Here is a 576,716-nt window from a genome sequence, read left to right as displayed (position 1 = left end):
GTGGGAGGAAGAGAGGGAGAGAGTGACAAAAAGAGGAGATAAACAATTAGCTTTAATAACACAGTTGAAAGTATAAAAATATAAGAACAATGTAAAACTTTGTCAGTCTTCCTTCTTTTGTCAGTGAAGATTCTTTAATTAATAGAATAAAATCATCCAGTTAAGAAACCATTTCAGGTTCCATAGTAGCAATACAAGAAAAGATAAAATAACTTTTCTGTATGCTTGATAATCATTAGAAAAGTTAATGCATTGTGTATCATAAAAGTTAGTTTTTCTTCTCCATGATTTCTTCCTATGTTTAATTATTACATCAGAGCTTGGGTTCTATGGTCCAATAACAATAAACTGAACAGAGGAGAAATGACATATCTATAATACTGTATTATAAAGCTGATTAAGAAGAAAAAAGATGATGAGTATCTTTTTTATTAATATCAGTTTTCTCCATAAACCAGGAATATTTAATTTTCTTAAAATATGGGTAAATTTCACCGTTACTATCTTTGCATGCAAATTTATATTTACACCTTTTATACAAAGGTCAATATTACTACTCCTACTCAAATTCTCAAATGTAACTCTTATAAAAACTTGCAATGTATCATCAACCACAGTTATACAGAAAATATAAGTTCACTATCCCATCTCCTCTTCTTTCTTAGGAACAGAAAATAAATTTTATCTAAGGTAGCAACTTGCCCAACTAAAAGACTAAATTCCCAACATCTCTTTTCAAGGCATGGCCAAGGAGATTTAGTGGGAAGTTTTTGGGTAGTACCAAAACTCATCTTGGCTCTTCAAGATAAAAACACATGATATTGTTTTTTTCTGATCTTTTGTCTCACTCCTATTCCCCATTAGCTGGGGTTCCCATCCGTCATTTCAGTTTATAAGGCAATGTTAAGGATGAAGTAACCCCAGGGTGAAAACTGGGAAGATAATGATATGTTGTTTAAGCCACTGTTATTACCAGTGTGTCATTTAACAATTAATATATGAAACAAATATTTTTTTTAAAAAAGGAATTTAAGTATACTGAAGGCAAGGCTCATTCCTAAAGTTTAGAAAATACTGCATCCCTGTCCTGAAGAAATTTAGAAACTAAATTACAGGCACCATGGGAGGAGAACAGAAAACATGTATGATGGGTCAAATACAGGGACACTCAATATAAGAATGCTTTTTACTGAGACACAAAGGGTAATATATACTTCCGTACCTTTCCATTAGCATTCTTCTTAAAGTTTTATTATGAAAAATTCCAAATATACAGAGTTATAGAGAAAATACATGCAACCATCATCTAGGCATAACAATAATACATTTACAGTAATATAAAGTAAATTCCTTATTTTTTCTTCTGCAGTGCTTAAGGTAAGTTACAAATTATGGCTTTTTCTTCATAGTACTTCTGTTTATCTCTGTAAGAGTAAAAATATTTTCCTACATAACCACAATAGCATTACTACATCTAGTGATTTAAATAATGATTTCATATCATTGTTTATTACTCTCTCCATATATAAACTTCCTCAATTGCTACCAAGATTTCTTATTTTTAATGAGAAACATTTTAAATGTTGATGGAGTATGAGATGAGTTGCATGAGAAGAAGAAGTTGGGGTACGAGAGAACACATGAAGAAGAACTGCAACAAAGGATGGAAGGGAACAGAGTGAAGAGAATATTTGGGGAATGGGAAGGGAAGAGATATAAAGGAGTATTTTTTTTTTTTTGTATACATCAATGAAATGATGGCCTCTCTGATATGGAACAAAACTAAATTCTATAGGGCTTTATTTCTTCCCGTCACAGATTACTGTAATATCCCAGGCACTTGTAAATGATTATTTAACTGAAGTAGTTTAAAAAGTAAGATTGGATTTAAGCAAATTTTGAAAATTAAATTGGACTTTAAAAATCATGAGCTAACACAAATGGGTATAAATATTTTTAACATAATTAATTTATAAACATTTACAGGACAAATGACACTCTAATATAATATACAATAAAGCTCACTTGTTTTTACCCCTTTCCTAAAATGTATTTGAAGAAACAATTCTCTCTTGATTGCACTTTTTTCATAAATTGGAAATTAGGGTATCCAAACTACCAAAAATTAACTTTGTATTTTTCTCACTATGTACTATTATCACTACATAATCTAATGACATGTTTTACCAGGAATTATGTAATCCTTAGAGATCAGAATACAATTAACTTGTTCAGAATAAGCAGTCACTGTATTGTAAAGACTTGTGAGTCCAGCACTTGCTGAAGCTCACACTGATTTCCCTAATCTGAGTCATGGAGAATATCTATTCTCCCTCAGGAGCAATTTCATACGTATTTATTTAATGCCCATTATGTGCCAGACCTTCTGAGTACAGTTTGAGGATCTGAAAGGAAGACAATGCTATCAAAAAACTCATTGTTCAGTATGGTCTACTTCAAAGGCACAAGGCAAGCTCAAATCCAAAAGAGGGAAGAGAAGGGAACTAAAATATTGTATGTGCATGCAGCAGGCGAGAGCAATGGCCAATGTCTAATGTCCAGGAAGATACTCAGGCACCAAGACTAGAGGACAGGATGATGGAACTTAACAAAAGGTTTTTTTCACATATCAGAACTATCAGAATAGCTGCAGGACTTGATGCCAACTGGATTGGAAGAATCATGCCATTAGTATCAAAATACTTTTTTCATTGACTCCGATTCCACAAATTGTAAAATGATAGCATGGGCAGAAGTTTAGAATTCATCCAGAATAATTGCCTTCCCATCTAGGCAGTCCCTCCACAGTATCACTGACAAATGGTTGCTTTATCTCTGCCTGAACACTTCCAATTGCAGAGATTTCACCAGTATTTTCTAAATGTTTATAACGTGTGTTAAAAAGAAGTTGCTTTTTATATTTTAATCTTGTAAGCAGCAGCTTTTTCAATGAATTCTTTTGTTGTTTCTAGGAGTTTTCCCACCAACTTTCTCATGTTATTATCGCATGCAATAATAAGTTATTTTTTCCTTCTAATGTTTATACTAATTATGTCTTTTTGTTACATACTTGCATTGTCACGTACTCCCAGAAAGTGCTTAAAAATAGTGGTAATATTGGACATTATTGACATTAATGGAAATGACCTAGCATTTCACACTTAAGCATAATTGTGGCTTTGGTTATATGTATGTTTTCATATATATTTCAAACAGTTTATATCAGAAATAAATATTAACTTTATAAACTGCCTTTTAGCAACTATAGAGATTTTTTAATGCTATGTCACATTTGATCAATTTTACCAATGAATTAAAATAGTAGATTTCTAATAATAAGCTTTATATTTAATTGTTGGAAACTATCTCACATGGTGGTTTTTTTCTTTCAGTGTGTTGCATATTTCTATTTGCTATTTTTTAAAGCATTTTTGCATTATGTTTCAAAAGTGAGGTTAACGTACAGTATTTTTCATTTGCATGTTATTGTGGAATCTGATGGAGTATTATACTTCATAAAAATACTTTGTAATTTATCCCCTTCTCAACTCTAAAGCAGTTTAAGTAGCAACGGAATTTTGTATTTCTGAAATATTGGAGAGAATTGACATGGAAGGCCAGAGCTTGGTACACTTCGTGTTCTAATTTTCTTCCATGTATTTGGTCATTAGTTTTCCAGCATTTTCGGAGTCCATTTAGGCAATTTATATTTTGTATAGAATATTTCATTTACTCTGTTTTTTTACAAAGTTTAGTAATATATTACCTCATTATATTTTTCACATATAATTTGATGTCACTTCTCATTTTTTCTTGATAGGCTTATCTGCTTTTTTATTTTCAAAGAACGAATAATTTTTAAAATGGGTTTGTTGCTTTTTTCCATTTATTACAATGTGTTTTTACCTTTACTATGCCTTTTCTTCAGATTCCTTTTGGCTTGTTTGGTTAATCATTTTTCTAGCTCTTTTAGATGAGTAGTTAATTCAATTTACTGAATTATTTTGTGTTGAATCATGTAAATATTTAAGCTATGAATATCCTTCTGATTGCTGTTTTTGCTAACTTCCAAAAGTTTAGCTATGAAGTGTTTAATCATTATTATTTATAAAGTATATGGCAATTTAGAATTGATTTTATTATTTGACATAAAAAATCATCAGGGGCAGTTTATGTTTTTTAATGTTCATATTTCTGAGTTTCTTGTTTTCCATGTTTCTAGTAATTTTTAGTTTCAGTTACTGAAGTTTCTATTCTATTAAAGTTTTTTAAAGTTCCATTCACCCTGTTGAAAAAAAATGGACTCTTCATTTCAGGATGTGAATTTAATATATATCTATTGGATTTATTCATTAATTATGTTACCTGTATCTTCTATAGCCTTTTTTGTCTCCTTAACTCTTATGTTTCTGTCTCTCCTTAAAAAGTTTCTATTAATTATCGATGCAACATTATATGATAAATGATTTCATCAAAGTTAGAGCCTTATATTGTACTCCCACTTGAGGAATTTAAGCACAAATTACACTTTCTTTAAGGCCCCTTCATCTTCTTCTTGTGTGTGTAGTGGTGTTTTTTTGTTTGTTCTTTTGTTTGTTTTATTTATATCAGTGCTAACTAGCTCCAATTCCTTCAACTTTTCCTTATATGAAGGTTTCCAATCCCATTTTCCTGAGTGTTTCCTGAATATTTGGCAATATCCTTCTAAAACGTGATATTGAAATGAAGTATAATGCCATATGTTATCTGATCAACGTGGATTATCATGGAAATGTTACCTCTCTCGGTTTAGCCACTGTGCTTATACTAATTTCTGCCTAAGCAGTCAAATCCCCTAGGCAGCTCATATTGAACATGAATTCAGCATGAATTCATTAACATCCATTACATTATATTGTTGATTCCCTTGATATTCATGTGCATATTTCTTTTCATATACCAGGTACTCTAAAAATATTTGTTGAATGGAAGAATAATATAAACGAATACACAATGTATAGATTATAAAATTTATGTAATTAAGGTCCTCTATAAAGGGCAATATTTATTAATTTTGTGTTTGTAGATAAAAGTTTCATTCCTAATTTACTTCAATTAAGTCAATAAATGTCATTCTTGAGAGTTACAGGTTTGTAATTGCAGTTACTTACAGCAATTATGCAACACTTGCTTTGATAAAGGACAAGCAATTTTGAACTGTGTGTGTGGCAAATGATACCTGACGTAATGTAAGCAATTTATAACTGGGTAACTCTTCAACAGTCCAAGAGCTATAATAAATACTTCAAGTGATGTTTTACAAGTACGGAAATAATTGTCTAATTAGTAATGCACCACTACAGAATGACAAGAGCTTTATTAAAAAGAAGTATATGCTCCACAAGTTAGAGGATAAATTCTGGAGTTTACAGGAAAAGAAAAGTCACATTATTAACGCATAACTCCTACTGAATAATCCATCAAAATTGCTTTGAAAAATATTCTTTAAAGTACCCAATATGAGGTACTAAAAACATTGTTTCTAAATGTTGATCAAAATACATAGATTTTGTTTTTAATCTTCCTGTAAAGATCATAAAAATAATCTCCTTTTACTATATTTTCAAAGCACATATTGTTAAGTAAAAAGTGATTATTGCCATATATTTTTGTTAAATTATGAACATATATTATCAATCTTAGGTGTTAGCAATGACAGGAGGAACCCAAGGATGGAAAGTGCTGCAACAATTTATTTCATATCTGCTACTATGATTTATCATCATAAGTCTTTATCATTTTCTGAAATTTTAATACTGCTACTTTGTCTCTCTCCTATCACAGTGAAGCAGATCAGGAATTACATTTTCATCACTATTGTATCTCTGCTATGTGGAAGAACTCTTGACACTTAGAAGGTACTAAAAAATATTGTGGCATGCATCCATGAACGCATAATACCATCAGCTGACTGCTTTTATTTCTGGTAACATAGCTGAATACAGGTTCAGAGAGACCTAAGATCATTTTGGCTAGGATGGTTGGCAAATCTTTCTCTAAAAAGGTAATTTTTGAGTTGATAAGCATGATGAGAAGGAGCTAGCCATATGAAGATATGGATCAACAGAATTCCAAGGAGAGATAAAATTGGACATAAAATCACTTAGTTTGTAATTAGCTCAGTGTGTATTATTTTTGCAGTACAGTGGCAAACAGAAATACAAAACTGATTGCACTATATGGTTCCCAACCCAAAGGAACTTAAAACTTTTTCAGGAGATGTAGAATAGAGTTGTTTTTTTTTTTTTAGTTCATGGATATGTGTAATTTATTGTGAATTCTCCTTTTTGTAAGTATCTTTATGATCTCAATAATAAATTACTGTTCTCCGCTAGTTTCCAAAAATTTTTTATTAATAGGTAGCAAACTAAATCAAATGATTTTTCCTGACTATTTTGAGATAATTATATGATTTTATTATTTTTATTATTATTATTCTGTTAACACATTGAACTATATAGATAGATTTTTGAATACCAAGCCATTCTGAAATTCCTGATGCCCCACTTGGTTCCTGACATAATAGTATCTTTATATCACTGCATTTTGTTGGTTTATAATTGTTTAGGATTTTTGCTTCTGAATTCAAGAATGAAATTGGCTTGTACTTTATTATCATAACTTTTTCAATATTCAGTATCAAGGTGAGTTTGACTCATAAAAAGAATTGAGAAATATTTCTTTTCTTCTTATTTACTGTTATAGTTTATATAACTATAAGAGAGATGTAATTTCATTCATAAATATGTGGCAGAATTAGAGATGCAATATGATAATACAGTTATAAAAGATGATTAGTTATGATTGCCTTTGGGGACTTCTTCATAAATTCTTTCCCTAGGTCAATGTCTATAAGAAATGGGACATGATCAAATTAAAAAGTTTCTTCACAGCCAAGAAAACTATCACGAGACAGATAACCTACAGAATGGGAGAAAATATTCACATAGTACATATCCAAGAAAGGGCTGATAACTAGAATCTCTATGGAACTCAGGAAAATCAGCAAGAAAAAAATTAAACAACCCTATGAAAAAGTGGGCAAAGTACATAAACAAACACTTTTCAAAAAAAGATAGACTAATGGCCAACAAATATGTGAAAAAATGCTCAACATCTCCAATCATCAGGAAAATGTAAACAAAAACCACAACGAGATATCACTTATCTCCAGTGAGAATGATCTTTATCAAAAAGTCCCAAAACAAGAAATGTTGGGGTGGATGTGGAGAGATAGGAACACTCATACACTGCTGGTGGGACTGCAAACTAGTACAACCTCTGGGGAAAGTAATATGGAGATACCTCAAAGAGCTACAAATAAAACTACCCTTTGATCCAGCATTACTGGGCATCTACCCAAAGGAAAAAAAGGATATACTATAAAAAAGACATCTGCATTCAAATATTTATAACAGCACAAGTCACAATTGCAAAGACGTGGAAACAATCCAAGTGCCATTCAGTACATAAGTAGATTAATAAAATATGGTATATGTATATCACAGAGTTCTATTCAGCCACAAAAAAACAATGGTGATATAGCACCTCTTATATTATCCTGGATAGAGCTGGAGCCTGTTTTACTAAGTGAAGTATTACACGGGTGGAAAAATAAGCACCACATGTACTCACCATCAAATTGGTATTAACTGATCAACACTTAAGTGCACAAATAGTAGTAACATTCATTGGGTGTCAGGCAGGTGGCGGGGGGGAGGAGGTAGGTTCACACCTAATGGGTACTATGCACATCATCTGGGGGATGGACCTGCTTAAAACTCTGACTCAGGTGTGGCAAAGGCAATATATCTAACTTAAATATTTGTATCCCCATAATATGCTGAAATAAAAAATAAATAAATAAGTAAATAAAAGATGAACTAGTGTTAAATATGTAACAAAAATTCTAATGCTTTATTTTTTCTTGTATGGGTTTAATAAGTTTAATTTTCTAGACCTTGTACATTTAATTTAGATTTTTAAAATTATTTACCCAGCTTGTTCATAACCCCTATGATTTTTCTAATATTAGACATATCATTAGTAATATATTTTCCTAATTATGATATTTATTACTTATTAGTTGCTCTTTCTTGAGTAGCCTTCTAGGTGTTTCAGGCATTTGTTAATTGCATTGGTCTTTGCAAAGAACTAACCTCTAAATTAGTTGATCACTTCCACTGCTAGCTTTATTTTCTACTCTAACTCTCCACCTGTTTCTATATTGCTTTCTATCTTTTGCTGTCTTTGGGTATAATTTGCTGTTATTTTTCAAACATCCTTCAGTATGGTCTTGGATCATTGAATTTCAGTCTTCCTTCTTTTTAACGTATGAATTGATGGCCCTGCATTTCCTTTTAGTGAGATATAGCTGCATGCCTCAACTTCTGATCTATTGCATTTATTCATATCCATTTTGATGTTTGCTTTAAATCTAAAATTTATAAATATGTGCCTTATAAATTCAAATTATTTGTGAGATTTCTAACTTTTCTTTTGTTGCTGATTTCCATCTTAATTTTACACGGTCTGAAACATATTCTTTGTGATTTCATTCATTTGAAATTTTTGATACTTGCTTTATGCATCAGCATATGTTCAATTTCAGTAAATTATCTTTGAGTAATTTAAAGAGATCTTTATTCTTGATTCGGTGAGTGCAATGTTGTTTATATGATAATTAGATCATGTTTGTTGACTTAATTTTTGTTAAACTCTTCCATATATTCCTAATTTTCAGTCTACTTGTGCTACTGAAAGAATTATTTGAAAAACCCCAAACGTGATTGTGAATTTATCTACTTATCCTTGTTACTCTTTTCAATTTGTTATATATAGTTAAAGTTATTTTAATGGGTTTTTACATTTAAGAATTGCTGTAATTCCTGGTATACCAAAATTTTTATTATTTTAAAATGTTACTTATTATCTAGCCAAATGTTTTACCTCATCTGATATTTAAACATTTCTATTAACTTTCTTTTATTTTGCATTTGCATAGCATATATTTTTCCATTATTCTAATTTTTATTTTTCTAAGTGTCTCTCTTTTAAGCAGCATACAGTTGTTTTTAATCTAGTGTCATGGTCTTTTCCATTTAATTATGGCATTCAGTATAATAGCTAATACATTGGAATTTTAAGGTGCCATTTTACTATCAGCATTTCATTTGGTTCACTTAATCTATGCCATTGTTTTTCATTACTTGACATTTTTGAATTAATTATTCTTTTCATCCCATATTTTTACCTCAATTGACTTTTTTCTATACAGTCTTGCAATACTCATAATAGTGATTGTTTGAGAGATTACAACACAGATTCTTGACTTATTCAAGTCTAATAATACCATGTGTTGGACAATGCAGGCATAATACTAATAATAAAACATTGATTTCATATTTTCCTCAGGCTACAGCTAAGATTTCCTTTTTATCTTTGTTTTATAGCAAATTAACTGATTTACCTAGGTTTTTTAAATGAGCCAATGTTCTTTTGTAATTTCTGGCAGACTTTGGTGACTATTAAATTTGGGTAGATTTTTAAATTTTCCTACATGAGGTACAATTTATTTAAATAAAGTACACCCATTTGAGTTGTGCAATTGCAATAGTTATCACTTTCAGTACATTACTGGTTAAGAATTGTGGAGAAAGGCATCCTTGCCTTTTGCCTTTTCCTTAATCTCAGAAGGCATTCAGATTTTTTAAAATCTTAGCTTATGATGTTACCCAAAGGTTTTGCTATGTCTTTCATTAGGTTACTGAAATTCTATCCTTCCTCATTTGCTGATCTTTTAAATCATGAATAGTGTTGAATTTTTTAACGGACAAAAGTATCTTTCAAATGCTTTTTCTGCCTCATTGAAATGCCCATAGCTTCTTTTACTTTTATCTTTTAATATGGCTCTTTTAATGTTGAACAACTTGGAATTTTTTTTCTAGACATTGTGGATATCATTGCTGCACCACCAGCTCCTTCGTCATTGGAAACCTGAAGCACAGATAGAAGCAGCAGGCACAGTCGTGGCACCATTGCAGCAGTCTAGGCGTGCCTTGAGAAGGTAGCTCTATCACCATCTGGCTGCCACTTGCTCTTCATGACCTTGAACAGAGTACTCATATTGTTCTGTTATATAGCTTGAAAAGGTATTTTTGTTTTGGCTGACAATTAACTTAGTGAAGCTCAAACTGTAAATTCTGCCATGTCTGAAATGTGCAGCAGTTAGGATCTCAGTGTAGAATGCTTTTTGTCTGCCCTGAGTATGAGCAGTTCATAAGTCAGGTATACACAATGGCAGATATCATATAGTAACTTGGCATGCACTAGCTCTGGCTCTCTCCTTTCTGAAGGCTCCCTTTGGCGAGCCCTGTAGCGCCATGCGTGAGGCTCCCTCCTTTGATTCCTTTAGTCTATGAGATGGTAGGTTTTCTTTCAGGGTGTAGCCATGAAAAAATGTGAAACTCACACCATGATGACTGCTTTTAACAAAATCTGCCTGCTTTAGTTCACTTGTATAGTTGTTTTAGTATTTTAGAGTAAATAGTTACATATTTGGATGATTTATTTGTTAAAAGTCTGATCTTTCACACCAAAAGGGGAATTAAGTTTGGATCGGTTTTGAAGAACTCCATAGGACTTGTTGAAATTTTGATGTCTTTCTTTAATCTTGGAAAATGCTATACTGTTATCTCTGCAAACATTTATTTTCTTCATTTTCTTAATTTCCCCTTTCTATCACTCGAAATATACTTTATATTTGGCCTTTTAGATGTATCCTACATATACAATGACCATATGTCTTGTATTCACCAATCAGTCCAAGTTATATCTATGGAGATTTATTAATGTCTGTTGACTAATTTGGTGACCAAGTTTTCCTCTCAAAATAAAATAATTTAGAAATAACTTATAGTCATATGCCACATAATGAATGACATATCGGTAAACAACAGATCACATATATGACATTGGTTCCATAAAATTATAATACTATATAATATAGTATCATAATATTTAGTACAATAACATTCTGTACAGCTTTATAGCCTATGAGGCATAGACTATATCATATAGCCTAGATGTGTCGTAGGTTATACCATCTAGTTTTGTGTAAGTACACTCTATGATATTCACACAATGATGAAATCTCATAATGACGCATTTCTCAGAATATATTCCTGTCATTAAGTGACATATGACTATATATTGTCATCTTACCCACATTTTTATTTTAACATTTTCTGTTTCCTATCTTTCAGGGTCTTCAAACATCAGTCTTAATGCTTTCTTTAGACCTATCTCCCTGTTCACCAACTTTCTCTCTTTAAAATATTGTTAAACATATAGATTGAGTTATTGAAATCAGTTATTGTATTTTTATCTCTATTCTTCAATAATTTCTTTTTATTTCTTAAAATATTTTCCAGTTCTATCTTAATGTCAGTAATCATTTCTACTATTTTTCCTGGATGTTTCCAACCAGGTTGTGCTATAGGTCTCTTTCTTTGTCTATTGTTTCTCTTGATTTTTGGTGACGTAGCATTGCCTTCTGGAATGCCTGGATGCCTTATTACCTTTAATAGAACATTGGTCATTGTACCTAAATTAGAAGGATAATTTAAGACACTAACATATGTTTTTCTTTGTAAAAGAGGACTTATTTCAACATATGCAAATCAATAAATATGATTCACCATATAAACAGAATTAAAAACAAAAACCATATGAACATTTTAATAAATCCAGAAAAAGCATTTGATAAAATTCAGCTTCCCTTTATGATAAAAAAAAAAAACCCTCAACAAACTAGGCATAGAAGAAACATACCCCAACATAATAAAAGTCATATATGACAAACCCAGAGCCAATATCATACTGGGGAAATATTGACAACATTCCCTCTAAGAACTGGAATAAGACAAAGATGCCCATTTTCATCACTTGTATTAAACATAACACTGGAAGTTCTAGCCAGACCGATCAAGAAAGAGAAAGATACAAAGGATATTTAAATTGGAAAAAAGGAAGTCAAATCATCTGTTTGTTCATGATAGGATCTTATACATAGAAAACCCTAAAGACTCCTCCAAAAGATTCTTAGATTTAATAAATGAATTCAATAAAGTCTCAGGTTATAAAATCAATGTACAAAAATTAGTATCACTCCTATACACCAATAATGACCAAGCTGAGCACCAAATCAAGAACTCAATCTCATTTAAAATAGCTACAAAAAAAACAAATACCTCAGAATATATTGAACCAAGAAGATAAAAGATTTATGCAAGGAGAACTACAAAACACTGATGAAGGAAATCATAGATGACGCAAACAAATGGAAAAATATCACATGCACATGGATTGGAAGAATCGATATTATTAAAATGACCACACTGCCCAAAGCAATCTATAGATTCAATGCAATTCCTATGAAAATACCAATGTCATTTTTCACAGAATTAGAAAAAACAATCCAAAAATTTATATGGAACCAAAATAGAGCCTGCATAGCCAAAGCAATCCTAAGCAAAAAGAACAAATTTCAAGATATCACATTAACTGATTTCAAATTATATTATAAGGACATAGTAACCAAAATAGAATGGTATTAGTATAAAAATGGACACATAGATTAGTGGAACAGAATAGAGAATCCAAAAATAAAACAATATACCTACAACCAAATGATCTTTGGCAGAGCAGAAAAAACACACAAGCACTGGGGAAAGGACACCCTATTCAACAAATGGTACTGATAACATAGGAAAGTCATATGCAGAAGAGTGACACTGAAACTCTGTCTCTCACCATGTATAAAAATTAACTCAAGATGGATTAAAGGCCTTAATGTAAGACTAGAAACTGTAAAAATTCTAGAAGAAAACCTAAGAAAACCTCTTTTGGACATTGGTGAAGGCAAAGAATTTATGACTATAAGATCCCAAAAGCAAATACAACAAAAACAAAAATAAACAAATGTGACTTAATTAAACTAAAAAGCTTCTGCACAAAAAAAGAAATAATCAGCAAACAGACAATCTACAGAATGGGAGAAAATATTTGCAAACTATACATCCAACAGAGGACTAATATCCAAAATCTATGCAGAACTCAAACAATTCAACAAGAAAAAAAAAATACTATTGAAAAGTGGGGAAATGACATGAGAAGGTATTTACAAAAGAAGATATACAAATAGCCAGCAAGCATGTGAAAAAAATGCTTAAAATCACTAGAGAAATGCAAATTAAAACCATAATTAGATATAATCTTATTCTAGTCAGAATGGTCATTATTAAAAAGTCAAAAATCAATAGATTTTGGCAAGGATGTGGAGAAAAAGGAATGCTTATACATTTCTGGTGGGAATGTAAATTAGTACAAACCTCTGTGGAAAAGAGTATGGAGATTTCTCAAAGAAATAAAAATAGATCTATCATTCAATCCTGAAATCCCACTATTTTGTATCTACCCAAAGGAAAAGAAATCAATATATCAAAAAGATACCTGCACTTGCAGCACTACTCACAATAGCAAAAATATGGAATTGAACTATATGTCCATCAATGGATGATTAAATAAAGAAAATGTGATATATATAAATATATATATATATAGTACATGCACACACATATATATATATTTGATTCACATACACACCCTGGAATACTATTTGGCCATAAAAAAGAATGAAATCATGTCTTTTGCAGCAACTTGAATGGAACTGGAGGCCATTATTCTAAGTGAAGTAACTCAGGAAAGGAAAATCAAATACTTCATGTTCTCACTTATAAGTGGGAGCTAAACAATGAGTCTGCTTAGGCATACAGAGTTGAATAATAGATATTGGAGTCTCCAAAATGTAGGAGGGTGGAAAGGAAGGGAGGGATATAAAATTACCTGTTAGGTACAATGTACACTATTCAAGTGATGGGTTCACCAAAAGTCTAGACTTCACCACTACACAATATATCCTAGTAACAAAACTGTACTTGTACCCCCTAAATCAATAAACACAAAATATATTTAAAAAGAGGAATTATATCTAGTGCTAAGGACACCAGCAATCTCAGAATACCTTAATCCAATCAATTTGAGATTTATTTCAAACTTGAGTTTACCCCTGTGAGAGTCCACATATTTCCAGTCTACCTTTACTACAAAAGTTTTAGCCTTTTGAAAATCTCCAAAGACTAGGCAGTTCACCAAAGCCACCCTTCTTGGAAATTTCTTGAATCCAAATTTTGAGTCCATGAAGTTCTTTGAATTTTCCAAGTAAATTGAAAGAAATTTTCTGAATATCTCAGGACTTAAAAATGAACTCAAAACTATATAAGAGGATATACCTTGATTCTTTCAAGAAATGTTCTAAATTCTCTACAACGTGGTACACTTTTCAGTTCTTCAATGCCTCCCAGTAAAGTATTTTAAATATACAGACATTAGGTAAAAAGTTTAAGATTACAGACATTGGATCCTGACAGCTGGCTTCATGTCATTTTTAAAGTAAAATTACCTAATCTGTATAGTTAATCAAAGAGACTATAATGGTTCATTATGTTCAATTGTAGGAAAATGAGACATCTAAAATTTGTTCCTGTTTTATCTTTCACATATGCTAGTTAATATGTAATTGCTCCTTAAAATTAAATAAAAAAGAAAAAGCATCAATTCTTTCAAAAATCTAACAAAATAATACTTTTAGAAATTAATTATTGAATTACATATGCCATAAATTACCATTTAAAACTTAAATCATCAGAGAATGAAGTGGAAGAATAAGAGATGAGGAACCAATATTTTACACTGAGAATGGATATGCCAGGTATTTGATATAATGTTATATCATTTAATTTTTATAGCCACCATGTAAAGTAGACATGATGATACCATTTTATATATATGAATAACCTGAGTCTTATAGCAGTAAAATAACATAACAGAAATCATTGCTAGCGGCAAACTCAAGATTTTATTATAACTAAGGTCTGAATGATTCAAAGAAGTGAAGGTTTCTGTTCCAAAGAACTCTGCTTCACTGAATGATCTGTTTCAACATTGATGTAAATAATCCATGTCACACATATTTTCAAATTATTTGCATTCAGTAGAATATGAATATACTGATTACTTCAAATTCATACTGATCATTTAATAGGCAATTTAGAATTTTAGAGAACCTTGGGTTCATTTCTAAACAGAAATAATTAAGGTCCATACATACATGTAGGAAAATTCTGACAAATCTTTCTAATTGTGTGGATTCTATTTAACAGGTTCTGCTTTACCTAGAAATGAATAGCACTATAAACTTCATTTTGAACATTACAGAAGCTCCATGGCTATTGATACAAAACTTTGAAGCAATGACCCATAGTCCAAAGAAAAATATTGAAACAATGTCATTGATTAACTAACAAGTTTTTAAAGTTTCCTGTTTTTCCCACTAGGGTCTAATTGTTGTACCAAAAACCAGTCAATGTGGGATGTTCTCGTGAATTTGGGAGTTAAATGTACTCATATTGCTATTATATGGTAAATCAAAACTTTCCGCAAATCAGCAGATTCTGCACATTTGTTCTACATTGGTTCAGATTATATTTTCTTGTTCTGTTACTACATATACAAGAAAGAAATAGAAAATTATTTTTAAATATTTTTCTTCAGTTTAACCTGATGACAAAATTGTTGCTATATCTATTGGTCAAACGCATGGTCTTTAGTGAGATTAAAAAGCCAATCCTATGTTTTCAACAAAGGAGTAAGCAAACCCTCTGATCAAGCCCTCTATTGATTGAACAAAGAATTCCATGGCCTTGGTTGGCTCATAGCAGGTATATTATTACCCATTAGGCAATGCTGGCTCTATCTCCGATGTTTACTGGGGATAATTTCTAGTTGTTCCTTTGAGAGTATCTGTACAGTTCATATGTTTGTATATTTACTCAATTAAAATTGAGGTTTTATAACATATAAGACTCTATGACATGAGGGCTTAGGAAAAATAAACCCAACAATCAAGGCAAATTCCAAGTAAAACTTTAAAAAGCAAACTCATCTTGCTTTTTTTTTTTTTTTTTTTTATTTCCAGATAACCCCACAGCTTATCTAGAAGCACACTCATATCTCTTTAGTACGCTCAACACACTTTTACCCAGATGTGCCCAGGCCACTCACCACTCCTTACAAAGCTCAAGGAAGAGTATCTGTAGAGTTATGTAGACTGTACTTAAGGAGGCCTATGTGCTATTTGTGCTTCCGGCCAGTACCACAGACGTGCTACTACAGTAGACTGCAGACTGCTACATGAAAACACCATGTAGTAAGTTGCATTGTAAATATAGTCAGGTCTGCAATAAAACCTCATATATGTTCTTAGGAATACCATGCTAAACAAAATCAAGCCATGAAAAATCAGCCATGGAAAATTTCGTTTTGGCACAACACTCAAAACCTCAAAAGTGACACATTTAAAAAGAAAATATAGAACTCCCCCTCAAAAAAGTAGCAAAAGTTTACACGTTATATAATTAAGAAATGCATAAATACTACAATTAATTTGGAATTTTATTTGAAAAGAAATTTTGCTTATCACAAAGTGGTAGAAAAAGAGTTATCTGAAATCAAACGGAAAGTTACGACTCTACATGTGGCTGAGTGTGGTTCATAACACATGCTGTGTATAAGGTGTGTGCTGCACGTGTGTAGTTTGTGTATCCTACCAGGCTCAGTTCATCTGAAGAGAGTTTCCTGCATGCACTTAGAGTTTCTCATGGATGAAATTGTCCATAAATAAGTGCAAAATTAATGTTACACTTACATTGCTCCCTAAAATATTAATCATGTTGCATAAATTTGCACTTTCAAACAAGCATTATGGAAGAACTGACCATATTAAAATTGTATGACTGAGCCATACTCTGATTAGGACTGAGAAGTAGAGAAATATCCTGACAAATCTGTACATAGACCTCTGATCAGCATAGGTAAAGAGACAAGTATGTGTAAATTTGTTTTCATCTACACCCTATTGGTAATTACTAATCTGAAGAATCTCTGTCAGAAATAGCTCTTCAGGGATGATTGGTTTCATTTGAAATACTGTATTCACATTCAGAGAGGGTTACTCCTTCCATTACCTTTATCTCTGACCAAGCCAACAGAGCCTTTGTCAATTGACATACCAGGTACCAGAGATTATCTTCCCTGGTATAACGAGTAGAATCAAGCATGTGAAATAGTAAGAAATATTATATAGGTATTTCCTTACTTGTATGAAGAAGGTATGTATATAAAGTTTAGGGGACTGATAGATCCTCTGTCTAGACACATTACAGGTAGATTTTTTGACCTCATTCACACATGAAATTTAGCTAGAATATTGTTGCATGTACCTAGATGAAGCTTTAAAGAAAGATATTATCAAAATTTCCTAAAAGATTAGAAAACTGAGGCTTCATAAAAGTGTGTATGTGTGTGTGTGTGTGTGTGTGTTCTAGTTATGTGTTGTATGTGGCAGAATGAATTTGAGATTTGCTTTCATTACTACTTGGTAGCATGAACTAAAAGTAAAATCCTAAACCCTCTATTAATTGAATGGACTCCTCTCCACCAAGGGTCCCCAGAATCACCTTAAAACTGAGTTCACAGCCATAATGGGATGGGAAAGATAAAGCACAATTGCATGCATATTATTTCCCTTCATAAATATCCATGATTCCTCCTATAGCTTGTTGAATTTGCATATTTGACCACCCCACTCATATAATATCCTGTTCTCTTCTGTCTCTTCTTTGGAGCATGTGTGACTGGCTTCTGGCCAGGGCTCTGCTTCCCAACGTGCTGGAATGTCCTTCCAATAGGATGCTACCCTTCATGAGAAAGAAAATTCTCTTTTTTCCAAAGTATAAACCTTGTTATTTATTTATTTATTTTTTTAGTTAACAGTAGTAAGTTTTGTGGGGGAAGAATCTAAGCTTCCACTCACCTATAATTATAGGATATTTATAGGATAATTATTGACCAAAAATCATCCAATAATTGTGAATGACCAAACTGACTTGGTTAACAGTAATTCTATGATCAACTTGTTTTCTAGCTGCATTTCTTTTATTCTCCATCCATCATAAATACTTATTCAAATCTTAACATTTTCCCCAAGTTTCTTAATAGACTGGAAAATAATGTAGAGAATCCATGTATATACATATATATCTACATGAAAAGACATCTTTATTCATAGTTTTATTTGCAAAGCACAGGCATAGCCTTTATAAGCCATTTTGATCTGCAATCTCATTTTAACACTTTAACAATGTTTTTGGGATGGGAAACATCTCCATTTTATACATGAGGAAATTCTGGAAACACTGGAAGGTCAAAGAATTTGCTTCATGTCACTTAACTAACCTGAGGCAGAATCGTAACCATTCATGGCTAACAGTCCCCTGTCCCATCCACTTAGTACCCAGCGACAAACAGCACTCACCTTTCTGAAACACCTTTAGAATTTGGGTTTATTCTATAAAAACTTTACTTTTAGTAGTAAATTAGGATTTGGAGAGTTCTCATTTTTATTTGTTTTAATGTTATGTTTTTATTTTTGTTTGGTGGAGATCAAGTTCCGTTGCTATTACTCTAACAACTAAGAAAAATTAAAAATTGTCCTCAAGTGGCCAATTCAGGTCAGAACTACAGGGCATAGATGAGCCCATCATGTAACTACAAGATTTTTTTCTAACCCCCTGGAGACTGTCTTACCGGAATCCCTCTTTCCATGTTTTCCCCATACCTCTTAGTCATTCAGCTGGGGTGTAGTGAAATGGACAACTGAATTTCCAGCCCTGATCGTATCTCTCTCACAAAGATACACATTTATTCCTAGGAAATAATCTACCCCCTGGGAATCTCTCACTGATTTTAAAGTGATTTTCTCATGCTGGGTTTTCTGTAAACCTAATACAAAGCCCTGAGTTTATGAGTTAGTGTAAGAATACAAATGACACCTATGAACCACATACCCTTCTCTGAAGTGTGTAGAAATTAATTGTAGTTAGTAGGTCCAAAGTTATAGCTGTCCGGGGCAGATAAAATATAAGAGTGAGTAGAATGACATGTTTGCAACAGTGCCTTAAGTCTGAGTTGAAGACACTCTTGGGGATAAAATTCTCAATCATTCATGCACATACACAATAAATTATCCTAGAAGTAAATTACAGCAAAGTGTTGTACAATGGTGAAATTATTGATTTAGTTTGCCTTTTATCCTGAACTAGATGTGGAAGATCAATTGTTAATATTGTCTTGATCATTTCTAACAGTGCCCAGAGGCATATGAGCAATGACATGGTGTATGGACGGAAACATAAATAAAGAAAAACAAATCCAAGAAGATCGTTCTCTACTTAAATTTGTTTTTCCTTTAGAATTTACCCTTTGTCCCAAAAGAATTGTTATGCATTTTCATCTGCACAGCAAGGATATTGTATTTAAAAACTCTCTTTCAAGAAATATTAAATAATATTTTAAAACTAAATGTTTTTAACGAAAAACTATAGCACTCTGAAGAGTTCATCTGCTTGTGGCAACAATGATTTCAATATAAACAGGAAGAAAGCCAACTAAATATGTTTCCCAAACAGTACATATCGTATAAAGAAATAAAAATTTAAGGTTTTCAGAATCACCCTGCCCAAGTTGTTATATCTGTTTCTCTCATTTCTTGCTTTTAGCCATTTGTGAAAACCTTATCCTCTGTACAATAAAGATTCATTTATTTTGGTTTCATCCATTGCAACATTTATGAATCCATTTTGAATTGCAAAGAAACTAGTAGTGTGGGAGGAAAAATATATAAATCAAGGAAAGCTTAGAAACTGAGAAAAAAAATGTAAAGACAGAGCCCGCCCCTTCCCAAGGTAAGGTGAGCCCATGCACTATTTCACGCAGTTGAAGTGCCCCTTCCCTATTGTGAGATCTTTTCTAAAACAACTGACCACTCTGTGTAGGTGTAAGGGTGGTGGCTCATATGTATCTGCATGCTTTGCCCTATGGTAATGCCCACACTAAGCAGTGTATTCATTTATTCACTCAAGAACACATATTTATTGAGTACATACTATACCAGATACTGCTCCTGATGCTAAGATCAGCAATCAGTAAAGTAGGTTAGCCCTCTGCCTTCATGGAAATTATATTCTAGTAGGTACGTTAGAATATTGCAACTATATCGTAGTTTTTTTATAAAAAATATATACAATCTCAAATGATAATGGGTGCTAGGAGGGAAAAATAAAGTGGAATAAGTACAGAGGGTTGGGAACTACTATTTTAGAAAGGATGTTTGGGAGATGTTCTCTTAGGATGTGATTTTAGCAGAAAGCTATAATAAATGAAATGAAGTGAGTCAAAATGATAGTTAGGTAAGAAGATATTTAAAGATGTCCTCATTACACCAAAAATAACTTATAGGAAAGTAATCTACTATCCAAAAGCTAGCATTTGCTTAGCTTACTAGGGATTTTGCTATTCTGATATTAATATCTTTCTTTTTGAAGCCAAGATACATCATTTTAGTGAAATAAATTAAGCAGAGCAAAGGTCAACCCCCACTCTGTATCGTGGTAATCAGATCTCTGTCCTCCAAATAATTAAAATATGAAGAAAATCATTGTAGTCACTTGTATCCTCCAGGCACTTGTTAGAAGCTAAATGAATTCACATTCAATGAATTAACGGTATCTGGAAAGTCACTAGTTTGGTACAATCAAGAATATGGATTTTATAAGATGGCAAGCGACTCTATACTTATTGAACCTAATTAATTCCATTTATAATGATAATAAAACAAATCTCTCACTGAAGGAATCATTTTTTTACTTAATTGGTAATAAAATAATAACTTCATATATTTAAAGGTTATTAAACCGTATTATTCCCCTAATGAATATATTCATAACAGAGAAAAGAACAGTGGATATGTTCACATTGTAACATAAATCTATTAATATTAACCTTTAAGTGTTTAAACTTTTATTCCTTGTCATCTTATTATTATTAAATCTTTTAAATTTTGAACAAATATAATCCATAATCATCTTAATATTACATCAAAATCAGAATGAAAATGTGTGGTAGCACAATGATTTCCATGGTAACATCCAACCTTGTCATAAACTCTTCAAGAGATAACAGCATGATAAGGTAGTTGGACCCAAATGTAAAATTCTCTAGTAATTAGAAATAACAAAGAAATTAAAGGAAATTGTTGGAAAAGCAAAGTGCTTTTTGAAGAGGCGAAGCTATCTAACATTATTTTATTTTGGTTCAAGTTCTCTATTGAAAATAAATTTCTATTAGAGCATGGCACAGCAAACCTTAGGCAGGGTTTCATTAGGACACAATATCTTAACCTTCAAGCAGAATAGAGACTCTGAAGAGCAGTAGATACTTAGACTAATGTGAGCAGGATAAAAACAAGGTCCCTTAGAAGCAGAATGCTTGCTCACATGACATAAATAATAAATTATTCTTTAAAGAGATGAGAGAATTCAACTTTTCGAAAAAATTATTCTTGGAATTAGAATGCTAAGGAACATTTATTTTATTCTCTTCTATAGCCTATTTTTATACTTTCATATTTTTCAATTAAAAAGAAACATTAATTGAAAATTATTCATCTTTTCCCAAATCTTTTGGCTTATAATACATAGATCCCAATGTTAGTGATTTGCTCTTCTCTAATCATTGCTATTGAATTTAAGTTTTCAGAGATTTGTCTTAAATTCAGATATTCCCTTAGGTAAAATTTGTTCTTGTTTTTGTTGTTTTTAGGCAATATGTATATGAATATATTGATATCCATGTGAATAGATCTGTTGATTATAACTTTTGAGGGGACTGTGAGAGGTAGGGCATAAGCTTTGGGTGTTTTATAAACAATTATTTTAATGATTATTAAATGATCCAATTTTCAACTTATTATGTATACGTTATGATCACACATAAATCAGCAGAAGATTGCTAACTTTATCCTTACTTACCAATGGAGGCAGGTACAATGGTAGCAAACTTCTAGTATAGAATGCACCATTTAAGTTAAATGATCAATGGGATGAAATCATCCATGTATCCCCTTAGTAAATGTTATCTAGGAGACATATTTTACAAATACAATTTACTCATAACCACAGAATAGTTTCATCTCAAATTTGTGCAAAAGATGTATTTGAGGACCAATAGCAGACTTCAAAATAGCTAACAAATTGCAGTTTTTAGCCTATCCTTGCTGCAGTCCTTCACATTTTACAACCTTGCTACTGATTGTGTGCATGAAGAACGAGGAGCATAGAGGTATCACCTGGGACCTTGCTATAATTGTTCAGGCTCCACTTAAGACTTTTGGATTCGGAATCTGCATTTTCACAAGTTCCCTAATGATTTATGGGCATATTAAATTACAAAAAGCTATAGATCTTCTCTGAAATATTCAATCACAAATAAGTAACCTATAGTCTTTACATAGTCTATTCCCATGTGCACTTACTGCTGTGTTTTTTGTTAATTGTGGTAAGAACATTTAACATGAGATCTACACTCTTGACAAATTTTTAAGTGTACAATAATATAGTAACATTAACAATGGGCACACCATCGTATAGCAGACTTCTAGAACTTATTCATCTTGCATAACTGAAACTTTGTTGAATAGTAACTCCTCATTTGCCCTTTCCCACTTATTTCTGTCTTAATGAATTAAACAATACAAAACAATGCCTCAAAGGCATGAGTTGTTGGATTCCTTACCTGTTTGTAATACAGGACATTGAGTTTGCAAAAGCAGTTCTATAAAAATCACTAGCTCTGTCATTCTGATGCCTCTGATGATTGTATCAACAGATAGTATTATACAAGTAAAACATCTAGACTTTCTTAGCAGAAAACAACCATAAATTTAGATTTTTGTGCATTTTTAAGTAACTATTTTAAATATAAACTTTCACTATAATAAAAGCAAAATGGTTATTATCATAATATATTTGCATACATTTTGAAATACTGATAATTACAAATTTATTTAGCACTTGCCATGTATCAGACATAGCTGTTAGCATTTTTACATATATTAGTCATTTAACTCTTATAGGTACCTGATGAATAAGGTGCTTTATTGTCTCTGTTTAACATATTAGAGGGCTAAGGCTAAGAAAAATTAAGTAGCTTTCTCAAAGTGACACAGCTAGGAAAAGATGGGCAAGGATTCAAAGTAGATAGCCTACTTGCAAGCTGGCATAATATAAAATATAATATAAAGAATTTTTATATCCTAGAAAAATGATAATATGTGAAATTTCAACTTTATCTCATTCTGTAATTTATCCTTTTAGTCCAGGAAGGTTCTAAAGTGCAGAAGAATTCTGAACCAGATATAGACAGGAAGTTTTCAACAGAACCAACATGTTTGGAAGGACAGAGGCAAACAGAAGATAAAGAGCAGTGGAAACGCGTCAAGTGGGTAGAGCTGAGTCAAAGGATGGGAGAAGGAAACCCTTGATGAAAGGTGTGGGGTTTGTGAAGTCATGTGGTTCAAGAGCTAAAATAACAAATGCTAGACATTCAGTAAGTGCTGTTTGCCTTTTATGTGAGCCCCAGAGCTCACTAGGGAGAGGGTAGCTCCAGCAGGGGGCTGAATCAGGCCAAATGGTTTGGGATTTACTTTGAAATTAATTAACAAAATCATTCTAAGTACTTTATTTGGAACAAAAGACTTTTGGCTCTCAATTTTGGCTCAATTTTAGCTCACCCTTGAGACTAAAGGATAGTCTCAATTTGAAAAACTCGTACAGAGGGTTTAAATCTCAGCTTTAACTATAAAAATACCACTTACCATATAGAAATATACAATTGCTTCCTTAACATTCCTGTTTTCACCAAGAGCCCTTGGCTACGAACTAGGGCCTCTAAACACTTCTTCCCTGACCCTAACCATTTGTAAAGAGGAAATGATAGCCTGGTTCCAGAATCCCTGTTCTCTAATGCTTCACTATCTCATTAGAAGAGATTATGAATTCGGAAGCTTACATTTATTTGCAACAACAATCATCAGAACATTATTCCTGTCTTGTATGATAGATAACGGAATCAAGACTCAGAGTAGTTTAATACTTTGCCTCAATCACAAAATAGAAGGAAGCGAAATCAGGAAATAAACTGAGATCTCACCCCAAAGCTCTTTTTCTTTATTACATACTATGCTACCTCCACTACAGCAGCATGAATTCTTCTCTTTCTTTTTCTACTATTAGAAGTCACTATCTTTATGCCACTCACTTTCCCTACCATCAAGTCATCAGTTGCATAAAATTCGTATACTGCAGAATATTAACACTTTTCCCTAAAACAAGCAAATCCATTCTTTAAGAAATTGAAGAATCATTCCTTTTTAATTCTCTAGAAACAAAACTTTAAAAATTGGATTTTTACTTTCAGTCCAGATGCAGTAACAGGGATCAGACTTATTCTCCAACCTGGAATAGCCAAAAGCAAACAAATATAATACATAAAACAATGGTTTTTAAGACATTAGCCAACAAAAGACAATGATCCATGAAACAGGAAATGTATTTCCTTCCTATTTCTTCTTTAATAAAGTACTGCAAACTTTGTAGCTTAAAACAAAGCAAATTTATTCTTTTCTAGTTCTGGAGGTAAACTATTTGAGGAGTGCTATAATATGACCTGACAGTGTGATAAGTGAAAGATATGTACTAGAAACCCCAAAGCATTCAGTTAAATAATACAATAAAGAGGATAATTACTGAAAATTTTTAAAGTTTCATTTACATTAGAATTAAAAACCTTGAAATACTTAGGCATAAATCTGACAAAAGATGAGCAAAACTAGTAAACTGAATGTTATAAAACATTGTAGATATAAACTAAAGACCCAGATAAATGAAGAAATGCAATACAGAACAGTTAATATTAAAACAAAATTTTAAAAAAAGACATGAATTTCCCACATGTAATTGCAATCAAAATCATTACAGGACTTTTTGCAGAAATTGACAAGCTCAATCCAATATTCACAAGGAAACGTAAAGTCCCTAGAAGAGCCAAAAATCTTTTAAAAAGAAGAAAATTTGGAGGAATAACACTACCTTATTTCAATACTTGCTATAAAACTATAATCTATAAAACTGAGATTTGGGCATAAAGATAGCCTAATAAAAACAAAATAGAGTTTAGAAATAGACACAAATGTATACAAACAGTTGATTTTTGACAAAGTTGCAAAAGGTAATTCAGTGGAAAAATGATAGTCTTTTCTATAAATGATGCTGGAACAATTAAATATTCATATACACACAAAAAAGAAAAAAAAAACTTTGATTAATATCTAGTAACATAAATAAATATTAACCCAGAATGGATCATAGTCATAAATGTAAAATCTAAACCATACAACTTCTAGAAAACATCAGAGAAAAATTTTATGAACTAAGTTTTAGCAGAATTTCTTAGATATGACATACGAAAAAATTGAGGACATAAGGTAAACAGTTTCCAACTATCCTGTGATCCTATAAACATAATAGAGATACTTCAAGGGTGGGCCAAAACGCTCAGTACAAGCCTTGACTGAAATTTTGATGGTGTGGTTCAGACTAATAGGAAAAAACAGCCTCTTAAGCAAAAACTTTACAATATTTTCCAATGTGATTTTTCACCCATTGAGTCAAATTCATATCTCCTACTTAGACTATTTGACTTAGAGCTTTAAACACAATATTTAATACATAGTAGGTATGTGGTAAATATGGCTCTGATTGTGTTGAGGATGACAACGTCTACAGCTATAAATTAGACTCTTTAGGGAAACCTGTGGTCTGTGCAGAAGACAAAGGAAAACAGTTAAAAGAGAATATGAGCAATATAAGCCTTCAAGTACCTGGGCACAATTCTCCATAACTCAATCATTTTACCAAATGGAAAAAATATTTCAAATAGGAAATAAAAGCAATTAATGTGCAGAAGAACTGCAATGGCCTCAATGGACATGTAACATTGGAAATAAAAACAAAAACACCTTTAATCTTTTGCTGCACTAAGGATTGGTGTTTATCACTGTAGCATAGCCTACCCCGTCATGACTGGTGGGCATGGGAAGCATGGTGACAAGTGTACTTGGAATGAAGTCTTAGCCTTAGTACATACTGGTTAAAAGAAATGGCAGATATGTTTTCTTCTTCAGTCTGGGAACTGGTTACTCAAGTGTATTCAGTTTATGAAAATGCATTGATTTGAATACTTATGGGTACTTTCCCATATACACCTGTTTAGATAGATACATACATACAAGAACACAAACATACATACATATTATATATTTGTAAATGTGTTATGTATCTATATAATCATTTATCTAAAAGTCTCTTTTAAAATAATAGGGTAGAGAAGTTTAAAGTAATTATTTTTAGAAGTTGGATAAAGTCACTAAGGAAACCATCATAATGGGTACAGGAGTCATTCTAGATGATCTGAAAGCTATATACAGAACTATTTAGAAATAGAAAAGATGAACAATGGAAAGCCAGTGAGAAAGGGATTATGGCAATATAGTTTTGTGTTATTCAAAATAAAGATAAGATTTTAGGGGATGGAAAAAAAGGATTTCATAAATTCTAGCAGGGGATGCTGATAATAGAAGTAATTTGAATGTAACATGACAGAGAGAAATTAATGAATTTAGGTCCAATGCACAGTAGACCTCAGGCAGCATGTAGCTAGTGCTAAAGCACAGAGCAAAGGAAGAGTCAGACACAGAAATAGGTTTCTAGAAAAATCTAGTGCTCTGTCTTCATTGTAGATAGTTTGGCATGGGCACAGTACATCAAAAATAAAATATCCTGAAGATAGTAACAAACCTGGGCTAGGAAAAGAACCAAGCAGCATAGATTTAAGGTTGGTTTTATTTTTCACATTGAAATAACATACCTGATGCCAAATCATTATCTTTTTAGGTATAATTTTCTGAATGATCTTTATCATTTGTTTTCTAAAGTTTTGTACATTTTAGTTTTTGCCAAAACTTCCATTTCACATGATGAATTAATAATATCTTCTGCTCTTAGTGGATTCTGAATAAAATGTGAAAATACCTTAACTTAGCACATGTTCCCAAGTTTGGTATTCTTCAAACTCAAATTCTTCTTCATCAAAAGGTGACAAAATATAGTTACAGGAAAATTAGACACACAAGTTTTACAAGTTCATAGTTAACCTGTACATTTTTAAATGATATTCATAATAAAAAAATTATTACAGGTTGATCTACATTTGCTATTCTGTTTCAGGCATGTTGTCAAATTCTGGAACTTCTAGTGACCTGGGATGAGAAAGGAAGTCCCTAGAATCTGAATTTTGAACCACCCTCTAGGACAGGAAATAGACCTCCATTTTAGGTCTTGAAAAGAGGGTGAGTTGAATGGAGCAAAGCACAAAGCTAAATCATGCTCTTATAGTTTCCCAGAAAAACTAGGCAGCATAGATTTGGAATGCTGATATCAAGGTCAGGTAGTAGAATGTCCAAGAGGCAAGTGCACAGCAATCCAGCTGAAAGATGAAGATCCAGGGTGCAAACTATTGACAGGTCCATTGGTCAACAGGTACCAGCCACCAGAAAGGAGGATGGAAAGAAGAAAAGAAACTACCAATTTGAGACAGAAGGATGAATTATAAGAGCCAATATTAGCCTGAAGATACAGGAGCAGTAAACAAGAGAGAAGCCAAATTATATGAACTACAGGAACCAGAAGAGCACCAGGGATGACTTGAGGCTGAACCACAGAATATAAAGTTGGAGTTGTTAAGCAGTTCCTGTCTTAGACAAGGGTTTATCCCAGAAACTGGAGGCAAGGTGAAGGAGTCCTACAGATGGAAATCACGTGACCTCAATTATAGCAAAATAAGAGTTACTGAAGCTGGGAATCAGGGTAGGCCTGACAGATGATTGATTATTTATGAAATGTTTCTGTTCCCATTAAGAAGTATAGGCATATCAAAATAGAGTTGTTGATTCTGGAGAGATTATAATGCTTGTGTTTACTCTCCAGTTTCCAAGGCTATTTAAAAGCATTCCGATGGCGTGCTAGGAAAGAGAGTCTCAAACTTTAATGTACCTATGATTCACCTAAGGATCTTAAAAAAAGGCAAGTGCTGACTAAGAATGGAACCTGAGTGTCTGCATTTCTAAAATGCTCCCATAAAATGTCCTTGGTGCCAGTCTTTGGCCTACACCTGGAGAGCAAGATACTAAGAGATCTTAAGGACATTCAAACAAAACAGAACAAAACAAAACAAGTCTGAAAATTGAAGCATAAATGCTTTCTTCTAAAACAAGCAATATTCGATCCAAGACATTTTAACCCTCTCTTTGGCTACTCTGTTGAGGTTTCAAGAAGAGAGGCAACTATCTCCATGTTCTTTATACATAAAGATTATTTGGAACTGAAAAAATCATTGGTAATACTTCTATAGAGAGTTTCTTTAATCAGAGGTGTTCTGCAGTGAGTCAGCAAAAATGAGATCTCGTATGTACTATAAAAACACTTATGAGTAAGAAATGTAATATAGCACCAGGGGAAAAGAAATATAGGCTTTGACTGCACCAACTCTGGTTCAATTCTCTACTCTACCTCCCATTATGGGTGTGACTTTGGGCAAGTTATCTCCCCTCAGACATGCGTGATCCTCAGACACAAAGGCGGGTGAATTAGGTAAGGTTAAGTACCTGCAATTATCACTGCAGCAAGTGGTACCAGGTTATTTATACCTACTGGTAATTGCTGAGCTCATCTTTATATGCAGGAAAGAAGTGCCTTTACTTTAAAGGAAAACCACACTTCTGAATAAGGCCTTTAATTCTATGTGGGCACTTTCACCCACCAGAACTGAATTTCTCCATTATTTCTAAGATAAGATCAAATCATAAAATTTGGAGTGACCTCCAAAACCACACAGAATCTATGCACTGACACTGGAATCCAATGGATTCTTTTCATTCAAGTATTTTAGTGTTTATCTCCACAATGATCAATTAACTACCTATGAAAACAAATTCTGTTCACACCATCCAATTAAATTCTTAACCCTGTCCAGTTGTCTTATCAATGATGTATAATAAAGCACCTATGTTTTTGGCATTTGTCATATGACTGGTACTGTAATGACTTTTTTTTAAAGATTTTTTTTTTTTTAAAGCAAATTTATGTGAAGAACATAGATGTCAAGCAACTTTGGAAAAATGAACTTGCTGATAGAGCAAGTCAATCAAGTATAGTAGGTGGAAGAAACTTATGCCATTTAGAAGCAATTAATAAGGATCAGGGTTACTGAAAAAAAAAAATAAACTAAATGTTGGCATTGTCCAGAAAAAAATTTAACAGGCAATTGTATCATTGTTGTTAAATTGAACTACTGAAACTTTTATATTGAAATATTTTCACCTACTTTAATATTTTATGCCTCACAATTACATGACAAATTGCATATAAATGTTATTGGAAAAAAAAAAAAACTACCAAAACTACCTGAATCTGACTCTGGTTTACCATTTGCTCTGGCAACCTCAGATTTCCATGAAGGAAAATATCTGATATTCAACAATTGAATGAAGAAATATCTGCATGAACAATAAACTGTGATGCAGCATTGTATAGATTAGGCAACATACATGGCAGGGCAGCTAGATATCTTTCAATATGATTGTTACAGTTTTGGCATGAATTGCACATAATGGTTATCTTCAAAAAGACCAACCAGCTCAAAGTAAGCCCCGGAGAGGAAGTTTATAATCAGAATATGTCTGATTTCATGGAATGCCAGGAGTAATTAAACCTTTGAAGAAAGTCACATTTACATGAGAATGGTTTGTAGACAGTAACTTTCAAAATTCTTTACCACTACCAAGTACAGAGGACACAGAGGATTCTTCTCTATACAGAAACTCCCTGTATTCAGGGTACATGATTAGAGGAGGGCCTAGGACCACAGAGAATTGCTAACAGTGGACACAGAAAAAGTCTAAGCACTTCCCAAATATAGCAATCATTTAATCATCATGACTATTATTCCCATTTTCCAGAAAAAAAGTTGGGGCTTACAGAGGCTAAGTAATTGCCAAAGTATATACAGATAATAAATGGGAGAGAGGGAATTTGAATCCATTCAACAACAAATATTTCTTGAGCACATACAACATGTCAGACACCACTTAAAAAGCCTGCATTTTTAAGCATCTCATAGCATGACCTCCTAATACTGATCACTGGAATACAAAGAAGGGGAAATAATAAAGACATTTTCTTTGCAATTCTATTTTTTTTAAAAAAGCCACAACTTTATAGTTAAAAAGTAAAAAGAAGCACTAACTGCATATTTAAAAATAAGAGCATTGTTTTTTTTATCCTGGTACTTGAAAAAAATATCTGGCTTTGTTTTAGTCATTATTTATTATAATCCACATTTGTATCATCTGAACTATGAACAAAACATACATGTAGAATAAGAAAAGCTACTAAAATTTTCAAGGCATTAGTATTTCAACAGAACCAGAGGCTCAAAATGTTTCAACCATCTTGAGAAAATTCCTTCGGATAATTATTCTGGAATTTAATCATTCTAGGTATAATTTAGTGGGAAAAGAAGGATGTAAATCTGTTTGATTAATAAATTTAATTTGCTATCAAATGTATAAAACTAATATACATCTTGCTCAAAACAATGCTAAATATTCAAAGATATTTCAGAAACATCTAGAAAGATGTATAATAGCTTATTCATTTTATAATTAGTTCTGAAGCTGCTACGAAAGTCTTTAGTCATTAAATATCTGAATTCTATTTAACATAATTGATATACGTGCATATGTAATACTTCTGATTGTAATCGATTCTATAAATAATGCATGCCATTTACAGCACACATCATTTTGATTTGTTTTCAATACTTATTTAAAAATATATATGGTTTTTACTTCTGTATCTGATTTCTGAAAGCCATAGATTGAATATTCACAGAATTTGTGTGCTATTTAATCACTACTTGATTCCTATTTAAGTATCAGTCTTCAAAGCGTTCAAACTAGAGGTATCATTAATCATCAAAAATCCCTTAAAAACAAGAAAGTTTAGTTAAAGTTAGTTTTAACATTACTTCACTCTTAAGAAACAGATACAAATGTTTTGCTGAAATGCAGCAATTTGTCTCATTTTGCATTTTTATTTTATTTTTGAGTTGTTCTTTGTTTCTGTCTTTTTATTCATCCAATTTCCTTGCCATTAGCTTTATATCACTCATATACTACATTTTTGGCAATGCTTTTTAAATGGACTTGAAAATCCCTCAGTGACTAAAGGGTAAATTGAAACCCTGACTGAGGACGTTTTAAAGTCAATATCCTTAGAATTAACTGTCTAATGCTCTGGGATCTATTTCCATATCCTTTGTTCAATTTATGCAAGATTTTCAAAGAAAGCAAATTGTTCATTAGTAAATGTCTGAATATTCTTGCCCTGCTATGTCTACCCCCTTTCCCATATGTGTTGTTTTGTAACCCAGGAATTATTTAGAAAATGATACAAATGTGCTCACAAAAATATAAAAATTAGTTCATTCATTGTTTCAACAAATATACATTGGCTATCCCCTGTGCCCTGGCACTTTGCTACATGTGATAAACAAGATGTAGCTGCTATTCTCAAGGAGTGTAACATATACCCAAGAGGTCCCAACCTGGTAAGGGGTACAATGGTATGAAGTATTCATTATTCTGGGCACAGAGAAGGGGTCTTGTCTTAGTCCATTTGGTCTCTTATAACAAAATACCATAAACTGAGTGGCTTATAAACATTAGATTTTTTTTTTTTTTCTTATAGTTCTGGATGCTGAAAATTCCAAGGTCAAGTCCCTGGCAGATTCAATGTCTGCTAAAGGCTCACTCTCTGTTTCATAGTAGGGGCCTTGTGCTATATCCTTACATGGTGGAAGGAAAGAGGGGTCTTTCTTGGGCCTCTTTGATAAGGGCATTAGTCCCATTCATGGGAGCTCTACTTCTATAACCTAACCACCTCCCGAAGGCCCCATCTCCTAATACCATCACCTTGGGAGTGAAGATTTCAACATATGAATTTTTAGGAAACGTAGACATTCAGACAACAGCAGGTCTCCATGCTAGTCTTAGTTAGTGTATTAATCAGGGTGCTCCAGAGAGAGAGAGCCAGTAGGATATACAAAAGGGAATTTATTAAGAGGAATTGGATCATACCATCACAGAGGCAAAGTCCCACAATAGGCTGACTGCAAACTAGAGAGCCAAAGAAGCCAGTAGCATGGCTCAAAGCAAGTAGTGTGGGTCAGTCCAAGTCTGAAGCCTCAGAACCAAGGAAGCTGACAGTGCAGCCCCTAGTCAGGCCCGAGAGCCTCTGGGGAGGCTGCTTGTACAAGTCCCAGAGTCCAAAAGACAAAGAACCTGAAATTTGATGTCCAAGAGCAGGAGAAGAAAAAGTGTTCTGCTCTGGAAGGGAAAGAGGAAACAGAGAAAGAGAAAATCCCCCTTCTTCTGCTTGTTTATTCTAGCCAGGCCCCCAGCAAAATAGATTGTGCCCACCTGCACTGAGGGCAGGTCTTCCTCTCTCAGATCACTGGTTCACACATCAATCTCTTCTAGGAACACCCTCACACACACACAGAGAGAAAAAATGTTCACCAGTCATCTAGGTGTCCCTCAATCCAGTCAAGTTGACACCTAACATTACCCCTCACAAGTCTACCCCTTATCAATTTGGCACCCATATGCATCTCCTTAAACCATACTTAATCTCCAAGTAAAGACAACAACAAGGTCATAATTCCACTTAACGTGATACAACTATCCTGAGTACAAGTGAAAACACTCTAATCCTATCTCCAGAAGAAGTAAAGCTCTCAAGTGATGTTTATTTTTCTTCACATATCCCATAATTTCAGTAATATGATGTAAAGTTAACAATATTTACCTACAGAATGTGAGAAAATATTTGCAAGCTATACAGCTGATAAAGGGCTAATAACCAGAATCTGCAAAGAACTCAAGCAAATCAGCAAGGAAAAAAAATAAACAACCCTATTAGAAAGTGGTCAAAAGACATGAACAGAAATTTTTCAGAAGAAGATAGACAAATTGCCAATAAGCATATGAAAAGAATCCTCAACGTCACTAATTATCAGAGAAATGCAAATTAAAACCACAATGAGGTATCACCTTACCCCAGTTAGAATAGCTTTTACTAAAAAGTCCAAAAGCAATAGATGCTGGCATGGATGCAGACAGAAAGAAACATGTATACACTATTGCTGGGACTGCAAATTAGTACAACCTCTATGGAAAACAGTATGGAGATTCCTCAAAGAACTAAAAGTAGACCTACCATTTGACACAGCAATGCCCCTACTGGGGATTTAGCCAAAAGAAAAGAAATCATTTTATAAAAAAGACATCTGCATGGGAATGTTTATTGCAGCACAATTCATAATTGCAAAGATATGGAACCAAACCAAGTGCCCATCAATGCATGAGTGGATTAACTAAATCAGTATCTGTATACTATGGAATAATACATACCTGTGAAAAAGGATGATTTAGTGTCCTTTGCAATAATTTGGATGGAACTGGAGATCATTATCCTAAGTGAACTATCTAAAGAATGGAAAAATAAACACCTTCTATTAAATTAGAACTAATCAATGAGCACACATGTTCACAGAGGGAAGTAAAACTCAGTGGAAATCAAACATGGGCAGGAGAGAGAAGGAGATGGGTGAAAACCTACCTAACGGGTACAATGAACACTATCCATGTGATAGGCACACTTAAACCCTGACTCAAGCATAACAAAATTGATACACGTAACCAAAAACATGTGTACCCCGTATTTTGAAATTAAAAAAATAAAATTAGCAGAAAACAATACTTAAATATTAATATAAAGTCAATAAATCATATGTTACATTATAAAGGAATAAGAGAAAAAATAAAATGTTTGCTTAATATATGTATATATATGCACAAACACATTCTTAGCAAAATAAGGAGGAAATACTCATGACAATTACTCTCCTTATTTCTGTTACATGGTTGTAGCTGGTATTTACAACTACCTTATACTACCCGTTCAGTACTTCCCTTTGCCTTCACAAGCACCTCAGCTGGTTGTGATTCTTTACCTGGTAGAGTGACCCAACCTTTATTTCTGAAGACTCTGGGCCATTTGTAGTCCTGATTGGATTGGTTTATCATAATTTCCCGTTGACCTTAACTATAAGGTATAGTAATACTAAGACATACCCTAATGGAGCTCCTGTATCTTAGATATAGTCTGCCTTATCTCCACTGTGGAATAGTAGTCCAGTTTCCCTTTGTATCAATCATCCCGGTCACCACTGTAACTCACTTCTTGGCCCGTTGATTCAAAAGCATGAGGATCCCAAAGTGGTCAGTCTTAACTTCAAGTTCAGTGGAATAATTGTTGTATCTCCTGGTAGAAGCATTGCTCCTCCTGAAACTAAGACCCCAAGGCCAACAGAACACAGCTTCATGGGAACAGAAGGCAAATGTTTGTTAGTGAGTCACTAAGGGTAATGGTGAGTGATACCACTTCCATTTCCACTCCTTAATTCCTGAGCCCCTGAATCCTGACTACGGGAGAAAAAATATTACATACTGGATAATGATTCAGAGCATATACAGCCTTCTGGAGAAACTTACCCCAGCCCTGCAAAGTATCATCACCTAGCTGGCACTGTAACTGTGACTTCAAAAGGCCATTTCACCACTCTGTTAGGCCAGTTGCTGCAGTATGATGGGCAACATGGTAAGATCAGTGCATTCCATGAGCATCAGGACACTGCTGCACTTTTTTTAGCTGTGAAGTGAGTTTCTTGGTCAGAAACAATGTAGCATGGAGTACCTTTACGGTGGGTAAGGCATTCCGTAAGTCCATGGATATCAGTTTTGACAGAAGCATTGCTGCAGGGAAGGCAAGCGCATATCCAGAGTATCTAGTCCAGTAAGGACAAAATGCTGCCCCTTCCATGACGCAAGCAATCCAATGTAATCAACTTGCCACCAGGTATCTGACTCATCACCCCAGACAATGGTGTCATATTGGGGGCTAAGTGCTGGTCTCTGCTGCTGGCAGATTGGTCAGCAGTGGCTATAGCTAGGTCAACCTTGGTGAGTGGAAGTCCATGTGCTTAGCCTATGCATAAGCTTCATCCATGCCACCATGGCCACTACATACATAAATGTTATAGTTTGGATGTGCTCTGTTCCCATCAAAGTTCACCTTGAAATTTAATCCCCAATGTGGCAGTGCTGGGAAGTAGGGCTTAGTGGGAGGTGTTTGGGTCATGGAAGTAGAACCTTCCTGAATAGATTGATGCCCTCCCATCTTACTCTTGAAGGATTGAATTATTTCTCACAAGAGTGGATTGTTACAAAGAGTCTGGCTTCCTCGGTTTCTTTCTCTTGCTTCCTCTCTCGCCATGTGATCTCTTTGCATGAGCCCACCCCACCGTCTGCTTTTCAGATGAGTGGAAGCAGCATAAGGGAGGCTCTTACCAGATGCAGTTGCTCAATCTTGAACTTTCTAGTCACAGAATCATAAGCCAAATACATCTCTTTTCTTTAGAAATTGCCCAGCCTCAGGTGTTGTTACTACAACACGAAATGGAAATATAGTTAGTGAAATCCCCCTAAAGAAAGTAATATCTAAAACTAGTCCTAAAGGAGGACTGGAATTTACTTGGAAGGATAAAGAAAGAGAGTTCTAGACAAAGGACAAACATAAGCCAAGAACTCCGAGGTGGAAAAGAGCCTACTCATCCTACGAAATGCTGAGTCATTCCATAGCAGCCAGATAATCTTGGATCATGCTGAGGTATCAAGTGTCAATTTAGGGAGTGGAGGTTCTTATGGACCTTGGAGAGGTAATGATCATGAAGGGTCTTCCTTATGACCTGAGTTAATGTACATAAAGATCTTAGGATGGTATCTGCTTCAAAGAAAGCATTTAATAAATGCTAGTTATAATTGTTCAAAGTAGTCTTGCTTTGTTATAATTGTTAGTATAATTTTGATCACCAACCATTAAAAGAGACTGAATAGGAAAAGCAATAACATATATAAACTCACAACTTAGAAATATGTGAGTTGACAGACATTATAAAATAGTTTATCACATATTTATGGAGATGAATATGAAAATGAAATGTGGCCTTACTGTAATAATTAGGAAGAGATGATAATATGGCCTTTTTGAAACCAGCTTCCCGTTACCTTAGTGCCACTTTAGCACCATTCTGGTTGATGAGTTTATTTTCACAGTGCATTTACAAAAAACAAAAAAGCACAAACAACTACAGTTACTTCATAAGTGAAACTGAGTTCAAAGGGGGTGATTTAATTTGATATTGCAACCACCAGGTGTTTAATTCAGTCACACCTCATTATAAAGCATTTCCCCATCACAGGAATCCAGCTTTACTGCAGGTTCAATCATGTTTCCTGATAGGTATTTTTGTTCAGTGCCTCTTTCTCGCTTCTCTTATATCAGAAGTAGGTAGCATTATGGGGCAAAAACTCATTTTTGTTTAAATGTTAATGTGTTTTGTTTGTCTGCTAAGTATCACTTACGTGATGGATGGTTCTAGCTCAGTAATATGCACATGTGTGCTTTTCGAGAAACTAGATTTTGTGGTGGGTAAAAGAAGACAAAATGTGTACACAGGCCTTTAAAAATAAATGGAAACTTAAAATCTGCCTCACTTTGATGGGAATAACAACAAAGCATTCCTACGCCACTAACAAAATCAGAGAGAGAGAGAGTATCTCTGGACTGGCTAAAATTAATATAACATCCCTGTCACCTTTCAGAACACATCTTGCCTGTTGAAACAAGTGTATCTGTATGTTGGCAGCAAGTTGAAACTCCCTGTTGTACATAACTCAGTGTACAAGGCCACCTGTATCCAGAGGAAAATATAAAATTCCTAAGGGAGAAAACAATAAGTAATGTTCTTAACGTACATTGCCTTAATATATACAACAACCCCTATGTTATATACTATTGCTATCCTCATTTTACAAATGAGGTGAATGAGATTTTCTCAAGGTTACACAGTCAGTGAAAGAATGGTGGCAAAGGAGTAATTATCTAGACTCTAGGTCTTCATATCCTACCAATCCTCATTCTTTAGTATAGAAAAGTGACTTTTATTCAACTTAATATAAATTATTACTAGCATGCCAACAGCTTCAAATCAGGTCATCTATGGAAACTTCTCTAACCTTGCTTCTAAGCTGGGTAATGCAGCTATTGTCAACATCTTTAGGCAATCTAGTGATTGCAATTTTCAGCTAACAGGTCAATATCAATTCCTCTATTATTGGAGGAGGAGTGAGAATTTTGGCAATGGTACTTTTACTAGGCAATCACTTGAAGTTCCCACCTTCAAATGTGGGGAGCAAAGCACCCCTAATCTCAACTCTCAGGAGTTGGAGAAGGGAGGGGATAGCCACCTCTTGGGAACACCACACTTTTACAAGTGACCTTTCACTGTCCACTTCCTATATCAATAGGAAAAAAAAAGTGGTGGCACGTGACTTTTCTGTTGTTGGGTACCTCTCAGAAAGCCTAACAGTAAAGTGACACCAACAGATGTTGGTTTTTTTTTTTTTTTTTTGAAAGAGTGTGTGGGATACAAAACAGCTTTTGTCCCCAGATGCGGGCCTTAGTCATCAAACCATGCACTTGGCAATTAATACTATTGTGCTATACAAATTTGTGACTAACACAGACAAATAATTCTTAAATTTTAGGAAGCATCAAAGTCCCCTGGAGAGGCTTCTTAAACCACAGATATCTAGGTCCCACCCTCAGAGTTCAGAGTAGATTTGAGGTACGGCCTGAGAATTTGCCTTTCTATGCATTCCCAGGGGAAGCAAATGCTGCTGGCTCTGGAACCACTCTGTGAGAACCAACGACATATTCTAAACCCAGTGCTTGGTACGTTGTTCTATAAAATGATGACTCTTCCATCTTGTTGTTTGTTTGTTAATATCCACAAATGTTAAGATTTCATCAATTATATTTTATATTCAGTAAAAATAGTTAATGTTCCCCAGACTTCTTTTCCACTTCCTTACACAGTAACTGCTTAAAATACATGTAGGTTTACTGACATTTGCAGTACAGGATTTAACAGTAATAACTACAAGTTCTGGTGCGTGTTTAATGCTCACTTGCTGTTAAGGTCATGTATTCTTTGTATTATAGCATTTTCCAACTTTGAAAGGAAGATGTAGCCATCAAAATGTTAATAAATATATTGGCATGGTCTATATGAGATCAAATTTGCTTAATCATTTCTAGACTAACAGGCACCAGTTCTTTGTTTTAAAAAATGATATGCCAATCAAATAGATTATTAGACATCTATTTTCATTTATAAGATTAAAGTGCATTCTCAATTATGTGAGATTTCTTTTCTGATATCTATACTCAATATTCTTTTTCTTTTTAAATCTCGTTTTAGCTTTCTTGAATTGAGTAGTGATTAAGTATTTTTCTTTTTACATATTGCAAGTAAATCTTTAACGTAAAGGAAAGGCTATCAGAACTTTAGCTACAGCAGTAGTGCCAACAAGGCTCTGTTATCAAGTGTGTTAATTATTTATTCACACCTGGTTCACCACTGATTAACAAAACCTATTAAGGCCTTCACTTCAAGACCTTGCTGTTGACATGTATTTGCAGCTGTTGTTGATTTTTTTCCAAATTAGCACATTATGTGTTTGGAAAACAGACAAAAAACAGCTGCAGTGTCTGAATGCATTTATTATATACTCTTCTCAAATGCTATTTGGGTTTACTAGTAAATGATGAAGTCAGAATGATATGCACTGTTAACTCTACACTTCTAGTACTTATGGGTTTAGCAGAAACAGAACGCTAAGGGATTCACATTAAAATTTCAGCCTGAACTTTGGAAATAGATTCCACAAATTTCAGAAGCTTACTGCTCAATAATACGCATAAATATGAGGGTTATGCTATAGCAGTGTCTCTTTCAGTTTAGCATGTTCTGGTAAAGAGGTGAAAGCAATTAAAAATCAGGATGGCTTTAGATGGACTTAAATGTTTATTAAAATAGAATTACCTTGACTTTCCTATTATGCCATGCTGAATGGTTTATTGGTTTTATGGTCCCTCTTAAAGCCATCTAGCTCCAGGTTATAGTAATAAAATATTATTTTTAAAGGCTGTGTTAATAACTGAAAAATATTTTTTTATATTTAAGATCTGTATTCTTGCTGCTTTATTGCACCAACAAATATTACTGGAGTAAAATATCTGCCACTGAGTAGAGTTTAGAAATCAGTCTATCTCCAAAGTGTTAGTACCCACCCAGACACAGGAAAACTTTTGAAAAGTTAGAGGATTCTCCTTCATCTCCAAATATTGTGCAGGCTAATTCCTCTCATACAAAAAGTAAATAGGACAATGAGAAAAGGTTTCAGGGTCTTAAATTAAATTTCCAATTGCATATGCTTTCTCTTCTTTACCTTACACTACAAAATCATGGAAAACTTATTACTCTTGCTAATCTTTTCTCTATTATCAGACCCATTTTCCAGAAGAAAAGCTATTTCATGGAGGACAGACTGTGGAATAGGTGGAAATTCTTCTGTCATCATGGAAAGCCCTGCCAATACAACTTTCTTCCAGCCCTTAGTTCCATAAAATGATACAAAAATTTTTACATTTTAAGACTGAAAATATGCACATTCATCTTTATCAGAGACAGGTGTTGTCTAATTAGCATTCTCTATTTACTTCATGGTTCTTGTCACAGATATGCTTACAAGATCAGACATACACATCTGTCCATGTTATTAATTATACTGAAAAATACCAAATAGTTTTGAAACGCCAGAAATGTATTGTAGGGCCACAGCCCTTTGTTCATACTGTCTCCCTATCCTGAAACAGACTTACATGGTGATTCACCTACATGACGTTTGGCTGTGTTAACCAAGTTGTTGAATGCAAGCAAGATAAACAGATGCTATCATAAGCAGAAGAGGAATTTACTAGTAGCCAACAGAGTTACTAGAAAACTAGACCTCGAAAGCCAAGAAAAATCAAAGCAATTTTGGAGGGTCAAGCAGCAAAGAGCACATCACCACACACGCAACCACAAATTCATCTTTGTCTAATTTGGTCCATATGAAAAATTCTAGGTAAGGAACACTTGATTGACAAAGTCATTCATCAGTGCGTTCCATGCCAGTTGGCATGTTGATCTGTGCTTTGGGAAGTAAGACATTTCTTTTTGCCAGAAAATACACAATTGAGAATTCCCCACAAATTAAGAATGGTTGTATATTTCTAGGCAAAAGAATGACAAATTCACTCAACATTTTTCAAGGGCCAGCTCAAGCTTCAACTCCTAAATAAAACCTTTCCTAATCATTTCAACTTCATCATTTTCCTCTGTCAAATAATGTCTGGATTATTTATAGTCTGTATTACTCAGTTTATCACTTACATATATATAGTGTTTATTTATATTTTGTTCACATTATATTTGTATTTTCAGAAAGGTTGCCATTTTCTTGAGGATAGAGCTCACATTTTAAATTTTTATATTTTATCATAACATACAACATACTTTAAGCAGAGATAGTAGGATGATTGACTGCTAGATTGAAATTGGGCCCAAATGAACGTTATCACACATGGCATCTATGAGACAATATGCAAATAAAATTGATTTATTTGTTAGAACAAAATATTTATTAACATTTAAGTAAAATTTCATATGACACTCCAGAATGATTGTTTGTGTAAATGATATACATTGTGGACACTGAGTATATAGTAAATTAATACATATTTTGTTCCTATAGTCTTTAATAAATTCCCTGAGATCATGTTAGGCAGCTTCTGAAATGGTTCCCAATGAGCCCTGCCTCCTGATATTTACCCTAATGTGTAATCCTCTTGGGCTTGCTTCTAATGAACAAAATATGTCAAAAGAAATGGTATGTCAATTTTGAAATTGAACTATGAAAGTCTGTGACTTCTGCTTTGTTCTCTCTCTCTGTTTCTCTCATTTTCTCTCACTGGCTCAGTTTTTAACTTGCTTGCTCTGATAAAGCAAATTGCCATGCTTTGATCAACCCTATGGAGAGACCCAAGTGGCATGGCAAGGAACCAAGTGCAGCCGACCACCAACAGCCAGCAAAGAATTGAAACCCTTAGTCTACCACTTCTAGAGGTACTGCGTCCTACCATCTACCATGGATCCTTCCCTAGTTGAGCCTTGAGATGACTACTGCCTCTTGACTTTGCTTGTGAGAGATTCTGAATAATATTAATAGAACTCAGCTAAGCCTTGCCTAGACTACTGCTCCAAGGATCCAAAGCAACTGTGAGATAATAAATGCTGTCATTTAAAACCATAAGTTTCTGGTCATTTGTTATACAGCAATAGGTAACTAGTACAGAACATAATTAGAAATAACAATATTCGATCCATTTATAATATTTTATAGCTTTATGGAGGTATTATTGGAAATACTAAGCCACATATATAAAGTATAAAATTTGGCAAATTTTGTCGGTATATAAAATTAAAGTCATCACCACACTCAAGGTAATTGAACATAACAGTTACCTTCAAAAATTTCCTTATTCCCTGTATTAGTCAGTCTTCTCCAGAGAAACAAAACTAATAAGATATATACATAGATATATACAAAGAAAATTATTATTAGGGTTTGGCTCACATGATTGTGGAAGCTGAGAAGCCCCATGATCTTCTGTCTGCAAGCTGGAGGCCCAGGAAAGCTGATGGCACAGTTCCAGTCCAAACATGAAGGCTGAGAACTAGGGCAACTAATGGTGTAAGTCCTGTCCCAGTTCAAAGGCCCATGAACCAGGAGCTCCAATGTCCCAGAGCAAGAAAAAAGCAAATTCATCCTTCCTTTGCCTTTTGTTTTATTCATGCCCTGAAAGGATTGGATGATGCCTTCCCATGTTGGTGACTGCTGGTCTTCTTTACTCAATCCTCTAATTAAAATGCTAATCTCTTCCAGAAAAACCCTTACAGGCACCCCCAGAAATAATGTTTCACAGGTATTTGGGCATCTTAAGAGATGCCCAAAATCAAGTTGACACAAAATTAACTGTCATGGCTGCTTTATAATCTCTTCCTCCTATCCTGCCATTTCCCTGCCAGTCTATATGCAAAGCCTCTGTTCACTTTTTGTCAATATAAATCAGTTTGCATTGTCTAGAATATTACATAAATGAAATCATACAGTATGTATTCTTTTTTATTGAGCTTCTTTCACTCACTATAATTATTTGGAGATTCAAATTATTGTGTGTGTTAATACATTACTTTTTATTGCTGAGTAGGATTATACTGTACAGATATACCATAATTTCTTATCCATTCAACAGTTGATGGACACGGATTGTTCCAGTATTCAGATTCTGCAAATAAACCTGCTAAAACATATGTGCATAAATGCTGATTCATATGGTAGGTATATGTTTAACTTTTTAAATAAACTAACAAACAATTTCCAAAGTGGTTTTGCTATTTTATATTACAAACATAAGCATATGAGAGTTCCCATTGCTCCATAATCTCACCAACACTTTATGTTAAGTGTAATATTTATAAACATATAAAACCTGATGTAAAATATTTACCTATACTTAATACAGAGAATTGGTGTAGATGTAACAACTGACAATGTAGATCATCTAGTTCATAATAAACATGGTTCATGTTTCTAGGATAGTTTTTTGAGTGGAAGTTTTACTCAAAAAAAGTAAAATAAGAGAAGAAATATATGTAGTTTGAGGGACTCATGCTAAAAATATACTAATCAAATTTTAAACATTGGGCAATATTTTTCTCTATCTTCCACACCATTGGTGAGATTTATAAGAAGATAACAATATTATCAATATTGGTAAGGAAAGCTTCATTCTTATGGCTTCTTCCATTTATCATGGACTCTTGTATTTTACAAGAACAGGTAACCCAATTTGACAGCCTCCACCCCATCAAGAAAAATATAATTACCCCTGAGTCATGGTATCTTTGGGGGACTGTTGGGACTTGTAGGTAAGCAGAATGAGAGAAAGAGCTAAAGAATCTTTTTTATTCCATAAACTAGATTGTAAACTGGGACATTCAGAAAATATTGATCAAAACTATTGAGAAGATAGCTAATATGTGTTCTGTATGCAACTCTTGTTTTTTGCTTTACATTATTATAGATCTTATAATAAGACTATATGTGTTTATTTTTTCTGTGACTTGTTTTATTGTGGTAGACTTGAGTTAAAGATACTTTCTAAATACAAGTGTGTTGGACTTAATAGAATAGATATATTTTTCTAAAATGTGTACACATAGACTGTCAGCCTGAGTTCCTTAAAAAAAAAATACAGGATAAAATAAGTGAATAAAAAATTAGTGGAACAGGAAAGAATGAGAAGAATTTTGCTAGCTTCTTGATGAGCCTTGCCAGTAAGTCAATACCATGTTTGTCCACTCAGTCAAGTGGTGTATCTGCAGTTATGCTAAAATTCAGCAATATAAAGTAGTGGTCTGTTAATACATACAATAATTTGAATCTCCAAATAATTATACTGAGCTAAAGAAGCCAGATAAAAAAGAGTACATAATGTATGCTTCCGTTTATATAAAATTCTAGAAATGGCTACCACGCCCTCAAAGCAGTCTGTGGGAACGACAGAAAAGAGGGATAGGTCTACCCAGTTCTCTCCCCGGGTCTGTTTGCAGTAGTCAAATTTCTCCTGACAGTAGGTTAACCCCACTGCATTTCTGGTTGCTTCACTGGCTATGGTAGGTGGCCTCTCTGAAGGCCAGAGTATACATCCCTAGGTGTGACATTTCATTCAAGTCTTGGGGAAGGACACAGAAACTCCTGCACTGAGCTGGCTAGCATAGGTGGTGGAGCCCTACAAGCTGGAGTGGAGTTGCTTGCCTAGCAATGCCGATGTCTGGAAGTTCTTGAGACAATGCCAAGGGAATCTGAGAAAGTACATAAAACGTGTCATGGAATTTTTGTAAATCAAGATGATTTTAAAGGCAATAAAGCAATGAAATTTTTGTGTGCATCAGCATAACCTGTGGATTTTGGTTAAATCCCAGATACCTGGACCAGGTGATAACCATTTAAGGAATCCTCAAGGTGGTTTTGATATATAAACCATCTGTTTATTTACTTGTTTAAAAAGAATATATTTTATCTCTATTTCTTAAAAAGGGACAACATCTCATTAGATATCTAATTTTTTTTTAAATACTTATGTGACTTTTTGAGCTCCTCCGAGAAAAGGATAAGTCAAATGAGTACTAAAATGAAATGAACAGTGTAAAATCAAGTATATTTATGATTAACACACACATGCAGACACACATAAAAGTATACTATGTTTAACAGGTATGTGAAGTTATTATTCTCCATATACAAAAAACATTGGTTTAGACCAAAATCACTTTAATAGTAACCTCCTCTAGGCAACTGAAACTTAATTCAACTTCAAGAATACTTAATTAAATTTCTTCCAACTTTTCAAGCATATTCATTGTATCTTTAAAAAGTATACGTGTGCATCATATTTTTCTAAAGATTTTTGGCAGCTGACCCATTATTTTCTACACCCTCTTAAAGATAAAAAAGTCAGAGTGATTATTTTAGTTCCAACCTATTTCTCTACACACCAACTAAAGATTAGAAGAACTGTGTTTTGATTTCTGTTGTTAGTTTTAATTTTATTTTGTAAAATGAAAACTGAATACTTCTGCTTTGAAGAAAAGCACATTTCCATTCTATTTTCAAATAAACAACCATGTCGATGAATTTGATTGTATATTATGTATATAAAGGCTGTCATTTTGACTTCAAGCCTTTATTTCAAATATCAATCCTCTTGTGGAAAAAAAAATAGTTTCCATCTAAAAATCATAAATCTACCCACAGCAAAACAATAAAGAAAAAAGGCACTTTGATTTTTTTAAGCAAGAATGTCAACTCTACATATAGGAAAATTTAATTGGTTGCAAATATTGAGTCAGATTCTCCAACATTCAGCAGGATCTGATTGCAGATAATTTTAACTCTATGTTAACTCTTTCAAATATAATTCCCTTCTTGTATAAACCACTTGCAAAATATTAAATGTCATACTCTTAGTTGTTGGAAAGTGTTAAGCTTTGATCAACAAATGAGCTGCTATTTTAATTTCTTTAGTAACACACAGCAATTTTTATTTTTTGAGCTCTTTTGCAATTTTTTTATATTTTTGTGGGTTTGCAGCATTTAATTCCATATCATGAACCTTGTATATTTAAAAAATAGCAACTGATGAAAATGATGATGATAATGATAATAATGATGATGTGTTCATGATTTTGGTAGCTCTCATATGAACATTTTTTTTGAGAAATTCTTAGTTTATAATGTGCTGCTTATTCTTTTAGTAAGAGGCTTTTGCTATTGCCAAGATTGACGTGGGCTTTGGATCATCTACATAGCTAATTCTGCATTTGTGTTCAGGAACTCCAGTTTCTAAATCTCTACGAGAGGTTTGCATCCTTATTTCCTATTTCAATTTCTTATCTTTAAGATTTCATTGAAAGATAAAAAATATTTGACTAGTTTGGATCTATAAATACATAGGATTTTCTAAGGAATTGTTAATTCTTCCTGTATACTCCATTTGGCAAAAGCCAATATGCTCTTTCTTAAAAGTAAAAAAATCACCCTTTATATACATAAAATGCTATCATATGGCAGTTAAAACATTTTATAAGATTTTTGCAACTCTAGAATGTTCTAACAGGGAAAGCTCAGTTCCAAAGACAGAAGCACGGAATGTCTGAGAAAAATACTGCCTCTGTCACACACACATGTGGTGCTCTTATGTGACATTGAACAAGTTACTTAATGATCCTATGTTTCAGTTGCTTCGTGTGTAAAGCAGAGATAATAATACCTCCCTCATAGTGTTATTTTGAGGAATAAATTAATTAATATGTGGAAAGCACTTACAAAATATCTGGCAAATTCCTGATGCCATGTATGTGTAGGCTTCTATCTTTCCTAATATACTAAAATTATATATATAACTGCAAGTCATACAAAGAAACGCATACTGTTTTATGAATTGTCACTTCATCTGATAGAGTTTCTCAGATAGACTTATATTACAATATTTGTAGAAACATATGCCACACAATTATGCAACATAGAAAAAGAAGAATGTTACACTGTGTATAGTATGTTATTTATTCTCCAACTCTGCCTTTAAAATTTTCTAAGTTTAAATTAAAACTGAAAAGCTTGGCAAAATATTCTTTTTTAAAATTTATGCAATGACACTCATTTATGTGTTTCTGAACCTTAGATGAATTAATAAATCATTCTTGAACTGAAACATTAATTATACAATACAATCACATGCTCAACAAATATTTATTAAGCACTGAGTATGTGCCAAGCATCGTGCTGTGCTACAGGGGTACATGGAACTTATCCTAATGACTTTTGAAATGTACTCATCTAAATATAAATGTATGGAAACAAATTATGATTCAGGTTAGGAGTGATACTCTATGTGGACATTTATTACTAAACGGAATGCTTTCTAAGTAGAGGAAGAACTGGAAAGAAATCCATGAAAGGCTCTGCAGAAGAATATATTAAATATATACTAAAAGATATTTAATAGTAAACAAATGTCTCAAATGTTTTATTCCAGATATCCAATCAACAAAATCAATGTATTTTTTCTTCCATCTGTCTCTTATTCTGTTCTTTCCTCTTCTTTTCTATATTCCCTCTTCTACTTTCCAATTACAAATTTATACTGCTAATGCTTAGGATTAGTTTAAAAATCCCTTAGCTGGCTTTGCCAATTTCAGCCTCAGTCATGTTCAATTAACTATCAATGCCAATATAAACTTCGTCAATGCTGCATACATCATGGTTCTTCTCAAAACCAAAACCTTTGTATATAATAAATAAAGTCTGAACTGTTGGAGGCCAAGTGTGGGAGCATGGTGGCTCATCCCTATGTCCCAGGTACTCAGGAGGCAGGAGGATCACATGAGCCCAGGAATTTGAGGTTGCAGTGAGCTATGATGATGGCACTGCACTGTGGCCTGTACTCTGTCAGAAAAAAAAAAAAAATTTGAACTGTTTTGCATCATTTTAAAAATCCATCACAGTATAATCTCATTTTACTTTCTAAATACTCTTCTCCATCTGCCAATGTGGACACTCCATTAAGGTTGGGCTCAATTCCTCATGACTGTGATGGCCATTGTGACAAATCTAGCAGGACTCTCTTCAGTGTTGTTTATCTCTCTATGAATACTTCTCTATCAACCAATCCTTCTGTCTCTATACTACCTACCACTCATTAGAAATCGAACTCAAGTGCCACTTCCTGCTTAAAACTCCCTATTCAAAACTCTCTTTTTGGCTTTCCTAATCTCCAGATATTTTTAAATTAATGCACAAAATTTAGCATGTTTCTATGTGTATTTTACATCTGGTTCCTTGCTGTTGTAAACAGGATTCACAATTTGCAAATGATACACACACAAGGTGGTAGAGCTTTTGTCACCCCGGGTCCCTGAATGGCAATTTGAAATATAGTTTCCTATTTTATTGTGTTAGGCATGTAGCATGAAGGGGATGCACATTTTATTGGGCAATTCTCAAGCATGTTGGTCTCAGGACTCCTTTACTTTCTTAAAGACTTCTGTGGACCCCAGACATCTCTTTCCTATGTAGGTTTTATCTATCAAGATTTACTGTGTTTCAAATTAGAATAGAAATTAATTAAACTTTGTATATATTATTTTAATTAAAATATATTTTATGTAAAATAAATACATATTCCAAAAACACAAAATTAGTGAGAAGACTCATCTTAGTCAGTTTGAGCTGCTATAATATAAAACCTTAGACTGAATAACTTACAAACAATAAAAATTTACTTCTCACAGTTCTGGAGTCTGGGAAGTCCAAGACCAGGTGCTAGCAGATTCAGCATCTGGTGAGGGCTTGCTCTATGGTTCATAGATGGCACTTTCACGCTGTTCTCATGTGGTGGAAGGGAAAAACAAGCTCCATCAAACTTCTTTTATAAGGACATCAATCCCATTCATGAATGTTCCACACTCATGACATAATGACCTCCCAAAGGCCTACCTCTTAATATCGTCACCTTAGGGGTTAGGAGTTGAACACAAGAATTTAGGGGGGTGGGCAGGACAAACAGTTAGACCATAGCAAGTGGCATTTATTTACATTTCCAAAACCTCTTTATATCTGCCTTCATAAAATAAAGCTGGATTTTCTTATCTGGTTCTGCATTCAATCAGTTGAGATATGTTGTTTTAGTAGAAGTATATGAAGGAATCTTGCCTTATGCAAACATGTAGTTGATAAAGGAGGAGTGTTTTAATAGCCTTTCCAGGTTATTGTGTATCTTCCTTTATATTAGATGAAAATACTCAATGAGTCATAGTTTTTTAAAGCTTAATTGCAACGTGGAACCTAAAACTATATAAATGAACTTTTCATTTTATTACATTAATACATATTACCTATCTTGCACTTTGAATGGATCTTTTATTGTCATGATTTTTTAACGTCACCCAGCGGTCATGTGAAAAAAAGTGGTCAACTGAATCATTCAGATCTTTTAGCTTTTGATATATTTTATAATTCACTATCAAAAAAATGTGTCAATATTACCAGCAGTCTCATCTGCAAAATCTTCAGGTATTGAGGAGCTGTCAAACTCTCTATGGCAGATTTGTGACATCCTAGATTCTTTCATTTGAAATCCTGAAATGTATCATTGGTCATAAAAAGTCTTGGTTGTTTTCCATGAAGTGACAGGCTCACTTCATTCTTTTTTTGTTGTTGTTGTTTTTTAGAAAATATCTGTAAAATACCCAATTTTGAATAACATAGTTTGTCAGTCATTATTCAAGTAAAAACAGTGTTCCATGAAAAATGTGCTAATTCAGCTTGGAACTAAAGCCAGTGCACAGGTGCTTTTCCTGGGGACAATTATCATACTTTGTATGCAGTGGAAGTGCTCCATGCATTCTCCTACTGTGTCACACAGAATATTAAAAAGATATGTAATCAAGGGTCAGAATTTAATTGATAATTCTACTGCCTCATCCAGTACTTTTTAAGAAACACTGGCCTTTTCTTCTTCTCTTGCCAGCACGATACAGTGATAAATAAAATGCCTAGTATTAGGTCATTAAATATGACATGACCGATTTCAAATCAAAAGTGTAGTTTATTATATCTCAAACAAGAAGCAGTGCAATTAATCAAAATATGTGTAAACTATTGTCACAGTTTTCCATCTTAACGGTAGCTTGTTTATGCCAGCAGCTAAGAAGCCTGGAGAGCGAGTGGTGATGAAATGACGAAAGGCGTTTTCCACAGCTTTTTGGGAATTGAATATTTTTCCTTGCAAGAAGTGGTCCAAAGCCTGGAAGAAGTGGCAGTCAGTTGGTGCAAGGTCTGGTGAATACAGTGGATGACAGAGAGTTTCCAAGTCTATAGTTTGAGCAGCATTAGTTGTGTTTTTTTTTTTTTTTTTTTTTGTGTGTGTGTGTGTGTGTGTGTGTGTGCAACATGTGGTCGAGAGTTGTCTTGCAAGAGTATTGGCCTGTCTCTATTGACCAATCTTGGCTGCTTAATCACAATCATTCTCTTCATTTCATCCAATTGATTGCGGTAGACATCGCCATAATTCATTGACTAGGTTGTATGAAGCTGTAGTAGATAATATCAGTGCTGGACCACCAGACTCTATTAGCTATTTTCGATGAATATTCAGTTTTGGACTGTGTTTCAGTACTTCATCTTTATCCAACCATTGTGCTAAATGCTTGCAATTATCAAAAGATTCCATTTTCATCACACATAACAATATGGTGTAGAAATGGTTCACCTTTAAGTCATGACAGTAAAGAAAAGCAAGCTTGAAGATAATTTCTCTTCTGATGCTCATTTAATTCATGTGTAACCCATCTATCCAGCTACTTTACCTTGCTGATTTGTTTCAAATGGCCCAACATTGTTGAAATAGTAACGTCATACCTTGCTGCTAATTCACACATAGGTTGAGATGGATTGACTTCCACTACAGCTTTCAGCTCATCGTTATCCACCATATTCTCAGGTCACCCATGTGGCTTATTTTCAAGATTATAACCACCAGAACGGTACTTCTCAAACCACTGACACACTGTGTGTTCATTAGCCACATCCTTCCCAAACACCTCTTTGATATTTAGAGCTGTCTGTCCTGCGTTGGTTGCATGACAGAAATCATATTAAAAAACAACATGAATTTTTGACTTATCCATGGTTTCATAAAAATTGCTCTCTAAAAAATAAAAATTTAAAAGATAATCACAAGCCAAAACATGCATTCAGATGACTGAGGATGTACCTTCACAATGAAAATAAAACAAGAAGTGTCAAAGTGAAATGTCAGCAATATCAATTGTCAAACCGTCCTTAAGGAAATCAGACATTTCATACTTAATAACCTAATCCTAACTCTGTTTGATGCCACTGCCTTTACTCACAATGTTACATCATTGGTGCAAATGTCTATAAAGTTCAAGGGACAAATGCCATTTTAGCATTATTTTGAAACTGGTTTCCCCTCACCAACACCCTGAAAGCATTTCAGGGATTCCTAGGTTGCCCATGGACAATACTTTGAATACCACTGTTTGTGTGTGTGTGTGTGTGTGTGTGTGTGTGTTAAACTGTAAGTCATAGGTTGCATGCTACTTTAGCATAATTATATATCCTGATTAAGGTAAATAAGTAGGAGTTTTACAGACCACAAGATAGAAAGCATTTTTAGTTAAAAGGCAGCACTTGCAAAGGTAAAATTGAAAGAAAATTCACAGCATATTTGGGCACCAAAAATTGTATCTGTGCGACTGGAGTTTAGGGTACATGAGAAAGTAATTCTGGTTAAGAAGAACACTCTTTAAAAGTAGGATAGAAATAGATTCCAAAGGACCTTGAATTCTATGACAAGTAGTTTATTTTATAGGCAAAGAGGAAATAAATATACAAAGTGGAGTGACACAACACAGATTTCTATTTTAGTAGATATAAGTCATTATAATGAAGTGGGTGAAGACAATTCAGAAAGTGGCAATGGAAATTGAAAGAGTGGGAAGATGTGAGAGAAACCTTAAAAGCATAATAAAATAAGCAAATTAGTTGAACCATTGAATACTAAATATAAATGAGGAAATAATGCTGGAGTGGATGATTAGAATGCTTCTAGTTTGAGAAAATCAACACAGTAAGTAAAACCTTATACAACATTTCTACTTTTCAGAATACAGAGAATGCAGAAGAAATGAGTGCCATTTTAAGAAATTTTCCTGACGACTCCATGGAAAAACTCATGCTTCAATCTCATTGGCAAGACCAGTATCTTTAAAGGAGGCTGAAAATTTAACTGGGCCTATTGCTACACCCAGTAATTCAATTCAGCAAATATTTATTGAACACTTTCTATGTGCCAGGTACTGTACTAGGGATTTGTACATGCAAGAATAAAGAAAGCAGACAAAAATTCCTGCACATGTGATGCTTATATTTTACTGGTTGAGGATAAACAATAAGCATAATAAATGTATAGTATATTAGAATATTAACTGTTTAGAAAAACTAAGCAGATAAGAGGGATTAGGAGCATGGTCTGACAGGCAGAGGTTGTAGTTGGGTGTGATTTTTAATAAGGGTGGTCATGGTGGCTCTCATTGAGAAGATAACATTTAAGTAGAGGGTTTCCAAAGGGGAAGAGATTAGCCTTATAAATATCTGGAGGAACAGTCTTACAAGGAGAGGGAACACCCAGGGCAAAAGCCCTGCATTGGAATCATGCAAGGCATGCAGGAGAAAGCAAGGGGGCCAAAGGCATAAGGAATATCCAGAGGGAAGAAGAGAAGAGTAGGAGATGGAGTCAGAGAAGTAAGAGGGGCCTAGATCAGTTAGGGATTTTGGGGACGCCTGAGTAAGAACTTTACCTTTTACTATGAATACACAGAAGGCATTGCAGGGTTTGGGACAGAGGAAGGACAGATATCTTAAAAGTATCAGTCTACCTAATACCAGTGCTCTGTTAGTAAGAAGAACAGGGAGAAGTACATATAAGGTAAGCAACAATCTTTGCACACACAGTGCCTACTGGTGAGGACATTGTAGACACTTACTTAATTCTTATTGATGGGCATAGGTACTGCCATTTGTTCATGCAAAGATTTTAATCCTGCCTTTCTTTTTTTTCCTTTCCTTTTTTATTTTTGCAGTTATAAAGCAAGCTCTAATCAAAATGTTCAACCGAAATAAATGTAAAGTATTATTTTATGACTTATCACATGGCAAATGCGGGTTAATGTTCTTGTTCCATAATTCAAGTTCAGATATGCTTCAATACTTCAAAAATGCTTCAAGTACTATTCACAAACTTTCTGAGCTTTCTCAAAGTTAAGCTATTTACAGTATATTTAGGTATGCTTCACACAACTAAATAATAATTTGCTTATAATACAAGCTGTAATGGGAAAAAGACATAAATATTTTAAAGAATCCTGTTCAAAGACCCACATTTGCTTTTATATATGATATGCAAAATATAGAAAAGGAATTCATTGCAGTGAAGTTAAATTTCTGCAACAAAATGCACTTGAAAGAGAGCTTTCTATTAGATTCCATCTGCCTTGCACATACATGATGCTTTATAAATTTTGCATGGCCTTGTTGGCTTACCCACCCCCGCATTGCGGTTAGTGGTGAAAGAAATTGCAACTGTTCTGAAGGATTACTTTTGTGGGTCCAGTTGCATCTGTCCAGACTTCTAAATCCATCCAATCCTTTCCTATCACTTATCATTCTCAGTAGCACCAGCATTCCTGTGTAACTCTCAACTGCATTTCTTCCTCTCCTTAATGCACAAGCATTAATTCTATTGTTTCTCTGAAATTTTTAAATGTCTCTCTGTTTTTGCTGTACTGACCTATACAGCTGTAGAAGATGCTCTGAATCTCTTTCCAGCTGTAGCTCATCCCACACACGGTTACATGATGGCCTTTAAGGAGAAGTTGGCTGGCCATAAGGACGTGAGGAGGAAGACCTGTCTTTGGCAGACGCTGTTAACACATTGACTACTCCCCAAAATGGCAAAATCAATGACAGCAATTACAATTTAACTCTCATAGAAACAACTAAGGGATTTTACCAGATTGAGAATTAAGCACTCTCCTTTGACTCCTCCAATTGTTGATGGAGACTTAGAGACTCCTCCATTATGTTACTGTTTGTTCTTCCTCTATCTGCCAAATTTTTGATAATCTCTAACCCTTCTGCCTTTGTTTCCCCCCCCCCCCCGGTTGTCCACTCATGCTTTCACGAGCTTTTCTCTTTTACCCAGAATTTCATTCTCTCAACAGCTGTTTGATAAAGTGCCCGACCAGGCTGGCTAGGAACAATTCACCTTAGCGGGAGTGACTTTTGCCGTCAACATTGCCATTTGCATCTGCAACATCTACAGCCCTATTACACCAGGCCCTGTCTCTTCAGAACCTCCCAGAAAGGAACATGCTTCCTTTATTCTAGTTATGAAATGGAGGCAGATCCTTGGGTATAGCACAAAAAGAGAGTTGTATTTTATGCATATACTTTATTATTTTTGATTATTAAACTTAATTCTATAAAGAAAAAAACTTAGCTTTTTAAACTAATATTTATTGAAAAAAATTTACTTACACTACATATTGTCTCATAAATTAATATTTATTGAGGGTTTATTGGATGCCAGACCTAGATCTAAGGGCTTTACATACATTAATTCAATGAATCGTCATAATAACCTTACAAATCAGACAGCGTAGCAGCCCTATTTTATATCAAGTCACAGGAAGGGCAAAGGGCACAAGATGGAATTCCAGCCACTGGAAGAGCTGAGAACATAGAGGTGACTCAGTAGCTAATCTGAGTTACCCCACAGAGGGACATAGACATAAGGAAACAGGACCCAAACCACCAAGGGACTGGGAAAATAACACTCAAAATCCAGGCTGAGATGGAACATTACTCAATTCTCCTCCAGAAATCACTAACCAAGGGTAATTTATATTTTTCAGGCTTTGGTATAACATCAGTCTCAGAGTCTGGGATAAGATTAAAGTTACAGATAATTGGGGAATAGTAGAGAGTAATTTTAAGTGAGCATTCATTCCTTCCACAAAGTCTTATTAAGTATCTTCTACATGTCTTGCTCTGAGGATTAGTAGTGCTCAAGGCAGAAAATCCTGTCATCCAAACAATCAGGAGAGATGCTTTCTGACTTTAAATACACTACTCATTGTGTGATCTTAGGAAGGGCAGGAACTTCTAGTGAGGGCAGTCAAGCTAGCTGCATTAGGCCCCATTCATTACTAACGTTTTGCAATTCTAAAGTTAAGTACACATCTGTGTACCCTATCTATGATTTTTGGAATGTCTGGGATGAATTTACACTTTGGAAGATCCTATATCCACAGGTAATTTTATTTATTCCTCTGCTAAAACAAGTTCATCTTTCTCTGCTTCTTCTCTAATGGAGGTTTCATGTTGTTTTTCTCTAAAATGATTGTTATTATATTCAAAATAAATGCATGTAAACCACAACAAATCATAAATGCAGAAAGGAGATTAAATCAGCCAGCCCAGCAACTGAAAATCTGAAACACTAGATTTAATCATATGAAGACAAAATGCTTTACGAGAAGACAAAGCTACAATTATGTGCTCTAAACAATATCTGGATTATAATATTCACATATTAAATAGATTCTTAATTGAAATATTCCTACGATACTGCTACAGATCCTTACACTTAACGAATGGAGTTCAAATTCAAAACTGCTTAAGAACAAGCTGCCAGCTAACAACAGTCAATGAGCACTTACTGTGCTGCCGGCACTGTTCTAGGGGCTTTACAGTCAGGGATTTATTTCATCCTCATAGCAACCCTATAACATGGGTAAGTTTTACCAACAAAAAACAAGCAATACAATGCAAGCAAGCAAATAAACTATGACACAGAGAAACCAAGTACATGCCTCAATTCTTGCAGCTGGCAAACGCAGGCACTTTCAGGAGTGCCTTTGCACACCCTTGCTGTGCCCACGCCCTCTGAGCTGGCTGCTGTGTCCCAGAGTAGATCAAAAACTAGATGGTCGTGCTTTAAGAATACATAGTAGGAACTTTTGGAATGCTGAATCCAAACAGAAATTAGTTTTGCCATATGGCTATTAGCATTAATTAACATTTGTAAGGCATCTTATATATGTAAAGCTTTATACCTCAGGGTAATGTTGAAGAATGTATTATTAGTTCACCTGTTTGGAGAAAACAAACAAATAAAAAGGTCCCAGAGACCAGGCCATTTACCCATTCAGATATTAGGGTTGATCTTTCCTAAGTGTCTAATGCTCTTAATACCCTGGGGTCACAAGTTCTAAACTCACCGGAGTCCTTCCTGATATTTATAATAGGAAATTCATTAGTAGATTTGCGTGTGAAACAAGTGGTGAAAAGGAGAAAATATTTGGCAAATATTAAATAAGCAAAGAGATTGGAAAAAGGAAAAACAAATGAGAATAAAATGATGCAAAAAATTGTAGCAAGCTTTCTTGTCATGCCAATACGTCATAAAAGCTTCTTTTAATTGATACATCTTAATTTCCAAGTCATTTGTTTGGGTCTTTTATAAACAATTCTATAACACAAAATTCCTAACAATCTTCAGTGGTTAATAACATTGCCAACACTTTACAAATACTCTGAATCAAGTATATTCATTATAATATTTCTCCTACCCCTAAGTTTCTTCCCAGACCACATTTTTTCCATTATGGTTCTATCTAATTACAGCTCTGAAGAAATTAGAGTAACTTGAATCTTGAGTTGAATTCAACAACATTTAGCAGAGGATCTGAGTGTAAAGGTGGTGGCAGAGAGTTTTATATTATTTTTTAACTATTTTACAGTCCTTGGGAAGCCCAGTAAGCAGTAATGTTCTGTATGAGGGATAAGGTAAAACACCTCGGGCAAATCTCATTCCCCACCCACAGTATTCTTTATACTAGGGAAGGTCAAATAAATATGATCAAACTTACCTTTGAAGAGGAAATGAAATGACTGAACATTCCCAGGTGTATTTTAGCGTCATCTGGAAGAGCTTCTGTCGCTTGACACATCCCCCAGAACTCCATCCCATGCCTTTCAAAGCATTGTCCAGTAGACAGTATTGCAGGACAGTTCTCTGGACGGCCTTGGACTGACCCAGTTCGCCCCACTTTCTCACTTATGTTTCTCAAGAATAACTGTGGATTGTGCTGGGAATGCAACATCCTGAGATAAAAAGTAACCGGCAAGAACAGCCCAGACTGTTCCTGCCCCTCCTAGAACACGATTTCCTACAATGCTTTAGCCCAGAATGTCATTTTCCCTCTGGACTATAAAGCCCTGGGTAGATTGCTTTCTGAAGTCCCTTAGCTGCAGGGCAAGTGGGGCACACACGGCTGAGATTTCATCTGACCTGGGCAGTTTTTCTGAGCCTTAGGGTACTGGCTCACCACAAATCCTAGGCTTCTACTCTCCCTTGGGGCCTATGTGTGGGCAATAAAGTTTCTTCTCTTAACTTGCTGTGTGAGCGTTCTGTCTCCCCAAATTCATGCAAGTAGTAGAAACTGCAGTCTAATGCAGTGGGCTGAAGAGGTAACCCGTGCATAGTGAACCTGCTTCACAAATACCACAAGGGAGTCTCAAAATAAATGGGCCAGGATAATCAACTTGATTCATTGATTCCTTAAGGATGTCTTTGTCCTTAGTATGAAATGATCACATGGTTGCAAACAGAAGACTGGACAAAATTTTCCAGTCTCTATTGATCATGCAAACATATGCATAGATTCTCTTAAAAGTGTGATCCATATTGAAAACTGGAGTTGTAGGAAGTAAAATGCTATTTCATTTTTCTTCAGGATGGCCTTATATTACCTCAATCCTTTTGAGAGATCTCAGGTAAATGTATACCTATTAGTAAAGCTTTTCATTTCCTAAGTTCCCAAATAAAATAAAAAACAATTCTTATTTGAAAAGCTCATTTTTCTTTTAAACCATTCCATTTTCTTGATCTTTTTAATACATGCAGCACCTTCTCTAATTGTAAACTAATACAATTTTAATTTTAAAAGTCAGAAATGCATATTCACAACAAATGTGATCTTACAAAATTGCAACAAACCTAATACTCTTGATCATCTCTTTTTCCAGCTGTTGCTTAAATAATTGTCAACCTATATAAATTTCTGAAGCACCTGGCATAGAAAGCTACCTACTAAAGTGTATTTTACACTGCATATTTAATAAGGTTTTGTATCATTTTTCAGAAGGATTATAAAGCAGAAAGATTCTCATCTAACTCTTGAAAGTTAGATATTTTAAGTATAATAAAAATCCATTCAGCACATTCATATATAACATCTGCACAAACAAGTTCAGGTCTATCTGTTTACCAAAAAGAAAGCAAATCTATGCATGATTCATTGTATTGGTCTTCTTTAATGGCCAATTCTGATCCCTGCCAAGATCTCATTGATTGTTCTATTAATATGTCTGAGGAAAAAAATGAAGAATAAATCAAGCAATCCAGGACCAACTTAGTCATGCTACAGAGACATGGCCTAAAATCCAGAAAGCAAAATGCTTTGCAAAGCTTTACTAGGTACCTGTTGACTTCCTGCTAAATCACTGCTGTTTCTGTGAATTAGGCTGGTCTCTGTGTGTGATGTGTGTTGGGAGGGTTAGGGAAGGAGAAGAGTGTTTCTAGGGAGGGGGCCAGAAAGGATGAGGAGCCATGGCGGATATGTGTTAGCTGTTTCTGAGCTTATATTCATAGGCATTATACCATAGGTGACCTGGAGTTTCCTATTATGAGATGCCTTGTCTTTCAAATTAAGGTATTGCCCCTCCAGAAACTCTTTGTAAAATCAAAGTACATCAGAGAGAGAAGATGTGTTAACAAATTTATTTGTCAATGACCAGCAAACTGACAAACAGAAAAGGTCTTACAAACAGGGTGAGTTCTTCTCCTTCAAACAGCTCGTACTCATACTGTCTGTCAACTTCCTCACCTCCCATTCACTCCTTGGCCTTCCGAAATTTGCCTTTGGTCCCTGCCACCATCTTTTTACAGTCCCTGCTTATTTCTGAATTGCCAAATTAAAAGAGCACGTTTTATTGCCTACCTTATTAAAATGTTCTGCTGCTTTTTATGTTTGGTGATCATTCCGTTGTTCTTAAAATTTTCTTAGCTCTTAACTTGTCCCCATACTCCTATGATGGATCTTTTACCTTTCCTTTCCCCAACCCTAATAGCCTCCTTGTGCTCCATCTATTCCAGGGATCTGTTCTTAGGACTCTTCTCTTCTTACTCCACAAACACTTCCTAGAAGATCGTATCTACCTTAAGGTTTTCAGTACCCAACATGTTAATCATTCCTAAATCTATACTTCCAGCACAGAATTTGTTATGGGTTTAAAAGTTATATGTCCAACTGCCAACTAAACTAAGTTAATTTACTTAAAGTGTCAATTCTCAATTGTTCTTATTTCTCACCCTCAAATCCCATTCATCATCAAATCCAGGTGATTTAAGTGCCTAAAAAAGTGGTCTGTCCTTGTTCCTCCCCCTGCCACACATCCTTCACTCTTCTTTTCCTCAGCCACCACCCTTCCCACCACCCCTGATTCTTGCTTTCTCTCCTTGGAAGGCTTCTAGAGTCTCTTGATTTGTTTCTAGACTTGAGCTCCTCAAATCTGCCCTCCTGAAACTTACTGTCTAGTAGCAGAGGCAGACAAAAAGCAAAATAAGCCAATGTGCTAGAAGATAACTAGTGCTACAGAGAACAAAAAGGCAGGTTAAGGGATGGGGACGTGTTGTAGAGTGGAGAAACAACCCTTTGGCTGGCTCGTACCTACCTTTTTTAAAATTACCCTCAAAATATTAAACTTTCACAGCAAGCTCGGTTTGTTTTTCCTAGAATACACTATGCTGTTTCTCACTCCTATATCTTTGTTTATGCTGGCATCTGTGCCAGAAATATCCATTTCCTTTCCAATTAATAACGCATTCTCATTTAAGCATCATTAGACCTTACCCTAGTTTGGCTCAATAAATATATCCATCGACCTTGTTCCATTTGCAACCTCTGCATACTTCCACCATGTAGTTAGAGTTCTTAACTATTATTTTTGGTTTATCTTTCTGTGTTATGAGACAAACAATAAGGCAGTGATCAGATCTTGCCCGTATTTGTATCCCCAATATCCTCAAGTGGGAATTGCATTACTTGCTCCATGACTAGATTTCTTTGATTCCATGGTTTTTCAATTTCCATTCCCCTTCATATTGACACATTCTTTCATTAGATACACCATTTTATTCTCTATATTTATAGTCTAGAATAGGTGATTTAAGAAATCTTCGGCCGGGCGCGGTGGCTCACGCCTGTAATCCTAGCACTCTGGGAGGCCGAGGTGGGCGGATCGTTTGAGCTCAGGAGTTCGAGACCAGCCTGAGCAAGAGCGAGACCCCATCTCTACTAAAAATAGAAAGAAATTATATGGACAGCTAAAAATATATAGAAAAAATTAGCCGGGCATGGTGGTGCATGCCTGTAGTCCCAGCTACTCGGGAGGCTGAGACAGGAGGATCCCTTGAGTTCAGGAGATTGAGGTTGCTGTGAGCTAGGCTGACGCCACGGCACTCACTCTAGCCTGGGCAACAGAGCGAGACTCTGTCTCAAAAAAAAAAAAAAAAAAAAAAAAAAAGAAATCTTCTCTTTTTTCTTCTTCTGCTTTTCATTTCTATGTATTGTGATTAAATTTTCAGAGTAATGCTCCAAATTACTCTTTCCACTGTTTTCAAATTCAAGGGTTGAAATGAGAATAAGAGGAAATCCTACCACATAGTTCCCAATTCAAAATAGTCCAAACAAATACATGCAAAATTAAAAAATAAAGAAAACAATAGGGAGAAATTACTTTTCTATAAAACAGGAACTAGAAAAAGGAGGAGAGTTGGGGAAAATACACTGTATCTTTTTGGTCATACTGATTCACTATAGAAAGAAAGAGTGCTGAAGAAAATTAATCAATTGATAATATGATAGACCATTGAGAAAAATAAAAACAGAAAATCAAAGAATCTGAGGTATGAAAGTAGGAAGCCAAGGAGACTATTGCTTGAATTTTTTTTTCCCCAGACCATTGGAAGAGTGTCTCCTCATCTGATTTTGAAAACTTTGTTCTTTTTAAATTATTTTTAATTTAGGTCATCTGAATTACTGCATCTTTTTCAACTTCATACGTGTACAGATACACAACTTCCTTAGAAAGTATTTATTTATGTGTATATACTTATATTTTTATATTTATAAATGCTAAATATATAGTTTTAATGTTTATGAACAATATGCCTTCAGCTGTAACAATAATTTGATAAAGGTAAACTTTTATTTTTAAAAAACATTTTAAGTTAGATATATTGACAGTTTAACAAACATAAGGCAAATACTGCCAGTAAGCAGTCGTGTAAATTAATAGGCACTTGAGTTTGTTGCTAGCCATTATAATTAGTAATGGAAAACAAGTAGCCAAAAGGTAAATGTGAACTAATTTACAGTATCTCACTAAAAATGCTTTGTCAAAGAAAAATAGTATCTTTCAAATGAAAAGTAATTGGAGCAATGAATTAGTCTAGGTTTTAATTAAAAATTGGAAATCCAGTATAACTGTTACCTAATTTTACCAGCTGGAAAACAGTGCACAGTAAAATTTAGTTAAACTGATTTAATATTTATATTACTAATGAAGAATATCTGGAGCATTATGTTTGATATACATTTGTAAATTAAGTACAAATTAGGCATCTAAGAAGGAACATATTTGAAAAGAAATATATTTATCATATATTGTATAATTTTTGTTCAGATTGCAGTAGTGTGTTTTTAAACATGAGAAAGCAAACTAAAATAGCCTTTTAAGAATACATTAAAGGAGAAGTTTAATAATTTACATTACTCTGATATAAAATACATAATCACAAATTCCAAATGTGAGCATTAAAAAAGTTTAGCCATAGTGTATTTCTAACATATGAAAGTAGGTATATTCAAATAACTAAAATACCTAGTAATTTTCAATATGTTTACCTCATGCTGTAAAGCAAGGAGATTTGTTTTCCTAATTTTCTTATTTTCACACTGGCCTTTGGATGTTTTCACTTTATATCCTTCTATATTTTCCAATTCATTATCATTTCTTCACCTTCATATTTCCTTTTTATGCCTCATATTACTTTTATTAATGAAACTGTATGCTTTTAAAGCCTATTTTGTTTTTTTAATCAATACTTTGCCAAATTTTATTACCATACATGACATCCTTCACTGCTTACCAATGAAATTCCAATTTGCTGAGAATGCCATTTGTATCATTTGTGACTTAGTCTCAAACTTTCTGAATTTAGCTCTCACTATTAAATAACAAAACTCTGTGGTATAAATAAACTGACTACATGTTATTGCACAGATGTACACTTTTTATTATAAATTCTGAGTTCTGCTCATGCTATTCCATCACCTCTGTTTTGAATGGTCATTTTACTATTTAACTTAATCCCTAATTTCCTTCTTGTCAGGTCTCTGTTTATCAAAATCCTATCCATACTTCAAGCCCTATGTCAAGTTTTAACTAATCCATGAATCTTTCCCTTTTCACTTCAAAAGTAATTTTTTCTTCCACTCAATACCTAATATGAGAATATACATGAATTACATTTTATAGACCTTTTTCTTTCAATGTATTTATATTGAGTACCAACTATGACCAAGACACTGTTAGACAATATAGGAATGCTACACTGAAAAAGGAAACAATCAACTGAGTGAAGAAACAAAACACAGAATGGGAGAAAATATTTACAAACTACCCATCTGACAAGGGATTAATAATGAGAATATAAAAGGAGCTCCAACAACTCAATAGGAAAAAAACAAGTAATCTTATTTCAAAAATGGGCAAAGGACCTAAATAGACATTTCTCAAAAGAAGACATGCAAATGGCCAATAAGTATATGAAAAAATGCTCAAGATCATTAGGCATCAGAGAAATGCAAATCAAAACTACAATAAGATATCATTTCGCCCCAGTTAAAATGACTTTTATCAGAAAGGCAATAACAAATGCTGGTGAGGATGTGGAGAAAGGGGGACCCTTGTACACTGCTGGTGGGAATGTAAATTAGTGCAACACTATGGAAAACAATATGGATATTCCTCAAAAAACTGAAAATAGAACTACCAGATGATCCAGCAATCCTCCTGCTGGGTATATATCCAGAGGGGAATTTAGCATATTGAAAAGATATCTGTACTCCCATGTGTATTGCAGTACTATTCACAATAGTCAAGATTTGGAATCAACCTAAATGTCCATGAACATATGAATGGACAAAGAAATTGTGATACATATACACGATGGAATATTATTATATATGACCACAAAAAAAAGTCATGAAATCCTGCCATTTGCAACAACATGTATGGAACTAGAGAATAATATGTTAAATGAAATAAGCAAAACACGGAAAGACAAATCTTGCATGTTCTCACTCATATATGGGAGCTAAATATTGAAACAATTGAACTCATGAAGACAGACAGTAGAGTCTGGGAAGGATAGCAGCGAGAGAGGGATAAAGTGGGGATGCATAATGGGTGAAATAATATAGTTAGATAATTAGATAGAATTAACAATATTTGATAGCAGAACAAAGTGAGTATAATCAACAGTAAGTTAATGTATACTTTAAAATAACTAAAAGAGTAGAATTTGAATGTTTCTAACACAAATAAATAATAAATACCTGAAGTTATGGATACCCCAATTACACAGATTTGATTAATTCACATAGTATGCCTATATCAAAACATCAGGTGTACCCTATAAAGATATACAACTATTATGTACCCATAATAATTAAAAGTTTTAAAAAGGGGAAAATATATCATCCCTACTCTCAAGAATATTATATTTTAGTAGAGATACACAATGAATACATAAAAATAACTATAATATTAAATAGAGCAAGTACATTAAAATTTTTGAGAGAATATTAAAAGCTTCTGTTGAGAAAAGTTTCATTTGTGATGGCAACTGAGGTAGACCTCAAATAAAATGAGTAATTTTAGCAGTCAAAATAAAGTAGAGATGAATATTTGCAGTTAAATAAATATGAATCAATCTATGAAGATAAAAGTGCTCAGGATATGTTCCTGGAACTGTTATGGGCTGAATTATACCATTCCCCCAAATTCATATGCTGAAGTTCTAACTTCCAGTACCTTCAAATATAACCTTTAAAGAGGTGATTTAGTAAAAATGAGGCCACTGGGGTGGCCCTAATCCAACATGACTGATGTCCTTATAAGGAAAGAAAATTTGGACATATAAAGAGACAGTTGTCATTCCTCATCCCACTCCTTCAAATCTCTTCTTCATTTTTCTTCCACAATACCACAATCCCTTGGGTTCTCTCTCATTATCTGACAGCTTCTTTTCTAATTCCTCCCCCTAAATATCCCAGTCTTCACTCCTTAGCATTAATCCTCTGCCTATATACACTTGTTCGTTCCCAAGGCTTTACATGCCATTTATATGCTGTGACTCTGAAGTTTATAACTGTGGTTATCAACAGCTCTATTAAATTTGTATATTTAACTTTCTACATAACATATCCATACAAATATCTAGTAGGGATCATAATCTTAATATGTCCAAACACAGTTCTCGATTCTTTCCCATACCACCCCACCTCATCTTGGTCAATAATCTTTCCTATTTTAGTAATTGCTACGACTAAAGTGTAGCTGTCCAGCTGTAATCTTTCTTCCTTTCTCTCAATATTCCCATCTAATCAACCTCAGTCCTCTCAGCTTTTTTGTCATAACATATAATAAATCTGATTACTTCTCATTACTTCACTAGCCACGGGCAGAGAGCTCCTTTGTCTCTAGTGTAGACTTCCATACGCCATAGTTTCCCAAATCCCTTCTTGTTTCCTGTATGGCTTCCTATGGTCTATTTTCCATAAGTAACAAGAGTGATCTTTGTTAAACATTAATAATTAACACTATACATATGTTAAGTCTTTTCATTGTCCCAACTACCTGATAAGAGGGTTACATTTACTTTCCCATTTCACGGATAAAAATGAGTAACTTGCTCTTGATCATAGCTGATAAGTAACAACGCTAGGATTGAAACTGAGGCAGCCTGCTTTCTTATCTCACACTGTTATATACTCACACCTATGCTTAAATTTTTCAGTGGCTTTTCATCATTCGTAGAATAAAATCTACACTCTACCATGACTTTGGCCTCCACTATCTTATATGATTTTGCCCCTGCCTACATCTCCTAATCCTCAAGAACCAACAAGTTGGTTTCTAGCTAAAATTGTTTGCACTTCGTGGCATTGTGTTTTCCTTCTAGTCTTCTACCAGATCTTTGTATGATTCACTCCCTCAATTATTGAGCCTCGATTGTCACTGACAAATTTATCTAAAACCACCTTCTCTTCCACATTTCTCTGCTCCCACCCCTTCACTGTCTATCCCTTTGTCACTTCCAGAAATTATTAAAACATATTTGTTTGGTGTTTAACTGCCTAAAATCAGTATGTTAGTGCAGTATTATTTTCTTTACAATTTTAATATTTATGTCTTGAAATAACTTTACAGTTACTTAAAGTGTATTTTCTGTCTACTAATGCAATCCTAGAAGAGGTCAATGTACAAGAAAAGAGTATATTTAACCATCCTAATATTCACACAAAGTGCCCTCACAATGCCATTTCTATCATAGATATTGAAAAGTTGTATATAATAAATGAACACATGAAAGAATGGTTTTCTTCATATCATACATTTTAAAATGTCATTAATTAAATGGAATATCATTAATTAAAGGATGATTTTTATTTGGGGCAAACTTCCTCTGGCCTGACAAATTTAAATTATTCACCTATACTTGATAACAATAACTTATCTCAGGAAAAATAGAGTTAATATAAATTAAGAAGTAATTGTCTTCCCTAATTTCTGGGGTCTTTAATTCTCTTTGGCTCCAGTCCAAATCTAACCAAGAAACTCTTAACCAAAATGCCATTAAACCAGTACATTTATTCTTGTTACTTGGCACCATTGCTCCAAAATCAAGGTGAAAATTTTAGCTGAATGTGAGCAGGGCCAATTTATGCAAGTCTCTAGAATACAGTTTAATGTTTAGTCCAGTAATACATTTTAAAATATTTCATTTCTTAAAGGATTTTTGGATTCTTTCATTTCTTAAAATACTAGATGAGAGTTTAGCGTTTGAAAAGATAGAAAGTAACATGGGGAAGTTTGAAAAGCAGCAGGTATAGGAGACATGCAAAAATAATGAGGCAAGAATATTTGCTGATCTGAACTTCAGTGGCATACTGTTCTCCAGGGAAGGCATTTTTACAGACACTTCAATCATTTATGCTACTAGCCTTTGCTTTACTGGTGGGTGTTGACTTGTTTTTTTCCTAAGTGGGTCAAGAGCACATATGTTTTAAACACAGGAAGTATGTTAAGGTACTTAATAATAAGGCCTTGCTTTAAGGATTATAACCTTCACGAGGGTGCAGCTTAAGACTTCAGTTATTCCCAGCATGACCTCCTGGGCTTGCTGCATTCTCTACAATGTATTCAAATGCTACCAACTGTTATTGCAGAAACACAACATGTTAAGCACATGACCTGTCAGGTAAGGGAAAAAGAAATGTGCTTTTCCTCTTGAATATTAGTCTTCGTTCATTCCTCATTCTTTATTCTTTCCCCAGTGGTAAATCTGTGGTGCACAGTGACACATATTAACTCTTTCTGCCACTGGAGTCCCATTTAATGGCTTCTGGTCTTTATGCCTTCAATGGTTGTCTGATGGCCCACTCACACTCCAGATTCCTGAACGGACTTATGGTCTTCTGTTCTGTGTGCTTGTAAAATGTCCATTTATAACATTCCAGCAAATCCAGAATAGGAAATAAAATAAAATAAAATAAAAAAATAAAACCCTCCATCCAAGCCTGAGATTCTGTGAGTTTATGATATAGATTTGAAGAAATAACCAACATAAACATTTATTAGAAGTCATGACCGATGGGAGAAAAAAGAGACAAAACAAAGTGGAGAAGGCAAAGCTTGGGTCATGGGTCTGTTGATAGACTGATCTTTTTGTCTATCCCTATTATCTGTGCTCTAGAATTTCCCTTGTGAAGAAGCTTAGTGGATCATTTCTTCATAGAACCCAGGAACAAATAAGTTGTCTACTGACATGTTTGGCATAAAAATTATTCCCCTGCAGGTTATCAAACTCAGAAAAATACTTTCAGAGTGTAGATTTGACCATCCTTATATATTTCAGTACTTTTTTCATCCTAGAACACTACAATATGCTTCTATTCTTTCATTAAGCACCTACGCTAAAGCGGCACTTACTGATGAAATAAATTTAAACCTTTTAAGTAATCCCTATGTACCAGTTTGTGCACCTTTTTTTTTTATTAAAATAAACTATAGATTTTTTTTCAAAACTAAAAACATTCTTGTCATTCATGCTTGGCAGATGTTGAGAGTTGGAGAATACCCATAAGTGTTTAAAAAATATATTCAATCTATGATAAATTTATTTGTTCATAAATGTCAGCTAGGCTTTTAAGCCTGCAGGAAGCAATGCCCGTAAAACTTTAAATTTTTATAAACTTTTAACTTTAAATGTAGTCTGGAGGAATACAAATTAAGGTGGCACCATGTAAAAATGTACGATTTTTCTCCCTCAGAGCTACTTCTCTGCAAACATGCTGTACAGTAACTCATTTCATACGACCAGGCTATGTTTTACTACTTAGTTGTGTGACAAGAGGTTTAATCAGCCTGAAAAATGTTGACATCTCAAGATTTGTGTTAGAAAAGAGCATAATGCCTGATCTTTGGAACTTGGGACTAAAAGCTCACACTTTTCATTTAGTAGAAAATCGGATAACTATACACCAGTAGGAATAGATGGTGCAGAAAATTTTAAATTAAATATGAAAGATGCAAATTGTCAGGCATTAGAGTGTGCTATTACCCTTGATTTAATGAAGCCCAATGTCTAGAGAAAGACTTCTAACTTGTCAGATTGTTCTCTATAAAATGAATCAGTTTGCTCTTTTTAAAGGTTTATTTTTAATATAAGCTCTACTTCCTCCAGGAAGCTATTGGAAACAAAACTCATAGACATGTAAAATACTTAGTAGTTGAACATATAAACTGATAGCAATACTTGGAAGAGCATATATAATAAACATTTTGAATTAAATTATTTCTTAAGACATTTAAAGTTCAGCTTTCTAATCAAATTTGACATTTAAAATAATTAAATTCTGCTGTTCTGAGACTGATATAACTGGCTCATGACCTCATTCATTCATTTCTTCATTTAATAAGTAATAATTGAATGGCTACCACATGCCAAGCTCTCTTGGATTTTTAAGGGCATTTGTTTCAGTATCTCATTGAAAGTATTATAGGTGTAATCACTCTGGAGCTAAAATGGGTTTCCAAGACAGTATTCTAAAATTTTTTATTTCCAGAAGGAAAGACATGAACAAATCATGATATTTGGCATCACACAGAATGAATTCAAATCTGAACACGGCCATTCACTAGCTGCATGAACTCAGTTGTTGGAATGCTCAGTTCTCTCATCTGTACGATGGAGAATAACATATCTATCTCATAGTGTTATAATGATTAAATGTGAGAATATATGTAATGTGCTTAGCAGTGTCAGATACATAGAAAAATATCCAATAAATATTAGCTCGTACTAATATTATTTACAATAGTGCTTGATAGCAGCATTAGCAGTATTTGTATTTAGCCTAACACACTTTAATATATAATATAATATATTGTAATATATTATAGTAATATTTAGTTTATCCAGGAAAACATACCTAGGCTTATTCTTAATTAACTCTTAAGTGTTAAAAATGTTAAAGATGCCAGTTTATTTTTCCTCAAATGACTACATGAAACTGTGTACATGTAAATAGAAACGTGGTACTTGGAAAAAAGAATTCCTTAAGGTGATAGCATTATAAACTAAACCCATTGTGTCCAATGGCAATGTGAAGTAAGAAAACTGGTTATTAGCTGCTACCAAGTGAATCGAATAGACTGTGTCTCAGTAAGTTTGCAAGTTCAGTTGCGATGATAAAAATAAAAACAAAGAGTAAAAGAACGATAAAGTTTTAATTCATTTGGTCCAAAAAAAAAAAATAAAATCCCATGTACTGATTTGAAATAAAATAGTAGTAAAGAAAAATTAAGAAACACGATTGAAGATATGGTATTCCTAATACAGAATACCATGACCTTGAATGGAAAGAAAGGATAGACCCAGACAAATAAAAAGGATATGGATGCCTTTCCGTCAGGCCAGAGACACAATTTGGACAAAAGGCTAGAGGCAGGTGGAGGAAAGAGCAGTGAAGAAATCTGCCTTACTGGATAATAGACACAGGAAATATGGTGGGGTATGAACTAGTGGACTTAAAAGACAAAACAAAGCTTCTAAATATAAGCTAAAAGTCTAGAAATATGATGGAAGCTTTGTGTTGATGTAAGATTAATTCTTACAGTCCTGAACAGTTTAGGTTAGAGTGAGAAGATTTTGGTGACAATGAATATGTGATGAACACCTGCTACCTACCACTAGGCAAGACTTTTTGCATTCACTGACTCATTATTCTTCATGAAATCCCTGGAGGGATATATAATTAGCACATGGTTAGGGTAATAAAACTAAGGCTTATAGAATTTAAGCAATTCAACCAAGTCCAAAAAACTAGTGAGGAGAAGATATCAGAAATTAATTTTAGAGATTAATGAATTATTCTCATTTTAAGAAATAGCAATATTTAACATTTATTAATCAGAATCCATTATTTCATTTAATTTCTTAAAATACCAATTATTTTCACAAAATAAACAATTCTTACTGAAGAAATACACTTGAACAACAATTTCTTCATGATTCAAAGCTTGTACTATCTCTTTACCATCAATGTTGCTGACAGTTATGTTATTCAGGACTTAGTGAATTTGGCAAGGGGGAAAGAAGTAAGCACCCCCCATGAACAAAACTTCAAAAAAAAATATGTCATCCATAGAACATAAAAAGAAAATATGTTCTTTTCTTCCAAATACAAGATAAATGGATAAATAGCAGGGGGTAGAGTGGATGGAGGAGGGACCAGAGGAGGGGCAAAACTAGATGACAGATTCAGCTTCATTATATTTCCAAATGCCCTCTGCCTCCCACCCAGCCCTTGTTTTCCTTCTGCCATTTCCTCAGCTGTGTCAATTACCATACAGGCTTCACATCAGAGTTGAAGGGGTCTCCTACACAAAAGAAAAATGTTTGCATGTCAAGATATAAAAGTCCACATAGATTTATCATTTATATTAAAATTAGTATTCATCAGTGTATGTTACTCCTGAATCCCTGCCTCTAAAAATGAGGTTCTGAAAAGATGTTTCAGCATTCTGAACCCCGTAAACAACACTGATCTGTGTACGTCAATTTTAGATTGTTTACTGCCCTAGTGTATAGTTCTTGGATTTTGTAGTATTCTCCATTATTTTAATTTCTTTTACAGCAAAGTTTGTGTTTCAACCACCTGTTTGTTCCCAGTGCCGTTCTTAGTGCCAAAACTTGGTAGTTACTCTAAATACACGTGAAAAATGAATGTTTGAAGAATTAACGACTCTGTCTTGAACCATACAATGAAAGTGGGAATAAAAAAAAATCCAAAACATTATTAATCTTTGATTTTCTATTCCAGATTGATTTTCTTATTTTTTAATGGTAATTGATATTAAAATATATACTTTGTATAAGACTGCTTTTTAATTTCTATAAAAATCTATACTTATCTTTACGTGTAATACTGTGTTTCTGACAAAGTAGGAGAAACAAGGTTAAAAGTAGTAATAGGAAAGCAGAAGAGAAAGTAATTTTAAGAGAGAAGAGAAGCCCATAGAAAAGGAAAAGAAAATGACTATTACCATAGAGAATAATCCAAACCAACTGAGTAACAAGTGACTCAACAAAATGAGGTTAATAAAGTGACAACAGGCATTAGGTTAAATGTATTTTCTTTCATTCAGGGTAAATCCATAGAATCCCCAAGATTAACTTAACTACAGAGTAATATCGTCTTCTATATTTGATATGTTTCTGGAAAGACTGTTTTTTAAAAGGAAAAACTAGCTATATCTGTAAATGCCAATTAAGACACAAGACACCAATGTTTTACAAATACGTAGGCTGTTCATGATTGCCCCCAAACACTAATCTATCTACACTATTTAAATAGAGGACTGTGTTCCTATCTGCAAATAAACAGACCTGTGTGAGTTTCCTTGGACAGCTATCTGACAGTTCTAGAGACTAGAAGTCTGAAATCAAAGTGTGAGCAGGGCCATGCTCCTTCTGAAACTTGTAGGAGATAATCTTTCCTCACTTCTTCCTGGCTTCTGCTAGTTTTCCAGCAATCTTGGGCAATTTTTGGCTTGCAGTTGCCTGAGTCTAATCTCTGCCTTTGTAGAATATGGCATTCTCCACGTATGTCTCTGTCTTTACATGCCCATATTCTTGTGCCTGTGTTACATAGACTCAACTGTTACATAGACTTTAATGTCTGGAAGAGCATGAAAGTGAGTCTGTTACTAGAAGAAAACCTTACTTTACAAATACAAATATGTAGAGAATAGTGGATGTTATAGGCAGTTCTTTTGTTTTTTCCATTTAAAATCTATACAGGTTGTATGTTTAATGTGCATCTCTGTCAGTTTTCCCTAATTTTCCTCCTCTTCCACGGTGATCTTAGTTTCTTTAGCCCTCTTGCCTCTCTCCATGGTCTGGATTACTGGTCAATAGGCTCCAATCATCACTCTTTCCAGCCATCTAGGAATATGGGTAGGCAGGCTGTAGGAGAGGTTAGGTTGCCTTAAAGATCCTAGGGAAATAAGTCTTCAGATCTGTCAGTTAAACATCTACAACCAAGATTTCTCTTGCAAGTATCAAAAACTTTTATTTGATGTTATGATAATAGAATTTCTTCTCTCTTTTCTTTTCTTACCTGAGGCTGTCTTCTAGGAAAGAGAATGCAGAAAAAAGTAGTTGGAGGAGGAATCAAATCTTTTCTTACTGTATAAAATGGGGAAAATAGAACAGAATCATGTAGCACGTTTTCTTTAGGAAATGAATACTGTAGTATTCTTGTCTTTTTTTAAATTGATACAAATAGTTATGCTTATTTGTGGGGTACATATGTGATATTTGCACATGTATAGACTGCATAATGATCAGGTCGGGATATTTGGAGTGTCCCTCACCTTGAGTATTTATCATTTCTATGTATTGGGAACATTTGAAGTCCTCTCTTCTATCTGTTTTAAAATATACAATACATTGCTGTCAACTACAGCCACCCCACGCTGCTATCAAACATTAGAATTTATTTTTTTAATCTTTCACCTAGCCATATTCTTATAAGTACATTAATCATATTGGATTATGAATTCAATCCAGTATGGCCTCATTTTAACAATTTGCCACAAGGAGAGAGCAACGTGGACTCCTGTGGGAAAAGAATTTCAGGTACAATGAATTGCCGGTGCAAAAAGTAGGAAGGTTACTGACAAGTCCAAAGGAGGTCAAGGAGGGCAAGGAGGTCCGTGTGAAGGCAGAAGAGTGTACGAGCTGGCAAATAATAAATGTCAGGGTAGAAAGAAGGAACCAAATCTTGTAGGGCCCTGCAGGCTACGGCTCTGTAATGACTTTGGCTTTTGGAGTAAGGGAAGAGTTTTAAGCAAAGTGACATAATCTTTTATTTTAAAAGAACCACTGTGGCGGCTATAACTAGATAGAAAGGAGGCATGGACATTAGTAGGGAGACAAGTTAAAAGAATATTGCTATCCGGGTGAGAAGGTAATGCCTTGGACCAGGGTAATAGAGACAGAGGTATGGCGAAATGATCAGATGTGTTACGATCAGATGTATTTTGAAGCCATGAAGTCTTCTGATGGGTTTTGATATAGGATGTGAGAGAAATAAAAGAGTTAAAGTTAGATCTAAGTTCTACCCTCTAACTTTCAACTGGAAAGAAGAATTTGCCATTTGCTGAGATGGAGACAACTGCGGGTACAGCAGATTTATGGAGAAGATTAGGAGTTCCCTTTAACGTACTGAGATGGTGATTAGAAGGAGAAAAGAAGGGGGAATTTAAAAATAGGAGTTTATGAGCCTACAGTTTTATTTAAACCATAAAACTGAATGAAATCACCAAGTTAGTGAGTTTAATTAGAAAAGACGACAGGGTCAACTACAATTTTAAGAGATCTGGGAGAAGAAAAAGAGCCAGGAAAGACTTAGTTTTCAAGAGAAAAGCTAATAATGTGTGGTATGCTGAAAGCTAAGTAATTAACATGTATGAGGAGGCAGGTGAGATCAACTATATCAAATGATGCTGCTAGATTATTTGAGAAGAGACTGAGATTTACCCACTGACTTCAGCAATTTAGAAGTTATTATGACCTTGAAAAGAACAGTTACATGTAGTGATGGGGGGCAAAAGCCTGACATGAGTAGTTTTTAGAAAGAACAGGAGGACAAAAATAGGGGACATAGAATGTAGAAAATGTATCCAGAAGAGAATGAAATGGACTTTGGGTGAGTTTCATAGTGAATTTCAATTTCATATAAAATGGTTTATTTCTTTAAAAAAAAAATGAGACTAACTAGCAATATCCTAACATTTGTTAGTTTCAGCAAAATGGTACATAGGGGTTTTTATAGAGCACTTTGTACTTTATTTAAAAGAAAAGATGTAAAACAAAACCAATGAGTCCTTTGGAAGAGATTTTCAAGAAATTCAAACTTTAGAAAATTAATGGCATCTCAGAAAATTATGTAAAGAGAGGAAAAGATTCTAATTAAGCAAAGACTGATATATTATGACTATCTCTTTCATTGTCAAAAAAAAATCTGTGGAGCTTAAGTATAGATATGGAAAAAATCCAAGTCCTGGGGCAGGTTGAGGGATGGGTTATGATTTTTAAAGGTAGGAGGTAGAAAGAAACCAATAAAGACAGGTGACATGCATATCCTTTATGAAGTCTGGAATTGAAATAAGTCAAATTATCTATGGGTGTCAAAAAGATGAGCTATAATGTTAGAAACTAAAGGGCGAGTCAAACAGACTAACAGAATCAAAGCTGAAGGTAATTCCAGAATGTGTGGATGAGGGGAAAGGGAGTAACAGTAGAGAAGACGTGGTAGACGCCAGTATTGGACAGATGAGCTGTCCTAGACAACTTACATGACCCTCAGTGAGATCAGCCTCTACCCCTACGTCATAAAGAAAACAGAATCACCTCTGGAAAACATTATAACCCTATATATTTCTCTGAATTTGGTCAGACTGCGACTGGCTAATTTCAAACAAGTATATTTATCTACAAAGAACAAGTTACAAATATGGATTTTCAATAAGCTCTTTTATGGCACTTACTTTGTTCTTTGTTCTCTCATATGTATCCACCCCCTTAATCTGTACTCAGAAAGTAGAAATTTGGCAGACCATTCAGTGAATATTGATGTTCTTATAGTCAATGGATAAACTTTTTAAACAAATAACTTCTAGCATATGTATGAAATGTTGGTGAATTAAATCATTTAAATTGCTTTTCCAAAGACTCTGTTTAAACCTTTCTTAAAGAGAACATATACTTATAAATTTTTATCCATATAGCTAAATTGTGTCTATGTGGGCATTATCTGTATTTAGTTTGCATATTTAATGTAGTTCAAAATTATACTTAAAATATTAACTATTTGTCTAAAAAAAGTGAAAGAAAATAATAAAAATTTCTTTGGAGTTCTTCAAAAAGTTAAATGTAAGCAGTGAAAAACAGAAAGTAATAAAACTACTATATTGATACCTATTTTAGTCATGCAATAAAATTGCTTAATATAATTCATTTTTCACTCAAATGCATCAACTCAGAATTAAGTTCACTATATTAAATCGAAAGTTGATTAGAAAATGTGGTTGAAGTTAAATATAACAGGTTTTACTGAGATCAAAGAAGCTTTCTTTTAATAATCCCAAAGGTTACATTATATTTTAATATTTTGCCTCCTGAATATTTTGGAGTATTACTATGCAAAGATCAGCCTTTTAAGAGTTTTAAACTACCACCAAGTATGATCTCATTTTATCTGATATTTCTGAAGAACTCTTAAAAGTAAATAAGATGAGAAAACATTTAATTTGACATTTCTTGAATTTAAATATTCATAAGGTGATTGATATTTAAACATCTACTGAAGAGCTTGATACAATCAATGTATCAAATTCAGCTGTATTACTTTGGGATGATGAGGTTATATTATAAAAATAACATTAGCTTGTTTGTATAGGAAAATGAATTTTAAGTTTATATCTATTTTAATCTATAAAACATTATTTGAGGAGATAAATCGTTTTCTCTTTAAATAAAAATACTCTTGTCCTCTGAATTGCTATATTTGCTACAAACTATTATATGGTATTTTAATTGAAATATCATTTGCTGTTCAAGTTAAAGAAACATTTTGGACTTGGGAGAAATTTTATTATACTTTTGTCTTTTTAGAACGAAAAGATGGTGTATTTTATTATACAAAACAAAAAATAAATTCCCTTGGCCTTGCACATGAACTTCATATAATTTGCCTTAAAAAGTATATTTAGAAACTGAGAATGTACACTTGACTTAAGACCACAAAAATTTATGAAAGGACAGAAGTTAAGATATAAAATAAAATTCAAAATGTGGGATTTTTATGACCTGTTGCAAAATTATTCAGTATCCAAGGTCCTGTTCAACTTTGAAAAATAGTGGAGGAGCTGTTTTCAACTCAAAAGTCAGATATTTTAAATAATATTTTGCAGAGATTAAGAAATCTCAACCTTTTCCCTTTAAATAAAAATGAAATATTTTATAGGAATATATTTGTTTCATTAGAAAATAGATTTCAAAACTCAGTTTTGTTTGGCATGAGATACATAGGGAGTTTTGATTCAATAGAGATAGAATAAATTTTCAAATATAAAAGGTGCTGAGATAACTGTGGCAACTATTGAAATGTGAAAGTATCACCCTTTGTACAATGTGTGAAATGCTAAAAAGTAAAATCATTAAATCACTGAAAGAATAGACTGTATTTTGCTTAAAGGAAAAGGAAGTCAAACCTAAACATAAAAGCAAAGGAAGAAGCTATAGTGTAAATGATGAGTGGATTTTTAGTACAGGGAAAACATAAAATATTCTCGGTCGAACACTACTAGAAACAAATTAAAATGAGAAAACATGATCCATGCAAAAATATTTGCAACTTTCTGGGCAGAGAGTTAATGTGCTTACTATAAAGTAAGTTGTTATCAATTAATAAGAAAAAGCAAATAACTTGAGAGGAAAATATTCTAAAACAAAATAGCTGAATAAGTAAAAAAAGGTATAAATGCTATATTAGTAGTTGTGAAAATATACAGCCTTACCAATTGTAAATGGAGGGCAAAATAAAATCACAATTGTTATGTCATTACTTTCTAATCAAATTGATAGCCTTTTAAACATAATCATAACATCAGTGTCAGTAGTGATGAGTTTGTAATACTTCTCAGAGGCCTCGAAAAATAATATTTATATTTTGATACAGAGATGCTGCCACTTCACTTAGTCTAACAAAAATTGAAAACATAGTTCAAGACAAAATAAAATAAACATAAAATGTATGCACAAGGATGGCTACTGGAGAATTATATAATATACTCAAAACTGAAAATAAATTCAATGTATGAAAAGGTTTCTAATTAACTAAATCTTGACATATACATGATGTAGAATATTCTGTAAGCACTAGAAATCATGTTTTATAAGAATACTTAATGACACTGGGAAATTTTACCGATAAATTTTTAAATTTAAAAAGTTATACTATAATATAGAATAATTATCAGACCAAAAATTATAAGAAATATACAAAATATGTATGATATAAGTGAATATGTGTGTATGTATACATTCATATCTGTGGCTATATAACGTTTGGAAAATATATCTAGAAGGTGACACCCCATTAGTATCCATTGGTACCTCATTTATCTATGATTATCTCTGGAATATGAAATTACAGGTGCTTTTTCTTGTTTTGGGTTGTTCTATAATTTTTGTCCCAAAGAGCATATATTACCTTTTTAATCCTAAATTTTTTTTTGTATTTTTAAATTTTATTTTTAATTTACAAATAATAATTGTATATATTTATGGAGCACATTGTTATGTTTTAATATATGAGGCTTGGGGGTGGGTAAGGGTAGAAGTTAATCAAGGGCTACAAAATTTAAGGGAATATACTTTAGTGACAATTGCACAGAACAGTGCAATAATAATCATGCATTGTATATTTCAAAATTGCTAAAAGGGAAGACTTTAAATGTTTTCATCACAAAAATGGTATGTATTCATAATATAACTGGTAGTGTGTAATGAATAGGAAAAAAAAAATGGGGTTAAAAGTCTATTGAGACATGTAAGTAGAGCTTTACACCTGATAAAGGAAATGTTACAAGATGTGAACATTCCTTATTCACAAGCCAATTGAAAACCTCAGAATTAGATCATTTTACTATTTCTTGGCTGAGCCTAAAAATCCTTCCCACAAAGAAATCTAAATGTCCATACGATCAGAGCTGGCAGTTGACCTGAAACTTATTTTCCACTACTTGTTTGTGCTTTCACTATTAAAATAACCTAAATGTTGCAGTAAAAAAGTTACTCCAAACCTCCATGCCTTTACACAAAAATGTTTATTTCTCACTTGCGGTGAACATCCTGTGTGACAGCGAAGGGTAAGTTCACATTGTCAGTCAGGAGCCCCTGCTGAAAGAGGCACCAGTGTTCTTGCAGCATCTGAACAAGTGGTTTTCTTGGGGCTTGCAGCAGGAGAAAAGAGATCAATAGGGCTGAAGATTTTAAGTGTTTCCGCTGATAAGTGATAATTTCCTTTCTTATAGCCCATTGGCCAGAAATAATCACAGCCCCACATGACTGCAAAAGCTGCGAAAGGTAGGACAAGACGTGGATGTTCGGAGAAAAAACTTGCATATTCAGTGAGCACATATATGCATGCTATTGGTTGTCAAAATTAATAGGCATTTTTAGCAGTACATATCTTCAATACTTTTATATTTCCTGAGTGAATGTACAACAGTTCTAAGAGTTATCTTCTTTTTTTGTTTCAATCTTAAAATTTTATGATTTGAAAAAGAAGAGGGGTGCTTTTTCTAATACACAAACAATCTAGAATAAAATATACTTACAGGAAGGAATCAACAATAGACTTGTAGTGTGACTGGTACTTTTGCTTACATTCTTGGTTAACTCTAGCACAAAAATGGTGGAAAGGGTACATTGCTCACTTAACTGAAGGGTAAAATGAGGGACATAGAGTTGAAGTAATTTGGCCAAGGGCATATAAAGTAATGTTAGAAATGGAATTTAAATCTAAAATGCACGGTTTCAAAGATAATAATCCTTTCAGCATACAATACTATATCTCTTTACAGTTAAACAAAACTCCAATTTCCCCTCAAATGGAAATTTCAATCTGAAACAACCAAAGTTGGTTCAGAATTGTAATTACAGTCACACAATCCTATAGGTAGGACATTCCATTGTTGGACTGGGTTTCTTACTAGATTATTTTGTTCTTATGTTGTGATATGTCTTCTGGTAACTCCTATCATATCTAGTGAAACTAGTTCTATTTCGCATTCCTACCATTTGTGTGATCTGAGGTAATTCAGGTTCATATGCCTGAGCCTCAGTGAACATAGTCATCATATGAATAAAGTAAGGCTTACTACTCAAATGTTGCAGAAGTATGCTTCATATATTAAAGCACTGTTGTTGTACTTAATGTTTCTTATTCACACTTGGATCCACTTGGATAAGTTTCATATATAAATGTTTATAGACAAAGAAAAAAATTATAAAAAGAATTTATTATAAGGGTATTTAATTTGGTTAATTCTAGTCAATGGTTTCTTATATCTTTATACTTTTGTTATTGTGTTTTCATATTTTCTAACATTTTTTTCAATGATCATGCATTGCGCTTATAATAAGAAGTTAAACTATTTGAAATAAACTATTTCAAATTAAATATAAATACAAATAGTAGCCCTACTTAGCAAACCAGCATTCCTTACTTTATCAAAAGTCCCATCTAAAGAAAAGAAATGCAAAAACACGAAGTGACAGCTGCTCCAGATGGGAAAGAATCAGCACAAGAACTCAGGAAATACAACAAATCAGAGTGAAAGGACACCTCCCAAAGGAGCATCACCTTGATACCAAAACCAGGAAAGAACACAAACATACACACACACACACACACACACACACACACAAGACCAATATCCTTTATGAAAATAGATGAAAAAATCCTCAACATAATACTAGGAAACCAAATTCAACAGTACATCAAAAAGGTATTCCACCATGATCAAATGGGTTTCATTGCAGGAATGCAATGATGGTTCAATGTGCACAAATCAATAAATGTGATTTGCCACATAAACGGAAATAAAAAAAGACAATAGGATCAGCTCAATAGATACAGAAAAAGCATTCAGTAAAATTCAGCACCCATTCATGATAAAAACTCTACAAACTAGGCATAGAAGGAATGTACCTGATAATAATAAAAGTTATATATGACAAACCCACAGACAACATCATACAGAATGGGGAAAATTTGAAAGCACTATTCCTAAGAACTGGAATAAGACAAGGGTTCCTTTAGTCACCACTTCTATTCAACAAAGTACTAGTCAGAGCAATTGGTCAAGAGAAGTAAATAAAGGGCATCCAAATTGGGAAGGAGGAGGTCAAATTATTGCTGTTTGCCAAAAATATTATCTTATATCTATTTATAGAAAACTCTAAAGACTCTACCAAAAGACTCCTAGAATTGAAATAGATTCAGCAGAGTCTAAGTTTACAAAGTCAATGTACACAAATCAGTAACATTTCTATATACTAGTAACAGTAGAGCTGAGAGTCAAATCAAAGACTCAGTTGGATTCACAATAGCCACAAAGAGAACAAAATACCTAGGAATATGTATACTTAAACAAGGAGGTGAAAGATCTCTACAAGCAGAACTACAAAACACTGATGAAAGAAATCATAAATGACACAAACAAATGGTAAAACATTTATACTCATAGAATGGAAGAATCAACATTGCTAAAATGTCCATATTGCCCAAAGTGATTCACAAATTCAGTGCAATTCCCATCAAAATACCAATGTCACTTTTCATAGATACACAAAAAATAATTCTAAACTTTATAAGGAAGCAAAAAAAAAAAGGAAAAAAAAAGCCCAAATAACCAAAGCAATGTTAAGCAAAAAGAACAAATTTAGAGGCATAACATTACCTTACATCAAATGATACTTCAAGGCTATAGTAACTAAAAAGCCTGGTACTTATATAAATATAGAGACATAAGCCAATGGAATAGAATAGAGAACCCAGAAATAAAACCACATAGCTATGACTAATTGATTTTTTACAAAGCAGACAAAAACATACACTGGGAAAAGGATTCAATAAATGGTTCTGGGAAAATTGGAAAGCCTCATTAGAAGAATGCAACAGGATCCCAATCTCTCACCATGTACAAAAATTAACTCAAGATAGATTAAAGATCTAAATGTAAGACCTGAAGTCATAAAATTTCTGGAAGAAACCATAGAAAGAAACCCTTCTAGATATTGGCGTAGGCAAAGAATTTATGACTAAGAATCCAAAGGCAAATACAGCAACCACAAAAATAAACAAATAGGACTTAATTAAATCAAAAAGTTTCTGCACAGCAAAGGAAATAATCAACAGATTAAATAGACAACCTATAGAATGGGAGAAAATATTCTCAAACTGTACATCCAACAAAGGGATAATATCCAGAATCTATAGAGAACACAAACAAATCAGCAAGAAAAAAACCCAAAGAACCAAATTAAAAAGTGCACAGAAGATATGAACAGAGTTTTTTTAAAAGATGTACAAATGGCTAACAGATATATGAATAATGCCCAGCATCACTAATTATCAGGGAAATGCAAATTAAAACCATAATGAGCTATTACCTTACCCCTAACAGAATGGCCATTATTAAAAATCAAAAAGCAATACATGTTGGCATGGATGCAGAGAAAAAGGAAAACTTATACACTGCTTATGGGACTGTAAATTAGTACAACCTCTGTGGAAAACAGTATGGGGATTCCTCGAAGAACTAAAAGTAAACATACTATTTGTTCCAGCAATCCCACTACTGGTTATCTACCCAACAGAAAAGAAGACATTATATCAAAAAGACACCTGTACCTGAATTGTTTATGGCAGCACAACTCACAGTTGCAAAGATATGAAATCACCGAGTGTCCATGAATTAATTAGTGGATAAAGAAAATTATACATTTTATATATATGTATATATACACACACACACACACACATACATACACACAACTCAGCCATAAAAAGGAATGAAATAATGTTATTTTCAGCAACTTGGATGGAACTGGAAAACATTATCCTAAGTTAAGTATCTCAGGAATGGAAAACCAGACACCTATACATTCTCACAAATGAGTGGGAGCCAAACAATAAATACACATGGTCATAACGTGGTGTGAAAGACACTGGAAACCAAGAAGGGAGGAGGGTGGAGTGGGGTGAGGGATAAAAACTTATCTATTGGGTACAGTGTGCACTCTTCTGGTGAAGGGCACACAAAAAGCCCTGACTCCAGCATTATACAATTCATCCACATTACAAGAACATTTGTATTCCCTAATATTTTGTAATAAAAATTATTTTTAAAATTAATTTCCTAAAAACCTTTTCTTTGATAACATATGTTTTAATTTTACTCCAAAGTTATATAGTCCTCTTAAATATTAATATCTTCTAATACCTCTATAACGTTTCTATGTTTAGGATTTTATTTGGTCTAACATTTACTTTTGTGTATTATAAAAGGTTATTTTAATTTTGTTCTTTCAAAACGTTCCCTACTATTGAATAACCCCCTCTTTCCCCTCTGTTTTGGTATGCTACTTTAAAAATAAAAGTAAATCCTGATTATGTCCACAAATTTGTATCTGGACTCTAATTTGTTTAATTGGTATGGCCTAATATTTTATTTTAAATCTTTCTGTATCTATTTTAATAATGTTACTATTAGATACTCTTTTAGTTCTAATATCATTGCTTCAGTTGCTTTCTTGCTTTCTTTTTATAACATATGTCTGGTAATTCTCTTTATTTTTTATTTTTTTATTTTTTTTTAATTTTTTTTTTGAGACAGAGTCTTACTCTGTTGCCCAGGCTAGAGTGAGTGCCATGGCGTCAGCCTAGCTCACAGCAACCTCAAACTCCTGAGCTCAAGCGATCCTCCTGTCTCAGCCTCCCGAGTAGCTGGGACTACAGGCATGCACCACCATGCCCGGCTAATTTTTTCGATATATATTTTTAGCTGTCCATATAATTTCTTTCTATTTTTAGTAGAGACGGGGTCTCACTCTTGCTCAGGCTGGTCTCGAACTCCTGAGGTCAAACGATCCACCCTCCTCGGCCTCCCAGAGTGCTAGGATTATAGGCGTGAGCCACCGCGCCCGGCCTGTCTGGTAATTCTCTTTTCATCAGTTATTTCCAACATTCTTGCTTCATTTTGCTTTAGATGTGTTTTTTATAAACAGTTAAATTTTGGTTTTGTTTATCCAGTCTGAAAGTCTGTCATTCAAAAGATGAACCTGACCCATGGGTCTGAAAACTTTTTCTATAAAAACCTTTCTTAGCTCTTGGCTCATTCAAAACCGGGTATGGCTCACTGACACCTGGGTTAAAGTTTAACTCATTCAAATTAAATAATTACAATTAACACAGCAGTTTCTACATGCCAAACACTGCTCTAAGAACCTTATATATAATGATTCATTTAATAATCAAAAGAACCCTATAATGTTTTATAATGAGGTACTATTATCCCTACTCTACTAATAAAGATATTGAGGGACAGAGACTTGCCCAAGGTCACCCAAGTGGCAAATGATAAAGCTAGACTTTGATCCCAGGTAGTCTGGCTCCAGAGTCCACAGCTTTGATCATTACAATGTATTACTACCCACTGATGAAAGACAGAAGCATGTGTTTCACTATAACCTTACTGTCTTTTTTTTTTTTTTTTTTTTTTTTTTGAGACAGAGTCTTACTCTGTTGCCCAGGCTAGAGTGAGTGCCGTGGCGTCAGCCTAGCTCACAGCAACCTCAAACTCCTGAGCTCAAGCGATCCTCCTGTCTCAGCCTCCCGAGTAGCTGGGACTACAGGCATGCGCCACCATGCCCGGCTAATTTTTTCAATATATATTTTTAGCTGTCCATATAATTTCTTTCTATTTTTAGTAGAGGTGGGGTCTCGCTCTTGCTCAGGCTGGTCTCGAACTCCTGAGCTCAAACGATCCGCCCACCTCGGCCTCCCAGAGTGCTAGGATTACAGGCGTGAGCCACCACGCCCGGCCAACCTTACTGTCTTATTTCATGTTTTATTTCACAAGTGGTTAGTTTGATATTGCTGTTATAACAAATTGCCTCAAACTTACTGACTTGAAACATTGCTAATGTATCATCTCCCACTTGTGTAGCTCAGAAATCTGGTGGGCTCAGCTGAGTCATGTTGAGTCATCTGTAGGTCTTACAAAGCTGACATCAAGATGTTAACAGGGCTGCAGTCCTATCTGGAGGCTCTAGGGGTGAATAGGCTTCCAACCTCCTTCAGGTTGTTGCAGTTCCATGCAACCGTAGGACTGAGATCCCCTTTTCCTTGCAGGCTGTCAGACAGTGGTTGTTTTCAGTTTCGAGAGGCTTCCAACATTCCTTGGTTCATGCTCCCTCCATCTTTAAAGCCAACAATGAAGGCTTGAGGCCTTCTCATGCGTTCGATCCCTCTGACTCCCATTCTTGGCTCACTTTTCTTTTTCCCTCTTCCCCACCATCTCTCTCTCCTGTCTGCTCCCTCTGATTTTAAAGGCTCAGGTGATTACACTGGATGCATCTGGATATTGCATACTAATCTCCTTATTTTAAAGTGAGCTGATTCATAATCTTATTTCCATCTGCAAAGTCCCTTCACAGCAATACCTAGATTCATTCATATTTACCCAGAGAACAGGAAACTTAGAAGTCCACCTAGACTTCCCTCTTCCAGACTTTCTTTTTCACTCTTTTTTTATTTTCTTACTCTATATTTCCAATCTGGAAGTACTGCCTCTTAAAATATTTATTCTGTCTTTGGTATAAGTTAATTTTCCTAGCAAGAGAGCTAGAGAAAACTTATTTCATCTCCATTTGTGCTGCTTATCTTAACAAGTCCTTTCCCATCACATCTTCAGCTGTATTTTGCAAGAATATATTTTCATTTCCCATAGGTTTTTAACACTTGGGGGAAATTTTTTTCAGTTTATTTTGCTTAGCTAGTCAGACCATTATACTATATTTCTTTTTAATTGAACAAACTACATAGTAACATTTTAAATAGGCAACGATATTTGCCTATTTTCACACCACCTTCACCTAAGTATTTTTACATATTACTTTGTAATTCTCCATGTTTACATTATGCATACCTGCAATCACAGTGTGTATAACACTTTCTTTTTTCTAAATTCAAAGTTATATTATAACTGATTATTTTACTACCCTATGGCATTTCCATTGTCTATGGAAGGCATCTGAGAAAGTAATACACAATCCTCTAAGCATGGTTTAAAGTACCTTCCTGGACCTGCGTGCTGTCAACTTATCCTCCTCAAACATCACTTCTACTCATTTGACCCTCATGTATTATGTATTGCATTGCAGCATAATGAGAAATTCTCATCTTTGTGCACATGTTGCCCTCTGACTTCATTTTCTTCATCTGACTGACTCCTATTTACCTTTCAGGACTAAGCTAATGTGTCACTTCCCTTCAGGAAATTGTCCTAGTCCGAGTTAAATACCTTTAAAGTCACTTAGAGTTTAAAGTCCTCGTGAGCAAAGCCTGTGCCTACTAGTTGTTTTATTAATACTTGAGATGGGTTAGGTTTGGCTGCAATTAACAAACACTCACAAAGATCAGTGCTTTAAAATAGCACAAATTTATTTCATCTTCACACTACATGTGCATCGAGGGGCAGCTGCTGGAGGCTCTGTTCTGTGCTCTTTTCATTGACAAAGCTGCCATTATCTCTAATTGTGTCAGCTGCCATGGCAGAGGAAAAGAGGAACCATGGTAGAGTATGCAATGGCTCATGCAGCATCTCCCTGAAGTGACACATGTCGTGTCTGCTCATGGTTAATTGCCAAAGAAAGCACATGCCCATAGCTATCCTCAAGAGGTAAGGAAGTCCAAGCCCTCCCATATGCCAGAGGGGAGAGTTATAAATATTTGGTGAACAGTGCTGACACTCAACAACCACAATCAGTCACTCTAAATGTGTTACGGCCCGCATGTTTGTGTCCCCTCAAAGTTTATATGTTGAAACCATAACCCCCCCGTAGGATAGTATTTGGAGGTGTGGTCTTTGGTAAGTAATTAAGTTATGATGGTGGATGGGTTTGGTGCCTTTATAAGAAGACACCTGAGTGAGTTGCTTCTTCTCTCCTCTCTCTCCTCGTTTTCATGTGAGCCTGTGATGCGAAGGTGAGTACCCGCACACTAGGAATGAAACCTCATCAGACACTGGGTCTGCTGGTACTGTGATATTGGACTTCCCAACCTCCAGAACTGTGAAAAATATACCATCAGTCTATGGTAATTTCTTATAGCAGCTCAAACTAAGGACTGCTCTAACCAAGTACCACAGATTAGGTAGCTTAAACAACAGAAATTTATTGTCTCCCAGTTGTGGAAGAGAAAAACCCCAAATCAAGGTGTCATTGGGGTTGGTTCCTTCTGAGGGCTGTGAAAAAAAATCTGTTCCAGGCTTCTCTCCTTGGCTATAGTCCACCTGGCTGTTTTATCCTTATTTCTCTTCACATTATCCTCTCTTTACATGTGGTTATGTCCAAATTTTCATTTTCATAACATGGTGGCATCAGATATTAATTGAAGAGTGAAAAAATACATGGGGAAATGTCATCTACAATAGTAAAATTTATTTTAAAGCAAATCTGAGGTACTATTTTATAAAGATGGAAACATGATGACAATAAAATTTTGGCCAAAATTACTGGGTTATTCAATTCCAGGGACCTTATGAATTACCAAATCCCTGTATCCAGAAGGTATTTTGATAATATATATTAAGATCTTAATTTTTAAATAAATTTATATCTAGTTATTCCATTGTAAGGATAGTAGCCTTAAAAAAAATCAAGTAGAAAAACAAGATCTAAGAAAAAAGTGTTAATTCTGGTTTTTCTGTTACAGTGAACAATTATAAATATTGTTTTACTTGCTTAGAAGTATAATATATCACATACCCATTAAAATAATAATTATAAAAATTGTATAGAGACATGGAGAAAAGGCATTATTTAATCACTAATTTAAAAAAGCTATTACCATATGCCAATGACATTATTTTACATACTGTTATTGATTGAATTGTGTTTCCCCAAAGTTCATGTATGAGGTCCTAACCCCCAGTACCTCAGAATGTGACCTAGTTGGGAGATGGAATCTTTAAAGAGGTAATAAACTTAAAAGAAGTTAAAATAGATTTGGGTAGGTCCTAATCCAATTTGACCAATATCTTGCATTAACTGCACTTAATCTCATTCAGCAAAATTCTTATTTCCAATATTGTGTTTTTAATCTCTAGAAATTTCATTTTTATATATTCCATTTCCCTTATCGCTAAATTCATATTTTCTTTTAAATACTTGAATATAGTTATTATAACTAATATAATGTTTTTGTGTCCTAGTCCCATTGTCTCTGTCACATCTGTATTTGTTTCTATTGCATGACCTTTCATTTAGCCATGGACATCATTTTCTTGCTTTTTGGCATATCTAGTAGTTTTTCATTGCTTTCTGGACTTTTATATATTATACTGTTGAGTGTCTGGATTTTGGTGTTTTCTTTATAGAATGTTGGTTTGGCTTTTTTTTTTTTATAGGTATTTGAGCATCTATCAATCAATTTGATACCTTCAAGATCTTTTCATAATATTTATTGTGGAATATGTAAAGTAGTGTTCACTTCAAGGATAAGTGATCCCCATTACTAAGGTATAATCCATTTGGGGTCTCCACTGAATACTCCAGGTGATTACTGAGGATTCTATAATTTGTCAGAGTTTGAATATCTCCTTGCCCTTTATGAGCTATGGGAATTGTTCAGCCTACTATTTCTTGGTCTTTCTTTCCCACCTTTGTGGAGATTCACTTACATGAATACATGGCCTAGTTCTTAGTAAAGACTAGATAGGCCAATATGCATATATCTGGATCTTTTTACTGTGTAGCTCCCTGCTTTACAAAACTTTGCCTTGCAACTTAGAGTAGTCTTAGCCTCCCTGTTCTCTGATCTCCACCATCTCCATGGGGATACATGTCATTATACACTCTTCCAATCCCACAGAATGTACAAGAGTGAACCCTAATATAAACTATAGACTTTGGATGACCTTGATGTGTAGATTCATCAATTGCAACAAATGTGCTACTCTGATGTGGTATGTTGGTAATGGGGGAGGCTGTGCGTTTGTGGGGTAGGGGTTATATGGGAAATCTCTATACTTTCTGCTCAATTTTGCTGTGGACCCAAAAGTTCTCTTAAAAGTAAAGTCTATTTAAAAATGGTTAAGATGATAAATTTTATGTTATGTGTATTTTACCACTATTAAACTTTTTAATTAAAGAAATCTCAACTATGAAAAAGTCCAAACTCAAGGAATATATTCAGTATATATTCACAGATATATATAACATAAAATTGTCTTATTTTGATCACAATTTGGGTAATTAATTAATGATGGCAATGATTCAAAAGTAAAATTGGCTAAAGGGCTGTCTTCTTAAATTGCAGTATTCATTATGAAATAAAGTGTTTATAAATGCAGTTAATTCTATACTTGTTCCTTTGGTCCTTGAACAAATTTAATGGAACCAATACATATTTCCATGGTTTTAATTATGCACAGTATTTTTGATGTTGCCAATTTTCCTAAAGAATAGCAAATGTTGCCTTTTTCTCAATAGCTTTGATTGTGTGCATTACATGCTAAACATTTTCGTTTTCCTATAGAAGCTATTAAGCATGCTGACACACACAATGTCCCAGCATGGCTAGGCATCCCCTGAAATGTCTTTACTAAGGAGGACATAATTTTTAAATTTTCACTCTTTAAAATGCAATAGATAACTTATCTTAAATATTAAAACTAAAATATTAAGTCTAATGGAAATTTGTAAAATGGTGGAAATCTATCTAGTGCTGACTTTCAAAAATGCCTGTGTCTTTTTCAATTCTACATTCTTTCTTCTATTTTACTGTGTATTTAAATGTGTGTGTGTGTGTGTGTGTGTGTGTGTTGGTGTAGATCTGTGTGTATCTGTGCATAACTGTGTATCATGAAGATATTCTGTTGTATTATAACTCCAGGTATTCAGGGCATCATTTATACAAGATGCCTTGTTCCATAGAAGATGTGGTGTTATTGACATTTGTTGAATTAAATCAGCAGTTGTACTGGTACTCAGTATATTGGTTTATATTTCTCCACAAAACAAAATAGAACAAAACAAGCAAAAAGACTTTCTATTCATCTTTTATTTTTCTCTCTTGCATACTCATTCAAGCTAATAAATATGAACACAAAGCTATACCATTATGAATTTTTAAATACTTTTTTAATGGTGTCTTCTGAATGATTATTTATTCTTTTTGCTTTCTGAATAATAGGAGCAGTATATCAGCTACATAAAACACATGAAGTAGGCATATTTCAAATTAACTATAATGGTGACACTTTTTTCTCACATAATATAGTAAGCGTCTTTGAGGAACTCTAGACAAAATTTCATTTCAATTTCTTTCTCTAAAAGAAACTCCTCAAAGCCTTTCTAGAGCCCTATCCACAAACATTGTGGTCAGTTGGATAAAAAAAATTTACAATGGCTTTGTTCCATAGGAAGCAGGTGCCAGGAGGAAGAAAGGGGAAGAGTTTTAGCCAAGGTCTCAGAATGCATGCCAGTAAGGGGGAGCAAGGCAGAATTGTAATTAAGTGGAATGCAAACATTGGCAGAGTGATTCAACCATATAGTCAAAATTTAAAAAAGGAGGATTGTATGTGGATGGGTTAAGAATAGATGCTATATAGTCAAAAAATTGTAAAGTCATGATAGTTAAATATAGGTAGATTGGATAGATGGATGTATGGATAGATAGATAGATAGATTCAGAATTAACCCAGAGATAAAGGCATAAATAGGGTTGAGAGTTGAGGGCTCTGGAAAGGGAGTGTGCTATTTTAATTGGTTTCCACTTCCCATTGCTAAGGGTGGCTGAGGTATGGAAAGACGTGTCACTAAATGAATATTAACAGTTCACATACTACTAACAATTCATAGAACATGTGTATATGCAACTGCTATATAATGTCGTTTATAATCCTTACAATAATACAACTTTTATCATTTTATAAACAGTGAAATACAAGCTTACAGAGTTTTTAAAACATGCACAAGGTCATATAGCTAATAGGTAAATGACAGTGTCAGGATTTGAACTTGGATCACTCTAACTCCAGCCTCTGAAATCTCAACCACTACATTTACACTGTCAAGTATGATAGTTACTGGTCACATATAGCTATTTAAATTTAAATTATTTAAATTCAATAAATTGAAAAATTTAGTTCCTCAATGTCGCTAATGACATTTATTTATTTCAGCATATTACAGGGGTACAAATGTTTAGTCTACATGTATTGCCTTTGACCAGCCCAAGTCAGAGCTTGAAATATGTCTATCCCCAAAACGGTGTGCACTGCACCCATTAGGTGGGCATATGCCCATCCCTTCCCCCGCTTTCCACCTGCCTGACACATGATGAATGTTACTACTAACTGCACATAGGTGTTGATCAGTTAATACCAATTTGATGATGAGTACATGTCGTGTTTGTTTTTCCATTCTTGTGATAGTTCACTTAGTAGAATGGGCTCCAGCTTTATCTAGGATAATACAAGAGGTGCCACATCACCACTGTTTTTTGTGGTTGAGTAGAACTCCATGGTATACATATAGCACACTTTATTAATCCACTCATGTATTGATGGGCACTTGGGTTGTTTCCACATATTTGCAATTGTGAATTGTGCTGCTATAAACATTCAAATGCAGATGTCTTCTTTATAGAATGTCTTTTTTTCCTTTGGGTAGATGCCCAGTAATGGGATTGCTGGATCAAATGGTAGTTCTACTTTTAGCTCTTTATGATATTCCCCATATTACTTTCCATAGAGGTTGTACTAGTTTCCAGTCCCACCAGCAGTGTATGAGAGTGTTCCTATCTCTCCACATCCACACCAACATTTATTGTTTTGGGACTTTTTGATAAAAGCCACTCACTGGAGTTAAGTGGTATCTCATTGTGGTTTTGATTTGCATTTCCCTGATGATTAGAGATGTTGAGCATTTTTTCATATGTGTGTAGGCCATTATTCTGTCTTCTTTTGAAACGTTTCTGTTCATGTCGTTTGCCTACTTTGTGATAGAGCTGTTGGATTTTTTTCTTGCTGATTTTCCTGAGTTCTAAATAGATCCTAGTTAAGAGCCTTTCTCAGATGTGTCATGTGAATATTTTCTACCATTCTGTATGTTGTCTATTTGCTTTCGTGATAATTTCTTTGGCTGTGCAGAAGCTTTTTAATTTGATCAGGTCCCATTTACTTATTTTTGTTGTTGCTGTGGTTGCCTTTGGGGTCTTCTTCATAAATTCTTTCCCTAGGCTGATGTCTATAAGAGTTTTTTCAACATTTTCTGCTAGAATTCTTATAGTTTCATATCTTAGGTTTAAGTCTGTTATCCATTATGAATTAATTTTTGTGAGTGTTGAAAGGTGCAGATCCTGTTTCAGTTTTCTACATGTAGCTATCCAATTTTTCCAGCACAATGTGTAGAGTAGGGATTCTTTTCCCCAGTGTATGTTTTTGTCTGCTTTGTCAAAGATTAGATGGCTATATGAGGATGGTTTTATATCTGGGTTCTCAGTTCTGTTCCATTGGTCTATGTCTCTGATCTTGTGCCAGTACCATGCTGTTTTGGTTACTATAGCCTTATAGTATAGCTAGAAGTCTGGTAAATTGATACCTAAAAATGATAAAAGCCATAAATGACAAAGCCACAGCCAACATCATACTGAATGGGAAAAAATTGAAAGCATTCGCACTTAGAACTGGAACCAGACAAGGTTGCCCTCTATCACCACTTCTATTCAACATAATGCTGGAAGTCCTAGCCAGAACAATCAGACAAGAGAAGGAAATCAAGGGTATTCAAATGGGGGAAGAAGATGTCAAACTATCACTCTTTTCAGATGATATGACCTTACATCTAGAACACCCCAAAGATTCTGCCATGAGAGTACTGGAATTGATAAACAAATTCAGCAAAGTCTCAGGTTACAAAATCAATGTATAGAAATCAGTAGCATTCCTATACACCAACAACAGTCAAACTGAGAACCAAATCAAAGACTCAATATCCTTCACAATACCAACAAATACAATAAAATACCTAGGAATATGTTTAATTAAGAAGGTGAAAGACCTCTGCAGGGAGAACTATGAAACAATGAAAAGGAAATAGCAAAGGACATAAACAGGTGGAAAACCATATCACACTCATGGATTGCCTGAATCAACATTGTTAACATGTCTGTGCTACCCAAAGTGATCTATAGATTCAACACAATCCCTCTTAAAAAACCAGCATCATTTTTCACAGATATAGAAAAAATAATTTTATACTTTGTATAGAACCAGAGAAGACCCCATATAGCAAAAAACAATCTTAAGCAAGAAGAACTAATTACATTTTAAATGCTCACTAGTTAGGGGTCTAATGACTACCATATTGGACAGTGCAGGTGAAGATTGCCATTGTTTCAGAAAGTTTGATGGGACAGCTGCAAGAAACTTAACTGCATTATCCAAAATTATTATTCTCTTATGTGATGCACTACAGCTTATATCAAAAATAAATAGCTTACTACCCTTTCTCAAGAGGTCACAGTTCAGGTTGATATATCCTCATTCCCTTATACATCAACACTATTGACATTTGGGAGATGAATAATTTTTTATGGGGGCCTGTCTTGTGCATTACAGGCTATTTAGCAATTGCAATGGACTGAATGTTTTATGTCCCCCAAAATTAGTATGTTTAAATCTTACCTACCAACATGATGATATTTTGAGGTGGGACCTCTGGGAGACAATTAGGTCCTGAGGGCAGAGCCCTCATGAATGGGATTAGTTCCTTTAAAAAGGAGTCCTCAGAGAGATCCCTCACCCTTCCTCCAAGTGAGGTTACAGTCAGAAGAAGGCCATCTATAAGGAAATGAGCCCTCATCAGCCTCTAAATCTGCAGGCTCTTAGATCTTGAACTTCCCAGTCTCCAGAAATATAAGAAATAAATTTATGTTTTATAAGCTACCAAGTCTGTGGTGCAGGGCAGTTCTTCAAATGGCCTTGGATGAACTCAGCCCTCCTCCTTTCTTTGCTTGTAGTCCTCAAGAATAACTGTAGAATGTACTAAGAATGCAGTCAAGACTCCATATGCCTGGGGAGGCTTTCCTGAGCCCTGGGAGATAAGCTCACAATGGATCCAAGACTTCTTCTATCCCTTGCTGCTTATCTGTAAGTAAGAAACCTGCCTTGCATAACTGGTGTGTGAGTGTGTTCTATCTCACTAGACTCAGATAAACAGGCAACCCATGTGTGGTGGACCTAAACATTAGCCCAGATGCAGTGGGCATAAGTATATGGACTCCTGTTTCTGGTGGTTGGCTATTCTCCATGTAGTGGGAGTCCTCTCTTGGGATTGGTATTAATAATTAGCAGACCTGTTTCATATATGGTAGTTATAGCATCCCAAACAGACTAAGACAGCAGCATTTCTGGCCTCTGTTCACTAGATGCCAGTAGCATACCCTCCCTGTTGTAACAGTAAAAAATATCTCCAGACCTTGCAAAACGTCCTCTGGAGAACAAAATCCTTCCTACTCGAGACCATTACATGAGGTCACTCACATGAAGATGCAGAGAAAGAACCAGTAAATGCTTAGAAGAAAGACCTTTAAAAAAATACCTTTTCATAAAAACCTTTGCACTTCCTTAGCCTGAGGCAGTGGGTGGCCAGAGCCAGTGAGACTACCAGAAAGATTCACCTTCATAGGCAGTTGGAATGCTCAGGGTTCTGCTTCTCTCAGTAAACCTGGAGGGCTGTCGTTTGAGAGACCTTGGGGACATCTGAACTAATACACTGACCCACTTACTTCAAAAAAATGAATTAATGAATGGAAGAACAAAATATATACCATGTGCCAGGACCTGACACTCTGTGATCTTTTCACAATAAGTCATATTATTCTCATAGCATCAATCTTAGTTCAGCTTCACTCAAAACAGAATTTGAGTGCAAGTAGTTTATTTGGAACATTTTTCCAGGAATTACCAATAGGGAGGTGGGTTAGTGAGACAGGAAAGGGAACACAGGAAACAAAGTGTGTTATCAATTCAGTTACCAAGATGGGTAACTGTGGTTTAATTCCACTGAGGAATTCTGAGAGTTTTTGAGTATCATGTGTCTCAGAGGCATCCTACACAAGGAGCAAGGTAGCTATTTATACAGCAACCTACCCGGCCATGGCTTGGGAGCTCCCAGGAGTGGTTAGTAGCTTATTAATTCCTCAGCACTTCCAACTTGCCCTAGACAGGCAGAACAGTCTCAGACCAAAGAAAGCTCTCTAAGAGCTTGCTGGCACCATTATAATTATGGAGTTCTGGGAGACAGTGGCAGAGCACAGGGAATCTGCCAGAGCAACCAGTAGATATCCATTGGTACGTCCATTTCCAAATCTCAATCTGTGTATCTACCCTGTGCATAGATAATTAGTAAACAGGTTAAGAATCTGTGATGTTAGACAGACATGGGTGCAAATCTTGACTCCAAAGCACTCTCCCTAGTCCCTGGTATTTATAGAGCATTCTCTAAGAAATCACTGTTAAGGAGGCAAATTCCTAAATAGGGAAGAACCAGCACAGGTAATTATTTCCTGATTTTTCCGCCTCATTCTCCAAATACTCTGGCCAAATTAAGTTCTCCCTTGATTAAAAGTACTTTGTATAGATTACCTTCCTTTAAAAATTCCAGTGTCTATGATAGGAAGTGTTAATACACTAATTTTACAGATGGGGAAATGAAGGCTCAAAATGAGTTGTCAAAGATCCATACATACTAATAAAAGGTGAGCAAACCTATGTAATCTTACCCCAGGAACAATGTGCTCTTAATTATGCTATTCTGCCTTTAGATAGAAAATACAGTGAATTATGCTGTTTCTTATGAGTAAATAACATCTGAGGAAAACTTATAGCATTAAATATCATGAGTAAGATGGACAAGACCCACAGGGAACTTTCAGGTTCAACATAGAGAAGAAGGACCTAGGTCTTTGGAGAGAGCTATACACAGAGTCAAGATGGTACAGGTGGCTCTCAAAATCAAGAAAATTGAAATGACAACATTTAAAACAGAGACTTAAAAAGCAAAACAAATGGAGATCTAAAGGAAAAATTGTTTTATAAATTTTAAAGTATGTGACAAGAGGCAACCCTAAGGTCTTTCTCTCCCGAAAGCTCCAGAACTCTCACAGATTTAAGACACACAGAGATTCAGGATGTCAGAGTGGAGGACAGACCATCAGTTGAGAATCGTGGAGCAAAGAAGAAAGGTGGGGAGTCAGACCAGGGGAAACCACCACATTAGGACTGGAAGAACGCAAAGGAAAAAATAAGAATGTTCATGATTCACCAGCCTACTTCTGCTCTTATGGAAAAGCACAAACTTTTCTGTCTGGAGAACACAACTGCAGGGTAGGCTTTCTGCATATCTCCTGTCCTCTGATGTAGCTTAGGTGCACATCAAGCTCCAGGAACAGCTACAGAACCCATGGTTGCTCAAATTAATGCTTAATAACAACCCTCTATGGAATATTTAAATAAAATTTAAATAATATTTAAATGGCTTTTAAAAATGTAAACTGTCGGCTAAGAAACAAGGCAGGTCTTTAATTTCTCAAAAACTAATCAGGCTTCAAATGTCTATTTGAGCTACAATATTTTGACAAAATGTCAAAAGGAGTCAAATTATACATAAGCATCCCCTGCCCCCTCACCCCCAGCCCCGCGGGTGTCCACTTAGCTGCCCTTGCTTTTCATGCTGGCATTTTGCCAGGGTTTTTGATCCTAGTTTTGTGACACTCAGGAGTCTCCAAGTACCTTAAGGACTATCAGATTCCCATAATGAGATTAATTTTAGTTCACTTCAATTTGAAAAGCAAATATATGTCAAACTGTACTTTTAGGAAGAGAAAATGACACCATGAAATTAAAGGTCTCTGCCTCCTGGCAGGCTGACAGAGCTGACCTTGAGCAGAAGTAGACAATGTTTTCTCTGGGGCATCTTTTCTCACCTCTCTCTAGTCAGCATCTGCTTCTCAGGAGTCCACCACTATCCGCCATCTTCCCTCAACTGCAACGAATAGCACAGTCTGCATTTATGGCCACCGACTACACACTGGACCCTGTCCTAGGATAGTGGTGCATCTCTAGTCCATATGGCAGCCCTGCAAGTCAGCAAATAGACCCGCATTTCACATATCAGAAAGATCTTTCAGAGAAGTTAACCATCTTGCCTAAAGACACTTGAGTAACAAATCAATTGGCTAGGACTCAAAGATTTCTCTGGCTCCAAATCCCTTCTTACATGCTAGTGAGGAGAGAAAAATTCCTTCTGTTGTTATTCTTCTTCTCTTTTTAACCTTCGCCCCACAAGACGTTTAATTAAACATTAGAATCTACCTCCAAAGCACTGCAAGGCAGGATAGTCTTTCCAGAAACACCAAACAGAAGCAATGAGAAACTAAATGTTTGAAATCAAGAAGGCAAGAACAAGGAGGATGGATTGGGCAGGGTTGTGGGGGCGGTCCCTAATGGCAACAGACACACAGGACTGATGTGGACCCTGAAACTGACTAATCAATAAGCTAAAGAGCTATTAACCTAATGTTCTTAACAAAGAAATCTCATGGCAGCGTAGCAGAAGCAAAGTGGAAAAATTCTATCTAACCCAGTGAGAGGCAGGTGTAATTAGAAAAAAGTTACATTAAGCAGATTTACAAGAGAAAGCCAGGGAAAAGAAAGGAGACATAATACCACCATTCAGTGAGATTCACAAGGACTTACAATGCATCGGGCTTTGTGAATATCCATTATTTCATGTAATCATCAGAAATATTAATATTATCGAATCATCCAAGGTTCCTCTGCTAGGATTTAAACCTAGATAGATTCTGATTCCAGGATATGTCAGAACTACCACAATAGTTAGAAATAAGACAAGGTCCACTAAATGAGATCAGTTTTATTAGTGATCAGTTCTTTTATTACTAGTAACTTCAAGGATGCAGATAATGAACGTTCAATTTCCTCCTACCACATAATGTGTTCATCATATTAGATGTTTGTATTAAAAAATCTTGTCATCAAAAAAAGTTTAAACTGTTTCTCCATCTTTTCCTTTAAAAGGCAAAGGTTTATATAACGTGTCTGTGAAAGATTTCCACTTTTATTACTGTTTACTTAATACCGACGCTTTTCAAAAATAAACTCCAGTCTGGAAGATGAAGTCAGGGGCACCGTTTTATCTGCTGCTGTAGAGGACAGTCCTCTACTGTGGCTGAACAATACCTCTTACCCCCGCTCACTCTTAGTCCACTTTCTCCTCACACTAAGAATCCTTGCCTCCACAAGGTGGAATTCAGAGAACTCATGTTTTCTGCCTCCTCTGCAGCTGGGTACAGGCACGTGACCTAGTTTCTGTCAATTAGAAGTTCCCATGGGGACGTGGATTTGGAAGTGGGCAGCATGAGCACATGGGCCAAGGCAGTGGCAGGGTGGAAGTGCCAGTGTCCTAAGGGGACAGTCTCCATATCCCAAGTACCTAGCAGCAGCGGGAGGAGGTCTTGGCCTAAAGAAGTCCTCAACCCCACGCCAAACCCCTTCCTCTCTCCTGTCCACTTCCGCCAAGCCTCTCTTTTGCTGTGGATTGGCATCAGTCATGGCGGAGGAACTTCATAGTCTGGCTCTAGCCCTCCAGGAGATTGTAATCTGATATACTTGTCTGCTGGAACCTAATATTATTGTCTGCGTGATCCAGCCAGCATAGATTCTACTGTTGACAGCAAAGGACTCTGACTGCCACCCAAGTGCGTCCTCGTGAAAGAGGTGCTGTTGAACTAGCCTTTGAAGCACTGGCATACTGAAGAAGGATGCTGGTGTAGCGAAAATATTACTTGTGGAGATATAATGAGGGTACATTTTATCTTAAGATTTTAAACTCATAGAAAGAGTTTCAAAAGACTTAAATACTCATCCTAGTTTTTATATCCTTGCATTATGGACCAAAAAACCCTACAACTCAAAGAGGTCAAAAATGACTGGGCCAGAGGCAACACCACTGATTAGATGCAGAGCACAGACTAAAATCTAGTTCCCCTGACTTGTGTCCCCTGTGTTTTTCTTTTTGTTCCCAGTAGGGTGTCTGCTTTGCCCAGACACAAGGCAGGACAAGAATCGCCTCTCAGCCAGCTCAACTTTGGAATATTCCATTTTGGGGTCTAGTCGCCTAGTGGCACAGAAATCAAAAGATGGATTCAAATGTCCGTGGATTCTGATTCCTTCTCCTTTGGTCACGGCCCAATTAGGGCCTCACAAAGTTGTAGCATTAGGAAGTTCACTCCCTCTCCTCTTACAACTGCCTTAATATTCCCTATTAAAAAGAAAGAAAAGAGGTGCTGAGAAAAGCATTTAGCTTAGATACAAGTTACATTTATAGAGAGCCGCAGATTGTTTTCATATATCAGTAGGTCACTAAGACCCAGGGATCTGAGGGCGCTGACTTTCACCTTGATTGATAGGGAGAATTCTATTTGGTTTCAGAGGGACCACATTGCATTGTGCTTAACAAATGACTCAGGGCCTCTGTCAATAATGATTTATGTTCCCTGAGCAAGTTATCAGTTACTCTTTTCCAAGCCTTCGTTTCTTATCTATTGGGGCTAAAATACCATTTATGTCATAAAGATATCTATAAGAAACAATTTATATAATGTGCTGCATGTATAGTAAGCACATTATAATGCTAGATATGCTGCACAAATGAGTATTTATAACAGTCATTTACCTTCTTAAGCAGTTCTAATTTCACATTGTTTTTAGAAAATTGCTGATTCTATGGTCTGCTGCCACAGTATCCGGCTAAGTTCAGGCCAGACGTGGTAGGCAGACCTCATCTTAGAATATACCTGGAATAGTGCAAGTTCTCTACAGCTGCCCTATTTTTCTGAGCAGGGGTTGCACTGCCAGCTCTGTTTAAGAGACGGGGTGGGGGTTGGATAGGAGAAAGAAAGCAAAAGCAATTTCAAATATAACTCATAAAAAACAAATTCAAAGCTCTTAAATCTATTATACGGAAGATGCCACAGTTAAATATAAATCTTTAATGGGAGGGCAGTAGCAAATACTACTTTACACAGCTGTTTGGCACTACACTGCGTTAGGGCAAGGCCAGAATTGCCTAATTTTAGGTAAGACTTTTCCCGGACACCTGACATAGCTTGAATATAATGCTAAATATGCTCCAGTCTTTTCTTCCAGTAGGCATACTTCAATGCGGAGGCCTGCCCTGCTGACTCTAGCTTCTTACCCCTCAGGGCTTTCCTTTTACCTGCCTCACTCAAACAAACTATCTTCTTGGCTGCAGAAAAGAGTAGGTCAGGAGATTCACCAGAAGCAAGATGATCTTTCCTTCATCAGGTTATAACCCCACAATATTACAGTGGAACTGCCCTGAATCTTTCACAGGTTTGTACTGGCATATTCTAAGCAGATGGACAATTTTTATAAGATTCAAGGAAAATAGATGGTAAAGCTTCTCTTATTAAGATACTGTCTATGTTTAACAATCTGCATCATTAGGAAATGGCTAGATTAAATCCTGTAAGAAATTTATTATCAATGCTAATGAACCAGACTGGATGTCAAAAAGTTAGTTTGAATATATTTTAGTATGGGAACATTCTCAATATATTCATGTTGAAATCTGAGTGTAAATTACAATTTTCCTTCCCTACCCTAACCTCTACTTGTTTCTCATTCATTCTTAGGTTTTTCTGGAATTACTGCTTACATTAATGAAGCAATAATTTGGTTTGGAAAAGTCTTCCTTGTTGGATGGACATGGACTTGAATTTACAGTCAACTTTTCTGCTCCGTCTTGTTTCTCTTTGTTATACAAAGTCTAGATCTAAGCAGTTCATTATGGTAGCCATGAGCCACAGGCAGCTATTTGTGTTTGCATGTAAATGAATTAAAATTAAGTAAAAATTCAGTACCTCAGTTGCACTAACCACCTTTCAAGTGCTCAAAAGCTACATGTGGCCAGGGGCTACCTATTGGACAGTGCGGGAATATTTCTGTCTAGAGAAGAAGTTCGTTTAGTAGCACCGTTCTAGAAGATATGTCATCAGTGGTAAAAGCAAAGCAATAGAAATAACATGAATTAAAAGCGTTCATTATTTGCTAGGCAGTGAAGGAATTTATCACAGCAATTCTGTGGATTGGATGCTATCATTGTTCTTATTTTAGAATTTGAGGAAGCACATCTGGTAGAATATAATTATAAACAATTTAAATCGTGTCTCCCATTGTCTTTTAAATACACTCATGGGACTAGTCTTTTTTTCTGCTCCTACATGAAAACTTAGTCCATGACTTTTCTGGTCACTCTAATAAAATTCTACAATGACTTTAAGTCACAAAACACAGTGTCAGTTCAATGACGAAAATCTCTGGCCTCATGTAATTATCAAAGCCCTGAAGCTGATTTAAAGTTGAGGCATGTCCCCTCCTGCAGTTCTGCCCGTGGCTGGCAGGAAGCTAGGTTGACTTTTTCCCTTTATCTCTGCCTATGCTTCTTTTCATCCTCCATCAGTTTGAATGCAACAGCTGGTTTTAAGATAACACTTTGATGGGCATTTCTGTAGGTTCTCCAGTGATTTCCCCATTGCTGAGGACATCCCTGCATTTCCTTTGTCAAGGTCCAATATGTGTCTATTCAGCTGGGAGCAAGGGGTGGTGATGTGACTACTTTCACTTTTAGTCCAAGGAATCTGTCTAGGATTCTGTTTCCTCTGCTGAGGTCTGTTTGACCCTCTAGATAGCTCACTAGGGAAGGTCAATGATTATTCTATATTGGATCTTCATGCTTAACCTCTCATCCATTAGAAATACTCATACATCCTTTGTCCTGAACAAACTCTAGGAATTTAGATTGCTAGATAAAGCAGCAAGCTCATCTGTTTCCACCATTGGAGTGATAGGCAGGCAATCATTTATCCTTCAAATTAACCAGACATGTTGCAGACACTAGCCCACTGCATCCCACAAAGTCCAGGAGATAAATGTTAATAAGACCTCAGAAAGGTTACTTTAAAGCCGCTGTCTTATAATTGAGGATGTTGAAACTTGCAGTTTAATTCTCTACAAAGAAAATTTCCCCAATCTCTAAGTCTGGAACTTTTTGTACACTTAATATCTATAAGAAACTACCTGTCATGTAAGAGGGTTTTTTAGTATCTCTCTTTTTCAAGTATATATTTCAATTGTTTTTAATATATACAGAGTAGTGCAACCATCATTATACTCAATTTTAAAGTATTACATTGCCCTAAAAGAAATCCTATGTGAGCAGCCTTTCCCTGTTCATCCCAAATAGCCCTAGACCTAGATAACCTCCAATCTTTGCCTACCTCTGTCTATTTGCTTATTCTGAAAGTTTCCTGTAAATGAAATCACACAGTATGTAGTCTTTTGTAACTGGATTTTTTCAATTAGTGTAATGTTTTCAAGGTTCATCCATTTTGTAGCATTATATTACATTACATAATAGTATAATATATAGATTACTTCATTCCTTTATATTACCAAATAATATTACATTGTGTAGATATACCACATTTACTTATCCATTCATCAGTAATGGACATTGGGTTGTTTTCACTTATATCTATAATAAGTAATGCTGCTATGAACATTCATGTATAAGTTTTTGTGTGGGCTTCACTTCTCCTAGGAATACATATGGGAATGGAATTGCCAGGACCTGTGGTAACTCTATGTTTAATATTTTGAGGAACTGCCAAAGTGTTTTTGAAAAAGGCTATTTCATTTTACTTTCCAACAAGCCATGTTTGAAGGTTTCAATTTCTCTGTCAACATTTGTTACTGTCTGTCTTCGATTAAAAAAAAAAAAGAGGCTATAATAAAATAGTTACCACAGTAGGTGTGAAGTTATATCCCATTGTGGTTTTGATTTGCATTTCCTTGTTAGCTAATGATATTGAACATATTTTCATTTTTTTATTGAACAATTGTACATCTTCTTTGAAGAAATATCTAGGCCAATTTTTTGTCTATTTTAAATTTGGTTATTTATCTTCTTATCATTTGCTTGTAAGGCTTTTTATATTAATATATTCTGGATACAAATTTATTCTCAGATAGATAATTTGCAAATATTTTATCCCATTATGTGCTCTGTCTTTTCATTTTTTTGATAGAATGTTTGCAGCACTAAAGTTTTTAATTTTGATAAAGTCCAATTTACCTATTTTTTTCCTTCTGTTGTTTGTGCTTAGTGTCATATGTAAGGTTTTTCTTAACCCAAGTTCACAAAGAACCTGTGGTCATTTAGAATGAAACTTTTATGAGTTTTGTACTGTTCGCTCACATGTAGGTCTATGATCCATACTTTTTTGTGTATGATTTAAGTCCAACTTCATTCTTTTATATATGGATATCTAGTTCCACTGTCATTTGATGAAAAGACTATTCTTTGCCATACTGAATTGTTGTGGCACCCTTGTAGAAAATAATTTGATCATAAATGTAACAATTTGTTACTGGGCCCTTGATCGTGTTCCATTAATTCATATGTCTGTATATAGGCCAGTACCATGCTGTCTTGATTGTTGTAAGTCTGCAGTAAGTTTACAAATCTGGAAGTATGAGTCTTTGTTTTTCTTTTTACCAGATTGCTTTGGTTATTTATTTCCACATGAATTTTAGGAATGGCTAGACATTTCTGCAAGAAGCAAAGCTAGAATATTGATAGGGATTCACTGAATGTGTATGTACACCAATTTGGGAAATATTGCTATCTTATTCATGTTAATTCTTCTGATCCAGGAGCATGAAATGTATTTTCATTTATTTAGGTCCTTCTTTTATTTCTTTCAACAATGTTTCCAAGTTTTCAGAGTACACATTTTATACTTTTTGTTAAATTTATTCTCAAATATTTTAATTTTTTGATGGTGCTATTGCATAGATAATTGTTTTCTTAATTTCATATTCTGGTTGATCATTTCAAGTATATACAAATACAAATGATTTTTGTGTATTGATCTTTCATTCTTCAAACTTTCAGAACTGTTGTATTATTTCTAATAGTTTCTTTGTGCATTCTTACGGATTTTCTATATTCAAGATCATGTCATTGTTAAATAGAAATAGTTTTCCGTCTTTTTTTTTTTCCTACCTGGATGCTGTTTTTATTTGCCTAATTGCCCTAGCTCAAAAACATTTAGCACAATGCTGAATAGAAGTGATGAGAGCAGAGAGCAGAGAGCCTAGCCTTGTTCCTGATCTTAGGAAAAAAGCATATAGACTTCATCAGCAAGTATGATGCTAGCTGAGGGTTTTTTACTGATGCTCTTTATCTGATTGAGAACGTGCCCTTTTATTCCAAGTTTGTTCAGTGTTTTAATGATAAAAGAATGTTGGATTTTGTCAAATGCTTTTTCTGTTCTATGGAAATGATCATGTTTCTTCTCCTTTATTCTGTTAATGCAATGTATTATATTAACTGATTTTTATATATTAAATAACCTTGCATTTCTAGGATAAATTTCACTTCATTATAGGATATAATTTATTTTATTTGTTGCTGAATTCAGTTTGCTAGTATTGTGATCAGGATTTTGGCATATATAGTCATAAACATATTGGTCAGTGGTTTGCTTTTTTGTTATGTATTTCTCTAGTTTTTTTTTTTAATCATGATAATATTGATCTCATAGAAGTAATGTGGAAGTATTCCCTCCTCTTCTATTTTTGTGGAAGTGTCTACTCTGAAAAAATACTTTTGCAACTGTGGACACCTTAGTATATCTGTAAACTTTCATTTCTCTTCTGGTCTTGTGCCAAATAGTACTCACTTTTTCTGTGGCATTTTAACTGCCCTTGAAAAAAGACATTGACGGTGTCAGAGACATCAAATTCTAATCTAGCTGCCTACAAGAAATTAAACAAATGAGCATTTGGTTTTAAAATTGGTCACTAGGTTGCCACCAGAGCGGACACCATGGAAGCTAATTTGGTCAACGGTCATAAATCTCAATACCATTAGATATGTTCATCATTTTCTCAAAGAGAAATCAACACACACTGAAATATGCCAGAACTCCCTGCCTTATAACTTACAGTTTATGGTTAGATCTTTTACTTGCCACATTAACCTGTACCTTGATTCTTCTGTTGGTATAATAATGTTAATATTACAGATTAATAATTATAATCACAATTTTGAATACTTGTTTACATTTTTATCTCTACTTATTTGTAATATCAATTGTGTTTCCTACTTTGATAAAGAAATGAAACTAATAACATGTATTGAGCACTATGCATGGGCCAGTACAATTCTAAACCCTTTATATGGATTTTTTTCTTTTTTGTTCTTCCCAAAGGTAGTTTCTATTTCTAGTATTTTCATGTCATATATGGGAAATCTGAGTCACAGAGAGGTTGAGCAAATTGCCCGAAGGCACAGAGTTATTAACAGAAAACTCTAAATTGAAAGCTTCAATAATCAGTTAATAACTAGCTCTACTATACAGACTAGATGCTTGAACTATACAGACTTGAAAATCATGTATTTTAGACATCTATTTCTGCATCACATTTAAAATTTATTCCCTCTGAGTCAGGAATGTTAGATTGGCTTAGCTGGTGCCTCTGGCTCAGAATCTATCACAACCATGCCATCAAGGTGTCTGCTTGGTCTGTGGTCTCTATTAAAGAAAGGTTCAATGAGGGGGAAATTTTCTCCTAAGCTCCCTCATATGGCTGTTGGCAGATCTCAGAAGATTCAGGCTCATTCATATTACTCTTGTCAGGCTTAAAGTCCTTCCTGGATGTTGGGCAGAGATAACAGTTCCTTGTCATTTGGACCACTCCATACCACTCACAACATGGCAGCTGGGTGTCCTTAGGGAGAAGAAAGTAGAGAACAAGAAAGAGTCCAAGATGGAAGCCACAGTCTCCTTTTAACCTAATGTCGGAAGTGACATCTATCACTTTTACTACAATCTGCTTATTAGAATTAAGTCACTATGTCCATCCAACAAAAGAGGAAGAAATTACACAAGAGGCAAGAATCATGGGGGCTTGCAGGTCAGAGGGGGGTGTGCATTGCAGAGGCTAACTTAACTAACAATCATGGGACCTATGTTTTGATTTAGACTCTGGTACAAAACAGTTTTATGCTTTGAAAAAGTCACAGCCACAAATTTTCTCATTAAGTGCATGATGAAAATAACCTGTCTGACCAAAGTCTTGGGGCTATTGAAGGGATAAAAGAAAAATCATAGATATGAAAAGTTAAGAGCTTGATATAAATATGACTTAACTATATTATTATTTTTCAAAGACAAGGGATTATAACTAACTCATTTTGATTAGATCATATCTCTTCTCCATTTCCTTGCTCATTGTACTGTACATCAAAGCTAAATTATTCATTTTCATCTTATACCCATGGATATGCAAATAATCACCAAAAGAGTGAAATGGTCAAAGAAAAAAAACCTAGAATTTATGGAGCATAAATCATATGTTGATCTCTCTGCTGGGCACTTTATATACATGAGCTCGTTAAATCATCACAATTACTTTCTTAGTGGGTAGCCTCTCTAGTCTTTCTGCACCATACTGACTCTTCAGGAAGGAGTACAACTAATGATGAGATTGTAATTCTATTTTTCCTTTCACTTGTCCTCTAATGCAAGCCTATGATAATGTTTTTAATTTTGTCCCATTCAGAAAATTTTAGAGAGGTACAAATGACCTCATATTAATCTTGTCCATTTTTGTACACCCAAGGCAATACTATAGTCAAAAATCTCATAAATATGCCTCTATCATTGTATTTAAAATTTCCAGACAAAGAAACCTCTTTAACATGTCACAATACATTGGTTCAGTGCCTGTAGTTTAGTGTCTCAGGCTTCCCGGTATGATGCTTTGTATATATGTATGTCTTGGCTTTTCAAGTTAGATCAAAATGCTTTCAAAATAGAAGTAACTCCTTTCATAACTTTTCATAAAGTATAAAACAATGAATTTTTCTCTCTCTCTTTCATATACAAATGCACACAACATATATAGTATTAATATATATATTTATATGCATGCATACAATTATATCAATGACTGATTGGCCTCAATATACTTTAGTCTATTTAGGAGCTATGAGTTAATTCCAATGATTCTGATATATTTTGGCATTTTTATGGGCCACCTCTTAAATAATTGCCTTCAAAGTCACTTTTACCAACCACAAAAGACTGAAGATAAAATATTTCAACTTATTGTTTGAATAAATATAATACTGTCCCACTCTATCACATATTTCATTCCCACACAGAGGCTCTGAAAGCCAACTGGCCATTTCTAGTGATCAATAACACCTTCAAGAGATGAAGGAAATTGTCACAAAAATGCCACAAGTACTCTGAAGATGAAGTCCAAGAATGTCCAGAGCAATAGCAGGGCCATAGGAATAATTATAGAACCTCACAAGATGACAAATTTGAAGGTGGTTGTACTTACTCCATGGTGGACTCCTGATTTGCTACCTTTCAGAAATAAGTCTTTAATAATTTTACACCATAATTAGCCCGACCTTAGAGGAATGTGATTCTTCATGAGAAGATAAAGCATGAATACTTTCATATTAAAAAAATTAAATATGTGATTTATATGTGAATATATCCCATGCTAGTTAAGATAGAATAAATGGAATTATTTAGGTCACATCATACCATCATATATTGCTGTATTTCCCTTGGTTCCTTGCTAATTTCTAGGTACAAAGTAGGTAAATAGCATGAGTTTAAATTGAATTTTATACATAAAGTTGATTATGGATAAGCTACTCTGGCATTTTCAAATGACATACCCTAAATATTACTATAAGAATAAATTGATATCAATGTAAAAATCACTCCCAGTTTAGTTACATATTTTAATGTTTCTTTAGAACAATTGCTGAATTTAGAAGAGCGTGACTCAGTGCAATGCAAACAGATTACGAGGTAGATAGACAATTACAATTCTAGTCCCAGCATTTCATCTAATGGGCTTGGTACAGTTGATTTGCTTTCATGTGATTTAGTTTCTCTGTTTGAAACTAAGAAACCACTCTGCCAGTCTATGTCTCTTCCAAGAAACCTAAAATCATAGAATGCGAGTTCTGTAAGGGACCTTAGAGAAATCAAGTTAAAATTCCACATTTTACAGGGCATATATATTAAATAATTTAATAAGGGCATTTGTATTAAATAATTTAATAAGGTCTAATAATCAGGTACTACTAAATAAAATCTCATGTATGTGTTTCTTTTCAGTCTTTTCACTCTTAATGCCCATGATCAATTATTGAATTGAACATTCACTGCATACCTGAGAGATACAGAATGCAAATGCTGTAGCATGACATAAAATAGATTTTACTAAGGGTTATCAGGAAATTTCCTTGTAGTCTATGTCTTGACTAAATACTGCTTCAATCTATGACACATATATTATATATTAATGTGTTTTAATGGTTACTTTTTTGCATCAAATTGACTGGGCCACAGGATGCTCGGATATGGGTCAAACATTATTCTAGGTCTGTCTATGAGGGTGTTTTGCAATGAGATTAACATTTAAGTCAGCAAACTGAGTAAAGCAGATAATCCTCCCTAGTGTGGGTGGCCCTCATTCAATTAATTGAAGACCTGAAAAGAACAAAAAAGAAACTTTTTGTAAGAGGGAGCTCCTCCGCCTAATTGCTTGAGCTGGGACATTGGTTTTGCCTGGCCTTCAGACTTGGACTGAAACATCAGCTCTTCTTGAGTCTCAAGCCTGCTAGCTTTTGGACTGAATTTATACCCTCAGCTCTCCTGGGTTTTCAGCCTAATGATTGCAAATCTTGGGACTTCTCAGCCTTCATAATCATGTGAGCCGATTACTTATAATAAATCTCCCCCCCCCACACACACACACATACACGGGCTGTCCAGAAAGTATCCAGCCATGTAACCATTTTTGTTATATTAACAATGGCTGGATACTTTCCGAACAGCCTTCCTATATACACACATACATACATATAAGCTTATGTATATATTAATTTATGTATAATAACTATAAATTATGTTGGTTCAGTTCCTTTGGAGAACCCTAGTACACATGCTAAGAAAGAAGAGATGGGGAATTATGTACTGGCTCTTAAATACCTCCACCAAGAAGAGACCCACATCATTTTTGCTCATGTGTCTTTGGCCTGGGTAATTCACATGGCCACCTTGACACCTAGATTTTATGGAAGTACATTTCTTATGCTTGACTGTAGTCAGGAATGCACTTTGGTGAATAATTAATAATGACCAGCACAGAAGTTCAGTCTACTCATGAATAAGACACCCCTGGTTTCCAGTAGAGTACAACTCTTGTCACATTACTTGTTTATCCCTTAGGGACATAATAAAGGTCAAAGCCATAATAGAAGATAAAAGATCAAAAAGAGGCCAAAAAGTACAAAGGTATATACAAATCTGAGGGCTTATGAGTATTAACCCATTGGATTATTTATTAAATAATTTAATATATGCAAAGAGCTTAGAATTGCATCTGGTATATCATAAGTGCTCAATAAAAATATTTGCTATTTCAATTTTCAATTTCTATTATTATTACTTGATGTGTAATTACTATTATTGTTATTAAAAATAGTGCTCTACAGACAAAAATTAGAATCAATAACCCATTTAAAGAGAGCCTCTTTCTGAAAATATCAAGATAAATCAGATAAAACATAATGAAGCATAAATGAAATATCAATGAATGGGATTTTTCCATAAATACTGATTGGGTGTCACCTTTGGAAATAAAGCTCCTTGAATTGAATATTTCCTTCAAAACATTTTGAATTAAATCCAATGTCCTTAAAAGTTAGGAACAAATGACACATTTCCTTTTATTGGATGTAAAGGAGATAGGCTCATTTAAATACAGTTCTATGCTATGTTTTAGTCCAGAGAACTCTAAGCACAGACTGTCACTTAAAATGAGCTGCACTGAAGACAGAATTTTACAAGGAAAAAAAACCATGTAAGATTAATTAAATAAAATAATATAAACATGAAAGATGTTTGATGTGTTGACCTATGAGTAAAGCTTCATGCACCAATTAGATCAGTTTCCCATTATAATGTGAGTTGGTGCTTATAATAGATCAGAGCAAGGGTTTTCAAATATGGAAGAACTGAGTTTGGTCTCCAGTCTCAGGCATTTAGTAGCTGCGATACCTGTTTGCAGCTTAACCTCCTTAAATCTCAGTGTCCTTATCTGCACTGTGTAGAAAATAATTTCCATAATCTAATAACTTCACAAGGTTATTATATTAAATGATAATGAATAGTGTTGAGAATAATGTCTGGCACATAAATGAGCTACAATGTGGTAACAATTATTGTTATTAAATCTAGTACTGACATTTAGCATTCATTAAGTTGGCAAACAGATACTCATGTTCTAGCTGAGTAACAAACCACTCTGGAACGTAGTGCCTGTGATAATGAACATATATTTCACCCATATTTTGTGGGTCAGGAATTTGGGCAGGGATCAGGTGGGTGATTCATTGGCTCCATATGGTGTCAACTGAGATCACTCAGTGAAATTCACTTGACAGCTGGACTGGTCTAGAGGCTCCACAATGGCTTGACTCCTGGCTCTGGTGCCTTGGAGGGAATGAATGACTGCAAGGCAGGGCTCAGCTGAGACTGTCACCCACGGTGCCTACATGACATGAGATCTCTCCAGCATGGAGGCCACAAGGTAATCGAACTTCTTATATGGCAGTTCAGGGCTTCCAGAGAGAGTGCTCTAAGAGACAAGAAATGTCACAGTGTTATTTCCATTGTGTTCTATTGGTAAAACCAATCACAGAGTCTTCCCTGATTCAAGGGGAGGGGACAGAGAATCAACCTTTCAGTGGGAGAAATAACCACCTTTAATAAATCACAGGCATAATATAGGTTCTTTGTGTTATAATGAAAGTAGTGTGTCACTGTGTATATGGTTTATGTAGCATGACATGGGGTACACTTGAGTTAGAGCTTTATGGATATGGAAATTTACATATGGAGCTAACCAATATATGTTCTATCTGTATGCATCCATGTTGCAGCAATTCTTTTCTCACATGTAGCTTGAAATACTATATTTTTCAGTATTATTACAATACTCATGAAGTCAATATACTAAAAAGATGTCAAAATACTTTTCCTGTTAAAAACCAGATCATAAATATTTTAGGCTTTAGGGGCCACATACCATCTCTGGTCCATATTCTTTTTTGTTTGTTTTTAATGGAAAAACATTCATTGCTCAGAGGCCATAAAAAAACAAGCCAAGGGCCAGATGTGGTATTCAGGCTGTAATTTTCCGACCCCTGCACAAATGAAGAGCGATATCAGTGTAAGTGGCTCCAATTCTGAACTGAAAATGAAGGTAAAAAGAGATGAAGATCCTGCAAAATCTAGGATATTCCACCCCAAATCATAAGATGGACATTTAGATTGATTTCATATCTTGGCTATTGTGAATAGAGCTGCAAAAAAACATGAGGGTACAGGTATCTCTTTGACATACTGATGTAATTTCCTTTGAATAAATAACCAGTTAGTGGGATTACTGAGATCCAATGGTACTTCTATTTTTAGTTTTTTGAGAAACTTCCATACTGTTTTCCATAGTGGCTGTACTAATTTATATTCCCACCAAGAGTGTACGATTTCCCTTTTCTCCACATCATTGCCAGCATTTGGTATTTTTTGTCTTTTTGAGACTAGCCGTTCTAACTGGATTGAGGTAGTACCTCATTGTAGTTTTCATTTGCATTTCCCTGATGATTAGTGACATTGAGCATTTTTTTCACATACTTCTTGGCCATTTTTTGTCTTCTTTTGAGAAATGTCTATTTGATTCTTTGCCCATTTTTATTCAGATTATTATTGTTGTTATTATGCTTTGAGTTGTGTTCCTTGTATATTCTGGATTAGTCCTTTGTTGGATGAGTAGTTTACAGATATTCTCTCCATTCCATAGGTTGTCTCTTCACTCTGTTGTTTTCTTTTCTGTGCAGAAGCTTTTCAGTTTGAGATAGTCCTATTTGTCTGTTTTTGTTGCCCGTGCTTTGGAAGTCTTACCCATAATATTTTTATCCATATCAGTGTCCTGAAGTGTTTCTCCTATGTTTTCTTCTAGTAGTCTTACAGTTTGAGGGATTACATTTAAGTCTGTAGTCCATTTTGAGTTTATTTTTGTATATAGTAAGGGATAAGGATATAGTTTCATTTTTCTACACATGGATTAGCAATTTCCTCAGCACCATTTATGAAAGAGGGTATCCTTTATGCAATGTACATTCTTGGCATTTTTGTCAAAAATTAGTTGGCTGTAAATATGTGGATTTATTTCTGAGTTCTCTATTCTGTTCCATTGACCCATGTGTATATTTTTATACAAATACCATGCTATTTGTGTCATGATAGCTTTGCAGTATATTTTGAAGTCAAGTAATGTAGTATCTCTAGCTTTTTCTTTTTCTTCAGCATTACTTTGGCTATTTGGGGTCTTTTGTGTTTCCATATACATTTTATGATTGTTTCTATTTCTGTCAAGATTGTTACTGGTTTTGTAATAGAGTCTGCATTGAATCTGTAGATTGCTTTGGATAGTATGATCATTTTAACTATGTTAATTTTTTTTAATTCATGAGCATGGGTTGTCTTTCCTTTTTTGTGTGTTCTCTTCTCATCAGTATTTTGTATTTTGTATTTTTCAGTATAGAGATCTTTCACCTCATTGGTTAAATTTATTCCTAGATATATTTTTGTGACTATTATAAATGTAGAGCAGGAAGGAAAACAGGAGTGACTCCATGACAGACTGGACCTCCTAGGATAGGCCTAAGTTTTTGTTTCCCCGACGCGGGCCCTGACCCTCCCCGGAATGCTGCTGGTAACAACTGAAAGTCTCGCGGCTTGGAAATCAGCCAATCAGGAGCCAAGGCCCAGGCTTGGAAACCAGCCAATCAGGAGCCAACACTATCAGCCACTTTTGAAGGAGCAAATGAACTAAAGGGGGGGTGGGGGGATGGTGTGCCCTGTACATGTAACCTACTGATGAGTATAAAAGCTTAGTTCCCACCCTAGGGTGGGGTCCTGGTTCGTGGAGAGGCCACTGCGTTGGTGCTCTGGGACTTGGACCCTAGCTCGAGCAAGACAATAAACTCCTTTGCCTGTTGCAGCCTTGGTGACTCTGCCTATCTGTTCCTGGGGCTGAGGGAAACCGGTTTTAACATAAACAGAATTGCTTTCTGGATTTCTTTTTCAGCTAGCTCATTATTGGTATATAGAAATGCTGCTGCTTTCTATATGTTTATTTTGTATCCTGCAAATTCACTGAATTTATTTATCAGTTCTAAGAGCTTTTAGGTGGAGTATTTAGGTTTTTCTATGTATAAGATTATGTCATCTGAAAAAGTGGAAAATTTTACTTTCTCTTTTCCAGTTTGAATGCTCTTTGTGTTTTTCTCTTGTCTAATTGCTCTGACTAGGACTTCTAGTAGTACGTTGTATAATAATGTTGAAAGTGGGCATCCAGTTTTTATAGAAAAGGCTTTCAGCTTTTCTCCATTCAGAATCCTGTTAGCTGTTGGTTTGCCACGTTTTATTGTTTTTATTGTGTGGAGGTATGTTTCTTCTATACCTAATTTGTTGAGAGTTTTTAACATGAAAAAATGTTGAATTTTATCAAATGCTTTTTCTGCATCTGTTGATTATATGGTTTTTGTTCTTCATTCTATTGATGTGATGTGTCACATTTATTGATTTGCATATATTAAACAATCCTTTGCATTCCTGGGATAAATCCCAGGAAATCATGGCTTATTATCTTTTGGATGTGTTGTTGAATTCAGTTTACAAGTATTTTGATGAAGATTTTTGCATCTATGTAGGATTTGGTTCTGTGTGGGTGCCATAGTATTGTGTTTGTATGATTTGTTTGGCTATAATCAATAGCAGTATCTGCATGTTCCTCAGTGGTTTAGGCTGTGGTTGTTTTTGGAGGCTGTTGTGAAATTTTACTGGGGACTAGGGTACTGGAAAGGATAGTCCTCAAAGCCTAGAGTGGCATGTGCAGGTGCCAGCAATGATGACAGTGGCTGGGTGGGCCTGTCTTCATGCTTCTGAGTGGCATATGTGGGGTTCCTATCAATGACAGTGGTCCTGAGCATGTGGCTCTCAGACTCTGAGGAGTGTAGATTTTGACTCTTTATGTCCTGCGGGGAGCCTTCCTAATGTACTGGACTACACCCTTTTCCCTAGGGTGTAGGTGACTGGATGGGTTTGGGTGCTGGTGTCATGGCCACACTGCTGGGTCCAGTTGGTTTCATGATGTTGCAGCCCTCTGAGTGGATGTGGAGGAATGTCAGAGAGGCACCAGGAACATGGAAATGCAGGGATCACTGGGCCCCGGGGCAAGATGTAGTCTGGTGTTGGCTCTACTCTCAAAAGGGTGCCACGCTGCAGCAGCTCGGGTCCTGGGGTATGGGTGGTACCCAGCATGAATTCCCTGTCTGGGACAATGTAGTCAGATGGATACCAGGCAGCTCCCTGTATTAGGCTCAGGGCCTGTGAGGGCCAAGGCACTGTCCTGTAGCTAGGATTGCAGGTATCTGTAGTGGGAATGTGGGCTCTTGGGGAGTCCACTTACCTCACATACCTTTTCCCTGCAATTAGGAGTCTCTCCTGGCTTCAGGCTGATCCCAGCTGGCTGTTTTACTTCTTTTTTTATGCTGCCATCTTGAGTTTTTCTGCTTCAGAGAGTCTCCGTCATTTCCCTGTTTAATTCCAGTGTTCTCCCTTAGAAGCTCTAGTCTGACGTGCAGTTATCTACTCACTGTTTTTGTCCTTCCTTGTGGAGAGGCACATGCTGGATGCCCCTAGTCAGCCATTTTGGTGACCTATGCCTAAAGATGAAAATTCCGCTTGCAGTACTGCTACATATTTGTACCTACAAACACAGGGATTCAGATCAATTCTGTATTTGCACAATTGAGTTTAAAACTCACACACACACTCTCTGAAAAGAATAGTATGTTTTTAAGTGTATCTACTGCCTTATTGAGTAATTCCTGGCAAGCAAGAATTTCTGTTTCAACTAGATATTGTCAAGTAGAAAAACCTTTCCTCTACCCATTTAGGTTATATTATTGGGGGGCGGCATGCAAATTAAACTGATGAAAGATAGACTAACGGAAAGAGAAAAACAGATTTAATTAGGTACATATGCACAGGAGTTGATAAATGTGACTCAAGGAGGTGTTTAGCATTTGGGGCTTATACACCATGTTAATAGGGGTTGGAGGAGGGCAGAGGGCACTTCTGGGAAAACAAATGACTTTTAGGAAGATCAATAGACACTTAGGAGAATAAAAGGGAGATATCATAGTTTTATCTGTTTCAGTGTCTGTTTCTCTTGCCCAGTTGGGGCCTTGTGCTGACTTCTCAACTCCAGTAAAAGAGTTGCTCTTCTTTGGTTGTGAAACCCACTGGGAAGGAATTTATAACAGTGGAATAATTTGGGCAAGCTTTGCTTTTCGAAAATAAAGCAAGTTCAGAAAAAGCCTCTTGTTTCTGTATCTGTTTATTCTCAAATGTCCTCAAGTCAAAATAGTCCTTTATGCCACTGAGGCATATTTTGGACCCCTTCAACATCAATGAGAAAGCACATTCTTCAGTCAGGATTTTATCCATGTCTAATAATTGAGAGAACTTTCTATGGACTGATTTCTGGCTCCCCACATTTAAACTTTTATTCCACTCTGCCACACACATGCATCTGGGAACTTCTCACAACAGAACCTTTGACACTGTACTTTTCTGCCACCACTTTGGGGGAGCTGTCAGCAGATGTTGGGAAAATTCTTGGAAGCCATTCTACATGATGATGGCTAGCAATAACTGAACTGTGAAAGAAAAGGAGAGTGAACCCACAGAAATACATCTTAACACACCCAAATGAAATGTATCCTCATCTCATCTTTCCCTTAGCTAGATCTTCAAAATGCCTATGGTCTCTCTAACACCATTTAAAGAAGAAATGTGACAAAGAAGAAATTGGAATGGAAGAGAGAAGTGTTCTTAATCTATTGTGGTTAAAATTCTTACTCTTGCAAATATCAAAGGCATATTACTGTGCCAATGCCTCTCTTTGCACCACCACCTCCAGGAATTGGATGAGGCTGGTGCAAATGAGAGACCCTGAAAGCTTAAGTTTCATTAGCATCACAGTAAGTCTGCCCTGGAGAGTAACTCAGGAACTGGGGAACAATGGCCAGCATGCCTACAAAGAATAACTTTTGGTAGCTGAAGGCAATATTGGTTTATAGACCTTTGGAAAATACGGTTTTATAGGGGAAAATAAAACAGAGAAAGGGGCACTGCCTTAGATTCAATAATACTTTTTTCAGTTCACCATATTTTACTCTCATGCTGTCTCTTATATTTTAAATATATCGGTTTTATAAGAAAGATAGGAGCAGTGCTTTCTATTGGTTAGATGAAGAGGGAAGGTTTATATCAGACATCACTGAAAAGACAGGTGTAGAGATTATTTCTTCCCTCAAAACAGGCAGACACGATCAAGCTGTAGCAAACATTTGGAAAGAAAGACAAAGAAACACTCAGTAAGAGAAGGCTCTAGTAAATTCAGTACTAAATTTAGGTATACACTCATGATAATATATACTGTTACTATCCACTGCTATTAGTTGAAAAATGTATCAAAACACATTATTTTATACATAAGTTAGCCAAATTCAAAGCTTATATTTACATCCTAAGAGTGTTTTTTTATCCAGTCAGTTGCAGACAGTCTTGAGAATCAGTTACACAGCTAAAATAGAAAATAAAAAGAACCTTAAGGAACAACAAAAAAAAAGAACAACAGTAAATACAAAGAATTTTTATATTTCCATCCCACTATGAGTTGACAATACTTTATCAAAAGCTCTGTTCAAAATCTTAAACTTTACAACAGTTTCTAGGAAAAAATTAACTAGATTAAAATATGTCTGCTAATGTTAAAGATCACCTGGTACAAATGTGTGTAGTTTTATGAAGAATTCGTTTTGCCAATGGAACTATATTTTCATCTGTGACTGAATAGCGCACCTGCTGATTTGTAGGGATGTTGCTGAAACCCATATTGTCTACTTTGATGAGCTCTTGAATTCAGCCTCACTTGGATAATTGATTAAATGAGTGTTGAAACAGTCATATTAAATTGTATTACTATTATCCAAAGTCAATGTAAGTCTAAAGTTTATTGAGATCTCCACATATTGGACCTAAGTCAGATTAATAACCACTTTGATTTATACAGAGTTGAACACTGATTTCATATCAGCCACCCATGTTCCTCTGGGGAAGTGATATTCTTCCTCCACTCAAGGCTGCCCAGAACTAGTCAGTGGCCTCATCTGACCACAAGGGGGCCAAGAAGTACAATCCTACTTTAGACCTAGAAACCAAAAGCAATTATTTGGGGAAAGGTCTCAATGATTACCATATAAGGATCAGCATCTGTCATTGGAAATTTCACTGCAACTGAAGTAGTCAGTAAAACGTATTATATTTCTCACTCTGGAAATATTCTACATTATGTGTTCCTAATTACTATCAATCAACTTTACTTGAATAAACTGTTGAACCACCTGGTACTGATAATTAACATAGGAAGTGACATAGTTACCATAGGTTAACATAGAGGCCACAACTTCTAAAGCTAATTCATAATTTTCAACCATGTTTGGTATAAACAAGGTCACTTATTTCAGTTTTATATTTGTACAAGCCATTATAATCAGATTTTCCCCCCAAATTCTTAACAAATCTAGCTTAGCGGTCCGTCATCATTCACAGCGACATTTGATATATTCTGCCACAACAGTAAAAATATGCCAAATATCTCAAGTTCATGCTGCAAAGGGTATTGGTGTGTCCAATTTTACCATTAATAGTGAAAAGAAATAGCTTCAGGTGGCCCTAAATAATACAATATACTGCTTTTGACCTACCAAAGGTCTTTTTCTCAAAAAATAACCGAGATTGTACAAAACACTGTGCTCCCCCCAAGTTTAGATTTTTAAGGATGTATAAAAATTAAAGTTGAAAAAATTTCACATGCTAATTATTTTGTAAATAAAAGACAATGTCAGGTATAATAACTGACTGGATCTTTTTATATGTGCTATAAATTGTAAACCTTTGTTATATTGCATATGTTTTGGCATTTAAAATTTTAGAGATTAAAAAAAAATCAACTGTCAATCTGTGCTAAGCTTAAAGTGAAAATCACTTCTATCAAGTGTTATTTTAAAACCTAAATACTCTATTAAAATCTGAAAATCAGACAGCCTATAAGTTAATATTTAGATAAACACTTACAATTTATTTTCAAAGGTTTCTTTTTCTTATAAACTGGGTTTTTATACTGGCCTTGTGGCAATGTTTTATAGTTATGCAATAGCTAGTACAAATCAATTTAGCTTAGTTTCCGTGTTCTTTTATTGATACATTGTAATATATGGCTTTGCATAATATGAATTCATGATTTAAACAGCACAACTGATTCTATTTCTTGGCTAGAGACCAATTAAATAACCACTGATGCAAGCAGTTATTACCTGCTTAAAAGGAAATCTGTGGTTTCCTTATTTAAACTGCTGAGTTTTTATGTCCATCAAACAGGCTGTTATTGCAATGAATAATTTAGCCATTTCAGTCTACTACACATTTTAATACGAGCCATGGATTTAAGGCTGAAAACTATGCCTAAAGTTTCTCTCAGTCCCAAGGATTAGAATCATACTTGCAATAGCTATGTATATTTACATTTAATATTTCAAATAATATGGTTAAAGGACAATAGTTTTAATAATTACTTAGAAAACGAAGACTAATGTGTCAAATTTGGCCAAAATAGTTAGAGAAATGGTTAATCGTGAAAGCCTAGAAAACATGTCTTCACATATATGAGAAGACGCTTTTTAAAAACATGAAAGGTCAATGGATTTGGAGATGTCAGAGTGTCATTTCCTCTGTTTGTCCCTTGGTGGAGTTCTTGAGTCACTTTTTCCCTTTCTGTCAAACTGCTTTATATTTCTTTCCAGAACTGGCTATCATGTTTACTGTATTTAACCTTTTTCTCATATTATTGTGAATACAGCGTTTATTATGAATAAATCCCCCCCCAAGATCACATCCCTAGCACCTACTTTGTATTCTTAAGTATAAACTTTTGTTGTGGTTACCTTCTCTGTCTTTTCCTGAGGCTTAAACTACATCACGGCTCCTGAATGCTATTTTTCAGCTCAGTCACTGAAATTTCTTAACTGCAAAGCAGTTTTAGGCAAGCGATGTTAGTAGGTAAATTAAAAAGAAGAAAGAAAAACTAAAGAAAAACTACAGAATATTGTAACTTCGGGGTAGGATATGTGGCATAGAAAAGGAATCCTCGGTCAAGGATTAAACACGTATGTTAGAATAGGATGGTATTTATATTCTAATCAATTTCATATTTTATATCTCGGTTTCAAAGGGACAGTTCTTTATATTGTCCTTTAAAAAAAAGTCAATAAAGGAAAAACAGAAATCCCCGACATTTCAACATTCCTTCAAACATTTTGCTTTCTACATACGATGACGTCCTGTCACTCTGATCAATGCAAGCTCTAGGACACTGATCTCATTTTCTCTCTTCAGTTCTGGCTGCTAAAGCAGCAGCAGGCTCTTTAATTTATTGCAGCCGGTTACACTTTCGATCCCATTTCCTTCTGAACCCTTTCCTCTCAGGTTGAGAAGATAAATGCAGCCTTGGGTCTGAGGAGCCGGGCGGGGTTTGTGGGTGGGAGCGAAGCCGGATATCATATTCCCTCGGTGAGGTCTGGTACCGGGGGGGATTAAGTCCCCCGGTTCCATTTAATGAAATTGCTGAGCACTTGTGACACTGGCTCTAAGACTGCGGAAATGGGGCGGGGGTGGAGGAAACTGCTTCTCTCCTCCATTCTTCCTCCCCGCCGGCGGGTGGGGGCGTGGGGGGAGGTGCTGGACAGTGTCAGCCCCTAGATAGGGGGCGGAAGAGGGTTGGGGGTTCCAGCGCGGCAAGGGCACCCCGAGGCCACCCCTCACCTCCCCCTTACCCCCACCCCGCCTATTCTGTTCTCTTCCCCAGAACCGCGCCACCCGGCAAAGCCGCCACCCCTTGGCTGCTCTGGCGGAAAGGTCGGAGCCTGGGACCGCTGGGAAGGGAGCGAAGCCAGGAGGCGGTAGGGCCCCCGCAGTCTGGCCACGCTGTTCTCCATGCAGAACACGTCGGACCCATTTCCCACGCTGGCTTGGCTCGGCGGCGGAGTTGGTAGGGACGAGAGTGAGGAGGGAGGGCTGGAGACTCCCCCCCGCTCCCAAACAGGGAGCCACTCCACTGTGAAGGACGCACTGCACCCCCAGTCATCTGGGAAGAAATGTGCAGCGCTCGGGAGAAAAGCCGCCCACCTCGTCGCCCCCAGAAAGTGCGCGCCGAGCGAGTGCGCGCCAGAGTGGCGGGCAAATGCTGGGAGACGCGGAGGGGCTTATTCAAGTTTACGGTCTGGGGAGGAAAGAGTGAGTGCACAACATCTCTGCCCACGCGACTGCCTGAAGTTTGCAAAATCTTAGTAAGGCGGTGAGGGCAGTGAGTGCACTGCACCATATTGCCGCGCATCGGAATGCACGGCGCAAGAGCGGGGTGCAGCTTCCCTCCTTAGCTTCGGGCCCAGGAAAAAGGAAGACCAGGGTCAGGGGGAGGTTGGAGTTCTGATAAACCAGAATTCTTGCCAAATGTAAGGGGGACTTGGCGTTACTGCCACTTAGCCAGCCGGGAAGGCGCTGCGGCGCCCGCCCCCGCCCCCGGCTCGAGACTGCGGCGGTGCTCACTGAGCCTGCGCGCAGGGCTTTTCTCGCTGATGCTGCAGATACAGAGCTAAGAGGCTCGGGTGACTAACGCGGGAGGGTTAGCGGGAAGGCCGGGTTCCCTGCTCTGGCCTCGGAGGAGGAGCCGCCACCTACGGAGTGATGCCGCGTTAACAGACTGGAAAATACTCACCAGCTCCCTGGCACTTGCTACACATGCTTCCATCCTCCGCGCTCCTACGACCTCGCATACTGAGAGCTTGGAAATCTCTGCCGCCTCCCCCCCCCCGCCCCCATTCCTGCTCGCTGCGCCCGCCCAAACAACCGCGCGCTACATCTGCTCCTTGACTTTATTGGTGTGTCTTGTTTGTATCATTATGCCTCCTTACTCGGATCTCAGCGTGGATAAAGGAGAGTACCCACGCTGGACGGATTTCTTTTCCTTTTCGCTTTAAATTCTGTAAGGAGAGGCCCTTAAATGTCTATAGATTGGTCAGACGAGCTGACGACCAAGCAGTTCCCAGCAGCAGCTCTTATGAGATGGTAAAAACTCTCCCCTAAATATTTCCTGTCCGCCTCAACCCTCTCAATAATGGCTGAGCCCCTTCGTTTAACAGAAATAAATGAGGAGTGCATGGCTATAGTTCAGAAAACACAACCGGACCTCGTATCTGATAAGGTGGGATTGTGGTGGTCCTGATTGAAAACTGGGGAAGCCCCGCGTGGGGGAGTATCAGGGACGATCAAGTGGCACAAAGTCAAAAGAAGCTAGGGACACTTCGGTACACAAAGTTGCCATTAAAGTTTATTTCCCTTTTATCCAGATAGGTGACGCTACACTTTGCCAGTTACTAAAGGCTGTAGGTTTCTATTCAGAAAATAATATCGAGGTTTCCAACATGTGTTTATTCCCCAGGCGCGCGCACACACGGTCTACCCCAGAGCAAGCACGAAGACAGGAATGTCAAGCATTTAAACAAAGACAGGCATCCTCCTCCCCCCATCCAATCTCTCCAAAGTCTGCACTCCCAAAAAAGGATCCCTCTAACATTCTCTCTGGAGTTTGACGTTCTCTCTTCATTACTGCAGCCCCTCATGGTTTTTCAGAACACCGGCGTGGCTTCCTGGGCTCGCATGCGTTTCCCAAGCCACCAGTAACCACCATGCCCTAACCAAAATGCTAAATCTCGAACCGGAGATACTTTCAGGGGGAGAACATCATCTGAGAGGGGGGACAAGAAGGAGAAACGTATTCTCACATCCGTTCCAGAGCTCTCACACACGCACTGGGCATTATTCAGAAGAGGAAGAAATTTACCAGCCCCAGGGAAGGAAAGCAAGTCCCCCCGAGAAGACCGCGGCTGCACTTGCTGGGGGGACTAGGTTTTGGCCTAAAGGGGACTGGCTGGGATTGGGCACACTCGGAGCGTCCCCGGGAGCTGAAGCTGGGCTTTCTGGAGCGCGGCGGCTGGCTGACGCTCCCTCCCGCCACCTTTCCCCGGGCCCTCCTCCCTCGCTCTCTACGAGTGTGTAGTGTCGGCGGCTCGGCTGTTACCGCCGCCGCCGCCGCGTCAGGGACAAGCCTGAGCCAGGAGCGAGCGATCTCCCAGAAGCAGCCACCACTTTGGGCAACTTGCGGGTTTCCGGCTCGCGGGTAGCTAACGGGAGCTATCCACTTGCGGTTCAGTGTTTCCGAGCCGCGGCAGCCCGAGGGGCGGCAGGAGCGCCCGCACCAGACTCTCCCAGACACGAAAGGGGACGAGACAACTGCGGAATTCACCCGCCGTGCCAGGGCACTTCCGAGGCCACAACCGACTGGCACTTTTTTCCCCCTTGGCAAACTGGATTTTTTTTTTTTTTTTTAAGCTACTTGGCAGCTGTCTCTGACTCCACCTCCCCCTCCACCTCCGCCCCAAAGCCTTTGGCTTTTCTTCGGAAATCCGGACAAAATTGGGCATCTTTGTTAATTGCCGTTGGGGGAGCCCGGCCGTGCGCTTTCTCCGGGCCAACGTCGCCTGTGCATCGAGCCTGGTTTGCTCACCTTTGAACTGCAAAAGGATCAAGTTCAGCTCGAGTTCCCTGCATTGGGACTGGGAGGAAGGAGAGAGAGTGCGTGCAGGAGAGCGAGTGGGAGAGGGGGAAAGGGGAAAGGAAAGGAGGGAGGAGAGAGAGGAGGGAGGAGAGAGGGAGGGAGGGGAGGGATCGAGAGAGAGCGGGGAGAGAGAGAGAGGCTGCAATCTCCTCCCTGAATCGCGCACAGCGCTGCAGATCCCACTGCTCCGACATGCGGGCCGAATGCAGGTGAGAAAAGGCACGGACTCTGCGGCTGCGAACCCAAACTTGGGCACCGCGCGGTGCGCCCGGCTCAGCCCTCGCCCCCGCGGGCGAACGGCTGCTGCGGTTTCAGGCGGAGGCTTCGTGACTAATGACCTTGCGCAGAGTTGTTAAGAAAAAAGAGAAAGCCGAGCTCTCCGGGTGAGAAGGGACTGACTCTGGGCGTCTCTGAAGATGGCTTGGGCTGCTCTTTGGCGCGCCGGGGGGACCCGGACGCGGACGGCTCTGTGACGCGAGTAGTCTCCACTGCACCGTGCCCGAAGCGACCTGCCAGGGATTTTTCATTCTCGGTCTGTTGACTGGCTTCCCCGCTGCCTGAGCGGAGTCGGAGTTGAGACTGGCTTGTTGCTGGCCCCAGCGCCTCGTGCAGGGAGCGACTCACGTTTGCTCGGGCAGAGGTAGCGGGAGCAGAGGCTGGGTCTGGAGTGAGTGGCTGGAACGTGAATTGGACTCAACTCGAGTAGCAGCAAAGACGAGCGGGGCTGACAGAGGGGGAGGCTGCAGGCTCGTTGTTCCCCACAGCTTCCCAGCCCCACCGCCCGACTGCCAGAGCGGTTCTGGCCCCTTCGGACAGAGTGGGGACCGGATCCCGGGATCCTCCGCTCGCTGCGGGGATGACTCTGGGTGGGGGTGGGGGGGCTGCCGAGCCCGCGGCGCGCAGTGTCCCGTGAACTGTGAGTACTGCGACTGAACGGCGGCCGGCAAGCGGGCGATTAGCACCCATTGCATGAATTATGAAACAATAACTTTCGGAAGAAGCAGGAGGAAAAAAAAAAAGAAGCATCTATCGCTGGTCCCCCACCACCACCTCCGGCCGAGTCCACAAGCTGCTCTTGCCCCCTCCCTCCCCTCCCTCTCCTTCCTTTCCTGGAGAGGGGATAGGACTGGGGGGAGGGCAGGCGGCTAGCCCCGGAGGAGGGGGCGCCGAGGGGGCTGTGGTTAGAAGGAGCAGTAGCAGCAGCAGCAGGAGAAGATGCTGAGGATGCGGACCACGGGATGGGCGCGCGGCTGGTGCTTGGGCTGCTGCCTCCTCCTGCCGCTCTCGCTCAGCCTGGCGGCCGCCAAGCAACTCCTCCGATACCGGCTGGCCGAGGAGGGCCCCGCCGACGTCCGCATCGGCAACGTCGCGTCGGACCTGGGCATCGTGACTGGCTCGGGTGAGGTGACTTTCAGCCTGGAGTCGGGCTCCGAGTACCTGAAGATCGACAACCTCACCGGCGAGCTGAGCACGAGCGAGCGGCGCATCGACCGCGAGAAGCTGCCCCAGTGTCAGATGATCTTCGACGAGAACGAGTGCTTCCTGGACTTCGAGGTGTCGGTGATCGGGCCCTCGCAGAGCTGGGTGGACCTGTTTGAGGGTCGGGTCATCGTGCTCGACATCAACGACAACACGCCCACCTTCCCGTCGCCCGTGCTCACGCTCACGGTGGAGGAGAACCGGCCGGTGGGCACGCTGTACCTGCTGCCTACTGCCACCGACCGTGACTTCGGCCGCAACGGCATCGAGCGCTACGAGCTGCTCCAGGAGCCCGGGGGCGGCGGCAGCGGCGGCGAGGGCCGGCGCGCCGGGCCGGCCGACAGCGCCCCCTACCCCGGGGGCGGCGGGAACGGCGCGAGCGGCGGCGGCTCCGGAGGCTCCAAGCGGCGGCTGGATGCACCAGAGGGCGGCGGCGGGACCAACCCCGGCGGCCGCAGCAGCGTGTTCGAGCTGCAGGTGGCCGACACTCCAGACGGGGAGAAGCAACCGCAGCTGATAGTGAAGGGGGCGTTGGACCGCGAGCAGCGCGACTCCTACGAGCTGACCCTGCGGGTGCGCGACGGCGGCGACCCTCCTCGTTCCTCGCAGGCCATCCTGCGGGTGCTCATCACCGACGTGAACGACAACAGCCCCCGCTTTGAGAAGAGCGTGTACGAGGCCGACCTGGCAGAGAACAGCGCCCCGGGGACCCCCATCCTGCAACTGCGCGCCGCCGACTTGGACGTGGGGGTCAACGGGCAGATAGAGTACGTGTTCGGGGCGGCCACCGAGTCAGTGAGGCGGCTGCTGCGCCTCGACGAGACGTCCGGCTGGCTCAGTGTCCTGCACCGCATCGACCGCGAGGAGGTAAACCAGCTGCGCTTCACGGTCATGGCTCGCGATCGCGGGCAGCCCCCCAAGACCGACAAGGCCACCGTGGTCCTCAACATCAAGGATGAGAACGACAACGTGCCGTCCATTGAAATCCGCAAGATCGGACGCATCCCTCTCAAGGACGGGGTGGCCAACGTGGCCGAGGACGTTCTGGTCGACACCCCCATCGCTCTGGTGCAGGTGTCGGACCGAGACCAAGGAGAGAACGGGGTGGTCACCTGCACCGTGGTGGGCGATGTGCCCTTCCAGCTCAAGCCGGCCAGCGACACAGAGGGCGACCAGAACAAGAAGAAGTACTTCCTGCACACCTCGGCCCCTCTGGACTATGAGACCACTCGGGAGTTCAACGTGGTCATAGTGGCGGTGGACTCGGGCAGTCCCAGCCTCTCCAGCAACAACTCCCTGGTTGTCAAGGTGGGAGACACCAATGACAACCCGCCGGTGTTCGGCCAGTCGGTGGTGGAGGTTTACTTCCCCGAGAACAACATCCCGGGCGAGAGGGTAGCCACTGTGCTGGCGACAGACGCCGACAGCGGAAAGAACGCGGAGATTGCCTACTCCCTGGACTCATCTGTGATGGGGATCTTTGCCATCGATCCCGATTCTGGGGACATCCTGGTCAATACGGTGTTGGACCGTGAGCAGACTGACAGGTATGAGTTTAAAGTTAACGCCAAAGACAAAGGCATCCCTGTGCTGCAGGGCAGCACCACGGTGATTGTGCAGGTGGCTGATAAGAATGACAACGACCCTAAGTTTATGCAGGACGTCTTTACCTTTTATGTGAAAGAAAACTTACAGCCCAACAGCCCTGTCGGGATGGTCACCGTGATGGATGCTGACAAAGGGCGGAATGCAGAGATGAGCCTGTACATAGAGGAGAACAGTAATATTTTTTCTATTGAAAATGACACGGGGACCATTTACTCCACAATGTCTTTTGACCGGGAACATCAGACCACATACACTTTCAGAGTCAAGGCTGTGGACGGGGGAGATCCTCCCAGATCCGCCACAGCCACAGTCTCTCTCTTTGTGATGGATGAAAATGACAATGCTCCCACAGTTACCCTTCCCAGAAACATTTCCTATACTTTACTGCCGCCTTCAAGTAATGTCAGGACAGTTGTAGCTACAGTGTTGGCAACAGACAGTGACGATGGCATCAATGCAGACCTGAACTACAGCATTGTGGGAGGGAATCCCTTCAAACTGTTTGAGATTGATTCCACCAGTGGTGTGGTTTCCTTAGTGGGAAAACTCACCCAAAAGCATTATGGCTTGCACAGGTTGGTGGTGCAAGTGAATGACAGTGGGCAGCCTTCCCAGTCCACCACGGCTCTGGTGCATGTGTTTGTCAATGAAAGTGTTTCTAATGCAACTGTGATTGACTCCCAGATAGCCAGAAGTTTGCACACCCCACTCACCCAGGATATAGCTGGTGACCCAAGCTATGAAATTAGCAAACAGAGACTCAGTATTGTCATTGGGGTAGTTGCTGGCATTATGACAGTAATTCTAATCATCTTAATTGTAGTGATGGCAAGGTACTGCAGGTCCAAAAATAAAAATGGCTATGAAGCTGGCAAAAAAGATCACGAAGACTTTTTTACACCCCAACAGCATGACAAATCTAAAAAGCCTAAAAAGGACAAGAAAAACAAAAAATCTAAGCAGCCTCTCTACAGCAGCATTGTCACTGTAGAAGCTTCTAAACCAAATGGACAGAGGTATGATAGTGTCAATGAGAAGCTGTCAGACAGCCCAAGCATGGGGCGATACCGATCAGTTAATGGTGGGCCTGGGAGTCCTGACCTGGCGAGGCATTACAAATCCAGTTCCCCATTGCCTACTGTCCAGCTTCATCCCCAGTCACCAACTGCAGGAAAAAAACACCAGGCCGTACAAGATCTACCACCAGCCAACACATTTGTGGGAGCAGGAGACAACATTTCAATTGGCTCAGATCACTGCTCTGAGTACAGCTGTCAAACCAATAACAAGTACAGCAAACAGGTAAGATGTATCACAAATATATTTTAATATCTCAGAGAAAGCTAATGACTCTGAGACAGATCATCTTCTGTAAAGTTTCGTCTTTTCTTTTTTAAAGTTATTGTTTGAAATTTTAATAGCAAAGAATTAATGTTAATTCATACACCATTAATTTAACAGAGGCCATCTACAAGAGGTGTAGCACTGTATTTTGTAAGTCAGACCTAATGTTCACTAAACTACTAAAAGAAATATTCAAAGTGGGCAGGGTTTTGCACTTCTCTTTGCACTTGACAGCACTATTTCATGCTATATTTTCTGTTTCCAGAATAAATATGTATATATTATTTGAATAGTTACTTTTAACCTGAAATTATTTTCTTTTGGGGCAACTAAGTGTATAATTGCATCCAGAAGGGAAATTTCTAAACTTACTACTGGTGTCTATTTAAATTAGAAACCATTAAAGTTTTAGCTATGTTATACATAATGCAGGATTTTACAGATAAGTGGATGCTGATTCATGCAAATGTAGTACCAAGTCTGAGATACTGAAATACTAACTACTTAGACAAAAATGCTGGTTTAAAAATATTTACTGATATGCAAATGTCATGCAAAACTACCTTTTCAATACTTTATAACAGTAGATAAACCCTTAGGCTTCTTTGATGATATGCAATCAGCATTTACATTCTTCCCATTTGGTATTAAAACTTTACAAACAAAAATAAATTGCATGATCCATGTATCATTTAAGCCAAACACCACAAATGTTCGTGATTGATGTACTGTGTGCAATACTGTTTGTTGTGCATTGTGATATACTGAGAATATAAAGGTTATGTGAAACATTTGACATAGTAGTTTCTTTGTGAAATGTGGAAACAGTAAATATATATATATTTTTTTTCCTTAGGGGAGCTTTGGAAATTACAAAATTTATTTTTGAAAGTTTTGCTTGAGTGATATATAATCCTCAGAAAGTTTATTTTTTATACTCACCGAAGTTTGACACACAGCAAATAAAACCTTTTGGGAAGGGCTGTGGCCAGTAGTGCAGCCACCTCTGCTAATAAAACATCACGTATTTCTTATTGTCAAAACTCATCTCAAGAAACACATTTGTGACTGTCAAATAATATCATTTCTATTCACTATACTTTGCATGTGAAATATGGGATCTTAGAAGAATTGAGGTAAAGGAAAAACTTATTTTATAGTGTCATTAAGGATGTTATAGAAAAGATATGTTAATTCCTTATTGCTTTCATAATTATTAAAATTAGTTTCCTAAAGAAATATTTTCTATATATAGTATTTTAGTGTAGCTATTTGGATAAGGAGAAATAGACTTAATATGCTTTTATATCCAATAACAAAAGCAATACAAGAAAACACAAGTTTGTTTGAACTAATTACATTAAATGGCTTTTGAAAATGTCTTTTGATGTATGTGAGCTTGAATTCCTTATTTATTTTAAGCTAACATTTAATATAGTGGAGAGTTTTATATCTGTTATGTTATTGCTTTTCCTGGAGTTAGAAGGAGATTTCTGTTTTGTTTTTGGTGCTTCTATCAGTTTTGTAAATAAGGAAGATTTCAGTTAAAATAATAGCACTTTTTAAACATTACTTATAAACACCCACAAATAAATTGACATCTGTAAAAATTTTCCTGGAAAATGGTAACATGTAATGCAAAAGAGTGTGATATTTTTGCAGAATATTTACTTCTCAGTTCTTATCCTAATAGTACTTTTGTCTTGTGGCTGAACAGTATTTGCATTTTCAATTGTGTAATCTTATGCTTTTGAGTGGACATATCAAGTGGCAGATTTATAGATATTTTATGCAAACACTTCATATGTTCTCTGCTGTCACTTAAGCTTCTTTGGCTCATCGGATGGGGTTAGCTCTATATTCCTGAATATTTACAACAGCTAATATCAAGACTGTTGGCATCCCGATTAAAAGGCAAAGTGATATGCTTATAAATAAACTAATGTATGGTGTTAGTCTCTTAACTGAGCAAAGAAGTCCGCATACCAAAAGAGAAAACCCTCAAAGCAATTGGAATGAATAAAACAGTTTGCCAAAGTGACTTAGAAAACTTGTGTGTCATTAGGTATTCAAAAGATATATAAAGTTTTAACCTCAAATAAATAACTGACCTAAAATGAAATAAAGGCAAATGAAATGCATTCTCCTTAATGTAATTAGTAATGGTAATTGATATGCTTCATCTCCTCAATATTGCTGTCAGGGGACAAGGGATCCATTTACAAAGTTACGTTCTGTTTTGACATCTGACATAAACAGGATCCTTTTTGTTCTGATTTTTCTTGGTACCATAAGTAGATAATTTTCTCTTTTCATTTTTTAAAAATATTACCTCTAATTTTTTCAGAACTGCCAAAATATATTTTCTTTGATTAAACCTGATGTTAAAAAAAAAAGAGAGTAACAAAGGGTTTCGTTATAATTTCTTTCCCTCCTTTGACAAATGAATTTGTTTCAGGAAAAACTTGAAGGTTGTATTTTTTCAATTCTTTATGGTAGGGATCAATTAACAATCTGAGATTTCATTTGACATAAAGCCTTCATTTTATTTATATTTTTCCTGAATTGTTTCATTATACTTCTTTAATTGTGATCAAATGGAAATAATAGTATTCTTACCTTCCTAAGAATTATTCATTTTAAAGTGTTGCTGATAGGTCTTGTTAATGTTTACAAAATTATGATAAGTTAAATAGCTTTGTAGGAATAAAAGTTTGTAATTAATACTCACCCTTCCTCCCTTCTTTTTGGTTTGTTTTCACAGGCTCTAGAGACATTCAAATCAAGTTTCTATCATTACTCTTTGTCAGATTTTAGATGTGTGTTGCAAAATTGCTGGAATTATTTCTAAAATTCACACTTAGAGAAAGCGATGATGTAGCCCAGCTCTTCATAGTTTAGACCTTTGCAGTTCAAACAAACACCTTTGCTCTCAACTAAATAATATGTTTAGTTGTGCAAAATGTGGATCACTGAGAGCATTGCTGAGATTAAGTATCCACCTTTCTTTCTTCCTTTGCCTGGTAAACCTAGTCTTGGTGGTCGTTAAAGTTTTGTGACCTAGTAGTATAACTGTGCTTTTGACTTGTAACGTAAAGGCAAATGTATTCTATTTTTCTATTTATATTTTTAAGTCTCCGGTGTTTTACTATGTGCTAAGTATTTTAAAATCTTCTTTAAAAATGATATAATCCCCCGAAAGATTAACAGAGAGTATAAAAGTCCGGTTACCATTTTGCTCGTTATTCTCAAGTCCTGTCAAGCTTATCCTGGACATGCTCTTATTTAGATAATGCACTTGCAAGTAAAAATTTTATTGTATTTAGTAAATGGAAAGTAAGGTAATTTATCTTTGGCAAGAATTTAGCTTGAATAAACATTCATTTTAAAATCCATTTGTAGCTGATCCTGAAATACTCAAGAAAAAATTTATATTAACTTCAATGACAGTTTCAGAATTAGTCTGAATAATGTTGTCTTTTATTGATGAAATTACATTCAATATATTCATTGTATACTTAGTGAAAAAATATGGCAGGACTTATTTTTTTAAACTACTTTGATTTTGGAAGGAAATGAATGACTTGCCATCGTCTATTAGCGTCCTAAGCATTAAGTAAACTAAGTATCAATTTATTTGTGTGTGTGTATGTACGTATACATAAACACCATGTATGTTTTAGTGGCAATGCATCTGCATAGTGATGCCAGCCATAACTTCCAGTTCTCATTCTATAAGCATAATCTCTATAGTATGGTTCTCCTTTTTATAACCAACCATGCTTTCACGAGGCACGCTGAATCTGCATATGGTGAGATTTCTGTTACATTTGGCCTGATATGATAAGCAAGAGATTAATAACTGATCGAAGTTAGTCTATGTCTTTAGTCAGCATGTATCTACTAAAGCAACATTACGTGGATCTCTGAATAGCTATGAAATAAGAAAAAGGTCATTCACTGATTTGATATATAAATGTATATGGAAGTCCACATATGACTATTTAAACCTTGTCCAAAACTAATCCTAAATCAATTGATGACTTAGATATGAGACCACAAAGTCAATTTAAAGAAATTAAGTTAATCATATTGTGAGATAAACATTGCAAAATCATTCTTTCTTGTTTTCTTTCTCTCCTTGAGTAATTACATATCTCATATGTGGAAAAGTATGAACATGATTTATATCACAAATTCTATTTACACACACAGAAGTACACACATATTCCTGTATACCAATTATGGTGCCATTAGTCTTTTATTTCATCATGATATTCATAGATTGATATGTGGAAAATACCTGAACTTAATAATGCCCAAATTTGATACAAATATACTATAATAAACTGCTTAATGACCATACCTAAAATCACTGAAGTCATCACAATTTAGAATTAAAAGGTATCAACAAGAAGTCCCCTCATTTTATAGGAGACTGAGGCCCAACCTGAAAAAATAATTTAATTGGGATCACAGAATTCTTAGGGATATGATATGCACTAAAGTCCAAATCATGGAATGCAGAGTCCAGTTTTTTTTTTTTTTTTAATTTTATCATACTACCTTTAGGGAAGAAACTAAGTTTCTGTAACTTTCGTCGTATGTATTTCAATTGCAACCGAGATATGTTGAGTTTTCTTTATGTATTTATAACTATATATTTGGCTATGAAGATTGACATTTTAACAATAGAATATAATTTTGCTTTAGGCTCCTATTCGTATGTGCAGTATTATATGGGAAATTATAATTCAAAATTTAGAGATTTTTAAAAATAAGTTAATAATTCTCTCTTCCATGTAAAATTGCAATTGATGGCATACATTAAAGCAACTTAGCATGGTTGAAAACATATATTCAACAAGTTAGTTGACAGGCTTTTTAATTTTAGCAGAATAATGCTAACAGACATAAATTCCTACCTTGTACTAGGATATTCTCAATAAAAATGTATTCTAAGAGAAAAGAATAAAATATTCTATATGTTCTATATGAAACTTTCTATGCATTCTAATTGGGATAGTCTTTTACTTTTCCTATCAATATTGATAATTCCTTTTGGCTTTTGAGCTTGTTTGCATTTTGCCATCTTTGCATATGCATTTACTTTGGTGGCATCCTTAACACACAGTCATGAACTAATTTTTCCTCTTAATTTGCTTTCTAGCAAATTTTTAGAAGAATATGACATTTTATTATTTTTCAGTTGAATTGCTTCATTGTTAGGCAGTTAATTAATCAAGTTTATTAGAGTCTAAGTGTACATAGTGATAAAGTATAAATTATTGAATTTATTAATTTCAAAAATAAAATTTGAGCTAAATATAGTGTGACAAAGCCATTCTTTCACCAAAGCCATCACCATCTTTGGTATTAGCCATTTAACATCATTTCTTTCCTGGCAGGGAGTGGCGGTGGAAGTTATGTAGGAAATTTAGCATAATAATTGTTTATAGTATTTATGTTTAAAGTCCATGTGACAAATTTCTAGACTATGACAAGGTTTTTCATTCATTTATTTACTATGACTGTATAGAAATAGTAAGATCTGTTCACATATACCTAGAGTAAGCTTTGCTTTCCTTTCTTATTTTTTAAAAAAGCCCTTACAATCTTTTCTAAAGCAGGGAGTCTGTTGCGGTACATTACTCAGTGCTTTATTTAGCATTAGTGCTGTGGGAGAAATCACATTCCAAGAAGAATTGAGCTGAAACCACTAAAACTAATCTTAATTATCACTTCTGGTGAATTAATGTTTTAAAGGCGGAATAAAGGTTTATTTTCAGGAATTTAGTGATGTTTGTATTGAACGCTAATGCTGTGTACAAACAAAAAAACTATTAAAGCTTCCAAGTAGGATTCCTCTGACAAGTTAACTTTTCCCCTAAGCATATTATTATTTACAAATCCATAATTTGCAAATAAAATTTTTCTCTGCTCCCAAACCTCTACTATAACATTCCAATTGGGCATAAGGCACTGGGGAAAATTTCTTTACTGCATTTTTTTTTTTTATCTGCATAAATCTTTATTTTCCTTTTTTCAGATGCGTCTACATCCATACATTACTGTGTTTGGCTGAATTCCACTCTAATGTGATGCTCCATTATACACCACACTGTGATGACCTTGCTACTCCGAAACCTGCTGGAGCCTGCCCTTGGCCGTGGGGTGTCAGCCAATCACTGCTTGTTCCACTTGTTGTGCATTTTATTTTTGAGTTTTTTCTTTCTCATTTAAGGAAAAATAGTATGAAAATAAATAAATTTATAAAAGAAACAGTATTAGTATAGAAATGTGCTACTAATGGATGTCTAGGTCACCAGGAGTTTCATTCTCAAAGAAGTGGTTAGAACCTCTTAGACTTAATAGTAAAGTCTTTTTAAAAAATCCAAGAGCATCTTTCAATAATAATTTTGAGACTTTGGATTGTGCAAACAAAGGGAAATTAATTCTATCACACCTTCGTCTATAATACATTAAATGCTGACTATGAATAAAAACCTAAGTTGATCAATATTTTTTATGTGTCATGTAATCACAGCTTCTTCCAGGGCAGTCAGATAGTTCTGCTAGAGTAAAGGGTAGTGTCTTTGCTCATTCTGTGTGTGTGCCTTTAAATGCCATTGTGCCTGTTTGTGTTCATTTCCATACATATATATGCAAGGACTTTAAGCAATATTTCTGAACACATTGTCTATGAAACAGATTTGAAAGATTAATTTTATATTTACCACAAGTACTGCAATGGATTGATTTTTCTTTAATTTTGAAATGCAGACCAAAGTATCTCAAGTTTTCAAGTTTTTTGGTCAAATGCCTTAAGAAAATTTAGAACTTTTAGTTAGATTTACCAAAGTCATTGTAGTCATATTCAGAAGGAATATGTGGCTTCCTGTTTTTGCAGGCTACATATATTGGAAGGCTTTTTCATTTGATGTCAGATAGCATAAAGGCAAGCAGTTTCTAACAAGTCAGTTTGTTACGTATTGTTGAGAGAGTGAGTGACTAAATTTTAGTTGTAGAAGTGATACTATTGGCAAGTCAGGGAATCGTTTGGATGGCCCTTCTACCTCTTATGTTTGTATATTTATGTCTCCATTTGTTATGTTGTATGTGTTTATGTGCCAAAAAATGTGTTTCATATGTAAAGTTTGGTAATTTGATAATACATTTACCACATTATCTCCCCTACTAAAATTTCCACATGTTTTGAAACCAAGAATGCCAAATTTTTTTGGTGAATTATTGTCAATATAGTAACCTTTTAAGAAATATAGGCCGGGCGCAGTGGCTCACGCCTGTAATCCTAGCACTCTGGGAGGCCGAGGTGGGCGGATCGTTTGAGCTCAGGAGTTCGAGACCAGCCTGAGCAAGAGCGAGACGCCATCTCTACTAAAAATAGAAAGAAATTATATGGACAGCTAAAAATATATATAGAAAAAATTAGCCGGGCATGGTGGCGCATGCCTGTAGTCCCAGCTACTCGGGAGGCTGAGACAGGAGGATCGCTTGAGCTCAGGAGTTTGAGGTTGCTGTGAGCTAGGCTGATGCCACGGCACTCACTCTAGCCTGGGCAACAGAGTGAGACTCTGTCTCAAAAAAAAAAAAAAAAAAAAGAAATATAAATAAATCCTGGATGGAGATTAAAGTATGAAGTGATAGGAAATGTATTGTAATCCATGTAAATCCTTCATGTCTCCTTGAGGATTTTTTTTCTATTAGCTGTTTAATCTTGCAAAAGGGAAATTTTCAGAAATATTCTTGAGACCACAGTGAAATTTCTAAATAAAATTTAATTATCCTCAACCTCTCGTTTTGTTTGGGGCACAAGGGCCAAAGTAAGAAGCTGGTGAAAAGAACCTTTGCCACTTTCTGCTTCTTGGAAATGTTTGTTTCCTCATCCCAGGTAGTAAACTTTTGTTAGATATACTTAAAATATGAATCTTGCAACAAATCACATCAACTCAAAAACAAATTGTAGAAAAAAATTCCATAATTTTGAGTTAGTGTAATGTGTAATTGAATAGAAGTGATATTTATGAATACCTTTACAAAGAAGAACATTCTAAGGCAGCATTTTCCAAACTTGAGTTGCAGCACACTCTTGGGGCATGAATCAATTTATTAGATCTCTTCCACAATTAGAAAGATATGAAATAAAATAGAAAAGTTCAGGGTACATTACCCATAGTAAGAGAAAATACTGTCTTGTGCAATTTTTGTTTCAGTTGTGTTTGTGTGCATGTGAATGTCTCTGTTCTTGGTTGCTGTGTAAAAAATGTTTTATTGTGGGAGCAGGCAAGAAGGTTTGAGAACCACACAGGGGTGGGGAACCTGCAGCCTTCTGATTTGGGGACTGTTCCTTTTTAAGCACCAAAGGAGGCAAGAAAAGCTTCATCGTTCTCTGCTGCAGCCCTTTTAATAAAAGGATTTGTTCTGCAAAATTTGGATTCAGTTAAAAGGCCACACTTTAGGACCTAGAAGTCCACATTTTGCCTTAAGGCTGCAGGTTCCCCACCCCTGCTTGGGGTGGGAAGTTAGGGCTATTTACTATTACCATTAGAAAAACATAATAAGTCAAAGAAAAAGAATTACTAATATTCCCAAGGATTTTAGTGTACCATTAAGCTGAATCAGAATGATCAACAGCCTACTTACTATAGCAGCATTTATCAACAGCAAAAAGCTTTTGAGAAGTCTGTTATCATTCCCCTACTATGCTTGTTATTTAAAAAAAAAAAAAAATCTTTGAACATATGTCCTTGGTTCACTGACCAGGCACAGACTCCCCCACCCCCACCCCCTGCTTTCAGTTGTTATCAACCTCAAGTCTCTTGATGATTCTCCCCTTGTGATTAAGGAACGTACCATTTAGGGAGGTGCCTGTGGACAGATGGAAAAAGACTCAGGAAAAAAACCACACATTGCTCTATGTATTTAAGTGTTTGAATATTTTATTTTAAAGTACAAGATGGTAACTAGTTCTCCATCACAAAACTAAGGAGGAATATGAGAATGCTAGAGAATTGTTTATTTAGAACCATTCATCTTTTAGATAACTTTTTTCTTTTAATGCATATAATATCAGTACTAGTCCTGGTTATGCAAAGAATAATATAGAGTCCTTGCCCTCACAGAATTAATATAGTATAAAGATCATAGAGCAGAAAAATGATAGCTTATTTTATTTAGAGGCTTTATTTTTTTCAGTTCTGATGTTTTGCTATATTGCCCAGGCTAGACTTGAACTCCTGGCCTCAGCCTCCCAAGTAGCTGAGGAAGCAGGAATATGTGGGGCAGAAAAGTGGCAGTTTATATTTGCTTCATGACTCTTAAATTTGGAAGCATCAAATGCATGTTTGCTCATTTGCTTCTCAGAACAAACTGTGAGGAAGAACATCATGATTATTTCTGAGGTAGGGATACTGAAGTAATGAACAAGTTTCTTTCACGACTCTGACGGAATTAACTTAAGAACTTTATAAAGTCTATGAAAAAAATATCCAGTCAGAATCAAGAGTACTGAAGCATTGGAGGGAAGTTGTAAAATTTGTGTTTTTTAAATACAGTATATTTTCAGACTTCTCTGGGCAAAATCTTCCCAAAAGAATTCCTTAGAACAGGCTCAATTTTTCAAACTTTTGGCAGTCACAACTGCACTTCATACAGCCAAATATATACGCTTACAGGTATAATCAGGACATCTAATTAACTGACTGATATATAAACCACAGCATTATATGTGCTTAAAAAACAAAACTCTCAAGAATTTGGCAAATCACTTTAATCCTAACTTTATTTTTTTAGGTTACCTTCAGAACACCTACCAAAGTCCTTAGAAAGCAATTCCGGAGTTTGAAATATCTCTCTGGGAATAATTTTCTCTCTGTAACTTTGCAAAACACTTGTCTTTGATGTGTGTGATTTTTTTTTAATCCATTCGTTTTATAAAGAATGTATGGATTTGCTCTGTCTTTAGTACACAGTGGAAGGCTTGGTGGTGGAGGTAAAACAATGACTAGAACAAGTTACCGTCATAGATCGGACGATGCAAAAATGACACACATAAGGCAGTGGATAAGTGAAGCTCAGAGGGACTGCCCCAGTATTCCCAGTGCCTGGTAGAGGGCCCCTGGCATATAGGAGACACTTACAAATATTTGTTGAACAAATTAACAAAGAGCCTGGGCTTTGGTGCTTGGTGACCTGTAGATCCATTCACATTGGCTCTCTGGAATATGGTGTGACCATTTTGATCTCTGGCTTTGAGAACCTCCTAATTATTTTCTTTCCCTGCTGGGTGGGTGTGTCTGTGATGAAAGGTGACCTGCAGTGTCTACTGGAGTCCCTGCCTTCCCCTGTGATATATGACCCTTGTTTCAGGAGCCAGTAAGGAATTCTTGGATTTCCCCATTTTCCTTCTTTTCCTTGATGGTATAAACACCAAACTGGTAAAATAGATAAACTAAAGCAAATGCTTAAGACAGGTAAGAGAAGCACTGGTCATACAGGGGATTTCTGATATTTTGAGGGCTGTGAAGAACCATGCAAACTCACAGGTGTATAGTGTTTTCCTGGAGATCCTTATCTGGAGGAAAAAGAGATCCATGTGCATGAATCTCTGTATTCGCCAATTTGTATATTTCTGCAGGGATTATTCTTTCACTGTGCCAACCCATGCTCACTAATAAAGTTTCCCTTTTTATTCAGCCCCGTGGGAAGCAGTCCTGTTTAAAGGAGAGACCCTGCATATCTTGGTTAACTAAGCAAAGAGGTCTGGAAGAGGGAATAGGCTCTTTCTTGAAAGCTATGGTCAATGAGGTGGGAGCAGACAAATGCCTCGCCACTCAAAGTCACTCCTAAGGAGAATGTTCTAAGGACTCCTCTTTTAAAATGTAAATGACTGTAAATGACCTCTGAAGGAGTTTGGTTTTGCCTTTAGCTCACCAGGGTGTAAATTGCTTTAAGTAGATAACTAGGTCAGCACTTCACAAAGATCAATAGTCCTTAAGAAATGGGAATGTTGGTTAGGGCCTTGAGGAAGGATGGGCAGCCTTCAGTAGCTGAGAAGCCTGAGAACTCTGTTAAGGCACGAAGTGGAATTCCAGTGGGGCGCTGGGAAGGTAGAATGGGATTATATCAGAAAAGATGTCCACCTTCTCCCTAATGTCATTATTAGAATATTATTATTAATAATAAAAATAAGTTGCCACTTATTGATATATAATTGTCATATAATGGTTTCTTATCCTAACTTTAACTTGAGGAAGCTTAAAGAGGATAGTAGGGGCATATTTTTCACTGTTGGGAGAAACTTCAAAAAATAGAAATGTTACAAATCTGTGAAAGGTTTAGGACAGACCGAATGTAAGAGGCTCCCCTACCCCATTCTGGTTAGGTGGACTAGATATTTTAAGATTTTGAAAGATAATAGATTTCATGTAGTTAGCTGTGATTATTTAGTAGAACAATAAAGATTAAAAGGAATTTAAACTATGTTTAATAAAAGTTATTGTCAGCCGGGAGCTGTGTCTCACACCTGTAATCCCGGCCACTCAGGAGGCTGAGGTGGGAGGATCACTTGAGCTCAGGAGTTCCAGGTTGCAGTGAGCTATGATCGTGCCACTGCACTCCAGCCTGGGTGACAGAATGAGATTTTGTCTCTAAAAAAAATATATTGTGGTTATTTTATAATGTGGTGCTAGCCTATGTTAACCAAGTGTCATAGATGTGTGATGTTTATAGTGCATAAATATCATTTTAAATGCAGATTGACTTGCCTCATTATCAGAAATTCAGTTCTAGTAGGGCTGTACTACAGCCTAGAAACCTGCATTTTTAACACTTTCCCTTTTCTCAATTCTGATTGCAAGTTGTAGGCCAGGCTACAAGAATTCTAGTTAGAGGCCCTGAGATTCCTAACTTCTGCTTACTGGTTCACTCCTGGAAGGTCTCTGAAAATTTAGAAAACTGGAGCAGGATGAGGCAATCTGGAAATCTGCCTTCTAGCCCCAGCTTGGTCACTGATTGGCCAGTGTACCCTTGTCTGAGCCCTTTCAAGTCCTGAGGCCTCTGGAAACTCCTCTCCTGTCATTCGAGATGATAACCCCGATCTGATTACACGACAGAGCCTACGGGAGTCACATAAAACATTTGGGACTTTTTGAAGCACTATAGCAACTGAAGGTAATATTTCTATTTCTAATTATCCATGAACGTCTCTCAACCCTTTTAAAGGTTTATTTATACTTTTGGGATATTTTCACTATCTTTTATTTAAAAGATTTTAAGAATTTTGTCCTAACCACCCGTTTGAACCTATAGTAGTCTCTCTCATCCTGGTTATCGTCTTCAGATCTCCACTGTCCTGGATCAAGGTGCAGGGACTGTGTGTGGCCCTCCACACACGCCAGCAGACACTGGGTATTGTCAGAAAGACTTTCAGTGCCTCTGACATCTCTGTGGCAAAGAAAGAGAGGTAATAGCTTGTTACAGTAAAACGCGTAGTTTAGTTAAGGCACACAAGGGTTTGATAACAGTGTTATCACTTTTTGAAATTAAAAAAAAATCACTTTTTAATTAAAAAAATGTATTGAGGTGAAATTTATAAAATGTAAAATTAACCATTTTAATGTGAACAAATACTAGATTTTTAAATGTAAAATTTCAAAGATACAGGAAAGAATAGAAATAATACCATAAATACTGTTACACCCATCACCAGATTCAGTATCATGTTAGCACTTTGCCTTATTTATTTGAGAACTATTTATCATGTCTATGAATGTCTTCACACTTTTGCTGTATATGTATATATCTGGAAACAATATGTAGAATTATTTGACATGTTTTTATATTTTATATGTATAAATGGTTTCATATCAAAGTATGTTTTTAAAACATGCTTTTAAAAAATTCCATCACTTTGTAACATTTTTTCTGTCTATCTGCAATCTTTCCCGGGAACCTCTTTCAATCCTCATGCCCAGCATCTAACAGTAACAGCTGTCATTTATTGAGCTATTCCTCTGTGCCAATCACTGTGCCAGGAGGTCTACTTCATTATATCAGTCACTCCTCCAACAACTTTAGGAGACAGGTGCAATTAGTGTCTCCATATGATCCACAGAACTGGGGACAAACAAACCCGAACTCCCTCCAAATTTCACCCCCTCTACAACAAAGTTTCTTGAGCTAGCTGCAGCCAAACTCCTCTCCACAATACTTGTCTCTCCAAAATACTTGCCTCTCCATATCTGAGAATTTTCATTATCATAGTAGAGATTAATTTACATGTTTACCTATTTAAGCTTTTGTATGCATTTTGTTCTAGTTCATAATACCTGCTGTATATTCTAAGCAGGTTCAGTGGCAAGTATTACTGTATTGCTGAACTCAGGCTGCCGTAACAAAGTAGCATAGACTGGGTGGCTTATACAACACAGGTCAATTTTCTCTCAGTTTTGGAGGCTGGAAGTCCCAGATCAAGGTACTGGCAAATTTGGTTTCTTGTGAGGCTCTCTTCCTGGCTCGTAGGTAGCCGCCTTCTCTCTGCGTCCTCACATGACCTTTCCTCTGTGTGTGAGCGAGACGGAGCTCTGGTGTCCTTTTCTCTTATAAGAACACCAGTCCTATCAGATCAGGGCCCTAACCTTACGACTTCATTTAACCTTAGTTTCCTTCGTAAAGGCCCTGTCTCAGATACAATCACACTGGGAATTAAAGCTTCAACATATGAAGTTGGGGTGTCACAATTCATTCAGTCCATAACAGAGTATGTTCTTGGTCTGAGCAAGAACACATTGGACTGGTCCATCATTTCTTCACGAGCTTGTCATTCATTACACAGTCTGTACATTGGTGGGAAGGTAGACTTTTTATTTTAAAGGAAACTTTTCCTCTCCTCATGAGCTCCAAAATGCAACGTTCTAGCTGAGTTCTCATGATTAATGAAAAACTGGTAAAATTGCTATAGCCTCTGTGAAAATTATGTGAATTTATAATATCTATGTGTGTGCGTAAAATTTAAAATACATTGTTTAGCTTACTAAGCATTCATGCACATTATTGAATGTTTTCTGCAATATTCAGCTTTGACAGAGATTTCGGATATTAAATAACATCTTAGTTATTTTAATTTTGCTAACCAATAAGTGCATGGAAGTATGTTAATTAATGTAAAATAAATATTTACATAAAAAGTTCAAAAATTGCTCCACAAATGTAAGAGTTCTTTTTTAAATGACAATATTAATATTTAGTCTTAAATTTCTAGTACATCCTCAGCACTAAAATCCAAATGAAAAGTGATAGGAGTTAAGTGGGGAGGGAGTTGGCTGAAACAGAAATGTAGACTTAATAATTCCTCTTATGAAGAGACAGTCTCAGTGGATTTTCACACATGGTGGCATAATTGGTCTGACAGAGATCCAGTGGGTCTGGTTTCTCAGGGCATATGGAACCTGCCAGGCATGTAAACTAGGCTGGGCCCACATTCTGAGTGACTCTTCACTAACTGTTATTATTAATGTATGTGTATGCAATAAACTATTCATCATGAGACCAATCCATGGACAAATAGAGGACCAGGATTTTCCCCCCATTTAAATTTTCCCAGTAAAATTAAAAATTCATATGATAAAATAAATAATGACTAACCTGGAACTCTTTTTGTGTCCAATGTGATGTATGAAGTGATGGCTTTGTGACACTAATGCAGGATAAACTCATCCAAGTCTCCGTTTTGTTCTTTGGTCAGCATTTCTAGGCAACAAAACACAACAGAGTAGACTTTTCTTAAAAAGTACCTTTCTAAGCATCCAGAGCTAACTTTATATTTGACCGTCTTCCTTTAAGAATGGAAACTTTTAACAGTTTCCTTGTTCAAGGAAATGGCAGTAATTATAGCATTAATAAAGTTTTTTTCTTTTTAAAAGAATTGCATCTAAATCTGCCTTTCAGTGTATGTTTAACTGTTGAACACAAGGATCAATTTTAGTTACAGAGATAGCATTTCTATAGGATATTAGGAACAATAGAAGATAATGTCTATTTTTTTCCAAAACAATGAATACATTTACTGTTAGGTCAGGAACATTAATATTTACTTTGTTACTAAACTTTCTGGCTTTCTCTTTAATGCTTTGCCTTTAATAACATATGTATGAGTATGTATGTGTCTATATGCATAGTGTACATATACATAGGCATATATACATATATATACATAATACACACAGAATCAATCAGAGGTAACATTCCAGAGAGCAAATACTTAATGAGTGACTACTAATAATAGATGCTAATTATGTTTAAGGTACTGTTCTATTTACTGTTGAAACAGCAATAACAGTAACAGACAAAAATTTCTTCCCCCATGGATGGATTTTCAGTTTTAGTGGGATAATATATAAACAATAATAGCTAAAATTATATTGTACACTATACTTTAGGCACTGATCAACATATTTGACATACATTAACTCATTAAATAGGTATAACAACCAATCAGGTAGCACCTATAATTATCTTCATTTTGTAGGTATGGAAAGTGATGCACAGTGGAGTTAAGAAGTAACTTGCTCGTGGCCGCACAATTTGTACAGCGGTGGAGCTGAGGTGCAAGTGCAGACAGTCCTACGGCAGCGGCCACACTCTCAACCACTGTGCACATGTGCAGTGCAGGGGACGTGTCTGTTTTGTGGCCAACTAGTTATGAGAATGAAATTGGTTTCACTTGCTTCTCCTAAAGGCTTCAGTGATATTTCTATGTTCCTAGTTTAATACCTTGTACTAGGTTCTTGAAATTAGGTCACTCAGTCCAATTTTTTAAAAAATTGAAGTGCCACTTAAAACCTTAATCAGAGTACAAATCAAAAGATGCAAAAGTAGATATTAGACTAGTCTCACCGTGTGCTTCTCAGAAACATTTCATAAAATATATTTTTTGTTATTTTACTTTAATATTCTTCATTTCATTCCCTATCCATATAGTTTGTTGTGTACATCATTAGTGCAAGTACAAAAAACAAATTTATTATTTTTATGAATTGCCATTTGATTCAGGATAGGAAGATGCTGTTTTGTGGAGTAAAATTTCACCTAAAAATTTTTCAAGAAGTACATTTTGTTTACCGTTTACAAAAAAGAAAAGAGATGTTTTTCTTTTGAGTTTTTTAAATATTCACAATGTTTGAAAGAAAATAAAGTGAAAGTGAATTATTTATAAAATATTTTCATAATTTATCCTGGTTTTCCTTAAATTAGGTGTTCATTATCAAATACTCGGTTAAAATATGACCTATATTATTTAAGTCTTTCTTTTAAAATATATCATCGTGCTATTTGTATTAAAAATTTATATAAATGTCTTTATTAAGCACATTTTCAATCAGCTCAGATGCAGATAAGTAGTACCAAAGCCCATCTAAAGTTGATTCTTTATGAAAATAATGGTGTCCTAATATTTTGCTATGACAGTATCTTCTTAACACTGTCGATGACACTTTTCATTGTAAGATATTTTTTCAACTGAATGTTCCAAAATATGTATCTTTGTCATATAATTCTGGGTTCTGTTATATAACTTATCTGTAAACATGTAATCTGAATTGATCTGAGTATTTTTGGAATGATACAACATTTTTAAGCTTCAAAGCCAGTGAATTGATTTTGAAAAACGTTGCAAAATCTTTCTGAGGCTATGGTTTCCTCGGTGCACTTTAGAATTTATAGAATTCTATGTCACCAACAATAGTTAAAGTATTGCCACTGTTGCAGTTATTTTCTACTAATGGAAATAAAGTATGATAAGATGATAAGGAATCCAGCCAGTCTCATCCAGGCCTCACTTGAATTTTTGCAGCGCCCAACAGATCACCTCCTTATTATTCTCTTACAAGTTTAACTCCCATTTGGAAACAACCAACTTAAAGGAAAATAGCATTGGAAGTGAAACAGTGTTTGTTTTGACTTACTAACTCTGGATATCATAAATATATTCTGCAATTACTAGATCAGTAGAATAGAAACAAATTAGGGGCTGGAACAATGTGGCTTGAGTTGGAAAGCTTTTGCAAATTTTGTGTTTGAAAGTGCACAGTTACTTATAAATCAATAAACTTCAATGAAGATTTTAGTACACTTTCAGGGAGGGTAAAAGAGAAGAAAAGATTGAGGAAATAGTGTGTTTTGCATGATCACATTGTAGGAACTTGGTGAAATCTATCATTCACTCTCTCTATATTATTATCAATTTTTGCAAGATGTTTCTTAGATACACCAGGAATACACTGGTGAGTATTTTTGTATTCATTTGGACAAGTGGCAATTGTTTTCGGTCCCCAGTAATAACTAGTGTGAACACTTACCTTACACAGTAAATAATAAAAGTGCGTGCTTATGGGTTTTTGAGAATTTGTGGCTATTAATTTTGGATGTTTTGATTGTTTCCTTGTAAAATTACAAGAGTTGTTTCTAGAGCACAAAGCAAGGAATCTTAACAGCAAACAAGCATGTAACTGCTCTGTTTAGCCCGAGAAGGGGTTTAATGAAGCACTTAGGCCTATGATTTCAAATATTATCTATAATATTGTTTGCTAATCATGAGATGAAGACACACCCCGGAGGGATTTAAAGTGCCTGATGTCGCTACTATTTCACATTGCAGTTAATAGGCTAGCCATACGCACATTATGAAGGAAGAACAGACATGGCTTAAAAAAACAAACTGATCCATATAATATAGTATCTTCATAATCGACATGTATATATGTCTGTATGCGTTACTCTACGTTAGAAACGCTAAGTTCTACATTTTAGGATACAGAGATACCATGCAAAGAAAAAGAGAGTGATTTGTGTGAAGCCTAAACAGAGGAAATCCAGAAACATTTCTAGTTCTTGATTATCATTTCACGCATTTTTGTGAGATTTGAGTTCAGGGTTGACCGATGTCAGATGCTTTCTTGACCTCCAGTATTAGTAAGGACTAAAACCATATTGCCAGTTGAGCTGTGAATTTTGTTTTGATTTTTGCTTAGTATCAGAAAGAAAAAAATATTCGTTGTATACTGCTTCATATCATAAGAAACTGAGATGCAGAAAGATCCTCACCTCTGAAAGCATAACTTACCATAGAATGTGCCTTCGTGTTAGTGGGTATCATCCTGGCTGGGAGGCAGATGCAGATTTTACAAGATTCAGTTTGGGTCTTGGTATCTGATGTTGAGCAAATCAATCAACTTTTCTTTATCTTTTTTTCTATCTAATTTATTTAATATTATATAGGAAAAGTAAGAAACTCTAAAAATCAAACAGTGACACTTTGGATATTGATTAATATAATTTCTACAACATATTATAGTAAATAAACTAAGTTTAGTGAGGATGGAGAAAAATTAAACAAAAATAAAGTAATTATGAAAAGCTGAAGCTAAGTATTTTCCTAGAAGAATTAGCTTTGTAATAAAGAATATCTTATTACCAAAAATAGCAGAGTTATGTTGTCACATTTTATTCCTAGCACTCATCTGTGAAGGAGAATTGAAGACATTATTTTATCACTCTGAGAAAAACCTGAAATGTCTTATTGAAGAAAGGAGAAAAATATGCTTCAGAACTAGAGAGGAAAGTCTCAATTTACAAAAGGAAAAAAAAAATCAAGGATTTTGCTCAGGGGTTCAAAAAATGTTTGGCTTATTTCTTTTTTATCACTTAAGCTGGTTTCTTGCTGGGCCTTTTTACTGAATAATTGAAAAAAATTGGGTGGGGGAGGGACTTTTTCATCAAAGGCAAAAGATAGTAAGAAATAAATGTACTAAGGGAATATAGATAGGAAGTTGTATCTTTCTGTACTTTCATGATTGCCTACATTTCCTCCTAAACTTATAGTTGAAAAGCTCTGAAAAAAATATCAAACCCTGAGGAAAATGCTAGAGAATACAACATAACATTCTGTGCTTCCTTAACCCCCAACTCTCTCTCTCTCTCTCTCCCCCCCTTTCACACATACACACAAGCTCACCTCCACAAGCTCCAACTACTTTAAGCTCTAAACCAGTCATACATTTATCTTTCCCAAACTAAAAAGAAATGAATAAATAGATAAATAAATCAGTTAGCAAACACTGAAATTTTGGAGGTATACTGACATTTTTGAAAGGAGCTTTTTCGAAGAAGTATCATCAATTATCTCGCTGGATTTCAGGCAGTGGACGAAGATTGCTTGGAATAATGACTTTAGCAAAGTGGAAATTATGTGCTTGGCAGTCTTTCTAAAAGACATGGGATTGTAGGCAATCTGTATCTCCCTGGATTCTTTAGCATCCTCTACGCAGAGTCGGTTTATGATCGTCTGAGGTTTGCTCTTTTCTTTCTCCAGTGGCATCCTCTAACGCTTTTGCACTTGCTCTGTCTTCATTTCTCCCGCCAAGCAGGCTGAGTTTTCTCACTGTCTCCGAGGGAGTCAGAAGTCACTAAGTACCAAGCAGCCAAGTGATAAGAATGTTTTTTCAACTTCAGTATCCCAGCTGCGCTGAGAAAACCATGAGGAACTAACCAATTTGTAATTTTTTTAATCACTGAGTTTCTGATATGCTTTGATCACATAACTAAAGGTCAGTAAAATCAGAGGTAGAACTCAAATTTGCCCAAGCTATGTCCTCATCTACCTATATGATTCTAAATAAGGGGGAACTTAAGTAACACTCTAATAATGATACCGCAATTTACATGCCCCAAAGAGTGTTGTTCATTCATTTACCTTGCAGTTGTTGATGTGCCATTGTACTAGGAATGTTAAGCAGGAGCTGACAGTCTTGTAAGGGAGACAGACTTACTCAGGAATAATTACGATGTAGTATGATAAGGGTTATAACGGGAACCATGTGTACTTTGCGGAAGGACTTACTGATTCCTAGGAAGGTTGACACATGACAGTGGCCTCACAAGAAAGTTAAGACGTGGCTTTGATATTTTTTCCCTTTACCCATCCTGCATCAATCTCACAATCTTGGCCAGAGGACATCAACTATTCTCATTGGAGCTGAGTTGGATGCATTTTTCTCCCCATCCCTCTTTTCATTTCAAGCGATTTTTGCATTTTATGGATTTCTAATGGGTTTTTTGTTTGATCGTTAATATTAGAACCAGTTAAAGAGCAATTCCATTAGCTTCACTGCGTTTTAGTCGTCCTATGATTTTGGCCAAAACTGAACTTATTCACTATAACTGTTCACTCTGAATTCTTCACACTTGGCTCTAATGCCTTTTAGTTATTTTTAGATGTCAAATCACCTTCAAACGGGAACCATTCGTATCATCGAAGAGATTGAGAGTAAAGAGACAGGCTGTGAAGCAATTTCCAAAGAAAAAGAGTTTATAGAAAGGAGATATATAGAAGCTTTAATCATGGAAACATTACTGGAATGTTTACACCTTCCCAAGGCAAGTTCTTTAAAGAGTGTAATGGTTCATCTGAGTCCTGAATCATATTTTCCTAAAAATAGTCACGTAATCTTGTATATTTATACCGTTTAATGCATTAGTTGTAGAAGGTATTCTAGCCCTGGTATATCTGGAGAACAATCATGATGATTTTTTTTTCACAATTTCTAATTATTTTTAGGTGCTTTTCATTTTTTTCTAGTGCTCTCCCTTTCGCCCAAGCACCTATCATGTGTTCTATTAACCCTGGTACTTGTTATCAACTGCCTTTCAGATAATCCTGCTTAAGTGACTGGTTGATGACAGCTTTTAAGATACTGCCTCTCCAAGTTATATTTCTATTCACGGAAGATTCTAGAACAAAAAGCCCTGACGTGAGGCTTTCTAATGAACAGCCTCCTAGGAGGCATCATGCAGTACACAGAAGAGAAGATATTTGGAGCAAAAATAATACTGGTTGACTTCTCTCCTGGTCCCTTGATTTAGTTGCTTAGAGCTGTAACTGATGATAGAGCTCTAGTTTTGTGTCCAGGTAGAAATTAGGTACTCTTTATGTAGTGCTGATACCATTCAGGGATGAATTACTGAGTTTATCTGGTGTGTGTGTGGGGGGGGGGGCAGTATATAAACACACACACAGACACACACATATATGTATAATTTTTCTTCTAAAGAGACAATATTATTTTCTAAAATCATAGAATAATTCAAAGTCTGGAAGCCTTTCACCACCAGGAAATAACAGAGGCTGATAACCTTAGCCTAAATGATAACAAAAATATTTCAAAACTATAATTACTATAATTCTATTATTCATGAAAAGTATTAAAAAGAAGCAACAGGCAAAAGGATCACATTTTTAAAATGTTCCTATGTAGCCTCAGGGAAAAGACAGTAAACAAAGACCCTAAAAGGAGGTTACTTATTGAAAGAACAACCAGATTGATTTTCTGGAAATTAGCTTTGGTTGTAAGGCCCTGCGGCGTGAAGTAGATGTTCTGGGATGGGCATCACACTGCAGTTCGCCTTGGTTACAATCCTTCTTTTGAGATTTTGGCATCCCATTTTCCCAGTGTCTTACGCTGCCAACTTTTCCAGTCTCCCGAGGCTTTATTTTCAGTAACTATTCCTGAAATTTGCTTACTACAAAGCCTTGCAGAGTCTCTAATTCTCTCAGGGCAATGATTCGAGCTAACGCATTGGTTGGGATATTGAATTGAGAGTATGCTTACACTGGTAAATACTAGTGGTTTAATAAGTTAACATTGCCAGTGACAATTTGTAGAAATTGGAAATTGACTAGATGCCAAAAAAAAATTCTTTTAACAATGGTTGTTTCAACTAAGTTTGGCTGATGGAAAAGAAGCTTTTTTTTTCCCTTTTCATTCATTCATTTTTTTTCTTCTATTTCTCTCTTTTTCTTTCTTTCTTCTTTAATTGCGTAGAGTCTAGTAAACCATAAATAGATGTTCGCTGCACTGGGCTATCCTCAGATGAGGATTTAGTAATGTAGGTCATTTTTATCACTAGGTCATTTATGCCGCTGGTATAATGGTGAATTCTTTAATGAATCAGGTGTAGGGCAGTATAATGAATCATTTGAACAAGATGTATGATGTATCTTAACACTTTAAGTATTTCAGTGCATTTTTGAATTATTCTCTGTCATGGCAATTTATATTATGATTTTTAAAAGGCATTGGCTAAAACAATCTTTGTAACGTTAAAATGTTTCCATATGCTTTACACAGTTAGCATTGAACTGCATCTACGAAAATGGAAGCATTGTGGTACTATACAACCAGGAGCCCTTAATTCATATCCTATTGGTGTCGACTAATACATTTAACCATAATTTTCCAGATGCCTTCCAGGCCTTACTTTAATCTGGTATTCGTTTCCTATTGCCACTGTAACAAATTATAACAAACATAGTGTCTCAAAGCAACAAGCAGTTTTTTTTTTTTTTTCAATAGCTCTGATGGTCTGAAGTCAGAAATGTGTCTCCCTGGGTTAAAATCAACGTGTTGTCAGGGCGATGTTTCTTTCTGCAAGGTCAAGAGGAGAATCTGTTTTATTTTCTTTTCCAGCTTCTAGAGGCTGCCTACATTCTCTGACACTTGACCACCTTCCAGCTTCAAAGCCAGCAGGGGCTGGCAGAGTCTTTTCCACATCTCATCATTCTGACTTTTTCCACCTCTCTCTTACACATTTAAGGAAACTGATTACATTGGACCCACTTGGATAATCCAGGAAAATCCTCTTATTTAAGGTTAGTTGATTAGAAACTTTAATTCCATTTGCAATTTTAATTCCTCTTTGCCATGTAAGGTAACATTTTCACAAGTTCACTGGATAAGGACATGGACAACTTTGGGGAGTCAGTTCTGCCTGTTATAGGTCCAATGGACAAATTCCCCAAATTTGATAACCACACATTATAAACTGCAAAATATTATGTGGGCAGTTTATAGTTAGACTTTGTTTTTTCTGTGCAATCTCAACGTTTTATCTCATCACCAAATAGATACTTTAATATCACTGTATAAGAGTCAGATACAGTAATATAGTATAGAGTAATATATCTTAATTTTTCCTAATAAAATAGTTTCTTAGTGTTTTTTAAAAAATTAGGAATAGAAAAAGTTGAAGTGATCAGTTTTTTTTCTGTAACATGTAAGATTTATTCTCATATACAGAGCAGTCAAATATTTTGAAATGTGGGCAGTAAAATCACTGCCAATTTGGTGATTTCATTGTTTAATAGGAGCACAAGACTGGAGAAACATTTACAAACTGCTTATTTATTCAACTTACGAAGCACTTATTCCATACAAATACTATGATTGCTATAGGATATGATCTGATTCACCTGCTACAACCAGAGACAGAGAAGAGGTGAGACCAGGCTTGAGGTAGAGTAGGTCTGATCCTACTTCTTTGGGCTTCAATATCTGTCTCAGTCCATTTCCGTACCCTCAGTGTGGAACAGAGAGGCTATTACTCATCAGAGGACAGGGTCTCTCCACCATGGCATTATTGGCATTTTGTGCGGGATAATTCCATGTTGTGAGGAGCTGATTAGAGTGCTGGGGGATCAAAGAGCTCAGAAATATTTTGAGAATAAGAACCCTTCTGTTTCTCAGCTATAAACATTCCTCAAATCCTCACACATGCTGGAAAATATTGCCTTTATCATTATCTTTTAGAAAGTTGGAAAATAGTCAGACTTGGGGAATAGATTTAAAGAAAGTTTGTAGGCTTAAAATGGGACTCAAATTTTATATTATGTGGACGTTTCTGAATTTGACATTGTTTCAATGTGAGTACATATATGTTTTGCTTGGTCTCTATAAAATTTATCAATCTTTGTATCCCCCACAGAGCTAGGCACTGTGAGTTGTAAGTATTTAATAATGTTTTTATTGTTATTAATAATCAATTGACATTATAGATCTCACCTTCGGCTAGACAATTAGATTTTGAGGGAACATTGGTCCAGTAAATACCTTTATACAGGGCTATACAGTTTTTTTCCTCATGATGTTTACTTGTACATCTTTCACTAGCCATAGCATATATTCTAAGAACAAAATTAAGGAAAATATTTTGTCCTATAATTTCCTTCCTACCCAATACCATTTTAAAAATGTAATTTCGTCTTGTTTTCAAGTAGTAAACCTGTTGCCATAGGGTTTTTGAGGGCAGAATAATGTTTGTTCTCTAATTCATATTAGAGATAAAATTAAAATAGCATGATTATCTTTGAGGAAGAAGAATATGTCTAGGTAGTACCTACTCTTCCACACGTGCCTTCTTTACTCTGTTTTTCTTTTTTATTGCCTTCCTTGGCATGATAGAGCAGGGTCATTGATGATTTCTACAGCACACTTCAAAGGAGTCAACGCCCTCAGTGAGGAGGTAGTGGCAATGACTTGGTGTCATTTCTTGTCAGTCCTGACCTTATGCTTGCAGGAGGATTTCATCATAATTAAGTAGGTTAGTTTTAATATTTCCACTTCTCAAAGTAATAGAGTTTCCAAGCTGTCTTTTGGTCTGGATGTGAGGAATGTTAACAATGCAAGTACATAGTAGAAGATGGAGACTCTTCTTTTGCTACTGGCATTTTTTGAAAATCTTTCTGCCCTTGTTTTGTTTCACTACCGAAGGTCAGAATCTCAGCCATTAATGGTGGCTGAAGAAGGTGGTGACAAAACTTTAGCCCAGATGCTTACACAACTAGTCTTGTCTTCTTCTGACCTTTAGGGGCAAGGGAAAAAAAAAAAAAAAACCTGGAAAATCGGTCAAATTTTATGAACAAAGGTTGTACCCACACATATACTGTAGGTATATAAATAAGTGGTAATTTACTCTCTAAGGAATAAATAAATGACCTATTACTGAAATCCAGTTGAAAAAAATAGTAAGCTTCAAAATGGGAGCATTTGAACTTGGTGTCCTGGATTTTGGGAAGTTCTAAAAGAAATGAGAAGCGTTTAAATTCCAGGAATCTTTGATTAAAATATATTAATGAAAGTGGAGGAGTTCTCAGCTGGCTGATATGGGAGATAAAATACCATAAATGTTAGCATCATGCCTGGGTAACTCTTTAAGTCATTATAAACAATAATGGGCGCTGTAAAAGACAAGGTCAGAGCATTTCTCTTAACTCCTCCATGCAGAAGAATCTTTTCATTTCTGGTACATATCTCATTTCCCTTCAAGTAACTCTAACCGTAAAAAAGAGAGATAACCTTTACAACTCTCTTTCATTGATAAGGAAGTAGAGTGAAAGTGCCTCAGTTGATACATAGTTGCTGTAATCTGGGAACAGCAGGTATTTTCCTGAGTGGTTATATGATTAAATTAGCAAGAAACATATAAAAAGTTTATTTTCACATAAATTGCAAATTTTGCCAAGTTGATATATGAAGGAAGGTGCATTGTAGGTAAAACTGAGACATTCTTAGGCAGACACTTAGTATTAGCAGAAACTGGAGCAAAACAACATACAAGTTCGTATCTCTCAGGCCATGTGTCCTGTGGATTTTTGGCACAGGGCTCAGTGTAAGTTAGTTAGATCTAAGCTTGCATTGCAAAGACCTTTTTTCAGGCTCTGTTAGAGGACACATTCTATCATTCAGTAAGTATTTACTAAACACCTAGACTCTTTTTGGCTCTGTTCCTATTCTCAAGAGGCTCATATTCTAATTTGGGATGAAGACAAAAATGTATTACGTATGTGATGAATTTTTTAAAATTATGATGGTGCCCTTTTGAAGAATTCCTTCCTCAAAGAGTAGTTCCAGTACTTTTGAAATCAGAATGAAATCAATTGCAAGTATAAATATGGAATGGTATTGGAAGAGAAAAATTCTTACATATGTAACTTAAAGCCTGAATTATATTTGAACATTATGGAATTTACTGATAAAAATCTTGATTTCATCCAAAACTGTTATTGATAATAGAAACTACCCAATATAATAGTTCTGTAAGCTTCTGAAAGATATTTTTAGAGGGTACATTGAAACTCTAAGTTAACAAAGACAGCCCAACCTGACACCGATTTGACAATCTTGTGTATAAATTTACATTTTTTCAAAGCAGGTAGCCTCTTTTTATCTATTCAAAACCCGTCAAGATTTGCTGCAAACACTGGGTGTTTTTTCCTGGAAGGAGGAAGCAGGGGTAGAAGAGCTTAATGTTAGCCTTTGCCATGACTCATTGGAACACGTCCTGCAGTAAGTTTAGCTCCACATCAGGCACGCTGCAGACCATTCCGAAGTCATTTGTCAAATGAAAAGGAAGGAGGTTGTCATAGTAAAAACCGCCCCATGATGTGAGCAGAAATGTATCACTTTATCATTTTCCCTTCCTTTTGCAGGAAACAAGATACATTGATTTATTTGAGATTGTTTAGGGTCTAAGGTGTTTTATATTTGCAAAAGTTATGAATTAAAGGTTCTAAGTCGTAAGGTGTTAATGTGAATTAAAAATTCACACCCATTGCAGGAAATATTAGTTGGGAACAATAAATCTTGTCAGGCTCAAGGTACTTTTATTGCTATGAAAAAATGAAGGTCACAAGATAATACTATTCAGGGAAGTATGTAAGACGTTTAAAGAGATTTATCATTTTTCATATGACACGCAGACGCCTTTTTAAAGGATTCCAGTATTTTATCTTCAATTCAGTTTGGTATTTAAATATTTTAAGTCAACCCTTTAGAAACCCCTGTGTAAGTTTTTGACATTATCTAATTGCATGATTTAACAAGTAGATGGATGGTGAAGATTCTGATGAGTGTACCTAATTGTTTGGCAGTGTTCAGATGGCTTCAACAGTTTCATTGATAATGTGTTTTAAAGAAATCCACAGTGATGAAGGATCTATTATATTCCAGACGCTGGGCCAGGCATGTGTCGATTGATTATGTCATTTAATTCTTATAGTGTTGATTGATATTATATTTATTATGGTTTTCTCAGATGAAGAAACTGAGATTCAGGTTTTAATGACTTGTAAAAGATCATACGGTCACTAAGAGGAAGAGCCAGGCTGGAATTCAGAGCCGAGCGGCTCCTGAGCTGCTTCTGTCTGTTCTAGGTTAGTCACGGGCCTTATCTGGAATCCCAGGGTATTTGTGCTCTTCTGTAATATTAGTGGAGGGAAAACTCTCAAATGCTTGATCTTAGAAATATAAACAACCCAACCCAAGTGTTTAAAAATTACAGATGCTTTTCTGTTTATGGGTAAGTAAGGCTCTCTCTCTCTCTCCATATATTCATATATATAATTTATTTTTTTTAAATTTCATGACAATCCACTGCTATCCCCATCTGTTGGTGGTGGCCGGAGGTGATGACACACTTTTATTTCTCCCTATAATTTTTTATATTTAGAGAAATTTATAGGTGAAAGTCTGTATAAACAGGTTTCTTATTGGGCCCTGAAAGTTGGTGAGCTCCTTGTACTCCTTCCTCACTACTTCTGACAGAAAAAAAAGAGAGGCCTCTAGATCTGAACCCTCAAAACATCTTTGCCCTCCTATATTTTCTACAGTACTTATATAGTGACAAAATAGTGCCAGACACTGCTCTAAGAGCTTTACCAGGAGGGGATTGGCAAGTATAATTCTGATAACAAATCTGTGGGGAAGGAATCATTACCATCCCCCATTGCCTTACTCCATTTTCTGTTGCTCAGGAATACCTAAGGCTGGGTAATTTATTTTAAAAAAGAGATTTATTTGGCTTAGGTTTCTGCAGGCGGTACAAGAAGCATGGTGCTAGCATCTGCTTGGCTTCTGGTGAACATGGCAGGAAGGGCCAAGGGGAAGGGGGCACTTGCAAGGAAGGACCAAGCCTGAGCTGCTTCCTGGGTTTATAACAACTCCCTCTCTTGGGAGCTAATCCATTCCTCTGAGTTGCAATCCAGTCTCACGAGAGTGAGAACTTACTTTCTACCTTGAGAATGGCATCAAGCCATTTATGAAGGATCTGCCCCCATTGCTCAAATGCCTCCTACTAGGTCCCACCTTCCAAAACCACCACACTGGGGATCAGATTTCAGCATCACATTTGGTGGTGTCAAACCATATCTAAGCCATAGCACCCCCCTGAGCAGATGTGGAAACTGAGGCACAGGGGGGCTAAGTCACTTACTCAATGTCATGTAGCTGGTAAGTGGTAGTGATGGAATTTGAACCTGCAGTGGCTGGTGCTAGAGACCTTGGTCTTAATCATTGCATTATGCAGACACCCCAGATTATAATACAATTTCTCCTTACGTTTTAAGTTTCTGTGTCACATTAAAAAAAAATGTTTGTGCTAATTAAAAAAAATGCTATGGCTAAATTTGTTTTTCTTGTATGTTGTGCCGTCTCCTCTATTTCTCCTAAAACATTGTTTCATTAATCATTATCTACCTGTCTTCTATTTAGTCTCTCTCCCCGTAAGTTCTTTTCCTTCTGCCATAAGTATGCTCAGATCTCTGACGTCTTAAAAAGTACCAACTTCTCTCCAGCTCTCCCATCATAAAATGGAGTCTTTAATTCTACGTCTTTTTTTCCGCAATTTTCTTTTGGCTGTGAGTGAGCTCACTGTTCTCTGGCTTATGCCTTCACCCCTTCTCCAGCTGTTCTTGCTAAGTCACCTCTGACTGAGGGGCTGGACCTTTCGGCCTTGCTGGGCCGCCCTTTGTAGGAAGCTGTGCTCCCAAGGCTGACGGCAACAGCTGTCGCTGTGCCCTGGGCGCACTCCTACCTCGCTGAACATTTCCCCGTCTTTTTCACTCCTTCAGTGTCACATTTCCACACCTTCCACTGAGTTGCATTCCTTATTTCAGTAGTCACTACCTACCAGAAAAGCTTCTGTTTTCAGATGACAATTGGTTTCTGTATTTTTAAGTCTCTCAAGTCTCAGTGTGATATATGCAAAACTGAACTCACTGTCCCCTGTTGCTGCACACCCGCTGTGCTCCTCTTTCTGGCTTAATCCTCAGACTATCTACCTTTCCCGATGCCTTACGAGGTATTCCAAAAAAAAATAGATTTTGCTTTCTGGATCACCCATGTTGCTCCTGTGTGTAAAAACCTTTGGATATAGTGAACACCCATAAGCCGGGCCCTTTAGCGAGTGATTTTCCATCTATAATGCCTGGCTTTTCCCCCAAGCACTCTCTGCCTAGCCATTCTCAGCTATTTGCCCTTTGCCCGATAGGACTTTCCCTTTATCTGCACCGTGCGTGCCTCTGTGCATTCCTTTTGTCTGTATGAAATCTCCTTTGATCCTTTTCCATTTCTCAGAAACACACTCATATTTCATGACTCAGCTCAAATGTCACTTCCTATGCAATGCTTTCCCTGCCTCCCACGCCAAATGAGTTGTTCTCCTGCCTTTAGTCTCTATTTGACATACACTAATCACTTTGCATTGCAATTAAATTTTCATATGCCTATTCCCGCAACAATGTGACCTTTTCAAGAAAAAAGGGTATGTCTAATACATCACTGAATACCTGATGTCATATATATAGTAGGCTCTCAATAAAAGCTTGCAGAATGGCTTGAGTGATCAGATTAGTGAATGTAAACAAGAAACATCCATATAATACATATTAACACACTCTGTGCCAAGCAGTGCTCCAGGCGCTGGGATATGGCAAAGAAGGGCATTGATAAAAATCAGTGCTGTCGTGGGGAGCTTACACTTTAGTGAGGAATGCACATAATTAATAAGATATTAATAAGCAAAGCATACACTTAGATTGTGGCACATGATGTGAAAAAATGCAGAGCCAAGAGACAGGGAGAACCAGGGAGCAGGAGGGCTGCAAGATTGCCATCAATGAAGGCCTTTATGAGAAGGTGATACTTGAAAAAGACCTGAAGTGTAGGACAGAGGAAACCATGTGGATATTGGGGATCTTTCCGGGCAGAGAGAACAGCCAGAGTAAGGGTAGAAACATGCATGGGATACTCAAGGCCTAGTCCTGGAGCCCAGCCTGGCAGGAGGGAAGAGGTGTTGGGGTGGGAGGGGCAGTATTAGAGGAGAAATACTAGCAGATAAGTTCAGAGAGGACCAGAGGTTAGATTGTGTAGGGATTTTACCCTGAGTGATATGGGAAGCCATTGGAAGACTGGCAGACAAGCGTAATACTTTGTAGAATTTAGAACATTTATCTCACAGTACCAGTCTGAGCAGTTACTGCTGGTAAATTTCTGATGTAGGCTTCGAAGATAGCGTTAAAGGCTCTTGATGGTGTGGTTCATTTTTCTACACATTCATGTTTGGGGCCAGCCAATATTCGCAAAGATAAAAACCACATCACCATCTGCAGTGGCATGACAGTTGTGTTGAGCACTAAAGGGCAGATGGGACAAATGACCCTGCCCGCATCAGTGAACAGGAAGGGAGAACAAGGTGGCAGAGAGTACATGGTGTGGTGCCGAGATCACTACACAACTGTGGATTGGTCACTGCTCTTTTATAGGCTGTTTAATTTGAAAAGAAGAGAGTATTTTATATGAAGAATTATCGATGTAGTTATTCTGTTAATAATTAATTAAATAGATGTATTTCTTAGAAACTCCAGCACATTCAGATAGATACTGTTTTTTGTCTGTGTTGATTTTTTTTTTTTTTTATTTCTTTGAGGAAGCTTTTTAAAGTGGTCATGTCAAGAATGTCAGCATTCTTTATAGATAGGTACGGAAATCATTCTGTTTATCCTCTATCCCAATTCTTTGTTGCAATTTCATAGTTACTTTGAGCCATACACTTTTGTGGTAAAACAGATAATATTGAGTTTCTTAGAATTGAGTGGATCAGCTTTTAGGAAATTCTTGGAGTAAAGGATCTTTGAAAGACAAAAGAAATCCAATCAAACAGCCAAGTTCCTGTGAATATGTGCTCTCAAGAGAAACATAAAGCTCCTATTTTCTAGGAAGTGTGAAAAGATGGAACTTGAATATTAAGTTGTTAGATGTCAGAGACTTATCTTCAATGTGAAGAGAAAAACAATTGTAAAAATTTTTCTTTATCTTAGCTACTATTTTATTATATTATAAATAAATACATTAAAATGTGCAAAATATAGTGTGTATATAGACATACACACATATATAATAGGTCTCAAAGGTTTTTGTCCACTAGTATGATCTATTTTCAATGAAATTTTCATCAAATGAATTAATAATGAGTAAATACTACATTATTTGAGAACATATCATCATTTTATTTGTAATACATAAATCTTCATTCTAAGAATAGAGGCATTTTACATATACTTTTAGGTTACAACTCATGTGGCTCAAAAGCCTAGGGTTATATTTCTCTTGGTTTGATATCCACTCCCCAATCCTCTCATAATGAAACCAAAGACAATCATTTCATTGATCATTCTCTTCAAAACTTTGGCATCACTTCTCTACATTGGAAATAGGTGGGCACAGTACTAATATATGCAGTTACTGAATACATATGAAAGTTACTGAAAAGAAAAAAAAAAACAAATTAAAAAAACTCAAGAAATGTAGTTAAACTTGAAGTTCCATTGTTGCTCTGCTTCTCACGGTCAGTACTCCCCAGCATCTTTACTTATTTGTAGACCTTCTGCCACCAAAATGTCTCCCACAGTATGTGTTAGAGCTTTTGCTGAAGGGATGGGACATTAAGGAGGAAGAAGCAAAAAGAAATGAGAGAACAGGGGTCTTCCACTGCTCAAAACACTTATCAAGGTTAGCTTCCCACCCGCTATTCCTAGCCCTCCACGAGGTCATTCCTCCAGGACAGCATCCACAGAGGTGTGACTCTGCTCTTTTCCCAGAATTTGTTTCCTGTCTCAAGCCTTCTGTCCAATTTCCATGGATCTAAGAGGTTGCTGGCCACCTTTAGACTGCATGAGAGAGAATCTGCTGGTTTCTCTGTTGATCAGTGATTGTGTCTTGCTTTTGGTTGATGATTCTGGTAGTGTTTGGAAATTAGACTGAGTTGTTCTATATCTAAAGACTATTAAGTGTTTTTTTTCCAATTTATAGGAAATATAATTAATGCATGTGATTTTTCTCAATTTTAGATTTTTCTTCTATACATTTTGTGTTTTTTTTATACTGCTGTTGCTGTTATCATTTCTTTATTGGTTCTGTCAGATGACACAATAAAACACACAAATTACTTGAACCCAGAAAAATTTTATTATAATATTAATGGAAAAATAGAACCTTTTTTCCCCAGCAGGAACATGCTTATTGTATAATTTTATATAGAACAAGTTTAATGTATGAATATTTCTATACGTAAAACTATTCTTTATTCTCAATTAAATAAATACTTCATTATGCCACAATATTCCCCCAAGGGCCCATGACATGGATGAACCCTCCCAACCAGACACATCTAAAAGCCTCTGCTCTGTGAGAAATCCTTGCATTTTGACTCTCCCTTCCTTTGACAGCACAGCTGCGTGGCTTACACAGAGGCGTCTCCAGGAGTGGATCATATGGGGTCTTACAGAGTAGAGTGCCTTCTTCTCATTCTCCTTGGATTCTCTTTGGAGTTCTGTTTGCACCCTACATTAAGAAAGACCCACATGCTTCAACTCTACTTGAAGAACAAGATGTCTGCAAATTTCCCTTAACCTTGACATTGACCATTTGGTTGGATGCTTGCTTAAAGGAACTGCTATTTAATAGACAACTCTTACTTGGACCATACTATTTAATACATTCTCATTAGACACTAAGTGGGAATAACCAAATCTCTCAGGACTTTTAGATGGAAGGTCCAGATGAGGCTGTGTTCTTGGCAATACCTAATATATGGAGCCTTAGGGAAATAGCTTTCAAATTTTTACCTGCAAAAGATTCACTAGGGGAGCTTTTAGGATGTGCAGTTCTGCTCTGCTCATCTCAGGAATGGGCCAGGAGCCTGCACTTTTAAAAAAGCACCCTTCGTCATTCTCATGGAAAATTCTTTAGAGCAGCACTGTCTAATATAAATATAGTGCAAACCACACATATAATTTTTAATTTTCTAATGGCCATGTTAATAAATTTTTAAAACATGATAAAATTAATTTTAATTATGGGTTTCTTTTAACCCCATATATCTAAAATAATATCATTCAATATTTAGTCAACATAAAAATTATTAATGAAATTTTTATATCCTTTAAAAATTTTAATCTTCAAAATCTGATGTATATTTTATATTTACAGCATGACATCTCAATTCAAAATAGCTTCACCAAAAGTACTCAATAACCATATGGAACTAGTGACTAGTGACTACCATATTGGATAGCACAGGTTGAGAGAATTGCTTTGAAATCTAGTGAATAAACTTGCAATGTGAGAAGGACCAAATTCAATCACTTGACTGACTAAGAACATGTTTTATTTTCTGTTGTGTGCTTAGCACTAAGCTAAGTTCTTAAAATGCATCATATTATAAAATTTATGCAATGGGAATACAACTAAGATATACTATTTTATCTATTTGGTAGAGGGAAAAAAACAAAAACACTCTGGCTTTAGAGGTTGATTTGCACAACGTCACAGAACAAGTAAAAGACAGAGCCAGTTGATAGGATCTCAGAGCACACCTGCTACCTACCCCTCAGTACCCTCTTCAACACTGTGCTTATTTCTTTCACAATTAAATTCATGATTCCTTCTAATATCGGAGTCTCATACATGTTCAAGGGATTGTTTGACATAAATATAACATAAAATAGAATTCAGAGGTAACTGGATTGCATTTATATATTAATCCTTTATCCTACTTGACCTCCTAGAAGTGAAATAACCTTGGGAATGGGATACATGGGAGAACTGGCTATAAAAACTGTGTGTTATTAAAATGGTGAAACATTGCATCAGTAGCTTTTTCTTAGCAATTTTGTATTTTTTAAGATTAGTGTTTTTTTTTTTTTCTTCTGAGGCAATAGGAAACATTATAACCAACAATTAAAAGAAGGACATTTACTGATGATTATTCATTATCTTAAATGTATGAATGATTGAATAAATAACTAAACTGCCCAATGTGCAATAAAACTGTGAGAGCTGCAGCTTTGCAAGGGCAAGGCTGTTAACATACCGTCGTTTGTTCAGAGAAGGTTATTTGTTGAAAGTTATTTACTCTTCTTTTCCCTTGCTTCCTGAACTATGATATGAATATCTTCATTTATTTTAGTTCTAATGTGGTTGATTAAAAAAAAAAGGACTCCCTGTGCTTTTAATATTGCTGAATATTTGAAGATCAATTGCAGCCATTAAATTAAAATAGTTTACCCCTCAAGGATTTTCAAAGACCAAAGAAAATATTATTTTAAATGTAATGCATTAGTCTTCTATTATTACTGTCTTGGACTGGATTGCATTAGATCTTCAGATTAAGGCAGCGAGTGCTTTGGAAATTTAAAGCCAGTTGTAAAATATGGAATTTAAGCAAACACAAAATCAAACAAACATATGATTTTTCTCAGTTATTATAAGCAGAATCAACTTACTGGATCCTTATTTATGTATCATTAGAATGAACGTACAATCAGAACGTTCCAAACTTGATTACTCACCCTAATGAGAAAGGCATAGATAAATGGCAAACAGCAATTTAAATATATTATATTTGGCCTAAAATGGTTGTATTATTTTTAAATCTTTATTTTCTACTCCTGAGTATATAGTGATTAATCAATGCATAAGATTTCTTAGAAACATACTGGTATAGTCAACTAGAGTTACACTTTTTTGTAGCTGATTCACTGCAGACATCTCTATCCAAACAATTCAAGGTAAATATTTTCAATCTCAGTGGCACTCCTAAGTTGATTGTAGAAAATCACCTACCCATATATACGATAAACATTGAGGTATAGAAACTGCTCTTAGTGTTGAGGGTACATTCATTACCAAGTCAGTAATTCAGTGTTTCACCAGGTACAGCTGGTACCTCATGGGTATAGCTGTCTAGTCAGAAGTAAGAAATATAATCCCAGAGTGCTCTGTTAGCCTGGGATTTCAGGGTCAGTTTTGTTTTTGATCTCAGCATTTCTCAAATCCCTTTTCATTAATGATGAAATAGGGTCTCAATATCCTAAGCTGCCATTTGGAAAAAGAACAAGGAAGATTACACTGTTCATGTTCGAAATCGTTTGGTATCTACTTACATTTCTTCTTGCTTTACTATAAATTCTTACTCGCATTTTGATATATTTACACATTTTAAACATTAATTCACTGCATAACCTTTACTTTTTGGAATGAAGATGAGAAGCAAAAAAGAGCACTGAGTAACTAACAAGAGGTGCTTCCAAATGTATGTAGAAAATCTCACATAATTCACTTATGTCTAAATCGTCACTTGGAGCCTGCTTCTTCTTATGTAAGCTATAATTGTACCAAATATACTTATTTTTTCCACTCCTAACTTGGCTAAAATAGCCAATTAAGATCGGAAAGGTGAGGCATTAGTAAGACATATATATTCTGGTATCAGTGGTAAATAATCAAATGTAAGGAAAATATATGTATCTAAGAGAGAATCCTTAGCTGAGTCCATAAAGTAATATTATATATACTTCATTGACATCAGATGACACTGACTTAGCATAGTTAGTATTTATAATGATCATGAGTCTTCATGTACTCTTTGTTTAAGAATTCAGAGCAGGGTGGAATATATTTTAGAATATTTCCACCCCAAATGGTTAAATGTGTCCTTAATGGGGATGTTACCATATAGCATTAATTTTCATGAGCATCAATGAGCCATCCTTGTATTTAATTTTAAGTAATGATTCAAGAATATAATATTATAAAGTGTTTGTAGTTTATGATTTACCCTAACATGTTTATCTATGCAACAGTGCCTACTCAATTCTTGAGTGCTGATTATTCAAAGACATAAAAGTAAATGTTACTGTTAAATCATTATGTGACCTTGAAAGAAATGAAGTGTGTAAATGAAATGTCTTAACTTTGAAATACCAGCCTTAGGTTTGGCTAGATCTTTATTGTTATATGAGATGAAGATCTAAGCCTTAATGCACACAACTGGCCTGATTGAATGTTGGTGTTTTATCTGTATTCTTGCATGTATGATCTGCTTGGGAAATGTCCTTTGCCATTGAGAAGAGGTCACATAAGGGAAAGGAGAGCAGTACTTTAGGCACTTAGCATGGATTTGGGTACCTGTATCCAAGTAAGAAGAAAAGTAAAGTAGCACTTATGAATTAGAGTGTCTCATTTCCTACACATCGTTCCTGAAAATTACCCAGAAAGTCACCATATTGTATAACCAACTTGAAAAAGCCCTCAAATCCCATTTTGCCACTTCATATCCAAGGGCAGAAAAGACCTCTTATCAATGGCATTCGATGGCTTTATGCATAACGTTCATAGCCTTTTGGCCTGGAATAGAGGCTATAAATTGTCCTCACAGAGATTTTTAACATGCTGTAATGCATGTTTTTATTTTTTGGAGCTTTTTGTTGGTTGTTTCTGTAGGCCTTTGTACTTTTAGGTACCACGAGAAACTCCCATACAAAGTTCTGCTCTTAATGATTTTGCACTTTCATGGACTTCTAATTGTACTTCTAGTGGAGACAGTGGAGTAGACAGAGACTCCATGGGCCAAGGGAATAAGTTTTTTTTTTTTTTTTTAATTTATTTTCATGATTGTATTTTCTAGACTTTTCAGCTGTTCACATTTGAGGATCTAATTGTAAAATCTAGGATGTCAAGAGAAAAATGTAAGTTTAAGTATACATACGTACCCACACATTAGTTTGCAAATTCTACACCCTTTGCTGTGTCCTCTGATGAGAATATGAGGTGTGCAGGTGGGTAAGGAATTAAGGTGTTTTAATAGCTGAAAGAGTTGAAGCAGGTACCAAAGGATTTGAAGCAATAATGACTTTAGATATTCAGGTTGATTAATTGGTGCTTCCTCTCCCACCTGTCATCAGTGGTTTACTAGAAGGCAATCTTTTCCATTTAGGTAATGCATCGCTCAGAGGGGTGGGTCTGTTATCCAACCTGCATAGTTGTAATTGGGAGGGAGTGAGGAGGAGCCATATTCCCTTGAGACAGAGAAAGGAACCAGATGACGCCTGTTAAGAGACACTAGTGGGCTGAGAGAAGACGTCACAAGAAAGTGACTGGGGACTCTGTCCTAGAGGGATCTTTCCCTTTACATGTAGGGAAAAAAGGAAACTGATTTTGTGAACTCCCCACCCTTTAATTGTAAAATGTCACTGTGTTATAAATGAGATCTAGTATTACAACTCTACTGTTACAACGTATTACAATGTTGTACAATAAATGACAGCTATAAGAAATTTAAAAGAATGTATACAGTTTTAAAATATGCAACCAAAATTCAAGTCCTGGTTACTATTATTTTTCTTCTGTAAGAATTCACTTGAGAAATTATTTGATTTAACAAGGCTTGTGATGTGCTAAATGACAATGATACATGATTTGGAATTTTAATTTTAAGATAATTGCATTAGTGGGTAGAAGGGAAACACAGATTTTTAAATCCACTCAACTGAGATACTGGTGTATTTATAGAGATCATATGATCATGTGTTATTTGTGGAAGTACTGTATTATATAAAATCTCAAACATGAAGGATATATACATAGTGTATATATGTATGTTAGTAAAACAATGGCCCACTTAATATAAAAAAGAGCAAAAAGAAAATCTATTCTGTATTTTAGAAATAGTTTTGATAGAAAATTACCAAACAGGATTTTCTGAAATGTTATATCTGGTTCATTTGTATTATCGTTATTGCCATTTTCATCACATGCTCTTCAAATTGCAATACTTTTGAATTAATCAATGCATTTTTTTTCATTTGCAAGCAGATACAAAAAATTTACTATCTTTGAAAAAGGTTTTAAAAGATTTCACAAATTTAAAAAATTGTGAAAAAAATATGTATGAAAATGTTTACTCATGTCAAATATTCAAACTATTTTAAAAATATTTGTTGGGTGGGTTTTACCCATAATATATTGTCATTGGTATAAACCTACATTTGACACTTTTTCTGTAATGCCACATCAAGTTCTAAAATTAGTAGTGGGCTGTAAATAACTTAGCCATTATGAATTCTCATAGTATGAACGTGTGGTCACTGAAGTCTTATTAGTATGTTTTCCCTGAACAGCTAAACTCAGCATGGTTGCACATTTAATGATACAATAGCAAGGTATGGATTTCTAAAAAGGAAAGATAAAACGTGTTTCCTGAATGTGTGTCTTTGTTCAATATGTTGTCAGGTAAGAATTAGCAGTCTGCAGTCATCCACTTTAAACCATGATCTAATCGGAACTCAAGAGCTAAATAAAAACACGGGTGATTAGCCCTTAGTTAGTGGGAACCCCTAGGGAAAACTTCAGTGCTAGAGGAAGTGATGCTAATGATTCATCAAGTGGTAAACTTGCCTCTGAGAAATTAGTGAAGGGACAACTAAACAGAGTAGTGTCTGTTGTATATTCCGATCAATTTGAGTTTCGCTAGCAGAAATTCAAGGTACATTTTTAAGAGAGGAAAGAGTTGGTAACGAGACCTGGGAAGGTTTGTTCATAAAAACTTGGACTCTGATGAAAATCTTCCTTTCATTTGGGCTACAAATCTTTAGCAGCTCTGCCAACAATCAGGAAAACCTCAAGTCTCCCAGAGGTACTAAATGAAAAAGCATTTTAGAATTTAAGTAAAACAGCAAAAGCAGATCTCACTAGAAAGGCAGAATGTAGTATCTACCTAGGATTTAGAACACTGAACTGGAAATCTGAGAGAATTAAACTTTTCAGCAAAATCTTCTTTGTGTTGCCCATCTATGAAATGAACACCAAATGGAAGGAAAATTCAAGCCCTGTTGCATTAAGACCCTTAAAGGAGCTGGCAAGATTCCCAGTGTGTGTAACTTACCTCCTATCCTTATCACTAAAGTTTTATTAGTTGAAATGATATCTATGTCTGCTTTATTAGAGAAGTTTGTTTAATAATCTTTTAATAGTCATTGCACCTGAATAATGTGATACTCAGAATCAGAAAAACTAGATGAAAAAACTAAACAGATTAATAAAAAATCCTTTTTACTCTGTTTTTAGGTTAAATCTTCTTACTCTGTATAAATGTGTGGCTGCCATTACAATAAATCTAATGCTATGCATCAATTAATGAGCCTTTAAAAATCTAGCCATTGTATCTTACTTGATTTCTTAGTTTATTGTTTAATTAATTCAATAGTTGAATATGTATTTACTAAATTTATTGCCTATTCCATGGTATGCTTACATCTCCAACTTTCATTTGCTTATTACAGAAAATGACAAAACTTTTAAAAGTGGGTAAAATTATGTCACTAATAGTCAGGTGAATAGCCTCAGCTGTGAAACTTTTAGTTCCTTTTCAGCTTTTCTAGGAAGCTCCGTTTGCAAACAAGATATGAACAGGAAGACCTCAGTCATCCTGAATCAGAGATTAACTCCCTGCAATTTAGTCCTACTAAGGCAGGAAAATGGGCTCAATAAATATTGTAACCAAGTGAAAGTTTCAGAGCAAGAGGTTTTCAAATAAATGTTCTTTCAAAACACTATTTTGCTTTTTACATTGCCAATGAACTTATTTAGCCAGATGCCAGGGGATATATATACATTTTCTTTCTTACCCATGACTAGATTTTTAATTTTTATTATTATGGTATTTCCCATATATCTTTAAAACTAGCTAGAAACCTCCCTTAAAGGGACCTGTGTTTAGCTACACAAGAGGAATAGACCAACAGGTGATGCTATTTGTTCTGAAAGCAATTTGAAATAAAGCGTCATTTTAAATTACATCTCTTAAATGGAATACCAGGGATGAAATCAAGTTTAAGAGGTGTTGGTTTCTAGTGGCTTTTAAAAATGTAATATTTTACAGCTGAATTAATCTAATATAGGTTAGTAATGGCTGTGTTTCCATCTCCATACATTATTTAAAATAATTAAATCTGGTGAGGAGCATGGAACAGGATCAAATAAAGGTGTTCATAGCAATTGTGGGCAGGCATTTTTTTCTGAAAAGTGTCCTTCACATAGAAGTACAGTTTGCATCTACTTTAGTATAGATGAGTTGAATCGTGAGTTTTTCTGTTTTTTGAGGAACCACTTGCAGAGTTGCAGGCTTGTAGGCACCAGGACTTCCTGCACACCGTTAGTGTAGAGCCACATCTGCCTCCAGGCCCCTGCTGACTTGGCTGCACCGCAGCCCCCTTAGGCCCTGCTGCCAGATCAGGTGTGGAGATACTGCAGAGCTGTCACTCCGCATGGTTTCCTGCAAGTCAGCTATCTCTTCCCATCTGTGTGGGTATTCTTTCATGGCTTTTTTCACTGCCTGCCTGGCATGCATATATTCCTCTGATAAGCCTCAATTTGGCTTTAAGACTTGCCTTCCCAGGTCTCCAGCTCAAAATGAAATTTCTCTATGCATGTATCTTTCCTTTAATTGTGCTCATTTTTATTACTTAGTTCTTAACTTTGAGATGTTTCTGTTTTGAGATACACTGTATCATGCATCTTAGCATCCATTTGTATGATATCCATACCATTGGAGTATATCAATCCATTAAGATCGACCATGTTGCCAGTTTTGTTTGTTTTAAAGTTTAAATAACAGAAAATAAAATTACTTGAGTATGTAATGATTTTTTTTCCCTTTATGCTTATGTCACGTAATTCTTTTAAGCTAAGAGGTCACTGTTCATCAGCTTTTACTTTTCAGCAGGAATTTGTTTAGATAGCTTTATTGTTAGTATTCTGGTGAGCCATCCTGCAAAGTTAAGGACAGATTACATAGGTAATATTTTTAGTCCATCAATGGATTTCTATAGCTAAAGCATGATTATTTATGCTTTGCACCATTAATTGGCGTTTTCAGCTATATTCTTGATTATGCAACTAAAATTTAGCCTGAAGTGTCCAATCCCACAGGCATTGTACTTGTAAAACACCCATTGAATTTATTAAGAGTGGTGTACTCATAATGGCTGCAGGAGTAGGCTCGGTGGGTATCCTGTGTTAGAAAATGAAAGGGCAGATGATTCAAGTACACCATGCTCTGATTAGAGGGCCATGAACAGCTTCCTCCACTTGTAGATTAACATCATTTCATGCTCTGTTTTCAAACAAGTAATATCTGTTCTAAAAGTAGATTCCACAGATACTGCTAATGCACCAAGTTCTAGTTGTCTTCGCTTGAAATAGTCCATCAGGTTTTCTGTTCCTGCAAGGAATAAATCATTATTGCTTTTGTGTATTTTGGCAGATTTCCTTAGCTATGGGAATGTGGTTTGAAATGGTTTATGACTTCCTGCTTCTAAACAATAAGAAATAGCCTGAGTGTCTTGGCTCTATTACCCAGTGTGTTTGTTATGGAAACTGTTTGGGGTGAAAGTAAATGGAAAGAGAAATATGAAACTCAGGTGGGAATTGAATCTTCAATGATAGCTTATACATTTCTGCATTTATAGATGCATTCACTCCAGTAATAGTAGTGGGATGCCTACATCATACTAACTACTCTTCTAGTTTAGAAGTTATAATTAAAGTTATAATCTGTGCTTCAGATGATTATGAGCTGGAAAGCTGTCAAAATTCCTAAGTACATAGGAGTAAAATGCAACTTCCTCATTGAAAAATTAAACAAAAGGACCATTAAATAGTGATCACCAGGTTCCACTGGTTACAGCTGAAGTGATACAAAAAAAAAAAAAGACTTTCATTTGTCTTTTTAGAAAACAATTGGTATACACTACAAAATTTACTGTTAAAGAAACTATGCAAGATATGTTTACTTTATATAACTATTTCTTTTCCACTGCAAAACACCACAAGTGGGCAGGCAGCTTAGATCTCAGCTGTGAACATTTAAAGTGTAAAAACTTGATTGGGCCATCTCAGTTCTGGGAAGATTATATTTTTCCATTGGAAGCTAGCATTTCATTGACAAAAGATATTACCTGAGTGTTCTAAACAGGAAATGTGTCATTTTACCTATTTATTGTCACCAGATGGAAATATTTCTTTATATTTCTTATACTTAATCTGTTTTTCTTATTTTGAACAAATTCACAATTTTGCCCTACCTACATGAAACTGACTATATTTGAAGAGTCCTAAATCTGAAGAATGAGTGTCGTTAAACTAGGATTATAGAGAAACCCAGGAGTTTGTCTTCATTGTCAACAAAACAAAACAAGAGCATACACATAAGCCCTTGCATTCTGGGACTCTGTCCAAAAGCATTTAGCAATTTGGCTGTGCCCACCTTCAGAAAACCATAATTTGATTCTAGGATCTGTGTACCATGATGACTGCAAAGGATCCTAGCATTCACTAAACAGTCAGGGATGGTTTAGAAGTTGGTCAGTTCTATTTCTCTGGCACCTAAAATCTGTTTTCTTCCTTAAGCTCTTTGCTGCATACAGAAGAGAAAAGTGAAGAATTGTATACATAAATGTGATTTGCACTTGATTTTGTTTTGCAAGAAGACACTCAGATTAAACACTTCTAGAAAATAGTTTGTAGCTTCAAGATTTTAACTAATCTCACTTTTAATGATTGCAGACATTGGGAATCATAAATAAATAGGAAACTATTTCCTGTTGTTAATTATATATGCCTTTGTTTCATAAAGTGCTTTATGAACTTTTATCATAAAATCATAGAGCTAACATAAAGTGACAGGAACAGAAGGGAATATGGCCTCTTCTTAAAAACTTTCATAGATTCAGACTTTGCATGACCAATTTGATAAAGTGTTTCAGCGCCAAAACCAAAATAAATATATTTAATTAGTATCCTTTGGTTTTGATTAAGAGAAGTTAGCTCAAGACATATGCTGAAGTGGGGAATACATGCGACCCAGTCCTTAGAAATGAATTGGAAATTCAAGGTTATCATCCTGTGTTCACTCTTTCTCTCTCTCTCCATCTCTCATCTCTGCGTATCCACTTCTTTCTTCTTACACTGAAGATGATCATTTTTTATTTTTTTCTGCTCTAGAGGGAAATAATTCTGCAGTTCCTGAATTTGTGTGTTATGTGCCCCTCTCCCACAAGACTGGTGATCTTTCTGGGTAGCGATTTCAAATGTCAGGGAGAGAAACAGACTCTAGTTGGGCTAAGAGCTCGCTCTTCATTCCATCAGCCACAGTGAGGAGGGAAGAGTCATGAGGCAGAAATATGCCTTCTGAGGGACTGTGTCCCGGGCTAGGCAGGGATTTGCTCTCAAGAAGATACGGACAGATACTATCACTGTCCTGTAATAATGGTAGCGATAAATAAGCACTTAGCTGTGTGCCCGACATTATGCTAAGTATTTCACTCGTGTCATTCCATATAAAGAGCTATTAGGAAAGTGCTGTAAATTTCAAAAAGTGTTTTCACATGCATTATTTTCATTATTTTGTTAACCCTAACACTTCTTTTGTCAAATAGATGCTATTCTTTTCATTTTATGTTGTAGAAATCCTCACTAAAAAAAAAGTTAAGTACGTTACTAAGTGAAAGAGCCAGAATTGAAACTTATGTCTTCTGATTCCCGGTTCGGGGCTTTTCAAACTTAGAACCTACCTCCTTTCTGCAGGATGTAAGTGATACAAAATAATGTGAAACATGGTAGTTGCTTAGACCACTGCCCTCTACCGCCCTGTATGTAGTGTCTAATAGTTACATCAAGGAACTCCCACAATCAGAAGTTGGGTTTTTTTCTAATCATCCTTTCTATTTTTTTCGTTAGCAAATGTGTCACTAAGAAATGCACTCAGCCTCAAACAACAGAGTCATCATAGTGACGCGAGGGCTTTATTTTTCCCTTGTAACAAGATTCTAGAAGTCTTAAATCAACAAGTTGCACTGAAGAATCATGATGCTGCTCCCCTCCTGCCCACCATCCTTAATGTGTATTATATTAACATTTGGCTTCCCTTCTCGTATTTCCAAGAGGGTTGCTGTCTTTCCAGCCACTGTGTCCCTGTTTCAGGTGGGGAGAAGGAAGAGGGACAAAAGAGAAGGGGGAAACTCTTGATCTCATTTCGTTTCTATTCTGGGAGAGATTCCCTTTGCAAGGATTTTTTTGTATATCTTACTGGCCAGAATTATGTCAAAAGCTTCACTTAGGAGTAAGCTAGATGGGAGTGTGAATATTTTTCCTTTTAGTTTTGATGACATAGGAAGACAAGAGTGTGGGACATCCCGTACTATCTGCCTTGCTGTGACTGAAGTAGGAACTTAGGTCCTGTACCACACGAGTCCAAGTCCTCTCGCACTGGTTTGCTTCTCTTACGCTTTCTCAGCATTTTCTTTGCTCAGAGGAATGATTCCAGCTCTTTTAACTCTCTTAATAGGATGACTTTCCAGCTCTTCTCTGACTTCTGGAGCCCTTTTCATTGATTTCTTCTGAATCCCTGTCTCTACACATACCCAAGAGGGTATACACCTACATATTCCCAAGAGGATACCTGAGACCCATCTCGTTCTCTCTGCATCCTTCCTTTGAATTTTATAGATGAAACCGGAGAGACCCGGAGAGGCAAAGTTACATAGCAAGTTAGTGATCCAAAAGTATGCTCCATGCCTCCTAATGCTCAGGCCTGGAATTTTGAAAGTATTACTTAAATAATAAATCTTTGTGTTTATAAATGTCAACATTTAAGAGCATAATAAAATTACTGATATTTAAAGTGTCTTTTACAGAAAAAAATCTTATTGAAATCTATCATTTAAATGCCTCGGAATGCTAGAAATTGACTAGTATGATAGGAAACATTCTCTGTTTATTCAAATCAACAGGCGTTTTATTGAGTGCCTGCTGTTTCTAGGCACTACAGAAGCCAGGGATGCAGTAGTGAACAAGAAAGAAGAAGGCTTTGCCCTCATAGAGTTTATGTACCTGATATATTTATTGTATCCATTGGTTTGTACATAGTAATCAAATATTTATTAAGGGTTTACTCTGCATCAGAGACTGTTATACATCCTTAATGTGCAGTTTGTGACAAGAATGATAAGATTCCTGCTCTCAATATCCTGTGTTCTAGGGATACATAGTGAAGAATCAGACACCATCCTTCTTCTACTTTTTATTAACTAATGTAATGAAGGAAACACACACACTTATTTGATCGCATTTCTTCATCTGTAAATTGGAGTAATTCATACACCTGTTTTAACTTACAATATACACCTTTGCCTATGTGTGCAATTCAGTTGGATTTAAAAATGGATCTAGAGTTAAGTGTAAATTTATTGGACTGAATTCTAACAACTTTGACACCATCTGCCTTTATTCCTTTGTTTTACTGAATTTAACTTGAATGAAATCTTTTATTTGTCTAAGTCTATTTCTGTCTAGTAAGGAAGTTGAAATTGATCATGCCTTGACTTTGTGGGCCATCAGAGAACCATGACATTCCAGGATATTGATTTTGTGTTGTTAAAGGGTGACAGATCTAGTGTTAAAGTGCCGAGAGAGAATTGGGTTTCGGATTGTACACCATAAGCAGTCTTGGCTTTTGCTGAGACATGACTAGCTTTTTAAAGTAATGGAAGAAATTGTAGGTCTTAGGTAATTTTTACTGCTTAATCTTGGAAAGATTACTTTCAGCCAGAATTTTATAATCATGCATACAACAGGAAAATTTCTACATGTGCCATAAATATATATACTGCATATCTAAATATATAGAGTGTATATGTATGCACATGTAAGTGTGTATCCAGAAAATATACTCTATGCTGAGAATATTGAGTAATATTTCAAGTCAATATGACTGAAACTTTCCAAAGCATATTTATTTTTACATTGGGAAATTGCTTGGTAATAACAAGTTTTATTGTCGTTCACACCATTCGTTCTTGTAATCATTATTTTGAATTTTGTGTCTGTTAAGCTTTCTCTTATTCAGGTACTATAGGGTATGACTTACGATGCCCACAATACAGAGAGGCCCAAGGTCTACAAGTGTAATGCTTGGAGATTTTTGTTGCCCTCTGGGGCATAGAATGTTGACAAGTACAGTGTAATAACTGCTATAGACAGGAAGTAAGGAAGAGTAACCATGGTCATCTTTCATTGTCCTATTTTCCTGTGGATTTTTTCTTTTAAATTTAATGACCTTTAGCAAATGCATTGAAAATAACATTTGATTATATGATTATTGTGCAGAAAACTACACTGAGCTAAGTCCAAGAGTATCTTTGGAAACTAATCAGAGGTGCACCAGATTCATTGACTTAAACCAATCCATCATAGTCATCTTCTGATTTATTTCCACATGTTCTTCCAAGTTCCTATTCTTGAATAAGATTCTGACCTGTAAAGAAGAGTAGAATGTATTCTATAGTGTATGATTGTTCTGTTTTCTAACAACATAAGTATTTTGCTTAAGCAGATTTGCTAGGAAGTGACAGCTTTGAAAAATTGGACACAGGAGCTGCTGGAAGCATTCAGTTCCAAGCCATCTAAATAGTGCAGAAGGGGAAAATGAAATATCACTGGGTTTTAAAGATGACAGTTTTGTCAAAGATTTCCTTTCATTCTTTGGCTTGAAACAAATGGAGGAAATCAAGTATATCTGTTCAAAATATGCGTGTGCACTCACTGAGGAAGCACTCATTCCTAGGAATGTTTCTTCAGAGATAACCATGAGAGAATCATTGTTGAAAAAAATGTATCATGAGTTGGGAACACTATTATTTTCTTGGCTTAATTTTTCATTTGGCACATTTTGAGATTCTGGGATTTCACAAGAACATAGTGGTGCCTTTGAGAAGAAAGGAAAACCTACAGGCTTAACACCATCAGAATATATTATTATCTATACGTATCAGTTGTTCTTCAGAAATATATATTATTTTGATTTGTGGTGTGTGTGTGTGAGAGAGAGAGAGAGAGAAAGAGAGAGCCAGATACTTTTTTTTTTTTTTTTTTACGAACTTAAGGTTAGTTAGATGCTAAAGCCTTTTATAGCTGTATTAAAAATCTGAATAATGTTCTCTACCTGAAACACGTAGAGGTATATTCAAAAAGATATAGTAAATTTGACAAAACCTGCTTTTAAGGACAATTTTATCACCAATTGGAGAGGAAGTAGAGTGTGGTCTAGTTAAGAGCACACACACTAGGGTGAGACTTCCTGTGCTTAAAAGTCAAATACTGCCATTTTGGTTTTTGACCTGTGATTTGGAGCAAGTTAATTTCTCAGTTCCTGAGTCCCTTCTTTGTTAAATGTGGTTAGCGATAGTATCTACTTCCTAGTGACCTGGTGAGTTAGCCTGAGACCTTGTAAACACCTACAGAATGTTAGTTACTATTGCTAATTGAAAACTCTTAATATTTTATGAGGCCAAGAAGAGCAGCAGAAATTTTTAAAATAAATTAATTCAGAGGATGAATTAAAAGCTCAAAAATTTCTGGAATTCTGTAATATATAATCTTCCTTTTAGAACAGTAGTAAATGAGTGGTGATCACATCATTTTATTTTTAACAAAAGAAACATTACTGATTGATTATCTCTTATGTCCTCTCTATATTCTGTAAGGTACTTTAATTAAACTATAAGGGAATCACTGGTAATTTCTGTTTTTCAGATTCTACAAATAATCAGTTAACTGATTTCAGGTTCATGGGTTATTCTCAGTTTTTGTTATGCTACTATTAGAAGTGTCACCTAAATGCTTGTATATTTTAATTATAATTTGTTCCCACTCACCTTCAGCAACAGTGGTCATGTCAGTACTGTTACTTTCTGAAACAACTTTCATTTAATATGTTACTTATTTCTTAATTCTCTGTTCACTTGTGTGCTTACTTTGCCTCTTATTAAAGAGGTACCTGGTAGCATGAAAATTTGGTTTATAACCTAAATCTTTCCCATGAAAAAAGATTGACTCATTATGGTATACATTTAAAAAAAAAATCTTGTATGATCTATTTATACATTTTACTTCATTAGCTTTTAGCTTTTAGCTTTTCATATTAATAGGATTGTCATTTTTATGTATGGTGGGATTCTTGGTATAGTTTGGCTCTGAGCCATAATATTATCTATCCTTTTAACTCTTTGGAAACATTGACTTATTTCATTGCATTAGTGGAGGCTTCATTTTATTTCATGTTCAAGATGACAAAGGTCACCTAATTAGACACCACATTTGCTTTTCTTCCTTGTAGTCTTCTGGTATCTCATACAAAGTATTATAAAAAAATGTTCTGCTTCCATTAACAAAAACTAAGCAGAGAACAAAAAGCCAATTATTTGCAGCACATAAAATCCTTATGATAATTTGGTAGACTTTAATTAAACTAATACATCACACTGCACTTATAAGACAAAAGAGCAAAAGAGAAGCAAATAATCTTTTTTTTTTTTTTTCTGTTAAGAAACACCATATTGCTTTGTGATTAAGGGCTTTAAGACTTGTGACCTATTTTAAAGTGTAAGATTTGCAGTCCTTTTCATACAATAGGCATATTAAAAAAATTCTATGTAATATTGATTGGAACTACTCCCTACAAAATTTAAAATAAAGCTATAACAAAACTTAGCTCAAAGTAATTTTTATTAATTTTTTATGATTTTTCAAACTCTTCAAAAATAATAAGAGATTCTGCAGATTTATCCCACACAGAAACATTTTATTACACAGAATATTGTTTTGGTATTTAACGTATTTTTCTGTGTTTGTTTTTTTTTTTTTTTTGCATTGTCATTTGTTCTTTTTGATGAAACAACTGACATTATTAACGTAAAGTCCACTATAAATTAAAAGGATACCTCTGTAACTTGTGTCTCTTCCCTGCATTTTACAACTGGGGTGTACCAGAATTAGAGATACTTGGTGTTTATTGAAAAAATATCATCCTCAAATCTTCAATATCTTTGAAATGTAATTCTAATAATTTAAGCGGAAATAAAACATTAAGTTGGAAGTGAAGACATCAAGTTTAATTCTAGTCTCAGTGTTATTTTGAGCATGTCCTGTTACCTCTGGGTCTCAGTATTATCACTGGTGAAGTGAATAATTCGGTAGTGGATGATTCCACATGGCTTCCTTATCTCTCAAATTATAATTCTACAATAGTTACTAATGCAGTATCTTTCTGTGTGCTAAAATCAATATTGAAATATGTTCATATCAATTCTGAAATCAATGTCAGTGTTTACGAAAGTTTTTATGAAAACATTTCTAGAAGTTTCTAATGATCTGAAAGCATAGATTTTAGGAGCTGGTAAACCACAAATCATAGTAAAAGAGAATTATATCCAACTTAGAAATTCATCCATTATCATCCAATGGGACCATATAATCACTGTGCCAATTCTTACATTTTTAATATATCTTTCACAAGCAGTAATCTGTTTGGATTTTCTAATTTTGTCCTATCTCACATTTACATTTTTAAGTCTCCATTAATTCCTTGGACATTTACTTTATATATTTATTAGCGGGTCAAGCTCTCAGTGGGTTTATCCATCACCTGGAAACACTTTGTGCCCTTTACTCCCATCTGTGGGTGTTCAGGGCTCTCCTAGTAGTTCTCAATTTTTCAGGCACATGATTGCAATTTCAGTAGCATTTAAGAACAGCCAGTCTGGCTACTCACTTCATCTTTGCATTAACATCTAGTCTCTCTCTCTGAGGCAGCTTATTGTGTTGGCTCATGAATGCTAGCCAGTACTGCTTTTGTTTCCAAAGATGGTCAGTATTATAGTCTGAAGAGGATAATGATGTTAGTTTAAGTTTGCATCCTTTTACATTTTTATTATGAGTTTTAAGAAGGGAAATGCATTAAGGCTCAACTTTGGCCAAATGTAATTGGAACTGTAACGCTGGGATCCATTCTAAAATTTTACTTATATGGTATACAGTGGTCTATTTGGATTGATCTCCAACCTTCCGTGATTTAGAAAGGATGTTTCTTTAACAAAGTTATTGAAAAGAAGAAGAAATTATAGATGAAGATATGTGTGACTTATTATTGAAGAATAGGCTGTTCTAGAGCGGCAATCTTCAAATATTTAATTCCATTCATTTTCTCTCAACAAATCATTGTTTTAGTTGCATATTCTGTCTTTGGACAGCTATTGACTTAATTTGTGTTGGTATTAGTAATTGAAGATGCTTAGGACAGTTTTGTTGTGTCCATTTTTACTTATTACATTCATTCCTATTATATGCAGGTTTGTGCTAAGTAGATAGAGAAAATGGGAAAACAGCTCATGCCAGAGTTGAGTGAAATTAAGGAAATCCTTGGTTTAGGCAGAGAAGTCAAATTCTTTCACTGTCTTCTCACTTCACCTTGTATCTTCTTCACAAATTTGTCTCTTCCTGGAATGCAATTTCCCCTCCTTCCCATAAATTTCAAGGTTTTTCATCTTTTAAGACCAGCCTTAAGTTTAAGTAGCCAATGAGCTCTCTTCCTACAGCCCTCCCCACAGTGTCTTCTTGCTCCTTGGATCGCTCCTACCTACTGGCTCTTATCTATTTTTCTCCAAAGGTATAATCCATTGCTATGTATATGTTTGTATATCACTTCAGAGATAAATAAAAGTTTCCAGTTACAGAACCAGGATTGCATCTTATGTTGCCAGGCCTCTTACATGATTGGGCTCACGTATAACCTTTGGCATTCTTTCAACGCTGAGATTCTATGATGCTAATGGGCAGTCAGTCAATAAATATCCATTGCTTGGCTATTCAACCCAAGGCATTTTTTTGTTAGTCCCCAAATCATTCATACTCTGAAGTCAAGGCAAAGGACCTCGATGAGGAATTGGTAGAATATTATTTGTCCCTTTTCCTTACTTAGCTAATTTGGTTGTTGACTCACAGTCTGAAAGACCTCTTTTCTTTAAGAGTGGCCTTTGTGTGTATACTCTTACACTTGTAGATAGATGTGGACTTCCCTTTTTTGATTGGATAGAATTAATCTTTTAGTTCATTCTTTTTCTTTTTGGCAATTTACACAACTTTCAGATACATTAAATTTACTTCTGATGTAAACATTAATTTAAATAATTATGATAGAATCTTCATGTATTCATGAATTTAAATGATCATGATAGAGTATGATAAATACATAAGCTTCTAGACTGAACTTCCTAACACCTCCGTTTGTAATAGCTTAGGAAACTGGCATAAGTTTATTTTTCTTTAAACCATGACAAAATGGAGACATTTACAATTATAATTTAGTTTATTTTAAAAATATTTAAACTCATATTAAAAAAATAATTGGGACAAAACATAATGTAATGGAAAAATATTTAATTAGGAACCAAAAGTCTTGGGGCACTGATTCTACCACTTCTTTGTGTGATTTTATAAAAAAAGATTAAACTCTCTGAGCTTCAATTCCCTCAAGTGTAAAATGAGCAAAATTATGATTCCTACTTCACAAGGACTTTATGAAGTTAAAATAGATAGTTAAGTGCAATCTTGTAATAAATAGTGTAAGGGAGGAATGATTTATTTTCCTCACCCATTGCTACGTTCATAGCTGAAGCACCTATAACAAAATTAATAACATAAAAGCATACAAATTTATTTAATGTAAGTTTTATATAATGTAAGAGCCTTCATAAGGACATGAAGACCCAAAGAAATAGGTAAGTAAGCATGTATATTTTTACGCTTGGGTTTAATGAAGAGGTGAATAGTCGCAGATAAGTATGTTTGGACAAAGGGCGTATGAATTAATGTTTACAAACTGAAGGCCTGTTCCTTCAGATTCTTCTATGTGTCCCTGTGTCTTTAGAGATTAAGATATTCCTTTCCTTTAGGAACATGAAGGATACTTCTCAAATGAGGGTCTTGTGATCTGCTTCAGGGGACAAGGGCAAGGGGAGGGTGAGAGTGGCCTTCCTGCTTCTGCTGTTTTCTCCAATGTAAAGGTGCCATATTTTGGGGACTTGTGTCCTGAGCCCATCATTATTTGTGCAAGTGTTACAGTAATTAATGATTATTATAAATTGTAGTTTTAAATACATTATTTATATAAATCAGAAGAAAGTAAAAGACCAAAATACCATCCAGAATTATCCTTCTCATAGTCCTTCATTCACCCAAATCCCATGTTTACCATAAGTCCTGTTTTCCATTTCAAATAGTCTTCTTATATTTTAAAAATAACAGATAAACTTTTCAATGTTGATAGATAAGTAGCCCTGCTCTAGTTTAGCTCCTATGTTATGCATTTATGCTCTAAAATATTAATATCACCTCCTGTTTCTACACTGTGGAAACATCAATTTGGTTTTCCATGTCATGGAATATACTCTGCTTTTTATATCATGCCTTTTTTTTTTTTGAGACAGAGTCTCACTCTGTTGCCCAGGCTAGAGTGAGTGCCGTGGCATCAGCCTAGCTCACAGCAACCTCAAACTCCTGAGCTCAAGCGATCCTCCTGTCTCAGCCTCCCAAGTAGCTGGGACTACAGGCATGCGCCACCATGCCCGGCTAATTTTTTCTATATATATTTTTAGCTGTCCATATAATTTCTTTCTATTTTTAGTAGAGATGGGGTCTCGCTCTTGCTCAGGCTGGTCTCGAACTCCTGAGCTCAAACGATCCGCCCACCTCGGCCTCTCAGAGTGCTAGGATTACAGGCGTGAGCCACCGCGCCCGGCCTATATCATGCCTTTTATATTTTCCTAGATTTAAACATCAGTCAAGGAAAAAATAATGAATATTCATTGAATCAATTTTATATATTGCCAATTATATGCCAACACATTCAAAAGATACTTGTACTTAATCTACCTCAATTATATAGTGCACAACTTAGTGTTGAAGCATACCTAATAAAAATAACTGGAAAAATAGACACCTATTTTTCAAAAATATTTGTATTTCTTTGTTTATGGTTATAAAGTATTTCAGAATCATAGATAAAGAGCAGGTCTATTCCTATGTGTGACTGTTCAGTATATTCTGGTGCCTATATCGGAGTCTTGTTCCTGTTCTCTGCATAATTCAATTTCCTTCCCCTAGCAATTTCTACCTATTATTGGCCCAGGAGGTCTAGAAAAGGTGAAGAATATAGCTTTTATAAGTTAACTTTTTACTGATAATTTTTGTTAGTTAAGTTCTCAGCTTAATTCATTCTCTGGGTTAGGAAATGGAAAATGAGTGAGATACAAAGATAGCCTGGCAGGAAGCGCTCTAGGAATGATTTGGCTTTATCTCCTCTGTGTGTATGTGTGTGTGTGTGTGTGTGTGTGTGTGTTTGTGTGTGCACACGTGTGACTTGTTGCCTGGGTGATAGAACAAATCCCGGAGAAAGGTTGAAAGGCGAAGACAAAGGCTGTGTCTATACAACTTCAGCTGAATTGGACCTGACTGAGAGATTGGTTCAGTCTGATTTACTGGAGCCTATCTCCTCAGTGGCTGTGATCTGGAAATTGCTTCCAGGGCCATTTTAATTAGCTGATTCAAATCAAAACAAACACATCCTGGTAACATCCATTTCTATTCTGACACTCACCAAAGACGGTTTCCAGAATGGTAATTCCTAAGTAGTTCTTTGTGAACTCAATAAGTGATTTGAGATATGCACTTTTGTTTCTAAACATTAATCTTTAATGGTCAGGAAAGAATCCATTTTTCTTGGCTTTAGTGACAGGTGAATATTAGTACACAGTTGCATTTGTTCAGTGTATCACAGCTTAAACCACAAAAACAGAAGCCTGCTCTTATATGGTTAACTTAAAAAATGAGAGAGTTAGTTCTGTTCTTAAATAACATTTTAATAAGAGGACTTCATTATGCTGCATGGCAGTTTGGTGAATATATTATTTAAATCCAATATATTCCTGGGAATGCTTTTAAGTTAAAACTCTAAGTCAGTTCTTAAAAATAAAAATAAAACATTTTGACACCTCTTTCCTGTTTTTTTTTAAAAAAAATATTGTTTCACTTTTTATTTATTTATTAAAAACCTTGCAGAAAAGTTTACATAGTAGCTTTCCTTTAAGGAAAGAAGAGAATGACTGTTATATGAGAGGAGTTAAAAAGAGAAACTTAAGGAGATGATGAGAAGGAAGCAATAAACAGAATGGACATGATGTTTTCTATCATGAAACATATTGTAGCTTTATGTATGATGTGAAAATTAAATGAATACCTTCACAAAAATAGCTATATATTCGATAAATGCTATGGAAGCCTATCATACATAGTAAGAGTACCTACTAGGAAGAGTAATGTAGTCTTGGAATACATCGTAGCTATGTGGTTTTGGTTGGTTTGTAAATAGAACATAACATTAGAAACTTTCAAAAATTTAGCTATACCTGTGTATAACGAGTTTTGAAATTAAATGTGTAGTGTTATGGCTTGTAAGTTCATGTTAAACTTATAATTCACATCATGAAAATTCACTTATAGATGCCTTGGTAAATGTGTTCAGCTTACGTAATTGGCCAGAACATCCCAAGTTAGGTTAACGTCTAGAGCTGCTAAAGAAAGAAAAAATATTCTTTTTATTTTTAGGAAAAGATTAAATTTAATTTAAAAAATTAAGGCATACTTTAAAGCTGCTTAAATGTATACAGCTAATATTGATAATAGTCCACTGTTAGAACATTTTTATGAATTTTCTGCCCTTAAATATAAACAATTGCTTTTAAATTTAGATGTTACTTCTTTCATTATACATTTACTTTCCAAAATAAGTTGATCAAACATTTAGTGAAAGATGACATTTACTTCTTTTCTAACTGATTCTCATGTGCTGATGCATTGTTCCCCTGGACATTAACATTGAAATATTTCTCTTTTGTGACCCTAATTCTTAAAGATGAGTACTGTGGGTAGTGAACTATGCCATGTTTACTCTATGAACGTGATTTATAATCTTTCTGGCAATATTCAAACTTACTAAAGATTTTACTAACGTCAGTTGCATCATCTAATTGGAAAGCCATGCTCTGTGTACTTTCTGGCACTGAAAGCAGAAATTAGCCTGTTGGCCAGGCTCAAGTTCAGAGAAATATTTAACACTGTTTAAAACTGACATTAGCACAAAAATATTTGGAAGGAATATTTATTACCACTTTTATTTGTGAAAACTAGATGTAAAGTTGGAAAACATTGCCCTTTTACAGTCATGACTTTGGAGGGGAGAATAATTCATCCTTGATCAGAGATTAGCAGGCCGTTTGTGGATAGCATGTAAACTGCCCAGATTTCTTTAAAGGGTGAGCTATTTAATGATGGCATTTAGAGACTACAGCTACTTTGAAGGCTGTGAAGGTTCATATCAAGCTCACATCCCTGAGATCTTAGGGATGTTCAAGTTGTAAAAGCAATGACAGCGTAATTACCATTTCATCCTCAGTTGTATTTGTAGTATAAACCAAGCCAACTCCCCCCTCAACTCCTCTCCTTGTGACAATTCATAGTCTTGAAAAGCTTAATCTCCAAAACACAATTATTCAATGTTTCTTATACCATGCAAACATCTCTTCTCAGAGATAGCATCCTTGAGATTAGCTAGCTCTATTGATTTAGATGCCCTGGGGTTGTTAATTGTAGCAGGGACTGTTGTGTCTCTGTGACTTCTGAAGGAGGTTATGGTCACTGCAAATACATCTTAAAGAAGGCAAGAATACTATCAGCCAAGATGGGCAGTCCAAGCTTTGGAACTAGTCTGGCAAAACCCTACTCACATCCCTGTAAAGCAGACATATATTTTTGTATTTCTTATAGGTGGATACAGTGCAGACCACGAACCCCTCTGGCCACATTGAGGAATCGTGTAAAATGAATGTATGTGCTCGTAAGTGAAATACGTGCCATGTTCCAACTCAGTATGTTGGATCCTAATAGACCTGGATTTGTCTTGTGTAAAAAGAAATCGATTCCCAAGGGGCAGGATCACTAGCTGATTAAAATGAAGCTCTGATTTTGAAGAACACAAAAATGGCTTTAAAATAAGATCTCTGCAAAAAGGAATCAAACTATACTTTGCAAACAAGTGAAAAAAATCAAGCTCTCAATATGGAATAAAGGAGGGATGTGAGAGAGGTTTTGCAATCTTATCAATTACTGTGGAGAAACGGAATCAGATATCACCATACTCAGGAGTATGAAAAGAAGAACAGGAAATCCTTTTTCTTCGGTTTACACTTGAATGGACTCAAGCCAAGAGTGGAGATATGTATCCTGTTACTGTTTATAGTTAATAATGTGCAGATTAGTATATATGTGATTTCATTTGCCTTGCCTAAATTAATTGTATGCATTATGTAGAAATCACCTGAGCCTGTGCTAGATCAACAAAGAAAACGGAAATGTATACCTCAGGACAGAAATCTGAGAAAATTAGACAATTCAATGCTGTTTAATAAGGCGCTAAGAGGAAATACTGATGCCAATCAGGGAAAGTGAGAAACTGGTGGACATAAGAGGAAATAAAATGCCATTCTTATACTTGTTGAAACATAATTTGTGATGGTATAAAAGCTGAAGACAGATCACAATATGTCTCACAGACATTTTATACAATTTCTGATTGAATTTAGGGTTAACCATGTAAGTGTTCAAGGAGTGTATGACCATTATGCCAATAGAAAGCTGGCCTTTTAAATTTGTGGTCCTATGCATTTATGTATGCAGAGGAGGGTCGTTTTTATTTTACTAAAGATGAATTGCATGCAGGAAGTACCTCTTTGCATTATAGTTACTTGCTCAATGGAAGATACTGTATAAATATAAAGTCTAATTTTTGTATGGGTGTGAGTGTATGCGTGTGCATTTTGTGTGTGTTTATAAGTGGAAGGAAGTAAAATTTAATGGTCAGCTTTTGCACTTTGGCTTGTTACCTAGAATGTAAAGAGGTAGAGGAAACTGTTTTAAGCTATTTCATCTGTTATCATTATTAAAATTTATTATTCACAAAAAAGCAATTCTAAAATAGAATGACTACTGCAAAGATTCTCCAATTAAATATAACATTTAATGCAATTGAGCCATTTAAGTTAAGATGTATTGATGTCTGGAAATGATGAGAGTAGGCTCATGTGAAATCAGTCTATAGATAGTTGGAAAGTCGTATCATACTCTTTCAGGCTGCTTTACTCAGTGACGGGATGTGAATCATGGATGCTCTTGTAGAAGAGACTGGAGAAATATTTATGTCTAACTATAACTTTTTAGTTCTACCAATAAGTTACATGTGCTTTTCACATTTTTTTCAATCTAAATTATATAACAAGTAATCCTATATAGGTAAAGTAGTGAATATTTATATAAAACAGATTGACATATTTTTTGTAGTCACCATGTTCCATAATGATTTTGAAACTGTTCTCTGTTATTTGTACTCATTTCTCTTTATCTTGCTGATTAACTTTATAGTTGAAATTTTTACCTCTTCTTTCTATGTGACAATCAGCTGCGGTTGGTACCCTATCTATAATATTACAGGGATTTTTGTCTTTATTTATGATATTATAATAAATTATAAGTCTACAAACTGTATAATTCTACTGTATTAAATATTTTTCTGTGACCAAAATAATAAAAAAAAAAAACACCTACTTTATAAAATGCCTACATGTCCTATTTTAACAGTCTCCTAAAACATAAATGGGACATAAAATAGGTTTATATTTCTGGTTTTTAGAATACACTCTCTACATCTTTATAATTGGAAAGTAAAGAGTTTAGACACAAGGTAAAGAGAAAAGATTTGACAGAGATAATTGCGTGAATATGTAGAGTAAAAAAACAATCTGAGCAAATTAGAAGTCTTGATGTTCAATTTGCCTTGCCATAAGCAGCCAGACCCTAGCGGTACATTTTTTGAGTTCTCAAGTTTCATTATGGATTTTGGATTCCACTATCGGTTTTAAGATCATTTTAATTCTTAACTTCAAAGGCTTTGATAACTTAGAAATATTGTGAACTGGTATTTAATACTCATCACATTAATATTCAATACTGCTCATCTGTTATTAAGAGAGTCAGATGCTGTTTTCCACTTAAATTGATCCAAAGCACAACACATGTCTTAAGACCAAGGAAAAATATAAACTTACAGTTGTTGCTACTTCAGCATTAGTTTAACCTAATGAAAATGTGTACCGAAGTATAAATAATCATGTTCTGGGATCAATAGGTTCCCCCAAGTTAATTAAAGCAAGCAGTACCCACGTACAAAATCATGCAATTTGTAACGGAGGAAACCTTTTTATTCTTCATTGAGTTGAATGCATTCCCTGACAGAATATTAAAGTGTGAGAACCAGTTTTTCTTGCTCTTTACCCCCCAAGGGTTGACCAGCACACTAAGGTGTCTGTGACTTCAAAGGCATTTCTGGATTTGGATCAGCCTGATTGAGTTCAGAGGAGAAGGAAACAGTAACCCCCGATGTTTATTGCTCTAGGCTCTTTTATCTAACAGCAATTCTCTGCTTAGAAGGAGAGTAAGCAGAAGAATCTTGTGACTGTTACAATTTCACGATTAATGCTTAGTCGCAAAGTGCCTCACACTGAAAATAGTACTTTTATTTTAGTTTCCTGCTACTACTCCAACTGGGAAAGGTCAGGGAAACAATAGGAAGCAAAATGAAAGCATATATGTGGGGTGGGTTTTTTTGTTGTTGTTTTTCTTGATTGCAGCATACTGACTTGCAAACTAGTGTCACTTACAGAATCGAAAAGGTGGCATGGCTAATCTTCAGGTATTCTTATTTAGAGCATTGGTCACACTGGACATTTTTTTTTCTTTTAGATGGAACTGATTTAATTAATAAAATTCAATTTTGTCACATTTATTCCTTATTTTACAAGATTAGCAACTTAAATGGGAGACTTGCACACTTCCACCTACTAAACCTCTCATGTCCAACTAGCTCTCTAAATAAACCCTCCACACTTTTCCTCTTATCTCTATTTGAAACAAAAAAAAAAAAGAAAGAAAGAAAGAATAAACTTTGCCCAAGGAAAGTGGCTACCTAAAGCAATCAAGCAACTATGAATGAGAATCACCATTGAAAATTTATGTTTAGAATCCATCATCAGATTGGATTCACATGAATAAAAATTTCACTGAAATACAACAGAAAGTTTTAAAAATATTATCGAGGATTACAATATTTGCTTTTGGTTTTAGTTCTTGTTATTCTTTTGAATACTATTATTCACTTCCCTCTTTTGGTAAATTAGTTGAACTGATCTTGATATTTCTTTGATAACTTTTTTAACTTAAGTAACCTAGGGTCAACTGTGTACAGGTGATGTATTGGTTGTTCTCTTTAATATTCTTATTGAGGCAGATAATCTTATTGTCTTGATAACCCATCTTTCAGATGAAGAAAATGAGGAGCAGAGTTTCAGTAACTTTGTAAAGCTACAGAACTAGCAGGAGGTAGAGCCCTGACACTCGGGTCCCAGAGGTCACTCAACAGATGAAACACAGAGCTTTAATGCCGAACAGTATTATAAATGGGGAAACAAACAAGATTCTGAAACTATTTGGGTGTACACAGATGAATTTTGTTGTTCCTTAGATCACAGATCTAGTAGCTTGAATGAAGCAGACTCAGCCTGCGTGACATAAATGTGAAAGGTATTCAGAAGTTCTAGTACACAGAAGTATTGGACAAAGGTAGAATCTGATATAGAAGGTCTGCTTTAAATACTGTAGACAGGAAAGAAGAGAAATTCTTTTCCAGTTTGCTTGCTTTGCAGGCTCAACATATGTTACTCTTTGCATCAAAAGTATTTTGCAAATGAAGATCTTGCTGCTGGAATCTAGGAGGACTAAGGAAAATGGCCACTGCATTTTTTTCGACAGGGAGAGTTCACGACCTAATGGGAATACAGCCATGCAGGCTAATTGTCGCAATGTTGTGTGCACAATGGCAAAATAGCATAGTGGTTAAGAGTGCAGTGTCTGGAATTCAGACTGCTTGGATTTGAGATGTGACTCATACATGTTCAAGTTGAACGACCTCTGGACAAATTACATCTTACTGCCTCCACCTCTTTATGTGTAATATGAAGTTAATAACAGTATCTACCTCATAAGTTAGCTGTGACTGTTAAGTGAGATCAATCCGGGCAATGTGTGGATGACATGAGAAGACTTCAATAAATGCTGGAATTATTAGTTTTCTTCTTGTCTTTATAATTGACATATGAATAGAGTGTAGTGGTTGCTGACTTAGATGTTCACAGGCCAAAATAAGCCCAGTATCACTGTGAGAAAGTGAAACACCTACAGAAAAGGTAACACCAAGCCTTCTGTATTCTCTATATACTATGGTGTGAAACTCAGCAAAATTGGACAGATAGAGGTTCTCTAAGGAAATTCTTCAGTTTCTGGTCTGCTGTGATTCAAATCTTGGAGCTCTGTAAGCTCTGATTTTTTCAGACATAGACAAGGGAAAGGAAACCGTGAAAGCTGAAATTAAATCTTTGGCACAAACCAATGATGAAAGCTTCCAAAAGGTCAAAGAATAAGTTTTGAAGATCACTTTATTCACAGTCATAAAGGTATATAATTTCCTCTGATTTTTAGTAGCTTAAAAATTGTGGAATCTAAGAATTATAAATTATTTGTCATATTATCATAAAAAGATAATATTGATTCTGATAACCAATTCACTAATAGGCAGTTGTTATTCTTTGCAAATACTTAATAAGTGTCTGTTATGTATAAGGGTTTTTTTAAAGTCTTTCATTAAGTAGAAAATATGAAACATTTATTAAGTGGTAAGGTTTGGATGTATGAAATGCAAACAATAAATACTTGCTGAGTTGAACTGGGTAGTGTTTTATATCTGAAAAGTCAGTGGCTTTTATTGGAAATGTAGTAATTTGTTAACTAAGAGCACTAGAGAGAATAAAACAACCAGTGAAAAGGTTCAGTTTTGCCCATTTGAAACTAATTTTTGAAAGAAATATATTGATTAATAATTGTGACTGGAAAATGTAGCCCTCAGAAATGACTTTGTGGTCTTGGAAGCACACAAGCATCCCTGGTGAAATCATGAGAATGTGGTATTTGAACTTCATAGCACAGTTTAGCAACTGCACATCTGAAAGTAAGTAAAGCCAACTTCAGATTTTTATTATATTAGACCACAAGTTTCAATAATTTTTACTTTTTTTTTTTATGAAAGAGCTGGCTACTCTGTATTTTTATGGATGTTAATTCCACCATAATAAACTATCTTATGCTGCTTTTTGTAAATTTCTAATAAGGAGTTAAAATTAATGTGATTAAAAATGAATATCTTCCTAGCCTATATGCTTAGATATGAGGGGAAAAATTAACATTTCCAATTTTAAGAGATTGGGGCTCTGAGATCAGGTACAGCTCAGCCTGTTTTCTAATTGCTACTTACTGCCTGATTGTGTCAGTGAAAATTCCATCTCAGTAGGCGCTGAGGTAGATGCAGATCTCTAATCTGTTTTTGCTGTGTGTCTAGCTGTTAAAGGCGGGTCAACAAGGGTTTTTTCTCCCCTGTGTGTCAGGCTCATGAAAGAGGCAGACTTTTGGTATGTGCATTCCAGGAAGCTCAGAAACTGCCTCCTGATAGTACGTTTCAAGTGGGTACAGTGTATTCTAACTTTCTGCTGGTTGACTTTTTAAAAACCCTGCATATTTATTAAATAAAAATGTGTGTCATTTTTGAACCCTAAATTGAAAGCTGATTATTAAAATCATACAAATAATTGAAAAATATTATCTGTTAAGAAAGACATTGATAGTTTTAAGGAAACAATCAAAATTGTCAGGTGGGCCTTTTACGTATCCTTTGATGAACAGTCACATAAATGTTTTGCTATTTAGATTGTGAAAATGTTTATGAGGCCACATTTCCAATTAGTCCTACCTTAAGAGAAATTGTATTCAAATGAATACCAAGGAGTCTGAAAACACAAAATCTTTTTATAGCCCATTTTTAATACTGGGAAGAAATGCATTATATATCTTGAATTAGGGCTGTAGCCATGTGCTCTTGTCATCTGAGATTAACATTTGGATTAAAGAGCGTGATTAGAGGATTCTAAATTAGTGGTTACCAGGTTGAAATGAGACAAAAGTTAAAACAAAGTAATGCAGCAATCTATTTCATGCAATTTATTTCTTATACCAGTTAATTAGCCCTTTCATTAGCATGATGTTTCATGTTGTGACCTAAGCCATTGTACTCCCAATGGATTTAATGAAGACAATGAAAAAAAGAGAGAAAGCTTTAGAATTGTTGATGACTATGTCACATGCCAGCAGAATTAAATATAATTCTTCATTATAAAATACGAGAATACACATATGCTTTGTTCCTGAATCCAGAACAGATTTTTTAAAAAAGGCATTTTGATGGCATGAAATACTTTCTGAATTCAAAGCATATTAAATAAGTATGTGTGCAATAGAGTTAAATGAACTACATTTGAAATTCCAAATGGCCACAAATCAATGCCTAAAGGATTCACTTAGATACAAAAGAAGTACCTCTCACTATTTGGGGAGCAAACATAAAAGATATATGTAAGGGTAATCATATTTTCGAATATATAATGTGATTCATGGGACTCTATTAAGGGCCATTGAAATTACTTACAAAGAACAGCATTCTGGATAGTCACAATGGAACTCTGGCTTAGGACAGGCCAGAGGAAAAGAAATATGCATCTTAGAATTAATTTATCATGTGTAGGAAATAAAAGGGTTCTCTCATTCCTCCTCCCCTCTCCAGTGAGAACACTTTCAAATTGTGTGTGTTTGTCTTCATTACATGGGATGGAAGTTTCTGCTGAGCCAAAGACAGTCATCTGCCAGAAGATTGGTTCTGCCTTTTCACAGCAACATAAAGGATGGTCACAGTAGTTATGAAAATTGGGCTATAAAACATGGCGGCAAACTTTCTGAAGGTGTTTTACTCTTCATTTTACATTGCTCATGATTCAAAACATGCAAAGAAATGAAATACTTTAAGGATCTGACTAATATCCTGAGATTGAGTCAAGCTTGCTTTCTTAATCACTAAAAGCTGATGGCTTCCTGTTTTATGGCCGAGTGTTTAGACTATTAGTTCTTTTGGGTTTGTATAGTACAGTAAGTCCACAGAGGACTCTCTTTTTTTCCCCTCAAAAATTGTTCCATAGCCTCTTTTGGCAGTTAATACATAGATACCATGTGGAATTTGACTTTGGAATTATTATGTAATTCACAGATAATTCATTGTACCCAGAACTATGTATCTAAAGATGTCTAAATTCATTCTTATACGAAACCTTGTAAGGAGGAAAACATTTAAGTTTTTTTGTTTCCTTGTCTCTTTTCTTTGTTTAACACATCAATTCAAATGGGAACCCTTGTGTTTAGTAGGGATTTTTGGCAAATGGCATAAAAAGTTATAAAAAGTATGGAATTTTGTTTATTTGTTTTGTTTTGTGATCATTGTTCACTACAGTTTTGAACTCCTGGGCTTAAGCAGTCCTCCTGCTTCCACCTCCCAAGTAGCTAGGACTACAGGTGCGCTCCACCACAGTCAACTAATTTTTAAATTTTTTGTAGAGACTGGGTGTCACTATGTTGCTCAGGCTGGCCCTCAAACTCCTGGGCTCAAGCAACCCTTACACCTCAGCCTCCTGAATAGCGGGGTTACAGGTGTGCACCACTGAGTCCAGCTCTCTCAGGTGTTTAAATGAAGATAATAGCACATCTCATGGTATTATTTGTAAATGTGGATAAGTGAAAATGTTATATATAATATATTACATAAGACTGCACTGTCTAGCATAAAGTGAGAAGCTACAAGTAATAGCTATTATTAAAGAAGAGCTTAGAAATATGACACAGGTCACATTTTTGCTCACTCACTAGTTGACCTAAGATTTCAGAAGTGGTCTGAATGCAATACATAACAGTGCCTGGTATATAGTAAGTGCCTCTAAGTGCTGTCTGCTACTAAAAACAAGCAAATATGTTTTCCAGAGATCTTACACTAGTCATGAGCTACACTAGGATTCAAATTGCAGGTGTGTCTGACGTTAAACCCTAATTTTCCTAAATATTTTAGGAATCTAAACTTGATATTAGAACTATATGTTGATACAGATTTTACTACCTTTCTGTTTAGCATGGCTTTGAAAAAGTATGTTTTGGAATTGTTTAGAACATACAAACATGCTCATAAAACATGCTAATACTTGCAAATGAAAACATAATAAAAATGATTAATGGTCAATGCACACTTTGGGCTGTTTCCATAAGTGTCTCTTTAAATTTAGAAATTATTCATTAAAACAAATGCAGAAAAAAACATGTGACAGGTTTATTTATTTATTTTCTAGTAGACTTCAGCAGAGTGATTAGATAAGTTCATAGTCTCACCTTTACTGTAATTTTCTTTGAACATTTGGAATTATATTAATAACAGATGCCAGGCTGTTGTGTCTGGGAGAAGCTCATTTAACACAGTGACACTCTCTCTTCGGCTGTTGCTGCATCACTTTTGTTACCATTCAGTTTTGTTTAACTGTGAGTTTCAGGAATGTTTTATTTCAGTTTCCTCCAAATATTTGACTGTGATTTTTCCTATTGACTGTTTTTTCAGAGATATGTTCCAGTTGGATTCTTTAGATTGCCTACTTTCCATGTAGGTGGTTGTGAGGCCACCTGGTCTTCCTCAGTAGGCACCGATACTTACTATTTAGTCTGAAGCCCAGATGACCGCTATAAGCAGTCATTCCACTTACTGTGCTATCTAGTAATATTGTATCATGAAAATATATGTTTTTTCAAAAAAGAAAGAGCTCTCTCCTTATATACTGGTGTGGTAACTGACCAAGTCTATGAAATAACATAGATCATGGTTAGGTCTGCAGAGCATAATTGAACTGATACTAAAGTTTGTGGACAAATTACATATAGTGAATTCAGGTATTACATAGAAGGCTAAAACAGTCCATACATTGCTGTCTTAAAATCTTGCAAGGACAGAACAACTTGCTTCTTGTTAGACTGTGCTCAGAGACATCCAGTGCCAGCTTATATCTAGTAAATAAATTTCATATTTCTTAATTAAGAATTACATCTATCTAGTTCTAGTCTCCCTTTGCCATCTTTACCTTCTATTCTTCTTTTTCTTGAACTGTATGCTCCAGCTAAGTCTGGAAACTCTCAAGGACCTTTACCTGCTTCTCACTTTCCTGCCAGCTTGCCTTAATCCATACTGTCATCTCCTGCAATTCTCTGTCTTTCTAATTTTGGATGAGTAAATCCTACCTTCCATGATTCTTCTTTTATTAAGCTTTTCCTGGTTACCAAGTTATTAGCACTTCATTTTAAGCCCCTTTATTGGTATGATTTTATGGTACCTAGAGCTTCCTACATTTAATGATGAAATATTGTGTGCATGTAAGTGTATACGTGTTATATTTCTTTACCACACCATAATGTCCTCACTGGGAAGATGCTGGGTAATATAGTTGAGGTGATACACACAGTGCCAAGAGTCAAGGGTTTGGTGGAGGACAAGCGGGTATCCAGGCAGCGTATTATAAAAGAAGACTAGAAAATAGATCAAAATGTGTAAGGCACTATACTCAAGTTGAAGGAGAGTCAACTTGATCTTGGGAGAAATGGGAGTCAGATAGCAGAGGTCTTTAAAGACAGGGGAGTGGATGCCCTGACTTTTTAGGGGAATAACATTCATGGCAGCACCGAGAAGGCACCATAGAGAGAAGAAAAAAAATAACTCTAAAGATATTTGTGTTGTGTGCTTACCTGACACATATTTCTGTCAGAATTAGAATCCTCGTGGCATTTGTGGCCACACTTTATGCAGGATAAGATATAGTAGACACAACTACATTTGATCAGTTGTAGGCACTGGTAAGATAATTAGCACTTGAGACTTCTTTAATAAAGGAATAAGTATAACTAATGACAAAAGAAACATATTAATGCATGGTTTCAAAAATCCATAGTCACATAACCATTCTTTGAACTTAGCTCAAGTAAAATTAAACTATTTACATGTTTAAGTGTAAATGTAAACTTAAACTATTTACATGGCAAATCTCTGTGATGTCTGGGTAGATACAAAGCATGATTTGAATGCAAAATTTAAAAAATTCCTTTCTTGAATAATGGCAGTCAAAAAAAAAAAAAAAAAAGACTTTCCTTGATGCTAAGCTTATTTCAATGAAGTAATGCCAACGGGGCTACCTTTGGGTTGAAGGCTAAAGAATTGTAACTCGTCACATGTGTGGCATCCTATTTCTACCTCTATCCTTGTCTGCACTAACTGTTCAATCTATAAACTGATTTTTATTTCAGGCTGTATCTAGATGTGTTTCTTTGTTTTTTATTTTGAGCAAATTATTAAGTTTTTTTCAATAATTTCTGTTTGCTTGTAGTGCTTCATGGTTTTTTAAAAAAAGAATTTATTCCATAAATTGTAGGAATATGAATTTTACAAATCTGTAGTTTGTAGGACACACTGTTTCCTTTTGGAAAAAAATAAAACAATTCACAGGATTTCATTTGCATTAAGACAGTTCTGGCAGTTCTGTGACAGTGAAATTTTAAGGATCATCAATATCAGAAGCACAGTCTGTAGAGTTGCTTTTTTTTTTTTTTTCATTTTTCACCTTTAATTCCAAATTAAAAGATATTCTACTAGACTAGGTGCTTTCTGCCTGAATGTTTTCTGTCTGATTTTGACTCTCAACCAAGGAAATCCAGCTTCAATCTGTTAGAGCTGAAAGGGCCTGTGGCATGCTAGGGGCAACCCGGAGTTTCAAGAATTTAGAACCCCTGGCCTGTGAGCCATGATTAATGTTTGGTACTTGCACTGTTAAATTTTCCAAGAAAGATGCCCTATAAAGTTATTCTGTATCGCTGAAGCCATTCTTAATATTCCGTATTATGCAGAGGTTGCACATAACCATATCTATGCAAAACATTTAACCCATGATTCTATACATAAATATTCACATTCATAATATACAGATTTCAACATGTCTCTTTATGCTTTATCATAAAATTTAAGCAAAATCTCATATAAATCATATTCAGTATACATGGTAATAATACACTTTTAAAATAAATGATTATATATTTATTTGAATTTTTGATTGTTTTGGTAGGTTTCAGTAGAAATACCATCATGCTTTCTCTTTGCTGTTTTCAATGATGGGACAATTCAGATTTTGTATTTTCTAATTGAAAGAGTTTAAAGTTTTCTTTTTAAAATTCACTAAGAAATCAAAATTTTTTTATTAATATTATTATGAAAGGATGTAATCTGTGATATATTATACTGTTGTAATATTTTCCATGGCATATAATTTAGAATTTTCTCAATGCTTGATTTGCCAATTATGAATATAACCTATTAATAAAAGTATATATGTATACTTTTATATATGTAAGTATATGTATAAAAAGTACATATATAAAGCATATATATATAAATAAAGTATATTAGGGATACTAATGTCAGTGTTGAGTCATGAGCTGACTTGGCTGAAGCATTATCCAGTGTAGTAAAAAAGTATAAAAGTGTTAGATTATTTTGGATACACACACGTATATATGGAAATATATATATGTATATTTATAATATTTTTTGAAGTGTGGATTTTTCTCTGTAGTTATGTTTTATATATACTTGTTTTTTAAAAATTTATTTTTCCATTTTGAAGATCACCAGAGGGCTATAATTACTCACCAATAATTATTGAGTACCTGCTTTAGCCCAGGCACTATGCTTGATACTAGGAATACAAATATGGGAAAGATACTATTTGTGCTTTCAAGGAACTCACAACCATGAGAGTTAAATGTGTTGTAAGTGCTATAGGAAGACAGAAATAGACAGGGATAATGAGGACATTTGGGAAAGATTTAATGATAGAAAAACCTTTTGAGTTTTACCTTGGAATAAATGAAGTTTCCTCATACAAGGAGGCAAGAAAGAGGCATTTCAACTGATCAGAAATCACGAGCAAAGTCGTGAAGGCACCAAAGTTCATAGTTCATTAGGAAAAAGGCACATAACCCAGTGTGGTTAGAGTGTGGGGAGCATGGGATGAGAGACTCAACGTGAACTGGAAAGAAGAAATAAACTCAGCTAGAGATGAGCTTTAAATCTTATGTCTAGCAGTTTGAGTTTATCCTGAAAGTGTTTGGAAGTCACTGTAAGTTTTCAAGCCAGCCAGCAAGGGATAACAAAATAAACGTTTTAGAAATTTGGCTGTATTGACAGAATGGAGGGCAGTATATAGTGAAAGCACCGGAGAAAGGGATGCTTGTCAGGGGACTCGGGTAGTCTCATGACGTCTGATCATGTGATTCTGATGCCATGCTCTTGGACACTGTCCTCAGAGACAGATCAAGAGGCATATGAACAGAATGATGTGAAATATTTGATAGACTAGATATTGGGGAAAAGAAGAAAGAGAAATTAGGAATGGGCAAGACGTTTGCTTCAGATTTTAGTTTTGAATATTTAAATAAGAAAGTGGAATTTGAAATGTAGAAGATAAAATGGGAGGAAACAGTTAAACAATTCATCTATATTTAGTGAAAGGTGACTCTGTGCAAGGAAATGAGATCCCCAGGTGAAAAAAAGAAAAAAACATATATATATAGAGAGAGAGAGAGAGAGTAGAAACAGAAAGCAGAAAACTAATCTTGATGAACCATTGAAGAATAACATTAAAAAAAAGGCAAAGAAGTAAATTTAGAAAAGACATCTGCACTCGAATGTTTATAGCAGCACAATTCACAATTGCAAAGATGTGGAAACACCCCATGTGTCCATCAATACATGAGTAGATTAATAAAATGTGGTATGTGTACACCATGGAGTACTACTCAGCTATAGGAAACAATGGTGATATGGCACCTCTTGTATTTTTCTGGATAGAGCTGGAACCCATTCTACTAAGTGAAGTATCCCAAGAATGGAAAAATAAGCACCGCATGTACCCACCATCAAATTGGTTTCACTGATCATCAACTAAGAGCACATTTAGGAATAACATTAATCGTGTGTTGGGCAGATGTGTGGGGTGGGGAGGGGATGGGTGTATACATACATAATGAGTGTGATGCACACCGTCTAGGGGATGGACACACTTGAAGCTCTGATTCGGGGGGGGTTAGGGGGAGAAGGGAAATATACGTAACCTAAACTTTTGTACCTCCATAATATGCTGAAATAAAAAAAAAATCTAAAAAAAAAAAGAGTTATAGAAATGTGATATGGGGGGAGAAAAAGAACAAGGCAAACCTTGTGATAGGAAAGAAGGAAAGCGTTTCAGTAAGCATGGGGTATTATACTAATAATAACAATATCAAAAGCAAAAATAATAGCAAAAATCAATAACCCTATTGCACAAATTTTCTCATTTAATCCTAATAACATACTTTATTTTAAAGCAATACAAAGCAAGTTTATAACTTAATATTTTAAACCAAAGAGAGGTTTGTTAAACATGACGTGGAACTCATAAAGTGCCAGTAGAGGATGAAGGAACATGCTCAGGAAAGCGAAAGGTCTATTCCAGTTCCAGAGGGTAGAAATAAATTCAGAAGTTAATAGAAACTGGTAAACTATCTCTTTCAAACCTACTTCTGGAATGACTTAAATCCCATTATGTTAATTTATTTAAACACTATGCTCATTATTCAGAGTGCAGAGAGGGAGTGCTGAAATGTCCTGCTGGGGAAACTTGCCAACCTTTTGGTTAGGGAAAGATGACACTGTTTGCATAACAGTCTACCAGACTAAATTCAGTGGGTGCAAAGTAATGTGTTCAAAGGAAACTGGGGTGCTCCTCATCAAAAGAAGGTGAGATACAGTATAGCAGTGCAAAAGTGACCGTGTCTCCAACTTAAAGGAGAGGGAGCCAGATCTTAGGGAAGTTAAGTAACTTGCCTAAATTCAAGCAAGTTAGTAAGTGAATGAATTCCTATTAAAGCCAAACCCAGCATTCAGATCAAGATAATTGAAGAGTGATAAAAGACCACTTTATGTAGCATTTCTACTAGTTTCATCATCATGGTGGCCAGGCAAGAAGATTACATCGAATTTTATGGAGCCAGTTCTAAGTATACCCATTGAATGCAGTTCCATTTGGAAAATGCAAAGTCTTTACCCAAGACTTTCTGCAGTAAAGAAAAGGAAACAGTAGTTTGTTGGTGAAAGACATGAGGAAAGATCTTTTTTTATGGAATAGAGAAATTCAGGTAGGTTTGTGGATTGAAAAAAAAGGTCAGAGTTTGAACAGGAAAGAGAAAGCATATGGATGAAACAAGATCTTGGGCAGAGGCAGAAAGGAGTGAGTGGAATGAAAAAGTCAGATGGATGAAAAAATAAGGATTCTTCTTCTGAGATGCAAAATGAGGTACAGATGCATACATATGCAGATAAATTTGGAGATGTAGAGGAGGAAAATGGAGGGGGTTCACACCCGATAACCTCAATGTTCTCAGCAGTAGGAGGGCAAGTCATGTGTTAAGGTTGAGGGGGTGAGGATAAGGATGGGGATGTGAGCAGGGTGTGGTAGGAACAGCTGCTGTGTGGAATGGGAAGACCAGCCAAGTGGGAATGAGTAATAGGGCTGCTGAGCAGCTCTCAGGGTTCAGCTGACATTGGAAATCATAAATTTGTAGCAGAGTCAATCAGCGTGGTTATTCAATTTTCTCAGGAACTCTTGGCAGGCCAGGAGGAGGAGGAGAGCAAACAGATGGTAGGACTGATTTGGTAATGGGATTGGCAAGGCAGCTGCAAGAGAAGTTCGAAGAATGGAAGAAATCAATTGCAGCCATGAAAGTGTGTTGAAAATGGTTATCAGGGGGATCAAAATTAGGGAGAGATGAAAGTCAAGCCAGGAAGGATTAGAGACTGCCAATTCATGGAAGGGTGAAGCCACGGAGGTCATCAGCCTGAGAAGCTTAAGAAGAAATTTTGTGGGCATGAGCGAGTGGGAAAAGTGATGAGAGAGGAGAATTTCACAATTCTAGATATTACAGTAGAACACTTTTTGATTAGAAACAGCCCATTTTGTCTCTATGGGTGTGGACTACCAAAGCTGAGTGGAAGTGACTATTATTAAAATATAAGGCAAAAAAATTCAAGGCTAAATAGAGGCGTATGACATCTAAGTCTTCTAGAATGGTGACAAGTTATAGAAAACAACAAAAAGCAACAATAAAAACCGGCTGCCAAATTATTCAAGTGAATTGATGAAATATTTGTGGATGACTGGATTTAGAAGAGAACTAGAAAGGTTGACTGCTTGGGCTTTGTAATTATCAGAGTTATTGAACTAAGGAGGTAAAACAACATCCCAGAATTGGAAGAGGAAGTTCATAAGAATGTCCCTCCTCCACTTTACCCTGAGATAGAATGATGATGACTATTTTTAGCAATAGTCTAGCATATAGTGCAATCTATGTGAATAAAACTTAAACTCATTAAAAACAATCCCTCTGTTTAAAATATTAATATGTATGTAGCCTAAGATATGTTCTAGTGGATACATTTCCTCTTCTCTGCTAGGTAGAAGTAGAGACCTCTCTACTAGGTCATGCCAATTTACATTTAAGCATGTGGTAATACAATGTATTTTAAACAGTGCTATGGTTTGAATGTTTGTGTCATCTCCAAAATTCATGTGGAAACTTAATCCCCAATGCAACAGTATTAAGAGGTAGGATCTTGAGATGATTAGGCCATGAGTGTTCTGCACTTATGAATGGATTAGTGCCTTATAAAAGGGCTTGAGAAAACTAGCTAGAACCCTTTTGCCCTTCCACCTTCTGCCATGGGTGGACACAGCAACGAGGTACCATCTTTGAAGCAGAGAACAGCCCTCACCAGATACTGAATCTGCTGATGCTTTGCTCTTGGACTTCCCAGCCCCTGGAACTGTGAGAAATAAATTTCTCCTATTTATATTGATAAATTACTCAGTCTAAGGTGTTTTGTTATAGCAGCAGGAAAAGTTTAAGACAAACATAAAACACCTAACAAAATAAAAAACAGATCTGTGACTTAGCTACCAGGTCCAGTGATAACTCCTTGTTTCTAATCCCCTTCATCAAAACTTGTCAAAGTGTTGTCCACATGGTCATTTTCCACTATTCACATCTTAAGACCTCCTTAATGCACGTCTTTGGGGCTTCTTTTTGTTCTTTCCACTCCATTTACATGGCTCTTATGAAGTCACCAGGTCTCATTTTGCTGAATTCAGTGGTTAATTCTGTCTCTTTTTCTAAATCTTGTCATTTGAGCAGTTGTTCACTCCCTTTCCCTGGAGTACTTCATAACATCATATTTACTTGGTGTTCCTCCTCCATTGCTAACTACATCTTATCAGTCTGCTGTAATGGTTCTAATAGACATCTAAGTGTATAGTGAACTCAAGATTTTGTTTTTATGTATTGCTGTCCCAGACTTCTCCTCTGGGCTCCATACTCATTACAAGTTCTTGGCTTTTCTAAAGGTAAAGGCAGTATAACACAGGGGTCATGTGACAGGTTCTGGTGCCAGGTTCTCTTTGGCTGTCACCTATTAGCTGGCTGACTTAGACAAGTTACATAATCTCTGTACTTTAGTTTTCTCATCTCTAAAATGAGGATAATACTAAGAACTACTTTATGAGGTTTTGGGGAGGATTAAATAAGCAAAAAAATATAAATATGTAAAAAAATAAAATTATTTAAAAATGTTCTTGGTACAGAATAAATCCTCAGTAACAAACATAATAGAGTAAGAGTAAAACCATTCATTTTCGCCTCACATGCTTCAATTTGCTCTCTTCAGAAACCTTTCTCATATGAGTGAAGAGTACTGAATTCTACCCAGTTTGTTCAGAGTAAAAACCCAGAGATCATCTTTTATTCTTTTTCCCCTATATGGTATCCCAATCTGTCAGTAATTTCTGTTCTCTTTACCTCAAAATTCTATACCAAATCTGACCACTGTTCACCACGTCCTCCTCTAAAGCAGGTCAACAGTACCTGTGCTGTGTCTCTGATTCTACTATGCCCCCTACAATACATTCTCCATGAAGGGATGTCTCTAAAGTGTAAATGCAAACACAGGTTGAGTATCCCTTACCTGAAATGCTTGTGACCGCAAGTGCTTTGGATTTTGGAATACTGCATTATACTTACGAGTTGAGCATCCCAAATTTGAAATCCAAAATGCTCCAATGAGCATTTTCTTTGAATGTCATGTTGGTGCTCAAAAAATTTCAAATTTTAGAGCATTTTGGATTTTCAGATTTGGGATGCTCAACCAGTATGTCCTTTTGCTTTCTAAAATCCCACAATGGCTAGAATAAAATCCAGTTTCCCAGAGTAGTCTACCAGCATGTCCTGATTGGGTACTAGCCTGCCTCTGGGACCTCAATTCCATTCACTTTCAAAACTATTCACTAAATCAAAGCCACTCTGACCCCTCTTTCTGTCACTCAGACATTCCATAAGATTTCTATGTCAAAGACTTTGAACTTGTTATTCTTCTGCCTGGAACAGTTTCTTCCCTCAGGTCTTCATGTCTGCCTCCTCTTCACCATTTAAATCTCATTTCAAATTCCAGGTCTTCACAGAGGCTTCCCTGACCACTTTCCATCAAGTTACCATTTTTTATATTTTCTGTAGTACTCGTTAGGTCTGCAGTCTCTGCCCCAACCCTAGTTTGCTCACATTGATCACACTTAAATATGAAACAATGAGACCTATAGTAGACTTGCACTAGTTTTACCTGACTATTTACATTTTTGTCATCAGATTTCTTAAATTTTATTTCTGCATATACTTGGTCAAATACTTGATTTTTTAGATGCTACATTGGTATCTGCTGATGCATTAGGCACTTTGGAATGGTCAGCATCTCCAACTATTGACTTCACATTTGTAAAAATTGACATGACTAAAATAGTACTTGTCTTGGATCCAGATTTCTAATGAAGAACTACATTTTTTTTTTTTTTGGAAGATTGAGCTATTATCCCTTTGATATATTTAAGAGCGCTGAAACAACTGCTAAATAACCTGAAGTTTATGTTTAAGCCTAGAAATATTTCACATATATCACAAATTATTTTATTAATAAAGTTAATATATCAGAAGATTCAATTTGTTTTTCCAAAAGTGTAAACAATGCAGTACAAACAAAACCAACACATTGTCCTCCTTTCCTTTTGAACAAAGCAATGCAAACATATTTCTCATTATTTCTGAAGTAATGATACATATTTACCTGAGAATCTATTTTTAATGGTAATAGATATCACTTAAGATCGAGACATTGGCCATGTAGACATGTTCCTGGATTACTGTTTTACGGTAGCGGTAATATGAGAACATGAGGACATTAGGTATGAATGAACTGCAATCATGAGCTTCCCACTAAAAAATAGATGGTTCTTATTTATTGAATGTAAATATAATGGTATGTTTGCAGCCCCAACTAACTCTTTATAATCACTTAAAATTTTAATTAAACTTAGGCTTTATGCATGTAGCCTGAAATTACAAATATTATATTTCTGGATTCTGATTACATTTTTAAAGATATCACAGAACAAAGATCTAACCTAGCACATATTATCACAATCAACTTCTAGTTGTAAACAAAGAAAATTTGGTGATACTGAGGCACTTTCAAAATTCCAGTTGCTGGAGAGAGCTAGGAGAGAGGCTTTGTGAGCTTAAATATTTGGTAACTTCTAAAGAGAAATGCTTCATTTGAGCTTAAATTTATGGAGATTCTCTGAAGCAAGAGAGGTCTCAGCTCAGGTTCCTGTTTTGGTGAAGGAGCAAAAGCACATGCAGTCACAGTGGCTCTCCGAAGAGTCCGCAGTGACATGGTGTCTTAGCCGGCGTGGGAAGGAGGGGCGTGCAGGCACATGTCTGTGTCGGTGTGCAAACGGAAGTGAGGTCCAGGCAGGCACCTCGGCTGTCAGATGGGTAGAAGAGATGCTGGCACTGACCAAATGAACGAACATACTGAAACACGGGTTAAATGCACTGTTGATTGATTTTGGAGAGCACAATTGACAAATTTCATGTATCACTGAAAAGCCACGATAAATTACATTTCCTAGCCTAAAATATTAAGTAGTTTTCCTCACAGATTTCATATGTTCGAATAACTTTTTTTCTTTTTTATCAATAAGTAAAATAAAAAAACAAAACAAACAAACAAACAAAAAAACTTTTTCAGGGCACCCTGCTCAAATCTCCCTCTTGTTCTCTCTTATTTTGTCTTATTTTTCCTTCAGAATAACTTAGGCACTATTCCTAAAAGAACACCATTTGGCTAATATCCATCTGGCATCCTTTCTCTCTTATTTTTACTGCAAAGTGTAGAGTCTAGTTTTTAATGCTATTTCTGAATAAATTCAGCTTTCAGTTCAACACCCATCCTCCCCCCTTCCTTTTTTTTTATATAAGCAATTACCTCTTTTTGTGGGAAAAATAAATATAACTTCAGGCTCTAACTGGGTAGAACCAGATAAAAACAAATTGTAGAAATATGGGCTGTCTAATTTCTAGTAATCTTTTGTATGCTGTACAGTACAAATGTGTCATGTGAAATGTTCCGTCTGTGTGGAAGAATTGAGTATTTTACACACAGATAATTAGAAGATTATCAAGACATATGTTGCTTTTACAAACGTTTTTGTATTTATTGTTTTGCAGATGATACCAAAAATTATCGTGGTGCTGAATTATGAAAAACCTCTCAACTTAGAGGTCTTCATCAGTGACTAATTGCTACTATTTGTAACCCACTTTAAAAGCAAATAAAGCACCCATCTGGTAATTCTATTAACAGTGTATATGCTAAAATGGCGATTGGTCCTCAAAAAAGAAAATATGCAATTATGAAATATTCATATTTGTGTCACTGTTGAAAAGCTTACAGACTGTATCTGGCAAAATAGAGTTTCTCATTCCTTTTCCCATTCTCTATTAAACCTATAACCTTTTAAAAATCAAATTGGATTAATGACGTAGCTATGTAGCTATGTATACTCAACAAATGGAAAATTACAGCAATTATTTGAATAAATCAAGGCAAAAAAAGAAACATTCATAATTAATCATTCGAGTAGCATTATCAAATCCCTCTCCCCTCCCCCAAATCTCTGTCTTGCTCACTGCAGAATTTATAGGCTTTGAATAACCAGGTGTCTCCATTGAAAAGGAGAAGGAAGTGCTATTCCTGACCTTGTTATTTTGAAATCTGACCTTAAGCAACCCTGTATCTCTGCCTGTCCCTTTCTATAGTGGTCAAATGCGAGAAATTTCTTTGCCAGACTGTAACAAGTGCTGTTAAGAAGAATTAAAGAAACAAAGAATTTGAGAATATTTAGTAAAAGTAAGCCCCTCTCAGGACACAGAGGTAGCTATGATCCTGCAGGCTTCTAAAATAGAACATTTATCGCTCATCTGAAGACGAAAATTTTTTATCTCTGAAGGAAAAAAATATATAGACTTGCCCTAGCCCTGCTTCCTTCTGAACCTTGGCCCCTTGGAGGTCTCTCTGCTGCTGTGTGGGAGTTCTATGCGAACCTGCCAGGGACACGCCCATCTGCCCGCTTCCTCTCTGCCTTTATGTTCTGGTGAACCTCTTGGCGGAGGCAGAATGGGTCGGTCCAGTGTATATTATTAATATATATAACACATACTGTGCCCCGGGCCCCCAGTGCTGTAGCATCTTTTCTGATTTGTGATCACTCTTATTTGCTTTTGGACATGCAAATTCTCTTTTTCCTCTCCCTAAGGTTTTTTTATGTTCTTCAGCATGCAGGTCAACGTGGTGTGGTAGGATTGCAAGTGGTTTTAACATTTTCCTTTTTTATATTTTTTTATATTTCACTTTTGTAGTTTTCTTTCAGGCCTTTTATGATTAAAAATGCCATTAGAATATTTTATATAACAAAAATATGAAGTATCTAATTTGAAACCTGAATCAGGATTAGGAGCCTCTTTCTTGGGTTCCCATATGTTCACCTCTAGCAATTATTAAGTATATTATAATAGACTATCTGTCTCACTAGACTGAGATCTTCTGTAATATATAATTGTTTATGTCTGCTATAATACAATACCCTAATAAGCATTTCTTACATGTCATTTGAATGAATGCATGGATGAAGAAGTAGGTAATACACCTGTTTATTTCATTTTAGTTTAGTAAGTAGATATGGGGCAATATGAAATAACTAATAATTAATTGGATCTGCATTTAAGATAATATGCTACATACAGGTTCTTAGTTTATTTTGTGCTTTTACATTCATTGAAAAGAAATGATGAAAATAAATTTATCATAATAAAATAAAATTATAATAAATAATTAAATGATGAAAGCTCTTGTAAATTATAATCTTTTTAAAAACAACTTCTCATTTTCTCATTTCTTTTTTGTACCATATATTTTCATTTTGAGATTTATACCTAAACATTAACAGTTACAGTAAAGGCACTGCCCCAATATAAGTACTTAACTCCTAAAATCTGATGGTGACCCTGTGCGATGGATTATCATTGCAGATCATTTCTATTTGTTCAAACTGAGATTCAGAAAATTGGGTATCTTGAATGACAATCAGAAGCTTCAAACATTCCTGCCATGTGGAAGGATGCTGTGCTCTCTACTGGAAGAATATTTCCTGTGGGGTGGCAGTTAGTGGCATCTGATACAAGTTGGCAAAGATAAATTTGACCTCATTCATTTGATTCAACAGGTATGTATTATATGTCAATTAGTTTATGAGCCTTTGGATATATAAAAGTGAATAAGGCCTCGGCCCTTTCATGGAGGAATTCACAATAAGTTTAGGGAGGCAAAACATAATGAAGTATCTATAAAGAAAAGGTAAAATTTTAATTAGGGGCATACAACAAATATTTATTAGGGGATGCTCTTTGCTTGACACTGTGCTTTATGCTAATAAAGTGCTACGGGGACAAAGTCCTGTTGAATCTATTTAACCCTGACATTGCAGGTGGGCCCTGGGGTAGGGCTGTCTTTCCAAAGTACAGTAGATACAATACTTTGGCCACATGATACTTGCAGGGACCTGTGCCATTTTAATTTCTTGTAAAATGAGAAGGAAAACAAGAACCTTTTATGTCAAAGAAAATGTTTTAGTATGTAATATCTTTACGGCAACACAGTTGTAACACATAATTTGTAGTGTTTTTCATGATGAAAGTGTCCCACAAAGGCCAAAGAACGTAAGGCCCAGGGGAGTCATAATGTGGCCCTGGTTAGGAGAAGGCAGAAGCCAGAAGAGGGCAGAGAAGATTCAGAGCACCTGAGTGGGGCCTTGAACTAATAGTAACATTTCATTAGGTGGAGGACAGGAAGGTTTTGTTGGGAGACTCATTAGCCAAAGCCAGCACTCAGATTTGTGAAAGTGTACAGAGTGAGATAAGTCACAGATGCATAAGACAGGGTCTCCAGATTCAAGGATTTGTTAGTTAAGGAGATGGAAGCAAATTCTGCAAAGGAGCTATGTCATGGTAGGTATACGCCCGTTCCAAGTATGGGTACTAGGGCACCTGCTCTTGAGTCCTTAAGATTTCTGAGAATAGAACCTGTACAACTAGACAGTTGAAATAAATTGTTTAAATAAGTTTACCATTGTAAAACTCTCAATTTTCTGATCTGTACAATGTATTTGAGAGTAGGACAGGAGGCAGTTGGAGACTATCTTCAAGCCCTAAACTCTTTAGTTATCAATAATTATGTATTTATAACTGTTTATTATTCTCCATATACATTTTTAAAGTAATACCCAAGAACATAGTATTTAAAAATAATATTTAAAATACCATAACCATTTTGACCTTCAGAAATTAACTTAGCCTTAGATGAATACTCTAGTCCAAATATGAATTCCTAAATATATTGCATGAAAATGTTTACTCATAAACCAATAAGCTCAAAACCCAATCTCGACAGTAATAACACAATGCATATTGATGAACTCTGCTACACTATTTTCAACATTTTAGATCATAAAGCAAACTTTTATTCTAGTATCTACTATTGTGTTAATTCCATTCCAGCTTTAACCCATTTCTAAAAGAATATGTTCTCTTCATACTGATCTCAGTATTTTCTTCTTTTCTTTCCCTCTTTTTTAATGAGGGGAAAACATTATTCATCTAATTTATTTTGAGATAATAACATTAAGGCTACTTACCTTTTTTTGTTATTTTAAAAGCTATAGTGAATAGTAGGTGAGCTGATGAATTTAATTTTTTAACTAAGTAAACATGCTCATATTAAATTGTCTGTCGTAAATATAATCAGGTCTTTAATTAGAAAATGAAGGAAATGTAATTCTTAGTATTATGAAGATATATTGGGCTTCTGGTGGTTGACAGATCTAGGGAGATGCAATAACTCCATCACAATGCCATAGTGTCCGGCTTTATTTCAACTAGAACTTTTGCAAATCTGTCTTACTGAGCCTACGGGAGAGCCATTGAAAATAAAAGGGTGTGCCCTTTTTATAGTGCATCATGACTGTAACCTTCAAAACTAAAAGACACCAGTTTCTCATATGAGAAAGTTATTGAACTGCTGGATGTTGCAGTCTATGTTTTCTAAACATGGAGAGAGATGTAGTTTTTAAAACATTTGTTCCATTTGTTTCATATATATTTGCAACTCAGAGTTTTACAGCAGAGGCAGACAGGGCATTAGTAAAAAGAGAACTATTCTTTTGGGGATCTTAATGACTGGGTGATTTTGCAAGAATTTTATCAATCTCTGGATCCCCCAAATAAATATTATTTATTCATTCAATAATATATTGTTTTGGCAAAATATGTCAATGACTATAGTATAGGCATACATGCCAATGACTATAAGGCACAATCCATACCCTCAAGAAGTTTATATTCTGATGAGAAAATGGAAGCACAATGGAAACACGATATGAAGTGACTAATACTACTAAATCTTACAGTGCAAAGGAGAGACACTGAACTCAGGCTTTGAAAGCCACTGAAGGTTGCCTCAAGTAAGTAAACTTCACCTTGCTCACAGAGTTGTTTTTGTTGTTGTTAAGAATTGGGTCTTTGTTCACATGTAGGTGTAAAAAAAGAAAAAAAAAATGGGCAAGTTATTTAAAGTAATATGACTAGTTTTATCTATGTCTGAAGTTATGAAATTTTGATGCCATCTATGTATTATTTTCATATTTGGATAAGCAAATGCACTTTAATGACATTATTTCTTGTTACCTATATTTACATATATTTACCTATATTTATAGATAGGTAACATTTACTTATTTTACATATACGTAATGTTTACATATATATGTAAATATGTTTACATATAGGTAGGTAATGTAGGGGTGTGTGTGTGTTTGTGTGTGTGTTTGTGTGTGTGTGTGTGTGTGTACATATATATATATATACACAGTAGATAATATGCCATATAGAATATATATAAAAGAAGAAAGAAAGTACTATTAAACACATTTTGAAAATATGTTTCATCATGTTTCTGAAATTTTTTTTGTAGCTTTAATTTCATACCAGGCCCCCAGTAAAAGTATCATTCATCCTATGAGTTTCTATTACTGGCTCATTTAGTTGTGATCTCCTTTATTTTACTCTTCAGTGAATTGTTTTAAAACCATATTATATGCAGCATTGCATCTATTTTATTTACTTCTTCTCTGAACACCATTGTTGGTAGTTTTTTTTTGTTTTTTTTTTTACTTTTCCCTGGTCTAAAAAAATGTATCTTTTTTACGTACTGGAATTTTCTTTCTCTATGAGGAGGCTCCTTTCTATCAGCAATCTCTGCTGATTTTTGTTCACCATTCATTGTGCTCCTGCTTAATAGCTGCTACAGAGACATATGGAAAAAAAATCAAACTGTTTTTTTTCCTTTGTGAAAGATGTCTAAGGATTAAAATATTGGTATAAACTTTTTATGACTTATTAATTAAATCTATTCTTTAGATTTTAGAAAAAGTTACTAGCTCCTCACATTTAATTCCTAATGTAAGGGCCGAAGAGTGAATTAGAGTCAATTTTTTCTCATAATTTTTATTAAAGCAAATGTGTTAATTAAGGCTCATGAATTGAGCATCTGCCTTCCTATATTATGTTTGACGTGATGGGAATGTAAAAAAACTTTTTAAGGCTCTATCCTAGTACTAGATGGGCTTGGAGAGTATAGCTTTGAGACGGAGTCACAAGCACAACATAGTTAGCACTATATTAAAACAAAAAGAGACTAAAGCTCAATTGTAAGTTATATAATGAAGACTATAAATATATATATCTTTTTTTACCAATTATATATATCTGTGTGTGCATGTGTGTATAAATTATAATGAAAAATTGATATATTCAGTATCTCACTAAAGCTAGAACTTTGAGAAAAGGTATTTGAAGCAATACAAATGAACTCATGTAATAAATTAATGAATGGATCTCTAAATTACACAGAATCACTCCTCCAGTGAGACTCCTGATTATTAATTTGCATTATTTTGTAGATGAATTGTTTGGTTCATTTTTTGAGGATATCATTTTGGCCTTTTTTATGGTAAACTCAGATAAGTTATCCAGTTAAATTTGGTGAGATGGGCTTCAGATATGTTTTAAAATATACGTATTTAAGGAAATTCAAATGATGTCTTGTATTCTCTTGAGTTTTTGTATAATGCTACTGGTGATATATTTTGCTTTGAAAAATATTTTCAGTTCTAAAAATCCCCAAAGTACTTCTCTCCTGCAGGGACTGACTTTGTAGGGAAACATTTAAAAAAGCATTTAAATTTAAAAGGTGCAATTTGAAACACATTTTCTTGTGTCAACTTTTGACATTGACCTTTTAAAACATGTAAGCAGGGACTTTCCTCTTTAATTGTGTTGCTTCTTTTAAATTAAATCTATTGCAGCTCTTTATAAAATAAGGAAATATTTTGGAATGAGATTTATTTTACTTCTCTTAGATTTTGGGAGTGGAAAATGAATAGGTTTGCAATGAGAATTTAAAATTATTTTTGACACATTTTTCTATCTCTTCACTTAGGGAGTGGAAGACAGAATGCTTTTTCTCCAAACAGCAATTGTATATGATACAAAAATGCATGCCTCTCTTTCAAGATAAGTTTCCTGTAGTGAATTTGAGTCAGGATTTCACTATAAAGAGTTAGAAAGGAAATATGGATCTGATTGGTGGGCATTTATCAGAAAAAACTGTAGGAGGAGACATTTTTGGAGTTTCTCTCAAGTATTGTTATTAAAGGCCTTTTGGTTCCATTCCAGTATAGAAGAAAGAACCTCATGATGAGTTAGCATAGCACTCTATTCCTGTATCACTGCAGAAATTCAGTGAGCAAAGCTATAGAGTACAGACTGAGCATATTAAGGTAAGTTACCGACAGTACCGAGCATTCTTAGGTATTTGATTATTTGTCTTTGCGATCCCTATTTTGAGGAATTTAAAGAAAAAAATTCTAAGCAATACCGCAGCATCTGTGATATATGAGAAAAAAAATGGGACCTGGAATTAGACACCCCGATCTACATAAGTGCCAGGTATTTACTTGCTGTGGGACCTTGGATAGGTCACCTCGTTTTATAGCTGCAGTTTTTTTCTTCTCCATATATCTTATAGAATGTTGTGAGGGCTCAGTGAAATATGGTTTCTGAGGCTTTTACTAATAGTGCTTAAGTATTTTTGATTTTTTCCATATGTTTCTCTATTATACTGAGTTGTTATATTACTTGAATATTTAAAAATTTTATTGTTAGGTCTTAGTTTAATTATTAGTGGGCCCTGAGATAAAAGAGGCTGAATTATGCATTAAACATTTGGATTTCAGTTTTCTCTTTTGTCTGTATGTATCTGTTCTATAAATGTCACTAAATAAGTAGGCATAGAAAAATATAAGTAGGGAATAGAGAAAGTAGATAGGATATTAGAGACTTACGTAATTTGTTGAAGAGCAGCCATTTTTTTTTAAATCCTCTTCCTTCTTATATGACTATTCATAACTCTGGGAAAATTAACCCGCCAGCAATTTGCATTTTTCAGGATGTGGATTTTTGTTAGAGAGCTTCTGCGATTTTTCTGTTCTGCGTTATTGGGTAAGAGCATGTGTGCTACTGTGTTGCTCTGTTGTGTTTCTGGATCTCTTCTGTCTGGCAAAGAGCATCTAAAGACTCCTAATTGGTCTCCCTGCTTCCAACTCTGGCCCCCACAGCAATCTATTTTTAAAACTGTAGCCAGAGTACTTCTTTAAAAACATAATTCAGATCACTTCTCTGCTCAGACTCAGAAACTTCCAGAGACTTTTTGTCTCAATTCAAGTTAAAGCCAAAAGCTTCAGGGTCCTGCATGATGCGTCTTCCTCGCATCTCTCAGGTGGTCTTCGACCACGTTCCTCTCACTCAGCGTCGGCCACGGTGGCCTCCTCCTTGTTCTTGCCAACAAGGCCAGGTCCACTCCCTGCGAGGAATTTGCACCTGCTCGGCCTTCTGAGCCATTTCTTCCCAATTTCCACAAAGCTTAACCTGTTTCCTCCTTATGGTCATCTTAACAATGAGCTCTTTCCGACCATCCTATGTGAAATAGCACCTTCCTCCTATACTCCAGACCCCACTCTTCCTCCTTTCCCCTCAACTCCACCTGGGCTATGTACGTATGGTGTATGTGTTTGTGTGATATTTACCTATTTATTTGGCCTATGTCTTTCTCACCCGTTAGAATCTAAGTGCTATGAGTTTACGCATTTCTGTTGAGTTGAATAGGGAAATTATTTGCTGTCTCTCAGCTTCTATATTTTCAGTTATCATATGAATCCAACAAGAAGGTTTAGGGTCAACAAAATGAGCCTTTCCCCTCCATAACATGGAATTAGCTGTTTTTAATGTCCAAACACCAGATGATTTCTTTCTGCAAGAGAGAGCAGCCTTTTCCCTTTGAAGAGAGCCCAACAATTCCAATTATCATAATTAATACTGTCTATATGTATGTGTAACCATATAAACATAGTAACCCTCGGATTTGCCCCATGGAACTGGAGAAAACAGAACTTCTTTACTCTTAAAACCTTAAGGGAGCATCTGTCAATAGTCTTGCTTCAGACACACCCCCTCTAAGTATGAGGTTTGGATTAGAATCTAGAACATCAATTTCCTGAGGCCGTTTTCTTTGCAGTATATGCAGCTTAATCATCCTAAGAAACCAACCCTGAAGGGATAATATGACCAATAAATAAGCAGGACAAAACCTGGAATCCAATGGTTTATTGGCAGGGAAGATGGCAAAATAGAGCCCAAGAGAGCTATTGTCACCCTCTTTTATTTTCCCTACACTTATATTCTGAAACTTAATCTTATTGTTTTTTGTTGCAATTGTTCTTATTCTTAATGATTTTTTTGTTTCCATATTCTGACTGGCAAAAGAAGGGCACCTCTCAGAGTACATCATTCCTCCTGTCAGAGGATGAGACAGCAGTGGCTGAGCTGTGGCCCTCAGAGCACAGAACATTGATGTGAGTGTTTTCTTAAGGTGATGTGTTCCTGTTCTCTATGAGGGTACAGGAGCTATGTCTCATGGTGGATAAGGTCTTCTAGAAATTTCCCATTGTATGTAGGAAGACCTCCAATGTAAACAATGTCTTCTAAGGAGGAAGATCACTATCAAGAGGATAAAAAGTTGTGATGGGACCTGTGTCTGGCTGTTGGTGCTGCTGTCTTGAAAGGAGAGATTTATTTAGCAGGTTGGGCAGAGCAGTGCTGCTTTTTCTGGATCATTTAGATAGGTTCTGATTTAAATGTATTACATGGAGACTATAACTATATATATACTTTTTCAATCTCTTGGGATCTGATAATGTTTGGGTGGATTGTGTGATTAATTAAGTGCAGATGGCTTTGTGCTTGTACAGGAATTTTACATTGTTAGGGGGAAATTGAATAGATAAAGTAAAAATAGACTTCATTGCCATTTTGCTAAGGACAAATTAAATGATTCATCTTCAGATTGTCTATCCCTGCTATTAATTTGGTGGAGGTGTGATGTTATGATAGTTTCTTGAATAACTAAGTTAAAGTTGGTTATAAAATTATTTGTTTAGTGAATTTTGCTCAAATCATTTTCAGTGTGTAGAACTTTTCTCTAGTAAGGTATGGTAAACAAATTTCTATAATTGGGCTTGACCAAAGAGCTCACCCTTATTTGAAAAGTGAATCCCATAGAAAATTATGTCAAAGCCCTTTGGGAGAGGATGAGGATGAATATGGGTAATGGGACCGCTTTTGTTTTCAAGAAAGGTAGTCTTATCATAAACAAGTTCAGAATAAATCCTGCTTTAAAGAATGTCATGCAGGTAGGAAATAATGCCCTCTTTTTAAAGGGTGCTCTGAATATGTTAACAGAGTCTTGAATTCTCATAAAATCATTGACCAGAACAATTAAGATTGTGGAAGTGCTAATAGGTCAAGATTTAACATGCAAAATAATACTCTTGAACATTTTTCAATTTGCAATTTTAAGTAGCTTAGGAGCATTCCTTTGCTATTAAAAAAAAACACAGAATGCAGAAAAAGAGAGAGAAAATAATATGAACACTTTTAAAACAGGCCCAAAGTTGTAAAAGAAATAATAAAATAAAACAGATTTGTGTTTGTGTGTGTGAGAGAGAGATTGAGAGAGAGAGAAAGAGAGAGAGAAAATGTCTCTACGTATAAAAAGCCCCAGAAGGCTTGTAAGTCCCTAGTTTATCTTTGTTTTCACACTTTTGACTCAGGCATTTCTAAAAAATGAATGCAGTTCTTTTTGCCACCCTCTAGGAATATGTAAAAAGTGACACATTAATCTGAATGATTCTTTATATTTGTTTGAGTTTGACCACTGCAAAAAGATTTGGCGAGAAGTACTATATTTGACTAGTTCTTGCCTATGAAGAACCATATGGGTAAAAGAAGTGAAAGATGATAAATCATATTTAAATGGATTTAAAAATAGTAATATACTATTCTGATGAGAAACTGAGCAGGTTACTGTGACAAACAGAAAACTTATATTAAGTGAACAATTCTAGCTTTTTCTTTAAGGAATAAAGAAGTTTTGGGAATATGCAGGTTACAGCCAACACATAAGATATAAGATAAAAATGACTATCAAACTATAAAAATAGTTTGTCTAGGAGAAAATGGGGCAGGGGACACATTTTCATAGAAATGTTAACATTTTAAGGTGTTAAATATGACCTGCTCATTATTTAGCACATTTGCAAAGACACAATAGACTACAAGACTTTACCAGAGATGACACATGAGAAAAATGCAATATTTATAAAAATGCATTACAGGGAAGAAAAAGGGGGGTCGTCATTGCATTTTGCAGGGTATTTTAAGCGCAGGTTCTCACCACCACTGTTTTTATAACTTAATTTTTTTTATATGCCTCATTTGAAAAAATGAGACTATGGCTTAAATTTTGATATTGGAGCATTGTTATCACAATTTATAACATTTCTTGAGTACTTATGTCAATCACTTGTGCTAAGGACTTCCAATTGTCACAGTGAGTCTGTGAGGTAGGTACTGTTATTTGACCCATTTTACAGATGAGGGATCTGAGGCTTGGGAAGGTTAAGTGGCTCTCTGTGTTTTTGTGGCTGGGAAATGACTGCATGGGGTTCAAGCACAGCTGTCTGAAGTCTTTACTACCCTGTCTATATCTCTTCTGCAAATTCTGGGACATTGCCTAAAAAGTGATCTCTTCATATTGTCAGCCAAGAGCTGGTTCAAAATAAGTTTCATCTATTTTCTTGTATTTTGGCAGTTCTAGGAGAACCGATACCATGCAGAGGAAAGAGGTCGGCCCAGTTTAGGCATTGAAGAAAAAGGAGATGTGCAGCTCCACAGTTGACTCGTGATATTTAGTGTGCCTCTAGCGTGGGACAGTGTCCAGAAAAGTGCAAATAAGGCTAAACTGCCTCTGAAATAAACTGAGTGACTGTGGCCTTCTCAAGTTCTGCCTAATTCAGATGCTGGGCATAGCCCTGTTCACTGAAAATCTCCCACCCCTCAGGCTGGCATGACATAGGTACAAGGGAGCATTCCTCTTGCTGCAAATGTACTTATCTCCCTAAGCTTAAACAAAGAGATAGCCTCACTTCTTCCCAGAGCTCCTTCATCATCTCCAGTGATAAATGGCCCGTGTTCGCGGAGCCCCAGGATTTCCCGTGCGCCGGGTGCTGCGTGCATGACAGCTGAATTGCCAGAATTCGAAACTTTTTATTTAAACCCAAACCCATCCTTCTGCATACGATTTTATTGTGTCTAGGAATACTCAGTTGAAATGGCTTCTGCATACTGATGTAACAAGAATAGAAACAGTGGGAAGGATAAAATGTGTATCCCAGAGGCACTATTCAAAACCTTCTGAGCTATGTTCCTCGATGCTCAGTTTTTATTAACGGTTAAATTAAGAGTGAGATAAATTGAGTTAAGCATAGAAGCATAGTAACTGGTGATCACAAAGGATCGGTATCTCAGATATTGGGTGAAAGCACAGACGGAGTAGGTTCTTAAAGGGCAGTCCTGTAACCCAAGCATTTCCTCTCCCTTCCAGGCATGATTAATTAAACTCCTTGATAGTGAGGTCATGGGAGTGCCCTCCCACCCTAAGCAAACTCATTTCCAAAGCGTGCCTGCTTTCACATTTTATTTGCAGGCATCTTCTGTTACTTAATTTCATTTTTACTCCAAATAATGAGTAAATTTGAAGCCTTGCCTAACAGAGGCTTGGATGCTATAAATGTTTTACAGGGCAGGCCAGAGAATGCTTGGTTTGGAATGCCACACGCCACATCCAGAAACCTTTGCTCATTGTTGTGTTGCATTAAACAGCCACAGCCTGGCACAGACTAACAGTGGGCTGTGTAAAAGGTCAGGTGTTATGTTTTCATCTTTTGTTCGTGTTATTATTTTTCTGGCTGTTAAATGGTACTGTAAGCATTAAATAGCTACTTTGCATTCCTACGGAGATATTGTGTGCATTTTTATGAATCTGTCATGGTTTGCTTATTTTGTGCTTTCACTTCTTTATATTAAAAATTTATATTTTGTACTTAGACATTTAAAGTATTGGGCTTTTAATCATTGGTGCTTCTTGTGGTCATCACACAAGCAGGACTGCTCTTTCTTACAGAATGCAGCTGTGGGGAGTGCTGGTGAGCAGAGGATAATTTATACAAGCTCTTAAGACCTGGGTATTATTCTTGGACTACCTGGCTGTTTTCTAGAGAACTGTTTGACTTTCAGTCCACTCGTGGTAACAGAAACCTTTAGAAATAGTGTGTAGAATTAATTCGCTTTTGAAAGCAACAGGATTCTTCTCTTAATTTGCAGGGTTTTGCATTTTATATGTAAATAAGAAGGAAAAAAGTATGCATTAAATAATGAAGATAAAAGCCTTAGATTCAGGATATAGTAACAGAAGACAATGAAGGCATCACCAGCAATGAACTTTGGACAGATATTCATAGAGTGAACAGTTTGGTTACTGTGTATGATATTTATAATAAATAAAACATGAGTATTTTCTTGGGAAAGCTTTTGGCACAATTTTATTTCACAGATTTGATAATATGGTTGACTTAATCACTTTCAATTGCTAAAAATATGGAGGCATGATTTCTTTTTTCTGATCTCTTTTTGTTGTTGTTGTTATCTCCTCATCCCTTTCCCTCTGATGCTCCCGTCCTTTGGTATTTCTCATAGCTTGACATGCAGTGGTAATGGTTCTATTAGCAGTGGCAAATCTGCTGAGCTTGCTTTTCAAGGGAGCATGTCGTCACCGGCACTTTTTTTGCAGTTCCTTATTAGTACGTGGCCTTTACTGACTCTGCAGGAGCCATCACCTAGAATTAAACATCTTCTGCTAGACCTGTCCTTACTCTGTGCAAAATGATTACAGTCCATTATGCCACCTCCTTGCTGACAGCCAGATACTGCTGAGATTACAATAAAGTCCCCGCAAATTTAAATATGACACTACCTGGGTGTATGGGGGGCTTTGATACCAAGAACCATTTGAAGAAATGCCTCTCAGAGAACAGAATACGATAGACACTCCTTATGGAAACACCTGGTTCTTATTAGATTGATAATATCAGGAGCTAGAATCTTGCAGGTTAGATTAGCTGAAAATCCGACACACTTAAACTATCCCAGAGCAGGACAGGCTAGCTCAGCACAGGTCCGAGACTGCTGCCTCTGCAGAACAAAAAGCACCCAACCCAAAATGAGAATTTCCAATGTTTCTAATTTTAGAGTTATCATTTACATTTCACTCTAAAAGTGCTTTTTTTTTTTTTTTTCTTGTTTTGCTCAGCAAAAGCAGTTTCTTTTATTCTTCAGCAGATTTGGAATAAAGAACCCAGAATCTGGAGAGGCCAGTAAGTTAGGAGGACTCTAGAGAAATATGAGGCATAGCAAGGACAAAGTCCCTCTTGATGGCTGTCTGATAGTCTCTAGCTAAAGTGGGGTTTCTTTTTCTTCTTCATTCATATACATTCTTCTCTCGCCATCTTATGGGAAGTTTTTTTCTTTTAGCTCTTCTTCACAAAGCCCACATTATCTTTTCTCTAGACATTGCCCACCACGGATAGCCTGTGTGTTCACTCTCCATTCCAAAATTTTAAAAATAAAAGCTCTGAAATCTGACTTAATGTTCTCCTGGGAAACTTCAGATTTGTGGTTGCAGTATTTCGCTGAGAGAATTTGCAGGCAACTCAAAGGCATTTTTTTCCTTAAAAATGAATGAACAAAAGTATTAAATTTCTTCTATGTATGCATAGTTTAGCTTAACTTTGCAGTTAAAAGATGAAGCTCCCCAAATGAATCACAACAAGTTAATGGAGATACATCCCAAGAATTACTGAAGGACGAAAGAGTGAGATACCGCCTTGGCTTGGGGCAGTGGTCAATGCCAGAGGGGAGAGAGTCTTTGAGTATGACCAACAGTATAATTTTTTCCAGGAGGAAAAAATACAGGCCCAGTATTAGAAACCCAAATGTGATTTGAGATCGTGAGTGTTCTGTTGTGACTGAGGAGCCAGGAGCATAGGGCAGACTGTTGAGGATGGCAGGTAGCTTGGGGCCATCTGAATACTGGGAAAAGGTGTTTCAAATTTATTATGTCTGAAATGAAAGTCATCAACAATTTATAAAGAATAATTATTCGAGATTCGTGTTGTAGGAAGGGAAGTCTGGCAGCAGATGGATTGGGAACACTAAATCCAGTGGCAAAGAGACGGGAATAGGGCTTAGGAGACAGATGCCAGGTACCCTAAAATTCGAGGGGCAGTGATGAAGGACAGACAAGGAGAGATTTACAAGACACACATAAAGCTGAATGGGTAGGACTTGGTGGGTGCTTTGTGTTTGTGAGGGCAAACCCATAAAGATTATCCTGAGGTTCCTCTTTTAGACAATGGAGTAGAAGGTGTTGCTGATACCTGAGATGAAGAGTACCACATGAGACACCAGGTCATGTCACCATTGTATTCCTTCTTCCTCCACTGTGCCAGGATCGTGAAATCATGGCTGAGTTTCCAGGCAAGGTGTATTATTTATGTGATTCGCTTTTCAGTGTCGACTTTGAAAATCTGTGGTATGAACCAAAAGATTATCAATGACATTGTGTTTTGGTGTAATGTAGTACCATTTCTAATTGACACTTCACAGAAATGGTTTTCTATAGCTAACCTTTCAGTATGTTTCTCCTTTTCTGCTGTTATTTCTCATCCCTTAGTGTATTGCCCATGAACCTTTAGGAATCCTAAGATAGATCAATGCCACATTAAAATTTAAGGAACTGCTTCATCAAAACCACATGCTTCATTTCCTGAGGATTGTTAGCAAGCCAGAGGAAAGAAAACATGTCAGAAATCTGTATTGCTGTTATTGGTGCCTGGCGCTTAACTGCTGCCTGACCGTGGTGGTCCTGAGTAGCCACCCTTCCATGGAAGCACAGAGAACGCCAGCTGCCCTGACAAGGAAAGGGTGGAAACTTCACCGGGCACTTTTGAGAAAGCGCAATAGTGGTTTAAGTGCTTAAGTTCTTGGATCATTTCTAACATATCAAAAGATATTAATGTGCTTTTGGATGGCTATTTTTTTTCCTTGTTTTAAAATTCTATAATGGCAGGTCAGACTAGGCCAAGCATTGACGGGCTTTTTAAATTAATGTTTAATAAGATGGGGTGGCTGCCAGTACCTTAAAAGAATAGCGAACATAACTTGGATAAATGTAGCGTTTACTTCAAATTTGGCTTCTGGCTTGTATCTGTGTAGAAAAGCTGCTCCTTTCTTCCCTTTTCTGTCCTTTCTTCTTTCCTCTCTTTCTCTATCTCTCCTCCCTTCTTTATTTCCTTTTGTCCCTTCAAACATTATTGCTGGATCATTCGTGCCCCAAAGAAGCCTTCATTCTTAGCTGACCATTCTTTAAAACCCAATGGCAAATCTTAAGTTCTACACCATTTGACAACCTCATGGAAGCCATGACAACACTATCATTTATTTATTTTAAGAACCTATATTGAGTTTAGAATCATAAATATTCATCACAAATTTTGTGAAAGAGAAACAGGACTGATAGAAAGTCAGTGTTTTGTACCATATTGTGGTTAGGATTCTCTAGGAGAAGGATTATATACATAAATAAAATAAATGCACTGCACATTAAGACAAACTTGGAACAGTGCCTTATAGGAATAAACATATGCTTTTAAAAAGTGCATCACAGTAGCAGAGATTGTCAATAATCCACCCTCAGTCCAACTGAGCGTCTAGCATACCTAGTATATTAGAAACCATTCCGGAGCTTATTCCTGGCATGCTACACTTTAGGCAATATTGACCTGTAGCATCACCCTCGGAAATAAGAAGCATAAACATTCTTCTTTTGAAACTTCATCCAGAAGTGGGTGTGCTCCATCCACGAACGTCTAGAGATTTTCGAATGTTGCAGACCAAGCCGTTTACAAGAAGCTGTCATCCGAGAAGTCTTAGAGATGTTGTTATCTGTCTACTGATTACTCTCAGGGATTTTTTTTTTTTTTTTTTTAATTTTTAACTTGACTTCCACGTGCTACTCTAGGGTTTTTCTTATGTTTACTGACTTTTACAGTCAATGTGTATATAAACAATGAAAATATGTTCTTGCATTAGTATTAGGAAAATTAAAAATATATAAAGAAAATCCACATCTTCAACCTGAATAATGTTATAGTGAACTTCATTTATATGTTTATTGGTTTTTAATTTATACCTCACTTCCTTGTAGAAAGTCTGCAAAGCAATTTACAGGCTTACTATATGGTGCTTACTTTGTGCCAACTTTTGTTTTATTTCATTTCCTCCTACATATTTATTAAATAGATACTGGGATTCTCATTTGAAAGCTAAGGCAACTGAGGATCATAAAGGTTAAGGAACTTTTTCCAGAACTCACAGCTATTACCTCTCACAGTAGCAGAGCCCAGCCACAAACCCAAATCTCTGTAAAGACTGTAGTATTCATTTTTCAATAAGTGCAAAAGTATACACACATGACTATCGAGCATTTTTTAGGAAGAGTTTCAGAAGGGTTAAGTACAGAAAGAGTGGCTGATGAATAGGTACCTGGGTATCATCTACACAGAAATAAAAACTAAAAGGATAATTAAACTAAATGGATATTTGTGTCTTTAAGCATAAAATATTCAATGCATATCTGTTAAATTTTTAAAGTTAAAACGTTATCACTTACATTACACCTACAAGGCCATCAGTCTATACAGACAGTCATATATGCAGTGCATATCTGCTGCATACAGATCAGTTAAGAGAGTACCCTGTAGGAGATGACTATGGACAGAATGTGGTTTTCATTCTCAAAGAAGCCTACAATCTGGTATGTGTATAGATGGCAATTCTGGAAAACTTTTTGGCAAATGTGTCTAGGATCAAGTTGTTGAAGGCTCAGTCCATGCACATCTTGGCAAACTGGCTGATCCTAATTGTTAAGAATGGTTAAGAATGTAAGTTTTGTAGTCACAGTGTGTTTAAGAATTCCAGCAGCATCATTTTTCAGCTGTGGTCCCTGGGGAGTTACTTAAGGCCCTTCTGCGTCTGTTGCCTGGTCTGTAAAATTAGGATAAGAAATACAACTTGTTTCATTTGTTTGTTTGACAAACACTTGCGTATCACTTAGTATGTGCTGCTCAATGTCCTAAGCCCTTTACAAATAAGTCATTGCAGAACTGGGTTGGTATATTATTGATGGTTTTGAGAAGATGAAAGAAGTTGGTGCCTATAAAGTGTTTAAAGCAAGGGCTGGCACATAGTAAGTATTCAATAAATGTTAGGTCAAAAAAATTATCCTTAGCCAAGAAGGAAGAAAAGATATTGCAAGCAGAGGAAATGTCGTATGCATAAGCAATAGAAACAAGAGTAAATATATAATATATGCTCTCTGAAGTCACAATCATGAATTTGATTCTGGTAAACACTAAAGAAAAACTCTCAATTGAAATGTGGCACAATGAGCTTCTCAATTTCCAATGTCAACATATGAGATGTGCCCAGCTATTCACATTTTAGTGGTTTAAAAGCAGTGCCAATGATCTTACTAATATTTTTCTCCTCAGTTAAGTGGGCAATCTACCTTGTAAGAATGCATGTGTTCATTGTGGAGTCTTATAGTGATAGGAAAAAAATGTAATGAAAAAATATGTTTTCTAAACATGTATGTTTTTATGAATTGACTTTTATTGGGGGGGAAAAAAGGTTGATTTCTATGGTTCCAAGACCATGATTCTCAGGTTACAGTGATTCTTTTAAGAGTTTCTCAGTTTTTTCTACCCACAACATACACATTACTATCATGCATATGTAAAACTATGGCTGCTCAAGATATTTTCTAGTTTTTCATTCACAAGGTTCTATGTACAGTGTGCCTTTACTTTGACCCTGAAGATTTTTTTGATAAACCATGGATATTAATAGTGACATTTAATCAGTATATTTCTTATTCATTTGTAATTGTCATTTGACTGTGTTTTATAAAAGCTTCTAATGGTCTCTAAGCCTTGTGAGCTCTTTTTGAATGTGGCTGCCGGGACATGCTTTCCTTAGAGTAAACTAGCCTGGACAAGAAGGTTTATGCCTGAGTTTAGTCCAGATCTAACCCATAGGCATGTACAGATGCACATCTATCTGCACTTTGTTTTGTTACTTCACGGTTTTGAAATGCAGCTGCCATTCTTTTGTGTTTAGTTTTGGAAAGGAAGGGTATTTGAGGAACTAATAATGGAGTCTGTGTGTGCTGAAAGAGCAAGCACCTTACCCAGCGCCCATATTACAGGCAGGAAGAGTGAAATGGTTCTAGACGTATAATTCAACACTTCCTTCCACAAGCATTAATTAAATATCTAATATGAATTAAATACATATAAATATATGAATATGGAAAGTTGTCCTTTTATTGTCCTAGTTATCAAAGAAGTAGAATTCAGTTTTATGTAATAAATTTATAAAGCAAATAATATGGATCAGCAGAGAAGTTGAGGGCGGTGTTAGAAATTTCCCAAAGTGTAAACAAACTGGAGGGTAAAATCTCTATTAATAAATCAGACTTTGCTCCTCAGAAGCAAAGTGGTTGGTGGATAAGGTATCAATATATCAGTATTTAGAAGCAATAGCCTGAGCCCACAGATGCAACCCTATTTCACGAAGCAATTGTCATAGGTAACTGATTGATGTCCAATAAATACCTCTGCAAATGCCAACTGTTAAAAAATTGCTCAGCACCCAATAGCAATAAAGGGTAATTCCTCTACTACCAGGTGTCCAGCTTGAAATCTTAACACATGTCATTATTTTAAATAGACAAAACTATGACAATGCCGCTAATCCTAGCTTTCAATAAATGAGGGGGGTGGGGAAAGAACCAAATAATTTTCCTGATCCACAGTTTTTAGAAATATGGCTACTGAAATGTAGGAACCTCTGTCATCTTATTGCACACAGTTTGCTCTAAAATAGAAGAGGGATAGAAAAGTATTGATGATATACTGTCATGTGGACCACTTTATGGCCTGCATTCTTTATGATGTGACAGTTGCCCCATTGACACCATGTTATTTATTGAATAGCAGAGCAAACAGGCCAGTAAATCTTTGTTGCACATCTAGCCAATCATCATCTGCTCTGGTTTTGTGGGGCACTAATTTTTTAAACTTACTTATTCTGCCCCTTTTCATTTTATGCTTTATCAGTCTTTGTTTTATAGTAATCTTTTCTTTTTAATAGACTCTCAGCTTGAGACATTTTAAAATGCACCACGTGTCAAATCCAATTCAACTAAGATACCTAAATGCATGTTATTTAAATTAAATATGAATGCTTTGAAAAGTGTATACTTATAATTGCTTAAAACTATGTTTCCACATTATGTACGTTGTAGATTTGAATCTCGTCAATGTATGCAAGAGCCAAAGTTAGTTTTAAAAAAAAAAAAAAACATAAAATAAATTATTCACATCACATAAGTCTATACATCTGATAGTGTAATTAGCAATCAAAAGTACTACATATGGTGATGTAATAGGGACATTATAATTTTTGTACATCCTGCTGTTGATGAATTTAGGCACTGCATTTTGCACACTTTCTATTTTATTATTTTGGACTAAAAAAAGATAAAAATAAAAGAACATGTTTTGTTATTTTAGTTCCTTTTTTAATCAACCTTCACGCTTCTTTTGCTTTCCTTCCGTGTCTGGCTCTCATTTGCCCAGTTTAGATAGGACTTGTTTTTCTTCATTTATCTTTACTTTTTTTCCTGTTCTGTAGTGCTAACACTAGTAATAATAATAGAAATCTTGGACCTTGATCTGGGGGGATTTGGGAGGTCATTGAGGTTACCGTCTCTGTTTTTAGCTAACCTTCTAACGGTTCCAGAATGAGAATCATGTATGCTCTTTCCAATATCCCACACATTTTTTGCATTTCTCAAATTATGCTAGATCTCATTATTCTAAAAGTTTCATGGATCGTAATGTTAATCACTTTAGCTAGAATATTTTTTCTTCAATTCTTATTTCCTCATAATGCCTCTAATGTTTCAGTAGTTTCTTCTAATTCAACTCATTTCACTCCCTCTCTCCCTCCACTAAATGTCAGACCCTTCTCTATCAGATATAGTAAAAGTCTCGTCCCGTTTAGCAGAGTGAGAGCATCTCATCAAAATAATTTTCCGAAAGTATGTATGTGCAGACAGGCCTCTGTTTAACTGTCCCCACAAGCAGTCCTTGGTGAGGGCTGAGGTTTTGTTCCCCCGTCTTTGCGCTCAGCACATTCATCTTGTCATCTGTTATGTTTCCATATTCCTTCTAACTGGACAGATTTTATCCCTCAGAAGCTTCATCTGTTTATACGGGGACAATTAAAAAGACAAATAAGGAGAGTCATAACTAGAATTTATTCAGATGAAATATATTTCTGCTTTATGCCACCATCTTGGAGATCTACTCTCGAAACGAGGTCAGGGATACAGACTTGATTAACCCCAAGAATTGGGTTCAGATCTCAGTCCTGGCCGTGAGTAGCTAAGAGACAAAATTCTCACCAGTTAAATGGGTATAACAGCTATGCATAGGGTGATGCAAGTTTAAACTGTATTAGATTGCATTTGTAAAGTCCCAGGCACAAATTCCCAGATAGGGTCTTGGACATGGGTATGCCAACAGATTTAACAAACATATTTTCTTCCATCACTTAAATATGTTATGAAACTATTCTTGGCTGATGTATTACTACAAAATAAAAACAAACAAAAAAGACAGCAGGGCTTCTTCTACTTGTCGTGAACACCTTCTCCCATCAGGCTGACTCCAAACCAGGCAGAGATACATTAGAGTCAAACTTAGCTACAGTTTATGCAGCTAATAGTAGGGTGATGTAAGGCCTACTTTTCACAGTAGCTACAGAAACAAAGTCTCATCTGTAAAATAGACATAAAGCACCTATTTATAGGGTTATCACTGATGAGTGTACAGGCATCAAGAAAACTTCTTTGCCATGCTCTGCTAGGCAAGTGCTCTCTCCCATAATAAGTTCTGTCTCCAAAATTAAAGTGGTATGGAGGGCTCCTGTTTCAGATGTTTTATAATTTTGATGATTTTACATTTTTAATGCATGACCCTTCATTGATATCTAGCCACAAATGGATCAGTACTTAAACAATTCCCCAAAATGGCACTTTTAAAAAGCACAGTAACTCACACATGACTAAGTTGCATTTGTTAAATTTCTTTTGAAAAAAATCACAAATTTGTTCACACCTAGATGTGAGCTCAGCATCACAAGTTCAGGCCGACTTGTGAGCTTTTTCTTGTTATGGATGAATGAAACCCAGTTTTGGCTAGAAAGGATACAACCTATAATAACACAAAAATAGATCCCGTGACTCCACTGTTGAAGAATTTTATCTCACTTATCCATCCACAAGCAACAGGAATGGTAGACACTGGTAGACAATGGTAGTCTAATTTTTAGGCTCCTGAAGAATCTCTCTCTCCTTTCTTGTTCCCTTTCTTCCTCCCTCCCACCTTCTCTCCCTTTCTTCCTTCCATCCTTCTTCTTTCTCTTCTCTTCTTTCTTTCTCTCTCTCTTTCTTTCTTTCTTGCTATCGATATATTCTGTGTTCTCTGAAATTAAATACCTTGTAAACATTGACAGATATTTGGTTAATGTGATATTATATTAACTGAGAGCAGTGAAGCCTGTTGCTCTTTCGTTGATCAATGTTCAAACAGTGATCAGAAAGCTCTAATCACTAGTGGTTACAAGCGTGAATACTTGCATCAGAACTTACAATCCATTTCTACCATCACAACTAATGTAGTGCCTATCTCATAGCATTGTTGTGAGGAGTAGATGAAATACAAGTGCGTATTAACCCACACATGAGTGTACACTCATGCATGTGCAGGTGCTTAAAGACATTTCTGGCCATTCATTCATTAATTTAAAATAAGAAACTTTGACGGGCCTGCCATCAGTGTATGCCATGTGCCATACATTGTCTAGGTACTAGATACACAGATATGAGTAAGGACACAGTTCCTCTCCTCCAGGCAGTCTATGTCTAGTGAGTAAGATGAGTAAATATATTAACCATTAACTAGTGTGACCAACACAATAATGGAGTAGTAGATCTAGTGCAGTAGAACTGATGTGGAGGATCAGAATACTCAGTATAGGTCAAGGAATATAGGCTACTTGCACTTTCTATTACAGTTTCTCTGTAGCAGAAAAATAGAAGCTTGTTTAGCATCCAGTGTTAAAGCATAGACTGCTGGCCTTTAGCAAGCAGAGCCTGCATTGATGAGGGCATTTATTGGACATTACGGACAAGAACGTGTGATACTGAAAAGCATATTTGGAGCATCTGCGGGGGTGTTTGCGCATGTGTGTATGCACACACGTATGTATATAGATGTTATGTTACTAATACCTTCTTAACAAGTTACCACAAATTGAGTATCTTAAACCATCTCAAATTTATTATCTTACAATTCTGGAGGTCAGAAGTTGGAAAGGAGTTCTCGGTGGGCTAAAATCCAGGTGTGAACAGGGTTACATTTTTTTTTTTTTTTTTCTGTAGGCTCTAAGGGGGGATCTATTTTCTTGCCTCTTTCAGCTTCCAGAGACGGACTGTGTTCTTTGGTTCCTTGGCTCCTGTCCTCTGGCATCTTCAGAGTCGGCAGTGGCTGGTCAAGATGTTTCACATTGTATCACTCTGACACTGACTTTCTGCCTCCCTCTTCCTCTTTTAAGAGCCTATGTGATTACAAGGGTCTGCGTGGATAATTCAGGATAATCTCCTATTTTAAAATCAACTGGTTAACATTCTTAACTCCAGCTGCAGCCTTAATCCCACCCCCCTTCACCGAGTAACATAGCGTATTCATAGGTACAAGGATAAGGACCTGGGCCTCTTGAGGAGGGGAGGTTTATTCTGGGCAAAGTTGTATATTTTTTCCAGCTAAGGATTGCATATTAGGGAGAAAATATAGAAAATAACTAATAAACTGAAAGTACTGTTCATCTGAACATAAGAAAGAAGATTGGATCTCTTAAAAAAATGACCCCATTATATACACTGTGTGCCATGTTGAGACAGAAATTATGCAGATAAATGAATGGAAAGTGTCCTATAAATGTTGTATAAAAGGAATGGAAAGAACATTCTGCACACTGTGAGTGAAGGAAAGACAGAAGAATTGTCTCTGTGAAATAAATAAGAGGTGATGCATTTTGGTGATGGGCTCCCAAATCCAGGGTAGATGAGAAGAACATCATTATGAACTTTAGAGTTCATTAGAAATTTAGATATATCCAGCATCTTACAAAAATTGCCACTTTCTATTATATTTCGTGTGTTCAGTGAATTTGTAAACTCTTTTATAATGATAAGCTAACACATGCAACACTTACCATGTGTCAGGCAATCTTCTAACTGCTTTACATATTTTGGTCATTGATCATTTGCTCATTCCTAGGGATGATGTCTTGGGCATTGACCTGTGAAGTCACACAGGGCCCTGCACTGAGAGGGACCCCCATTGGGTTTATAGCTTTGCTGTCACCATTTTGAAATTCTTAATAATTTTTGAACAATTGTTCTGCTTTTTCATTTTGCACTGGGGCCCATAAATTGTGTCGTTGGTCCTGCTCATCACAACAAAGCAGTGCATCATATACAAGTATTATCAATATTTTGTAGAAGAGGAAACTGAGGCAGAGAAGGGTTAACGTGTCAAAGTTACACTGCTGGTGCATAGGAGAGCCAGGATTTTAAGCTGAAGAGCTTTGAACCACTCCACCCCCCTGCTTCTTTGAGATAAGGTCTTCTTAAATGTGTCTGCTTCCCAGCTATGACACACCGTCTGGACATGGTTAGCTTTCGTTAAGTGCTTGTTGAACTGAATTATGTTTGATGGTCCTTGGTAAAAAATGTTCATTTCATTTTTCAACTAATAGAGATGAAAATAAAACAAAAAAATCCTGAATCTCTTCCAAGACATTTGTTCACCAGAAAAACATCAGCTTTTTTCCCTTTGCATAAACATATGTCTCAGGATATTCACTTCTTTGAGGTATATTATTTATTAGCTATTATGTAGCAAAATTTTTTGGAGAGATCTGATAAAACTACACCAAGCACTATTTCTCCACTGTCCTAATTTATTCTGAAGAAACTTAAAGTTTATAAATATTGGTTGTATATATATCCATCAATAAAATTGCTATAAGAAGTACAATAACATGTATATTCAATAAAGTGAGATAAGAAACCATATATGATGATAAATCAGAGGTTGGTAGAAGCAGTTGAGAGAGTTTGTTGTTTGTTACACTTCAAATAAATTGAATATGCATTTTCCAGGATCTTCTATGTGCCACATGCCAGGCAATGTGGGAGAGAATTAGCAATAATTTCATTAGTAATAATAATAAAAAGCTCTCCTTAGGGAGCACAGACGCAGTAGGCCGAGAAATACAGTCATGCAGAGGTCTCATCAGGGAGAGGTCTCTGGCAAGAACTGGAAAGGGTGGCATAGTCAGAGCCCAAGGCCAAGGCTCCGGCATTTTAATGTTGGTTCTACCAATTGATAGCATGTGTAACTTTGAGCAGCTCACAGCCATTGTATGTATCTGTTTCACCATCTGTAAAGTGGGGCTAATAATATCTCTTCTACCTACTTCACGAGATGATGTAAGCACTAAATGGATCCATGAATATGAATGCACGTTGAACATTTTTTAAGAAGGGAGGAGGAGGGAGGTATTAAATTAAGGTGTTTTTCTTGCACTAAGTATAGTTCCAAATAAGACATAGGCAATAAAATCCTAACATATGAAAAAGGAAGCCTTATTTAGCATTAAGCACAGCTTCATTATTTTAATCTCTATTTTACTACCTTGCATCATATAATCCATATCTGGTGATTCAGATAGTTATTGGGCCAAAACAAAGCGTTTGAAGACGTTATCAGTGCTAATTTATTTTAATCCTCGATTCACTATGTGATGGAATCCATATTTAGTTGACTTGGATAGAGAGGCCAAAACATGAAGATGTTAGCAGTACCAATTTATCTGACTCATTTCATCACTGTATTAAGCATTTATTATTTATAAGGTATTGCAAGTAATGCAGAGATGAATGCGATAAATAAGATGCAGTCTCTGCCTTTACAGGGAGCACATATTTACTAGTGATAATAGGGATAAAATGTGTGCATACAAGACCAAATATATTAAGTGCTAGAAGACAGTAGCTGCAAGGATTCGCAGGAGGAAGTGAGCATATGAAACGGAAAACTATATAACTAGCAATCTGAATTTTATCTTTGGCAAGAAAACACAGTTTAAAATCAAGCAGTGAAGAAGAAATAGAAAGTGTAGAGAAAGGTATTATCATTTTATGGAAATCCCCTAGATTGCTTTAAAAGGAATAACCAATGCTGCCCAAGAGATTGTATATGTTGGTGAATTTTTTCATAGCAGCATTTACGGTGGTTTATGAAAATTTAAATTTCTCTCCTGAAAGTTTTAGTATGAAGAGTAAAATAGTTTTGAAAACATGATCAGTAGCTCCAGGAGTAAAATAATGTTATTATAAAAACCTGGAACCTGGAGGTTATGATAATGAAAACAAAAGAAAAAGTCTGGCTCTGGCTGGTTCAGATCATTTCCAGATGGTATTACAGTATCTACAAATTTCAAACATGATAGATAAAAATCCCCCGATGAATACACTCATTTACATTATTGTGACCTTGAATGCATGTCGAAGTAACTCACCCTTTAATTTCAATAGTTGAGCAGAGTGCCTTAGAGTTCATTATCGCTGACTCACTTTAAGCCATACTGGCCAGCACAGGACGTTCGCAGGCAGGCACAGGAGGCCATTCCGGTCTCCTCCTTGAGACACACGGAAAACATTTAACAGTGTTAACAGAAGCCCGCTTTTGGTTGTCAATATTTTTGAAAAGAAAGTACTAAATAACGTATACACGAAGTCTAGAATGGTTTATTATGTAAGAACTACATCTTTTTTTTTTTTTTTAATCAACAATTGTATGGTAAGTAGTGTAACAAATATCTCAGGAGCAAATATGCCCCAAAGCACTGGATTAGACCTGTGAAGAAATTATTAAAATTACTCAGGGCCAAGGGCTTTGTTCCTGCTGGCCACCTGCAGTGTGTGGTAATGCCCTTTTAACGTTCTATCCAGGGCCCTGCGTGGACTGTCTGACTTGACATTGGACACTACTAAGAGGAGACAGGCATGCAGAGAGAGAATGATTAATGTAAGCCCTTCTGCAACTAGCCAGAGGCTTAAGGAATTCTTTTCTGCAGCATTCCAGAGATAATTGCCTACCATTTTATCTAGGAACATGTAGTATCATTTAAAAAAAAAAATATATGGCAAACTGTGACACCCAAGAGGTTCTTGTTACATAAGGAAAGAAATCAAAAACAAAATGGAAAATAGAAATAAAATAAGAATATATGTGAATATGTAGAGTCTTTGAAGGAGGATGGGGTTCACTTTACCAGTGTTAGTTTCATATCAATAAACTCAAAGGTTTTATACAATTTCTCCTGTACGTTCTGACAAAGTTGCATGAATTCTCTGAAAAGGTAACGTTTTGTAAATTGAAAGTAATATACTTGCCAGCCTAAAAGTCTTATTTTTTTCCATTTCTACAAATTAATTATGACTCATTAATATCTCTATAAATGAAACTCTAATATAAGGCACTAAACAAAGTGCATACTTTAAAAATAATTGGTTAGAGATATATATATAGCATTACAGTTGTAATCTATTACTATCTTGTATCAGACCAATTCTCTTCCAATTTGGCATGAACAATCCACAAGAGCATCTTAGGTTCCAAAATACCGTAGCCAAATATCCTCTTCGTCATGCTGGGGCTGGGGGATAGGAGCGATAATCGACTTCACTTGTGTACAGAATGCCTGGGTGCTCCATATGGCCTACTTTCCATTGGCAAGTTAGTCCTTAAAATCTTAGGGGATTCTGCTACATATGCATAAGTATTATAAATTAATGTTCTAATGCACTTTGAGGCCCTTGCTGAATGAATGGCAGGCAAAATGAAAAGAGAAATAAAAACATATTTTCTAAAGAAACCATAGGCATGTGGTTCTCCCCAGGCGTTGGAATTAGAAATTTGAAGAGACTTTTATTTTTTTCTTTTTTTAGCTCAGTGACTTGATTCTTCCTTTCCTGGAATTAACTCTTGGGAGATGTACTTAAATTAGGCATTTTCTTGATACCGTAGCCTTTACAAGTAGCTATAATCATTCCAGTCAAGCCCATTGCCTCACCCTTAACTTATCACCATTTCTCAAACACATTTTAAAGGTATTTTTTTCTTTCCTGTTTTAAATAAAGACAAAATGCATTAAGCTGCATGGAATGATCTATCAGAAAGCTCACCTAGGAAAAAAAATACTCCTTTAACAAGCTAGTCCCTGGCTTTGCTAGCTCAGCCCACACAGCCCCCAGATTCTTTTTCTTTCTTTCTGTTTTCCTTTTCTTTTTCTTTAGTGAAGATTCAGATTTGTTCTCTGTATGCTTTCTGGAACTGGAAAGAATTGTGGATCTTTTTTTCTGCGGCAGAACAGTGATTTACAAGTAAAATAACTCAATCAAGAACAGCTAAATACACAAAGTCTAGCATCCAGGTCTTTACCTTCAAATCAGGAGCCAACCTTCCTTACAAATCAGTTCATCCACACAGTTAAAAATCTAACAGTAGTTTATGGACTTTGGGAAGCAAAGCATTTTCCTCCCTCCATTCCTTCTTTCCATCCTTCTTTTGGGTATTTCTTTTCAAGTAACACACTAGTAGACATAGATTGAACAAAATCGAGTAACAATGAAACACTAATAAGAAAGGACATCCTGAATTTACAATATTGTGTCACAAATTAGTAATTGTTAAATATACAGTATATATAATATATCATATATAGTATGTATAGTAATTTATATAATTATATATAATTACTATGTAAAATCATTTTTATATATTGTATTGCAAACAATATATACAATTACTATATATAATATGACCAATTTAATTAGTAAACGTTTTGGACCACAATTATTATCATTATGCATTATCAGAGAGAGTGTAGCATAAAGGAAGAGGAAGGGGACTTGTAGTAACGCTGACTTAAGTTCAGGCTCCAAATTTCTTAGGCCTAATTTTCTTGTGTAAAATCGGGTAACTTTATAGTTTATACAGGTATTGTGTGTAAACCACAAAATATGCTCAGTATTTGGAATAGTGTCTGGTTCATGGAAATAATAAATGGCAGTGAATATTATTATTTCATATTATGCAAGCTGAGCAATAATTACTAGTTTCCTTGGCCTTTCCTTAGGGGGGGTCGGGGTAATTTTTAGTTTTCGCCATAGAAACTGTGATCCGAGAAATGTAACACTTGCTCAAGGTCACCCAGGAAGTCACTCTTTGTCATTAGGACTTAAGGGTTTTTGGCTTTACTGTCTTATTTCAGTCCATTAGGCCACAAAGTCATCAAAACAAACCAGAAAAGAGCACCATCAAAAGCAAAAGTAATAAAATCAAAGGATCCTGGAGCAGTATTGTACTAAAAGCCATCTGCTATCTTGGTCCACATTCTCAACCCATTTGAAATGTTATTTGTAAAGCTTTAAAAGGCTTGACTGGAAACCTTCGTGTCTTTTTAAAGATACAGCGCAGCTATTGCTGACTCATGCACGCTGAATTAAGAATTGTAATATAGATTTTTGAATATACATCAGCGAAATGCCAATACTTTTTACATTGCCAGAGCCTTTAGGCTTTTGCTGTTGAGCAAGAAGCTTTATGGTTAGCTAAGCATATGCTCGTTGCTACGGTAGTAATGGTGATGGGTTTGTGTGTGTGTATGAGTGTGTTTGGAGGAGTAGGGAGAGATGAACAAAAGTATTTTCAACTTTGAAATGATAATAAATACTGGTATGCATATTTTCCCAGTTTATTTTATTTTATTTTTTTTATATCCAATGTCCTTACTGCCTGCTAGGATTTCTGTGCCATAATCAGGTGAAAAATTAAAAAAGGCACAAAATTGTTGTCTTGGCTTTTCCACTTGACTTTGGTGCCTCGTATTCCTGCCTTGCTCTGTAGGATGTCCTTATTCTTCCCACTTCTTTTCTCATTTGGGCTTGGCAAGAACACCTTAGCTCAGAGCCAGCGTGGTAACCTTAAACTCGCTTACTTAAGCGGCTGATCTCATCTCTTCCTTTATGTGGTTTGCGGGATTTCTCCCCTCTTTGCCTTATGACTTCCCTCTACCAACTTGTAGCTTCGCCTCTCACTGTACTTCCGTTATCGTGCTATCCTTTACAGATGAAACAATAAATATTTGAGACCTAAAGCCTTTTCATGTCAGTTGTGGGGGCAGATATTTTTATATGAACAATAATGAGGGGAAAAATGGATTTCTTCAATCTTTATAAAGCCCCAATGAAGCAGAGGGCAAATTCTCAAGTTACAGGATTCTACTTGTCCTATTTCTGAGGAGCAGAGCAAAAAAAAAAAAAAAATTTTTTTTTTTTTTTTTTTTTGCAGATATTTTAAGAGATGGCAAAACAGGGAAGCAAACCAAAGTCATCACAAAAGCCTCCCAGTGTAGACCCAGCCATCTGCATATAGTTCACAGAACTCTTCTGTTTATTTATGAGTCGTGGAATGTGTAAAGCCAACTTCTAGCTGTAAAAGGACATACAGTTGCTCTCATATAATTTCTGTGGCCCTTTTCTATTTTTTGCAAAATCAAGAGTTTGCTTTCTCATATACGGAAAAACACAGCCATGCATAAGGGCCCAGTTTTTGGAAATTCAGATTCCTTTGCTAAATCATTTAAAGTGACAACTAAAAATATACTTAAAACATAAGAGTATAGGATTTAAATAAATACAATTGAACTTGATGTATATATACATTGAAATACTGCACCTGCCAAGAATACTTCAGAGTAGTTCTAATGTACTCTGTTAACGAAACAATTAAATGGAAGACAGAAACATTAATATTCGAGTATGATTTTGTACTTTTCAAGATAATAATCTTAGATTAAGACAGGCACAAAGAAAGACAAGGAAAGAAGCCATATATTTTACCTTAAGGCCTCACAATTTGCTTCCTAGTAATATATTCTTCCAGAGGTTTTTAGAGGGAAAATGATTTCTTAAATTTCATCTTGATATAATGAGTTCAAAGAGCTAAATTGTTTAGACATTAAAAAATTAAATGTCTTTGCCATTCTTGTTCTGCAGTTCTGTGCTCTTATCTTTTTAGTTAAAAAGAACATTATGTTTTGCAGGCCTGCAAGTTCCTTGATATGATGTTTTAGTTTAATCTATCTAGAGCATTACCCTCCAGACATTCTAAGAAAGTTGTTTTTCTGACGTGATGTGATTTTATGATCTCTTTGAAACATTTTCAGCCTTAAGCATTAACCACAAATAGATGGAAATAGGTGGTAGCTTGAGTGTTTGACCTCTAAATATGGGTTTGACGTTACCTTCTTGGTTATGTGAAAATGTATAATGATGCATATACCCTGGAATATAAGGATATAAACAAATGTGACACCAGGCCAGGTCAGGATTATCTAATCCCGAGTTGCCTTTGTCTTCTTATAATTCTCAGTGCAATTCGGTTAGTGCTTTGGAATAGATAGTGAACATACAAAGGGCATGTTACCACACACAAAAACCATGAGGAACGTGTAATATTCTCCTGAGCTGTCTATTGCCAGACAGAAAGTCTTCCTATCTATACATGCAATACTCTGACCCTTAGGGGAAGCATAAGCAGGTTAATATGTTTCCTTTAATAATGCAGAGTCTGAGGACATGGGTTCATAGAAAGCTGTAGGGAGAAAGACAAAGGCCATTGGTCCCAGGGGTTGGGTATGAGAATGAGGGGAGAACTTGGCATGGGAAACAGAATTGACAATAATAAAAACTGGGCCTGGGTCTTTTGCTTGTTGTTTTAACAACAGTTCTAGCTATCTAGGTTAGGAAGAGTTATAAACTTACTGGAAATAATTTCTTTGCTACTTGTAATATTTCCTATGGTGCTTTATAAATTGGGTTGAACACCTAGAAACAACTCACCTTTAGGGAGCACCCACATTTATTGGATGCATAGAAACACATAATTAGAGTACAGTAAGATCAATTCCAATAAATGCCCAATCGTCCTTTCCTCTGGGATACTCCTTTTTATGTTTTTTATCGATATCATGTTCTTCCATTTTGAAACACTTTTCACATTTGAAATTTGCAGCCTCTTTGTGGAATTTGATTAGTACCTGTCTTCTATAGCAGATTTTAAGTTCTTATAATGGAAGATACCATGAATATTTATATTCAACATTGTATCTTTAGCACATAAAGGTATCTCAATGAATACTTAAGTGAATGGGTAGACGAATGAATAAATGAAAGTTATATACAATGGAACATGGTTACAGTTAGTATGGAAGATGAGGTTGGAATGTGAGCAGGTTGGGAAGGCAGGTTGTGAAGGATCTGAAACACCATAGGCATTAGCTTATATTCTGTAGGAGGCAATGAAAGAATTGTAGCAGGGATGTGGCACAATATGATTTCCCATTTAACAGACCACTGTGATGGTTATATGGAGGAAGAATCCTAAGAGGGGTGGCAGCAGGGAACACATTGGCTGGAGGACATGCGGTAATTTTTATAGCACTCTGTTTGACTTTTTTCATAATAGTGCTTGTTACTCTCTCTGATTTTGCTTGCTTATTCTGTTATTCTCTATCAACCCCTGCTTATCCTTCCACGAGAGAAGACAGAGTGTCTATCTTGCTTGATGCTGTAGCCTCAGCAATCGCAACTACAGGGATATGGTGGGGCCTCAATTACTGTTTATTGAATAAATAAATGATTGATTGATTTTTTTTTTTTTTTAGAATTTGAGCATAGAGAGCAGTTTATAAGTGTCACTTGTGCTACATATCTTTTTTTTTGAAAAGGCTCAAAATAAGTTTATTTAAAAAAAAAAAACTCTTACCAAATTAGTGATAGAAAAAAATTATAGCCTAATGATGCATATCCATAAAAGTATACTATTTGGGTGATGGGTACACTAAAAGCACAGACTTCATCACTACACAGTTCATTCAGGTAACAAAAAAACATTTGTACTTCTCAATCTATTGAAATTATATCTTATTTCTACCAATCTTTTTCCTAGGCATTCATTTCTTTAATGAACATCTCATCTTTTGGGTTTGGAACTTTAAGTAAAATAGATAAAATTCTTCCAGTTCAGTACGTAGCAATTATTTGCAAAGACTGTCACGTTTTCTGATTTCCGTTTTCACTTTGTCAGTCTACGTGCTATTAGACAGGAGGGAGGCAAACAAACAAACAAATCTTTCCGAGCTAATTTTAACACATCTGAAGAACGAACTCGCTTTCTTATTACCTAGATTTTGTTCTTTATAGGTTTGTGGTCCATTTGGGATGAGATTGCAATTTACCTTTTCATCAAAATTTGAATGGCCTCTTCTTACCAGTATAAGAATCTATTTAAATAAGTTTACAAGGACTGCACTTTTTCCTTAAGACAGAAACTACTTCATTGTGTCTAGGCATTTAAAATTCTTTCAAAACCTCAGGAAGACATCAACCGTGGTGATTTCCCTGGGTCTCAGTGGTAAACGAAGTGATAGTATCCAGCAGCAAATATATGATCTTGACAAATTCTATCTTTATTGCCAATTATTTGCACTGTGTGGTTATCTTGCCTTTGATATCCAGGAATTTTCTTAGCTGTAAAGTTGAGAACATCAGTTTATTTACATATGTGGCTCATTTTGAGATCATTGCTACCTGTAGATGGTTCTCAAGTACTGAGTTCTTATATGTAGCATTGTGGACATGTCTACTGTCTTTTACTAAATAAATGCATATGAATTAAGCATGAACAATATGATCTGAAAATTAGGAATTCGAGAAGTGTTTTCCTGTGTCTTTTAATATTACTGAACAAACAGACAAAACTTCAGCTTAGTATTGCAAAATTATCACTGAGAATAAACAAAAAGTATGATCAGTATTTTTTTTTTTTAAATTTTAAAAGATGGGATCTCACTATGTTGCCTAGGATGGTCTTGAAATCCTGGGCTCAAACCATCCACTAGCTGGTTCCACAGGTGTACACCATGGTGCTTAGCTTTCAATTTTTTTTTTTTTTGTATACTTCATATATCAGAAAATCAGCTTTTCAAATATTTGCTTTTTAATCAATCATCCATAAATTCTGTGGATTTCAGGCTAGTATTGACTTTCATAGACTTCCTTTGCCTACTTTGTATTTTATACCCAGGCTTTTCTCACTTTTTCAGAGCACAGTTTTTATAGTCATTTCTAAGTGGGGTGCAGAGTTAAGGTGCTTAGAAAGAATTTATGGAAATGTATAGCTTTAAATCTCCTTCTCCAAATCCAGTACTCACATAAACCATATTATTTATATATGTGTATATGTATTGCTGTAGATAAAGCCATCTTTGTTCCAAAACGAATTTGAGCATACATTAATTTGCATATTAATAAAATAAACAAACTTGTGGGATGATGGGGGTGGGGTATTGGAAAGAGTGCAAATTAATCTGATCACTAAAGTGATCACTAAGGTTTAGTTGTTCTAATTATATTCCACATAGTTAAAATCAGGTGGGCTAGCCGTGCCACCTCTTTTCGACATTTAGAGGGGGATGGAGGTGAGAAACACAACAGATGTTCTTAAGAATCTTGTGCATGATTTTGGCCACCAAAAGTGCATCTTAGCATGAGAAGGACTTTTTTTTTTTTTAATTTCCTGTCTTTTACCTTCCCCCAGCACCAAAACCACTAATCTTTTGTCATTTCTTTATCAGTCAAGTTCTTCTAAAGAGCTTAAATACTTAAATGATTTCCTTTGGAATAGTAATGGTGAAGTATTTGGTGTTCTAATTGTGCTATTAGTTTATCTAAGCTAAAATGTAATCTACTTAATTTGAGGGTCTTATTACACACTGGTCTCTAAAGGTGAAACTCATTAAGAGTATATTGGTTCTTTTAGCAGGAGGTTAAGCCTTTACAGATGCTGTATTTGATAGAAAGAAATATCATCTGATATTTATTTCTAATTTTAGCATGAGATGTTTATTTTGACATGAGAGTGTAACTTGGAAAATTTCTAGGAATTTTGGTTAGTATTTGCTTATATGTAATAATTTGTGAAGTTTAAGTTGCTATTCTTTTAGTAAAACCAGACCAACCTCGTGATACATCTAAATAATATGTGAATTTGTTATGGAATTATACCACTTATATTGTGGTGTGCCTGAAAGTTAAAAACACATATCAGTGTAAAGTTACTGTGGAATGGGATGATTTGCCATCTCTTCTTATCTGAATACTGTGAAACCACGAATTGATTGCCTCAACACTATGTGAATAGTGCTTAAGAAATGCTGAAGTTTTAAAATTAATTTTTATCTTGGAAATATCTTTTAAATGGTAGTTTAATTAGCATATATTCTGTTTATTAATACATTAAAATTTTACTTAGTGATAGCTACATGGTCTGAATATATCTCTAGCAGGGTTTCTCAACCTCAGCGCTACTGATCAGATAATTCTTGCTTGTTGTTTGTGTCAGCAAAGTTCTATGCAACAGTGTTGAGAAGTGGGACCCTTAAGAATGGATTAGGTCATACGGACTCTGCCTTCATGAATGGATTCTTGTCTTTATCTTGGGAGTGGGTTAGTTATCGTGGGAGTACGTTTCTGATAAAAGGGTGAGTTTGGCCCTCTTGCTCCCTCTTTCCTCCCTCTTTCTCCTGCTCGCTTTCCCTTCCGCCTTCCACCAGGGGATGATGCAGCAAGAATACCCTCACCAGTGCTGGCAGCTTGTTACTGGACTTCCCAGTTCCAGAGCTGTGAGAAATAAATTTCTTTTCTTTATAAAGCATGCAGTGTGTGATATTCTAACAACACAAAATGGATTAAGACATTTTTTTCTTTGTGGGTGACTGTCCTGAGCAGTATAGGATATTTAGCAACATCCTTAGTGTCTACCTATTTACTAGATTCCAATAGTGCCACCCAAGTTGTGACAATCATAAATATCTCCAGACATTGTCAAGTGTCACCTGAGAGGAAATTGCGCTTGTTGAGAACTATTGTTCTCTCAAATATTATAGGAACAACTGTATGTTATCATTGTTCAAAATATATGTTATATATATATATGTGGGTGCATGTGTTTAACCTCCCAATACCATGTGTAGACAGCAGGCCTTTAAAAGACGGGATACAGAAATTAAAAGAAAATGTTTTCACTTTATTCATAATTTATAATGCTGCCATCAGATTTTTTGCTTTTGCCTCTCTTTTCCATATGATGGATTGACAATGGACAGATGTAGATTTGCACCCTCTTGCTCAAAAATGTGTGAGTGAGAATCCACTCTAAGAAGTCTTAACTTTCTGCATTAGGGACTGATTCAAATTAGTTGTGCTGCAGGCCTTCCCTTGCGCTTCACACCAGAAGGCTTTAGAATAAACATTTGGCTGAAATGTCTTTATAGGACTCACCCAGCTGTCCTGTGAAGGAACTGTTGCCCACACCCACATGCATTAATGTATGACTTGCCAGAATGTTTGTTTGTCTTCACATAGACAAAGGCACAATGCAATGGGAATAGTATACTGTTAAATTATCACTCCTTTAGCCAACCACGTGAACTTGGAATTTTTCCATACATAACATAGATGATTCAGTGAACCATTTTTTTTTAAAAAATGATGGAAATTATTAGTTGCCATTTGCTTAAAATGGTAATTCTAAGTTAATCTTATAGTGGATTTTAATAATGCAAAGTTTTTAAAAATAAAATACAGTATGATTTTTATTTCATTTTAGAGAATTACATTATATATTTTACCAAGAGCTTTTCAATTTTATTGTATCTCTTTGCTCTTTCCTTTCTCCTACCCTTCCTTTATTACTTTGTTCATATTTGCTACTATTATTATATCTCTAAACCTAGTAATATATCAATGTGCACTTGGTGTTTAGAGTCAACACCAATAAAGGTAGAATATTACTTTAAAACAATTTTCAAGAGAAAAGTGTAAACCTGTTTCTATTTTGCAACTGTTAATATATAATGAATTGCTTTGACATATGCCTGTTCCCTCTTTAATGAGCAGTACTATTCTTACTCATATATAATATACATCAAATCAACTGTATACAAATGGATGATTCATATACACTGGAAGCACAAGTTTATGTAATTGTGTAATCATATTATCTCCTCTATATCAGCTTCTTTCTAAAATAGTTTTAGTGAGTATAGCGTTGGCAATCTGAAATCTTTACAGGAATATATGTATTTGCATGTAGTTATATTTGTGTGCAGTTAACCTTTGACTAGGCAGCAGCCTAAAATACATTGTAAAAGTTGAATTATTCCATTTAAGCTACTGGTTGATTCAATAAGAAAACAAACATAGCAAAGACACTATATCATCAGGTGATTCTTTGCCTAATTCTATTTTTAACATCTATTTATCACAATGCTGGCATACTGTGGCATATGAAATGGTGATTTTGAGTATTTTTAAAGATTTCTGTAGCAAAGAGCATCCCTTTCTTTTTCATTTAGTTTTTCTTCTCCTCGGATGAGGACAGATGCAATGAGGGTTGTGTGCCTAAATGAATACATTGACTGTTGACTAAGTTAGTCTGGCATAAACACAAGACTGCTAACTTTCAGTACAATTGAAAATAAGTGCTGTGGTTCAGAGGTCTTTCTTTTCATAGACCTGCTAAATCATGCTTAAAGTTCAGTTTGTATTCCAACAGTAGCATTTAAACAGCATAGTTAAGAATCTCTTAACATTTCCATTTACAACTTCCCTCTCCTTCTAACATTTTCTTTATTGATTTTAGGGTGTTTCATGGTAACAGCTTATCAGTGCTTACAGCCAATGACCCACGTATGAAATTAAAATTGTACTATCCTCGCTAGGTGATAAACTGGCCCTGACTGTGGGGCTGTGGAAATACTATTTTCTTTCCTCAAGCCCTGTTCTTATTACTAATTATAAAATGGAAAAGCACACTGCTGAGGTTGAGCCCTTTAGAGAAATCACACTTGGTTCTTTATAGATTTAAAAATGAAGATGTTTAAACATTCTTTTGCCTTGTTAATAACACTTACTGGCCTTTAACATTTTCATTCCAACGAAAAACATTCATTTATTTGTAGTTGGGAAATGGAGAAAAATAGCATGGGGATGCCTATTTCTTATGACTTCTGTGGCCACATGAACAGCTGTTACCCAGGAGAGCATATTGTTGGCTGAAACTTGGTCTTTGGGTAGTCATGTGCTTATGTTAATATATCAGAGAAGACTGACACCCACTTCCCCCCAAAAATGCAGAAATTATAAAACTCTTATAATGAAAAAAAACATGTTAGTTCAACTTCTTTATTTTAAAATTGAGGTGAGTGGCCCAAGATGACACAGATACTGGCACACTAGCTGTAAGATCACAACATGGATTTTCTAATTCTCGATACGGGCAGACTCTGACTCCTCAGGGCCTTTGCCCATCTCGTGTTACCTTCAGTCTTTACCCTCTGCCCACTGCATTGTAGGCCAGATCTCCAGCAGTTTAAAGGATTCTGTTGTACTAATAGCAGAGATGAACTTGAAAGATGTTATGCTTGGATGTGTGTGTTTATGAAGTAGATTATTATAGATGTACAACTTCTACTTATTTCAGATTAATTAGCCACATGATTTTATCAGCTTATTTGACTTTTGGGGGTCTCATTTTCTTTGTGTGCAAAATATAAACCTGCTGCTTGTTCTGAGAGATGTAATTCACTAAATTTAAAGCATTGAGCATTTTCTTCCACCAGGGCCCACCCGTTGTCCTCTTCCTCCTCAAGCTCCAAATCCCCTGAGGTCTCTTTTCTTCTCTTGTAGTTCTTTAATTTCTATTCCTGGAATCCAGGCACAATAGTTTCTCCACTGTCCTTGAGCACAGATGTGTCAGTGTTAGTCTGGGACCTGGTCTATGCTTTCTAGCTTCAGGTCAGAATTCTCTTGAAAGCTGAAATTCTGTGGGGCCCCAGTCTTTGTCTATAACATTCCTTTGCTTGTAGCATAATTTCATTTATTCTGCAAAAGAACCGGTCTGCTCTGTTTCCTTTGGCCACTTTTTCTGTCCAAGATCCTTTATCTCTTTCATGCCCGTGTCTTCTTCATGCAGCTCGAACCTGTCTTTCTCCACAGACACCATCTACTTACCTCTTCTCCTAATAATCCTGTTTTATTACAAGTGCAATTAAATTACACCTTTTCTGCTAAGACTTCAAGTGGGAAGGTATTCTTGACATGCACACATATCACCTGTGGTTGGGGGCAAGGTCGTAGTGTATGTCAATGCCTGTGTTAGGGCTTCATGAAAGAAATGAGAATGGGCTTTTAAGCTACAACTTGCTGGCCAAGCACTGAGGCTGCTTGGATATTGATTTTCCCCTCACTCTATCTCCGACTTTAATAACTGGTTTTTTTCTTCATTCCTCTGACCAAACCATAGACTATTTGTGCTAGAAATAGCTTTAGGGATAATTTAGTTTCATCGCATATTACGTATGAGAAAACTGAGATCCAGATAGCCTAAGTGACTTGCCCTGAATCCATTTAGAATCAAGTCTAGAAACCAGGATTTTTATTGGTTTGCTTTTGTTGCTAGAATTTCTAGGTCTTCACCTTTTCTTTTTTTTTTTTTTTTTTTTTTTTTTTTTTTGTTGAGACACAGTCTCACTTTGTTGCCCAGGCTAGAGTGAGTGCCGTGGCGTCAGCTTAGCTCACAGCAACCTCAGATTCCTCGGCTTAAGCGATCCTACTGCCTCAGCCTCCCGAGTAGCTGGGACTACAGGCATGCGCCACCATGCCCGGCTAATTTTTTCTATATAGATTTTTAGTTGTCCATATAATGTCTTTCTATTTTTAGTAGAGACGGGGTCTCGCTCAGGCTGGTCTCGAACTCCTGACCTTGAGCGATCCACCCGCCTCGGCCTCCCAGAGTGCTAGGATTACAGGCGTGAGCCACCGCGCCCGGCCTAGGTCTTCACCTTTTCTAACTATGCACTCTGGCTTTGTAAATGGTTAACCAGGTTGCTACCTTTGGCATCCATGTTTGAAGCATGACCGTTCTCTTTCTAGGCTTCTAATGGGCTGGAAGCCTATGTCAGGGTCCTACCCCATGGCTAGACACTCACCATCAGACACCAGCCTAGCCTCGTGCCCCCTGCCTGCTTCCTCCTAGTCTCCAGACCGTGTCTCTCTGCTTGACTACCCACCTGATAATTCTGTGTGGACTCTCTGTGGCCACCTTAGTTTTCTCCCAGGATCACCTGCCACTGTGCTTTGGGTACCAGGCTTCCTCTCGTTGACTCCCTGCATTCTCTCCAATGGCTTGCCTCCAAAAAAGATTATGTGTGTCTTATTTCCATTATTTTTTCAATCTTTTGTTCTGACTGCTAGAGAGATTAAAGGAGGCCAAGGGAAACTTTCCTGGAAATTCTTTGTAAAGTCCTCATAGGGCTGCTTTGGGAAACATGTAGTCTTGTTTAGGGTGAGGGACATGCTCTTCATGACCTTGCAACTTTCCTTCATCCCCCATGAAGCGGAGAAATTATAACGTGTGCGTGTGTGTATGTCAACGTATCACACAAATGATGAAAACACCATGATGTCATTGGAGAGATTACTCTCAGAAGACATTGTGGTATACTGAGAGAAATTTGGGCCTGGGAATCAGACTCAGCTGGTTTTGAATTCACTTCCTTCAATTACTAAATGTGTGAATTTGGGAAAAATTATGTGTTTAGGACCAGAGTCATAATGCAAACTAAGGTTTACCAAGCTCCCAAATCTATATTTTTCATCCTATGTGACGTAAGACATTCTCTGCTTGAGAATGTTCATTTAGCATCACTGAAGAAAAGAGTAGATGTTTATGGTTTTCTGACTTTAGTGTCAAGCAGGAAAGGCCGATGGGTTTCATCTCACCTGAAGGTAAGATTGACGAGTAAAGGATTGGTCAAATTATTTAATATCTCTGAACTTCAGTTGCTTCAGTTGTAATATGGAGATAAAGATAGTTTTATGGACAAAATGAGATCATACATGTGAAAGCAGCTTTTTGAAAATTGCATTAATAGAACTCTTATTCTACCTTCTTTTCATCCCAAGAAACTTAGTGGGGGATAGTTTTCCTTAAGTATTGGTTGTCATTAATTTTTCTTGAAAGTATATTATTAAGATGGTAAACTTGATAGCTGTGATGCCATATGCATCGGTATTGGGATATATTTACTTAGAAATGGTAATTTACTCCTAAAAACTAACATACATATACACACAAAAATCAGCTCACATATTGTGGCTATGTAGAAGAAATAAAACTCAGTGTTTCTCCTCAAAGAAAACATTGTAACCTAGGAAAAGAGATTTGTTGATGAAAAACAGTAGATAAAATATGTGGAAGCTGCCATTTTATGCTCTGTGCTATTTTATGTTGTTTGCTTCAACAAAACATCTAAAAATAATGTTTTCCTACCTAAAAAGGATTGTGATGTAAGCATTTCTATTTCTAGCTAGTGAGCTGAGTGTTTGTACCATTTTAATGCTTTATATTTAAGAGACTGTGACAAAATATACAATACCATGCTAAGGCACTAATTATGAAGTTATAGAATCACATCAAATTCAATGAAGGCCCTTTGTTTATATGTAAATGTATACAGATTCATGTACTATGGAATTTAGGAATGTGCCAAAGTCAGGAAAACAAAGGGCAGGGGGGATTAGAAGATAGGAACATAATTATTCTAAATCTCAGACAGTAGTCCAGGCAATTAACGGCTTCATAGATATGTCAGAGGAGAATGTGTCCTTCAGCAATACTACTTCATCTAATCAGCCAGAATCCTAAACTATCTCTTGAGACTACTTGAAGTAGTCTTGAGTTATTAATATGTTAACCAAAATGGTGGTCGAGTAGAAAACCTCTTGGTGATCAAATCAAACAGCACTACTTGACGTTCTTTATTGAATCATAATGGTCCTTCTGAAAAACCCCTGAAGAAGGCAGGACTTTAAAACTCTGTACTTGAAACTCTTGTTTAATAATATTGTGCCCTCAAAATTTCAGTACCTTTGTTTTACAGAATTACAATTACACTGGTCTGGGGTGAGGTGGGGGCTGAGGTTAAGCAACTCATAGAAATGGATGTGGAACGGTAAGAACCAGAATTCAAGCTCAGGTCTATCAAGAACAGGGGAATAAAAAAAAAAAAAAAAGCTCCGTTCAAGAATGTTGATTCAGCTTCACTGAACAGCAGAGAATTTCTTGTCTGTGATCTTAGTGTTTATCGGAGATGGCAAAAGGGTTTCATTCTACCTGCTGCTTCATAAAGATTGATTGGTAATGGCTTTCTGGAGTGCTACCTTGAGAAGGACTTTATGGTGGATCCATGTTATTGGGAAAGTGACATGATTGATTAGCAAGACCTGCCTCCGAATGTGAGGCGGGTGGGGGTGCTTGCCTTTCCAGCTTAGAAAGTGAGTAATGGGGACAACTTTCTAAAGGGAAAAACTAGGCCTTTGGAATCAGAGGGACATAAATTTGAATCCTGGTCCATTCCTCTTAACTGTATGACCTTGGGGAAAACTAACTTTATTAGTGTTAATTTCTTTTCTAAAAAATGCTACCAATCTCCTAGTCTAGTTTAAGGATAAAAGGAATAAAATGTCTAGGAGAGTGTGGGATGAGTGTTAGGTATTTAAGAAATGCTGTTTCACTTCCACTTACCATTAATCATGTCTTCTAGGTGCAGCCGTAAGAATTTTCTTGCAGTGGGCCTCGGGCCTGTGGTCAGCAGTGTCCGACAGGAGGGTCCTGGAAGAAAGAGTGATAGTTGAGCTAGAAGCTAGACAGAGGTGGTGCTTTTATGTAGGCAATCCTATTAGCTCCTGGGAGGATGTGTTCAAGTTTTGTATATTTTATTTTTTAATCAAATATGTTAGACTATTCATAAGAGGTGGTATATTTTCTGGAATATGGGGAGTAATTTGAAGCTGTATTTTCTCTCATATTTATTTACCCTGTCACACAGCATGTCTAAGATATGCAGGACAGAGATTCAGTGTAAATGATGATATATTTTATTCTTCTATTAGCATCCCTTATTTTTTCTGCTTAAAGTTAAAAGTCACTTTAGATGTAAAAATGTAAGTACCAAATCTGCCAGGATTTTTTAAGCCATTGTGTAATCCAAAACCTATTTTCCCTCTGAGTAGACGTGGAGGGCTACTCAGAATGAGCTCCTAAGAGACTAGATTAATCAAATTTAAAAGCAAGCGTAAATTTAAATCAACCATGCAGCCCCGCTGTACAGCAATTAACATTTCAAGGTAAAATGAAATGTGATGATAGTAAATATCAGTGCTATGCAGAATTGGAAACGTTCTGTTTCATGGTATATTTGGGCAGAGAATGGAAATTTGATAGGAAAACCATTATTAGCACATGGGCTTTGACATTTCAAGATACAATTCAAACATGATTACAATTTCTATTAAAAAAATACTTTTTCTAAAAAAAAAAGAAAAAAATCTCAATTTCCCCACCTCATAGTCTAGATAATGGTTTCTCAGTCTTGGCACTATTGACATTTTGGACGGTATAATTCTCTTTCTAAGGGCTGTCCTGAGTGTTGCGGGATGTTTAGCAGCCTCCCTGGCCTCTACACACTGGATGCCAGTAGTGACTCGCCGCTCCCATTGCTGGTAGTTATGACAACCAAGATATCTCCAGACACTAATCACTGGTTTAAAAATTAAGAGAACTGGGTTACCACTCACTAGCCCTACCAGTCCCTAATGTTGTGATTTTTCATGGTTACTTCTTCCCCCAGAATATATTTCAACTTAAATATAGGAGGATTTACAGTAGTCTTACTCAGCTCTGAAATTATCTGGTTTCATATTCTTACTACATCTTTAAAGAGAAAAACAATATTTCAGCAACAGAAAGTCCTTGAGGGATGTTCTTTGGGGGTTAAACAGAAAAGACTGTGAAGAAATGAGTTAAAATTGCCCGCAGCAAGCAAAACTACTGGAGCCCTGCATATTCTTTATGAATGTCACCCAGGAGTCTGAGTTTTTGCAGTTGTTCTTGGTTTCCACGGAAATTAGTTTGAAAGAATTGGGGAAATGGAAGGGGAGGATGGAAGGTTATGAGGGGGTGGAATGGTGGCAATATTGCCTAGGAGCATTCAAAAGGTAAAATTTGCCTTCTCTGTAATCTTTATAAATTTTTTGGAAAAAGAAACCATTTTCAGGCAAAACAAGTATTATTTTCATATCTTAGTGATCAGGATCTTTGTGGTTCTGAGTTAAGTGACTCACCTAAAATTATGATCTAGCCAATACCTTGGCTCAAGCTACTTTTCTTCTGCATAGGGAGTGGAGGAAAAGCATTTGCCTTCTGAAGTCAGAAGGCTCATTGCTGATTTTCAATGTCCACAAAATCTGCTGTTGTGGTATTTCTGAGTCTGCTGACAAGGACAGGAAGCTGCTTGTTGGTGAAACACCTATGCACGGGCAGCATTATCCCTGAATAACAGAGATTCTAATTTAATCAGCCTGAGTTAGGGAAAGCACAATGTAAATCAAATCTTTCTAAAGATATTTGATTTGTCATGCTCAGAACAAAACATCCAGGTAGACCTGCAACTTCTTCATGTATGATTGTGCTTTATTATGTTTGTTCACGCTTGTCCTTTCCTAAGACATCGGTTGCCCACTGCCCCTTTTGCCAGACTATCCAGCTTGACTGTGACAAACGCCAGCTGGCCAGTGGTCGCTGTTGCTCTTTGCAGCAAACTCATCCCTCCTCCCTGATGGGAAATCACTTTTATTGGAAGTTATCCTTAATCACCAGTCAAATGAGCCTCTCTTGAAATCTGGCTTCTCTGTAACCTGCTGCTACCACCTTACTGTACTGGCATCAAACAGGGTCATGCATCAGTACAAGTTAATTTCTTGAAATCTGTTAAATAGGATGATCTTTTGCTCAGTAATATGCAGATTATGTGGGTAAATTTAGTAATATATAGGAGTTAGCACAAGAGTAGTCCAATCCTTTTCTTTTTCTTGTTACAAAGCTAGGGGACAGGTAATTTATTATACACTTATTCACCCTGAGTAGGTCAGAACCATGAAATTTGAGAATCCTTCATTTGAGGCTATCAAGTCATTGGGGAGATTAAATCTACATTGTACTTTAATCTGCCGGATGGCCACGGCCATCAGTAAAACGTCGGATCTGTCGGCATTGTTAATGTAAGGGGCACTGTCCGGGTGATCATCAGCTGAATGCAGTGACAAGTCATTTTATTGAAGTACCAAGGAAGAACTTAACCCTCTTGATTTTTTTTCCTTGAACCCATTTTCTTACTTTTGATGGAATGAGGACATTTTTAGAAAATACAGTGACTTCTATGTCAGTTTTAAACAAAATGTTTCTCACCCTTACACCTAAATTTAGTTCATCTGAGACATTATGCCCAGAAGAATTAACAGGTTACCAAAAAAGAAAAGTAATTTTACAAGATTTAAAGCACTCTGTTTTTCTGTCTTGTGCTAAGTCACTATTTTTATAGTAATCCTTTGGAGTGTTTACATTTTGCGTCTGAACAGAGGCGAGTTCTTGCCCCACCATGTATATACTGGAGTCGTATTAATCCTTGGTATTTCTGGAACTAACTTTTCAGAATAGAACATGTTCTCTTTCCCTTTTAGGCTGAGAATTAGTAGGTAAGAGAAGAAATATAGATTAAACTTTGAGCTTTTTAAATAATTCAAGATCATAAGATGTTACAAAAGCTTTGAAGTTGGATATTAAAAACGGGATTTGTATTTGGCAGTTGTCATATACCAGTATAAGTTTGATCACACATTTTTCTATTTATAAAATATAAAATCACAATTTTATACATATGTGTATATGTATCCTATTAATGCTGAAAGAAATATAACTGAAGTGAATTGTAATTCATTTTGCAAGTACTTACTATATTGATATAAATATATTTTAAGCCAGTGTAAACCGAAACTATAATTTATTCACATAAGATTATAAACAGAGTTCTATATATGTAGCCCACTAAATATATGAGTTTATTGACTTTCAAAATTCACCTTTTTACTGTTAAAAAGAAAAATTGACTTACTCTCTGAAAACCAATCCTGTAATATTTGATTGTGAAATTATACGTCTAACTCTTTACTTCAAATAATTTTTGAAGTCTTTTTTTTTTTTTCCCCCTCAAATGACTACACTTTGTCAGGCATTTCAATTCTCAAGGAACAGCGGTAGTGGTGGTGACTCAGTGTGGAGGTTGAAATAGAGAGGTAATGAAATATATTCTGAAATTAGAAAACAAGGTTAATGGTGATGTTTGAATGAAACCTTTTCAAACCCACTGTCAAAACACAACTTCTTTTCCACTCTTGTTTGAATCTCATGGCAACCTTGCTACCTTTTATAGTGACTTCTCTTCTGGGGTGTGTTTTCTGAATGCCTTTCATTTAATAGGCATATTTTAGAAATCTAATTTCGCTGTCTGCGTTAGATCTGCAATGCTGTGGAAATCTAACCATTTTAGACTGTCTGGATGCTGTTTTCTTCAAGTCGTTAACATTCTTATTGAGGATGACACGGGGAAGTGATCTCCCTTCACTCAGACCATCGTATTTGTGAAAGACCACAGCCCCTTAACCTTTATAAAGGATGTGGTTTCACCAAGTTAACTTTTTACGTGGAGCTGTTTTCCATTATAATTTCAATTTATGTCTGTCTGCAGTGCTTCCTGCAAATCTTACAAGACCTTTTTGTGTAAAGGAAGCTTGGCTGGTTTATGAATAGATGCTCTAAGGATCTTAGTTTGTTGGCAGGTTAGAGTTGGAGGCCCGATTCCTCCTTCTAGAGATGAGGAAACTGAAACTCAGGTTACCCTGCCAAGGAGCATCAGTACAAGGAGGTCCATTATGAGTATCTTGGCACTTCCTTACGTGAGCTTTTCCTGTACCCATCCTGACTTTTTGCACCAGTTCTTTGTTAGAACTATACTTTGGGACTCTGAAAACAGGTAATTCATATTAGCCTTTTTTGTTCTGGATCATTTTTCCTCTGTTTATGTTCCATCACAGCACAGATCCCAGCCTTCTGCCTCGTGCCATGATTCATTTGAACTGAACTCTTAACATAAGCAAGGCAGTTCATTTTTAAAGTAGCAGTATTGCTTTTATAAAAATGACACATGCTTTGTGCACACATTCAAAATAATACAGAATTAAGTAAAAGGCAGACTCAAAAAATAGAAATTATACCAACCACTCAAACCCATAGTTAATATTTTGGTAAACTTATGCCCAATCTTATCTCTGTGCAAAGATTTATTTTTTGATATAAATGTGAACTCGAGCCTGCATTGATTCTTGCGGTAGTATATCACCAGTAATTCCTGAAGTTGCCATTTCCAATAACAAGGCTAATATACACCTTTGTCGGTCTTTTTACCATTCTGATCTTCATGGAAAAAAAGGCTCTTTTTCTTTTTCTTAATCTCTGTTTGAGCAGAAGCCTTGAATTCACCTTTTCAAGTCTTTTGTTCTTATTTTTATTGGCACAATCACGTCCTTCCTCCTTTCAGTCCTCACTGATTAATAAGATCTCTTTATCTATTTGGCTGTTCACTGTGATTTTTGCAATATTTTTCTCAGTTTTTTTTTTTTTTTTTAATTTTCCAACTTGCTATGTCTTTTTTTGTTTGTTTTGTTTTTGTTTGTTTGATCCTTATGTTTTGCTAGCATAAGTTTTTTTCTTTTTAGGGAGAATAAATTTATTATTCTGAATCATGCAAGTAATTAGGTAAATTTATCATTGAAATTATAGTCAAAGGTAGGCCTATAGATAAGTATGTTAATAGGATATAATACCACAACTATTTTAGAAATATCTTTCTGCACATGTAAGTAATATTGTTAACCTATCTCCATGGCAAAAAGAGGGTCTCTTATTAGGCCCAAGTAGCAAAAGCCTGAGTCTGTGTATCCTGGCTAATTAGCTGTTTACTGATTTCCTACCATTAGGTTAGTTTCCCTTGAGCATTTAGTTCTTCATCTTGTTATTGTACTGAGACTCCGCATGAACCTTTTTTTTTTAAGCTTAAGCGTATCTTGTGTGAGAGTAGTTTCCGAGATGAGTATGTGAAATTCCTGTCTTGAATTCTTCCAGCTTGCCATATGCTATTTTATCATTGAATAGTGGAAATAATGATCATTTGCCTGCAGGAATTCTGCATTGTCTGAGGAGGCATGGTGGCCACAGATCTGTTTGGCCAACAGCATTGCTGTTCTCTAGCTTTCCTATTGGGCCCTGTAGCTTACAGCCACGACGATTCCCAGCAAACAACCTTTCTTTCTTTCTTTCTTCTTTTTGTTGTTTACTATTGCTACTCTTGCAGTGAAGTTGTTCATTTTGTTTTTATTATACTGTAGTGCATTCTCATTTTTAGGATTCTCTATTTGCCTATCTCAAACTGTTGTTTTCATCCTGGCCTCCTTCCTAGCTAATAAAGACATGGAGCGTCAAACTATGAGAACCATCCAGCATTTTAAAGATTGTATTGGCTAATTTTGGTTATTAATATAATCAGGAGGTCACACTGACATAAGATGAGGCCAATAAATCTTTTCTAATACTTGTATATTGCCCTTTCCATGTGTGACGTTTTCACAACAGTAGTTATTAATTTCATTCGCCTGTATGTGCAGCAGAGAGAGCTTTGATTCTTTAGAGGGCAAAATTGTCCCAGCTGGGAAAGGTGATTGGAAGGAAATTAAAAATCAGCAGGATTTTGCTTTTAGTAGATATAGGAAAGTATAACAACTGAGTAAAGCACATTAAGATGTAAGAAAGAGAAATGTCTCAACATTGATACTTTGAACACTTAGTTCGAAGGGAAAACCAATAAAAGGTAAACTTTTTGTGAAAATGTAACTGAAGCTGGGAATCTTTTAGGTTTCATTGAAGGGGCAATTCTAGAAGTAGTAAAAAATGAGAACCAGAATTTTTTGGAGAATCTAGCATGCATTAGATTCTTTTTGAGAGCAAACATCAATTAGACATTGGATTCTCAATGCTCTGAGAGGTGGCTCTTTATTCCCATTCTACAGATGGGAAAATCTGAGGCACAAGGAAGTTAAATTCTTTGCAATGTGTTTACTAAGTAATGGAGCACCAGGTCTCTCTCTGGCTTCAAAATCACGGTCTTTCTCTCTGTAGTGTGGGTCTAGAAAATTCCCTAGGGGGATAAAAGCTTTCCGATTGTCAAAACAGATGCTATTGAACTGGAAAAAAAGTCTCCTGCAGCTGAGGAAGTAGATAGAGCAGAGAGGATATTGGTGGGTGTCATGAATGATTATCTAGTGGTTTTTGTTTCTTTGTTTCGGTACCACCATATTTTCAAATTGGAAAGTTTAGGTTAAATTCCCCAAATATGGCTCATCTATTCATTGTAATTGTCAACCCATGCCTCATTCCTTACATATTTTGTGAGTCAACGTGAACAAGCACATACTGGTCCCACCTTGTGCTTATCTGCCCAGGATCGTCTCTTCCCAAGTGATTACCTTCTTGCTCAGTCGGCTCCGGGGCCAAGACCAGCATCATCTGCTCTCTTAAACTGTTCAAATTTTGAGGTGATAAAATCTGTATTAAAATTTTTATTTAAAAATAAAGGTGAATGTACTAAGATTCTATTTTTTTTTTTTTTTTTTTGTATTTCAAAATTTATCCTCGTTCACAGTATAATATACAGGCTTATTTCAGGTTTAATAATTAGGTTCAAGGCTTATGGAGGAAGAAAAATATCTTAGAGTTGTCATCGAATCTCTAGCACCCAGTCCACTCTCATCTGCTTTTGAAATGAATAGTTTTAGTGTTGTTTATATGGAACACTTCTCTGTATCAAAATCATTTTTACAGTCCTTTTTTGACCTACATATTTTGCAGTACATTAAAGGTGGTTGGATCAACCTTTGGAGTTTGTGCAAGAAGATCTTACCTACCTGATAATTAAGAAAAGGTGACTGTAGAAGGGGAAGAGAGAGCAAGAAAGAGAGAGAGTGGGAGATGTTCATGAGTTGTCTGCTGAATCAGTTGTGTAATTTGACAGCCCCACCTTATATACTGAACACACTGTTCTTTCTACACGAGGATAACACCTCTAATGATTCAACATCAGCATTATACGATCTTGAGTTGTTTTTCTGGTAGAGGTAATTACTTTTCTCTGATTCACCCCCACACTCCTGGTTCTGATTCCCTAGTGATGTAGTGCATACAGGTATAATCTGACTAGCTAGGATGATGGTTATACTCTCTTAACAGTGGATCTGAGCAATTAATGCAGGTATGTTTTTTGTATACATGTTATAATAATGAAATAGCGCGCTCTCTCTCTCTCTCTCTCTATATATATATATAGTTGAAAAAGCAACAAAATGATAAAGAAATAATCTCTTAATTGTATTCCCTAATTTCTGCTTTGCGCCCTTTATTTCATCACCTGTGAATTGAGGATCACAGGATAGATGATTTTTGACTATTCTGGAATTCTAAAATGTATGATTCTGAAATTCAGTGTAGTTAAAAAGTATTGGGATTAATTCCACACATTAATTCCTCATGTAGTACCATATTATACTTAATATTTTCTTAGGAATCTTTGTTTTGTTACTGTTCTTATTGGGAAAATAAATCCTATGCTCTTACCTTTGAATATATGTGGCATGTAAAATAAGATTACATGAGTTAACTGTAGTTGATACATTTTTCAATGGTGTAAATTCATATTTTGGTCAGCCAGAAGTGACATCTAGGCTATTTAGATGTAGAGTACTTTGTGAGGATTTTATTTGACTTTTTATTTTCAAAGTTAAATTTCTGATTCACATTGGCCATCATTAGTTTTAAATTATAAGCCATGTATAAATTCTATGCATAGAAAAATATAATCTTTTTTAGGGTACATTAAGGAGTCTGGCATATCTATTAGTAAAGCCAAAAGGGAATATAGAAAACGCTTAAATATCTTTTAAGTCTTCACTTTATGGTTGAAGAAACTGAGGTCAAAGTCAAAGTTGTATGGCTAGTGAGCTTCCCAAGTCCTCTGAACTCTAGTCCTTGCTTGGTCTTCTGGCTTATCCATGATACATTTCTTCAAACTGGTAACTAATTAATAATGTGTTGATGATGATTGGAGTATGAGCCCAGTGGAAATTCCTAGTGCTGCTGAAAGCCAAAAATTGTTTAGTGCTCACCAGGAGTTTCAGATAGAGATGCCAAAGGGTGATGCCAATATGCATCACCAATATGCCAATATGTTTTCTGTAGCTAACATATTTCCTTTATAGTAACCAGAGTTATCAGAATCACGTGATTCTCCCCATAGAAGACTTTATTGCCATTAGGAAACTATACCACAATGTATAAATTCATGCTGAGGACTTGGGGAACCCCTATTAATATATGCAGAGGTTTGCTTTCCAATGTGAAATGTAGAATTGTAGTAGAAATTTTTCTCTAAAATAGTCACACTTTGAAGTGTATATATAGTGAGACATCACAATTATATTTAAGAATTGATAATATATTTTATCAAGTGTTTTTACAAAGGTATCTTATGTCAATTACAAATATCCTTTTAGGATTTGCTGCCTCTGCTGAGTCTTCAGTTGCTGCAGGTTTTAAATATATACACAGAAAAAACGTGTTTTTTGCTTTCTTTTCTTAGTAGCTTCTCTCAGCTCAACAACAAAAGATCATGAGTGAGATCAGGTGGAGCATCACTTGATTTGGTCTTTCTTAGTTGAAGTGAAAATATTTGTTCTCCTGACATTCTGATATCTGCAGCACTACATTATTAAAAGTTTAATGTAGTACCATGAGGCTGATGTAGTGTAGCTCTGAATTACATGATTGAAGAGACATAGTTCCGATCATGAGAATTTATTGCCCAAAGTGAGTTAGAGAAATAGAAAGAATGATTTTCTAATAATATACAAGAGAAAAATACTAAAGTAAAATAAATTCTTTTATATTTATTAAAACCTATTAAAGGAGTTATTTTGGGCGAACAGCTTTAACATTACCGATAAATACAATTTCAAAGCATTCTTCAAGGTCACAGGCGGTCTGGGATCAAAGTATCACTAAAGGAAATTGATCTTTTGCCTGGTGGTTATGGAATAACTTCCCCTTGCTCCAAAATACTGTGGAATGAAAAAGATATTGTATTGGTTTTCTGCCCAGAAAATTATGCCTCATTTCCTGATTATGCAGTTAGCTATTATCTATTCTGTAATCCCAAACTACCCTATGTAGCTGTAAAACAGTGGTTCTCAACTCGTGGTGATTTTGCCTCCCGGGAAACATTTGGTGATGTCTGGAGACATTTTTGGTAGTCACACTGAGAGTGGTGCCATTGGCATCTAGTGGGTGGAGGGTATGGATGCTGCTAAACATTCTGTAGTGCACAAGCTCGTCTCCTACAATAAACAGTCATCAAGCTCAAAATGTCAGCAGTGCTGAGGCTGAGAAACCCTGCTCTGATGTTTACTGCTTTACACATGTCTCACCTCTGCTGGCTTGTAAGGTTTTTGTTGGACAAGAACTAGTCTGCCTCCTGAAGTATCTTACAGCATAAAAGCTGTTCTGTAAATATTGAATGTTAAAAGACTATCAAATGTAAGTCGGTGTGTGATTGTTAAGTTCTTACACTTCTCCATATACTCATTGGTGCGGTTTGGAAATCATTATTTAAACTTTTGTATTGAAGTTTGGCACACAAAGAATTTGACACACACACAAAAACACCCTGCGTTTTATTTCGGAATGCTGTGGGTTCTTTCCAACCCCCACCAGAATGAATTTCATAATTGTATATTCTGTACAGAAATATCAACATAAATGTGCTTTCCTGAAGCATACATCTGCTATCAGCGAGGCTGACTCTAACTCAGACATATGCTGGGTGGCAGCAGATAAGTTTGGAATTAGTTGTGATAGGTTATCCACAAAATAGCTAGACTGCATGATAGTAATCAAGAATTCACTGTAATTACTTTAATCTGCAATCGGCTCAACACAGTGCACAAAATACTGGCACAGGAATTTTGCAACTAGAGCGGAAGTTGGTTAATTATTCCGAGACCATCACTTTGTTCCTGTATTGATTTTCAATTGCATGACCTTTTCATTCATTTATATATTTATTCATTCAGTAGAATGTGTTAATTACACTAGAAGCATATTAATTACACTAGACACAAAAAACAATAAAACGTGCCTCCTAACCTCTCAGGACATCCAGGCTCAGAGTGTGAGATAGACATGTAAATAAACCCTTAAGTACAATGTTAATTCTGTTCCCTCCTTGAGAAAAGAGGAATTGTAGACTCACAGGTAATAAACAGTTATTATGAGAAAATATTTTTTAATTTTTATACCAGAAAGGAAAATTATTGGATAACACATACACAGACATGCACACACAAACACACATTCTGTTGTTGCCAAGGGAGCCAGCTTAGTAAACTAATGAAAATAGGGAGGTTTAATTATTTTTCTGGTTCCTGAAACTGTAGGCTATAGGCGTTATATTAAATTTAAATGGATGCCAGAACTATTTACTGCACAATAAAGTCAGTCCATAAAATTAGGTGCTTTTGTATTCTCTTTAAATAATTGTCTTACACAGCGAGTGAAAAAGTTTGCATTTTCAAACTTCTGCTGAGGAAACCCCTGATGCTGTTAGCACTGAGTGTGGCTTTGAAAACATAATGAGCTCATGCGATTTCAGAATACTTGATTAAGACGACAGCATGTGGGAAATAGGAGCTGATAGATAGTCCCACACTGGCCAAACCCTATGAGTTGCATTGTGCTTACTTTTAGGCATCTCAAATAACAAGTGACACAACACACTCAAAAACTAGAATAATTTTTAAGAGATAGAAAGTCAGGATGGAGAAAGGGCCATATAAAGAAGCATGAAGATTTTAGTAATGTTTGTCTTAGAGAATATAGGACCTGGGATATTCATAAGCCTTCATTTAAAACATTTTAAGGTTTGAATATTTGTCTGTTTAAGAGGAGTCAGGTTGTAGTACTCAGGAGAGTAATGAGTTATAGAAGAGATACTTTTGATCAGTATTAGAACATTCCAATGGCTATTGAAAAATTAGAGGGAGGGAGGACAGTCGGGGACCGGTGAGGGATACAAATCTACCTGTTGAGTACAACACACAGTATTCTGGTGACTGGTACACTGAAAGCCCTGACATGGTACAATTCATCCATGTAACAGAAAACACTTGCATTCCCTAAATCTATTGAAATAAAAAAAAGAACATTTCAATGGGGCATATCCAGAAATGAAATGGGAGTCTCAGAAGCAGTGAATTCCCATCCCTAAGCATTCTTAACAGAGACTGGACTGTCCTTTGCAGACTGTTCATTGGCTCTTATGGAGGGAATTTGGGCATCGGAGCAATGGTTGCCACAACCACACTAAACAGCACCTTGCGATCTTAGAAAGCTCGAAGAATCCCTGACATGTAGGCCATGAGATGACAATCGAAGATAAATAATAATTTCTAAATATTCTTAATTATTTACAATGGTGTCACATTTTGAGGACAATTACCTTGGAAAACCTCATAGGAAAGGACTGATAGAAACGTACATACCTCCTATGTTTCTAACGCAGCCAGTATTTTCTCAGGTGATAAACAATTGACTCTTGCATTAAGTACCAGTGGAAGTAGTTGGCTTACTCACAGAGTACGTTGTAGGAAAACCACGTTATTTGACCCTTGAAGCATACTTGGCATGGAAATCTTCGCATGCTGAGAGGAAGATTGAAGTAAGATAAGTGAGGGAAGAGCAAATCCATTCTTACCCTCTCACACAAATTTTGGAGGCATATATCCATGGAGTGGAAAATTGGATAAAATCATGTACATGAACTAAGTCTCCCTTTGTCTTTTTGCCTGAACCCAAATAATTGAATTCCCGTATGTTAAATGAACATGATGGGACTCCACTCTTGTCTTTTTAAAGCTTTTATTAGCTGGTAGTCTTGAGCTATTTCTATTCACTATTACATAACTTCTTTCAGTTCCTTCCACTGACTCATTGCTTTACTCGGTAAAATGAATGAAGCTGGTATTTATTTGTATGTTGGTAATGAGGGAGGTTTGAGAAGTCTTTCACTTACTATGTAACAGGTGTACTAATTACCTAACATATCTACATGGTTTCATTAAATTATGTAAACTTCCTCAAGAAAGAAGTATTATTATTAACATTGTAAATTGAAGGCAATAGAAGCCTAGTCAGTTTGTGTAACTAAGACTGAAACAGAAAAAAACTGTGATGTGTTTGACCCCAAGCCCATGCTCTTTCTGTTATATTAATATACAACTTCTTTCTTTCTTTGACGTAGACATTTTTAATAGAGGTATTTTTGGGCTGATTGCTGTAACGTTAGAGCACATTTCCTCCAGTTTCTAACTCTCTTGTTCAATTTTTCAGGTTGCATTTCTGTGAAATGAAGTGAATGGATATTTTGCTTACACAGCTTTGCTCAGCAGTCCTTTGCTTTCTGGTGATGGCCGTAAAAGGAGAACGCTTTCCACAAATAGTATCTTGGGCAAAAAAGTATTGTTCCTTTTGATGTGTTTTTACTCCTTTCTCTGCAATCCTTACATGGTAAACTGGAGTAAGACAATCTCTTACAGAGAAGCAGGACTTGGAAAGGACAGATGAAGGCCTCCCACAGCCACTAAAGAAGTTTCTGCGTGTGGCCCTCATTCAATATAGCAGTAAACCTGCTGTTTTCATTTTTCTTTTCTTTTCTTTTTTTTTTTTTCCCCAGAACACAGAGCTAGACTTAGGTTGGGCTAACGAAAAATAAATATAACCTTACGGTTAAGTGTGAGGTAAATCTAAGATTCATGGGATAGAAACAGGAAATCTCTTTCCTACAACTGTGCCTGCTACTATCTAGATGGAATTAGAGTTTGTTTGCCCAGGGTGATGAGATCAACCTTGTGTGTCAGCCCGGGCTGTCTGTACAGGTCCACGGTTCAGAGCTCTCTGTGGCTTTCCAGAAACACACACCGCAGATTGAGAATTATTGCTGGTTTGAACTTTTAGCACTGATTTGATTTGGTTATCCCGTGTAGAATTAGCCTCTATGTGCTAAGGTAGGAAAAGGTGGAAATGGAGGTGAGGGGCCAACTTAATATTTCCCAAAGGCCCCCCACTTGGAAATCGTTGGGTTTTTTAAAGAATATACTCTAAACAGAGAGAAAGTTTGTAAGTTTTGTGATACGCTTTACAATTATTTTGAACACTCGTTACATACTCCAGGACACCTAATAATAAAATAATTGTTTACAAAGGAGCAACGAAAGTCTCTTTTAATATGATGCATGACATAATAACTTTTGCATTCATACTCTTCACGTTTTTCTCCTGAGTCTTCTCACCCACGTTCTAACCTCCTCAGGGGAAGAAAGAGCGAGGGTTTAGACATCCACTCCGTGGATCCAGCTGACAGCCTGGCGCGGTGCCGTTCGTTGTGCTCTAGCCCACGGAAGGTCTGGCGATTCCTGGCCATCGCCACTTCCCTGTGAGAAAGGGGGTGACAGACTGAGCAGGGTGTTGTGGAATGTGCCTATCTGTCCCCGTCACTCATATGGATCACCTGAGGGGAAAATAGCATTCATTTTTCACTCTGATTGTGGGGCTATTCAAAAAAGCTACTGGAATTTTATCGGAGACAATATTCTCATTTTGAAAAGTTAACATATAGTTCTGGATTAGGATGCGGTTTAAAAATTGTATGGTATTTTTAATATATGTTAAAATTTAGGTCTGTCAATCAAGCGGTGTTTCTATAAGAGGATGTCGCAGAACTTTTGCCTAAAAGAGGCTCAAATTGGAAGCCACATTAGTTATTATTAATAGTTATTATCTGTCATTACATGTCTTGTAAAATCCATCATTTTCACTACTTTTCAGTAGTCCTGTCAGAAATGTATTCTGACAGAAATAAAAATTTATGCACTACTAACTGGGGTTTCAGTTAATGAAACCAACTGTTATGAATATTCACTTTTTAAAGCTACCCTTTCTGGCGAAATTCCTATATACCAGGCATGGTGCTAAGTGTTTTACATACGTCACCTCATTTAATCCCTATTATAGTGCTATTTTAAAGATGAAGAAATGGTGATTTAGGTTCATTTGCATGTTAGGATCATACAAAACTGTACAGCTGAAATTCAAGTGGTGTGTCAGATTGCAAAACCCCAATTTTAAACATTGTGCTGTTGACTTCAGTTCCTTGCTGGGTTGTCTCTGCCTTTTCCTGAGCACTTACAAGCAGGCGTTGTGTATTTTCTGATTTTGATACTTTGACGAGGAATCTTCCGTGCCTTCCATTTTATGATGTTTATTCAAAGACTTCTGTTTGTGTAATGGCAATTCTTTGTGCTTAACATTTTTTTCTCTTCTTTTGTGCTGTGTGTACATTTAAACAATATAACTAAATAATAAACTCTCTGACGGACAAAAAAAATCTATGTTTATGTAAGTGTGACTGATGGAAGCCAGGTTCTAATATCAAGAATTCTTGATCCCTGGAATAGGCCTGTTGTTTTCGAATCCAAGAAAACAAAAGCAATTTGTTCTTTTACTCAAGAGCACATCCAACTTAAAGCTGTCAAATTCTAAAGCATTGCAATGCATCTGCATGGCCATATGCTGACAGATGTTCCTGTATGTAACTCTGACTTTCTGATGTACAGTGTGACTTCTCCTCAAAGATTTTTGTCTTTACTTTTTGAAGTTTTATCTGCAAAAATAGTTCGACCATATGTAAAAGAATAGTAAAATGAAAAAGGGTAAATTAAAAATATACTAAATCAAAAAATCCTGAGAATGTTACTAACCTTTTTATTCAGCTAGTGATGGAGAACATGATAATCTTGGATTCCTTCTGTCAGACAGCGCAGTATTCCAAGGTAGTGTGCCAGTTCCAGGGAGGCCGCTAACTCGCCGCTCTCCCCGCAGTGTGCCGCTGCGGGAAGGTAAATCTGCAGTCCTTAGGACTTCTGTAATCAAGAGCAAGGGAAAATTATCAGAAATCAATTAATAAATTGTACTTTAGCCCATATAAATTCAGAAAATAATCGTGCTGACTGACTTTAAAAATAATAAAGAAGAAAGAAAAAACATAGAATGTCTCATTTAGAAATTTTTATATTTGTTACCTCGTCTTCTTTTATTCAAGACAGGTAAATGTTCTTCCTAACCATAGATATCCTCTACAGAGTTGCAGGTTTAAAGACTATCTTTGACAAAGATGGCTCTCAAGATGTGTTATTCGTCTAGGAAGTGCAAAAATAGCACCAATTGATTTCCCTGTTGCAAGCACGGAAAAATCACATTTTGACATCACTTGGAAGCCATTGTTTGCAGAAGGGAGAGCTGTCTGGTGACTCATTTATCCTCACCTCTTCCCTAATGCTTTGCTTCAAGCACAGTTTTGGCCATGCGTCAGATTGAACTTCAAGCTGCTTTTCTTTCTTAGATATCCACATCTAAGTCTTACCACAAGATTTTGTACATCAGGGCACCCGTAAACATCTTCTATGCCACAAATTCTGAGGCTTTACTCATTTTTTTGCTCACTCCTTTGCAGTTGTTTGGATGTTCTCTTGTCAGATATTTTATTTGGATCTTCTGTGAGGGTTGTGCTGATGGCAAATGTTGCTTGAGTTTGAATAAAGATATCTGTGAGCTTTACATTTGTGACACCCTTCTCTATTTGTTTTCAGAAATATTTATAGAGGAATCCTAATATAGTACCTATGAGGAGTTCAAGTTCTAGAGACAGTGAGAAACTTGATTTTATATTTAGTAGTTAATGCAATTGTAGCTGATATTGCATCAAAACATTCTAGGGGCTTAACCCAACAGTTTGTCTGCTCTCTCACATAGAGACCAGTCGGCAGAGGCAGGTAGGGAGGGCAGAGGTTTGTTTCATCCGTTGTTCAGTGTCCAGGCTCCTTCCGTCTTGTGGCTCCACCACCTATAGAGCTTCCGAGTCATCTGCCAGGTCCTCTGCATCCAGCCTGAAGAAGGCAGACGGCTTTCACTTTGCCCACTCTGTTTCCACTGATGTTCTGTTGATAAATGCTGGTCACTTGGGGCTGGCAAAATCCAGTCCTAGCAGAGAAATATGGTCTCTGGCAGGGCAGGCACTTTCCAATTTTAAGTCTACTAAGAAAACCAAAACAAAAAGAAAATAAGGTTTTGATGATCAGCTGGCATTCTTAGCTACACTCTGCAAAACAATTAACTTATTAATTGTTAAATACTTATTAATTATTAAGAGCTATTCTCTACCTTTAAATATCCTAAATGCATTGTATTAGTTTCCTAGGGCTGCCAAAATTAAAAAAAAAAAAAAATCGCAAAATGGGTGGCACAAAATAGCAGCAGTTGATGATTTCACAGTTCTGGAAGCCGTGTCTGCAAGGCTGTGATCTCTCTGAGACTCTCGGTGGAACCTCCCTTGTCTCTTCCTTGCTTCTGGTCTTCTGGTGGTGCCCCTCAATTCTTGGTGTTTCTTAGTTTGCAGCCACAGCACTGCAATCTCTGTCTTCATCATCATATAGCATCATAATCTCTGTGTGTCTTTGTATTTCCATGGTGTTTTTGTCGTCCCATAAGGACACTAGTCATATTAGATGAGAGTTCACTCCAGTAATCTCATCTTAACTTGATTACATCTGCACAGACTATTTTCAAATAAGGTCACATTCATAGGTATCAGGGGTTAAGACTTCAAAGTATCTTTTGCGGGGGACACAATTCAATCCATAACAGATATATTGGGCTCCTTTTTTTTTTTTATTCTTTTAGGAATCATTCCCTATTAATAGATTAAATACAAAGTATAGCAACTATAATTATAGTTCTTTAATTTCTGCCAACATGCTGTGTAGGGACAACCTAGACCAGAGATCAGCAAACTTTTTTGTAAAGGTCCAGACATTAAATAATTTTGGCTTTGTGGGCCTTGCAGTTGCTGTCACAATTTCTCAACTCTACAGTTAGAGCATGAAAACACGTATAGATAACAGTCAATGAAGGAGCATCACTCTCTTCCAATAAAAGTTTGTTGTATCGAATTCCATTTATTTTATTGAATTTGGCCTACGGGCTATAGTATCTGTAGCCTTGTGCTAGAGTATGGTCCACCTGAATGTGAACATCGTAAAATGACCCTCAGGATTGGATTCAGAAACACATAAATTCAGATTCTGGCTATCATTGAGTAGCTGTGATCTTGAACAGCTTAACCTCTGTAAGTACCAATTCCTCGTCACTACAATGAGGAGAATTCACATACATCAGTGCTTAGCTCATTGTGGGCATTCATACGTAGTTGTTTATATAGCTTTTCCTTTGCAGAAGCAATACAACAAATTAGATGAGTGCAATGCCTCTTTCTGGTGTTTGATCGTGGGAAAGTTCCTTAATATCACTGTGCTTCATTTTTCTCATCATTAAAATAGACATGATAATAGTGCTTACCTTTTTGCTTGCTTACGAGGATTCAGTGAGTTAATACATGTAAGCAATTAGACCAGTGGCTGGTACTTAAGAAGCGCTCAGTAAATGTTACCTACTCATATTGGCTATTATTGTTATAATTGGCTTCTTTTGTTACTCAGAAAAATGATGATTTATTGAATTTTATTTCTGCTGAATTTATGTCAAGGAGTGAACTAAGTGAATACATGATGATTATTAAGGCCTGAGTCTCTTTTTCTGATTTATCAGTTAGATTAAGATTAAAGAATATTTTCTCTTTTATTTTCTATACTATTTCCGCTCAACTAGGGAGAACAATGGCATCACACCTCTGCCTGCCATACTGTGCCTAAAGTCTTTCACCCATTTACAGTAAGAATTTAAAGGAAAACGGAATTCAATGAACAAATTTAAGCTTTTGAGCCAACTTTGGTGTATAATATTTATCTTTTATATCTGGGGATTCTGATGTCATCTTAAAACCTTTTCGATTAAACAAATACATAAAATTCGGTAAATTTTGCTCATGTATAATTGAGAAGTTTTCATGGAGGTCTGTTAGAAATAAACCTCTTGGCTACTGTATTTTCCTTGGTTATGCTAACTTAATGATCGCCAGAAACTACCCTTGTTATATTGGAAACAAGTATGGAAGAAGATTGATCAGAAGAAATAGATAATAATCTAGAACTAGAGTTATAATCGGAAAATTACCTACTAATTAAAATATCTAAACTTTTGGTGTTACTAGTATAAATTCAATTTAGAAATGTATATGTATTTCTAAATAAAGAGAAATGCTTGCAGAGAACTGATTATGATGATCATCCAGCTTGTTTCCCAGTTTTCTTAAATTAAGAGGGAACGTAGGTCACATTCCTGATTGTTCAATGGGTAGTTTTGTAGTATATTCATAGGGTCATGAGTTTCAGGCCAAAATTGGGTATTTTTATTTTTTATATGTTGAATATGGCGTGTGATATGTCTCATGTTCCTAATACAAACACTACCTGACACTCGTTTGGCTAAATTCAAACCCATGGAGATATAGTTTTGTGGATTTGTTGCTTAATTATATTTTGGAGGTTTTTATTTAGTTATTTTTAATTAAAGACTGAATAACTTTAATAATATTTGGAAGTTCTCTACAATGTAATGGCTCAGAAAATTCCTGGTTGTTTCAATTTGGCTACTTTAATTTTTAAATAGTGAAATTGGAAAATAGGTAGCATTATTGTTTACTTCATTTAGAGATATTGTGAATTTATAACTGTCTTTGCCCCCTTTTCTACCATAACTGCAGACCATTACTTAGCTACTTTGTTTTTGGTCTTATTATAGCATTTAGCATTTGCTCTTTTGCTACAGTTGTTGGAGCTTTTTATATATTTCTATTGTTATTTATTATTATCATTATTATTTTTTGCTCTGGCTCCTGAATGTATACTATTGCTTCTGGTAGCTCTCTGACTTGGTGTCATACAAATTCTCCCACTTTTGCCCATTTGTTTTTTGCAGTCCCTATCCAATAGCTTTTTTCCCACATCATAGTATTTTAGAGTTTGACAGGAGCTTGGAGACTATTAGTTTATAATGGTGCTGTAACTTGCTACCACAAACCTAAACAACAGAAATGTATTATCTCACAGTTCTGGAGGTTAGAAGTCAAAAATCAAGGTATCTTTAGGGTTGGTTCCTTCGGGAAGGAGCTGTTCCGGGCCTCTCTCCTTGGTTTGTAGGATCCTCTTCTCGTTCACAGGGTATTCTCCCTGTATGCATACCTCTGTGTCCAAATTTCCTTTCTTTATACGGACACTGGTCCCATTGGATTAGGGCCTGCCCTAATGGGCTACCTCACTTTAACTTGATTACCACGAGAAAGGTTCTATCCCCAAATAAGGTCACATTCTGAGGTGCTGGGGATTAAGACTTCAACATAGGGATTTTGCAGAGATACAATTCAGTTAATAACAGAACATAACAGAGACTCTCGAAATCTACCTCTTTTACGTTAGAACTGAATCTCTTAGAGATTCTAAGAGACTAGTTCAAACTTATGCAGGTGTTTGTGTCAAAATCAGAACAAGATTCCTAAATTTTTCTTACGCTTTCCAAAATATTCTGTTACCTCTCTGTTTCTAGATTAGGGCATCAGTGTATTCTACCCAAATAAACTGAAGGCTTTTCAGCCTTTGACTCAGCCCAGTTATGTCTGAATTCATGTGGGAGTGATTTAGGGTCATCTGGTTCCACATGTGCTCTGCTGGGTCTTAGCTTGAGTTGCTTAAAGAGGTGAATGTTATTAATCCAATTTTCTGTGAATCTTCTGCACAAAGTTACCATTTATTCATTCTGCAAAGTTTATTAAGAAGTTCTAATGCTGCCTAGGCATTAGGCTATTAATTTCAACAGGGTCTGTGAAAACTTTCTTCTGTCATGTGAGGCAGGGTGAAAATTAATTTCACTGGTTTTAAGCGGTGTGCTGTTGAACAGTTATATAAGCAGTTTCTGAGGTTGTGTCAGTCTCCAAAGAGAATTTGTTAACTCTAACCAAGTATGTCTGTCCCACTTCTAAGTACTGATGGTGTTCCTGTGATATCTGTGAAGAATGAGTCAGTCATGTGGAATCTAAATCAGCACTTTCCCTTCATGTGCTCCCTGGTTCATCCGTTAGGGAAGGCAGCAGATTGCAATATGCATTGACATCAACCCATAGTGTTAATATTCTTACCTTTTATTATCTAGTGAATAGGAAATCTCATCAAAATGGAAATTATTTATAGGCAAAGTTACAGTAAACATATGCCACCTATGTGATATATTAAACTTATATTTATTTTGGGCTTAATTTACATAGGATGTGAGAAATTAAAACAAATGTTCTTATTATATTGCATTTTTATATTCAAGATTCACAAATGTTTTCAAGTAAAAAATTTTTAAATAAATTAATGTTGATAGTAAAAAACATACAGGCGGTGGCTCACGCCTGTAATCCTAGCACTCTGGGAGGCCGAGGCGGGAGGATCACTCGAGGTCAGGAGTTCAAGACCAGCCTGAGCAAGAGGAGACCCCTTCTCTACTAAAAATAGAAAGAAATTATATGGACAACTAAAAATATATACAGAAAAAATTGGCTGGGCATGGTGGAGCATGCCTGTAGTACCGGCTATTTGGGAGGCTGAGGCAGGAGGATACCTTGAGCCCAAGAGCCCAGGAGCCCAGGAGTTTGAGGTTGCTGTGAGCTAGGCTGACACCACAGCACTCTAGCCCTGCAACGGAGTGAGACTCTGTTTCAAAAAAAAAAAAAAAAAACAGCAAAAAAAGATTTTGCAGATAGTAGTATAGATACATTAATTATACTTAACATATTCAGAAGGATAGATCGTCATAGTATTGTGCATCTGTGTTATAATATCACATACAGATTTTGAAGTACGTTTATGAAGAGTTTAGTTCAAAACTCCTTTAGACCTCAGAGAACAGGTACTTACTTTGGCACATTAGATGGAGATGTGAGTCACTTATCTAAAACACATCACTTGTAATTTATTCTGCAGCACCCTCCTAGGTATTAATGCTTTCTTGTTTTCAATTTTTTTCCTCCAGGCAAAGTCTTTTTAGTAGTGATTGAGGGGCATTATGAAAGTTTTAAGAAGTGTTTTGTGAGAACAATAGTGAATATTAGAAGAAAAAAGAAAAGACTCCTTAGGATGCAAGAAGTCAGACTATAGCCTGTTGACTGGGGAGGGTGACAGGAATAAAAACAGGAAACAAAAGCTTGACAGGCCAGGGCTGAGCAAAAGTTGGACCCATGTGTGGAGGGTGAAAGCCTGTCAGGAAGGACAAGAACTCTCTATCTGGTGTCAAAATCTGAAAATAATTAGGAAAGAAATGTGAAAAGTGTCAGGAAGTGGTAAGAGTCTTATAAAAAGGAAATTACTTTGGCACCTCGTTGTGTATTGATTAGTGAGAGATGGGCGGTCAGAAGAGGAAGTTGTAGCTATCAAAGAAAGACATGCCTAAGGCAACAATGCTTGTAGGTAATGAAAATAAAATGAAATAAAATACAATACAGTTAGAACTGAAAGAAACTAGGCAGGAAGCCCATGAAGTAGGCAGATCAGCTATCCTTCTGTCTTCTTCAGAGCTGGCTTTCTCTCTACCATGCCGTCACCACACAAATAATTTACATTTCTGACATCAGTGCTCAGGAATATGGCTTTAAACACTTTCCTCTTATTTTTTTTTTTCATAGTCTATTTTTCCTAAGATTTCATTCTTCTTATTTTTATGCTGGTTGCTACGTGCGTGGTATTTGGTGAAAAATTTCATACATATAGCTTCAGGCAAAATTTTCTGTTCTTGGACAATTTACATTGCAATCAAGAGATGGAGATGGAAAGATGTCACTGCTAGTGCTTGTCTGGATGAGGACATTGGGCTGGTTACATAAGTAAAAATTTTGGAGATCATTATTATTGTTTTCTTCTTAATGGGAACTCTAAAGTGCTATGGTTCCTTATTTTATTTTATGTACAGCAAAAAAAACCTCCATATGAAAAAAAAAATTAGGGTAGGAGAAATAAGCTTATAGATGTGCTTGTATAAGAAGACAAGCAGGTGAGGAAGAGCTGCAAATATTACATATTAATGCAATAGTTAGGACATAGATTTGATTGTGTGATATAGACCCAACGTAATGCTGGCTTAAACAAACATAGAATCTTATCTCTCTTTCGCATAAAAACTCACCATGCTGGTGCAATGGCTTGGCTCTATGATTTTAGATCCAGGCTCCATCTGTCTTAATGCTTCACCACCCTTCATGAGTTGTGATGTCTGCATTTCAGCCAGGGGAAAGAGAGTACAGGAAAAGGGAGTCCACTTCTAGACTGTTAGAAAGATGATCCAATTTTCACACATAATTTCTGTGCACATGCTGTTGCCCAGAAATTAGTCAAATGGTTTTACCTACCTGGAAGGAAAGTTGGGAAATGTGGTCTTTCTGAGTTTCGTGGGGCTCTTGTGTTGGGTGAGAGAATGGTAGAATGGAGAGTGAAGGACAGCCAGTGGACCTTCCCTAAACTGAGCTTTTGGATAGTGTGGCACAAGAAAAGAGGAACCTGGGCATCCAAATCACCATCTGAAGCAGAGCTATGCTGCCAGCTTGGATCACTTACCTCTAGACTTTGATGTAAAATTACTACTATTTTAAGCCACTGGGTTTTGTTTGCTTATTGTTTGGACTCTTTGTTGCAGCATCCTAGACACCAGTCCCCTAACTAATATAGCCAGAAAGGGGAAAAATATTGAAAAGTATATCTTTGAACAGTACTCAGTAAAAATATATGTTAAATATAATAAGGTAATCAGGAAATGGAGCAAAATTAAAGCCACTGAACTTAGAAGGAGCTGGGAGTTTCTCTTCAAAGATGCAGTTAATATAAAAAATTCAACTTTTTTTTTTCCTTTCTCCCTCCCTGCCTCTCTTTCTGTTTTCCTTCTCTCCTTCCTTTCTTCCCTCTTTTCTTTTTCCACATTTTTCTTCCAGTAAATGCTTTGAAACAATGATCTGACTCTGATTTCTAGGCATGAAAACACCACAAGTGATTCTTTTCTAGGATTAACATAACTGAATGTGAATTAAGAGGAAAATTTTTACATAAGATAATTTTAAACTTTAGAATTGTGATCACATGAGTCGTATTAGGGTGTTTTCGCAAAATTTCTTTTCTAAGTCTTCAGTCTTTACTATTCACATGAAAATATACTTGAAAGTTTATATAATTGCCTTTTAAGTTCAGGTCTGTCTGTACTGAGCTTCATTGTGATATCATAGAGGTATGCTTCTTGCATTTAATTTTCATTTGGATTATGTTTCCTAGCAGAGACCCTGACCACTGAACAGTAAAGCAACTATTGCCATGAAGATATGCAACCCTGAACAGATTATGTCCTGGTAAATTTTACATATTCATAACCCTGCCACCTGCAGATGCTGACATCATACTGAAGTTGGGTTTTGATTAAATAGAAAATGGAAATTCTGAAAAACATATTAGCATCCCTTTTTCCTTGAGTTTCTCATTAAAGAACAAAATTCCTACACTTACTACTGTCTAATAACATTTTTTTTTGAATTATAGACCTTTTTGAGAATTTGATAAAAGTCAGAATCCTTTCCCAAGGGGGAAAAACACCCAGATATGTTGCTGAAGTATTTTACATACAACTTCAGTTTCTAGCAGATTCCCTAAACCCCACTCACAGTTTCCATTTCAGAACCTAATGTGTGAAATCTTCATCTTAATCAATATACTAGATTGACTCATGGAATATTTGATGGAATGCCTTTTAGGAATTTCACACCTTAAGCTGAATGTTAACTCCTTGGCAAAATGCAATACGTAGGAATAGTTGAAGAAAGCCAAAGGGTTTAATCGTGGTAAAATTTTCAATGAAAAAGTCAGTATGTGTTGTTCACTTTAAGAGTCTCTAATATGTAAGTGGTCATCATTCATAGTACAGAGGAACAAAACTACACCAGAAAAATAAATAAATAAACTCAGTTTTTCCATGGAAAGTCGATATTGCGAAGGACTTTTCATATAAACAGCTTAATTAAAATAGTCTAAATAACCAAGCTTCATTGTACAGTTTTAAAGCAGTATGTAGAATATGTATAACTGTTATAGGACACAGAGGTATCATAGTTGTGATTCAGTGAGAAACAATGAAATTAGTATTAGCATAGCTCAATATAAACACCTCTGCATTGAATTTCTAATAAAGTTCTTTATGCACTGAGGTATCATCTGCTTTTTGTCATACAACTTGAAGCAAACAAAACAAAACAAACACAGAAACAAATTCTATCTTCTTGGCAGTTTATTTCCATTTTTTTTTTCTTACTGTCCTAGTTATTTCTTTAAGTTCCATGAAACTTCAAAACGGCCAAACATTCCTTTTTGGCAAAAATGCAAGCAAAAAGTGTCCTCTCTGAGTACCAAGTAGTAATATAGAGTAACAAAGATAAAACAAGGAGAAGTGAATTTGTGTAAAACACGCATGGAGGGTACAGAATGGAACTGATTGGCAAACTTAAATGAAAGCCTAGGGAAGAGGCTTGTCATAGGTATGGTTGGACCTGGGTGGCAGTCAAGACTTGGTCACTTCATTTGTTTTCCTTGCTCTCATCTGTGTTAGACTCACTGTCCATCTTCCACAGTGGTCTTCACCAGCTCAGAGTTATACCTTCTCAACTCCAAGACCATCAGATCAGTTTTCATTGAACCAATTCAGGATACATACCTTCCATGAATCAAATTTGTTGGCTGGGGTCTGGGATGGATTATTAGGACATTGTTTCAGTTTTGACCAATCACTGTGGGAAGGTAGAGAGTGGGGTAGAAAAACATTAATCAGGCCTAGTTCCCATTACTGACCCTGGGGCTGTTGGTGGGTTAAGCACAATGTCACCAGAGGGATAGGAAGAGGACGATTTTTGCTTGGAAACTATAGGTTCTGTTACCACAAGAAGAAGGGGGGATGCTGGGCACTAGAAAAGGCCAACTGCTCACATCTAAAGACAAAGGCATAAAAACAAGCAGGCATGTTTACCACAACTGGTGATCATTGAGGAATTTGTGTCCGCTCTAGCGCAAATGAGGAGGCTGTTTGGCTGAGTTTTAGTTGTCCTCTACCACCATTTCTAGTTTTGTGACTGCGGTTAGGTCTCTTAACAACTTTGGAATGCATTTTCTGCGTGCCTAAAGGAGCCTTTTCATTTAAGAAATTACTTTGCCCAGAAAATTGAAAAGTGCTTTCAATAAGTCGCACCATCTGCTGCTCTCATATTAAGTTAAAAGTGGCCAAAATTGAATCTTCATTTATGTGACTTGCAGGTTCCACCTTCATGTTTTTTAGCAGTATTGTTTGAAACTAATTCTTCAGAAATAGTCCTTAAATTGATGCGATTGGCATTTTGTGCCTTTTCCTAAATCTATTTTTGTTATTTATATTTAACAAAGCTTATATATAAATGTGGGTCACATATAAAGTAACAGATACAAAGATACAGATACTTGTTTAACACTAGTAATATAGCTGGCCAAAAAGCACAAGGTCACCCATAAAAACTACCAAGTGAGGACATGAGTCTTATTCTGAATGCCACAATTTGTGTCCAGTAATGCTGAGAATGCTTTTCTAGTGCTTCAGTGGATATTAGATTGAAACCTCTTTTCTTTGTATGAGTTGGTAAAATAAATAAAATATGCACTTGGTGATTCTACCATCTCTGAGCTTTAGTTGTGTGGGGAAATAAATCTTTCATTGCATGCCTTACTCTTTGAAGAGCTGAAAGAAGATAAAAACAAAGTAAAACTTTTGCTTATGGAAGTCATTGCCTCAGCAATAGCTACAGTTGCTGGGGATCGACCCTAGGCCGGAAGTTAGCAGACTGTGCTTCTTAGCCAGCACCCAAATAGCTTTCTATATCCGTGGTGACTTTATCCCATTTCTCAAGCTGTTTATATTTTCCATTTCATCACCGGCGACCCTTATTGTCCACAAATCCAGCCATGTTATAAGGGATATCTCTTAGTCCTAAAGAGCTGTGATCACCCTTACAGTGGGAATCATATTTTGTCTTACTATCTGACACTCTGCCACTGCTCTTGTTGGCATTGAATTGCTTCTGTCAAGCCTGTGCATACGTGCGTGCGCATACACGCACACACACACACACACACACACACACACTTCCTTACCTTTTCCCTGGACTGTTTCTCTAAATCACCACATTGACTTTTGCCTAAATGGCTCAGAGTCCCACAGAGGTAATTTGAGAGAAGGAATTGTTATCTTCTCTTTTATGGAGGAAAAAACCAAGGAACATAAAATTTAATTGATGTGTCAACCCACTCAGCTTGTTAGTGATAGTATAACCATCATTAAGCCAAGTTCTCCCAGCACTTCTTGGGAATGTGAGAAAGTAGAAAGCCCCACACTACTTCACCTATGTGTATGATTGTCTTTTGTTTTCCTTGAAACACTTTCAGAATATGTGTAGGTTCAAGCAATTATTGGATCATGACCTCAGTGGTTTGGACCATCAATACACATTTGTTTGACAGAGTATCACACCAACATGAGAAATGTGACATGGTACTGTGTGTTTCTCACATTTTTGACTGCTCAAGACATTAAGAAATACAATTCCCATTGCAACCCAGTTGACCCGTGGCTGCACACATGCCCATAAGACTGTAGCACTTTCATCCAATGGTATTTGCTTTTATTTCATGTGATGTACACTGATAGTTTCTCTTCTCTTATCCATTTTTTGAAAGCTTGATTATAATGCACTAAGATGATTTTGTGACCTTCTAAGTTATTGTAACTTATGAAATGTAAAGCACTCATGTCGTAGAAAAGTAAGAGCTACTATGTCAGAGAGATATAGTTTCAAATCCTCTTTTGCCATTTACTGACTGCAATTTTAAATTATCAACATGACTCAGTTTTCTTGACTGTGATATGGGTCAACACTTCTTGTGGCATTGGAGCAAATTTTAAGTGATGCAACTGTGAGGGTAGTCAGTATTCCTTAATCTTTATAGACAAATTGTTTGCTTTTTTTTTTTTTTTCCTTCCATTTTTTCTCTCTTTTTGGAACTTTTACTTCCTGTGGGAGGCAGGAGAAGAAAAAATTTTTTCCTGACTACTTAATTTTCTATTTACTTTAATGTTATATTTTAGATATAGTGACTTCCTTCATTCAAAACAAATTTTAAATACCATGACCTATGTTTCGGGCACATAAAGATAAAATTAATAGCTAACATTTTTGAGCAGCTTACTACTTGCCAAACGTTGTACACACCATTTCTGTGAATCCTGACAGCATCCATGTGCGGTAGGTACTTCTAACATTCCTACTTTACGAACAGAAGGTAGGAAGTACTTTGCCTCAGGTCATGGAGCCAGACTCCAAGCCACAGCAATTTGACTCCAGTCTAGATAACACAATTAGCTGCTTTTCCTTTGTTTCTCACATTTAGATTAAGGGACAAAGTACCACAGTGTTTAAAACGCAGACTCTGCAGACACATTGCCTTAGTTTGACTCCTGGCTCTGTCATTTATTAGTGTAAGACATCAGGCAAGTCACCGAAACTGCTTTCTCATATATTGTAATTTCTGATATGATATGTATATTGGGTGAATTATTTGAGTTAATAGGTGCAAAACACTTACATTAGCACATGGCACATAATAAAAAAGATGCAAATGTTAGTTATTATTTCCTTAGTTTCTTTCAAGAGAACTTTTATCGTTTTTTGAGCTATTATCTGTGTGTGTGTGTGAGAGTGATTTAAGAGTTATGAATAGGGGCAATCTTATTCTTGACAAACAAAGGAGTGGTGTGCTAAGGTAGTTGTGACTAAATAATAATCCTCTCTTGATAGTAAGGATATTGGATTTCTTGAAATAACCATTGTTTCTTTCAACGTGAATTCTTAGATCTGAGACTGCTATAAGGATACTTATACCATAATAAAACTGAAGCAGAAATCATCTGTGTGTGGGGGTCTCTCTTCTGTATTATGCTGCATACTTCTCAAGTTCATCTTTATGTCCGAAGAGTTCAGAACACTCAAATATAACAGGCACTCAATAAATGGTTATTGTGCTGTCTCTAATATGATGGACTACATTGTCAAGTGCCAACTGGAATTTAGGCCTATTGCAAAAGGGAGACACACATTTATTATCTAGAAAATATAGTGCTTTGCCATGGTACTACTAAAATACATAAAAGATACATTCCCTCTATTTTCTAGAATTTTTTTCTCTATAACAGTATTAAACAAATGTGATCACAGTTTTGTCTAAGATAATTTTGTTAATTTTATTTTCAATACTTTAGGTATGGTGGAAACTACAGAGATGTGCAAATCCAGTCTTGCATGTAAAGAGTTATATGTCAGAATGTGTAGACAAATTAATTTATACTCAATGAAATTTAGAAGTTTTGCATTCACATAGCATTCATCTGATTTTCGTAATAAAAGAAATAATGAGTCTTTTCTTTTCTAAATGAATTTATATAATGTATCCACCATAATTTTAAAATCCAAAGACTGACAATACTGTAGACACTTTTTATGAAGTAGTCTTATCAAAAACAAACACAAACACACATATACAGATAGACAGAGACAGAATCTGATAACCCTGTATATCCACAGGATAGAGGGACATGTTGAACTTGACCACAGGAATGTAATCAGCAAATCCAGACTGGGAGATAATGCAGTAGACAAAACAAGACAAAACAAAACAACTTGGTCCTTATCAACAAATAGGCTGCAAGGCAAAAATAGAAATAGAGAAAATACTTACAGATTAACAGAGATAGAGCAATCAATGATTATTTTTATCATGTATGGAGCTTATTTAGAATCTGCATTAAAAATCAAACATTAATTATTACATGTATGAGACAATGTACAAATGTGAACACCAATGTGATATTTGATGGTATTAAGGAATTTTTATTAGAATGCTAACAGTGCTGTAGTTTGGTTAAAATATTTTATTTTTTATACATATACATAGTGAAATTTTGACGAAATGAAGTGATATCTTAGATTTGCTTCCTAGTAACTGGGAAAGGAGCAAAGTGGACAGGAGAGTAGTTGGGACAGGCTTGTTTTTGGGATGATAGTTGTAGGCATGTGTGGCTAATATGTGCCAGTGTGTGACTGGAGACTTAGACTATTTTCTTGAATTTTATGTGTGTTTGAAATTCTCCATAGTAAAACAAGTTAGAAAACACTGTAGTTTACTATCCACTAAGTTAACTAGAATTAATAAACTAGAAAGTGGAAGCACTTGGATCAAATGTTTATGGGGTAGTTTGAAAGTAACTGACTGTTTGAAAAAATTAGTTAAATATAACTTGGGGTGTATAATGGCAATATATTTCACTACTCATTTCTTTACAAAGGAAAAATAATAATTATAAGCTATGGCAAATTGATCTTAGACTACATTTAAAAATACTTAGAATCTAAAACACAAAGTGAACTTTCATAGTGATGTTCAACAGCATGAGACTTGAAGATAATATTATAATAAATTTCACAATGAAAATAAATGTGCAAATAAAATAAAATGTTTTGAATATTTAAACCAAAATGAATGATACGCTTTGTTTCTGTGTATGTATGAGAGTGTTTTCAAAGAGTTAATTTATCCTGATGCACATAAACAGAGTTCAGGTCACTAGTTCATCTTTATAGTTTTCAAAATTGGAGGAAAAAAAGAATCAATAATCTGGATGACTTGGAAAAATTGAATGCATAAGGTATTTATGGAGAGGTGCTCCATACTCGCATTCTTTTGAAAAGAAATCATATTATTTCTAAGAGTATTAAGACTTTATATTTACCTAGTGTAATAAATGATATTAGTAATGTTTTAGTGATATCCAAGTGAAATAACTAATGGTATCACTAAGGTAGTAAATGTGTCCTTTTTAATTTTTGTAGAAACTCAGTTATGTGGGGGCCTTTTTGGTATTAAATATGATTAAGCAACAAGATCAGAAAGTTCCTCAAGTTTAGGGATAGTCTTAAAGTAGAAGCTCCATAAATGCTGGAAAAATGAAACTCTTGGTGTCCTCCTTTTGGACGAAAAGGGGTTCATTTAGTGAGGGGCTTAGGATTTTATTTTTAATTTACAGAGGAAATGAAATAACAAAGAAAGAATCTATGTTATTGTATTCTCTTTCCCAAAATGGAGGATATAAATCTGATGAATTCTTTCTTGGGTTAGGACATTCAATAGTTTTTGATTAAATACTATGTACTGAACCCTCCAACCTATGTATCACTTCTTGTTTGCCTAGACCATTTCCTCTTACCACAGTTAAATATATATATATATAAAGACATTTTTCCTGGATTACTATTAAATTTCAAAATATTACCAAATACCAGTAGTCAGTACACTGCTGTGGACTTAGTAATGTCTATCTTCCTGTTTTTCAACTCACTTATGTCTGGCCATTTCCACTCTGGGATGTAAAGTCAGCAATTTAGCATGTATTCAGTTTTGCAGGTACACAAGCAAAAATGTGAATTGCTGCATGTGTGGTCTGCACGGTTCAGTCTCCTAGTGATGTGGCTCATTTAGTTGAATATGAGTATCTGGCAAAGATGCTTGTATCTGTGTTTCCAGAAACTATAATCCCATTTGTGGACAAAACCAGGAGTGACTTTTACTTGCAATAAAGTATACTATTTATTCCACTAATTTTTAATATATTATTTTTCACCAAAGGACCAAACGCCTTTCATATGAAAAATTGACTCTTCTGCTTACACACTCATGTATCGCCATGGCTGAATATGCTAGATTAAGTGTCTAAGGAGTGGTAAATTTTAGGTCATCCTCACTAAGGGTTTGTGTAATAAATATGGTGCAGGGAGGCCATTGATAGCCAAAGTCATTCATAATTCTCTAGGTGACAGTGCAGGATACCAGACGGATTCCTAAATGACCACTGGGAGAAATGGATAAAGAATCTTTCAATCTTACACAAATTTTCTGATAATGAATTATTAATTGCCTGGCCTATTTAATTTTGTTCCTAAAAAATGGTTCCTGTAGGAAAATGAACCTTCCCTTCCCTTCCCCCCCCCCCCCCTTTCTTTCTTTCTTTGAGACAGAGTCTCACTCTGTTGCCCAGGCTAGAGTGAGTGCCGTGGCATCAGCCTAGCTCACAGCAACCTCAAACTCCTGAGCTCAAGGGATCCTCCTGTCTCAGCCTCCCGAGTAGCTGGGACTACAGGCATGCACCACCATGTCCGGCTAATTTTTTCTATATATATTTTTAGCTGTCCATATAATTTCTTTCTATTTTTTTAGTAGAGATGGGGTCTCGCTCTTGCTCAGGCTGGTCTCGAACTCCTGAGCTCAAACGATCCGCCCACCTCAGCCTCCCAGAGTGCTAGGATTATAGGCATGAGCCACCGCGCCAATCATCTTCAATGAAAGTATGGAACCTCCAATGCTTGAGATTTGCTTTCCAGCAAGTTTAAGCAGGCTTTGGATGCCATTAAACCAGACAGCAGCACCCAGGTGCAGACACTTATCCCAAAGACCAACTTTGCTACTTTGAAAGTCCACTTAAGTGGAAAGTTGTTAGGAGAAAATATTCTGACTGTTTGTGGCAAAGGGTGCACTCGTGAGTGATATTTATCAGTCTCCCTTCACTTAGAGCTTTCCAGAGAAGCTCAACTAATTAGTGTGGTAATGATGAGGCCAAGGCCATGGTCCAGAGACCAGTTGCATTTGGAAAAAAAAGATTCTGTGTTTCGAGGTCATAACGTCATAGCTTAATCCAGGTAAATGATCTTTCAAATATAAACACTGGTCCCGAGCAATATTTGATGAGAAAACCCAGATGTCTTTATGTGACCATATGACTACCATGAGATGAGAAAGCAACTCCAAGAGTAGAAAGATCCAGAACTTGGTTTTACACTGTGGCTCTGTCCCTTTTTCTTTGATTGTTAGAAATTTAGTCGACTTCGCTGAAACTCAGATTAATTCTCTCTAGAACTGAAGTAATAATTCACATGCCATATGGTTCTTGTGGGAAATAAGCAACATATGTAAAACCTCTAGCATGTTATTTAGCAAATTCTTAGGTGCTAAATAAATTATACTTACTTTAGCATATTATTTTATTTTTATTATAGTATTATGTCATGCATCAATTTTATCTTCTTATACCAAGGGTGATATATTAAATATCCTTTCTTTGCAGAATTTTAAAGCAATATCATTTTTTATTTAAACAGTTAACATTTTCAATATGAATATTACAATTTCAGCAAAAATAATGAGTAGCAACTTTGAGCCAATAGCAGCAGAGGATACAAAGGAGGACAAAATCTAGTGCTCTGGAGAATCTTCCAATTTAGTCAGGAAGGCATGCAGCACATAATCAGATGTATAGGTATTTTACCATAGATGCATAGCATTCATGTCATGATCTTCGCTACAGGGGCAATAGGAATACTTTAAGTGTCTCCAGGTAAAATAACCAGAAAATGTAAGTGATATTTTAAAAGTCAGCTTTATGAAGAGCTTCTGAAGAGTTTGGCTACAGGAGCATACAACGTATTTCTAATGTAGGGTGGAATATAGCTGGATTTTGCAATTGTGTCTGTCTCACAATTGCCCCAGCCTGTTCTCCCATCATGAATGTTATTTTCCCCTATTTATTTTTCTCCTATAGAGGGAGCAGAGCAACACTTCTTTTGTCAGCTAACCAGTGGTAAAAGTTTGAGCAGATCATATTTTTTTCTACTGCCTTGACGAACATGACAGGATATGGAAAAATCCCTTGCTCTCCCCCTGAAAAAGACGCAGGAACACTGAAGCCAGTGGCCAAAACGACTGGCTTTGCCCTGGCCTGTGGCCGACTCTCAGTAGATGTCACCTTACTCAGATTCAGTCTCTATGACCAGGAAATCTAAACAACAGCAAACCCATTCAAAGTGCAGCGGAGCATAGGGAGGGATGTGGGGAATGAAGGTATCTACTTTGTCCAATGAACATATCAATAATTCAAAACTCTATTGATGTGTTATTTTTTCCACTTCATCTAATGTACCCCATATCCCTACGTAGCACTCTGGTTCAAAGTCAAAGATATTTAAAGGGTTCCATCCAGTCTTATAAGCAAGAATGCTTTTCACTGCATAAATCCTGAGGTATGGCAGGGATTTTTGTTACTTTCTAATCTCCATGACATAACTACATATTCTAATGGAAATTTTTATTTTCCTTTTATTTTATCATAAAAATTTCTGGCTAAATCCAATTATGTTTGCATTTTGGACTGTAAATTTAGTATGTCTGGAGATCATTTAGTTTACAATTTAGTTAGCACTGAATTCTTAATGTGAAATTGGAAACTAAACAAAATATAAAATGTTATTTGTTAAAATTTTTAATTTATTCTAATGCACCTTAATTGCTTTTGTTGATTGGGTAGCTATTCCAATGCTGAACTGGCTCTCAGTGTTTTGTTTCTGGAAATGTGTTTTTCTTGGAATTTAATACAGTACGAATGATAAAATTAACAAAATTCTTTTATTTTTTATTTTATTTTCATTAATTCATTTTTTATTTCAGCATATTACGGAGGTACAAATGTTTAGGTTACATATATTGTCTTTGCCCCACCTGAGTCAAAGCTTCAAGCATGTCCATCCCCCAGACGGTGCACACCCCACCCATTAGGTGTGAATATACGCATGCCCTCCTGCCCCTTCCCACCTGTCTGACCCCTGATGAATGTTACTACTATATGTGTACATAAGTGTTGATCAGTTAATATCAATTTGATGGCGAGTACATGTGGTGCTTGTTTTTTCCATTCTTGGGATACTTCACTTAGTAGAATAGGCTCCAGCTTTATCCAGGATAATACAAGAGGTGCTAGATCACCATTGTTTTTTGTGGCTGAGTAGAACTCCATGGTATACATATACCACATTTTATTAATCCACTCATGTATTGGTGGGCACCTGGGTTGTTTCCATATCTTTGCAATTGTAAATTGTGCTGCTACAAACAATCGAGTGTGGATGTCTTTTTTATAGAATGTCATTTTTTCCTTTGGGTAGATGCCCAGCAATGGGATTGCTGGATCAAATGGTAGTTGTACTTTTAGCTTTTTGAGGTATCTGTATATTGCTTTTCACGCAGGTTGCACTAGTTTGCAGTCCCACCAGCAGTGTATGAGTGTTCCTATTTCTCCGCATCCACACCAACATTTATTGTTTTGGTACTTTTCAGTAAAGGCCATTCTCACTGGAGTTAAGTGGTATCTCATTGTGGTTTTGATTTGCATTTCCCTGATGATTAGAGATGTAGAGCATTTTTTTCATATGTTTGTTTGGCCATTAGTCTGTTTTCTTCTGAAAAATTTCTGTTCATGTCCTTTGCCCACTTTTTACTGGGGTTGATTTTTTTCTTGCTGATTTTCCTGAGTTCTATATAGATTCTAGTTATCAGCCCTTTATCAGATGTGTAGCACAAAAATATTTTCTACCATTCTGTAGTTGTCTGTTTGTTCTCATGATAGTTTCCTTGGCTGTGCTGAAGCTTTTTAATTTAATCAGGTCCCATTTATTTATTTTTGTTGTTTCTGTGATTGCCTTTGGGGTCTTCTTAATAAATTCTTTCCCTAGGCCAGTATCTGTAGTTTCTCCAACATTGTCTTCTAGAATTCTTATAATTTCATGCCTTAGATTTAAATCTGTTATCCACAGTGAGTTGATTTCTGTGAGAGGCGAGATGCGAGGATCATGTTTCAGTCTTCTACTTTGGTTATCCAATTTTTCCAGCAACATTTATTGAATAAAGATTCTTTTCCCCAGTGTATGTTTTTGTCTGCTTTGTCAAAGATTGGATAGCTAAATGAGGATGGTTTTATATCTGGGTTCTCAATTCTATTCTGTTGGTCTATGTCTCTGTTCTTGTACCAGTACCGTTCTGTTTTAGCCTTGTCGTATAGCTTGAAGTCCAGTAAATTGATGCCTCCCAATTTGTTCTTTTTGCTTAAGATTGCTTTTGCTATACCGGGTCTTCTCTGGTTCCATACAAAGTGTAGACTTATTTTTTCTAGATCTGTGAAAATGCTGTAGATATTTTAATGGGGATTGCGTTGAATCTGTAGATCACTTTGGGTAGTACAGACATTTTAACAATGTTGATTTTCCTGACCCTGTCACAGGCGTGGTATGGTTTTCCACCTTTTTTACGTCCTCCACTATTTCCTTCCTCAGTGTTTCATAGCTCTCCCTGTTGAGTTCTCTCACCTCCTTAGTTAAACATAGTCCTAGGTATTTTATTTCCTTTGTTGCTATTGTGAAGATTATTTAGTCTTTGACTTAGTTCTCACTTTGACTGCTGTTGGCATATAGGAATCCTGATTTTGTAACCTGAGACTTTGCTGAATTTGTTTATCAATTCCAGTAGTCTTATGGCAGAATCTTTGGGGTTTTCTATGAATGTTCCTGTACTTTGAATATATAGTAAAGACCTCATCACCGGAAGAAAAAATGATTTTTCTTCCTTTTTAGTGTTATATATAATGAATGATTTAATCAGTAATTTAACCAATTAGGTACAGTAAAACCAGAGTAATCATGTGGAAAATGTTAATGAAGAAGTGGAAAATCTGATAAAGGAATTTTAAAGTTATATTTCTTCAAAATATTTGCTATATTGTGTACTAATAACTTTCATTATACTGACTTCACAGATTATTTTTTTAAGCAAAAATGTGAATTATTTGCAATTTGCAATATCTTTGCACATACATGGACACCAGCATGCTTTTGAAATATTAGCCAAACACTTCTCACTTCTCTTGTGCCCCTCCCAGTCCTCTGTTTAGACCACGAAATTACCTCACAAACTTTTTTGTCAGTGATAATTCAAATATTTAAAGCACCTTGTAGGAATGAAATTTAAAAATAATTCTGTTATTTGCTACTTCACTCATTCAATAATATTTAGTAAATATTTTAGTCTCCTAAATCGTAAACAAATAGATCAATAACTTCAAATATTTTCTATATCCATGATAAAGTGCTTATGGAATTTTTTTATGTTATCTTAAGGAAACACATTATAAAATATTTCTTAAGCTATGTAATGATCTCCTTTAATTATTAATATAAAATAACTGATTAATAGCAATTAAAATCAGGCAAAGGTATTTATTTTTGATATTATTTGGATACATTTCTATTGATTACAGACTTTTAAAAGAGTGATAGAGTTCTGTAATTTCTAAATTCCTTACCAGAAGCTATGTGAAATAATTATTTTGTTCTTGCTGGTAGGGAGTAAATATAATCAGGTAAGCTGAACTAATTAAAACACTGTTCATCTCCTCAAAATAAATTGTCAATATTGCAGACAAATAAAATGGGTTATATTTACTTTTTTGTAGTGACATCCTGGGAATGGTAGTAAAATTGATTCGGGTTTTATTTGAGAAGCCATTTCAAATTTTAGCCAAGTAGTACAATATATATGATTCTTTGGCAATAATGGAAAATATCCTCACAGGTTGGTTTAATCAGCTCTCAGCCCTGTAATGGCCCGCGTTACTGATATAACTTCAGAGCACATTGGAAATGTTTTTTTCTTTCCCTCCAGAGTTACATTTGTAGTTGAAGTTAAGTTTTCCAATTTGTGGTAAGATAAATATACATTAAAAAGTGGAGTTCAGTCAAATTGGTTTAGCATGTTCCTATTTTCTACCCATAAAAGTAGCCTCGGGGGGGAAACTCTGCATGAACTAAGTAAACGATAGATTGCATTTGAGGAGTTTTTATTTTTTATTTTTGGCTGTTGTTGACTTGATCTCTGAGAGCTTCATAAAACATCCAGGAATTTAAAAACCTAAAGGTGGTTTTAAATTTATGTCTGGTACTTACCCTGTCAGGGCCTTAGTTTATTCATCTGTTAAAATGGCGAAAGGTATCAGATCAGTCCCATACAAGGGTAGCTCCGGTTCTGCTGAAAGCAGAGGAAGAAAACACTAGAACAGGAAGGTGAAAGACATCGGGGAAGGCGAGGTCAACTATGTCTGAATGCAGTTTTTAACTATACAGGCCACAGTATTTCTAGAGTTCAGAATCACCTAGGATGCTAAATGCACATTGCTGGCTCCTACCCCAGAACTACTAAATGTATATCTTGGGATGGTGACAGGGCTGAGATCTCCATTTCTAACAAGTGTCATTTTTTGTATGCTGCTTTGAGACACAGTAATAGATTATACAATCAATTTAGGGAATCTTAACCAGCATTTTAAAATGAAAGACAAGAATAGAATGGAAGTGGAATGGAATAGAGAGGAATATATTTGGTTTTAAAAAATGTAACAGCTCACTGCATAAAGTAACTGAAAATATTGTTTTATGAAGTTTCCCTTTTGTACATGTGTTTACAGTATAGGAATGCAAAATTTATTTCTTACTGTTGGTTGTGATTTTAAAAAACCGTTGAAAGTCATTGCCCCAGGGTTCTTTTACACTACAAATTTTGAGAATGACTGTCTAGACCAATGCAAATTCTATCTAACAATACAAATTTTCTATCTCACCCACACTGACTACACCTAAATTCACTTTACTAATGAGAGGCCCTTGATGTATTTTTGCAATCCGGATTTTAAAGGACAGAATTATTTCCTGACATGTATTAATATATTGTGTGTATCTGGAAGTTTCGGTTATTGCTTCTGCTAAATAATCATCCATTGCCTAATTTCCTGTCTCTATTATCCCCAGCTCTTTTTTTTTTTTTTTTTTTTTTTGAGACAGAGTCTCACTCTGTTGCCCAGGCTGGAGTGAGTGCCGTGGCATCAGCCTAGCTCACAGCAACCTCAAACTCCTGAGCTCAAGGGATCCTCCTGTCTCAGCCTCCCGAGTAGGTGGGACTACAGGCATGCACCACCATGCCCGGCTAATTTTTTCTATATATATTTTTAGCTGTCCATATAATTTCTTTCTATTTTTAGTAGAGATGGGGTCTCGCTCTTGCTCAGGCTGGTCTCGAACTCCTGAACTCAAACGATCCGCCCACCTCGGCCTCCCAGAGTGCTAGGATTACAGGCGTGAGCCACCGCGCCTGGCCTATCCTCAGCTCTTTAAAGCTGTATAGTAGATGTAGCTCCCTTCTGTAAAGCTAATCTCATCTGAGCCCGCCCTGTGTGAGGTGGGACGCTGGTTTCAGTTAAGCCTTTCAGCCAATGGGAAGCAGGACATGTCTGCCAGAACTAGGGAAAATCATCTGGTAACTTCTAAGATGTCCCCTTTAGGTTTGCCTTTGAAATCTATCTTCTTAAATTCCCCCAGTGTCCTTCCAGAATAGGACCCCCTTGACTACGACTCTAATACCCTGCTCCTCTTTCATCAACTCTTAGCCACATATTTGTGTTGGCTGGGGGCGGCAGCAGAGGTAGGGTGGGCAGTGAATGGCTGAAATTCTTGATGCTGGGTCTTACCATAACTAAATGTCCTGGTAATAGGTGGACCAGACTCCCACTGTATTGCCTGCTATGGCAGCATCTCAGCCTTAGCCATAACAATGATGGTGTTGATGGTAATAGTAATAATAATAAAACAAATATTGTTCTCAGTGTTTTACATGGTTTATAGCACACTTATTCTCAAAATTTGGTGTCCATCACGATCATCTGTTTATTTTCCTAAATACTATACTATCTGACTGTGGGGTTAAGGGGCTTGAGAGTATTGAACAATTTCCCAAGTGATTGCCATGCACACAAAGATTAGGATTTGCTAGATTGTCTAATTTAATCTGTTTGCAATAATCTCATGTAGGTACTCCCAGTTTTCCCCCATGGTATATATCAGGAAACTGAGGTTTAGAAGCATTATCTTGCCTTAATTATAGAGTAAATGAATGGTAAAGCCAGAATTCAAAGACAGACAGTGTGAGCAAAGTAGGGAACCAAGAAATGTTTTTGAATTGCTATTGAATGGGAAAGCTCAAGAACTCTAAGTCCAGTGCTATTTCCAGCTGAAGGAAGAATAGGTGAAATACTCCTAATTTTAGGAGTTCAATCTCCTTCCTCAATCTTCTTCCTCAAAGTTCTCTCAACCCTCAGATAAACAATTCTTGAAATTTATATTAATATTACTTGTGAAAGATTTTCTTTATGGCACCAAGGATTTAAATTGGTTAAGATATTGTATTCTCTGAGGGGAGCATCACATCATCTAAAGGGTAATGCATTACTACTCTTGTTATCAACCATGGATATTCACAAATTATTGCACAGAAGTCATGGGAAACAGGAAGGGTGATTTGTCCTAGATGGTTTTGATGCAGCATGTCAGTAGAATGACATGAGATATTTGGGATAAAGAGAAAGTTAAAAAATATATAGCGTAAGAAATGCTAAAAGGAAGAGGAGGTAGTTAAAGACATGGTTTTAAAAATGTTTCATATTGCGGTCTAGTGATGGCATTTTACCTGGGGAGTTCCTAACCTTAAAGAAGAACTAGCATTTGATCATACAGAAATAAAATCAGGAATGACAATAGCCATTGATAACGTGATGAAAAATAGAGCTATCACTACTTGTATAAGACTAGTTGCTAACTGAGGGGCCAAATAGGTCTTGCGTGTCTCATGGCAAGTGAATTTTCTTGTGTTTCTAATGGCATGCATTAATAGTTTATTCTGATACTAATAATAAAACTGTATCATTTATCCTGTTTCTGAAAAACACCTCCAAATATGGCTGATTCTAATTATAAATTACTTTTTCTTGAATGTATTATAGCTTAAAAAAATAACACCTAGCCATTTTTCACAGAGTAAAGTGAATGAGAAAGAATACTAATTTAAGTTTTCTGTAATAATTTTCAAAATGTGGCACTCAACAGGATTTGAAATATTTTATGGCAAATCACATTTATAGTGACTACAATAGAAATTATAAAATAAAGATCAAATAGGAAAAACACATAGAGAAATAAGCAATACACCTGCCCCACTTAGGCTTATAAATACATGGTGATCGAGTGCTGATATTCCTAGCAGCCAAGGTAGATTAATATTAGGATGATTTCCTATTTTATTTCAGGACCAAAGTAGATTTTTCAACCATGCTGACATAAATACTGAGCTCTATCCCAGAAGAATTTGGGGATTTAATCCAGGTATCAATATGTTTTTTTTTTTTTTTTTTTGGTTGTTTCCCAAATAATTCAAATGTGCAGCCAGAATCGAGAACAGCTGATCTCTGTAAAACAAAGCAGGGAGAGTAATTGAACTTTAAGAAAATAATGTAAGCCTACATGGTGGAAAGTGAACTGTATATCTTCTCCTTTACAATTGACTTAAATGTAACAACAAACTGCAGATATGTCTGGTGGAGTTCAGATCAGATGTCTAATTTTTTAGCCTAAGGAATTTGTGAAAAATTCTTATCAGAGGTGGCCAGAATGATTGACTTTATTCTCCTGGGGGCTGGTTTTCTTGTGTAGTCCATATTCTACTATCCTTTGCTTTTAAATAAGCCGGCCTGTGCTCCAACGTGGTTTCGCTCCATCAGTGCTCTTAGCAACGCATGCAGCAGGCTCAGTGCCTGCTCACCAACTGCTCAAAGTTCAGTCGAGGCCATGATGTTGCCTGGTAAGAACCAATCTGTGGATCTCTTAGCAACTGTGTGACTGTGGGCATGTTCCCTCTGTGGGCACTGGTTTTCCTTGCCTATAAAATGCAGAATAACAAGAGTATTTATGCATAGTATTAATATTATGACAATAAATAAGGTTCAGATGGACACATAGTAAGCAATCAATGAGTGGTAGGAAATATCACTATGCATTTTAAGTACAGTTTATCAACTATATCATTAAAGAGGCTTTGCCTTCTTTCATTACGTTCTGGGAAATGTCTGCTACCAATTACTAATTACCCGCTGGAAAGCTTTTTCTTTTTATTGATCAGTTGTTGCAGTATGTATGTCTCTGGCTTAGCCGTGTATCTCTATTTTTTTCTTTTCTTCAGGGTTTTCTGTCAAACTGAGTGCAGATAATAAATGTCATCCCTAGTTAATTCATGATCTGCCAATATAAGCAGTTGTCATGAATAACTGAAATTAAACATTTTTTAAAAAGCCAAGACTACCTTGCTCCTCCAGAATAAAAGAGTTAACTTAATTACATGCTTTATTACTAATGCTATTTCTTAACACATGGAATGTATATAATGAGATCCAAGGGGCAAAATCACAAGTGACTAGAATGTTTTAATAGGCCATAATAAATTTAACAAATTATGGGTGCCACAAATGTTATCATTCTAGTGCTTCTAAAGTGAAAATTAAGATATCAGTGAAGTAATGTGCAGAAAATGGCAATATCTATAAACGTGGGTGGAAAAAAACTCAGAGACTTGAAAAAGTCATAAGGTAAAAAAAAAAAGAAGGAATAAAAACATTTTATTTTAGATATGGCTCACCAAGTCTCTTTCAAATATGAAATGTAAACAGGCATTGGAAGCCAAATAGTAGTAGCAATAAAATATGATTGTTCTGCTATTGCCTCATGGATTTGTTTTTCCCTCATGCTTAAAAATGTCCCTTTTATATAAGCTTAAGAATTCATTTTTCTCACGAATACAGTAAATGAAATAAGTTGCTCTTGTGGCATTTAATATGGAAATAATACATGGCAAATATTAGAAAATGTAGGTTATATCATCAAATTATGCTTTAAAATTAAACTCCAGATGGCCAACAGCATATCTGACTACCTGCCCTACTGTAGAAGAATATGTTATGGTCAGGTTGTGAATATTCTCATTTCCCAACAAATCATAAAATACCAACACTTACTATTTATTTAGTGCATTTATTTTTCTCCTTTTTCCCTGAAAATCTCAAGTTTTTGTGCAAAAAACTCATCCTCCTAAAGTGTTTTTATTTTCTCACAAGTATAAAACAAAGAGCAAGAAAGAAGGAAACAGATAAGAGGCAGTATATACAGATATGGTAACTCCAGTTAGGCACTGCTTAGGATTCTGTAAATCTTCCCAGTGTAGATTAGGCCATTCCTGAAAATCAAGGCGTTTCTTATGAGTTTTTTTTTTTTTTTTTAAACACATACTAGTGGTGAGAAAAATTCATGGATTTTTTTTTTTTTTTTTTTTTTTTGCATGTAACAGCTCTCTAAATTCTTTGGCCTATAGACATAATTCTGGGCTCAATTCACCACTATTGTTTATAGGACACTCTGCAGTGTAAAATCTGTTTTACTTATAAGATCTCACTGGATCTTCATTGCATCTTTAAAAGTGAAAAATTATCATTTATATTTTCAAAGATGAATCATGGTCCAGAAGAGGTATGTGAGTGGCCCAAGGTTGTTCAACTTATAGTGGATGTCAAGAAAAGAAATTCTGGTTTTCTGACTTGAAAGTCCATGGATTTCCCTAAATACACTATTAGTTGTCTGATAAGAGAGGACCGATATGTAAATGTGAATTAGTTTTACCTTACAAGGGTATTCCAGCAACTTAGTCTACTTTATTTATTAATATTTATTTATTGGTTTTGTTTTGCTTTGGTTTTATGTTTTTGGTGTTTTCACTATATTAAAAGAATAATAAATGGAAAAATAAGATTATAAAGATTATTATACTGTTTTTACAGTTACTAAACTAACATTTTTAGCACAAAATATACAACACAATATATATTTGAGTGTTTTATAAAAGTAGGTATAATTGTTAGACTGACACGCTGGTTTGCAATGCCCTACAGATGGATCCAGCAATGGAAACCAATTTAAATTTGAGTGATGAATATCACCTCTTTTATAAATGTGTAACCTACAAACTGCTTCACGTTCCTCTACTCCCCACCATCACCAGGCTCCATGACTCACTGTATAAGTTTTCTGTTGCTCTATAAAAAATTAACAGGAACAGAATGGTTTGAAACAATACTAATTTGTTGCCTTACAATTCTTGATGTCAGAAATGCAAAATGGGACTCTTTGTGCTAAAATCAAGGTGTTGTCCAGGTGATGTGCATTCTGGAAGCTCTGGGGGAGAATGTGCTGGTTTTCTTTTAACAGCTTCTAGAAGCCACTCGAATTTCTTGGCATACAGCCCCCTCCCTCCCTCTTCTCACATTGCAACATGTAACCTCTTCTTCTGCCTCTCCGGCATACTTTTAAGGACCTTTGTGATTACAGGTGGCCCACCTAGATAATCTAATAGAATTCCCCCATTTTAAGATTAGTTGATTAGCAAACTTAATTTCATCTGCAACTTTAATTCCTCTCTGTGTGGGAAACATATGCACAGTTTCCAGAGATTAGGATGTGGACCTTCCTGGGGGTCCAGATTTTGCTCAGCACACCCACTTTTACCTATTTTTCTGGAGTTATTTGATTGGTACTAAGGAATAAAATTAGCATATACCAGGCATTGGATACATTTTTTCCTTATGCTTACTGGTAGCTTTTCTTTGTAACAAAATGTAGATAAGTAAGATAAAACAAGTGAGCCATGAGGGTGTCAAAGGGAATGCGTTCACTTGTGTAGTAGAAGGTTCTGGCTCCAAAGTTAGGTTGCAATTCAATTTAATAATTAAATGCTCCAATAACACTCCAGAGACTGACTTTATTTGTCTGTCTCGATTTCTTTCAGACATTTTAATCCATGTGGACTGGGGAAAGCTATTTAAGGGCACAAACCTTTATTCCACAGAATATGAAAACCCAAGGATTTTAAATGTATGCAGTTTCCTAAACAGATTTCACCAGGTGCGATTTATATGAAATGTCTAAGATAGAAAAGGGGAGGAAAAAAGAAGAAAACAGAGCATCTGTTTGAGTGGGTCCTAAAATGCATGTTTCATTTTCATTCATTTCTGTATGAGAGAATTGATTCCAGTGCTCGTGCTGCAGGCCCCTGTCTGTGCTTCTGTGTATTTAAGGAGGTAGCTTTTTAAAGATTTTTTTTTTTTTGTCCTTGCTGTTTATTTGTTCATTTTGATGTTTTAGTGGTTACAAACCTGGCCTGTCCTCCTTTAGTTCCACTTGGTGCTTCAACATTGCTCCCGTGAACTGCTGCAGACTAACTCCAACAGTATAATTTGCCACGTAGGTTTATCAACCTCATTCAGCTGCATCTGGAACTCCATGGGTGTGTAGGGTAGTCATGCAAAGCAACAGCGCGGCATGTAAACTGAGCTTTTGATGATTATCACAATGGAAAAATGAAAAAAAAAAAAAAAATGAAAGAAACTCGTGCTTGTATTCTGTGAATGCTTTTGTATGATTAATCTACATTTTGCCCAGCTGAGTTTAATGCCTGAATTTGCAGCATGTAGATTTTTCAGCACAATGGTAGGCACAGAGCAAGGACTTAATAAGTCTTTGTTGGATTAAATTTCATTGTGAAGATAGTGTTTTTCTCATTAGTTGCCTGTCAATATTCTCTTTTCCTAACTAGGACTCCTTCTGCCTTTCTGTCTCTCTGTGGGTGTAAACACAGAAATTTAAAAGGGATGATGTCTCCAATCAATTAGGAGTGAAATCCAATTGTGTGGTCCAGAATGCTTTTACCATTTTATTTTGTACCAAACTTTCTAACCTCTGCTATTAGAATTATACATTTTAGATATGAATGCAATCTCACAGTCTCTTGCACACAGTAGGAACTCAATATTTTTATGTGGCTGAGTCAAAGAAGAACTCAGAGAAGAGGTGGTTTCATAGGTAGGGAAGATTTAGACAAGCATATTCCACGGAGCTGATCTTTGGGGATGTCTTTTTTTTCCCACAAAGATGTTAAATTTGAAGAAACCTTGCTATCATTGTAGCTTTTCATTAAGGCAATTAAATAAAATGTTTGATTACTGTGCATATTTTCATTTGTGATATTTCTTTGATGAGAAAACTCACTAAGGAATTTCTTAAAGAGTGGATAAAGTCTACTTTGATATAATTGATTTCAACCATTTATCCACTGATTCAACCCATATACTCTTACAGTGTCATGATCTTGTGGTTTAAGAGAATTAAAAATTAGAAATGATATTAAATATCATTTGCCTCAACTCCATTTTATATTGATGACATTAAAACTGAAAGATTAATTATTGTCTCACATTTCATACTTAATATCAGAACCACTGCTTGAATCTAAGCCTCCCAATTCCCCAGTTCAGTTATTTCCAAAAAGAACAAGAAATATTAAAACATGTTAACAGATAGCAATGATATATAAAACATTTTCAAGATAGTGTCATTGAAATAGAGGTATAATAGATAAATGCTGTTTATGAGGACTTTGCAATGTAGTTGAAAAGTCCACAATCGTGTATAAAAATGTTAATACAACTGAAGTATTAATAAATGTTGAAACAATGAGATATACTTAGTGTGACATTAATAGCAACTACACTTTCCAATAATTTGATATATTAGAAAACTGCTGTTATGTAGCATCTTGAATTTTGCATTTCAGAGAATTAAAAAATAGAGCTGATTACAGCCCCAGCAATAATAAATAATGCTAATTGTTGGGCATGGGGATGTGAAGAAAAAGATTCTGAAAGAGAGATCCAAGCCTATGATCTACCTATGGGCTTGTCAGCAACTGTTCATGAAGATGAGGAATACTGGGCTTATGAAGTCCTCCAGTAAAGAAGTTAAATAAATAGGCTCCCTGATTAAAGAGTTCCCTATGGATTGCACTGATTAAAAACTGTGATGGAGAAAAAAGTGAAGGCACAAATGCCCAATGCCAGGGTGACACATAGTAATTGGAGAGTATACAGAGATAAGAAATTAGACTAGGATTCTTTAGTGTGATTAGCCATGATGTGGAAAAATGTGGGAATGAGGAGATTACAGTATTGTCTGTGTCCTTCAGCATATCACACAGCAAAGATGAAATTTAACTTTGAAGGAAAAAAAAAAAGCTGGTGAAATGCCACAGTGTTACAGAAGCACTTGAAAATGGTGAATCCCAGGATCTAAATTCCTGCGCTCTTATTATATGAAACAAATAAACAAACAACCATGGTAAATATAGGCAAGAGGGCTTTCTTACTGTAAGCCACTATATATGCTTATTTATTCAGCAGATATTTAGGGAACGCTGTAGTATTGTGCCAGGCTTTATATTAGGTGATATATATATATATATATATATATCAGTATAATTTATATAGTGTTTCTAATACTTATAAGAGCTCTTTAAGTTTTATATTGTTGTTCCAAATATATTGTTTCAACTTACAGGAAATGAGTTCAGACAAGTGAAGCAATTTTTCCTGAACCATACAATGGAGAGAGATAAGATTAGGATTTGGTGATAGGACTTTCTGATCCCAGATCCCACGCAGCTTTTCACATACACAGTAGTTACTTGTAAAACAATTTATAAGCTAAGAAACACATATGCTAAGTGTATTTCTTGGAAACAATGGTGGTATTTTGCTATCTGTGTTAGTAATTTTAAATTGCTTTGCTAAGCAAAACAAGAATCTAATAGGTCCTGCAAGGCAGGGAGTTGTGAACGGTCTCATCCTATTACCATACTAAGGTTTCCATTATGTATTCATAGTAACATCCATTAAAGGCTGATTATGTGAAAGACATGGTGCTATGTGCTTTTTAAATTATAGTAAATGATATCTCATTTAAATATCCTAACTAGTCCAATGTGGTAGTTATTAATTAAGCTATATTTTACCAATGAGAATATGTCTATATATATTTGCACCTTTCCCCTGTTCAGTATAGGTCAGAGAGTGTAGTTTCAAAGAGCAGTAAGTGTTTGAGCTCCACTGGACAGTAACTATGGGAATTTGTCCTGTTCAAATCATGTGATCTCTCTGTGTCACTTTGTCTGCAAAACTGGAACAATAACAATCCCTTACCTGTTTAGGGTTGTTACAAAAACACACTGAAGTGTGTGTGGAAGAACTGTAAAATAAAAAAATAATATATAATTTTAATTATTTTTCAATCATTTTTAATATGTCTGTTATATAACAGACATTCAACATAAATTTCTCGTATAAATGTTTAAATTTATGTCATCATTGAATCACTATGGAAAACTAGTGTGAGTAAAATTTATTTGGGATAATTCTTTGAAAGGTGAAAAGATCTATTCTCAAGGAAGTCATATCTGAAGAATTGAAATCTATGAGCACTGCCTATTCTATTCTGGTTCTGGAGGTGGGATATCAATACTTTTTTGGTCTGGCAGGAGGACAATGAACTGTCCACAAATTGTTCGTTTTTCCACGAAAAAACACAACATCTTTTATTAATGACCTAACAAAGAAACTTCAATTTATTTAATAGTGAAAAGATGTTTCAATCTAACTCAATCTTGTTTCTACAGGGAAAGGAGGAAAACTAAATTTTATGTACCTTTTATTTTTGTGCAGTTGTTAAAAATCTGTTGCAGTTCTACAAATCAAGGCTTACCAAAAAGTTTTTGAAACAAAGAATCTAGATAACCAACAAACTAGATAATGTCGCTTTGAATAGTTGAGTGTCATTTTTTTGTGAAATCTTTGTACACCTGGGCCTGGACTATTGCAGGGGGGTGCAAAAGAGGACCCATGAGACATATCTGGCCTTCTGCTTATTTTTGAACAGCCGGCCAAATAAGATTGATTTTTTTTATATTTTTGAATATTAAAACCATAAGTAAACAATAATATTCCATGGAGTAGGAAAATAATCTGAAACTCAAATCTCTGGGTCCATAAATACAGTATTGCTGGAACATGGCTATCTCCATTCATTTGTGGATGTTCAGTGAATATTCCACACTGCAGCGGCACAGCTGAGTAGTTACAGCAGAGATCTATGGCCCACAAAGCCTAAAATATTTACTTTTTTGCCTATTACAGAAGCAGTTTGCCAAACCCTAGACTAGGTTTTAAAGAAACCAGCCAAAAAGAGCAAAAAATAGATAAAACAATTGTGTTCATGATATAAAGGACCCACAATCTGTGAACATAATATCTTTTTTACAAGTTTTCAGAAACAAATGTTTGCCTACATTTGCTAAAAGTGTTAGGCTTTGGCTGTTTCTTGAGGGGAAAAAAACAACAAAAACAAAAAACCCAAGAGGCCAACTTACCTTTTTAGGCTAGAGTAGTTCTCATAGTAGTTCATATATTGAAATTAATTAATTTTTTTCTCATTTGTAAAATCTGACTATTACTATGCACATAAGGATGGCATGAAGAGAGTGGCAACACAAGTGAAATGAATAGCACTTTCCTGGCACATAGTAGTTATTATTTTAATACTGTCATAATTTTTTGGCAATAATTAAACAGTTTGTGATCTACTGGACTAAGAGCTATAAAGGATCACCTGCATTCTTAATTTCTGAAGTCTGATTATAAACAATAATGTCAAATATGTAATTGCAAGCAAGTCAAAAGAAATAGTTATTTAACTTCTCCTTCCCCTTATTGGAGTTTTAATTAACTCATCTATTTGTCTCAGCATGTTTTGTTTTAATATACTGTCATCTGCTATTGACTTGAAAGAAGGAAGTATGGAGAGATCTTGAGATGTTAGCAAATAAAAGCGCCCCTACAAAGTTTAAAGACCTGATTAAAGTTTGTTTGAGGGTTCTTCCAGGTATACTACAACTAATGCACTATAGAATCCTAGATACATTTATTCAATAGCCACTGACACTGGTTGAGAATGTTTGCAGATTAATCAATGCCTGCTCATTTGCAAGGAAAGATCTCACAGTCTTAGATAGCTTCACCTTAAAAATGAAATGCAGCACTCTTTATAATACTGCAATGTTCTGCTCCATGACTGTTTCAGTGCTCTATGACTGACAAAGAGAGTCATTAGAAGGCTGTTTGATGGACATAACGAAGTGAATTGGAAAAAATAAAAAACCCTTTTCAGCCCATTCAGAAATAATTGATGTGACTGAGACAGCTGTATGTGAGTTCCAGATAAGGAGAAGATTTATGGAGAAACTACTGAAGCTAAAAAGGAAGGTGCAGATTTAAAGTTCCCAATAAAGTTGTCTGTAAGACACAGAGCAGTATTCAATAAAGAAAGAGATTTAACCTGAGGTTCTTTCCAATAGAAGGCATCCTTAGGGTCCTATCTTCTTGCAAATAAAATCCCCATAAAGTAGTGTCACTAGGTTATAAAAAATGGACTCCAAGGGGAAAGTATCTGCACTCTTAGCCCTATGCTATATTTTTCTCTTTACTGTAAATATTGTATATAATATGGTATTTCTAAAATTCAACTCTTTTCTTTTTCTTTTTCTAAAATTGACCATGACTCCGTCATAAAAAAAAAATCCACACGTATTCAGCATGTTGTAATTTAAAAGCTTTTGCTAATGTAGATAGAAAGCAAGTATTTTTAAGTATGTCTAATTATGGGACATAATATTTGTTTTTATGGTGTGATAGTTACCTTTTAATCAATCTAACAATTAAGAATGGGTAAAAAGAAAGGTTTTATTATTATTCATATATTTGTGAAAATTCATCTGGTCTCCATTGCTTTTCTTGGAAACTATACATGAACTTTCCAAATAAGCTTTTTTTTTAAATAGGTAACACCTGGAAATGTTATACATATTTAGCAATGATTGTATTCTGGAAGCAGAATAGATTAACATAATATTATAATATTAATATTACATTAATGTCAAAATTAATTTCCTCAAATGTGCCAGTTATAAAGAGTACGTGTTATTATATCAGTATTTTCAAAAAGGGAGGGTGGTTATATGGGACTGTAAAATTAAACAAAATTAAAATGAATCTATAAGATAAAATAAAAAATAAGGCAACTATACTTATAGTACAATTTGACCTTCTAGATATTTAAAAATATGTACTTTTTAGAAAATCATTTCAGACCTCTAGTGAATTTGAAATGCATGGATTTAACTTTCCTTGAACGCTCTGGGTGCGAGCAGGATGGGATCTGGCTGCTAGTTTGTTTTTGAAGTAAAGTGGAGCTTGTGAGAGCTTCTCATGTCACCTCTAAAGCTTTTAGACTACCAAGATTTAGGGTGACTGTTAGGTATTGCATATTATCAATCATGGAGATGCAATTTTACAAAAAGGAATAATGAATCAAATGCTCACCTCATTTTCCCTTCACGGATGTCTTGCCATTTGCAATAATGTCATTAGAACACAAGCCTTCTTTCTATAATCCACATATATTCTAACTCCTTTGCTCATCCAAGCAGGAGCTCTTTCTCTTGATCCCAAATTCATCAGTATGCCAGTTTTAGCAACTATTCCTATTTTCCAGAAAGCAAAACTATCAAATACAAATGCATTTACTGAATATGTTGCATTATACACCCAACAGCACTCAACTTAATCAATCACTTTATTTGCTCTACTTGTCCTTTTACGTCCCTGAGATTAACTTCGTTTAGAAATGACCACTGTAATCACACATCCCTGCCCTTGGGCTCACCAATATTTCCTAGGAAGAGGGAAAGATAGGAAGAGGCCACAGTCCTCTGGCCGCCCAACAGCAGAAGAGCAGAGATGGCAGATAGACGACATCTCCCTTAATACTCTTGCCTATTAACTATGTGACCTCTAGATTTCCAGAAAACAAAGTGAATAAAATTACAGAAAGAGTGAAGAATGCTGGCTACAAGTCTATAGTAGTTTAAAACAGTATCAACTCTAATGCATCTCCATCAGCTGGAGGGAGGATGCAAGTCTATGTACATCCAATGCTCCAGGAATCGTATATTATCTGTAGTTTTACCTTTGATTGTATTTGTAACACACCCTACCATAGGGACTGCTCAGATATTTATAACCTCTAAGACCTCAAGCGAAAGTCTCCAATGTGTCATAATGGGGACAAAAAATAAACTACATTTGCAATCAGATGTTCATAGCAGCATAATTCACAATTGCAAAGATGTGGAAACAATGCAAGTGCCCATCAATACACGAGTGGATTAATAAAATGTGGTATATGTATACCATGGAGTTCTACTCAGCCACAAAAAAACAATGGTGATCTAGCACCTCTTATATTATCCTGGATAGAGCTAGAGCTCATTCTACTGAGTGAATTATCCAAGAATGGAAAAACAAACACCACATGAACTCACGATTAAACGGGAACTAATCGTTCAACACTGAATGTGCACAGATGGAAGTAAAACTCAATGGAAATCAAGCAGGTGGGACAGAGAAGGAGGGTTTGGGGAAATTCACAACTAAAGGGTACAATGTACACTATCTGGGTGATGGGAACACTTGTAACATTGACTCAAACTGTATAAATCAAGACATGTAACCAAAACGTTTGTACCTCTGTAATATTCTGAAATTTAAAAAAAATAAAAGACATATAAAAATAAAGATAATAAATGCTATTCTAAAATAATGGAATAGAGAAATATTCATGCTCACTGAATGGTTAGATTTAAATAGCTTTTGAAAAATTTGGATGTCATTGTATGTACATCTTTGCTTTATGAATAATTTGCATTTAGAACAATACAAACAGTACATTAATAGGATAATTAGGTTTGAAATTTCATGTGGATTTTAGAAATTCTATTTATAAGCTTTGTGAACTACTGAGCCAAGTGTATATTGTCTTAAAAAAAAAGAAAAATAAAACACGAAAACATAATGGGAGACAGCTCTAGTGATATAGTTGTGGCCTGAGGTGTACTACCTTTTATAGTATGTCTTTGGGGGACCTTAAGGATCTTTTTTTTTTATAAACACTCTCATTAATTCTGAGAGAATTTAAGTTAGTAAGGGGCAAGTATTATTGCCTCTGTTTTACAGACTCTGAGCCTAAGGCACAAGAACCAAAGATCAGCTAACTTGTCTGAGGTCACATAGGGAATCTGTAGGGTTTCTTAGAATAGAATTCTTTCCTTTTTCTGTCATTTCTAATGTGCTTTTTTTTCCCCTCATTAAACACACATACACACATACACATACACCCACACACAGACACCCCGTACATAAAATCCCTCAACATGCTTTTACCATTTCCTTTGTATTTGTAATCTTTTCGAATTTCATTTCTCTCTTAATTCTAGTCTGCCTGTCTTCTCTGATCTCTTTAATTTCCCTCATACCTTTTATTCCCCTCTCAACCAAGCAAAAGGTGTTGACCACTCCTTTTTGCTTATATTTTCAAATATTTACCTTAAAACAAATCTTCTTGAGTGCCAATGAAGAAAGGCAAAAAATAAATAGATAAATAAATAAAACTCTTTATACAAATCTTTTTCTTCTCACCGCTACCCTCTATCTCTCTTTTTGTCATATTTTCAATATTAGTAGTACATCCCCACTTTCTGTATTTCTCCATGTATTTATAAGACTATCTTTCCTTCTTTTGGTCTAATCTACAATTATTCCTGAGTTTAGCGCTTTTATACCCACAATGACCTTCTAAGGGGTAAATCTAATGGGCTTGTTCTACTCAGCATTCTTCTTGATGTTCCCTATGCTTTTGATTATATCGGATTGTCTCTGTTTCTAGAAATGGTCTGCTTCTTTGACTCCTGAGTTTCAAAAGTGGCCTGCTTTTCCCTTCCCAGCTTTTTTTTTTTTTTTTTAATCCTTTGTTTCTGGCTTCAAATATGGAACCTATAATAGGCCCTCAAATACATATTATCTATCAGGCTTCTTTTAGAGATCTCAACCCACAAATCTGCTCCTATCTAATGCCTGCCCTAAATTCTCAAGTAGGTTTCACAGCATCTTTTTCAGGCCTCCAATTTACTGCAAACTTGATCACAGTATATTTTGTCTGTTTTTATATACCTATATGGCTTTGAGTTTCTTAAATGTGTAGAATCATTGTTAGAAATCTTTGAAACCCTGGGCCATAATTAGTAGAAAATAAATGCAAGTATAGTGAATTAATGACTCAATCAAATCAGCAACAGGAGCTTGCTGTCTAGTGGCCTTGCTGTCCGTTCTTACTACTGCCACTTCCTGGCACCTATTTCTAGGTAAATGTTTCTCCATACTTCACCCCTTCTTGGCATAATCTTCTGCCTTCAACATTTCTTCTTCCTCCTCTTTAGTAAGGAATTGTCAGATCACGTCTTCAACATTGCCCCTTTAATTAGATCATTTGCTCACCGACATAAATTCTTGGATTTCCATTCTCTCTTGTTTATAATTCTCACATATGCCCCACCCACAATTTTTGGAATAATTTTCTTTGACAGCTCCTACTTGCGTTACTTATTCAAGTCTTTAGCATGTCTTTACACTTTTCAAAGAGCTGGTAGACTGATCCTATTCCTCAAGCTCTTTTGCTTATTCTTCTTATGTGCACGCCAGTTTGCATTTGCAGGGCACAAAGTAATTTGTCACCCTAGACAGAAAAATACAAAGCTCAGATGCTTCAGTTTACTAAATGTCTTTACGACCATGCTTTTTAAAATTTGTTTAGTTGTATATATTTATGGGATGCATATGATGTATAACCAGACTTTTATGTCTCAAGATGGAACGAAGTTTTTCTCCCTGGAAACTGTTATGGACATTTCAGGAACCTGCTGGCTTCTGGGAGTGATTAGCTTTCTTTGATCTCAACCCATGTTCTTCCTAATGGTAGGATTTGTCATTCCTCTCTGTGCCTCTTCCTCACCTAGGGAAATTTTAAAAACTACTCTTATCCAGGTTCTATCCTGAATTCTGATTCATTGGGTTTAAGTTGGGGCCAGGTATTGACATTTCATTTTTTCACAAGTCCTCTGGATGATACTAAAGCACATCTAGATTTAAGGAATCATCATTTAAACCATTCTACTTCAGAGTATCAGTAATTAACAAAGTGATAGTCACATACATAATGCAAATTTATTCTCTCTTTCAGAAAGTCAACACGCTGCTTTACATTTTTGCTTTCATCAATCTTTCTGGAATATGTAAATAATATGAAATCTGTGTCATGACTCTGCTATAAAACCTAACCATTTCTCAATAGACCCAACTGTCTGCCTGTCTCTCTCTCTCTCTCTTCCTCTCTCTCCGCCTCCCAACTCTCTCTCTCTCCTCATCCCTTTAGCTCTATATATCTGATCCACTATTGGAATTCAATCTTCACTCTTGCATCTGTAGGATTGAGGGGAAATTGTCCTTTCCCCTGAAAGTTCACTGAAAGATCAACTTACAATCAAGGCAGATTAATAAGAGAGAGGTTTATTCACCATGTGCATGGGGAGAATCACAGAGTGATTACTCAGTATCCCAGTGAGATCCAGATATTTTTTATACCTGCTTTCTAGAGGGGAGGGAGAGATCAGCAGATTAGGTAATTCTGTTTAGGGGCAATAAATGTTTGCTAGGAGGATGAATGGATTGGGAAAGAGATTGACTTGTGCATGATCCTCTTTGTAAATTAAATTAACCTGAGAGATAGGTATTATATTTAAATGATTTGTGCCAGGTCTTCTTGCATCCTTGATCTTCTTTCCTGCAATATATTGAGACAACAAGGAGAGGAAGGGAAGTTAATTGCCCTTTGATCTTTTGATGAGTCAATCCAGTTTATGCAGATAGAGGGAAAAACCCCTCCAGTGCTTTTTGATCTCCAAGGATCTCTAATTACAAATATTCTTTCTACCAAGAGTCATATTTTGGGGTGAAACTTCCTGAGCTCCCTCACATCAATGGATTATCCTTCAGAATTTAAGATTCTGTATTAATTTGGTTCATATTACCAACTTAGATAGCTTTTCACAAGAATTTTATTATTCAAAATTATCAAAATAGATTTTACAAAATAGATTATACTGATATAATTCTCATATTGCATTATAGAATTCTAATGGAATATTTTAAAATATGGATAAAATGATGTATGGGGTATATTTATGGTCCATTGTGTGATACTTTTTACTTTGGCTTTTTATTGTAAATTTTTTTTTTTTTTTTTTTTTTTTTTTTTGAGACAGAGTCTCACTCTGTTGCCCGGGCTAGAGTGAGTGCCGTGGCGTCAGTCTAGCTCACAGCAACCTCAAACTCCTGGGCTTAAGCGATCCTACTGCCTCAGCCTCCCGAGTAGCTGGGACTACAGGCATGCGCCACCATGCCCGGCTAATTTTTTGTATATATATATTTTAGTTGTCCATATAATTTCTTTCTATTTTTAGTAGAGACGGGGTCTCACTCTTGCTCAGGCTGGTCTTGAACTCCTGACCTCGAGCGATCCACCCGCCTCGGCCTCCCAGAGTGCTAGGATTACAGGCGTGAGCCACCGCGCCCGGCCTGTATTGTAAATTTTGTTTTCATTCATTCAGATATAATTTCCTATGGAAAAGCTTTTATACAAAAGGGAAATATTGATGAATCTAAGTATTTGCTAAAATATAAATAGATCTTAGTATTTTAAAATTGTGACATTCTTCCTTCAAAAATAATTTATGAAGATTAAAATATTCACAAACAGGATAGGAAATAAAAAATAAAATGCATAGATTCATAGCAGTCATTATATAATATATTGTAGAAAAATAATTAGTTTATTTTTGACATTTTTCATTACAAACACAGCCTATCACCTGTCTCTACTATTCTATCATTACATTTGTTGGAATAAGCATTTTAGCACAGATTTTGAGATTACCACTTTCACTCAAATAAATGCCACTATCTTTTCTATCTTTATATCAAAATGAAGCACCATTTCTCATAATTTCTTATTATTTTCCTTTTCTCAATTTAATAGTATAGCTTATATATTTCTGTATTCATTTTGAGCTGTCTTCTTAGTGAGGAGTGATTCAAAAAGATGATTTGAAAGTCATTAAAATCGAATTAAGGACAGCACTTGACCCTTATTTCTCTTTTTATGAATATTTTAACCCATTTCTATGTCTTGAAGTGATAATATGTCTGCATGACCCTTGGAGTTCTTGCCTAAATTCATCATTGTCATTAAAATTTCATTCTTCAGTCTGTTTGCTGAGTATTTTCTGTGTTCAGAACAATGTGGCTTTAGGAGACTATCAGTGGTTTCATTTCCAAGGTGAGACCAAAGAGATCAAATAAGCACAGATAGTTTGCAGTCAGGAGTGATAAATGGTGGGGGGGGTGGGGGGAAGGGAGAAGGAAAAGAAAATATGCACACACAATGTAAAGCACGGTAAATACAAATTGGCATCTGCTAATACAAGTTTAGGCATCTGAGATCAACTTGCCAGTCATCAAACTGGTGGGTCCCCACAGATTGGGTTTCCTGTGCAGCAGGTGTTTCGAGCACATAAAGGGCACCTCTGAGTTATTTGTCAAATGGCATCATTTTAAATGAGGTCCCACCAAATCCATTAAGGCATCACACCCATAATGTGAGCATTCACGTAGGTGCCTCATAAGGGGCAGAACCGAGGCCTTATTTCCTGCCATCAGGAGCCCCCTTTCCTTCCAAATGGAACCAAGAGCATGCACAGACCCATCCTGCTTCCAGAACCTCTACACCGTCATGCTGTAAAGGCTCATGCTCTTCAGCTGGCAACAGGGTGGCAGGACTGAGAGTAGACACAGTCTTTAATAGCAAATCTCAGGTAGCTGCTACTGCCCGGAGGTGAGGAGGCCTTCGTCTCGCAGCACTGTCCAGTTGCTTTGGCAAGGATGCCTCTGGCCGTAGAATGTCTCCCAGCATCTGTGAGCACCGAGACTCCAAGGCTCATTCCTTGTTTTTCGTGAACGTATACTTTAAATTCTGTCTACCAGTCAGGCAGCCCCAGGGCAGTCATAAAATTGTGCTTTTGTTTTTCAAAGGCATCGTGACAGTCTGTGGTCCAGATCGGGGCTCCACATCTGTCCCTTTAAGGCTCTCATACAAGGGCTTTGCTGTTAGTCCAAAGTGTGGGATCCAGGTGGAACAGAACCCTGCCATTCCTAGGAACCAGTGCAGTTGTCACGGGTTCCCTTGCTAACTTGGAATCCCAGATAAGTAACCCGCCGTTTGCAAATCTGTCCAGTTGCAGGTTCTGCAAGTCCCTTGCTAAGCCATCGCCAGGCAGGGCAGGAGAGCCTTTTTAAACCCCTGAGGTGGCACAGGCCAGCAGCACCTTGAGGCCACCCTAGTCCCAAGATCCTGCCATTCAAATGCGACTGAGTAGCATTCATAGTTACTTGTATGATATCACTAATGGCACATAGACTCATCATGAATCTATACGCATTGACATGGGGAATTTAAATTCTTTCTTCACATCCTGGGGTCCTGTTGGCCTGTACAGCCTTACTCACTTTTGGTAGCTTTCTTCTTGCAAATGCTGCAACAGTGTGTCAGTCTGCGGAGGCCCAGACTTCAAAGTGAATTGCTCCACAGTGGCCGTCTCCTGCATGTTTCACCAGGTCCTGGTATTCATCTAGCAGGAGCTTGGCGGCACTCTTGGAGGTGAGCTTCTGCCACTTCTGGAACAGCTCCCCGTCCTCCTGCTGCTCAGCCAGGTCTGCCAGATTTGGCGGCGGAGGCGGTAGCAGGAGCAGTTCCAGCTCTGGCTGCAACTCTCCAGGGTCCGCCTCCTCGGCCTGCTGTGTCAAGCTCCTCAGCTGCCGCTTGCTGACGGCCACCTCACCACTGCCTGGCCCACATCTGCCGACATGGCTTGGCACCAACTGAATCCCTACTGTCCATTTCAACTGGGGCTTCCTTGGGGAATGTTTGGATTGGAGCTACTTGGGACTAGGGTGGCCACAAGGTGCTGCTGGACTGTGTTGCCTCGGGGGTTCAAAAAAGGTTCTCCTGCCCTGTTTGGTGAGGGCTTTGCAGGGGACTTGCAGAACCTGCAGTTGGACAGATTTGCAAACGGCAGGCCCCCTCCTTCATCTTCTGAGTCCTGGACTTGAAAAGAAACCATTTGCTCCCCAGGGGGATTCTTGCTACCTAGAGCCCTTTGCAATTTGGGGCAATGTTCTTTCTAATGTCCTTCTTTTTTACAAAAAGTACACTGATTGTATATGGATCTGTGGCAACTTTTTCTGCCCCTTCCTTTTGACTGTCTCAAATGACCCTGCCAGCTGTCTTTGCACATTCAATACCCCTATCTGATATTGCCCTAATGGAACTTGCCCTGCCTGGCCTTAGAAGGAGAGACCATTCCCACTTCTGAGTCATAACCTAGTGAGTGTGAGAATTAGTTCCAGTCACACTGTCCATGGCCCCTCTCACGGTACCAAGGTGGTGACTCTGGACATGAGCTGGTCCTCTCCCAGGGATTGTCCTAGTTGCAGCAGACATTGTGGCTGCCCCTGGGGGAGCCAGGTTGGCATCAGTGCCGTCCTGCCACCTCACGTGCATGCCCAGGGTATGCTGGTTGGGCGGCAGGTGTTCCCTTCTTGCTGTGCTTCATTCCCCCCTCACCACTCCCTGCTTGGCTGTGGGCCACATGTACTAGTCCATCCCCATGGGGTGCACCCAGGGGGCAACAGTTCTGCTAGGCACGTAGCCTTGGTGGGCACCCAGCTGCTGACTTAGAACTGGTGCAGACCAGGGAAACCAACTGTCCAACTAAAACAGAGCATCACAAAAGCCTGCAGTGGGCAGTGCAATAAATAAAGGGCTCATGTGATCCAACCTGGTTACATATGGGATCTTGTCCCATTTACCTGACCTTTGACAAAATAATTCCAATTGTAAGATAGCATACTAATTCAAGGTTTCATTCAATGGCCAATTCTCCTCACTCTCCAGCACATAGATTGGATTACAATAACACCATTCTCTTTTAGACATAGACTTAGAGCTATAAGTTGGCCATTCAGCCAAGATTTTACCCAAGAGGCTTTCAGATGGAATAGAAATGGAGCCCCTCCCTATGTTGAAACAAAAGGCACAAACCACAAACACAGACAATGAAAAAAATACTGCCAAGGCCTTGCAACAAATGGGAACCACACAAATGAGAACCAAATTGTCTCAAAAGAGAACCAATGTCTCCTAATCCAAAAGTGAATGAATCCCCTAGGTTCCCCAGGAACTGTACAAATGAGCTCTAAATCCAAAAGGAGATGATGAATCTCTCAGGTTCCCTAGTTCCAGTCAACGGTGACTTCCACCCCCAAATGGTGCCGCCAAACAAATCCAAACAAAATGCCCTGCCACAGAGCAGGAAGTGCTGAAAATCTTCCCCAAATAGGTGGAATCAAAGGTCTCAGCGTGCATGGGGGAACTTACCCACACAAATAGCCACGGTATCGAAACATTTCCCAAATCCATTTCCTTTTCCTCAACAAAGTAAAGGTGGTTGGAGTTGCGTCTAATTTGGAGAAGAAAGATGGGAGTTCCCCAGAGCTAACCAGGCCCTGGCAGCTGCTGGGGAGGTCCCTCACTCTCTTATGGGAAAGGTGATGCTCCTACCCACAGCTTGACCTGGAGCTGCTCCCCACCTCTTCCAGCAGTAGTAGGCTACCGTCCCACCAGGGCACTGAGGGGCCCACCCAGGAAGGCCAGATTCTGTTACTGAAAGTTCAGCACTTGTCCCCGAGGCTGCATCGAATGAATGAGGACAAATAGCTTGAGGAGAAGGAAAGAGAAGTTTATGAATTTGCTGGCAACTGAGAATGATGGTAGACTCTCATCTTAGAAAAACGAAAAACGCTATTGTCCTAGCTGTAATATAACCAGAAATACAGAGTTTTTAAAGGGAAATTTCAGCTTTGGGCTATTGCTATTTAATTGTAGCATCTCTGGTGAAGACAATCTTGTAACTTCTGCCCAGACAATTCCATCAAGATATCTCCTGTTGTACAAAGAACAAAAGACATTCCCCTGACCCTCTGATTACTGGCCTCGGCCAGGGATGCAGGTTTTAATCTCTAAAAAGTGTGTGTGGGGGATTAAAGAGATGACTTGTAATACATTTTACCCTTTTTCAGGCCATTCCCTCTGTTACAACCTTAGTTTTACCATTAATAGTCTACCATGTGCAGATAATCTTTAATATTTCTAAAATTCTGCTGATCTAGATTGTGATTAGTAATTGTACCATGTGCATTCAAGTTATAAAGGTGTAAATTTCACTATTTTCTAGCAACATTAATTGTATACTTTGTAGTAGAAAGTACCAGTCTGAGTTGTAAGTTTAAAAATATGTAACTTTTGCCACTTTCAAATTCATGTAAGAGCTTAATGGGTACAACTATTGTCCAGAATGATCTGAGACTGAAATCACAGAACATTTTTATGTTGTTTTCCCAAATTATTATTTGTATGTAGTACTGTCAATACGTAGCATTACTTTGTTCCTGTAATGAGCTTAATTTTTTTATTATTTTATTTTTATATTATTTTATTTGTGGTTAATTAAGATAATTTGCAAATTCCATAGTAAATCTTCAGTTCATTATCAGTAGCATAATAAATCATGGGGTTCAATTAGGCAAAGTTTTGCAGCATTTTTAAAATACAAATTGAAGACTGTCTATGATTTTACCTTTTTGGGAGTGAACTACAAACAGTAATAGCACATACCATTAAACTTTATAGTTTATTTTCTACTCATTGATTAAGGAAAGTTTTATCTATTATTTCAATAGGATCCTTACAATTTCAAGTCAGTAGGTAATATTTTTATATGAATGAAGTAATAATATATTTCCGTTTCCTAGCACTGCATCTAAATTCCTATTTGTCAGCTGTATTTTTAATAGTTTAAGTCGACTGCCAACACATTTGATTTTAAAGCACTGTATCATATGGACAAAGTATTTAAAAATGGAGCCTTCTGACAGTGGATTAGCTCAATATTTATCGCCTTCACAAATCACTGACCCTTGTTTTTATAGAGTGTATTTGTGACAAGCATATCTGAGGTAAAGACTACAGAATAGGAAAAGGTTGAATATGTGCTACTAACATATCGTATTTAAATGTATGTTTTAGTGAAATTCCATTTTTATCTCTCTGAAAGGAAATTTTAAGTTTTTTCATACAAAATCTAAGCTGTAGGCATTACCATAGATCATATAGAGTTAACCAAATAGATTTCAACATATCTATTTTATATTGAACTCATTGTCAGTAGACCTTAATGTATGTAACTTATGTATTTTTTAATAAGATCTTTTACAATCTTGTATCTTAGTGACATTCAGAATCTTTTCTTTTACAGCCATTTCGTAGAGTGACGTTTTCTGTTGTGAGTCAGCCTCAGGACCCACATCAGGGGTCACTGCAGAGTTGCTATGACAGCGGGCTGGAGGAGTCAGAAACACCAAGCAGTAAGAGTTCATCAGGGCCAAGACTGGGTGCCCTTCCACTCCCAGAGGACAACTATGAAAGGACCACGCCGGATGGCAGTGTTGGTGAGGCAGAGCATATGGAAAATGGTAGGGGCAAACACAACATCCACACACATAATCACGCTAGTGAGCCGTAATAAGTAGACTCATGAAGGTCAGTCTAAAATCAAACTAAAATAGCTGACACTAAAACTTATCTTACCTTAAATAAGAAATATTTGCTAAAATACAGAAATGCCAAATAAAGGGACATAACTGTATAGATAAAATTCGCCCAAATAGCACCATCATTTAAAAGCAGCCTGTCAGAAATAAACACACTCATAAATAAATCAGAGTAGGGCCTGTTATGAAAAAAAAACTAAATAAGTGCACAATTCCTAAACAATAGCAACTGAGAAAGGTCTTGTATGATTATTTTCTTCTATTCATTTTTGTCATGCAACTATTTCTTCAATTACAATTATACAGTCTTAGTGAAAGGAAATGACAATAAACAAATCTTGCTCCACTTTTTCTTTTCCTAGGTATTTAGAAAAGTATTTTCAAACCTCTCCTTTTGAGTGATCACTGAAGTAGAGTCAAAGGAGAACAGTACTATCTTGTTCTTCACCGTATACTGTAAATAGTATTTGAATCCCCCTCTCATTTATATATAAGGTTTTTTCCCTTTTTACATGAGAGGAAGGAAAGAAAACAAATCATAAAACTTCATATTCTTATCCTGTTGTGAGGCAATTCTCATAATTACAACAATTGGCCTTCTATATATTTTCCTTTAAGTTACAAATTTAGATTGAAAATAGCACTGGTAAAATTTTTCATATTTGTTTATTATGTTCCCTAAGATGATTCGCTGATTTATATTCTGGATTTCAAGGCATAAGTAAATGCCTAAGGAGTGGGTTTATGTCAAATAATGGAATGGTAAAATTCTTCCTAACTTCATTATTCTTTCAAATTTAAAAAGAGATGTGGCTGTACAGAGAGAAAGGAAGGGGAATCACACACATTTTATCTCCAGTGAAAACTCAAAACGGATTTGTCTTCCACCATCTCAACCCCTAAGTGAAATAAGACAGTCTAACTTTTTATTTTATACCAGTTTCTTCAGGGTGATAAGCAAGTAGAGCATATTAATGCAGGAGAAAGACTGATTTTCTTCTGGAAGTTTATCTATGAAATTAAAATCCAACATTTGAGAGTAATATATGTATATCACGAATGACCCCAAGGGAAAGTATTGCTAAGTTAAATCATGCTAAATACTTAATTATCCACATTGTTATTGAGTGAGAAGATATGATCTCAGAGTCTGATGACCGATGTCCCTTTTGATTCATTATCCAGAGTTACAACGGCATTTTGCCACATGGCTATGAAGGCATGCTTATCTGTGTGTATGGTGGTGTGTGCTTATGTGGATGGGAGTCTGATGTGCTTTTAAAGAATCAACTTTCTTCAGTAACTTTTTAAATGAGTATAAAACTTTGGTATGAATTGCAATGTTGATAAATACATATTTAAGGCAGGTGTGTTTAAAATTCTTTGGACAAAAATAAAAGTTAAATTAAAAATACATGTATATGTATTTATATACTTATAAATACATACCTAGGTAGACAAGATTAATTTAACTTAGGGATATTACTGCATCTAAAATTGCCTTTTGATGATAACATATACTTTTATTTGTGTTTTAGAAAGTGCTTATTCTTACTGTAAACAGCATAGTGTATGATAAGTCACAATTGTTTCAGTGTCAGCTTTATTAACAGAAAAGACTTTGTACCACTGGCATTATAATCACATTTTAATCTTATTTTCTGTTTTGTGAGTTCATGGGGATTTGACACCTTTAAAATAAGAAAGAAATGATGGATGAATAATTGAGACATGATTATATGTGACAAACACATACATATTGGTTACTTTTTAGGAAGTATACATGTCATGGAAAACTTAACAGGTGAGCTTGTTAATAGAACAGAAAGTTTACTTTGAAAGATTTCTAAAAGAAGGTTTTTAGTTCTTTTTTATAACCAAGTTTTAAGTACTATCAACAGTAAGGGCCATAATAATGTAGCTGATTTTCCCTTATTGTTATATGTGACTGACACTTGAAATTCAGAGTTTATGTAACTGTTTGTCATTTGCAAGCTGTGACGATGTTACCCCTGATCTATAGGTAATGTGACTCACTTTGGGTGATCTAAATGTAGCAGTTGACATTTGAGTAAGAGTTTTATTGGGTCTAAGTTTTCAGACTATTCATCTAGCCATAAAATGCAATTGTATTGTTTGAATTCTGGTAATTTCATCTTCAATATTAATGGATCGTTCTTACATAAATAGAATCGGAATTGAAACCTGTCAAATATTCATTTGTCACATTTAATTGGAATCCAGGTAATCTGCAGTGTTTTGCTTGGTTAAGTTTTAATCAGGATTTGTATTGGATTTTCATTTGGATTTTCCATGAAAATACCATTTTGGATGCTGTGTTAATTCCTAATTATTATTACCTCAAACATTTTCCCTGAATTTTAACCTATGTGAAACAATGCAGTTGTAACTAATTGCTTTGGATTAACTTTAATTTTAAAGTTTTAGAAGATAATTTCCAGTGAAATAAAAGATTTCAATATCATGATGCAAACCAGGAATAAGTGAGGACAGCCAATGACAAAAATAAGTTGTCACAGATGCTGTGGCAAGGAAATAACTGAAACAAGCACATTTAAATGAATAGGCACTAAAACACACTTAAGTTTTATAAAAGCTTTGCCTGTCTTTTGTATTTTAGCATAATAAACAAATTTCATTAAAAGGGCCTGGGGATGAATTCCGTTTTTAACAAGCTTTACCCTATATTCTAACCCACATTACTGCCAAATGGAGAAATAGGTTTTATTCTCTTATTAGCTAAGGAAAAAGAATACACCATAAGAATAAACAGAATTTCTTGCAACTGGAATCTAATAATGTAGAAAGAGATCCACTGTTTTCAAGTTCCAAATATGCAGAACTTATATGCCTTAGGTTGCTACAAAGTAATAATGGAGATTATGCCATTTAAAAAATATTTTAAGAAAACCTTATGAATTATATATTTATTTATGACAAAGATTGCTAATATATAATTCTTTGCCTTTAATCAACATCATGATTTTTTCATGCTGAACCTTTGATATCCATCTTATCAAGGATAGAGGTAATTGGTTATCATTTCATTAAAACAAATTTAGTGGAATAAAATATTTAATATGAAGTTCATGGTGGGAAGTTGGTAACCATAAAATATTTGATGATGAAAATGTTAAAATAATTAAAACTGATTACAATGAATTGATAATTTAAGTAAAAAGCAAATGTTGGACTTAAAAGCACCACCACATTAAGGGCAAGCACTGACTACGCAAGAGCTTGTCCTTATCTTAGTTACTGAGTAGTCTTCAGACCTTGTCTTGACGTGGTACGTAATAGCTTGTTTAGGTCTGTTGTCAAGTATTTATCTTGGCCCCTACTTTCATGCCACGGTCTACTTACTCTTTTTGAAGCCCTCTCTGAATCACCTTTGCAAAGCCAGTTTGCCTTTGCTAAGTACAGCTCTGTCATAAGCAGTGTTTAAGAAGCTCCCATACAGAAAGCACCCCATCTGGCTTCTCATCCCAATTTTGCCATCGGCGTTGGCTAGGCCCCTTTACTCCTGGGTCTGCTCTACAGAGTAGAAAAGAGAACTTTTCTACTTAGTGAGGCAGTGGCTGAATTTGACAATACATGTGAATGAACAGGGCAGTAGTGATTCTAGGGCCTCTCAACTACATAACATGTACATTCTAATAGCAGATAATGCATTTATTCCATAAGTCATAGGTTTAGGCTGAGTCGGATGGTGTGATTTCTGGGTAGGTGGGGGAAAGGTTGGCACCACAGCAGACCAATGTGGGAGACAGTTCTGGAGCCTCCCTCAGATCATACTATGCTAGAGCCATTTGTAGATCTGCTCTCCCTGGGTGTAATGGCCCTGAAAAACCTTAGTCATAATTAAGATAGCTCATAATAGAATAAGTACATTTACTTTCTTAATTATGTAAACTTTGGTCAGATTGGGAATAAAAAAAATACTAAACAGTACGTATTTTTCCTCTAGGTAAATTTTTATAAGATACCATAAAAATAAATCAAAATAGGAAAAAAGCAGATAATCTATAAGACAGGTTTTAAAAGGATAAATGAGGCTAGAAATTTGACCCTTCTAAATCCCTAATTAATTTTATGCCTCTTGATTTTTCTGAAATCTTTAAAAAAAAATTTGACTTTTATACACTAATATTTTTGAGCTTCCTTCTTCCAAAGTTTCTTTTTCACACTTATATAAGGGAGTCTCACTTGTTTTATTTATTCACTCTCTGTCCTTTACTCTTTACTTTACATGCTTTATATAGAGTTTAGAGTGCTTTGTCCTTATGGTTTAAACATGGTGCAGTAAACCATGAACACATTTTGTATCTACCATGGACTTTTCACATTGCTTTTAGAAATAAATGACAGTGTATTTGAAATATCATTGAGAATTGAGCCACCATTTTTATATGGCCAAGAGTAATAAGAATGGAGCTAAATGCATGTCTTTGGTGAGATAAAGGACCGCCTTTTCTCCTATGTATGCCATTTTCAGTCAGGCATCTCTCAGGCATTATTGTCTAGCTGGTGTCGGCTTGTGTTGTTTTCATTTCAAGTGAGGTCTGTCACAGGCTGCCTCTTCCATCTTTCCAGAGATCCTCATATACTTGTCAATGACTAAGTTTGATACCTCAGAAACAAATACTCCACATATTTTTTTTCTGTAGTGAGAGGCTAACATACCTTGCTAAGGATTCACTTTTATGGTTCTTCATGTCTCCATGTCACCCTCATTGCCAGTGTCTGACTGAGGCTGCATTTTTTACTTTTCCAGCCAACTGTGACATGGCTTTATTCCTCCCAAGTATTCCCAAGAAGTCCACATACCACAATGGAGGACACGACTCACTTCTCTCTCTTCATAGTGATTAGATAGAGAGAGTGATTACAGAGACTGTCTCTAAGCTGGGTCTCAGCCAATCAAGACTTGTGCTATGTGGCTTTTCAGCTGTTCAGTAAAATGAGCAGTACAGTCTAAAAAAATCTAAAGAAGGCATTGTCCTAAAGGAGAATTGGCAATGTTGTGGGTCGAATCTAGTGGTTTAACAAACAGGCTTTGATATCCAATGACGTGAATTTGAATCCTGGTTTCACCTCCTAGGAGGAATGTAATTTTCTAACCTCTCTTGGCCCCAGTTTGTTCAATTATAAATCATAAAATTGAGAGAAACTAAATGAGATAATAAAATTTAATAATTTCACTATATTTATGGATAGTAAAATATATTATTACTATTATTTCATAAACAATGATAATTATGACCACTATTAACTTTAGGTAGATTTCATATAGCACATTGGCTTAATCATGAGAGCTTCAAAAAATGTTTAGTCTCACAAAGCTAACATCCAGTAAAATTAATACTCTTACTTTGAATACTTTCCAGCTAGTTTCTCTTTTGTTGTGTGGCGTACCATGGGGTAAAATTCAGGGCTAGTGACATATAAACATAGTGAGGACCTAAACTGAGAGGAAGAAAGTCTCCTATTTCTTGGCATCAACTCAACCCAACTGTTTATGCTCTTTGTCATTCAAGGTGGGGAGATGCCATTATTTTCTTTTTCACATTCTTTTCTCTCTTTTGGGGGGCTTTCACGTTCCAGCTGAGTGCATTATTCTTCAGGTGTATATTTCCATTTGAATTGCTGCAAAATATTCATGTTAACAGCGAAATGAGCTGAAAATAACATCCCATTAATATGCTTACAGGACTCTCAGTCCTTTTTTTTTTTCTAATCTCAGTATTAACAATTAACACATATAAACTGTGTAGCCTTATTACCCTTTTTATTCTAATTTGGTCCTTTAAAACTAGATCACTTTGCTGAACCCTTATGAAATTTGGGGAGGTAATGAGCTGTCATCAAATCTCAGAGTGACTGTGAAGCAGTTGGTTTTTATGTTCCCTCCAGACTCCCAAATCATTTGCTTGTGTGAATTTCAGCACTTGTTGATAATGTATTTGATTCTTTAGCTTCTTTTTTGGTTAAGGCATTATCTCAGTCTTTCCTGCATTCTTTTTGCACATAGAATGTATACATTTCAAATGTTCCTGTGATTTTTTCCCCCAGATTTATATATAAAAAATTTGATGCTACTGAAATACAAATACAGTGCTCTTAAGCATCTTCTGTGTGGTAAAGGACCCCAGGAACTCGGCTGTTAAAGGTTAGTTAGCACCTTACCCTCAGGGTTTAGCCCACTTGCTGAGGAACCATTGCATTTCATTATTCTTCTTCTAGGGTAAAACACTTTCCTTTGCTACCTCTGCTATTGCAGGGTTATTTTTTTCTTTTTCTTTTTCTTCTTTTTTCTTTTCTTTCTTTTTTTTTTTTTTTTTTTTTTTGTGGTAACTAAAGCAGAACAAGAGATGTCTCTTGCTTTGTGGAGAAGTTAGATAGTGTCAAAGCTGTGATTATTCATTTTAATTCAACAACCATGTAGTGGAAATAAAATGTGACCAAGGCTTTTTGAGGAAATTTAAGTAAATGAGAATGAATCTCTACCTTTGATATGGAAGTTCTTACACTGGGGAGATACAAATTTGATTGCAGTAAATTAAGTATAATGTGAAAAGTAGGAAGCTCATTAGTGAAGTTCAGAGTTTTATGAGGTACAGAGTAGGAAAAGTAAAATTGTACAGATGAAACAATTATAAATGCATTTACTGAAAGTTTTACATTTTATAAATAAAACCTTGGACTGGAAGAAGGTCTTAAAATGTTATTTGCTGCATATCCTCTGTCTCTACCTATCTCTTTTTGATATAGTTTAAAACAATTAAAAAATTGGCCTGGAGGCTTCATGTTCAGCCAAATAAATTCAGATTATTTAAGTTTTATTTTTCTAATCAAGTTACTATTTCTCTTTTTTAAGTCTTCCTTTTTATTTTTTCCTTTTATTTCTTCCCTTTTCTTGGTGCTGAACACAATTAGTTCCAAAAACTCTAAAATTTAGCATTGATGATATTGGCAGCAGAAGCTAAATCCTGAACTAAACTAGAAAACAGATTAATTTCATGTCTCTCCTTTTTCTCTCCTTATAAACATGGGCAACTAAAAATGAGTGTGTTTTAAATAAGGCCTTTCAAACTTAATAAAAGCCTGTGAATAATCTTTCAAAGTTATTCCTATTTCTTTTTAAAAGACTAGTTGTATTACTCAAATAAAAGATTAGATTACATTAGTTTTATTTATTTTTAAAAATTCATTCCTTTGGCTGTGGTTGCAAATTGTTTTTATAATTGTTATTTCAAGATTCAAGTTAGGTTTATGGGTATTTACGTCACATTCCCTTTCTCTCTGAAATATAGATTGCTTTGTTTTTAGATGTTTAGTAAATTTTACTTAACATCTTACTGATGCGGGTAGATTTTTTGGCATTTGATCTTATTACTATCCACTAAATATTATTATAAGTTTATTACGAGAATGAAAAAATATTTGAAACACATGCAAATTTAAATGCCTCCTCTAAAATAGAGTTTCAACTGCTAAAATATAATAATCTCAAAGGACACTAACTTTCAGTACTACATGTTTAAATGAAATCTGTAGTGAGTAATAGAAAATGTTTTGGAAATAAACAGGTAATAGAATAGTGTCCAGCTATTTAAAAATCTTCTAACTTATTCCTGTTTTAAAAAATACCATCTTTGATCTTGTTTCTGCTCCGAAATGCCCACCATCTACGCTGATGAGGTAATTAGGGAATCCGTGTATGTTCTGAGAATGGTGTGCTTCTCTGAGGTTGCATTCCTCTGAGCCGCAATGCCCCGTGCTGAATTGTGTACATTGTTTCTATTCCTTGTGAGGCCACATTTCATCAAGCCAGCATTTGTAGCAAAAGGTCATAACAGCTATAGCTGAAATTTTATACAATGAACAGGGAATGTAGAGTATTATGAGAATCCATTGAGTTAAATTCAATGACCATTTGTTGAGCATTTGCTCTATGAAAATTTCCAAGGGCCCAACATGAATGAGATTGACTCTGTGTTTTCTAAACATTTAAATATCATGATGGAGAATGACATGGATAGATTAGAGGGTTAGAAGTAAAGGCATGGAGGCATATGTGGAGAAAGTAAGTGCTTTAAGAACCAGAGGAGGCCACGAGTAGGGGATATGAAGAATCATAGCCACACCTCGAAGGATACGAAAGTAGGGATTGATAAGTGAAATATGCATAAGGTTATGGAGAATAGTGAGTGATACCAAGGATACCAACCTGAGAGAGTGGGGAACAACAGTCCTATTTGCCATTCTGGGAAAAATGGAAAGAGCAGCACATTCTTATGGGAATAAGTCTGGTTAAGAAATGATGGATTTAAGTTATCTTTGAAAAATGCAAGTGATATTTAACAGGGTATCGGAAATACAGATCTGAAACTTAGGAGTATGAATAAGTAGAAGAAATATAGCTTTAAGAGTCATTAGAATAACAGTAATGATGAAATCTTGGGAAGAGAGTAGATGATCATTTACGTTTATGACACCAATAAGAGATGATATCTAAAACAGAATCTTAAAAAGTGCTGAAATATAAGAGAATAATGGAGAAGCAAGTTTTAGTGAATGTGACTGAGGGGTATGTTAAAAACAAAAGCAGAGACAAATAAACAAACAAAATGACAAGCTAAAGGGGGAAGTTAGAATTAGGAAAGTAATAGCTATCAAATATCCAGTGTTGCAGGAATAAAGATGAAGAAGTAGACACACGAGATCATGCAGATCTGGATTAATGAAGAGTACTAGGACGCTCAGGTGGGAGGTACTTTGTATTTTTACTTTCCCTCTCCCACTCTGTACTGTAAGCCGGCTGCTTAAATACGGGACCTGTGCCTTGTTCACCATTGCATGATACTTCTGGAATAATTTCTACACATAGTTGTCCAAAAGGAAAACAAAAATGTTGAAGTTAATTATATATGCTAAATAAAGGCCCAATGTTGCTGATACAGATTTAATAGAATTGAGACATCTCAGAAAATTTGAGACCAGGAAATATAGTTTAAGAACATACTTGAGAATTTCTTTTTCAGGTCACCAAGTCCATTGTGACATTATTATCAGAGGAAGGAGCAAGGTTGCATCCCTTGGTATCAATCTTAATGAATTTCTACTCACTCACCTTATGCTCCTGTTTTTAAGGAATTTCTTTATAAAATTTTCTGAAAGTACTATAAAGTCTGACATTTCTGCATAATAGCTTTTGCTACCTTACCTTAAGTGATATAATTATTATTTTTTTTCAATTGGAACTTTATATTTTATTTTATACTATGCAATCATTTGGCTATTTCACTTACTTGAAATTAAAAGAGTGTGTGACTAATTGCATTTGTGGTGAGATCTAATAATTGATAACATTGTCCTGCTCATCATCAAAAAATTTTATTTTGCGATTTTAAGATTCTTGATACTGTACTAGTGCTATCAATTGCTGCCAATACCATGCAAGTAGATGTGTTTCAGAACAGAAAATAATGAAAATGGAATTTGAATGAGAAATGAATTCAAATTGTATACTAAAAGGATTGTCTCATTTCGGCCTATTTTATATGTGCCTAACACCGCAGAAATGCAATGTCAAGGATGCTTACCACAGCTGGTATACCATCCAAGGGACAAAATGCTTCCAAACATACTATGTGTAATGACTCACTAGTAGTGACTTTCTAGGAGGATGTTACTTTTGATGTTGTTTTTACCTAAAGAAATACAACCATTAAGGTCACATAAATTTATTCTCCTGTCTTTGTGTTCATTGTTACTTAGTAGGAATTATGAATAAGTGCCATATGTATAAAACTTGACTTCCAGTCCAAGATAATCTAACCAATTGCTACATAATAATTTCCAAGTAAAAATTGCAACTCCCATTTAGTTACCCATACTTCTGTTTGTTTCATCAAAAATCTCTACTAATATCCATTTACTGGCCTGGCATACGCACTCCCCATTGTCCTGGAGTACTGAACAGAGTGTACGTAAGTGCGGTGTGTGCCAAGAGAATGCTATCTGGCTCATTGCCAAGTGGCCTCTGGGTGGTACTTGGAAATTTTTTTCTGCATCCAGAAAACACAATTTTATTAGTGTCTCAGAATTGTACATAGCCAAGGATAGTAACCAATTCTCAAAAATATTGTAAGATCCTGATGTCAAACTGGAATATCAGTTTATTAAATTTAGAATAGGAGAATAGCCCAGTCAATAGATAAGGAATTTCCTGCCTCCTCTCCAAAGCAATACCCTTTCTTTAAGTAGATCCAAGGAAAATCGGTGTACCTCTTAAAATGTTGTCTACTGAGGATGGAATCAGAGGAGAAGTTTCTTAATCCAGACTCAGTGAGGACTGATGATGCCTACAGAAACAAATCTACCCTGAATTGAGATCATCTCCTGAAAACTGCATTGCTTTGATGCACTAGGTTGAATGCCTCTTTCAGTACTGGGTACTAATCACAATCCTGTGTCTCTAACTTTATGTTTGTTCTTGCTGTTTTTGTTTGTTTTCTCTTCTCTTTAGGGTCATCTCTTAATGATTTTGCATATTCTTTCTTAAAATATATAGATGATATTCTCAATATTAGCATTAGGCATGCTTGTATTACCAGACTTCCTTTCCCTCCTTGCTTCTGGTGCATTCTATAAGATGTCTTTGCACTATCTAATCATTTACCAGTTATCCAGCAATTTTGTTGTTTACCTGGCGGCTACCTGCTATTACTTTTGTGCAGATGACACTCACAACTGTGTCCATAAGAAACGTCTCCCAGGCTGATATGTAATTTTAAAAATCATTATTTAAATGGCAATAATTTTCAGGTAATTCTCACCTAAAAGGAGCTCAATATACAATTATATGAATACTTGAGGAAATTGAATTTTAGGGGCCAGTCCTTATTCTTTCCCTTCACTTTGGTCGAAGCAATGCTAACCACACATCATCTTTGAACAGGTGACTGCAAGCAACGTGTTCACACCGAACTGTATTTTATCAGACTTTCTTTCCTTAATCTTTCCGCCCTTTATTCAGTGTGATCAGTTGTATTCAGCCTTCACTAGCTCTTTGAGAATTCAATTCTGAGAGGCATTTCTAGTTTCCTGGACAACATTGGTCCATCTCTTTCTCCCAGAAAAATGAAGATTTAAAATCTAATTCTTGCCTATTCCAGCCCCAAACTGTTTTTATCCTCTTTTGTGAAATCAAGCCCATATGCTTTGTATACGCTTTTCATGTTGCAGCCCATGCCTGAGTATTATCTATGTCCCTAAGATCAAGTAGCTATTAAATTAGTTCTATCACTTGTCCATGGCTTTAGAGGTCTCCATGTGTGTTCTCCTTAAGTAACCACATTTTATTTCGGAGCACAAAGTACAGAACTTCTGACTTCATTATTTAGATTCTAGTATTTTTGCAAGTTTTGGGAAATATCATAGAAAATACGTTATTACTCTTCTTTACCTTAATGAGAATTCTGAGTTCCTCTGATGGTCCTTTCATTTCTGGAGGAGAATTAGAGGGCTCCGCCACAAATTGACTCTGGGGTTTCATATATTTTCATTATTTTCTCTGTCCTAATAATCTTTTCCTTTGCCTCTCCGAAACCCACCATCCCATGCATATTTTCTTCTTTGTATCACCTTCTCTATGACTTTTTGAGGATTAAGTAATTCAATTTCTCTACCAAAAGCCATTGTATTTGAGTCATTTCAGATTATCAAGTTTCTCCTTTCCTTTGGAATACCTTACAGAGATTCTATTCCACAAATTTTCAGTTTTAAGCAGTCCTTCTTAAATCTAACAATTCTGCTGCATTGTAATTTTTCAATGTATTATGTACATTTGCAAAGAATTGGAACCAGATGCCCTGGGTTCTAGTTCAAGCTCTAGGAAGGGAACCTGGGTCAGTGCATATAATATCCCCCTCACTTATACAATGGGCACAATAACTGTGATAATTACTGCCCTATCTATCTCAAAAGGTTAATGTGCAGTGACACATAAACATTTTTGAGAAGTTAGCATTAATAAGATTAAGCCAAATTGCTATCTTACTATGTTTATTTATAGATACTTTATAAACTCTTCTGGTTCTACAGTTATTTTTTTTTCCATATCAAACCAGACTTGCAATGTTCAGAATATTTATTTAATGCATGATTATTTTCTTACCTGCAGCAATGTTCACTGGCTTCGCTTATACCTAGCCGTACAGGTAAGTTGTTTCTTGGTACCTGTTGAACTCCCTGTTGGTTTCCAGTTCTCTAGGCTAAGAACACACGGGTCTCTAGCTACTGTGAACAAGTCCCAGTATTTATAACAAATATAATTCTGTGAAAACCACAGAGAAAGAAAACATATTAATAGTGTCACATTTGTTTTCTGCCAGCTAAGTGGCTTCTGTCTGTAAGAGGCCTGCATATATTTTCCCGGATTTGTTGTTGAGGAATAGTAAATGACAGAAACCAGTAACTCACAGAGATATTTATCAGATAATTATTAAAGACCATTCAGAGCCCAGTAGCAAGTAGTTCCTGAAAGGCTGAAATTACAGACAACTCTCAAATATGCAGGGCAGTAAGAAAAGCCTTGTAAAGATTACCACAAATCACAGAGTGTGGATGGAGTCTGTCAATTAGGCACCAATTCATAGCACTTTATTCACATCTCTGTTTAAACTGTTAATTAAGCCAAATACATTTATAAATGTAAAAATCAACTTTTATGGGATATTTGAGATAATTTTTAGAGCACAGTACAAAACACCCCAATTACAACGTAATTCAAGCACAAAGGGCTGAAGTGATTATAAAGGGACCAAGTTATCACAAAAGTCTCTAATGTCAAAGACAAATGAATTATAGGTGTATTCACTCCCTCTCATACATACACACACAAAGAGAGAAGCACCAGAAAAGAATGACATAAAGTGCATATTCTATCCATGAAAAAATGTTTACTAGAATGATGAAATAGTATTCATATTAAATATCTAAAACTAAAGATAAATAGGGTAAGGAAAAATTAAATTAATAAATTAATTTTTATAGTTCATTAGCATTTCCCTGAGGGTTCTATATATTCATTTGCTTTATAGACTCACTCTGAGGAAGATATTAATAATATTATATGCATTTTATGGACGATGAAACTGAGAAGATATGTAAAAAAATGTGATTAATACCTGATAAACTATGGGTGTTCAAAACATGGTAGCTATTTTATTTATTATATTGTTTTGCTACTATTAGCTACAAAAGGCTATATTTGTATTACCGCATTCAAAGTTCATGAAAACCTATTGTTGTCATTAAACTTATTTCTACTTTAAAAACTCATTTAAGAGGATGAAAATTAATTTTTATTTTATGTTTAATAGAAGAACTAATTTATTGTGTAGTTGTGAACAAATCACTTATCTCTGGTGTCTTGTTTAGGCAGGCGGTAAACTATGTACCCTAACTACTTTTCAGGTACTTCTTATTTTTATCTGTGTATTGTAAACACAGTGCATTTTTGTTCTTTTGCCTAAAGCAATGTTTTATGTTATCAAAAATTACTTTAAATTGTGCCTATGACATAAATGTTGATACTTGGGATTATAAGTGACATAGTCAAATATTCAGAAATCAAGAAGAGGCTAAGAGATGTTTTTCTTGGGCTAGAGGGGGCAGTTGTTTTTATTTGTTTTCTGTTTGTTCAATTGTTTCAGACTAGTAGGATACTAGACTCAGTATCATAAATTGCTTCAAGAGATATATTAATAATATACTCAAAATAGGGTAAGAATCAATAGCAGGTGTTTTCTTTATTCACTGATTAAACTTGATGTTTATATTTCTTTTGATTGTATCTCATTGGTAGTTCATTCTAACACACACAGACACACACACACACAATGTTCATTGATCCCTCTACCAAGATAGGCAAGATGCTTGATGCTTAACTCAACGGGAGAATGCTTAGCTTAAGAATATATTGCATTAGGAGCCTGGTTTTGGAGTTGGTCCCATTACTCTCAAAGATTGTGGAAACAAAGCAATTAACTTTTTAATTATGCAAACTATTCAGTAAAGCAAGCAATAAAAAGATGTTTATTTAAGACTTTTAATATTGTCTCAGTAATGTTGGAAATTTCAAAATAAGCAAAAATTTCAGCAATATCTGTAAACTCAGAGATTTTTCTTTCAAATTTTACTCTGCTGGATAAATACCAGAAAAAATACTTCCATATCCATATCACTACTTTCAAAACTGCTAGATAAACTATTTTTATACTATGTGATTAAATTAGAAAATATTTTAGCTATTTCAAGATATGGGCACAAGTATTTGTACCTGCAACACAAATCCCCCCTCCCTGTGGCCTCCTAAGGAAATATTTATTTTAATTATGCATAATAATCTATCCAAATTATTAAACTTGCTCAAACTTGCTTAAGAATAAGAAATTTCCTTAGCTACAATAACAAATTAAAATAAAATGGAAAATAGCTTTGAAATCCCCAGCATAAAGAAGTTAAGGGGAATATATATTATACACACTAAAGAATTTCCATGTTCCTTTATTTCCAAGTATTATATCTTATTAAATCTTTCAGTAGTCGGGAGAAGATATGCTTTACAAATGTGGATTGATGACTCAATTGGAACTAGCATTTAAAATACTGTAATTTTTTTTTCTAAAATAAGGATATTATTATTTTAATTTGACATACAGAATCACCTCATGTATTTAGGAACACACATGCAAAAAAGACAATGCGTATTTCATTGCAGGATTAGGTAAAAATACCTACTTCCACTGAGAAGCTGGCATATGTAGGTTGCTAATAATTGACCTGGTCATTAAGCAACTTTCAGCTCCATTCTGTCCCTGCTGTTCCTTTGTAGTTATCGTATATATTTTACTATTAGTGGTAAGGCTTTTATTTCCTCCCTGGGAGGAAGGCAGGGCATCTCTGAAGTGGTTAGGGCAATTCCCTTACCTGAATAAGGGGAAAAAAAGAACAGAAAACGTAATATAGCTACATGAAGAGATGTCTGCCTCTGAGCTTTTTTCATTTTAGCAGCTTGAGAAATATTGCTACACGTTATTCTCAGACACACATTCTTTCTAAAAGAAGGTTACTGCCATTGATTCCCAAGAGCTAACGGATTCATTTGAATATTTTTGTACTTCATTAGCTAATCCTTATTGATTGGACTTTATGAACTATCTACTTGTACCTGATATGCGTTCCTGAACAATTTTGAGGACAAATATTTTATCTCCTGGATCAGCATGTAGAGAATTTGACTTCCCAGGGACTGTATATTTTGGATACTCATTCTGAAATTTATGGGCAAACTTTAGGAAGACTTGGCGTTGTTCCCTGGGGAAACACACACACAGACATACACACACACACACACATAAACACACACACATATTTCAGCCTTGCTAGGTTGGGCCAAGCATGTTAGTGCAGATCTTGGAAATGATTCAAGTAATAAATTATGCTTTCAGAAAGATTTTATTTTGGAAATGATCAGTTAAAGTGAAGAGTTTCATATATTGCAAATGTGACCATCTCCTACTATATGGAGATTTTTATATTGTAAAATTAAGTAATACTTCCTATATTAAAGTAAGCTTTAACAAATTGCAAATATAAAATTTATAGCACATGTGCCTTACAATTTGGATCATTTTCCCTAATTTAACGTGCCAGCCTGGACCTTAATATAATCTTTTAAGTAAAACACTGATCAAAAACAAACAAACAAAAAAATCACCTGTAAATTTAACTTAAAGCTGCAATTTTCTAATACCTTTTAATGCTTTTTTCCTCCTCAAGAATAAGATGTGTGCTTATATTTTTACAATATAGACTTATATAAGATGTTTTAGAGTATTTTAAAATATTGCTTCAAGGCTATTTCACTGGACTACTCAAACATTTCATCATTCCAAAATACCCTTCACATCTAAAGCTCTGGCTTTCCTTACAAGGGAGTTTGGTTTTTGATACAAGCCTAAAATTCCACAGGAGCACGTAGACCTGGTGCTGCTAATGTACAACAGGTCTCAGCAAGCAACTCTGTGCCCTGAGACTTGTGCTGAGAGTTAATATTTCAAGTTTCTGTTGAAAACATATGATAATCCGATGTAAATGTACCGGTTATTTATAATAACCATTTCAGTATTGTGGTACATTAGGCTTTTCATGTGCTGTCTCTCAGCACTGGGACCCAGCCACAACTCTGTCCTTGGCTTCTATAATGCTTGCTGTAATAAAGTCCCTTCTGATATTACTGGTAATAAACCTTCATGGAGGCAATCCAAGATAGACCCTACTGATAACTGAATTCTCTTTAATAGTGAATTGTATTCTTGTGAGACTCCGTCATAGTTATTTTCCTTTAGAGTTAAACGTTTTATGTTGAAATAGTATTTATTTATTTATTTACATCATTGAACAGTCTCACTGCTATGACTAAGAAAATTGCTCCATAAAATACTTGGTAATGTAAATGTGAGAATGAAAGTTATATATCTGACGATTTATCAAATTTATGGCTTGTAGGAACACGACTGTCTCTATAAAGGAATCTAATATACACATTGGAGAATATTCCTGCAATGCCTGGTAAAAATGGGATGCTGCTTTAATACGAAATCTCAAAAGCAGCAACCACTCTAGAATTATGCCTTTGGCATTTCTAATCATGCATGGCCTGGCTTAGCAAATCTAAATTTGATGTAGGAAAATTTTCACTAAGCATTTATTTTAGAAGCACTTGCTCTTCCACAGACGATAATATTCCATGTGCACACCTGCTTCTGATGTATTTCCTTACCTGTTTCTTTTATTGGTAAGAAGTGGGAGGGTCTGTTAAGAGTAGAAAGTTTAATTGGATTCATGTTAGAGGAAAACAGGTCAAGATTGACGATCACAAGCCTAGTATCTGAGACCAATGATTCCCCGAGAATGAGGAACATCTGTGTGGTAGACAAGAGACGCTCAGGGCTATACCAGTACTCTGAAAATGTACTTATGTTTAACTTCTTTCTTTGTTGCCCAGACATTAGATTTTTAAAAGTATTGGTCCCCATTTTAAAGAGTAGATTGCTTTTATTGTGTCTTGAATTAAAAAAAATTATCATCATACTTTCTGAATTGATTTTGATTGAAATTCTACAGAGAAATTCAGTGTATTTGGTCAGTCAAATTTTAATTTGTGAAATGTTAGTTTTAGGAGTCTTCTTATAATGAACTCTCATTAATTGATATGCTCAATGATATTTTAAAAACTCCAAAACGTTTAACCACAAAACATAAGATTTTAGAAAATTAAATTTTTGTAAACTGAAAAAATATATACTAGCAGAGAACAAATATATACTTTGTGCATTTTTCACAAATAGAGTAGACTAAGACAAAGATTTAGTTTATTTTTATGTAGTATTCTTAAACTTAGCTATCGTTTTTTTACAATGAAATCAATGTGGCATATGGCTTATTTTCAAGTCTCCCTTCCCCCCCAACCAGCAAATATATAACTTAGCAGATATATAAAAGAGCATATATGTGGGTTGGGGGTAAGAAGGAACAGGTCCTTCGTAGATATTAGCAGGCCCATATGCTGTTTATTAAATTTGATCATAGTCAACCAGTTCAGACAGCTGACTGAAATAAAAAGAAATTAGCAATTTTGCAGAAGTATGAAAACATGAGCACATGTACCCCCCCATGCAGTTTTATCATCTGTCAGATTTCTCAAGAGTATACCATATTTTTTAGGCTTGAAATAAAACACTATGAATACATACATGCATAATGAAATTAGATATATGCTTTGAGGAAATAGTATTGCCCAAAGTTAGCATTTTAATTCATATAATTTAAATGACAGTATTGAAAAAGGTGCTCACGTGTATTAACTGAATTCCAACTTATACTTCTTATCTCTCTAGTTGTGCATGAATATGTTGCACCCAAAATAATCTTTTAAAAAAAGTTTTAGTAAGCATCTGAGATGCTTTATAGTCAAAGAACAACTTGTAATTTTAAAAATAAATTAAAATACATTAACTAAGAACAGTGTGAGAAGTATTTCAAGTGAAGGATAGGGTGAACAGACTGTTTTACTTTCCTTCCATTCTACATAACTATGAATAATCATTCCTTGAAGTTTAAAATTATAAATAACAGTGTAAAGTGGAGTTATTTCTACTTTACGAAGGAAATCATCCATTTTGTTTTCATTTTCATTTTAGTAAACTCAAAATGGCTTTGTGTAGTTTCTGTTAATCTTATTTGAGACTGAAACATTTTTGACAAAAGAATGTTTCCCAATTGTGAGTAGATTATTATATTTATGTGGCTAAATTGAGTCAGAATTGACAACTGTTGTTTGACTTGGCAAAGTTAGAGTATGGTAGTTGATACTAAGAGAAGGGAGTTCTCTTTACAAGAAAAGTTGTAAAGACAGTACATTTAAAAGTAGAACCTCTAACCAAATTGTGCTCCAGGGATGGGTGGTTGAATAGGGTTATTTTATTCTAGGGTTTAAAATGGAAATATTACTCCACAACCTGCCCTCATTCATATACGTGCACACAAATTAGAGACTTCAGAAAGCAAATTTTTTTCCCTAGGGCCATGGTGTTTTATTAAAACAAAACGATCCTCTCTAATTTGTTATTTTTTATTGTTTTCTGTGCATGAGTTATATGCAACACAATCCACGTTTTTAGAATTAAATTGTCAATATTAATTGTAACAATAAGAACATTAACAAGCAGGATTTTCATGAACCAACTGCAGGGTTTTGCTTCACGAGGCCCCGGGCTCAAAACTAGCCTGAGTTAAACACAACTCACACAGCAGTCGATGTGTTAAAGATGAGGTAAAGGGCTAAAAAAAAAAATAAAATAAAAATAAAAAAAATAAATAAAGATGAGGTAAAAATCATCATCTAATATTTAATGTTAGCTTTTGGGACAGACATTTGTAAATGCTAGTTGGATGTTGAAAACCTGTCTATTGGGATATAACCTCTACTATGAGTATTTACAAAGTCAAAACATTAGAGGTTATAAAGTGAAAAACTTGTTTAATTGTTATGATATGCAATGTTAAAATAAAATTATTTTGAAAATAATTTCTAGAATTATTTGTATATACATTGAATGGAGTGGATGTATGTATATGTTTATTATATGTCTTACCTACTAGACTTTATGCTACTTGAAGACTCAAGGTTGGAGACCATGTTTTCTTGTTTATCATTAGATAGCCAGCTACTAGGACTGGGCCTGGCAATAGATGCTCAGTAAATATTGCTGAATTAATTAATGAATAAATTACTATTCTCTGGCTCCAGGATCTACCCATAATTTCCATTATTACCATCGATTTAATGCTTTATTTTCTTTGCTTGCTCTCCAGATAACTCAATCTAAGTTGAATAGGGATGGTAGAGAAATTAGTCAAGGTGATCGATTGGTATAAAACATGGTATACAAAAAGAAATTGGCTAATACCAAACTCTTTGTAAAGACTTAATGAAGAGTATATTTTACATTTCAAAATCATATGTCTTTACTAAGTACATTGTTCCCTTCATTGTCCTAATTGACAAAACTAAGTTGTATTAATAGAAAATCTCTACTTTGTACTTGAGAAACGTTTTATCCCTCAAGCATCTCAAAGCTCCATGAAGGCATCTAGATGGTCCACACCAAGCATGGAGAAAAGTCATAACATTCTCTGGGTACTATGCTCTTAATAAAATTATTTTCTAGATAAGCTGGTATGGATTAGTAAACTTTATGAGTAACTTCAGGTTGAGAACGTTATGATTGCTAATTCAAATTCTTAATTCATCACTGATAATGTTCTTAAGTATTTATCTATTTAGATATCCATTTTTTAATTCACTTATTACTAAGTTGTAATTGAAATCCAATTTCAAATACAGCTGGAAGGTTCAGGTCAAGAAATCCTCTATAAGCCATGGAAGAGTTAGGTTAAATTTCTGTCTTAAGTAGGTTTTCTACCATCCATGTTATTCTTCATACATTTCATTTCCATTTTTATGAAAATCCTGGTATGCTTTTTAAAATTATAGATTGTTTTGTTTTCTTTTTTTTCATGGGAGAAGGTAGGCTGACACTGGGTGGAAATCAAGATTTACTATTGGTTTGCTAAGGTCTGCATAACAAGTGATTCTCTTCGAGATTCCAGGGTAGTTTATTTCATGTTATCATATTTCTGTTTTTTGAATCACTTGCATTGATTTTGAACCTCCATACCAATTCTGCTTCATTGCTGCCCTTTCCACTCTTGTTTATAATTTCCATTCTGTCCCCACCACCTCACGGTACACTAAGCTCTCAGCGTGATAACCAATTCACTCTTTTTAAATATGCAACAGAAACCAATATGTTACTACTGGGCTAATTAACTGCTACATGTGAAAATACATTACATATTTCATTTCACTTAATCCTTGCTACATTCTTACTATGTAGGTTTTATTATTTTACAAGGAAGGGAGAAAACTGAGGCTCACAGACCTTGGGCGACTTTCTTCAAGTCCTGCAGCCAGTGAGTGGCTGAAATGGAGTTTGAACAAAATCTGTCAAAGAAAAGAAACCTATGTGATTCCCATTGCATCATGCTGCATCTTGCCAGAACTTTCTTTTGCTGGGATGGTCTTAACATCTTTTACCTGCATCTCTTTATTGCTAGCCAACCCTTCTGTTAAAGTTTACTGTAGGTCGTAAGACCTACCCTAACCCTAACTGTAACCCTAACCCTAACCCTTACAGGAGCCCTCTTTTGCGGAGCCCTTCTGACTGTCTCTTCCTTAGCTCTTTGCATATGACAGGTCTGTAGTAGCACATGTCACATTAGATCTTAAACATGTATGTATCATTCCTCTTGCTCAAATATGGCCTCTCAGAGAGCAGGGTTATTATTTTTATTTAGTTCAATATTGAAGGGGCTTAAGCTGGCAGTTCTGTAAGTCAAGCCATCTCAAACCTCCAGGACTTAAAATCATTTTCATGATAACATTAGGATGTTCTTTATTTACCCTCTCAATTCTCACTCTGACACACATGTACAATGGAACTTTCCTGAAGCTAAATGCCCTGTGACATTGCAACACATTGAATTCAGAGCAGATACTAGAATCCAGCTATCATCTAGTAAGCTACTCGTTAAAGAGATGTGCAAAAGTGTAAAACAATGTCACTGTTCTCACTTCTTTTTTGTTTTACAAAGAATGGTAATTTCTAATAAAAAAATTATTTATGTTAGCACATAATGGAATTACTATGGCTATTTTCAAATATATTTATAATTAATTATTTTTAAAGTGTTTTAATTTTAGTTTTGACTATAGTGAAAATCAGTAGATATATTCCACATAAGCAAAAGCTCTTTGGAGTTCCCTTCCCCTATAGTTTCTAAAGTATAAAGGAGTCCTGAAAGCCAAATGGCTGAGAACCACTGGCTAAAGCAATGGCTAGCACAGATTGAGCACTCATTAAATATTTGATAAATAAAGCTGAATAATCAAATTGATAAATAAACCCGGTAGTAGAGATAAATGTTCTTGTGAGGACTTAGGCTTTTCATTATTTTATAAATTTACTCTAGCAAATAATTATAAGTCAAAAAGATAAGAAAAACTCATATTAAAATACATTGTTTAGGAAAAAGTACATTTAGAATATTTATTATTTCAATTGAATAAAATCATGTTTAAAGTTAAAATTATAAGTAAATATTACTCAATATATTAATCAGCAATTAACCAAGTATTCAGTTAGGTTGTTAATTTTTATCAAGGACATAGTGGATCATTCTATCATGGCTATACATTGTAAGCTTTTTCGGGAGCAGACTTGTAAAATTAAAAATTTGAAATCAATTAAGGAAAATATTATAGATTTGCCAGGAGCTTTATACAATGATCTTAATGTAACTAAATCTTAAAATTTTAATAAAATTGTCACCTAGGAAAAATTTATCACAATTCCAGATTTGTATATAACAACATTCTAATTGTCATTATGAAATTAATTTTTAGGAAGAAGTATAGAATATTAAAATGAATGAGCAACTTTAGTTAAAGACAAAAAAATAAAGGAATATTTTATGTTTTTACTTTAGGTTTGAGAACTTTTAAACAACATATACTGGTATTCATACATCATCCTTCAACTTTTTATGTATGTGTGTATCTATATATAAACATATATCTTTAATTCAATTATAATGTAATTAAGTAATACTAGCTAAGGTTTATACCTAAATTTTTATACTATTCACAAATTTCTTCATTGTATAACTGTTTAGTAAAGCTGGTAGCTGGTATTATGAAACACTTTGACATAGCTCGTTTTATTGCCATTAAGCTATAAAACCTAGGAATGTAAGATGTCAAAAATACAACTCATAATACAGGATACCAGAAACACCATTAACACTTACTAAAAAAAAAAGATGAATATAGGATTAATAATCAACTATTGTTTCATCTTAACTCAGTTATAATTTTTACTGATTACAAAAAAACTTCAGGTAATGCCTACACAATGATGATTTTCACAGGTATTTACTGTTTATATTCTTCCATGTGGTCTTAGTAAAGTCTTGATTGATAACCTCACCTACTGTTTACCTGATTATATATTTGTAATTTGAAAATACTGTTTGTCCCTCACTTTAAAACAAGATCAGGCAATGTTGTATCTGTGGAGGAGGTGCAGTTTCCTGAGTGCTGTAGAAACATGTAAAATTCCTCCTTTGCAAAGGTTTCCAGATGCCCCTTCTCCACTTCCACGACGCCCACGGTTGATCTTAATCCCATCATGCCAGAGTTAGTGCAAACATCAAGCTGACCTCTCCACACTCCGGCCCCGCCCCTAACATTATGGACATTATGATTATTAAAATTACATTTTTAATAATCATTCAGCTACTATTAGCAAGAAAGAAGAATAAAGAAAATCTGAAACGTCTCATTGCCTGAAGCATGGCCTCCCTGGAGGAATACCCTACTGTTTGTGGTCGCAAAAGCCCTTCATATGATTGTGACAGACTGTGGGAAAGTTTTAGAGTTAGACCCAGATCTAAAATACCCGTTTTTCCAATTGTTAGACAAAATTTACTTTTCAGATAGACCTCACTAATCGGATAAGGAAAACAATACTGTTATCAGGAATGTTTATGCAGTAGCGTAGTTGCTTTTTCTCATGCATCCTTATAGCAGACACGCAAGGTTTTGAAAAAGGTTTAAGAACATTGAGCAGAGAACCGGGGTCTGAGTACCTGATTAACTTCCCTGTAATATGTTTATATACTATACATTAATTTTTTTTTTTTTTTTTTTTTTTTTTGAGACAGAGCGTCGCTTTGTTGCCCTGGCTAGAGTGAGTGCCATGGCGTCAGCCTAGCTCACAGCAACCTCAAACTCCCAGGCTCAAGTGATCCTCCTGCCTCAGCCTCCCAAGTAGCTGGGACTACAGGCATGCGCCACCATGCCCAGCTAATTTTTTCTATATATATTTTAGTTGGCCAGATAATTTTTTTCTATTTTTAGTAGAGACGGGGTCTCGCTCTTGCTCAGTCTGGTCTGGAACTCCTGACCTCCAGCGATCCACCTGCCTTGGCCTCCCAGAGTGCTAGGATTACAGGCGTGAGCCACCACGCCTGGCCTATACATTAATTTTTAATGTCTCTCTCGTACATGTGTTCTATTGTTCCTCCCATCGTGCGATCCCATCCATTCTTCTTGTACAAACTTCACTGACTCACTGGCACTCAACAACCTCCCCCCCACCACATCGACTTAGGAAGTGTTGACTTCTTCTTCTGCAAACTCTTCCTCCATCCTTTAGTCGATACTCTATCCAGTCTTTAAGAAGCAGCTCCGTGTCTTCCTTGTTAATAAAGTTTGCTCCCCTTATCTCCTTGCTTTTAACTCCCAACCACCTCAGTATCTAGCCCTTATTTTTGAACACCACCTAAAGGATACATTCCTTGAGGGCATGAAGCAATGCCTGTTCTGCTTTGCCATTACAGCCCAACATGTGCTCTCTGTGCTTAGTTTACTATGTTGGTATTTGTGTCAATATCGTAATATCAATATTTCTACCATGATTATATATTTTTCCAAAAACAGAAACTAGAATAGACATACTTTATAATGGTCCAACCCATAGTATTTTCTATGCTATTCTTATTGTTTCATCTGTGTGAGAGAGATTTTCTGTTCTTTTGGGAAAACAAACTCATTACAAACTTTTTATTATCTCTATCACTCAATAATAATCACAAACTATCTCTCCATATACTTCTTATTTTCATGTATCAGAGGGCCTATTTTCCCTTTTTATTGTTATCAGGTGAAAATCTTTCTCATATCATTGTCCATTAACAAATTCCTACCAAATACCTCGTGAAGATGAGAGATTCTTTTATTATCCTAGCCCCTACTTTTCAAATATATTTCATTTTTATTTTCCTCATCCATAAATTTCTACCATTTTTTAATTGTTTTAAATTGTCACATAATAATTGTATATATTTATGGAGTACATGGTGATGTTTCAATACATACAATGTATAGTGAACAGATCAGGGTAATTAGCATATCCATCATCTCAAACACGTATCATTTCTTTGTACTGGGAACATTCAATAGCCTTCTTCTAGCTATTTGAAACTCTATAGTATTGCTAATTGTAGTCATCTTATAGTGCTGTGGAACACTAAAACTTATTGCTCCTATCTAGCTGTAATTTTTTATCCTTTAACAAATGTCTCCCTATATCCCCTTCTCTCTACCGTTCCCAGTCTCTGGTATCCTCTGTTCTACTTTTTACTTCTATGAGATCAACTTTTTTTAGCTTCAGCATATGAATGATAACATGCGGTATTTAACTTTCTGATTCTGGCTTATTTGACTAGTTAAAATTCCAGCTTAATCTTTTGGGTTACAATTTTATGTTGTTTATGTTATTTATAAACTCGGCTATTTATAAAATCATTTTATATTACTTATTATATCTTGATAAATTATATTATCAGTGTTCCTCTGTGTTTTGTGTATATATATTTACTTTTCAAATTTTCTCAAAAGTATACCTTTGGTTACTTTTAATTTCTCACAGTGCAGTGCTAATTTATAAGTATATTATCCCATAATAATCTACCCTTTCTATTGCCAAAAGAAGATTTTTCTATATATAAAAGCCTTAGTATATTAGGGACCCATATGCAGAAAAACAGATATATGAGAGTATTTGGCCACAAATTAAGAGCATGTGGATTTTTTTCTTTTTTTTTGGCTTTTGAGATTCCCACATAAGATTATTCCAGAGACAAAAATGCTGATCCCAAACTAATCACTCGGAAATATTTAAATGTATGAATAATTAGGTTTAATTTTTAAAATTGTATATTACTAGAATATGTAGGTTTTAACTTTGGAGGGGGATACAAACTTTAAAATATTAGTAACATCAATTCATATTTAAACATTAAATACAAACCAAAATGTATAAGAACCAATGCAAAGCTACAGAAAGATTATGTTCAATCAGATCAGATAAAAATTGTTTGCTACTTTGAGTTATTTTTTTTAATTCAAAAGGCCTATATATAACATATGCCTTCAGAATTCTTTGACACTAATCTCTTATGATAACCAATTAGTTTCCAAATTTCTCAACTCAAGGGCTGACTAATACTATTGCCTAAGCATTAGGTGGGTCATGTTATTTTAAACAGATATGAAGGCTAATGGTAAGCAGTGTGTCATAAACCAGAGGAGTTGAGAAATTGGAAAATTTTGTGACACACTATTTAAACAGGATTAAGGCAAAACCAAAAGGATTATCATGCTCCAAACTCCAAAGATCTTTGTGATAGCTGCTTTCCTAAACATTAGGATTAAAGGTTAGAATCACATTCAGAAACAAGAATGCAAACATGTATTCACAAAAAAAGCCTATCTTTGGAGAAAAAATCAACAATGTCCTAGCTCTTATGTAACTAATACACTAAGAAACATATTTGTGTGAGAGGTCAATTTCTTTTTCCACAAAGTAATAATAATAATTCTCTTCTATTTTTCATTTTATATAATACTTCTTTTCTTCATAAAATATACACTTAACTTTTGCAAGTTTATCTCCACTATGTATAAAACCTTCCGTAAATAAAGTTTAAAAGAAACATTTCTCACACATACTTTATATTTAAATATAAACATACAAAGTTAAAGATTTCTTTAAAAAAAAATACTAAGAGAAAAATATGTAGCAGTGTTTGCTCTACAGGTGAGATGTTATCTCATATATTATTAAAACAACTAATCATTATTAAAATTTAAACTATTTATTATCAGTTATTTATTAAAAATTAATTTTATATAATTCTATATATTTACTTTTCAAAAATTGCACATAGTCCAGATTAAACCATATCTATAAAAATATCATTAAACATGAACATTTTTACAACTTTTATTAGTTTGACCTCTTGGCGTTTATAAGGAATCAACTAAATTTAATTCTTTTGTATTAAGTTAACAAGTTTAGGTTGTTTTGATGTCAAAACTGCATATCCTTAGGAGAACATTTAAAGAAAGGTGCATTGTGAGCAATTATGTAGAAACGGGTTAGAGGCAGAATGAGCAAATGATAATAATCCTACTATATGTTGGTAAGAAAATACATACCTATTTGGTATTAGGTTCATCCTATTCCTTTTACTTAAATCTGTTGTAAAAAAAAATATATATATGCCCATTTATGAATTCCCCTCACAGTTAAAAAGTGAGAATAAGATGGTAGCTCATTATACGTAGCAGTGACTGTATCCCTGGACCTGGAGAACTGAAATTGTAAGAGTCTTCAGACTCACATCTTTCAAAATACCTAATTTATTTAGATTGTCTTTGAAATGTATCTAGATTGAAACAAATTAAAAAAAAAAAGAAAACAAGCTCAGGGTTTTTGGAAATTATTTTATTGGCAAGGTCTATGGATGGACACCGTTGTGTAGGGGCTGCTGATTTTCCCTTCACATATTTCCCCGTCTCCCTTCCCCAGGTGTTGCTGCCATCACTACCTTTCCCTTCCTCCCCTTTCCTCATGGCAAGACGCATGGAAGAAGAGTGCTGTTAAGGCCTCTCCATTAATCAACAGGTATGGTGGTTCTCCCGAAACAGTGCAGCTGGCCCTCTTGTGCATTCTCCCTGAATAATCTCTCTCTTTTACATGTAGAAGATGCATTCGTCCACTACACAGAGCCTACAATGTGGAAGAATTGTTCCACCTGAGTTTATCTTTACCTATTTCATGCTATGCACTTCCTAATTCCCCTCACGGTGCTAGATTTTTTTTAAATGTAAAGAGTTCAGAAGAATTAATGATATAATTCTCAGAGAAAGTTATGCATTTTCCTCAACCAATTCTATAGGAAAGAAATGGAACTTGTATGTATAAATATGCCACTTTCAATGTTCAACAAACAATTGTTGTATAACATACCTTTGAAAAGTGTAAGGTAGGAATATTCTGTGAATTTTTTGTTAAAATTCAGTTATAAAATATTTGCATTTTCAAAAGCCTTGCACAAAATTGTATGCACATGAATTATAATACTTACACATCTGCTTGTAGAAAACTAGGTATAAGCCAGGTCAAATAACTCTAAATACCCTACAAAGCTATGCCATTCAGATGTGAGCTCTAAATGCATGCTCATTACCTTCTGCAAAACTTTCTTTTGTCAACTTTGCTGGTACCATTTGAGGGAGACAGGGGACTGTTTTGTTCAGTCCAAGATATCCTCCATTCAGGGGCCTATATTTTGAAAGGAGCTATTCCCTCAGGGCTTAAACTCCAGCGGAATCATAACCTATAAAACATGAACACTCAGTCATCGCTGGGAAACACCCACTTTCTTGATTTCCTTTTCCACTAGTGGAACTGGTCCTCCCAGCTCCTGCAGGGGCTTGTTTTAAAGATGTATCAGGCTCTACATTACATCCTGTGACTCTCTCGGGTTCTTTGAGACATATGACTAAAATGCTGCCTTAGGGCTAGGAAGATTATTGGCAGATGTATTTAAAAAATAATGTGTCTATAGGTGTGCCTGTGTGTGGCAGCATTATTTGTGATATTCTTTAAAATGATAGCACAAAAAACTGTTCATGTAGATAAAGCAAACCATTTTGATTCACATGCATTTTCACTGAACATTAAAAGATGAGATCCAATTCTTCCACTATATTGAAATGCACTGGAATACCAGGAAAAATGTAAAAGTGAATGTTAGGCTTGACCTTTAATCTCCATTTAGAAATGTATAGTTTCCTATTAGATAAAGCTCTGATCATTGGTTTCTCTTCATGATCCCACTTCTACCTACATTTCTAGTCTTCCTTTATGCTTTAACCCTGGATGCCTATTGTGCTCAATGGGTACAACATTTCATGTCCACAGGCACAGTTGGGGGTCCCTCCAGCTGCAAAGCACCTCACCCATGCCTGTTTGGAAAATTCGCAACAATAACAGCAAACACATACTGAAAATTTACTGTGTGTTAGGCACAATGTTAATGAGCTTAACCTCCACTTAATCCATCCACACAAAAGAACGTTGCATTAGAAATTATTATCATCTATATTTAGTAAGTAAGAATACCGAGTCTTGGAGAAGTCGAATGTCCTCCATTTGACTCAGGATTGACCAAAGTGGGATGTGCCTTAAATGTTTTCTCCTGGTTCCTCCCGAGCAAAGCTGTACTCTCATTCACACTCAACTCTGAGTTACTAGAGGACAATAATTTTACCTTATCCTTTACAAACTCTTCAAAGTCCACAGTGTTTGTTACTGTCTTCAATAAATGAATGAATGTTTACAAAACGGTCATTTGCCTTTTTCATTTAAAATGGGCCCTTTCCTCTACTCTGTTTTTATTCCCCTTAGCTGATGGCTCTTGGCCATTATTACCGTTATATATGACTTGATATACTTTCTATAACAAATAATGTATTATTTTCCCCAGGTTTAGGATCTATAATCAAAAACCAAGTATAAAATAGTTGCATCTATAAAAAAAGAAATTGATAATTCAAATTCTATAAAATGTATCAATTCTAATGGTATGAAAGGAAGCATAGAAATATTCATATCTCATACGGAAAGAAAAAAATTCAACCAAAATGTTCTAAAGATTTGAGGAAAGGAAATGAGGAAAATTATACATTAATTACATTATAGGAAAATAAAAGCAATGTGCACTAAATAGGAAAACAGTTCTATCAGTTTGCCACAAAAAGAAAAAAAAAAAGCAGAGAAGTTAAAACTAGATAAGGAAAACAGACCAAACCAAGGAGAAAAAGAAAAAAAAAACAAAAAAAAAACCACAACAACAACAACAACAACAAAAAAAAACCATATTTGAGAACAAAGAAGCAAAATTATTTTGGAAAAGTGAATGAATTGAAAAGAAATTAAAAGTTGAAGGAAACATAGCACTGAAAACCAGACACTGAAAGTACTTTAAAGGAAAATGAAATAAAACTGAGAGGAGAAAAAAATCAATGAAGGTAAAGAAAAAGAACTTTATTCATGAGTTTGTGTTTCTTTACTGGTAGAAAAGTCTTTGAGGTAAAATGGCTGGAAAGAAAATGGACGGTTGAAGGATGCATTGATTTGTGTACACTGTATTTTTTAGGAATTTTTCTGTAAGAACAGTCCCTTTGGAGAGCAAGAAGAGGGCTTAAGTCTCAATTTGGAGCTATGCATTTAGAACTAAAAAGTTTGTGTCTGGAGAATACAATTAAGACAAGGTTTGATGGAAATTAGGATTCAAGTCAAAATATCCCTCCCTACTACACTCTCTATAAAGATAATCATAAAATTAATTAATCTGTTAGTTCTATGAATATAAAGATCATTTCATGCCTACTTTTTTATGTGAAGTGCCTGGAGCATAGAATAAATGTTTGCTGAATTAGTCATGGAATTTTTATGGCGGATAGAGAGATTGATGGTCAACCAATCCAGTCTTAGATTGTGCCCACATCCCTCAATTCCATTCATAGGACGTGCTTATCTAGGCTTGAATAATTACAGGGATACAAAATACAGAGGTGGTTCATTCTACTTGGGGACAGCTTTAACTTTCCAGCTTTTATTATATTGAACCAAAATTTACCTTCCTGTGACTTGAAGCCATTTATCCTGGGTTTTCCCTTTGGGAAAGCATAAAACAATTTCGATTCCTTTTACAAATCAAAGTATTTCCAGGCCTAAATTCAGACAGACACTATGTCACAATGTCTAGGTATCTAATATCCCTTTATATATTCTTTTTTAGTTTACAGCCTCAGTCTTCATAAATTTTCTGTTACTTGCTCACAAGTCCTTTTGGTATTCTGGTTCTTCTCATTTTCTCATTTAGTGCAAAAATGCTCTTGCATAAAACAAGAATTTCAGGATGAACCCCTCAATTTATATTCTTGCATTTGGTTAGATTGAAGAACCTAGCAAATCCATTTGAATACCTTTAGGAAATAAAAAGAAGGTGCTGTCACAGCAAATGGCTTTGATGTGAATTTGTACATAACAGAGGTGTGGTTTGGATAGTATGCAAATTAGTCTATAAGTGAAATAATACAAGTGTGCATAAATTTTTAAAATAATAGCATTTGATGAAGAATTGTCTGTCTTTGCCTTTTACTTTTTAATTGAGCATATATTTTGTTTGATTTGGGTGCTTGAGGGGAATGTATCTTTGCCTAAGAGCATGCTCATCATTCTAACACATTTCACACTAAAAAAATATGATATCCTTAATTGGATAATAATACCAGTGAAAGTAAAAGACAAACAAAACAAAAACTATTTTTTCAATGCATATTATTGACTTGATTGACTAATAATATGAGCTCATATTTAACAATATATTATTATACATGGAGGTCAAAATAAAGCAAAAAAATGTTGAAAGATGTGTAAAATATGGGCTGTCCTGTCTGCACTTTTCCTAGTAGAAGTCATTGCAAAGTAAATTCTTCATTTATGTGAACTCTTACTTAGTGCCAAATTGCTGTCAGCGTCCCTGGGTGAGTCCTATTTATGAGTAGATTATGGCACACTCTCCGAGGCCCTGAACCTCTGACTTTCAGTGAGTGCCTGCACAGAATATACGGCCTTCTCTAGAACTGGGAAATTTAATTAATTTTCTGGCAGAGAGCACTTTTTAATGCCAAATCCCTTTTTCCTAACACTACCCAAGATTTCCATTTTCGAATGTGCTTCATATATTATGAACCTCTGTAACATAATCTTAATGAAGGTCTTCCATATGGTAATTATAGTCTTTTACTTTAGATGGTGTTCTCAAAAGCTCCCGTGCTGACATAAATTCTTTCTCTACAATACTGAATGTCGCTTTGTAAGTTGTACGAATATATGTACCTCTCTCCACTTTTTTGACATTTAGTTCCCAAAGCAATACCCTTTAGGTATTTGATTATATGTGAGATTCTTAGGCAATATTCTTAAAACAACAGGGAACCTATATCTCCTTTGTCTATCACTGCTATTAAAGTGTATGCTGTGTGCAACGTGTCTAATATCACACCTTTTACTCTGTCTTTTCGTATCATGGCCAGAGGGGATGAAAAGCAGGAGATATGGATTAATCACTTAACCTCTCAAGACCTCACTAACTTTGCTAAAATGAGTGATTTGAACTGGCTTATCTTTAAAGGAACTTCCAACTTTCTGCAGAATATGGAAGACTAGGAATTTTAGAAATTGGGATTTTGTTCTAGGTTTGCCAGTAAACTATCTTTGACCTCCCTAGGGCATGGTTTCCCCAGCTGTAAAAATAGAGAGACTGAGCTAGATCAGGAATGTAATCTTTTGTGATAACATGTGTTGACTTATTTTTCTCTCTGGAGCTGTCTCTTGAGAAGGCTTCTGAGAACTTGTTTTCACTCAGTGCCATGGAGTTCATGTGATCAATTACCTTTTATGTCACAGACGTGTTTCATGAATTCTAAGAATGTTTCTCAGTCAAAAAGAAAATTTAAATTGCTATATTTTTCCTTAATTGATGTATATACAGATAATTCTTATACTTAAAAGATATGTGAATCCAAGAAAATGTTTGGTGTTTTTAAGGAAGATGGGCTGAGGAGAGGACAGTCACCGGAGATATTTGGAACACTTTAATGTAGAAGAGAAATGAGGGATTTGACTCATTCTTTTTTATCTCTACTAGCAGAATGAAAACCAGTAGTAGTATGTGTGGAAAAAAGGCCTCCCTATAGGGATAAAATTTATTACTGTAAGAAATGCTCAATAAAATCTGATCCATAGAATAGTCTATGTTGTGAAATCTGTATCATTAAAGATGTTAAAATTTAGATTGCATGAAATTTCTCAAGGCCATTATTGAAGGAACTCATAAGATAGCAGGATAGACAAAATGATGTCCAATGCTAATGGTCTGTGATTCCATAATAACTATCAGGCATAATAATATCAGCAATTCTGCACTGGAATTTGGTAGCATAATTATTAAAGATTTCACTGGAATTGGTGATTTAGAATTTTTAACACACGTTGTCTGCCTGTTAGTCAGACAATGCTGTAGTGTTCTAGTGAAGTGCTTTATCTTACCAAAGCTACCCTTTCCAAAAAGAAAGCCACTGATTTTCGTTTGTGGAATCAGTGCTTCTTTTGTTGTCTGTAGACTACACTCCCTATCTTCAAATTGAATGTTATTTCTCTATTGCAGTATAACTGACTATAATGAAAGTTACAATACAGATGACTAGCAAAAGTAATTTAATGATTGATTGTTTTCAACTTATTAAGGTGTGGAACATAAGGCATTCACATAGAATCATAAGGCATTTTACCGGAAGAAATTATGAAAATTTCTCATTAGGAAATCCAGTTAAGGCAGAAGTATCTTTTTCAAGGTGATTTAGTGAGAGAGTCGTGATCCAGGTTTCCTGAATCCCGGTCCAGATTAACCAAATTTACTGTGGTAGCTTGCTTACAGTAGAGATCTTGGTAATTTGATGCTTTCTTTTGCATCCTTGGGTGCACTACTTGTTTTGAATCAGCAGGCTGAAATAGGAAAGCAAACAAACAATTTTGTGTAGGAGAAACAGAAAAACACAGTTAGCATAGCCTGCTGTGTTCCTGGAGCAACATGGAGGTAGGCATCCCTTTGTAAAGCTTGACATTACAAACATTCTTTGTAATCTACTACCAACTTTTGCCAGAAGTAAAATCAGCAAAAAATATATTTCAACTTAAAATCAGAAGCTTAGTAATATGATCTTATCTCCACCATCTGATGGCTGTGTACCCCTCAGAATGCAACACCCCTAGAGCTGACAGCAAGGAAAGTGGAACAAGTTACCAAAGCGTTCCGATCATAAATGTTAGCCAGACTCAACCATCACTATTTAAGCTTGCCTGTCCACTCTGATCAAGACAACAGACGTTGATTAAATAAATAGAACATCTGATTATAGAGAGAATCCTTAATAACAGCACATTAGCTGATCGCAATGGGATATTAGTTAATTGATGGGGGGGAAAGATGTCTTTAGATACCAGTAGGGCATATTGCTCAGGATTTTGATTCTTTGAGATCTTAGTTGAGTATGGTAGCAACATAAACCAGCATGTTCAAGTAATGAAGAAAAGGTAAGAAAATATTTTAAAAACAAGGAAATGTAGATCTAATTTTGATACTGTGACACTTTTGGGAGGATAGTGGAAAACTTGGCCAAAATGCTAAAGTTTTATTGATCTCTATATTTATAAGGAGGAAAAAAAATGAGATTGGAAGGGGTGATTGTTTTACAACGGTGTTTTGGTCATTTATTTTAAAGATTTTTTTTTTCCAATACACTGCCCTACTGTCAATGACTTGTTTTCTTATTTTTGAATCAATTTTCAAAAATACATTGTCTATCTTATTTCTTTAAATATGCAAATTAAACAGGTTTTGTACTATAAGGGACTTTTTGTGTATATCCAGAACACATTTTCTTTTAGGGTACTGAAGGTCTAATTTTACCATGGAAATCAAAGGAAAAGTTACTTTCAGCTAGCACATTAATTTACTTTACTGCAAACTTTACTGGATCATATTAGGTTAAAAAAGAATATCCAAATATTTTTAGCTTCAGTACAAGTGAGAAAAGAGTTAATAATCAAATCATTTGGTTATGTTTTGTGACACTTGAACTTAAGAAAATTGTGATTATTCATCAGAGACTAAAAATAAATGGGGAACTGTGATAGATAAAAAGTACTGGTATGAGGAAGGAAAGAGACAAGACGAGCTAGATTAAAACTAGGCAAAACGAACTACATGTACATGGAAAGAATCAATGAGGTAGGAGGTTAATGTTTTTTTAAATACACTTAATTTTTAGTTAGCCAGGTAACTTGTCTGTTTCTTGCATGACAAGTCCAGCAGGAGGAATTGAAACACAGGAAACTAAGTGTACTGAAGGTAGAAGGAAATCAAATGTCCGTCTATAGATGTCTCATATAGTTAGCTGGATAGATTGGCTTTTAAAAAAATATTTCCAGAATATATGTAATGAATATATGAGTGGAATGCAAGCGTAGCATCTATCACACACATATCAAAGAACACAGAATTTACTTATAGCCTTTGAGGCTGCCTTAATAATTTTGTCAGGATAATATACAGCACAAAAGAATTACATCTATTAAAATGTAAAATTTATAACATTTAGAGATTTAAATAACTTTAGAAAATAAAATATATTTCATCTGATAAAATTTTTAACAAGGCTCTTTTAATTTTTAGAAGAATTTGATATCATGAGAAAAAAATCTTCATGTATTTTTGGCAGAGCACTTTAAATTTTTAATACTGTTTTAACAAAAGAAATTAGTTTAATCTGGAAATTGAAATGGTTTACAACTGAAATACATGATTATGGGGCATCATAGCACATTTAAGGATATAGCATTTTGTTTCTTTTTAAGAGAGAATTTCGATGTTTATCTAAATTAACCGAAAAAAGGTAAACCAGTCATTTCACATAATAAACCATTACTACTATTGAAATAGTGACTAGAGAAGACAAAAATCGAATTCTCTCATTACAAATCTAAGAATAAATTTTTAAGAGAAGAAAAAGTATCATGAACAGATAAACCATAAAAGCATTTTACTTAGTAGATAATAATATATTTTTCAAGCATAGCTGTATTTACAGGCCATTTTATTTTAATGTGACCAATAAACAAAAGTAAACAATACTTCAAGGAGATAGCAATGAATTGAAAGTTTGTACATTTTGTTAGGGGAAGCCTGCTTCAGTTTTCAATAGTGTGAGACTCAAAGCACTAGATTAGCAACAATTAGATGGTTCTGGAAGTTTGAGAAAGTATTGAATCATCTACAATTTGGTATAAGAATCACCAACATTTTCCAAAGATGTTATAATTCAGGTGTTGCAGTGACGCTTTAATATACACTTAGCTTTTACCTGCGATTGTATTTTATTTATGAGATTCAATAATGAGAATGACTGTTTTTGAAATTTGCTCATAAATTGAGGGGCACTAAAAGGAGCGTTTTAGCAATATGAAGGTCTTTTTCTTTAAGCCAAAGATTTATTATAAATAACTGCAAGATTCCAAAGTGGTTTACTCTAAGGTAATATGTGATATATATAGCACTATTACTAATTAAAGTTATGAACTATTTTTTAGGCTCTCATAAAGTCTAAATACCAGAGATATAAATTATTTGGTCTTATTGGATGAATTATACACTTTTTAGAAAACAGTAGGATTAAAAACCTAACCTTCTCATTACTGAGCATTTTTGGGGAAATAAAATTCAAACTATCATATTAATATTAAGTGTTATAGAGTTTACTTTGACACTACTATAATTTATATAAAAGCATATTTCCTGCAGTTGCATGAATATTATAAGTGAAATGTACATACATTTTTTTCTTCCAGAAGCCTGGTGGTATTAAATCAATTTTAAGTGTCTGTGGGTCACTTTAGTGGCTACGACTATGACACCCAAGGATTTACTTTATTGGTAATGAAACTTAGAAACTTAAACTAAAATGAAAATTCCCTTTTATGTTAAAGAGTTTACAGTACTATAAATTTTTCGCCTTCATCTATTTTAGTCAGTGGTTCTTATTTGTTTGTTTCTTCTACTTTGAATAAATAATTGAGAGCTTCTATTTTATTTAGCAAAAGTCCTAAAAGAAAAAGGACCTAAACTTAATAAATGAGTACGTGACTGGGAGAGGCAAGCACTTACACTGAATCACCATCTGTTAAATTCTGATAGTCGAACTACTCCATGTTCTATTTCCTCACCTGTGAAATGATAACATAGTAACATACATTCAGCTCCCAACAGTTCAGGCAGAAATTATACAGATGTTTTGAAAAGAAAGAAAGAAGGGGGATTAGGAAGAAAGAAAGAGTGAAAGGAAAGATTTCCTATTGATTTGCAAAAGGGTCAGTCCCCGTGTGTAAATTTGAGATGCCACACCCAAGTAGAGAGGACATAGAGAACAGATGCAATAGAATATTTTGCTGTGAAAATATGAATCTTTACACAGGTGGGCTTAAGGAAATGCTTTTGGGAATGAACTGGAAAATGAGAATTCGCTGTGGCCTGGTCACATAACAGGGCACCAGACAGACACACCAGTACACCAGGCAGTTTACAAATAAGCAAAATGCTGCCTGTAACATTACTTCCTTCTGCTCACTGTGGGTGGAACTCCTTTGGCATAGCCACTTTTTTAGAGTAATCTTTTAGAGAATGCTTACAAAATGGTCACGGAAAAGATCTGGAGAGGAAATTACAGGATACATTTCAAGCTAAACGTTAGAGGAACAATCACAGTGTTAACATGAGAGTAAAAAATGGGTGAGAACTATTAATTCTCAAATACTGGTTAATCAAAATATTAATCTTCTTTGGCATCTTATTTTCTGTCCCAGGATTTTCTTGGGTATTAACGATAGAAATCAATTTTAGCTGTTAAGGGGGCCTCCTCCATTCCTCATGTGAACCTCGGTTACATTCGCATGATTGTATGAAATATGAAATGAGAAAATAACAGTAAGACCATACACGAGACTGGATTTTCTAATGAGTTAAAGAAATATAAAATTTAGTATTAAAATGTTTTAATCTGAGTAAACTGTGTTAGTTCTCTCTTTGAATACAGAATTTAAAACATAGCATTAATTCCATTAAAGAGTCTAAATGGCAAAAAAAAATATGAATTAAGATGGAAAGAAAGCAGTTATTATTTGACCTTGTAATGAAAATATGTAGATTTATTAATCTTCTGTAATAGACCATTTACTCTTTCAACAGAACTTCTCTTGCCCAATGAATACAGTTATTATATCTTTTATGGGAACATTTATAAAGTACTTACTATATTCTCAATAATACTATTTTAAATTAATGAGTTTCATTCATATTATATCTTATTAAAATTATTTAAAGTGGCTTACACAATATCATAAGACCCTGGCAACTAATCATAGTTTTATTATGATCAAAACATATCTAAGTCTACTAAAAACACAGCCCTCTTTTCCCTGACTTATTGTTCTTGTTAAAAAATGTAACCTTGGTGATTGCTTTCTGCATATGAATATTGTCGATTGATTCAGAATTCACTTGCATAAAACTTTTATATGGGTCTGCTGTACTGAAACCATCTTGTTTTTTACTTCCATCTTTCAGTTACAAACAGAACCAACTCATTTCACCTGTTGTTGAAGATATAGATAAGTTGTCTGCTGTTATTTTGGTCAAACAGAACATGCCCTCAGAGTATTGTTTAAAATTTTGTCTTAGTAATTTTAAAGCTTTTCATTTGACCTAACTGATCTCCCTCACTCACCTCTTACTCACAAAGTAATTTTTTTTTCCGGTGTTGATAATGTACCTCCCTCTTTCCTCAGTCAACACCCCCATTTATTCAGTGCATCTCTTCTGAGCTTGGTATCAGGAACAACAGAATCCAGTTGAAAGAGTCCCTATTCATTTATGAATGATTTGAGTTAGTCTTGGAGGAAACAAACTGTTTGAATTGAATTTCTTCTTTTCTATGAAAGACCATTAAAATCCTAAAACAGAGATTTCTGCAGTTAAATGCTTAATAAGCAGATGACTCTGACTGATAGAAGTTCAGGAAGTATGACAAAATGATAGGGAAACTACTGGCATTGTAATTGAGGAGTTATTGCAGAGCCAAAGTTGTTTGCCCAAGTATATCAGTAAGACTTGTTCAAGTTGGACAGCTGAAGTCATTCTTTTCTTAAATTTTTAATCCTCAGATTATTTAAAAGCTACATGTGTGTGTGTGTGCATGCTCTCATGTATGTGTGTGTGATTCTAACTGAAGTAGAAACATGGTCTGTTAGAAGTAGTCACTCTATATAGTGGGCTGTTAATACATTTGAGACTGCAGTAAGAATCTCAACTTCATATTAGTATTTATCTTGGTAACTGTCCCAGCTGTTCTTTGTTTCTGCTGAAGTGGCAACCTCTCAGCTGGGCTTCCACCACAAAGGTAACAAGCCTGTGGCCAAGCTGCATTAGCATCAGTGTTATTTACCCATCATAGGAGATGTGGGAAGTAGAATTCCTTACAACTGCTGCTGGGTGAAAAACACAGAAGAGGTATGCCATTGGTACACTACTGAAACTATCATATGACATTGAAAGCTTCGCTAATGGTAACTATAATCAGGACGATAGGATAAGGGCTGACTCACAGATTCCTCTGGCTTTTGGCTTAAATCTAATCAATCAAAAGTAAGACTTCCACTTATAAAATATCATGCCGCATGTTGACTACACATATATTTTGAGGCTTAAAAGGCATTGGAGGGTTTATATTCCTTTCTACCTTTGGTAAGGTACTTTTCCTGGATAATACTATCTTCCCGGTGTTTGTATTTATGCCTCCTTTCATTACTGGAGATCCCTAAATTATGAAGTTTTCCCAGCTTTCCTTGATTATTTAATACCAAGTAATTTATTTGCATAAATATAATATAAAGTACCTTTGCAAAAACAGTGGTAATTAATTTCATCAAATAATTAATAATAGTACAGAGTACCTCCTTTTTGCCTCGTCCTGTGCTTGGTGCTAGACTGAATTTATAGAATTTAATTTGCTACTTATATTGTTTTTTCTACATTTTTTCCTATTACAATGCAAATGGAGTGGCTGCGTATTCCTGCATTTTTCATAGCCAATAGATCATAAGATGGTGTAGGCTGTGCATTTTGGAATTTATGATACCTGCCAGATCTGAGTGGAATGCCAGAAGGAAGAAAAAGAGGAAACAGCACATCCGAGAGAACTGCCCCTTTTTATCATCTCCAAAATAATTTTTCAAGTCTAGGGAAATTCTGACATGAGTTAAAGTCTCTCTCAACTCTAAGAACAAGACTTAATTCAGAAGAATATTCTAAGTCTTCGGAATCTTGGCACTATCAGAGGGGCCATATTTTTACGTGGATGAACCATCCAGGACAATTTCTGCAGCATAGTTTACACAAACGTATCCTCTTCCCAATTTGAACACATGTGTCATATCTTTCTCCCTTGACATGTCTTCAGTAAAAAAAACATGTACTTTGGCTTTTTAAAAAAATATTCCATTTTCAGTTAACATTAAATTGTCTACACATTATTTTATCCCAATAATGGCATAGAACTGAGTCTACACTGTGTTTCAGAATTCATTTCCTTTGGGGAATGTCTTATTCATGGCTTTAGTCTGCCGTAGGGGAAATGACAGGGTATATTAAGCTTCTTCAGCAGTAGTAGTTATATTTATTTTGGGACTTACTGCATTTTATTTTTCATATCTTTGCATATGAGAAGTTCAAATGGACCTATTTTCTTACCTCCCTGAGGTGGGCAGAAATAGCAGCAGCAGATGTGCTGTTTCAAAGTTCCAACAGGTGGAACTACTGGAAGTCCCAGCACATAATAGATGGAAACGAAATGGTTCTCCAAGCATTTTCACTCACTCAGGCAATTCATGCACAACCTGGAAAGTCCTTTCCCTTTTCCACATTTTATAGGTGTACTACTGAGGTATTTTGTTATGTTTTTTTTCTGAATGCTCTTTCTGATTTTGGTGAGTAGAGAGGCACTTCCTATTCCATTGCTTAAGATTCTCTTTCTGGGAAAGTAAATAATATTCAGAAAGTTATTGCTGTAAGTTTTGCTTGAGTGCTTGTTTTTTAATTCATGTCTATACCATGCTTTTTTACACAAAGGACTTGAGGCATGCTCTAGAATCCTTGAGAAATGAATACATGCTAATTAGCTTGTATCCAGTGATTTTTAAATTCAACAACTCTTAATTTCTATTGATCTATATTCTAATATGATTTGTAATTCATGTGTGGTATATTTAGTAGTTGGCCTTTAAGGTACAGTCATTTTTATTTTAATTATATATGAATTTATATAGAATAACAACATATGATAAATATTTTCTGCATTGTAAGTTTATGTTTGATGATCCTGACTTACCACAGGGAGATAAAGCAATTTAGATCAGCCAAAACATGCAGAGATAATGAATTGGTTAAATAGTCTATATTTCCATAATTCTAATTATATAGAATGACATCTTTACATTTAGTGGATAAGTTCAGGGAAGAACATGACATTTAATTTTTCCAGCATTTTACAAAGTACAATGAATCACTGTTATCAAAATAATTTTATTTTACATTCGTTTGACTAGTATTTTATCAAACCTCTCCCTCTCTGAAGCTATTCCCTCTGTAGATCACATGATAAGATACCAAATCACCTTCTACCAATCATGCAAAACAAAATATCTTCAAAATTCTAAGCATCTATCCCTCACAAGAGATGTTATATCATGCTGTTGCCTCTTCCAATGCAAATTTGGTTTCTTTGTCATTCTATACCAGCATTTAAAGAAATTAAAGAAAAGAAAGTACAAAACTTGACAACTAGAGATGGTCATGTTAAATATTTTTCCCTTCTGTGTTCTTGCATCTGAATCCTTCCATGAAAAACAAAATAATATTTGATGTTTTGTGGTACTTCAAGTAGAAAAAAATTTTAAAAGGGGAAAAAAAGAAGTAATGTTTTTCTAAGTTCACAAGTGTCCCAACAGAGTTATAGAAAATCTTCAAGCAATATCCAGACAGGATACCCATTTTCATCTAAACATGTATCTGTGGAGTGAAAATTCATTTTCCTCTTGAAATTTTTCAGGCTAATTAATTTTCAGTGCACGTAAGATGATTTAGGTAGATAACCTGGCCCTGTTAAACATGCTACACTGTTTCTGACCATCAACGTTATAACTCATCAGACTTGCCAAAGCAAGAGCTGTTTAAATCAAAGGATTTTCATTGCAGATCCCTGACTGCTGCTGGTTAGATGTCAGAGCTAGGAAGATACTCTCCAAGTAATTGTAAAGCACTGTTCTCCAATCAGCATATATTATTGCAAGCAAGAACTACACTGTCAGAATTTCTATTTAAGTTATAACTCAGTCATTAGAACTTTGAGTCATGCATACTTAAATGTCTCTACTGGATTAAAAGCATGTTACATGCTTCCCCATCCATAATGGTGTTCAGGACAAAAATATACTCTTTTGATTTCTCTAATTATACACTAGGTATAGCTGTCATTGTTTTACAACAGGATTTAATATCCATAAAGTGTTTCATGGTCATTTTATGTCTTAGTACCAAAATGTAAAGTAATAGCTCTTAAACGACAGGAAAACCAGGCCGGCGGCCTTTGGATATGAGAGCAAAGGGAAAAAAAACACACTTTGTTTTGGTTTTTGTTTGTTTTTTGAGGGGAGTGGGATATGGATTAAGTTAGCAGGGATTTTTCTTTCACCTTTCAAGAGCAACTAGACGTAGGTAATCACACACAAACTCTTCATCAACTTTAGCCCAAGGGTTCCATGTTGTTGGTAGTTGAAACAAAAGGAAAGCACCCTATGTTGAGACTTGGCCTTGTTGCAAATAGGGAACAAAATTCTTCCCAGACCACACATCAAGTTGCTATTAAAACTGAAATCTAGGTTATCAAAATTGCTTTCAAGGACAAAATCCTATTATTCTTGTGAGAAAACATAATTTAGTAAGAAGGGCATCAAAATAAAAACTAAGAATCTCCATTTTAGTCCCTCTTAGGAAATAAATTAAGCAATGTAACAGCTTCTCTGTGCCTCAGTTTCCTTATTGCAAAATTATGTAACTGGGCTAAAGACTTTTAACATCTCATCTTGTTTTAAATTTGGTTTTCTTCCCCCTGAGTGTTGGATAGTTTAAAATTAGCCAATATAAGTAAAATGTGGCTATTTAAAGTGAAAACAATTTACCATAAAAATTATGGTTTGAAAGATGTTTTAAATCTATATAAAGAATTGTGGCTGGGAAGAATATTGAATTGCAAGAAGGGAAAGTAATGATAGCATTGCCAAAAAAAAAAAAAAAAATCCATCATAAGGATGATGGATTTTTCTCCTCTTGGTTTTTCGGTTTGTATGAATTGTAATTCCAGACTGTACTTTCAAAACTAATAATAAAAGAGCTTAATAGCTAACAATAGGTATTTTCTAAAATTGGACCAAATAGAATTTCCTACACATTTAGAATCAAGAAATTTTTATGGTTGATACCATTCTCCTCAATGGACAGCCTACATGTGATGTCTTTCTGACTGGGTTTTCTCCATTTAAAATTCTAGTGTATGCTTTTGCATGATAACAACAGAGACTGTGATTGGCAGCAAGTATAGACAATTGTATAAGCTGAAGTGCACTTTAAACAGTAGAAAACACTGGGTCCTATAGAAAAAACACTGAGTCCTATAGAAACTCAAAGGATCCTAGAGGTATTTTCATATTTTCTTTTCTATCTCTCTTATGACATATACTACATTCAACCTGAGAATTTTTACAATGACACTAACAATAAATAATGAATCTAAACTTTCTAAGCCAAATTTTCTAAGTAGCATTTCCCAAGCCTCATATAAGAATCAAAGAATTTAAGAAATAAGGTATCTATATCCTCTGAGTACAAACCTTTGGTGCCCAATATATAATATTCCTCCCAATTAAGACACACTGTTGTAGACTTTTGTCCTGGAATTAAGGGGAACTGGAAAAGCTGTATTTTCTGTATACTTCTAGCAGAACCCATATTATAACTCAGACAAACCTTGGTTTGTGTGTCTCACTCTTCCAGCCCTGTGAGTGTAGGGAACTTGTCTGCTTCACTCACAACTCAGTGTCTCGTACTTAAAAGGGTCCCAACATATATCTGAGGAATAGATGTAGTTCCTAGATTTTATTAAAAATGTGCCCCTAAAAGCCAAATAACAAGCACAAGAACACTATTCTCCATGTAGTCTCTACTGTTCCTCCTGAACTTTACTTATTTTGCAAATATTTGTTGAACGGACACTGTGTTCCAAATACCATTTAGCTTCTAGGAACAAAAAAAATTAACTGCATAGATTATTTGCCAGGTACAAACTCAAGGTTCAGAGGGAAGAATAATATAAAATTGATAATAGGATAAAAATGACTATAAAGATATATATATATATATATATGCAAAGAATATTATGGTAGAAAAAAAATAAAGGCCAGACAACCCAGCCTTCAGACCAAGGTTGGGAGACTTCTTGATTGGGGGAGAACATAAACAGAATCTTGCTTCTCTCCTGCTTTAATCTCCTAAAATCAGCGCTAAAGTTTTTGCTTCTCACCCCTTAAACTTCTTCACACATTTTATTGTGCATAGTTTTTTTGGCACAGAAAATATTTTACTTTGTAAATCAGGGATTTTGAAAGGTTAATTTCACTTGACAGTTATTTGGAATTCAACTTAATATACAAATGCCTAACAATTTGTAGTTTGCATGTCTCTAGATGAACAAGAATATCACCTGGATTAAAAGAATTCTCATTCAACTTTGGAAAACTGAAACTGGCATGTAATACTCTACAGGGGCATAGGGTAAACTCCAGGTTTCTCAAGCATGCATGTGCCTGCGTGTCTCTTGTTTTTGTTGCCCTATTGCAACTTTTTTCTCTTCTCTTTTTGGACAACTCTCATTCATACATTAACATTCACAAATATTATCACTTACCATGAACTTACGTAACAGCTTCAGGATCCTGCATAAAATTATAATCTCTCCTTCCTTTTATAACATTTTGTATGTATCTCGGTCAGAGAATATTTACTGAGAGCCTGTTTTGTTTAAAGCACTGCGCCTGGAACAAAGAGCCATTTCAGCTCTAGAGACAGGGCTGTTTTAGGCCAGAATTCAGAGCCTAGACTTTACTGGTTATTTAAGGCCAGTGTCTATTTTGAACGTCCCATGCTCTTGCTGCACCAATTTGTTAAATATTTTGAATGTCACCCCTATACAACGCATAAAGAATCCCTGGGCATTTTCAGACGTGCAGTTCATGTTTCTGTCCTTGAAACTGTACTGCCGCGTCTATGTGGCAAATTCCTGCATAAGAAAGAAGCTTGGTTTTGTCTCATTTTTTTTTTCTCAAAGCTGCCCAGGGGAGTGTCAATTCCTGTTTTGTGAATCCTTCAGGAACTAAAGGACACATCGGGAAAGCAATTTAGGAAATGCATTGACCAACCCAAGTGAAGGAGAATATTTGTTTGGTTTCTATACCTATTCAGAGAAGGCTGGAGATAACAAGCACGGATTGACAGAGGAGGCTGTCGAAATTTGCAAGCCATCTCTTCCGTCTCGTCTTTAAAATTTTGTGTAACTTCTGAGTCTCATAGATCTACGACTGCTTGGGAAGAAAGACAGGAGCAGAGAGAAAGAGAGAAAAGGATAGGAAGAAGGAGTGGGGGGAGGGGAGAGAGCGCGCGGGCACCTATAGTTGAAAACACAATTGAAATATGTGATTTTAAAGTGTCTTATCTCTTATCAATATGTGGAACGAAATTCAAAATTTATATTTGCTGCTTTTAAATAACGATAGTTACGATTATGGGCACTGGAGTCAAACAGACTCGTATTTAGATCTCGTCTACTCCACCTAGAAGCTGAGTGTCAGACCCTTAAGTTACCTAGTCCAGCATCTCTTTCCACAGACAGTTTTTGCCTACATTAAAGAGGTAGCTACTGTTGGTCAATCACTTCCTGTGTGCCAGACATCACTCTCTGTGAATTACGAGTTAGTTAATGCAAACACCACAGCAATCTGATTACACAGGAGGAAACTGAGGCTTAGAGTTACTCATTCTGCCCCAGTCACCCGCTGACATGCCACCCCGAGGACCAGACCACAGAGCCTGAAGCCGGTGTGTGTTGTGTGCATGCGGCCTCTTCCTACACATCTCCTGTGCACCCGCCGGACACCCAGCGTTATACAAATGGAGCTTTGTTAATAACCAGTCGGAGACCGACTTAGTGTGCTCCAGGAATTTTATTGTAAGTTACACAACACAGAAATGTGACAAAGTGATACTTTTGCTTTCTTCTGGCACAAATAGTACTTCTTATGAGTTGAATGAAACCTTTTAAATATCAGACATTGTTTTTCTTCCATTACGTTTTGGAAGACCAAAAGGAAAACATTGTTTCTTTTTTGCAACTTCTAAGTAACCCAGGCAATCAATACTGGTTTACAGAACATATTGCTAACTGTTAACTAGATTTGTCAGGTGGAAGAGAGATTTATTATATTTTCTGCAGCTACAGAGCATATATAAAATGGTATTATTTATAGTATAAAGTATTAGGAACCCAGGTTCTCAGGAACAGCTCTGTGAAGTGGTGAATGTTGCTTCATCTGCCTAAGCTTCATGTTCCTCATGTGTGAAGTGTAGCGTGAGCTCACACACAAATGACACTTCCCGCTCTAAGCTCAATGATTCTGAAGTTTGGCAAGTAAAGTCCTAGGAGGGAATATTACATGCAGCTCAATAGGATGATTCAGGTTATCCAAATATAGAATCATCTACTTCTTAAAGTTATCAGATCCATATTGTTTGAAATAGTCAAAAGAATTCCTTGCCAGGGGTGACTTAAAAGTTCCAATTGTGTTAAGTTGAAAGGTGAACTACATTAGCTCTTAAAGTAATTTTACTACCCCGAGTTTCTTAATTTGCTTGTTTGAACTAAATGCATGTATGGTAAGAGGAAACTTAAGAAGGGCCTAGCAGAGGTTATATTCAGGTTTCTAAATCTGGGGGAAAACATAAAACAAAACAAAACAATATCACCATGTAGACTGAAACCAAAGCTCCAGTTACTGTGTGAATTCTGGCAGCAAAGCAATAGAAAAATAAACCCAAACACCTGTTGTGTGTTTATGTAAATCAAGTTGAGGCAGGATTATTTTTCTAAAATTTCCCAGGTAATGGTGGCTCAATAATTCTGGCTTCATAGGTAACTACTGTAAATTTGATCAATGTTGTTTAAGATGTAGTCCTCAGGCCATCTGCATCATAATCACTCTATTAAAATGAACAGCTCCCTGGCCTCCAAAACTTTTGAATCAAAATTACTCTCTCTACCTCTCTCTCTCCTTCTCTCTCTTTTTCTCTACCTCTCCCCCTCCCCCCGTCCAATTTAAACAAGCATCTTTGTCAATGATTTTAGAATATTTTGACAAGGATGCCCAGTAAGTGGTAAATTGTCTCCTTTTGATAAGGATCCTGTAGTAGCCATACCAACCATGAATACTTCATTTAAAAAGTTCATTCTTGATTAAAATGATGAACTACAAAGGTCATCTGAACAGTAAAATACTGAGATGGTTTTATTTATAATTTACTTAACATTTATGAAAAATCTAAGAAGCCCCGGGCTCTGTAATATTAGATGTTAGTCATATCACTTTTTTAAGATGAAAGAGGAAAATCTTTTTGTAACTAAAATAATTCTTTCTTTAATTTTCAGAATTATTATCATGGAAATGATGAGTGTTCTAATTTTTCTTAGCCTGAACACCAATATTTCATTTGCAGTTGCTAAGATCAGAGGGCTACTATGATCATTTAACATACTGTTTCTTTTGATATGGGTCAGTTAGCTGACTTGTTACATTTACTTTTAAATTTTATTTTTTTGCATGTGTTTTTGTGTATAGGATTATTTTTCCTTCAGAGGCTTTTCCAATTCTAAGTCCGCCTTGCCATGAAGACAGAAATTAGTTGATGTGAACATGGGGAGGCCCCTGTCACATAGAAAAAATGTTGAAAAATGTAACCCAGCAAAGTCTCTTTCACCTCTACAATTCAGAGTCCATTTCTGGTGTAGATGCATTAAACAGTGCTTACAAGGAGTGAGGTAATCAAGACTGCCATAATGCCCAACCTATTTTAATGTAATTATCCTCTACAACACAAACAAATTATCTCTAAAACTCAGTTACACTTCACAGATCTTATTTTGCTCATAAAATCACTGGCCTCACCCACCTCATCCCACACCCCAAGTTTCATATCATCAAACATGACCTATAATTATTCAGGCACAATCAGGCCTGGTCCATCCCAACTGTGCCCCACCCCACTCCACCCCACCAAGTGTCAGACTCACCTGACAACCTGACCTCACACACATTTCCAAATAAACTATTTTAAAAATATGTAGACCTCACCACCTTTCTCACCATTGTGTTTGGTTCTTTCCAGTGTAGACAGTTCCATTCTTATAAATATTTCCTGACTATTTCCTGTATGAGAAATAAATACTCTTTGTTACTAAGAGATGTAAATAAATGATAAATATCTTTGCTACACTCTCAAAAGATGTCATAACTGAGGAAAGAAGACATCCAGAAACAAAGTCCCTGAACTATATAAGAATAGGATGTTGGACACCGATTAAATACTTAATAAATTTTCCATTAAATGTGTGTAAGACAGACAAAAATTACAATTACAAAATATTTTGGGAGTAGAGAGGTATTACAGAATGACCTCCAGGTTGAATACATTTTGGACAGCTGAAGGGGAGAATGAAAAGTATTCAAAGACAGAGTGCGGACACAGCATGAGCAGAGATTGGGAAATGCTGGCGCATGTTTGGGGAACAAAGGTGAGATTGGAAAGAGTCTTATCTGGGGAGATGAGTTTGAATAGGTGAGCTACAGTCAAATCATAGCACCCCTTGATTGTCAGGGGAGGTTTAACTTTGAGTGTGAGGAGAGATTGGCTGCAGTTCTTAACTAAAAGACTACCTTATTGGAATTTTAAGTAGATTGTTTTAGTAATATTAAAAAAAAAAAAAGGAATCATGAGACTTGAGGTTGGGGGCAAAAGCCAAGCATTTAGGTTGCTGACTGCATTAAAAGCAGGGAGGCTGGTGGTGGTAATGGCTGCAGGGCAATGGCTGAAATGAGGTAAATGCAGGATAAAACCCCACACAGGACAAAGTATACCAGGAGCACTAAGTAGTATAGGTCAAAATCTCGAATTTCTTTTTTGTTTTTGTTTTTTTAGATTAGTTCAGATTCCATTGTTTCCACTGTGTGCTTGAGAGTGGAAATTTTATTATTAATAGTTTCTATTGTAATAGATCTCAATTTTGCCTTGAAAAAAGGCACCCAATTGGATTGAGTTGCTTTCTTTCTTAAAAAAAAAAAAAAAAATACAATCTTCATTTTGCTGGAAGACAGTACTTCTTGGATTTATGCAAATTTGCTTTCTATCTTTTAGAAAAAGTAAATCTTCTTTAATCACTAGTGAAATAGAAGTGACAAGAAAGCATATGGGTGGGTGTGGGAGATGTAGACTCATGGCGTGGCAGCTACCCATGTCTCCTAGCCCAAATCTCCTCTAGAATTGCACTGAAGAAAGAAACACTCCTAGAAATTTTCCTATCCCTCATGACAATTATAAGTTTAAACTTCAATAGATAAAATCTAATTGTTGCAGTTTTCTTTTTTTTTTTTTATTTTTTTTATTTTTTGCTTTCTTTTCTTTTTTCAAAATATGTGTTTATCTCTTTGATTACTGGATATAATTCTTCACATGACATGGTTGGGAAATGAAGAAGAAATTGTCCACAAAGACAATACTTCCCCACTAAACATGAAAGCTTTTTGTTTTCATTCCAGGCTTCATTTCATAACCAAAAGCCAGATACTTAATGAACTAAATTGGATAATAGAGGCTTTCTTTCACCACACAAGCCTCCCATTTTTCTTGATAATGATAAGAAATAGTGGAAGCTGTCATGGGACTTGACTAGCTAGAAACTACCACTTGTGTGTTGGCTAAGTAAAAAGATTAATCTTTCCCTCAAGCTAATTTCTGATAATTAACCAAAATATCCAGGAGTGCCAAGACAAATTAAGCATGTAAGGTAGTATTTTATAACCTCCTTTGCAAAGGATAGCCCCACTTAGTATTCTCTATTGTCTGACAATATTTAACGTAACTAAACATTCAAAAAATAGTGAAATTTCACTCTTTTAATGATGTTTTAGGGGCTATTTTAAAGAATATAGAGTTGGGGTGGGTGGGAATAAAAGGCAAACTGGGAGAAATTAATAACAACCACAAAAGAAAAAATCCATTTATATAGTTGGCTTGTATTTCTCTCATAGACTTTCTCACTCTTTGTAGTGCAAGTTAGGCACACAGGGTTACATCTTTCTGGAAAGAACCGTCAGAGCAAGGAGGCAACTGCATTGTCGTTCTCTGGCCTGGGATTGCTTGACTTTGGGGCGGCCACCCCGCCTGACTGCCAAGCAGGGATTTCAGAGAGGAGACAATCCTCAGGGAAGGAGAAAGATAGAACAGTACTTTACAAATCCATCTTGCCTGTGTGCGTGTGTGTGTGTGTGTGTGTGTGTGCGCGCGCGGGCACATGCACTGTATCTCCTACTAGGAACCCATAAAGTTTAAGTTTCATTGAACATTAATTGTCTAAAACCAATCATAAGGGGTTTATAAAAAGCTGCGAAAAAGATTCCCACAGAGGACACACCTCTCTGGAAAGTTATAAAAATGAGTAATAATGAGTAATACTGTATTTCCAAAACCATCAGAATCCTTTTTTTTCCTTCATTACTAGCATAACACAGGGCCTTCTTTCACATGAGCAAAATCATGGTTGTATGAGAATGCTTTTAGTTACGCGAAGAACCCTGACTTTCTCAGTGTTTTTCTGTATCTTAGGAAAACTTCTAAGTGTTCAAAGAGTTGGCAGCAGACACCCCACAGAGATGAGATTACCTGTGACTATTTGTTGTATGTTTTTGATGTACTTCTATTTTACAAAGCAAGATGGTGTTAGTTTTCCCAATTTTACCTAAGTAAGATTGATTTATTTTTTTGTTTATTCATTTATTTATTTAATTATTTATTCTTTCATTTTTAGCACCTGGCTACATTCCATACTCTGACAGCAGCTTAGAATTGGATCCCTTCGTATGTTACAAGTATAGTGAAAATGCCCTTGGTCCTGAAAGTGCAATTATTTTAAATTTATCAATGCCTCCTGTCTGTGAATGTTAAAGCTTTCTCCCCCACCCCCACTCCCGTATCTTTGGAGTGTTTAAAACCAGGTGGGAATGTCAAAGTTCCCCAGGCAGCCTTTGGTCTCTAACCACAATTTCCTACAGCATTTCCATCCGTCCTTCAATCCCTTTCAGCCTTGCTATATAGCCCCTTTCTACCTCCCCAGGGGAGCCTTTGTCGCACTTTGAAAGAATTTGCAGCTCTCATAATGCGGGTATCCATAAATGCCCATCATTTCACAATTAGGATATCCCTGGTTAAAAAATGCAAATCAGATATGCATGGGCTTTAATATCAAAAGTCTCCAAAAATGAATCTCTCAAATCGCAGACTGATTTGTAGTAACTCTAGGAGGTTTTATATCAACTTCAATATAAAATGCTTAAAGAAATGCCAGTAAATACAATATTATGGGAAGCATGTTTGGTTGCCATTGACAAAGTCTTATTGCTTATATTTAATCTCATTTTTGCTAGTATTTAGAAAAAAGTCATTGTTAAACAAGATTAAACTATTATACTGCTTGATTTTCCAGGTCAATAAAGGGAGAATTGTTTTATGTCATTAAAAATAAACAGTAGCTTCTCTGGAAACTATGTAGCTACTAAATTAAATATTTAAGAAGCTGAGTTTCATAAGTAATAGCAAGTTATTTAAATCTATGCTGTTTGTTTGTAAATAGTTGTTCCCATTAAAAATGTATGGTTATTTTAATAAATGGATGAATTTTCATTTTAATGATTTTGAACCATATTAAACATACAATATTGGTAAATAAGCATGCATTTACAATATCTTTCTTTAAAAACTTTCTGTATACAACAGATATGAAAAACATCTTAGTAATATTTAGGTCAATTTTCTTATTTGCAAGAATTAGAACTAGCATCTATGTAGGTAGCCCTAGGTTCTTGTCTCTGGGCTTTTGTACCGCTCCTAAATCTTCCTACTCCATTATAATTATCATTTTAATAAAAATCATACTTAGAAGTTCCTCTCCGGCCGGGCGCGGTGGCTCACGCCTGTAATCCTAGCACTCTGGGAGGCCGAGGCGGGTGGATTGCTCAAGGTCAAGAGTTCGAGACCAGCCTGAGCGAGACCCCGTCTCTACTAAAAATAGAAAGACATTATATGGACACCTAAAAATCTATATAGAAAAAATTAGCCGGGCATAGTGGCGCATGCCTGTAGTCCCAGCTACTCGGGAGGCTGAGGCAGTAGGATCGCTTAAGCCCAGGAGTTTGAGGTTGCTGTGAGCTAAGCTGACGCCACGGCACTCACTCTAGCCTGGGCAACAGAGTGAGACTCTGTCTCAACAAAAAAAAAAAAAAAAAGAAGTTCCTCTCCCTGTCTTCTTCTTTCCCCTGACCTTTTCCCTGAGATAGTTTGGCCCATTGCTATCTATGGAGTGCACCATTAGGTTTTTTGAAATCAGGACAAGACTAGCCTCACTGATCAATGGAGACTTTCTTCCAGAAGCAAAATAGGATTTTTTCTTCTTCCTTCTTTCCCTTCTCTCCTTTTCCTTCCTTCCTTGGCTCCCATCTCTAGGAGGAAATATGACTTATATTTCAGCCAAATTTGGGATGCGATTGGTACATTAAAAAATTTGATCAAGTGCAGATCTTTAAGCACGTTGTTTTCAGAAATTGTCTACCTGAATTTCACTTCAGGATTCACATTACTCATTCATACTTTTTCCTTTTATAGTGGGAGTCATGGAGGTTTGATGTAGACTTGTGGCTCTTTATCATGTAGCCCAAATCTCCAGCGTCTCCCTTTCCCCTGACCCCTGAATATCTGGCAGGCCATTTGATCAGGTTTTTTTTTTTTTTTTTTTTTTTTTTTTTAATGTTTATTTTTTAATGTCTGAAGAACTCTAAACAATCATCTTTTCCCATGTTGGCTGTTTTGAAATGAGAATTTTTGGTACTTAAATACCACAGGGGAGAGGATCAGGTACATACTGTTGCAGAGATGCATGTGCCTTATCTTCACATAAATCTTCAACTTTCCAGCTGCCTATCTTCTCACATATTCTGAATTTTTTTTTTTTTGATGTTTGGCCATATTTCATGAGTATCACTCAAAAGGTCATTAAAATGTTGCAGTGAACTAAATATTATGTGTATGGCCCAATTACTAGAGGGACATTCTATTAAAAATCTGAGCTCGTAAGGTCTTAACTCTCTTATCCAGGATCACATAAAAAAAAGTCTTATGAATTAATCAGGACTGATTAGTATCCAGGAGAACTGTTTTCACTCCTGGCTCTGCCTCTAGAATGTTGTGTGACCTCAGACAGCAGACTGTCCCTTTCGGAGCCTTAATTTCCTCATCCATAAAATGATGATTATATAAGTCACTATTTTCTAAATACCTTTTGACTTTAAGAATTATTTCAACCTTCAAACAGGAGAATCTTGGCACTCTGTTTAATAGCCCGTACAGCTCTGCTGTCAGAAGGAAGTAAATATGTTATTTATAAGAATATTTTTATATAGACAAGTGCTGTGATTTAGGGGGAAAGTTTGGATTTGGTTTAAATATACCTGTGTTTAAATCTTGATTTAGCTATGTGATCTCAGGCAAATTATTTAAACTTTGTGAATGTTGATTTCATCATTTTCAAAGACAATTGGAATAATTATACTGTCAAAGTTGTGAGCCTTAAAACACCTATTACACTAATCTAGAATATTTGGCATCCAATAAATGTTCTTTCTTTTTCCTAATACAATATACTTCTTTTGTTATAGCAATATCTGTACTAAAATACATCCATAACTAATTAATAAACTGCATGTGAATAACTGTCAAAAATTCAAGATATTTCCTTCTTCAGTAAATAACAAAGACACAGTTTTCATTAAAGTTAAATAAAGTGATGGTAATGAAAAGTCAGTCCTGAATAGGGCAAGAGAAATTAATTTTTATCTCTAGATATTAATAAAAACAATTTCATTTTTAAACAAAACCACAAAGAAACCATGTCTAATATTTGGGACTCTTCAAGTTAATTACAATTTTTATGGATGAGGAAAGATTAGTGAGTCAGTAGAGAACTGAGTGAATGATCCCTTAAAAAGCATTTTGATACTACCTGAAATTGAAGCTGAATCTTTGATCATTTGTTTAATGCTTTTGCCAAATAAAAAATGTTAAAGATGATAATAGACAATGAGATGATTGATAGTACAAATTTCAATACTGATAGACTATCGCAGTCATAGATCAAAAGTGGTTTGACTTTTGCAAATAATCTAATAATAGAAAATATATTCTCTTCCATATCACACCAGAAATTCCTGTCACTCTCAAACATCAGTCTACTGTCATGGATAATATGGCAGGTAATATCACATGATCTGAAATGCCAGTCTCTATTTTATTCTCACCGTCTAATAGTGTTGTTGTTTCACTAAGATGTTTTGATTTCCAATTAAATTGAAAAATCCTTAAAGTCCAGGACTATATCATTACTATTTTGTATCTCTCCCAGCCGGCCACAAGCATACATAAAATGAATTATACTCTTCAATGCTTGTTGGACTGGATTTTTCAGTAGTAAATATACATTCTACACAAACTGCCTAATCTGTTACTTCCTAGCAAGTTTTTATTCACTGCTCTCAGCCTAATGCTGTTTATTTGTCCATCCATTAATATGGTATCACATTCTCCACCCTGAGACTATGTTGGCACATTGCTATAAAAGAGAATTGTTGCCACAGTGATTTTAACAGTGTCAACAACTGTACCCTAGGTCCTTCCCCTTTGTTATACTGTTAGACCAGCAAATGTCAACAGTCTTGAAGAATGAGGATCCTTCTGAAATCTTTGTTTCCTTATATATAAACTAAAGATGCTTCTTAAGATATACGAGGGTGTCAGTATTCACTTTACATCTTACAAGTCCCTCGTAAAATAATTAGTCATAAAAATATTCAACATGACTATTTACACTAGAACTTTCTGGTAACAAAACACATTTTCCTAAGTATCAGACTAATAATTTAAAATCATGATAATCTGTGAATCAGTAGGTCATTACTACAACTGAGATGTTACAACTAATCCAGAGTGGTTATTTTTGTGAAGAGGATATTCAGCTCTAAGGGAAAAGCATAGGGTTTTCTTCCATGATTAACACAATTTAGTCCAAGCCATGGATATTGACAGACATAAAATGCAGCTATACATGAACGCTAAGAAGTATTCCTAACTTCAGCATTCATATTGCTTTTTCTCCAATGGATTATCAAGAGAAGAAAACACAAGGCTTGTAAAGAAAAAAAAGTGGGGATCATATTCACTTAGATACATACAATTCATTCATTGTTGAGTGAGAAAAAATTAAGATGCTCTAATTGAAAGTTTATTTTTGCATTTATAAAAACGGTCAGAAATTCTTAAGTAATCTTAAATTCTTGAAACTGTAATCAATTTTGGTTAATTTTGTATGGACTATATTTAAATTTCTATCAATATTAATTTACCTATGACTGTTGATTTATTCATTTTTGATCATGAAAGATTAAAAGAAAGATAGAGCTCCAATGGTTGGGACTAATTAACCCCTCCTTCCACATCTCTGTTTTTTTAAATTAGGACTATTATTAATGCCATCATCAAATACCAAAATCAATAACTTATTTGTGAGGTATTTTAAAGCCACCATAAAATGTTGTACCATTGGAAGGCTTTATTAAGTTTATTGACAGTAGATTATGGTTGGAAAACATATTTCATATTTGGATTCCTAGATTTATGACAGATTTAGTTACAAAGGAAATGAATTTGATGGATACCACAGGAAGCTTTGAGCTGCATGAAAAAAAAAATCACAATTTTTTATAATATTACTGTCTTGCATTGAACTCTCTGGTGCCTTGCAGTCCAAGGTTGAAGCAAATATTTTATTAGAAATCAAATCAATTTTAGACAATAAAAAGCTCATATTCTATCACTGAATAAAATACAAGCTCTTCAACAATCCCCTTTTAAATTAATAGAATATATCAGTTTATGTATTATAATACAGCATCCAAGAATAATAAAGGATTCATTTTGCACCCTTCTTAACCTCGCTCTTTTATGTGAAGTCTTCTCACAGCAGTGTCGATCTGATATGAAAATGCTTTGTGTTATATGTCATTGAATTTTTCTTTTTTTTTTAATATTATCCTCGTTCATTTTTTGCCCTATATAGAGATAATCAGAATTCATATAATTTACACTTTAGAGTACCATTCACCATTGTGGGTCAGATTCTGTTCTGTTTCTATTGGTAAATGAACTCTATTAGAAGAGAATTGTAGGTAGGTAGACAGGAGAAATAAGTTCAAGAGCTCTATTGTACAATAGATATGACTATAGTTAATAACAATATATTATTGTATTCTTGAAAATCAGTAAGACAGTAGATTTTAAGTGTCCTCAGCACAAAAAATGATAAATAGGTAAGATAATGCATATGTTAATTAGCTCAATAGACTCATTCTATGTGTGCATATTTCAAAAGGTGATGTTATCCATGTTGTACATGAAAAATATATACAATTTTTATTCATTAATTAAATACTTTAAAAAAGAGGAAGAAAAGGATTGCAGGATCAGTGGTGCAAAGGGGAGTGTGAAGAGGAAAAAGAGGGAATGTGAATGTAGAAGATGTCATTCTCTGTTCTGTACCTTTCATGTGACTCTCTGCTTGAAGGGTTTTCAGCAATCTCTCTCACCTGCAACTTCTCTCTCAGTTTCTGCTGACTTCCTGCCCACATCCCACTTTCCCTGGCCAGTTCACCGATGTCCTAGTTTTTCCTCTCAAGAAAGCCTTCCTCTGTAGGAGGTGGAATTGTGGTGCCATTCAAGCATGACACCACGGTTTGGCTTGATCTTCAGAACAAAGTTATCATCTCTCTTCAGACTCATAATTGGGAATCCCTTTTCACATTTCTTCCTTTTCAAAACAATTAGCAAAACAACTCTAATACTTTTCATAATACATACGACCTGCTGCATTGTGTATAAAATGCCATGGAAAATGTCAGAATTTGGGTTTTTTTTTTTTTTCCAGTTGCTTTACTGACCTCACCCACATTTAACAGTAACTTCTCCTTCCACTCTTTTCCTGGTCTTATCTCCTCTACTCACATCTCCAGAATAGGAGGAATGCCTCAATCTATTTCTGATGGTACCTAGAAAGAGTACTAAAGCATTGAGGAAGAATTTAGAAATTTTCTGTATTATTGATTTCAAAGGGGTTTAAAAATTTGAAGAAAAATAGTTCATTATTTTAAACATTAACTGCAGTTGGGATCTGACAGCCATCTGACATATTCTTTCTGCAAAATTCAATTTATCATTTATAGGGAAGTAATTGACAACAGCGTCTACTCTTATCCAGACATCTCTTTCCTCTTGTTAGGATCAAGGGAATAGCTACAGGGGCTCCTTTTGTAGCTTAACTTTGATCTGTGACTACTTCTACCCAAGACTTTAAGTTAGAGTTACATTGACCAAATAATTTGAAAGCATGTCAGCCAAGTTATCATACACACACATTGCATGTAGATACATATCTGTATCTACTGGATTTACATTTTCCAAAATATAAGGAAAACACACTGTTGTTGAACCTTAAAAAATAATCTATGTAACAGGTTATATTTCAAACTCAGAAAAATTGCATATTCATTTGCATAATCATTAATAGCTCTGTTTTTGGTAAAACTTCTTTGCAAATAGTGTTTGAGAGATTTTTTAACCCCTAAAACATTGACATATTTTTCTTTCTAAATGTATGTGGCTTAGTACAAATCAAATGGCTATAATCAGTATGCATTTCTTGTAGAATGGAAACATAAGTGACATTTTGAAATATTTTAATTGCATGTTCAGAAGTGCTAGTGGATATGCCAAAGTGAGAATAAGATTCTGAAACTAATTAATGTGGCTTCATTTATCAAGAGCACTAGAGCTGTTATAAATACTAATAATAGCATTGTAACAGTATATTTCCGTTTGTCTGTTGATACTCAGTTCTGTCACAGTGCCCCACACCACCGAGTAGAAGAGTCTTTGTGTGGATTTAAGGAAAACCATTCCTCATTTCTCTGTAGTAAACACTGAGACCTTCTGTACTGATGCTTCTTGGTTTGACACTAGTGTCCACGCTACTGAGATTGATCGATTTGGAGAAAAAACAAGTATGTTCATTGCTTACAGAGTTGGAGGATTAAGGGAATTGGTAAAAAAAAAAACCCTAAATTCAAATGTAGTAATTAATACAAATATGCAAAATACAAAAAAAGTAACAATTATATCACTGTTTTATGGGGGAGGTAAAAATGAGCTGAGGGAAGATGTCAATGTACAAAAGTAAGCTTCATACAGTCTTGCCTCACAACAAGGGACTATCCTGAAACAGAAAAGGCTTCAAAATGACATTCCTGCGTAAAGGCCTGGGCTTCATTTCTCATCTCTAAACGTTTGGGAGTCTGTCAGCAGAGTGTTTGTTCAACGCTGCTGTTGTGAGAACGTGTGGGAAGAGTAATGGATTAGGAATCCCAGATTTAGTCTTGAATCTTCTATTTGGTGGTATTTTTTTTAACCCAATATTACTTCTCAGGTCTTCAGTTTCTTCATACATAAACATAAGGAAGTTAAACTCACTGACATTATGGTGACATTATAGTTCTTTTCAACTAGCTCTAAGAGACTGAGATTCCGTGATCATTAATCTAAGATGCCCCAAAGAATGAAAACAAAGAACACAAAACTTAACAACTTCATGATTAGAATTGTCTCCAAGAGCAAATTGCCTGCCAATATGTAATTCTAGAAATTTATTTGTGGGTTCTTATGAATCACTTCTAAAGACAGTTTGCTACTTCTATGACAATGAAATTACCAGGTAAATAAGAAGGAAACCTCCTTGGGTGATAAGGTAATCCAAGTAGAATGTGGCAAAAGCAGATTAAATAAAATACTCATTTTATAGGTAGAAAGAAAGCCAGCCATAGATGAACATAAACATGTGTAAAGGGAAAATTCCCTCACACTTGAACAACATTTGTCATCTGGGTAAAGGGCTAGATTAGCAGTAGAACTAAAAGAAAGGAAGGCACATTTATGCCGTTTTATATGTTGTCTTGCTTAGAAACTTCATTAGTCTTTGTTTTGAGCCCCAACCTCAGCTAATTATGTATTGGATTTATTTTGAATTCCTTCTCAGGAGGTGTTATAAATCATCACCTTTATTATATCAATAAATATTATACCAGGCAAAATTGATTATAGAACAAGCCTTGAGTTTCAGATATTTTAACATCTAGTAAAATGGAAAGAACATGGTTTAGGAAAAAGAATGCCTTGGATTTGAATGGTGTCTATACATGCAATCAACTTACTCATTCTGTGACCTTGGAAACTTTACTTAGTCTTTCTGACATTAGGTATTCCCATTTGAAAAATTAGCAAAATCTCTAACTTCCTGAACTATGTTAGAGTGAGTTGAAAAAATTCATATGAAGCATATATCATAGTACTTATCATAGATTAAATGTTTATTAGTTCTTAGTTGATTTACCTTCAATTTACTCATCCTTACTTTGAAATAAAGACAATTCCTAATTCTTGGAATTTGTGGACCTGATTTAATCTTTGCTTTGCTGCCGGATGGATGACCTGGAGTAAAACGTTTTCCTTGTGAGCTCCAGTGTTATCTGTAAAACGAAGGGTTTGAACTATAATCTTAAATATTCCGCTGCTCTTTTATCACATTTTATTTCTGGCTATGTTTAGTTTTAAAGAACAACAATAACAATAACAAAATAAACGCACTACCATTCTCTGACCCTGCAACAAACCACAATGATTTTGATGCAACATGTCATAACTCAAGAGTATAATAATTATTGTGGCCTATTTAAATCAAAGACTAGTCTTGTATTAGAATCACCTTAAAGAGCAGTATAATTTCCACCTGGAATAGTTAAGAGACTTAAGATGGGTATTTATAATTCTCTTTAAAACCAAGGAAAATTAATTCACATATTAAGTTCTTTCTTTAAAAGTTGAAATTTTCCTTTTATTGTTGAGTCTTAGATGTCTAAGTTACAGTTTCTTTTGGCCTTCAGTTGATTTCTCCTTGCCTGCTAAATGGTAGCTACTGATTACATTAATATTCAGATCTCTGTTCTATGTTCCCAAGAGGTCATTTTTAGTCTTTTAAAAAAATTAGTCTTTGCACTACTGAAAACAGAATTATTATTATTTACCATGAAGATGGTTTGTAGCTGTAAGGACTTTCTTAAAGCACTCGAACAACAACAAAATTCTACTATAGATCATCAAATGATTCACTGTTATATTGTAGATATTGTAGCAAATCTGCAAAGCAAAACCTGTGAGAAATGTATAGACAATCTCTGCTTCAACTTGCCTCCCACTGAAATCTAATCACCCTATAATATCAATATGAAGAAATGGTTGAACAATGACAAAGGTGATCTTTAATAATTTAATTTTTCACACCTAAAATTCTAAATTATTGTAACATAATCAGAATGCACTTGAAAATATTTTTATCTTTGGGCATAACATGCTATCTACAATACATTGTGATATTTCACACCTACATGGAAATTATAATTTTCATAGGTTGTAAAGAAATTGACCCTCTTTCTAGCCCTTTCTTTTATTATTTTACAATGGAGAAAGCTAATCAATATTATTCTGCAGTACTCCAAAATCTTTCTCTTTTCCCACTAGAATGAAAAGCAAGTAGACAAACAACAAAAGTAACATTTTGTCCAGTTGTAAGAGCCCTTTCATCAAAAATGAATGTAGTGCCCACCATTTTGTCTGCTTGCCTTCTCCGAATATCGTGTAATTAACTTACAGATCACTTGAGTCAGAAGGTTAGAAGAAAGGAGTAATCTATACCAATGTTATCCCAAGTTTCTACTTGAAAATATTTTTTGTTTTCCTTATTTATCTATTCCCGGTATGTCTTTTCTTTAAGGGCACCCAGGTAATACCTCAAAAGTTTCCAAGTGTAGATGTCAAATTAGCTCCATGAACTTCATTTAATAGCTATAAAATGTAGTGGATACTATTGATACTATCTCTGGAAATTTTTATCATTAGTAATTTTCAAATTATGTTATTTAATTTTGAATCATGAGAATGGCTTAGAAAATATTAAATAGCATTTTCTTTATTTTCTAGATACTCATACAGAGTTAAAATAACATAAATCTGAATATATTTATTTCTTATATATTATAGAAATATCTTGATGCATGGTAGTACCATAGGAACATGTTTTATTTTAAATATTAGTTGGAATATGAAACAACATAAAATATCAGTGCATAATCAGATTCTAATGAGACCTAGAAAATACCTCCCTTAGTAGGGCAATTTAGGAGTGTGTGCCAGCGAGGAAAGAACCCCCTATGTACATTAAGGGACATTCAATTTCTAAGGAGTGCCCTATCCTGCAAATGGCAGTCATTTGGTAGGTCATGGTCAGAATGAAACCGAACTAAGTCAGAAATGTAAATTATTTTAAAGGCCAGATTTGCATCTATGAAAACATGCTATTCCCTAGAAAGCACACAGACATCAGTTCCATAAAAATACCCATTCATAAAAATTGTGTGTTTCACTCAATTTAGCCATATGAGTTACCACATGAGAAAGGAATATTAAAACATAAGACATCGGGGTAGGCAGATGGAAACTGCATGTTAATAGCATGTGATACACAATGAGGGATGCATTTTAGTGGAAATCACATTATTTTGGCATGTTTATGCCCACAAGTGTATCAACTCCACTACGTTTTCCTACATGAGGAATTATTGAGAATAATTACACTCAGAATATTATAATACGTTGGATGGATAGATAGGTAGATAGAATTGTCACCTACATGCTCTGAGTTATAAACAGTTGGATACACTGTAGTCTGAACTAAATTTAAACAGAATTCTCAGTTTACGAGAAACCTAGCATTTTCCATATGCACTGTCTTAGTCCATTCTTTTCCTATATATTCATATTTCATTAGCATTTAGTCCTCAGGCCTTGGGATTTTTTAAAAAGAAATATAAATATATTCAATTTTTATATTTGTGAACTATTTATCATTTAAGTTACCATCAAGGCCTAGTTAGTTTTGTTTAAGACACTAAATTAATTTCAATCCCACCTCTTTTACTTTTGATGTGGAAGTATTTTTACTTTGATGTTGTACCAATACAAATTGAAGTTTGCAACATGAACTGCTAATGCTAATTTGATTACTTTGTATTAGTACTGAGTGCTACAAATATAACAAGAGATTATTTTAAAACATGAAACTGGGAATGGAAGAACTCTTTCTCTGCAGGCCCTCTGCGATGATGGTAGTATTAATGCATGTATGTTAATGCTTGATGATTCGTATAGAGCAATGAATGTGATTTTGAAGGAAAATAATTCAAGATTTTTAGAAAACCTGACAGCTTGATTTTTTAATAATTGAGTTCATCAAAAAGTCCTTACTTCTTGAGAGTTCAAATCTATTTAAAATATTTATTGCAGATGATTTAGACCACAATATATTTTTAGAAATAAAAATACTTTATGTGAAGAAAAGGTGCCTGAATTGTGAATTCAAAACTTTTTGGATAGAAGTGAATCAAACCGTTTTTAAAAATTATTTTTTAAATCATTTGATTTATTTGATAAAGTTGGAGAGATTTCTAATGGCCTGTTATGAGGATAGCAGAAATATCTGGTTGCAAATCAAGCTAAAATAGGTACACCTAAAAGCTGTTAAAAAACAATTTTCTCTCTCAGTACTTGAGAATAGTGTCTGCCAAGTATATATATATATATATATATATATGTGTATCATGTGTGTATATATATATATATATGATCTGTAAGATATCCCAGTGGTGGAGCTGCAGTAATTTCTGCCACCTGTAGTGTGCCTGCATGTTGCTTGTCTGTTTCTTGATGAAATGTCTGTGCAGTGTCTATCTATAATTGACATTATGCCTGAAAGTCTCTATGCTCATTAACCTTTTACAGGTGCCGCACCATTCCAAGGAACTGCAGGTACTAAAAGAACGGGCAGTACTTATAAAGGCGAGCTCTAACCTCTCCTCTTGCCTACCTTTGGGTAGTGTTTTGGAGGTCACTGATCAAACATTCAGTGAGCTGGATGTTCATGACCAAGTAAGGAAGTAAAACGGAGAAGTAGCTAACGATTGAATGAGGGCCACGCTGCATAATTCCAACATATTATTGATTATCTGACACATCCTCCCCCCCAAAAAGTATAGATTTCAACTAAAAAGAGACAAGGAGAGAGAGAGAAAGATATGGATCAATCATTACTTACATATGTATCAAATCATCAAAAGATTTTCCTCAAGATGCGACTGGGAAATGTATTAGAATTTGTTCACATGCTGTTGACTGGGAGTTCTCAATAATGCATGTGGTAAATGGAAATGTAATATAGAAGTTAACAAGGTTAGAGTGTTGAAAAATAGGGATTAATACGCTGAAGGATCATAAAATTAATTACAGTAAGGATTAAATATTGAATTACATTTAGCAGATTCTCTTTGTAATTATAATATAATTTTAATATAACATAATCAATTAAATAAAAGCAATCAATCCACATTATTCTACATTTTTTATTTATAAAATTGACAAATTTTGTACCTAGAGAGTAAAAAAGTATACACACACACACACACACACACACACGAGTATAGAAATGTTTTCAGCTTGATAACAACTTTAATGACAGAGAATTCTCTTCCAGAATGCAGTGGTTTTGCCATAAATATACTTAAATTCCATGTGTGAAGGAAAAAGAAAGTATTCTCACCCTTTCTAGCCAGTGCTTCAAAATAAAATAATTTTCCAATTTCCTTTTTTAAAATAGTCACTTTGGCTAACAAATGTGTTCTTTTATATATATGTACGGTACAGTGTTATAAGAAGAATGTAAGTCAGTCTTCCTTGGGTAAAGTTTTATTAAGTAGGTATTAAATACACTTGGGTAAACCACTTATATAATCCAACAGACTTAGAGTTGGGGAATGCCATCATGATTATGAAAATCATTATTGCTATTAAAATAATGATGCCAGTGATATTTGTCTGTATCATTAAAGCCATTTCCAAGGGCTAAAAATGGGCACAGCATAATGTGAGCCCACTTCTGCTTAATAGTTTCAGAATCTAAATTGCCATCTTGCTCAGCCTCCCATTTTAAAAATGCAAACTCTTTTATAAGTCTTCTATGCAAATTGTTAAGAATAATAACCCTATACTCTTTTTTCATAATAAGCATAAAATAATTATCTATAATACTTTACATATATAATGAAAGAAAATTGAGGTTGGGTACAGTAAGGAAGGTAGGCATCCTGTTTTCCTCACTTTTAAAAAGAGATTCTATAGATGTAAATGTTCATTGCTTCCTTCATCTCTTCGTCTCTTTCTCATCACATAATTTCTCTTTGAATCCAGATGTTATGCTTTTCGAAAAGTCATCTATTTTAAAACTGTTCCTCTTCCAACATAATCTGAAAGCACTCAAGTCACCAAGGGAATGTTGTGTCTTAAACTGTCTCCTGAAATATGCCATTATTGAACCCCACTTCCCACCCCCAAGTTCTAAGGGCAGTTTCTATTTTTCCAGCCATCATTTTCATTTAAATAGATGATAACTTGTCCACTGGACCCTGTGAAAGATAATGTGAAAATGACAAACAGTTTATCTTCTTCCAAAGTGCACATTTGTGAGAGGGAGGAAAAAGGACAAGAGACCAGACAAGGGAAGAAGATTTAGGGTGGAATATCCCCGATAAAAGCAGAACTTGTCCTTAGTTTCATTTAGAGCAGTGCTCCTGAGACTGAGGAACTGATTTTTTAAAATTTTATTTAATCTTAATTTACATTTAAATAGCCACATTTGGCTAGTGGTTATCATCTTGGACAGGGCAGATTTAGATCCTCCTGTTCTCATTTCACTTTAAAAGGCAAAGGTCAAATGTTTTTAATTTAGCATTTGAAATAGACACCAAAGAATAAAACTGGTAATCATTCTTTTGGCGATTCAGTGTTCCTTCTGGTAATTCTAGATTACTTCTCTGAGCTTCCTGTGTTTTTAACCCCTCCTTCAGTGAATATAAAATGTTGTGGAAATTAATATTTTATATCTACAAAATACAAATATTATTTTAATATCAAATATAATACATAATACATCTAATACAGTATATAAATATATATAACACATATACATATACATAATTTTTCTTTATTGGGAATTTCAATAAAAATATATATAAAAAGTCTTCATGCAATTATTAGTCATGGAGGTGCCCTTAAAACTTCTCTTGTATGGCAGTTACACCATAGCTTTGGAATCAAACAGACATGAGATTAAGTCCTACTTCTGTGACTAGCTGAATGACCTTGGGCAAAATAACTGAGCTGTTCAAGGCCTCAATTTCCTCATTAATAAGTAGGGATCATAATGCTTCAGACATTGTAGAATCGTGGTGAATATTAAATGAGCTAGTAATATAAAGCACGGAGCATCATACTTGTCTCATAGTGTTTGCTAAGTAAATATCAACACGTCAGCTAGTCTTAGTCTTAATGTTGCATAAGGGGTCATATCAGTACAGCGTGTCCTCAGAAGGAACTTTTTTTTCTTTTCAATGTCTTATGATGAGTAAGTCCTGACGCAGCTGAATACAAACAGTACCAGTGGGTTTTAGCACTTTTTTCTCCACTGGCCACTCAAAGATGTAGGATGATCTTACAGCCAGCGTGCCTCAGTCTAACAGCAACCTTATCCAGTTGGGTGAAATGATACTATTCACGAGTGCTTGAAGAGTTGTCCTAAGGAAGCAGAAATAAGTGTGATGTGATGATGTTTCCTCTTGAACTTCTAGTTTTAATTTTGATAGTAAAATTGTCAAGTCACGTACCTGTTGGCTTTCACATAAGGCTAATTTCTTTCCTAAGGCAAAACATAGGGAATGATCCCTGTCATTTCAGAGGCCTACCCCTGTGATCTTGTAAATCGTTAAGAGTCAGCCAAAGGAGAAAGATCTGACATTACCAACTGAGATGGAAGAAAAAAGACTAATGTCAAAATACATATAACAAGTTAAAATACATATAAATCCCTGTTCCCAGCTACTACTATTAATGTCAATGCCCAAGGAGGGCAATTGCCCCATTCTTTTTCAATAAACAACCCCCGGACATCAAACTGCCGTGGAGAGCTTTCACAGATGTTTGCTTCATCCCACATGTGCTGTATGTGAGGTTGGGGGAGCCAAGGTATGTGCCTGCCTGCGGTCTTCCTGTGCCAGTTTCTGCATTTCCCATGTACAAGATTGGGATCTTGGATGGATAGATATTGTACTTGACAATATTTTTTTGGAAGCAAATCTAAGAAATAAGGTATTCAGATACTTTTCAAATCTGGTCGTGATGTTTTTGCCTTTCCAAGGTGAGTCACAGTGCCTTGTGGGTGTAATGCATCCATAACCTAGACTGAATTAAAATATATCAAGAAGGAGCCATCAAAGTGGCAAGATACTATGACACTGATAATGATGATAAGTAATAGCATTCATAAAGTATGATACTTTGTTTATTGGGAAATCCTGTTCCTAATGTATTAGGTAATTGTCAAGAAACAGCATTGACATTGTCATATGTGGGCATCAGATATGCCGTCTTGTTAGGGTTGAATACTGCCTTAAAATAAAAGCCAATTAAAGCCAAGGAAAGGAAAAATATCTGTAGAAATTTTGTCATTATTTTTTTTACAGAAAAGATAATATTTTAGGAATTTTAAAGAACATCTTCCATTTAAATTTTTAGCCAAATAGTGATGAAGTGATGATCATAATAAAAGGGGGGTTTGGGGTTGGAACATTTATGTTCCAACATTATGTCATTGTAAATTAAATAGAAAATCGGGATAAATTTTTTTAAAAACTGCAATGCCACCAAATGTTTAGAAGAGGGTGCTTTTGTGTGGGTGTATATTTACAGTTTATAACTTCCCTAAAATGTGTAAGTCTGGAAACTAGAAAATGACAAAGAACTCTAGATTGGTAACTTTGATTAGAGTGCATAGATAGGCAGTGAAAAAGACCAGGCTGCCTAGTAGACATTTTATACTATCAGTACAGTCATGTAAAGGAAGTATTGTTTCTATATAAAAAAACAAGCATAATGAGGGCAAAATCTTATTACCTGCTTAGGTTGTATTAAAAACTCTCAGAAGGATTATTGATTCGCATAATCTGCAGTTACTTATCTTTTTGTCTGTATAAAATTTGATTAAGAATAAGCTATGCATTTTTACCTTTATATACATTATGCCAAATTATAAGAAATGGGAACCTATAGAATTTAGCCAGCCATGGGAAGGGATGCCCTGAGCTACCCATGTTCTCATCTGCTCCAATCTGGCCGTTTCAGCTCAGTATCTCAAAGACACCACGACCCACGACAGCTTTGTGGTAGCCATGCTGTGATATGAATAAGCAACCATTTAAAAGTATTTAAAAGTAGATGTAAAAAAAGCAAATTCCTTTTGTTTACATTTGTTCAAAAAAATTGATTTCTAGCTGTTAAGAGTCCAAATAGAATAAGTAAACAGAAATTCAAATTTGGAAAGATAGATTCTAAAAAACAAATTTGTATGACACTCAAAGATCAGCTTTCTACCATGCCCCCCTAAAGGCATGAAAGATATGTAAATATTATAAATTTCTACTCAGTTATTTCAAAATAATTCATATGTTGAGATGATACTATTAACATTTAAATTTTTGTGTTCAAGTCTACACTATTTATGCAATGTCTTGGTGAATGTCAAAGTCCATGTACTTTGAAAATGTATAAAGAAATCACTATCCTTCATTAAAAACAGATACAATATTAAAATTATAGATTTTTACTCATGCAGATATATTTAAAACTATTCCCAAAATTGTCTACAGAAAGCTGAAGTATCTCAGTAAATAGATTTGTGCTGTCTGATACAGCAGCTACTAGCCAACTGTGATTGTGACAACTGAACTATTGAAACATGGCTAGTTCAAATTGAGAAGTGCTGTATTACAAACACACCAGATTTAGAAGATTTAGTAGAAATAAAAAAAATGAAAAATATCTCAATGATTTTACATTGTTTACATTTTGATACATAATCATATAATTACATCGATATGTAATTTATATTGATTACATATTGATATGATAATATTTTGGATATATTGGGTTGAGTAAAGCATTAGAATTAATGTCTGGTTTTTTTTTTTATTTTTTAAACATGGCTACAGAGACAATTTAAATTGTTTGTGGTTCTTATGTGTGCTTTGCATCCTATTTCTGTTTGTCAGCATTGATGCTAAAAGGGTTTACTTTATACACGAAAGAAAAATTCTACAATTTAAATATGAACAATGGGGCAGGTGTATGTTCATTTCCTATTGCTGTTATAATGAATTACCACCAACTGAGTAACTTAAAACAACACAATTTTATTATCTTACATTTCTGGGGCTCAGAAGTCCAAAGTGGATCTCATGGGACTGAATCAAGGTGTCAGCAAGGCTTCATTCCTTTCGGAGGATCTGGGGAGAATCCTTTTTCTTGCCTTTTTCAGCTTCTAGAGGCCACCCTCCCACGTTCCTTTGCTAATGGCCCCATTCCTCTGTCTTCAAAGCAACATTGGGCGAGAACTTTCAACCCTGCAATCTCTCTGAATCTCTCTCTGCTTCCCTCTTCCATTTACAATGACGCTGTGATTACACTGAGTTCACCTGGAGATACCAGGGTAATCTCCCCATCTCAAGGTCAGATGATCTGCTACTTGCCACCATCTTCCCCTCGCCATGCAACCGAACATATTCATTGGATTAGGATGCGTAGATGTGTACATCTTTAGGTGGCTATTACTGTGCCTACCCCTATGTTTACACATATATTTACATTTAATTCAATATATAAATATATAAAAACTCGTGTATCATCTGTCTTTCTATCTATCTTATCTTCTTCGTTTCACAAAAACGTAAATATCTTTCTTTAGACTTTTTGTTTTCCTTTTGGTGCTAATTTTTCTTATCATGGAAGTCTCCTAAAAGTTGCAGATAGTTTTCATCTCATTCAAGGGGTCACAGCCAACAGCCAGTACATAATGATATGGAAAACTAAGTTGTCCATTTTAATTTGGTGGGTCTAATTAAGGCAAAATCTCTTAGAGTTTGGAATTGTTTACCGTGTTTCTTAGATTAATAAGTGACAGAGCAGCTGTACCATAAAGGAAGGAAAGTGAACTCTAGTGGGTAAGCACATTTTTCAACATGGATAGATAGAATCAGTAGTGCTTTCATGAAGAAGAAAAGGCTTGGAGACAAAACCAAATAAGGGAAGAAGAAAATTACTTTTCTGCCCTTCCAAGAAACATTGTCAGTTTAGCACACCTGCTCAGACCTTTTGCGATTATCTTGGGACGTGCTACTGTTAGTTGAAAAGTGGGTTCCTCCAGAAACTAAGGAAATGTGGCAGACATTTGTAACATCTTTTTACCTTCTCAAACAGTGGGAAAATTTACTTTAATTTTAAAAGTATATTTGGTTATTAAAAGTTTTCACCGTTGTTTTTACAATACTGGAGGATAACTAGACTTAATTCTAACACAATTGATGAGAGAAGTGCTTATGAGTCAGAATTTGGTCATTGCATAGACTTTTTCAAAGGTAATAATTCATGGTTTTAAGTTAAACCCATCTTTTTAGATATTATACTCTGAATTGCAATGTTTATATCATGTTCTTGTTTCATTAATGACAATGATTTAACTAGACTTAGGAAAACTGTTCATTTACCTTATCTATTGGACAAAGCTAAATTGGATACTAATTGCCAAGAGGCAAAACACTAAAATCAGTGAACTCTAAACATGATGATTTAAACACAAGCAGAATCTTTTTTTCTTTTCATTCCTTTCTTCCCTTTTTTTTTCCTGTTTATACCAATTCAATTAAAAGCAACTCTATTTCTGAAAGCTTGCATTATTTCCATGTAGGTGATTTTTATGGGAAAATTTACCAGCTAAAGGGAGATACAGTAAAATTTAGTTGTTGAAGAAAGCAAAATGAATTTATAATTCTATAATTTGCAACATTCCATTTTATTTTATAAATGATTATTTTAAAAAATACATGAGCAAAATCAGGAGTAAGTTGTGATAAGGAAAGAAAAAGTAAAAATCTTTAAAAATTAGTCTGTGTAATTTCAACCCAGGATTGAATCACATTTCTGATAGACTTTAAAAACACATTTAGTATTGCAAATGTCTTTTAATAAATTTAGAGTTTAGACTGTGTCTATACTATTTAGAAAATATAAATGTAGATGGTAGTAAATTTCAAATATTCACGCAGCAGGTAAAATCCTTAAAATTGAGGGGAAGGACAGGCCAAATGGTCAGGATTTGATGAAGGCAAAAATCTGTACATATTGAAGCACAATGATTTCAATTGCACAGATATAATTGTCCATTGATTTAGACATTTGTGTCTCGGAGACACATGCCTACACAGTTGTTTTTTCTCAAGTCACGCAGACAATGTTGAACTCTTTTCTTAGAACAGCTCTGCATTAGCATAGCATGTTGGAGGTGATAATATATGCTGAATGATATATTTGTAATCAAGACATTTTTAAGGCACATTTAATAAAGGAAAGTCAGCAGGCCAAGCAGATTATGTTTTTCTTTTTATTTTTGTTGGGGGATGGGAGAAAGAATAATCATAAAGTACTCAAAGATAATTGAAATTTCTTTTTTGTTGATGGAGGCTTAAGCAAATAGAAATAAACCTCTAAAGGGACCAAGAGTCGTAATTGAATAAAATATAATGAGCAATTCAATTGAGCTATTACTAAACAAAATAGGAAATCAAAGTAGGAAATTACAAACTCTGCCAGAGGATTCCTAGGCATAGTTTATAAAGAATGTGGCTTCTGAAATAAGCTTCAAAAGTTAAATAGGACTTGGCCAGATTGAGATTAAGGTAAAATGTTATCCAAGGGAAACAGCCTGCACAAACAGAAGAGCACGGTAGATGGAAACTATAAGGTGAAGGCACTCATCCTGGTCTCTGCGCAGTGGAATACCATCCAAGAGATTCAAGGGACGTTAGAAAGCATAAATGTAGATGGTTAGTTAGTTGGATAACTTTATCAGATTTGCGTTTTTCCTTATTAAAATTATACAGGATAGGGATGGAATTGGGAAGGGCAATGACTGAAATACCCAGTTAGTGTTTTTTTGTAGCTGTCTGGTCAAGCTATGATGAGATATAATGCCATAACTGTGGGCAGAAAGTGGAAGGCTCTCCTAGAATGGTGTTTCTCCAAATGTGCTTCTCAGATCAGAAACATTCACATCACCTGGCCAGAAACGCCAATTGTGTGGGACCTATTCTGGAACCGTGGAATCAAAACTCTGAGGGTGGGTTCCAGCAACCATGTTTTAACAAGTCCTCATGTAAATCTGAGGCATACTAATAGTTGAAGACAACTGTCTTAGAGATGTGTTTCCAGAACAGAACCCTTAGAAGAATTGATGGGATTTGGGGGTAAGGAAGGTGGAGTAATCAGGAACAGCTAAAATTTCTATTATAGAAAGTGGAGAGTGGTATCATTAAACAAGATAGGATATATGAGAGAAGTGTTCAATTAGGCCAGAAAGGATACTTTTGAAAATATGTAATTGGCAAGGAAGCTGTCATTAGAAACAAAATTATAGGTCTGGGCTTATATGTAAGAAATTGGTCTTATTAGACCAATTACTGGTCTTCATTGCACTGGAAAGCCTGTTATTAATGTGCTTGTAGCTTTCCTCTACAGAGAAGGTATCTGGATACAGGCTGGCACACCATTAGAATATGTGATGTAGGGGAAAGTGCCTTGGACTTGGGTGTCAGAGGATCTGAACTATGACCTATAACATATATTAAACTACCTGGCTTAGCACACTAATTGTGTTACCTTAGGAACATCACGTTTTAGAGCTCTAGGTTTTTGTTTGTTTTTTGTTCCCACCCCCCAATCAGGGCAATGGAAATATTAATATTACCTATCTTTCATAATTGTGAAAAAATAATAAGTGTGCAAAAACATAGCATAGTCACTGGCAACAGAAAGCATTTCATAAATAGTAGATTCTTCTTTCTTAGCTATTTGCTGATTACCAAGCATTTCCTTTGAGTTATTGAAAAATTTGGTGTAGAACTAGTATATTTGGGAAAAGTATAGAGGAGGGAGAAAAACATTTCTCAGGATATTCCCAAACATGCCAAGGAAATAAAGGCCAACTAATTACCTGGAAATTTATTTGAAGAGACAATGCTTAATATAGCCTCATATAGTTTCCTGGAGAAAATTCTTGAGTGATACATCTAAAAATAGTTACTACGGTATTACAGAAAATGACTAAGGTTCTTTTGGAGAGACATGGGACCAAAAGATATATTACATTTCAAATATAAAATAGCAATGCACTGTAATGTTTTGCTATCAGCTACACCAATTAATGCAGATGATGCTAATTAAAAGTAAATTTAGAGAGTGATTAGGTTCTCTCACCATTGTTAGGGAGAATTGATTCTTCTATAGATCTAATATGTTAAAGTAAGAAGTTAATGATATATTGATGTATTTTAAAGCACCTAATTTAGATTATAATTCTGAGGAAAACATTTGTGTTAATACTGAATATTAAATGACAAAACGTTTTCTCTTGGAAAAGGAATGGGACCATTTGTGTAACCCTAGAGCAACGCACATGTTGATGTTTCAAATAAATTATTGTGTATGGCTGTATAATCTCAATTTTAGTTTTATAAAACTTATAGTACAAGAATTCTATTGCACATGTGCTCATTTATGTGGCAGTATACAGCTGTGTGTGGCATAATAACTATATTGAACAAAATTATGAGCTGTAGAACTTGCTGCAAAAATTCCATGGTCCCATCTGGAATAGCTTTGCAATTGAGAAGGCTGAAGTGGGCAAAGATTTTACGGAATTATGGAAATCAGCAGTAGGTTTCTGCTGTCCATTTTAACATTTAGAAAATAAGGTCAGTAGGTATTAAATCTGAAGGATGTCTTTTTCATACTCAAAAGGATTTTCTATAATATTTGGAACAAAGTTACTCTCTCTATAGGAAGGTTCTCAAATATACACAAACATCTAGTTCATCTCTGAATGTATTGACCTTCACTTACAAGTTTCTGAAAATTTTGTATCTTAAACACAAACCAGTTGGGTTTTGAACAGATTCTTATGTTTCACCGACCTAGGCAGCTAAAAGATGTTATCCTGGAAAATTATTTTCTGGGTGCTTAAATGTAGCTAACATTATATAAGACTTAATTATGCAGTTTGTTGTTTATGGAGAAAAGAGGAAAAGGGGATAAGTATGAGATCCATTAAATAACAGGACACACCCATTCGTTGCTTTCTTCTATTGTCCTCTCTCTTATTTTCCCTTCTATCCTTCTATTTTCCTTGACTCTTTTTCTCCCTTCTTATACAAAACATGTGACACAAAGAAAAGAGAAGAAAGAAAAGGAAGGAAGACATAACAGCACAAGCTCCATCTATATAAAATCTAGTAAAACAGAGTTTGAAACAAGAAAATAGTGTCTTCCTAAATGGTGTTTTTTTTTATATCTAGTAAAATGGTGACAAAATACAAGTCCTCCTATTATCATTGTCCTCAGTGTTACTTATACTTATGTTGTGATGAAATGCTTATGTAGTTGGGGGTCCATGTATACACATATATACATACTTTCATCATGATGGCGAGACATTAAAAATATATTAATTAAATGGTGAAACTAAGGACTGTAGACAGTGGTAGTGTGGGCGAAAGTATATTGATAATAAAAATGCATGTCTAATAAGTATTTAAAGCCAATATAAGCTCTTTTGTTCAAGTATTATAGTAAGGACATGTGGGCTAGATATTAAACCATCTATAACAAAATCCTGTAGATAAAACAAAAAAGTTTATGAAATGTCCCACAATTTGACTCATCTACTCTCACTTAAAAAATTGTAATTAGGCAAAGCCAGGTAACATATTTTGATTCCGAAAACATAAAATAAGAAGACAGATGTTGTGCATTTTGTGGGTATGAGTGCTGAAATGGTCATAATGTATTTTAAAATAATTTAAATATTAGTTAAATTATTTCATAACCAAACATTAAACATGCTTATACCTACATAATAAATAAGATTAACAAGAACATACACAATCAACATACAATTGCACTGATATATATGAGGAGTGTTTTCACTGAATCAGACTTTAATTCTGTGAATTATGTGTTTGATGAGCGTTATACACATACACACAGTGAAATATACAAGAACTCACTTTTATTCCTCAAACACAGTTGATGTGCACATTTATGAGCATTGATTTATATTTTTAAAAGCAGTTAAAAGCACACGCATTATGCCAGTCATGAAATCATTAGGTGTAGGAAGAGTGAGCCAAAACCTGATTATACAGAAGTTGTTTCAAACAGTACTTTTCATTTTTATTTTTATTGTTTAGAATAGTTACATAAATCAAGGGGAAAAGTCAGTACGTTCATACTTGATCTTGAGAAAATGTTTACCCCTACTTCTATGATCAGCCCTGTAATTAATTTCTTAAGTAAAATATTGAAGTCCAATTAACTAATTGTAAACAACAAAACAACAAAAGCACCATGTGAACTGTACTATGTAAACTAATTATAAACTCCTGAAAATAATGATCAAGTTTTGCTGAACCATTATGATAGAATGTAGCTTCTTATAATATGTAAAGCATGCTTGCTTTGCTTTTATAAACAACCATAGAAAACAATCACTCCCCACCCCTCCAAGTTCTGTCAATCTTTTTTCACCTAATTGAAAATCATCAACATGCTTATAAATGTACATACTTGAAAAATATTAAATGAAAAAATACAATTATCTTTAATACAGGCAAAAAGAACAGACATTATTTGGTCAAAATTAAATTCTAGAGCAGTATTAGCCTCTCAAAGGGATAAGCATTTAGGCGCCCTGGTTTCACCAGCAGTACAAGTTCACACAGTTCCAAGTCAGACACATTGTTCCTATTTGAAGCAATGTGCACAATTTAATAGCATTTGATAGCCCAGCAGTTTCATTGCACCATTCAAAGTACTCCAATATACTATATTAAATAATGTAGACCTGTTTTTACAGTAAATGCCATAAATAAGCTTACTAGAGTGCTGGGCTCTACTTAGATGGCTGAGATGGCTCTGGGGTATAGAGGGCAAGATGTTTCACAATGATGCTAACAAAATTAGTTACTGATGCACGATTTGAGTAGGAATAGAGATACAATCCAAGAAAACTGGAAAATACACTATTTAAGCCAATAAAAATTTTCACTAAAGTAGAATATTTCTTTAAATAAAATTATGCTTTCATAATTAATGCAAATCTTCCTGCAATTTTGGAATTGTTACTTGAGGTATTCTAAGCTCAACTTAATAGAAAAATCAAGGGGGAGAATGATGCATGTGTCTGTTATATTGATTCTGCCTATAGTTATATCCCCAAATATTTTGACATGTGCATTCCTGTAATATCTGAAGCTCCATTCCATTTATAATCATAATTTCCCTGCTGAGATCACGGCTTGTGCTGATACCAGCCTGAGCCTCTCTCCTCAAGGTCAAAAGAAAAGTAAATTATATATTTTAATTAGCCTAAACTTTAGCTCTGAGTAAATGACTTTATCTTAAACTTTAACGCTTTCACAGATAAATGCATCCCTTTAAAAATAATAATAACTTTTTCACATTATTGTGAAATAAATTTTCACATTATTCATCCATGTGAAGCATTTTGTAAAGGTACAGTTGGTCTAGAAGAAATACAGTCATACTTATTTAAAATTTCTTTAAAAACACCTACCGATACTTATTTGTTTTAAGCCTCTTAATCACCTCTCCAGTCTCCTTACCAAAATCATACTTTGACTTAAATGTGTTACTTTTGGATTCTTTCTTCTTTGCAGACTTTCCAGCCTAAAGATTTTGCTTATATTGGTAATGCATATGTGCAAAGCGAATCTTAAGTAGTAACATCTTACTCACTAAGAAATTTTCTGTCTAGAGAGACAATGATAGTATCATATCCGAAGGAAGCTTCCACACGGTAAACATTTCACCACAAAAAAATACTAATTTTTTTTTCTTTAGCAATTGCAACTGTCCTCTGCTAGCTCTAACTCTGCTCATAAAATATATTATATGGATTGAGTATCCTTTATCTTAAATGCTTGGGACAGTGGGTGTTTTGGATTTGAGATTTTTTTCAGATTTTGGAATATTTGTGTTATACTTACTTCATTATCCCTAATCCAAAAATCGCAAATCCATTTCCTTTGAGTATCATGCAGGCGCTCAAAAAGGTTCTGATTTTGGAGCATTTCTGATTTCAGATTTTCAGATTAGGGATGCTCAACTCACACCAGTTTTGTCATTTTAAATAACATTAAATGAAATAGGTTTTCTTTCTTTTTGTATAGATGTGGCACCCACATTTTAGGTTGTATAGTACAAATAATACCATTCTCTCGAAGTCTTTTGAGGCCCAAAAGAGTGAATGCTCAAATCCTGATGTGTTTCTAGGGAGAAGAGGTTCTTTGGGGGGGCCTTAGATATTTACTTCACAACTACTGTGACCACATTTCCTGGTATCTGGCCGCTAGGGAAAATATATAAAAAACTTTCACACTGGAGACACACATTTAACTTCATTTTGCATGCATTAGATGGCTATCTTCCACGTGAGGCATTCTACTAAGTTTTATGGCGGGGGCGGGGAGAAAGAGCGCGTGCGCACAGGTGCAAGAGCGCGGGAGCAGAGACCTGGCCTGAAAAAAAATCATAGGAAGAAACCTATATACATGTAATAACTCATTCACAATGCTGGGCAGAGTATGCTTTATTTAGTAAACTATGAAGTACAGGCAATACTAAAATAAGAAGTGAGGCTGATTAATAAGAATAATATTGTAACAGTAGTAATATCCAATATTTATTGATATGCCAGACACTGTTTGAAGTATTTTCTGTTAACTCAGTATTTCAGCAATCCTATAAAGTAGGGACTATATTATTCCCATCTTAAAGAGGAGAAAACAGAAGCACAGAGTGATGGATTAATTTAGGTCATGTAGCTAAATGGCTGAAACAACCACCAAACCCAGGCAGCCTGGCTTCAGCGCACACAGGTTGATTTACTGTAAGTAGGGGTCAAAGTGAAACACAAAAAAGCAAAGCAAGACAAAAATCCCTAAAATCTTTATCGGTGACTTTACCATACTAGATAGTATTTCTGTGAAAACTGGGCAAGTGAAATTTCTGAGTTTAACTTCCTTTTCAGAAAGTGTAGTTAAGGGTATTTGGCCTACAGCTTGCAGGATTTCTTGAATTTCAATGGTTTATCTTGTAAAAATACTGAGTAAAACAAACTGCTCTGCAGATGTTGGTTATTTTATCTGTTGTTATTTTATCTGTTGTAAGGAACTGAGTGTTGCTCAAGCTCTATGTAATGGGAAGGTTTGGAAAGTTGGAAGTTACCGGCCTTTGCCTGTATTTGCTGTGGCCTCTCCCCAGCCACAGGGTTAAACACTGAAAGTGACTAGGAAGGAAACACAATGAATGGAGGCGCCACAGGGAAAGCCACTTTTGTAGGGCAGTGATAGGTGCTTGTAAATGCATTTCTCTACTGTATCATCGCCCTTTCTTCAAAAAGGGATCCGCAGATCAACTGGAAAGGTAAAAAAAACCAGGTTCCAAATAGGCTTCATGTGTGAAAAAGTGAAAAAATAGGGAAGCAATGATTTTCAAGTATCTTCCCTCTAGTAACGAATTCTGTTAGGTTATCAGCATGATATGAATTCACAAATATATCAGATTTTTCTCATTGTGCTTGTTAATGTGCTTTTGTTGAGAATCAGATGAAGGACTTTAACCATTTTACAAGTAGAAATGGAAAAAGGCTAAGTTTATATAGTTTTATAAAATATCTAAAACATAGCAACATAAGGCAATATGGCTGCACTGTCCAATATAGTAACAACATTTAATGTACAGCTATTTACATTTGAACTAATTAGAATTAACTTAAATTAAAAATTCACTTCCTCCTCAGTCACACTAGCCGCTGTTTTGTAGCATACATCTATTGTTGCAGGAAGTTCATTTGGATGGTGCTGATATAGAATTATGGCTAAAAGTTAAAGCTGAAATCTAATTTTCCAGGTTGCACAAGTTCAACTTGAGCCTCATTTTTTCAGCTGCAGAATGCCTATTTCATTAGAGAAATGAGAATTAAATGAGATAATACATGTGAAGTACTTAGATCAGTACAAACTAAGAGCTAAATAAATGCTAGTTATTATTACTACAGATGTGTCATGTTTTTAGAGCCATTAAATTAAATATCATTAATTGGTTATAAAAGGATCCATTGCACTTCCTAGGGTTAAGATCAATACTATAGCAAGCCTCTCTAATATTTAATTGCAGCACATTTTAACTTCCATATATTCCTATATATTTTGTGCATTTTCAAAAGGGATTTGAAGCTATCAAAGATTTTTTAAAGCACCAATACACAGAACTGAAAATGATTAACCTGGTTTTAAGCAGATAAAATCAAAATTGAAGATGAGAATGGGATCATATGGAAGACATGGTTAAAGGATGCTATTGCAATTACAAAATAACAAATCTAAGCTAAGAGACCTAGTAGCCATGTCCAAAGGGAAACATCAATTTAGGCATAATCTTAGTTTTTTTTTTTTGTTTGTTTTGTTTTTTTTTTATGTAGATGAGATCCAAAGGGATGTAAGATAAGTTTCAGAATTGCATTCACGTACAATGTAAATTTAGCTCGTTCTTCATAAGAAACAAAACCTCATGGAAATTGGTGGAAAATGACCTATTACACATGGATATTTTAATAGCCTACTATTGTTTATATTACAAAAAAAGAATCAATAGCCCCTACTAACCTTCTAGGGGAAAACTACCTAGAGTTAGCTTGAGGAAATCTGAACTAGTTTAGTGTTGAGTCACTGTTACGACTTGATGGCTACAAGCACTGAAAATGAAGTCTGATGTCTTCAACCAAACTTTTCTCCTAAATTACAAGCTGAGTCACTTGGAAAGTTACTCATTCCCTCTGTGCCTCAATTTCCCATCTGTAAAACAGCAATAACAATTGCAAACACTCATATTGGTTTGTTGAGAAGAATAAATTAATTTGTGCTTGTAAAGTACAATGCCTGATACTTAGGGCATATGCAACACATACCATATTTAATATTAGACAAGAGCATTGAAGTGGCTGTTACTTTGGAGAATTTTCCTAAGTTCTTTCTGCCTCCACTTCCTTTCTGCAAATTTGGTGTAAAAGTATCTTGTCAATTGTTTGTATTACAAAGATTATCGTAACATAAATAAATACATTATGAGATTTTAGTATAAAAATATAAGAACTTATGAAGTCCAGTTTTAATTTCTGTATTAAATTTAATTAATTTAATAAATTAATGTGTATAGTAAAATGCTATGCAGTATTTTCATGTATTTTGATGCAGTTTCTACCAGTATAGTTTTATGGAGTTTGGGAGTTTTGTTTTTCTTTTAAAAATATTTGGATGCTCTTTGAGGCAATTGTCTAGTTTTCCAAATTCTAGAGATAAAGAGCAGGAATATATAGTAATGGAAATCACTTAAAGAAACCTGAGTAAATTTAGTAATTGTGTACCATGTGTGGTAAGAAAATTAAATAGTACACTTAAAATGATTCAAGAATTAAGTATGTATTTATTAAATCATTTGTAATAACTTCAGTATATGACCTCAAGATTCAAAGGCAACCACCTTGTTATTACCCTTGAAACTTCATCGAAAAGTGAATTACAGAATCAGCTTTATTTTCTTTCACTGCCTAAACATGCTTTTCCCTGAAACCTCATTATAAAAGAAACCTGCCTGTTATTACCATTGCACACTCCTTAATCACTATAGTATGACATGGAGTAGGAGTTGCAGGAAGAGAGGGGGGAATGCCATGAAAAGTTGACGATAAACAGAAATAGTCAGAAAATTACCTGTGGGAGATGGCAGATGATGCTATATGAAGACAGAAGGCAGACACTTTGCACAGCAGCTGGAGAGGAGAAAAGGTGCATTAGTCAAACGAATCATGAAAAAAAAAATGAAATCAAATTCCAGAGAGGTGCCAACAGTTTCTTCATACTATTGGATATTTTCACTTTTTGAGATACATTTATTAGTTTCAGTTGTACCTTTTTTTTTTTTTTTTTTTTTTGTCAGTGTATTACTTAGAAAAAAAAATTTGGATTTTAGATTTTGGAGAATATAGTACTCAGGAGATTAATCTAGGGAATGATATTATGGCTCGTAAAGCATAGATGAGTTTTAACTTGGTTAACTTGAATGCTTTATTTTTAAAAGTCAGTCTCACAGATCATTTCCAAACGTTTGTTTTCCAAATCCATGAATTAATCCTCAGGATGCATTTTCTTACTTTGTTAAGTTAGAGTTTCTGGGAAATATTGAAAATAAAAGTTCTACAAAAATATTAAGTGAATTTTAGTGTTTCTTTCTCTTCCTGTCTTTCTCTTTTTGATTTTTAGGGTTTCCTCTTAAACAATAATACTAATAGCTATAAAATATGCTTTAAAGCTCCTATTTAACCTTTTTGTCCTATTTTCTCAAACCAAATGGAAAGTGCTATATTACTGTAACTCCTACCCACAGATTGCCTGGCATGTTATTTTGTCTGTCTTTCTCCTTATTTTCTACAGTTCAGTAAAGTTCATATTAAGGGAAATCCCTTCAAAAAGTAATTTAAAGGAAAAAGTTCCCTTTAAACTAATATAGTTCTTATTTCTTCTATTTTCAACTTCAGCTCTTTTTTCCATTGTATTCTCAAATTTGCAGAGTTATGTAATTTTAGATAAGTCCCCTGGTTATTACCAACTCTTGTCAAACTTTATGACCCATCAAATAATATATCAAATCACTTGGCACCTATGAAAGAGTTCAGCCAGTGTGCTTTAATAATCAAAATAAAGAGAACTTTGGAATATTATTGATACATAAGTGAGAGGCATCAAGAATTAATCCAATATTCTATAACACTGGTTCTGTGTAATTAAAATGTAAAATAATATTAAAATTGAAATACTGTGTAGTGCTTAATTTATTATATATTTAAAATGGCAGATCACCTGTACACAAGTGATAAATTGTCAAACATACCACTTGAGCAGGACCGCATTTCTTTTAGGCCATTCGTTCCACCTGCTTCTACTTTTTGGCATTGAAAAACCTCACTTGTATTAGTGGAAATAAGGAAGTAGCTGTTTGAAATGTCAGTAGAAAAATATTTTTATTTTGGTTGAAAGCAACTGTAGTAACTGACTCATATTAAGACTGGAAGTGTGTGTGCACACTGAAACACATTGTATATTTTTGTTAATATAAAGAAAACACAAAATTTGCAGGAGACATTCCAGGAGTCATAGCACAGACCACCAACAGTATGTTAGCAAGTTCTGACAACTTTTAATTGAGCAAAATTCCAATGACTACATTGACTATGTTTTGACACTTAGATATTTGTCATGAATTTTCAATTAAAATGTTGTTATTTTGATGTATTTTCTTATATCTACATATATTCATTGTCACTATCCCTGGTCTCTACAGCAAATTTGTATAGGATATTTTCAGGAAATTTATTTTGGGCTGACATCTCCCAATAACTAGCCATAAAGATTTTCTCTGTATTAAAACAAACTCCACCTTTAGTTTGGCCTGAAGCATTCTGTTGAGGGTGATAAAGATGGAGCTGAATAGTTGATATTCAGTGACTGCTGAGGTAAAGATGAATTTTCTAGTAAAACTTCAGAAAGCAATTCTCAGGAGGTAAAACTTTTTTATTGACATAGGGCCAAAGGTGACTATTTTGGCCAGCTTAGATAAAACTGGCTGTGCCACTTTTGAATTATATGCTAGAAAGGAGGAGGGAGGAATGTGTTCCCTACTGAACCATAAGATGCCAACAGTTTCATATGCCTGCAAAATTCAAAAATGCCTTGTGGTATCAACCTCAAACTTGGAGTACTGTCCTCCTTATTGTATTGAGAAAAATGCATTGAGAGCAAAAGCAATCCACATTCACATTTATAAACCTGGGAGGGTTTTGAAATTCATGCCTGGGTGAGCACCATATATTCATTTTTCCTGGCTTCTCAAAATGAAACTCCATTAAGAATTAAAAACTTAAGGGAAAATCAAAGAGTTAAATGTAAATAATATATTCTGTGTGTACTTAGGCCTAGTGGAGTTTGTAATTCATTTGCTTGTTTTGTGCTTTCTTTAATCTTTGCCTTTCCTTCTTTACTTTTTAAAGATAAAAGAGGTACATTAAGGCAACATTTTCCTTAAGGATTGCAACAGGTCTAAATAAATTGGAAAAGATGTTATGTGAGGCATATCAATAAAAATAAATTTTAACTTGATCTGATTTCTCTACTGTGTTGGCTTCATGAGTTAGAAGTCAAACTGCATTTTTAGAAAGGCCTCAGCTGAGAGCTCAGGCTTATACATTAAAAACATATTTGTGTTGCACCTAATAATAAAGTGATATTCTTAAGCATTTTGGAAGAAAATTTGATCATATAATAACTTGTCTAATTTTCAATTCTTGTCACATGCTTTAAATAGGTATAATAATTTCAAAACAAGGCAGGTAGGAGCATGTTTAATCAGACCTCCACCTACAGGAAATCAGAAGGAAAAATGTGGCAAAAATAGCATGATGATTTTGAGCCTCCTTTTTCTCACCCATATTTATAATAATCAACAGATTAGGATGACAATTTCATCTTTTAAGGCAATTTTGAAAACAAACATATTATAGGTACTTGATAGAAAATAAATGCCAATCTCTTTCTTTTCCCCTCATAAGTCTGTTGAAATGCAATTTTTTCTATATCTAAATAGCAGACTTCTTTCCTCTCCTGGACCTACACAGAAAATCAAGCCCATCATCTTTCTGTGGGTTTTTATAATATATATGATATCCCTTAATTAACCATTGTGGTCAAAATAAGTCAAGGTAAATAGCAGACATTGGGTTCCATTGACAAGGGCAACCACAAGGTTACGGTTTTGTAGCAGCTGTGGAATTTATAGATAGATTATTCATAAAAGAAATCAAATAGGAAGATAACAAATACATTAAGCCATTTTATAAGAAGATATTAAAGGACTGTGCTGCTATAACAAAGTACATCAAATTGCTTTTTCATTCAGTATGTCAGTTGAAATATGGTCACTATTCTTGGAACTTGGTCTGTTTGTAAAATTCAACATGGATCTTTTATTCCTAATATTTGGCTCCTTTCCAGGCATGTAAGTGTCTAGTGAAGTATCTTGAATTACAAACTAACTGATACTTTTAATAGATTCCTAGGCTTTAGGACCATTTCTTTCCCCCTTTTCTCTTTTTGTTTCCTTCTGTTCTCTCTTCCTGGCAATTAAGACATGTTGTAATCTTTGCATAAATTTAAAATCAGGAACTCTATAGCAGACTGAGGCAGGAACCATGTGACAATAACCACAGAAAAAACCAGGAGCACACATGAGCAGTCCAAAGTGTTTTTCAAAATAAATAGTATAGTTTAGTCAACTCTAAACTTTATAGTAATTAGCTATCAAATCACTACCACAGTTAGAATCTGTAAGCATGATTCATTTACTTAAAATTAATGTTTGGGACTATACTCAAGGACATTTACAGGTTACATATGGAAAAATGGAACATTTTCTACATTTTTGAAAACAGTGTTACTACTCTATGATTTCTGAAGGTCTACTGTTCCAATAATAGTGTCATTTAAATCAGTAAATAGGAATGATTATTTTTAATGTAGCATCCTTGCCTTTTAGTTAGATATTTTAAATACATATGTATTTTCTAAAAATAACGTACTCTATCATTTTTTCAGGCATCATGTGACTTAGCAAAATTTCATTCAGTGCTAAATCATCTTATTAGAAATAATAGTTGTAGTTTGAAAACCTCAGTTTTCTTTTAACAGTTATGACAATAAGTGGATTAAAAGAACATAGTCTCTTGTTACAGAAAAGTCACACCCATCTCTCAAGCTTAAGTTCTTTTTAGTCATGTTGAAAACACAAAAGATAAAAGTCAGTCAGTATTCAAAAACAAGCAAATAAACAACAAAACAAAAAAGTAAGCCCCCTTTTAAGGTAATGTAGGTAATAGTCATTTTATTATTAGAATTTATTATGCATATTGTTTTATTATTGCCTGATTTGTCTTCTGGCAACTAAATATTAAAAATGCTTTAATTTTCATCACCAACTGCCTCCTTCTAGAAAAACAAAACAGCAGCACTCACAGAATATATGTCTAAACTTAAAATTTGGCCCAGGCTTGTTATTTACTGGGCCTCGAACAACATAGCTGCTCAATAAATTTTGTACAAATGGGCATAAAACCTGTGTCTTATTTGGTAAATATATTTTATATGCAACTTTAAATAGAGTCTCTCTACAGAAGAAAAAAATTAACTCTTGCACTAATCTTCTCAGAGAAGTTAAATAATTTCTTAAAACACTAAAAGTAAGAAATTATTTTACTAGAATGCAAAGCATTTCTTTCCAACTCCTTTTATTCAATTTAAAACAGAAAAGAGAGGAAACATTAAAGAAAAGAACAGCTATAGATGCATGCAGGGAAGTATTTATGTGTATTTAATGAATGCTTTATATATATTATGATATGCTCTTTTTCTGGGAAAGGAGACCATAATGAAGGTGCATAAAGAGCTATTTTCACTTACTTTTCACATAAATTCCATAGATTTCTTAAATGTTTTAATTTATGAAGAATGTAAGGCAAGGGAGGGGCCTGTCCTGGAGACAAGTATGGAATAATTCTGGTATTTTATAATTTACATGTAGAATAAATGAGACTTACTTTTAAAAATGTTCCTGTCACATAGAATTCCATTCTGTTACACTGGCATTCATGTTATTTATAACCTCCTGTAAGTGAAACATTTTTTTTTTTTCCTGGGGATTTCCAGTTTAGGCTGTGATTTGCAGCTAATTATCTTAGGAATTTAAGCTAATATTTGTAAAGGAATCATATAAAAATGAAAACCTTATGAAGACTTCTGAGTAAAATAGATATTTGTAATTACGATTTGGGGCACAGTAGGTTTTTTTCTTTTTTCATACTGAAGTACATCATATAGTGTAAACTCATTTAAAATCCTGATGTACACAGAAGTGTGCATTGCTGTTGAGAAAAGGAAGTAGCCTATTTAAATTATACAGCAAAAATCTAGCCAGAGGGGGGAAAAACACAGCACATAAACCTAGCATAATTATAAAAATATTTGAAATGCTGCTACGAAAGAGTAAAATACATATAGATACATTTAACTCGGTAATCATAAAAAAAAATAAGACATTTAATGATGAACTACAGAAGTGACTTCAGATTTGGAAAGTAATCTGAAATCACCTCTATACCATTCCCCGAAAAGGCTTATACCCCTGTATTTTGAAATTATTTGTTTCTATAGCTACTCTATTATAAGCAGCTTGCATGACACCTACTGAGATTTTAGTCAGGGAACAAAGAAAAGAATATACAAGCGGAGAGCAGAAGAGAAATGGAGAGGAGAGGACGGACAGGACCCGACGGGACTGAGGGGAAGGGAAGGAAAAAGCAAAAGGGAAGGCAAAGGAAGGGCGAACAACTGCACAGGAACTAGTTGGAAAATTCGCTTTTATTTTGTAATTCCACATTGCTTTTTTTCCTAACAAAAATAGTCATGTTCAAAATATTAAATGAGTATAGGTTTTTTTCTGTCACTTCCCAACAATTTGGAGAGAGCTGTAAAAATTGAGATGTGTAATGGATTTCTTGAAAAGTAGTATTATACTTTTCTTCAATAATATCACAGGAAAATGGCGTGATAGAGTTGGAACATCACCTAGTTTTCTGATAGAGGAAGCCTTACAGAGGCCTCTCTGGCCCCTCATTCACTTTCTATTCTCTCACCTGATTTTAATTTTCTGCGCAGGATTTATTACTACCTGATAAATACTTGTTTATCTTTTTGTTTGTTTCTTATGTGTCCCATTACAAGAATGGAAGCTAATGTGAGAAGGGAGAAATTATTTTGCATGATAGATCAAAGACAATATTTGTTGGATGAATTAATACAATTAATAAGTGTATGTGTGCATATATGTATTAATCTGAATAAGTTCCTTCTCCATGAAATTGTATTTTGCCATATCATCAGGATGGTACCTTGGCACCGTAAGTGAACCTGAATATACATCAATGGCTGGCTCTCCAGACTTAACAATGAGAAAGTTCTTTTAGGTTTCATACCTGTTCTTCCTCATAATGGAAATAGTTCCACCTTCATGCCCTTGTCTTTTTCTGTCAGAAAAATCAAAATGCATAAACTCAGCAAAGTACCAGTTGCTTTAATGTGCAAATAAATCCAATCCACATCGCACTTTATGATGAAATGCCAAGTCCATGACAGCTGTGTAATACGTCCTTACAAAGGTGTACTGTGAATACCCAGGTGATGATTCCCAGTGTGTTTTATGTTTTATTGACATAATAAGTAAGATATGTCCGTCAAATGGAAACACATAACACAAACCATACAACACTTTGTCCCTATCAATCAAGAATTGCCATGACAATATGTATACAAAGGCCTATTTTACAAGCGTGACATGGCAAATCATCGTGCCTCCATTAAAGCGCAGTACAAATTACACCTCCTCCATTAATGCTTTTAAAATCTCACACTGCCCAGAATCTGTCTCTCAACTGCCTCATGTGCCTTTTCAACCATTGCTGCATTGTATCACTTAACACATTCTTTTCTAGTAAACTAGTAGATATGGGTCTTTAATATGACTAACCCCCATCCTGTCATAAATTCCTTAAAGGTAGTGACGGTGTTTGTTTTCCTTGTACTCGCCTTATCCATAGGGGAATCTTTAGAAATATTTAATTGAATTATAGATGACATGGGTAAGAACAGACTTTAGTTAATACATAAAATGTCAAAATCTAACTTAAATTTATTTTGGAATTAAATTTATTAATTATGTTCATATGTGCACTCATTAATTTTCACAGATTAATTTTGTGGTGTGGTTACCAAGATACATAGCTTCTGGTGACAGAAAAGATGGGCCTGGAATGGTGGGTGGGTGTAATATAATCCATTTTATTTTTTGCAATTAAACTATTCAAGGCTAGCATTCCACCTGCCAAACCCAGCCAATTATTACAAAAATGTAATGAAGTGGTTTCCTAATGTCCAAGGATATTAAAGTAACACCTATTAATGGCCAATGTTCAGGTTCTTTTTTTAATAGTTTCAAGTTAATGTGCAAAACATGTTTAAATTCCCAAATGACTCAATGAAAATATAGACATGTACATCTATAATTGGTAATGCAATATCCACACATTTACAATTATTAGATTACAAAGGTGATATGGATCTGTAAAACAACTTTGTGGATAGAGTGCTTTGAGTAAGAAACAGGTTTTAAAACATTCTTTGGGGTGTTTTTGAATAATTTCTTATGAAAATTGACACCTGATATTTTCACAAGAGTATGGTTTACTACAGGAGCTTGCAAAGCAAGTAATTAAAAAGACTGATTTTGCTGTCAGAGCACCACTATGGATTTCATTAGGCATGAGAGGAGGAAGGGCCATCATATAAGCCCATAGTTTAGCCACAGGTTGTGCATTGCATAACTCCAGGGGTTGCTACTTACAGAGACTACAAAGGGAATGGTGCCCTCGGATCCATGGAGTGCAGTGGTTTCAGTAGGGGGTAGGGAGCTATCATGGGTAATGTTACGGAGAGGTAGGAAGTATTTGTTCATGAAATAATAACTTTTGTGGTCTGTTCATATAGGATAATTTAGATGAAAGGCCTCTGACATGAACTATCCCAATATAGTGTCTCAAGGCAAATAATTGAATATAAGGGCTGTTTCGTGGTATGTGCATGTGTGTGTTGGGTGTGTGTATGTATGTGTGAAAGACAGAGAAAGTGCATTTTGTATTCTTCTTCTTTACAACGTTGAATTCTTCTAGACTGTGTGTGTCAGGCAGGTTTACTTTGTTGATGTGAGAAGCCATTTAAGAAAGTGGTGGCCATATGACTGTGCAGTACGGAAGAAGCAGGCCCAGTGGGTCAACTGCAAAAGCTCTCCAAGGAGCAGTTATTGTGCACCTGACCCTTCCAGGCGTAGTCTGAAGCTTGCTATCTTCCAAAATTCTATTTTTAATTTTATCTTATGGATTTAAAATGAAGCATAATTTATGCGACTAATGCAAAATTCAATTAAGTGATGGTTGTTCTTGTAGTCACTCTTAGTTTTTAAATGATTTCGATGCATTCTGTGTACAACATTGTGATAAAGGCTGTAATGTAAGCTCAATGAGGGAAAGGATGTTGTTAGTTGTGTTCATTCACATATCCAGAGGTCTCATATACATGGGAAGATATAAACAGTTCCCAGCACATAATTCATAATGGGCACTCAGAATCAATTACTGAGTGAATGAAGATATATTGGATAGAAGAAATTACATAAAACTATCTTTTTTTTACTGAAGCTTTTGATATAGATTCATTTTATACACACACACATGTATATGCATATGTATTAATACATATACACACAGATACACCATCACCATCACTACCACCAGACAGCAGCAACAGTGATTGTATAACTAAAGTAGTGTGATCTAATTGATTGGCTGCTATAGTGAAAACAATATGGAGAGGAAAAAAATAAAATTAATACTTAGCACAAGGTGTGAACAAATAAGGAACTCTTTTTAGAGTTAAGGGTACATTGATTCTGTCTTTGAATACAGATACAATGATGATAAATATACATGAAGTTCATAATAATGGAGGTACACAAGTGTCATTACTAATACAAGAGACTTTGTTTTTCTATGTGAAAATGAATACAGATAATGTGTCTACTCAATAATGCTATGGCAATAAAGCTTTCCATTTACCTGAGTAACTTAAATTTCAGCCTTCTTTTAATTAGAAATTAGACAGTTTTAATAATTTCCAGATTTGTAACATCAAAGCATGAAACTTTATTTTTCAAACCTTTGGCATTTTTCAATCCTATGAATATTTGGAAATCTTAATTAACTTGGTGAAACGGCTGGAAAAGAAGATTATCAGCATGTGATGATTGACAGGATAATGAAAATTTTCTCCTGCAAAATTCTGATATATTTAGCTTGAATTGAGTTTCTTCCTATATCACCAGCTATCTCAGTTTTATTTTTAGTTTAGCTGAATCAATAAAAGGAAATATTCACCAATGTAATTTGGGAAAAAGATTCTGATCAGAAAGCAAAGATCACTGAACTAAACCAAATTATAAGTAGTTCTACGTTTGTCTAAGACAACATCCTTGATTCTTTTAAATCTTTTCCTCTCCTGCTACCAATGTTTTTCCCAGTGTCTTTCCCCTTAAACTTCCCTGTCATACACCTGTCTCCATATCATGGAACTATGGAACATCTTTCAATTCATGACCTATATATGATATCTAGTTTTCTCTTTCCTTGGTTTGTTCATTTAGAATCCCACAAATAAAAGCAAAGCCTTGAAGTCATGCATGTTGTATTCTGTATTCCTATAAGATCTGAGCTAAAGGTTTTCTTTAAGTCAGGTATATTTTGGTAGAATTAAAAATTTGGGCCGGGCCTGGTGGCTCACACCTGTAATCCTAGCACTCTGGGAGGCTGAGGCAGGGGAATAGCTCGAGGTCAGGAGTTCGAGACCAGCCTGAGCAAGAGCAAGACCCCCTTCTCTACTAAAAATAGAAAGAAATTATCTGGACAACTAAAAATATATATAGAAAAAATTAGCCAGGCATGGTGGCACATGCCTGTAGTCCCAGCTACTCGGGAGGCTGAGGCAGGAGGATTGCTTGAGTCCAGGAGTTTGAGGTTGCTGTGAGCTAGGCTGATGCCATGGCACTCACTCTAGCCCAGGCAACAGAGTGAGACTCTGTCTCAAAAAAAAAAAAAAAAAATTGAGGCCAAAATCTACAACCACCTGGTGCTCTAACTCCACTGATAATTTGCAGCATCTCATTTATAGTACCTGGCACAAACTGAGGAAATTGTTTGTTAGGTACTTGTTTTTACAAATTGTTTTCTGTGGTTTTCCTATATCTCCTATTAATTTCATAAAAAGACCAGGACATATTTTGAAGATAAAATTTTGAATATACTTAAAAAAAATCAGAAAATGGCCAAAAGATATAAGGAAACAGCAAAATGTTTCTATTCTTGATTTTCACCGCATAACTAACAAATGTGAAGTTATAGATATTGTATACAGTGTTGATAACCGGAAGAGAAATAGGCTCTTTGATTTATACTCGGTGAGACTGTATATATCTGCACAACCTTTAATAAGGAAGTTAAGAAATAAGTGTCACAGGCAAATGTATATGACTATTGACCCAGCATTCCAGAATGCGGAATTTATCCTAAGAAGTAGATAAGTACTCAAAGTATACGTACACTAACATTCATTACACAATTGTATGTAATTGCACAGAAAAAAAGATAAATGCTTATAGACGGGCATTGGTAAATAAATTAGACCCATAAAATTAAATATATAATCTTAAAAATATTTTCTGGAATTATATTCATTGACATAAAAAGAGATTTTCAAAAATTAAAATGCATGATCCCATTTTATTTATTCAGCAAAAATGTTGATTGAATTTTACTTTGTGTGAGGCCATATGTTCCAGGCCCGGGCATAAAATGGTGAGCCCAAAGACATAGGGTCCCTGCCTTCATGGAGCTCACAGTTCACTGGAGGAGAGGAGATGCCCATTAAACACACGCATGCACACGGGCACACATGCACAGGTACACATGTATTAACATAAGAGGGTAATTTTGTTAAATGCCTGGAAGAATAGTACCTCGTGTATGAAGAGAGGGCAGCTAGAGGAAGTTGTTCGGATGAGAGGAGAAAAGAAGGTGGACATATTTATAAACAAAATTAAAATTTTTCATCTTGAAAACAATTTGGCAACCAAAACGGAGTAAGTAACCTGCTGTTAAACTCAGAGATAAACATGGCCCGGTGTTAATTAAAAAACAGAAATGCAAGTGTATCCATGTAAAAATAAACAAACAGATTTCTATTGTCCCATTGATCCTGTGCACCCCAGAAAAACAAACAAAAACTGACCTAATTTATAATTTATATTTCCATTTCAACATTGTAAAAACTAACGATCAACATAAACAGTGGTATTCCTCAGAAAATCCAAACACAGATCAGAATGAATGGAATTTCTTAGTGAGGATTCTATCATTCAGTGACCACAAACTCTATAAAAATAAGAAATATTTTCCCTTCTATCAATAGGATTTTATGTCAAGGTGTGCAGCCTTAACCCTGTAAATGTGTGGTGGTGGGGGGGTTGATAAGAGTAGTTTAGGGACATTGGATATTGAAACAGTTTCTAAAATGTTATAGGCAAATCAACTTCTATTTCACAATTAAACAGTAAACTTGGAAGTCATTGAAGTTGTTACGTCCTCTTAAATTCTCTCCAGTATCCAATGCTAGCTTCTAGAACTAAGAAAACCATTAAAGAGCAGGGAAGTACTTCAGGACAGGTGTGAAGAAAGGTATGGATTCAGAAACCAAATTGTTTGTCTTTTATAACTTGGCACAAGCTATAACATCCCAGCAATCTTGGTTTAGTAAATTAACAGCAGGATTCTGTCCGCTTTAATTCAAATCTAATCCAGGCCTAATTACTACTTTTCACAGCAACACTAGCCATTTGTTTGAGTAATGCAGGACTGTATATTTTCCCACTGTGAAATCCATGTTTGATTAGGATTCACAATGATTTCTACCCACTGACTGTGCGCAAAGATCCTTATCCAAATTGATTGGTTTTCCTCCTTCTCCTCCCCTTCCTTCATTTTGCCTTCTGAATGGTAGAACTCAAGATTATCAAGGAAGATATTTGTACGTTTTGAGAGAAATTATTTTTTATGCTTACATTTAAAAATAAAAATAACACATTAGGAAAATATTCTGAGGAATGTAGGGAACAACAAATATTTCATACATATTTATTGAGTCTATAAGATAAAGCCATGTGTGGGAGATGAAAAAAAAAAGTCTTGATTAAATTTGACAGTTTTGTTGATTAAGTAAAGGGTCTCCAATGGCTTTAGGCCCAGAGAATTAGATGCCATTACCTCTAATTCATTAAGACACTTTCAATTGTTTTCTCAAGTGGGCTCACACAGCCCCTAGGAAAATGCATGCGATAACTAACACAAACTAGATCCATCACTGCACAAAGAAAAATCTTTAGTTTCCCCATTCCCCTTTCAGACATTCTTTGGGGGAGTTGTCTCTGACCAAAATGGGCTAGGAAGAGACTCTAATTAAATGAAAGGATTATATTCCTTTGAAAAAGCATTTCTGAACTTTTGGTCAACCTAGGCTAACTGTTGTAATAAAATGCCCCAGAATTTTAGTTATTTAACCCAATAGACAGTGACTTTTTGCTTAGACAATAATTTAGTGTGGGTGTTCTGAGTGGGAGCGGTTTTCTGTGGGACTCAGCAACCCAGGTTCTTTCTGTCTTGTAGTTCTAGCCTCTCCCAAGACCATGGAGTCCTTTCTGTTCCTCAAGGAGATTAGGAAGAGTCACAGCACTAATATTTGTTTAAGGGGACAGTCCTGGAAGTGGCACACATTTCTAGGCCCCAGAGCCACATGAGCACATGCCATTTCAAAAGAAGTGAGGAAATATGGTCTAGTCTAGAGCTCTGGAGGAGGAGGAAGATGGTTGAATGAGCATCTAACCAGTTGCTATCACAGAAGAAAATTTGTTGAGAAAGTTCTTTTCTTTTGGAAATAGAGAAATACAAAATAAAAACAAAACAGCAACTTTCATCTTTTTAAAGTATATCTTTAGTTGCTTTGAAATTATAAAGTGAATGTACCTTGGGTTAGGAAACTTACACATCTTATTTTGCTTCATTGATATTCTGGGGAGAATTGTTTTCACATAAAGATGTGAAATAATAGAACACTTCCTTTCAGTTGCCTTTTATGGATGTCAGTATTTAAACTGTAAAGGCTCCTTACTAGTTAATAGTAATGAGTCTTTTGATTTTCTATAGCAATACACTCTGTTTGCAACTGATTGTATGTGGGTGCCCTTTGGGGATTAATAATAATTTTTACAAATCTCATGTGTTCCACATGGAAAACAACTCCGAGGTTTACTGATAAAGGTATTCTTAGCCCTGTGGAGATTTTGTGATTTTGCACAGTTGATGATGATTATTTCTAATGATAGAGTAGGTAATGACTTTAAAAATTCACACTATAAGCTCAAAAATTCCTAGTGCTTAGTTTTATTGTACATAATTTTGCTTGCTGTATCATTAAATCTATTTAGGTAATGAGGCAAAACATTTTCTGAAGCATGGTAGGAAAATACAAGAATACATTAACAATAATGCCCAACTGAATATTTTATATATTTCTTATATGTTTATTTAATAAAAACATACTCTTGGACCAAAGGTAGACCACACAGATGTTTAAATGCTATTTCAATCCAGATATTTCAAGTGTAAATCAGTTTATAATCTTGAGAGTTAAGTGAAATGTTTAGATTCTCCCCCATTCCTAGGCTCAGTTTTTCCATAGAAAAGAACATGTAAATATTTAACTTATCTCTATTCTGATGAGTATTGATTGCAAACTATTTTGTGCAGGCTGTCATGTTTGGCCTTGAGAGAAACAGAATTGAATCAGACTTGGACCTTGCTTTCCAAACAGCTTGAACACAGGAATAGAAATAATATATAAGTACCATAAGCAGCAGTACAAAGTAGAATATGATGAGTATGATAAGGAAAATGAAGATAAAATAAATCAAGAGTTAAGAAGAAGGCAAGGGATGTGGAAGATAAAGGGAAAACAGGAAATGGAAGTAAGATCATCAGGTAAATGATGCCAACTATCTTTGCTTAGAACAGGCGGGTTGAGTTAGCAGGTAGGGCAAATGAGAAACTGGCAAATGTCCGCAGTGGACATTGAAACAAGACTTAGGAAACGTTAAGATGGAACTTCCGAATTTAAGGAGATGGTGGGCTGAATGCCGAGGTCAAGGTCTAACAGCAGAGCATTTAATTGGCAAAGTTGATGTGGTCAGAAATAGTCGTCTTTGATTCTCACATTCGAACTTGATTATTGTCAAGGGCAGAATTGCTGTTTGCATGGAAACAGTGGCTATGGTTTAAAGTGGTCTGAAGGTTGTAAAAATAGACTATGGAACTCAGTTGAGGTCCCTGCATGTATTATATGTTCCATTATCCCTATTCTTATCCTGGCATCTAAACCTCCCTCTTCTAAGAGAATTGCTGGGAGGAACAAAAATTTTGTAGTCAGGCAGACCAGACTCAAATTCCTGCTATATCACTAATTAGCAGGATCATTTCAACATTTCTTTCCCTAAACCTAAAATTACTCTTAAATAAAACTGAGGAGAATTCCTCATTTGCAGGACTATTGTTAGGAGGAAGTGAAATAATATGTGTGCGCAGGTAAGAACCTAAAACTATACAAGCAGAAAAGAAATTTGGCATGACTATTCATTTCCTTGCTAGCCTACTTTCATGTAAGGGTCAATTTTTTTCTTCCTTCTTTCTAGCCTTCTTCCCTTCTTGAAAATTTTATTTTACAATTACAAAAGAATGACTGTATATAAAAGAGATGTTACAGGATTTCTCTGCCCTAGATTACAGTGTAGCAAAGAAAGACCGAATCCAAAACCAAACTCCTAGAAATCGCACTCAGGATTTAGGAGTCAAATGCAGACGAAATGTTCAGAGACATGTAAAGGAGAGAAAGTTCTAAACCCAGCAAGGACAATGTCGTAGAAATCAAAGTCAGGGAATGTAACAAGTCACGGCATAAGAGACATAAGCACCGTCAGAAGCTTTGGAGACCTGGATGTGCACCTGGATGGAATCTTGGATTGATGCTCAATCTTGGATTGAGGAGCATTAAAACCTCGGAACGCTAGTTTCTGTGACGTGGGTGAGTGTTCATTTGTTTGAAGAGAGTTCTTTTTTTTGAGGAAAAATATACTCCAGAAAAGTGGGGTGGGGTGGAGAACTGTGGAGAGTAATATTGAAGAATATACATTTTTTCCAGCGCACCCTACTAATCATTGAATGAAATATGACTTCCTTTAATACTTGAAAAAACCTTCAAGGTAGATATTATTTATATTTTAGTTTTTTTTTTCCTCCCTTAGCTTCAGTTTCCATATTTATTCAAAATTGGGATAATAATACTTGTAGTAAGATCACTGAAAAAATTAGAGGAGATCGTGCAATGTACCTGGTACAGTGCCTAAAACATATTAGGCTGTCCTTAATAATGGTAGCTATTATACTTATTCTTGTTATTTCTACTTAAGAAATATAGAACTATATTATGACACAAATAAATGTCAGAGTCAGTACCAGATTCTAAACCTGTTTGTGTACAATACTGAAGCTGGATGGACTCTTCCTCTCTTATCACAATTGTTTTTCACTTCCCAGACCCTCGCAAAGCATTTAGTCTTTGAAACTATATGCTATAGCAGTATTACTCAGAGAAAAAACAGATGCATTTGCTCACTTGATAATTATTAAGGAAATTCTAGTAGGTACTTTGGCTTTCTGTGACTTTTCAAATCTTAAAAAGTTATATAATACATAATCTTACTAAGAAATGGTGGTACTGTTTATGACACTGGTAATATTTGTTACTTTTTGGCTGCTTTAATGAAATGCACAATTCTATGTCATTTTCTCTCTAGAGGTAGCCAAGAAAAGGAAAGGTTAACATAAATTTCACAGGATTTTCAGAGAAATTTTCTCACATATAGGACACATTGAATTTAACATCTTGCATAGCATCTGCCCTTAATTTCCAGCTATGAAAAGCTAAATGAAATGGCTATTAGTGTACAAACAGCATTAGGAGAGTGACTTGTTTCTTAATGTAGTTCTACTAAGAGCTGGAAGAAATCCCAACTCTGGCAAAGAGTGGAAGTATTTGGAGGAATTTTTTGTTTGCTTGTCATTCAGCTGAAATGTTTTGATCCCACTTAACAAGGATTCACAGTCTTGTATTGTTCTTTAAGTACCAAGCAGATCCATGAGATTATTTTGAAGTAGATGATTTATTTCCTAATTATCATAGGTAGTTAACAGATGAATGAAGAAAGAAATGTTTCCACTTGCCTACTATTTATTAGGAAATTTCTCTAAAATCTCTCTCTTCACCCTATAATATACAACCCCAAATATGCCTATTATGTTTTTCTTGTTCTTTCTCAAATATATCAAGATCCAGTTTCTCCATTATTTCTTAAATTCCAAGCCTAATGAATTTTAATTAAGGCTGCATTTTGGAAGTCCAGTCTCTATAAAAGTACAACTTACAGAATATATTTCACGATACCCACTGAAAATATGAATGTTACAAAAACCCTTTCTCTATTAAAATCTTTGGGGCAAATGCTAAAAATTTTCAGGACATATAGACGAAAAAAGGAATATTGCTTAACAGATAAAATACAAATATTTTTAGACAATCGCTTGTGAGGTATAGATGTTTCTAGAAGTTCCCATAGCAATAAGTATTAATTAGTATGTATCAAGCAATTTACAAAGTGATACGATGTGCCATGTCTTACACTGCCATTACTGAGAAATTCCATATAGCATTGAGGTTTCACTGACTTTGGTATAGCCAAATGTTTGCTATTATTAGACTTCTATCAATAACTCATTAACCTTCTTACACTTTTTTCTCTTCATGCCCACTCATCTATGAGATTTTCCCTGAGTTCCCTTCAATCCTAGACATTTTATTTGCATTATTTTTCTAAGTACAGTATCATTTCCCTTTAATTTGCACCACAAGCTGTACCTTTGATGTGTTTAAACTTCCCATTTTGATGTGCAAGTGCAGTAACGGGGCTTCCTGGGGCTATGATCTGATCTACGACAGCCAGACTAGCAGCAAGGGAAGTTGAGATAACTAACAACAGTGGGCATACCAAAATGAGCATACTGCTACGACACGTGTTCCTAGTTTTATGAACATATTATGGAGCTGACAGATGCTATGATAAATTTGTATAAAGATATTGTCTGCAGCGTAATTTTTATGTATTCCCTTTAAAGCTGCAAGTGTATGTGTCTGTGAGCAAATATGTATTAGCATACTTGCTTTTCTGCCTGCCTCGTTTTCTTTCTTTGGGACACAACATTCTGCCACCTTGGCATCCCACAGAATTAAAAGTTTCTACACATTACTGATATTTGTAACACCTCGTATTTTTGCCATAAAAATATATTGCATTATTTGGCTTTCCTTGGGAAAAGGGAAACAAAAGTAAACCACACACACCCATGCACATTTATACACTGTGAGTAGACTTACGTTCTTAGAGCAGGGCTGTTTGCGTGACCACAACATTAAAGAAATGCATTTAGTGATGTCCCAAAACTGTTTGGCTTTGGTTGATTTATAATTGGGTTAATTAATAAAAGTAATCTAATTGGTAGTATTCTCACAAGGGCTTCAAATTGTTTCTTTTTAAATAAAAATGGGAGTAAGAAGCTAACGTCTATGTCTAAGTTTTGTTTTAAAAAGCTAATCTAATGTAATTATTGCACAAGAACCTTCTACCCAAGTCCCACAGAACTTCCATGATTTTGCCATAAGGTAACCCAGCCTCAGCGTTGCTGACTGGTAAGATAAATTTATCTTTACCAGACCCAACTCTTGCTGCCTTTGTGCTAAGTCTTGATGAAGTAGCTAAATTAATCCCCCAAAGGACTCTTTAAATTGCCAGCTGAGCTTCCTTGGAACCTTGTCACAAACAGGCATTAAATTCTGTTTGAGGAAAATTTCACTCTGCATTTGATAAATACCTTAGTTGGTTGAATGCTTAATATAGTATCCTACACTATTCTTTATAGTAGTCTGCATTATGCTTTTTAAGAAAATCCTCAGAAACTCCTACATTTACATTTATAGACATGCACGTGTATGTATGGTCATGTATATATGCATAATATTCATATATGTTTTTCTATATACAATTATATATGAGACATTAAAAGGTATTATTAAAAGTGAGTACAGCTCTGGTTGCTGGCTTCATTGAAATTACTGCATGGAATGTTTCCTAATGTGAACAAACCTGTTTTGTATCCTGCTTATCCTTTATTCGTATTTTATCAACTTGATTTAATTTAACTGTAGAAATGCTTCAATTTCCTGTGGAAATTAAATTAGCCAATTGAATTTTAGGTACAGCAACTCTTTTTTGATGACTTATGAATGGCAATGGTCATTTTATGCCTTTTATAACTTTTAGCTTAAATTTAAAATATTTCCTTTTAAAATATAAGAGAAGTACTCTAAAAAGTATTCTTAGTTAAGCTAAATTATTCTTTTGTATTGTACTGACTTTGAGTAGCTTAAAATAATGTCCACTGGCCTGGCTTTAGCAGTATTAGGTTATATACATATAATTTTGATACCATATATAGTGTTAGGCACAGGACTATACTTAGACTAAAGGAGTGTAAGTATAGGCCCTATTTGTTTTTTAGTTTTTATTGTTTCAATGTTCATGTAGTACATTACACTCAAATTTGATGATTTAAATATAAAAATCTTCTTTAAAACAAAAGAGAGGAATATAAATATTTCATTTCGAAATTACCCAAACTTTAGGGTATTTAACCTAGCATGTTTTAAATCTAAGCTTACTTAAGCTACAGTTCTTCATGATGGATAACACAGGAGATAAATAACATTGAAAAATATGCTAACCTTGCAAAAAGAAACTAAGACAGCTCATTGTAGGGATACTTTGAAGATTTAGGAGGTGTAATCACTGTAAAAAAAGAAAAAAGATTCCTTGTGTCACAAAAAGTAATTACTCCAGTGATGAGAAGCAACCCCAAACTGGTTATGGGGCTGTGATTTATTTTGATGATTGACTTATGCCCAGAACAGCTAATTCAACAAGGCTGCAGAAATGTAGTTTGGCACAAGTAGCAGGAATTTTCATAGATGACTACAAAATTTTACCTCCTACCATCTGAAATGTAGCAAATATTAAATATATCTTTGATTTGGAAGGCCTGGTTAATTCCTTTTGCTGCTACCTATTTGTGTGTCTTTGTGATCAGTAAAAAAACACTAAAGCATATTAACGAATCACTAGCAGCTTTAACCAAGTTAAAGGCATGCAGTTCTGGGTGTGTGTGTGTGTGTGTGTGTGTGTAGAGATGTTGTGCCATCTCCACAATAGCTATTTTACTTAATGTACTATTAACAATCCATGAACTAAGAATGGTAGTTTGCTTCTGAAGGTTGTGGGTCTCAAACATCAAAACAGGGTCAGAAATGTCCTAGGTATTCAGACATCTAGAGTAGGTCTTACCAGAGGGAGTCAGTGGAATCTATAACAAAATCCTTGGATTAGGGTGGGTCCCGAGTGGAGCATGAAGACCAGATTCCTTTAGACACAGCTGAAGGCCTTGAGGAGACATGACTCCAGCATTATCAGTGTACGTAGCAGCACTGTGGTACAGCACTGACAAGTCTTGGCTCGTAGATCTAGCAAGGAAATACATAGGGGACTTTAAAGTCAGACATGTTTGGGTTTGCACATTAAATTTCCCACTCTCAATTCATATTATATCCTAGATGAAGTTGTCCAGAATTCCAAGTGGGTAGAATGCTGGATGAGGAATCTGGACAAAATTTGTAAACCCCAGGTAAGCAGAGAAGTCTCATGATGAAGATCTGGGAGCAAGCAGCAGAACCTTAATCTCCAGGCTGGGGTTCAAGCACAAGAATGTAGTCCCTAAGGGTCACATATTAGTCTGGGCCCCAGTCTTAGAATGGACCTCGGCAACAAGGTGGTTTCTGAGAATAAAGAAAGAGAAACAAAGACTAATGCAGAAGTACTTTAAAAAACAAAATAAAACAATTCCTCTGGAGTAGGAGTGGGGTTCTACCAGGTCTTGAGGAAAAGCCCAGTTTTCCAGTCATGAATGAATCGGCTCCCCAGATGACCCAGTGCTGAGCTGCAGACTGTGAATGTGTAGCTGTGCAGTCATTAGTGCCTCTGAGCATGACTAAGAGGATAAGCTCTGTCTGGGCTGCAGGGGTGTGGATGTGTGTGGGGGTGTTCAGTGGCAAGATTGCTAATTGTATTCATTTGTCCTGAAAGATCCAGCCTTGTCACATCATCTCAGCAATTCTTTCTTGTATCCTCAAATTGCTTTGTCTTCTTTAGGGCCTCATCCTCGAGCTAGTGAACCCAGGAGCATTCATCCGCTGCCACGTGTGTCAATTTCAGCAGAAGAGAACTGCTGAAAGCATCACTCCACCAGTCCACTTCATTTTTTAAAAGACTTGCATGACCATTATTCATTTTTCGTTAGATACAACATTTCACTCATTCTGTTTGTCTCCCCTTGCAGACCTTAGTTAAGCAATTTGCTACTAGGATGTTATTTTTCCTCACAAATAATAGAGCCAGACTTGCACTTATTTGCTCAACTACCCCTATGGTAACCCCAAGTTTTGCATTTGAGGATCCTATCCAAAGACAAGCCAGGCTTACCCAGAGATTTAGAAAGAAAGGAAAAAAAAGAGAGAGAGAGAAAAAAAAGAAAAAGAAGTTGAAGTTTGTTATCCAAATTGTGTGTCTTCAGGCTAAGAGCCAAGTTACATTTTTATTTATGTATTTTTAATTATAAGCAGCATAATTTCATCTTATTTTAAATTATTGGTGCTTAGAAAAGAACAACTAGGAAAAAAAGACTGTGAAAGTTTGAGTGAATTTCAATAACTTATGGCTTAGCGCCGTAATTGAAAAGCTAATTTGTTTAGTAATGAACTTCATCTGCAGAGAGAAAAGACAAGACCGTTACTGAATTCAACAGCAATGACTTACTCTCCAGTTTCGAGCAAAACAGAAAATAGAACTTGTCTGCACCATTCTTCAGATTGATGGACACTAATCATGTTTTGCTTTTTCAAAAACTACAGTATAGACAGTGATGTAGAAGCAAAGAATATGGTGATGATAACAATGTTGACTATTATAGAACAAATATTTGATGTTTTCTGAGAAAATGAGAGGTACAGGGCCTTGTCCCAAAAAAGCTTTCTTGAAGATGCCAAGGAAGAAAATGCAGGATTTTAGCTTTCAACTGAATTACTTTCTAATGATATACGTAAGATTTTCACATAAGTACATGTGATATAAAGACAAATGGGGTTGTTTAAAGAAGAGATACGAGTGGTGAGTAGTATAAGGAGGATGGAAAGATCATATTTGATCTAGGTCTGGAAAAGGAAGGTTGGGTAAGATTCCATCAAGCATGTATGAAGAGATTAAACAGTAATTGTGAATGAGGACACATTTTGACCCCTCTGAAGAAACATTACCAATGCCTAGTGACATTTTTATTTGTCTCAACTAGGGAAACGCAGCTGACATTTAGTAGGATAGAGCTAAAAGATGCTGCTACTGCCCACAGTACAGCCCTCCACAACAAAGAGTGACGCAACCCAAATCAGCCATAGTGTCAATTATGGCATAGAGAATCACTTTTGTAGAAGGAAGAATACTCACAAAAGCAAGGCTTGAGTCCTTTGGGAAATTGCATGTGGTCTACCTTGCCTGAGGCATAGGTTACATGAATGAGCATAAGGTAAGTGAAGGCTGGAAAGATGACTTATGACCAGACATGGACAAATGTTGATGCCAGATTAAAAAATTTTTATTTCTTAGTTGTTGGCTTTCCCAATACCACCTAACAAACATGTTTCCCCTCTAATAAAATAAAATATAAAAAGAAAACTTTTATTATTTAAACAATGACATTTCAAATATCCAATAGGTTTCTTTCTTTTCAAAAAATTATTTCATTTTTAGTGTAAAGAATTAACAGGGCATTTGAAACAAACAGATAACTTCTTAGAAAAATGTTCTTATTATCTGTCAATTTCCTTCAAACTTGTTTACAAAGAATTATAATATTTCCTTAGATAAGTGCTGGAATTCTTTTAAGCCTTTCATGATACTGACATGACTTTCCTCCATTATATATTTAATTATTTTCATAGCATTTTCATGATTATTTTAATTACACATAAGTAGTGTGCAATATCTGTCCATGACTAACCAGTTTTATTGCTCAACCTCCAAAACAATCAAGATAAAATGTATGGCTACTTATTTCATTTTCAATTAACTTTTTAAAAAGCTTTACTGTATCTGCTTTAGTAAAATTATTTGTTCATGATTATCTATATGTGCCAAGCTGTAATAAGCAACTTCTTAAGATCAGAGAAACTTTTTAATAGATGATACACCCCTCTCAAAAAGTTTGACCTCTAATTCTAGAATTATACATGAATATATTATAAATAATGTCATATATGTAGAGAATCCTCATGTGGCCCATATTCTCTTTCTACAACCAATTAAAAAACATGTGAATTGATTGGATTTAAGAAATAATACATGTCATTTTGAGCATTTCATTTTTACCAATAATATTCATCACAATAAATTATTTTAAAGCCAAAATTCAAATGTTGAGACAATCCATTTTTATACGAGATTAAAAGATCAGGATTTTGTCATGAAATAATGTTTTATCTTAGAATCTATTTAATGGATAGTAAAAAATAAGAAATAGATTTTGTGTGATGACTGTTTCCTGTCATCAAGACTTTGCTTTTTTTGGTAGTCATTTGCATAATAGTGTTTTGTAATTTTGTTTTATAATTTTTCTTTCCTCTCCTCCATAGAAAGTTACTTTTGGATAGGAAACATGCTTAAGTCAATGTGTAGTGTGTTGGTAAGCTCTCAGAAATGTTTATAGAATGAGTAATTTTAAAGTAATATCTGATTTTTTCAAAAGAGAATTTCCCAAAAGCACAAAATATAAACAGAAAATGCAAAATGACAATGATGTTTATGCTTCATTAGTCCTCTCTTTGTTATTTTTTTTTTTTACTTGATGCCATATAAAGCCAATAGAAATGTTCTATTAGTCCATTAGTAAGGGGCTTCGTGAACCACAACTTACAGCAACATGCACCACAAATGGATCTAACAAACTATATGCAGCAACCTAATAGAATTATAAAATATGGTTTGATACTATGCCTTTTTAAGCTACAAGAACAAAAAGAATTAAGATTGGGAAATATTAACTTAGATAATAAAAAGCAATATTTCAGTACTTTCCATTAAAAAATAGAAATATAGCAAAATGGAGTATGGGAGTAGGGCGAAACATCAGGGAGGACTATTTTTCTGTGGAATTTGCTTCTACACAATAACTCTAATTTCATCATGTTATACACCTGGAATCTACATCAGAACTGCAAAACTCTTCAACACTTCAGTTCAAAAGCTCAATTCAAGATATTAAAATGAAATTTTTGGTATGTTTGTTATTCGACCTGGCCCCTTACTTGTATAATCAAGGTAATCAACTTAACCCATGTCCACTCTGTTTACTTTTTACCATTTTTCCATCCAGTCCTTTGTTCCCACTCTCAGTGCTTCCTGAAGTTCTCACCTCCACTTCTGCCTTCACTCTTATCTTCTGCTTTTTGCTCTTTTGTGGCTCTTCTCTTTTCTTTTATGTTAAAAACTGTCCAAATTTATTACATCTGACAAAAACTGAACTCCTCCTATCTTTCTCCAATAGGTTGATTTCTCCAGCCTCCATCTTCTTCCCTTTCTCCTCCTATTCCTTCCTTTACTTCTCCACATCAACTTGGACCATGACTTCAGAGCACATTAAATGCTTCTCTTCCCAGATAATTGCCTTCCTTCATACACAACCTCAAGATCTAAGCCAAGTTACTTAACTAGAAAAGGAAATGATTATTTATTAGTAGTACCATCTTTTAATGTAATTATGATGTAAACAGTATTAGCTTGCTTTAGAATATTTAGGTGTTTGATTTTCAAATTTGGTTGTAAATTCAGTATGGGAGATGTTAATTATTTAAAAAAAAAAAAAAACATCTTTAGAATGAGGACAAATGAAGCCTAGCTGCTCAAGACCTTTGTTAAAATTCAGGTAAACAGCTGAACTTAGAAATTGCTATTATGTAAGTCTAATTTACCTACTGGTAATGCCATTCCAGAACTTTTTTAGGGTTGTAAAAATCTACCATCATTTCTCTGCCCATTGCTTCCACATTCATTCTGTAATCTTGCCATCTGTTTCATGGAAATGGCAAACCCAGAGGGCAGGGAGCATATCTTATCTGTGCAATGCTGTATATAAGTGTGGATTCTCTGTCAGCATTTAAAAAATAATAGAACTTCAAATAGGGTTGATTTAAGCTTCCCTAGTCAGCAGTTAGTCTTGGTGACATGAATCACTCTTTCAAATGGTAATTTGCACCTGTTACCTTCACCCACAGGTTGGAAAATGCTTGCACCTTAGTTAATTACACCCTTGTGATGTGGGAGATTGTATCCTCAACCCTGAAACAGGGAGACTGGGAATAGAGAATCAACAGCTTTTCTGATATTTCAAAGCAGATTTTTGGAGGAGAAAATAGAATTCAGGTCACTTTTCATTGAATGATCGATGAGGTTCTTTAGGAATCCATGTCTCTCATGGCAGAAAACATGATGATGGCATCTCTTCCAGTAAGACATGTACTTGTCCTTAGCTTATTCTGTAGCATCAATTCAATAGGACCTCAGCGAACATCCATGTTTCTTAACAACACTTTTGCTCTCTGCTTCTGCAGTGGCTGATGTCATCCTCAGAACCAAAGAGCAGGTGGCATGCAAATGACTTTTAGGTGAGCATGACATTAGAATATAATTCCCCAAATGGTGGTGCCGCCATGTAATTAAGTTACAACTAAGTGACAAGTATCTGACATCAGATAATCATTTAATAGAGGAAAATAGGAGGCAGTTCATTATTTTAAAGTGTGTTTCCTTTAAAGTCCCTTGAGGATGTGGAAAGATTTTCTTGGCATTCAAACCATTTCGAAATGGTTATGTGTAATTATTTTTTGGCAGATTTAAAAATATGTTTATGACAGTGAAAAGTGTTTCCTTGGCAGACGTTATGAAATGTTCAAAAGAAGTGTAAGTGGACTTTCACCTTTGATTTTTCACTATCAGAGAACATGTTATCTGGATTTACATGTTTCTTTGTTCCTTAAAATTAAATGAAACCTTAGGAAGTGCTAAGACAGAAACTTTCTAAGGTGCTATAAATGTATTTTGCATTTAAATGTGTAGTTTTTATTGTTTTAATTAACATAATGGCTTAATTTTTATTTTTCTAAGTATTATTTGATCTTTTTCATGGAACATAGAAACTAAGAAATTATAGTTTTTGAAGTGTAAAGATAATAGTAGATTCCATCTCCAAAAGACTCTGGAACTAACATTTTAGAAGTACATGTGAGGTTAACATATGAGGTTAGATAACAAAGAAGAAAATTGAGTTAGGGAGTAAACTATGTAATGTTCATCCTTTCATTAAAAATATTTCTTCAGGCCGGGCGCGGTGGCTCACGCCTGTAATCCTAGCACTCTGGGAGGCCGAGGTGGGCGGATCGTTTGAGCTCAGGAGTTCGAGACCAGCCTGAGCAACAGCGAGACCCCATCTCTACTAAAAATAGAAAGAAATTATATGGACAGCTAAAAATATATATAGAAAAAATTAGCCGGGCATGGTGGTGCATGCCTGTAGTCCCAACTACTCGGGAGGCTGAAACAGGAGGATCCCTTGAGCTCAGGAGTTTGAGGTTGCTGTGAGCTAGGCTGACGCCATGGCACTCACTCTAGCCTGGGCAACAAAGTGAGACTCTGTCTCAAAAAAAAAAAAAAAAATATTTCTTCATAATCTATTACGTGCAAAGCACTGTACTGCACTGGGAGTAAACTGCTGTGCTTGTAACTCTAAAGTAGGTAAAACTTTTCAAATTCCATACCTTATTACCACCTTACCTCTCCAACATTATCCCTTGCATTTCAATTAATGTTATTTAATCCTTAATTATCTTGTATCATTTTCTTCATTGTCTGGACCCCATTTCTGCCCCATCCCATTCTCTGTTCTCTACCCTTGAAAACTCTTACCTGAAACTCAGTTTCTTCATCTGTATATTGGGAATAACAATGTAACCTAATAATTATTTGTGAATTAAATTAAATAAATATGACATATTTCACCCAGTGGTTGGCATATACCAGTTTAGCAGCACTTATTTGCTATTATTGCCATTATTGATTTTCAGTGTTCAGCTTAGATACCATGAGGTCTGCTAGAAAGGCGTTCCCCTGGTCCCACCGCACTGTGTTCGCATGCAATTGCAAGTCTAGCCATGTTCTGCATTACCATGAACATGATCATTAGTGAGCACCTTGAGAGGATGGGCCATGTGTTATTTCTCTCTGCATTTTCAATGATAAAAGCATTCAGAAGTCTCTAAATGTTGGTCAACTAAATGACTAAAGAAATACTCTGTAAAGTATACATATGGTTGATGTTGGTTGGGAATATTTTACCTTATCCTGAATTACAATCATTCCTTCTTATTGCTTCTTTTTTAGAAGAAATGGTGGAGAATACATTCTGGAGAGTATTTAGGCAGCTCTCATTTCTCCTACCACTTCCCTGCTGTGGGACCAGCATTTGTGGTGTGGATTTTGCTTTAAATAGTGAAAACCAAGATGAACTATAATATCATGATGGTATGGTGACAGAAAGAGACAGCAGTTCAAGTAGACAGGTAGATGACAAGTGACAGGTCGATGATGGGTGTTTCCTGGCTGATGATCAGAGTTCATTGACAGAGAAAGATGGCAACAAGTAATACTCAGAATTTAAAGAAGCAAGTGGGTGGATTCAATAAGGTTTTTCAGCAGATGATCAGAGCCTGGGCCAAGACTCCTAGAAACAGCCCTGACCTGCAATTCTAGAATTGTGGCCAAGGCAGAGATCTTGCTGTTGAAAATAAACTACACAATATGGAAAAGATGGGTGTTCTCAAGGGTTTAGCCAAGCTACTTGATTCTGGGGAAGAGTTCAGAGGAAATTGTTTGATGTCTACCACATCATTCTAGATCAGGATTTGACTGAAATTTATCAGTAGTGAAAGAACATGGCATATGCTTTTTTGAAAAAACATTGTTCTATATGCTTAGTTTCTGATAGTTTATGTTAAAATTTTATTACAGTTATTACTTGTGTTACCCATGATAAACCTAAACATTCATTAAAATATACTATTACAATCATAAAATGATGAAAACAACAACTATTATTTCTTTTGTAGCAGTGAACACTTAAATATAAGCAAAAAAAAATACAAAGCTAGCTAGAGGACTGTTTGAAATGATATAAGAAATTGTAATGTAGAAGAGAAATGAGATTTATTGATATCTCATTTTTACTATAATTTTTAAAAATTGGTATATAACCTCAAAAAACAGGTTGTTTTACATGTTTATTTATGAATTGTACATACATGTAATTATACCATAGATATTCTCCTGTGACTTGATTAACTCACCAGAAATTCTGTTTGTGAGATTAATCCATTATGGCGCACTGATTTTCAACTGTATTTAGTAAATTACTGAAGGCTTATATGAGAATGTATTTATCAATTCTATTGATGGACATTAGAATTCTTTCCAGTTCTTTGCTGCAACTATGAGTGCTTTTCTGTATACTCTTTTTGCAGTATTCTATGGTCTTCATATTTTAAAATTCCAGTCCACCACAAATCTGCTGCTAGACCTGGGATAAGCTACTTAATTTCTCTAAGTTGAAGACTCCTTGTGTGGAATATAGGAATGATAATAGTATCTTATCACACAAATTTGCAAAGAGTAAATTAGAGGGCAAATACCAAGTAGTTATGACAACACTTGCCCAGAAGTGCAAAACAAACATTAGCTACCATTATTAGTATTATGCAAAAGCAATGAAGTCATTTCCATAAGAATCATTGACCCTAAAGATCAAAAGATGATGTTTCTACTCACTGCAGTTTATAGCACCAAAATCGTACATTGAATGTGGCATTTTCCTTTAGTATTTTAGAGTTCCCTGCACTTATGTGAAAGTGGGAGCATATTTGAATGTTCCTCACAAATCCCATTACCACCAGATGTGAAAATTAGAGCCTCTAAAGGTTGAAAGCCAATTGAAGGATCTTCCTCCTCAAGAGGAGAGAACATATTTTGAAGTAGGATAGTCTATTGTGTGCAGTTTGTAGTGGTTTTTGTTGTTTAGTTTAGTTTTGTTTTGTTTTAGAGACGGGGTCTGTGTTGCCCAGACTGGAACACAGTGGCCATTCGTAAGTGCAATCATAGTGCACCATAGTCTCAAACTCCTAGGCTCAGGCAAGCCTCCTGCCTCAGACTCCTGAAACTACAGTTGCTGCCTACAACCACAGCTGGTTGCAGTTTATAGTTTTGATGCCCAAACGGCTCACATTATATACTGTTCATTGACCCTTATTCTTATTTCTGGAACAATATAAAAGAATTAGTTGGCTGTACACATTCTAACTTTCCTAGACGATTAATTGAAAAGCTTACTTTTTTCCAAATGTTTTTGTTGGAGGAGTGTGTGTGTGTGTGTCTCTCTCTCTGTGTAGACATATTTTATAACTGAAAAAAATTCAGCCACATTTCTTCCTAAGCTAACAGAGTAAATCATAAGCAACAGTCTGATGACTATATCCACAAAACAAGATAGGTAAACTTGATTAATGTGAAGCCAGTAGAACTGCTAGAGGTTGCAGACTAAGGTTGTGCCCCTCAATGTCGAATCTGCACTCAGTTTACAGATTTGAGACTTAGATATAAACAGAGCTGCAGATAGGGGTTCTCAGATAATATGGTGCTGCTGTCTTTACCAGTGGAGCAAATGGCCAGGGATGAATGTTGTTTGTTTGTTTGTTTAATAAATCAACTTTATTGAAATAATTTGCATTATTTACATTCAATGAAATGCACAGATTTTTTAAAATATACACTTCAGCGTGTTTTTACAAATAGATATGTCCATGAAACTACCATTCCAATCAAGACATAGAATATTTCTAAGACCTGAGGAAATTTCCGTATGCCTTTTTGCAATTCCCTCTTCCATTGCTCCCCACTCCTCCCTGATCCCTCTGGGAAATCACTGCTCTGATTTTTATTACCAGCTTTTACTTTTGCCTGTTCTAGAACTTCATGTAAGTGGAAACATACTGATATAAACCTTGGCTCCTTTTGCTCAACAAAATGTGCATGATGTTCATAAAAGGAAAGGATGTTTTTAATTGATTTTTTCTATAAAATTATAGTCACTTAAAATTTATAGATGTAAAATGATTTAAATCATCTTAGTTCAAAGTCATATATTGAATTAGTTGAAATAAATGATAAATGATTTCACTTGAGTGCATAGAGCATGTCTACCATTAATCAGAAACTGATAACATTTCTTGAGTTTAGGCTAGGTTGGCCAAGTAAAATTGAAGCAAAAATTCATTTATTCAGCATGTTCTAATGATCTGGATCATTTGAGTTAAAAAGAAATATTGTTCTTAACCAATAAATTTGCCCAGATCAATACCTCTGGTATATGTTTTTGATTTGGAAACAAAAAGTCAAATTAAGAAAAACTATGCCACTTAATAATATAATAACTAAAAATGCTTTCCCCTGAATCACCATCCAAATGAATTATGAGTTGAGAAAATACCTGGACCAGAAAAGAACATGAGGATACACAGTTGGGGAAAGGGGTTGGAAAAATTTTCCCACCTTCATGTGAAAGGGAGAGTTCAAATGAGTTTTGATAGTACCAACTATTCTTTAACAGGACTTGCACTGTAATCATCACCATTAAAATTCTATAAAGCTAAATAAATTTAGAATACCCACTCTGTAAGTGATTTTGTTTTGTGTGTATCAGGTAACTCTTAATATGAAATCCTACCACTAAGCCCTTCTGAAAGAGGGTGCAACAGACATTTTCTTTTCAAGTGTGTTCTCAAGGGAGTTACCTAGTGTATGGCACTTTCCACCTCCTGTTAGAATTGTTTGTTTGGTTATTGCTCCAGCGATGTTCTATGAGTGATAAAAATGTTTTAGTGGAGCATTGGCTTAATATTCAAATACTGGCACTTTATTTTTCTTCAACTTGCTTCCTTCTACATAATGTATTTAAAAGAGCATGCTCTTTGCTTAGCATGCTGAAATCCAGTCACCACTAATTATCATGGCTGCAATTTTCAACTACACAAGTGAAAATCAAATTATGAACTCCTGAATACTGGAAGTCATTCAGTTCTAGGCAAAGTCCTGAAGGAGCACAGCACAGGATGCAAGTTAAAGTTGGCTCCGACCTTGCATTGAATAGATCTGCAAAGAAGGGAATTGCCCCCAAGCAGACCGTAGTTTCAGTTGTCCTTGCTTTGCTGGTTACTCACATTTTCATTAGGGCAGCGCAATTTCCCCTCAAACAAGCTGTTCCAATTTCCTTGTGTAGCTTTTTATTCCAATCAACAAGCTTTTTCATGTTGAAGATGCAGAAATGCCACCGAGTGAGTTGAGCTGTTTTTAAAAAATAATGCAGCTTTATAAAAGCAAATTTTAATACTTCTAAGGAATAAATAAATGCTTTCTAAGGGGCATAAAACAAACCAGGAATTAAAACAAAAGTTTTTGTTTATGGAACTGAGTATCTTTTCCTTCAAGAAAGTCATGTGCAACGGGGGACAAATGGTAGCAATGGGAGTAGGAAAGTTAATCAAAAAGGTAATCATGTGAATCCAGGTGGCATTCCCTCTGCAACAAGATACTAGTTTCTGGTTGACAGAATACTCAACCAGACTGAGGGCACTAAGGTTCCTATCAGCTGAGTATGCAGCCTCGCTGAGTGATGTAGAAAGGCAGAGTACTCAGTCATTCATATCATTTGAATATGTGCAAGTGTTTCAAGGCCTAATTTTTATTCATATGTTTGATTGATTGGCATTTTCTCCCTTTCCTGTTTTCTAAGCAAGATAGAAGGATAGCAAAGCCTAGAGTGTTTTTCATGCTCATCATCAAATTTAAGTAATAGCAGTGAGTCAGATATTCTTGTTACAAAGACCAACCATATCTTTTTTTTCCCAAGAGAAGTATCCAATCTCTTTTTGATGTTTGCATGCTGCATTAATGATTGTTAACATTTGACATGGAGAATATTTGACTTTTTAAATCAGTAGTGTTGCAATAATTCATCAAAACCATCACGTGTGTGTGTGTGTGTGTATATATCATATATATGAATAGCTTAGGCAGATTGTTTCAAGTAAAGGAAGACTTGTAAATTAACTCCTAACTTAGTTTCTTTAGGGCACTGTGCCAACCACTGGGGAAAGATCGTATATGTTGAAATGAAGAACTTTACTCTTTAGGGAAAGAAACTTAGACAAAACTAAATATGATGTATAGCAAGGTGTAATAACTACTATAAGAGAAATACAGATAACATTCAGTGATGGATACCATAAAAAAGAGAATACATTCAGCAAAATAGTGTGCATAAAGAAGTTAGTGGAATATTTGTTACCTTAGTCTTTATTGTTATAACAGAATACCTGAGACTGGGTAATTTATAAAGGAAAAATTTATTTCTTACAGTTGCAGAGTCTAGGAAGTTCACGGTTGAGGGGCCATATCTGATGAGGGGCTTCTTGCTGGTGGGAACTTTCTTCGGAGTCCCAAGGGGGCACAGGCTTCACATGGCAAAGGTCTGAAAATAGATGGCCAAACTGGCTTTTGTAACAGACTTGATCTCATGATAACTAACTCACTCTGCTGATAACTCATTAATATTTTAATTCAGGAGTCCATGAATGGATTAATCCATTAATGAGTACAAAACTTTCATGACCTAATGACTTCTTAAAGGCTCCACCTCTTAAAAATGTTACATTGGGGATTAAGTTTCAACTTGAGTTTCAGAGGGGACAAACATTCAAATCATAGTATTAATATCTGGCTGAAAATAACGTGAGCTGCTCATATTGTCTCTGCACCAAGAGATTAAACAGGTTTTCACGGAATAAGTATCATCCACCTCCAGAAAATAACATAAAATTTGGATATACAGACATTGAGGAAGGGCATTCCAATAGGCAAGAGTATCTTGGCAAGATGAACAAATGTGGGGAGAAAACACTACTAAACTTGTGTCAACTAGCATCACAATATGAATGAGCACAGTTGGGATAAAATATTGGAAAGGTAGAATGGGGCCAGATTATGCAAGATCTTGAATGTCAGATTAAGACACCTGGACTTTAATTTATGTGTAATGGCAAGTTGTTGTGCATGTTTCAGCTTTAGAAAGACCAACCTGACAGCAGTGTACAGAATAGATTAGAGTGAGACAAGACAGGAGGAGGAAGGCTATTGAGGAAGCTGTTAGAATATTCCATAAGGAAGGCACAAGGAGTATGAAATAGAGTAGCAGTAGCAGATTGTAACAGAAAGCTACAAGTGCAAAGATAGTAAAGAAATAAAATGTGAAAAATGTGATAGCTAATTTGATGAGGACAAATTAAAGAGACATTTCTATAAATATACTTGGTGATTGAATGTCCATTAAAACATTTAAAGAACAGAGAATTGAAGAATGACTTATGGAAAGGTGATGCATTTACCTTTGGATATAATGTTTGAAGCACTTAAAATACTTTGAGTAGATAGATGACCAGGTGAATGGGGAATAGAGAGAGAATAAAGAATTAGAATCTAAGACAAAGTTTAGAAATATAGATACATGAGCCATCCTCATGGAAGTGATATTTGAAGCCATGGCATTGCTAAGACAAATGTTACAGAGAAGAATAGAAGAAATACCATGAAGAACAATTAAACTGTGTGTGTGGTGTGGGTGAAAGGTAGAGAATGGTCTGACACAACAGGAAGATTCAAAAAGGAAAATCAAGAAAATACGATGTAAAGGAAGCCAAGGAGTTATCACCTGTCTCAATATTTTGGGGAGTTTAACAAAGGATGAGGCCTGAAGAGGCTACAGAATTTACAAAGTAGATGAATGTAAGCCTTCAACTCAACTATCTTGGCATGGTAAAGGCATAGCCGAAAAAGTATAAGGAGCTTAAAATTGAATGGGAGAAGAGAAAATGGATATTTTTGGATATAGTTTACATGTCTCTAAGGATGTCTAATGGTGAGAGAAAGGAGAGAAGGTGATAGCTTCAAATGTAACTTTTGCCTGAGAGTGGTGCTCTCTTTAATAGACAACTTACGCCTATTTAAATAAGTAAATAGATGATAAGTAAGTAAATAATAGTGGTGCCTGCCATTGAGACAAAATAATGAAAGGGTTCACAGAATATAACAGATGCCTCATATTGAGGGATGGCAAGAAATTAACAAATTGTGCAGAAGGCCAGGTGTTCTTAGAATTAGCAGAGTGGACTCCAGAATTTTTGTAAGATGCTGAACAGAGAAAAGTCAAAAGGTATACCCATATCAATGAGCATGCATTTTAATACCATACCTATGGGGGGTTTTGTATTCATATTTTGTTAATTTCATATTCTATATTTCTATAAACATAGGGATTCTGTGACAACAATACATTATGCCTTTCTCCATTCTCATTTTCTTTCTTAATTTGATCATTAGCAGCAAGAAAGCATAAAACAAGCTCATAGGACACTGATTTTCTACTTCATTGATTGATTCTACATTTTCTCATGCTAGGAGGCCAACAACTCTAAATTACATATGTTTTATGTGGATTGATAAAAGATAAGGATTTTTAATATAGGTGGATAATAAATTACTACTATGTTTGTACAATACAGAGTTATTCCAAACTACAAAGTAATAAAGCAAACAAAAAAGTTGGTGTTTTTAGTAACATAATTTAATGTTTTAAGAAACTATTCTAACAAGAATCTCTAAGTCAGTTAATTGGTTCTTTTTAATAAACTTGGAGTTACTTCTTGGGAAAATAAATATAAAACTCAGTGTAGCTTTCTTCCTTTCTTCCTTTTATGGGTGGGGGTGGGGAAGTTAGTTACTTTTACATCTTTGTCAATTTTCCTAAGTTGAAACACAAAGGAACAGAGGATATGCAGTGGCTTTTGGCCCCTGACTGCCTCAGGTTTAGTCTCCAGCTATCAGGGTTTGGAGAGTCTCTCCGAAGTATTTTATTTTTATTTATTTTTATTTTATTCATATCTTTTCTATAGTCTTGTAGGAATATGAATAACTAGTTATATTTTTCAGGAAGTAAGCCAGCCTACACATGAATGACTTATAATTTCAAGGCAATTAATGAATTAATTCTAGCACAGTGGTGACACGTAGAAATTACTGTGACTTTAAGAAAGAAAATCCATTTGAGCTTTAAAGTCTGTTTTCTTGCTTTCTTCATTTCTGCTACTTTTTCCAAGTGGAATCTTTGAATCTCTGTCTTTGTGATAAAACTTATGCTGCTTTTTGTGGGTGTCTTCTCTTTTTTTTTTTTCTTTTTGCACACTTAGATTACGCCAAAGTTATTTCATAGGTATTTGTATTTTGATTGCAAATCTTCTATCATGTCAAGTTTCAGGAAGGAATTCTACAGTGTGTGTGTGGGGGGGGGAGGTGCTGGGGAGGGGTCTAGAAGACAGTATGATGAGCCAGAGCACCATTTCTTGTAGTGAACATAAAGGTTCTAGACTGAAGAACTAAATTAAAAGTTTCACAAAACACTCAGACTGGCCATTCCATTCTTTTGCTGTTAGAAGCCATAGCATGATAAGCACTGTGGCAGGCTGATACAAATGATGGTAGCATATTTAAAATCTTTAGTCAAATGCAATTCCTGATTTGCTGTAGTTTGGTATGGATATGTGTTGACAAAATATTTTTGGTTGAAATCCTCAGTAACCAAGCCATAAGGCTCCCTGCATGCCCAATTATTGCCATATATTTTCCCATAGTTATGGACACCAAAACAACTCCATCTGTGTTGTTACATTCGTTTGTTAGTAAGAATTACAAAGGCTGCCTTCTCAAGAAAAGTTTGAAGAATCCGTGTGAATAGTTCTTTTATTGTGCTTGTATTTTTCTTAAAATTGTAGAAATGTAGCACAGTGATTCCATGATACGTGAAAGAGCATCAGTTTTACCTGCAGAATTTTTGAATAGGTAGCTGGTGTCAAATTTCAATAGCATCCTCAAGAGGGCACTGTCACCTGTTTTATATACTGTATAATCTGTATTCTTTCATTAAGACCCCTTGCAATACTTGAAGAATGATTGTAATCTATTCTTATCTGAAACGCAATCTTGCATTCTTTGCATCATACACAATCCTGCTATCTATAGCAACCTCCACCTGTCCATTGTTACAGACCATGGGTTGACTTGTAAATCAGTATACAAGTTTTGTAGATTGATCCACCCAGGGTAAGTAGTCCAGTCTAAGACTGTTTAATAAAAATCTTTCATAATATCCCCACTTAACACTGATTTTTTTCCACTTTTTCATTAAAATACAGCTTATGTAAATTATCGTACTTTCCACCTTAGGTATATACACGTCATGCTTGACTCTGGAGTCAGGCTTCTTGGGTTTCAAAGGCAGCTCCACCATTTAGAGTGTGTGAATATGGGCAAATGACTTTTGCTTCTTGGGTTGTTGTGAAGATTATATGAGTTATATATGTATAATATTAAGCCAATTTCATTAATATAATTAATATATAATATAACTAATATAATATCCCCATGGCACTTGCCATGACTCAAATTATCAGGCTTATAGTTTGTGGAGTTTAATTGATCTCTGATGATTGAAAACATTTACGTTTTTTCAAAATATATGCTTTTTATTATGTAAGCATAGACTTTAAAAATCCTCAATTTCTGAAGACATTTCCAAAATGTCTATGCACACACGCATGTACAGTTTTGTAAAAACTTTGTTCTAAGTGACTTAGATTTAATTATTCAAAGAGGCAAAATATTTTGTGTTAAGTATTCAAAAGCATAATGAGTTAAACATTTTGAAATAAATTATATTTGTTTAAATGGTACTTACATTCATAATATAAAAGTATTTTCTTTGCAAATACTGTTTAAGAGGAAAAATACAACTAATTCTAATTATTTTTACCTTTACTATAAAAATATATACATTATAAACCCAACAAACTGGAATTGTTCATTTAATAATTGTTATAAAGTGATAAATTAGAGTAAAAGGACAGAATTGCTCCTATAACTATCTTTACATGATAGTACTTATTTGTATTTGATTTTGATAGATTTGGGTAGTTAAGGTTTAATGGTTTCAAGTTAACTAAAATACTTACAATATTTTTGTTTTAATAGTAATAGACTTAAGTTTCAAGTAGTTGAAATTTCTTTTTCCTCTGGTTACAAAAATACTACATAACAGTAGTTTTAAAACCAGATACAATGGACTTTAAATGTACTTGAAGATTAAACTACTGAATAACTTCATGTGAGATTCTCTGCAGCTGTTTTTGAGGGCAAATATTCAAAAACAAATTTCCCCGGCATTTATACACTATCCTATAGCATGATTGCCAATTTATAAGCTTGAGAGTGTCAACCAATGCCCTCGAAGCTTGGTCATCACTCCATTTTTTTTTTTTAAATCAGAGATTACAGTGGGACATGTACAGCTGCATCTTTTGGACAAATGCTCACTGTAATAGGAACCACTGTCCCTGCCTTTCCCTGATTGTCTAATTTCCATTACTCCACAGGAGTCAGACAATTGTCATTTCTTGCCACTCAAAATTTACTTCTCAGAATGCACTCATTTACATTGAAACAGAAATACAGTGAGGGCAAAGTGAGAGACTACTCAGTTAATTTATTGATTGATTGGATGGCTGATTAATTTCAGAGCTGCCTTTATGAGTTCATCATTTCTACATTTTGAAACTAACGTTGCTTTGTCAAGTTCTGAATGGTCTTAATTAGATGTCTCTCATAATTGTAAAGGCAAATATGTCAGATGCTTTTCCCTGTATTTCATTCATTTTGATAAATTAAGGCCAGTATTTATTTCTGCACTCAGAGCTGATTTGAGAGACTTAGATTTTAAAAAGTGGTAAATTCACATTTGAGAGGTAATCTGTTTGGTTAATCTGTGTAGTGACTACTTAAATTAACGTTTTTAAAGGTCCACATGCATAGATAACTTGTGACTTGGTTATACACTTTTAACAGTAAAAATTTTGTCTTATAGTTGGATGGTAATTAAACTCCTCTAAACTTTAATTAAGCAATTATTTTTGTGAGAATTTGTTAGAATATGTGTTCCATAAAAGGGACCTCTTCTTCCTCTTATGCATAATTGTATCTCTACTATCTAGTTAAAAATCATTACAGTAAATACTTTTGAATAAGTATATAAAATAAATCCATTATTAGTTACTAAACACTATTAAATGGCAGGTAAAAGAGTAAGAATATCCCAGGAGGTTTGAAAACTGAGAGATCAATGGGAGAACTTTTTGGACTTCTTAACTATGGCTATATGTAGTTTCCAAACAAGAAGGTGTATATCAATTAAGTTCAAGCATGTGTCAATAATCAGAAGATCGCAATGTTGGGTGAAACTTAGTTATCCTGTTTTCAACAAAGATTACATTTTACTAAAGCATGTAAATATTGACACTTTCTAATCCATAGTAATATAATTATTATTAGTCCTCAGGCTTGATGCCAGTTAGAATCTTTCCATGTCAGAATTTAAGATTAATTTGCGGTGATTAGCAGAGAATTACTTTGCAGGCTTTCCATTCATTTATGCAAGGATAGACCTGTTAATTCCAACTCACTGAATTTATATGGAATGCCCACAAAAGTCCTCAGAAGCCTCAAGCTTTTACTACAAACAGTTGCTTTTTCCATATGCCAGACACTCAGCTTTTTAGAAGAAAGCATCCCACTGGTATTGTTGAAAAGAGAAAAAAAGGCAAAGCTTAATTTCTTAAGTAAGGTTGCTATTGCTACTCAACAAAGGAAATGCACTTAACCCAGTTCAGTGTAAAGCTCTTCTTCCAAAGAATCTAGTAAGAATATCATATCAAAATATTGTCCTAGCAGAAACTCCACAATGTAAAAGGACAAAATACCTTTTGAGAATAAAAGTACTAGCGAAAAGAAAGACAATTATGTTGACATGTATAATTTAACTGTAAACCACAAACAGAAAAAACAAGCTGTGAATGTAATTTAAAAGTGAGTTTTTATTTTGCCACTTGGGGCTTCAAAGCAGGCAAGCTAACCTGAGAATAGAGTAACCACGAGTGTCAGGGCACATGAAAGACCATTTAGTTATGGGTAAGCATAACCCACATGTGGAGAACATGTGATTTAGCAGTTTGGGGGTAGGAGGTACAGGCTCGTAGGAGTAGCCAGGTACGGATATGCAAGAGTGACTCAAACAATTATCCCAGGGAAGCAACAGTCAAGAAATAAGGTGCAATTTTTTTTTTTCTTTCTCGTAACCGAGATAGGGTATAAATTATTGATATTGATTTTATCTGTTCATTGCATTGTAAGTGACAGAAAACTTGACCCAAATTAGCTTTAAGCACAGAGAAGTTCATCAGCTTAAGTATGTGAAAAGTTTGGGATTTGATCTTGCATGGCTGGATGCAAAGTCAAATATGGTCATCAAGTTCCTGTTTGTCTCCTTCTCTCAGTCTCTTTCCAGCCTCAGACAAAAGATTTTCCTCTGTGATTAAAACACAGCGCTCGACAGCCATTCCAGCACAGTCTCAGGGTCTCCAGTGGGGTCACACGGACATGTGTGAACCAATCAGGAGGATGGGAGCAGGTGATGCTCTGATTGGCTTAGGCCCAAATCACGTGTCTACCTTAGCACTAGGGATGCGACTAGCTCTGCGGAAACAGCGTAGCCTAAAGGCTGGAAAGGGGTAGTTTTCCAAAGTACAATAGTGTATTCTCACTAAAAATGGAGAGAGTACATTCTGAGCAGCAAAGATACAACAAATGTCTGCTTCCCTGGTCAATAAATCAGTAGTTACAGTGACAAGAGGCTCAGGGACTCGGCACTTCCTTTTGAAGTTCTCTGTGTTAGTGTATACTTTGGCTTCAATATGCTTCAGGAAGAAGGAGGCAGAGAGGAGTACCCTCAGGCAGGCCCTTGCCGAACGCTGGCTGTATGTCAGATTCATTGCATATCAATTTCAAGAAACAGCTTATAAAAATATCCTTATTTTGGAATTGGTTGATTCTATTACCACTGCACTCACTAGGTAGACTACAATATTATTATTTGCTATACTGACACTATGCAGGTGGGGGTAAGTATGAAATATAATTTTCACATGACATAATAATTGTGCTTGCAATTATATGAGCTCAGAATTAAAACAAGTGGGAAAAGTAAAAATGTATGTACACTGTAAGAATGCAAGGAGAATTCTCTGTTCAGAGGCTTTTTGGTTGTAAATGATGTCTCCTAAATATGATCCATACTTTTTCATGGATGCCCTTGTTTAAGAATTGATTAGGCCGTGGGCATGAGTAACAATAGTGTAATACGAAGAGACCTTATCATATGCCCCTCATTATTTTACTGAAATAACATTTGTATTTGTATTAAAGAGGAACGCAAAAATTTCCCTTTTGGCCATGCTGTTTTTAAAAAGCACCTTTTTTTTTTTTTTTTTTTTTAATTTTTGAGAGAAAGACAGGAAGTGAAGCTCCCTCAGATGGAGAGGGGCAGGAAATGAAAATCTAAAAAGCACATCTTTATAATTAAGTGACCTCTACTTCTACACTCACTGGGCAAAATTGGTACAAGTAAGTAGAAAAAATTTGCAAGGTACTTTAAAATTTACAGGACAGGTGCATGTACTTTCCCCCAAAATCCTGTGAATCCATATTTTTCATCTGTATTTTAGAGTTGGAAATTTCCCTGGGTCACTGCCTCACATGCATAGCCATGTCCTCTGCCTCACGTCGTCTGACTTCTATGCCAGTGTACTTTGGGCAGGGTGTTATTTGTGAGTAGCACCTGAATCTCAGACACGTAGTCCACATAGCGATTTATGATGTTCTTTCATTGATTTTTTATTGCATATGCTTTGGTTACTCAAATTCTTTCTTCAGAATATTGCTCATATTCCACTCTGTTTAAGGCCTTCCTTGAATCCCCAAGCAACTATGCCTTGTCTATCATCACAGCCCCACTGGACAAGCATCTGTTCATAAGTCTCACTCTATTGTAGTGATCTGCTGACACGACTGTCTCTCCGCTTAAACTGTGAGTGTCTTGTAGACAGAGACTTTACCTCACGCAGCTGCACATCCTCAGTTACTAGGACTCCAGGAGCTTGGTACCTGAAGGGTAACCAATCAATATTTGATGAATTAATGAATGAATAGTACACACCAAAAACAGAGCAGAAAAGCTATATGGAGAAAGTGCCTTACTGAAGCATATCTAAGCTAGAGATAAGTAATCTAATTTTCAGCCACTGCACAGTAATCCCTGGATTTTATATGTAGTTTTTTTTTTCTTTTTTCCCCTCCTAATCAGTTGCCATTCTAGAATTACATTAAAGCTTGATTCTATTTCTTAAAACAGATGATACCCTTTGTTTTTAAATTTAATTCTTAACAAGTACAGTAAAACAGTAGCAGCAGAACTTAAAACTCTACAGCATAAAAATAGCAGCCTTGAATTGCTACCTCATCAGCTATGCAATCTTCTTAAGAAAAATCTTACACTTTGTCTTAAATAGGAGCAGACTTGATCTTCTCAATGCTAAAGCATTGGGGCATGTGTGTGTGTGTGTGTGTGTGTGTGTGAGAGAGAGAGAAAGGGAAGCGGTTCCTAACCTTTCATTTATTTAATATAGCTTCAGTAGAAAATAGATGTCCACTAGTTCTGTTATTTTTGTACTTGAGTATTATGACATTAATTTGCTTATCAGTAGTATTCTAATGAACTGTTTTTCTATGGTTTCGTAGAAGGAGATGATTGCTAATTATTGAAATATCTAAAGTAAGTGTTAAGGTTATAGTTTAATGTACTAACAGAAGACTAATGGTATTCTGTGTCTTGGTACTGAGTGTAAATGCCCATGTTGTGTTTAAGGCATTAGAAGTGCTGAATCGATGTTGGAGGAAATGAATTCTCATGCCCATGCCTTATCAGCTTTGGCTTACCCAAAGTGTCCTCTATTTGCCATGATCCCAGTACTAATATTCTGAGTCTTTGTGAAACTGATACAGAATTCTGTATACTCTCAGTACCGTCAACCTTCAAGTAATAATATCATCCTCACTACTGAACATTTTGGAACTACACAAAGGAATTTATCACCATACTATTGAATATCAAGAACTCATAAACTTTTGACTTGGAATTTCCAGTGTAGCTGGGAATATTTTGGAAGTTTTATTGAAAAGCGGTTGATAAAATAATGCAATCAATTCAAGCCAAAGATCATTTTGTCAAGAAAAGATTTGAAATGTTTCTTTTTCTTTAAGGACATAGAGTCCCGGTTACCTAGTCTTTACCCTCAAGCTATTGTCCTAAATAAAAATAGCTCTTTAGACAATAAGAATATAGTAAGTGACCAGGAGTCAGAAGAATCATAACAAGCACAAGTGATTCTGAAATTCTGCTTATGCAATCATGAAAGGACCCTTGTTTGTGACACACTGCAAACTTTGTGGACTAGCATTAGCTGCTGCTGATGCCAGCATCTGACTATTTGGCTTATCCGCTCCCAGGAACCATTTGTGTGAGACTGAATTTCAGACTATTCTAAAGAGAAGAACAAATGAAAATCAAATAAAATAATTAAACATTATCCCTTCAGAATACATACAGATTTTCATAATGTAGTTTTTGTTTTTTACGTAATGAATTTTCTCTTCCTTCTCAACTTTTCTTTACGTTCTTCTAAGTAAATAGTTAAATGCTATGTTGTTACTGCTACCTACCCTTTGGGAGTTGAATTAGTTTTTCTTTGTTTAACCAAAGTTTCGGTGTTTTTTTTTTTTTTTTTTTTAGAATTGAAGGGAGAACTCCCTCTCTCTGCACCAGTCAGGATACGTTTTCTGTTGGCAGTTTATGATTTTCTTTGCAGATGCTAAGGGATATGATGTATAAAAGCAAAAAGGGAAGCCACATACTCCATTTTATTCCCACTCCCATCAGTGCCCACATGTGCTCTTTCACAGTGTCTCCAGCTGACACTGTCCCCGCCCTGCCTCTATCTCTCTTCACTTCCAGAGTTCAGCATACCCCTCACCAAGCTAATCCTGTGAAAACATCATTTTTCTAACACTACTCCCTACCAAAGTCCTTCACCCACCTCTCATCTTTTAGACTGTCCCAACCTATCTTTCCAAACTTTACGTCCTGTCCCTCAAACATAACTTAGTCTTTTCTTGCTTCCATGCATGTGCCCTGCTGCTGCCTTGACTTGGAATTTATCACCCTTCTCTCCAGGCCACTAACTCAGATCCTTTGCATCCATAGAAACTCAGTTTGATCTCTTTCTTTTGCAGGGTGTTCTCTGCTCTTCTCAGATCACTATTTTCTTTTTCTTTTTTTCAACTGTGACTTTGTCACATTCTATATATTAACACTCAATTGCTATTTGTCACCAACAATTATTGTCCTATATCCTATCTTGTATTTATGCTGTGTTCCTACAGCAAAAGTTTACTTTCTTGGAGTTGGTAGCTATATTATAATTCTCTTGATTTTTCCCATACTACTTCACAAAATATAATGAAAATAATAGGTTACTGAACTAAAATTTTCTGGTTATTTGAAATTATTTTCAGCAGTAATGATAATAAAATCCATACCTGGAACAGGTTGAGCACCTGGACCCTGAAACAACTTTTGATCCAACAATCAAAACAGAATTTCTTGGGAGTAACAGATAACATCAAAGCAGCTACAACAAATTGAACATACATAAGAAGGGCTGAAGACTATTAACATGTACAGATTAATATGTCCAAAGAGGGTTGATGATTATTAATCGTATAGCAGGAGTTACAACAAGCAGGATAATATAGATTAACCTCTTACAGTGGCAGGAATTTTACAGAGTCAGGGACATCTGTAGTTTCAACCACACCAACTTTGTCAGGTGCTATCTTGATTTATGAACATCTAGATCCAGAGCTTTTAATATATTGGAAAATTCTTTCAGTACCTCCATCCTGTGTAAGGAGATTAAAAAGTACCTTTTATCTTGGTTGACTTAAAAGAAGCAATCTGAATGTCATAAAGTCCATGAAACTAAAGATTCTGGTTTCTCTCCACAATTCCATTATACGGGAAAGGCAGAGTGGGTCAAGGTGTCAGAGAGGTGCATCTGGATTAATATGCCCTTAGTTCCTTTTTTGTTGATTCCATTTAGGCTAATTTATCTGCAGGTTTCTTTTTAGAACTTCAATTCATTTGAATAATTTTTCCCTATAGTGTTTTTAATTTAAAAACATTTTCATGTGCGTGTTGGGTATTTATCAAATCTATCAACCTGCCATAATTTTCATTCTATCTCATTTCATATTGTTTTCTAATTGCTGTCAATGCCTTATGTTGGTTTTCTTTCCTCTTTTTTTTTTTTATTGCATTACCTCTATGTGTTTTGTCCCTAAATGTTTTAGTAGTGTATAGCAAACCATTTATGTTTCACAGTAGCAAATATGGATTTGACATTGAAGCTCACTAGTTTTAGCTTCACCAGGTACCTGTGCTCCTTTCCCCCTTAACAGGTATTTTCATTTCTTCCTTTATGTGATCCATCTTCAAGTGCAATGTTGTATTTTTATAACTTTCCCTCCCTCTGTAAAAACATGTTAGATTTGTTTTAAGAGATATATTTTCAGGTTTACAGAGCATTTGTTTTGTTAAAAATTTTGAATTTTGTTATATAGTATTATTTAAGACAAAGTGTAAGATTTTTCTTAAGAAGATTGCATACCTGATGAGGTAGCAACTCAAGGCTGCTATTTTTATGCTGTAGAGTTTTAAGTTCTGCTGCTACCCATTAAAAACATGTGATTTAGTGCTGTTTTACTGTACGGAATTCTGTCACTGAATTCAACTACCAAAGTAACATCATGTCCCTGAGAATGAACAAGAAAATCAAGTCTAGGTACAGCCCTTTAGGAATCAACCAAAGTGTGATCATAAAGAAAAAAAAAAAAAAAATGTTTAAGAATTTTACTTGGTTTAGAAAATTCTTACCTGGAAAATTAAGAAAGAGAAACTTAGTATATTTTAATTGCCATAATAAAATAAACATTTTAAAATACTCATTTTTAAGGCTTCCTTACATAGTAGTGTAGTAGCTGTACATTTGGGGGTCTACCAAAGCTTTGGGTGATAACAGGTTTTTAAAAATCTAATTGTGGACGATAATGGCTTTGGGAAGTAGTTGATTTTAAAAACCCCAAATGACAACTATTTTATTCTTTTTAGTAAACATCTGGTAACATACTAGTTCCTAGAATTAAGTTTTATAATATAAAGGCTATATATCTTCTTTCAATATTTCAACAGAAGACTCTTCCTAATCTTTGTCAAAGAGGAAATACTAGGTAAATTATGGCCCTGCATTGTAACGTAATTTTCAAATTCTAGAACTAAGTCAGTTGTAGTTAAGTGATGTTTTTTTCCTTTGAGAACAAGAATGCATCCCAGAAGTGAGCTAAGAAAATAATGAGAGTCAAAGGATATATTAAATCAGTTAATTGCAAATTTCACAATATTTTAAAGGTATGTGAATCTGAGAGAAAGGGAAATAAATGCTTTAATTTGTACCTCATTTATAAAAGAGCATTACATTTTTCCTAGTTTTTAATGTTATTGATCACTAGTACTCTAGTTGGAGACATTTTACCCACCTGGAACACAGGTGAGCTTTAATGTAAAGAAGAGAAGTGTATTTTATGCAAACAGATTCAAGATGCCACCTTCATCTTTATAAACATTGGGTGTTTATAGTCTCTCTCAGACATTTTCTTAAATATTCATCTATTAATCAAATATTTAAATGGTACAAACTTTAAATATGCATGTGTTTGTCAATGTATATCCTAATTTCTTTATGCTATATATTAAGCATTTGTTTATTTTTGGAAAATTTCAGTGTTTAGGAAAAATGGTGTTATTGAATAAGTTTGGTCTTTGGTTAAGCCTATTCATCCATAAGCACATACAAATATGTTTTATTTAAAATATTTATAAACCTATGAGACCTTTTTTTCTGACTTTCTATTGCCAACTTTCAAAGAAATTTTAATTTCATAAGGAGAAAAGCTTAGTCTTCTTATCTTTCCCTACTCTCTTCTATACTCACATGAAATTGGCATTATTTTTCTGATTTCATTTAAATAGTAATCTCTTCCCTGATTTCCTTCAAAATAAAATCATGATGGAAAATGGAAAAATGAGGGTCTGGTCCTAAAACACAATCTATGAAATAGAATAAGCATTGTCACTTTCAACAGGAGTGATGCAGAGAGAATAACCCAAGCGTTGAGGGGTAAATTGAATTGGTTTCCTTGAATAAACATATTAACTTCTCTGTACTGGTGATTAGAGAAGAAAACAAAACTGCTATATGTCAGTGAGTGAGTTGGGCTGTGACGATACACCTGATGATCAAGATCACGTTCCAGTTAGCACTACAGGTATCTGATTCTGTCACTGAATTCAACTACCAAAGTAACATCATGTCCCTGAGAATGGACAAGAAAATCAAGTCTAGGTACACCCTTTTAGGAGTCAAGCAAAGTGTGATCATAAAGGAAAAAAAAAAAAAACACATTGTTTAAAGATCTTACTTGATTTAGAAAATTCTTACCTGGAAAAGTCGCATTTGTAAATTCATTTGTATATATCTTCATCACTACAACCAAACAGTTATTTTCTTCATCCAACCCTTTCTTTAGGAAAAGCTTATTTATCACCTGCTGAATACATTCAGCACAATTAGAATGATAAACTGATTAAATATCCTTACAAGATCCTTAACCCTCCTAAAGGGGAGACAAAATATGTACCTGAAAAATGTAAATGTTCTAAGTGCCTTCAGAATCATAGAAAGCATGGAGTTCAAAGAAGAGAGAGACCTTCTAGTGGATGCTCCAGTACATTCTTAGGATTTAAACATCCAATTAAGTTGAAACAGCCTTTGACCACTGAAAACAATATAATTCTGCACAAGAATCTGATATGAAACAAGAATTTGCAGCATTGAAATAATTTTATTTAGTAGCACTAAAGGAAAATTTGGCTGGCTATGACACAGCCAAAGAATAAATAAATAAAATCCAAAAGACAAACAAATAAAACCTCCACAAAACTAAAACACCAATTAAAAACTTCTACCAATTACTTTCAAGACAGACATATATCTGTGATAAAGAGTTATGTGATACTTACACATGTTTTCACTTAGAGAGTTTTTACTGTATCCCTTGTTCTAAATCATTTTGTTAATATTCTCAATGGTGAGGCTATGTAAAATTCATCTTAAATAATGTTGATGGTTGTATAAGCAATATTAATTTATTTTTTAAATATCCATTTATATATGCCCGTCCATCAAAGAAAAATTTAACCCAAAACGAATACACTTAACAAATAGTTTTCATTTAGTTAGGCAGAGTGCATTTACCTGAGAACTAAAGATAATTTTCTAAATTTTTATTACTTTATTTTAATGAGCTTCTTGAGGACAGTAAATATGATTTGACCAATGATTTAATTAAAGAGGTAAAACACCTTCTTACAATGCAGGTAATATTTTTGGAAATTACTGAATGAAAGTTAACTGCCTGGCAGCCTTTCACACTAACTGTGTTGACAATCTAGTTGCAAACCTAATAAATACTCTCTCATATAGACAAATGTGCTTCAGATAATATTGGAGTCTTTGAGTAGGGGATTCTGGATTCAGTCATTTGAAAGGGGAACAATAGAACGAGTAGAGCCAAGTAGAAGAATCAACAGAGACAGTGAGACAGAGAATTCTGAAGCCATTTACAGGCTGACACTCACTGCCACATGGAACTGACTGCAGATCTAAAACCTATTGTTCCATTTTTACTGGGTAAAAGACATAGGCCCTAGTACAAGACTGAATAGAAATTGAAGCAGCCTTTTCCCTTTTGCAGAGAAATTTGATGCTTAGGAAACATTTCAAGTTTCTCCCTTAGCATTTACTTTTGAAAATTGTAATATTTGTCTTGACTTCATACCATTATTCCTTAAGATTATTTTTGTATTTGCTGGCTTTCATTTGGTTTTTGAAGTCTATAGTTATTTATATTTGAATTAACTTGAAATGACAACCCATTTTGAAGCAAATCTTTATTCTGAGAAATGTTCCACTAGTGGTTGATAACAGTTAGCATCTAAATGACTTTCATACTTCTTAAACAACATATTTTTAAAATAATATAAATCCAAACTCTTTTCTTTCTAATAACCTTCCTGGCAACATTGTATATAATTATTATTTTTTAAAATAATTTTGAATATAGTTATTCAGGCCTATTTGACACTCATGGAGAATATGACAATATAATTATATCAATTGATATTACTTAGTCATATTTATTCAAAATCTTTATCATTTACGTAAATATTTTCTTCTAATGATTATGTTTTGTGTCATTTCAATGTTGTTTTTTTTGCCCCCAGAATGATACAATTTAAAAAGTTTGAATGTGCAATAAAATAATTCTCAACTTGAGTTAGATAAATGTACATTTCCACTTGTACAGTATTCTAAGGTAAAAAATAATTTTTACTTAGTGCAGTATAGTTGAGTCAAATATTGAGTCTTGATTTCAATTCTATGTTTATAATAACCCAAAGAAATTAGAATCAAGAGAATATTTTCTTATGTTATATATTGTTATCTCTATAGATTAATATAAATATGATCAAAATTACATATATATTTCTTACTTGTGTAAAATATTAGGCTGAAAATAACCTTAGTGATTGATCATTAACTCTAGGTTCCTTCTACAAGTTGGAGAGATTGAGCAATGTTCAGGCAAAATGACTCACAAAATAAAACAATTGTTGAAGCATAATGAGGGTTAGAATCAATCTGCTGTCTGTCCTTCTGTGGTAATTACAGCCCACGTTCTTGGTCAGACATAGCAAACAAAAAAAATGTACTACTCATTTTTTTGAGTAGTACGCATAAAAAGGAATGAATTAATGTCTTTTGCAGCAATTTGGATGGAACTGGAAACCATTATCTTAAGTGAAATCTCTCAGGAATGGAAATACAAACACCACATGCAGTCTCTAATAATCTGGAACTAATTGATGGGCACAGAGAGAAGTAAAAGTCATTGGAGATCAAGATGGGGGAACCGGAGAGGGTAAAAACCTACCTAACAGTACCATTAACACTGCTTGGGTGATGGGCACACTAATAATCCTGACTTAAGCATTATGAAAGCTATCCATGTAACAAAAACATTTGTACCTCCTTAATATTTTGAAGTAAGAAAATGTAGGGATTGTGCTGATTTCCTTTAGGAGGAGCCTTTACCTTTACATACAGATTTGCACAAGTTTCGCTAAATCTGATAATAAATCATCTGGGTCTGGTTGTAAACTCGTTTTACCTTTGCTCATATGTGCTGATAAAATAAAAAACTTTTTGTGGATACATTATCCCCAGCCTTGGTTATGAAAGTAGATATCTTTCTATTATAATGTTACTTCCCTTAACATAAAAGTGACAAAAAGCCCACCCACCAACAGTTAATGTATTTGGGGTCACTTAATTATACTTTTGCTAGCATTAATTTTCAAAGAAACCCTTATTCCTCACATCTCCAAAGAGCTCCCAGTACCCAGTTAGATTCTTAAATGCTTTTGTCCTGTGTATTGCCATATTGCTTAGATGGCCCTTAGTGACCAAATATTTAATTAAAGTCCCTTGAGAGGACAGTTTTCGTGATTTGTTATTGGACATCTGCCAAAGCTCAATTCACCAAGTCTTTGCCATCAACTTAGGCTACTTCTGTGTGTATTTTTAATACTGTCCATATGCCTTAAGATTTAAACACTCCCCAAGAGCAATCATTCCTTACTAACATCTCCAAAGTCTAAAAATATTCAATTTCAATGTATTGGAAAGTTAGTATGCAATTTTTTTAATCTTCTTATAAGTTTTAATAGTGATTTTTTCATTATGTTTTTCTTCAAAGCACAAAACCCTCAGCTATGTAGATGAAACTGCTGATTAAGTTAACTTACATGATGCATCAATGATGATAATAGCTGTCATTTACTGAATGCCAGTTTTTCAATGTTCTTTGTGGTAAGCACATAACATGAAAATTTTTTTAGTGGTTAAATCTCACTACAAATTTAGGAAAAGTTTTCATTATTCTTAACAAAACAAGACTTGGGCAGTTAAGTAACTTGCTCTAGTTTATGCCAGTTATTAATATAAGGAGGGACTTTTGGTTTCTATCCAGACCTCTCTGAGCCGGTGTTTTAATCATTTGACAATACAAACTTCTGTTTGATAAAGCTTGCCTGTTCTCTATTTACTGACTCCATTTATTGTGACATAGATTTTTATGGATATGAAATTCTATAAGATGCATAGTATACAAGAAAGCTTTATATTACAGTTTCCATGTTTTATTTACAAGTCTGTTTTCTATTATTTGTGGTGTCCCCTGGACTGAATATTTGGGATTTTATTTTTAAATGTATTTTAGCGAAAGCTACCTGATGATAATTGTTGCATTAAGTTTGGCTTTCAACAGTGTATGGACCATGAAGTCTTTTTTGTTTATTTGTTTTATATTTTAAATTCTATAATGCATATGGTGTTTAGATCATGATATGATTATGCAAAATACAATGATTACGGTTTTAATTTTCTTTTACAGTGTTAGTCTTTTTTTTTCCTTGACAGATCCTACCTTGTTTTGTCCGTAGACTATAACTATCAGAAAATACAGTATTATACTTATGTTCCATTTATAAAATTTATCTGGACTTTGTCATCAGGGAAAAAAATATGTCTCTCCATGCACTGAAATACTGAAATTAATTTGTCTTTCACAGTAAATATGTGTGTGTGTATATATATATATATTCTAAGGCAAAAAGGAGTAAAAAGAGTATTTTAACAAAACATAGTTAAAACTCAGTCATCTTAAACTCAGTGTTACAGAGTTTGAGATTTTATTTTCTTCTTTTCTAGAATAATTGCATCACTATAATATTCAAAGCATGCAGATTGAAAGTGAAATTTTTACTGATTTTCTTTGCATTGATTGCTGGTTTGGCTAAACTGACCTTTGCTTTGAATCAGAATTGATTGACCAATTGAATCAACATAGTTAAATTGGTTGTGCATACACAGAGAGACTTTGTTTATTGAATTTAGGATATTCTGAGTAACATAATTTCCCTCTGCTTCTCTTCTGCTCCAGGAAACACTCTACTTTATGATTGCATTTAATAATGTGTCAGAAAGCAAATGGAAATAGAAGCATACGCAGGGAGAGTCACAGTAGATTCTGCAAATATTTAACATCCAGAGATGTAATTTTTACAGTCACTTCAGCTTCTCATGTAGTTTGTATGTTACACTTACTTGTTATATTAAAGATGGTATCTAAAATTTGGCTACTGTAAAGTTATCAGAAAACCAAAAGCCATTGACAGGAAGATAACCATCTATTTTAACTGTATAATTTCCAACGTTTTTAAAAAATTGGAGTGCATTCAGATTTACTAAGGATATTGCATTCTATCTCTGTGTTTCCAAGTCAAGTTTTTATTGTAACTGTGTAGCATTGCATAGAAAAGGAATCAAATAATATAAAAGAATGAACATAGAGTCTAAAGTCTTAGTGCACAATGTTCTAAATCTAATACTTTTCTTGTTCATTTAAAATATCTAATTTCCTTTATTTTGTCCGACTTCTTATTTGGACATCAGAAACAGGCCTGAAACTCAGAAATTAATAATCAGAAGGATATGAGAGCCAAACCTTCTGAGTTCTAAAGGTGCCTCCCTCTCGGTGCCAAATCAACCACTGATTTCATAAATTTAGTCCTCACGTTATAAACTGTACTGCCGATGAAAATCAATAAAAACAATTTCCTTCTGCATTCATGATCCTCTCCACATACTCTCTCTTCATATTCTTTTCAGAGCCATTTTGTCAGAATGCCACAGGGCCATTCTAAATGTAATTTTTATGTTTCTGTGTGTATGTCCCAAGAAACCTGATTTTTCATGTGTGCTTTTGATTGGTATGAAGTGTAACTTTGGAGGTTTTAAGCCAAATATAAAACTTCATATTTCCACAGTTTTGAAAATATTGAAGGAACAGCCAAGTTTTGTTGTGGTTGTTTTAGCATAAATTTTGAGGCTGCATTCAGTGTATGGTATAGCCATAGAAAGAGGAAGTATGCATTTCTGTGTAATTATGCATATGTGTAATATATTTGCTAAATTAACCCTTTTTGGGTGTTTGAGAAGATTTCGAGAGAATGAAATTTAAAAGAAATTTTTACAGACAAAGACTTTGTTAAGCCTACAACTCTCAGGCGTAACAAAAAATTCGGATACCTCCAGATATATTATTATTCAATCATTAATGAACTCACTTCACTCATATATTTATTAATGGGAAGCATTTATCAAAGCTATGTACCATGTGAATTGCTGTAATGGTAGGGAAAATATATGTACATCCTTTCCTTCAAAAAGCTTATTCAGATATAGTATAGCTTTAATCCATGCAAGTATACAATACATCTCGTTTCTAATGCCAACCAATTTTTCTATGAGATTTATGTGGTTCTCCTATATTTAATTCTTACGGACTGAGTCCTTCAAACAACTCCCCCCCAAATTTGCAAGGACTGAATATGCTACTATGTGTACAGTGCTTATCCAGGGCCTGACAAATCATCAGAACTCAATAAATTATAGTATTATTCCAAAACACTCCAAATAGGAAACACATTATTTTTTCTTTATTTCACATTTGAGAAAACTAATTCCCAGTTTAAGACACTTGTAAAAGAGATTGCACGTCTTAAGTGACAAAGCTGACATTTAAAGCGAGGGATAATTGATTTTAAATAATGATCTTATCTCCTTTCTGATAAGGAAATTGATTTGCAGATTAATATATTCATTACTTAAATAGTCTGCCTCACTCTGTAGAGGATAATGGTCTCTAATACTGAATGAGCAGATACCTGTGAGACATTGGCTGAGCAATTTCCATGTTATCTCTTCTACCTATGACAACATCTCAGTGAGAGTAAGTTTTATAAATCTCCCCACTTTATAGATGAGGAAACTAAGACTGAGAGAGACTTAGAGGCTTGCCCAAAATCCAATAGCTGGTAGTAATTTCAGGAGAGATTCAACCAAGCTCTATCTGAAAAGTATGTGCTACTTTTAAGTTTACTGGCACAAAGTTAAAAAAAAAAAAGTGTTGAAAGGTCAACGTGATTTAAAAATTTTGTACATGACCATTACAGTATATTAAAAATCAAAAAGTAGTTTAAAAGACCCAACACTACATTTGGGGCCAAAAAATGTATTTAAATTAGAATGTTAGTTACAAAAATTTTGATTACCAATTACAAGACAATCAGGTTAAGTTTTGTTTCTGTCCATTCAGCCGTGCTGGAGAGCATCCTTTCTGTGATTATTTACCATTTTCTGTTATTATATTATAATTATATGTTTAATATAAAAACTTTAGAAACAATGTGCAGGAAAAAAGTCACCGTTAGTCCTATCACCCAGAGATTGTAACTTTTGAAATGTTGATGCACATCTATGTGTTGTCATGGTGCTGTTTGTGTGTGTGTGGAGGGGGTTCTGTGTGTGGGTGGGGTGTCCTGGCATATGTATACAAGCTGTATCAGTTGCCTAAGGCTCTCATGATAAAGTACCACCCTCTGGGTGGCTTAAAAAAACAGAAATTTATTCTTTCACTGTTCTGGTGGCTAGAAGTCCAAAATCAAGATGTTGGCAAGGCCATGATCCCTCCAAATTCTCTAAGTAGAATCCTCTTTAGCCTGTTCCTAGCTTCTGGGGGTGGCAGCACTCCTTTGTGTTCCTTGGCTTGCAGCTGCATTGCTCCAACCTCTGTCTCTGTCATCACATGGGGTTCACCTTGTGTTTCTGTCTTCACAGTGACTTTCCTCTTCTTATAAGGACACAGTGATATTGGATTAGGACCCACCCTACTCCAGCATGACCCCCTGCTAATTTAACTAATTACATCTGCAGTTTCTAAATAACATATTCTGAGATAGCTGAGGTTAGGAGTTTCTCATGTGATTTTAGGGACACAATTCAGTCCATAACACAGGCACACACACGCGACACACATGCACACATTATACTTTTACAAAATTCGAACTTTAGTTCACATATGTTTTCATAGTTTCTTTCATCTAGTATATTGTGAACAACTTACATTGCCATTAATTAAGATTAATTTTGATTACAGTTCTCAAGTTAACTTACTTTGATTTTCTGTATGGCAGTTGTAGATCTTTAATTTAGAATTTTGCTTGTCAAAAATGTGGTAATGTATTTTATCACCTCAATAATGCTTTTGTGAAGAACTAAGACACCCCTCTAAGGGATGCTATGTAAACCTGGCATGTTATTATTTTCCTCTGGAAATGGAAGAACACTAGAAATTTGACAAATTCTCATCGTTTCACCTGCATATTGGCAATAAATATAAGATCCCTGTGGCAGCTCCAGTCTAGTGTACTTAGCTCTGAGTCATCGTAACATCTAGGAGAGCAATTCTTCGGTGAGGTGGAGTGAGTAGCACTTTAATAGCAGTGCTTAGTGGTAAGGCTGTCTGAGAGGCAGGAAAGAGATTTTAAATTAAATGGACTTTACTGAAAATTGTATTCACTTTGTAGTTTGGAGTCAGGGTTGTAATTTTCAACTTTCTTTTCCCTCACTTACCTGTTGCTAAGAGATCACATTCAGGGTAAAATTAATGTTTCTCCAATTACAAAGTCAGCAGTGCAAGAGGAAATGTAACATGCAGTATACTGGTTAGAACTTTAAAAAAATATTATTTTAAAAAAATATAAAAAATATTATTTTAAAAAAATAAGTGGCATTAGAGACAAAATCATACACATAACAGACATTAAACAAATAATTATTAAATCAGTTAGTCTATACTAAGGAGCAAGTCTTAGGGTGAAAGACTGTAAGCAATTCACTTTATCTTTTGTTTTTCTGTTTTTTCAGCTTTTTAATTCTTAAGAAATTGGAAAGTGCTCTATCTAGGTAGAATTGAAAGAGATTATTACCCACTAGGTTTGTTATAATATTAACAGAAATCTACTGTCTCTGGAATCTGTTGGAACCAGGGGGAAAAAAAATTAACTTTATGCCAGGATACTTTTAATTGTGCAACACAATTCCACTGTTAAAAATGGAGTTCCACTGATAATGGAGGTGAAATTTGGAGACACATACTACTGGGTGATTAAGTTTTAGACCTAGTAAGTAGAGCCACATTTTTCCTTAAGTGTTTCCTTAAAAGTCAAAATCTCATATGTGCATGTTCCTTCTACACTCAGAAAAGTCACACTTACCTAGTGGCTGCCCTATCCTTCTCTACATCAGCCCATCCTTCATTGAATGAATATTCTCTGGAAATCTAGTTCAGGTAAGGCTCCACTGGAGGATCTGTGGCTCTGGCAATGCAATGTAAGACAAGGCTATTTTTTTCTTAAGATTCACCATCTAATTTAAGAGATAATACATGCAAATAATTAGAAGGAAAGGCTCTATTTTTTCCATGTCAAATGAAGGGCTTAAAGCTAATCCGGCTTGAATATTTTCTAATATGATGAACCTTAACTGTAATACTAATGATATATTATATGAAGATAAAGGTACTCGTAAGCCACCCCCTTCAAAAAAACTTGTACCCAGCTTTTTTCCTGACCACTCAGAAGCTTTTAGAAAATTTATATATAGTTTTTAAACATATTTATCTTATATTTAATATAGAATTAGAAACAGAATGAGTATGCAAGTAAGAAATTAGTTCAGGTGTCATTATTAGCTATTCTCACTCACCAAAGCCACATTCTCGAAATGTAACAGTGTCTCCGACACCTTCTAATAGCCTCCATTAACCTGTTCTGTATGCTTCCCCCTTTGGAATTTCATTATGGCAGTGCTCTTTCAAGGTGCTTTGATATGAAGTTTGATTTTAAATGGAGTTCAATATGTTATGGGTCAGGCCATTGACACAATACTTAACAACCCAAATATGCTTTTACATATGGAGGGTACCATCTGTGGTATTAAATATGGTTTCATAAAGGTTCAATTACTCCATTTTCTTTAACCAAATAAAATAAAATAGTAGACAAAGCATAGTGTTTCATCAACATTTTTAAGCCAGTATCCCCATAAATCTATTAATTTTATTCACAATTCCCTAGAGAAAAATGTCTAAAGGCAATACAAGATAAGTAAAATAATAACTAAGCAATCCCCAGGATAGTTAATGTACACAAGAACATAAGTTACTGATCATGGTAGAGTAGAAAAAGAACATATATGAGGAGTAGAAGGCCTGGGCTTCATTCCTAACATGGTTGCCAACAGAAGTTTCAGTGGTCTTATCTATAAAATAAGAGACTTGGAAGAGATCCAAGTCTACTTTCCAAATCTACTTTATATCAGATCCAGCTGTGAAGCATGTTAAAAATACAAATATAGTACCCTAGGTCAACCCCAGTTTGGAGGAATATGAATTTAGGGCCAGTGCCCAAGAATCTGTGTTTTTTTACTAACTCCATAGTGATGTGGATCCACAAGGTATGGGAACCACTGTTCCAGGGATGTCTAAGATCTGTATGTCAGTTCAAAGCAGATAGGACTCTCAATGTCTAGATCAGAGAAACTTTATTACTGCGATCCATATGCCTAATTGGAATTAGAAGGACCAGTATTTTCATCTGGGCCCTGCTGCTGTTTGCCTGCCTTGTAAGTCAAGACTTTAAACTGTTGAGACTCAGTTACTTTCTGTGAAAAATAAAGATAGTATCACCGGTGTCTCCACGGTTGCACGGATTATAGTACTTAGCATAGTGTCAGTAGGTATTAGCTGGAGGGACAGAAGGACAGAGAGAGAAATAGCTGCCAGATCACAGAACAAGATGTTATCAAGGGACCAGGAATAAATGTAAATATATGAAATGAGTAAAGAGTAAAGTGATGTTGCTTTGCTTCCATTGTATCACCAGCTTAGTTCTTTCACTTATGAGCATATAGCTCCTTTAAAAAAGATCAACAGAATAAACAAGCTTCTTCCTTTTCAAATCTGTGGGGAATCTTGAGAAGTTCATTCTAAGACATAATAGAAGATTGTCAACCACAAGATTTATTGAGTTGTTAGAAATGAATAGTATGGTAAAATAATGAGAGCAGCACAATACCTCCCATTCTGAAAGAAAGAATATTTTAAGCTTCGTGATCGCATTCAAACCAAAAGATACTTTTTAATGCTTGCTGTCTACTCCTTAAGGACCTAGTTGTGCATAATAGTTTTAATATATATGTATATTTCCTTCTGTCCATATGTTTGTACTTTAATGCAGTTCACACACACACAGAGAGAGAGAGAAACAATGGACATAAGACATTTCAGACATATTGTTAGCTTTGTTTTATGGGAAAATGAAACTTTAAATATTATTTCTGCTTTTGAAATAATAATTTTCATCATTTTGATTTTCTTTCTTTCCTTTGCTTCTATTAATTCAAGAGTAAGTAGATAATGGGCGAGTAGATAATGTGTGCGGTCATGGAATATATGGGAAAACTCTGTCCCTTCCTCTCATTTTTGTAGTGCCCCCAAAGTAAAGTCTTTAATAAAAGAAGAGAAAAAAAATAGGAAAAAATCATTTAACACTCAACTAACACAGTGTCGCTCTACAAAAATTCCTGCACAATAAGATGACTTGTAAACTGATGGAAGACAGAATGTATAGGAATTGCATTTGGCTTGTAGGCTCCAATATATACATCTTGTACAAATCACATCCCGGCACAAAGAATTCAATATTCTGACACTTCTCTTGTAAAGTGCATTATTCTGCTGTACAGTAAGTTGCTATGACCACATTTTTCAGTAGGATCCAATTCTCTGTAATAACCCAGCAAGGTCACACCTCAGATGAACCCATGAACTACCTCCATACCCCCTCATAAATGCTGAGGACTTCCAGGGAAGCAGAAGGTCTCCCTAACCTATCTAGGCCCCTTAAGTGGAGTTTGAGTTATAAAAAAGGAGGCTGTGTCCACTGAACTCCACCTGACATTGTTCTTTGTCATTGTTTCCTTAGCTTCTGAATGTCTGTTCCAGGGCTGGAGTATAAATAGGATGAACAGTGCCTAGAGCAGGCTCTGTGACTCACACAAGCCATAATTACACTGGCCACGAGACTATTTCCAGAACAGACTTAAGGCCTATAATTCAGAGAATAACATTTGTTTTAAAATATGGCTCCAGATACTTTCTGGACTTTGTCTTAGAAATGTTGGGGATAACAGAAAAGATGACCTCTTTATTAAATACATGTAACTTCTTAATATGTATGTGTGTGTGTGTGTGTGTGTGTATTTACAGGTTGAAATAGCTGTTATGTTTGAGCTAAATCCTAAAGTAATGGACTATATAAATACCTTTTAAAGCACTGTGCGATTTCCTCCTCTGAGTCTTTATTTTTAGGGATAAATGAGGGTTTTAAGAAAGGGAGCTGACTGCAAGCATAAAGCAGCCCTTGTGCCAACTGTTGCAGAAGAGACCCTTCCCACTTTCAGAAACACTAAGCCATGGAGGAACTTGCTTTGTTCTCTGCAATCCTGGGTTCAAAAACCCCATTTAATTAATTTACATAGCTGAAATGAACAAATCTCCCTGGGTCCTCATGCCTCAAGTTCCTTTGTGAAAACACCTGTCCTTTTCAGGTAATTGAGGCCTTTCTCAGTGATAATTCGAAGGATTTTTGATACCCAAGAAATTAGCAGAGAAAGCCCAGACAGGAGAAATGAGCATCACCTTACATATTATGAAAAATGCTTAATAATATTGCAACACATTTCCTTCAAAATGATACTTTAAGGGCTAGAAATTTTTTTAGAAAAATCTTAATTTTTGCATAAGGATTATGGAGCAAATGATAATAAAAGGTTGATGCAACTATAGCAAAGTTTCCTTAAGAGTTGAAACCTTTCTATAAAGGAAAGATGAGGAAATTTTCTTACTAGACCACTTGTCCATTTGGCATAATTTTTTTCTAATATTTTGTCATGGTTATATTTATGCTAAATATTTGTCCATAAGATAGCATTAGCTACTTTGGGGTATTTCTAATATATAAACTAACCTCACATTTGCTCTTTTTTGAATTCGATTTAATTTGGCAGTTCTTTAAATGGATCAGCTCTCAGTTGAATTTCTGAGGTTTGTCCCTCTTAAAAACTGAAATATTGTGTAAAAATCTTTCACAGCCCCAATACTTTGATTGCATTATTGAGATACTTAGATTAACTAAGAAGGTAACTGGTCTTTTATTCAATCTGTAAATGACTGATCTAGTCACACATAATTTTAAAAAGTAAAGGTATTTCAAGCCTAAAGTGAATTTTCCTTTTCATTGAAAGCTGAATTGATGCAAAGTGAATTCTAGAAAAAGTGTGAAATATGCATGTATGTGTGAGAATGAATCCTTTTATCTACCATAAATTTCCACCCTGGGTATTCTCAAATGTTCCCTTTGCCTGTAGCAGGATTTATTGATTCATCAATACACACGCTCATTCAACAGTGTAATTTTTGAGTTATTTCATTGAAACAAAATGGCCATAATTATTTAGACAGACATCTGACAATGAATACTTTTCAAACCGGCTGGGTAATGTTTTTAGCATCATTGATCCAGCAAGATCCAATAATAAGACTGACTCTTTGTTTAATAGAATTCTCTCTAGAATGTTCTACTCCATTAGTAAAGGGGAGTTGCTCCAGTTACATAGATATGTTCTCAAGGACGTTGGCTAATAAAACACAGACATTTGTGTCTAAATGTTGAATGTTTATATGTAGATATTTGCTCAAGCAAGCCATTCTGTAAATATATAGGTTGTATTAACAAAATGACCACTGTATTAAAAATTTAGACTTGCTTAGACCCAATCAGATTTTTTAAATCACTATAGCCTATAGAAAATATTTTCCCCAGATAGCAAATTGTTTTATATCTCTAGGTGTCTATATAAACACTATATAAGAACATACATAAAAATATCAAAAGAATGTATAATCAGAAGTTACCTTGCAGAAAATAGAACTTTTATTTGTTTTTCCTCCTGGACCTTATATTTTAAAACTTAGTACATTAGGTTGATGACAGTGAACAAACATATGTGTTTGCTAACGTGGTGTTGCAAAGTAGTGACACTCAGAATCATATCAAACACAATTTATATAGGGCCCTCCAAAAAAAGACATCATGCAGTGTTTAGTTGAGTTTGTGTAAAATACTACAGCTGTCTCTAGGATGCTTTTTCCTTGTGGAAAAGAAGCTTAATTCCACCAAGGCAAGAGTGCAGGGCCCCTTCTTGCCCTTATTTGCTTTTAGAGATTCACACTGTCAGGTTGATAAATGGGCTTTGACAGAAGGAAAGGTAATTCAAAGCTAATTCACAGGTAGAATAGTCTTTAATAGATTCTTTTTTTGAAAGTCTCTGGTGGAGGAAAAATATATAGAGAGAATGCATAGTATTAATTCACTGCAAGGCTATTATTCTCTCAAAAGCCGAAAACCCATCGTCTTTGTGTAGCTATAAAGTCATTCTCTCATGCTTACTGTGTACATGTGTGTCTGTTTATATTTTTTATCCATATGAAAGAATATCAGTTTTTCACTAAAAGTACTTTTTTGTGTGTGAAAAATGTGGTATTTTGGGGGGAAGGTGGTCTTTTATAAACTGAAAAATGTTGAACATGTCTTTGACAAGAGCTACCCTATCATAATGATACTTTGAAATTATAGAAAAGAATTGAAGATTTTAGCAAATGCTGGTAAATTTTAGTTCCATTCTCTTTGCTTTTGATGTTTGACAAATCAATTCATTAGTGATAAAATAATGGGGTAAATCTGCAGAGAGAGCTCAATTCATTGCATTTATCCCACCCACTTTAATTCATCTGCGGAGTAGTTGCTCTGATTTTGTTAGAACATATTCCCATCATTTTCTCTGGCATAAACCTTTCACACTTCACTTAGATTTTTTCCCTTTGTTCTGTTTAAGAAAATACATAGGAATAAAGCATTCAGAAAGAGCTTTTCTTAACACTGTTAAGGAGATTCTGTAATTAATAATAGATATCAATGATAGGATATTTGCTTTTCTGTGTATTCTTAAGAAAATGAGAACACTATTTAGTTATTACTTTTAGATTAGCTTATATAAATAACTACTTTTAATACTTCACCAGTGTCAGAACTATGACTCATTTTTACTATCTTTGTTTTTCTAAGTTTGGAAATGTAACAAAGTTAATTTTCTTGGGAAGACATTATTGGAGTAATCTACAACACTCCTATAGATGCACATTAGCACATATCTAGGAAAAAAAAAAAAAAAAAGAACTGACATGAAACCCTAAGGAAATCCTTTAGACAAAGAAAAGTGTCCTATTCAATGAAGGGCTTTTCTGGGTTTTATAATTTTTGGCAGAAATAATATATGAAGTCCACTTTTTAAAAATGTAAACAGGAGATGATTTATAATTATATCATTGATTCTACTGGGTATTGCAGTTGCATTACCCTGAGATATATGCTTGTACACATATCTATAGGAGAGTGATGAAAAGAAACTCTCATATGGTCTTGTTTAAAGAGCTTGTAATTGCATAGTGGCATAAAAACTCGTGCACAAATAATTATGATTTAATATAAGCAGACACAATGTAGGAAGATAATTTTTTAAAAGCAAGCATTGACAATGTGAGAAGGAATACAGAGGAAGGAGGGAGGTGCTTAGATTAGGAGCCAATAAAGGCTTTATAGAGGAGCGACTACCTTAGATATTGGAAGATGTGTAAGATTTAAAAGGTAAGGCCCAGCACAGTGGCTCACGCCTGTAATCCTAACACTCTGGAAGGCCAAAGCGGTAGGATCGCTTAAGGTCAGGAGTTCAAGACCAGTCTGTACCAGAATGAGACCCCATCACCACAAAAAAAAAAAAAAAAAAAAAAATTAGTGAGGCATGGTGATGTGTGCCTCTATTCCCAGCTATTCAGGAGGCTGAGGCAGAAGGAACACTTGAGCCCAGGAGTTTGAGGCTACAATAAGCTATGATGATGCCCCTTCACTCTACCCAGGGAAACAGAGAGAGACGCTATCTAAAAAAAAAACAAACAAAAAAATTAACAGGTAAATTTGTTGATGGGGGCAACTGCCAGTGTAGGGAACAGTATGTGTGAATACGTGAAGGCCAGAAATCAGAGGCTATTTCAGAGTCACTTTATCTCAATCACGTTCTGCAGATCCCTTCATGGGACTGCAGCAGATACAGTGTGAATGATAGCTGGCGTGCAGCCACCCACTCCCGCTCACATTCCCTGAATGCGTTTAGTCCCTGCAAAGGGTTGTAAGAACTCAACGAAGACAATGTTTGAGCGTAACACTAGCAACAAATGTCAGAAAAAAAATGAATGAATAAAATATAGCACCTGTCTAAGGGAAAATCATTCTTTATTGTGGAGTATGGAAGTGAAAACAGAAAATCAGAAGGCAATATAATAAATTCTTCAGGTAGAGCATTATGGGAGTGTTTTGGGAGTAAAACACATTTCCCAACTAAAGCTACTTGGGAAAATCCGGAAAAATTTAACAGAGAAGTTGGCATGTGGCCTAGATCTTAAAGGGGCTGTAAAATATTAAAGTAGATGGAGAGTGTGAGATGAAAACTCAAAGCAAATGAAATAAATATTTGTAAATGCAAGCAGGTATAAAGAGGCATGATTTGTCAGGGTGTGAGGACTTGAGTACTGTGATTAGGAGATTAAACTAGTACCAAGTCTTTGAAAGTATCTGAGTAGAGAAGTGAAAAGATCTTATTTAAATTTAATCACCGTTACTTTGGCATCGATTTATAGCATACATAAACAAACAAAATAGGTTGTATCATAGTCAGTCCACTCATAACTAATACCTTCTAAATTATACTGATATCTTGGACCAAGTGGCCTTTATAAAGTGCCAATCATCAAAAAGGATTGAAGATCCATCTGATACACTATTAATATTAGCCCAATCATCTCATCATTTACTCAGTCTAATATAAAGCTCTTAATTTTGAGGATAACAGAAGCAGGGAAGGGATAGTAACCCACTGAAAGTCATGTGCAATTCAGTGGCTAAGTGAAGGACTTTTGAACAAGGCTGTGGCTGTTTCTACATAGGCCAGTGAGCACGTTAATCCAAAAGGAAGCTCATATGCCATATGTACTATGATAATTTCTTGATCTCTGCACCACTTCATATCAAGACTAAATACTAATCAATGATGTATAATCATTACATGGAGGCATATGTATATCTCATTGTAGGCAGATACAATTTTATAGAACAAAATATTGCATTTGTTTTAGGTAAATATATGTAAGTCATAATCTTTTTCAAGATATGCATTAAATTCTTTGTTTAAAATCTTCCAATCCATCTCTCTGAGAATGAAACTTAAATTCCTTGCCAAGCCTTACAGATATTTCAGGTATCTGAACAGTGCATACTCCTGACCTTATCTCTTACCATTCTCTCCCAGGTTCTCTACTTTCCAGCCAATTGCCTTTCTACCTATTCGCCAAACACCTATTCCTCAAACCCCAGACCCTTTGCACTTGCTCTTTCTGCTACTCATGTTCTTCTTCCCCAAGATTCACATGTTTGTTTGCCTTTCAGCCCCAGCCCAAATGTCACCACCTTGACTATCTGTTCTAAATTACCTGTACTTTCCAACCGCAAAACCCCAATCACACTCAACCATATCTCCTCTCTTAGCTGAAATCATCCCATTTATTTTCTTGCTTTGTGTGTTTGTTCTCAGTCTCCTTCTATCTCCAATCCCCACTGCACATACAATAGATTACAAAATATGATAACAAATAATTTGCCCACTGAGCTCTTGGCTGTTTTCTGAGGACCTAGGACAGTAGATGTTCAGGTGAATGAATGAAGATAGAACATTATCATATATTTAGATCACTGTTTTCAAAAATGATGTTAAGGACATTGAGTACAAACTATATTTGGGCATGGCTGGAAAGAAAAATGTATAACTCTTAGTCCTTTCTATACTATGCAAAAGATGAGTTTGCTTAAAAGTTGCATCTCTTGAAGGGACCTAACCCTGCCACCCTTCATATGAGATCCATAGCCCCTGATACATGGCTCATCATTTGTACCAGGAAAATTAATAAGAATTAAGAGGAAATATTCGTGTCCTTTCTTCTTCCCTCCTACTCTAGCGTATAATCAACCACATCCTTCTCATCTGCAGAGTACTTATTAAGGCTCCACTGACAAAGACTTTGAAAATGAGCCTGCAAAAAAGAAATTACATGACTGTTGGGACCTCACCCTTTCTTACAAACAGAGACAGATGTGGATAAAAGTGATGGAATTTTATTTGTTATGTGCATCCCTTTGTAACAATATGTTGCCTTCAAAGTGCCCCCTTTTTTTGGCCTTGTTGCTTTATTTTGATTTCCTCATCTCTGTTCTGTAATCATGAATACAACCTTTGCATTTGCCTAAAGTGTTCCTTTTGCATGCTAAGATACTAATTATAGGGATGGCATAGTGCTGTTTATAGGTTAGCAATGTGCCATGATGGAAACAACCAGAGAGTTAGAGTAAATAAAAAGAGAGAATAACAGATCACAGAGCTGCTTCTGCTACCTAGTCAGCTTAGACCTTGGGCAATGGGTTTGTCTCTTAGTCTTCCAGAACCTTAATTTCTACCTCTATAGTATCTTCCTTCACAAATTAAAGAAATGGTATATAAAGTACGTAAAGAATCTGATTCTCTATGGCCGAGATACGTATACTTTTTAAAAGATTCACAGGTAATTTAGATGCACCAGGGGTGAGACCAGAGGTTTGGATTATGACTTGGGAACCTCAGGCACCCAGCTCTGTTACTCCTCAGGTAATGCTAGCGGTGTCACAGCAGCAGTCAAAGGTCAGTGACTATCTGATATGAGCCCTATTGCATTTCATAGAGAATGGCATCTGTAACTACATTGCATTCAATGAGGAATGTGATTTGTCAATAGCTTTTTTGATCCAGAAACTTAGTTCTTCTATCCTTCCTTCCTCCCTTCCTCCCTTCCTTCCTCCTTCCTTTCTTTCATCATTTTTCGAACCAACTTCACAGTCTCTCTCTGTTGAAAATTTCGTCAATTTACCTGCATCTATCACGGAAGCAAAGTTCAAACAGCTTTAAATCAGAAGGGATGTAAAATACTCCATCAAGCTCTAGCAGAGTTCATGTAAAGTGTAAGACCAAATTTGTTTGTCCCAATGTGGGTTTTGACCTTATAGGAGTATTTGTACCTGTAAAATATTTTCGAGGTTAAGTGGCATGCAAATATTTTCTGGTGTATATATTGCATTCTAGTGAGACAGTTATTTTGATTACCCCTTTATAATCTGAAGTTTGAAAAACATGCTGTTTTTAAAGTTCTTAGAATGAAGTAGAATGAATTATGTCTGTTCTGACACAGTAATGTCAGAGGGACCAGCTCTGGCACACTCATCAAGAAGTTTATGTTACATGGCCGGGCACAGTGGCTCTCACCTGTAATCCTAGCACTCTAGGAGGCCAAGGTGGGAGGATCTCTTGAGGTCAGGAGTTCAAGACCAGACTAAGCAAGAGTGAGACCTTGTCTCTACAAAAAATAGAAAAAATTAGCTGGGCGTGGTTGTGCATGCCTATGGTCCCAGCTCTTTGGAAAGCTGAAGCAGGAGGATCACTTGAGCCTGGGAGTTTAAGATTGCAGTGAGCTATAATGACACCACTGCACTCTAGCCCAGGGTGACAGAGTTAGACCGTGTCTCAAAAAAAAAAAAAAGTTTATGTTACCAACTCTCTTACTATCTGTTAGATTGTGCTAATTAATCCTACATCTAGGATATAACATGTTAAATTTTTATGGTAGTATCCTTTATCAAAAGGGATTATTTTAATTCATAATTCATTTAATTGCCTTTTGTGGCCTGTTAGTATAAAAAAAGAGAACACATTTAAAAATGTATTTCCTTCATGTAGAAATAGTCTAAGGGAAAATCTTAGATAGAAATTTCTTTTTTTCTACTTTCTTATAACATAAATAAGACAATATTGTAAAGCAATGGTACCATCTAAATTATATCACTGGTGTTGGAGTTTTCTCATCTAAATTGGTGTATATATCTTTATACTTACAAAGTTTCCATACAGTTTATTCAAACAAACCAATTCCAAAATAGTTACATTTTATTCTTATTTCTCAAACTCTCCATATGCCAAACGAAACAGCCAAATTGCACTTTTTCAGCTTTTCAACACAGCTAGTATTATTATAGCTATTATTTTATGAAGATCTAAAACATACAGGGAGATCTGGCATGAAACGTTATTATACAAATTATCTATTAATGTGATGCACCACACTAACAGATTAAAGAACGAGAAAATAATGATCATATCAACAGCTGATATAAAACAACTCTCATTCATGTCAAACAAAATCTTAGCACACTTAGAATAAAAGAGAATTTTCTTAATCCTCATGGAATCTTGTATTTAGTGATAAAACATTGGAAAACTTTCTTTAAAATTTGAGACTAGGCAAAAATGCTCATTATCACTGCTGCAGCACATCCTATGAGGTCTTCAGTGAAAAATGGCAAAAACGAAAAAGAAAAGAAAAAATATAATGATTGGAAATGCTATCATATATACATATATATATATCCACACATAAATCTGATGCTATGATATATTTTTATATATATATATATATATACACATACAAAGCACTAATGAAAAATATGCAAGTCTTTTGCTTTAAAATGACCTGCAGAGACAATACATATCAGATACCAAAGAGAAGAGTAGACAAATCAATTGCAGATTTTAAAAGGAAATGTTGAAAAGGATTTGTCTCCTGTCTCTTAGTGTCCCTCCTGCTTCATGTTTATGAGAAAGGATAGATTTTAGAAACTTCTTGAGAGCTTGCTTTGGTGAGAGCTGATAACATGTACATTTTTTCAGCCCTCTATGATGGAATTGACAAGGAAAGCACATCCTATATGCCAAGATGCCTGAAAGGAAGGCCTTCAGCATGACTACGTGGAGAATTTGATATATGACCCTGCAATTTAGAATGCAGCTGGTCCACTCACTGACTCTTGGACAGAAATCTAGAAAACAAGAAGAGTTGACAAGTTGTTTTGAGGGAGAAATTAAAATGAGGTGGCTGATTTAGGATCAGCTTGCATCCCAGAGTTGGTTAGGTTAAAGGAGACATAAATGTCTCCCAAGGATTAGATGTGGACCATGCAGACAAAGGAGCGGGCCTATAGTTGTTTTTACTTCTGTCTTACAAGGGTCAAATAGTGGGATCTTACAGTAAGAGTCCATGCCACCCTGGGAGTAAGGGACTAAGGCCAGGTACAGATACTGTAAGGAAAACGTGTGTCACCCATGTCATGGTAGTTGTAGTAGGAGGGACCCAGCAAGGAAGCTTATGTGGAATTTAGGAAATATTCCTCAATAGAGCAAGCTTTAAACATCTGTCAGACCCCAGGTACATAAAGCCAATTATTGATTTATTTTTTTAATTTAAAGCAATCTAACATCCTAGGTGTATTTTTCATATGATTTAATAAGCCAATCTCAAAGTTTATTTAGAATTTAAAAAGGCTAAAAGTTGGCAAGATAAATTTTAAGGACAGATTTAGTGATGAGAGGAGCTTTTGACACCTGATGTCAGAACTTACTTTAATGTCACAGTGGTTAAGAGTTTGGTATTACAGGGAACACAATGACAGCCAAAATGAACAAATGGAACAGAATAAGAAGTTACAAAATAGATCCAAATATATGTGGAGAGTTAATGTACAGAAGCTGTATTAGAAATCAGTGGGAAAGAGTGGTCTATTAACTCTTGTCAATAAATGAACCTAGGATAATGGGGGGTGGAGGAGTGGAACTTTACCGCACAGAACATGCAAAATAAATTTCAGGCATATTAAAGACCTAACATTTAAGGATATAAATGTAAAAAATTTAAAAGATCACATAGGAAAACATCATGACCTCAAGAGTGAGGACATTTTCTTTTTCTAAACAAGACACTAAAGACACAAACCACAAAGAATGTATTTAATAAGTTTGACCTCATTAACATTAGAAACATCAATACAGTAGAAAATGTCATAAACTAAGTGAAAAAAAATGCCACAATATGAAAAGATATTTACAATATTGGGATATATAAACCAATTTTTAAAAATAGACAAAATAGCAGTTGATGTGACAAGACATCTGTTGGTAAAGTGCAAGATAGCCACATCCTACAACACATTAATTCCTCTCCCAGATAGACCTGAGAGAGGCTCTCATATGTGAGAACAGTGAGACATGCCCCAAAATGGTAACTGCAACTTCGGAAAGAGCCCACATAGCCCTTACCGCAAGTCTAAATCAACACATTGGAGTGGTTTCATGCAAGGTAATATTCTACTGCACTTAAATCAGAATGAGTGAGTCTAGAATAAAGGAGAGCATGGTACACAGTGGAAGAAAAAGAAATAATTTTAAAAGAAATATTAAACAATGAGGGAAAGTAGGTAGTACAAATAAAAAAAATCAGTGCTGAGAGTAAACGCACAATAAGAAGTGCCCGTCCTCTCTTCTGCTTCATGCAATCAACCCCCTGACTGCCTGTTGCCACCTAAGCCCTCTCTGTAATAGCATAAAAAGCAGGGTTCTTCAACATGTTTAACCTAGGAACTGAATTCTTCATAATGCCTTCCTCAAATCTTAAAATTTGTCTAAAAGATTTAAAATAACTAGATAAAATTTCTACTGTTTTTAAAAATGTTTATAAAATGTTTGAGTTGTAAAATGCCACCTGATTTTGCTTCCCCCCGCCCCCCACCCCGGCCACAGATCTATAGATATTCTTTACCTTGTTTAAAAAGTTGTGTTTCACTAGGATATTTATTCCTTGGTCCAGCCTCGATTGATTAACACATTTGACTTTTTAAAATAATAGTGCGTGCAATTAACATAATAAAAATATCAGAATTTTTGATTACCTAAAAAATGACAACACCTATTATATTTGTCTGTGATTAAAAGGAATCAATGTAAAGACCCATTAGTGAGTTGACAAGGTACTATTAAAACCTGTAATATTTAATAATTTGATTTATTAGAAACCACTAGGTCTCACTATTAAATGATTAGTTATTGATAACTGAAACAAGATTATTCTTTTGAACAAGAAAAGTAAAATTCTTCTCATATTGCATTTATTCCTGTCTTACAAAGGCACCTTTAGTAAAGTTTGTTTGTAGAGGTGGAGCCAGAGAAAGTTTTAAAATGAAGAGTAAGCTTGCCACAAGTCTCAGTAATAGTACCAAGCTGAATGCTATAATGCATGCATACCATACAGTATTTTGGAATAGAGAAGAAAAACCCTAAAGGGATTTCTGATATTAAAATATCCATTCATGCTATAGATTTCCATAGAAAATAGCTGCTTTCAAATTTGATTTGGGAATGTTTTCTAAATAATAAACGACTTTCTAATGTTTAGCATTCTAAGATTGTATAAACTCAAATCAAGGAAATATCAAAGCAGTGAATCATTTATTTCTAAAGTTGACCATATTTCATATTTCTTAGTTTTTCTACCCAATTAATCATGAATAACAATACATTATATACACATTTTCATCATTCTTATATGCCATTTTTAAGTGAAAACGTTAGATTTGGAAACATAACATTTTCTTAATATGGCCCTTAAATTTCTTTTGCTTATAACTTTGCCAAAATTCCCAATGATATACCTCTATGATGAATCATATTTCTGTCTCTTTCAATATTATGACATTATTATTTTAGGTTCCCTTATATGATTTTTGCCCAAGATAGCTGAGATTATGTGAGCTTATCTCAAGAATGTTATCAAGGTTCATTTTTCCCATTCCCCAACTTCTTACTTTCTTTAAAGAACAAAGTTAGAACACTCAGCCTTGCAATAAACCTCTTAAATATAAAACAAATGTGTTTAAGAAGTGTTTTTTTTTTTTTTCTGCTTTTCTCTTATTTCTAACTGAAAATGAATTTATAGAAGCTGGGAAAACAGAAACAGAGTATTAGGTAAAATTTACTGAACTGCCTTGGAAAGTCCTAGACTACAGATACAAGTCCTATATGAATGCACTTGTAGGCATTGTCCAATCTTACTGCAAATTTCCTGTGCTAACAAATCAACATAGACAAAACTCATAGGGCTACAAAAACTTTAAGACTAACATAAGATAAGAACCATATACTAAATATGCACATAAAAGACTAGATTATATTTATATTTCCCCAACAGTAAAATATGGATTTTATTCTGAGTTATACACAGTGAAATATGGTAAAGTAGAGATTTGTCCTTCTATACTTAATATGATTCAGACATTTACTTAATTTTTACATGTAATTAAGCTCAGTTAGAAGTTTGGGTAGCTGGAGATACTGATCAGAAAGAGACTCTAAAAAGCAAGAAAGTCATGACAAATCTTGACATTATCAGAATTTGATTTTACTTTAGTTTCCAATAAAACATTATAATAAGAATATATTACTGGTATTGAGCAATTATTCTTACGCTTGTGATATCTTTTTCAAAATATGTATATGAACTATAGTTTGATTACCAATTTTAACAAAGGTTTGTTTTTCTTTTTTATCATGCTCTTTTTATCTGTCTCACACACCGACCTGAATGATTTTGTTTTCAATATCATCTCTTCTTTGAGACTTACAGGAAATATAAAGCAATTTTTTTGCCTTACTGTTAAAAAGTGAAAAACCTTAAATTCATTTTGTTTGTGTCTGAGCCAAATTTTAAAGGATTACGTTCTTAATCTTGACATTCAAAGGAGACATCCTGCAATGTTGTAAATGTTCCAACAGGATTAAGGAGAGATACAGCATCTCCAAGAACTCTTCAGCCTGTCTTTAAAATGCTCATTTCTCAGTGGTGGGGCAGGGTGGGACAGAATCCCAAAGCCTTCAACCTCCTTAAAGAAGTCAGATGTGTCAAAGTGTGACTATGTTTATTTATTAATATAGAAAGAATTATTGCAGCATTTTTTAGCTTCTTCCCTAAGCCATTCAGTGATGCTGAAATAATAAATAGGAAATGCATAACATCATAAATATTTGTTTTTAAAAATTGTAAGTGGAAATAAAAAATAATAAATGTGAACATCTGTAATTATTTATTAAATATCATATATTCTGAGCCAATGCTCTTGCCATTATCTTATTTGCTATGTGAACTAAAATAAAATTTTAAGGCTCACCCCCGCACCGGCTGACTGAATGGAACCCCCCTTGTGGTCAAAGGTACATCCTAAAAATAAATTGCCTGCCAGGAGGAGGGAGGTCAGACATGCCTTATCATGCCCCTCTCCCTTCTTGGGGATATCCTTTGTGGCCCATTAACAGGCCTAAGGGTATGCAAGACAAACCTACAGGTCCTCAATTTACACAACAAATACATGTATGGTGGCTTATCTCTGATAAACAGCTCCTTATGTTAAAACATTCCAAGGCTTTAGACAAAGCTTTCCGTCTTTAACCAATTACAAGTCAAAGAATCTTTAAACCCACCTATAACCTATAAACACCCCCTCCCCCTTCCAGATGACCCACCTTTTCAGGCCAAACCAATGTATCCCTCCCACGTATTCATTTATGACTTTACCTGTAACTCTTGTCTCCTTGAAATGTATAAAACCAAACTATAACTCAGCCACAAAGAGTCCACATGCTCAAGGCTTCTTGGGCAGCGTGGCTCCTGGTCATGGTCCTCAAATTTGGCTCAATGTAAATCTCTTTAAAATTATTTTATGGAGTTTGGCTTTTTTTTTTCCGTTGACAGTTATATTTAATATATTCAAAGAATACCTATTTCCAGGAATTAAATGTAAAGATTTGATGTACGCTTTTGATGCAGATCATTAAAAAATACGCCTACAATTTCTAACATGACTATATCTAGAAAGAAGCCAAACTGAATACATTAAGGGCATATAAAATACTAACCGAAAAGGAAGGTTTCATTTGATTGCCAATAATGAATATATGGACAGATTGCAGGAAAATATTTAAAGGTTGGAAAATACATGATAGGTTCATTTATAGAGACATGAATATAATTTTCCTGCATTAATAGACTGAGATATGAAATTAGCTAAAAGTATAACTATTGAGCTTTACTAGAGAAAAGTTAAGATTCTAGCTGAACACAAGTGTTCAGCTTTTTTAATCAACTTCCCTAATTCACCAATTGATTAACAAGTGTTAAACTAGCCCCTTGACTAAAATTGATCATAAAGTCAAAAATATATTCTGACATTCTACATCAATCACATTTTTTTTCATCTCTTCCCCTGTCACCAAGAAATCTTAGGCTTTTGTCTACAAATGACCATGTCAAATTTGTTGATGACAGATTTATTGCCTAACAGGAAGACACTCTTTAAAGAATGCCAGGAAGTAACATAGTGAGTTGAAAAAGAAAAATAAGGGATTTTGCCAGCTAGGAAAGCATCAGGAAACTGAAGGCTTTGAATCAGTTAATCCAGTTCACTCTTGGTTTTGCTTTGTTCAGAAAAATAGAATCTTTTTGTTGGAGCCTTGTACAGGCTTGTTAGGTGAGGAAGAAAATAAGTAAGATTTGAGTTCCTACATTATGTGAAGTCTATACTGTCCCTACCACTTTATCTTTCCATTTGTCTTTGTGATGTCTAGAACTGTGTAGAAAGAAAGCAGAGGAGAGTAGCGCTTAATTAAAGAAATTAAAATTGTTGCAAAAAGCCTAATTCTTGACCTATAGCATTTCAAAAGGCTTTTCAGATCATAATCTCCCACAGGTATTTTTAAGTCTGTTTTTGCAAGCCGAGTGTGTGTGTGTGTGTGTGTGTGTGTGTATATCTGTGTGTGTCTGCACACATGCACACCATTACCTCATTCATTATATATATATGTATGTATGTATATACACAAACACAGACATATTATCTATACACACAGGCATTTGTAGGCTAAAAATAAGATATCAAGAATATGTATTTTGGTTTTGTTTACAAGATTTGAGGGCAGATGTGTATTGTATGGTATGCACAGAGTAAAACAGTATAGAGAAAATTCCATTTTCAGAAAGAATCAATCTCTGCAGGAATATTTATGTGTATATGTTTCTATCTCTGTAGGTATAGATATGTTTTATATTTATCTGTGCATATAAATATATGTCTTGGGCATCTCTCTTAAGACAGGACCATTTAATAACATACTTGGTATTTTCACAGCTCATGCTAAATAAAGAGAATTCCAAAAGGGTCAGAGAGAAAGCACAAGGAATAATACATACTTGATCAAAATTCACTTGTAAACTAAGAGATGATTGGCAGAGAACAAGCAATATTAAGCACTCAGCTCTGCTCAGAGAAACCAGAGTGAATACATAGCCAAGAATACCATCTGTTGAATATGAAATTCTTGGATCAAGACATTATAGATACATTTCCCCAAACAGCAGGGACAGAAGTCTTTCTGGAAACAAAATCACAATAGGGTTGCAGGAATGCCAAGTGAGAGAGAAGCAAATAACTGTTCCCTGCATTGTGGGGAGCAGACTCCCTCACTGTGAGTGCAGACTGTGATTAATTACATGGCATGGTTCATGATGGCGGTAGTAAATAAACGTGCAGCAGGTAGTCACCCTGTTCGAATAATTTCTAAATCAGTATGTCAACTACTAGCTATGGGTAGATCAAATCTATTTACCCAATGTGGCTTCAGTACCTTTATTCACTCTCAGAATTCACTGTGCTCCCTGTCATTCTTTATGTCTTATAAAGATAATAGAATGATGGCTGTATGATATTCGGTGGGAAGATTTATATAAAAAGGTTGATGAAGGATTCTTGTTCCTATGGAAAAACTCAGATACAATTCTGTATGTTTATATTTGGATCTGGTATTCTTCGAAAAACTATATTTTCTATACATTAAAATAGTGCCTTTGCTAGAATGAACCTGCATTTTTTTAAGGAAGCAGTCCGGTACCCAGAGATAGACAGTTGTTGACATGGAAATGACCTATGCTAATGAGAAGTGGCACCGAATGGCAGGTAGGAACAATGACAAACACAGTAGGAGAAATAATAGTGGAGATACAGATGTTATTGGAAGGATCCTGATTCCCTTAATTGTACACAGTGAGAAAAGTTGGAAACCAACATGAAGAAGACTAAAATGTTGATTCATTTAGAATTTCATCTTAATTGTCATTGTTTTTTCACTCAAGTAATTACACAAAAATGTTTTATTTTATTTTTACCCTGGAAATTTCTGTACTTCTGTTCAGTTTCCTGGAGCATCACACATTGATAAGAGGACATAATCAATTATTATAATATTAACATATAGTAAGTGCTGAATAATTAAAGAGTAGGATGATCATGCAATAAAAGACTCTTTTAAGCATGTAGGATGCATTAACTCATTTAATTCTTATAATGGTTCTAAAGAATAGATGTAATTAAGATCCCTAATTGTTTTTGTAAGGAAATTAAGGCAGGGATTTTAGGTAAAATGCCAAAGGTCACTCAGTTAGTAAATTGATTTGAAACCAGCCCTTTTTCTGCACATTGTGTACTCCTAACTACCTTGCTATATTGTATATTAAAAGAGCTTTTAATATACATTTTCAGGCCCAGAGTAGACATTCATAATAAGGTTATTTGTCTGTCATGCTTAGATTGAGCATCTGATGGAGACCGTGCCTTGTTATTATTCATTTAGAGGAATCTAACAGAGAAGCTCATTTGCTTCTGGTAATTTTGAGAGATGCATGTGACTTTAAGAGTTCCTGTTAATACTTCTTTCAGCAAATTGCAAGCAACGTGAAAAGTGGCATAGTTATTTGGGTGAAATTAGATTTATAAAACAACTACTTAAAAAAGTTTTAGTAACTTCCCCTTGATTTTTCCTTGAGCCTTTCTTTATATATCTCATGCTATAAATTTTGCTTTGTGTTCTATTTGTGTATGCTTTCTCTCTCTTTCTAGGGTTCTTGAAGGCAGGAGTTATTATTTAATGGTCTTTATAATTTCCGCTACCAGTAGTCAAAAATATGTCAAAGATATCAGTGATAATTATCAAGATTAGCAATGAAAAGGACATCTTACATTGTTATTTGACTTAAAACATTATTGCTGAGTCATTTAAAAATGTGTATTTGATTTCTTAAAATGTTTAAAAAAGTGCATCGGCTCCTTTAGAATTTCTGCACTCGTGTCTGACATCTTTTCAATGGAATCAACTTATTATGAATCATCTTTTAAAAATAAGTAATCATAATTCTTTTACCTACATAGTGGAGTGTAATAAAAGCTTGAAGTACTTTAAATGTTTTTAAGTATAATATTAAAATATGATTTTATGTCATAATGCTTATTTTAGTTACAGTATATCATGTGTAATACCTAAAAATACCTTGCACTTATGGTATTCTACCTTTACTTCCTAATATGGTGTGTTTGCACTACATTTTTGAACTATTTCAGACATGTTATCTTGCAATTCTGACTCAGTCAGAAAATAGCTAAGAGCACCACTTGTTTGCTTTAGATAAATGAGTTCCTGGTCCTTCATGATCTCTCCAACAGAAAATGACCACACCTCAATGGCATTGTGTTATTGGCAAAAGGTGGCAAATTTGTACCAGTAGGTATAATTGCACTATGTCTTCAAAACATTATTTTGTACTATAAACCGTAAAAAATGTTATGGTTTATAATGAACAAAATATGATGTATTTTAGGAACAGAAAAAGAATTTGTAATAAATATAGAAAAAACATATATGTATTTTAAAGGCCACCCTGCTATTTTAACAGTTTAAGGATTCTTTGGCTACTTTAACAAAATATAAAATGCCAAGAAAATTTTTTATATTCTACTTTTCTTGGCATTACTTGTGTGTGAAGTTAAGTAAGATTGTAAATTAATCTCTATAGTGATAGGTGTTATATTGAATGCTATGTATAAAATACAAAAAATGGCTTAAATCATAAATGTGTTTTTCATTATTAAACTCCTAGTATGGAAATATTAAGGCTAAATTTAGAATAGTGACATATTTAGATACATTTTCTTACTTGGAAATTTCTAAAGCGGTTTATAAAAGCTCCCTATAAAAATTTTCATTTTCCCCCATAATTCTACTTAATGATGTTCTTTGAATAGTAATTTTAACTAATGAAGAAGTAACATTATATTGAGAGAGCCATCAACTAACTATCAGAGTCTTACAATAAGGAAAGATCCTCAAAATGGCTATGTTAAATGAGCTCAGCATTTTAGCTTTCATACATTTCTGTTAAGTGAGCTAAATTTCCTTTACACATTCCAGATAACTCAGGAAGATTTTAGAGCTGTTTGTCAAATGTAATTTGACCTAATAATTACCCCTAAAGATGTGATTAAGAAACACCTGACTCAGATGTCCTGTGCGTATGCAAACCACAAGTCATCACCGCTGCTTCTCCTTTGATTTCAGTGGCGAAACGCCAAGTCAGCAGGCTCCGAGAACTGGCCTTCAGGGGTAACCTGCCAGTTTGTAGTTTATTCGGGTCACTGCACCTTTGCCAACTGGGCCTAACGAGAGAGGATCCTTGACGCATGCAAGCGTTAAGTGTAGACATTATTCTGAAAGACTTTATTTTAAAAAAATAAAGAAACTAAGAAGGTATTTTTCCCTACCAAAACCCTGTAAGTGATCCTTAATAAAAATGCTAACAAATACTATGAAAAAGTAATTTAAACAGTAAGAATATTTGCAGTCACAAGAAAATGGATATATCATCTAAGGAGGCCAAAAATGTCTTTCTTCCTCTGGAACTCGACACCAACTTTCATATATGATGATTGTCTTTTGATCTTCAAAGTTTACAAACTGATGAGAAGCATACTATTTTTATATTTCTTTCGCTATTTTTTTTCTGTTCTAAATCCATTCACTAATGCTTAAGTCACGTAACGCCATGTCCCCTTTCCGGAATATGAAGTGTTATTTAGTCCCATTTTTATGCCTCCCCAAAGCTCAGGATGTATCCAAATTTTTAAGAATACAAAACTTTTGTAGTTAAAACATGTTTATGAAATGTACTTGATAAGTAACATCATTGGAGTTTGCCTTTTAGTATAATGAATATTTTAAATGAAGTAATGATTAGTCATTTTCAACATTCATTTCTAGCTCAGTTCACTTTCTAGACTTCCATTCTCCAGAAAACTTTTCTGGCCGTGCCCTTATTATATCCTGTCACCAAAACCTGAAGGCAACTTTCTGAGCTTGCTGGTGAGTTATAACCCACCACAGGAAATAATGAAATGGCTTCCCTGACTAGTAGATATATCCAAGCATATTAAGAATATCAAGGGAGGATATCAAATGTCTAACAAAGTAGATTTAAAGTGTGCATTTTTAACATTCATATATTTTTTTTTACCAGGAAAAGACTTTAAAATCTTTACTTGGTTTATATAAATATATGCTTATGGATTTCATTTATGTGTGTATTTTACACACAAAAAAAATAAAAATGCAAAAAACTTGAATTCTTCCCCTTGAGATTAGGAAAAGCAAAAGGAATAAGTGTGGAAAAGTTAATTACTTTATGTTATCTTAATTAGCATCTGGATTCGCAGTGATTTTTCAGATTTTTATTAATTAATAATTGGTTCATAATTTGTAGTTTGAATGAACTTGACTTATATATTACTAAAATATAAAAGATAAAAATAAAAAATGAGTTTGATGAAAAAGATAACTTTATATGCTAGTTTAACTCCCATTTAAATCTTCTCTAAGTTATTGTGAGGAAAGTTTACTCAACCAAAGTATAATACATAATTATATATAATATGTAATTCTCATTCCACTTACAAATTTGTGAATAAAGTTACCACTTAAGAATTTCACAACTTAGGGCCGGGCGCGGTGGCTCACGCCTGTAATCCTAGCACTCTGGGAGGCCGAGGTGGGCGGATCGTTTGAGCTCAGGAGTTTGAGACCAGTCTAAGCAAGAGCGAGACCCCACCTCTACTAAAAATAGAAAGAAATTATATGGACAGCTAAAAATATATATAGAAAAAATTAGCCGGGCATGGTGGCGCATGCCTGTAGTCCCAGCTACTCGGGAGGCTGAGACAGGAGGATCGCTTGAGCTCAGGAGTTTGAGGTTGCTGTGAGCTAGGCTGACGCCACGGCACTCACTCTAGCCCAAGCAACAAAGCGAGACTCTGTCTCAAAAAAAAAAAGAATTTCACAACTTAGAAACACAAGGAGTGAGATTCTGGATGTATATAATTTAAGAGTGGAGCTTAAATGCTTGCATGATTAAAGGAAATGAAAAATTAGGAGTATTTATAATAGTTGAATTGTGAAATTATAATCAGGCTCCATCTGAAGTACTATGATTTCCATTCCGGTGGTCGTTTCAGTAATGTATTGCCTGACGGAGTTACTATTCTTTCCCCATGCACGTGTTCAGATTTTCTGCATACTTTACATTATGAGAAACTGCCTAATTCCATGTTCTGCAAGTGCCTGGTACAATGTTGATATCCAATAAGGTTTCTTTATGAATAAGAAAAGTAATCCACAAATATTGTCTATATACACATACTTTAAATGCACATATTTCTGTATCTCTAAGAAATGAGATTATCCTTTCCCATGTAAATATAAAAGGCAAATGTCAAAATCTTTATCTTTGTTAGCTATAGAGGTGAAATAATGAATGAAATTTAAAGAATCTGATAGAGGTAGAGACTGGGGAAAGACAAAATGAGGAATTAGAAAACAGCTACAAGCGCAAGATCAGGTTCTAACCGTATCAACGGTGATGACATTTCTCTTCTCCAGAGAGAATTGGTTACATTTCTCTGAAACCATTTGTTATATTAAAATTGTAGAATATTACCATTGAAAGAGCCCTTAGAGTTCATCTAGTCCGATGGTTCAGAACTGATTTAAGGTTATGAGATGCTTTGTGAATAAGGTGAGGGTGAAAGACCCTCTCACTGGAAAATTACGCATTTGCCCAGAATCACAATTTTAAACACAATTCTGCACACATTCCAGGAATTGTACTTAATCCAGGCAACCTGGAAATAATTTAAGAGCCTCTAATTATTCAAAGTTCATTTTATAAATAGGTTGAGTAAACTAGAAGCTCAGAGAGGAACCAGACTCTTTAATACTAATTCCATTGACCTTTTCCTATTTCTCCAAGTTGTTCAGCCATTGCGCTGATAAAGTTCCCCATTTTATGCTTAGTTTTTTCTTTTATTTCTATGACTGGATGGAAATGTGTAGGAACACCTTCCACTTTCTACCATAGAGTGTTCTAGTTCTACTACCTAATTTTGTCTTCATAGGGAGAAAAAAATAGTATTCTGTCCTTTGTAGGTTTTTTTTTCACGTGTGTGTGTGTGTGTGTGTGTGTGTGTGACAGAGAACATTTTAAAGCTTTGTGTAAACCAGCTGTCCCACTTCTGTATTAAGTGTTTGCTTCTGCGTGTATCTGCCAAAAATAAAGTGCAGGAGGGAATCCGTCGTCCAGTAACAGGCACATGGATGCTATACTCTTATTTCCCACAGATAGTGCCTGATTTTCAAGCAGGATGGGATGGTCTTTGTTGTAAACCACAAGGAATTATTTTGAATCTCCTGCAATAAGAGTTTTGTGATAGCTAAAAAAATACCAAGAACATTCATTTTCATTACATTCATTTCAATACAATTTAAGGGGATATCAGTAACAGCACCGTTTGCTTTCTTCTTGTCCTAAATAATAGTCAAAAAGTAAATTCTGTTTTTTGCATCACTCTCATTAAAAAAGATGTACAATAAAATTTGGTAGAGAGAAAATGACTCACAGGCTTCTTTCCACCTCTTTGTGCTCCTTAAAAGCATACATTTCTAATTCCATGTCTTAAGGAGGTGGAATACTGTATAGAATAGGATTTTTCCTGAGCAACACAATGGGCATATTTGTCTTCTATAACTTTATATGGAAGTTATAGAAATAAAATTGCAAGGTGTGGTGAAATTTCTCTCTATATATATTAGTTGGAAGAGAAATATTTTAATTTAAAACTCAGACATAAGCTTTTTTAAAGCATCATTGCAAATATATGCACTGCATTCATTGTAAGTCATCTTTGGTTCCTGCTATAACTCTATTTAATAATTCCGTGATCTTGGAAAATTTGCACTTTCAAAGGCAACAACATGAGCCAAAGAGTCACTTCTTTCCTCTATGTTTGTTGTGAGGATTCAATGAAATAATATATGGGAAATCATATTGTAAACAAAACAACACAAGATAGCACAAGATAATGTAAAAGCTGTTTATTAATCTTTATTTGTATAATTTGAGTTTATCATCACCTGATAACTGGAATCTTTATGTGATCGTCTCCCTTTTATTCTTCTGTTTCCGTTTATGGTGGACATGTTTGAAGACATGAATCCAAGGCTTTTATTTGTCACTATCTTTGTGAACATCCTGTAACTTCCCTCTGTACAATTTCCACATCCTCACAACAGTGATCATAATACTTGCTTCTGTAGTGTCCTAAGCAGAATTGAGTGAAATAATGTATGTGAAAACAATTTGTAGATGACCATTACTAAAGAGAAAACAAGGTGATGGCTCCACCCTCTCCAAATCTCTCACTAAACAAAGACATCAAAATTAATTAAATCTGAGGAATCAAATATCTGAATATCTGCAGCAATCTCTAGAACAGAAATGTTCCAGGCATCCTGATACGGAGCTGAACCAATCCATTTAGATGTTGTGTTAAAATGCCAGATAGCTGCATGACCATCACTTCACCAGCTATTACATGAGGACATGTTAAAACAAATCAGTGAAAGGATACAAAGCAAGCAAAATGCATCTTAAAGACTGGAAAATCTTCACAATGGATTGTGAAGAGAAATGTGTATTTTCTTGGTAAGAAGTGTTTTAGCTTATACTGCAGAATCACAAACAGGTCATACTGAGATAACAGAAAGCAATTGTGATAAACAGAAGAAAATCAGCAAGGCACATCCAGCAGTGGGACTGGGAGCAGTTTCACAGCATCTGTTAGAGGCAAATGGGACTGGGGAGAGCATTAGCAAAAGTGCTGCCCTTCGTCCAGATACCACTGATAGGGGAACACATAAATAAAAAAAAAAAATGTACGGTTCAGCTGAAGGCTGCTCCTCCAAAACATTGCCTGCAGCCAATGCACATTTCCTTTGAAATCCTTAAAAACATTCAGGTTAAGTTTTATGATCCATATTACCAAAAACATTATGCCTTAGGGATAGGTTACTTAGAGTTTGAGAGTTAGAAAATGCCAATTTACCATTTTATACTTCTATTATTTGAAAAGACAAGGTCCTTGGGTTTAAATATTGATGGCCAAACTGGTAATCTTTTTATAAGGGTGTAGCTATAAAGTGAAAAATCAAATACAGTAGTTGGGTTTATATTTTCAGAAACAAAAAGACCCTGACCTGCATGAAAGCCAAAGATAGAACAGAGAACTGAATTACAGATCTACCAGACAGAGCATTTTTTATGGTTGAAGCTTTAGCTTTAAATATCTCTGGTGCCATTTTATTTCCTTTTATCTTAGGCTATTAATTGTGGTTATAGCAATTGGTCCCATGGCAAATTTTGTAACTAGCTCAAATTATATTTCTTTGCTTTAGTGGGTCCCTTCCTGCCACCCGCACTTTTCCCCTGTAGTGTCGAATCTGAGTATGATTAAGGGTTAGAATCAAAAGGAATGGGAGTAGCTCAGTGGGGGCATCTGCAAGAATTTTTGTAGATTTTTTTTGTCACTACTGAGACCCAACTTACTGACCAGAACTGTTCTCTGTAGACCCTTCAAGGTAACCTGGCTTCTTCTTAGACATCTGTACTTAAAATAACTCTGCCAGGGTCTTTTGTCTAGGCCTCCCTTTTGTGAGGGAACATTATAAGAAATCATTCTGATTAAAAAAATAATTTTAGTACAGGTATTTATTTAAAACTCTTCTGAAAGTAAGGAAAAGCCAAGTCCTGTCAGAGAGCCAAGGACTGGTGGGAGAAGGCCTGGGAGTAGAGTGATCAACTGAGATTTTCAGCAAAGTAAATAATATTCTTTTAAAAGAGTAAAATAAACAAACCCTAAAAACAAAAAACTAAGAAGTCCTGAACACAATGATGGTGTTTAGGAAATTAATTCTCTGTTAATTCACAGCCTTGCTCTGTTTAGAGTTTCCTCTGATAATTATTACAGAATGGTGGTTTCATACTTGACCATTTGTCAATATATTGTCCCTCTGTTAAACAACTAAGGTCTTACAGAAAGTTTAAGCAGAATATGATATATTTTTTCCTATAGAAGCCTGGAGAAGTCTTGCTATGGTGCTCACCAGCACCAGATGCTGCATTGAAGTCGGTGCTGGTGACCTAGGTAAATAGAAAAGTGTTGTCATCTGCCCAACATTTCAGGCTCTTAATAAGTGCTGGAATATTGCCTAACATAATTTCACTATATATCCTACCATGCAATACAGGCAAATCATATGTGCAAAAAATGTCCTTTAGGCCCCTAAGTATTTTTAGTTATTTGCATTATATGGAGTTGTTCTTCTGTCATGAGAAGTTTGCGTCAGTTAGATGGAATTATTTCTGGTCTTTAGAATGCATTCAGCTTAGATATGCAAGAAAATCTAGTTTATATTTACCTTTTTCCAAGTTTTTAGTCACCTTTCCAATATAGAAAAGGATGTGATCAAGCTGACATGAAAATAGAAAGTTGGGTGACTCTCTCTAGAGGGGGAAAAAAAAACATTAAGAAGCAACTGAGGGATATAAAAAGGAACTACAGAACCTCTTTTTCACCTTGTCCCAAAATACAGGGTAAAAGTAGACACTCTCAATTAAATTAAAGGATAGCAAATTTAGAATTTCTTTTGGTAGCATATAATCAACCTGTGGGTTTTACAGCCTCAGGAGCTTGAGTTATATCTATGTCTAGTGTTTAAAAACAAATAATATAATTTCATAGCTGCAAAAGTTAGATCATGGTGTGGGAGTAATCGAATCTCAGGCTTTCAGGCATGAATTGATATATGGACAAGGGGAACTTTTCCCAGAGTACAATGTAACTGGGGACACATTGTTTGCTTCAAGCCTTGGACATTTGTCAATGGGAGGAAAAGAGCATTCCAGATGGGTAGATTCTATGTCTCTTGCTTTCTGTTGGATCATAACATTTGTTATTCAGTTTATGATGCCTTTGGAAAGACAAATAAAAACCAAAACCACATAAGTACATTATCTGTAAAAGTCTATAATTGATCACTGTGAGAATATTAATAAATTCCTTTTTTTTCAATGAGTGTTTCTGTCAATGTGTGTGTGTGAGAGAGAGACTTTGATATCACTATTATGTAATTTTATTTTAGATAAAGGAAATTCCCTCCTAGTTGTCTCATCCTGGCATCCAGTAAACAATGACAAATAGAAAATGTGTGCATCCCTGCCATTTTTTAGACCATGACACAGAGATATACTTCTAACTTTAAAAATATATGTGTGTATATATAACTCCTTTTCTCAGATAACACATACACACTTACTGTGTGAATGTGGTTATATTTTTATCCAAAAATATATAATCAATCTTTTTTTCTGTAATTTCTCTCATGAGGCCTAATGATTTTATAGTCAAGTTGTTGTCTACATGGTAAATCAAACAAGTGCAACAGAAAAAGAGCTGGCCTAGTTAAAAGGCAGGCTAGGCTGTCTGTACTTTTATATGTGTATTTTTCTCTTTTCAGATGTTAACTATAAAAGGATCTGCTCCTGTCTCAATTATGAAATAGGAGGTTTCTTTTAAACCAAGGTGGTTAACTGGGCCTAACACACTAAAGGTGTAGGGCACTGTTATTTTATCCTTTCTCAGTAAATGTACATGTTTCAAGATAAATTGACTCTTAAACTAAAAGAATGCTTTTCTAGGAAAGGTCTTTCAGGCCACCGAATTTTCTAATGGAATATATTTGGGGGTAGCACTCTTATCAGAAGTCCTTCATATACTTCTATTTAGGAAACCATTTGCTTGTTCCTTCAACCAGAGAAAAGACACATGAATCGGGATATGGAGTTTGTGTTCCAGCAGCTGCTCCCTCACCCACGCCGTGACGTCACTGCCCGCATGGCTAGCCAGGACCACTAGTTAGCTTTCTTCTTCCCATTTTTAAACTGCATTATCTTTGAGAGTGTTTTTGCTTCTAGATCTCGTGACTGACCACTGGAAAAAGTCAGGCTTAATCAGAGACTACTTTTGTGAAATGCATTTCTAGAATAATTTGACTCAGTATTTAGAAAACACCACGTAGTAAAAATGATCGTATATTGAGCCCCTATTGTATATCAGTTTATAAGCATGATGTCTAAGTTTCCCAAGAACCTTGCATTGTAAATGTTAATATGCTCAATTTGCAATAACTCCAGAGGCAGACCAATTTTTGCAAGGCCAAAAGCTAATCAGTGCTAGAAATGGTAGGGAGAACAATGCTGGGATTACAGCATGGGGCCGGGTACCAGACTACTTGGGTTCACGTAAGTGTGGTCACTTTAACTTCACGATTATTACCAGGTTATTTAACGGGCAGATTGTAAATCCACAATATAAATGTTAATTTTATTCCTTGCTATAGTTATCAAGGAAGTTAATCTTGTTTCCAAGATTCCCTTCTGGCTGTAAAGTAAAATAGATTAACTAGATACATATAGTATATTGCCAGCATTATAATACAGAGTGTATTATTAATAGTTTACTAGTGCTACCATAACAAAACACCACAGCTTGGGAGGCTTAATGAACAGAAATTTATTTTCTCACAGTTCTGGAGGCTGGAAGTCCAAGATTCAGGTTTAGCACGTTTGACTCCTCCTTCTCCAGGTGGTCACTTTCTCACTGTGTCTTCACATGACCTTTATTCTGTGCACAATCAACTCAGGTGTTTCTTCTTCTTATAAGGACCCCAGTCCTATTGGATTAGGGCCGTTTATTAACTCCTTTCACCTAAATTATCTTCTTAATGGCCCTACCTGCAAATATTGTCACATTAGGGTTAAGGTTTCAACATATGAATTTTGAGGTGGCACAATTCAGCCTATACCATAGAGGGAGAAATTATTTCATTTGTCATACATATAACCTGGGCTGTGGTAGTATAAACAGCTAAAGAGCATATATGTTGCCTTAGTTAGGCAGCCCGAAAGGAGGCAAAGGTGAAGTCACTGTAAGCCTATATTGCCAGTCTGAGTTTGTCTCAATCTGCTGCTCTCTGGGTAAAGTGGATTCCACCATGTGGCTGCAGAGGGATCTGCCTAGAGGCGTTTGCTCTGGCTAGACAGGCAGGTCATACACTCAGAAAAGGTCAGACCTGCATTTATCATAAGTAGTAAATTTAGAGATATTTATTAAATACAAACCATATGCAAGATATATGCTAGGGAAAGTGATTGATAAGGAATGAGAAGCTTTGCCCTCAAGAAACAAACACATGCATATGCTTACGGACGTCTATAAAATATATCATAAGCAATTTATTGCTCAGTATGTCAAACTTATTGCTCAGTAAGTCAGAGCGATACATTATCTATTTAATTCTCAATAAAAGTTGAAAAGGAGAATACTATTATCTCTGTTTCACATGTGGAGGAAATTGAGCCCCTGAGAAGCTAAGAAACTTCTTCAAGACAAAACAGCTAGTGAGTGGAGTGCATAGTTTCATTCGTCCTTAAACCCATCCCCTTATTCACCATACCCACTGACAACCTGAAATATGAAAAGATGACTTTTTACATGTCCCATTAGCATTAGTTGCATATATTGTGATTATTTATTTACATGTGTCTGTCCCTTCTTGTAGGAAGGCAATGTGATCTTTACATCAATGGCGTTTAACCCTGTGCCTATAGCATAGTGAGGCCAAGGTTTATGCTGAATAGAAGGAAGGGAGGGAGCGAGCGAGGGGGCAATTTGGGTGAGTATGGCTCTCACTCTTACAACTCTGCCACGGAGGTGTTCTAGAAACACTGCCACAGCCACCGCACACAAATGCGTACAAATACTAATACATGCAAAATGTAAAAATAATAGCTCTGATTTATTTATTTTTTTTAGCTCAGGAAAGGTCCTAAAGAGAAGATAAAAATTGTAGTTGAGAGTTAAAAAAAGTAGAGTTCAAAAGGTAGATTGTTAAAGAGCATTTTAGCTGAGATACAGGACTGCAATAGATCAGTGTGGCTGAAACAGGCTTGGAGAAAACTCGTGAGAGATGATTTAAGTCAGCATTGAACAAAAATATAAATGAATGGCTAATTATTTCTATTGGCAAAGAACTTTACTAAGACCTAGATGAGGTCGTCAATCCTAATAGAAGTGTGCAATTATATAGATTCACATTACTTGGGTACATGATTGAGTACATGTGGTTTCTGAATTTTGAATACGGGGGAAATCCTGATAAAATGTGGGAAGTTATGAGGTGAGGCACTCATCCTTTCTCACATGGTAAACACTGGAAGCCAGAAGCAGAATTTTAGAGTTCTTGAAATCTTAGGGATAACTTAGATCTATTCTCTTATTTTAGAAAAAACTGACTTGTAGAAAAATTAACAGAAGCATTCCAAATTTATGGATTGGTGAGAGGACTGGATCCCAGATCTTCTGGTTCTCTCTTTTCATCCAAGTCTAATTTTCTGGATAAGTTATAAGTGGATGAGTCAGGGAAATAGAACTGTGGCCTGATATAAACTGTTTGTACTTGAGTTATAGAAAAATGCTCTTTTATCTAGATCATTCTGCACATGCATTTATCTTTGGCATGTGGAAAATTGGTTTCATAATCTCCAGAGAAAAATTGTTAATTTCTGCCTGGAGCATTCTCTCTGCTGATTCCTATCAGAATATTTGCAACTCTAAAATTAATTTTACCCTCTTTGCAGTGTTGGTTGTAATGAATCATATTCAAAATCACCAAAAACTTATACAAAAGACTGCATAGGAAAGGAAAAAAATACATTTGGTTTTCCCAAGCTGCTTCTCTGTTGATTATTACCAGGTAGCATTTTTTTTCTGTCTCTTATTCTCATTTGCATGAAAATCCAGATAGAAATGAAAGTAATGTATTAGCTGTTTTGGAAAAAAAATGTTAAGTCAATTATACTCTTGCAAGATTTATAAGAACTAAAGTGAATTTAAATTTGAATTGTCAAAGGAAATTTTACATGCATTAAGCACTCAGTAAAATCCATCATATGTATTTAATTATGTACTGGGTTTTGAACTGCTGTATCTAAAGTGATATTTTTATTTTAAAAAAGTTTTTTTTTTAGTGAACTTATTCTAGGCATCACTTTAAATTATACCTGTAAGTATAATTCAGATAGTCATATATTTTAGTGAGAAGATTTGGAGGAGATGTGTGTGTATGTGTGACACAATGAAACATGCTTCTTTCCGCATTGCAATAAGCATATTAGGGAAAAAGCAATTAACAATTGTCATGTCTGTCTAAATGGAAGTGCCTTAAACCTTATATATTCAGGTGTTCTGGAAAACCTACTACTTTTTGTTATCACTTTAGATTCTTAACAATATGTGCATCTTGAATTCCTCCATACTGGGCTGTTATTTCAAAGTATGAAAAGTCTTATCTTAGCAGAGTAAGCATTGACCTTTAAATCTTCCTTTCAACTGAAATGTTTTAAAACCAAGCATATTACATAAATGCAGTGAGCATACTTTTTATAAATGCAAGTCACTGCAAAGCATATTGAGTGATTCAAAGATATATGAGATAGTCCCCATGTGTGCATGTTGCATCTGTACACTCTCATGATAAAATACGGACGAACCAAGCATAATTCTGTGTTACAAATGAAAGGACATGGTAGGAATATTTTGCCTTAACAAACTCATCTTTTTATGCATGAAAAACTTCACACAGCTCTGACCCTAATGACTAAAATATTACCCATGTGGAGCATTTCTCAAGCCTTATTAATGTTTTCATATCTTCCAGTAACAGAGAATTATTTAAAATGGAATAAGATATTGAAAATTCCAGCAATAGGCATCATTCTTAGAATTGTTACTTTAAATGAAAACTAGTATATCAGGTAGCCCAAAATTGTAGCCACTTTTGAAATGGTATTATTTATTATCCTTGCTTTTATTCCCATATACCCCAAATAATATACTAAATCCAAAGTAATAATGTCACCTAGTATCAGTCTAAGCCAAGTCAAGTGCAAAATTTGGAAATGAAGTGCTTTATTTTGCTAGCCACTCTGGGACCATTGAGATTAACAGGAAGAGGCAGCATTCATTGCAGTATCAGTTACTTTATAATGGTGCAGATTTACTGTGAAAATGAAACAATGAGGAAAAGGTCTGTGAAAGGTACATTAGTATTATAGTCAAGTACCATGTACAAAAATCCATGTAGGTGTATCTGTACACCTAATTGGAGCATGTAATTTTCATTGTCTGCGCCATTATTTGATTTTATATATTAGAAGTAAGAATAACAATCTACCTTTTAGGGATATAATTAGATTAAGCATGAGATATAAATTATTCCCATTCAATAATACACAAACTTTTGTCCTTTATGTGACATAGAACTATATGATAAAAATGTAATTTAGCTTGTATAATGTATAATCACTGGAGAAATTTTAATGTTTGGAGATAAGTTTTACTGTTTCTTTTAATTTGATATTTACATTAGTATCCCCATGGGCAGACAAATAAAAAGTACAATGTTCATAATAACTATTTTCTGTTCAAATACTTAACATTAGCTAGAACATAGGTCTGCTACAAAACATATGATTAATTGCCAGACCAGTGTCCTTTAAATTTTGATAATTATTTTGCTCAAGAGATATAAAATAATTTTATATATTTTTTTTTACTTTTCCTTGCCAATGTTTCTAAAATTAGAAAGTTTAGATAATGTTGAAGGGGCCGGGCGCGGTGGCTCACGCCTGTAATCCTAGCACTCTGGGAGGCCGAGGCGGGTGGATTGCTCAAGGTCAAGAGTTCGAGACCAGCCTGAGCGAGACCCCGTCTCTACTAAAAATAGAAAGACATTATATGGACACCTAAAAATCTATATAGAAAAAATTAGCCGGGCATAGTGGCGCATGCCTGTAGTCCCAGCTACTCGGAGGCTGAGGCAGTAGGATCGCTTAAGCCCAGGAGTTTGAGGTTGCTGTGAGCTAAGCTGACGCCACGGCACTCACTCTAGCCTGGGCAACAAAGTGAGACTCTGTCTCAACAACAACAACAACAAAAAAAAAAAAAAAAAAAAAAAAAAAAAAAAGATAATGTTGAAGGGATATTTTATTTATTCATTCATTTATTTGCAATGCATAGTTTTTTGAAAACTTTTCTATAGTCCTTTTGACTCTATATTAAATAAATACCAATTACATGTAACACTATTTCAATTAAAAAAACTATTTGATTTAGAGTCTCCTTTGACTCTGTATTCTATTTTTTACTTGATGTTCCCAAATTCTATTTTTAAAAAGGTCTCTCCAATCTCCCTGCTTCTCTCTAGCTGAGCTGCCAACACTTTCTTACCTGGATTACTGTAGTATCCTTTTATCTATTCCGGTTCATTCTCCTCTATGCAGTAAAAATGTTTCTCCCAAAATAGATTTCATCATGCCTATTTAGAAACATTAATGGTTTACCATTTCACTTCAAGGGTTAGAGATTTTTAATCATTGCACTTAAGACCATTAACTACTTATTTTTCTAACCTCATTTTCCACATATAATTGGGACTATCTGTTCTGGACCAGTTTAAGGACTCCAAATCCATGACACCATTCCATGTTTCCATGCATTACTTGTGCTGTCCTCTTGACTGACTTGTTCTCCCCATACCCCTCCCTTCCTTGGTGGTCAAAATCCAACCATTTCAGAATCCAGATTAAACGACAGCACCTCAGGGAGAATTCCTCCCTCAAACATGGGCTTCTATGGAATAATGCTCCAGAAAGTGTACTGCACTTATAGTTTCTCAATATTTGCATTTTCTAGTATTTTGTGAATTCTTACCGTGCAAGCATGAAGTTCTATTTATTTTTCTACCACCATAGCGCACAGAATGGTGACTGTTACATTGAATCTGCCCAAAGAGTATTTGGTGAAATGCTCTGTGTGTGAAGTTTTGAGGAGATGCATTTACCCCTAATTGTACTAACCTCTGTTTTCTGCCAAATATACTTAAAACAAGTGAAGAAAACAGCATCTAGTTGTCTCATACACATCCCTTCTCTCCTCGACCTCTGTGATTTGCATTAGGAAGATATCAGTTTATTCTTATACGTAAATGATATAGTACATAATTGAACCAATGCTTCGTGCTTCTTGCCAGAATGTTATCGTTTTCTATAGCAGTGTTCTTGTCCAAGAAAATGTTAGCTTTTGTGTATAAAAATACATTACCATGCACTTTGTCTTCCCAAACTATTTTGAGCAACTACTTAAAATGATTTAATTTGCAGGACTGTGTGCCTAATAAGCTTTCTGTTTAAAATCCTAACACTGTGCTTTCTGAGAGCCACGTGGTCTACATGTAAACTCTTTGCAAACAGCATCTGAATTACAGGCAGAGACACACATTAGGAGCTGCCAGAATTGTGTTTGTTGTGGCTGCCTGGTTAGCTGCTGCTTGAACAGCTGAAGTATGAGCGTATTGATCAATTAGTGCCAGCTCAAACAAGGAGTACGCCAACAGGAAGGGAAGTCAGACTTGTATGCAAAGCTGAGCTGGAAAAATTTGGCTGGGATAAGCGGTGAAAGGGTAGGACGAGCGGTTTAATATGAAGGCACCAGTGTACATTAAGAAGCACACGACCATTGGTATGTGATAATTCAAAGATTTCTTTTGAACTTAATAAAATGGAAAAGGTTTTCATTTTCACCCAAGGAATGGTGCCTGCCTTCATATATGAAATGGGATGGGGAATGAAGTTACTTGTTGAAAATATTCAATCCAAAACCTAGCTCTGATAGGAAGTATTTGCTCTCACTGAAAAAGCGTCATACTTCATTAAGGACTAATTTACTTCTTTGTGTGTAAGTAAAGGACACTCCTAATGTAAAGCTATTAGCCCAGTTATATAAAATAACTTCATGAGCTTTGCAACAATAATTTTATATCTTAAATCTAACTCATACGATAATAACAATATTAGATTTAACATAATGTATGTGGAGGAGTCACAAAATCATGGTTGTCTTTGTTAAATTCTGCCCATACACAAGTTAGGGAAACATCAGGAGAACCTTCTAGAAACCACACAAATATCTATAAGAGCAGCTGGGTAGAAGAGTGAGAAACTCCCTGGCTGGATGACCCTTAATGGGACTATATTCTCTGGAGGTGCTAACTGTATATAGAGACTCACTCTGCTCACCTTAGGCAACAGCAATGTCACTGCAATGAAGAAGTAAGGCAGACTAGTCCAGAATTTTGTCAATAACACGTGTATGTGCACCCACGCATGTATGTGTTAAACTTGTAGCTAAAATGAGTGTTGGTAGAGAATAATAGAGCTCATTCTATGGAAGTAAGCACAAGCATAGAATTTATCTTTTAAGACTTCAAATTATATATAGCAGGAGTATTGCATTAATTTTATGTTCTTTGAAACAGAAACTAACACAAACTCAGAGTATATTTTAAGGCAACATCTCTGTTCCAGTCCACTTTTGATTCCGTTTCTTCTTGAAGTTCTGCTTTCCTATCACACCTTCCTGTTGATCTTGCGTCTGTGCTGGGCTTGAGTTAAACCCTTGACATTAATTGTGGAAAAGGTCAAACTTTATATTAGCGATCATGCAAAAATTCCCTGAAAACACAAAATCTTTATATATGCTGCTGTGGAAGACCTGCTTTTCTTCCTTTAGTCTCTGCAGTATGCTGGCCACCAGGTAAGTGTTACCTATAGAATATAACTGCCCTTGCTGTATGCATGGTACTTTCTGAATGTCATGAACTGGGATTTACTTGTGTCCTCTGTTGATGAAAAAGAGGTTTTATATTCTGCTTCTTTAAATTGCAGAGCCACTTCCTGATTGGGTTCTGGGTTAAAAGTGGATCTGCCTTTGGGCAGAAATATGAATGTCATGATACTTCCTATTTAACATTTTTAACCACACTTCCTGGCCCTAGAGGGCCAGAGTTTGACTATTTATCTCACATCAATTATCATAAAATTATTTGTAACAGGAAAATAATTTTAAGTGAAATGGCCACACTCTCATTAAAGGCATCTTACTCAGACTTGTCCTACTTATTCAGAAACATGGTCCATTTAGAATCATATTTTATTTTGGAAGAAGCATGTGGTGTGATTGATGAAAGAGCATGGATTGCATCCTTGGTATTAGTCTATAGATGACGATGTTTAATTAAGGATGACCATCCCAGCCTTTCCTAGTAATCCATTATGGTTTTCTAACCATTACTCTTAATTTCTTCTCCATCTTACTTACACTTGTAACTTCTACTTCCTTTTAAATAATTATTTGCTGAAGATATCAACTCATAGAGTTTAAAAAGCTAACATCATTTACTTGTTTTCCACATTTTGTTAGTTTTTAAGCAATTTCTCTATAGTAGTTCTTATTCAAAAGTTTAACTTATCTATAGTCTTCATATACACTCAAAGCAGTGTATATAGATGATAAAATTACCCAGCCAATTTTTCTTATAACTAAGCACTAAAGTATACAAGTAATGACATGAATACGTGGATGACAGAATGTAAATTGAAGGCTAAATGGTGATAGAAATGCATATTGAATTTAGATTTTTTTTTCTTTCTTTCTCACAATAGAGCAAAGAAGGGTGATACAAATATATGTGCTAGAAGGCCCATTAACTGGCATACAAAATCGCTGAAGCAATGTAGTTCAGCAGAGAGACCAAAGACATGTAATGAGAGTGAGAAAGCAGTTTTGATAATTAGAATGAGTCAAAAGCAATCTCCTGCCTGCTTTAGCTTGCACAGATGACAGGGGAAGGAAAATGTTCTTTTCTTCTGAGACAGAAACAGGACATCAGTCAAAATGATAAGAGATGTCAGTATAATATTCCTCTGAGTCAGGTTCCATGAGCTAGGCATCTGGGATGAGAGGTTCTAATCTTTTTCTTTGCTTCTGTTTCACTTGGGGCTTTGGAGTAATAGATTCCATATCAATATATATCTTTAAAAAGTTCACAGTTCTTAGTTGGGAGAAATAAAAGTAGTTTATAATCTGGTGGGGAAAATACAGTCTTCGAAGACAGTACAACTAGAGGTTTCCTCTTTTTTTCTATATTAACATGAATAAAGAATTTATATTCCTTAAAATGGGTATGAGATTACCATTTTCATAGGGATTTCGTGAATATTTATAATCAATTATATATAAAATGCCTTGCAAGGAAGACCCTGGCCAACAAAAGATTTTTATTAGTAATTATTAAATTTACTTAAGGGATAGCTAAAAATATCAATATTTTTATGCTAGCAAAATGAACCATTCTTTAAGGTAAAGCTTTAACATGTAAAATATAGTACTGTTTCATGTCTTAGTTTGTTATATTTCAAATAAACTACAGAAAAGGAAATTTGTATATCACTGATACCAACCAAAAGAAACAATTATTTTAAAATTATCTTAATCTCTCCAATGCTAAAATAGACCATGGTCATGTTTAAGATATGAAATCAGTAAATATTCACTACCCTCTACTACTAAAAACTGAGTTTTTTATTTTTAGAGTAATAAAGACTTCTGAAAAAGTTCCTGATGAGAAAAATATAGAATTAAGCCAACATATACTGACATATACTAAAAATAGAGCTATGACTACAGAAGACTGTAACATAAGGCATACAGTTAAAAAAAAAAAAGCACTTTCTAATTATATGAGAAAGAGAGAGAGGGGAAAAGAGTGCCAAGTAATTGAATAATCCTCTTAACTAAGTTAACTGCTAATTCAATGAATTGGTGTTTGTGCCACATGGGTTTCCACTATCCTCAGCAATAATTTCATGAGTAGCGAGAAACCTTGTTTTGTGATTCCATAGGAATCCACCTCACAGCTGGAAAGGTAGGGCTCACAGCTGCTATTTTTATTGGTGAGGAAATTAATTGTAAGTTTAAAACCTGCTTGGCACAAAGTGACCATGCAATACATTATAGATATTAATGTATTAGCAAATATCAATTGATTCATTCATTTTTCTCACAATTGCATTTTGAACATTATATGCATTAGTCATATAAAGAGAATGGATAAGCTGTGCAGAGAAGACTGTCTGCTAGCCATTGCTGTGCAACAAATCACCTGAAGACTCAGTGGCTTAAGACACTAAGCATTTATTAGCAGTTGGGTGGTTCTTCTCTTCTGAGCCATGGGGAGCTGTTTTTGGTGGAACTCACTCTGCTTCTGTGATCTACTGGGGATTATGGGGGATTGCTCTGCTGCCCTTGGCTAGACTGTGTTATTTGTCCTCTGCTGGGCGACAGGGCAACTCTGCCCCAATAGGCTAGCTCAGGCTTATTTTCGTGGCATTACAGAAATGAAACAAGAGTAGGAACATGCAAAGGTTGGAAGTGTAGCAATGTTGCTTCCACCCCATTCAATTGATCAAAGCAAGTCTCAAGGCCAGGTCTGATTGAAAATGTGGGGAAACACACTCTACCATATGATGGGAGCAACTGCAAAGTCACATTGCAAAATATGCACTGATACAGAGAAGAATACAAAATAATAATCATTTTAGCAATGTACCATGATGACCATGCTAAAAGAAGAATTGACAAGTCTTTTTTGAAATATCTTTAACCAAATTTATTAATATAAGGTTTTCAGCTTCAGCTTTTTTCCCCTATAAAACAAAATAGTGCAAAAAAATCAAACCATTAAATGATTAAATTGACCAAGGACGTAACAAGATAGGGTCAAGTTTGCTGTTAGAATGTTACATGATAGAGATTTATTTGTTCAAAGGTAAAATCATTGTAATGAACAGTAGTTTAGCTATGTGTTCAGGACACTTACTTCTAGGTTTAAATCTATTTATTTATTATTTAATATATAGAGGACAGGACTAATGCATGCTCATTGTCTTATGCTTCTCATAATTGTAGCAGTTTTCAAGGGCTGATCTCTGCCAGTCCTCACCAAATCAGTAGTTTCCTAGCTGAAACTGTGGAAGACATAATTTGCTTTTCCAAACATGTTTTCCTAAATGCCAAGTATGTGTATTCTGCCAGATTACACAGACGTTGCCATTGGTGTAGTATTTCACCTGATGCTGATGATCTACGTGATGGATTCATAAATTGCTTTTCATGTCTCTGTAACCAGGCAGATTCCATTACAATCTTACCTTGGACTAAAGTGATTCATGCCAAAGAAGGTTTGTTGTTTATCTGAAGGCTCATTATTATTAATCATAAATGGAAAATATACATAGAATATTATGAGAATAGAATTTATTATTTGAATATTCAAAACATGCCGGGCTTCCTAGGCTTATTCTCAGTATTTTCTATGTATTATTTATGTCATTTAATACTCCCACCAACCATGGGAGATAGATACTATTTTTAGCCCGATTTGCAGTTGAGGAAACTGAGGCAAAAATATTAAAAACTCTCCAAGACCACATTTCTCATTGGTGATTCTATAATTAAAAAACAGATGCTCTGATTCCAAAGTGTCACTCTTAACTTCCACAATATACTACCTTCCCATGCAAACAACCACTTAAGAGACTAATGATTTATCATTGATTATTTAGCGTTTCACTGCCAAGAAACATGTTGCCAAATATTTATGTGTGACAAAGATTAAGTTCAATTACCAGATCTCTGCTGTCATTGAAGTTTATCATGCCTGGAAAATTTAACAATAAATATAGAGTGTAGAATATGTTTATTTGACAAAGCTGCTTAGTGGAAAGAAAATAAACAGCTAATCAAATATCTGATACCTTCTTACAAGTTTTGGATGGTGGTCATGATTTGCTGGTAAATTCTTAGTCATTTTTTCCTGACAAATATGCAAAGGGTTTGCTTGTTCAATTATGGAATCTAAGAGACAGGAACTTCCATTACATATAAAATAAGAAGTTTTACTGATTAAGCTAAAAACTTTAAAACTGTTTTGTCACCTTATATAAACTATAAGATATTGTTGAAATAAATTCATTATTTTGACCAGGTAATTCATGACTTTGTATATCAGAGAACAAACCTTAAAACATAGAATACCAAAAGTTAATTTGCATCATCTAAAGGTCAAATTTATATTAATGTAGGAATTTTGCTATGACATGTTGAAAGTCATTGTTAAATTTAACAGAATTCCATGTTGACAGACACAAATTACAGACATCACAGAAGTTCTATGACGTATACTGTAGTTGAGGTTAGGTTTTAGTATATTTGTGGTTTCATAAAGTCTTAGTCTTAAATACATGATTCATATTTATTCTACAAAATGTATCTATTCTTAAAAGTTACAGACAAATATTCTTGATGTGCCTTATATGTATGTGGCTTAAAGCATGTTTTGTAGTTGAAATAAGAACTAAGGGGAAGTTCAACATGTTCAGTAACTTAGTACCTTAAAGAACATGGATATTTGTGTGGACATGGTCTCCGTTATGGTAACACACACAAATATAAAAAAAAAAAACAACACTCAGAGGCACAGAAGCCTGAACCAGGGATATGTTCTAAAAACAATAAGCAATACTATGTTGTAGACCAGTGGTCCTCACCCTTTTTGGCACCAGGAACTGATTTCATGGAAGACGATTTTTTCACAGGACAGCACAGCCGGGAGGTTGGGGCCCACATTGTAGACAACCCAAGAAAAGTAATGAAAGAAAAGACACTTCCCAGCCCTAATGTGCCTCATAATAATAACTCCAAATCTCTCCTGTGCCAAATCATCCCCACAAAGAATTATAGTTTTGATATGTCTTTCTCTTATGCTCTAAATATTGGCATCAACTTTCTATTAGTATAGACTCACTCTTCTATTATAGACTCAACTCTTCTATTAGTATAGACTCTGGGGATAGAGTTCCAAATTCAGTCTAGGGCATTTACTAGCATGATAATTTGAGCTAGTTCTTAACCTTTTTGTGACTCATCTCTAAAATGGGAACCAAAAGTTAAATGACTTAATAATTAAGCATTTATAACTATGACTGGCAAATAAGACAATAAACATTCTATAAATGTAATTATTGTAAATTCTAGAAGTTCAGCATGGGACAGATACTAATTAACTGAGATATTTATTTTTCTTGAATTTCTTTCAATCCCATTTGGCTGCCTTTTTATATACTAACCTTCCAGCAGTGATAAAAATCTTCTTTCAATTGACTAAACTGATAGGTTTGGTGACTTTCTGTCTTTCCTTAAGCAAACAAGGCTCAGGTGTTAATATGTGGTGCAGAAATCTTATAGACATTACATTATTAGAGTTAGTCATAGTTTTGAAGGCATGTGTCTAGAACTGTGTCTTATCTAAATGTTTTCCTCGGAATTTATGTTCAGTTGGAGTAGGACTGGCATATTTGATTCATATAAATGATTTGTGTTTCCATAAAAGCTATTATTAGGACAGCAAAAATATAATATTTAGCAATTAGTACTAAAAAAGCCTATTTTAATCGCTACTTAAGGTCTTTCACGAGGCAAAACATTTTGAAATGAGAATCTGTCTTTATCAATACTGTATATTCAGTTGGCGTAACATGCTGTGAGCTCTTAGAATGAACAGGAATCTCAAAGTCATGAAGCAGAGCCTCTCTGTTGTTTACAGTATTTAAAGTAAATTGTTTCAGTTCTCTGTGGGATTGCTTCCTGTTGAGAAGAACCTCATAATTAAAAACAGCAACTGGAATAGAATTATAATGCAGGTATTTTGACAATGTGGGCACCTGGTATATTATCTTGAAATAAACTGACCTGTGGTTATTATTGATAATGTTCTTTCTGGGCGGGATTTGCATAACAGCAGAGAATTAGTCCCTCTGCCCATCCTTTTGAAAAGAGCATAGAGTATTTAGTAGAGAGGAGATAATTATGCTATTTGGGATAATAGTCAGATTTACTGTCTATAACTGCTATTCTGAACACTACATGAATTTCAGTATAATTGTTCAGATCCTGTTTAGATGAAAGCTGATTCATTTTTTCAGGTCTTCTTTGTGCTCCCTTTTTACTTTTTTTTTTTAAGCTAGCAGGTCTAGCATTGCAAGTAAAAATGCTATTTAATATTAAAATTGACTTTCTTTTATCTGTATTAAAAACTGTTTATTGGAAAATTTTCAAGTTGTCATAGATCAAAATTTTGTCCAAATTGTGACTTCATTTTTATTCAATGTTTCATTAGCATGCCAGTTGTTGCCCATAATATCTATAAAATAAATAATCTCTATAAATTTCATTTTTTTGTGTAGACTGTACCCACCAATATATATTTATTAATTCCCTCTTCAGGGTGAATCATATCTATGTCAGCAAAGTCAAATGGTAAATTGAAGGATTCTTTCATTTAACTTTGCTATTAAGAGACAACCATAAAAGAATTGTATTATTAATATTAAAGTTAACTGTATTTTATTGTATGCGGTGATATTTGTATCTTAAGGGCCTTATTAATTAGAATATGAAAGGTCCTCATCTAGGACATGTTGGATATTTCCTCCTCTATATAAACATGTTATTATCTTTACTTTTTGTGACATAGAAGAGCTAAACGTTAAGTATTTTATATGGCTTATCATGTAAATTACCTATGTATAGTATGACACTACCTAAGCAAATCCAAAATCTTACTTAAATACAATAGTAAGTTTATTTTATTTTGTGAAATTTCAAGAATTATCTTCAATATGTTTTTAGAATAGAACAAGCCATTTTATCTATTAAGTTTTGAGCAGCTAGCTGCAAAAAAATTTGCAAAATCACAAAATAAGTCTTAGTGATAATTTGCCATACTTTTAATATCATCATTTAATTTAGATACAATTTTTGAAACGTAAAAGTTAAACACTTTAGTACTTATTTTTTTTTTTTATTTTTGAGATAGAGTCTACTCTGTTGCCCAGGCTAGAGTGCCGTGGCATCAGCCTAGCTCACAGTAACCTGAAACTCCTGGACTCAAGCAATCTTCCTGCCTCAGCCTCCCGAGTAGCTGGGACTACAGGCATGTGCCACCATGCCTGGCTAATTTTTTCTATATATATTTTTAGTTGTCCAGATAATTTCTTTCTATTTTTAGTAGAGAAGGGGGTCTTGCTCTTGCTCAGGCTGGTCTCAAACTCCTGACCTCGAGTTATTCCCCTGCCTTGGCCTCCCAGAGTGCTAGGATTACAGGCGTAAGCCACCGCGCCAGCTGCACTTTGGTACTTAAACCTAAACTTAAACCTATCATCAAAATGGTTTTCATATTATTCTGTCTTTAATTTTCAATTAAAACTTTAATAGTAGAAATGATCTAAAATAATTACAAATATCCTACTTCTGACATTTAATTGATGAGTAATTACATATTTGTGTGGCTTCTTTGGGTAAATAATAAATCAGTACATTAGTATTATTTAAAATGTCCAGAATTCATTATAATGCAAGTATTTTGACAATGTGAGAATCTATTATATCATTTTGAAACAAATCAACATAGCTTATCAGTTATAAACACTCTTTCCTAGGTAAAATGATCATAATCCAGATATTGACCTACAAATGACCCCAAATATGTATTAAAATATTCTTCTGGTAGTGCAAAATTGGCCTTGTTTTTAAGTTCTCCATGATACTTCATCATTAAAGCATAAAGTTGAATGGATTTATTTTGTCAGTGTTTGCTCCAAAGTCACCCACCTCAAAAACACATACACACATTCACACACACATACACACATTCACACACTCACACACACACATGCACACTCACTCACTAAAAGAAAGAGAGAGATAGGGAGGGAGAAAAAGAGGGAGAAGAAGGAAAGCAGAGAGAGAGAGGTGAGCATGTACAACTATAACAAGCAAAATTCCTATTATTAAATCAGATCCCTTAAATAAAAATATGTGAGAACTATCTTTCAAAGACTTCTCTTAAAGTATGAAATTGTTATATGGCATCCTAATTTAGCCAGTCCACAAAGCTATCTGTGATGGCAGAAAAGGGTTCTTTCTTGAAATGGATGCTTCATTCTTTTTCTCCCAGTAGCTATTCAACGTCCTTTGTCTATTTATATTCATTATTGCCGCTGGAAGAACAGTGCGGGTTTTCATTACTTCATTGGCATGGGATGCACTGATTCAGTTTTGCTGTCAGTTCTGACCCGTTTCCTTCCCTCCTCCACTTTCGGTTACTGAAACTCTACAAATAGAAGGAACAGCATACGCAGTATAAGGCAGTACAAAATACATAGCACATCACAAATTAAGTTGTCATGTTTAGCTTGAATTTAATAGAATTGCATGTATTGAACAAAGAACACAAAGAAGCTTATGAACAAACAGTATATTTTAATTTTTTATACATAATGCATTTTTTAAAATGTGCTGTTATTATCATTCCTCTGAATTTTTACTATATTATTATTATGGATTATTTTTATTCCAAGATATTCAACTGAGAAAGAAAAAGTGGTTGCTTAGATGATTGATGTGATAACTTCACAATTTTGTTGTAAAATATGTGCAACTATTTAGTAGGAATTCTTTATTTTCAGCTCATTCCTTAGTTTTCTGTGGCTATCATGATCATCTAATTTGTTTTTAAAGATTCTCATATATGTATATTGTATAAACTGTATTCATCCACTAGGATGGAAAATTAGAGTTCTTGTTTTTTCTTAAATTTTACTATAAGTAAGAATATCAATGTAATGTAATGAATTCTTTATTCTGGCTTGCATAACTAGGAAAAGAAATCTTGAAAACTACATATTCTATGCTTTCCCTTCTTCTAATAGTCAGGGGTAGGAGGAAGCAATATTGAATTTTAAAGCAGTTTAACAAAAGTAATTGGATCTCACACAACAGAAAATCAGTTTAAAATATACATTTTGCCAGCTCAGAGATTCAGTCAGTTATCACTACTGAATTCATATTTATTCTTTCTCTTGCAAAATAGATAAGAAAAATCTCCATTGTATCCAGATAGCTTAGGTTTGGCTTAATGCTTCTTTTTTCACCCTCCAAAATAATGTTATTTACATAGAATCTAGAAAAAAATAATGATGCAACAACTCTTCATTCTCTTATTCCTGGGAGGAATAAAATATTTAAAAATCCCTCTCTACATGAAGTTTAATGAGATTTCCACAAGACCCAGCCTGGTCAGTGGAGGGGAGAGAAATGATCCTAAGAGATCTAAGCCCTCTAAAATACATACCTCCAACACCAGGAAAGTCTGTCTTGGGCTCAAAATATTCTGGAGCATCTCTCAATCCTTGTTAAGTCCCTACAGGCATTGTTGTACCTGATAACCCTTAGAGAGGTAATTCTCTGAAAAAGCACCAGACATCTTTGTTTTATCAAAAGTGGACTTGGTTATAAAAAGGTCAATAAGCATCATTTACAAACTGTTCTGGTTGTTATAAGCAATAACCAAAATGCTGTTTCATGAGCATTATGTTTCATAGAAATTTGTACCATAATGTCATGAAAGCCTATCAACACATCAAAAGCTTTAGTGACACTGAAGCTAAACCTTTAGAGAAACTGAGATAGGCAAAGTTTGTCTGGACCACTTAGGTGGCATTAGCACCATCGTTTGCACAAGTAGTTTATGGGCCTGCATGAGAAACCCAGTACAGGTCATAGTGACTTTGTTATCCCTGGAAAAATCTTACTTCTGACTTTTCTCTGAATTTAGCTTCTAATGCAAGTTGAATAATGCAGGATGAGTAAGATAAAAAAAAAGAGATAGGTAACATTAATACAATTGTAAAATATATGAACCAAGGTGAATGTGAGTTTCAATAGTAACTATATATGGAACCATATTCTATATTTTATATATTATATAAATATTTTATATAATATTTTAATATATTTAAGTAAACTAATATTTAAATATTCTATATTTTATAGAATATAATATAGGCTATATTTTATATATTATAGATAACATTCTATAGGTTATATATATTTTATATAGATATAAAAAATAGAGGATTATGGCTGAAAATCTGTAAATTTTATATAATAATTCCAGATTGTGTTTTAAAATTTTAAGAAACTAGGGAAAAGATGCTTTGGCATTTGTCTTGAGTAAAATGTGAGTAAATCTAATGACCTGGGCTAACCTCTTACACATAGGTTTCACCTCAGTTCAACGATGGGTGTTGTACATTAGAGCTGTTTATTTCCTTTAGTTCTATTAAAGGCACTGAGCTTTTCATTGAGTAACATTCAAGACTCTTGTATATATTTGAAGCATTTCACAGAATAAGTATTATGATGCACAGACATAGTTAATATTTTAATATTTATTAAATCATTTCTTCCACAATTTTTCACCATGTATCTCATATGTACTAAGCAGTTTTCCAGGCAAAATATTTATTGCCAATATGATGTTTTTTACTAGTATAGTAGCATCATTATGAGATTTTTATTGCTAAAAACACAAGTTTTCCAGTTTACATGAGGTTCTATTTGTTCCTGGATAGAATAGAATGCAGGAGATGATTGAAATTTACAAGAAAAAAATCTCCTTTCACTATATTCATGAATGAAAAATAATTGTCTCTTTCATTTAATATTGAGTAATGAGGTATGGTAGTACACCAAAGTAGATGTCATTTTCCTGATGATTAGTGACATTGGGCATTTTTTCATATGTTTGTTGTCCATTTTTCTATCTTCTTTTGAAAAACTGCTGTTCATGTCTTTGGCATACTTTTTAATGGGATTTTTTATTTTTTCTGGCTGATTTGTTTGAGCTCTTTGTAGATTCTGAATATTAGGCCTTTATTGGATTTGTAGATTGCAGATATTTTCTCCCATTCTGTAGGTTGTCTATTTGTTCTGTTGATTATTTCCTTAGCTGTGCAGAAGCTTTTTAATTTAATCAAGTCCCAATTTATTTATTGTTATTGTTGCTGTAATTGCCATTAGGGTCTTTTTCATAAATTATTTACCTAGACCTATGGCTAGAAGAGTATTTTTTACATCTTCTTCTGGGATTCTTATGGTTTCATGCCTTATATTTAAGTCTTTTATCCATCCTGAATTAATTTTCATGAGTGGCAAGAGATATGCATCCTGTTTTATTCTTCTGCATGTGGCTATCCAATTTTCCCAGCACCATTTACTGAATAGGGCTTGTTTCCCCCAGTGTGCATTTTTGTCTGCTTTATGAAAGATCAGCTGGCTATAGGTAGATGGTTTTATATCTGTGTTCTCTCTTCTGTTCCATTAGCCTATTTCTCTATTTTTGTACCAATACCATGCTGTTCTGGTTACTATAGCCTTGTGCTATAGTTTGAAGTCTGGTAATGTGATGCTTTGGATTTTTGTTTTTTTGCTTTGGATTGCTTTGGTGATTCAGGCTCTTTTCTGGTTCCAAACAAAGCATAGAATTATTTTTTCTAGATCTGTGAAATATGTTATTGGTATTTTGATGGGGATTGCATTGAATCTGTAAATCACTTGGGTACCATGGACATTTTAACAATATTGATTCTACCAATCTATGAGCAAGAGATATTTCCCCATTTGTTCGTGTTATCCGCAATTTCGTTCCTCAGTGTTTCATAGTTATCCTTGTAGAGATCTTTTCATCTTCTTATATATTCCTAAGTATATATTTCTAAATATATTCTTAGGTATTTTTTTTTTGTAGCTATTGTGAATGTTATTGAGTCTTTGATTTGACTCTCAGCTTGACTGTTATTGGTATATAGAAATGCTACTGATTTGTGTACATTTATTTTATATCCTGAGACTTTGTTGAACCTATTTATCACTTCAAGGATTCTCTTTGTGGAGACTTTGTAGTTTTCTAGATATAAGATCATATAATCAAGAAAAGTGATAGTTTGACCTCCTATTTCTGATTTGGTTGCCCTTTATTTCTTTCTCTTGACTGATTGCCCTGCCTAGGACTTCCAGTAATGTGTTGAATAGAAGTGGTGACAATGGGCACCCTTGTCTTGTTCCAGTTCTTAATAGGAATGCTTTCAAATTTTCATCATTCAGTATACTGTTGGCTGTGGTTTTGTCATATATGACTTTTATAAGTTCAAGATATGCTCCTTCTAAGCATACTTAGTTGAGAGTTTTTATCATGAAAGGATGCTTGATTTTGTCAAATGCTTTTTCTGCATCTATTGAGATTATCATATTATCTTTATTTTTGCTTCTGTTTATGTGGTGAATCACTTTTATTGACTAATGTATGTTGAACCAAACTTGCATCCCTATTATAAAGTCCATTCGGTCCTGGTGGACTATTTTTTTGATGTGCTGTTGAATTCGGTTTGCTAGTATTTTATTGAGGTCTTTTGCATCTATATTCATGAGGAATATTGGTCTATAATTTTCTTTTTTTGTTGTGTCCTTTCCTGGCAAATTTAAACCACAATGAGATATCACTTTACTCCTGTTAGAATGGCTTTTATGAAAAAGTACAAAAACAATAGATGCTGCTGTGGATGCAGAGAGAAAGGAACACATACATTGCTGGTGGGAATACAAAGTCACACAGTACAACCCTTTTGGAAAACTGTATGGAGATTTCTCAAAGAACTTAAAGTAGACCTACCATTCAATCCAGTAATCCCACTATTGGGTGTCTACTCAAAGGAAAAGAAGTCTTTTTATCAAAAAGACACCTGCACTTGAATGTTTATTTCAGCACCATTCACAATTGCAAAGATGTGGAATCAACCCAAGTGCCCATCCATTTATGAGTGGATTAATAAAATGTGTTATGTGTATACATTGGAGTAGCACTCAGCCATAAAAAAGGATGAATTAATGCCTTTTGCAGCAATTTGAGAGGAACTAGAGACCATTATTCTAAGCTAAGTATCTCAGGAATGGATAACAAACACCACATGTACTCTCTAATAAATTGGAACTAACTAATGGACACACAAGTGCACAGAGGGAAGTAAAAATCATAGGCAATCAAGCAAGGGAAAATGGGGAGGGGCAAAAACCACCTATTGGGTACAATGAACACTATTTGGGTTTGGGGTACATTTATAGACCTGACTCAAGCCATCTATCAAAAACATTTGTACCCTCTTAATATTTTCAAATTAAAAAAAATTATAAAGTAGATGTCAGGCTCTAGCAGAAAGGGTGGATGGGGGGTTATTAATGAAGTCTGTGGTGAAGGTGGGTGAGAACTGTTGTGGACAAACAATTGCCATTTCTAATGACAGTCCCAATGACAAAAGCTAAGTTTTGTTCTTTTTATTTTACCTTGAACATTTCACATAATTTATTGTACTTCTCTTATGAAAGTCAGTGCTTTCTAACATGGATTAAAGTTACTTCTGTACGTGTTCCCTTTCCTAAATTCTTCCCAAACCAAAGACAAGACCCATGTCTAAATTTATTGTGTTATCTCCATAATCCTTGGGTAGGAGATACACAGTAGCTATTTGTTGAATATATTATTATTGGGTGCAAAGTTCTGAATTTAAGTAAGACACCACCTTAATGACATAAAAATCTATCATTTAAAAAAATTCCAATTCCAGCATTGTAAGAATGTAGGAAGTTTGCGTAAATTATCATGAGACCTCTACTGTCACACTACCACTCAGATTTACTTTGAAAAGGAGTTGAAATCAGCCACTAAGAAAACTCTCAATCTTCTACTAACTTTAGGTCATTAGTTGTTGTTCTTTTGTAACATTAAACAATTCTCAAATAACATTTTTTAATGTTATTCTAAAATATATGCCTCTGCCCATCTAAGTCATTTGGAAGTATTTTCTTCCTGGGAAGCTAATCTATCATCTTTCCAGTTTAAAAAGGATTTTAGGTAAAAACAGGTTTAGTGTTAGTAACTGCTAAAACCAAAAGAATAAAAAAAGAACAGGATGTCAACCTGAATAGTATCTAATTTAAAATCTGTTTTTGGATGTTCTGTCCTCACTATAAAGCCTCAATTTGGGTACTGATGGTGCAAAGGAACAACAAGAGCTAAAGATAAAGTAAGAGGGGCCAGATGAAGACATTCTAAATGATGGTGATATTTATTTAAAACACTTAAAACACTAAAATTAGAAAGTGCTTAAAGTGTATGTTCTTTAGCACAGTAAAAAGACTAGTGAAAACATCCAGAAAACTTGATGGTTAGATTTGGATACTCAAGAATCAAAATTTAAAAAAAAAAGAAAAGTAAAAAACAAAAAGAAAAACTATAAATCTCAATACATATTTAACAGACAGCTCCTGTTGGCTTACTCCTCTTTTTTAACCACTGAAATGCCACTGGAAACTTCTTGAGATTAAGAGTAGATAATATAAAATGTTTAAGTGTTCCATGCCATTGATTTACATTTTATTTTATTTTTATTTTTTTGCTTAATACAGTTTTTGTTTCTTGCTGGGCCCATGGTTTTTCATTACCTTGTCTACTATGTTCCAGACATAGATTCATTTCATAGGCTTTTTAATATTTTCTTTCTTACTGATAGGAAATGATTGATCAACTCACTCATTCTCTGTTATTTTTCATGCCAGTGTGGTAATATCCTGTAGAGTCATTTTTTAAATTATGTGTTAGCCTTACATTACAGCCTGCCCATACATGTAAAAAGGAAGGCGATTCCTAGCTCTAACCCAACTCTAATGAATTGAGCCCAGATTAATCTGTCATGGGTCTGCCATCATTGAGAGTAAATGGTTATAATTAATCCACACACCATACCTTAAAGCACAGCTGAAAATCTATATGAAGTTAATGACAAATATAAATTCTTCTGCAAGTCACACATCAATTTAAGAGGCTCACTATCTTTCTGTATTTTGTGTTGCTTGTTTTTTCCTTCCCTTTCTGTCTTCTTATTTCACTAAGTAGTTCATACTTTTTCCATCCTTTCTTCCACTCTTCTTTATCATTCCTTCCTTCCTTCTTTTCTTTCTTTCTTCCCCCCTTTCCTTCCTTGTGTTCTTTAATTATGCTTCTTTTAATTCCTTTCTTCTCTTTCTTTCAATTCTTTTCTTCCCTAAACTTTCTACCATTTTCTTCCTTTTAGTCTTTTCTTTCATTCTATGTTTTTCAACTAATGTGTTGCATTTCCCATGCACTCACTGAAAACTTGTCAGGCATAATGGAAAGAATAGATAATAAAACCATGAGCCAGCTTTCCTTCTTTTATTTCTTCCTTCTTCCCTTTCTTAAACACATATTTATTGGAAAGTTCTTATGTTCATATATGTAGAAATTTGAAGTGCAGAATTTTGTTTATTCTTCACAATGCTCCCACAAGTGAGTAAAGAGGCAGTGGCCAAGCAAAGTTAATTAACTTGCATAAACCCACATGGTAAGTGATAGGATTGAAAAGCAGGCATGGCTACTCCAGGGGCCCTGGTTTAGCCAAATCCTTCATACTTCTTTCACTGTCTAGACTGGGCTTTAAACGAATCACTTGGCACCTGTTCCTTATTTTTAACCCTCTGGGAAATGGATACAATACTTGCCTCTTTCACTTCTTCATTCAATAAAGAAGATGCTTTAAATTGTGCCAGGCACTGAATAATCAATTCCAGTGCTGATGATTATGATGATGATGATAGCTTACACTTAGATAGCCTTCTGTGTGCCCAGAGCTATCCTTGCCACTTTACATGGATAAATGCATGCCATTCATAATGACAGCTTAGCTGTTTATCTTAATTAATGTTGGTGTGTTGAGTATAATCAGCACATGGTCACTATTCACATGTCTTTGTTAAATAAAATAAAGAGATGTTCGGGGGCTGGTATGTCTTTTGAACATTGTCTTCATTTTTCATGTCTAGGCCCTGAAAAAGGAAGAAATACATTTTCAACCCCACTTAATTCAGGTTGAATATAATGTTCAGTTAAGACAAATTTTGGGGAGAGAAAGCAGCATATATGAATTAGCAGGCATCTGTTTTTTTTTAATAATAGAATATCATTAGGAAGGAAGAGTGGAATAAAAATATCAGTGGCTACGATTTTTCTCCCTTAACTGTAAAGAACAAATTATATAGATATCATCTGTAAATTGTTGCTTAAAAACTAAAGAATAATTAATTTAAGAATAATTTACTTTTTAAGCCTGATATCCTGTGGTTTGCTGTAAGCAGCAGCACAATAATAAGTGGATTCTTGGCTATTTGAGGATATTTTCTTTGTGGACTTTTGGTGTCTCTGTATCTTTTTAAATATAGTCAGGAAAACATGATTACTAGTTGAGAATTTGTAGTTGCTGTTAGTTTTCCATATATATAGATAAAGCACTCCCAACTTCCAAATAAGAACAACAGTGCACATTTTAAAATAACTGTCGGGGTGGGAGAAGACATGTCTCTCATAAAAGTTCATTTATTTTAGGTTACTCCAACTTAGTTTAAAATAATCTGATTTAGCATAATGATAGTAGCTTGGTGATTCATTTATAAGAAGTTCCATTTTGTAGGAAGAAAAAAAATATATATGTGATTTTTTTTCGTTATCTACAAGATAGCGGATTTAATAATGTCTTGCCCAGGAGTAAAAAGTTCACAGTGCTGCTCCTTGTTGGTTGGTAGCCCTGGGGTTAAGTATTCAATATGATCATTATTACATCTAAATCACTATTTAGCCAGAAGTTTTTTAACCCAAAGGAGCAAAAGCACGTCTGATGCTAAGTGTGCAGAATATTTGGCCATAACTATCTGGACTCACTGTAAGCATTAGATTTTACTGTTTTCCCAAATTCATGAATAATGTATAACTAGTAATACTTCTCAGATCATCTTATTCTGAATCTTGAACCTGATTGCAATTCTAAATGTATTTAACTGTGCTGAATTCCCATGTGCTCTTTGGAAGCCATATAGGTATATTACGGACACATAATTAGTCTTCATTTTGACTAGACAGTATTTTTGATAGTTAAATGACACTACCTAATATATCCTAAAGGATAAATGAATCCCATGTCATTGGTAGTTTTTTTTTTTTCCACAGAGGTAAATTCTCCTTGACAGTTACTTTAAAAGACAAGTTGTCTCAAGATATTTGTTTTCCCTTTTAAATTCTCTTGCTTTTGCACTTAAGCTCTGCATTATTTAGCGTATTTAACATGCAGAGCAGGAAGCTGTTTCCTAACTTTTCCCCCGTCTTTTGGAGATAATCTGATGCACATTTCCTGGGATTCTGTACTTTTTATACTTTCTGATCTGTTTAAAGATTCTTTAGGTTAAACTTTTTTTAAATGTTGTTAGGCTTGTAGAGGGTAGAGATTACACTGTGTTGAAGGCACATATTCTCTTTAATTTTCTCAATTTTACCTTCTTTTCATGTCCTCATATTAAAAAGAAAAAGTGCTTTGGGGTTTAAGTACAAAAAATGTGATTTTTAAAATGTACAAAATAGTAATTATGTAAAAATTGTTTCTTGGGGAAAATAAGAGATTATACCTAGTTAAATAGATGACAGAGTACTAATTATTATTTATAAGCTTTATTATTATATATCTGCAAGTCAGAAAAGATTAAGTTTCCGTTAACTTTGAACGGCTAGTAATTATAAAATACAATGCCAACTGTCAGAAAAATCATTAATTTATGTACACCTAATCTTTGAAATTAAATTACTTTGTAATTCTTTTTCTAAGTGTCTTCTAATTTGCATTTTTAGTATTTATTAATTTAAATAATAGTAAAATAAATAATACTGAAAAGTATTCTTTTTTACCTACTTTTCTGGGGGATTATGTGAAACAAATGTATTTGCACTGTAAATTTATAACACAAAGAATTGAATCTTTAATCTTCATATATTAAAACTCTTATTTTCTTCTTGGCAAATAGATTAAAAATTTAAGGTTTTGACACCTTTACTTTATGCCAGAAAGGAGAATATTAAGTAAAAATACAAAATTTTCAATAATTTAGAATCAGTATTCTATATTGAAATATATGTGGGGAAAGGATGCATAGAGTAGCAGTAAAAGCAACAGTAGTGATAACAGCAGAAAACTGTGTTAAGTGCTTCTATGTGTAGATTATTATATTAATACTAAACTCTAAATGCATTTTCTCATTTAATCCTCAGAACAAACCAAGGAAATAGACTCAGAAGTAATTTGTTCAAGGTTACATAGCTGATAAGTGGCAGAATGTGGACTCAAATTGGACTTCTTTTGCTCAGATCCCAGTGTGTTAACCACTGATTCATTGATTGCTTTAAATAATCACAAAGCGAAAGTAAAGATATACACAGTGCACGGTACACCTTTACTTGGTTTTGTATCTTGGTTCCAAGATACAATTATGAAAAGTACTTGCTATATGAAGGCACCGCTACCTTTTTAACCTCACTGTCTTTTAATAGGCATAGCTTTTCTCCATTTTTACAGATTATATTTTAGATTACAGATTATATTCCTGGGTTGTGACTGTACATTCTCAAATAAACTAAAACTTGTGATATTATTCACTTATTTGATTAACATACAAAGTCAAGTTGGGTAAGTATAGCCCAAATAGTGCTTTGTGTTAATTTTCTCTTAACAAATCTGTACATTCTTTTCCAATCGAACCAGCACAGTTGTGATTAATATGTTCTCCATGATACCTTTAATCCTTTGTTTGCCAGAAATAACTGTCCAAAACATATTTGTTTTTTTCTGTTCTTAAAGAATTTATTTCCCCTTCTCACATCTAATTCACCAAGGGGTGGTTCAGCATCTCCCATTCTAAGTTCAGCCCAGTATGCTGTGGTTTCCAAACATGGCTTTTCTTTTTATGGAATGACAATGATCCAAAACCTCATAATTGAGGGGTCTTCCTGCCATGTAGAATTTAAAATAGACCTATACCGTGGAGATGAACTTTTTCTTAGCTGAATATGGCTTCAATAATCATAGAAGTCTGAGGCTTTTTAGCAACACAGTAATTCAGTCCCTTTATTTTGATAAAAGTTTCCATCTCATTCAAGGACCAACTGAGGACAGCCGTGGGAGAAAACCCCAAGGAAAAAACAGGTTGGACACCAATGGTCACATCCCAGTGTCATCTGGCTCTGGAACCTTCCCAGCTCCTCAAGTTTTCACCTTTCTATCTGCCCAAGCTAAAAACAATCCCCTTATTTAAATCTGAGACTTTTACATTTACCACTATATCTGACATCCAGGGACACTGCTTTTTCCAGCTTTCTTCTTCTATGTATAGAGGGATGCTGTTCTGCTTTAATTCTGCTTAGACAAAGATGATTTTTTTCAAACTTACAACATAAGTTTATATAGTACAGATGGTCCCCTACTTACTATGGTTTGCAACTTTACAATGGTGTGAAAGTGATATACATTCAGTAGAAAACATAGTTCGAATTATGAATTTTGATCTTTTCCCAGGCTTGCAATATTCAGTACCATACTCTCTTGCCATGCTGGGCAGCAACAGAAAGCCACAGCTCTCAGTCAGCCACGTCATTATAAGGGCAAATAACTGATATTTGCAGGGTACTGTGTTGCCAGATGATTTTGCCAACTGTAGGTTCATATCAGTATTCTGAGCACATTCAGGGTAGGCTAGGCTAAGCTATGATCTTCAGGAGGTTAGGAGTGTTAAATACATTTTCCAGTTATGATATTTCCAGTTTATGATGGGTTTATTGAGCATAACCTCACTGTCAGTTGAGGAACATCTATACAACGATGTGTTGCTGATTGAGAGGTTGTATGGCATAGTGGTTAAGAGCACAATTCTGAAGTCAGAGTGCTCGGGTTTGTGATCTCATTCCACCACTCAGAAGATGCAAGCTCTCGGGTAACTGAGTGAACTTCTGTGTGCTGTAGTTCCTCATCTGTAAAACTGGTGTGATATAAAATGAGTTATATGAGAAGTTCTTAGAATAGTGCCTGATGTATATTTCTTGACTACATGAATGAGTATAGTTTTGAAGGTTATGGCACCACAATAGTCAGGCCTGTCTTCCCTGAACCTGAAACTTTCATGACTGTTTTGTGCAGTAAAGTCTTCTTATTTCCTGTCCATCTTGGAATTCCCACTGAGTTCCTATGTCCTGCGATAGCATATCTCAATTCCACTAGTCCTTGGCTTATTTGCAGAACACAGAAGACTGACGAGTAAGAAAGCAGAGTTTGCCAGCTTTTTCCATCCGATGATTCACTTAAGTACTCACAGAGTACAATCCAATGGTTAATGTAGTTCACATAAATTTTAAGTACATCATTTAAAGGAAAACTCCCAAAGCATATGCTTTTGTAATGATTTCCATTGTTAACAATACTTGTAGTTTTATCTTTTTGTTTGTTTGTTTCTGATAGGATTGATTCATTTGAATTGTATAAGACACTGGCCGATACACAAAGGCTTGTTAAAATTAATTCCCTCCAGCCGGTCTTCTTTGCCTAAAAGCTGTAGAATAGCCAGTGAATCTAATTCATTACACACATGGGAAAATCTTTTTACACCATGAAACCTGTTTTTCTATGTGATGGCCACTGCTGGCAAAGTCAAAACGGAAAATATTGGCCAAAAAAGAAAAAAAATAGACTTAAATAAAGAGTATGTACGGCAGATGGTGGAGATGAATAGTTGATCGTCACTGTCTGCTAGGCTCACTGTACCCCCTTAGAATTGTTGCAGTACCATAATTTTGCCACGATTATCTGTGAAATTATGTTGACTGTTAAGCTCTGATTCATGCTTTTCTTAAGTCATCTGCGGGAGAGATGACATTCTAATTGCACTCCTGATTTTTTTTTACACTATGAGTTTGTTAAGCGCAGACACGTTTTACTAAAGAAAAAAGCCTAAATGTATGTAATTTGACATGGTGACAGATTAATACTTAGGCAGTAGATTGGCAGTACAATTAGACAGCTTAAATGTGTCCTACATCCTAATGTCTATATGGCTTCAAGAAGTCACATTAAGTCCTCCTTTTTAAAAAGGTCTGTTACCATTTTGTTGATTGAAATAAATGAAAGTCTATCAAGAGGATTTAAGTGAATTATGAGAAGGCTCATCACAATTACACCTAATTCTAGAAAATTGAAATCTAGGGAATTAACTGTAAATTCAGAATATCTCAAGGTAAGAAACTGTATTTACGATAGACTTCCTGAAGTGGTTATTGTGGATGTAACTAACTCTTATTCTTTGAGTTGTCTGAATTATTTTTGATAAGGATAAAATTTTATCCTGCCTTGAAGTAAAATTTGAAGTGACAGCTAAAAGTAAAATTTAAAATTCACATGACATTGTGTGCATATTGAAATTATATTAGACTGCATTAAATGCCATATGATAATATATAGTTTACTCAGAAATCGCAAAGAATACACTATTGCCAAGTAACGAGATTTACATTATAAAGACTTCCCAGCTTTTTCAGTGTGACCCACAATAAGAAATTCTTTCGTCATAGGGATCAAGTTTATAAATATAAGTAAAAATATACACATATAAGAAACTAAATCAAAATCTTCACAAAACAATGTGAACTGCACGTAAGCTGGTTATGACTCCTTAGATGGATTCTACCACCATCTGGTGGGTCATGATGCTCTGGTTGGAAAGAACTGATCAAAACTGTCCATGATCTTACTCATTTAAAATGTGTCCATCAGGTTGCTACCAAGGAAAATAAAATTTTTCTAACTGAATTTGGTTGGCACATTGCCTTCAATATTATCTATTACAATGCACCTATATTACAAGAATGGGAGAAGAGAACCTTCCATTGTTCATCTTTTCTATCAGGGAGACTGTCTTTCCTTCATCACTCTGTGGTTTGAAAATTTTTGTCTATGCAATGAGCTGTGTATAAATCAATAGTAAATTTTATTTTCCTGGTTTATTCTTTTTTTCTTTTCTTTTCTCTTTTTTTTTTTTTTTTTTTTTTTGGACAGAGTTGCCCGGGCTAGAGTGCCATGGCATCAGCCTAGCTCACAGCAACCTCAAACTCCTGGACTCAAGCAATCCTTGTGCCTCAGCCTCCCAAGAAGCTGGTACTACAGGCATGCACCTCCATGCCCGGCTAATTTTTTCTATGTATATTTTTAGTTGTCCAGCTAATTTCTTTCTATTTTTAGTAGAGACGGGGTCTCACTCTTGCTGAGGCTGGTCTTGAACTCCTGAGCTCAAATGATCCAACCCGCCTCGGCCTCCCAGAGTGCTGGGATTATAGGCATGAGGCACTGTGCCCAGACTTTCCTAGTTTATTCTTAAAAGACGTATAACTGCCAACCAGAGGTCCTAACAACATTAAAATTAACTGTAAAATAGCTACCATCCACAAGCAAAGAAGCTTAACGAATTAGTTCATATACACACCCTTGGGACCATTATGCATGGGATTTTCCTATTAGACTTTTACTTAACATTCTCTACCACCTCCACTGACAGCACCCCATCCCTCAGGCTGAGTATGAGGACTGCATTTTGCATTATAAAAATACATCTTAATCACGACATTGTGTTGTTAGAACACAAATCTCAACTACTGAGATTATAGGATAGGTCCTGAAAGGGGGTGAGGAGAGTGAGTAGTGGGGAAGTTCATTTAGATCAGCACATACCAAACAAACAAACAAAAGCCATAGCTTTTTCTCAGCTTGGCTAGTGAGATTGCACTTATGATTAAGAGATGTCTTGATAATAATTCTACCTGTGGCCACGGTGAAGGTAGACATAACCATCAGATATGACATGCACTATGTCACCAAACCATATCCTTCATTCATCCATTCAACAGGCCCTTTCTGAGTATGTGCCTGGAATGCTGCTAGAATCCAGAGTACATAGCTAACTTATCCCTCTCCTGCCCACACAGAGTTATATTTTATAGGAAAAGGCACATGAACAGGTAGCAGATTTCAGTGCTAAGATAGAGGTGGACATAGGATAAAGACGAGAGAGACAAAGAGGAATCATGATTAGCCTAGCCAGAAGAAATCTCAAAGCAAGCACCCTGGAACTGGATTTTAAAGGATAAATGAGAAATAGGAAATAGATAAGTAACAAGCCTAGGAAGAATGGAAGAAGAAAACACAATAATATCATGATGATGTGGAACCACATGAGGCTTTCTAAAAAGGACAAGTGCATTAGGTCTGTCAAAGTGGCAAGTGGGAACATGAGGGAATGGGAAGAGATAAGAGTTAAGATGTAGGCTTGATCCAGATCCAGGAAGGCCCTTCTGTGCTAAAATGAGTAATTTGGAATTTATACTGAAATTTATGGAAGAGGGTTTTAAACTAGGGAGAGACGTGTTACTGTACTTACTGTTCTTAAAATAATCATAAATCTCTTTTTATTAGAGGCACTTTCCTGCTAATTACGAGGAGGAAAACAGGCTAAAGAAAAAACAAATGACAAACAAGTAATAAACATCAGGAAGTTGTATAAATCTGTAAATTTTACAAAGCACTCATTAGGGTTGTGCCTTGGTACCTGGCTCTACTTCTTAGCTGTTATGTCAAAGTCTTTTTCTTTTTTTCTTTGGCATCACGTTACCCAAATTTAGAATGGCTTAAAGCAATTCCTCCGGAAACATTACCAGAGGCAGCTATCATGAGGGGTGGAGGAGTTATCACCCAGACAAGTGAGTTGTTTATACTTTACTGAACAAAAAGAAATTGTACTGTGTTAATTGATCAGATATAAACAACATGGACAATTAGATACTAGGGTAAAGCGGAATTTTCAAAAGTACAAGATGAAAATTCTGGAGTAGATACTGAAAAATTAGGTACACGTGACTCAATGGTAAATGAAAATCAAAGTTTTTCCACTCCATTTCCTTTAGTGGATCAAATATGGGTGGAAAGTACCAAATGCATCAAGTCTGTGCTGTTCGTACTGTGACCAGATAAGTGGTGGGAATGGGTATTGGGTTTCTACTACACCTGTAAACAATTACTACAACCTTAGGCCCTTAAAACAACAACAAAAAAGTATTTGCTAAAAATCCTGTAGGTCAGAATTCTGACATGAATCTTCCAGGGGTAAAAGCAAAGTGTCGGCAGAGCTGCATTCCTTTCTGGAGGCTCAGGGAGAGACTCTGTTTCCTTGCCTTTTCCCATTTCTAGAACATGTCCACATTCTTTGGCTTGTAGCCCCTTCTTCCATCTCTAAAGCTAGCAATGACAGGCTGAGTCTTTTTCACACTACTCTGACACCAACTTTTCTTCTGCCTCCCACTTTGACTTTTAATAACCCTGTGATTACAAATTGGCTCATTTGAGTAATGCAGTACAATCTTCCTATTTTAAAGTTAGTTTATTAACAATCTTTTTTTTTTTATTTCAGCATATTATGGGGGTACAAAAGGTTAGGTTACGTATATTGCCCTTGCCTCCACCCCACCCGAATCAGAGCTTCAAGTGTGTCCATCCCCTAGACGGTGCGCATCGCACTCATTATGTATGCATACACCCATCCCCTCCCCACCCCACACATCTGCCCGACACACAATTAATATTATTCCTAAATGTGCTCTTAGGTGCTGATCAGTGAAACCAATTTGATGGTGAGTACATGCGGTGCTTATTTTTCCATTCTTGGGATATTTCACTTAGTAGAATGGGTTCCAGCTCTATCCAGCATAATACAAGAGGTGCTAGATCACCACTGTTTTCTTGTGGCTGAGTAGAACTCCATGGTATACATATACCACATTTTATTAATCCACTCATGTATTGATGGGCACTTGGGTTGTTTACACATCTTTGCCATTGTGAATTGTGCTGCTATAAACATTTGGGTACAGGTGTCTTTTTTATAGAATGTCTTTTGTTCTTTGCAGTAGATGCCCAATAATGGGACTGCTGGATCAAATGGTAGGTCTACTTGTATCTGTTTAAGGTATCTCCATATTGCTTTCCACAGGGGTTACACTAGTTTGCAGTCCCACCAGCAGTGTATGAGTGTTCCTGTCTCTCCACATCCACACCAACATTTATTGTTTTGAGACTTTTTGATAAAGGCCACCCTCACTGGAGATAAGTGATATCTCATTGTGGTTTTGATTTGCATTTCCCTGATGATTAGAGATGATGAGCATTTTTTCATGTTTGTTGGCCATTCTTCTGTCTTCTTTTGAAAAATTTCTATTCATGTCCTTTGCCCACATTTTGATAGGGTTGTTCGATTTTTTCTTGCTGATTTTCCTGAGTTCTATATCATCTGGCATCTTAATTGCCCTTTACCATGTTACATAACATGTTTGCAGGTTCCAGGGATTAGGGTGCAGGCAGCTTTGGAGGGGACCCTTATTCTGCCTAGGACAGAGGCTCTGTGAGAGCGAGTGTGCGGGTCGGCTCCTGCAGTGTGATCGAGAGCACTGGAATTGCCTTTGCATCGGCGCAGTGTGGAAAGGCAGCGTGCAGGCGTGAGAGCATCTCCAGAGCTTGCTTCTCTGTCCGTCACAGGCTCCCACGGAAGTTCAACAGTGAGACTTTACCACTCTCCAAGGAAATAGGAAGTAAATAAAGGAAAACATTTCAATGAGCAGCAAAAATCAATGAAGCAAACTGATCCAATGTTGCTTCATTGATTTCCCCTCTGTTTAACCTGATCATTGAGTTTTGTTTGCTGCTCACCAGAGATCATTTTCTCCTTTTTCCTTTTATTTACCTCCGCACTCTCAATCTCTTCAACACTCTTTTGGTCCTAATTGTGATTGCCAGTTTTGCCTTCAGCTGATCAGCTTAGTGACCAGACTAAGGAGCCAGCATACCAAATGTTTTAAAACTCTCCCTATGAATGGTGTTTCAGCTCCTACCGAAAGCTCTCAGAGCCCCATCTCCCAATAGTACTTCAGAACTCAATGTGTGCTTGAAATCTTCCTCAAAGGTTGCTATCTTTCTCTTTCTCCCAAATCACAACTGCTAATGAAATTCTATTACAACACAGCTTGTAATTGAAGGAATAGTTCCCACCAGAGAAGCTTTTCTGTGTGACTTCTGAAATGTTTCAATAGGCAATCCCAAGCAAAGAGTTTGAGCATATGTTCTGAAAAAGGCCTAATCATTAGAATAATTGTATAGTTTCTCAGGACCACTACAGTGAAGGAGAAAATGAATGGGTGCTATGATTTTTGTTACATTTTTTAAAAATGAGTATTACTTCAATAAATCTAAATTGCTGTGATTTGCCCCATGCAAAAAGTAATCACATTACAATTCTACTACACATAGGATTTAGCTTTAATGTAGCTCATTTTAGACTTTCACACAAAATAATGAAAGGAAAATAACACATGGAAATGCCTTATATTCACGATGTAGTGAAACTTTTCTTCCTTAGGACATCCCGTACTACTGAATGCATTTGATTCAATATTTAACATACTTGCATTCATTAAGTACTTTAATAAGAACTACTTATTACAGAGGCTATTTTTTAACTTTTCACTTTTTATAAAAAATTCTTTATCATGGTTTATATGGGAGGAAAGAAAGAGGGAATATCTATTAAATTATTTTTCCAATTTTCTTTGTTTTTAAATCTGTTTGCATAAAAGCATATGTTATTGGAGAAGTAAAAATAAAATGGGCACTGCCTTCAAGAAGACTACCACCCAAAGGTAATATTCTTACAGTTAATAAAGACTTTAAATACTATTTTTAAAGTAAACATCCATTCCTGAAGATAATATTCATATTTATTGTAGAATACATATTCTACAACTTTGTGGCCAATAATGAACATTTGATTAATAATCCAGTTATAGAGCTAATGAATAAAAATATCATACCATCAGATGATAATTGCCCAGTTATAATAGAAAATTTTGAAGGTTTGATACCATTAAAGGAAAGTGGCTCTACGTTGTTACTTATAACTCTTTTAGTGCTACTCTGTTACACTTTCTAGTAAAACAAATATAAAGTAGCTAACAAATTTTATTAAATTAAAAAATATACCTCATGTGGACCATTATAGTTTTTGTTTGAACTTCCATAATGACAAGAATTTATTTCCCTTATTATAGAAAATAAACAATGATTTAGTTGCTGGCAATTCAAGACACTGGTTTGAAGCAAATACTGAACATAGATTTTAGGAAAGAAAACAAATCTTCAGGTTAGTGATTGGCAATCAGTTAAATCCATCCCCAGTAATTTAGATGTTGAATTGTTAAATATTTCTTAACCTTTGATACTAACTCAAGGGGAGAAAAAGTCTAAGTGTAAAAACGCACCTTGTTTCTCTCCTCTACCAGAATGTTAGCGATATTCTCAGACTCTACTTCAGGTCTCTGGAAACCCACTGAAATTTTATGCAAAATTTTGTGGGTGCATATTTACATTTATGAGGGGAGAGAATGCTTCTAGCTTTCAACAGATTGTTAAAGTCTATGATTTCCAAAGCAAACAATTCTCAATATAAGAAAATCTAAGAGACTAGAAAGAAAATCATAAAAGCTATAATTATTACAGTGGAAAAATAAACATGCATAGCCAAGAATTTGGTCTATTTTCAGTGGGGTAATCAATTGACGGCTTGTTAAATGAATACCTCTACTCTCTTCCTGGGTCTTATAAACACTCTTGATCAATGTCATAGCATCTTCTCATATCCAGCACTTCCTATCTTTTTTTCTACTCTGCTCCGTCACACAAAAATTTCTGCTGCCTCTGATTTGGCATGGGTGAAGAGGGTAACCAAAGTGAAGTCGCATCTCTGATGTGCATAAATTGATCACTCCCACGCAGTCACCACATATTTTGCTGCTGTAGTGCAGTTTTCATGCGCCAACCAGCAGATTCGTGTTTGAGTTGATTCAGCAAGACTGCGTGAGACGTGGCATGCACAGTCTCCACTGTATATGATAATGCCACATTCAGAATGACAGTGGTCTAAGCCTCAGGGCAATAAATGCTTCTTGAGATACATTCAATTGCTGTTTAACTGAGTTTAGCCTAAGGTATGGAGAAAAGTTGCTGATGCTTTCAAACATGTTTAAATATTTTAGTATTGTCTTGGCATGTCAGCTCAAACTGGAGCACTCCTAGGTATAATGCAGTGAAATCTTGTAATTAAAGGTTGAGAATTTCTAAAACTTTATGTGGTAGCCCTCTGCTTGAACTTCTTAAATGTGCCTATATCTCTGAAAATGTTCATTTGAAGAGTTGTGCTTACACTAATATCGGTCGGTTTGTTACCCATGATAAGGAGATATAAAAAAAGAAGAATGTATTGTTTCCAGATCTCAGGCTATTGTTTGGAGCACTTTGTTTACTGCAGATTGTATAATACATCTATGATTATTACTGCAGTGATGTATTGCTGAGTAGTCCAAACAAACAAAAAACCAAACAAACACAAGCAAACATAACTTAGTGGCTTGAAACAACGAAGATTTATTACTTCTTACATGTCTATGGATTGGCTACATGGCTCTTCTGCTAGTTTTGCCTGGCTCACTTGTGAGGCTGCATGCTCTTGGAGAGCCTGCGGGGGGTAGACTTTGCTGAGACAGCTGGGACAGCTGCATCTCCCTCTGCAGTGGTCTTTCATCTTCAAAGAGGCTGGATCATGCTTTCTCTCAGGATGGCGATCCCAGAGTTCCAAGGCTGAATGCAAAATTGCTATAGGCCTCTTGATAGCTAGGCTGGAAATATCACAGTGTCACTTCTGCCACATTCTAGTTGTCAAAGTTAGCCCAGCTTTAAGGGATGCTAAATAGAATCCACGTCTTGACGGTACAAGCAGTAATGTCACATTCCAAAGGGTTGTGTGTAGGGAGATTAGAGGAATTACGGGTCTTACTCTGCAATTTAAAACAATCATGTACATACATCATGAAGTCTGCATAGCTCATGATTAATTACTTTTTTGTTTTATCATTTTTCATGTATGAACGGTGCATTGCATTTTAGATATTTGCCCTGCCTTTGTTGTCTTGTCCTGATTTTCAACCTCTTCTTGTTAGATTAATTTATTGCTAATTTATAGCTAATTTTTGACCCATCTTTATAATGGGTGGGTCCTTGTGCTACTCGTGCAGGTAAAACAAGAAAGTAAGCTGGCAACCCACTATCTTAGGGCAAGTTTAAAACAAAATGATTAATCGTGAAGTTGATCTGTTGAGGTTGTAAAGATAATTCCAAATAATAGATAAATTGCCCTTGAATGATTATCATTATGTTTTGTTTTTGTTTTTTTTTTTAGATAGGGTCTTTCTCTGTTACCCAGACTGGAGTGCAGTGGCACAATCATGGCTTACGGCAGTGTTGAACTCCTGGGCTCAAGCAATCCTCCTGCTCGAGGCTCCCACATAGCTAGGACTACAGGCTTGCACCAGCATGCCTGGCTAAGTTTTTATTTCTTATTTTTTTGTAGAGGCGGAGTCTTGCTATATTGCCCAGGCTAGTCTTGAACTCCTGGCTTCAACTGATGCTCCCACCTTGGCCTCCCAAAGAGCTGGGATTATAGACATGAGCCATATCACCCCATCTGCTCTTGAATTTTGAGCAACCATGATACATATCGAACAAATCTTCTTTGGCAAACTCTTAATAATGAAGTATTAGGAGGATGCCTGACATAGACAAATAGGGTCTGGTGGCCAATGCATTGTCCTAAGTAGATGATAGCTCTGTATATTGTAGACTCTGTCAGCAAAAAGCCAGTAGCACTACTAGAAAAGTAACTCGAAATATATGCCCTTTGATTGATAATTGATATTAATTCCACATTAAGTTATCCGAAACCCTTGGGGGCCAGATTTAGATACAATTCAGAATTCTTCATATGTTAGAAAGATAATATCATGCATGTATCTTCTATTATTTAAAATTTTAAGAGTCTAAGACTATACTCTTAATTAGTGTACTGTTTTTACAGTAAAACATACAAATATTCACACCATGTAACATAAAATGATGAAAACAACCTTGTATTTGTTCAGATCAGGTTTGTTGTAAATTTATGGGGGAAAAAAAAAAAACCTTTTAGTATTTTGAGCTTTTTTGACAACTGAATTTGGATAAGAGATTGTACCTAAAGTAACTAACATTTATTGAGGGCTTACTGTGTGTCAAGAATTGTTATAATTACTTTACATATATTAACGCATTTAATCCTTGTGGTAATTCTGAGACATTAATAACTTCTCCTGTTCGTTATATAGGTAAGGAAGCTGAAATCAAGTAACCTGTTCACAGTTACACAACTACAAAGTGACAAAGTTAGGTTGTGAATCTAGATCACCTGGCTCCTGAACCTATTCCCGTTATCTATGCCCTTTTCACTCCTGGAAGATTGCAGAGAGAAAAATAAGTCTCGACCTCCCCAAATCTTTCCAGGGGCTATGACCTACTATTTATTGAACACCTACACTGCATCAGGGAGCATGCTATGAGCTGTGATTACATTAACTCATTGATCCCACAATAAACGAAGGACTGGGTATTACTCTCTTACCCACGAGGAGCTTGAAGCTCAGAAAAATATCAGAAATTACACAGCTTATAAATGGTTGAGCCGTCTCCAGACCTCCTGCTCCTTTCAAAAGTTCACCGCCCTTTGAGGAAAGTGCTCGGGAGTGGTACAGGTGACACTGAAGAAAGCGTTGAGTGATTAGATTGTCCTCATAGCCTCTTCTAGGTCAGTTGGATCAAATGATTCCGTGACAAATTAGAACACTCTCTAGGAATCTTAACCTCCTTTTTGTAGCCTGAGTGGCTCTTACATAACTATAAATTTGCCCCTCTTCCAGAAGGTCCTCACACACTCAGAGCATTACAAACTGCTTGTCTAAGTCAGTGATTCCCACCTGGACCATGAACTGTTCTATGTTTGCCCATCTGTCCTTCCTAAATTCCCCAAACAGGCAAAAGGCAGGGATCTTCCAGTTATTTACACGAAAAATCCAAGTACAGTTCAGTGTGGGTGGGCATATTTCGGATCCTGTCTTCTCACCCCCAGGCTTTCTTGACTACAGTTATAGTTTTCTGAATAAAAAGTTTTAGCTAATGGATATTTGTTTATTTTTTCTCAGTGTTATCATAAAAGGCAAAAAGAAATATTTTCTGATAGCTATTTTAAAATAAAGCACTTGGTTTAATTATTTGAATAAAAGAGAGATTTTCCTTTGGACTAATGAAAGTGAAGGTAATGTTAAAATATTTGTTGGAAAAGACTTACCAATTATATTTCATTTTGCTTGTTCATTCTTTCATAAAACCTTTTCATTATCCACCAAATTCCACTAGAATCTAAGTGTGCTCCTAGAGAAAAAAAGTCTCTGTATATCAGAAAGTCAAGAAGGATAAAAATAAAACCAAATACTTTAAAAAGAAAAAAGAGGAAAGGGTACCTACTTTGTTTTGCTCACAAAGAAGAAAATACCACAATCTTTTTATTTGCAGAATTTTGTCAAGTAATGCTAGTTATGTGCTAGTGCTTAATTTTAAAGAACAAATTGGAGGGATGGTGTGAACATCTGGGAAGTCTACACATTGATAAGTAATCCATTTAACTAACATGGTCAGTGAGTTAAATAATTTATAAATTAAACAAATAAGCAAATGATACATACAGCATAAGTATCTGACCTTTAGAAAAAAACCCAAAAATTCACTGGAAATATTTTAAAATTAAATGTGATATTTTCATGCCTTCTCTTAGTAAACAGAAAGATCCATGTATTGTCCCAAGCAAAGGACCTGGAGTAGAGTGAATGTCTAGGATTCTGGCAGGATGCATAACTCAGCATACTCAAAATCCTTTCTGATGCAGAGCTGTCTTCAAGTCTTAACAAGTTTACTGTGCTCTTCTATAATAATGATGCCTCTAATAGGTTCTGAATTGTGCAGGACAGCTTTTGGAAACATTAAATGCCTCTATAAATCTGGGCTTCCCTTGTTATTTCTAATGATTATACATAGTATCTGTCTGTCACTTCTTGTTGAGGTCATTGTAACAGCATCTAGCAGCATCTGCCCTAACTCACCCATCTACCTCGCCCAGTAAAAACAAAAACACTTTCTTTTAGGGAAATACCCTGACTTCTTAAGTTAGCATATACTTTTCCCCCACTTTAGGAAATTTGTAGTTTTAGGGAGATTGCACCACTCTTTTCACTAAGTAACAAAATTTGTGACTCTGTGGCATCTATTTCCTGTGCTGGTCAGATGTTTTTTCCTCTTTCTTTGTAGACTATAGCTTTTTTTTATGGCTATGGGTAGCAGTAATTGACCTCTAAATAACTCAGCTGCTATATTACCAGAAGGAGCAATATGGTGTAATGGGAAAACACTAAGTTGAAAGTTGAAATGCTTATTCTTTGAGCCTCAGCTCTCTCATATGTTGGACCCCCTCAATGTTTCTGTCCTCCTTGCTATATGATTGAGGTGATAAGTATAAGGGATGAAGTATGGAGAAGTACTTCATATATTATGAATTGTTCTAAGGTTGTTAGCTGTTATCATGGCTTAAAAATGTGTACTTTTAAGAGGGAAATTAACTTTATGTCAAGAAAAGGACTTTAACTCTCCAAAATGATGCGCTGATTCTAGTAAATAGCATAACTAGATAAAAATGGAGTTCTCTACAAGTCATGTTAAGCAACAAATAAGATACGATGAATTTAATTTCCTTTGCTTTTTTTTTTTTTTTTTTTTTTTGAGACAGGATCTTGCGCTGCTGCCTGGGCTAGAGTGCAGTGGCTTCATCGTAGCTCACTGCAACCTCAAACTCCTGGGCTCAAGCAATCATCCTGCCTCAGCCTCCCAAGTAGCTGGGACCACAGGCGTCCCATCTTGTCCTCCCAAAGTGCTAGGATTAAAGGCATGAGCCACTGTGCCCGGCCTACTATTTCTTGGACTGAATAAAGATGAAATGATGGGTATAAGGTAAATAAATACAAAAGAAGAATATTCTATATGAAAATTTAATAGTATTCTCTATAAGCACTTTCCACAATAAAGCAAGTTCTTTAGAGGTTTTTTTGTTTTTGTATTTTCCCCCTGCTCTGTCATATCAAACCTCGAGAAGACGTAGTAGAAATGGGGCCAGACATGGTGGCTCACTCCTGTAATCTGAGGTCAGGAGTTTAAGAGCATCCTGAGCAACATAACAAAACCACTTGCCTCCCCGCACCTCCGACCCCATCTGTCTCTACAAAAAAATAGAAAAATTAGCCAGGCGTGGTGGTGTGCACCTGTAGTCCCAGATACTTGGGAGGCTGAGGCAAGAGGATATCTTGGGCCCAGGAGTTTGAGGTTGCAGTGAGCTACGATGATGCCATGGCACTCTACCCAGGGCGACAGAGTGAGACACTGTCTCCAAAACAATAAATAAAAAGAAAAGAAATTTTAAAAAAGCAGTAAAGCATAAAATAATGTTGCTAAATGTTAGAAAACATCCTTCAGTGAAAGACTAAGAAGAGTTACTAATTATGAAAGGTCTACCTCTACAATCCCACAAAAAAATTAGAACATTTTAAAAGTATATTTTTTATGGAAAGAAGAAAATAGTGCATTTGATGATTCTCTAAGACCCTATATAACTTTTGTGTTTTAAAAAATGCATCATATATTCTTGCATAATTAAACTTAGAAAATATACAAACACAGAAAAATACTATTCCGCTCATGCCTTCCCTTAATAAATTGCATCGTAATACAAATTGCATTTGTTAATTATTGACATTTCTTTTTAAGATTCATGTTAGTCATCCAAATTGGAAGTTTTAATAGCTCATGATGAATCTCTTATAGCCTTTCTTGATTATTTTTCTAAATTTGATGACAACACTGCAACATGTCTCAGCCAATTAGGCTTGTCATCTTCCGCTGTGGTCCCCAATCAAGTGTTTTACTTTGGAAATGACAGGGGATCCTTATTAAAAGTCATGCTTCTAGGATAAAGATGTGGCAGCTCGCATGTGGATGATGGCACAGAAGACAAGCTGTGTTTCATTAAAAGCAATAGAGGAAATCAATTTTAGTGGAAAATACTCCAGACTATGAAGTAAAGACTGAGGGAAAGAATTGAAGAGCATCTCACTTATAGTTAAGTGGAAATAGAGTTGATCTAAATGAATATAACCTCTTATGAGCTGTAGATAGGTTAGGTACACAAGTTAAGTGAAAGGTAGGAAGAATTATTAGAGCATCAAAATAGTTTCACGAGCTGTTTTTAAGTGCATCTCAAACGAGCAAAACAAGGGCAATGAATTTCAAACTACAAACACACATTAATCCCTGAAAAGCTGCCACCTGTGTAAGTCACTGTGTAAGTAAATGGACACATTGTGTGAGACATAAGATGATTGGAGATGATAATTCTAGGTCATTTCTGCAGGAAACGACAACTCAATTCATAAAGATTTTACTTTCATTTCAGAAGCTAAATGCCTGATTATTTTCATGTGTCTTTGGTAGACGCTCTTATAAGAAAAAAGGAAAAGTTTGAATTTGTTGACAGTGGTGAAGAAAACAAGATATATCTTGAGTAAAAAGTAGATGTGAACTTATACTTTGTATTTTTATAAGGTTTTTTCCTATTCAAAGTATTTACAATCAATTTCAAAAAGATAACAAAGTATTCCAAGACAGGAAATATTCTCAAAGGACTTGCAGTTTGTTTATTTAAACCAACTAGATTACAAAAATCATTCATAAAATTTGTCAGTAGTTTGATTTTTAACGCATCTAAAATACACATTTGAGAAACACAGAGGGAATTTCGCATGAAAATGGGAAAGTGCTTTTCTTTTGATGTTAAAAATTAGAAGGATCTGCCCACTTAGAAGTCAAATAGCAGCATGTGAGAATGCAATAAATAATTACCTTTGGATTTTACCTTTGGGAAAGAGTAAAGCAATGCTAGATTTCCTATAAAGAACACTGGCATTTTCTTGTGAACTCTCAGCATAGAGCATAAAAATCACAGGCCAAGATGGTTCAAAAATCGATGGGTTGATAAATGCCAATATTTCAGTTATCCATTACTGAAGGGAAAAATGACAAGCATTATTGGAGAGCCTAATTTAGGAGATTTAGCAGAGAAAACTTTTACAATATCTTATACAAATTTGAAACTACAGGGGATGGTGTGTAGAGGCACAAGTAGAGGGTATAAATACATTGGGAATAATTTAACCCCCTCTTTTATTTTAAACCAAATCTATCCAGCGTTATGCATACACAAATCTCACAGACTCTACTGGCTGTGAATACATTTGCAGAGGTCAAAATTCGTCGGTCTTTAAGTCTCAAGTCTTATAATAAAATGATACCATATGAGATAAATTGGGATGTATTTAATAGTTGTAATATGCTCTATTGTTTGACAATAAAATAAACAATAACATATATTAAATAAAACCTCCAGCTTATTCCCTTAGAATCTGAGATAGAACAGTTCTCCCTCTCTCTCTCCCCCACAAACAAAAATAAAGTCCGTAAAAATATTTTTAATATTAAGATAATACATAACCATTCTCCAGAGAGAGACACATATAATGATTTTAATTATGTATAAAGGTAATTCTTAACTGCTGTCTTTACGCTTGATCCCCAAGAACTCTCTGGACATGATTTAGCTTTTTAGAAATAAAAGACATTTTGCAATCCTTTGGCCAACATCATTAATTAGGAGCACATGCTATTTCATCAAAATTAGGAACTTGACTATATTTAATCAATACATTGCGTATATTTCAGATAATATTTCCATTCAGAAAACACACTGGCAAATAAAACACTCAGGGAATCATCATACAGCACATAGTAGGTCATTTGACATGGTGGGGGGAGAGGGGGATGTGGGATGGGGTGGGCAGGTGATGATATTGCTAGCATGCTCATGCCTATAACCTACTTGTACCTTGCTTTTTTACTTTCTACTACATAATATGCTGTCAATTTAGGTTCTACTTTGAGTCACCCTGATGTCTTAGAACGTATTTTAAATATAAGGTTTTGCATATTTGCATTCCATGAATAATGTATAAGCAGGAAGAAATCCAATTGGCAAAAGCATATCACTTCTGGGATAATTTATAGATCCAGAAAATTATCTATTTGTATTTAATAATTTTTCTTACGGATGTGGAAAAAATTTACCCATACAAACATACCTATGAGTACTTAACACTTCTACTTCAGAATATCTTCATGTCTCTGTCCTGTAACAAATGCATATCTCTCTCTCTCTTCTACACACTAAAATTTATCATTTTGTCCATTTCTCTCTTCTATAATATTGGATGTTTTTGCAAAATCTTATCTTTGATGCATATAAAATAAAAACTGGCCTATGGGATGATGAGCTGCAGGGTGTTGGGAAATGGGAAATAATACGGTAAGGGAAGGATATATATATTTATATTTTTTCTATGTCCCCCTCCAATTTCATATAGATCAGGAAAGCCTGTAAAGGAATGTCCAACACTAACAGCTTCTTCTCCTTGGATTTCAGATTCAAGACCTCTTCCAGATGTAGCCCTCACTGGGAAGTGCACTCGTGAGTGTGATGAGTACGGCCACTCAGACTCCTGCTGGATGCCGGTCCGCACTTCTCCGGAGAGGAAGAAGAGCCAGCCCAAACTCTCCACTTTCATGCCTGTAGATGAACGAGGAAGCCAGGAAAAGCTGGCCAATGGCGAGGCTGCCATCATGGGTGACCGCAACAGAAACCTCCTCAACAAAAAGTTGACCTCATCCTATGAGACCTTCAGTGCAGCTAGTTTCAGCAAAAATGAGGAAGCCAATCCTGAGGATATTCCCCTTACAAAAACGGGGGAATATAAGCCATCTCCTGTCAATACTCTCACTAGAAGAGAAGTTTACCTGTAGGCTGTCAAGGAGCAACAGCAAAGTTCTTTTCATGTATGAGAAGGAGAATAAGGGGCAAAAAAAAAAAAAAAAAAAGTTACAGAGCAAAACCGTTTAATCACAAAGAGGGGGGCTACCAAAGAGACAAAGCTTTGCCTGCCACTTCTGCCTCCAGATCAGGCCTTTAGTGATACTGTTAGCCTGGTTATAATGTACAATGTAGAAAACATCCTTGTTACTTGCATGTCTAACCCCCTCACTGATTCCCAACACTCACTCTCTCCCCCCAACCCCTCTCCAAAAAAAAAAAAAAAGAAAGAAAAAAAGAAAAAAAAAGATGGTTGCAAGTTTTTTTCATGGTAACAAACCTGATTAGCAGAACACTACACACTCTCATCCCTAAGCTGAAGCATGATTTTAGTCACTTTGATTTTGTTCGAGTGTCATCCGGCTGGTCAATAAAAGCAGGGTAGGGAACATATCTTTCAGATATACCATCAGAACATGGTTTATCACCATCAAAGGCAATCCGTTAAAATGATAAGAGTCCCTCTAAAGGTACACCCTTTATAAAGGGGGATTCTTTTAATAAGCATTTAGGGAAGATGATAGCTTTAATATTCCAACAAAGACTAAGAGCAAAACAATATTCAATGGGTGATTGCAAGTCCCAAATTGGCATATGTTGTTCTTTTCAGGTCAAGAGCATCAACTTCAATTTCATACATTAACTGAATATTCTCAGTATGCCTACAATCTTGATTATGTGTAATCAACTACACTAATTATGACTTGTAGAAATTATATATTTTTTTCAGAACACAACCACTATTCTCAACTGACTTGAAGAATTGTGTCATTAAAAGGCCAAAGATCATACAGCAGATCAGGGAAATCATGAAGTTGATTTGGTCTTGATGTGGAAATCCATCAAACAACAAAAGCAACTGAACCCATGCACGCACAGAAACACTCAAACACTATTTTATTTTTCTGTTGTCTCTATACCCAGAAAACACTTCCTTTTTAAAACGAATTTTATTTGAAAATTCAGAAAATGAAAAATTAATGTGACATATTTTTTGGTATTATGAATAGGCAATTGATTGAGGTTCAAGTTTAGTTTCAGGTAATCTTATCAGGGAAGATTTCACTTTTTAAAAATTTATTTATGGGTAGTGAGGTAGGGAAAGAAAGATGCATTGGCATACAGTCTTATTAGTTAAGTTCACTATTATCACTGTAGAATACAGGCTATGCTTACTGGCCTTATTATTCACATTTCAAATTACAATTGCATATTTTACTTGTTTAGTGCAAGCTTCCATACAACACAAGTGCATTAATTTTAAATTGTGTGCAGTATAAAACTATTTCAGGATTCACAACATGGAAACAAGGCAACACCCTAATTGACTTTTTCATTAATATGGTTTGAACATCAATATATGTCTTAAACAAATCCAGACTGAACATGAAACAAATGAGTTCTGGACAGTGACATTTTTCACAGTATGTACATCAAAGTTGGAAAGCATGGCATTTTTTCAGTGCAATAAAAAGAAACAGAATATGCAGATTTTGAGCCACTTGCTCTATAGAGGATGATTTAATACTATTGAAAATTGAGCTGGGACGTTCAAATGAAAGTGACAATCCACAGACAGAATAGGGAATCACAGGTAAAGAGAGCAAACGTTCTCATCACCTGGGATAGCCGTGATGGCTCTCTAGCAAACAGTAGAAACAATGTAGCTTTGGGTAGTTTCATGCTTTGCAGAATTTCTTAGACTATAAGGTGAAGCAGCCTGGAATATAGGTTGATAATTCACGATAGTTCCTCAAAATACTTATCTTTGAAAACCACTTCTCTGTATGATGGGGTACTCTTTGGGGTCATTTCCTTATGCTCTTTCTTAAATGGAGTTTTCGTTTTGATGTTAGTTTATGTATAATAGGTAGGATGAAAAGAGATATGTAATTGAAATAAAAACATTGGACTAAAATATCAATAATTGAACATGTTTATGTTTGATTATTATTTACACTATGGAAAGATGCAATTCTAGTACTTTGTTAGGAAACTGCATTAAAGCAGTTCTGCCTTGTATAATCTGTAAGTACCTATTAAGACAAAATACTTCTAAAGATGCTTATGAAATGTATACGTATTTTTTCTTGCACGTTACAAAGGAAATACTCAATTGCATAACACAGATGTTCAGCAAACTTTTTTTAATGCAGTTTTTTTCTTTCTTTCATGAGACACGTGAAACCACTGATAGCTCATTTCACTCTATCTTAAACCCTTTCCTTATCTGTAAAGCTAATAAGGGTCGTACCAGACCTTCAGATTAATTGGATCCACATTTCCCAATGACGTTTGCACAACATTCAAGACAGCCATGCCATCACCATTTAACTCGTCGACCTCTGTTTAGAACTAAAATGGGTGTGAAAGAATAAAATTCAGTGTACTGTAAGTATTCGCAGTAATTCTAGTAGAATTAGCTATCATAACATGTTTATTATATAATGAGCTGGCATGACACAGAAATATATTTTGTGTTTGTATGATTTTTATTTTGAATAGGTTAAATCTGGTGCCACTCCATATATAGAGTGCTTTTGAAAAAAAATTATTAAAAAGAAACAAAAAAATAAATGAGTGAATGCAAAATAAGCAACTGTGCCTTTTATACCTGTTGTTACGGTAAAAAAACGGTTGTTGGGTTTGGACAATGAGGGGAAATGGGCTATTCCCAACTTTTTTGATCCTATATATTTATCCATGTTTATTTTCTGAAAATAATAAATAATATATTAAAAATTTGCCTTCTGAACAAACTCAGATAATGGACCAGTCTTAAACATTGTTCATTCATAAAACAAAATTAAAGCATTAATATGGGCTGCTTAAATCTGACTAGAAAGTGAAAGCATCTATTGTAAGACTAACACAGAGAGATATTATCAGGGGTGAAATCAGTCCATTTTGCAAGGTAAAATATTGATTTAGAATTTTTTTTCTTTATTTCTTTTTGGTTGTTTTTCTTTTAGCTGCCATTTGCGCTTTGGTTATGTAGTATATAAACCATACTTGTTTTCTGTACACAAGAATCTCAAGTGAACTTTGCATGCATTATACATTAGGACACATTTATAAATTAATGAGTAACTACATAAATTTATATGTATTAAAACGTGTGTAGCTTCGGTCTAAAATCTACTGCTCTTTCTGAATCTCCAGATATCATTTTTGTATAGTTTCTGACTGGCCTGCTGCCTGAGTTTCAAAAAACAAGGGAGGCATTATTTTTATGGGAGGAGGAACTGAGATGGTACTGAGGATGTCTGACTGAAAGACTACCCTAGGAAGCTGTCTTATAGGAAAATAAAATAAAACACACAGTCTAGAAGAAACTGCCAAGAATCAAACAGCCATCCTAAAATAGTCATGAGAAATCTGAAGACCTAAATCATTGTAGGGATATTATATAAGCGATAAATAAATAAATGTATCCTTAGAAAAGGAGCAAAGATGGTCATGAATACAGTAAGCTTGATAGTTGTGATCCAGGCAGAGGTATATATCTATATACACACAAACATAACATCTAAAGGAAGGCATCATTATTTTCAGCTACCTAGGGTTTACTTTCAGACAACTTTTCCTGCATTTTAAAGCACTTGCATTCAGTGTGGTACGATCTGTTTGTAATGTTAATCATCGACTATTGTTCTGCTACTTGGATGTTGATAGTGAAGCAGAGAACAATTTATCATCGTTTATTATGAGTCACTATGCACGCAACTATGCTTAACATGGCGAAATGTATTAAACACTCGTCCAACTATTTATGAAATACTTTACATAATTTAATTTGCTTTTGTACAGTTTTATGTAAATAAATTGCTTGTCATTTTTGTCTCTGCAAATTAAAATATAACATGGTCAAATGGTTTCACACTTGTAAGTGTACTTCTCTGTTGACAGGTAATTCACTTTTGATTGGATGAGGAGTGAATGGATGCATGTACCACTTTGATTTAAGATGGTTTGATTTCTGCTAACTTAAGATGGAGCAAGGAAGATAATGAAACAGCAATTATTGATGGGAGGCGGGGCACCATACATAACTGTCACATTACTTTGCCTTATAATAGAATGGAATTTGGATTCTTCAGTTTCATTAAAATAATTCCTGAGACAGTTATCTAGCTAGCTTTAAAATCTTAAAGCATAAAATAGCAGAAAAACTCATCATTAATATGAAGATTTACCTTTTTCAGGGATATCTATAGAAATTCCAAGTTTAGAATAAAATTAATTCTAAGCCAAAATGAATCTCTGTATAGGAAATGTTTGTTTTTAATGTAAATTAATGACAAATAGAAACAAATTATAAATTTAAAAAATACATTTCATCATATGAGATGTAGAGAAAATAAAGCACAAAATAGAAATTTTACCTTAACTCATTTTTTCTTTAGTTGAGCTTTTTCTATTTCTTATATTTTTTCAATCACTTATTATATTTCTATTTGCTATTTGTTATAAGATTGTACCCCCAACTATTGTGGTTATCTTCTTTGTTTATTAAATTGGTATCTATAAAAGCAAGTATCTTCTCTTCTCCAATTACTCAATCATGACCTTCCTTCCAACTCAGTAACTTAAAAGAGAAAGAAAATACTTTCTATACTAACATGCTGCTTGGAATTTTTGTCCTGTCTCACAACAGTGATGTTAAAACCTATCTACATGAAAAAATAGACATCCTAAAGAAATTTACCTTAAAATTTCTCTACCATTTTTTCTCCCTTGTGTGAAAATTTGACATACTTTATTTTTATAGGCTAATACACATTCCTGAATCAAAGATATCTTTGAAAATTGATTTTGATGAATAGCCTCCCTTTTGATTGGTATCTCATCCAGTAGAGGGAAAAATATTTATATGGGTAGAACATAATGTTCAAATATTTATTAATCTGAGAATCAGGAGAAAGTATGGTGGGAAAGTCTGCTTCAAGTCGTAATAGGGTGAAGAAATGATGTGTCCATTCATTTTTGCTTTCTGGTTTTCTCATGGTGAGAACTAAACATCAGCACATAAAATATGTGTTCTTCCTTCAAATTCTTGATTTACATTTTGAGAAACATATATCTCTTTACCCTGAAATTGCATTAGTAAGCTAAAATATTTAAAAATAAAACAAGAAAAACCCTCAAACATGTAAATATACGGTGATACACATTAGAAAATGGTAGACATAAAGCAGGCTAACAAAAAGTTGCATAGTATTGCTTCCAAGGTTTAGGTTTGATTATTCTACCATCCCTGATTCATTGGAAGAATTCCATCTCCTAACTTAGAAGCTTGACTTAGCACAGTGACCTGTTCACAATAATACCTTACAGTTATAGCACGTATTATGGTTTACAAAGTGTTTTTATTACAAGATTTGTCTCAAAATTTCCCTAATACGTGCAATAGCACTGTAGAAACTATTAGATGAGCTGTGTATGAAGGTGGATTTTATTTGGTTTTATTAAATAATTCTCAGATTAATAAAAATTTGAACACGAAACTTGACCAATATTAACATTTTCCCCTCTACTGGTGGAGGTACCAATCAAAACATTTTGTAGGATTTACCATAGTGACAGAAAAAGCAACTTTCTACATTAACCTGAATAAAATAGTCATTTGGTAAAGTGGAAATTGGGGGAGAGAGAGACTAATTATGCAGATTGGCTGGTAATTATCTTCATCTGACATTGCACTACATACCTTGGCAGTAATTGTAACTTATAGGATTTTGGACAGCAAATTATAAATCTTGAAAATATCATAGCCTCATTTCTTCCTGCTGAATTCCCCTGGCCTAGTCTATTAGGCAATGAGGTGTTGGTGGACCTTGGCTGGACAGTCAGTCTAGCTTTGGGGACTTGAATTACCACAACCCACAGCATTATCAAAATTGATCAGATAATTGTAGAATTCCCAAATTGACTTTAGCTTCAATAGGCTGATTTCACAGAGAAATTGTCTATTGAGTTTTTGTCTTGTTTCTTTTCTCTTTGTACTCTTAACCTTTTCATGTCCCCATTCCAAAGCCTTTTGCCACAAGTGGAGAAGTTATTTGCTCTGTGTTTTTCCCCTTGCAAAAGCAAACCAGGTTTTCCCAGGAGGCAGAGTGGATGTTAGGTAGCTAGCCAAGGACTAGAGGATTTGCAACCCAATCAGCTTTATTTTAATGGAAATTTACAATATCAAATACTTGAGCTCTTCAGAAGCAGAGTGAATAGGGACTGAACTTACATTTGTTTATTTTCTCTTATCTTTATCCTCTACTCTAATACTTGTTTATAAACTGCATGGAGGAAGGTGATTAACCAAGATAGTATAAATTTTCTAAGCTGCAGGGAGTGAGGAAAGGATATGAATGTAAAATGTGGAAAGCTAAAAATGTATGCTTTTTTTTAATCCTAACTTTATTTTTGCCTGTTGTGTTTCTATTAAATGTAAATTTTATTCATTTGTTGAATTTAATATGTATGACCCACACAGAAATAATTTAGTTTATTTATTGAACCTCCAGTGAGAAGATGTAGAAGATGCTTAATAGGTTATAAATGTAAACTTTCCCCCTAAACTATCAGATGATGCTAAACAAAAATTATAGGTTATTCTTGATGTTCAGTTTTATTTTTTCCATTAGGTTATCATGATTCAAATGATCCACTACCAGAAAGGTCATAAGAAAGGTGCATGAAATCAACAAAGTAATGCAAGATATAATCTTAGAGATTAGAATGGGATTTGAAAAATAAAAATGTTAATTAACATGCCTAATTTTAAAAAATAGTCCATTAAAGAAACACCTGAATAAGCAAACTGAAGAAAGAGATAAAAACAAGATGTTTTATTTTGGCAATTTAACTGAAAGTGCATTACAATATCCCACACTTAGTAAAATTAGTAGTAATTTGAAAGGATCATGTCAGTTTCTTTCTAAGTATACTTTATGTACATTTTTATTGCAATTTTATGGATTGTTATAAAAATTTGACCACATAGTTAAACCATTTTATAATACATTTATGTAAAGGAAGTGAGGACAAAAAAAATACTAAAAGGAAATATAATAAGTAGTTGACTAGATCATTTACATATAGTCTTAACAACTGCCTTTAAGACGGAAGCAATTATTTGAATGCTTTTCCAGACTCTAAGCACAGCTGGAATATTCTAGAATAGCATAACTGGAGTTTGAAGAACACTGAGAGAATGTAGACTTTTAGGGGTGTGGATGTTCTAAAATAATTTTAAAAGTTTTGAGTTTTGTTATTATGATGATCAAAATAATCTTTCAGCATAGCTTTCAGTGATAATTCTTAGTTGAAACTGAATTTAATAGAATAGAAGTCTGCTTTATAAATCAATGTTTATCCTTCTATTGTGTGAAAAATTATATTTGCTGGAGTCCAAAGGGACTTTTTTCCTTACAATAGTCCATAATTTACTCAGTTGTGAGTTGGATAAGTAGCAGAGTATTAAACAACGTGAATGACTCGAGTAGAATATATCGGCATATACAGAGGTCAACAGACTTTTTCTGTACAGGGCCAGATTGCAAATATTTTAGGCTTTGTAATTCAAGAAGCAAAATCAAGAATAATATGTAGGTATTTTTATGACAAGAAAAAACAAATTGAGATGTTTTCAATCATTTAAATGTATCGATACCAATCTTAGTTGAGGAAACATACAAAAGCAGGCAGTGGAGCTGGATTTGGCCAAGTGATTTTAGTGTGGCTGACCCTGGCATATACGAGAAATGACTTCAACTGATACTAATTCCAGAATCTGTCATTAAAATTCCTCATTTTATGTCTTTCTAAAATATGTCCCTGTTGGCCTAAAACAGTGCTGGTGTATGACTTTGTACAGCAAATTCACTATTTTTCATACTTAAAAGTTGAATTATATCAGGTTATTGCTTCCTATTGACTAGGTGAGTAAAAATCCCATCTCTAGATCACAGAAGATTGACTCTGTAAGAAATGTAAGTCGATGTGCATAAAGTCCTCAGGCTACTGGAAAAGAGCTCATATCTTAATGCAGGAATCATCATCATCCACTTACCAGAAAATAAAAGAGTGTCTTATTCTGGAAGTGCTCAGTTGGGATTAGAGGTGGGAGATTTTCTATTTTCTATTGGACCAAAAGCTTTAAATATACTTCCATTTAAATGCCATGGATAAGCACTCATTATATTGTGTTACATAAAAAACAGTGCAAAGTTTCATATTTAGAGCATTATATGCACAAAATTAAAAAAGAGAAACACTGTGGTGAATAAAACAGGATTCTTGTAGCCAGGTGACTTTTTTAAAATTCTCTTTTGTGTTTTCTAAATTGTGCACAATGAATATATTTTCATCAACAGAATAAAAGAGTAAACATTTTGAAAATATCCTAAAATTATGGGTAGTTGAGTGAATAAACTTAAAAGTAGTAAAAGAAACAATTTTATTTAAAAGGGTTCAATATTTTCCATCGGATAATGCTCCTCTCAGGGTTAATTTTTTCAGGGGTGTTACATGGTTCTTTCGCTCCTTGCTAGGAAAAACAGCTACCCTTGGACTTAAGCGCCTAGTTTCTGCGCATGCTCCTGGCCGGGAAGGGTCCCGAACCTCAATTTCCTGCTATGGCAGGTTTGTTTCTAAATGTTCACTGTCCTCCTCTTTTTTGCCCCCCTCTTTTTTTCCTGTGGTTAGCGGTGCCAAACTGCACCTGTCCCTAACAATCCCAAAGAAAATTGTTTTTAAAAAAGTTAGATTACCACTTTCTTGTGACATTTGACATTAGCTATTTTGTATCCCAGCAAACGGAATATGATATGCTAAATAACTTCAGAGGTTGTTAAACTAGTACAAAGGAAATAATCCTCATATGAAGGCTAAATGTGAATACTTTTAAGTTGGTAAATTAAATGTGAAGTTTTTATTTTAAAGAAAGTAACATACAAACATACCAAAACAAACAAACAAAAAAGATCAACAACTACAATGAATCTATTATCTAGGATTAGATCAACATAGAATTATGGAGAGGTGTTTCAGCATATAAATTGCATTATTCCCATTTGGATCCTCTTATATGATTTTCTCTGAGGCTTCCCTCTAGAAATTATTAAAGATTTTGACTTTGTTGTAGTCAGGGCTAGTTGATTCTCTTAACCCTCCAGAAGTGAAGCTATTGAAAAAGCTACTGTAAAAATCTATGCCTAGTCTAAGAAACAATTAACATTCTCATTGACTAAAATAACCTGCTAACATAACTGAAGAAATTTAACAATAAATTCTCAGTCGAATGGGATGGATACTATCAGTCCATACACGGTTAAGAAATAAAAAAGGGCAATTGAAAAATGCTACCATATTGAAAAACTTGCTTCAAGGTTACAGATGTTATTGGCAAAGATAGGGTGAATAAAATGAGCAATCTAGCTCTTACCTAAAGAAATTCAGTCTCCTGTGAACCATTTTTTTGTAATAGTTGAACTGTGCTCCTGCTATGTCAATTACTGGGGTGCATAGAGAGATGTTTAGTATACTGCCTGCTGACTTCTTGCCTTAAATTGCCTGGAATACACCAGACTCATTTTTTTCTATTTTTCTCTATCTTTTATTAGATGAAAACAAATAGAGGAACAGGTGATTTGATTTTTCTCTCTGCTTAGGATTTATATGTGCTTCACAGGCAGCATTTTGTTATCCTCAGGTTTAAAGGCTCTAAGTCATCAGAGAAACACTCCCACTTGACTATAAATGTAAGGCAGACGATTATAATGACAGAGTCACAGGTGGAAAATAATCTTCACTCAATTGTAATCAAGCCCATCAGTGACAAAGAATCACACATTGCTTTGGTATTTCAATTGAGATGAAGGCGCCAATTTATACATCAACTCTTCACGAAGGGCAGGAAGAAATGTAAATAGAAAAATGTATTCGGGGTTAATTTCAACCTGTGCTGCAAACATAAACTGATTATTCAGGATGGTGGATTGAAGCCAAATTACCAGAAGTTAACTTGGAAACAGCATCTGCATTGCTTGTTTTCATGAGACTCATTAAAAAAAAAAAGGCTTGATCTCTGCACTGCTTGATCCCCCATAGCACCATAGGAAACAATTCCTGGAAGAATCGCTCCTCTCACACAGATTTAAAATCTCCAGCATGGAAGAATCCAATGGAACATATTTATTTCATTCACACCATGGTCAACTTCTATCTAGGAATGTCTAGAGGTTCCCATTAACTCCAGATTTATTTTTTTTAGCTATAATTTGATTCAAATTTAATCAACATGTACTCTTGCTTGTGATTCTGTGAGGCACAGCAAAATTTCTAAGCTAAGATTCAAATCAGAAAGCATATTTCAACAAGCAACATCTTCCTACAGATGTGATACCACCTCTCAGTCTTCTCCAAATGTGCAGGGAAATAACCAATTGGAAAAGTCATATGTTGAAATTGTCCCCGTCATTCTAGCTTTCAAAGGTGTTTCTCCTCATTGTCAAATCCATAAGGATAATGTAATTAGGAACACTAGTTCTGAAAATGTATCATATCCTTACAGAAAAGTTGCTCATATATCTTTTTTTTCTCCTGAACTATTTAACTATGTCCATTTACTTCAGGAAACGTAGATGTAATTTATTAACTTAAAAAAATGGGGGTATAACTACATGATGAGTGCAATGTGCACTGTCTGGGGAATGAATGGACACTCTTGAAGTTCTGACTCGGGGGGATGGGCAGGACATGGGCAGTGTATGTGGCCTGAACTTTTGTACCCCCATGATGATAAGCTGAAATAAAAAAAAAATGTGTGAGTTATATCAAACACAATGCTGGATGTTTGGGGTACAGTGGTAAGCAAACTATGGCTGGTTCCTTCTCTTATAGAATTAATCAAGGTGGGAGGCAGTACAGAGGAAAAAAATATTAAAACTGATAGTAACCACACAGCACTTGGTACTTGGCATGTTCAATGATGAGAATATAGAAGTTCTTTGGACTTGGACTTGGGGAATTCTATCTTGAACTTTTGAAGGAGAAATAGCCACCCAGAGAAAGAGGCATCCAAAATTAGGAATGAGAGCGGACAGATAGAAGTAGAGGGATGAAGAGGTTTTCAGGTAAAGATAACCTAGTATATAGACTAGGGGATCTGAGAGAGCATGAAGATTTGAAGAACCGAGAGAGGCTCCGGTTGTGGAAAGGAGAAGGAGTGACCATGCAGGAGTTTTGGGGAGTGCAGGATGAGGTGGTAGGGAGTAAGTATAATGGAGATAGTGATAAAAAGGAGATGAATTCCAAAAAGGTTGCTCTCTTCCTGATAGAAGTATGAATATTTTGTGAGTAAAGAATTGGTTTACTTGGTGTCCTCTGTGTCAAGGAACTGAGATATTCCTAGGTTGTCTCAGCAGCTGTGAGAAGTGTTCTTCTCAGCAACTGAAGAGCCTTCCCTCAGGGAACTGAATGGTTCTTCAGTATAACATCCAGTTTTAACACTTATTCATCCTTCATGTATACCAGTCTTCATGTATTCCGGCTGCTATAAAAAAGTTATCATAGATTGAGTGGCTTATAAACAAGAAATTTGTTTCTTCTATGTGGAGGTTGGAAATTCAAGACCAGGGGCCAGCATGGTGAGGTTCTGGTGAGGACTGTCTTCCAGGTTACAGACTTCGGATTTCTCCTGGCATCCTCACATGACTGAAGGGAGAAGAGAAAGCTCTCTAGAATCTCTTTTATAAGGTTACTAATCCCATTCATGAGGGCTCCACCCTCATGACTTAATCATGGCCCAAAGACCCCACCCAGAATACCTTCACATTGGGGATTAGGATTTTAACATATGAGTTTGGGGGGGGAAGCAAACATACAATCCTTAACAATCCACCTATGCCATGGACTCCTTGATCTCTTCTAGGCCAGGGCTGTGACTTGGCTCATCTTTGCCACTGCTTCCATGCCTCCTGTTGTGGACAATAGTTGTTTTTTTTTTTTTTAGACATGCTTTGTCCAATATGGTAGCCACTAGCCATGTTAGCTATTTCCCAAAACCTATCTAAACCCTTCCTACTGTATAAGGCCTAGAGATCAATGTTAGATTCCTTAGCACCTACTCCAATTATTCCAGCTCAAAATGATCTTCCTAGTCCTTGAAACTCTGACTTGGGAGAGAAATATAACTTCTTCATTTATCATTTCCTATTGGAGTATTTTATGAAACACCCTTGGCCTCTTGCCTGATATTCTACTCTTCCTCACAGAAGAATAACTTAATTTATGGATGAGAAAAAGACACTGGCCCATTTTCTTTGTTAAATATGGAGTTTTTAAAATCCAGAGTATAGACTACAGAGGATTATTTTTCTCTTTCACCTTCCTTAGTGAAATATTTGCTTCTTACATTGACATTCCATCCTATAGATCTCGTTATGTAGATATAAATAGAAATAGGGATGAAGATGGAGATGGAGATAGAGAAATTTAGAGGTTTCTCAGTATCTTTCTTAGATCTCTTATTACACAAATGCTAATGAGAGAATATTGCCACACAAGGCTCTGACTGATAAAATCCTTACCATAATATCTTGTGTTTGCTTTTGAGGTCTCTAGTTAGTAATAAGAACTATGTCCAATGCTAAGGGATTGCAAGAGGGATATTACATGTAGTTATGGAATAATTCTTAGAAGTAATTGAGCACATTGTCTGCTAAATCATTCAGCATATTTCAACATCCTCAACATTCACTAAGGCACTAATGCTGAGTGACTGATTGCTGAATAATAGGTGTTTTTATTCACCATTCATGAAAAGGTACTATGACTTATAGTAATGCAAAGAGCCAAAAAAAAGTAGATCATAATGCCATTTTTTGAGAATATTTGCACAATTTATGATATTCTCTAGCATAGTTTTGAGTATGTGTTTCAGAATCTATAATATGCAAGGTGTTGCTTTCAGGATAATGTAAATTAATATATACCAAAATGTTCTCTGTTTCAAACCTCTTTAGAACACTACTTATATGTTTTATATATAATAAGCAGTTAATATGGCACACATGTATAACCTCTGCCTGCTTGTTTTACTATATGCAGCATCTCAATTTCTCTATATATTAGACGGCATTAATATTGTTAATCATACAACTGAAGATAAATAGCCACCTGCATGCTTAGATGTAATACCTTTCTAAACCTGGGACATGACTAAGGAATGCATAATAAAGAAGAATTTCTCTTGGTATAATAGTAAATTAGAAATCTATAATTATGTGAAGAAATAGAAAAGAGGGAGATCATGGCAGAACCAATGGTTGTGATGAAAAATAAATTTACTTAGATTTCCTTTTCACAAGTTATAATATAAATGATGTGAATTTAAGTTAACTTGTGAGTATAGGAGGGAAATTGGTAGATGGTCTAGAAATTTCTTAATTTTATTAAAAAATGGATACAAAATAGTTGTACATATTTATGGGGTACATGTGACATTTTGATACATGCATATAATGTGCAATGATCAAATCAGGGTAATTAGGACATCCATCACCTCAAACATTGTTAATTTCTTCATATTGGGAACATCCAAATCTTCTCTTCTAGATATTTTGAAATATACAATAAATTATGATTGGCTGTAGCCACCCTATTGTGCTATCAAACGCTAGAACTTATTCCTTCTATCTAACTGTATTTTTGTACCCATTAATCACCCTCTTAATAAAAGTTTAATTTTATGCTTTTGGATGATAAAAACAAGAGTCATAGGAGCCATAATTATTTAGCAATTACCCATATTCTGTGTTCTGAGTTTAATAGCATTCCACATTATGTTTAAATAAATGTATGAACTAACTTTTGTTTTCCCCGTTTTCAGATGGGGAAACTGAGTCTTACTTAAGGCAAATAAATTGCTCAGCTACTGACTGAAAGACTGGGCATCCCAAACTGTATCAGAGCAGCCTCAAGATCTGTATTCCTTGTGCTTCACCAACCATCCGCACCATCTTCCAATGCGGATGTTCAAATCATCATCACTGATTGTGGCTGGTACAGAGCATTTTCCTTCATTAACTTAGCACACTCTATAAGGACAGGACAAGAATTTCTTTCTAGAGCAGAATTTCTCAAAAGTGACACTATTAACATTGTGGTCTGGATAATTCTATGTTGTGGGGGTTGTGCTGGGCATTGTAAGGTATTCAGCAGCATCTCTGGTTTCTACCCACTAGATGCCAGTAGTACCTTCTCCCGAGTTATTACAATAAAAAAGTCTCTAGACATTGCCAAATATCCCTGGAGAGGAGGGAGTTGGGGAAATGGGGGGTGTGAGGGAGGGAAGAGGAAGAATGAAATTGCCCTGGTTGAGAATTGGTGCTCTCAAGGTACATTTCTTTGTTCTTTAATTTGGTCAAATATTAGACCATAGTGTTGAGAGATGGGAAATACATATCTTGTTGTGTCTTATACTGTATGCATTAATGTAGAATTTTTTGTGTATAAATATAGAGATTTTTTTTTCCTAATCCAGATTGCCACTTCAGAGCAAAAAGAAAGTGGAAGGCTATTCAAGTTCTTAACCACAATCAATTTTATGTACATATATTAAAGAAATGGTTGGAAAAGAATTTCTCTCTCTCTCTGTTTCTTTATTCTTTGGGCCTCCCCACCACCTCTCCTGAATCCTCTACACCCTTCTTTTATCCTTTTATTCCTTCCTTCCTTTCTTCTCCTTTTTTCTATTTCTCTCTCCTTCCTTCCCTTCCTTCCTTCTTCCCTACTTTATCCCTCCCTCCTTCCATTCTTTTTTTTTCTTCCTTTCCTCTGTTCTCTCCATGCCTCCCTCCCTTTTTTCCTTCCCTCTAGATCTTCCCCTCATTTCTTTGCTTAGATAGATTGAAAAGAAACATAATCACTTTTCAGTAGTACAGCTTTTACTTTAATCTTTTGAGTTTTCCAGTTACTTTAGTAATTGAGAAAAAGCAAAATATTTGAGAGATTGAGTTTGTATGAAAGTTTAGACTTCCAAACTATTCATGTTGTGTTTTCTACACATAATTTTGAAAAATTATTTTAACAGGAAATTACACATTGCCATTGAGATTAAAATGAATCCATTGCAACAAATGATGTTGGAATTTAAGAATCTACATATACTGGTCTTAATTTTGGTAGGTAACATTTCCTGATATTATTACTTTTTGCACAGGCATAAAATGCAATAGAAAGTGCTAGGCCCAATAATGTAAATAGCACTTATTAAGCACAAAAAATCAAAGGCATTCAGAACCATTTACTAAGGGTTTAAAAAACCATTTTCTTTTTTTGTACGCAAATCCTGTGAGTCAATGAAAGCTCTAAGATAAGTTATAATGAGAAGAAATGGTGCTTGGTTTCACATTTTATTGTCTTTTCTTATGTGATGAAGACACTAGGAGTTTTTAAGTGATAAAAGGAGTCCGTGAGGAGTAAATACAAGTAAATCAAAGGCTAGCAGCCCAAACTATTTAGGCAATAAATATGATGACATTTAAAGTCAGGAGGATATTTTGTTTACTTTTGATCCTCTTAGCTACTTACTCAGTTTTTAAAAAAGTGTTTTATTATGAAAACAGTATAGATGTGATGAGCAAGTAATGAAATCCAGAAATAGATTTTAATAAATGATGTTATTTTTTGAAAATAATTTGAAATTTTACACAAGTTGTCGAGGAAGAAAAATGCTGATATTGCTCACAGGTAAAAAGACTACTATCTTCATCGCATTTTTGTTGCTATAACAGAATGCCTGAGACTGGGTAATATTTACAGAAAAGAGGTTTATTTCTCCCAGAATTCTGGAGGCTGGGTAGTTCAAGATCAGGCGGCCACACCTGGCAAAGGCCTCATGCGGCATCATGACATGGCAGGTGGCATCACACGGCAGGAGCACACACAAAAGTGTGAGTGGATGTGTGCAAAAGAGAGGAAACATGAGGCATGACCTCACTTTATCACAATCCACTCTTCAGGTAGTTGATCTAGTCCTGCAAGAGGGAAAAGCCACTCTTAGTAGCTCAAGACTGCATTAATCCTTTCATGAGGGCAGATCCCTCAGGACCCAAATGCCTCTTAAGGTGTTACTGCCTCTCAATACCCTTACATCAGCATGAGTTTTGGTAAGAACAAATCACATTCAACTGTAGCAACCATATAGCTCTGTCTCTTTTCAGTATGGTCTTCTCTTATATCTTTTAGGGAATTCAGGTTAAGAAGTAATTTTGCTTACATCTTTAAGCTGGGAGGAAAGCAGAGGTGGCTTTTTCTTCTGTATATTTCTGCCAAAGAAAACAAAAATGACTGGTGGTCTCCCCCTTAAAATTTTGTGTGGATTTTACTTAGCTGCTCCTGTATCATAAGAGTGGTCAGTAAGGATGCCACATCTGCAAAGACTCCCTCCATTTGGAGCTAAATAGGATAACTAAGAGACAGAATAATGTCTCTGATCTGCATTGGCAAAAATAGAACTCTACTAATGCAACAGAAGCAATCATGGCCCTCGAGATACTCTTTCAGGGAAAGATACATGGTGAGTACTGTCTTTTTCTGCCAACACAATAAATGATCTACAAGAGAAAGTTTTAAATAATATCTCTACTGTAATTCTTCTCTGTTGTTCTGGACTATTTGACTTTAACACTAGACTTTCTTCTTCAGATCCTTTTTTCTTTGTGTTTTAATTCATTCAGCATGTCTACAAAAAGAGAAAGGTGAAATTTAGGCACTTGATTATTTGATTACTCCTAGATCTCTCTCTGCTCAATTCAATGACAGCTAGTTTTCAAATTAGCATAAATTAATTTGATGTGTGTATATATACACACACACAAGTGTACATACATATATGTATATATAACTTTCTACCTGTCTGACACTATTCCAAGAGCTTTATGAATATGAAATTATTTAACCTTCAAAAAAAAATTATCATTATCTCACTTTTCATGTGAGGAACTTAAGACACAGAAAAGTTCAGCAAGCTGCTCAAGTTCACTAACAGTGAATTACAAATTCAAACCCATTACTTGCCCTTCACCACTACACTGTCCTGCCTCACTTATGAGTGAAGTCACATTTGTTCCAGACCTTCAGACACAGAAGGCTAGTTGACTATTTGTACACAGCCTCTTGGAAGCTAAAGATAGACTTCCCAAAGCTCTCAATGACTATCTCTTTCAAAAAATGTTTCCTATAAATCAGAAACATCTCACCATCTTATGTATTCTAGTGGCACTTCAGAGGCCCGAGAGAAGCTGACTTTAGAGGTTGTCCTGGGTAAATAGGGTACACAGCTCTGTGGAACCACATCTTTGCAAGGAGCCTTCAATAATGCTGGAGATTCTGCGAGCAGACTTTTTGGCCTACTTAAGACTACTGGATTTCTGTGAATTATTACTTTTATGTGTGTTTATAATTGACATAGTCAAACTTTAAAGCTGAGAATGACAAAAATGCAAGATAATGGGGTTTGCAAAAACATCAACCCAAGTCAATCAATATGAGTATTCAAGTCTTAGAAATGTGTTTCTCAGGGTCACCTTTGGAATTTTAAAGACCTCATTTAAACATAAGCAAATCTGAAGGGAGGTGATGCTAATTAAATGATTGTTATATACTTTCAGAGCCTGTTAGAGTTTTATGTTTTCTGAATCCTAAGGAAACCTTGGTGAGGGTACTTGGGACTAAGCTACTGGTGGATGACCAATCTTTGAGGTGAAGTTGAACAGATTTCATTATTAATAAATGAAGTTGAAGTTGATCATGGGTGACTTTAACTTACTAACTGAATACGCACTAGTTTGAAGAGGGAAGGCGTAATTTTTACTTATGTAGTCCCAAAGTGGATTCAACTGGGCTTTTGAATCAAGGAAATTAGGCCCCCCAGCTAGATTCTAAGGTCCAAGAGGACAGGTAGCCTGTCTATGTCATTCGTCATTGTATCACCATAAACTAGCCCTGTTCATGACACAGAGTTGGTTCTCAATAATGTGTGTCATAGGTAGGAAGGTAGGAAAGGAGGAAGGAAGACAGATTTTTAACTCATTTACAGAAAACACTATTGGAAAAGTTGTTCTTTCCTGTCTGTTTCTAATGCAATTTTCCTCTAAATGAATAGCCTTCAAAGTTTCACTGTAAACATTCTCAGAAATTTTAGCCTATTTGAGAAAAGTAGTATGCCCCAAATTACTTCTCCATTCTAAACTTTTTCCTATTATCTTGTAAAATATAGAAGCACTTTTGGGACAAGCGTCTATATATGTGTATCCTTTCCACAGGGGGTCATACAAAATTTTTGCAGTTAAGCACACTTTTTCTCTTTCTTGATTGATTCTGAAATCATAGCTCTTAATATTCAAAAACTGAAGGGATAAACATGAATCATATTTGAGGGTTTGTAAAGATAATGAATATAGCAGTTTGTATCTTAATGGATTTTGATCTAGGCTCTAGGAAAATTCTTGTTAAGAGTCTTAAACTAAGTTTGAGTTCTTCCGTGTTCCAGTCAAAATTCCATTATCTTATCCCATTCATTCAACTATTTAGAAATGTTATAGCATGTTCAAGCTCCTCATCCAAGGTTTGTTTGGGGTTTTTACACAAATCGTTTTTTGTCTTGTAAGATAGAGGCTCTTTTCTATGATTAAAGACATGTAAGCAACTAGAGACTAGGCAGGCTCTTTGGGTCCATTTTGCATTCAAGAGACCCTTCATGTCCTCTAAGAAAAAAACATCCTCTGATCCTAGCATGACTAATTCATTCTGGGTTGTGGTCACAACACTCGGGGCAAAAACAAAACAAAACAAACCCCATCAAACTCTTAGCTTTAGTTGTTTTGCCTTTGTGCTATGCCACCACTGGATATCTTTTCAAAGGCTGATCAGGAAAAGACTTGTTTTACACAAGGTTTTCCTGTGAAAATGCAGTGGCTGGGGGGATTTGAAGGTTAATACATGAATAGAATTCAGTTACTGTGCTTCTCCTTGTTTCCAAGCATTTCATCTGAGTTATTTATAAATGAATGCATTAGATGTCCTCTTATTTTGAATAAGTGTCTATTTTTAATTAGGCAAGGTACATAAGCATATTAATTAGATATCCAAATATATCATCTGAGATTTTTCCCCTTAGAAAATAAAAGTAATTTGATTTTTGTCTTCATTAAATATAGGGGCAGTAAAATCTTATGAATAGATTTTCAGATCAGGAGATTGGGATCTTTTGCTATAATGTATGCACAGATTATTTCCTCTTAAATTTCTCCAAGCTAATGAAGTGCATGAAAGTAATGAAGTTAAACCCCAACTTGTTAAGTGTGGTGCAGTACTCCAACCTGACCAAAAAAAAAAAAAAAAAAAACTTCTAGGTTAATGCGGGTGCTCTGATTAGAGCCTACTTCCTTCACTTGCTATATGAACTCAATATAAAGAATGTGTGTGTGTGTGTGTGTGTGTGTGTGTGCGCTTATATGAGATGAAATGAGGATCGGCATCCTGCCATACCACTGGAATATATCTGACCCTCTCTTTGATGTCACAGCCTATATATTTAACTATAAAATTAGGGCATAAAAGTAAGAGAAAAGATCTTTAATCATCAAATTGCATTTTTCAGAATGTCTTTAGTATGTCCAGATCACATGGTTTTCTATATATTTTTAATTACAATCAAACAAGGAAAACTTTTACTGTTCACAATCCTTAGTTTTTCTACCTAGAAGTTAAACCCTAAATTTATGGCCATAGCACATACTGCCTTCTAAGCGGGGTAGTGATGGGTGCTGAGGAAACGGGGCTGTGGAGTCCGAGACAATTCATTTAACCTGTTGGAAACTCACTTTTCTTATGCATGAAATTCAGATTGTTTCTACTTTGTGAGTGTTGTGAGGCTTGTTAAGAATGGATAGAGGCAGGCCAGGCACAGTGGCTCAGGCCCATAATCCTAGCACTCTGGGAGGCGGAGGCAGGAAGGTCACTTGAGGTCAGGAGTTCAAGACCAGCCTGAGCAAGAGTGAGACCCTGTCCCTGCCAAACACAGAAAAATTAGCCGGGGGTGTGGTGGCACACATCTCTAGTCCCAGCTAAAGCAGGATGATCGCTTGAGCCCAGGAGTTTGAGTTTGCAGTGAACTATGATGACATCACTGCACTCGAGCCCAGGCAAGAGAGATAAACTCTGTGTCAAAAACAAAAATTAAAAAAAAAAAAAAAAAAGGATGTACATAGGCATTTGTTATCAAGTGAGTACTCATTAAATGGTAGGTTTTATCATTTTATCATCTTTGCTCTTCAACCATTAATTTCCCTTGGTCTTCTTTCTGTTTTTTCTTATTTCTAGTGGCTCAGCCTCCAACCTAGATTGTCTTCATTATTGTATCTTACTCATACTTGGTTTACAAAAGCATCATTTTGCTCTTTTCAGCAGTAGCCAATGGGAATCAACTTGAGTCATCTGCGATCGTCTGCTTAATTCCTTTATAATATGTTTAATCTGAGACGCTTAACACAGAATTAAGAGTAAAGCACAATCTTTAATAATTTTTACCATAAGTTTTTAAAGTTTTAACTCTAGATTTATTGGTTAATACAAACATTTTGGCCACATGTTTTTGGAAGGTGAAACAAGATTTTATGTCTACCCTCTTAGGGTTTTCAACTGGGCCTGAGAATTAAATTGGGCAAAACTGATTAACAGAAGAAAATTATGTAAGTTTATTTCATATTAGTGTTATGTGACATGAGAACCCTCAGAAAGAAATGAAGACCCAAAGAAGTGGCAAAACCTAGATGCTTTCATACTATGTTGAACAAAGAGGCAATTATGGAAAAGTGACTAAACTGTATGGGGAGGCTGAAGAAAGGTAATAACTATTTTTACAAGCTCTGTTAGTACAGAATTCTCTCAGTCTCAACTTCCCATCTTTGATGATAAGAATGTTACTTTCCTTCTGGCATAGGAAGGGCATCTTCTACATTGGGGGTTTATCACTCACTTTCAGGAAGAAACAGGGGAGGGTCAGAACGCCTTTCTTCCAGCTTGAGGTTTTTTGTTTGTTTGTTTGTTTGTTTTTAAGTGCATTAAGCTTTGAAAGAATCCTTATGCCAAAATGGCTATTCTGTCACCCTTCAGACATCATAAAATCACCTATATTGTTTCATTCTTTCAGAACTATGAATATGTCTTATAAATCAAAGGTGTTTCCATGAGAGAGCATTTTTCACATTATCTTTGAGTGTGTGTCTTTGTGTAATTCCATTCTAGGATAAGTGCGTTTTCAAGTAACTGTGTGCGTTCAAGATTATAAAACCAAATCTGGTCATACAGACCAAGGGAAACCTGAGTAAATTACGACAGATTTCAGACTCCTGCGGTATCTCCTCTTTTCTGCTTGGCTAATGTTTTCCTGTGTATCAGAAATGGAGAGGGATGTGATTTGGAGGAGCCAAATACTCTCTGAACATCCTCTGGGAATAAACATCATGTATTCACAGCACTATTTTTAGAAGACATCTTTCTTCTCCTTGTGGTCCTGTTCAAAGGACATTCTCCATGAAACCATTCTGGATGGTGCAGCATTACTTGCTCCTTCATCCACATTCCTATAGTATGGTCTGTGTTTTATAGAGAGAGATAAATAGATAGATATAGATGCATCTATAGATATTAAACATCAATATTTAAATATTCGTATTAAATATATAGATGCATACTTAATATAGTTATGTATTTAAATATAGACATATATATTTAAATAGTTATGTTGCATTTTAGGGATTGTTTGAATACATATATTTGCCTTACTAGATTAGTCACCAACAGATAATAGATTCTATTTTCTTTTCCTGTTCTGGGAGGGCACCCAGCCTAGAAACCCTCCGTGAATATTTATTTAACTGACTTGATGCCATCTCAACTGACTTGAGGTCGATGTCTTGTTATTCTTAAAAATGAACATGTAACCTGTCCTCAGAGAACAATTTTATAAGTGCCCATTGTGGCTAATTTTACCATAAGTAGGAATTCATCAAGAACTACATAGATTGGCATGAATTAGGGATTTAAGAATTATTTTACCAAAATGAAATTGTAAGCTTATTGTATTAACATATCTTCATGCTCCCTAATCTTTTAGCTCCTTAGTCTAATATATTATGCATGTAAATAGAGGCATTTAATTCAAATTCGCAAATTAAATTAAGTTGTTTTCATTTTCCTCTCAGTTGCAGAATGGGTATTTATAGATAACAGAGGGGAAGTGTTCCCAAAATGTCCTTTGGTCACTTACCTGAGCTGTATTTTTTTTTAGCAGGCCCTTGAGTTGTAAAAAAACTAAACATAAACTGATTTTATGGACTTTTTAAAATATTTTATGAGATTATACCTAAGATTGAATGAGGCCTTTTAAATAACAGAGACAATTAAATTTAATTGGAGGGGTCTTTGACCACATTGAATCAGGATAAGAGCAAATTAAACCACGCTGCTTTTGCGTAGGGTATCTTCCCTCCCCTCTCTTGTTACCTCTGAAGAGTTTGTTCTCCAAACCCTATTTTCTCATGGGATTAATGACATTCTGCAAAGTGAAATGTCTGATTTTTAATTGATGAAAAAGTTAAAAAAATGTTAATGCAGTTAGCGTGACTTAGATATTTGGTAGTGACAGGTTTTTTTTTAGATTTTGTAAGGGTAAATCAATTCAACAAGCACTGGCTAAATTTTCATAAGATCCTATGACTGGGCCCCACTTCTCTGTAGACCAACGGCAAATATTTCTGGTCAGAATTGTTTTTGTGCTCCATGTTAGGAAAGCATCCATTTGTGTTTGCTTCTATTCCCCCATGTATATGTACATATGAATGTCCATGTCTCATGTAAAACACTAGAACTTTCTTATCTCTACCAGTTCAGCTAATTTTGTGAGAGATAGCAGCAGCCACAAATAACATAAGGAGATATTTTTGGATTCAGATAAAGAACCAAGCCAGATATTTCATGTAGTGCATGCAGTATGTTCACACGGAGCTGAAAAACCACAGTTTTTGTGTTTTATGGAGTCCTTTAAAATGAAGGAAATTTAAAGTAGGCTGCAAGGTCAGTAGAGAACATGCTTTTGTTATTTTTTTCTGTGTATATGTGGATTCCCAGTTTGCATAAAGAATTATCATGCATGCCCTGTGATAGCTTTCTTATATTAAGCAACTTAAGGTCTGATTGAATATTATTAATATATAGAGAGAGGCGATACTAAGAGAAAATTGCAAAGCACCTTATTTTGGAGCAACCTGGGTGATAGGAAGGAAGATGTGAAGCTATGTTAGATAGTTAGAGGAAGAGAAAAGGAAATAATCACTGATGGGAAAAAGGACACCTTTGTGAGTATAGAAAAGTTGGTAACTCATTTGTCTGTTATTTCCCACAATTATTTGAAGCTGTCTATTTCTATACAAATGGTGTACTTTCTCATTCATTAATTAGTATAAAAAGTGTATATAGTGTCTTACCATGTCCCAGATATGGTGTTAGATGCAGAGGATACAAAGATGTAATTCTTGCTCTTACAGAGTTTGCAATCATTAAAGGTATGCGAGTGTTTGTGAGTGTGTGTGTGTGTGTGTGTGTGTGTACATGCAGTGGTGATAAGAGATACAGGGAGAAAGGCAAAAATGCAGGGTGCTTTAAAATAGCTAAAACAACAACAACAACAAAAACAATATCTAGCCTGGAGACAAAGAAGAGTTCCTTGAGTAAATGACAGTTAATCTGAGTTTAGAAGACTGCTATGGTTTGGATGGATCCCCCAAAAAGCATGTGTTGGAAATTTAATGCCTGATGCAACAGTGTTGGGAGGTGGGGCCTCATGGGAGGTGTTTAGGTCATAAGGGCTCCACTCTTATAAGTGGATTAATGAGAATTATAAAAGGGCTTAAAGCTGCAGCTTTGAATTTGCACTCTCTTGTCCTTATGCTTTCAGCCATAGGATGATACAGCCAAAAGGCCTTCTCCAGATGTGAGCACCTTAATACTGATTGGACTTCCCAGCACCTAGAACTGTGAAAAATAACTTTCTGTCCTTTATAAATTACCCAGTCTATGGTAAATTACTAGTTCATTTATAAAACCTTTCCTGAAACTCCCAGGGATAATTTACCACTTCAAATCCAGTGTTACCTTTTTAATTAGCACATATTTTCCTTCATTCATTCCTTGGTTCAACCAGCCTGTCCAGATACCAGTACGTTCTAGACACTATGCTTGATGTATCTGTAAAGGAATGGAAGGATAGACATGACAGTGTTCTTGCTTTCAGGAAGTTTACAATATAAAGTGGGAACACTTATCTCATTGCTTTGTAACTTCTTTAAATAAACTTTTTATTTTAGAATATTTCTAGGTTTACAGATGAATTGTGAAGATAGTATAAACAATTCGTACATACCTCATACCCCCATCCCCCCTTATTAACATCTTACATTAGTATGATGCATTTGTCATGATTAATGAAATAAATATTGATACATTGCTGAATCTCCTACAGAGAAATATTGCTAAATTTGTTTATTCAGAACTTGGAGATCTGATTTCTAAGAGCAGGAGAAGAAGGGCACTCCATCTTCAGGAGAGATGGAGTGAATTCACACTTCCTCTGCCTTTTTATTCTATCTGGGTGCTCAGCCAATTGGATGGTGCCCACCCACATTGAGGGTAGTTCTTCCCCTCTTAGCCCACCAAGTCACAAGCCAGTCTCTTCTGGAAACATCCTCACAGACACACCCAGAAATAAGGCTTTACCAGCCATCCAAGTACCCTTTAATCCAGTCAAGTCGACACCTAAAATTAATCATCACGACTGCTATTAACTAAAATCCATGCTTTATTCAGATTTTCTCAATTTTTACCTACTGTCCTTTTTTTCTTCCTGGATGCCATACCTCATTTAGTACTACTGTCTTCTCAGGCTCCTTATGGGAATGAAGGTATCTCGGACATTCCTTGTTTTTGATGATCTTGAAACTTTTTTAGGAAGTCTGCTCAGGCATTTTGTAGAATTTCCATCAGTTGGGATTCACCTGATGTTTTTCTCATGATTAGACTGGAGTTATGGGTTTGTGAAGGCGATCACAGAGATGCAGTGTCATTTTCGTCACATCCTACCCGGGGTGCATACCGTCAGCATGACTCCACTCTTGATGTTGACCTTCATCACTGGGATGATGGTAGCGTTAGTTTTCTCTACTGTAAAGTTACTGTTTTTGTTCCTTTCTATATTGTACTTTTTGGAAGAAAGTTACTGTGCACAGTTCACATTTAAGGAATGGGCAGTTGTGCTCTACCATTCTGAGGAAGGACCATCTACGTAAATTATTTGGGATTCACCTGTGTGGGAAATTGGTCTTTCCTCTCCTATTTCTTTTTTTTTTTTTGTATATATTTATTCAATTATTTATTTATATCAGTATGGAGTCATGGATACTTATTTTACACTTTGGGTTATAATTCAATATTATTTTAATTATTTTGTTGCTCAAACTGTTACAGCTTTGTCCACTGGTAGCTCTTTTTTTGGCCCTCACTTCCTTTTGACACTCCCATACTCTCATTTGAAATTCAATCACCCTCCTCCGTGATCACTTTGGTGAAGTCACATAGTTCTTTCCCACCTTGATTACGTTACGGCCAAGATGAAGACCCCTTTATGGCAATTGACTCCTCGTTTCTAACCAACAGCTGGAATCTCTGAGGCTTCCAGGTGAGCCAGCACTCAATTCACTAGGCCCCTGACCTGATTAGAAATGATTTCCTTATAAATTTCCCCACTCTTCATCCTTTTGAGAAACACATATAAGTTCTTACATTTTTAATCAACCTTTATATTAAAAACTCCTAAGTTTTTTTCTGGATTTTTTAAGTGTTCTACTTTCAAGTATATGGCATTTCCTAAAAGGTATTTACTTTTTCCTCTAGATTTAGCTACTTAGGTCAAGGACTCAAACATCATTTTAACTTTGCCTTTTTGTTAGCATTCCTCAAACCATCATAACTCTGGTGTCAGTCTCTCTGATTATTAGAGACTTGACGTGCATGGGGTATGTCAGGAATGCACCATTTTTTTAGTTTCCTAATTGATGAAAAACCTAATTACCAATCTTTATTATTGTATATTTGTCTCCTTATGAAATCTATTCAGCTTTTAATTTTGATCTGAAGTTTTTTGTTAGTTCACCCAGGATTGGAATTTAATAAAAGACATTCTTCCCACTCTGTTTATGGAGGAAGAGACTGTTTTGATTTTTATATTAGACATTCTCTGAAGAGCCAAAAAAGTTCAGGCAATATATATAAACAGACCCATAATCTTAAGTCTCATAAAAATCACCCAGCATATCTACTGCCTTAAGAAACGTCATGCCCTGATATTTGTAACCCAAGGTTGGATGGAAGATGCTTTTTGTTCCCCAGGGCTGTTTTAGACTGGAATGTGTTTTTTGGAATTCAGGGAAGGCAGGTACTGCAACCGGAAATTGAAAGCTTTCCAGAATTCAGAAATAAATCTCTCTCTCCACCCCCATCTCATCTTCTCTTTCTCCCCCTTTTTACCCCAATGCACCCTTCCCTTGTCTGTGTTTTTTCCTGGGCATCTGCTTCCCTTTCTCCCCACAGACCCCCTGCCTGTCAGTTCATGTGGAGCCATGTGGTACATTATGGGCTTTTACATGTCTCCAGTTCAAAAGAGTAACCCCAGCTGAGACTGGAATCTCTTATTTCTAATTCTAAATTCCAGAGAAAGGAACCCTGAATAGTTCAGCTTGAACCTTCTGCTTGTCCTAGAGGACAAGTCCTCATGTACCCATTTGACTATTGGAGACAAATTCAGGAGGTCAGAGTTTGGTCAGAACAGAGAAGCCATTCTAGGTATTTAGTTGGAAGCAAAGGCTTCTACAGCCATTAGAAGTAAGCGATGTAAAGGTCAGAAAGGGCCCCTTTCAAAACACATACACTAAAAGCAGCTGAAGGTAGACACCCTGTCATGAACACTTTCCTCTTCTTCCATAGCACCTAAGTAGTGCTTGATTGACTGACTGACGGGCTGATGGTGTTTCTGAACCCTGAGTAATTATGTGAAAATCTTTATTGTTAGATGTAACTGGTAAATGATCCTGACACAATTACTGAAGCAGTCAGATCTAGAACTTTTAAACAACACAGGTCTTTGCTTACCAGTAAAACAACCAATGATTACTAATATGGTATAGATCCTCAGTTCTAGATTTAACTTCATAAAATATTACACATAAAAAGTCTGCGACAAGAAAGAATGGAAAGAAAAATGAATAAAAACGCCATGGAGAAATTAATTTGGTACGGTGAAGCACATGCTAGATTTCCTGATTTCATTTTGTGATTCGATGCTAGTGCACATGGGATTATGAAGGTAGATGCCATATGTCAAACGATTCTGTTCAGGTAAAAAATTAGATACATATGTGCCTTTATTATGCTACAGTGAATTACAGAGAACTTTCAGACACTGTTTAATATGTATATAAAAATCAAATTAGTATATTGAATGTATATTTATTTTACATAAAAATACTATTATAATGCTGTTACACACACACACACATATACACACAGAGATTCAATATCCCTTATCCGAAATGTTTAGGACTAGAAGTGTTTTTGATTTCAATTTTTATTGAATTTTGGAATATTCATCAATTGACCATCCCAAATCCAAAACTCTGAAATCTGAAATTTTCCAACGAGCGTTTCTTCTGAGCATCATGTCAGTGCTCAAAAAATTTCAGATTTTGGGGCTTTTCATATCTGGGATGTTCAACCTGTGTGTGTGTGTCTGTGTGTTTGTATATAATAATTTCATTTGATTGTTACCCTGTTTTACCCTTGTTTTTCTTACCAGTAAGCAAAAATTTAGAATGTTATATAATTAATGAGTCACTCAAGTAAAATGCAGTAGACCAAGGGTTTTAATCTAGGTTTTCTAACACACACATGATAAATCCCAGTTTAACTTTATTTTTTTTCTCTTAGGCACATAGAACACACACAAAAATAACTATTTACTTCAGAGCAAGGGAATAAATTTTATTATAATTATCAAAGAAGGCAATGATTTTCAATTAGATACAGTGAAGTTGCATCATAGTTACATTTTACTTATTATAATAAAATGATGCAATAACCACACACACATGCATGCATACACAGAGCATGTACAGGGAAATACCTTTTCAAATGGTGGAGTCTATTTTACTCAACATCTCACTCAATAAACAAATGTTCTAGAATTAACAAGATAATGAAGTTGCTTTTCCATTACTTGGCCTCAGTTCCCATGTATGTTCCACACTGTGAGCTCATCACCATGCGGAGAGGTTTTCTAGTACAGTGATGCAACACATAATGACCTTTTGATCAGCAACGGCCCACATATACAGCTGTGATGCCATAAGATCATCATCGGGCTAAAAAATTGCTATTGCCTAGTGACATCAGAGCCATTGTAAGCTCCTAGCACAACCAATGCATTACTCACATGTCTATGGTGATGCTGGTGCAAAGAAACCTACTGCGTTGCCAGTCTTACAAAGTAGAGCTCATGCAATTAAGTACAGTACATAATACTTGGTAATAATAATAAACAACTATGTTACTGGTTTATATATTTTCTATACTATACTTGTTATTGTTATTTTGTTATAAATACTATACTACTTCTACTTACTAAAAAGAAACATTAGCTTTACAGCCATCTCAGGAAAGTCCTTCAGGAGGTATTACAGAAGAAGGCATTGTCATCATAGGAGATGACAGCTCTGTGCATGTTATTGCGCCTGAAGACCTTCCAGTGGGACAAGGTGTGGAGGTGGAAGACAGTGATATCAATGACCCTGACTGTAGGCCTAGGCTAATGTGTGTGTTTGTGTCTTAGTTTTTAACAAATAGTTTAAAAAGTAAAAAAATAAATGAAAATTTAAAAATAAATAAAAGCTTACAGAATACAAATATAAAGCAATAAAAGAAACTTCATTATATTAGTTTCATGCTAATTCTGGAACATTTGTTTATTGAGTAAGATGTTGAGCTGTACAATGTGTTTGTGTTTTAAGCTGTGATATTACAAAAGAGCCAAAATGTTAAAAATAAAAAGTTTATAATATTAAAAATTTATAGTAGTCTAAGATTATTATTAAAGAAAGAAAAACATTTTTTAACAAATATAGTGTAGCCTAAGTGCACAGTGTTTATGAAGTCTACAGTAGCACATAGGAATGTCCCAGGCCTTCACATGCAATCACCACTCATTCTGACTCACCCAGAGCAATTTCAGTCCCTAAAGCACCATTCTTGGTAAGTACGCTGTGCAAGTATACCATTTTTCAATCTTTTATGTCATATTTTTACTGTACCTCTTCTATGTTTAGATGTGTTTAGATAACACAAATACTTATCATTGGTTTCCAGTTGCCTGCAGTATTCAGTGCAGTCACATGCTGCACAGGTTTGTAGCCTAGGTGTGTAGTAGGTTATACCATCTAGGTGTGTGTAAGTGCACTCCATGATGTTCACACAATGACAAAATTGTCTAAGGACACATTTCTCAGAACATATTCTCAACATAAAGCAATGCATGACTATATTTAAAAAATATATATATATTTTTTGTTGTAAAATATTATTTTTTTATTTTTTTTATTTCATCTTATTATGGGGGATACAGAATTTCAGGTTAGATACATTGCCCATGTACCACCTGTCCCCCCAAGTCAAAGCTCCAGGCATGTCTGTTCCCCAGACAGTGCGTGTTGCACTCATCATGTAGGCATACACCCATCCCCTCCCCCCACCCCCCACCTCAGTCTGATATCTGATTGGTATCGTTCCCAGATGTGTATTTAGGTGAATTTTTGACAATGTGGTACATAGATACTATCCGGCTACTTTGCCTGGTGCTCGACTTAAAGAAACCATAGTCTATTCTAATGATGGAAGACACACCTTCACCTGTACGCTGACTGGAACATACTGAGAGGAAATGTTTGAGAACTATTATTGACTATATGTGAATATATATATATATATATATATATATATATAATCTATGTTTGGGGTTTTTAAAATTTATTTTATGATCTCACTAAAGAAAACCAGCGTAATTGCCAATTTGTAGCCTATCAGAGGACATCAGGTAAAAAATAATATATTAATATAAAGCATGAACATAAAATAATTCAACTTAGTTCTTGGCAAACTTATTAGGGCATTTGTAGACAAATGTGAACTAGTTTCTGAAAACCTGGTTCCTATTCACTTACTTCAAATGTCATATATATTCAAATCTTTTATGATTTCTTCTTTTGTAATATCCTTTGAAGCTTGCCCAAATTATTGAAATTCAATTAATCTTGGCATATGGCCATTCTTAGCAAGTAGACTTGTTTTTTTAGTAATGATCCCAATTCATCTCATGTAAGTGTTAGTCACTTAAATTGACAAAAGTATTTTAAGACCAAATATGCTGTGTTACTAAAGTAAGAAGACTCCTTCATTCCTGTGGCTCATAAACTAGCTCTGAGAGCAAGTGACAGGAATGAATTACTAAATGTTAATGGAAACTTCATTGGAATTAGTAAATAAATATAATGACAAGTTTGAAGAAAACAACACATATTTGGATATTTGGATATGTTAGTTCACATACAGTCTTAAATCTTTACTTTATAGTAGCCAGATCTCCTTTACTTCTAGTAAATAGCTTCTTACAAAAGAGGAAGTGTGAAATGGCTTTACACCATCACCTGCATACTTTTTCTAAGCTCATGAAAATAGGAAAGACAATTATCCTCCCTCTCTTTCTCTTATTCCATTTTCCTTTTTTTTTTTTCTATTTCAAAATATTAAGAAGGCACAAATATTTGTTACATGGATAACTTCTATAATGCTTAAGTCAGAGTTTTCGGTGTGTCCATTACCAGAATAGTGTTCATTGTACCTATTAGGTAAATGTTTACCCCTTACTCACCCTCCCCCCTTTTTTGGTTTTCAACGTCTTCTTCATTTCTTGTGCACTTGTGTGCCCATTGTTTAGCTCCCACTTATTAGTAAGAACATGTGGTGTTTGTTTTTCCATTTCTGAGATACTTCACTTAGGATAACTCATCCAAGTTGCTGCAAAAAACATTATCTCATTCTTTTTTATGGCTATGTATTACTCCATGATGGGTGTGTGTGTGTGTGTGTGTGTGTGTGTGTGTGTATCTCATTTTCTTTAACCACTCATGAATTGATGGGCACTTAGGTTGATTCCACACCTTTGCAATTGTGAACTGTGCTACAATAAACATTTGAGTACAGGCATCTTTTTGATAAAATGACTTGTTTTCCTTTGGATGTATACCTGGCACTGGGATTGCTGGATTGAATGGTAAGTCTGCAGTTATTTCTTTGAGGAATCCCCATACTGTTTTCCATAGAGGTTGTACTAATAATTTTCAGTCCTACCAACAGTGTACAAGCGTTCCTTTCTTTCTGCATCCACATCAGCATCTACTGCTTTGTTTTACTTTTTAGAAATGGCCATTCTGATAAGGTTAAGGTTGTACTTCATTGTAGGTTTTTTTTTTTTGAGACAGAGTCTCTCTCTATTGCCCAGGCTAGAGTGAGTGCTGTGGCGTCAGCCTAGCTCACAGCAACCTCAAACTCCTGAGCTCAAGGGATCCTCCTGTCTCAGCCTCCCGAGTAGCTGGGACTACAGGCATGCACCACCATGCCCGGCTAATTTTTTCTATATATATTTTTAGCTGTCCATATATAATTTCTTTCTATTTTTAGTAGAGATGGGGTCTCGCTGTTGCTCAGGCTGGTCTCAAACTCCTGAGCTCAAACGATCCGCCCACCTCGGCCTCCCAGAGTGCTAGGATTACAGGCGTGAGCCACCGCGCCCGGCCGCATTGTAGTTTTAATTTGCATTTCCCTGATGATCAGTGATGTTGAGCATTTTTTCATATATTTGTTGGTCAATTGTTTATTTTCTTTTGAAACACTTTTCGTCATGCCTTTTGCCCACTTTTTGATACGATTGTTAATTTTTTCTTGCTGATTTGTTTGAGTTCTTTGTAGAGTTTGGATATTAGTATTACCTGACTTCGCATTATACTACAAGTAATCAAAATACTATAAAACTAGAGACATAAACCGATGGAAAAGAATAGAGAATCTAGAAATGAAAACATATTGCTACTAGCAACTGATCTTCAACAAAGCAGATGACAACACACACTGGGGAAAGGAAGCCATGTTCAATAAATGGTGCTCGGAAAATTGGACAGCCATATGAGAAGAATGAAACAGGAACCCTATCTCCTGCCATATTAAAAAATTAATTTGAGATGGGTAAAAGACTTAAATGTAAGGCAAAAAAGCATAAAAATTCTAGAAGAAACTGTAAGAAAAACTCTTTTAGACATCAGCCTAGGCAAAGAATTTATGACTAAGACCCCAAAGGCAAATTCAGCAACTACAAAAATAAATAGATGGAACTTAATTAAATTAACAAGCTTCTGCACAGCAAAGGAACTAATCAACAGAGTTAACAGACAACCTACAGAATGAGAAAAAATGTTCACAAACTATACATCCAACAGAGGATTCCTATTCCATTTTCTAAGAAAACCCTTAGTTCAGGTAATTTTTGTAATGACTTTCTTTTTTCTGCAACCCTTCAGAAGATATACCACAATGTATCCTCAAGGGCCTTTATTATAGAGAATGCCCATTGGTCATTCCTGGATTGTACTATGAATCTTGGTATATAAAATTAGAAAAGATTCACTGAGAGTAGGATTAGGATTAGGTTGGGATGTGTGGGGTACTTACCTCAGGTACAAAGCGTAAGGCGTCCAAAACATTCAGTAGTTAAGATTAATAATATGTTAAAACAATGTACTAAGCAAATCAAAATTAAATCAGAAATTCATGACATACAAAATATCAAAATTTTAAATAAAGACAAATTGTCTCTTTGTTTTGCCAACTTGTGTTACTGTGCAAGGAAATAGTCTTTTACAATCAAGCCTGAAGTTTCTGGGCTGCATATATGTTGTGTCTTTGATGGGTGGGCTTAAGAAGGTTGCAAATGGTGTGTGAACAGACTGGATAATGTGAGCTTTAATTATAGTCACATATTTTGATTGTAGAGATTTTATTAACTTTTTCCAATTGGTTCTAAACATAGGTGGATATTTTGCTAAATATAGGTAGGAGGGTATGCTTTCTTCAGGCTTCAATTTTTCTCTCAGTTGCTTTTTGCTACTAAACACTAGTAGAGAGTCATCTTTTTAGCCCCTAAGGATTATCTATGTGGTGTTTATCATCATCCTGCATTACATTACATAATGAAGAATTAGACGGTATTGTTGGTAGAAATCAACTAGAATGTGTCTATTTAGACAAAACTGTTATCATTTTTTTGATTAATTCTTTCAGAACAATGCAGAGGTACATAAAAGGCAGAAATAATGTGAAATCTTAAATATTAAGCGATAAATACTATAGTGTACCCCGGTGTGGTGGCTCATGTCTTTAATCCCAGCACTTTGGGAAACAAAGGCAGGAGAATCACTTGAGGCCAGGAGTTCGAGACCAGCCTGGGCAAGACCTATCTCTACAAAAAAAATAAGTAAATGAATTAGCAGAGCATGATGGTACATGCCTGTAGTCCCAGCTACTTGGTAGGTTGAGGCAGGAGCGTCCCTTACGGCCAGGAGTTTGAGGTTGCAGTGAGCTATGATGATGCCACTACTTCCAGCCTGGGCAACAGAGTGAGACCCTGTCTCAAAATAAAACAAAACAAAACAAAATAAAACAAAACTATAGTATATCATCATAAATAGAAAATTCTTTCTGTTCTTGGATATTTAAATAAGTTTGCTGTTTATTCAGCATATGACCTGATTCAAATTATTTACAATTCAAGTATTTGTGTCTATGCCGGATCTTGTTTTGGCTGTTCAGTCTAAAATGATTCTCCTTGTTATTTCTTGTATAGTGTATACAACTTAGATTAGCATAATCACTGTGATTAACATTAATTGAGGAGCAGAAATGAAAATGGTTGCTGAAAACAGTTTGGCTAATATGTACAATGATAAAATTTTGTATTACATGAATATTCAAATTATAACATTTGACTTTACCTTTAAAATCTCTGAGGTATTAGTGGGGAAATAGAATTTAGGGCAGAGATGAATATACAAATGTATGCTATACAAAAATGCAGATGTGAGCTACATAGGAATATATACTGCTAGACTGATATATTTAGTGGAAGACACTATAATACAGTTGTGGGAAGTACAGGCTTTAAAGTTATGCTATGATGTCAGTCAATCTTGGCTTCAACTTTTACCTGTGTAACTGTAACTTGCTGAATCTCTCCAGGGCTCAGTTTTCTCCCTTGGAAAATGGAGATAATAATATAATCCAGTTGGTAGGCTTGTTGGAAGACTTACACGAAACCACATATGAAAGGTGTTAGACAAATGGTAAATCTTTCTAAATATTATCTACAAGCTATTACTTCTCTGAATTTTTCTGTTTCATTGTTTAATGTCACATTCTTATTCACGGTTCCACATTTTATTATATATTCTTTTTACAAATAGCTTTTACTATTTGTTATGTTACTGGCATTTATAAATTTACTTTCCTTTTGATTTTTAAAGAGAGGTTCTGAAATTCTCTATGGGGTTTTCTTTTCTTATTTCTCTACATATCATCCCATTTCTAATCCAAAATTACTGCAATATGTGCCAGGTTTTCCCCTTGAAGTATTAAATTATTGTGTGTTAAATGAAAAATGGTCTCCCATTGTATATTTTAAATTTAAATTTGAATAAGCCTACCTCAAAAATACAAAGATATCTGCATCCAAAACATCAGTTTTGGAAAGATAGCCATAGTATTGGCTGATGAAAATAATAAAAATTATATCTTATTCAGAAGACTAAAACGGATAATAGGAAAGTAAAAATACTTGTTGGTATGATTTTTCTGATAAATCTTTTGTGACAGGTATCAATAAAGGCAAAGAAAGAAAGTTTTCAGACAAGTTATCATACAGGAAAAGGTAATGAACTTCAGCATTGTGACAAATAGAAGAGCTAATCCTTTCTTCTGTTACCAATCATTGGGGAAAATTGGCTAGGTTTGCAAACATTCCTAACCCTTGTCTTCTAAGACTATGTCATTAGAAGCACTTTCAATTTCAAGTAGTATTTTGAAGGAAAACAAAGTACCAAGAAAAAAATATATTTTTTTTTTAATAAAGAACCCAGGCTTTTTCTATCTTTCTACTGTACAATCCTTGGAATTGTAGAGGCCAATTGGCCTTTCCGTCTCAGATTTATTGTCTCATGGCTACAAGAATGCTGCTGCAGCTCCAGAAACGAAGCCCTCATCCTCAGGCAGGGATAGAAGCCATGGCAGTGAGAGAACTTCTCATGCAGCTTTCCTCTTTGTGAAATTATCTTTCCACATAAAGCTTTGGCAGAATTCTCCTTTTCATCTTTCATGAGAAATGGATGACCACTCCCTAAACAAGATATTTTAGGCCCACTTTAGGAGACATCAAAGGATTGCTGCTGGATGCCTTTAAAAAATCAAAGCACTGTTAGCAGAGAAGTGGTGTATCAGCAACTATTGTAACTGCCACGTAGGTACACACACACACACACACACACACACACACTTTCCTTTGCATGAGGAAGCAGGAGGCTCACAAAGAAATAGTCATCTTTCTTCATACTGGCTTATTTGTTTATTTGCCTCTAAAAATGTTAGAACACTAATAAATCACAGTTAATGCTCTGTTGATTGATTTTAAAGATGTATCTGATTTTTTGAGGGAATTGTTATATCCTTCCACTTCTCATAAATAAATAAGGAAAATGAAGAGCAAAGAGAAAATGGATGCAGGGGAAAAATGGAGAATACATACAGTGTAAATCAATATGCTACTCTTTTTTTTTTTTTTTGAAAGGATGATCGTGATGTTGGCTTTAAGGTTCTTGGCAATCACCAGGAAGAGGAAAATAGATCAAGTCAAGACAAGCATTATATACATAAGACAAAAATGAACTTCTAGCTCACAGGAAACACAACTATTCTGGAACAGTCCAGAAGCATTTTCTCTGAGAAATAATTCCCTCAGAGAAATAATGTATGACCCAGTGAATCATAGTTTCACTAATGCCTTGCCCCATTTCTCAGCAGTAATTTCTTATGAATTCCTTTAATCTGGACAAGAGCATACCACGTAAGTATAATTCAGCAGATACAATTTGTGGTCAGGGGCCATAGACCTGGCAAATTCAGAAACAGGAAGGATGATGAAACAACTTGTAATAAATTGATCTTTCCCCCTCTGCAAACACAACTTCATAAATGAGAATAACAGACACAGGAAATGTACAAGCAAATCTATCCGGCCTCCCTGTCAACAACACATTCGGTCAGTTTTGGTTGGTTTATTGCTTCTGAAGTTCTCAAGATCTCAACCAGCTAATATTTTTCTTAGTTCTATGCTGGTGGGATTTCAGTATCTAACAACGAACACTTTTTAAAAAGAATTTTGAGACAGAACAGAGGCCATAGATTCAAGTATTCTCAGAACAAATTAAGGTTGTCATTTAACTTAATATATTTAAATTTTACTTTCTCATAAATATTTCTTAAAAATCAAAGATTTTAGTCAGGAAATGCCCTGCTGAGCAGTAGTGTGTCAAAAGATTATCTTCAGTCCTGACCACTGACTTTTATATCTATAAGTAATTAAATATTTAGGGAGTTAATTCATTTCCAACCGTTAATTTTCATCTCAGGTTAAGTGGTTTGTCTGTTTGACTTCATTTCAAATTACCAGGACGTGAACTTAGACATCACTTGACAAAAGATAAAAATCTCAAGGGTCCAGGAGCCCCAATTATTCTTCTCTCTTGTGGAGGTGACCAGTCGGGCTGCATAAAGAACATCTTTTAAATGCAACCTTTGAACCTTCCATGAGGCATCTAAAGACAAAAACGGACATCATTTATAAGATTCAGGCATGTTATTCTTCACTGAAATGGCATTCCTATTCTTAAGGTAAGTGTGTCTAACACTTTAAAATGATCCTTACATCTTATTTTTATTTATTTGTAAGGATTTTTCTTTTGAAAAAATGTCATCTTTTATTTATTTTACAATTAAAAGGAACTCAGCTTTTTGATTAAATCATTGTCAGCTCATCTATTATTTGCCTCCAAATTCACCTTAAAAACACTAAAAACATCTTTTAACAGTTTAGATAATATCTACTGTTTGGTTAGATATGTGAATAGAGGAATGCATGTTGATTTCAAAAGGTCACCAAAATTGCAGGTGCAAAAATGCAGGTGCAACTAATTAATCACTTGAGCAAGCAATTGGTTGATTGCAGGTGCAATCAGAACACAGAGAAAGTAAGGGATGGTGGAGCCTTGTTGAAAATTTAATTTCAAATTGTATGAGTTTTCAAACTACATTTCAATCAAGTTAAAAATGTCAACAATTAAACTTGCTAAACTTTGGCTTTCATAGTATCCATGTATTTTTTAGTGGTAAGAAAATATACTCTTTAAAAATAGTTTTTTTTTAATTTACTGTCTTTCTTTCAAATAAACTTTTAATTCATCAAGAACAATGTCTGTCTATGCCTGATTATAACAAAAGTTGATAAAGGTAACACATTTCATATCTGGATCATTGCTTATTACCATTTTGAGAGATTCAGACCCAACAGACAAAATTCATTTCTCACTCCTCCCAATCCTCCATAGTTAACTATTTATTTTTCCAATGAAAATACCAATATAGGGACTTCCAAAAAGAGCATAGCTGCATACATTATCATCAAGGAATTAAAAAGGAAAAAATCATTTAAGCAAAATTAGAAGAAAGATATAATTCACAGACTTCAAAATAAGAATAAAGCATAATAAAAACAGCTGAATAGGGCAAAAAATTGAACAAGAGGAAGGAAAAGTGAATTAAAAACATGAATAGTGGAGAGAGGTTCAATGGTGCCAGACCTCAGAATATACCAGCAAAACCTACTTCTTGAAGGTGAGAGCATGATCATGAAGTGAAAATACTAAATCCCTTGTGGCCAGTAATAGTGGTGGAAATTGAGGTGCAGAGGGTCAGCAGGAAGAGCCTTCCTGGGCACAGAATAATCCGAAAAGAGGAGGCCGTGCCACACAAAGAACAGCAAAGTCACACTTGCAAGCTGTTTCCTTTACAAACCAAAAGAATATTTGCTTTGTGAAGCCTGGAAGGTGACCCTGGTGTTCCATTTAATACTTTTCATGTACTCCATGGCTGCGGTCCCCAACCCCCGGCCACAGACCTGGACCAGTACTGGTCTGTGGCCTGTTAGGAACTGGGCCACACAGCAGGAGGTGAGCAGCGGGTGAGTGAGAGCAGCTTCATCCATATTTACAGTGAATCCCCATCACGCACATCACCGCACAAGCTCTGTCTCCTGTCAGAGCAGCAGTGACATTAGATTCTCACAGGACGGGGAACTCTACCGTAAACTGCGCATGCGAGGGATCTAGGTTGTGCTCCTTATGAGAATCTAATGTATGATGATCTGAGGCGGAGCGAGGCTGTGATGCTAGTGCTGGGGAGTGGCTGCAAGTACAGATTCTCATTAGCAGAGACGTTTGACTGCACAATAAATGTAATGCACTTGAATCATCTCAAAACCATTCCCTGCTAAGTCCGTGGAAAAAATTGTCTTCTGTAAAACTGGTCCCTGGTGCCAAAAAGGATGGGGACTGCTGCTCCATGGGATTCCTCTGAAAAGAGCCAGTCAAGGCAAAGACAACTCGTTCAATGAAGAGTATTAGGAAAAGTAGTAAGCACAGCATCATTACAAAGATATAAGAATTTTGAAACAAGCTGTAGAGCTTTTACAAAGACAAAAGCATCTCACCCCCCAAAATTTATTGTTTTACGAAAGCAAATGAAAATTATAAACTAATATTTCACCAAGAATTTATAAAAAGAAATGAAACAATTAGCTCTTTGAAGGAAAACCAAGCAGCAAAGATACAAAACTGCAAGAAAGTGATGCTAAATAACAGAATGAAATGAAATAAAAGTGTCAAAATCAGAAAGAAAGATAAGAAATAAACAACATCACTATAAAAACAAAATGGAGAAGAACTTAGGAGCATAAAGGAGAATTGTAATACAGATAAAGGGAATGGAAGGGAGAAAGTCAGAGACAGAGAGGAGAGAAAAACCTATAATGATAGGAGGTGAATGAAGGAGATTCACCATAGGCAGGCACACTGTGATACCCAGACAAGAAAACCAGGAAAAAAAAAAATTTAATAATTATATTATTTAACTATAAGTGTGTTTCAAGTACAAAAGTATAGGTGAATATAAAACTGATGATGGAAAAACAAAATAAAACTTTACAAGTATATTTTTAGAATACAGTATGTGTGAGAAATAATTGACCTAGAATGACAACATCAAGAAACACCCTAATAAAGAAAGGGACTTAAAGACAGGGAAGTTAAAGCTAGTCTATTTCCCTACAGCAAAATTCAACCACTAAGACAGTGAAACAAAATCCACATGATAGTTAAGTAGAAAGAGCGCAAATCAAAGACTTTATATCCAGCCAAACTCTCTATCCAGAACAAAGACTACTGGCAATGGTCTTGACCTTGCAAGAATCTAAGGAAGGTTTTATCTTTGATCAGTACTTCAGTAAAATAATAGGGAAATACATGTTAATCAGCCAGGAAAGATCTGGAGAAATTATTGTAAGAAGTCTCTGGCAGTGGTTGTTAAATATATCTAACAGAATATCTAGAACTAAAACAAATGCAATGCAACAAAATGTAAATGACATATCCCTGTGAATGGGCATTAATGAACTCCTCTTCCTAAGACTGTATTCTCATCCATAAACTTTACCTCTTATGTCCTGGAGCTGGCTACTGCTGTATTCAGCAGTGTCCCTACTGAAAAACACCTTTATCTATGTCAACAAGTTCTTCTGATAATCTAGCGCATGCTAAGATGATAACAGAGTAGGCCTAAAAGGTCACATTAGGTTACACATACAGTATTCATTTTAAGGTTTCTGGGAAAGAATGTCCTTATAGTTTAGTATTTTTTTTTTAAGGAGATTGCTAAAGAGGAAGATTTAAGGCCAATGGAAAAAGAATATAATAAACAGCATAGATGTAATATTGAAGTGAACATCAAATCAGACCTTTTATGTGATTATGTGATTATTTTTTTTTTTTTAGTATAGAGTTGGCCTCATTCAGTCTAGCTGACCCTCAATGCAATGGCAATCTTTTGGTAAGTCTCACGATACTGGGATCCTCACACCTTGTAAAGGCAGCTGATTACCTGCTCAATGACTCATAGAAGGCCCTCAAAATAAAATGTAATCCATTTTCTGTGATTTTCATCTATTACTCCTACTTCTATTCTTTGGCCCTTCAAAACAAAAGACCTGACCCAGTGTGGTGGCTCACTCCTGTTATCCTGGCACTTTGGGAGGCAGGAGGATCATCTGAGCCCAGGAGTTTGAAGTTCCAGTGAGCTATGGTGATGCCAATGCACTCTAGCTCAGGCGACGGAGCAAGATACTGTTTCAAAAAGAAAAAGAAAAAGAAAAAGAAAGAGAAAGAAAAAAAAAAAAAAAGACCCTCAACAGAACTCTTCAAATATCCCAAGGAAGTTCTCATGTTTTTCTTTTCCCAACAAGTATCCTGTGCCTTTTCCTTCTTTGATTCCCTTTTTTTTGGAATTTCAGAAAAAGAAGTTTCTCTAATTTTGCAAATTTGTGAACACTTACATCCTTAAATTTAATTAATACAATTCGATTGGTTCTATTTTTGCTACTTTGGCTTCAGAGAAATTTTATATCACAATTTCACAGAGCCATGAAAAATTGGTTTATATGAAAAAATTCTAATGCATTTATGCATGTCTTTCTAATAAAACTAGTTTCTATTTCTGTGCTTCAAATATATGTCAAAAACCAGATCAATAGAAATGTTATCACTCTGTAGTTTATTCTTCACTTAGATGCTTGAAATTTGCAGCCAATTAACAAAATAGAAAGCAGAATAATCCTACAGTTCTAAATTTTCTTTAAGATATAAACTCAAGAAACAGAGAGGTACTGATGTCACCAGCTTATAGCTAGTAGACACAAACATTAATGAAGTACTTTATTACAACCAGATCTTGGAAATGCTCTTAAAATTGAATTTGTAAAAGACAGGAAGTATGTTATTAGATTTAGAAATTTTACAATAAAATCATCTGTTATATGTTTTAATGTATCCTTAGTTCTCCCACTAGATTGCATGGTATGTGTTTTCAAAAATCATTTCTGTATTTTGAAATCCCTACGTATAATGTCTTAAGATTGTCAACAGTTTTAAAATAATAGATGCAGTTCTTCTAAAAGTAAATTGTATTTATGGGAAGCAGGAAAGCTATCATTCTGCATGAAATGCCTGGGCAGGGACAGCTAAACCCTTCAAAGAGAAGAATTCCTCGTTCCTAAGGGTGTGGTGCCAGCTACTCAGCTGGTAAGAGGCCTGGCTGCAGGCCAGAGCTTTTCAAAGAGAACGAAAAACAAAGAGATAGTAATAGACTTTATAGTCAGGCCAACAGTATAGTATATATCCTACTGTCTCCAGCGGTCCTGTTTTTACTCCCACCCAAAAACTAAGAAAGAAAATGAGAAGCTCTTAAAAGAACTTCCACAGCATATCATTGGGAAATATTTGGGATATGTTTTTATAAGATAGGGAGACAGATGACAGGAACTGAAGGAAAAGAAAAGAAAAGGCAAGAGATGGCTTTTGGAGACTTGGAAAAATACAGCAAATGCATCACTGATACTCCTGGGTGCAGAAATAGCAAAGTCTTAGGATATTTTATTTTTTGCTAGAAGGACATTTATATCCCTTACTCTCAAATGTTCTGATATGAAAATTAAGAACATTTAAATACCTGGACAAAAAAACAAAAAGCCAAAGTTTTGGACCTTGTGTAGAGTCATATGTATCCTGATTATCAAACTCTTAATGAAAAGTTAGAGAGGACACAAAATTATTTTTAATGGTCTAAAAGACAAAGGCAATCAGCAACCATCTCACAGGTATTTATTATATAAATTTAATTCAACAAGGAGTTTTTAAATATTTAATCTTATACAAATTAGCTATGACAAAGTGCTTCTTAGGGAAATGTTGGTTCACTCATTTATTTGTTTATTTATCCATTTATTCAAAAATTTATTTGAGCAATTAAATTGTTTCCAGTATTACTCAATAAGACATATAATGTTCTTTTGAATACCATTTTGTGGTATGTGTTAATTTTGAAATACATATAGAAATTCTTTTACTTCAGTTCAAATGTCATAATACTGTAATTTGATCCAGTAAAGGCTTAAGATTCACGTCAATAAGCCTCTACCCATATTTAATTTTCTTAGTTAGAGGAAAACACTGGACTCTTGAATATTTACTATGGCTTTAAAGAATTGTATACATTAAATTTTTCACTTTTTCTCACATAAACAGAATTATAGTATGAAGAGATCTCAAAAGGTATGAGGTAAGATCATCTTAAGTAACCACAAAGATGATGATCTGATAGTAAAATTTCATAATATAATAATAGTTTTTAAAATGAATAAGTTAATCAAATTTTAAGGCTGTTGTGCTATAAAGACTATTGGCTTTGTAATCAAGACATTAGAATAGATTGCTACAAGTCCAACAGTAGCTATTGTTTTCTTATTCCTTCTAATAACAGAAACATAACCGGCAAATGTGAGTTGGGCAAAAATTTTGCCCCACTACATAATATATTCCTCAGACGCTTTTGCACACCATTACATACTCTATGTGACTAACTAAATTCTGGCTAATGAAATGTGTGAGTGATAGATAACAATCGTTTTACACTGTCCAATCTTTTATTTTCCCATCCCACTGGCTGGGAGTTGGTGACAATTGAAGCGTCTATCTTAGACTCAGAAATGAATGCTACATGTTAAAGATGGCAGAACATCTCAGACAACCCTGGACCATACGTGTCTGTATTCTTATTTGAAAGAGAATGAATTCAAGTCACTCTATTTTGATCTCTGTTACAGCAGCTTAGCCTATACCTTGACTAACGTAAATCTCAACTCTGTCATTACCTGTCTTTTGGAATATTGAAAAAAGTTATTTAGCATCTTTGGGTTTCAGTGGGCTAGAAGTACTGTAACGATTTTTCCTGCTCTGAATATCTATGACCATAAAACTAAAGGTGGTTATACTACTGTAGAAAATCATTGGTATTTCTTACCACAACCAACTAATCCTCACATTACCTAGAGGATCAAATTAATTTAGTGAGATAGTGGTATTAATATTAATAGTTTTTGACAAGCAAAAACTCCACTTCAAAGTCTACCTCTCTTTTCAGCACTCAGTGAATGCTTTGTGTTGCCTAAGCCCCATTCTTTGAAGCTGTGTGACATGAGCACACTCCAGGTTATGACCACTAGTTACCCCTTCATCTACATAAAATGGGTGGTTAGAATGGGAAAAGATCCAGAGAAATATGGGCATTTCAAAGCAAGTTGAAAAAGAAGAAACATTAGTGGAGAAAAAGATAGGCAGCAAGACCTTCTTTCACCTGAAATGAGAGAGAATAAAAGAGCAAATTTAATATTTATCATTGAGAATCTTTGGTCTGAAATACTTAAGAAAAAGCATATTCTCAATGAATGGCTAAACATATTGTTAGTTTTCAATAGAGCTGCTAGTGAATATTGAGATCAACTGATTACAGTATATTACTAATGAGGCCAGAGTTCAATCCCCATTTGGGGCCAGTTAACTGTGCCCTGTTCCACAACCACACAGCTTGCTCATAACTTTGGCCAGCTGTCTCCAAAATGGATGCTTCTTGTCACAAAAGGGACCAGGTGTATATGGATCAGTTAAAATCTATTCACACCACTAGGAAAAATTCTCAAGGCAGATGGTAGGTCAGTAATGTCACTTTAGCGTATCAAGGACAGCATGTGTTCTCATATTGAAAAGTAAAGGGGAGATTTGTCAGTTATCCAATTGTACTGTAATTGAATATTTGGGCCAGAAATCCAACAGGGTTTAGTTTAGACAGTCAACATGATAGTTTATGTCATTTACTGAAGACACTACAACTTTAGGGTCTCAAACTTAAATGACTTTGGTGCTCAAAGATCCAGTGTGTGTCACACACACTGGACTGTGTGTGACAATTGGGAGTGGCAGAAATGATGATGAATTGGACAGTTCATGCTCTACTTAATGATCACTAGACATTGAATTCCACAAAGAAAGCACAATATCTTGTCCATCCTTTCAATACCATAGTGTGATATAGAATATGGCACCCCATACACAAATGGTAAAAGTTTTTCTAATGTATGGCTATACTGTAAACACTAAATTATATAACAGTCTCAATTGTTCATAATATTAATTTCACTTGCCTAAACATATTTAAATTCTGATGTGTCAGAAGTTTATTAGTATAAATAGATGTAATTAGATATGCAAAAGCATATTCCCCATAGTAAAGAACACAAAACTAAAAGTTCATTTAATTTACATAAATTACAACAATACAAAAAATAAATCTTTTTTTTTTTTTTTTTTTTGAGACAGAGTCTCACTTTGTTGCCCGGGCTAGAGTGAGTGCCATGGCGTCAGTCTAGCTCACGGCAACCTCAAACTCCTGGGCTTAAGCGATCCTACTGCCTCAGCCTCCCGAGTAGCTGGGACTACAGGCATGCGCCACCATGCCCGGCTAATTTTTTGTATATATATATTTTAGTTGTCCATATAATTTCTTTCTATTTTTAGTAGAGACGGGGTCTCGCTCTTGCTCAGGCTGGTCTCGAACTCCTGACCTCGAGCGATCCACCCGCCTCGGCCTCCCAGAGTGCTAGGATTACAGGCGTGAGCCACCACGCCCGGCCCAAAAAATAAATCTTTAGTCTTACTTTAACTAGACTTTGTTATGGAGGTTAAATGGACTTCACTTTGGTGAACATTTCAACAGAACCATTAAGAAAAGTATGTGCTTAGTTGCTGAATTTTATGCAAACTAAAGCAGATGAGGATAAAACAGAAATAAACAGTAATTAAATTACACAGAAATTTCTGGATGAAATAAAACAATTCTTTACAGTTTCTAGGTAATGGCAAAAAGTGTTTCTGGCAAGAAAAGCATAATTAACAGCAGTGTTAAAGCTTCACTTTACATTCTTGTGGCAATTGAGTCTACTAAGTTGAAAGCTGTTAAGTAGAGTATTTGAGTTTCATATTAATTTGCATTTCACTCGACTGCCTTTTACTGTTTTGTAAGCATGAAACAGAGAGGTCTGGGTTCAACACAACAAATTACTGTTCAAAATAAAAAATTGCTACCCAAGCAGCTTTGTGTTTTTACTGGGTTTGTCATGCTGTGAGTGAAAAAAAAAGAGAAAAGGAAAGAAAAGAAAAAGAAGTGTTGATTCTTTAGAAGCATTTCAGCACCAGATCTGTGCTATCAAAAATAGTTCTCGAATATAGTTAGAGTTATCTAGAAATTCAGCAGTTTGCAAACAAGTGCACTAGGGAGTAGTTTTTTCACACTAAAATATTTTTGCTACACATCAGCAAGTCCTTGAGGAGAGCCTGCTGGCTCTAAAGGCCTGCAGTTTACTGTTGAAATAGCAGAGCAATAATATTTAGCCAGTGCTAACAGGGAAGTAGTGATATGACAGCTCTTTACAGTGACTACTGCATTTGACCAAGAATAGTTCAGCCCCTAGGATTCAAAAGTATAACTTCATTTTAATACTTATTTCTGAACCTTTGATACCTTATTATTTTTTGGAAGTGTTGACTGACTATACTTGTCAGCTATTCTTTTCATAGGCAGTGATCACAAAATATGAAATGAAAGACTACTGATTTCCAAAACCAACAAATCCTAGTGTGTGTGTGTGTGTGTGTGTGTGTGTGTATTATGCGTGTATATGTGTGTGTATACAGGTGTGTGTATTCACCAACAATTCTATGTTGGTTAACAGTTGGCAATGGTAACATTAGGAGCAAAGAGAATCTTGCTATAGATAAAAGTATTACTGCCTGGGTCTATTAATTCTCTGCACTATTACAAACTGTGTTATTTCAAGCAATTTACCAAGATGAAAATATGTGTTGTTTCGTAATGATGTTTTTTAAGTTATTAGAATAAGTCAACTTGCTTTTTCCTATGTCAGCTTCCTCCTATATATTAACATGGACTTCAATAATTTTACATTAATCCAATTAGTTCATATGCCTATGATGTAAGCTAAAATATTTTAAGGTTGCTTGACTTCTAACCCTCTTATTTTAATATACTTGTATTTTCCACCAAAAACCTGAATGAAGACAGATATGTGAAAACCACAGCTTTAATATGCAAGAGGACGGCAGCTCTTTATTGAAGGAGCTTTCCTACTGGCAGCCATCCAGATGCTAAATAAAGTTGTTTAAATATTTGCTCATTAGTGAAATGAAATGATATCAGTTTAATTCATTCTCATTTCATGTTTTCTACGTTTCAAAGCAACTTTTTAATACACACTCTAAAGGTTTCTGTGGAGCTCTTGCGTTATAATTCATTTTCTTTTTCTCTATAACTAGATATAAATCATTCATAATGAAGTTATACTGAATGAGGTGTCGGGCTCCCCCTAAAATCTTCCTAGTCATTTGTCTAATAGTTTTGCTGTAAATTTTAGTGACACAATGTGTGCCACTAGCAGGACTCCAGGGCTGAGATATGTTAATGAAAGATACTGAAGGTGTCAGGTAGCTGATGTGTTCCAGGACTATTTAGGGAGACTCGGAGCCTGTCACATTGGGAGAAGCTGCTGTGTAACACTAGGCTTATCTTGAAACAGTCAGACAGGGAGATAAAATGCATATTAATCCCTAAGGATAAACAGTCTTTCCTGTTGTATTGGATAAGCATTTGTTTTGTCAGATTTAGCCTAAATGTGGGCAAATGGAGAGAAATCAGTTTTGAATTAATAGGGTGGAGAGAGGAAAGGGCCAGACTAGAAGAATGGTAGATGGTGTCCACCCCACTTTGGTTATTCTTCCAAGTCTGTTCCCTAATCCACCTTTATTGAGGCATCTGCATTTGGGGGACCATTAATAAAGTTGACATTTTCATTCTCTTCTGACTCTTTTCTGCCTAGGATTTGTCATGGGGAACGTAGAGAGCAAAAAGGTGACGAACCTTCACAGTGACTTCCTTCAGGTTAAAGATTCATATCATTTCCTCCATAGTATCCAGCTGCACATTAGGAAAAGTAAATACTCATGTATATTTGTTGAATGACTATCCCAGAGATTATGAAGTTTGTACCTTCTGACTGTTGCCAACAGTTGTCCTTTATTATTTTTATCTTTTCTCTGAAAATTGCTAAGATTAGATCGTAAGCCGTTAGAGGAAGCAAGCAAAGCAATAGAGTTTTTATTTAATCAACAATTTTCTGGGCCCCAGTCCCATGCATCACCTGCTTTTACTTAATATTTCCAAAAAAGCTAAATAAATACACTTGTTACAATACAGGAACAACATTAGCCTGAGGGAATCACCACAGGTCATTGTTACTTCCAGCAAATGGCCAAGATTTAAAACAGAAATCCAAAGAATTATCCGTTCATTTTGAATACCACCCCAACATCTAACCTCTGCTTAGAGAAGAGGTTAGATGACCTCTTACTGTTCCTTTCAATTACGATTGCACAATGATAAATTTAGAGCCAAGAGGAGTTTTGAAAGACTGGTTAAATTCCCATGCAGACAATGCATTTTTTTGTTTGTTTGTTTTAAAGAATGTGTGGAAGGGACTCTAGAAGTTGTGCCCACTTTCGTAAGATTAGTTCTGTAAACACACAGTAGATAAATGCTGTATCAGGGTCTTAGGTATTAGATATGGAGCATGTTTTCAATGGATTAGCTCTATATTAACATTAGTGTAATGTTTTACATACCATAATATTCTACTTTTCGTGACATCTTCTGCCTACTTATTATTCTCAGTCTTCTTCCTCAAAGCAAATGGCTGTGTGACTAATAGAATGTGAACAGAACTAAAGAAACTGTGACTTCTGCCTTCCTCTCTTAGATTGCTCACTCGGGGAGGAGCCAGCTATCATGTTAAGCATGTTAAGCATGTTAAGCATGTTAAGCATGCTTCTCTCTTTTGAGAGATGCACATGTGAGAAACCAAGGCCTCCCTCGAATAGGAAGAACCAACTTGCGGGTCATGTGAGTGAGCCGTCACGGAGGTAGATCCAGGTTTATAATTGTTATCATACGTTTGTCCCATTACTGCAGTGTGAGAGCAGACAATTCATTTCTTGATTTTCACAGGTTCACAGATGGAGAGAAATTGTGCCCCTGAGTGAATTCTTCCCAGAGACTCACTCAGACCTGATTTAGAAGATGTTGATAAGATTTGGAAATTTTGAGCTAGTGAGATCGTGGGCTTTGAGTTGATGCTGTAATGGGCTCAGACTTCGGGGAACCTTGGAATGGGGTAAATGGATGTGGCATGTGGGACACACATGAATCACTGGGGGCCACAGGGTGGATTTGATAGATGACTCCTGCTGAGGAGTCTATTTCCTAAGCCCTGAAATTTGTGAATGTGTTACTTTACATGACAAAAGACACTTTGCATATGTGCTAGGTTAAAGGAGCTTGAGATGGGTGGATTATCCAGGTAGGCCACTGTAATCACAAGGTTCCTCATAGGTGAGAGAAGCAGGAGATTAAAGGCCAGAGAGAAATGTAAAGATCTCATGCTGCTGCCTTCGAGGATGGAGAAAGGGGCATTAGCCAAGTAGTGCAGGTGCCCCTAGAAGCTGGAAAAGGCAAGGAAACAGATTCTCTCCTAGAGCTTCCAGAAAGAATACAAGCCTGTAACACCTTGATTTTAGCCCAGGGAAACCCATTATGGACTTCTGACCTCCGTAACTCCATAACTTTAATACAATAAATTTACTTTGCCTTGAGACACTGTGCTTATGGTAATTTGTTACCGTAATGATCAGAAAGTAATACAACCACGTTCCAAGATAATGTAATAAACATTTAAGAGGTCATGACATCAATAGTATCATTTTTATATCACTTTGTCTCCTCCCACCAAATCTTACCTAATATTAAAATGCCAAGCTCAAATACATCCCTTCCAAGAAGTCTTTTGATCCCTCAATTTCAAAGCATCCTCATCCTCTACTCTCAGGATGAAGAGAAAACTTTGAATTACAATTAACCATAGAATGCATTGTGCTTAGGTTGGTATTTTAAATTATTATTTAACTTTTAATGTCAAATAATGTTTTCTATTTCTTTTAGTTAAAATATCAGATGCTTGAGAAGAGATTATGAATCTTGTGTTGCTGGCATTAATTTCACCTCGATCACCATTAGACCCAGCTGAGGTTTGTTCAACAAATACTTGATTGAGTTAGTTGTAAGTTTCATTTTTTTCCCGCCCCACTGAAGTGTAATTTATGTAAGATAAAATGTACGAGTTTTAATTTTTCTTTGATTTTTTTCCATTGAGGTATAATTTACATAAAATAAACTACACAAGTTTGAAGTGTTCATTTCAATGAATTTATTAAATTTTTATAGCCACCATGCAAAACAATATACAAAAAATTTCTATAATCCTTAGAAGTTCCCTTTTCAATTCCCATTCTTACAGTCAATCCCCATTCTCCAAGAAGCACTTAACTTCTAACTTCTTTCACTCAACAAAACATTTATTCCTAGTGGTATCTTATGATAAGATTACAGCACAAATTGTTTATCTATCCTCTCATGCTGTTAGATATTTATTTAACAGTATCAGGAATTGATTCCATAATCAGAAACAGTGCAGTGTGTGTGGCATTTACATACCCTGCTAGCAATGTATGGTAGTTTCAGTAGGATCTTTATCCTTGCCAGTATTTGGTATTGTCTGACTTTTTAATTTTAGCTATTCTAATGAGAATAAAATGATGTCTCATTACTGTTTTAATGTTCATTTTACCGATTGCTATAGCTTGGATGTTTATCTTCTCCAAACGTCATGGGGAAATTTGATTGGGAGGTGTTTGGATCTTGGAGGTGGATCCATCATAAATAAATTAATGCCCTTCCTCGGGGTTGTGAGTGAGGGAGTTCTCTTTCTATTAGTTCCTGCAACAACCAAAGAACCAGTTGTTAAAAATAGCCTTGGACCTCCCTCCATCCCTCCCTTACTTCCTCTCTCACTGCTCTCACCATGTGATCTCTGCATACACCAGCTCCCCCTCTCCTTTTGCCATGAAATGGCCTGAGACCCTCACCAGAAGCAGATACTGGTGTCATGTGCTTCTTGTAGAGTCTGCAAAACCATAAGCCAAATGAACCTCTCTTCTTTATAAATTACTCAGCCTTAGGTATTCCTTTATAGCAACAATGAATGGACTAAGACACTGATGATTAATAATAGTGAAGATCTTTTCAATATATCTGTATATCTTCTATTTCAAATGTCTGTTCAAGTCTTTTGCCAATTTTTATTGTATTGTTTAAAATGTTATTGTTCACGTGTAACAGCTATTTTTAAATGTAGGACACAACTCATTTGTATTGTATTTTCTATCAGTTTGTGGCTTAGTTATATTGACTTTTGATGAGCAGAAATTTTAAATTTTGATGAAATTCAATTTACCATTTCTTTCTTTTTTTATTTAGTACTATTTTTATCTTGACTAAGACATATTTAACTATCTTAAGGTTCAGAGATATTCCCCTATACTTTTTTCCCTAGCAATTTATGATGTTAGCTTTTATATTTAAGTTTCTGATTCATCTCAAGTTAATTTTGGATAGGAGATGAAGTATGAAACAATGATCTTTTTTAATAATACATATACTCTACATGAATGTCCACTTGGTCCAGCATCATTTAAGTAAAAAAAACAAAAACAAAAACAAAACACTTTTGTTTTCTTCAATGAATTGCCTAAGTGCCTACATTGAAAATTAATTGGTAATATATGTATAGGCTTATGTCTGGGCTTTCTATTCTCTTCTATTGACTTATAAGTTTATGCTTAAGCTAATACTATTCTGCTTTGGTTTACAGTAGCTTTATATTAGTCTTGAGATCAGGTTGTATAAATATTTGTAATTTGTTTTTTTGTTTCCAAGATTGTTTTTACTCTTTTGAGTACTTTAAATTTCTAAATAAATTTTAGAATCAGCTTATCATTTCTGTTTTTAAAAATGCCTATGGAGGTTCTGATTGTGATTGGATTGACCTATCGATCACTTTGGAGTAATAGGACAGTATTGAGTCTTCCAATCAATGCTTCCAATATCTGTTACACATGAACAATAACATTTTAAACAACACAATAAACATTGGCAAAAGACTTGAACAGACATTTGAAATAGAAGATATACAGATATATTGAAAAGATCTTCACTATTATTAATCATCAGTGTCTTAGTCCATTCATTGTTGCTATAAAGGAATACCTAAGGTTGAGTAATTTATAAAGAAGAGAGGTTCATTTGGCTTATGGTTTTGCAGACTGTACAAGAAGCACATGACACCAGTATCTGCTTCTGGTGAGGACCTCAGGCCATTTCATGGCAAAAGGAGAGGGGGAGCTGGTGTATGCAGAGATGACGTGAAGAGAGAGGTGAGAGAAGAATTTTACAATTTTATTAATATCTTTTCTTAGGTTTTCACTCATTATTTTAGTAATTATTTATACTTTTCAGGATAGAGTTTCTTTTCTACCATTGTATTTTTTATCTGTAAATATTTCATAATTTTTATGCAATTGTAAATATTTTATAAATTTTAATTTTACTAATGTTGCATAGAAATATAAAATTAATTTTTGTGTATTGATCATGTTCCCTGCAAATTTGGTAAATTCCCTTATTATTCCAGTGGTTTTATTTTGTTGTTGTCATTCTTTTCTAACAGTTTCTTAGGAACCCATTGTGTCATCTATAGAAAAGGATATTTTTACTTCTTCCTTTCAAACCTGGGTGCCTTTTTTAATGTTTTTTCTTGTCTTCATGCACTAATTAGAATTTACAGTATAATGATGAATAGAATTGTTAAATCTGCATATCATTGTCATATTCTCACTTGTAGGGAAAAGATTTTATCTTTTCCTTTTAAGAATGCTGTTTGCTGTGCAATAGAACACTAAAATATATCCCTCCAGTCTAACTGAAACTTGGTACTGTTTGATGATGAACATCACTTTCCCCATTTCACCCAACCCCCTCTGCTCCCCAGCCTCTGGTAACCACTTTTCTACTCTTAGTTTCTATGAGATAAATTTTTTCAGATTCTATTAATACCTATAAGTGAGATCATGCAGTATTTGTCATCCTATGACTGGCTTACTCCACTCAACATAATATACTCCAGATCCGTTCATGTTGTTGCAAATGACAGAATTTTCTTTTTCTTTTTTTTTAATTTCAGAATATCACAGAGGTACAAATGTTTTGGTTACATGGATTGCTTTTGTACTAGTTAAGTCAAAGTTATAAGTGTGCCCATCACCAAGACAGTGTACATTGTACCCATTAGGTATGATTTCACCCATCCCCTTCTCACTTCTCCCACTTGCTTTGTTTATGCTTAGTTTCACTACCATCTGTGCACACGAGTGCTGACTGGTTAGTTTCACTTTAATAATGAGTACATGTGTTGTTTGTTTTACTATTCTTGCTATACTTCACTTAGGAGAATGGTCTCCAGTTCCATCTAGATTGCTGCAAAAGGTATTAATTCATTTTTTAATGGCTGAGTAGTACTCCATGGTATACACATACCACATTTTATTAATATAGTCATGAACTGATGAGCACTTGGGTTGGTTCCACATCTTTGCAATGGTGAATTTTGTTTAATAAACATTCGAGTGCATGTGTCTTTTTGATAGAATGACTTTTTTTCTGTTGGGTAAATACCAAGTAGTGGGATTGCTGGATCACATGGTAGGTCTAATTTAAGTTCCTTGAGGAATATCCATACTATTATCCATAGAGGTTGTACTTGCATTAGGCAAAATTCAGCACCCCTTTATGATAAAAACTCTAAACAAAATAGGCATAGATGGAACTTACCTAAAAATTATAAAAGACATATATGACAAACCCACAGAGAACATCACACTGAATGGGGAAAAAATTGAAAGCATTCCCAGTTAGAACTGGGACAAGGATGCTCACCATTACCACTTCTATTCAACATAGTATTAGAAGTTCTAGCCAGAGCAATTGGGCAAGAGAAGGAAATTAAGGGTATCCAAATGGTGAAAGAGAGATCAAATTATTTATCTTTGCTGACAATATGATCTTATATCTAGAAAATCCCAAATATACCACCAAGAGACTCCTGGAATTGATAAATAAATTCAGTAAAGTCTCAGGTTACAAAGTCTCAGGTTACAAAATCAATGTACACAAATCAGTAGCATTCCTATACAAGAATAGCCAAGAACCAGATCAAATACTCAATACCTTTCACAATAGCTACAAAGAAAATAAAATATCTAGTAATAGAGTTAACCAAGGAGGTGAAAGATCTCTACAAAGAGGTAGACAAATCACTGAGGAAGGAAATTGCAGATGATATAAACAAATGGAAAAACAGCATACTCATGGATTGGCAGAATCAACATGGTTAAAATATCCATACTACCCAAAGTGATTTGCAGATTTAATGCAATTCTCATTAAAATAGTAACATCATTTTTTTGCAGATTTAGAAAAAATAATTCCATGCTTTGTTTGGAAGAAGAAAAGATATTGAATAGCCAAAGCAACATTAAGAAAAAGGAACAAATCTGGAGGCATTACCTTGCCAGACTTTAAGCTATACCACAAGGCTATAGTAACCAAAACAGCACGGTAATGACACAAAAATAGAGGCATAGACCAATGGAACAGAACAGAGAATCCAGATATAAAACCATCCATATATTGCCATCTGATCTTTGACAAAGCAGACAAAAAACATACAATGGGCGAAATTCCTATTCAATAAATGGTGCTGGGAAGATTGGATAGCCACATGTAGAAGACTGAAACGGGATCCACACCTCTCATCACTCACAAAAACTAATTCACAATGGATAACAGACTTAAACCTAAGGCATGAAACTATAAGAATTCTAGAATAAGAGGCTGGAAAAATTCTTCTAGATATTGGCCTAGTCAAAAAATTTATGAAGAAGATCCCAAAGGCAATCACAGAAGCAAAAATTAATAAATGGGACTTGATTAATTTTAAAAGGTTCTGTACAGCCAAGGAAACAATCAACACAGTGAATAGACAACGTACAGAATGGGAGAAAATACTCGCATACTATACACCTGATAAAGGGCTAATAACCAGAATTTACAAAGAACTCAAGCAAATCAGCAAGAAAAAACTCAAACAGCCCCATTAAAAAGTGGGCAAAAGACTCAAGCAGAAGCTTTTCAAAAGAAGATAGACTAATGACCAATAAACATATGCAAAAATGCTCAACTTCATTAATCATCAGGGAAATGCAAATCAAAACCACAATGAGATACCACCTTACCCCAGTGAGAATGGCTTTTATCAAAAAGTCCCAAAGGAATAGATGCTGGCATGGATGCAGAGAGAAAAGAACACTTATACACTGTTGGTGGAACTGCAAATAAGAATTTCATTTTTAAAAGTCTTGTACCCCATAAATATACTCAATTATTATTTGTCAATTAAAACAAATAAGAATGATGTTTGCTGTAAGTTTGTTTAGAAGCCTTTAATACGATTAAAGTTTCTATGTATTCACATATTCACATTTTAGTAAGATATTTTATTAATATTATGTGTTAAAGTTTGCCAGCTGCTTTTTCAGTATCATAAATGATCATATATTTGGTTTTCCTTTATTCAGTTAATGTGGTGAAATAGAGTGACTGGGTTTGTATGTTTAACCAGTCTTACTTCCTAAAATAAACTACACTTGATTTTAACACATTATCCTTTTTATAAATTGCTGGAATTGAATTGATAATTTTCTGTTAAGAATTATGTATAGATTATTGAGGAATAGTGGCCCTGCCTTTTTTTCTTGTAATGTCTTTAATTTTCAATTAATGCCATGGCTGGCCCCATAAAATGAGTTGGGAAGTAGTCCTTCTTCAATCATTATTTTCTGAAGGATTTTTTAATAAAATCTACATTATTTCCTTATTAAAGGTTTACTAGTACTTATCAGTAAAGTCATCTGGACCTGGAGTTTGCTTTGCATTAAATAATTTTGTTTATTTCATTTTTTGTTTATATTTAATTTTTTTTTTTCTAGAAGTTCAATTTTTTAAAAAAATACCAGTGTGGCTATTTTTTTTCTTTTTTTTTTTTTGAGACAGAGACTATTGCTCCAGTTGGAGTGCAGTGACATCATCATAGTTCCCTGCAACCTCAAACTCTTGGGGTCAAGAAACCCTCCTGCCTCAGCCTCCCACGTAGCTGAGACTACAGGCACATGCCAACATACCCAGCTAATTTTTTCCATTTTTAATAGAGATTGGGTCTTGCTGTTGCCCATGCTGGTCTGCAACTCCTGACCTCAAGGGATCCTCCCACCTTGGCCTCCCAGAGTGTTAGGATTACAGGAATGAGTTATTGTGCCTGGCCAACTTTTTAAACTCTACTTTGCTGTGTTATATTTTCGTGGATACTTTAGAGACTACAACCTGAATATTTAAATTATCACAGTCTATCTTTAAATAATAATAAATTACTTCATAAGAACTTCCCACAACATAATTGTTTACCACTCTGATGTTGCATATTTCTTTAATATCATCATATATTTTATTTCCACATATGCTAAAACTATAATAAATGACCTTAACTTTTGCTTTAAATAGTTATTAATCATTTAAGAAATCATATGTATATACACAGCAACACACAAATACATATATATGTATATACATGCACACACATATTTATGTATGCTCACATACAAACAGATTTATAAAAATAAACATAATAAAATAGAGATATGCTTTATTTACTCACATTAATATCCTTCCTAGTGCTTTCCTTTTTCTTTTTTTTAATTTCAAAATATTACCGGGGTACAAATAACATTTTTGGTTACGCATATCGATTTTGTTATGCTTGAGCCAGGATTATAAAAGTGTCCATCATCCAGATTGTATTAATTATGCCCTTTAGGTAGGTTTTTGTCCATTCTTTTTCATTCATTTCTCAATGTCCAGACTTCTATTGTGTGTCATTTCCCTTCAGCATGATGAACGAATATTAGCCTATTTTGCAGTGAAGTACTGCTAGTCTGCTAGAAGCATAATCTCTCAGCTTTTGGGTGTCTAAAAATGATTTTATTTTCATTTTTGAAGAATATTTACATGGGCAGTTTTTTCATGCACTTTAAAAATGCTGTACCATTGTCCTCTGACCTTAATTGTTTCTATTAAGAATTCTGGCTTGATTTGCATTATTTTTTTCCTGTATGTTATGTGTATTTTTGTACTTTGCCTGCTGCTATGGTTTGAATGTCTACTCCAAAATTCATATTGAAATTTAAACCCCCATGTGGTAGTATCATGAGGATTTTGCCCTCATGGATGGATTAATCCACCAATGGATTAATAGATTAATGGGTTAATGGATTAATGGATTATGGGAGTGGAAGTGGTGGCTTTATAAGAGGAAGAGGGACCTGAGCAAGCCAGTTAGCATGCTTAGCCCCCTCATCACGTGATACCCTGTGCCTCCTCAAGACTCTTCAGAGTCCCCACAAGCAAGAATGCTCTCATCAGAAGCAGCTTCTCAATTTGGGACTTCTCAGCCTCCATACTGTAAGAAATGATTTTCTTTTCTTTATAAATTATCCACTGTCAGGTATTCTATTATACACAACAGAAAACTGTCTCATGTACGTTCTCATAAAATTTTCTATTTATCTTTGCTTTTTAGGAGTTTAACTATGATGTGCCTGGGTATAGTTTTCTTTGTATTAATCCTACATGGGATTCACTGACTTGGACCATAGATACAAAATGCATGAGTTAAAATCTTTCTAAGACTAGAAAATTCTTAACCATTATCTCTTCATGTATGCCCTATACTCTATCCTCTTTTTATTGTCTGTTTATTCAGATTTACTGCCTACTTTAATGGGGGCTCCATTTCACTCTTGACACCCATATTTCTATACATGTCTATAAATATGCCCAAGTTTACAATTATCTAGTAGTGCATACTTTCTTCCATCCATACTTTCTACCTGCTAGGAAAATTTATACTTATATTGGTCATTTTAGGGTTTTGGAATTGCTTTGTGAAATCAAAAGAGATAGTTATGAGAATAAAGTAAGTTTTATCTTTAGTAACAAATGTAAACCCAACAAAAGAAAAGAAAGTACAAGAACAGCAATAACAAATAATTAATCGGGATTGCTCAGTGATCTTGATGATTTATTGTTTTCATGTCTGACACCCTTAAGAATGATCAGGGGACAGAAGTGACTATTCAGTGGGTATAGGTCTAAGCATAAATATGTGTTCAAAAAAAATGTAAAGTACGAAATCTTATTTGTAAATTATTTATCGTGCATTATGCTTACACATTTTGGTAAACTCTTACCTTTTTTGTTTGTTACTGAGGCACCTTTAATTTATATCAATCAAAATGTGCCAAAATAAAAGATGATATGAATTACACAAATTTTGAACTGCTTATCTAGGACAGTGAGTGTATTTTAAATAATCCTTCTCTCAGCCAAGCACAAAATACTTTGCTAGCCACTAAAAGAATATCTCTAAATAGAATGACAAAAATCCTTAAATGACATTTTGCTGTTACTTGTTCTCATTGAATTAACCCAAATGTGGATTTTAAACAAAAACAAATATATCACATGGGATACTCAAAATCAGGCCCTCGCTTCTCTAAATAGAGTTCTGTCAATTTTAGTAAGGCTAAGATATAGAATCTTAGAATGAACTAAAATTTCTTAACTAGTAACATCTATAAAATAATTATATGCCTATTAATTGACTAAGGGCAGATATTAACAACTACGTTATAAATTCTATTTTAGAATTACATACTAGATATTGAAGATGTAATGACAGAACAGGTTTCAAGAACCTATATGCCCATTTAAAATAGAAAGAATGGTATGTACTGTATTCAGTCATTCAGTGGGTCACACTGATTTGTCCATTCCTACAATAGACAAAATCCCCTACTCTAAAACTGGTCCTTTGTCCTTTAGCACGTGGCTACAAAGAGAACAATATTTTCTTTTAAATTTTTTTTTTTTTTTTTTTTTTACAATGACTGTACCTCCCAACCCTTCCTTTTCTGTTCTTTTCTTTTCTTATTTGGGACAGAATTTAACTGAATCAAAGGTGGACAAAATAGACAATTTGAATGCATGTATGTTCACAGGGGACTTGGAGCTGAGATTTCTAGCATGTAAGTATGTTACCTGGCATTTGCCATGTTTCCCACCATGTTGACACTTAGGTACTGGAGCCTGATGTATGAGGAAATACAGAAAAATCAGGGAGACACAAAAGGGCAAAATTGAAGACACTTGGATGACTTCTGAGTTTCAAATTTCTTCCTATGGCTCAGCACTATCTTGAGACTCTCTGTGAAATGTGCTTGTATTTTTAAGATACTTTCCACTTATTTCATTTAGCGCAAATGTGTTTCTATTCCTTGCAACCAAGAGTCCTAAATAATGCGATCGCCTATAGCGAGTGGGACTGATTACGTTTCTCTCATAATTGACTTCTCCATAACACACATCCATCAGTGTTTCCCCTGCCATAACTCTCCTGGGCTCTCTATATAGAAAGTATGGTTCTCTTCATATCATCTACTTCATTATGTTTCATTTCTTTTCTTTTTTCATTGCTAAATACATATAAAAATACAGAAAAACACAAAAAATAATATGACAATATTTATAATCTTTTTTTCTGTAAAACATCCCTTCCTATATTTTCAGAGACAAATACCATCCGGAGGTTAGTATATATACCTTTAGTATGTTTTTAATCTTTTTTAAATACATGTATTTTTATTTATAACGACTTTGAAAAGTGGTATTTTTAAAATGTGGATTATAACAAGACTTGCTTTTTTCACTTTTTATTTTGTTCTTAAAAGCTCTATGTGGGCACATATGAGTGTGTCTCTCTATCTCACTCTATACACTATTTTTGATGATTGTTCCATTAATATTACATATTCTAGTTATCTATTTCTCTAATGATGGATATTTACTTATTTCCAACTCTTAGTTACTCCAAACAATGCTATGGTTGATCACGCTCCCTATGTTAAGCCATCCGCTATGATTTCTGCCATCAGACAATTGTCATCACAGTCCTGGGTCCCTCTCTCTAATTGTCCGAAGGTACATGCTCTCAGCACTCAATTTCTGAAGAAGAGACTTTGAAAGATTATCTAATTCATTGTCCCAAAACTGAAGGTTTCTCATATCTTTTTCAGATCAAGGAGCCTGTACAAGATCATGAATTAAATAAATTCATTAGCAGTTCCTATGATTTCTCATTTTTTTCCTGCTCAACCAGTGGTTATCAAGTAAAATTTGCATTATTTTAAATGACTTGGCCATTATTTGCTCCTCTTAGCAATATCTTTCATACATCCAGTTTAGAAATAAAAGATACTGTTGTCATTTTCCCTAATATTTGTTTTGGATATTGTAAGTGAATCCAGTTCAAAAGGAAGAAGGCAGTCAGGCATTATTTGAACAACAATAGCTTCTTTAGTTCTATAATAAAATATTTGTGTATTTTTTAATGATTATCTGTGGCTAAATCAATCTGGAAAAAAAATCAATGGGGACCTAAATCACCAGGACTTTACTTATAATTGTGGTGGCATTATAGTCTTGTTATATTTCACCATTGAGTTTATGCCTGTGGATTCTCTGTTGGACTCTCACCCAAATGTGTTTAAGATTGCATATATAAAAAAATATGCTCAGGCCCTGAAACATTTAAATGTGATAAAAATCAATTTTACCTATGTTATTCCCAGCTGAATGCCACTTCTGATGTACATCAGCTTCAAAAGAAATTAAAAGATAAGTAACATGATTACAATCAGATTAGCTTGTCTAGGCAGACAAATGAGATTGCAGAGCTGTCTGAGTGAAGACACTTCCTAGTGAGACCAGTTTACACCACATTAAAAAGAAGTGAGTTTCCAATATGTGTACTATATAACGAAGTAGGTAAATGGAAAACTCCACCCTTGTGACTGAATGTGAGTCAGAGAAACTCTGTTACTTTGAGAGTATTTAAGAATTACTTCCTGTCAGAACACTTTAAGAAAAATCGAAATCATTCTCTGAGATTGATTTGTTGCTCAAACTATTAATAAAAAAGTTTGTTTTTTTTTTTATTAATAGAACTCATGAAAGCCAAGAAGCAAACTCAGAGTGGGGAAAATTCTTGGCTACCAAATTGTTCTCCGTTGTAGAATAGGATACTGAAAAATACTTAGAGGGAATCTCATGACAAATGTCACCTCTAACCAGAAAAGAGGGACATACATTAATAAGCACTAAATAGACAATATACAAGAAATGTAGGCTCAGTTTCAATTAATAGGATATCTACAGTGGGGTAAAAAAGCTCCTGGCTTCATTTTTCTTACTTATAAAGTACTTGTTATTTTCTAGCTTAGAGGAAAAAAAAGACAAAAAAAAGAAAAGAAGAACAAGTAAAGTTGTACAGGGTAAGCAGAAAATAATTGGGCAATGTTTATTCAAGCAAGTATGATAATGTCACCCTAAGCTACATTCTGTTTAGTTTGTAATTACTTTGAGTATTAAAAAAATAAACAGGAAATTAAAATAATCTTGGTGCCTTGATCATTGGACATATCCTTAAGAATGCTCCAGCAGCTAGTTTTAAAAATAAAAATAAATAAATAAAATGAAAGCAAAGCACGTGACAAAACTATTGAAATTAAGAGTAAAGGATAAAACAGAGAACAGAATTATGTGACAGTGAGCTCTAAACATGAGAGTTGTTTTTATATAACAAAGAAATAACCAATTCTCCAAATGTTTCAACCATAAATACCCATTTTCCTAGTTATAAGATTTTTATTGTTGTTTTGTTTTTCAACGTCTGATGATTGCAGAGATTTCTTTAAATTGTAGGAAGACACAGAGAAATGTATCCCTGAATGAATAGTACTTTTAGGATAATTTGATGACAAAATATTACCAAACATCCATTTAGAATTCGCAAAAGTTAGGAAAATATATGTAGGTGAAGTATATGTCACTGGCTTAATCTGACCTTTTCAAGGGAAATGCAACTATATACTTTCTTCACAAAAAGTATAAAAGAAAAAGAAAAGGCAGGGAAATTATCATCAGGTATAAATTTTGTGAAACATACAAGT

At 35.1% G+C, this 576,716-nt stretch overlaps 1 protein-coding gene across 3 annotated transcripts; it reads left to right on the top strand.

Moving 5' to 3' along the window:
* Window positions 1–122,647: 122,647 nt before the first annotated feature.
* On the top strand, window positions 122,648–514,919 carry PCDH7 (protocadherin 7). 3 transcript variants are annotated; one of them, XM_069494731.1, is made up of 3 exons: window positions 122,648–125,821; window positions 305,729–305,921; window positions 514,543–514,919. In XM_069494731.1, exons 1-3 carry the CDS (start codon window positions 122,648–122,650, stop codon window positions 514,917–514,919), a joined length of 3,744 nt encoding a protein of 1,247 aa, XP_069350832.1. The 3 variants fall into 3 exon arrangements, with proteins under 3 accessions (XP_069350832.1, XP_069350831.1, XP_069350833.1); XM_069494730.1 differs by having other exon boundaries at window positions 305,729–305,945; XM_069494732.1 differs by lacking the exons at window positions 305,729–305,921; window positions 514,543–514,919 and adding an exon at window positions 131,913–131,948.
* The last annotated feature ends 61,797 nt before the right edge of the window (window positions 514,920–576,716 follow it).

This window comes from Eulemur rufifrons, chromosome 19 (assembly GCF_041146395.1).
Source record: "Eulemur rufifrons isolate Redbay chromosome 19, OSU_ERuf_1, whole genome shotgun sequence".
In the NCBI taxonomy this organism is placed as follows: domain Eukaryota; kingdom Metazoa; phylum Chordata; class Mammalia; order Primates; family Lemuridae; genus Eulemur; species Eulemur rufifrons.
Note: the sequence above shows the minus strand (reverse complement) of the source record. Positions and strands in the feature narration are given on the sequence as shown.

What these genes read in the sequence shown, in the direction of transcription:
- PCDH7 (XM_069494730.1), top strand. Translation starts at nt 122,648, where the DNA reads ATGCTGAGGATGCGGACCACGGGATGGGCGCGCGGCTGGTGCTTGGGC. An exon ending in ATAACAAGTACAGCAAACAG is followed by an intron (nt 125,822 to 305,728) that starts GTAAGATGTATC and finishes TTTCTTTTACAG; the next exon opens with CCATTTCGTAGAGTGACGTT. An exon ending in GGCAGAGCATATGGAAAATG is followed by an intron (nt 305,946 to 514,542) that starts GTAGGGGCAAAC and finishes CTTGGATTTCAG; the next exon opens with ATTCAAGACCTCTTCCAGAT.